This window comes from Cyanistes caeruleus, chromosome 7, assembly GCF_971803275.1.
Source record: "Cyanistes caeruleus chromosome 7, bCyaCae1.hap1.1, whole genome shotgun sequence".
In the NCBI taxonomy this organism is placed as follows: Eukaryota; Metazoa; Chordata; class Aves; order Passeriformes; family Paridae; genus Cyanistes; species Cyanistes caeruleus.
The window spans coordinates 30400343-30977058 of NC_141707.1; the positions used below are offsets into that span (position 1 = coordinate 30400343).

At 41.7% G+C, this 576716-nt stretch overlaps 6 protein-coding genes and 1 long non-coding RNA gene across 25 annotated transcripts in view; 3 read left to right on the forward strand and 4 right to left on the reverse strand.

Moving 5' to 3' along the window:
• Positions 1-8900: 8900 nt before the first annotated feature.
• On the reverse strand, positions 8901-61469 carry HSPBAP1 (HSPB1 associated protein 1). 2 transcript variants are annotated; one of them, XM_086897424.1, is made up of 8 exons: positions 61055-61469; positions 48913-49098; positions 43123-43307; positions 39224-39360; positions 35862-36033; positions 28418-28501; positions 25422-25532; positions 8901-10985 (listed from the first exon to the last, which is right to left on the reverse strand). In XM_086897424.1, the coding sequence occupies exons 1-8, from the start codon at positions 61467-61469 to the stop codon at positions 10950-10952; spliced, it is 1326 nt and encodes a 441-aa protein (XP_086753550.1). In that variant the 3' UTR covers positions 8901-10949. The 2 variants fall into 2 exon arrangements, with proteins under 2 accessions (XP_086753550.1, XP_086753549.1); XM_086897423.1 differs by lacking the exon at positions 8901-10985 and adding an exon at positions 22831-25211.
• SLC49A4 (solute carrier family 49 member 4) lies at positions 61382-126365 on the forward strand. Its single transcript, XM_086897429.1, has 9 exons — positions 61382-61916; positions 81236-81329; positions 93962-94224; positions 99752-99881; positions 104915-105023; positions 105648-105715; positions 110638-110765; positions 121048-121230; positions 124406-126365. The coding sequence occupies exons 1-9, from the start codon at positions 61583-61585 to the stop codon at positions 124519-124521; spliced, it is 1425 nt and encodes a 474-aa protein (XP_086753555.1). The 5' UTR covers positions 61382-61582; the 3' UTR covers positions 124522-126365.
• A 16391-nt stretch (positions 126366-142756) lies between these two features.
• SEMA5B (semaphorin 5B) lies at positions 142757-424051 on the reverse strand. 12 transcript variants are annotated; one of them, XM_086898536.1, is made up of 27 exons: positions 416283-424051; positions 416177-416230; positions 415807-415892; positions 321220-321280; positions 314016-314099; positions 313606-313745; positions 270701-270906; positions 255944-256043; positions 241039-241084; positions 217254-217316; positions 207938-208036; positions 207000-207213; positions 204167-204452; positions 199810-199945; positions 196162-196369; positions 193839-194046; positions 179563-179680; positions 173830-174011; positions 170689-170832; positions 169064-169211; positions 167683-167908; positions 166822-167040; positions 164771-164941; positions 163721-163870; positions 162773-162817; positions 159420-159625; positions 142757-144531 (listed from the first exon to the last, which is right to left on the reverse strand). In XM_086898536.1, the coding sequence occupies exons 7-27, from the start codon at positions 270852-270854 to the stop codon at positions 144376-144378; spliced, it is 3279 nt and encodes a 1092-aa protein (XP_086754662.1). In that variant the 5' UTR covers positions 270855-270906; positions 313606-313745; positions 314016-314099; positions 321220-321280; positions 415807-415892; positions 416177-416230; positions 416283-424051; the 3' UTR covers positions 142757-144375. The 12 variants fall into 12 exon arrangements, with proteins under 12 accessions (XP_086754662.1, XP_086754659.1, XP_086754663.1 ...); XM_086898533.1 differs by lacking the exons at positions 313606-313745; positions 314016-314099 and having other exon boundaries at positions 415608-415892; XM_086898537.1 differs by lacking the exons at positions 415807-415892; positions 416177-416230; positions 416283-424051 and adding an exon at positions 403396-403604.
• A 6376-nt stretch (positions 424052-430427) lies between these two features.
• On the forward strand, positions 430428-527961 carry PDIA5 (protein disulfide isomerase family A member 5). The gene is made up of 17 exons (XM_086898540.1): positions 430428-430563; positions 442045-442171; positions 445137-445224; positions 458617-458700; positions 459471-459516; positions 465093-465185; positions 466465-466525; positions 470078-470145; positions 474502-474593; positions 474696-474767; positions 478987-479123; positions 495979-496049; positions 497331-497494; positions 500340-500470; positions 515224-515294; positions 524132-524266; positions 526716-527961. Exons 1-17 carry the CDS (start codon positions 430480-430482, stop codon positions 526794-526796), a joined length of 1605 nt encoding a protein of 534 aa, XP_086754666.1. The 5' UTR covers positions 430428-430479; the 3' UTR covers positions 526797-527961.
• Positions 527962-536980: 9019 nt separating this feature from the next.
• Positions 536981-540285, reverse strand: LOC111932246 (uncharacterized). Of its 2 annotated transcripts, none has more exons than XR_015289519.1 (2): positions 538493-540285; positions 536981-537948 (listed from the first exon to the last, which is right to left on the reverse strand). It is a non-coding gene; the product is annotated as an uncharacterized LOC111932246 (long non-coding RNA). The 2 variants fall into 2 exon arrangements; XR_015289520.1 differs by having other exon boundaries at positions 538164-540054.
• Positions 540286-540305: 20 nt separating this feature from the next.
• SEC22A (SEC22 homolog A, vesicle trafficking protein) lies at positions 540306-560909 on the forward strand. 6 transcript variants are annotated; one of them, XM_086898542.1, is made up of 9 exons: positions 540306-540436; positions 543383-543548; positions 543824-544055; positions 545535-545738; positions 547056-547219; positions 548302-548496; positions 553129-553247; positions 556251-556316; positions 559731-560909. In XM_086898542.1, exons 4-9 carry the CDS (start codon positions 545557-545559, stop codon positions 559929-559931), a joined length of 927 nt encoding a protein of 308 aa, XP_086754668.1. In that variant the 5' UTR covers positions 540306-540436; positions 543383-543548; positions 543824-544055; positions 545535-545556; the 3' UTR covers positions 559932-560909. The 6 variants fall into 6 exon arrangements, with proteins under 6 accessions (XP_086754668.1, XP_086754667.1, XP_086754670.1 ...); XM_086898543.1 differs by lacking the exon at positions 540306-540436 and adding an exon at positions 540593-540927; XM_086898541.1 differs by lacking the exon at positions 543383-543548 and having other exon boundaries at positions 540310-540436.
• A 3384-nt stretch (positions 560910-564293) lies between these two features.
• Positions 564294-576716, reverse strand: part of ADCY5 (adenylate cyclase 5) — a 204341-nt gene continuing 191918 nt past the window's right edge. The window contains exons 15-21 of the mRNA XM_023931292.2: positions 576305-576480; positions 571921-571947; positions 570962-571094; positions 569586-569849; positions 569057-569261; positions 568200-568324; positions 564294-566857 (exon numbers count right to left, since the gene is read on the reverse strand). Of these exons, the coding sequence (XP_023787060.1) occupies positions 566729-566857; positions 568200-568324; positions 569057-569261; positions 569586-569849; positions 570962-571094; positions 571921-571947; positions 576305-576480 (1059 nt within the window). The 3' untranslated portion in view covers positions 564294-566728. The remainder of the gene's footprint in view (positions 566858-568199; positions 568325-569056; positions 569262-569585; positions 569850-570961; positions 571095-571920; positions 571948-576304; positions 576481-576716) is intronic.

Here is a 576716-nt window from a genome sequence, read left to right on the forward strand (position 1 = left end):
GAGGGACTCTTAAACCCCTCCCAGGGCAAAGGCAACAGTTCTGGGGAGACCCCATGTTTTTCCAGCCCCCTCCCAATTCATCCTGCTGGTGTTCAGCCTTCCTTACACACCTCTGCCATTTCCTGCTGCTGCATAGGGCAGCCAAATGGGTCAGAAGAAGAAAAGCCCTTCAAAGCTGCTCATCCCACCAGGGCCACTTGCGGCCCAGGTTAGTCATGATCTGAAAACTGAGCTTCCAGAAGGATTTGCCACCACAGCACCTGGGACAGTCCTGCACCCGTTGCTGCTTTCAGGACAGATGTGTCCCAGCTGCTCGGTCTCCTCAGGCGTGCATGAATCCATGCATGTGATCATGTGGATCGACGCTCCACAGCCATCTGGATCTAGGGAAGAAGTGACAAATCTCCTTCCCCCCCACAACAGCCGTACCTTCCATGAGATTTTGATGAACGAGATCTTTATTGGCTGCTGGGCTAATTAAATAGAAGTTGCATCAGCTTCTAGCTGACAGGCTTTAATTGCTCCTGAGCAGATTTTGAGAGGACCAGATGAATACAAAAATAAAAGGAAAGACTGTGGATTGGATCCAAGGATGTATCTGACTGCATTGTGCTTCAGCTGGAAGTTTGCACCACCTTTCCCTGAGGAACTGGAACAGGAACAGGGGGCTCCTGTGCTGCGAGAGTGCTGTCAGAAAAGCAAAAATTAACACAGGTAACAAAAAGGAGAAAATAGTATCTGGTTTTCTTATCTGGTTTTAGATAAGAATTTCTGAAGTCTTAGCTTTGCCCCAGTCTCTTTGGCCTTGGGCAGCTGGTACCCATCCACTCTGTGCTCCTGTTCCCATTTGTCACACGGGACTAACACCTGTAGAGGGCTGAACTGCCTGGGATGCTCTGACATGAAACGTATTCCTGAGACTGTTTTTCTCTTTTTTGGTTTTTTTTGGGGTTTTTTTTTGGTTTTTTGGTTTTTTTTTTGTTTTGTTTGTTTGTTTGTTTTTGTTTGTTTTTTCTTTTTTTCCCTCTTTGTTTGTTTGAAGTCCAAAGACTGCAAAAAGTGTTTCAGGCATCCATCAGCCCCCATAGCCAGGCCCAGGCCTGTGCAGTTCTGCTGAGAGCTTAGGAGAAGGATGCTCCCCTCCGGCAACAAGGACTTTGAGCCTGGCCATTCATTGGCGCAGGTCCTTTGAAGACAAGTGGTGCTGTGTGTGTCCCACAGTGTGTGCTGGCTGCCAGCAAGGGCTGCACAGCCCTCTCAGCCCCTTGCTGCCATTTCCCCATGCAGGAGCAGGGTAGGGGGCTGGTTTGCTCCTCCAGGCTCCTGCCTAAACCTCCAAGTGGGGTATGTGCAATGCTTAATAGGAGAGCCACTGACAGAAAAAGTTTCTGGGTACCCAAGGTTCAGATTGGTGCAGGACAGAGACAGATCTGGTACACAGTAGATTAAAAAGTTAACTGAAATTAATGACCAAGCCCTCAGTGACTTCAGTGGTGTCATGTTTTCCCCAGTGGACTCTGCAGTCTATATCTGGGCACATCCAACCTAAGAGGCTTGTTCCATGTTTAATTTATGGCATGATGGATGAGTTCTTAGCATACAATGCACTTAATTCCATTTTGGGCTGATTTATGGTGTGATGTGAACTGCACGTGAAGTTTTTAATTCAGTAGGTGGTGACTCTGATCCAGTATATGGAGTGTGACGGAAGAGATGATAAATTTGATTCCAAGGGTGATGCATCAATTTCAGTGTGAAGTGCATCAAATTTATCACATGGCACATTGGTTCAGTGCGTGACACCCCAGCAATGGCAGTGCCAGGACAGTTGAGTGGGATGCTTTCACTGCATCACCAGTGGTCCCCCACATCCACCACCTCCTCAGAAGAAAACAGCCCTTGCTGTTTGTCTTTCAGTTGATCTTGCAGGACTTGAAGAAAACTAGAAAATGGCCCATTAGGTGCTGGTCAAAATATTTGTCTTCAATTTAATACATGCACCAGGTAAGGCCTTTAGATATCCCACCTAATTTCAGGTCTCAGCAGGATGCTGCTGCTCCTGGAGAACCTCAGCACCACCTAGCAAACTGGCTTAAAATTAAGTTAATTTTGTGACTGAGTATCTTTTCTTTTAACTCAACATCTGGCTGATCCACTGCTGAATGGGGATGTGGAGTTTGAGTCTTCTCCAGGAGATTGGGCTCTTCAACATCTGTAACCTCTGAAAGATGTTTTAAAACACTCCTGGAGAAAACCCCTCCTCCCTCACTCCTCACTGGGGATGCTTTTGGGATAAGATTTCCTGGCTGAAATAAACCCAAGTCTTAATTAGGAGTTCCTAATGGCATTCAAACATCAGTTGTTTGGGATCTGGTGCACACAAACAGGACAGCCCAGGGTGTGTTGGGCACTGAGGGGGTCCCAGTACCCGTGGTACCCAGCTCCTTCCCTATCCTCATGCTCCATTACACTAGCACCACTGAATCCAGCCAGGCACTGCAGAGAATGGCAAATCACTGAGGCAGCCAAGAAAGACATGAGAGGGCTGATGAGAGGATTTGGTGACAAGCTGAGCAAGAAGTAATTACTTTTCTTCTTCTCTCCTCCTTTTGCTGCCACAGCCTCTGTGGCAGTGAGGATAAATGCAGTGTATTAGCAGCAGTGAGTGGCAGATTCACCGGTCTGCAGTTTATAACATTGTCCTCCCCCAAACCCCACTGGCGGGCATTATGAGTTAGCTAAATAAAGGGGGATAAAATTATGAGAGGGTCACTGTGGAAAAATGTTTGGAAAGCCCCAGAAGAGAGGCTGTTTTCTTCTCTCAACTGTCTTGTTGAGCTCTGAGGGAGGGTTAGTGCTCATACACCAGATATTAAATTCAATCCAGTGAGAAGGAGCAGATGTTGATGTGCCAAGCCTGTCTGCCACCACATCTAATGCACAAGGATGGCTGAAAAATCTTCCATCAAAATGTTTTGATTTTTCTTGAAGCAAAAATAAACTTTCTGCTGGAAAAAAACAACGAACCTTCAGGGCAGAAAAACTTCTGGCTGAGAAAACTTTGTCTTCAGACTGTTGATAAAGGGTTGCTGCTGTCAGAGGGGATAAAGAGGAGGATGTTTTTCATCAGTCATGTTAATCTATCTATCCCTGCATGCAGGCTTGTGCAGACAGATAAAATAAAACAGATCCTGATACGCTGATGAGCCAAACTCTATCAGTTTCCAAGGGACTTTGAGCTGTCTGGATGGAGAAGCACAAAATGGATTTGCTTTGAACTTACCCCCTGGTGAAGGGTGTTAAGCACTGGGAAAGGCACTCAGGCTAATGTGCATCTGGTCTGCCTGGAGGGAGCTGTTTGCAGGCTTGGCCTGTGCTCTGTGCTCCCAACACCTCTATAGCAAACAGGTCCTGCTGCTCCTGCTGCTCACAGCCCAGTCACTGCAGGAAGGGGAAGCTTTAAGTCTTTAAGGGGAAGCTTGTAAAGTCTTCCACTCTCTGAAAGGGTTAAAAAACCCACTCCAGCATCTGGTTTAAATGCTTTAAAAAGCACAAGGGAGGGGAAACGCTAAAAATCACTCCTTTCAATAGCAAAAAATGCTCATGAATCTGAACTTCTATTTCATTACCACCTTGCAAACAGCTTTGTTCATGACCAGGGTAAGAAACACGGGGTTTGGGAGGTGGCTGTGCCTTCTCCTCTGTCCCCCAGGCACCCCCCTGAGGGGAAGCTTGTGCTCCACTTAACCCTGGCTGAGGGGACCAGACAGGCTCAGGGATGCTCCCACTGATGCTGTCCACAGAGACTCTCACTCTCTGGGCCTGGTTGGAGCTGGCACCAGGAGAAGGGCAGCAAAGAGCATCCCAGCTGAATGGCACGGGTCCTGCTCCTGCATCCCAGCCCACTGAGCCCCTGGCACACACACTCCTGCAGGACCATGGAAGAGCCTCCCAGCTGCAGAATATGTTTAAGCTGTGGAGAGAATTTATTTCTTAATTTATTTGCTTAGCATGGGAGACAAGGCTACTGGTTTATAATGTGGAACAATTATTTTAACTGACTGAAATCAGTCCAATAAATCAATTGCCTTCTCCAGAGCATTAGCCAGACCCAGGAATCAGAAGTTTTATGGTACCTTTCCATGTTAGTCTGGGTGGATTCTGGGCCAGAGTCTCAGCTGGTGTAATTTGGAGTCACTCTCCAAATCCAGGTGATTTACATTGTCTAATGCTGCTACAAACTTCCACGAGTTTGACAATTTCAGGTGCCCTTGTTTTCACTGAAGAGTTCATATGTTGTTTCAAGGTGTTTTAAAATATATTTGACTGAAAGACAGCACACCAGTCAAACTGTATATCCCAAACAAATCCATCTGTCACTTCAAAATTAGTCCAGGTTGAAGCACTGGAAGAAAGGAGGTCCCTCTCCAAAGGGTACTGGTCCCAGTTATCAACGCCTCTTGGAGGCTCAATTCCCTCCTCTTTGCATTGCTGAGGCTCTCAGCAGATTCAATGGTTTTCCTCCAAATCCTTTGACTACCATCAACAACGAGGCTGCTGGCACTGCAGGCTGATAGGATGGATCCTGCCTCCTCCTTGGTTCACCCTTGTCCACTCCATCCATCCATCCATCCATCCATCCATCCATCCATCCATCCATCCATCCATCCTGCAAGGTCCTGAGACAGGGACTGCCTTTCCTTTTCCTCTTTTATCCAATTCCTTGAGTGGCAGGTTTTTATTGTCTCACAAATACACACAAAGGGAATTTCTGCCCATGATCAAAAGGAAAAGTTGAGATACTCTTTTTCCAAGCTGCTTAAGGGTGAGCCCTCACTTCTGATTTAAACCACAGATTTTAATTTCTGATGGCTAAAATGAGAGGTTTGTACCTTGTGAATCACACTGAGCACCCACATGGCATCTCTACAACAGGGTGGGCATCACCACTGGGGAATCTCTTTATCTTCCTACGTGCAGGATCCCTCACATCTCATGATCAGATGGTCACTCTGTGCTGTTGGATTTCCTGGAGATGTTCAAGACCTGGGTGATTTGCACCATTTTGTATCTCTCCATTTCTCCACACTGCTCTGCTATTAATTCTTTTTTTACACAGAGAAGAGGAAAAGAAGATCTGAGGACTCAGTGATACTCATCATCTGCAAACAGAGTGCAAAGCACATTCGGATGTGGGACTGTCTTGGCTTTTGATATGTTTTCTGTGCAGATAGAGATAAGCTTAGTTTCACCTATATGATTTCCCATTCACATGAGAGGATGTTTCATGATGCTGCGTTTTCTGTGAACCTTAGGTCCCAGGGGGTTTGAGGACAGTGTCTGTCTCTCACTTTGACATGGGGCATTTGGGAATGTCTGAGTTCCAGGCTGTTTTCTGTACCTCAGCCTTAAAAGAGTGGAAGTTATAAAATTTGGGCAGTTCCTTATTTGTTTTGAATCAGCTTTCCCCAATTTCCATCACCAGCATCTGGCTTTGGCACGTTTTTAATGTACAGCTTCAGCTTGCACACAGAATTGAAATTTTCAGCCACATGGTGCAAGCTTTGTAAGTGGTAATTGCATCAACTTAAGATCAATGGAGCAGAATAATATCTGCCCACTATTAACGGCTTAATAAAATTAATAGTGCTGGCTCTGCCATGAATTACTTTAAAATAGAGATTGTAGGATAGTAAGGTAAACAATCATTGATTTTTCTTGGGAGAGTACTGTGAATTAGATATGACTCTCTTCAGTGTGTAGTTGATACCAGACAATGCAGAAAGTATATCTGAATGCCTTTAAGGTGGGTGGAGAGGAAAAAAGTGAAAGGGCCCCTGTGGCACTGGAGCGGTGATTAGATAAATGAAACCAGCCCAGACCAGAAGATGAAAGCTCAGAGCCTCCTGGCACTCGATATTGCTGCCATCCAACCTGACCCAATTAATAACGCATTAGCGCAGGACAGGTCTGTTCAATGGTTCAGGTCTGCTAATTGAAATAGTGTGATTAATGGCATTGGAGGGAATGAGGAATACTTAGAAAAATGACAGGAGTCTGCAACCCTGCAGTGGAGCTGATGCATTACTCGAGGGTGAGGGAGATGGGAGGTGGCTTTTATTCCCACTGAGATCCTGCCAGCATGCCAGCACTGAGCTCAGTGTCAGTGCCAGAATTGGAGAGCTGGCAGCTGGAAGGGACAAATCCACCCTCAGCCTTCCCACGAGCACAGGGAGCTGTGTGGGCTCAGTGGCACTGATGCCTGTGGGGTTTCCATGCTGGCATCTGGATTTGGGACAGAGGCATCTGGAGTGAAGGTTGGGCTGGGCATGGAGTCACCCATCTCATGGCAGGGCAGCACCCAGTGCTACCCTTCAGGGGGACCCTGGGGCCCTGGCAGCAGCACGGCTCTGTTCCCACTACTCACACACAGCCAGCATCCGTGTTTCTCCTTCCAGAGGCCAATTTTCCTGTCAATTCCAATTAACCCCAGTGCCAACATCTCAAGGACAGCTCTGGAGGCGGCTTTGCAGAGGAGCAGCAATTTGGAAATATCTTGTGGGGTGGAGGTGGCATTTTAGAGCCCAGCCTTAATTACATCAAATGGCCAGAAAGAGCTGTGCAGTGCTTCGAGCTATTGCCATTTGCAGAATGATTCTGCTGCAAGATTCCCTTCAGTCCTCCTCTTATCCTGATGTCTTTCCTTTACATCAGTGCCTGTGCTTGAACTCTGTGCTCAGCACAGAGGCAGGTGCATGTGATGCTCCCTTTGGGTGTTTTCCTGGTAAAAACAAGCCTTCCCTTTTTTCTCCCTGTTAAATACACACCCTGCAGCTGGTACATGAGTTTGTCAGGGAGGGGCTAGTGGGCTTTTCTTTCAGAGAGGCAGCGCAAGCAAGCAGCTCATCCCAAACAATTGCCCTGGCTGTAAGGAATGAAGCATCATTTCTTCAAGATTTGCTCTGCCCTGGTCCTTTCTGCTGATTCCATCAAGCCCATGAAAGCTGGAGGGGAGCTGTCCCCCTGTGTTTGGGCCGGCTGTGCTCCCACACATCCCTTCTAGTGCATGTGTGGGCCTGAGAATTCACACCCTGTTTGAAATACCCAAATCCACAATTTTTTGAAGGACAATGTGGCTAATGGGGACAGTTTGGGCACCTTCATTCCTGGCAGAGGCTGCAAGAGCAGCAGACACGCTGTGTTTGTTTTCCAGTCCTCAGAGGGAAAGGGACAGAACTTCAAGAGCAGCAGCAGCACCAGGGAGAAGCGAGTTCAGAAGGACAAGCCAAAGCACAGCTTTTAACAAGGAGAATAATAAATGAATGGAAAGACCCACAGTGCCGCAATAAAACATCCCTTAAATCCTTTGTTTTCATTTTGGATGATAAAGGAAAATCATTAGGGCTCAATTAGTCATGAGAGACAGGGGTCCTTCTGCATTGCACTGTCTTGAGAAAGCACCGCCTGTTCAAGAGCACACCCTCCCCATGCAGCGAGGGATCATTAAATATCAAACACTTTATTTGTGCCATTTGCATTGCTTATTGTGCCCTTGTGCAGGATGGAAACTTGGCTGCCATAATTGATGTGTGTGGATTTAAAGGCGCCTGGATCTCTTGAAACAGGCAGGGAAACGAAGGAGAAGCTCTAAGTGACGGCTGCCGGTTCTGCTTCAGCAGCACAGCAGGATAAAAGGGGAAATAAAAAGGGGAAGGAGTGACAGATGAGTTTAGGTCACCCTGACACAAGGATGTAAGGGTTTTGGGCACATTACCTTTTGCTTGGGGGTGGAGAGGAGGGGACCACCTCCTCTGGGTGACAGCCACTGCTGGACATGATGAGACACCGCTGTGCCACTGATCCCAGCTTGTCACTGGGCTGAACTGGTGCTTCTTCCCTGCTGTGCCAGGGGAAACTTTGCTGCAGCAGGGCATGCACATGAGCATGAGGCCTTTAAATATTTATAATGTAACGGATGATGTCGAGATGCTGGGCAAGAGACTGAGAGGTTCCCAAAGTCCTCTGCACATTGGCCCTGCTGCAAACTCTTGTTTAGTGGCTGCTGGAACTCTTGGCAATGTCAGCAGGGGGCTATGGCTTGCATTGAGCAGACAGAGGACACCCCAAGAGGAAATAAGGTAAATAGTCAATTAAAAAAATCCTCCAGATCAGAACAAGCTCCCCAAACCCCTCTCTCTTCCCAGAAGTGACCGTGGTGCACTGCCCTGGTCCTTTCAAATCACAGAGGTCCAAACAAATCACAGAGGCTGTGATTTGTTGTTGTCACCATGGGAAATGTAAAGCACAGCAGCAGAGCATCACTTGCTGCTTTATTACCCTTCCTGCTCCCTTCATTTCTTTGCCGAGACTGCAAATAAAAGAGCAGACAAGTGGTGGCTGTGCCACTGTCCCTGTGCTCAAAAGCAGGGTGGGCAGAGATGGGCAGAGAGGCAGAGCCCCAGGATGTCCCCCCAGAGAGGAGCTGCTGCCAGCACAGGGCACAGAGAGGGGACAAGCACACAGGGCTTGCCTTGTTTTGGCACATGAGAGCGTGTGATGGGGCAGAGAGAGCAGCTGCCAGCAGTTACCTCAGGGACAGGTCACACACTGGGAACAGGCTCTGGCACAGGGTTACAGCAGGACAGGTGGGGCATGGGTGGGGTCAGGCACTAGGAAAGAAAGTGCTTGTGCTGCCACAGGCACGTGGACAGCTCTGGAAGTAAAAGCCTGACCAAACCTGCCCAGCCTACAGCAGAAGGGACCTGCTGTGGCTCTGGGACTCAGGGATTTAATTTTTTCCTCTCTATGCAATTTTTTTCCTCCCTGCAAGCAGAGACAGCAGCAGGCTAAACAAATAAGGGGCTGTAATGTAATCTTAGACATATGCTCTTGAATTCACATTTAGAGTGCAAACCATAATATTTTGGTTTATTATTTAATTACAGAGCTTGTAAATGTAAATGGATTTAGACCTTTAATTTTTAGGAAGCTTGAATTACCTTCTACTGCTTGTTTAATATTCAGGTGGAGAACTTCCATGTCTGGCTGCAGCATGTTCTGGGTGTGCAACAGAGCTGGGTGTTTTTTTACCACTCCATCTTGCATTTGTAGAAGTTGGGACAAATTATGTTTTACTGTAAAGTGTCTAAAATTAATGAAGTGGCAGAGCATAAAGAGTTGGTTTCAGTCCTTCCTCCCCCAGCAGCACTTTGCAAACTGTGATAACCTCCCCGGTGAAAACCAGAAGGAAATTGAGCTCCCATTCACTGTTTTTTCTTTCGCACCTGAGCAGAAAAATACTGTATTTCTGGAAATGTTCCCCTCTTAGAAATTGTTTGCCTAATATTATTTGTGTCAGACAAACCTCTGACAAGGCCGCCCCAGCTTGAAATGTGAGCTCTGTTCCTGCTCTGGACTTGTTCTGGGAGCACAAGTCTCATTTTGAAATTTGTCAAAAGGCTTGAGCATATGTGTGGGACTGGTGCTGGAGTGTGCCAAAGAACTGCTCCCATTTCGGGTGACTGAGGCTTCAAAACACAAAAACCTGAGTGGAAACTGCTTTTGAGGCCTTGAGTCTGAGCCCCCTGCTCTTGGGGCAGCTCCTGCAGGGGCTGGTGGGGTCACCCCACAGCAGGAGGGCAGCACCCACATGGCCCCAGCGAGCCCAGGGTCCTGAGCCACGTGTCCCCTGGCCATGCCTCCTGGACATGCCACCAGCCAGCGGGAATGGTGATTAGGGGAATTGATTCCTTGCCTAAGCAAGGTGCCAGCAGGAACACTGCCGCCTGGGAATGAAGTGGTTATTTAGAATACTCCATCTCTGGGTGTTCGCATTCCCCTCCCTGCTGAGCCGCTCAGCTCAGGTATCAGGAAGACCCTGCTGTGCAGGCTCTTGCCCCAGGAGGCACAGCATTGCTGTGAAGGTTTGGGATGTGGTCCTGGACCTCCTTCCCTGCTGCCTCCCCATGGACCCCCAGGTGTCTCCACAATGGGAACAAGGCAGGTTAAGGGATGCTTTGCTCGTGGCCCACGAGAGGGGGCCTGAAAGCAAGGTGCATCCTTTCCTGCTATGACCAGAGGAAAAAAGTAATTGTATCTATTTGGAAATGTATTTAACTGAGGCTGCTCATCCTGTGCAATTCCCATTTCCTCAGGCTGTCTCCCAGCATCAGTGATATCTGCAGGCAGCTGGTCAGAGCTGTGAGTGACTCCACAGAGACACTGCACATGGACACAGCTAAACCTCTTACACACTGTGCAGGCAGACCCCAGCCAACATCAGGAGGGGGGCTGCAATCACATCCCACCTTGTCAGGCATGTACCCACTCCCACCTGGCTTTTGAGCAGCAAGTTATGGATAGTGCAACCTCCAGGCCAGCTCTTGTACACATTTTGTGTACAACAAAAACTCCTGCTTGTTCCATGCTGAGTAAATCATTTCTCCATGAGAAGAGTCTGTGGAGGGCCATGCCAAGATCAGTAACATATTCTCTGGATGTACGCTAAGGAATAACTGTGTAACTTTTCTCCCTCATGGACCTCATGTTTTAGCAAAGCCTGATGGTGTTTTGTTTTTTTTCCTTTGTAATGTCATATGATTTTAAATCACTGCATTCAAGCAGATGTACATTTGGCATCTGGATAGACAATACAGCATAAAGTAACGACCATCTAATTCCTATCCATCTGGATTCACTGTATAAATAATCAGAGCAAAACACCTGGAGAAGGGAGGTGAGGGGGCTGAGCCCATCAGCAACAATGTGCAATAAATGGCATAAGAAGATGTCAGACCCACATGATGGGTCAGTCTTGATCCCTCACTGCAATTCAGTAACATAAAAATACCCTCCATTTGAGTCTGGGCTGTTTACACAGCTGGAGCATAAATATTTAGGTTTGCAAGAGAAACGCTTGCTCAGCCGAAATCGCTGTGAGATCTCTGGTGTCAGCAGCGGGGGGTGTGGAGAGGCCCAGCATCTCCCTGGAAAAAAGAAAATCGATAATAATTAAAGCAGGGAGCTCTGTTTCCACAGAGAACCCGGCGCTTATGTAAAACTAACTCAGCTCATGTTCTTTGGGGGTGTGGAAAACTCCCAGCGAGGGTGGGCGAGCGCTGTGACAAAGCTGCACAAGGGCCACATGTGGGGACCTCATGGACACGGGGCTGGTATGTGGGGGGTGATGGGGAGGGTGCAGATGTTGCTCTGAGGACTCTGGGGGAGCCACAGGCACCTCCATGGAACAAGTCCAGCCTGTGGGACAGCAAGGAGCTCGTCCAGTGCATTTTGTGTCAGGTGCTCTGTGAGTGATGTGCCTGCCATTGCCCTGGCCAGGAACCACTGAATTTCCATGAATTACATTTTTCCCCTTGCATTTTGCTATTATAAAGTTGGCTGTAGACCCAGGTTCATCTTTTGCCACCTCTTGCCAGGGGAAAGGAAGGCTTTCACTATTCCTCAGCATTACACAGACAGGTAGAGCATCACCCACCCCAGGGAGGGGATGGAGAACCAAGTTGGCTCCTTCCCACTGAATGATGACAGCCCCTTTCTAGAAAAAAATGTTTAAGTGGATTTTTCATCAGGTAAACCCTCACTTTAGGAAAACCATAAGGTATAGCAGTTATTAAAAAGATGATTTCTACTAATGCATCTGCTGCATCTTCATTATGTCAGGGCATCTCCATGAAGAGATTTGCAGAGGAATCCAGCCATTCATTTCCACACATAATTCCTCAATAGCACATTTGCTTCAAAGACTTTTATAGACTTTTACTACTACATGAATCCTTAGATACTTATTTTTTTAGGCTCCAGGGGATCCATTGAAAAGAAATTAGTTTTCTGAAGTTTTATGACAAAGGTTTTGCTCTGGATAAAAGCTTCCCGTTATTTCTGACTTCGGTTCTCCACAAAGATGACTTTGGCAGGTCTGTTTCTATGGCTGCCACAGGGTGTGAGGCATGGGTAGAATTTTAGGTCCCAAAAATAAATAATATATTTCTATTGGGAAAGGGTCCTTCCTTACCCTCACCTCTGCAGTAGTGCGGACATTTTTCTACAGATATACAAATGCACATGAACACCTGGGAATGGGAACCCTCCTTCTTTCCATGTTGTTCCCATCACCACCATCTACCTCATCACCTGACCCATCTGGGCACAGGCCAGCCCCACCAGGGATGGCCAAAAATGCTCTTATAGATCCCTCTTGTGCTCCCAGTCCTGTCTGAGCAGTGGCTGGTGGAAAAACCGGAGGGGAGGTGGGATGTTGGCCCCTAACCAACAGAATCCCACCTGAGGCCATGGAGATGGTGAAACTTAATAAGAAACAGGCAAAACCAGTAATAATTAAAAACCTCTCTCCCAATTTCCATGATCCTAATGCAACCTTTAAGCCACACAAAGGCACGGCAAACTCACAGCACTCAAGGAGCATTTCATACATCAAGTGCTTTTTTTGGGAAGGAGCCAAGTCTCATTTTGATTTCCTGAGGATTGGGAATTTCCAAAAGCAAATCATATGCCTTGAAAAATAGGCTATTGTGAGTGTGGGGATGTCACACACATCCACTGGCAAAACAGCCAGTCAAGGGAGTCCGGCAATCCAAGTGTTCCTGGCCTGTGTGTCTCCAGGATAATGGTGATCTGTGTAAGCTGGAGCAGTCAATGTGCCTTGTTTAATAAAAACATAAACTGTTTGGTGCAATCCTGCTCCTGTCAAGATGGCATTTCACTGCCCCAGTCTTCACTGAGACACTGAGTATAGTGGGGTGATGGTGTCGAGGCCAACAAAGGGTGAGAGGGGAGGATTAGAGGAGAGCAAACATGGCCAGCCGGGCTGCAGAGGGAAAGCCAGGTGGTTACACTGCAGCAGCACTGATGCAGCTAAAGGAAATATTTAGCTGGACTCATTTGCTGTGAGGTGTCGCTGGAATTAAGGACCACCATGTTCAAAGGAAGGGGTGCAGCCAGCACTGAGGTTTATGAGGGGTAAAACCCACCACACTTCAGGGAGTGAGCCAGCCACGTTGGAGAGAGGGGAGGAGAAAAGATGCTGTGGGCAGACAGGCAGCTTCTGGCTTTCTCCATGGAAAAATGTGCTGGCAGAAGCCACAGCTGGTTTTGGTGTTAGTCTGCCCATGCAGTTCCATGGCAACACACCAAGGATCACCGCTGGCAGCTTTCCTTATGGAGCTTCTACATCAAACCAAGCTTCTTCCTCCATCCTGCTGCCTTGGTCTGTCAGGGCTGTGTCCCTGTCCCTTTGCTTGCCCTGCCTCAATCCTGGCAGGGCTCCATGCACAGCAGTGGGACCACAGTGAGTCCCACGGAACCTGGACAGCCATCTCATCCTCCCTGCACCCATCCAAAAGACATCTCCAGACCTTCACAGCCCGATAGTTCTGCCTCAGAAACTGCAACTGGCAGCAAAACAAGGCAATTAGCCCTAATCACCCTGAATTATCACAAGTCCTCCTCCATCCTGACTTTTCTGCCTCTCTTCCCCCCAGAACTTTGCTCTCTCATTAATTGAAACAGAACCTTTCTGTCACCACTGATTGCATCGTCCAACATCAGCTGCCTGGAAGGATAAAATTAAAAGATAGAAAGTGTGTGCTTTTGGTACAACTAAATAGGTGCCAGAGAAGGTAATTTAATTATGCAGTGATTGAATTAGGTGTAAGAAACTGCATTATGCCCACAAAATATCTGCCCCGATGATCGATTTGAGGCATGGTCCCTGTTTGGCCAAGTGATGGGGTTTGGTTGGGAGGGCTTGGAGCAGCTCCCATCTGAGCTGTTTGGAGCAGCATGCCATTGGAAACATTGTGGATGCCTTATCCCCCTTTTTGGCAAATTTGGCTGCTGGCAGAGTGAGGCTGGCATTAAAATAAAATAAAAAGCTCTTGTTGCTTGCTACAGATTTTCTGTGCAAGGAAAAATGACTTTAGAGAGGATGAGCCTGATGACTGGGCTGTATCCTTCCAATACTGCACCTTCTGTGGAATTAAATGGAACAAAATGAAGCAATTAATGGACAAAAACGAAAAGCTCACCATGAATGTGTGTTACTGAAAAGTAAAAGCTATGAGGAGTTCATATGGGAGAGAAAAAAGATGGATTTATAGCCAATAAAGGGTTTCAGGGAAGTCCCAGAGCCAAGTGCCCTTATGGTGTGCCACAGCCCCAGCACACCTCTAATTAGGATGAATTTCCCTTCTGCTGGAGTTAATGCATTATGTATTGAAATAATTTGTGTTCATTTGTAGCAAATAATTACTTTAAAATGTTATCATTCATTTGGATTATTTGACTTCTCTATTAATTCTATGAATAATTGTTTAAAATGTTGTGTTGAGGTTGGTGGAAAGCACTCCTATTGTGTTGTTGATGTGGTGGAGCAGCTCCCTGTGGTAGGACCAGCTGGCAGATGATGTGCTGGCATCAGCAGAGACTCAGCCTGAGCCCTTCATCCCCAACAGCTTCCCACTGCCCCTTGGTGGCAAGGAACACACACCAGATCAATGCTGGAAGTCACCACGTGCCTCAAACTTGGTGCCTCTCTCTTAATTGTAAGGAAATGCTCTGATTTCCATGTAAAGCTGCATCCCTGTCCTTGCTTCCCCTTGCTGTAAATTTTCTGTCCCATGAGACCTAAAAGCAAAAGCAATCTTCTTAATCACAGCACTTCGGAGCACAAACAGAGGTACAAGGTAAGAGGCGCAGGGCAATGAGCTCCTCTGTTGTGTGCCCTTCAATCTGGCTTGATAAATGGAGATTTTGCTGGGAGATTTTTCATGCATGAGCTTTAAAAGGGGAGCAAGGCTATTTTCTTTCCTTGCAAGGCGAGACAAAAGAGCTGTGCTTTCCAACTCAGCAACATTAGTCTTTATTTCAATGGGGGAAATTAAATAAATGAATCTGAAAGCGGGAAGGAGGGAAAAGCCTTCAGAACAGGATGTAAAAGAATTATTTGTGGGGTTCTTCATGTCCTCCTGCTGTTTCAGCCAAGTCCACAAAGCATTAGGGAAACACATGGACCCTGTAGGCATCCCACCAGCAGCCCCTGGCTGGACACCTGATGCTCCAACCCAGCAAGCTGCCAAAATCTTTAAAAAGTAACTTATCAATTAGCAGATCCTATCTCAAGAATTTAGTCTGGGTAACTTAAAACTTAAGTGAACTTAAAAGCTGACTATGTTTAATTTGATCAAGGCTTTAATAACATCTGGCTGGGTTAGTACGTGGGTATCCTGTGCTCCCTCCCAGCAGTGGGGCTGGAGCTGGCTCCAAACATGGAGCACCCATGTTTGCTGTGCTTGGGTCATTCCCCACCCAGCTCATGTGTTTGCAAGTCAAGAGGATGTTGTGTGGTTCCAGTGGCTCCTCTGGGAGCTGGGGGTCCTGTCAGCAGTGATCTCCCCACCGGGGCTGAGAGGTGTGAGGAAGGTGGAGAAGCCAATCCTGCCAGAGCCACTGTCCTGGACTGGGGCAGGAGGGGCTCTGTGGGGGGCTGAGGGGCCCAGTGGGGTCAGGGGGATGAAAGGGCAGGGGATGGGGGCTCAGCCCCTCTTGCATCCTGTGCCATCACTTTGTCTTTCTGTGGTGGGGCTTCTCCTGGGAAGGCATCACACACCTTGCACCAGAGAAGGATTTCACCAGCCCTTAAATCACAGGAAGATGATTTAAGGAACTGAAAGCTTCAAGCCAGGGCTTCTAACTGAAAAGACACATTGATTTTCTGTAGCTGACGGAATAAAAGAATTACTGTGACACAAAAAAAAAAAAAAAAGGAAGCAAACTTTGTTCAAAAAGCCACCTTGGCACGTGCTGTGCATCAGTGGGGCTGGTGTTCCTGGGACAGGATCCTTCTGCAGCCCCAGCCTGCCCTGACACGCTGGCACGGCTTTGGGTGCCCTGTGGTGGGAGCAGGCAGGGCCCAGAGGAAAGCAGGGCAATGATGGGGAGCCAGGTTCCTCCTTTTGGGGGCGCAGAGTCTGTACCCCACTCGGGTTTGGGGACCAAACCCCATCCCTTGCAAAGGGTACGGACGGCGGCGGGCTGAGGATGGAGCACAGTGAGCAGGGGTCTGTCCTGCTGCCGGGTGTCTCCAGCTGCAGGGTGCTGAAGGCTTTGCTCCCTGCCTCAGAATAATTGCTCTCTCTCCCCCTCGCCCGTGCCGCAATCGGCCCCGCACGGAGTCAATCGCTCGCTGCCTTTTCCCCATGAATATTTCATCCCTCCGGGCTCTGGGGAAGCTCCAGTCCGCCTGACGGGGGGAAAGGGTGACAAAGGGCGGCACACCGCAGAAAAACGCCCTAAAATGTGTCCCCAGGGCACCCCTGCGCTGGCAGCGATCCCGAGTTGTCGCTCCAGAGAGCGGTGGGAAGGCAGGAGGAGGCTGCGGGAAAAGCAAAGCTCTGGGATCCGCAGCACCGAGCCCTTCCCATGGCTGCATTGGGGTGATCCCCATCCCGGGCTGGAGCAGCCCCTCACCCCGACATCCCCTGCCTGAGCCTCGGCTTTGCCAGCAGCGCCCGGAGAGCCCCGGGCGGAGCCGTGAGGAGCTGGCAGCGATCCCTCGGCCCTCCCCAGAAGCATTTGTTAATTCTCTGTTCTCCCGTAATTACACGGAGGCAATGACCGTTCTATCATCACTTTACAACGCCTCAGTTTAAATCCACCATTAAGGCAGGAGTGTTGCGGCTCAGACACTTTAATTAACGTGAATGATCTCACCTTTGTCCACAGCATCTTTTTACGTGTTATTATATCAGGTAATTGTTAAACTATTCACTGGTTTGGAGAGGTCCATGCTTTTATTAAAATGCCTTGCTTTTTCTGACCCGGCAGATTACCCACATTTTCACACTTAGCATTTTCAGGTGATTTGAGTTAAATCAATCTGCAAGAAACCACATGAATTAATTATTTTAAGTACTAGTGGTCTCACACTAGGAAATGGGATTTGGTCAATGCTTCTCCAAATTTTAGAAGTTTCAAGGTGCTCCCAGAGCTGGCTGGGAAATCAACTCCCTATTGACCAAAGCTATCAAAAGAACTAACTGAATAGTTTAAATTAATTTGAAAACTCCCCACACTTGTGGGGGAAAAAAAAAAAAAGGCATTTATTAATTTTTAACATACCCTTTCTAGTTTCCTCTCTCACCAGAAAAAAAGGCTGGAAGAGAAACCAGGGGCTCTTCCCTCAGGAAATCCTTCCAACTTTTTTGAGCTTTTCAGAAATGCTGCTCATGGGGTTTTTTTCAAGTAAAATTACATTGAAAATGTGGAACGATTAAATAAAATCCAGCCCAAACCCCCAGCTGATAAGTCCTTTCAGGGCACACTCTGATGTGGATGAAACTTGCTTCTGACCAATTTTGACCACTTGAAAATGGGGGAAATTGAAGCAATTTTTGTGCAAACAGCCAGGACTAGCTGAGGCATATTGCTTGCACTCTGTGTCAGCCCTGAAGGTGGACAGTGATTATGTTTCTCTGCTAAAACATGGCCCAGGGGGCTGCAGGAGGCTTGGTCCTTCCCAAGTGTGTCTCCAGTTCCTGCTTCCAGCATCTGGAGAATGATCAGGTGAGAGCAAGACTGGGATGCAGGCACAGGATGAGACTTTTGCCTCAACCCTTCAAGGACCAAAGCACTGGGTAAACCCTGAAATTTGGTCTGAACACCTGAACCTTCATTTCCTCCTTTTTCTCACCCTGAGTTGTTCTTTAGAAGCAGCAGCAAAGCTGAGTTAGGACAGACAGGGGAGAAGATCCCACTGCCACTGGCCTTCCCCATCAGCAGCAGGAGCATCACCTGTGCCCAGCCCATGGCAAGCACGGGTATCACAGGAGCACCTGGGGGCCCTCATGGCCTTACCCAGACTCAGCTGGGACACACCTGCCCAAGGGCACTGGAACCTCTTGCAGCTCAGCCCAGCCACCAGTCCTGGCTTCAGCCTTTCTTCAGAGGGGCCTTGCATTATCCCATTTCTCCAGCCTGGAATCGGTTTGCTCCCGTCTGCTGGGCTGTGCTGGACCCTGGATCTTGTTGATGTCTCTGTGTGTGTGGAGGTGTTGATGGACGCTGGTCCCAGCCCTGCAGGACTGCCCTCCTGGGTGAGGATCGCCCCTGACTCCCAGCTGGACCAACAGTGAGTTGTTGTGCTCTGGGTGGTGGTGAAGGCAGAGCTGTGTGTGAACCACATCATTGTGCTGGCATCAGCCTGGGAAAAAGGGCTGGAGGGCACCCTGCACTAAGGGACTGCCTTAATTTTGCCACGTGTTTGACCACCACGGGTGTGTGCCTTTCCCAGGGCTGGGGCAGGTCTGCTGCAGAGGATATTGCTTTGGGGAGGTGCACCTGAGTCTTGGAAACCATGCTGGGTGTCAGGGTTCTTGTGCTGTCCTGCCTCTGAGAGGAGCCTTTGTCACTGCTGGGCTGGGGGCCACGTCTGTGGCTCCCAAACCCACCCCCCGAGGTGAGAGAATGGGGAATGGCTCTGCCCCTCAGCCCTGTGGATGTGACTGGGGACACGGCAGGGAGGCTCCTCTGAGGGCAAGGACAGCTTGGTGTGGCGGTGATGAGAGCTGTGGTTAACTGGGTTAATTATATTCATGTTGCTAGGAACACGGTGAATTATGTTAATAGCAGCATCTGGGGAAATTACATCTTCATTAATTGGTCCTGATTGCTGTTTGGCAGATGCGAGATGTTTCTGACTTTAACATGCAGGACAAAATTTATTGTAATCAGCACATGCAGTAACTGCACAAATACTGTTACCATGCCTTGCTGATTGACTCTCTGAAGAGGAAGGGGTGGCAAAGACCTGCATGGCCATCTCATCCTTGTTCTCCTGCCCCAGCCAGGACCGATTCCTGCTCTAGTGCTTCTTCTGGTAGAGCTCTGAACATTGTTTTGAGTTAATAACAGTAATAATATGGTTGACAGACACAGGAGAGCAGTCATGGGACTGAGAATGCTTCTGTTGATGTGTTGTACCCTTGAGCTGGCCTGGATCTGCCCACAAGGCTCCTCCTCATGGATGTAACCTGAGGACAATCGGGTCTATTCACATACTTGGAGTCAAATGCGTTGGTGATTTGGAGACCTTTGGTCCCATGGAGTCCCCAGCAGGAAGGAGAGGAAGCTCACCCAGGCAAGGCTGTCCTCAGGGCACCACCCCTGGGTGGGAGATGGGGCTGCTGGCATGTGAAGGGACGCCAGCCACGGCCACAGCAGGGGTGAGCTACGTGCAGTCTGTGGCACCGATCTTTGCAGTGCTGCAGCTTTCAGTCAAGGGAGCAGCAGCAAACAAGGAATAAACCACATTGCAGTGAGCTATCACAGCGTGGCAGAAAGCTCCATTCTTAACCATGGCAGAGATCCTAATCCCTTTGGATAAACCCCCAAAGCTCCAAGTAAGTGTGGAGGTAATACATTGCCTCCCTGGGGAAGCACAGGCTGAAACGCAGGCGAGGCACCGAGTCTCTCATAAGTTATGGGGCTCATCTGGGGACAGCAATAAGTTGTGTTATGGCCTTGCTTGCTCTGCCTTCTTTTTACACAACACCATCTTTCATTTTAATAGTGGATTTTCAGCCAGCTTTGTTAGGGCTGCTGCTAATTGGGCTGGATTCATGTGTCCCACCAGGGCACAGGACAAGCCTGGCACGGCTCAGAAGGGAACGGTTTTACTGCCTGGTGCTTTCAATGGGCATAGCCCAGGCTTTGGGGAGCAGGAGGAGGGGACATGGCAGGGGTGAGAGATGAATTCAGGAACAGTTTTAACTCTTTACCTGCCCTTGAAGCTCATCTACCCTCCCTTGAGGCAGTGATTGGACAGAGAGTGACTCTATATGATTCAAATATCTCCCAGGGAGATGGAAACCTGTTTTACAATCAGCCTTTCTGATCTGAAAGATGTGGACCCACCTCTTTTGCTGTGAAACTGGATTTAAAAGTTCTTCAGTAATGAAAGTGTCAGATTCAAACCTTCAAAAAGTGGTTTCCATAGGTCATCACAAGAAATGAGAACTCATTGCTGGGACAATTCTGCCAGAGCTTTGGAAGCAGCAAAGTCTGCGCCCTCAAAACCCAGAGCTAGGTTTCACTAAGAATCTGTAATTGGTGCTGAGCGGGGAGCTCCCCGTGTCTTTTCCACGACACTGCCCCTGTAAATAAATGCAGGGACCAGGAGAGCTGTGTTGCATGTGAGATTTGGCTGCAAAGCAATGCTTCTGGCATGTGAGACACTTTTACCAGTTCCAGAGCTCCCCAGATCCCTCAGCACAGGGGCACTGGGAGGTCAGAGAGCTCCAGGGTTTCTGCTTGTGTTCTCAGAGACTCACAGAAATCCTCTTTCCACCACTGTTACACAGCACTTGCTAGCTCTGTCTCCACTGTCCTACAGTCCTCCCTGGAGCCCTGGATGCTGTGGCCCTGCCAAACTGGCTGTTCCAAGGTGACCAGAACTTCCAGCTCCCAGTCACCTTGCTAAGATGGACAAACCCCACTAATTAGATGGAGAAATTAATGTTTAGTGGGAGCATCCACTTGGGATGTCTCCAAAAACACAGCTCTGAAATGTGTGGCTCTTTAATCAGAGACACCTTCATTCCACAGATCCTTCAGCCAGAGTGGCAAAGTGTGTCCCCATCTTGCTGTGGGTCAGTCCTTTTTGTCTGAAGGACAGAATATGGTATGGGTGGTCTAGGATCCTTTTCCTCCCCCATCTGGATGAACCAGATGGTAAAAACAGGCCATTTGTTTCTGAGGTCTTTCCCCATCAGCCACACTAGAAATGTCAGGAAACTCCCATGAGTGGAAGCCTGCTCATGCCAAACACCAAACATTTCACATTTGTAGCTGAGAAACACAGCAAGGAGCTTGCTAGTTGGCAAACAGACTGAATTGTAGCAATTTTATTTTTAAAGGGCAATTAGCACTGTGGAAGGATTCTCTCTGCCTCTTCAATATGCTATGTTTGTTAGTTAAAAGCTCAATTTATGGTTAATGTTAACATGTCATGGCTCTGCAGTTGAGCTGCTCTGCGGCATCAAGAGAACTGTGTCACAGCAGAAGTTCTGAGAGAGGCAAATGGGGGCAATAGCACTGTGAAACCCAGTGGTACCCACAGAAATTTAGTGGGGAGGTTTTCCAGAGAAGACTGAAACTCTGGAAGATGTTACTATTTGGGATTTTCCCTTCCTGCTGACTTGGGAGCTGAGACTGTCAGACCTGGGTGAGGTTTTTGCAGATTCCTGGGCGATGCTCAGGGCCAGCGAGCAGCAATGTCAGACCAGGAGAGATAATCCAGGCTGGGCTGTGAGCCACTCTGCAAAGCTGATATTGGGGCAGGCAACACACAGGGTCTCCACCAGCCAAGAGATCAGTCTGGTTGTGTGTGGGGACATGAATGTGCTGGTCCATCCCACTGCTTGGATTGGCCCTGGGCTGGATTAAGGCTTTAACTCAACACCAGGTACTGCAGTGCCCATCTCTTACTGTCACTCAGCTAAAGCAGAGGTGACAAGCATGTCACCACTGTGACCACCCTAGTGATGGCTCCAGGCTATGAGCTCAACTGCTGCCTTGCCCACTGCTGACAGTGGTGGGAAATACTCTGTCTTGGGGGAGAAAGTTTCTATTAGCAGTTGCAGAGGGCTAGCACTGGGTTCCTGCTCTTCTTGGAGACAGGCTGTCACCAGAGAGATCAGAAATCATTTATTTTTAACGCTATGAATATGTAGAAACTTGTCTGAGCTTCTGCACGCAGCAGCCATGAATTTAGAAACGGCGTCAGGAATCGTGGCATTCGGCATCCTGCGAATCGGGTCAGAGCTATAAATTTCTCTTACTGGTGCACAAGCCATTTGCCATACGTGACTTGCTGAATTTGTGGTCATTTCTCTCTCTGCCCCTGTGTGCAAAGTGTATGACTGAGGTTTTATATTGCACCTCTGAGACACAAAGTCCTTCTGGTGCTTTTGCCTTGCATCCTAAACAGCCTCACTTGCTCTTTTCCCCGTCCCCTTGGCTTAATGGCTTCTGGCCACAGCCTGGCCCTTAAATCATGGGCTGCACCTGGACAGGCATAAACTGTGACTGTCCCCAGACAGAGAGGGTTTGATTGGAGAGGTGAGGGATGTGACTCTGAACACAGCTCAGCCTTGGGAGAATGCTGCTCCTACACTGAGCCCAAGGTGGGTTCTCTGGCACAGGCACCAAAGGCGATTTGGGCAAATCCTCCAGAGACCCCTGACATGATCAGTGAGCCTTTCCAAGGACAGTCATTTGGAATACAGAGGGATGAAACGCTCAGGGTGGATTTTGTGGGGGTATGTTAAGATGATCTGTGTGTTGGGAGGAAAGCTTAAGCGAAGCAAGTTCACACTGTGGGGACTGGAAGATGATGCTGCCATCCTCCTCCTCCTCCACTTTACTGCCTGTGCTTCTCCTCCCCCACCTCTATCTGTTCTAGACATAAAAGCTTTTTTATTGCAAGACTATTTTTGCTCCGTGAATTAAAATGGAGCATTTGCAACCCCTCCTTCCCAGTGCAACTGCTCCCAGCAGCTGGTCCCAGCCCCTCTGGCCAGCCTGGGAAAGGCAAGCTCAGCAGCAGGACATGAGCAGGGTCTTGCTAAACCCAGCTCTGCTGAGATATGCCTGTGGCTCGAGATGGGTCTGCCCTGTTCCACAGACTGCTCCCTATGAGCCTGGTGAATCACTAAAGGCAGCAGAGGTGACCAAGGTGTTTCCTAGCTGATTCCTAAGTGAATCCCTTTGTTGCAGCAGTGCCATTACACAAACAGGAACTGTATCAACAGGATTGTTTATTAAATTCTGGTCTGGTTGCAAGGGTGCAACCCCACTGAGACCCTTTTGTGAAGAAACATGAAACAAGAGCAGTTTTCCCATGTTGCTGTGAATTGTATCTTGCTTGCAGGTTGCCCTTGGGATCACATACAGGTGTTATCAGGGTCTGAGCCCAATTACCAGGGCAGAGCAGGACACTGGAAACTGCACATTTGTGGGTCAGAGATGGAGGTCATGTGGCCTCTGCTGCTAACTCACAGCCACTCTTCAAAGCCAGGGTCTCCAGCAAACTACATACACAGCTCTGTTTCCATCAGGGTAAGGTTTCTGTGCTTTTTAAATGTGAACCTTTGAGCCTTTTCAACTTAATCCTCTTCCAAGTGTATTAGGTTTTTGGGGAGATTTCTGAAATGGCAAGGTTTCCTGAATTCCTGATCTATTGGTTCATATCTAAAGCCCTTACCATAATTCATCAGGGCCTTGCCAACATGCAATCTGAATAAATGCAGAGAGAAAGCACCTTTGCTATCAGGATTTTTCAGCTATAAATTACTGGAAGGTGATCTTTGTGAAAACAGCACCAGCTTCACTTATTTAGCAGGGAACACATACCAAGCAAAGGAAGTAACAGCAGGAGGGCTGATGGTGCAAGGTTATGGATATGGGAACGGGTTGATGATAGAAACTGGTTTCTAGCAGACACAAGCAAAGAGACATTTTAAAAGCAAAGGTTTCACAGGAGCTGTCCCTGAAGCTGTCCCTTCAGTTAGGGAAATGCCTTTGTTGCCACCACAAACCGAAATCAGAGGAGGTGAGAGCATTCTGGAAGATGCCAGCAGCTTTCTTCCCAGGTTTTGTCAAGCCTCCATCCATAGCTTCAGAGTTAACTATATTTCTATAACTGTATTTCATGTTCCCTAACTTTTCAATCAAAGAACAACCTAGCCTTCAAAAACAAATCCAAAGACTATGATCCTTTGAAGAAAGGATGATCTTGTACAGCAACCATTTACAACCAAAAGAAAAAAAATAATACATTTTGATTGTTATGGTAAAGAGAAGGTCAGAGGTAAAAAGTCATTGCTATTTTGCTTTGTTTCTTAGAGATAGGGGACTGTGCCATCTAGGTTTAAACAAATAATAGCAGCAACTTCCCAATGACCCTTAATGTCCCAGCTTTAAGAGTTTCTGAACTAGCTAAAGGCTACTTTTTTGCTAAGGACTTTTGTCCCATTCCAACCTAGAGCTTTGTAACAAAACTGAAGTTATTTAGTGGAAGAGAGGAAGGAGATGCATTAGTGAGTGTATTGTCTCTTGGATGAGGTTTACGTTTACCTGAATTTATTATTTCTAACGTAATCAACTGATTGCTTATTGACCATTTTATATCAAATGTGCTCAAGGTCTGCAGTCTACAGTCAGTCAATCTATCTGCTCCCACCCTTGGTCCCCCTCTGCTATGTGACCATGTCCCAGCACTCCCCCTGTTGTCTCTCATCAAGCCATACTTGTTTTGCAGCTCAGAGCTGTAGAACACTGTGAAGATCCCACCTGCACAGCACTGTGGGAGTGTGACTGTGTGTGCTCTCTCTTCTTTGTAACATTGAGAGCTCCCTGACTAAACACACCTTTCTCTTCCCAGCCATCAGTAACCAGCTATTCTTCTTTCAGCTCAACTTCAACCTGCACTTAACCATTAACTGTGTCTAGCTGTACCTAAAAATTATTTGAAATGGAGCATCCAATTATTACAGATCTTAAACATGCAGAACAAGGCTGCTGTTTGATTTCTGTTTCAGAAATGATAAAGCATCACTCCAGCATCACTCTCTCATTCTCTCCAACAGCAGCTGAGCCACTAAACTGATGACATGAGGATTAACCAGACAGTCTAACAAGTCATTGGTAGAAAGGGCTGTTTGTGAGGTGCATGGACTGCAGTCTGAATCCATTTGATGTGCAGCTGTCTCACAGTCATTACTCATTAGCAATCTATTCCTCTTGCAGTGTAATTTTCCAAAATGTTCTCCTTCATTTTCATGGAGATCTCCACTGTCACTTTCAACTGCAACTGCACCCATCACACTTGTTTTGTGAGACTGTGGTAAAACCTGAATAAGATGAGGCCCGAAAGGTATTTTCTTCAGCTCTTCTGCTTTGGGTGTTGGAAAGTCACATTCCTGGGTTAGTAATGTGCAGCTCTCTGGCTCACAGCCAACTTCCCTTCTCTTCCTCTTGCATGCTGTGTTTGCCCTCTGCTTTGCACCGGTGCTGCTGGAACCTGCCTGTCCTGACACACTTGTCTCCTGACACTCGAGGTATGCAGACACTGCTTTATTCAGGTACTGAAGATTGATTTCATGGGATGTTGCCTCAACCTAAGAAAACACCCAGAATACACTCAGTTAAAGGGAGACATGTTTCAATTCAGCCTTGTGTGATTATCTTCCATGAATTACTTTTGCTACATGAAGGGATGGAACTTAAAATTCTTTTTCTCAAAGCAGCAAAAAGACTCAGGGGGAGCTAAGCAAAATGTCAGTAATTCTTTGTTATTGCAGCTATAATGGGAGCAGTAGAGGGCTTACCTCTGTGGGATTTAGCCAGAGATCTCCATCACTGGGATTTTCTGCTGATTTCATGGCACATACCAGCATTCGAGTTATCGCCTCTTCTACACGGGCTTCATGATCTGCATCCTGCCTCAAGAGAACAGAAGGTTTTAGGAGACAGATTAGCTCATGGGTCTCTGCAGAACAACATAGATGGCTTTAGTTTGAAGGCCACACTCATGTATGTGAAGTCAGTGGAATGTTTCAGACTCTTCCTGTGTACAGCCACAAACAGGTGACAGCACAGGCTTTGGTGCGACTGCTCATCTGAATAAGGATTTGCAAAAAAGAGTATGTGTATATAATCCTTCCCCTTAATAGTGTTTTGTTAATTGAATCTGGTGCTTGAAATTAAAATGCAATATTAGCATTTAATTAATGTATGCATTTAAACAGCTCTTTAGGACTAGAAGAGCCATAGAAGTACATAGCACATTTTTATTTCTACATATTATGTCTAATTTAAGCAATTAAAACACACAGGATGTAATAGCAAGGCAGTGAATCTTAAGAAAATTTAGGAAATGTTTTATCATGTAACAGCAGCTGACAAACTGCTGCGCTTTTGAAGATCAACAGAAGGAAAAGTATGTTTGCTCTGAAAGCTCTCCTGCAAAAGTAAAAACTAACTTACTAAACAACAGGCTCCTTGTTTCAGGCCCCCTTGGACAGCTGGATCCTAGCTAGGTTAGGGTAGCAGAACAAAACCTTATAGGATCTTAGCTTTCTTTCCCATTTGAGTTTCTTGTATGTGGAAGGAAGGGTAGACTCCCCAAACAGGATGGTGCTGTGGTTATCTCAATGACAAGCACCTAGAAGTGGATGCATAAATCTGCTTTAATTGAGATGCTTAGATGTATTTGCTTTGGAGGGAAGATGCAATATGGTCAGCCCCCAGCCCTGATCAATCGAACTGTGGCTCCAGGGAACCTGTCAAGCAAACCACACATCTGGCTGGTATGAATGCCGAAGGCAGTGATTTGTCCTGGAACCCTAAACAGAATTTGGGATAGAAGCAGGGGGGAGTGCTCTTGGAATTTTGTGGGTTTGGATGCTTAGCTTTTTAATGGCCTTGTATAAAAAAACCACCAAAATACGGAGTTTGGTATCTACATGTGGAAATTATTTAAGGTGTTGCATTCTTGGTATTCATCCTGGCTTGCTGAATAACAGGGCTGTACTGGTTGCATGACAATAATGTTAGAAAGCAAAGCATACTTTTGGGTAGCTCACATCCAGCTGAAAACAAATTAAATTTCTACTCTAAACTCTTGCCAATATAATTAATGGTTTCACCGGGACTGTAATTGTTGGTGTGATTCACATCTGTCAATATGAAAGCAGCTGGTAACAGCTGCAAGCAAGAACTGCTTGGTTTGGTAATGCAAATGTTCTCAGAATTGTCTTTTGGAATCCATGTCAGATTTTATTTTATAGATGGATTGCCCAACACCTAACAAACAATTCTGCAGGGATGATTTCTGTAAGGAGCTTTCACCTGGGCTGCAATAGCCACATTTGCTCATGATGGATACTGGTGTTTGGGGAGGGTGTGTTGTTCACTAGCAAGATCCAGCAAACCCCCCTCTGCTTACGATGCCACACAACCACTGACTCTTGCTCTCACCAAACCAAGGATCTTGGTGACTTCTGCAAGACCTTTCTGACAGAAAAGGACACAGAGTCCATAGAAAAGCTCTACTTTTGTTTTCCCTTGCAACACATAAGAACAGCTAGAAGTGCTCAGGCCCTACCCCAGCACCTGGGAGCTACCAGCCAAGCAGATCCCATCACAGCCTGCTCCTCCAGAGGGGGACAGCTTTTGAGGCTCAGCTTAGGGCACAAGTGTGTGTGGTGACATCAGAGCCTTGCCACACCCAGAGCACACAGCCAGCTCCTCTGAATTACCTCAAAGGCTCAAAATTAAAATTAAGGCAGGCTTAAGTGACTGCTCTACAATAAAACTGGTGCTTTCTCTGGCACTGGAAACAGCCTGACTGCACTCAGGGCTGTTAGAGCCTGGTCTGGGCTGTGGGTCTGCTGTCCTTGCTAAATACACAAGCTTCATCTCGAAAATTTCTCCATGAAGGAAATCCCCAAGTGAGTTCCTCTGCCCTGCTTGGTTTGATGTTGGTTTGAGAAATGCATTGTGTGGTCTTGGAACAGCAGCTGAATGCATGTGTTCTTTCCCCTGCAGATTTCCAGTCTAACATAAATTTTTTAGGAATAGGAAAAAAAAAAAAAAAAAGGCAGTGAGTATTTTAGTGAGGCAGATTTCACAGGCCATTTCAAAAGGTCCTTTTTTTTTAATATTAACCTAGGGTTAATAATAAAGTAATGTCAATCAGAAAACCTTCTGGAGTATTGAGATGATCTAGAGAAAGATGTCCCTGCTCCTTTACAGAGTGATTGGACCAGACAACCTTTAAAGGTTCCTTCCAACACAAACTATTCCATGATTCTGTGATATCCATGGAATCATCCCATATATTCTGGTTAACATGAGCAAGAAAAATCAAAGCCCAGGGAGAAGAAAATTAATTAAATACATGAGGAAATCCAACTTCAGCCAAATCAAAACTATCACAGAGGAATGAAATTCAAAAATCCTCTTCCCCTCCCTTCCTATTCACATTAATCTGATTTAAATTCTAATTTAGCTTTGCACATAAGCTTGTCCTTGAGGTGAAGTTGATGGTTTTTTTCTCCCTATTCAGCACAAAGCTGGCTGGCCCTGAAGAAACTAGGCATGTGAACATTTATCTTGTGTTTAATTGTTTACCTGATTAAAGTAAACTTGATAGGGGATTTCTGCTGAACTGGGGCTTCACATCTGGAACCTTGAAAGGTTCTTCCATAAGGGCTCTTCCATCCCCAGCCTCTGAACACAACACACCCAACAGGACCAAACCTGGGCAAGGGGCAGAAATCCCTTGGAATGCTACATCCCCATGACATTAAAAGGAAAATACCAGTTCAATCCAAGAGTTTATGCTGACAGTGACAGGATCAATGGATTCCACATAGTGCCACCAGTGCCTTGGAACAAGCAGGACCTGGAATTGGAGACATTACATTAGGGTACAAGCAGTAGCCTGAAGGAAGACGTGTTTTTTTTAATTTAGGTGATGTGGGATATAGAGACAGAACTGAGGAAAGGACATGGGTGAGAGGTGATATTTATTTCTCTATTTAAAAGACCCTTTTCTCAAGATTTAAATGCCCACTCTGTCAATACTATCATGTAAGAAAAGGACATGATCCAGAACTTACTTTCTTGTCTTTCATCCAAACTCCTTCCCATATAGTCCCAAGCAGGACTATAACCTTTAACTACTGTAGGTGAGCAAAGTCCAGCACTACAGAGGAGTTGCAGCAGTATATCAGGGCTTCAGACAGAGTCTCAGCCAAGCAGGAATTCTTTTGTAGACTCTCCAACTGAGCAGATTTCCCAGTTCCTTTAGGACTGCCAGCTGGTTTCCCCAAAAAACAGGCATCCCTATGCTCATCTAGATGACTAGGTGACAAAATGTAGCTTTAATTCTGGTAAATAATCACCAGTATTAAATTTGTCACTTTTAGTAGACAGGCTTTTAAGAGAAATGTCATGATTTCTGGAACAATCTAGTTTAGATCAGAGCTTTACAACAATATCAGGATAATAGCTGTGACATAAAATTGATTCCAACCCATGGTTTTCATGGTACAAGACACTGATGTTGTTTTGATGATAGAGGACAAGCTTTGCAGATTACTGAACATTAGATTAACATGGAACTATCAAGGAAAGCATAAAAGATATTTTTTGACAAGTTATAAAAATGGTCAGAGAGAGACAAAAATATACACTTCACAATGGGGAAAGTGAAGCAATGATCTGTATCTGAATTGCAGACAATTCATTCTCTTGGTAGACACAAATTACTTTGAAGAATGTTCTGTTACCCAGATAGCCCTGTGCTTCATTATATCAAAACACAGCTAATGAGAAAATTTCCTGTGGAGGAAACAATGGCACCAGCCCTGCAAACACTTACAGGACACTTGGAACACTCTCGTTTTTTGGGCCAGATGACAAAATGTTCTCCATAGGCTTCAATTTAAACAAAAAAAAATACTGGCCCTCCAAAGGTCAAAATCATTTGGACATTACTCTTTAATCTGGTACAGCATACAGAACAGAAAAGGAAGCCAGTCAGTGGAGGGTCATTATTTTAAAAATATCACTGGTTAGTCCTGACATTGTAAGTGGATGAAACCTTACAGATTGTAGCCAAAACATGTTTTCTATTCTGAACAAGTTTCAGAGTTTTGTTTTTATCAAGGAAACATCCACTTTAAATGAACAGTGCAGTTGCATTAGCAGCAATGGTTTTATCTATAAGGAAGTGTTTGCCAGTTTCACTGACTGCAAAATCATATACCCCTCCCTCCCCAAATGCTCTTCTGCTCTATAGTGGATCTCACTGAACTCTGCTAAAGAATCTGGGTGCTCTCCAAGTGACTGGGTGTAATGCTGAACCCTGGAAAACTTTGTTTTACAGCAGAAGCAAGCAGAGCTCCCATAAGCAGCTGTTTGCAACTATGGGATCCTTCCTGAGAGACTTGTGTGGGAACAGTGAGATTCCAACATGCTGGAGAAGTGGATGAAGACACTGGGGAATTGTTGCAGAGGGACTATGTAGCAAGGGAACAGGAGAAAGAAATAAATTAAGGGAAGGGTATAAATGTTTCAGTAAGAGATGCTGCCTGGAAAACCAAGAAGGAAATTAGGCCTGGAACGTGCTGGCTCCTCATAACTCACATGCAAAATGGAGACAGAAATGCTTTGGAGAGAGGAGGTACAGCCAGAAGGAAAATGCAATCCCCCCAACTTTTCCTGTGTTTTCAAACCAAAGAGGAGGAATTTGGTCCTTTAGAGACCAATCAGATTTCCCTTGCCAGCAGGTTAAGGGTAATAACTGCAAAGTTGTCTTTCTGCAGCTAACACTGTTTGCTGATGCAGTTTATAGCTATGACTCAAACAGGCAAAGGAGGGTCCACAAAGACACTTGCTCTCACTCTTTTATTGTTTAACATGCTTATGCTTATTAAAATAAGGATTTATAGCAACAAGAAAAATTGAAATTATCAAAAAGCAAAAGGATTAAAACTTCAAGGAAGATGAAGAAATGGAAAAATGTAATTAAAACCAAAAAATACAGCTGGCAAGAGAGCAGAACTAACAAGACCAAAGAACCCAAAAATCCAAGAACACAGAAGAGGTAGGATTATTCTATGTTTACAAACTAGTATTCTTCTAGGTTTTCAGATTAGAAGCAAATACATGCACAATAAAATGAAAGCAAACAAAAAAAACACCACCTCTAATGATCAATTCCAGATTAAAATAAATCAGACTTCCATATGTTTATGAATATGGGACACAGATTTAGCTATGTTCCTACAGGAAATGTGAAAGTAAGCCACAGTAAAACAACACACACAAATACAGCACATATTTTACAGGAAAATGTAAAGTCCAAGTGCAAGACAGAACTACTCCAAGCTCAGAAATTATCTTGTGCTGGCCTGCTTTCTGCAGAACTTATCTAACTTTATTAGTGCTAGGAAGATACTGATCTAAACAGTAACCAATCAGATAATTTTAATATTTAGGCTAGTGACAGCCAAATATAGCAAATGAAGTTAAAGTAGGACAGAAGTCCCAGAAAAGATAAAATGAGATGCTGTAATGGGAGGAAAGAAACCAAAGGAACAGTTGGGAGAGCAAGTGGAGCAATGCTGAAGACTTGTACAGCACAAAGAACAGAGCAGGTTTGAATTCTCAGCGGACATGATTAACTTGATACAGTGCAAAGGTAGGGCAAAGGTGGAATTGCTTCAAAAAGAGAGCATATCCTGAAATGAAATATTATATCAAGAAATTTCTGCTCATTAGAAAAAGATATTTAGGTAAATGCATACAAAAAGGAAGCCAGTGATGGGAAGATAAAGACATGGGGGCACGGGGGAACCCAAGGAAATCCCAGAAGTGTTTGCAACCATGGCAATGAAAAATAAAATGCAGTAGGTGCAGGCATAGTCAGTTCTGTGGGAACACCACCTGAGGACTCTATGTGAGTGCTGCTGCCCCAGCCTATGCCTCATCCCAGCTGCAGCCCGCCTGTCCTGGTGCTTGGAAGGTGCTTCTCATCCTGCCTCCCTCCTGGAGTCTTCCTGTCTACTGAAATGGAGCTGAAGGGCCACTGGGGTCAGAAATATGAGCACAGCCATGGGGAAAGGCACAGTGAAGAGGGAGGGAGGGAGGGAGGGGGGGGTTGGGGACTGTATCAGGCCATACCCACACTGACCCAGGTAAGAGAATGAGGGAAATTCAGGGGAGGGCTGGAGAAGCAGAGTCTGGAACTTGCAGCTTTGGCCTTTGGTTTGCCTCACTTTTGAGGCATTCATGGGGTTCTCCATATGTGTTGCAGATTGAGTCGTGTTTTTATCACCAATCCTAGCATAAAATTCAGCTCCTGGACTCTTCTGCTTCTTCTGTGATAGATGATAGTTCTGATGTCTTGAGGTTGGGTTGGGCTGTCTGCGTTCTCTATGGGGTGACCTGGGGCCAGCTCTACAGTCTCCATGTGAAAACTCTTTATTCCATCCCCAGAACAGAATTATCAGCCATCTACTATGCATAATGCTGTGGCCAACTCTGAATTCTCTTTTAGCAAAATCACTTAAACTCTTCTCCAACAAAAGTAGGTTGTTTTACTGTAACCCTTTTAAAAAAGTCTTTTGTATACTTTGAACATTACACTACCTTTGAATTACTGCATTTCTTGACTTACTAAAACACTTTTCTTTGGTATCAATTATATTTTTCTTGGCTATCTGGACTGTGTGTTCTGCTGTTCCCCACTTTAAGCCCAATCTGGCATTCTCACACCCTCTCTTTTAAAGACAGCACACAGGGAAATCCCTCCCTGACTTCATGAAGATTTCTTCTTGCTCAGGGTTAGGTTAGAAGTTTTCTGTGCTGTTGGGAGCTCTGCTGCTGAGCAGGATCCCATGGTGTGTTAGATTCTGCAGCAGAAGCACAGAAAGAGAAAATCCTGCAGCTAAACACAGGAACTGAGTGACAACTGTACTTGTGGCCACACAAATGTGTTTCTTTACTTTGAGAAAGCAGGTAAGCAGAAGCAGGGGAGAGGACCTTCTGAGCAGCAGACCACGGTGAGAACCAGTAAGCAGTAATGTTCATCTTTTTCTAAAATCATTTTTTCCCATCCAGTGACAATATTTTTCAAGGCTGGAGGGAGGCCATCCTTCTCAATGTGCCTCTTAGACTACCTGAGTTAGGCCTTTCCCTGCACTTCTGCACGGCAGCTCCTCTGGCTCCAGGCTGCACTGGGGCACAGGGCCAGGCCACAGGGCAGGCAAGCACGGCCTCTAACAGCACCTGTCTGGTGTAGCAAGAAGGGGAATGGGATTGCTCATGGGAGCCCACACTGGCAGCTGCTTGCTCTCCATACCCTCAGATAAACTCAGATGCACTTTTTAGTCTCTCTACCATTGTCTAGTTATGTGGATATGGATTAACAGGGAGATGGATTAAGAGCAATTACATTAGTGAGCAGGAAGGAAGCCAGAAGTCAGTGAGAAGTGGGGCAGAGGAAAGAATGATCAATGATTTTATCCTTGTACAGCATCTCAGTTTTTTGTAGCCTTTTCAGGTGGTATTCACCTCTCCTATTTTTAATCATCAAAAAAAGTTAAGTATCTAAGTGCGTAGGCTCCTTCTATAGCCTGTGCTGAAGGACAAGGTGGGATGAATGTTCCTGCAGGACTGTAATTGTGTAAGACAGGAAGGATGAACCACCTTGTTGAGGTGCCAGGTGTCACTGATGGCAGATAGGACACCTGTCTTGAACAGGATTTAAACTGAGGGTGACAGATCCCTAACTCTCTTAACACTTGTCCCAGAGCATGGGTAGAAGATATTGGAACAGATATGTTTAGTGTCATTTCTGGTCTTTTAGGGAGTATTTGTATATTTGAGAAAAGAATCAAGGTGTTACTAGGAATGCTACTCCACACTCAGCTGTGCAGTCATCACACAGGTGACCAGGTCCAAACGTTTATAAGGAACCCCTACATTTGTGTGACACAACTTGAGCTTGTAACTTCATGGATACAGTGGATATAGTAATGTACTGCTGCAAGCCCTTTAACTACTCAGCTGCCTATTTGAGTAAGCTTGAGATCTAAATGTTTTCATAATTTATTTCAGAACAGATCACTAATGTATAGCCAGAAGTTATGTCTGTCAAAATGCAGCTGACAGCCAATGGTCAGGTACAGGATGAGACCTTATAAAACCTTAAGTCTCAGTCAACTACAAAATTCATATCAGAGGTTCACCTCTGAACAATGCAGTGGAATGGCACAAAAGATGTAACTGAAGTACACTCTGTACACTGGCACAACGTTATATAAAGGAATTCTGCTTTCAAGCAGAAGGGGTGTAGAAAAATGGCTGGTAGCAAACATTGACCAGAAGGTGGCATTAGACACATTAAGTTTTTGATATTCAAAGCTGCACTCACCCTACATGCAGCTGCTTTCCTGAATACCTAAGAACACCTTTGTCTTCATTTTTTCAGCCTTTTATTGTTACAATAATCCAAACTGTTCTGCATACCCTCTGGGAATGAGTGAAGATGCTACATATTATCACAAAATAAAGATGCCTACAAATTCTGCAGTAATTGGGCTAATTCTGTGTGAAAACCACTGTTAAGCACATACCAAGACATTATTTAGGAATCCTCTCCCGTGTTAATAAAGGAGTTCTTCTAGGTCATTCTTATCCTCTCCATCAAATGGCAGCAGTTCCCAGCCACCTGCCCCAAAAGCTGGATGAGATGCTGGCCAGAACCACATAGGAGGCACTGATAAAATGGATGAAAGAAATACCTCACTGCTCCATCATTGCTTCTACATTACTTTCCCCACTAAGAAACCTGAACAGTATCTTGTTCATGGCAATGGAGACAAATTGTATTACTGAGCTGGCTCAAGATCTTTATTCCTAGCAAGATTAATTTTTAATTGTTTTAAGCCTAATTAAAATTAAGATCATATTAAAGGTTCACTAGTACACTTGATCATTGCAAAGGAGATTATAAATTCAAGTAGTATTGGGGATCAGGGATAACGCAGTGCTGAATGGATGTGGCATTTTTATCAATAGTAAAATTTGTTCTTTGTGCTTTAAATTACTGACTGCTGCAACCTTACGAAGTGCTGAATGTGAAACTAATGATTTGCTTTAGGAGTACGAGTATGAGCTAATGTAGTGCAAACAGAAAAGGCTGATCATAGATTCCCCATTTGCTTTTGTACCAACTGCAGAGCATACACTTCCAGTTGATGGGTATCATCCTGTTGTTGGAAGCTACTATCCTGCCCCACTCTGCCTCCTCAAAATTAACTTGATTAGCAAAAATACAATTCTTTAAATTGTTGGAAGCAGTTGGGTTTGCTATTTAGGGACAGGGGAATACTCATACAAGTTGTTGAGCTGGCAGGTCAAAAGGGGTGACAGTATCTGGTAGGAGAATGGCAAAAGGGCTCCAGAAGCAGCAACTCCACTGTCTGAGCAATGACCATCGCAAAATTCCTTTGGAAAGGCCTGACAGTTTGAGATGCGCAGCAGTGCGTTACAAGGACATGCATGGCTGAACAAATGAAAAAGGGTAATTCAGACTCCAAATACAGACCTTGTTGATTAAATAAAGAAGGACACTATTTACAGCAGAAGACTGGGAATCAAGAGTCCTTAGCCCTACTCTCACACTGCTGCTGCCTGCCTGTGTGACTGTAAGCCTGGCACTTACAGCTGAACATTCTCAGTAAAGCAGGATTAAAAACATTCTCACAGCCCTGTAAAGCACCATGAAATCTGTGAATAGTGTGCACTCTAAATGCAAGTATAATCATTAAAGTATTTATTAAAGCAACATGTGAAGGCTATTCACTACCAAAATACGACTTCCTTTGCTAGCTCTATATACTCATTAACCAAATGCATTTTATGGAACATAACTGCTGGTCAGAGGAGACAGGTCACAGTTCAAGAAAGTTCTGAAGTAGACAGATTTGAGGTAGTTGTAAGAAAGGTGGTTGTATGGAATCAGGCAGCTAATTGAACTAGCTCTCCAAATGTCTGCAGTTTTTGTACAAAAAAGTCTAAGCAAATAACTGTCAGCAAAGAAAGTTCCTGTGCTAAGAGAAATCTATAAAGTCTGAATGCAGAGTGAAGGAAGAGGGACATTCCCCAGTCAATTTGTGAAGATTTCCTAGCCCTTAATTAGCCAGTTAAATAGAATATTGCATAATATAAAGCTTGTATGTAAGTGGTACCTGTCCTGGACTGAGTGTAACAACATGGGCTGTTGAGTTCCTAAACTTGGGAAAGCGTTTCAGATCAGGGTTGGCAATGTTGACTTTGCTGAATATGCTGGATTCCTCATAAGGGATCCTGGTAGGATAAAGGAAACTGGTGTCACCAGGTGGAAAGAGGTGCCATCTCTTCCTGAAAATAGAGAGAAGATAAAAATATATGCAGTGCATGTCTCTTGCAGCAAAGAACTAAAGGCAGTAGCAAGGTTTTCAATAAAACATAAATCTGCCTCGCTGTGTGAATCTCCTACGCAGTGAGAACACAGCCAGTGCTTACAGACTGTCTCCTGAAAGTGTTTTTAAAATATTCCACTTTTTAATTTTTTAACTGAAAAGATTTATAGCTTCTCACCAATCATTTTTAAAGGCAGATAAAATAAAATTTAAAAAACCTCTCCCATCTGGTTTCTTCTTCCTTTTTACATGCAGCATTTACAGATGCTCAGAGCATTAAAAACTGCTCTATAAATGAAATAGTTTTGTTACAGACAATGTATTTTTGTTCACTGAATAAAAACCTTTCAAAATCTGTATTTGTTTTGAAGGGAGGGCATTGTGTGTTTAGGATGGCACAACAGTAGAAGGGTATAGACATTATCTTCTGTTTCCTGCAGTTCTTACATGGCTGTTAGTTGTGAGCCCCACATTCTTAGTAAAAATCACCTTGACGTTCCTATGCCAAAGATGGCCAAAATAAAATGATGGCATAAATAAAAATAAATAAAAACAGATACATCCATAGACAACCATCCTTAAACATCTGTAATTTTTTGTGTTATCAGTACCACATAATGAAAATGTGGCTGGTAATGCATTTAAGAACTTACTGGTGTGACTAAATGCCAGATGGAGCAGGACAGGGATGTTTTGCTCATAAGGGTACTTGTGCCAGGTTGCTCTCTACATACCCAAAGAAGCACATGAATGCACCACAGTGCAAGGCCAAGCAGAGCTGAGACCACACTTTGGAGCTAATGTCTCTATTTCACTTACACAGACCAGATCAAAGAGGAAAAAAAAAAGAATATGCTAGAACTGGTGGTGCCAGTTTTATGGGTATCATAAATTAAATAGCTTCATTATATGTACATATATTTATTTATTTATTTATTTATTTATTTATTTATTTATTTATCGAATAATTAGAAATTTAAATATAGGTATTTAGAAATAGAAGTTTTATATGGCAGTACTCTGGGTGATAGAAATAACCAGGAGGAATACACAAAGAGAATTTATTACATTTAAGAGGTGCCAGACAAAGAGTACAGCATGACTAATCCACTAAGCAATGGAAAAGTAAAGGCAGGACTTTTACAGCACAGCTGGAAAGCTTGTGTAGCTCTTCTCTTTGTTTTGGACTCTAGCAAGGGCTTTTCTTTGTCTTTTCCCTTGGCACTTGATTCTTGAATTTTGTCTGCTGCTTCTGGTTGTCAGTTCTAAGTCACAGATCTGAAAATGGGAGCAAAGCAACCAAATGGCACAAAAGCAGAAGGGACAGGAACAGAAGAAACAGGAATAGCAGGATAGTCAGAACTACAGACACCAGCACAGATGCAAGTGCCATAGGCTGCTGATATTTCTTGGTAATTACCAAAGAAACTGCTGGATGCAAGCATAAAACCACTTCTCCTGAAACTCAAGCCTTTTTGCAACTTTACTTTGCCCTCCAAGCTAGATCCTCTGAGGGGCAGAGAATGACTAGGTTAGGAGGCACAGGGTTAATCCTGCAGGCTCACAACAAAGCAATATCATAAAGCAAAAAATTAAGAAGCCTGAGGGATGCAAGGAGGAAATTCAAGATAGCAACAAAGGGCTAAGGAGTTGTCCCTGGCTCTCCTGCAAAGGCAAATCTATTTAAGTTTAGCATAAGCTTATATTCTGTTACAAAGCCTGTCTTGTTTGTGAGTCTCAAAAGGGAATCTTTCTGCTCTGAAGAAGCAGAGGATTCACAAGCTTGTGGAAGTTTGAAATCTATTTAAAGTCTTTGTTCTGAAAATGAAAACAACTTTGTCTTTTCAGGCTGTGCAAAGACTTTGGATTTCTTTCCCTGAGAGGAACAAGGATTTTGGTCTACTTGAGGGTGAGGTGCCTTGGGAAGGTGGACAAAATTGCTGCTGAAACTCTGGCTTGAGTTCAACATCTGAAGATAGAGATTGAAGAGGCTTGGCAGGTATTGTGTCTGCTACATCACTGTACTTATTTAGTACACACAGCAATTAAGTGGATATTTAGAAGATTATGGCATTTAAGTCTCATGGTTTTCATTGAGATTTCTGGCTCCTGAATACAATGAAGTGTCTGGACTTCAATGCACAATGCTCACAGATGTGATCAGAAGTGTACAGGATTGGCTGCAGCACAGCAGTGCTAAGGGAGGCTTCTAGAATGTCTCTGCTGCACATCCACCCAAGGACTTCAAGGCTGTTTACAAACATGAATGAAAACCCTACACAGAGTTACTCTTCTTAGGGGTAAGATGATGACAAATTCATTTACCTCAGGCCTTAAAGCCAGTCAGCATGTGGCACTACCCAGATGGAAGGCAACATGCCTGAATTCCAATCCTGCACCTAAATCACACCACCACCATGATCAGAGTAAAACAGGAGAGTAATTAATCCCATTGAAAACCCCCTAGCAAAATACTCCTTCCACTCTATCAAACTTAAAAAGTGTGTGCTACTTGTTCAGTTACTCTAGCACTACTCTAGCAATAATAGATAACAACCCAAAACCCAAAAAAAACCCTGAGGCCAATATGCAAGGAAAGGAGAAAAAAAAAGAATGGGGAAAAAAAAAAGAACGCATGCAAACAGGCAGAAAGATACAGCAACAGCCACAAGCTCCCAAATGAGTTTGGAGCCTCAAATGTCCCTTTCAACTTTGCTCACAGCTGGCTTCTCCCATCCTGATGGTCCCCTTTTAAATTAATTCTAGCAGGCTATTAGAGGCTCTTGCACAGACAATATTGTAAAAGTCTAAAGTAGTTTATTTCTATTTTGTTTGGGGGCTTTTTACTTTTAACTCTTTTATCTCCTAATTCCAAATTCCTGAATTCATTACTAGGAAGATTAAAGTGTTTGTAACTGGACCATATGACACACCGACAAGAAAATAAAATTGTGTTAACTCCATGAACCAGACAAAGTAAAGAAGTTTTACCATTTCCTATTGAGCAGTTATAATGCTCTTCAATCATTGAGAACTCAGAAAACTAAAATAATCAGGACCTAGAATTAGTACAAAGAGTCCAAAACTGGTAGAGTCCAAAAATGGTAGAACTCTCCCATGTATTTGCTGTATGTATGTGCACTTGTTACCTTCCTTGTACTTGCAACACTAAGTTGCAGCCGTAGGAGTCCAAATGGCAGGGAGTGTTTGCTCCTTCAGAACCAATCCACAGCGTGCTCTCTTTTCCACTTCTTCCAGGAAAACCAAAGTCAGACCACCTTACATCCTACAGCAACAAAAAGGTTTATTTATGCAAGCTGTTGAACTGATTCACATCCTGTCCTTAGTTCTGAGAGTCTCCTGTCTTCTCCTTCCACTGCTTATCACTCTTTATCCACTGCAGCTGTTTTTCCATGGTAGGATTCTGGAGCACGCATAGTCCATTCCCCTTCCTCCAAAATTCTCACCCCCACCTTCCATACCACTCAAGTTACTCCTTTGCTCTACAAATGGGTTGCCCAAATTCTCATGGTGACATGGGGCTTCTTTTCCTTCTCAAACACTCTTTTTTATCTTTCTCCACCCTTAACCATCCACCCAAACTCAGGATTGCTTTTAGAAAAATTCTTATATATGGCATTTAAAAAGATAATGAAAGGAAAGAAGGAAAGAAAAATCCCTGTTCCTTTTTGAAACAATTGGTAATATATGTGGATTTTTTGCTTTCTCTTTGCTCCTGTTTCAGCTATCTCCACATAGTCTGGGAACACAGACTTTACCCCATCTGTGACCCAGTGTTATGACAGGTTAAGTTTTTTATTATTTAATGGACACATTTGCAACTGCAGAGACAGTGAACTTAAAACAACTTGATGACAGGGTGAGAGAGGGCAGAACAGGTGTGCATTTATTATGAACACAGTCCTGGATCTTTCCAGAACGTTGATCCTCCTACAACCAATCCCTGGGGCTAACAGATTGGATAGAGGCACAGTGAGGTATTTTTCAGACAATCCAAGGGTTTTGCAGAATGGTTCTGTGTAGCTTGGATAAAGCTTTCCAATGTATCTACAGCTCTCCCTGCCACCTGCAGGGCCTGATCATTTGTTTTTATTGGAAAACACTTGAGGAATACCAGCCACAGATACTGGCACCTTTTGGCTGGAGCCCCAGACTGAGCCTTAGGAAACAGATTAAATTTCTGGCTTTCTGATAGTCTTGGGCAAATCGCTTCATCTCTGAGTTTCATTTTTCCCATCTTGAAAAGGAAGATAATGGTATTTGTTCCATTTCAGTAAAGCACTTTGGGGTCATTCACATCACCTAACTTTAGGAACCTAATTTAAGCTTGGCTCCTGCTCTACTCAAAGCACTCTCAATCAAGCTTTGGAAAAGCCTCCCTCTTTCTGCTGTCTATAAAGAGAAATGGGAGTCTAGGAGTCCTAATTTAAGTATGTAAGCTTTCTGCTTGCAGAAAGGTGGATGACTATCCTTTTTTAAGATCTATGGACGAGGTAAACTACAGCTAGACATTATAAGGATGACTTTACCATGACTCTGTATCAGGAAACCCTCAAAATGAGTGATAACCTTTCCAAAAATTAGGTATTGCTAAAGATTCTGAATTCCAGAGTTATTGATTTTAAAGATATCATTTGAAAAAAGTGCAGAAGTGTAATATAAACATTTGTCAAAGACAGCAAAAGATCAAAAAGAAGAAGTTGCTCCTATAGATTTCAGCGGGCATAAAATTTGAAATTCAATACAACTATTTCAGTGAAAAAGTTAAGCGTAACACCATTTCTACACTTTAATCTCACACCTAAATAGTTTTTATATTTTGTTACAATTTAAGTGAAAAGAAAGCACACATAATCAATATTAGATTTAAAAGAACTTTTTGAAAATGCTGCTGCTGTAGTAAGTAGTTGAAGCGATTATGGGTAAAATAGTTTTTAACCAATGAACTGAAAAGGAACTGGTAGTATTACTGAAATCTTGTCACACTGGGTTCCTTTTCTACAATAAAAAGCCACAGGAAGAAGAAATGCACTAAAAGGTGTTCCAACCATAACAGATGGCACATTACTTGTGATATATATTTATTTCATTTGCTGCTTATAATGAAGTTAATCTGTACTCGTACGTCACTTTAAAAGGTCTCATTTCTATTTAAACTTCATGCATGTATCTTGCTCCTGATTTATATCTCAAATTCTGTAATGAAATATCAACTGAACAAAAAATGTAAGATGCTAGATATTGCTCATAGATTAGAATAATGGAATCATTACCTTAGCCCACACAACTGTAAATGATAAACAGTGCAATCTAAATTTCAAACAACTTCTAAATGGCCCTATTAATCACTATAAATAACAGTGCAGTTGGCCTTCTTCTCCCCTTCAAATAACCTTACGTAAATCTAAATAAAATCTAGAAAGAAAAAAAGGAGTTATCATCAAATTCACACAAGAATGGAAGAGAATTTCTACAAAGAACTCTTCTGAATGGTACGAATTGTGTAGCAGTGTTTCCAAAGCCATGCGAGTGTGGAACTGATAGATTCATTTCTCGCCCATGCCTGTGAAAATGGCAGATGAGACACACCATATTTGCTTGCATAACACCACCAATTTTTTCCTTCCCAGATTCTGCTTTTCAAAGAAATCCAAGGCATAACCATTATGGATGTCTATTCTAAAACTGCAGTACAATCTGCTGTGTGTTAGGTCAGGTGATCAGGTTGTGGCATGACACCTGCATAGAAATGCAACTTCTGAAGCCTCAACTTTGTTCTTGAATGGGGGCAAGGGAAAGAAAGAGGTAGAAAAATGGTTGTTTCCTTCAAGTGTGAAGGAAGCAGCAGGATATTCAGGGCTTCTGAGCTGCTATTGGCTTGTGCTGGAAATGTTGCCTTTGGAGGCAGTACAAAGAGAAGACCAAGACAGGACCACAGATAGAGAAAGTTATGCAAAGATCTGGGGAAGCCTGAAACATCCCTGGAACTCCCAATTTAGTTCAGACAACACGAGCAGCCCAAGGTTATGTGATCCTGGTTATGTTTCAGTGTGCTCAGGAAGGGAAGGGGAAAGAAAGGTAAGATGATCTCTGTGTTCAATCCTTACCTTCCGACCCGACAGAAAGTCTGAAAAAAGACTGAAAACCACCAATTTTGCGGGCACAAAAGGATAAAATACATATAAGAAGCATGGGAAATGCTTTCTGAGGAAATAATTAATTTGAGGGGGCTTATCAGTTCATACTCGTTGTCAACCCAGAGATTCAGTGTTTTTACAGGGAATTATGATTCCATTTTCACCTTTCAAAGTATAGAAATGAATAAGGCTTTACTTACTCTTTCTTTGTATCTTTTGAAGAAATACACCTTTTGTATAGCTATCCTTAATTTTGCCCTCTTACAGTTTCCAACGAGAAGTAGCAGGAATGTAGATGAAGCAAGACATTGAAACAGGAGATAGGCAGAGAAAATGAAAGGAATTACCTTGGGTAGTTGTCCTACTATGTATGGTAATTACCACAGATGACGTACTTCCACGAGCAGGTTACTTCCTATATTTTACTGCCTCCACAGAATCTCTCCTCACAGTTAATCTAATTATATTAAGGGAAGGAGCTGAGATGCTTAAAAAAATGAGCCACAAGGCAAAATATGGAGCAAAGCCATGTTACAGCCTTGTTACTACAAGGAAATACATGCCATCAATCCTTCCTCTGGAGTGGAGCTGTTAATTTGGGCACCATTTCGGCACAAGGTGGATCTGGCCTAAATGGGACGGAGAGTGATGCCAACCTGATAGCTCTTTTTTTGTCACTTGGGGTGGTGTTTCTAAATTTATAAGGAGACCCAGAATTTTGATGGCTCCTACTTGGCAGATTTCAGTTAGCCTGAGAGCCAACAGCTTTTATTTCAGAATTTTAAAATAAGTGGCCAAAGGAGCAGAGAGGGATAGCAGTAGAGGTTTCAGAAGCTACATTAGATAATTTGCAATAGTTCAACTAGGAAGAGATAATATTAATGTTTTACCTGGAAAATTTCTGGCTTGTCTTCAAATATCCTGGCGATGTACTTGTAGTCAGCATAAGCCCAGTATTTGGAGAAATCATAACAACTGAATGGTCCAGAGAGACAAGAAGGCTGCCCACAACTCCAAGCCAAAAACTCCTCAAGTGTAGCTTCCACATAGCTACAACTGGTTTCAAACTGGGGAACTAGAGCAACAAAAGAAAAATCAAATATTACATGAGCACAGAACCAGTAAAAATAAAACACAGTTTCTCTCAGCTCTGGTTAAACGCAACATGAGATACAAATCTGACTAGGTTGCTTGACTCTGGTCAATAAAATGGTTCTCATGACCTAACTCATAAGTAAAGTCTGAGACTATTGCTTTTTCATTAAGGTTTAATTGAATGGCTGTTACCTTGAACTTGCTGTGAGACAAAGGCAGACCAATAGTTAGTGTTGTTCTTCAGCACAGTAACTCGATAACACACCCAAGTTTGCTAATCAACTTTGCTTCATCTCCCTTCCTAAGTGTGAGCTGAAAATGTGCACATCAAGTATTTCTGTACCCTTTGTCTCCACAGATTTATGCAGATGGACCTGGTCACCTTACCCTTTCCCTAAAGCAATAACCAAACCAGTGTAGTCATGCATAGAAAGTGAGGTATGGAACCACATGCATGCTGCCAATGATCCATCTAAAATGCTGCGTGCCCTTATTTTTCATTTGGGACTGACAAAAGCATTTTGCAGTGTTCCTTGGCAGACACAAAAAGTGTTTACCAGCAGGGTTTTTCTCCCAGCATGCTTTGGTCAGGCTGACTGCTACAGCCTTTCAGCTCAAGGTCAGGTCACTTGGAAGGTCTGTAAGATAACCCACATCACAGTATACTTTAATTGCAGTTAATCAGAGATCTTTATTTCCCACTGCCACTAACTGTGCCATCTTCAAAGAGACTTATCCAGTGTTAAAAAAAAAAATATTACTTTACTATAACCACTACTGGGGAAAAATTACTGCAGCTTGCATGAATGACAATGACAGAGCTGCAATTTAATCTTGTGTAACTTGCATAGAGCTGCACAGAAATGGGATCTTTCACTGTTGTACAGCAGCAGCTCTTCATTCTTTACCACTTTCGTTTTGTTACTGCAGCAATTCTCACAGAGTCTCATACAGCTTTTACAAATCTCTATCACTATTTTTTTGCTGTTTTCCATTGTAGTAACATAGGTAGTAGTTTCCTTCCCACTACTATCAAATCATTAACTAAAAATGTCAGATAAGCCTCGTTATTTAACAGTGTGTAACCTAGGTCTGTGCAGTGGATGGGCTCCCTACCTAAGGACTGCATACAAGACACAAAAATCACTTTAAATTCACAAAATAACAACCAAAACCCTCTGTACTGGTTCCCATATCTGTGTTGCAGTCCCTCTCCTGATACCCAGTTTTTAATGCAATGTGTATCATTTTACTAAAAGGTGGTCTGACAGAAAAATTAGACAAAAGATACAAGCACTACTGAGGGTGCCTCAATATCTGTTTTACTTTCATGAGAAGTAAGAGTGTGTAGGACACTGCCTATTTTCCAAGATAGCTCAGAATAAAATGTTTTAAGGGCAAAAAATATGCTCTTTCTACCTCTCAACATATTTCACTCTGAGTTTCTTTTTTAAAAAATCCAACTATGAAAGGCAAGACTATCTTGTAGAATACAATCTTCTCAGGGCAGGGCTCTTGGTTTGATTTATACCTTATTCAGTACCAAGGTATGGGTGCTTATGGAAAAAAAAATAGTAATAAAAAAAATATTTGGGCAATCTAGACAGTTTGCTTAGATGAGTTTGTAGGCTGCAACAAGGGTGAAAATATTATCAATGAGCAACTGAAGGCAAGAACATTATTAACCAGTTTTCTAATACTTAATGACTTAAAGGTGAGGGTGTTTTGTAATTGACAATTTGCAGATTAAACCATGCAAGTCTAAAGCAGGCTGCCAGTTCTGTCTGACTACATGGTACCTGAAGGCATGAGTCCTCTACTTTCCCTTAATACCACAGATAGAAATTGGAAGGAAGGAGAGAGGGAAAAAGTGGGTTTTGGAGAAGCAGCTCTCCTCCATAGTTAAGGTCTGGTTCTGACAGTTGCCAAAACCTGTTCTTCTCAGAGTGTTTTCAATGTGTACTAAGGAAAATGTAGAAAAAGAAGGTGTAATAGCCATAGAAAACCCCTAAAACTCCATTAAGAACGTAAATGAAAGGTCTTCTCCATTTCTTGAAAGAAAACCAAACCCCTATTCATAGCTGCTGGGGAATTAAACAAACAGTCCAAGCAAGGAATAGCTATTATAACAAAGCACAGACATACTCACAACTCACAAACAAAAAAACCTGGCCATGCATATCCAACTCCAATAACCACTTCAGATCTCAGCTTTATGCAACATTTAATCTGTGTACGGTATTTGTACTGTATTTTCAGCCTCCTATTCAGCTACTAGTTGTACAACAACCTTTGCAGTCTCCCTCTATATCAAACCTCAGAGACCTGAATTCTTTTGCCATCCTTAGTGGTAAAACCTCTTGGCAAGATGGTAAAGTTGCAGCCCTTTCCTACCCAACTGCACATCTGACAGCATGAGCTCTATCCAGCATCAGTAAAATAAACATCCTCCAGAGATCTTGTGACTCAGAAACTGATCAGCATGACAGCTTCTTGTTCACTCCAGCTCCTTCACAGTAAACTCATTGTTGATTAATTTTACTATGCAACCACCGAAAATGGTCAAAACAAGAAATGTCTGCATACAGGAGTCAGTTCTGTGTAAGTTTTCTTCTTACTTTATGCTGGCGTACTCCAGGTAGCCATCAGACAGAATGGCTATAATGCTGCATTTGCTCTGTCAGAAGTGAGACTTCTTATCTTTGGCCTATCCTTTGCTCCATATCAGAAAAATAAATATTTTAGTGTGGCTGGAACCAGATGGGAAGGGATTTCCTGATTAACAGCACCTTCACTGTTCTTGCAATGAACTCTGGTACTCTCTTTGAAGGTATCTTTTTTCAATGCTTACTCCTCTGATTGTATTTTTTCCCCCTTATGGACACTAACTGTTTAACTTGTGTAATCAGACAGAATACTATCAAACACACACTTAGGTACAAATAATGTACACAAATAATACTGCTCTCACATTTTCCCATGTTTCAAATGTACCATCCACATTGATATGCCCCAGGAAGTTACAAACTTTTAAGAAAAGCAAATACAAAGTCCATGCAACTTCCACCAAGTTGACACATTTCCAATTCTCACTTTTGTACATTAAGGAATCTTCAGCTTGGGAAACCCATCCAGGCTGCAGATGTGGCACTAAAGAAAGATGAGAAGTTGCTGTAGTAAGAGGTCTCCATTAATTTTGAGTCTTCCAGATGAACCTCTATCCAGATGAATAGCTTAAATAACCTCAGAAACTTTGAAGCTGACATTTCAGAGTGTCACCAAAATACGCCTTTAAGCAGGAGAGTGGATTTTTTCTTCTAAATTTCCAACTCCATAGTAGGAGTAGTCCCACCTTGTCTTAAGGCAATAAACCCTTTGTGAACATGGAAGGAATATTCAGGGAGAAATCAATGCAATTTTAGTTGCATTCTAAACTAAAAATTCTGTTCTCACTGTAACTACTGGCTCAATTTCACCTAGGAAAGTTAGCAGGAACAATAATAAAGAGAGGCCCTCATTAAAAGTAGTTTTAAGCATGCAAGAGTGAGATCAATCACCTTCCAAATGACAGTGGCACATGGAATGTATTACATTATTTCAGACTCTGAAATGGCTTGGATAATGGCTTCACTAATATATTCTTACACTGAAATTTTTTACAGCATCACAGGTCTCATTCAGTTACAGTATAACCCCTGAAAGCTGTACCCATCTCCTTGAAGACAATTCTAACCAATATTACCACATAATGGAGGTTCCTGGAGACAAACTGATTGCTGCACAGGGATAAATGCCTTTAGGAAAAACGCAAAATGCAGATAGATGCTTCAAGATATAAATTCCAATTTAAATCCACTCTGTATCCCTAGTGACTACAAGTTATTGTTAAGTGATGACTCTTACCTACTCAGTTGGTAGCACCAATCTGTGACTCAGAGACATAACACTCCATCAGTCCCATCAGAAACTCTGCCAGTAGGAACATCCATCTGGCTCTCAAAAAGTGCCTACTAATTAATGGAGAGTAGGACCAAAACTACTCTTTTACCTGGCAGGCCTTGTGTGTTATAACTCAGATATATTAACAAGGTATCAAGGGAAGTGTCTCATATATATATATATATATATATATATATATATATATATGTGTGTGTGTGTGTGTATAGATATATATATATATGTATGTATGTATGTATATACATAGAATATATATATCCTACACCTTCTCTCTTGGCAATAGGATGCATTTCACACTTAGTGCAAGAATTAGGTGGTACCTCACTGAACTGCTGAGATCTTGCTATGAAGATGTGTACCAAGGTTTTAATTCTACAACTCAGTTTTCCCATCTGTAGAAAGTGAGTAAACAGTATCTGTTCTCCTCAGGAATAGCATAGAAATTATTAATCCATGCTGGCAAAATGTGTTGAAATCCTAACACACCAAACATTTTCCCTCTAACACCTGTTTCATCACTTCTTCTGCAAAAATTGAACATGAAATAACATAGTTATGATGCTGTGAAGAAAGAAAATTTCACAATGTTAAGAAAGATAGTATGATGTAATCCCATCACTTTCACTGCAACCGGCAGACCCTCATCTGGAGTCTTTGTGCAGACTCTACATTCCAAGAAAGAGGAAGAGCAACTGAAAAAGGTTAGAAGACTACAGAAAGAATAGCTGGATGGGTTTAAAAGACCATGACATATTAAGTATTTCTGAAGTGAATTTTTCTGGCCTAAGGGTTAAAAAAAAAATCCTGAAGTTAGTCAAGATACTTTATAGGCAAAAGGGAGAAAATGCATGGCAAAATGTATTTTGCTATGTCATTGGGAGGGCAAAGGATATAAAGGGCAGGAATAAAGCAGTGCATAACCTTCCAAGTGGATAGCAGATTACCACCTTGGAACATGTTTCTTCTATCTTCCCTTCATGGTGTGAAACTCAGTCTGTCCCTGGACACACTACTGAGATGAAATTGTAGTATTTAAAATTAAGTTGGAAAATTGTCTTTCTCCAATGGCATGCTCCAAGATCTATGAGTGAATCTGGAGGGCTAGCATAGAAATTATTGCACTGGTGTAAAATGATTTTCTTAATGCTTTATACTTCCATCACATCTTTCATCACAGGGCCTTAAAGTACTGAAAATCACCTAAGTCTTAAAAAACTCTGGAGGAAGGTGAGAATTACCACCTTTACAGATAAAAACCCCAAGTCAGGCTAATTATTTAGATAATTTCTTAACACAGTCAGGCTTATGGATATGGAAACTCAGCTCATGTGAACAGTCTAATCATGTAATCTTGCAAGACCAGGAGCAAACACACATACTACAAAGCGAGGAAGGAAAACTGAGAGGCTTGGTTCTTAAATGCTGGTATGCACCAGACCTTCTACAGAGAATAAACACATGAGAAAGGGAAGGGAGAGTTCTACTGCTGGCCAAATCTCATTCCTAAAAACAAAGCCTGCAATGAAAAGCAATACATTAGAGAGAGAACAGTTATAATGAAAAGGCAGATAATTGCAGGACTTAAAAAAGAGACTTGTGACATTAATGCCTGTCCACCTCATTCTCACCTAAATCCACTGTCTTCAGGCCCAGCCTAAACTGGATTGTCTTTCCCTCCAACATGGCAGAAAGGTATTTCACATTCCAGTGCAGGGCTGGCCAGTCACCAACCATGTTACAGAAGACTGCAGGTTGCTTTAGAGACATCACAATTTCCTTGGTTTTCTCAGGAGGAAAAGGTTTGACATCTTCATCTATGTAAAGAAAAAAACAGATAGAGATCATTTATCATACGTGAAGCATTACCTATCATCTTCCACAGGACAGAAAACATTAGGAATTAAGACCTCCTTTGTTTATGATTGATTATTTTATTACATTTGTGAATTTTTTTAAAATCAAAGTTGTACTGCAAACACTGGAAGATGTAAATTAAAGTTTAAAGCAGTGTATTAGCATATAAAATGTAAAGCAAAAAATAAAAATAGGCACATGCTTACAATTTTCACTTGTATCTTAGACAATAAAGCACTGTAGCTAAATTGCTTAGAAACAGACTAACAATAAAATAAACTTTCAAATAACGTCCACTGTTTAGAGAACATAAATTTAATGAGTAACAGTCTTTCTGCATGGGATTTTTTTCCAAAATCGTTGTGTATTGTTAGAGATAGGAAACCAGCTTCCCATGCATTTTCTTTAAACAAAGGAACAGTAGCATAACCAGGTATTTTTAGGTGCTTTAAGGTTTACATCAATAGAATTTTAGAAAAAGGAAGTTGTGCCGATCCAAGAACTAAACTAACCCAAGATTTCCATTTATTCCTTTGCTGTTTAGAGATTTATATGCCCCACTGAAACTGTCAAGCTGAAATGCTGGCAATCTTGAATTAACTCAGCACTTTCAGAACAACTTTTCTTTAGGGACCTATTCAGAAGGAAAATCTGAGTTTTTTAAAAAAAGGAATAACATCTCCATAGAGCTGAAGAGGTGGACTACAGCTTCAGATCATAAAAAAATCCATTCATTATTTTAACCTCTATTGAAGTTAACTCATCCAGAATTTGTATCTGTATAATGGCTAAGATTTAACATATTGAACTGATACATATGGCTCCCTGTGACTTCCAGCAGTTTATTTAAAACAAACAATCCAATTCAATTCAATCATTGTATTTAGGGGTCAAATCATGGTCTGGCATGCACGATGAGTTAAATAAATACAGGCCAAGAAAATTTCCTTCACTGCTGGCTGCTAATTTACTTGTTGATGCTCCCCATGTGTGAGAGGTAGCAGAGAACCACCCAGTCGCACATGGGGCAACCCTGTGGAGCCAGCTGGGGAGAACACAGAAGATGACCCACTGGGAACAATGTCACTGAGAAATGTTCTTCAGGATTAATTCAAATGCAACAAAAATCCTAAATAAATCTATGAATGCTTAAGTGGGAACGGGAGGAATAATAGGTGTCCTGTGTATGCTGGGTGCTGTATCTTGTTGGCAACTTTTTTGAGTCCCTCTTCTTTTGACAGGGTTTATAATCCCACATAGATGTGCTTTTTGGTTTTCTAAATTAAGCTGCTATCTTCACACAAACTCAGTGGGTGGTATTTGGGCTGGGATTTCCTAGAGTCAATGGATCTCTTTTTCCACTGACTTCCAGGGAAACCAAATCCTTCACTTTTCACTCATGAAAACTCCATTCTAAAGCTTTAAAACTAAAGGCCTCTGGTATTTTATCTTCGTGGAACATAAAATTTTTAAATGGCTTCTCTTTCCAAAGGCAGATGACAGGAGGGAGCTTGGATTTTGGTTTGTTTTCCACATTTTCTCTCATACGCAGAGCAACACTTGACAGGATGGTGTTGCTGTGACACAGAGATGTCTCTGACACTTGGCCTCCAGTCTCACACTCCAGCAACTTACACAACCAGGACATAAGGAGGCCTCACAGGGACCGTATGTCTCACCATATGGTGTTCCCTACCCCTGGGAGGAGGCTCTGGGGCTTTCCAAGGAATAGGTTAGCATACCTAGAGGGAGCAGGTCCAGAGAAGGCAGAAAGACCATCTGCAGACACAAGGGAACGTGTGGTGCAGCTACCAGGGCTGGCTGGAGGCACGGTAAGAGGTTAAAGCTCAGTATGTTTTTTCACAGTGATTCTGTTCAAGAGCTAACACAAACCTTGGTCCAGATCTGAACACCCCCAGGGGGTTTATAAAACTCCTGTCTTTCATCAGTGCAATTATAATATTGTACAGAGGTGGCTTTCACCATGTGGGAGCTGGCAGGCCTTACCTACCTTTCAGATTTTCCAGCTCATAAAAATGAAATTACTTCTTCTTAGGCCATGTTTATCACTGTATGGCTGTCTTTCTGACTATTCATGGGTTTTTTGCTTTAAGGGCACTACATTTCAGTATTTTAGAGGATATAAACTGAAATAAATGCAAGAAATCGATGACACTTCTCTGGAGGATTTTGTAAAGCTGACTTTTATTGCAAAAGCTTCAGGTTTATCCTGTAAACTTTAGTCAACAGCTGGGCTGTTCTACAAAAGCAGAAATTTTACTGAAAGAGACAGGAAGGCTCTTTGAAGCCAACTGTTGATTCTGTGTGGCTTTCTAATGTGATTTCCACATGCACATCATGCTTTTGCAAGGTGTGGTTTTAACCACAGTGCATACACACACAATGGGAAGCTCAGAGCTGAAGCTACTGGGAGAGTAGGCCACTGGCAAACACAATTAGGCTAATAGCCTCTCCTCTACTGAATGATTGTCATGTCACCATGTTCAGCAGTACATGTATTTCCCTATAAAATTAAGAAAAAGTGAAAGAGGATAGTCTGTCTTACTAAGATGCTAGTAATTCCTATCTTCAAACAGTATTAAAATCTTTGTTAAATAAGTATATATCTTCTGATGTAGATAATCACATACCATACATATAATGCACAGTGACATTTGAAACATTTTAGAAAATTTAAAGACATAAATATACATCAGGGATTTTTGCAAAGACAAATGCAGATTTCTTGCTAGATCTGTGTAAAGAATCTGTGTCTTCATTTGCCTTCATGTAGTCCTTAGTGAGAATGGAGTCAGCTAAACAAAATTCTTTCCCTACAACACTTGTCATGCATATCTAAGTGCCTGCTAGAGAGAAGAACATGGTAAAAGGTAAGTATCATATACTACAGCAAATAGATATCATGATAATTTGGAGAACTCTGCTCAAAACCAACAGAGACTTCTGATGGAATCATATGCTGTAGAATGGTAAAAAGTAATTACAAGAGATATCTGAAGATAGAAGACCTGAAGAGAGATTAGCAGGATTATAGTTTAAAATAATCTTTTCCTCAGTTATTGTTATCATAGCTTCACAAAGACCTTATAAACAGGGCTGTTGCTTCTTGGTATTTTATAGCCTGAGGTTGATGGTAATTGAATCCAAGGCAAAACCTGAGGTTGTGTAGCATATGTAAGTACATACAGTTTGGATACAGATGTGCACAAGTAAAAGGTGAATAAACAAAATGCGTAGCAAAGAAGAAAAAGTATCCACAGCACATCTTAGACATTAAATATCAAATTCCTAGGGGAGATTGGGTAGCAGGAGAGAAGAGAAATGCATATTCCCTTGAAAAAGAAAAGCTCTGTGGGAGTCTTCATTTTCTCAGTTGTACTCTGATCCACAAGAGAAAAGGAATACTTCAGCTTAGTTCTTTCTATCAGGCTCAACAAACGGTTTGACTTCACAGTACAAAAGGAAGCAGAAATAATTTGTCTCATGTTTTGACTTTACCCAAGGCATGTACAGAATCCAACCAGGAACTGAAAAAATGAACCAAGTTTCAGCTCAAGTTTTGTAACTGTGGCAGCTTATATAATTGGCAAAAACATAGGTGTTCTTTAGAAAGGCAACACCTTGCAAAATAGAGATCTCCCAATTAAAAAAAGAAAGCTTTCCAGTTGTCTTTACACAAAGTACTGTCAAATATTAAGCCTCATCCAGACTTAGCAATGAGGACAGGTAAAAGAAATGTAATGAATTGGCCAAGTACTCTCCAGTAGACTTTGTGCTTCTGAAATAGAAAATAATTTAATATTTCTGATTAGCAATTTTTCTGAATAACTGAGTGGGGCTTGGGAATTAAGAGTTTAGCACAGTAGGCAGTCTAACTAAAAGTGGACTTGATCAAAGTTGTTCAGAAGTTAAATGTACTGTCATTAAAAAGCTAAATGTACTGTCATTCATTTAAAATAATTTAGCAAACTATAAGAGTTCATTAGTGTGTGGCAGTTGGCTTCTGCCAAAACACCCTGCTGCTTAAATATGAGATTTAATTGAGAGGTATTAAAATTATTTTCTAAAATAGGGAGTACAAGGAACTCCTGGTAACGTATTTGGTACGTGCATCATCAAACTGTTTTTTCTTGCAAATCTGTAATGCTTCCTTTTCCTTATTTATTTTAAATATATATAAAAAAATAAAATAAAATAATTACATTTTGAATACATCAATACAGAGCAGGCGGGTGAGTCAAAAAATCACCTAATCTCCAAAATCTTAACTGTTCAACAACCAAGAGTGGGAAAAGAGAAGGTATGGGGGAGGATGAGCAAACTTCCCAAACCAAATATAAGTGACTTGGTTTGGAGGTCAGACTTAATGGTTTCACAGTACATTAACTCTGTAAATTAAAAAACCAACTTTAAATAATCTGCATGTGATTACAACACTATGCACTATAATCAGCCTCCTCTGGGCAAACAGAATGCCTCTAAACATCCATGAGTAGTTTTCAGGATAGGCTGCATCAACATCCAGGTATTACTTCCTAGCCAGCTATTGCTGTTGCTATTAGTTTTGACTCTGGGAATGTTAATACTGTAAATGCACACAGCCAGCAGGCAGCTGCCCTATATTTGCAGATGTTTTGGTTACTGAAGGAGAGGTGATAGTTGCATGGAGACTCTCAGGACAAACCAGTCTGCACTCGTAATACTGGCACCTGCAGCTCACTCTGGCAGCCTGCAGCCAACACACCCTTCCTTCCTCTCCGCATCTGCTACCACAGAAGGAGGGCAGCCCAAGAAAGAAAAGAAAGAGGCTAAAAGAGGAATTTGGACTCACTTTCCAGTGCTCCTCTGGCAAGGCTGAGCATCTTACAGTTTTTCTTACAGGATTTTGAAGTGACTTCAGACATGAAATAAGACAGGAATGGGGGCCACGCCCAAACTCATGCTGTCCTTCAGATAAAGCAATGGGAATTGCTGCCAGACTCCTTAGGGAGGAGTAAGGGCTGAGTCCAGAACACAGCCCTGGGAGGGACTTCCCACTGCTGCTCTAAATGACAGCGCATCATCTCAAGCATACTTTTAGGAAATCCTTCCCCTAAACCCCCTAAGGCTCTTCCTCGAAAGCTCTTCCTGAACCTCTGGCCAGCTTCTGCCTGCTGTCTCTCCTCCATCCCACAGTGCAGGTGCAGAATGCAGTCATGCCAGTTTTCAGCTAATGAACTGAATGCTGAAAGACTTCAGCTCCTCTGGTCTCCTCCAGTAGAAGAAATGCTTGAAGGAAAAGACTATGGTCTTTGACCAGTATGAAACAGGATATAAAAAGATAGACTATTCTTCCTTAAGCTAGGCTGCCAAAATTCCCCCTTTCTATTAGTCTGTGGGGTGTAAATTACACACACCTGCTACTGAGGAAATTCAGTAGCCAAATCATCTCTTCCCAGTAGCCCACTGGCACTGATACACAATTCTGACATTTCCTAATAATCAGAAAATTTAATACAAAATTAAATACTAATATAACATTATAATTGAAAGTAAGGAAACTGGCATGTCAGGAAGCTAATGTGTGTATTTCTAAGAAAAAAAAAAATAACTTGCTCGTATTATTAGCAAAGTTTATTTGTATTTCTTTTTTAATTCCTTGTCAGTAGTAAGTATGAAGGCAGTACTCTTAAATAGATGAATACGCTGTATAAAATTCACTGTCAGGAACTGTAACCGATTGTGACTTTACTGTTGTTCAGTCCTGCAAACTTGACTGACAGGAACTTCAAAATGGCAACAACAAAAGAATCTAAATCTTCTCATTTACTCTATTTTCCCATAAGCTATTGTAGTAAATAGTCAATAGTATTCTCAAAATAATTTTTTTTTCCCAACAAGCCATTGTAATAAATAGTAATTAATACAATGGAGCCTTTTAAATTTGATCCACAAAGTGGTAATGATGGTAGTATACATGACCTTGTTCACTATTATACTGCACAGGATGCAAATTATGATTAATGACTGAGTGAATTAGAAGTATAATTAATTGTCAGAATGAAATTATACTTTAAAAGGGTAAAATAAGTTTTTGAATTACATAAATTATCAAATTGAAAGAAACCCACCATGTGAACCTCAAGAACAGTTTCTGAAAAGCACAATAAGATTATCAGATTCTTTATTATAGGAATACTAAAGAAAAAGCATGGCTATTATTTCATTGTTTACATTATTCCATTTCTTTCAGCATGGGTAAAACAACCAGAAGTGCCTTTAATCTTTGCTTCAAATTGTTATTTCTGTTTGTAAAGGTTCTCATGCTGCAACATGAATTTTGTTGGTGAAAAACTGTTAACAGTGTATGTTTTGAATCCTAGGGCTCATATAGACTGCAAAAATATTGCTTTGACATAATGTCAAGAATACACTTGACCAAAACAGCCCACAAAAATGTGAACTACCAAGGTTTTCTAATTTAATTTTCAACCTTAATATATAATTCATGTTAGTTCTGTTTTTTAATATCACTATTAAACGTAAGATAAGCTTCTGTAGCTGAAAAAGCACAGCCTTTTTACATAGAAGCTTGCATTTCACAACTTTGCAATACAACAAACTGCTGCTAGTGATGCCAATATATCTTTAGCATTTTCCCTCCAGAGATTTCCTTTCTCTTTTCTTTTTCAAATAACAACTGCCTGCCAAGTTTCTTTATCTGTAAACACCAAGACTAAATAGTAGAGAAGATCAAGGACTGCAGGCCCATGTGTCTCCTCAGATCTCCATGAACTCCTGTTATAATCAGCTGCACCTGCATTTCTGGAGACTGAAGGTGACCTTTAATTATACAAACTATGACAGTGCTGCTGCTTTGAATTTTGGAAGTTTCTTGCAATATACAAAATCAACCAAAACTCAGTATTTTTCAACTTATCAGTAAATATGGAAAACTCCTTTCAGTAGAAGAATTTCAATATTTTCATATTCTTTTTAAATATTAACATCACTCTACTCACCACTGTGTGATATAATACTAGTATTAGAATTACGTCTTTTATGTCTGGTCTTCAAACGCACATGGTACATAGAACTTTAAGATAACTCCCTGATCATTAGCAAAATAATAAAACTTCAAAGGTTAAAGTTGTACTTTTATCCCAAGACATCCAAAATACCTTACCATTGCACTTTTCTAAAATACTCTTACAGAACCAAAAATCTCATGCTACTATATCTATGCCGAGAATTTGTGTCTGTGATCACAAAGCATAGAATAGTTTAAACTTTATTCCTATATGTCCCTGTTGAGAAAAGCACAGACAAAGAAATCATCAATTCAGTCTCTTCTTTCTATATGGAATTACATGATAGGGTCACATTTTCAAAGAGACAAACAGTATTTTGTGAGCTTTATGTCCTCAACATGGATTTGATCCCAAACCCCTACCAAGACAATCGGGTCTTCAGACGACTCATTTGCAGTGCTCACAGCATACCTATTGTATGAGAGCTAAACATGACTAGACCAACAGACACAAACTCCCTAATGTCTACATTGTTAATTATAGCAGAGAGGTAATTAAGTTACCCCTTGCTGCTTCGATGTAAGACAACAGCAGAACAATAGCACAGTCTGATAAGAAATGAGAAACACGCGCATCAGAGACACAATGGACAGAGCAGTACCAGAGCACCATGACTATCTCTCCTTGCTGGCATCAGAGACAATGAGAGCTGCACAGAGGCAGTCCTAGTGCAAGGAGACAGTGGAGATTTTAATCCTGTATTTCCCATTTCAATTTTCATCCTCCACCATCCCTGTGACTCAGCTCATTTGCATAATTCTCAGGTTTTCAGGAAGAGAGGAAACCATCAGTCTTTAAAACTGAATTTCCTTAACATAACTTTGGGGTGTAAAATACCCCATTGATATTGTTTGCAGTTACTACACATGGTGGCCCCGAATAAAATGAGGTAACATAGGGGCAGTAGTCTGCTGAAGCTGGAGTTCCAACATAAACTCCCTAAAACATCTAAGACATGGAGCCTGAAGGCTAAGTGAGGTAGGGAAGTAGCCAACAAAATTACCTTGATGAAAGACATCATGTAGCTTCCACCTCCCCCTCAAAGAAGATATAATCATCACTTACATGTCCATCATTAAGTAGGTGATGAATGGCAGAACAAGCAGAAATGGAGCACAAAATGCTTTAAATGTGCTCAAAGCCCAAGTCAGATGTGACTTTTGCATATTCCTTTTGAGCTGCAGCAAAGAATCTACAGTGTGGTGTGTAGGGAATAGTGACATGTCTTTCATTAGCTAGCTACAAGGGTACACTCCACAAGAGAAGAAAAAGAAGCTATCTCACCTCCCCCTAGAGAACCTTACAACAGGCTCTGGCTTCCCACAAACCTGGAATCATCTAAACTCCAGTGGTCATTTTGCAGTGGGAATATACACAGCCTGCAATCAAAAGGTAAAAATTAATTCCCCACTGGAAAAAAAATGAAGTTTGAATTTAAGAATAAAAACTGTTCAGCTTTCATAAGCTGAAGATGTGTCTGGTCTGTATTTTTGTTCTTGTTGATACTAGAAAAAAGGAAGCACCGTAAAAACTGAAGGACAAGGAAATCACTGTATGACATTAGAGCTAGAGTTTACATACTTCTCAATAAAAAAGAAAGGCAAGAAAATAGTCTGAACGTTACTGAATAAACAGGTTGGAAGGTGTCTAAACCAAGCCCAAGACAGAGCAGATTTCAACCAACCTGTTCCTGAACAACTAAAAGAAAAAGGATGTCAAAACTTGAGGAAGGAAGAACGGGATTTGCTCACACCTCACAGGGTTCCCTTCAGAGCTGTTTTTCAAGATGGGGTGTAAAGAACACACCCATTACAGCTCCCTGCTACACCAGTGTTGTTTATGGCAGCTCTGAAGCTGCACTGTCACAATTCCAGCTGAAGTCTGGAAATTGAGGAAAATCCCTGGTAAAGAGAATTTTTTTTAGATGCTGGAAGGAATTTACTTTTCAATCTTTGAATTAATTTTGTGTTCTGACCATTTTGTGCCAAAATGCTTCTAACCTTTACAGGGTATGCAATCACTTGCTGCTTGTCACATTGCAAGGTCTGAGTTGACACAAGAAAGAACAAGATTGTATACATGACATCAGGGGCTGCTGGGAGAGAGGTGTAAGAACCAAGGGGACTCTGAAGTTTACTGAATCTCTCTGAAGAATGTCACATGGAGAGCAAATCTGTCAAAATCATGGTGACAGGAAAGAGCAAATGGCACTTCCTAATGTGCTAGGGATTGAGGGTTGCCAGCTCTCCTGGACTGCTGAGCACAACCATTACATGATAGATGTGTTTTAGCTGAACCAGACTCTCCAAGATGCCTCAAGGTTGTAAGAAACCCAGCAGAGACTCAGTTTATATTAATAAGCCAATCTTAAATCGGCACACTTGCGGGTTCCAACTTCTAAGCAGATCCACTAGTCCTGCCTCAGGGATGGCAAGAGCATTTGGAAGCAGAAACAGCCTCAGCCATGTAATTTTTGTCCATCACCACTAGTCTATCAGAGCTCCAGGCAACTAATTCCTCCTAAGATGAATTCCAGAATGTTTTAGGTCGGACTCAGGCACACAGGCATGAATATGGTCACACAACCACTTCAGAGCTTGTAGGCTGGAAATGAAGACACCTACCAATGGACACACTGTTGTTCTTAGGCAGTTAGTACCTGCATGGGTATCTGTATCATGGTTTTGGATCTAGGTGTCATTCTGTCCACACAAGACCTGCTATGGGCATGAAAGTTATGGGCCTGGAGAGAAAATAACCTTTCTGCTTGCCTGAATATATGTGCATTTCATCTGATAATATTCAAATCTCTTTAGCTATGTTATAATGAGGTTAAAGCAAGAAAAATTTCCCCACCTCAAATATTACAAATGTCAGTAATGAGAACAGTAAAAATGTCACCACACGGAGAAAAGAGTGAAATTAGCATATTCAGAGGAGTATTATACCCATGAGTGAAATAATGCAATCAACTAGCTGCAAGATAAAGCTAATTTGGTTTCTAACAGTTTATCAACAATACACTGCTCCTTTACATTAACAAATTTAACCGATACCATACCCTGCAAACAAGAATAATTCACACAGAATATTACGCTGTGTTAATTAAATAGCTGGAATAGAAAAGGTCAGGCCATGACTGAAAGATGCGCATATGGGTTGTGAAGCTATGAAAAGATGGAGTGGTTTCACATCAAGCAATTAAAATAAATTATTTAAATCGTCATTAAGTCAATAATAAATACACTCAGATAATTTTGATTTCAACAGCCCCCTTAGTTTGTTGCTGTTTCTCAGAAATTTCTCTTTCTTGTTGACCCACAAAAGAGTCAAAATATCTTGAAACCCATCATAAGATGAAGTGCCTTGGATAAGTTATCAAAGAGTTATCCGGCTTATATTCAAGTTTTCATTTGACTGTGCAGATAATACGAAGCATGAGACAAGTTTTGCAGTTAAAAGGACACCACAAAGCCCCACTTGCCTTATTTCTGGATGGATTTCCTGCCACTAGAACCATGAAACCTCCACAATTACTACAGTTAATTGAAAAATGCTCAAAGAGAGAAGTACTTATTCACATTGTTTACTTCTGCAAATAGCAGCACTTTGTCTTTGGATGAATGCCAGCAAATCACTTAAATTACAGTAGTACCATACCCTTTTAAATTGAAAGAACATTTTGGCATGGGCTAAACTATGCTGAGGTGGTAATGTATGAAAAAGACTTAGTAAAATGGGGAATTAATCATATTTGGGGCCCCAAAGCACTACCAGAATATACATCAGTCATGAGCAAGTCTGAATCTCATCCTACGTTTTTACTGTACTTTTGTCACTGCAGCTGTACACAGCAGCCTCAAATTTGAGTTTGCTGTATGTCCCCCCATTATTTAATGGTGTGTGAATTTTATTTTTCCTGGGGCATTTCCTGAACTTTTGTAGACAAAATACAATTTCCTTTTGATCATAGTTCTGTTGATTTCGGTCAGCATATACTTCCTTTTTGCACTTCCAGTCAAGGAAAATGAACTGTGTGTACTAAACAAAATGCAATGTCTGTTATGTTCTGAGAATTTCATGGGATTATGTGGTTTTGGCTGCAAAACTGTGGGATGAGGGCCACGTGTGAAATTCAGCTGTGCACTGCCCAGAACATCAACAGTTATGACACTGACACTGGACCTGAAGCCAGTCTGTGGAGATCCCACCGTTCAGCTCTCTCCATTTAATGGGGCATTTATCAAGCCAACTTCCAGACTTTGTGACAGAATGCCTAATCAAGCCACACTGAAATACCCAATTTTTTAGGCAAGATGAAGCACTGTGCAGCATACGAGCCATTAATTTTATGACAAGTGCAGATGGTTGATATACAGACAAACTCTCACAAACCTAGTCTAATGAATATATACTTCAATCTCTTTAAATGATAATACTAATGAGCATAGCGTTTCCCACATGATAGCATATTCACGCGATTTATTTCAAAATGAATTTCGGTGCATATTGTATCTGAACCCTGCTAATTTTTTTCCTCACAATTCGGACCATGGTTGATTTGTATCCACCAAAGCAACGCGATTTCCTTCTCCCTTTAAAAGGATCGATACCCGAGGGATGCCCTGCTGCAGCACCTCCCTGCGCGAAGGTACCACACTGCGGTGAGGGGCCCGCGGCCGAGAGGGACGTGTCGGAGCTGACGGAGAGCCTCGGCGGGCCCGGTCACGGCCCCGCTTCAGCCGCCGCTCGGCTCTCCCCGTGTCCGCCCTCGGCCCGGGCCTGGAGCCGAGCCGCGCTGGGGCCCGGGACGAAGGGCACCTACCCGGCACGGGGGGACGGCAGCTCCGCGCCCCGGCCATGCTCCGGCGGCTCTGCCTGCTGGGCGGCTCGGGCGGGCCTCGTTCGGCACCGCCTTCGGCGGCGGAAGGGGCAGCGCGGCCCGGGCGCCGCGGCGGGGCGGAGCCGGGTGGCAGCGTGACGGCCGGAGCTCCCCGGCCCTGCCGGTGGCACCCGGGCGGCTGAGCCTGCGGGCCGTCGCTCACCTGCCCCGGGCTCCTCTCCCCCGCTCCCCGCGGGGCGGTGGCCCGGTGCCCTCCCCGTCCCGCACGCCCCCGCTGGCCGCCGGTGCGGCTCTCTCCCCGCGGGCGGCGGGCTCGGCTCTCCTCCGCGGCGCCGGTTTCCTCCTCCCCTCGCCGGCGGAGGAAGGAGGCGGCTGCCGGCCCTTCCCGACCGCGCATGCGGCAGTGCCGGGCCGGGGCAGCGCTACCGCGCTCGGGGGCTGAAGTGTGGGTGTCCCTTCCCCCGGCCCCGTGCCCTCCTCCCCTGCGGACCCCCGGCAGCGCCCCCGCAGATGGGCCTGGGCTGGAGCAGCGCGGAGGAGCGGCGGCCCCTCCTGCCGCCGCCACCGCAGCAACCACGGCCGCAGCCACGGGGGCCGGCGGGGGGCCCGGCGGGGCGGCTGCCGCCGCTGTCGGGCCGTGTGTACGGGCGGCGGTGGCTGGTGCTGCTGCTGTTCTCGCTGCTGGGCTTCGCGCAGGGCCTGGTGTGGAACACCTGGGGCCCTATCCAGAACTCGGCCCGCCTGGCCTTCGGCTTCAGCGGCTGGGACATCGCCCTGCTCGTCTTCTGGGGGCCCATCGGCTTCGCGCCCTGCTTCTTCTTCATGTGGCTCATGGACAAGAAGGGTGAGCGGGGCCGGGGGCGGCGGGGCCGGGGGTTCGGGAGTCCCCGACCCGCTCCTGTGGCTTCCCCCGGGCCAGGCGGGGACGTCGTAGCCGTGTCCCCCGACGCCGCGGTCCTGTGGCCGCTGAAGGGGACGCTGCCAGACCGGGGACACTCGAGCTCAGTGGCCTTGGCCTTAAAAACGGTTGAGTAATACACTAAAGGCATCATGACTGCTGTTTTCAGTACTGTGCCCAAACGAAGGCACATCAAAGTCCATTCACAAGGAAGATACTTAAGCTAAGCGGAATTAGGGCATCTGACGTCGCAGGTGAGGTGTGGGTCTGGAGGAGTGTGCTCCAGTCCGGCATTGCCGTCCTGCTGTTTGACCTGGACATGGTCGCGATTTCTGGTTACCAAACACGCGCTGATGCTTGGATCAAGTAATGTCATTGCTCAGGATGGCCATTGCGTCATGAAACAAGTTCTTAATTTTTAAAAGCAGGCTGGACATGAAGTCTGTGGTTTTCTTTTCCTTGTGCTAGGGAGAAATAAAGACAGGGAACACAGAGAAGTTGTGCTTCGGTGTTTCGAAGTGCAAGGGAGAGTTTCCTAATTTGTGTTTAGCCTGTTGCGTCTCTGTACCAAACTTAAAAAAGTGGTGTTTGTCTCTGGAGAGCTTCTCCAGGGTCTATATGGTTCCTCTGTGGTCACCCAGGGGACCATTCCAGAGAGGTCAACCTATGTTTGCAGATTTCAGCTTTTGGGCCTAAATCCACTGAAGGGATTTCTTTTAATTCCTGTTTAAACAGACCTCTAAACAGGAGATAGGCGTCAGTGGACCCTTGTGGCTCCTGATCCTAAGTGCTACTTACTGCATTTATTTAGGAATTAATAGCTCATTTGTGGGAGGGGGAAGAGGAAGGAAAAGTGAAAGCAGGCAGGGAGAAAAGTTGTATTTGAGAAGGCCTCAAAATTGGAATTACTTTTCCTAAAACGGAAGAGGCATTGAGGGAATAAAATATACTGGGCTGAAAGTACGTTCTTGACATGAGTCCATGGGGGCTGTACATCTAGTCTTCTCTCAAGCAGCTTAGACTTAAGTTGGCAATATATATCTCGACTGATACATAATAGTGTTGTTCATTATCTTAAAATCAAAGTAAGTTAGTTTGGTTTGTACAGTGAAGACTGGCTTCTCATGGCATGAAGGAAATAAAGGTAAATGTGAACCTGTGCTTAGAGAGCTGAATCTGTTTTTATTTCCACGTTTTCTATGAAGTTGATCCTGAGCAATGCAAAATAATACTGGAAAAGTTTTGAAGTAACTCATGGGAAAAGAAACTTTAGTATTTTATTCTTTTATAATGTGACTAGTGGTGTAGTTGTGGGATTTTTTGGTTTCACGTATAGGTTGTTTTGATGAGAGTGTGTATACAGGTCTTTTTCTCTTTTCCTTAACTGATTGCTTTGGAGATCAGTGTTTTTTGTTGGTTTGTTTTGTTTGTTTTTTGGGTTTTTTTTGCTTGTTTGTTTTTTTCAATTCCTATGTTTATTGGAGGTGCAGATATGAACAACCCCATTGCTCTTGGTTTCTTGCTTTCCTTATTGAGAGAATGTTGGTAGGTAACCTGAATAGAGCATCTCAGCTCATTTGGCTCCATGTGTTTAAGGAGTACATATGGGCACTGGAGCAAGTTCTTTCCAGATCAGCAGATTTTGTGAGGCCCTGATTGTTTTCTGATATTTGTTTCATGCTGTTTTCTGAGTCTGGGTGATTCCCACAGACAATGTGGCGCTGTTTACTTTGGAAGTGATGGTGGAGTCCTACCACTTGGTTCATCATGGAGCAGAGAGGAGACCTACTGAGCCCTGAGTCAGCCATGGGGCACACTTCCACTGGAGGCATGTTGTGAGGAGTTACCTGTTCTTTGCAGTACACATGTTCCAGGAGGATTTGATGCTATTGTTTTGAAGCTGTAAAGTTGGTGGAATCTGATCTTGCAAGGGCAGTATTTTGCTTGCTGTTACACCAGATTTACTCTGGAGAAGCTACACCATTTACTCTTTGACTTCAATCATCTGTCACTGGAGTTGGCTAGTAAAGAAGCTGTCAGGAAAAAATGTATCTGTGAAGTGTCAACATGTAAAACCTGGCAAGTATCAGAAGTATGACACTGTAAATGAGGCATGTCAAAATTTGAGAGGAGATTGTGCTGTTAGATAGTCCTATACTTCACAGTCAGAGGTAAATCTAACTGATAAGTAGCTGCCTGCTGTCATTTAAGTCTGATTTTGTGTTATGATGCTTCAGAAGAAGTTCAGAAGTATTGGTCTTTCTGGTTTTCAGTTGTTCATTGCAGCACAGTAGTTCTTTACATGAAAGTTCTTTGCATAAATCTGTATCCTTACCATACTACTGTTGTGCATCTTATGTACCTGCTCCTTGTTTCAGTACTGGCTGTAAAAGTTTGGTCAGGTTTGGTTTTTTTTGCTTCTTAACTAATTGGAAGTTGAAAGAATAAATAGTCATGAATATAAATATTCATGAATAAGCATGTTAATAGTTACAAGAAGCATTTCTTGGATTCCATGATCCAGTTCCATTATAGCTTCTCAGAGAGGCATGGGGCCCTGTGAGAAGAGACAGCAGCAGTGTTTATTTTTAGTGAAAGTGCTAAATAAGCTCTGTTCTCCAGTTCTCTACCGAAGGGTTCTAGGAGGGAAGAATTATAATGTTTTTGGTTTTCTAACCTCAAAAGGCTTCTTGGCCTTTGTGACCTTTTTCCTTCTGGCCTGCTGAAGCTATCTCCTGGATTCTTTCTGAAGGTCTGGTTGCAGCCAACCCAAGCAAGACAATTAGGGAATGGCAGGAATATGTGGACTGGGAAGAGTGTATAGATGGTACCCTGGGGAATACTACTGGCAACTGTATGCCTCCCCAGAGGATGACCCAGAAGGGGTCTTGGTGCCAGAAGCAGTGTGACAAAAAGTCTTGGTTGACTTAGGCTTGTTTTTCTATGGATCTATAGGGATATCATGTTTTTTTATGAAGTTGAGGATGATTTTTCATCAGGAAGGTAGTGATGGTCTTCACAAGGCTTCACAAAGAGTATCTTACTTGAAGATCTGAACAGACTCAGAGAAGACATTTTTGAAGAGTGTTCAACAATATTTTAAAGGGTCTTTGAGGTGCTGGAGGAAGCCTTGATTTAGCCTGTATGTCTGTAAGCTGTGTAAATTGAAAGCTACTTTGTATTGTTGCTGAGCTCTTGTCCTCTCAAAAATACATTGATTTTTAGATGCATAGTGAGGTTCATATATCACAGCTGAAAATTCTTTGGGGGGAGTGAGCTCTGTTCCTGTTCCTGTCTCCCAACTTCCTCTGCCTAATGGAGATTTGTGCCAGCGCTTGGGAACCCTTGGGAGTTTCCATGCTCCTTGGCTGGGTTCTGTATAAGGACAGTGGAGGCATTGGTCATGTTTCTTAGTCCTGTTCTGTGATGAGTGCATGTTGAAAATCAGTAACTATATTTGCATATGTCATTTTTGAGTATGTGTCATTTTGGGTGGGTTTGAAAACCCTTTTCTATGCGTAGGATTAGAAGTGTTGTCTTGTTTGGTTTCTTAGTGAAGAAAGGTGAAAAGATTGAGGATGCCATGGAGCTACACACGCCTTATTTGGTGCATTTTCTTTAGCAATAGTCTTAGAGAGTCCTTGTTTAAATTCCAATTATCTTTAGAGATTTAATAAGACTGAAATTAAATGGGAAATTACTTCAGTGTGCTATTGGATGGACCCTTGTTGTTTACATGATTAAAATTAGCTACAGTTTGTCACATGATGCTTGAGTGTTTATGGACATTTTGTGCCTTGAGTGTTTCATTTCCTGAAAACTGTAAATACAAGCACACAGGACTGTTAGGATGTTTATATATCTAACTTGAAATCAAGGGCTTACATACTTCCCTGGATCTGGTTCACCAAGGGTGTTTTATTAAACTCGTATTTACAAGATGAGACCTAGAAGCAATATGTGTCAGTCTTCATTGTGTTCCCATATAAGCAAGAAGAGGCAATGAAGAATGAAATATTTTATGATAGTTTACATTAAACAAATTGAGTAGAATGGTGTTATTTTTCATTAATTTTTGAAATACAGTGAACAGTTTTATATTTAATTTGAAGATGAGACATATTACTTGTAAAAGTGGAATGTAATCTATTTCTTGGTCCTTTTTTATAAAATTATATATTTATGTGGGTTGCACAGACAATCTTAGTAACTTTTATTTTGCTGAAATTGAATTTACGCAGCAATGTTATTCCAATGATCACATTATGAAGTAGAGAGAAAACTTCTATAATCAGATCCTGGTTTTAATCAAGATTGGCTTGTCCATTGACACTATGAAAGTTTTTATTTGTAAGAGTAGTTAGTCCTTTCCTGAATACCAAACTCCCTATTTTATTGCTGTCTCCTAAATCATGTGTCTTGGTTTCCTTCTCTGAGACATTTGATAGTTCTTTCTCTTCCACCTGGGAATTTTGAGATTAAGTCTTTTAATGCAGTCTGACAAAATTGCCATGAATATTGAGTACAAGTACTAAATTGGATCTTACTAATATAAAAATGTCTTAATAACTGCTCTCCATATAAAATAAACTACACATGATATATAAACTGAATTGTGCATGGCAGCTTTCAGTTTGGAGTTCCTGGATTGTCACTTGGTGCTGCGTGCATATGCTGGTTTTACTTTCAGGAGACCTTTGGATACCACTACCTCACAGGGTCACTGGGACAGAAGGAAGGTGACTCCAAGTAAACTTGTTTTCTCCTGAGATTTTGATCTAGGAGGTGTTTGTGAAATGCCTTTGGGTTTATTTTGAGAGATGTGAAAGTGGGCACAGAGAGGAAGCAGGTTGTTGGTCTAGAAGTCGGTGAAAACATGAATGGCCAAGTAAATCCAGCAGGTGGGAAAGATTTTCTTAAGTGTTTCCATTGTGCTTGGCATTTCAGAGTCCTTCTTTGTCATTCAGGCTTTTGGACAATGTAAGTATGAGTTGGAGCATGTTACTAATAAGTTAGAAGAATTCTACAAGTGTAATTGCTGATATAGATTGTTGATATGGATTGTGTGAAGTACTTTCCATGGTGGCACTCACAAGGAAATTCGAGATTTTGATGGAAGTATTCATAGTTCTTTCATGTCACAGGTGCTTAACAGAAGGACAAGAGGTGACTTGTGAACTTTGAAAGTCTGAGAATTCTCACCTTTGGCAAAGAAATGGATTTTCATCTCCTTTTTGTTGTGGTCTCAGAAACAGACTTTTCTTACCTCAGATTCATGACTGCAGGATGAATGCCCAGTATTTCAAAATGACCAGTTTCATAATTCATGTGCTAAGTTCAGTTGTGACCCTCAGCTAAAAACATCTGGGATAAGACTTAGTGTAAGACAGTAAGACTTTAATTTAGTGACATCAAGTCAAAAGGATTTACACATTTCAGCAGTAGAAGTTTTTAGGCATTTGGTAGGTCAGTACAGTCTACAAGAAGTAGCCATGGAAAACTTACAGATCCAAATATGTGAGTAAGAATGACAAGGGAACAGGTGAGAAAGGAAAGTGTGATGCAGAGATTAAAGAGTAGCCTCATAACAAACAGCTGATTCTACTTAGTATTTATGGTTAAGGTCCAGTAATTACGATTATTAGAGAGATGTCTCTGCCCAAATTAAGGTACAGACTAGACCATATGTCCAAGTCCATAGTATGGATTTTATTTAACGGTAAATGTGGGGTAGAATGAGAGAAATAAGAAAATAAGAAGGGAGTAACAGATTAAGTAAAAAGGTATCACCACCCACAGATGCAGACAACATCCAGTTGGTCCTCTTCTTGTCTTCTCAGTGGTGGGAGCCAGAGGTCGCTCCAGACTTTCACCATTTATACATTTTATCAAACAAAGGAATCAGTTAATTTGGCTACACAGTACTTTTATTCTATTGGTTAAATGATTCCCTCTCTTCCAATGCTAATTAGTCCCATGCTCAGTCTTTCTCTTCTTTTGAGTTGGTGGGCTTCCTATCTTAAGTGGTTGGGCTGTGGCCTCCACCTGCTGGACCCAGTGAGACAAGCTAATTTTCAGCTCAGTTTCTGTGTTGGTTTGCAGCTGGTAATAAACACCAGTGCTCCCCCAGCTTGCTTTTTCTCTTCATAGTCTGAGATAATCAGAAAATAGTACCACCTTTATCTTATCTCAAGGTCCAGTCAGGTTGCATGACTTACTGCCCAAATTTCCAGGAATTCATGGAGTCATTTTCAAGGAGGAGGGGCAGGATGGAGAGCTTGGTGGTCACAGATGAAGAGTTGCTTCTTTATACAGTTTGCCAAAATGGGCAAAGTCCTTTGGTGATCCTTAAAGTTTTTCAGGCTATTATGACCTTCCTGTCTCTTACAAATGACAAAGGTTTTAACTCCAAGAAGAGCAGCAAGAAGCTCTTTTGGATTGAATGAATGTTAAATGTGAACTTAGGGCTTCAGCTAAGAAAGGAGCAGAAGGAGAATGCCTTGACTGATAAGAACTGAAAGGTGCATGCGTTTGGTGAAAATGCAAGTGGTTGATGCACTTGAACCAAATACAAAAGAAGTTTGAAGGAAAATGCCTGCTTTACTGCAGTCTTTCTCATCCTGTAGACAGCTACTGCATGCTATTAATGATGTCTATTTCATTATCTTGTAAGTGATACTGATCCACACCTATCAAATCCTGTGAAAGGGATTAATTTTCCTAAGCTAACAAATCTTGGAAGAAATGAGATGAAGTGTTGCTTTTCATGTGGAGAGATGAAAGAAGCAATTAGAGAGCTGAATATAGGTATATCCCATGAGAGCAGGTATTTCATCAGCTTGGTTTCACAAAATTTATTTTGATGAGTGCTGGTGTGCATATTGTATAGACATCCTTTTCCTCTATATCATCAGAAAAAAATAAAAAATTAGACTGAACCAAACTTGGCTTTTGTTACTTAATTTTATATACTGTGGCTACATGAATGTCCACAGAGTGTTTGTGCAAGTGCTTCCAGAAGTGAGGACTCGTTAGAGAATTGATTGGTCCACCCTCCTTGGAATCAGGCATGCTGCAAAAGACCACTTGATACACAGTGATTAGCAATGTAGTGTAGTTTAATTAGGAGCTGGTGAGTTGTATTAACTTGATGCTGCTGTGGTTCATCATAGCATTGCTAGCCAGGTTGAGTTGAAAAGCATCAGTCATGGCTGCAGATAGATACCCTCTGCTGGAGCTAGGTCTTTCTGTTGGGTGGGATTTCATCCCAGCTCTGATTCCTGCCATGTTTCCATACGTTCTCTTTATGCTGCTCTCCTGCGCAGCAGCCGTGCCCTTTGCACTCTTGACACAGCACTTTGCAGCAGGGTACTGGGACAGCTGTTTAAACACCACGTGGTGAAGCATATCAGGAAGCTGCATGCTTGATTTGAAAGAACTTTTCAATGGTGAGAAGTAAAATAATTATATTTGTGTATAGCTCATGTGACAATAGTAATGGCCATGTTATCTGGGGATAATGCTCTTGGGCTTTGGTGCACTGCACATACAAGCAGTGAGCATGGGATGATGACCATAAACTAAAACACAAGGAGTTCCACTTCAACGTGAGGAAGAACTTTTTGTGGATGGCAGAGCACTGGAACATGCTGCCCAGGGAGGTCCTGGAGTCATGTCTCTTCTCTGGAGACACTCAGAATTCATCTGGATGCATTCCTGTGTAACCTGCTCTGGGTAAACCTCAGCCTTGACAGAGAGGTTGGACTAGAGGATCTCCAGAGACCCCTTCCAAATCTAACAATTCTGTGATTCTGTATGTAACTTGATATACCTTGATGTTGGGAAACTGATGAATAGGGAAATAATTTACTAGTGTAAAATATGATCCCTTGCTTTTCTTATGCAGCTGCAGAGTTAAAGCACTGAAGCATCCTTGAACTGGATCAGGACACAGGTCCAGATAGGAAGATACTTTGTCAACAGTAGCTTTTAGAAGTTGACTACAGAGGGTGTAATACCAGGGCAGCTGTGTGCTGATACGTCTCTTGTTTGCTTATGGTTTTGCTACTCCTCATGACCTTCTCTTGACACAAGTTCTTTATAATCTGACTGCTTCTTCTCTACTTCCTGCCTTACCTGTCTTGTGGTATGCCGTCCTATTTTCCTCTGTTCTTCACTCCTCTTGGTTTGTTTAGGAGTAGGAGAGGTTGGATGCAAGGTAGTGGGTGAGGTATGGGAGGCACAGATGCAGAAATAAGAGCTGGAGCCAGAGGGCAAGAAGTGCTGGGAGTGGGAAAGGTGAAGGAACAAGTTGAGTAGGAGGGACAGGGAAATGGATACTGTGAGGGGCAGTAGGAAATGGGACTGATGTAGCTAGCAGCAAATGGTGAGTGGGCAGATGCCTGCACAGCAGTGTAGGTCAGCAGCATGGCTTCTGTGAGCTGTCTTGAGAGGCGCTTTTAAAACCAGGAGCTGGGAATCTCTTGGGACACAATTGACCCTTTTGTCTTTTCTTATCTCCAACAATATCCTGGTGTTTTACCTCTTCACAACCAAACCTCTGAACTCTGCCTGGTACTGTGTTGTCAGCCAGAGGGTGAATTTGCCATCCCTTCAGCCCTGCCTCCCCTGAGGTGTGGTGGGCCACAGCCGCCTGCTCCCTGCAGGACTCTCCGGGCGCTGCTGACGCAGAGGAGGGCGGCTGTTCCTTCTTGTGTGGCTTTGGTGGTGACGGATGTCTGGCCTCGTGATGGAGGCACCACTGGGATGCAGAAGAGGATGTGGTCCCTCTGGCTGGTAACTCCCCCCTTCTGGAAAGCCTTGTGGAACGGGACAAAAAGTGCTAAAATACTGTTTCATTTTGCACTGCCTTTCTGCATTTTAAAAACTTAGAAATTTTCCAGTCTCCTTTCTTCTGGGAGTTTTTAATAGTGTGGCAGCCATGCTACATAAAGGTAGCTGGTATGAACTTCTAAATGTGAATGACAGCAATAATTTCTGTATTGTCAAAGTCCCCTGGGCTTTCTTATAGCTTTTCATTATAGAAGTAGTAAAGTACTTAGGAAAGTTGTATTGCATTCATTTTGCTAACTGTATGTTTACACTGTATTTATAATTCCGAGCTATTAGTTTAGAATTCTATTAAAGAGAAAAAGAGTAGATCAGCTGTTGTTCTGCAAAAGCTGAATCCATTTCCTTTAAAGAAAACGGAGGCTTTTCTTCAAAGAATTAACGTGATATTTATTTTCCCTATCAGAAGAAACTCAATATGAACAAAGGAAAACTATTTTCACTTGGTAATGCTGAACTAACCCCACTTTACTGATTTCTGAATTCTAGTAAAAGCATTACACAACTGCATAAACAAAGTAATTTTTATTCATTATTTTCAGCAGATATTGTTTATCAGAGTTAGTTTCATGTTACATTTTAGGAGTGAAAAACAAGTCTGAATCAAAGACAAAAATGAGATTCATTACTCATTAATAAAGTTTGACTATTTTCTGCACTGCTTATTTTTCACCTGTATTTTTTTCTTCTTGTAAGAAAAGAGCCATGTAAATCAGGGGGATTTGCTTGTCTTTTTCAGACTGATGAAACTGCATAACGCAGGTCCTGAAATAATCTTCCCTCTTGTGAAAATCTGTAGTCTGACACTGTCAAATAAAAATACTTGGTTTACATAAAATATTTGTTAAAAAACACCCAAACCCCCAAAATCATGGTTACTGAAGAGGAGAAGTAAATTGAAGAAATACAGTGTTTTGGCAACTGTTTCATTTCAGAAATTTTCTTGGAGAGTATTTGAATTCTTCCACTGGCAGTGTGGTATAGCCTTAACTGAGCAGACTGAAGACATGATAAAAAATTCTTTAAGAAGGTTTTTAGTTAAAATTACATTATTATATATTCCCACCACCAGGGAAATTGTGGCTTGCCCTGCCTTTCTCCTGGTGGTGACATTCAGAGCTATTCCATCACTTCCTGCCATAACTTTGGTTTTTTAGTGCTTCTTGCGTGCATGTGCTATTTTAGCTCTGTAGCTGTGCTGTAGCTGTAATTGTGCTGCAGGAGCTTGTGAACAATGCTCCAACTTCCTCAAAAGCTGTAAATTAAGCTTTCTCATGCAGATTTTTAGTTGACAGGGTTTTTTAGATTTTTCCTGTTTTTAGAGATTGAGATCTGTGACTCAGCCAGAGGGAGTGATGTGTTTTGAAAGTGAGAGGTCTTCTGCTTTTTGCAAAGAGTACTGGTGTTTTTCTGGAATACAGGACATCAAGTATAACCACAGTTAGAAACTTTTTTGTTTTACTTCTTTATTTATTGATGAGAGCCATCCCTTTTAAATACTTGAGAAAGGTGGTGGTGTTATAGTTTTAATTAATCACATGAACCTAAAGAATTGATCAGGACCCTTAAAAAATATGATGGGTTTAGGACTCATTATAGTGCTGCAAAAGATGTCTTTTAGAATGAACTATGTACCCTAAATAGTGCCTGATGCATTTGAATGTTAAAGTAACACTGAAACTGTTCACACAGAGAAAATTTGAAAGCTCACTCCAGTGACCTTTCAAATAAGTCATAAGACCTGCATGGATATTACATCAGTGAAGTGCTTGGAGCTCTTTATTTCCCCCACTCACAGCAGGGATAATAAAAAGGAGAAACTTGCACTTAGTGTCCTGCTTAGCAGTTGCACTAGGCAGTATTTAATGTAGCTGCCAATCCTTGCTGCACGGTTGCTTCTTGGTACTCTGTTGAGGCAAAGCAACATGCCTCTGTACTTCTTAAAAAGAAGAATTTCATGCACCGTTGAGTGGTGTGAGCATGTACTAACAACAGAACACCTTCCCTGGTAGATGGGTGTAAGAGGGATTGTTTTTGCTCTCTCTTGCCGCAGGTAAGGCTCTGTAGTTAATGGTGTGGTAATTGAGCCTGCTGTGCAATTGGGAATCCTTGAAAATAGTGGAAAGAGAAAAGAAAGTGTTTCCTTCCCCTTGTGTGCTGCTGTAAGCACTTGGGATGTTGGTGTTCATTCAGGAGAGCTAGAGCGAAGGTTTCTTGTCCTATACTTTCTGTCAACTTTCTTTAGCTTCAGAATTAGTGAGGAGGCTTAGCCCCCAGCTGCATAACTGGCCATTTTTGTCAATTGCTCTGCGATGTCTCTCTATGTACATGTTAGCATGTGCCATTATGTCGATTTGATTTTATCAAATGGAAAAAGGTGGATTCAATGAAGCACCTGAATTTTCATGTTTTATGTTTCATGTTTTATTAGATACTGGTGTTGAGAGTAGAAAGCAGCTACCTGTGGTAAGAGAAGAAAGAACAATTCATACAATTCACAGACTTAGGGAATACTTAAATAGCTCTTTTTTGTTGTAATCCAGGCACTGCACTCACCTCAGGTGAAGAGAAAACTTGATTTAACAGACTTTCTAATGCTAATGGTGAGACTGACTCCTATCTCATTGTGTTCATAGCCTGAATAAACAAGGCAGAGAGGACAGGGGAAAATGAGAAAAGGGAAGCAAAAGAGAAGTGGCCTGCCCAATTTCATGTTGAGAGATGCAGGTCCTGCTGCCCCAGGCCAGTGCTCTCTTCTCTCAGAGATGCTCTGCAAGCATTAAGAGAGGTTCATTGCGCTTGGATTAGTTGCAGATAAAATGGATGCTTTCTGCGGTAAAATGTATAATAACAGTAATTGGCTAAAATAATTGGTCTCCTTTGAAACCAAGAAACATATTATTAAAGAATAGGAGATATTCTCTAGTAAAGGGTCTAAAACTGATTCTGAAATCATCATTTTGATCTTCAGGCAAATACCATTCAGCTCAGCACTTTGTTTATCTGTTCAGGCAAAATGTCAGTCTCTGACATGCTGAATAGAATTTACAACACTTGTATAAACTTGCAATGCAGATTTCTAATTTACATATTTTGCCATTTTTTCCCATTGTTGATGTTAAACTGTTAGGATGCTTCAAAATCCTTCACTGCCATGTGAAAGGATCATGTAAGCTTGTAAGCTACCTTTTTGTATATCCAAAAGCTTAGATTAAGCCTGTTCAGTTCTTAAAAACAGGACTATTTTATTTACAGTAGCAGACTTTTAAATCGCTGCGCAAACTCCAAAATACTTGCTTTATATTTACAGGTGTAGTGGGTCAACTGTGGTTAAATCTGTGGTAGTGGAGCCAACTCTGTAAAGAATTTGGGTCATTAAGTCTGTAGGACTAGAGGACTATAGAGCAGGAGAATTAAGTGATACTCTCCTTTACATATTTTTAGAGATTCTGTTTGCCTAAATGCTGGGAAAATGTTACATACAGTGTAGGTCCACTGTTCATGTGGGCTTGGCTTCATTCATGCAAATGAGATAAAAGCACCCTGCAGCCTTTTGATGAGGTTGTTTTAACTTGTTCTTTCTAACAGGTGCAGTCAAGTTCTTGTACCTAGAATAAACAGAAAAATAAGGACATTAATATGCTTTAATGAACGTTGGTGAGGGGTGTGTGTGGAGAAGAATAAAAATAACTTAAAACAGGAAGAGTATTTACAATACAAACCAAAGGGAGACACGTGCAATTAGAGTGTGTGTGTGTGTCTTGGTTTCCTTAAAGTCAGGGTGCATATAAAAAAAAGTGCAGCAGCTAAGGAATTGTGGAGTGGTTGTGTGATTGTCATAATAATTCGCAGTTGTATTATCTTTAGTTTTCTTTCTCACAATTACGTTCTGTCAGCTTCCATATCTGTTTTAGTGGTTATACGTGTTCAGTCATTTCCGTCGAGTGTCATCTCAGTGAAACACTAGACTGGCTAAATTTTGTGCTTTGAGTCTCTCAGCTATATTGTGGTTTTTTACAAAATTCTTAACTAACTTCAGAATTTGGGAGGGATATTCTCCTTACAAGGATGCACATGATGATGTTTATGCTGAGTGCATGTTCTTCATCTGAGAAGTACACTGGAAAAAAGAGGTCGTGTGTATTGGTCCTCAACGCTTTCAGTTTGCACACAGCCTTGCTATGTCTGCCCAAGAAATGCTAGCAGCAGAGATAAAGTCATCTTTGGGTCATCTTTATCTTTTTATCTTTATCTTTGGTTGTGGGCACCCATCTGTCTTCCTGATTTGGCAGGGCCTTCCTTGTGGATTTTCCCCATCAGTGGTTAACGACACTTCTGGGATATTGGCTCTACTGAAATTCTGACCCTGATGAAAAAGTTTGTCCAAATCATAGGGACTATTTTACTTCAACTTGTTGTGTTTGTATACAGTTTGCTTCCTCAAATTTAAATTTAAAAATTTAAATTTTGCAGGTGAATCAGTTTATATAGGAATGTCAAACTCCTGCTGATAGCCTTGCTGTTAACTGGGCAGCAATTGCTGACAGATTCTGTTTTAACAGCTGTAAGATGCTATAAAGAGAAATTGTCCCTCTGAAGATCATTACCTCCCATGTCTACATTTCAGGAAGTTTCTAGTACATATTTCATCTGGGCATCTCAATCTGCCGATGTCTGTTTATATCAGACAGAAATTGGAGCAGTGTCAGGTGGAATCTGCCCTGCAACCCTCCACTGAAAGATGGAACTGGACTGTGTTGTGGATTAGTGCAGGAAAAAATCTTCTTGTGCCCTAGACAAGACTGAGGGTTGAAATGTAGTGCTGGGTTTAATTTATTTTAGACAGGTTCTGTATGATAGAGCTTGGTTCTTACATTTTGATGCCTGAAGGATGCTGTCACCTGTCTTGCAGAGTTTTTAAATGGATTTTGCTTCATTTTCAATGAGAAAAAAAAGTACTTGAGTCCTAAATCTTTCCAGTTGAAATTGGGATGCTGTCTTTGCAGTGCCACATAAAGCCAGGGGAATGAATGGAAGCACTTGGCTTCATCTTACTTTAAAAACAGATGTTTGAAATGGGGCAATAACAGAAGGATCAGCATCAAGTACCCAGGGAGAAAGGGAGGTCCAGGTTGTGTTTAATAGCACCCAGTGATAGAAGCTGCAATTAATAGCACCAGTGATATCTTGGCCATCAAACTAGGATTAGAGCATGGTGTTTATGGTGCTGATAACATCATGGTGGTGGGCTCAATCACTGTATGGGCCATTCACTTAAGAGCTGAACTCAGTCCCTGTGGATCCCTTCCACCTCAGAATGATCTGTGATATCTGTAATTTTGCATTAGCTACATATGACCTGGTAGTTGTTCTTTCTTGCTTGCAGTGTTTGTATTTGGTACCCAGTTTTTATTGATGCTATTCTTGAGAATGTATTTATTTTCCATTGAGTTTCCAGACACAATTTATGCCACTCTGCAATCAAGTGCCTTTGTGGAATCTGAGGCAGGCCCAATATACTGACTTTTCAAGTTTATTCCATGTGTTAGCAGAAAGACTGGGACCACATCTCATCTATGAAGTATTTTTACATCATTGAAAAGGTTCTTTTCTTTTGAAAATTGTATTGCTTGATGTAAGGATGCCTCTTCTGAATTGCCACTTATCCTCCTTAATGACTGTAGTCAATTTGGCAAAGAGCAGGCACAATGCAAGTTTTATTCTCTGTGTTTAGTAGAAAGCAAATTTTTTTTTGGTATTTTAATCATGACAAAGATAATTGATGTTATGGGAGTAAATGTTGCAGCTATTAGTATAATTTTGCTAGAAATGCTGGGTTAAAAATCCAAAGATTTCTGGGGCTTGGCATATGTGTGCAGTGCTTTCAGGATTCCCTAATAAAGGGAGCTGTTTAATTAAGCCTTTTTAAAATTATAGCTAAATGTGTAGGCATATATTAAGAAGGGAGAAAAGCATACCCATCTTATGAAACAGAGAATTGGGATCCAGCAAAGAAACCCATTTAATGCTTAAGCAATAAGGAGGGCATTTAATAAGACATAAAAACAGTTCCATTTCCAAAAAAGAATTGTGGAAGACTTGGAACTTTACTTACTGAGCCTAAATGTAAAAGTTGTTTTTTATAGGTTAGTTTCATAGAAGGAAACATGTAGGAACTGTGGTTTGTGCCAGGGCTGAATCCAGCAACCTTTTCTCTGGCCTAACTTGTATTAAAAAAAGGAGAAAGGTGAAAACTTGTCTGTTCTGCCCGTCTGGCTGGGATTTCCCCTAGGATGCATGCTTCTTTGTAGGGAGGAAACCAAACTCAAGCAGTGTCTGCCATGTGTGTGATGCTCTGAGCTAGAAGAGGCTGTTTGCAGTGCTCTGTTGCAGTAGTGGAGAGCCGAGGGATCTGCTGTGCTGGGCTCAGGTTGGGGGAGATGCACAGGAACAGGTTAGTGACAAACTACAAAGTTAGTGACAAAACAACTTGTTGGGAGCGACAAACTAATGTATAAATTGTTGGAATGAGGATAACAGCATCTATTGTTAATTTTCTTATTAAACTGGGCTAAATTCACTCTTTGGGTTACAAATCAGTAATGTGGGCGTGGGGGAATGCATTTTCTTTTCATATACTTTGAAAAGTATCTTGAAACTAAGGCGTGCTGGAGGAGTTGTGGGGGATCAGCACCCATGGCCTGATGTTGCTCAGGGGAGCTGAAGAGCAGCTGGGTGCCACTGGCAGCTGCTGCTCCCACGTTCCAGCAGGGTGGGGTTCTGCTTGTGCTCTGTGTTGGGCTGTGAGCGGTGGAGGATTGTGGCTTGAGAGTTTGTAAAATCTGTAATAGTGGCCAGAGTTTGGAGACAGTTGTTTTAAAAGGAAATACGAAACAGCAAATGCAGTATTGACTGCTGAAGTCATAAAGCAGATGGTGTTATGAGCCACAGGAGGGTTAAACAGTTGAACAGTATCGACTATTGCACTCATAAATGATAATTAATACATCTTTTTTATTACTGACTTAATTTCTGCCACTTGCTTGGACTTTTCTGTTGCTGTCAATGAGTGCTGGCTGTTTTGAATGAGGCCACAGTTAGCTCAAGAGCCACTGCCACCTGTGGGACCCAGAAACCTCCTGCAGGAACAGGATGGGAAGGAGCAGCTAAAGGGACAAGGTGTAAAGAACCCAAAATTTCACCTATTGGCAGAAAATCTTGTTTAAAGGAATTTCTTCCCCTTCCCCTTCCAGCCATGTGTCAGAAACCTCTGAGAGAAAGAGATAGAAACTTAATGATGGACTCTCCTCCCTCCCTCCAATTACTGCTTGCATTTACAGGGTAGAATTAATGAAGTTAATTACATCTACACAAAATCTCTTGGTTGAGTGAATTACTTAGATCTTTTAAAGCAGAGACATAATTTTCTGCAAGGTTCACAGGCTGTTTTTCAAGCTTGGTTGGTTACTTTGGTTTATAGTCCCCATGATGCATGGTTGCTATCTGAAGCACTCTGGGGTGCACCTTTTAGAGTAATACAAGATGTCAAATTCACTGTAACAACAACTGTAGCATTCAAAACAAAAAATACTGAAATAAATAAAAAGACTGGTTTCTAATAACGATGAAAAAGAATTAAAATGTAAAGCAAAATAACAGGGTGAGGTGCTTAGAGGGTAAAACCATATTGTGTAATGAGCAAAGAAAATGCCTAATATGCAGCTTGTCTGACAGTCTTTTGTTTGCTTTGCTGTCATCATTTTCAACATGCAGCATGTTGAAGGACCAAAGGAATTTTCAGGGCTGTGTTTACATGTTAAGGTGGAAACAGAAAGAAAGGACAAAGAATAATCTGGGCAATCAAAACATTTTGAAAAGATACCTTACAGTAAATAGTGTTCAAGATTAGGGCTTCAAAGAATGGAGACATCAGGCATACACGATTGTGAAGCTTTAACAGATAATTTTAATTTAAAATTATCTGATATGTGAGGTTGACATTAAAGATAAGCCCGAATTTAGGGCTGGAGGCAGACTTCAGCATCTAATTAATTTTTCACCAAATTGCATGTTGGGGGTTTTCTTAGGGAAATTTTTGTGCAGATTTAATTTAAAACTTTCTTGATTTGTATATATTTTGGTTTATGGATCTTCTTAAAAATTAGAAATCAAATAAGAGTTTTTAATATAGCATCACTCATTTTATGTCCTATGGTGATTTAAACTTAAATTTCTGTTTCTCATTTACATCTATGTCCTGGGCTTGCCTCTGGGTTGTACTTTAAGTGGGGCCCCATGAGCAGCACCTTCCATGCTTCCTTGCTGTCCTTGTCCTTGTGCCTCTTGAAAGGCAGAATGCAACGTGTTCTGTGAAATGTAGTTCAAAAAGAGCCTACTTTACATGGAAAATAAAGTGGTGTGTACTGTACTAGAGCTTTCCTGAAAAATTTTCAATAGCATTTCCTGATGGAAAACTTAAGGTTTTTCAAATAAAAGATTTGTACTTCAATTTTCCATCAATAAAATTCCAATCCTTACTGCATACAAATTTTCATTATGCACAAAAGCAGTGCTAACAAAGATTAATTTTGAAGAAGGAAAAGGCATCATGTATTCAATCCAGATATACATAATTGACCCCAGCACAGGCAGTATGGTAATGTGGAGTTAAATGTCACATGAAGACCTGTGGTGGCCCAGCAAACATAGGAACATGAAGGTTTTCAACAGCCATATTAGATGGGCATTTATTTAGGGCTGTCTGAAAACACTTGAAAAACCAGTTTAACAGCAATGTTTGCTGGCTGAGCACAGAGTCAAGCAACTAAGTTGGGGGAGGCATTGGGAAATCCTACTGAGAAAGAAATATTTTTGACTGATGATACTTCTCCAGGGTGTTCAGGATGTGAGGTGTCCTTCCGAGTCACATCACCACAGCTGGCATTCCTTGTGTTAATGACTGAGCCTTACCAAAGGAAGTCTCACTTCCATTTCAGCAAACCTGTAACTTAACTTACTAACTTACTCTCGCTTGGATTGTTTTGGAATACACTGATTGATAGAGAAACTTGTCTTTGGTTTGGTTTGTGCAGTGTCCAGCACCAGGAATTGCATACCCATGAGTGAGGTTCACTAAGAGCTCTCACAATATGAGCAAAATTATGTCTCACCCAGTAAAATCACATTTTACTAAAATACATGGAGACAAAATTATTTAATGCAACTTTTGCTTGAATTGTACTGATTACAGGAGTCACTATCAGATGGAGCACTCCTCTGAAAATAGGCAGCTTGAGAAAAAATCAAAATAATTTGTTTGATAGGTGACTTATCATAGGACAGGTTTTTTTACCATCTGTATTTTGGTTAATTACTAGTTTTACCTAAATGTTGGCGGTATTACATGTTTGTCATCATCAATAATTTTTATTATATTCTACTAAGACTATGGAAGCCTTTTATTTTCTGTTTGTTGCTGTGAAGTTATTTCAAAATTTAAAACTTCACAGATGTGGACTCTCTCTGTGGTTTCTAATTTGTGAGTATTTATGATTTTGGTGTTTTGCAAGAATCTGGATTTTAGCCCCTCAGCTGTCATTGTTCTCTGCTGCTGATGGAAGCACCTTTACAGCAGCAAACAAACTGCTGGCAAAAGGAATTGCAGCATGAAGATAAGGTTGTTTCTAATCTAAGCACTTCTCAGTTGAAAATCACATGAGGAAAAGACATATTCAAGGAATCATTCAATTGTGGCTTTTTTCTAATGTACAATATTTACAACCTCTGACAATTGGAGCTGAGAGCAGCAAAAATCTGCCCTAATTGCAAGGACTGCAAAAAATACTTGTACCTTTTTTCCCCTGAATAAATGGTTGTTTCTTTGGGATGAAATGCATATCTGCATTAACAAGGAAAACAATAACAGTGCTGTGTCTGTGCTCATTAAGTGGTTGGAGAAGAATGAACAAGTCCAGATTTTTCTTTGCGTCTGCTTAGATTTCAGATAACACAGTTGAGCATGTTCCCCGATGCCTCTCATCCTGAAGGGAATATTGTACATTTTGATTATACTTTTATTACCACTTTTCACTTTCAAGAATGTCTGTAAAGAATTTGGATACTCTCCTGTGTGTTACTATGCCAAGAGTAAGCCTTTGTAATTTTGGAGTACAAGTGTAGAAATAACTCAGGATTTCATAATGTCTGAAATTTCCATGTGTCTGGAATTTGTATCAGCACCAAAGTGCTTATGATATGAAAGAAATATGAATATGTGTTATTTCTGTGTTATTTCATATGTTATGTGTTATTTCTGTGAGACTGCATGTAAATATATAGATATATATATTTAAGCAATGTTTCTTTTGCAACATTACTGATTTAACTTATAAAATACTATTGTTTTTTCATCTTAGGTCTGAGGGTAACAGTGTTACTAACGTCATCCCTCATGGTATTGGGAGCTGGCCTGAGATGTGTTCCAGTTTCAGACATAGAAATTAGGAAGAAGTAAGTGTTTTAATTATTTTAATATACATATTTTATTCTTTCTGCTAATATAATTTTTGCTGCTACTACAAAGAAATGTTAGTACAAATTTTCTGTATGAAGTTGATGTACCAAATGTTTTTTGTGTGGCCATGGGTTTACATGCTTCTTTGCTTCTTAAATAGATTTTTCTAGTCCTTCTTCTCCATAGTATCTGAAGATCAGAAAGCCCTTTACAACCTCGAGTTAATTTAATCTCACCCCATCCTGCATAATTAATATTAATCTGCTTTGCAAATAAGGAACAGGAGATTTAGTAAGATTCAGAAACTGGCCCAAGATCACACAAGGAGCCATGCCTCAAGACCCCAAAATAAGTAATTTGCATGCAAATGTTAAATAATTAGTTCGTTTTCTCATATTAAATGTTTGGGATCATGCCGTGAGACAGATGAATTTGTGCAAAATGGCTTTTTTTCATGTAGTCTCTTCCTGTCCATGTTCCAAAGAGGCCTTGTACTTTTTCTACAGTTAAATGATTGTCTGCTGTACACATGCACTTTATGAATTTGTGATAGAAACAGAATTCCTCCTAAAAATCCCACAAACCAAACAGTATAATTGTTCCATCAATATATCCTGAATCTGGGAATCCTGATTAAGTACAGGAGTAGTGCTTGTTTTGTACAGCCAGGGAATATGGATCACTTGTTCACTTAACTTTCTTTTGCCTCTTAGTGTGAAGGAGGTGGGAGTATGCAGACATTACTACTCTTTCCTGCTACTTTAAGAAAGCAGTAGCACTGGTTCTTTGCTAGTTATACTTGCATAATATGTAAACACTAAGAAAAGATCTTACAAATAAAATATTTTATGTGGGTTGGGTTTTTCCCCCTTGAATTCCAATCAGCTTGAATTCTACCACGCAGTGCTGGTACTACTTCAGCAAGTTGTTTGGGATTCTTTTTCTTTTTTCCCCTTAGTATTGCTTAACCTGAAAATCAGCTTGAGAACCTTTTAATCTGAAAAAGAAAATATTTGGTGTGATGTTAAAAGCCAGTGACTGGGTACTGTGGATAAAACAAAGAAATAGATTCAGAGGGAGAAATGAGAAGGTAAAAAACACATGAATTGTAAAACAAACCTTGATAAGTCAACTAAGTGCAGAGTGTCAGGTAGGGGGGTTGCAATTTCAGTTCTTAGGTGCTTAGTGAGCATACAAGGAAACACACTCGAGGTGCTCCTGATGTTGGTTGCCCAGTGTTGCCCATTTTGACAGTTCAAGGACTCTGTGAACAAGGTAAACTGAGCTAACTGTGTTGTGCTACCCTTCACAGTGACCCTTTTGAGGAAAATGCACTGCTTGGGTGGCCAGAAAGAGTTGTCCTCATTTTACCCTTAGTTCATATTTTCTTAAAATGTCAAGGGGTGCTTGACATGCAGTTTGTTCATTCTCATCAGTCTTGGGTTAAATCTCAATAGCTTTGAAATGGGAGAGATGGCTTAAATGCAATGAAATGTGGTGTTTCATGTAGCTTTTCATTTATGATATATACCAGAAGACATGTGCAGCCCTAGGCTTTACCGAAACAAGGATGAAGACTGTAAATACCTGTGAGTATGAAAATTCCCAAGTGAGATTTAGATGTGAGGCATCTTTGGGGAGTGGGAAAGACAGTTTCCACAAATTCTTATCATCTTTGAACAAAGTTTTCCAGTGTAGCAGAAAGCAGGCCTATGAAAACAATGAAATACATAACTTAGGAGAAGCATGCAAGGAACAAAGAAAGGCTTTGGACTCTATGGAGTCAAATGAGTGAGATGTTTAAAACATGATGTTAAAATTTATTGAAAACTATATAGAGAATAAAGAAAAGAGTATGAGCAGAATACTGATGGAAAAGGTTAATTTCACATATTCATGCTGTGAAAATATGTGTCATCTTCAGCTGAAAATGACAAATTTGCCTACTTATCCTACTCCCAAAAAAGAAGTTTTCAAGAATTGTAGCTCTACATGAGGAAGTAGCTTGATCTTTTACACAGTTTGATTAAAAAAATCTACCAAGAATTAATTATGGCCAACTCTGTGAAGCAAAATAATGGTTTTCAGTGAAGTTTCTTGGGACTTTTTAAATAATTGTACAGACTGTGTGATGTTATACTGCATAACTTGCCTTGTTTTGTGGGTTAAAGCTTAAGGCCAGTTTTCATCCATTATTTGAAGTGTGATACCAAATACAATAATATTTTTTAGATGAGCATTATTGCTTAATGCATTAGCCACAACTGGCTGAGCACCAAATTATGCACTTATTCTAGATGTGTATATGCATTAATACAACAATTTGAATGTTACAGAGCCTGTCAGAGGGACAAGATCACATGCAAGCTAATTGGAAGCATTTTAGAAGCCAGTGTAACTGGAATTTCTTTAAATGCTTTAGTGTGTTCCTTCAGTCTGTGAGTAATCTGTGGGAATATGCAGAAGATTACCATGAGACAATTCTGTCAGAGTTAATATACATAAAATTAGAAGAATGTTCATGAGGTTTGTAAGGCTTAGATTGGGGGTTTTGTACTTTGTAGCAGTCTCTGCTCCCTAAGCTCTTGTGATTAACATTAAGGAGAGCTACTAAAGCCCACCACCTAACAGAGCAGTCAGAGACATAAGGAAATCACTGTTAAGACTGACATTTAATCCTGGCTGCTCCTGTAATATCCAAGTGTATTCTTAAGTCCCTTTCTAGTCCATAATTATTCTTTTGGTTGCAGTGTGTAATATCAGACTAAGACCATCTCCAGTCCTCTGAGTCATGTTTTAAACAGGGACCGTAACCTCTCTTCTCAGTACATTTGATGCCTATGCATATGAGGGAAAATTCAAGTTGCACATTTCAGTGTGTCTCTTGAAGCAGCTGTGAATTTTCTATGGTGAATTTTTGTTCTCTGCCAGTGTGTGACCTAAAACTGTATTGGAAATCCAAGCCAGAACTGCATAAATTCAGTGCAGGCTGAAGTGGGAGCACATGGTGAAAATGCTGAAGTGTGAATTTGCACGTCGGATGGAGGATACATCCTTTACATGTACTAATAAATCCCTTCTCATGTAGAATATGTAGATATGCTTTTACCTGTTTTCCTCCCCAGCTCAGTAACCTATGAGGTTAAGGAGTCTATCGTACAGACAAGGATGTTAAAAAAATTTTCCTTCTGTACCATGCACTTCTGGGTTTGTCAGATGTGCCAGACATGTGACAGTAAATTTGACTTCTAAAAATAAACCCCTAAATCATTACTCTTTCTAAATGTTACAGAACTTCATTTTCCCTACCTATTTTTTTAGTTCACGGTTAATATACATCAAATGGAATATAAAAGAAAAAAAGATGTTATCAAATTTTACCTTTTGCTGAATCTTCTTCCCCTCCCTGGAGGTTACAAGAACATCACTAATGCTTTTTTGCCTTCCTTTTGTCCAGTTCTTTCCTTTCTGACACCTACTTGTCACTGAGTATTTTCAGTGGAATCTTCTGGGACTTGATTATTTTATCCTGAACATTAACATTACCGGGAGGCCATTTTTTTATAGACTAAATCAGAGTTGCGTTTTTCCCACGTAGCACTTCATACTTACCTCATATTCTGTGTTTAGGAATAGATTTACATACACCTTAAATCTAGGCAAAAAGCTGAACTCCGTGAAAAAGAAGGAAATAAAATGATGAAATCAGCCCACAGCCATAAATCTTTGGCTTTTTAGACTGGTTGTGTGATGTAAGACTTCTTAAAATGTTTTGAAAGACAAGATAATTAAACACATGGAAGTAAAGGATGTAACATAATTTGTCATTTGTATTGAACACATTAATTAAGCAATTTATTAGAACTTGTTATGCTGTGGCTGGTGGTGTTTGTCCTTCACATTACATTTCACAACAGAGAAGTAGCTATTGAGGACCTTGAATTATGGCCGTGAGAGGATGCTCCTTGGCAGTAAGTACCATTAAAATGGTTGTTGGGAATCCAGCAAAATAGCACAGAGAATTACAGGGGAAAGAGAGTGGTTGTTTACACAGTTGTTTATAGGAGATGCAGCAGTAGCTGGTAGATTCTGTAAACAGGTCTTTTTGTTAATATTACTGGTTCTTAGGATTTGGAATATTTCTCTTACTCTTAGATATATTGTTGTGAACTCTTTCCTTTACTATATTTGAAGAGACACTCTTAGCACGTCCGTGGTACATTTTGGTTCTATTAGCTAGTTGCACCCTAGTTTGTATTTTACTCTTATTAGACTTACCTTTAATAATTCCACATTTTCCCATTTTGTGTCCCTGAAGGCCTAAAGAATTAATGGGATCATCTCATTATTTGTCTTTTCTGATCCTAAGGCTGCCATAAGCCACCATTCTTATGCATAAAAAATGCAAAGGGGCATCTTGGAAGAAGTTATTTCAGTGAAGGAAAGAAATACTAGGATTCCCATAGTCCTTGGTAGTACTGAATACACTTGTGTGCTCAAAAAACCCCAAACAACCCCAACTGGAGCATCTGTGGAGAAGAGGAATTAAAGTATTCTAGGGAATGATATGAGTCTGTTAGGATAGGATGGTAGACAAATCAGCCTGTAAGAAATAAAGACAGAGTGTGCTGAGTGTTTTGTGCTCCCTACCTCACTGGGGAAGAGAAATGAAAAAATTATTTAATCTAAAGGGAGTAGGAAGATGAATAAAAATACCTGTTTGTGTGCTGTAGCTCAGCAGCAGAAGGGGGAAGTGCTAAGATTGAACACTTACCTGGTGCTGATGGTGCTGGTTTGTACTGCAGTGCTGGGGGAAGGCTGAGCTGGGTTAAGCCATGGCATCAGAAAAATAGGAAAGTGGCAAAAAAAGGAAACAGGTCATTCATGAGTAGGTTCACATGGGGAATACTTAATTTTTATGCCCCTGTAATTTAACAGTTTATCTTGTTTTTATTACTTCCACCAGCTTCATCTTGTACACAGGGTTTATTTTTTAACCTCTGCTCCAAAGCATTTATTTTAGATGAAAGGTCCTGTAAGTTGTTTTTAAGTGGTTATGATTTTTTCCAGCTTTGCTTATTTGTTGATGGTAGTGGAGGGTGATTTAGTGTCCCTCTGGCTGTCCAGTGGTCCTGCCTGCCACTGCTCGAGCCTCGTGTCCTGTGATGCACCAGCAGCTCCTGATCAGTGCCACCACTCAGGGGCCAGCCAAACGGGCTTCTCCTTCAGCTGGAGCAGCCTCAGTGGAAAAAGGAGATGACTTGACAGTTCTGGTCATAAGAACCCTTTTCCTTTTGCTCCTGTCCTGGACTTTGGCCATTTCACTGTGGGTGTCATCCACCTGCAGCCAGTGTGGCTGCTGAATTAGCAGTTTACAGACCCTGTGTAAAGTCTTGGAGTACATTAAAAGAAACTCAGAAAGGGCTTGGTATTACAGCAGAATTTAGTGGGCAGCTCTTCTACAGGGCCTCAGTTAGTGCAAGCCTGTTCTGGAAGGGAAGAGAATTTATATTCTCTGTGGGATATTTAGCTTCATCTCATATAATGGCAGGTGGTATCCTTAACTGTAGAACGCTTTTAATTTTTTAATCATGCTGAACTCTTTGCCTTAGTTTGTGACTCATATTATGGTGGCTAATTTCAGTCCTTAAAGAATTCATATTAATTGAATTTATACTGAAGTTGCTGCATTATAATCAAAACACCCTCTTGCTCTTTCATTTGCTTAAGAAAAATTATTCAGGAATATTTAAATAGGTCTTGTTTATCCCATTCCTTAATTTGCTGCATCTCCTGTACACTCCTACTCTTTTACTAAAAAATCCTACTTAGGACCTATTTTGTACTAAGTAATCCTAATCAGCTTTCTGCCACAGCAGCCCAAATAGCAGCCAGTCCCGGTGCACTTCCCTGATATATTTTTTTCAGAATGTTTTGCCTCATTAGCCCATAATGTAATTGCCTACTTCGTGTTTACAATGTTGTGTACTTTGGGTCTGTTCATATTTGATGAGCGTGTCCTCTATTAGTGCTGCTTTAAATATTTCTTCTTTTAGTAATGGGTTTGTGGAGTTGGTTAGTTTTAAAAGAAAAACAAGAAAACAGAACTTTTAATTAAAAAAAACCCCTCAGCTTTGATTTCATTGTGCCATTATCTTTCAAACCTGGGTAAAACGAAGAACCTCCCCACCACAGCTGTGTGCCAGATGTGATGGCTGCACAATAACGCAGAGTGAGGATGCAAAGGAATGTGTCACCACAGTGCCAGGGGGTCTCACTGTACACCCACCTCATCCCTCTTCTCTGTCAGGATGTCTGATGGACACCTCAGGCTTGTGGCCTGAGATTGCTGCTTCCTCCCTTTGCAAATCCTCGTTTCTCTCGGCAGGCTCTCAGTAATAAGTTTTGGAGTAACTCTGATTTTCCAGTCCTTTAAATTTAATCCAAAAACTCACTCTCGTTTAGACCATTGTAAATGTGTTTTCTGTTTTCTTTAAGTGTGGGAGAAGAGATATGAAGCTGGGGTGCCTGGGATAGAGATGTTGTGCTCTGTTCCAAGTCCACTCCCATAATGGTCTGACTGACTGTGCTGTGTGGTTCATACTGGGGTAAAACATGAGTCTAATTCTTGATGAAAATGGCTAAATGTGCATTTCTAAGTTTTCTCTTTTATTTTTAATTCTATTTTTGGTGATAATGTACCAAACAGTGAGTCAGGCTTTCTGCTTGTAAAAATATTTCTTACTGATGGGGGGAAAACCAGCTTTAAATTATGCCACATATCAATGATTGCATGCATCAAAAACAAGCTAAAAAATGCTAATGGCCTCAACCCATGTATATCCAGAAGAGGAAAATAAAGCTTTTGTAGTATAAATATATAATTTAATGAAAATATTGAAAGGAAGTACATTTCCATGAAATTCATCTATCAGAATGTTATTTTTAATAGATGAATTCATTGCTTTACCCAGAGATATTTTTCTTTCCAGTCTTTTTCCAGACATAGAGCCTTGCTGTGCTCTCTCTGGGGTATAAACAAAATATCATTTGCATTGGTTCTCCCCATACTCTGTACTAGTGAATTGCACTAAAGCATGAATTTGACCTCCCTAATTTTCTTTGCCTTAAAAGTGCCTGAAAAAGTTCAACTTACTAGAAGGTTCTTCTGTTGTATTTATTTTTGTGAGTTTAAAAGGAAAAGCTCTATCCACTTCTAGTAACTTGATTGTGAAAAATCAGAAGTGGTTTTTGAAAAAGCTAATGTTGGTTCCCTCTGAGGTATAATCAGTCTTCTAATATATAATCTGGGTAAGTCTATGGCTTTTCATATGCTTTGTTTTTGGCAAGCAGTTTGCATCACGTCAGTATAGACCCTTAGAGTAGGAGGTATTTGCTTGCTTTGTTGCCATGTAGTGACACTAAATTCAATAGCACTTCAAAAGTTCTGTGAAGTCCTCCAGTGGAAGGGTCTCTTTCATTTACTTCCAGGAGTTCCCACAATCAGCTAATCACTACATAAACCTATTTGTCTTCCAAATTAGCAGGAGTTGAACAATCTACTTGTTTCAGTAAATGAAATTGTCAGGCATGTGAAAGAAATATTAGCCATCCATTTCTATAAAACATCAACTTTATCCAGAATTGCTTTCTGTGTTGTTGGCATTCCCAGTTCACGTACTAAACTTTTCCATACTAAGTGGCACACTGTAGCACTGTCTTCCTGCAGAATAAGCTCTCTCAGTGACTTTGTTGTTCCTCACACTTTGCCCAACAGTGGCAAAACCGAATTGCAGTTTATTTTTCTTGCATTTGCATAGAAGTTTAGAAGTGGGTAAGTGGTCAATTCTCATGGCAGCCAGAGGGAAAAAAATGGTAGAAGTTTCACCAAAAGAACCTGCACCAGAATCATGTCCTCTCAGGGCTTTTGAAATGAGCTTTCCTCTTAAGGTGCAAAGGAATTGAATTTTCCAGTCAGCTGGGGTCATTGTGTTCAGAGAGTCAGAGCAACACCCTGGGGTTGACAGCCCTGCTCTTCACTGTGTTATCTGCCAAAGAAAAGGTGAAAATGCTTTTTCCACACTGTGAATCTGTTAAAATACTGATCCATCTTCTCCAGTCTCAGCCTTCCCAGAAAAAGTTCACTTAACATATCTTAGAACTGAGCTTTGGATATTTAAATCCATTGTATCAAAAGTAATTTTTTGAGTTCTCCCTCCAGTGTTGCCTTTTTTCCCCCAAGTACAGAAACTAATGAGATTTTCTTTCATTTAAAATTCTCCTAAGTCCAGGCATTAGACACACAGTGGTAGGAACACAAAGCGTCTGGATTTTTTTACCTAGACAAAGCACTTATGTAACACACAGCTTTTAAGTAGCTTAACAAATCCAGTACCTGATGTGACTGTGACCATGCATGCAAAGTTTCAACTTGTACAAGGAGAAAAAGAAAAATAAAGCTGACTGTAAATGGAAATGCTTTCCCATCTTAACTCTGTGGTATTATCATCAGTCACCAGAACCTTTTTCCTGTGTAATCTCACTTTTTTCATACCCAGTTTGCTCAGTGATACTGTAATTCCAGCATTTATAGCCTTACATGATTTTATTTGCTGCTGCCTGTTAGACTATTGCAACAAGTGACTGCAAGACGTGAATAAGGCAGGTATAACCAGGTCAGTTCCTGATACTAGTATCAAGCCTTCTCAGGGAAGTGATGAAAACTGAATAATTAAAGTTATTTATGAGGTGACTTGTTAAAAAATTGAGGAAAAGGTGACAGTATAGTACAATAAGAGTTTTTCTTCTCTAATTTCTATTGCTGTATTTGAAATGTCCCTTGTACTGTATTTTTGCAGTTCAGAGGCCAGTTTAGGGAAAAAAAATTGATCTTTATTTTGTGCAAAAATGTGTGTGTGTGTGCATATATGTATATTCTTAGAGGCATACCTAATGTCTAAGTTATGATGCTCTGGCATGTGATATTTCACACTACCATTTACTATCAGTCCTCAAATAATTTTTTTTTTTTTTTTTTTGTTTAAAAGGGCTCATAAAGGGCTCATGTTTTTGCAAATTACAACTTTGACAGAGCACATAAATTCATTAGCAGGGAGGTCAGGTGTGCAAAAACCTAGACATATCAAAGTAAGTCCTGACCTAGCTACTGAGACAGTTAGAAACAAAATATTTCAGATAGATACTTACTTCCCCAATTTTGTTTTAAGCTACAGTCATCAATTATTTTGTAAGTCGAGAATGAATTTCTGGTGTAACTTTTTCCCAATTTTCTCTGTCATGATTGTGATTAAAAAGCCTTCTGCTCATGTTATTCTCTGTCATTTGACCTCAATAGCTTTCTACTTTTTGATACATGAAAATAATTAAATGATGATTGGATAAATAACACATCTGAAAACAGCGCTGGGTAAATAACAGATGAACATTACACTTGATAGTGTAATGAGACTGAAAAATGTTTTTCCATCTGGGTAAGATCCTGAGCTAAAGTTATCTTTTCATCCCTTTCTTCAGGAAAGAGAAAGTTGTGCAGAATGAAATTGGAATAGTGATGGGGAAAATGTTCCTCTTTGCACCTTTTCAATAGCAGAAACAAGAAGAAAATCAGGGTATAACAAAAACAAATCTCTCTTGGTCTTAGAGCAATTTTTAGCACTGATGGTGTATGAGAGGAGACTCATGGGCTGTGAGACCAAAATCTAGTGCAGTGCTGATAAGATGTTGTAACAAACAGCAAAAAGCCAGCAATACTGTTGTGCTCATATTTCTCTGTCAGGTGGAGCAGCTGCTACATACATCTCCCGGAGCAGCAGCTTAGTAAATGCTCTGAATTGCATTTTGAATCTCTCGTCGCTGCCTCTCTGGGGAAATGAGTTAAGGATGTGTAGAAGAACCATGCAAATAATCTTTTTCTCAGGAAAAAGTAGCTTAATTCAAGCCAGTATTGAAAAAGAGATAAAATAGGGTTTAAGCTGTTATCATATGCAGAGATATTTGAGGTCGTAATCTGTATATTGATGGCTATTTAGTCTGAAAATAGTCTTTATTAACTCGAATATGTTGAACTTGAGAAATTAAACAATATGAAGATAAGAGATGCTCTACCCTGGATGATAATGTCAGGCTTGCTAAATGCGAAAAATGCAAATCCATGTGAACAGAGCACACCAGCTAGGACAAGGCTGGAGAGAGAACAGCTAGGAAAACACCAATAGAAGATACCTTGAGAGAGGCAAAATTGCCTCACCCTTTGGAAAAAAACCCAAACCAACAAACCCAAAACAACAAAGACAAAAAGCTAATATAGAAATAAAATTCTGGATTAAGTTGCTACTTTCTCTGCTGGGATCTGCAAAGTAAAATTAACATTTGTTGCTCCCTTTGAGTGTAGAGATTGGTTGTAGAGCTTTATTCAGATGATGAAGTTTGATAGACATAATGTAAATCTGAAGTACATGGTTAGAATATGTGTGTGTGATTTCCACAATATGTAAGTTGTGGGCTTTTGTTGAATGGTTTGTTCAGGGTTATTTATACAAAAATTTTCTTCTTTTGTCAGGTGAAGTGCCTACATGACCACAGATGCTGCAGAACTGTTGTAGTTTTTTCTAATTTTACTGAGTTTTATTTGTCTTTAGGATGACTACAGAGGAGGCATATTTGAATTAAAACAGTAGTACCAGAGTGGTGCCAGTGAGCAGAAGTGGGACCCAAAACTATAAAGGTTATTTTGTGGTGACACAGTTTTGTAAACATACAGTAACAAGAACACAATTTAAATGCTAAATTCACTTTGGAACAGGAGGAAATAGTAAAATAAAATTGTTATATGTTGCAGTAGTTACCTCACTTGCTGCTGAAATGCAGTTGTTCCTGGGGATGTGCCACAGCTCTGCAAATACCCTAGAACAGTTTAAAAATTTGAGAATAATTTACTGTAGTGAGATAAGTAGAGTGAATATACCAAAGTGCACAAGGATACGTTGGTTTGTCCTGAGTACACTGGAGAGTCACCATAGGGGATTGATGTAATGGGTCCTCCAGAAAAATACCAGAGCATTGTTTATATAGTACTTTTTCTGTATTTAAAACGATTTCATTTTGGTTTAGTGTGTGTGACAGTTTAACAAGCATTGACAAGGCCTAACCATGCTTTGGTAATGTCCATCTGAAGCACATCATCAACACCAGTAATGAAATCTGTCATTTCTGTGTGAGGATAAAAAAAAAAATCCAAAAACATTGAATTGCCTATAAGTAAGAGTGGATATTGTTTTGGTCCCAGCTCAGAAAAAGTTTCCTTCAGATGATATATGATAGTGCTTCTTTTTTTGTATATTTTTATAAATTTTGTTTAAAATTTTAATTTCCAATCCACTGAGAATCAGTAGCATCTATTCCTTTCTGTTGCAGTCTATCTTGTTAATTCGATAAAGAGTCTGTAGGCATTTCTTTTGCATATTGTGTTCCTTTGTGTGCTTTAAAAAACTCCTGCTACACTGTATATTATTCAGCCATTTGTGGCTTGAAACACTGCCTAAATGCTGGCTTATGTTTCCCCATTTTCAGGCCTTAGCTTTTTATGTCTCACAACTCAAGTCTTGCAGCAATAACACTGAGTTCCTGCGATGGTTAGAATAACACCACCCATTTGAAAATATCATCTGCCACCACTTTATTGCACAATGAATAGATTTACTTTGGGGGGTTGCAATATCTCATGTGACTTTCTAGCTGTTTTTTAGACATGAAGTTTTTATATAAATTCCAAAATAGTTTTGCCTTCCATGGCTCTTTACTGTTTGGAAAAGTCAAAGTGGAAGATTTCTGCCTGAATTCCATGTATAGGAGAACCTTTAAAAAGTTTTTTCTTTTATTTGCTCATTGTACTAATATTAAGCCAAACTTTGCAGAGACTTCACTGCTTGGAAGTACTATCTATGTTCTGTCACCAGCCTTATCTGTTAAATCCCAATGAGTGTGAAAAATGAGAAAAATCTGGGTTTACTTGGCTGTTTCAGCAGTATGTTGAGAATGGCCAGATTGCTGGAGAAGACGACTGTCTTGGAAACCCTAACAGCCCGGCCTTCTCATCTGTAGGCACATAGAGCTCATCTGAGTGTGTAAATAAAAATAAATAATGCAGTGAAAAAATATGCAGAGTATTTTGCTGAAGTGTTTCAATTTTGGATCTGCCATAACTAATTTAAATCTTCGGTTGGGATTTATGCAGGCAGGAGGGTCAGGTTTACAATGTTTGTAATTTAAAGCTTTTCTGCTACTACACCTTTTCTGCTTTTATATCCTGTCACGATACCTTTTCGCTGCAAAGAAAGTCCCTTTTATTCCCTTTTCCTTTTCTGCTTTGAAGAGAACATTTGCTTCTCCATTTATATGAGGTAATGAGAAGAGAGTAGCTCCGGATTCTTTAAATCAATCTAATTTGGCTTCTTTTAGTGTATGGAGTATCCTTCTTTTGCACAGGACCTTAATTTCTTTGTGCAGTAGCTCCATCTCCAGCACTCGGTATCTCATATGCCTTTTTAATTAAAAAAAAACCCAGCAAGCAATTGTCATCCAAGAGGCTATGATGTGTTCTGTCTTTCAGGCTGATCCACGGAGGGCAGCTGTTAAACGGCTTGGCGGGGCCCACGGTGATGAACGCGGCTCCCTTCCTTTCCACGACATGGTTTTCTCCGGACGAGCGCGCCACGGCCACAGCCATCGCCTCGCTGCTCAACTCCCTGGGCTCTGCTGCTGCCTTCCTGGTGGGGCCTCTGGTGGTGCCACCTCCCAATGGCACAGCTCACCTGCTGTCGCAGAGCAACACCCAGCACATCAAGGACCGCATCGAGGCCATGCTCTATGCAGGTGTGGGGCAGCCACAACACCTAAAAACATAGAAAATGTACATGCTTTCGTGTGTGGTTGGTGCTTGAGAACCACTACCCTCTAGTGGCTGGTTTGCACAGGATCTCATTTCTGGCAGAAGGAAAATAATTAAGTTGAGAGGCTTAATTTTTTTTTCCTTTTATCTAGGAAAGATTTTAAAATAGCCCTTAATTTTAAAACTCAAAAAGAAGTAATTCAGTTGTTTGTATCGGCTGATTTTCGGAGAAATGTCTTCTTAGAGTTTCCCTGAGCTTCCAAACTAGTTTTTGCTTACTGAATTTTCATTAAGAATATGTTTCCATGACAAATTTGGTTTCTTCTACTGTTTCTGTAAGGATGGAAATTCAGTCATCTTTTAGCATTGAATTATTTTCTGCATTAACTGAGCCTTAATTTATGACCTGAATGTGCCTTTCAAATGTGATTAGATTATTAGTATTTCAGAATCTACGGAATCAGAAACATTGAAATTAAAACACAATAAATTTTGTTTTTAGCTAAAATCACATAATTCTTACTGGTGAGCAATTTCAATGAAGTGACAACAGTTTAGTGGAAAAAATCACTGATACAAAATTCACCTTGGATAAAACCTGGATTTTATGTCTTTGCTCTTTTTATTGCAATGGTTTCTATGCCTCTTCCTGCCACTTAGAAAAATTAGCAGCAAACTTTAAGGAAACAGGATTGATTAAGTGGTTTAAGCATCTACATTCTGAGTTTTAGTGGATATAAATTGGTACAGCATTAAGAGTTGCACATCTGATAGGGATTTTCCCCTCTTATAATTGCATCCTCTGAAATTCAGCCAGGAGTTAGTCCTAAGTGTTCCAGAAGTCCTAACATATGTATACTGTGAATTGGCTGTTTGTGATCATTTATTCCTGGACATTATTCTTAAAAATATTTGTCAAGTTAATATTCCTGTTGGGTGAGGGCCACTTTAATGTTTGTTTTAAAGAAAATGCAATAGAATTTGGATCATTACTTTAAGTATTTTTGAGTAACCTACTTCTTACTGGACTCGAATGGAACAACAAGGAAATTCAGGTTGGGCTAAGCCTTTTTCACAAGTAAATATGATGTTAGGCTGTGAAAATCTTGTGGCAGATGAAAATGGCTAGTGTGAAAGAAGGAGAAATGAAAGCAAGTCAGGTTTTGCTGTCCTGACGAGCAGTAGATAAGGGGAGGAAAACCGTAGCAACTAGAGAAGTGCTTTAGCTCTCCCTCCGTAGATTTTCCATGGAGAGGGAAGAATTCATGTGCCTAGGGAAATACTGTGTTGTGCTTGAAACCACTGTTTTGAGTCTGGCAGTGCTAGAAATGTTGCCTTCAGCAGTGCATTAGATTCACATTCTCTTCTGTTCTCTTTTGGGAGGTTTTCCTAAGCATTTTCCTCAGAAACAGGGATGGATGTTGCCACCAAGGTTCAGGTCTTGCCTGCCTCACGTCTAAGCATGGCTCTACCTTTCTGAACTGGCAGGGGTGTCGGAGCACCCTTGTAGACCTGTTTGGGATCACTGTTCCCAGCAAGCAATGATCTTACAGCAGCTCTTCAGCTTCCTAGGAATTGTGTTTTGTCACTTAGTATTTGAAAGTGCTTTGAACAGAGATGGGTTCTTTGTGCTGGTGTTTGTGTCCTACGGGATGTGTATTTTCAGAAGCTGCAAACCCTGTAGCTGTTCAGACAATGACAGAGAGCTGCTTTGTGAGCATTGCTGGCCTGCAGTGAATCACAGTAATGATGGAAAACCTCCAAGTGGTTTAAAATTGCAAAGAACTGTCGAAGAGGAGTTTGCTTTGAATCCTTCATGGGATTTGTTCTGTCTCAGCTTAGCCCTGTTTCCCTGGAGAGTTAAAGGCACAAGGTTGCTGCTGACTGCTTCCCTATGCTCTCTTGTGCCCCATGGGCTCCAGAGGTGGAAGGATAGCTGCTTCATGGTGGGTGATAGTGAACAGACAGCTCTGTTCACCTGTGGGACGAAAAAATAGCTGCTAGGTGTGATAGGGTACTATTATTTGTCCCCTTAAGCAGCTGTGCAGAAAACTTGGCTCAAACTGACTTCACAGATCAGTAGTAAAGGTTTTGCAGAATGTAGAAGAGCAAGAAGCTGGACCCATTTGTTCCACTTCTTCAACAAATGTGGTCAGATTTGGTATGACCTGTCCTTGCAGATACTACAGGAAAGCCAGTTTCACAGGGTAAGCACTCTGCATTTCTAATGAGCTTGTTGCTTTTGTGTGAACTAGTGTTAAATAAGCAGCCTCCAAAAGTTAGAAGGTGTCTTTCAAAAGACAGTAATGATGTGAATTGTTAACTTGGGATCAGTAGTGTGCCACGAGTGTGCAAATTTTTTTATGTTTAATCAAACATGATTACGAAGCAATTGCTTATAAACCCATTCTGAAATTGCTCTGTTAACCCTAGTCTCTTCTGTGTTTTAATAAATTGCTGTTCCTTTATCTCAAACATAGACTAAGAGCTCAGCTGAATTGCCACAGCCTCTTTCTGTGTCATCTGTGTCACTGCACATTCTGGTTCACAGCTCAAGTAGTACAGATGTAGCAGATCAGGGTTGAATTGTATTACCTGAATTGCGTAAGGAAGCATGAATTATTCTGGACTGCAGCCAGAGCTTTTGGCCTTGTGCTTTCCTAAATATCAATGTAAAATCATTATTTGTTTTAATTTTAAAAAAAAGTGTGTGTGTAAGGGGCCCTCATGTTCCCTGGAATGTTTCCACAGACCAAAGTGGGGAGGAGGGTTTCTGGGATTGAACAGGATTTTGTGCTATGAGTATCCTGTCTGAAGGAAAAATACTTTGTTTTCAAGGAGGCTTGTGGTTCTGTAAACATTTGTTTGTTTATTTATATATTTATTTTATATTTATATTTATTATTATATTTATTTTGTTTATTTATTTATTTATGTCTTTCTTTCTTGTCTGTTTGGGGTTTACACAAGCATCAGGGTGCCTGCTTCCTAGGCTAGGATGCAGGCATCTCATGTCACAAGTCAATGTGGTGTGGAACACAGCTTTTGTGAAGCATTCCAGTTCCACTCCTCATCAAGTACACAGATTTGTACATATCTGTGTCTCTGCACACTAATTTATTAGTGTGCTTTGCTCTGTTTGAAGGCATCCATTGCACTTTTGAGAAGCTGGCAGCTTCTAAAGAAGAGCTTCTCTCTTGTAACTGCAGCTCCCTCACTCTCAGCACTGACCTATTTCTACCTTCTCAACTTCGCTTACTTTTAGTCACTAATTACCTGCCCAGGAAAAGTTTAAGATTGTATTTTTCTTCCTCTAGTCTGGTAAAGTAGACAATGGAGATAAAGGTATGGGTTTCCTATTGAGGAAGGATTTCAGTATGTAAGAAATCAGATGTGTTTGGCAGTACCTGGACTTTTGATAGAGGTATAAGTATTGTATACAAAGCTAAGATGGCACTAAAAACTCATATTCTTCAACAGAAGGAGATGCTTTTGTTTCCACAGTGAATTCATCACTTTCCATTTGTGCATGAGAGCAGAGCTACCTAGGCAAATTTGTTAGCCTGCAAAGTAAAATACTGGGAAATATTAAGGAGTTGCCAGAAGGTACTACAAGAACAGCATGCTCAACTTAGTAGTTAAAAAAAAAAAAAAGAGAAAAAGAGGGTTACTATGCTGCTCCTACTACAGCAGTTTGACTGGTAGAAGTCTTAAGGCAGTGCAGAGATGAGGCCCCAGATGGGCACTTGTTATGAAATATTTCTATGACTTTAAAGAATTATCAGTGTGGTTTATATTCTTCAGAAAAAAACCTGGCCTTTCACCTTATAGCATTGCAATATAACAAAGTTAAATAATGAGTACCTTGGACAAAATTTATGGGATTGTGTGATCACGTTCTTGATTGGCTATACCTGTCTGCAGTCTTAAATTTTCCTTTAATATGTGATTAAAATGTGTGTGTGCATGTACATATGTATGCCTGTAAACCTATATGTATACTAGAGGCCGGAGGGTTTTTACTTTACTGTTTTTACTGAAGAGTGGTGTAGAATCATCCTGTAGTGACAGAGCATCTCATCCTTTTCTTAGGTCTGGGGTGATCAGTTACAGCCAGTTCTTTATTCACTGCTCATGGTGTCCAAAACAATGTGCACAAAGATAGAAATTAATCTATTTTCTGAAGAGCAGAGGAGTGAGAAGGTCTAGTTAAAGTGCCCTTGGCCCTTGAAACATGCAGTTACACCACAGCAGGAAAAGAGACAACACATAATTCAAAATTAGTCCTTTAATATTTGATCATGAAAAATGGCATTGTCACACTCCCAATATGCCTTTTTTCCCCATATGCCGAATGGAAGTATTCATTTCCCTTCTCCGTCTCCAGCTGATCCATTGAGACTCTGAGTGTTATTTACTTTTCAGTTTCCTGAATTTATTTTCTTCTAGTTTAGCAGAAGACCTGGCAAAGTGCCATGTTGATATTGATTTATTAAAAAAGAGAAGAAAAAAAAGAAAATTAAGGCAATTGAGTATCCAGCTCTGCTGGAATTTATTTGTGGTGTTAGTGAACACTTCTTTGTTATAAGATCACAAGTTCTTTAAAGATAACACACTTCAGCTATACATTTTTCTCTCTATCAACAAAGTATCTTGTTTTCAAAGGGGATAGGAGAAATACTGGGATTGAGGACTGTAGAGAGCTTGATACACATTGTAAAAGGCCTGTAAAACGAATTAATTAGACTGACTGCGGGTAGAGTTGTTTCTCTTCAGAATGTCTGCTCATGGGACTTACTGTTTTTTGTGAAGTGCTCATCACTTTTCAAGCTCAGGTCCAAACTTCTGGTTTGAAATTTTTCAAAGGTTTGGAATACCTGCTGCTAAACAAGCAAAGCATCCACAAACAGCTGTATGCTTTTTTTTTCCCCCTTTTACCTCTACTTTTTCTATTCATGAGCCATGGCTGCTTCTGCACTTTGCTCTTTATATTCTGTTGCCATGTAGTACTGTTTGTGTCTGAACTGCTGCCTTGCTTGACCTTTTGTTTGCCTTCATCATCTTGTGCAATGAGTAATTGTTATTCCATGCCCTGGGGCTTCCCCAGTTCCATCTGTTTAAAGTCTCTAGCATGCTGTTACCTGCACTGAGTTACTTCCATCGCAAGGAAACGTGGCCAAATCCTCATATTGCAGATCTCTCTGAAGAGAAAAAGCAAAAGCTTTCCTTTTGCTTCACTGAGTTCCCTGTGTGTGAGCCTGGTTCTCTGCAGCACCTATCACTGGAATGGACTGCCAGTCTCATTGATTCTCCATCTCAATTTGAAATCTTGTTTGGGGAAGGAGAAAGAAATTTCTTCTTCAAGTTACGGAATTCTGTTGTCAGGAGCAGTCAAGCACTTGTGATGGGATTTATGTCTCAGAGGCTGGCTGATAACAGCACTGCAGTGAAATAAGTCTTTCAATGCTAACATCTGTTCTTGGTTTTGTTTTTCTTTGCCCTCTTGTTTAGAATTTGGAATGGTTTCCTTGATATTTTCTGCAGCGTTGGCCTACTTCCCCTCGCGCCCTCCATTTCCCCCCAGTGTGGCTGCAGCGAGCCAGCGGCTCAGCTACAGGAGAAGTTTTTGCAGACTCTTAAGGTAGGACCTCATTGAGTTTCCACTTCAAAGCAGATCAGTGCCTAAGTAAATAAAAACAAGTGTGCTTTAATCTTCTCATTGAGCAAACAAGTTGGTTTGTAGTGCTTTTAAACAAAATAAAATTAAATATTAATGTCACGACATAAAAGGATGCTAACTACTAAAGAGCAGACATTAAATTTTAAACCACTGTGTGTGTATCTCCAGTCTTCATGCCAGTCCTTCTGCACCAGCAGTGCTTTAGTCATCCTGTTAGTATGGCTTTTCTTATGCAATGCTTTTGTTACATCAGATTATACAAGATTGTTAAAATTGAGCAAGTGAGAAAACAGTGAACAGCACTGGACAAAACTAACTTCTAAGTTGGTTTCTTCTGTGCTTTATATTGGAGGGAATTAGGGCTTTACTTGTCTTTTGAAGGATTATTCTGCTGCTTTCATTCAGCCATGGAAGCAACAAATGACCTATCTGAAAGTATTATATGATCTATTAAATCTCATTAATTGTATGTTAAAATATGAAGTGGGAATAGGAAAAATGTCTCCAGATGTGTTTCTGGATAGGCTTAAAGGTGAGCTAGCTTCCTAACCTAATTTTTAGGTTAAAAAAAAGGGAGATGTTACAGAGAACGTGATGGTAAAGCAGCTTCTCCCTCTTGGCTTCTTTTGGTAAGACACAGTCCCACTTCCCCCTGTGTTCGTAGAGTGTCTTGTTGAATGGAGACATGATCTCAGAGGAGCAGCTAAAGCAACTGTAATATTAATGGTGAACAATTGTGAAGGCCCAGGCCCTGTAGATGATACTGCACAGAGGAACTTTCTGGGGCAAAGAAGAGCTGCTCCCCTGGTACAGAATATGACTGAGTTCACGGGAATCTTCGGACTCTTGCTGTAATTGCTTGTTGAGTGATGTAGGAGCTGAATCTGCATATGAAGGGCTGCTTGAAGCTCAATAATTGTGCAGCTTTGGACATTGAGTTACTACAGACCTATTGTGGACTGTACTTTCAATAATTGTATTTAGAGGCAGCAGAAACAATTCATCCCTTGTTGTCACTGGGTTTTCTTTTCTTTTGTTTTAGCAGGCTTTTTTTTATTTCATTTTGGGGAGTAAATAGTTGGCAAGATGCTTAATCCTGTGTGTCATCCTGGAGCAGGCTGGCACTCAGGAGGTGTGAGTACAGCTGGGTAGTTAGTCTGCAAAGTGACCTATTCAGGGTATTAAAAAATAGCAGTTCCCTTAAGGACACTTAGCACGCACAATAATGCTGTTCTGCACCCAAGCTGATGTGCTGTTAGACCCTGCCTGAGGGCTGTGTTGTAAAAATGTTGCTGTTGAGCAGAAATCCAAACAGCAACTGCCTCCGCAGGTGAAATATAAAATTTCAGTTGACAGTGCTCCATTTGGGAGTTTTATAACCATTAGATTCTATGTTCAAAGCGTTGTAAGCAGTGGACCTGAGATTCTGGTTAGGTCAGATGTAAACAGCAAAGCTGGCTTACTGTTAACAATAGCCAATGAAACTTAAGAAAACAAACTGGACCCTTAAATAATGTGTATTGTTTACAGTGTGTCCAAGAACCAAGAGGGCTATTTTAAAATGTGGACAGGTAGATAATTATATCTCTCTTCCCTGAGATCTTGCATTCTTCTATGCTGCACTTTATCAAAGGCACTACTTCATTCCTCAATACATGAAACAATCCACAGTTCATCATTAAACCCACTTATCTTGGGGAACTGTTCAGTAACATTCTGTCATGCAAAGGAGTTTTATAAAAGAAAATGGTATCTGCCATGCTTCAAGAGAAATCCATCATCTGGTTCATTAGGCTTCTAAGCTCTGTTGCCTGCCTAATCTAGGCTTCATCTTGGCTCAGAGAGCCTTTCATTAGACTTGATAGTGTAGATTGAAGGTAACCAGCAGATGAGTGCCAAGAAATCATGACTTCCTTTTATTGTAGACTCTTTGGTGTAAGAACTGTGTGTAAGGCATGTAGGATGTGTGTGAGCTGGTGGGCTGACCCAGCTATGCACCAGATACACTCATGAGAACTGAGATGTTTATAATTTCCCTGTCTTCTCTGCCAGGCTGCAGTTTTATTACTTCAAAATAAAGCAACATGGCATAACTTTACCATTGAAGTCACTGACCTTTTTTCCTTGGACACCAAGGAGATCTGTCACATCCTTGCAACTCCCACACTCCTTCATGCCTTTGAGTCCTTGGGCAGTCATCTACATGAGCTGCTTCTTGCAGAGTTATTACACCATCAACAGAGGTCAGCCATCCCCTGTGGGCCTGTTTTGGGGGACTTTCTTGGGAACTTGATTCTTCCTTCAGATTTGGAGGGTTTCTTCTTCGACAGATTGTAACAATTAGTTGTTGTCTAATTATCTCCTGATACCAACTCTCTGAGCCTGCAGTGGGAGACAACAGATTGGTCATGGTTTGGGAGCTCAGCCCAAGTCTTTTAACAGTCTATCACGCACAGTGACAAGTGTAGTTTGAATTTCCATTAGAAAATGTGATGCCCTATCTCAGTTTCTTGGGTGAAGCAAATATGACTGCTTTTATTTCCCCAATTCAGGATATTCCACAAACTTCAGTGGAGAAAAATCCTAATACAAGTGAACAGTGATAAGTCTTAAAACCTGCATTAAAAAAACATGCTGTGATTTTTGTTTTGAAGTAATAAGATACTTTTAGCCAGTTACATGGCTTTTATATTTTCTAGGGACTATGTAAGCAATTTTGAAATTTTGTATCAGGGGTTTTATGCATCGTTATTGCTTTAATGACACTTTCATCAACATCACCATCCAGTAATGGAAGCTGCTCAGAATGTGCCTGATGTTAATAGGCACTGTCAAAGTTACTCTAAAAATGATGACTGACTTTGATGGGGCTCCCCTCTGAACCAGCCTGTCTTACAGATTCTAGTGGCGTTAAGTTTCTGAAAAAAACAGAAGAAAAAAATCAATTCATATTCCAGCAGAATGGTTTAACAGAGAGGCTAATGCTGATATCCTGTCATTGCTGATAGGATGGAAAACAGTGTGGGTTCCACAGCTCATGGTGTGACAGACAGCACATTTTTCTACTTTTAGTGGAGCAATTGCAAAATTGCAAAAGCTGCGCACAAGTGACTGGAGCCATGAAAAGTGGAGCTGCTACTGAAGATGTGTGTTTTGAATGGCTTTAGCCAGCCTGAGGTATTGCTGGGCAAGGGAGCAGAATGACACCTGGTGATCAGTATCTCTGTCACTGCCAGGCTCCCTTTCTCCTAGTCACCTTCCTTGTTGTGGAGACTCTGTCCCTGGAGATTGTCATCATGCAGAGCTGTTACTGTAAGATTGGTACTAGGGGTTGGATGTGGCACAGAGCAGCTATCCCACATCACAGTCTGTCTTGTTGCTCGAGTTACAGAAAACAAACACCACAGAAAATGCTGATCAAGTAAGGGACAAAGTTCTCCCTCAAAAGTAGCTCTTTAATGAAGTTAGGTCCAGGTAGTCAAAGATTTTGAATATTCAGCAAGTTTTTGTTTCAAAACACTACATTCAGACTTGTTTCCTCTTAACAGTCTAAAATATGGCTCTGTAAGGTCCATGCAAAATTCCCTCTTATTTTATTCTACAGATGTTGAGATGACTTTCCCATTGACAGTATTAAATAGCATCAAGTGCCAAGGTGATACAAGATAGACTAAGATAAGAGTATGGCATTCTTGAGAAAGAAAAAAAAAGTTGTGAGGAAGACAGTAGCATTCAGAGAAATATAACATAATATAATGTATAGAAGAGCCAAAAGTTTGAGAGGTTTTTTTCTTTGGATTAAAAGATAAATCTGACACGAATGGTATTGAAAGCGGAGGATATGTTCATGGGATGGAAATGCATTATTCAAGAAGAGGATGTGTGAAAAAGAACAGTGCAAAAAGCACTGGCTGGTGTGTTGTGTGTGGAGCATCTAAGGGAGTAAAACAGCACAAGCTGCAAACTTACAAATGTTTTTGGAGAGTAATTGAATGTCTCTCCCTCTTGGCTTTCGTAACTCTGTGCTATCAAATTGCCACTGCTTGCCAAGGAACTGGTACTGATCAGGATCAATTTTATGTAAATGGTTTGAGACTGGAGGGAGCCATGTTTGGGGTTACACAGATATCCCATGGGATAACTGACCTTGGAATCACTGTAAAATCTCTTCAGTTTAAAATATTGCTGTTTCAGATTCCAAAGTATATTTTCTTTTCCATTTGAAACATTTTTGAGGAAAACTTGGGTGACTCTTAGCAAGGATTTCACATTTGCTTTCAGTTATAGTGAGTAGAGAAATGGTTGGTTAAATTCCTGTTTAGCTCTATACATTGAAGATGATGATATAGCTTTGACAGTTTCACCTTCACTTAATACTAAAGGTTGAATAACTGGAGGGAAAAGCAAACATGTTGACTATTTAGAGTATTATATCTGTCTCTGATTTTTGCCACTTCGAGTTTTCCACTCTTGCAACTGTATCTGCTTCATTTTCAGAGCTTTTCTTGCCTTTCACCAAAATAAAGAGAATTAAAAAACAGGTTTGGGTTTTTTTTTTTTTACTTTTTAAGTACAGTTCAAGACGGATGAATCTCTGATATTATTTTTTAAATAAGCTTTTAATCTTTTAAATTAGTGCTTATTATTCCTAGCATACACTTAGGCTAAGTAGGTTACCCATGCCAATGCATGGAAGAATTGCTTGCAGAAATGAGAAATGTATGAGCCCAGCATATTACAGAAATCTTTGAACTCTGTGGAGAGAGTGGCTTTTTCTATTATCACAGTGCTAAGGTAGTAACATATCAGTCACCAGAAATTCAGTGACATGGCTGGATACCTTTCTTGTTTTCCCTGGCTCACTCCTCCTTCAGACCTTTTCTGTTTATCTTGATGGCAGAATATAGATTCTGGGGTGTGATTTACTCTGCTGGCTAATCTTGGTGCAGTTTTTACTATAAGCTGAGGCTAATGGCGATGTTTCATCTTCACAGCAATTTCCGATTCTTGATGATTGCTTTAGCCTATGCGATACCACTGGGTGTTTTCTCTGGCTGGTCTGGTGTTCTGGATTTGATATTAACACCCATTCATGTAAGCCAGGTGAGTATCTCCTGCCTGATAATCAGCAGCTATTTTGTAAGTGGCATGTTTTTGTTTTGCACTAGCATGCAGTTTTATCAGGTTTTTATGTTTAACATGCTATTAATACAAATGGACCACTTTATTCCCTGAAGTTTTAAACAAAATGTATTGTAGCTTTGGCATCCCAGACTGTCACAATTCTCCCTGCTGACTCTTCATCAGTGGTGAGTGTTTGCAGAACTGTACACACCTTTTGACAAGAAGGAAGAAGTAGGTAAACAAATGGGAGTATTGTTGGCTGCTGCATCTCTAGTGAAAGAAAATAATGTGTGCATGGTGCAAAAGATGAAGTGGGGAGAAGATGATTTCTAAGCTTTTGATAGAGTATTATAAAAAAAAACAGAGGACATTACTCAGATTCCATAAAGAGAGGTCACATTTAGGGCATAGACTACTTAGTCATACTTTCTTGTGGTGAATTTATTTCCTTTCCCAGAAAAAGCCTTGCACTTGAGATTGTAGAGAGCTGTTGTTAGCAGTTTGGAGCTCCTGCACAACATTTGTTTTGAACGTAACCTCATCTTATTTTCTCAGCTTTAACACATTTCTCTGTGTTTTGTTTTGCTTTTTTTTCCCTGTCAGGTGGATGCAGGCTGGATTGGATTTTGGTCTACAGTTGGAGGTTGTGTGGTTGGCATAGCAATGGCAAGGTAGGAATAATTACAGGTCCTTCTCCATTTCTTCAACTGTGATTGTCATTTAGTTTATCCTGTTAAGAACAGAACTTATTTTCTCTCATCTTCCAGAAACTTGAAATGAAAAATTCCTTTTGGGGTTATAATTTGTTTCTAGTAAAGCAATAATTGGTACCATGTTAGCAGTTGCTGGGGATTGGGAACTCCACATGCATACACCTGAATTTGGAAGTCAGATTCTTGTTCCTGACAATGGCTTCTTGTATGCTGCTTTTAAAGACAGCATTGGTGAATTCAGCTGCCTAGTATGAGGGAGAACCTCATTGTAGCACAATGAGCACTGAAGAAAGTATTGTTTGTCTCCTTCCATTAACACTTCTGGGCGTATTGATTCCCAAAGGGATATAGAGAATGTTGCACAGGCAGCCTACCCACGGTAACATTATGTTCCTCCACAGAGAAATGAGTCTGGGCTCATTTTGGGCAGGTTGCTGGATTCCTGCATAGCCTAACTATTTTGTGCTGTATCCTATGGGCTACAGTATGGGTGTATGTAGGCTTTTTATAAATCCAGACACAGCTGTCTCTGGCCATTGTGAATGTTGATGGCACAGGGAGTGGAACAGCAAGAAATGGATTGCCCTTCCAAAAGGCTGCTTCTTCTTCTTCACTGAGGTCTTCTTTAGGAAAAAAGGATGGTGGGAGGGAGGAAAAATCTTTTAGGAGGTACCTGAGCAGTGAGTTTCTTATGTGATTAAAACAAATTACATGTTCCCCTTACTTTGGGGTATCTGAGCATTGTCCTGGCTTCTCTGTGTCCAGTCTTTAGGCTCCAGTTCTGCAGTGAGTTTAGCACATGTGCAGATACCTGCAATTGTTGGTTGCATCTTGGTGTTGTGGATGGAGTGAGAGATCTTTTAGGACTTTTTTTTTTCCTTTTGAAACTCTTTTTTTCACTTGCTGTGCTTCATCAGAGTACACAATGCATAAAGAAATGTGAGGTTTCACATCCTGACATTTTGCAGGCTGCCTAGCAACTGCAACAGGGAGAGGAAAAAACTCCTGACCTAGGGAAAAGAAACAAGTGCTTCTCTCCCATCCACTTGAGATGCAGGCCAAAGGACTTAATCTAGCCAAATGAAGTTCATGCCCTGATTTCCTCTAAAAAGAGTTGCTTTTGATTAGCCAAGCTCAGATACAGTGTTTTCTCTGTAAGAGAATAGATGCTTAAAAGCAACTGCTGTAAATGACACAGATGCCATGGGTTGCATGTTGAAGCAGGTAGAGTACCAGTTTAATCTTTTTCATCATGAATTAATCTCTGGTATATTTGCAACTATTTCAATAGTAGAGCTTAGAAGCTCAATTAACTTTATTAGGAGAGAATCTGCAGACTCTATACCAACATGCAAATCTCAGTCTTTATGGTAGATTAATTTATTTAATATATTGCCTGGGTTAAGTTTCAGGAAATGCTGACAGTCCCTTTAACTACTTCAAAATTGATTTCAAACCTTGTTGAATGCCTATATTTTGTAGTATTTAGTAAATTTAAGAAATACCAACAGTCTGTCTCCAAAAATGTCTCTCTAACTTGGGCAGTACACAGTTCGGATGGGAGGGTTTGCATACAGAAAGGGAGGGAGGAGGTGATTTGTCACTTCTGATGGATGACTCTCCCTCCTAGGCCTATTCAGCATTTATCTGTGTAGGGTTGAATCAATGATGAGTCTGACTGTAATCTGCTGAAAGTTGTAATTAGGAAAATTAAGTAATGATTCTTGTCAAAGCTGACAAGTTGATATATTTCAGTGTCAGAACTGTGATTTGCCAAGCAAGCAGCTCTCTCTCTTAGCCATCTCTCAAGATGCTGTTAGTTTTGGGGTGGGCTTTTTTCCTTTTTGTTTTCTTCTGCTAATTTGCCAAAGCAAAACTGGTGCATCTTAGGAATTTGCTTCTTCCATTTTTGTCAATGCAGCTTGTATAATTTACAATTTTTGAAAACCTGAGCCTTGCCCTGGAGCATTAGATCCTGTACATCACAGTAGGTGTTAAATCATCTGTATTTATAGTAATGCCCAGTCTGGAAATTTGTTTATCTATCTCATTTTCAAAATGATGCACGTTTTCCTCAGTATTATACATAAATCCTTCTACTCTCCACCCACTGCTGTCCTGATAGCCATGAACGTACATGTTTAGCTAATGTGTTCAATGGATTTTTATAATTGAAAAGCCTGGCCTATTTTGGGCAGCTGGTAGGTGCTGTACCCTTTGGTGGCAGCTTTCAAATGCTACTAGTTTGAAGAAAAGCAGTGTCAAAGAGCCACATTCATATAACTGCATGGAAACATAAATCTATTTCCTTTTCTCAGATTTTTTAATTTTTTTTCCCCACATTTGCCAAGGATCATTGATATTTTTGAGTTTTTGTCCTCTGCGGCTCAGTTTCAGTTACTGCTTCTAACCTGCAGTGTAGTCAAAATGCTGAAACTTTATGGCATGGTGATAATTTCCTTAGCAACAAACAGTATTGCCAGCAGTGCAGGTTTGTGATTTTAACTGTAGGATACAGCCTAGGGCTGGATCTGCTGGGGAGCTGGAGACTGTTACCAGCTGTAGACTCAGAGGTCTGGCAAAGTATATACCTTCTCTTCTGTTGTGCCTGCTTTTTTAGCAGCTTCAGACAGTCCCTTACATGCTAGATGATGAAGGATTTATACACATTTAAATGTGTGAAATCAAGTACAGGGTCTGAGGATAAAAGTAATTTCTTATATTTTTTTGACTGAAGCAAGTGTTATGAAGAGTAGACTAGATGTACAGTCCTCCTTATTCTCCCATAACCAGAAAAGAAACAGAAGTCCTTCAATAACCAAGTTCAGGCTAGGTTATTATTTTTTTCTATTATTTCTATTACTGGTTGAATCCAGTAGCTGAATAAACCTTTACTTTGGGGTATGTTTGACCTTTTTGGAGTTCTATGGTATCTGAGAATTCTTTGGAGCACACTGCTACCCAAACTGGGATCTTTGTGTCAGGAAGAGTTACAGCTGCTTGGTAAAGGTAGGTATTTTCTCCACTTAGCTGTCATGAATAGCTTAGATGCATATCAACCTCCCAGGCCCACATATCTTTGGTGGTGGGATAGAGACTAAGGATCCCCTAGAGATCACCCCCAGACCTGTTGTCTGTGAATGTCCCTCCCAGGAAGCTAATGTTTCTCATAGTGTTTCATTAGACAGGATCTACGTCACTGCCCTTGCCTGTAAGGACAGTGATGCCTGCCAGCAGGCAAAGTGGGAATCTCTGTGGAATAAGCTGGAAGTTTACACTTTGAGATGCTTCTGCAAAGCTTTTAAAATTGCTGATTTTGACCTTAGTGATCCCAAGGAATAATTAAAGAAACTGGCAAACCAGTGAGGGCATCCTGACTCCTTGATTGGATTGTCAGGAAAAAATCCACCAGTAGCAGCTGACCTCTGGCTATTGGAGATGAATGCATAAGCCACTTGAACACTGCAGTCATAAACTTCTCAGATTATATGCAGCATTGATCTCCCACTACTGCTTATTGAATTACTCACTGCTAAATTCATTGTGGAATTCAGGCATGGGGAGAATCAAAATACAAGGAAAGAAGTTGGTTTGGGAGAATGGAGAGTGTTTGACTGCATTACTCCTACATCTCTGACGGTATATTTGGAAAATCTCAAAAATTTTGGTAGCATTTCTTTGTAATGTAAGTGTAGCATTGTATTTATCAAGTAAGCTGTGAGGTATCTGCCTATAGAGTGATCTTTGTCAGGGCAGAGAAGGCATTTAGCTGATGGACAGACAAATTTCATCATGGACCAAGCTAGGTGGATTATGCTGCCATTAGCCTAATCAAAGTAGGAGCCTGTGAGGGCAGAAGATATGCTTTAAAAATATAGACCTAATGTGTCCATCCCAAAATCACATCTAAGCAGGAGATTATAGAAAATTACTCATGAATAAATGACATTGCCTTTTCTAATATCTTTCCCAGTAGTTAGGTTGACATCCCCTTTGAAAAGAGCAGTTGCACTGATAATTATGCCACACAAGCACTGCTCAAAAGCATTCTGTCTCCTTGAAAGAAAAAGGAAAAAAAAAAGAGGGAAAAACCAATTGTACCATCAGGTGGTATAAAGATCATAATTCCCTCTGTGTAACAGCCAGACTGCCTGAGGACTTGTGGGGCTGTCCTCCCCCAGTCTGTCAGCAGGATATGTGTAGAAGAGGAATAGCACCAACCTTGTGGTTTCTTCTGGAACTTTTCAACCCAGAACAGCCACTGGCAGAGTGACCCCCTGTGTAAAGAGTTCCTTCCTTGCCTGAGCTACCACAAGCTTCATCACCAATTCATCCAAGGGTTCAGAAGCTGTTCCTTGTCATCTTCAACTAGGGATTCTTTGGAATTTTTTGGAGTTTTTCCATTTCCCACAGGAATGAATCTTGACACTTAACTATGTCTTGAATGAAACGTGGCAGCCTCCTCATATGCTAATGGAGCTCTGTGTCTGCCAAGGGAGACTGGCAAATGCTGACAAAACAGCGATGGAAGTAGTGGTGAGATCTTGTGTCCAACAAATGCAGAAGAAAAAAAAAAAAATTACTTTCCTCCAGTGTTTTCATTTGATGCCTTGAAAATTGCTTGAGAATTGTTCTGGTTTGGTTGTTACTTCATGACAGCTAAAAAATCCATGGTTCTTCAGCTTGACAGCTAGAAATACCACCATTCTATAAAAATACCTTTTTTCTATTTCTGAAAAAGAGAATTTAAAAAACAAATAAATTGTTTTTATAGTCTCCAGAATGTTCAGTGGGAGTATACTGAATTAATTGTCAAGCATCACATTTAGATAATATGAAAATCATCATTTGTATTGCTCTGATGTGTGCTTTTATTTCAGATTTGCAGATTTTATCAGGGGCATGCTGAAGTTCATACTGCTGCTGCTTTTATCTGGAGCAACATTAGCATCAACCTGGTTCACTCTCACCTGTCTAACTACTGTCACTCATCTGCCTTTAACCACAGGTATCAACAATAATTTTAATTCCTATTCTTTATGATACTGCAGGCAAATGTTTGCTGTCTTCACTGAATTGTAACCTGGTTTGTTATCTTTAGTAATACAGTAGCTTTACTAAAACAAAAAGTTCAGAAAGTGTGTTGAACCTGAAATACCTTAACTGGCTTTGAATAAGTTCATAAAAAGATAAAAATAGTTAAAAAACCAATAGCAAGAACCACGAATACACATTTAAATTTGATTTGGAGACTAAGTGTTTTTCTGTTTTGAGTTCTTTGGAATAACTGAAGTGAGAAATAAATCAAGAAAAAACAGATGAATGAGAGTAGTGTTGCATATAAGGAACAGTGAGATGTTTGGGAATTTAGGGGTTTGAAGCTTGCATTAGTTATTAGAAACACGTTGTGCATTTCAAACCAAGGTGACCCGTAGTGTTTTCAGCCATCTAAATCTGTCCCTGCACAGTGCTGTCCTCTTTTTCTGCACCTGCATTCAGGTTCAGGGAACTCTTTCAGCCCAAAATTAACTCAGCCTGCACCTCAAAAAGACAGGAAAAAAAACTGTTGGCAGGCCTAGGGGAAAGGCTCAGAGGTTTGGTTGGGCTGCAAGTGAGCTGTACCATTAGTTGAAAGCTAGCACTGCTTAGTTCTTAAAAATCTGTCCTTCACCTTATTATCTGCACCAAGGGACTAATCCACCTGTGATTCCAAGACCTTCAGCAGAGTAGCAAGTTACAGTAAAACCTAAGCCATCAAGACTCAAAAATACATTAATTTCGTAAAGCATTCTATAAATTGATTTTAAATAAAGTGCCATCTTTGTTACAAGCAATTTATGCATTCTAGGAGAAATGAAAACTTTTTTGCCCATTTTTAATAAATGAGTTTTCTGGGGAGAGTAGTATATAGAGTAGTGTTTTACTCAAATTAAGTTTGAGTTTCAGTAAGTGTCCTTGGTGCACTGCAAATGTCACAACTATAAACTGAAGTGGGTACAGCAAATTGAAATACATGATCAATTCAGGAGCAACACCATCTGAATGGGTAGGTCAAATTTGTGCTTTATCTAGAAATTTCAATGCTTTCAAAATTCTGCTTAAATAAAACATAATTTAATCAATAAACAAATCAAATTTCATGATGGCTGTTGTCATACTAAATGACTACACTTTTCCATCAAATCTAAAATAAAAGCAATAAAAGCTTTCTTCTCGTGCTTGCCTGTTTCATCACTACAAGCCTGCAGTAATGTAAATTTTTACAGTAACTCTATCCTCTGAATTGATGCAACAAGCCAAACACATAAATGACCCTTCAAGTCTATGCATAAGAATGAAGCAGAGACGTTTCAAGAGGGGAAAGTCATTATGTACGTACTTGCCAGTGTTCCAAAACAAAACTGATGGAGCTCTCTCTGATTTTATTTTATTGGGTTTTTTGTAAAGAATTCAGCATGCAACACAGGTTCTATAAGAATTCTTATTTGTTTATAGCATGTAGGTGCATTGTGCTGCTTTTTTTTGGAAAGGTCATCCACTGTCAGGACATAAAAGTAGGTAGGGTATTTGAGGTTTGATATATAGCATCCTAAACTACCATCCCTTGACTCAGCTAAGGGTTTGGGTTGTACTTTATATGCAATTACCATTTCTCTTTAAATTGATGATTCCTTAGATTAAGTTGTAATGATATATCAGAGTTTTCTGTCAGTGCTTTTCTTACATATGTCACTGTAAAAATTGAAGCCTTTTCTTTAAAAAACAAGCTTGTGTTGAATAGAAATACCAGGAATGTGGTGCATTCCTCAAAAAAAAAAAAAAAGGCAATCTGGAGCATCAGAGTCTAATGTGCAGCAGAAAATAAGATCTCTTTTTTCTTCTGTTTAAATTTCATAGATAGGCAGTGGGGGAAGGTTTGTATCAGGCTTTTCTCATTAAAGTTCTTACAAAATAGATGTAATGTGCCTGTTCAATTTAGTTCCTTGTACACAGAAAAGCAGTGGTATATCTTTATGAAATATGCTGTTACGGATGAAAACACACAAGCTATTTAAGCTAATTTATAGAACTTCATGCTAAATTATTCCTCAATGTAATGATGCAACATGATGATGACCTCTGCATTCACAATAATTGGGAGAAATGGTACATTTGAATTGATTTAGATGAACTTCTTTTTTTTTTTCTTCTCCTCTTAATTAAAAGTTTGAGATGTAGAGTGTATCGGAGTACAAATCTAGGAGGTCCAATGCAGGCTGTGGGCTGGCAGCTTTTGGAAGTGATTAGTGGCAGCTGGTAAAGGTGGAAATCACAAGTGGACAAGTCTTGACAGTGGACTGCCAGGTAGTTATTCTCTGTGTGTTTTTTGTAGAGCTGGAAGATGTGCAAAACAAAAGTAGACATCATCTTTTTAAAACATTTTTTGTTTGTTTCTTTTTTTTTTTTTCCCTAGTGTTCTCTTTTTCCCTTCTCTTTTCTTTTTTTTTCTTTTTTTTTTCAGGAAAGGTCCATAAAATAGTTTGTATTCCAGAGCCACTTTGCAGGCAGCACTGGACACCTGCTGCAAAGCAGGGATTGGTGTTTTATTGAAGGCAGGTTTTGATGTTGCCAGAAGGTTCATAGGCTCCTCCAGTTCCTCCTGTCCTGTGGCAAAGAGCAAAAGTGTTGGGCTTGGCAGTGCTACAGAGCCAGTGAAGGATCTCAGTCCGCATTTTCAGCCTTATTCAAATGCTGAGGCAGAGCAAGCAGGGTTCAAAACTGACATGGAAGCTTGTGGGGGTGTACATTTGATCTTCCAGAGAGGTTTTCCCTTCCAACCATGTAGCTCCCATTTTGGCAGGGACTTCCCCCTCCTCTCTTAGCCTGCCTCCAGTGTTGTTCTCTTGAGCAAGTCAGGCTTTGCCCTACAAAGCCACAAGTGTTGCCATCTTCAGCAATACCTGGGAACTGCTGAAATACCCACATGATCTGAAAGATTGCTGGTACAGTTGAAAGGCAGCTCTTCCACAGGACAGGAGGGGATTTGGGGAAGAGACAAGAACCTTATGGGAGCCTTTGTACTGGCCCAGGTGTTAAGGCAGGCTTCCCCACAGAGGTGACATCATGTTAGGCATTATCATCAGCTGCTGTATCTCACCTGACAGCTGCTTGATCCATGAATAAAGTTTGCTTCTCTAGGCAGACCCTGACAGTGGTTTCCCCAGGTCCAAAAAGTTTTTTCCTTTAGCATGTGGATATTGGGTGACGTAAGCTCATCTCTCTCTCTCTTCCGAAAATCCTCTGCCTGTCTCCCACCTGGGCTCAGAGCAAGCAATAGGTGGGTATGTTTTTGTGGAAGCATAAAAAAGATGAGAGAGTTTGGCCAATTATCCACCCTAAAAGAAAAGGAAAAAAAAATCTCAAAATAATTGTTTTTAAAATACAAGCAAACCAAACCCGTCTTTTAATTTGTGTTCTTTGTAGCAGTTTTAGTAATGTCCAGTTTAAATATTGGGGAAGGGGAAGGTATTTGAAAAAATGGTCACAACAAAATGTATTTTCTTCACCTTGTTTGTATAATATTCTCCTAATTCCTTTTAAATAGACACAACATCATTTAAAGATATTCCCTACAAAATGTAATTATTTAGAATGGAGACCTTTAATGCAGATATTAAAAATCAGTAACTGCATTTTTTGTTTTAAATTATACTGTTTAGTATTGTTTATGTTGAGCAATGCCTGCATTGCTTTATATTTGCATAATATGCTCCATTTTTCCTCCTCCCATGGAGAAACACAAGTTTTGTGTCATTTGCTGACTTCTTAATGTAACTCCAGAAGACTTTAAAATGTATTCAGAATTGTATATATGAACTATAACAGCCAGTGTGGGGGAAAAAAGAATGCAAGGCAATAATGATACAGTGCCAACTACTATATCATCTGTCTAAAACACCTCTCATCAGCTAATCACAGCTCTCAAAAAAATTTGATTCTGAAATTGGTTTATATTTTAAGCAAGCCTGAATTTTATTTTAAGAAATTTTAATTTTAATATATATTATTTGCATCTCAGTTTCAGAGACAATTTTATGTACACATGGAGTATTAAAATAGTTTTCTCCATTGAATTCCCAGTGCAGCTGCTGATCTGTTTCTCTTTGCCAAGTCCATTGTTAGTTTGCTTTGTACTGAACTTCATTATGTGAATTTATGTACAATGGGATACTTCGACCCAAAATAATTGTGTAAGGCATTGTATTGCCAGTTTCAGTATCTTGCCACTTTGTATTGCTGGTAGGATCTCTGGATACAAATACTAGCATTTTCCAAAAATTGATATGCAACACTAGTTGCTCACAGCTCAGATTGAATGTTTTCAGTGTAGCATATCAAGAATATTCTAATATTTATGAGTACATTCAGCAGAAGTTGGCTTTACAAAATCTTTTTGAGTGCTACATGGCGGACACTGAATACGGTGGCAACTCCATAAGTTGATGGCTATATTTTTAAGCAGCCCACACTCTTATTTTCAGGTTCAACAGACTGAACATTATAAACACATCAGTCTCTCTGTCCCCATCTACAAAGCACAGAAAAAGAAATGTATTAATAATAAAATACTGATTGGTTTATTATTTCAGTTTAATTTCTTTACTATAAACAAGATGTGCTGGGGAAGTATGAGGCAGGGGGACCCAGAGGATAAAACAGTGGCCTGAAAACGTTAACCTGTTTAGAGCTGTGGGCAAATCATTACCCTGACTCCTACTGTGCTTTTCCTGCTTAAAAGATGGGAATAATGAGCTTTGTTTTGCTGACAGCTTCCTTAATTTCACAAATAGAAGTGTGCTTAAAGAAGAACTAATTTAGGGGGTTATTTTATTTTAAAAAACAGTGTTCAACAGTATACAGTGCTTGAAATTTGGGAAGAGCATTTCAGGGATGAGTATCTATCAATATGGGCACTTTAAATATCCATCAATAGCACATCTCAAATATTGTGTAATTTCCAGCCCTCTCCTCTTTCATTTCTTGAGGCTTACTCGGTAATTTTTTCATTTCTTAGTTCTCCAAACTGAATGCTCTGCTTTCAAAGCAAATTCCACTTGCTTTTCTCACGAGAAGAATGTAGAACAAATCAAATTTGATCAGATTTTTGGTTACTTTTAAAACGATATCATGAGATAGCAATTTGATCAGTGCGTGCTGGAATGGAAATCCAGGCAATGAAACATATTGATGTTATAAATGTGCACTACAGAGACATCTTTCTTCTATTGTGTTTTTTCATTCCCGTAAGTGAATTACAGTAAAATTTACTGTCTTACCTTAAGGGAGTCACATTTCTCATGGAAAAATTAAAGGTTACTTCTTCCATGACTTTTCTTACCATGGCCAGTAGGAAGAGTTAGATTATAGGGAGGTTTCATTCTACTTTAATGGACTTTAGATTTTGGCAACAACTAACTTGAATTGTTCAAATTGGCCATGGGGATACTGAAGCACTGAAGTGAACAAAGCCTGCATCCACATGAGGCATTATCCTTTCACTTTGATGTTTGGAATACAGTTATAATGGGCAATAACAAAGTGCCATAGATTCCATAGGTTTTGCTTTAAATTGTGTGTTGCTCCCAAGAGAATATATTCCATTGTATTTACTCTCTTGTTTATATAAAATTTGTGTGAGTTTTGGCTGAGTGTGTCTCAGAAGAGAACTGTTACAAAATGTACAGAGTTCAAGAGATTCTGGCAGAGGACTTTGGAAGGAGATACTGTACCACTTGCTTGCACTTGATACAGTATTTCCTGTGTAAATGTATCTGAAAACCACTTTTTTTTTTAAAGAAATGGTAGTATTTCATATTCTTTGTTAAAAATCAGTCAAGATACATGTGTCAATGTATAAGATAAGAACTAGTCACATCAGTTGAGGTCCTTCCATCAGTTTCATTTGGGTTTGGATCGGGCTCTGTAGTGACACATTTAATGATGGTATAATTTAAGAGTAAATTGCTAAACATGTTGCAGAATGTCCTGGAAAATTCTGGGAAATTGTATGTCAGAGATAGTTGATTCTCCTTCTGCTGCATTGCAAGCTCATCTGAGGACACCAAGTGAAGGCTGCCATTTAAATCACTTCCCTATCTGAATTCCTAACTTCATCCCCTCCCCTCCCCTTTTTTTTTTAGAAAGTTTTTGGTTTTTTAGAAAGTTTTTGCCACAGCTTGTGGCTTGGAAAAGAGAAAGTATTTTTCTGGGATATGGGAATGTTTTTGCCATCCAGTAGCTGAAGACCTGTAGGAGATAAGCCAGTGAGGAACCTTCCTTCTTGCCACTTTTTCTCCTCTTTCTGCTAAGCCACTGTATCACCATCAGTCCCAAGTCATCTAACTGGTAACATCTCTAGTGCTATTATCAAGGCATATTTTATTCCTTGCTTCCTTCCTGGCCAGCAGAATGAGTGCTGAGGGAATAGCAAGGGTTACCTCATGCCTCAGGCATGAACATGAGATGATGAAACATGGCTTGAGCCTCCTGCTGCAGCAGCTCCTGGCCAGCTCTCTGAAACAGCTGTGCTTTGGAGGTTTTTTGCCTTTGCTGATCTTTTTGCAGTGGTCAGCCTGAGAAATAGGTGCTTCACGCACACAAAAATATTTTAAACTCTTTCAATTAATGTCATGTTTTAAGAATCCTAGCCCAGTTCCATTGTTGATGTCCATAGCTGCCATTGGCTTGGATACACAACTTTGCACATAACTTCATGGGCAATTAATTAATTCCTTTTCCTAAGAAAAAGTTGCTTTATTTTTTTTTGTAGTAGTAGCATGACACACTTCTCCAGTGTATGCCTATCCAAGTTAGTTGTTATTCTTTAGGACACAATGTTAGCTTCTTGGTGAATCATTTTTTTTTTTCTTTTTTTTTTTTTGTCTGTGCTTTCAGATCATTATATTCATTTCCAATGACTGTCATTAAGATTGTCTTAATTGAAAGAACATTTGCTGTAACTTCAGCAGCTGTTCTTCTGCAGTATAAAATCATGGTAATTGTTTGTGTTTGTTCAGCACAAGATCTCTGTGATGGAAAGCAAATGGTCCCTGTTAATAGGTGGTAGGTATCTCCCTGCTGTCCTGTCGCCCACGAGCTGGAATATGAGATACGCTATTTAGTGTGTGTGAAATAAAACCCAAAACCCACTTCTGAACTCTGATTTTACTTGTTTCTGTGACTTATTTTTCTAGAACTGTTTATCTTATCTTTGAATTCTTGTCTAGTTGACCAGTTGGATATGTGACTCAGTTGCCAAGTTACTGGAATAAGCTAATTTGTATAGTGTTCAGGAAAACCTGGGGTGATTTACAGATGCATGAAATAAAAATCCCATCACTGCAATATGTGCCATTTAAAGAAGGCTTTCAAACATGCATATCACCCTCATTTTCAGAGCTTCTTTTTGTGGTTTCCCAATTAAAAGCTATAATTTCCATTAGATGTTAGAACTTAAATTGGCATCTACTGATGCTATATTCTGTCTGTCCTTTTGCTGTGACACTTCTGCTTATTAATTCCAAAGATGTGTGTACCTGTACCTCTACACAGACCTTGTTTTATCAGTGCTACCTGTGATCTCAGCTGAGGTGCTGTCACGGGTATTCAGCTGGCAGTTCTTGGTGTGCACACACAAGGCAGGCAATACTTTGGGGCAGACAAAAGGTAATGCTAAAGCTGCTTTGCTCCTCACAGTGTGGCAGTGTGAGGTGTGTGCCAGTGGCTGTGTTTGTGTGAGTGACAAGGAAGGGTGAGGGTATTGTTTCCCAGGTACAGAGTTGCTGCCCTTGCTCACTTGTGGTCTGGTCATCTTAATACCTTTTAGTGAGTGGTGAGCAATGATGGCATTCAACTGGCATATTTTAAACTAGCAAATCTTCTGCTCATTCATTTTATGGAAACCTTGGCACCTACTGTATTAAACAAAATCTGAAGTTGTTAAATGGCTGCTAATTTTTGCCTCCATCTCAGTGACTCCAAGTTTCTGGAAGTTTATTCTAGACATTGTCTCGGTTCAGAGGCATGATTTCCCTTTCCTGGCTGTTGCTCCTTATGGAAGATGTTTCAGCACTCTTGCAGAGGTCTTGCTTCTGATGCTGTGTTCACTGCTTCACTTTCAGTGGTGCTGTTGTGGCTTTCAGCAGCTTCTCAACTATTTCCACTGTTTGAGATTCTGATACAGAATTACAGCTAGGTGCCACCTTCTCTTCTTTGAGGGAGGTTCTGAAAATGTTCTCTAGAAGTTACAAGTCTATCTATAGATATCTTCAACTGAGTGTAATAAGGGGCAAATGTTCATTTGTCTTAAGAGATTGTTCTATTTCATTTATGTGTTAGTCTCTCAAGCCAATACAAAAATGTCAAAGCGCTGGGTGTGATTGGATATTCTGGCTACACCTGCCAGCAGTTAGAGAGAGTTAGAGCAATATGCAGCAGTGTTTGAGGTAAATGGGAGTTCAAAGAGTGGCTCATGAAACTTTAAATACTGGTGAGGACTTGCAGCAAAAATCTATGGATCTTTCAACTAGGGAATCAGGTTTTCGGTGTTAGCTAGAGGGGAGCATTAGGAAGAGCATCCTAATACTGTGTGGGGTTTTTTCTTTCCTCTCTGACAACTCCTGGACATATCTTGCATCAATTTCTTCGATTTATTATGCAGTTTATGACAGGAGAATTCAAGGGTAGGAAAAACTACCATGGTTTTTTTTTTGAGAGGGTTGGTTTTCTTTGGTTTTGTGTGCATTTGTTTGTTTTTCTTAACAGCTCAGAGTATTGTGGTATATTCAAAAAAGCAGGGCCAGCTCTCCCTCCCTTTTCCTGTCCAGACAAATTCTCTGTTGAGAAAGAAATGTCCTTGTGCTTTGGATGCAAACCACATGAAATAGAGGATGTGATAGGTAGCCCCATCTGCTTCTTAATGCCTTTATTTCTTTTCCATGAGTTTTTTGTATTTTAAAAAGCTGATATTTAATTTTTTTTTAAGCTGAACATTTTCTGCTTCCTAAGTTTCTCAGCTGAAATCTTGAGCAGTGCTTAACAAAAGATGAAGCAGAGCTGTTTCTGTTCTCCCCTTTCTAAGAAAAAAGAGCGTAAATTAAACTGAAATATGTACAGATATATATATTTATAAGAAAAAAAATAAGGATTTTGTACCATACAATCTTCTCATTGCAGCAAAAAGACACTATAAATAATTTACCTGTGACTTCATAAGACTTTTGTATCTGACTTTTTTCTTTAGATTTTCTTAGTCTTTTGGTGGGAACCTCAGAAATTATTTCAGGGTTTTCTTGTTATTTAAATCCTTCCGATAATTTCTTTCTTCTTTTTATTTGGTCAGTAACCTTGGGTTATTGAGGTTGTAAGTCAGGAAATCTTCTCTAAGACAGCACTAAGAAAAAAACAAATTTATAAATAGATACTAAATTTTTGTGAAGTTTTGTGTTGTTTTTTATTTTCCATTAATAGCTATAATACATTTATTAAATTATAATATAGGCATATTAAGCTTCTGTATTAGGTACTGTGAAGTATTTGGCAGAAATTTTAGAACAAAATAGCTGAGGCTGCTGAAGAAATGTCACATTCTTCTGTTGGTTTGTCCAAGAAAAACAATTTGCTGTAGAGCAGCAAATAATCTGCATTATCAAATCTGTCCCATTCCTGTCAGGAGCTGGGTGCCCTTCATTTCCTTTTGAAGCCAGAAGGGATTCAACATGTTGCAGCTCAGGCTGTGCTGAATACTAATGTCTTCATAGCTGGTAGATCATTAGTATTTATTTGTAAAATAGAAGCAAAATTAGTTTTGACCTTTAGAGCTAAGTCAAAAGGTTAATCCATGTCTATTTCTAATTTGGTGCATTAATTGCTCCCTGTCCTAATTGTGTGTAGGACAATATTTTCTGTTTTTTTCAGAGGTAAATCAAACTAGTAGGTGATACTTTGCATTCATAATTTTGTTGTTTGTTTTACTTACAAGTGGAGTCTAAATCACTGAATGTATCTTCATGGATTCTGTTTAAATAAATAGATAAATAAGTCAATCAGTACTTCTGACTTTTTTTTTCCCCACAAATCAATGCATTCATTCTTCTTAAAGCTGGTGGGATGTGATGTTCTTTTTGATACACAGGGGATAAAAATAAGGTTATGCATTTTTTGGTTATTCAGGTATTAGTATTCTTGGCAGCTCTGAATAGGGGGAAAAAACCACCATCGTGTAATTAATAACTGTTTTGTTTCTGTTATAGCTACACTGTACACATCCTGCATTTTGCTGGGTATATTCCTCAACAGCAGCGTACCAATATTCTTTGAGCTCTTTGTGGAGACAGTCTACCCTGTTCCAGAAGGAATAAGCTGTGGAGTTGTCACCTTTTTGAGTAATGTGTTCATGGGAGTGCTTTTGTTTTTCCTCACATTTTACCATACAGGTAAGAAATACAAGCCACTTGAAAAATTTAATTCTCCTTAAGGAGATACCTTTGTCAGTAAAAGGAAGGCTTTGCACATACAATTTCTGTTAATAACCAAATGTTTGAATCCAAGCAAGGGCAGCAAGGAAGGACAATTTTAATTATTCTTTTCTATATGCATGCTTATAAAAATGACTTAGGTGCAAGACAATTCTACCTGAATTTGCTGTAGCCAGAAACCACCAAGGTACACGCTGTCATCATAGTTTATAAAAGCCTGGGTAACGTGACCATTAATAATGTTTGTACCTGTGGGTGTTCAGAACCACAGTAAAGCTCACCCAACCTCATGCTGCTGGCTACAACTGTATTACTCAGGAGGGGCAGAGCAGAAATGCCCCAGTTCAAGCCAGCTCCATTCAGTGGATCAGAGGTCCCCCTGCAGGGCAGAGAATTCTCACCACTGCTCAAAGACAGTGAAAACTGCTCAAAAACAGGCATTCCTTTGGGTGATTCCATGGCCTAATCCAGCTCAACAGGATTTCCCTTCATTTTTTTGTCAATTGCTCCAGACTTTCTTGTCTCACAAGTATTATTTGCTTCCTCCTAACTCATAATCATAAGTTACAAGTTGCTGTTTAGTACACTATAATACATATTATTACTCTAAGCTGTAAAATAAGAACCCAGCTTGCTTTCGAAGGGAAGTGGTCTTTATTAATGCTTTTCAAAGACACAGATTTTTTCTTTGTATTTTGTCATTATGGTAAACATTGGCTTCACAGTGTAATATTTGTAAACCATTAGAAAATGTGAGCTTTTATGTATTGCTACTTCTTAAGATGTATTTTATAACTAAGAGGAGTGTGACAAATTTCAGATTGAATTCTGCTAGCAATTATCAAGGTTTCAACCTGGGGCAATTTTTCAGCCTGGTTTGTCTTTTTGCCAGGAAATTGAAAGCAGGATGACAACTTTGTTCCAAATTATGGTCTGTGAACACAGAGAGAAATTATTTAATTTTTTAAATACTGATGTTGAACTGTATCATTGTAAAATCTGAATGCCATCTGGGCTAGCCTTGGGTGGTGTGAGAGCTAGTCTTTACATTTTAAAGTATACTTTTGATATTAATTGGTGTGAACTCTGTTTACACATACTACTTTTTCTGGCATCTGTACCTGAGCTGGAAAGATGACACAGAATATTCTGAGAATTTTTTCAGTGTTTGGCATTACATAATGAATGAGCATGGAGATATGGTGTCTCATTTCTGATGAAAGAATTACGATAAAGTGAACTCATCCCCCCATAAATAGGGTATTTGGGACCATTTTTTTGTCTCTCATAGTTCTTTCCCTACGAGATATCAGTAAATGCAGGTTAGGATAAATCTGAAATTCGTATACCCATACACTTAAAATACTTTCCTTATTTCTTCAAAAGGAAAGAAAACAAAGTAATTTTTGCTTAGGAAAATCCATTCTTTGATAGAAAGTATGAGAGAGTTTGTGGTCACTGGGGGGGATCAGTGCCGGGGGTGCTATTGGCTCCTCTGATTAAAAAAATCCATTAGAAGGTAGATAATGATCTTAATAATTTGCTTTCATTTGATTCAAATACGTCCTCTAATGGCATTTAAGGAGCTTACAGATAAATCAGAACTCAGTCAAATTCATCTTGTTCCCTTGGTCTTTCCTTTTAGGCCAAATAATCTTTCAGTAGTTTTTATCCCAATTTCTCTTTTTCTCCTTGTACTGATATTGCAAATGCTGTGAAGGACCCAAACCCTGGAAATTTTCCAGTGCACTGAAGATTTTGGTTCAGCTAGCAGAGTGGGGATGTAAACCTTCCTAAAGCTCAGCCTCACTGCTAGTGCTGTGTCCCAAAACTACTACCTCTGCATGAGGTTTCCCTTGCCTTTTCTGCAGGGACTTCCAAGGGAAAACAAAAGGAAACTGACCTTTGGCTTCACACAGTTGATGTGTCCCCTGCATCACCAGTGCTGTCACAAATTCTGGATCAGAAAAGACAAGAAGGATTCCCAAGTTAAATTTCATCTTTTAGGATATTTGAGTTAAAGTCTGTTTAATCCAGTTAAGGAGGAATGTTATAAGGGAAATAATAGCAAAGCATTTGCCTGTTGACTTCTGGCATCACATAACAGTCTTCTCCAAGCCTAGGAAAATTTTACTACGGTTTTAATAATATTACTGCCTAAACAAATCCATAAGGGTTTTTGATGTTCAAAGTTACTGGTTTTGGAAGGTTGATTTTTCAGGCTTTCTGACAGTTGTCCTTCGTATTGTTTAAAATAAATCATGTTTTTTCTCTTAGCAATATAAATTATAGATTTAAGAACATTGCAGTTATGAAGCCTTGATTTTGATTAACTCAGACCTGGAGGGAGAGTTTAGATTCTGCAAAATTAAATAAATAATAATAAGAGAAATAATAATATTAATAATACTAGTAATAATGGAAAATGAAAAAAAAAGAGAAAAACAGTATCCAGTGAAATAAATGTTTCTCTAGTAAACGGACACATTTTTGAAAAAATTGTATTGTACTTGTTTGAAAAAAAAACATGCATCAAACTACTAATTATTAGTCAAATATCAAATATGACAGGATTTCTTGAATGTGAAACACAGGATTTTAAGAGCAGTACATTGTGTCAAACAGCTGAAAAGAGGCTTTCTGAGGACCTGTTTTTGCAGTGAGTTTTAAATTGAATTGATTGTATTATGCACAAGTTTCTTCGGAGGAATTGGTTTTCCCCTCCTTACGCAGTGAGGCAGGTTTGATTCAAAATCAAACCCAGTTTCTTCCTATGCTTTTAATTTTAGTTCTCAATCCATAGAAATCAAGGGACTAATGAGCAGAGTCTTTGGAAGTGGTTTATTCTCCATTAGCAATGATGGATTTTATTTTTTTTCCCATTTCTCTCCATTGGCAGGTTGAATAAGAAGGATTCACGTTAGCTGGAGGCATTGGTTATAAATACACATAACTTGAGGTGTCCATGGGAGAAGGCTCACAGGCCATGTTTACCTTCCATCAATCAGGAGCTGTCAGGATTTTGTCAGAACACAGCAATTTCCTTCAAACCTGCCATCAGTCCAAGTTTTGGTAGCTTTTAAACACAGAGCACATTTGATAACTGAGGCTGGGTCTCTGTTCTGCTTTACAGAGTTTTCCTGGTTCAACTGGTGCCTGCCAGGGTCGTGTCTGCTCAGCCTGCTCCTCATCCTGTGCTTCCGCGAGTCCTACGACAGACTCTATCTCGACGTCGTCGTCTCCGTGTGATCACACCCGACTGGTGAGGGCTTGGAAGAGACTGGAAGTCGGCTTTGCAGTCTGCACATCTGCCTGGATTTGCACAGCTGAACAGCAGAAAAACAAAGAAATTTCAAGACTTAATCATGGCTTTATTTAGAGAGGGTGAGGGACGGGTTGTTCTTACGTTCAAGACCATCTTGATTTGCCATAAATGTGGAGCTGGAGTGGTGATGGTGACACCAAAATGCACAAAGAGAATCTCTCTGCTGTCCAGGTCCCTGTGCCAGGGCTGGGGCTCTCTGTTGAAGAGGCTGTTGATGTAGCAGTGAGGTGTATGTTGTGTATGTGTGTGTGTGTCTGTGTGCACCTGTGTGCTGACTCACGGTTCTACACACCTGGGTACCAGTAATCTTCAGAGTCTTCTATCAGAATAAAAATAGGGAATAATCTTAACAAAAGGAAAAAAATAAGAAAAATCTTTTCTTCAAGAGCTCTTTAAAATCACTAGTCATTTATATATTGAATGTCCATTAAACAGTTAAGCTAAAATGATTTGGTGCTTGTACACTACATTTACATTCTAATGAAGTGGGTTCTGATATAAGACACTGGTACACAGGGGTTTTTGCCATACTAAATAGCCCAAATAATCCTTGCAGTGTTATTAGAGGTGTTTGTTACCACCCTGGAGCACAAGTAAACAATAGCTTTAGCTGCCACTGGATCCCAACCTCCACCCACAGTCATCTCTGAAATGCCACCATAGTTCCCTATCTCCTGAATATGGAGCATCTGAGGTGTACTGGAGTGTCACTCGAGGTGAAAGTTGCTGTTCTAAAGGCCACCACTATGTCACCTTTCCATCCTCCATCTCCAGTACTGCCTTTTTTACTGTTTGTGCCACTGAATACTGTGGGTGTGGATGTCTGAGTCCTGCTAGTTCTCTCCTGATACTCTAGGTGTGTGTGGTTTTTAGGATTAGTTTATGACTGAGGGTGCCTAAACAATATTGCTTGTAACCTGTCTTGAAAAATCACTGTTTCCTAACAAAACACCTTCCTAGTTGAGGAGGTGCATTGATGGCGAAATGACAATGAGTTTGACAATGAGGAGTAACTCATGAGTTCTGGCATAATATGGGAAATTAATGCCAGCTCTTTTTATCAGTACTAATCTGTGGTCGTTCTGGCCCTTACTTGAACATAAATATTAAAGACACTTTGAAAAGTTTTTTAACCCAATTTTTAAACCTGCTAATGATTTCTTAATTATATTCTTAGATTTCAGTTCAGCATCATTTAAAATATTTCTGTATGTGTGTGTGTGTTCTGTGCTTTGTGTTAGAGGGGTGTGTTTGTGTGTATGGGGGTGTGCATATTTATATCAATGTATACACAAATAAAACTTATATATATAAGAGATACATATATATATAAGTTGTGCAAGGGTATGTGTTTCCCTAGGTTTACCCCAGGTGATGCTGTCTGGGGAAGGTGATGTGCCCTTGTTTGTAACTAAGCCAGTCACTGCCGTGAGTGGGAACGCGTCGTGCGCGGTCCGCGACAGGGATTCTGTTCAGGGGCTGAATGATTTCCTGTCATGGCAGTTCTGGGGCAGGGGGTGGGTGCATGTGTTGGAGGAGGCTTTGCATCTCTGGAAGTTGAATCAAGCACCCTCTGCTCCTGTGTAGGGCTCTTTGCCCCTGCGGTGACACCAACGTGCTAAGCTCACTCAAATAAACCCAGAACTACCTTTCAGACATGGATCTGTTCCTTCTGCCTGCTCTCCTTTTGCAGAGAGAATACACCTCTAAGACTTAACTCAGGAGTGTATCTGTGCAGTAAAATAAAAAAAGCTGTTCCTTGCTTTTATGTTTTCAGAGCAATTGATGTACTTACTGTAGTAACTGAAAATGGATTTAGTTCATTGCCTATATGGGCTCTAAATGATCTTTCCTGTCTTGAAGCAGGCTCTTTGTGGTAGTGGAGCTAACCTGCACAGGGAAAACAAAATCAGTCCAACCAGATCCACTGGCATGATCCCTTACTTTCAGATGAGTGGTATTAACTGTACAGCATCTTTTTACTATGTTTTAGTGCCTGGATTAGTTTCAGTATCCAGTAGCTGCTGCTACCTATTGTCTTCTGAAACTAAGGATCGCTTGCCAAGAGTCTGGAGTTGCACTGTCATGGCAGAACTTTCAGCTCAGATAGCTTTTCAGGGCTCTGTTTCTGCAATTTACTGTAGCTATATAAAGATTAAATTTGCTCAGCTCAGGCACTGTCCTGAGTGACAGAGATCTCAAATCCTTCCACTGTCCTGACTATTTTAAGATGGAGAAGCATTTTACACAGTATTCATACTATAAGCCATTCTTCCTCTGTTCCAGAAGGCATCAAACAATTCAAAATATTTGTCAGTGCTTCCAGATGCAGGCTCTCCATAGTCAGGAGAAAAGAGTGAATCTCTTGTTTTAAACCCTGTTGATTGTTTTTCTGAGTCAGTGTGAATGGCTCACTGTGACTCTGATGCTTTGGTAGCTGTTTCTCTGTGTGGTGGGTTGACTGTGGGTGGACACCACGTGCTCACCACAGCTGCTCTGTCATTGCCCTCCTCAGCTGGGCAGAGGAGAGAAAATAAAATGGAAAGCTTGTAAGTTGAGGTAAGAACAGGGAGAGATCACTCACCAGTTTACCATCATGGCAAGACAGACTCAACTTGGGGAAACTAGTTCAATTTGCTAGCAATCATGTCACAGTAGGGTAATGAGAAATAAAACCTAATCTTGAAGACACCTTCCCCCAATCCCTCCGTTCTTTTCAGGCTTAACTTTACTTGTGGTTTTCTCTCCCTCCTCCTCCCAGCAGCACAGGGGGACAGGGAATGGGGGCTGTGGTCAGACCATGTCTCATCCCCTGAGGACACCTCACATTCTTCCCCTGCTCCAGCATGGGGTGCTTCCCAGGGGAGACAATCCTCCACGATTTCACCAGTGTGGGCACAGAGCTTCAGGAACAATCCTGCCAGCAAACCTGCTCCAGCCTGGGCTTCTCTCTCCAGCGTGCCACAGGTCATGCCAGGAGTCTTCTCCAGCAGGTTTCCCACAGATCCACAGCCTCCTTTGGGCATCCAGCTGCACAGCATAGGGTTCTCCACAGGCTGCAGGTGGATCTCTGCTCCCCATGGGCTGCCTCACCATGGTCTGCATCACAGGCTGCAGGGGAATCTCTGGATTCAGCTCCTGGCTCTCCCTCTGCACTGACCCAGGTACCTGTAGAGCTACTCCTCCCTCTGGCTGCAATGGCTGCTGTGCCATAGCTTCCCTTCTTACTCTGTTATCCCAGAGGTGTTTTCACCATGGCTGATGTGTTCAGCCTTGGCCTCTGCTCCATTTGGAGCCTGGCTGGTGTTGGCTCTGTCACTCACAGGGAGGCTCCCAGCTGCTTCTCACTGCCCCCCCCGGCAGCCCCTCGCTGCCAAAGCCTTGCCATGCTGAGCCCAGGCCCTGTGTCTGCCTGGCACTGCAGCCTGGGCTGAATTACAGCCATCAGTGTCTCTGCTCCATGGCAGGGACCTTCTCCAGGGCTGGGCAGCTCAGCCAGACCCTGCTGGAAACCTGCGCCGGAGTCAGGGCTCAACCCGAGCTCCCAGCAACTCTGATGGAAATCTGCCCACATGAAAGTCAAAGGATTGCTCCCAAATTACTTCAAGTTGTGCAGGACACGGCTGCATTCCTCACACAGAGTTCAGGCTTAGGATTTTTAATAGATTAACAAGTCTGGCTCAGGATGGATGTGAGGATTTTAAATGTGCTTGCTGAGATCTCTGGAAAACATTTTATTTCCTTCTGTGGAGGAGCAGTCCATTTCATTTCAGTAACACAACCCATAGAAATATTTTTTGGATAAACTTTATCACTTGGTTCACCCTTGTTTGGATTTAGCAAGAGTCCAAGCTGCCAGGCTGCCTGCACTTTGTTGGAAGTTTGAGTTTGAAGTGCAGGGAAAGCCCTTAGCAGTACAGATGCAATTAGCAGCAGTGCAGAATAGGCTCAATACAGTTAATGTTTTTCTTAATAATGAAAGTTTGAAGTCTCTCTAACTTGAACCAGTCACAGCATTGACTGCTGCATGGCCTGTGACTTGCCAGCAGAGGAAGGCACCCTGAGAAGCCCTGGAATTTCCTTCTCTTGGTGATCTGTAGCTTCACGGCCCTGAAGAACATCTTCCCCAGCAGTGCCAAGCTTCTTAACACACAGGTAGTTGTGTTGTGGTTTGTACAGGAAATGCTGGGAAGGATGTTCCATAGTGACTGTTCTCTCCTAATGGTTCATTTTAAACATGGGCTGCTCCTCAGGTTTGTTTGGCTCAGTGACACCTTCGGTTCAGCTTCCAGTACTGCTGGCTCTCCTCCTGAGCTGTGGAGCTGTGCAAGCTCCCATGCTGCTCGTGGGGAGGCTCAGGATTACAAATGCTGGCTCCACTTACAGCACTGGTTCCTGTCTTTGGTCACTGCTGTTACCCATTAACTTCCTCTGGAGCCCTTTTCCCTCCCTTGGGGCTGCCTGCTCCCCTGAGCTGGAGGTGTGGAGAAGAGCTTCCTTCCTTCCACAGCAATTTTACAGGGAAGGGTTGGCTGCCTGTGTACTTAATGTACATTAGAATAGGGTTTTTTAGAAAATCATGCCAGTTGGAAGAAAGTGCAGACCCCAAAGATTCTGCACATATTGTGAACAGATAATGTGTTACAAGCAGACTGTAATTTACCTGAAACCTATGATTTTAGCTCCTACTCCTGGAGAGGCCAAGCAGATGGGCACCGTGTGTGTCAGGTATTCAGGCTCACAGCATCAGTTATTCCCAACCATCTGACAGAGCTGAAAGGAGTGGGAGTGGAACAACTTGAATCTTGGAGTGGGTTGGAAAACCCCAAACTCTGTCAGTGTTTGTAGTGGTAACTTGGGGAGAGCAACAGATTGAATTGAGTAACAAGAGGTGCCCAGTTCCGGGGGCATGTCAGCCCAAAATTTCAGTATTTCAAAATATTGCATTGGACTGATCAAGTCCATACAAAGTTTGAAATTTTGTGGTGACAGAAATGTTATTGCTGGGTTCTTGTTCTACAGTAAACTGAGCGAGTGACTGTGTGGCCTTGCACTGCAACATAAAGAAGCTGCATTGATTGATGGGCATGTATTGGCTGTAACAAGAAAAGGAAATGTGATTTAATTGTCAGGAGTGACTGAAATATGAATGGGAATTACAGTTTGCACTGTGGATATAACTGCTCTGTACTGGTGTGACAGCAGGGCTCTAATTGCTCATTTTTGCTGTTGGGTCACTTGCAAATTAGTATGTATCTCTGACAAAGGCATTTTTATGTTTCATTGGTTTTGAGGAGGTTCCTTTTATACTAAGTATGGACCATTGTAATAACTTGGCAAGACAACTGCTACAGCGGTGTGGAAACCTACCCCAGTTCTGGGTATTGATTTGGTATTTGGTGTTGGTGCTGCTGTTCTCAGGGTTGTTAAAGCACCACATGGGAAGAGCAGGGATGTGGAGTGTGCCAGGACGTTGCTGTGTGTGTGAATGCACACTTACATGAGGGCAGATGCCAACCTTGCCAAAACATACGAGAACTTGTCACCTTCCGTGGGTCCCAGCATTCCAGCTGTGGGGGGAGAAGAGGGAAATTCTGCCTTGTGGCTGCTGCCTCCTTTCCAACAGAGACAGCCAGGCAGCCTCCAGACTTGCTGCTTCATGTGAGGGGATCATAACCATCAACACAGACTCCACTCACTTCCCTGCAGCCGTGACTGCTGCGAGGTGGGTTGTGGGTGGCACAGCAATATCTGCCTTGCTTCCTCCAGGACTGTCACTTCAGCTGGCAGAGAATTGCCTCAGAGCAGGCACAGCCCCAGTGAAGTCAGGAGATGTCAATCTGCTTACAATTTTTGCAGTTTGTGTTTCAAGACAGATGAAGCTAATAAATAGAGGAAGAAATGTAATTCTGTCCAAAGTTTTGACAAGCAAAAGCAAATATTTGCACAGATGTGCTGGCTCCTGCCAATTACTTGGGATTGCAATGTTTTTGGATCAATTCATGCCCCCCACAGCCCCAGCACTGGTTCTTCACTGCTCAGCCCCAGCAGCACCGTGGGAAGCTTCAAGCCCTGGTGGAAGGCAGGGACTGCAGCACAGAGGGAGAAGGGAAGCGCTGAGCCAGCATGCCCAGGAGGGGGGATGTTGGGCACCTGGGTTAATTGCACAGGAGGGGTGTCTACTTCAGCCCAGTTGTTTCAGAACCTCATTTTTTCCTTCCTCAAGGATGAGTTTTCAGCCTTCATTTTCTGTTTGTGGTGGGATTTGTGCCGCAGGGACAGGGACAGTGACAGTGGTGGCACTCAATGTAGAGGCGCTGGTTTTCCAAGGTGCAGCAGGGAAGGCAGGTGGGACTTGTTCTCTGCAATAAAAGCTTTTCTCTGCACAGTCTCCCTTCCCACTGGCTTCCTCCATGTGATTTATCTGCTTATTGCATCTGGACAGACTCACTGCACTCACTTTGTATTGCTACATGAAGACAATACCACCAGCAAAACCTTTTTTCTTTATGGGAGGATCTTCCCTTCAGGCTGATGCCACTTCTCCAACCTTAGTCCACATGTTTGTCTAAGCCACAACAACCCCAAGCCCATGTTTTCCTTCACAGAGGATGTGCAGGTTTGTGTGGGGGCTTGGGGAAAGGCTCCTTGGGGCTTGGGGTACCCACCCATGCCAGGGGAGGGGGATGCTCCATGTCCCTCCCCAGCAGGGACACCCTGAATGTGCAATATAAACTTGAGTTGTGTTCCCTGCCCCCTCCCTGCCCACAGCATTTCGGTGTGCCCTGACCTTTCTGCTGTCACCTGGGCTGAGCCAGCCCAGCAGAGCTGCAGGGTGTCCCCATGGGCAGCCTGCCATCAGCTCCTGCTCCCATGGGACAATGACGCATTTTCCAGACATATTTCTTTTCTCTGCCTGTGATATTTGCTAGATTAAAATCTCTTTTTCCCCTACCACATTTAATGTCTTCCACTGTGCATTTTAGAAAGAAGTACTTGATAAGGTCATAAAAACAGCTTTTACTTATGGGACACACCTAACAGTTGGGGTTTTTTGAACTGCATGAACATATGGAGAAGGAAGAGGGTTTTACATGTTGGACAGCATCTTTGTAAACTATCCTCGACTTGTAAGACTGTTCAGTTTTACTGGCGTTTGTATGCGTTTTACTTTTCTAATTTTTTAAGTGATTTGATAGAATTTTATTTTAGGGCAGATTCTACATTTTGTATGCGATATTCCAACGTGGTGTATTTTTATTTTTGGGAAAATAATGTTGAAACCACTATATACTTGTCAATGTAACATATCCACTGTGTAATTTCTATTTAAAACTGGACTCTGACCATGAAGTGCGTGTTATTTTACGTACTGGTTGTTGCACATTAAAGAGGTTACTCAGTTTGCTGCCATCACTGTTCGTCACTTCCAAGAAAGTACAAGGGAGTAGTTTATTTCTGCCATAATGCTGCCAAAACCCACTGCAGATACTGCTGTGAAATGGGGGTTGTTTAGTCTAAATGAATGTAGCCTCATCCAGTCTCCCAACCCAGACAGTGTAAGATTTCCATGGCTGTTAGTGAGGTTTTGGGGTGGGGGTCTGGCATTGCTTGTGCACCCCTTTGTCTCCTCCAGCAGGGAGGGGATGAGGGAAGGGAAGGGCCTGGCAGTGGTGGCAGCCTCTGCAGCCTCACCACATCACCACAACTCTGATTTCACACCCTGAATCCTCCAGGCTCAGGGTGCTGCAGGCCAGTTGATTTTGCTGGCTCCCACCATCACTGTCTCTGTTGGGGCTTTTAGAAAGGACACCCTTTGTAATAACCTTCCTTGTGTTTATCCTGCATTTGACTGAAGCGGACCCAACCCGGCATCTCTTGATCTGTGTTTGTTTTCTAGGACCGGCTCTTCAAGAACGCCCTGACTACTTAGCAGGGCAAGTTTAAAATAGCCTCACATCCTATTAGTGCTGGGAAGAAATCTGTCAACTCTCATGTCGTGGAATATCTGGGCCCCACTATTCTTAGCAACAGTCTCTTTCCATGCTATATATGGGAGCTTAAAGCGCCTCTAATGATACAGTTCCCAGTTGTATTTATCTTTGTAGTGTTACAGAAATCTCCATCCTTAGGGGGATGAGAACTAAGGGTCCGTCTCAAAGCCCTGATGGAGTTTTGTGTGTTGGTGAAGTCCCTGTGCTCGTTCTTTCTCAGTTTTTTTCCCCATTTTCTGTTTTATCTTTGCTGTTGTTGAGGTCTGCTGTTTCCCTGGCACATAAATGACATTTATTCTGTCTTTCCTGAGAGAGTGCTGGGTGCTGGCATCTTCCCCTTCCACTGTGCTGCAGTTGCACATGGGGGAGCAGCTGGGCTGGGGCCAGCTGGTTGAAAGCTCTTGGTGCTGTGCCCAGATGTGCCCAGATGTGGGTGAGCTCTCACAGTCACCTCATGTCTAATGGCCGTGGGACCAGCAGAGGCCGGGGAAAAGGCTGAGGCCACTTGTAAATGCTGGGTCTGTGTGTTTTGGCATCTTTGGGCTGCAGCCCAGCCCCAAGGATGCTGATGCTGGGAAACACGAGCAGCAGCCCCTCAAGGGGAGGGACCTTTACCCTCCAGCCATGGGTCATGAGAGCTGAGCAGCTCCAGGATTTGGGCTCTCATCAGGGACTTGGGACCCAAGGCATTCACCTTTACCTGGCACATGCCACTGACGTGACTCTGCACCCACCACGTGAACACAAATTTCCAGCCGGGGATGTTTTTTTGTTTTTTTTTTTGCCACAACTTGAATTTGAGCCAACAGAGGGGAAGGTCCAGAATGTGCACCATGCCAGGGCTCCTCACACCAGCTGCCAGGAGCAGCACACTCTGCCAGTGCAGGCCAGCCACCCACTGAAGTCATTCTTGGCTAAGGGCTGCAAAAACCACCATAACTCTTCAGGAGTCAAATGAGCATGGGAGCAGAGCCCCAGAGCCCTGGGAGGCTTTGCAGGTCCCATGGCCACAGTGAGGTTTCTCTTTGGGATCTTGCATTGCTCCATTTTTTTGCTCTGTATCTGCAGGCAGGTCCCAGGGCTGCGGAAGCTCTGCCAGTGGCACCAGGATGGGCTGGAGCCCTCCCATCCCTCTGTCTGTCCATCTGCCTGCTCAGCCACAGACCCACAGGCACGGTAAGCCCCGGCTCAGGCTCTAACAGGAGCGGGCAGGCGACACAAACTCACCATGGGCAGCACCACGGGGTGGGGCTCAGAAGAGCAGGGCTAAAGGAACTGCCCACAGCCCCCACCCTGCTCTGAACCTGGGGCTCCTCCCAGGGCTCCCCTAAACCTGCCTGTCACTGCAGAGCTGAGGGCCAGGATTGTGGCTGGAGCTGTATGGCTGAGTTTTGGTACTGGAAGAGCAAAGGGTAGGCAAGGAAAAGGTGGCTCTGAAGGGTTTGTGGTGAGTGGATGAGCAGCAGAACTAGATCAGCACAGCTCACACAGAAATGCCTTCACTGCCTCTTGATGTGCAGAAAATAAAAATGTTTTGAGAGAGATTCTCAGCACAGGCCTGAGCCTATGACAAGCACTGCAGCTCATCCTACCTTGTACACTCAGTGTATTAGAGATGATTTATCTGGCTGGGGTGGGGCCTGGGGCTCTGGGCTAGCATGCAGAAGTGATGCTCAGAGGACAAGTTTGTACCTGTTCACTCCAGACCCTCCTTGGCTCCAGCAGCTCCTGGAATGGTGGGCCCTGGCAGGGACTGAGCTGCTCCCCAGGACAGGCAGCTCTGCCAGGCAGGGAGGTTCGTCTCCTCCAGCACCAAAGGAGTGGTGGATCAGCAGAAGACAGCAGTAATTGCCAGGAGGCTTTCAGGCAGAAAGCAAAGCTCTTGCTCGAGGACAGGCTGATGTAAGTCAGCATGTAAATTGGGGACAACATAAAAATAATTCCAGCCAAGCTCCTAGGAAGAAACCTATGAACAAAAAAATGTTGTTGCTAAGAAATGTGAAAACAGAAAACAATAATGTGGCTCCTGGCAGGGTAATGAAAGTGTTTCAACGTTGTGCCTGCTCTCTCGTACAGATCGCTTGCTCGTGACAGTAAATTAAGTACTGCCAAAATGGGTACAGTTTTCTCTGTGGCCATTGATGCTTCACATCATGGAAATATCAAATGTTTCTGATGGCTGTTCATTACCCTGTGCTTGAGAGGGGAGCAATCTTTTGCTGGCTCTATTATTTCCATGACAGCAGGGAAATGACTATGGGAGGTTTAAAAATGAAGGAATACAGCAAGGTTAGACGGATGGACCCTCAACAGCCTGTTGCTGTTCACTGTGGTCGATGCTAACCCTGAGTCTTGGAGACACCTCACTGTCTCCAGAGTGATGGAAAGCCAGGACTACTTTTTGCTTCCAGCTAATTGCCAGGTCACAAACTGTGAAGTTTGACATTGAAAATCTCCAGAGCAGTTATTTTGAAGGGTGACAATGCTGCAGCACAGCTGCTCAGCCAGAACACACTTCACAGATCCCCTACAGCCTCGAGGAGCTTTAAGTGGTTGCTGGATTCCAGATCTGCCTCAGCTGGTGCGAGGACCCAAAGAGCTGCACCTTCCATATTCTGTCAAGATCCACACCACAGAGCTGACAGATGGATGTGGCTGGTGTGCAGCACAACGTTTCCTTGTCATCTTAGTAGTTTCAAATGGAAACCAGCTGACCTTACATTTGAGTTGCTGTGAGGTGTCAACATAAGGCCAGTCAGAAAAAAAAAGGGTGATAAAACTCTGGGTCACAAAATAAACCTGGTCTGTGATCACACTGGGGCAAGCAGGAAAAGGTGAGAGTCTGCCTAGCTGCCAAGAGCCAGCTTTACATTTCTGTCACAACACCAAAATCACCTTCACCCAGTTCAGTCCTTACCCCAGAGGAGAACAGTTTGGAGATACCATCAGTAGATTGAAGGGTTGAAATCTCACCAAAGACAGGGCATGTGTGCATGTGGTTGGGTTTTTTCCTTTGGGCACAGCTGAACTCTGTCACCTTCTTGATTAATTTGAACCTCAGGTTTTTTTAAACAGAAAGTACAATGACAACTCTGACAGTGTTTTTTTATGAATGAACAAAACAAACCACGTCAAAATGCATTTCAACTGTTAGTGAAACAGTTTGTAATGTGTCTTCAAAGCTTTTGGTAACTGAGTGTGTGGTCTCTCAGCTGTACCCTCGAGGGGGAAGCACACAAGAGGTACCATGGGGAGCAGAGGTTTTGCAGTTGAGGTTTGACTCTCACACAGAGGAGGTGCTTGCTCTCTGCTGATCTCCTCAGGATGGCTGCACTGAGCTGATTTGGGCCAACACAGGGAATGTTGCTGAGCCTGGGGACTGTTCCCTTGCCTGGTCACAGCAGTGTGACCACATGGACTCTCACAGAGGAGAGAAATGGTTGTGTGGGCAGAGAGAAATTCAGGAGTCAGAGCCAGGCCATGTAATCACATTGTGATGGGGGACTGGGGGCACTGGTGGGGGTGCTGGGCACCAGTAACAGTGCTGGGCATGCCAGTAAGGGATTCATTTGAGGCTTTCTTTACTTCTGCAGCCTGACTTCTTTTCAAGCAGTGTATCTGCACAATGCTCTGCCTGGCCACTGCTCCTGGCAGCATATGAGGCTCATGTGTGAGAGAGTCAACTGCCTTGCTAAAATCAGGCTGCAGGATATTTCTTATTTCCATGCTATCTGCACGATGTGGTGCCCGTTCAGAGCAGGAAATTAACTTGCTCTGACATGACTTGCTCTGGATAATGCCCAGGTGCCCAAACACATCTGCTCAGCTGCTCTGTGCTGGTTACAACTCGTTCATCTGAGTCCCTGCTCCAGCATTTTCATGAGCACGGGTGTTACCTGGGCAAGGCTGCGGTGCCCTGTGCCCCTCACCTCCACAGCGCTGAGTGTTGGCAAGGGCCCCACCAACCATGGATATTTCCATCCCTTAATAGAGATGGAAATGGGCTTCATATGGAGGGACAGGGCTGGGACAGGTTTGTCACTGCAGCATGTGGCCCCACATGGCCCCGAAGCCCCCTCGCAGAGAGCTGGGCGGAAACAGGAGACCAGACACGAGTCATGAGGAAACTTCTGCCTTTTCCTTTTCCTGCATTTTTCATACTGAACCTCTGAGCACTACTGAAGGCAGGCTGGAGGGGTCTGTGGAGCTGCAGCTGTTGCTGTGGTAGCCCCAGACAGCTCCACAGCCTGGCCTGGGTCCCTGCTTTGCCCATGCTCCTGGGGGTGCTCCCACACCTCATGGGAACCCACAAAATAACAAAACTTTCTCTGTTTTCCACACAATTAAGAATTAAAGAGAGTAAAGGATACAGTTGGGATACACAGTGAAGGTGAGAGAACAAAATTTACTGAGGCTACAAGTGAAACTGTTATGTTAGTGAATCAAATTAGCAACTAGAAAAAAAAATGTGGTGGTAGACAGATTTGAGGGAAATTGGAAATTGGTTTCAACGTAATACTTTGCTCTAATTGTCAGAGGTGTCTTGATGCAAAACAAAACTGTTCAGAAATGACCTCCCTGTGTTACCGTGCAAACTAACTGGGGAAAAAAAAATCCATCTTATTCACAGCAAGTTTGTTTTTACTGATCTTGTGCCTCTCAATTACTTTTTAATGGTCTGCATTGAAAAGAAATTCCTGTATGCACACTTGAGAATATGAAAACACCCAAATGATAGCTTATGATTTAGTAGGATTAAAGTATTATGTATGCAGGTGTAGCACGTTTCAGGTTATTAGCAACCCAATCTATTTTTTATGACATTATGGTGTAATTTTCTGTATGGAACTTCAATATAAGTCTTGAGCTGTATCGGAACATAAACTAAAATGTTCCTGACTCTGTCACTTTTCATGGTCTTTACTTTGATTAATAAATGCAACAAGAGCTATAACGTTCTTCAATACGAGGCTACGATCATCTTTCAATCAAAACGTGTCCCTCAGCTTTTTATAACTTTTTGCATCAAAATGTAGGGCTTGAGCAGCAGCAGCAGCAGCAGTGACAGGATTTCATTGCAGCTGAGCATATACAGCTCTGCAGAGAATGAATTTTTTTTTGCTGGCTTGGCACAGAGAGCAGTTGTGCCCTTGGGGGCTCAGTGTCACCTGCAGAGAGCTGAGGAGCAGAAGGGAGACACTTACTGCAGATCTGGAGGAGGGTTTGGCACCCTGAATTTCGTATTCAATCTTACCTCAGTGGGCACCTCGCTCAGAAATACCTTTTTTGAAAGGCACCCCATGTTTGGTGTGGAGCTTGTGATGGGGGAAAGGGAGCCTTACATTCAGTAACACAGTTTGGTGTCCATAGAGACTGCAACTCACGGCAAGTATAACCCAGACCTGGGCCTAAGGATGTGGCCAAAGTGCACACATGGAGGAAGGGTGGCTGCTGCAATTCCCCATCCCCACTCAGGCAGCTGAGTGGACTTTGCAAGGCCATTGCCTGCCAAGGTCAGGAGGAAGCTTCTCCTTGTCCCTGCTGGCCCATCCTGGCAGCACTGTCAGGAGCCCCAGCCCTGCCGCACGTTGGAGAAATAACTCACAGGCTTATCAGGTTGGTCTGTTTTATTTCTGAATTATTCTTTACATTGTACAATATATAAAAATACAGAATACCCAAAAAAAATTCACAGTGTCTAAAGGCAGTGATTATAGTCTAGGTCACCTTTATGCTAAAGTACCATCAAGTTCGATTGCATAGGAAAGGTGATGTGCCTTCACAACAGAGTCCAATAATACTCTCCAGGTTTTGTTGTTTTGGGGCAAGCATTCTGTGTTCACATAATTGTTTCCCATGTATCCAAGATCCAATATTGCATCTGTCACTCTCCCACCTCAACCACAAGCTAAATCCTACCATTTCCATGGCACATACCATGCCTCCTCCCAAAGCTTCCTCTGTGGGAATGCTCCTAATTAAGCACATGGCTTTTAGGTATGGGCAGGTCTGGATGCTGTCTAAGGAGTGGTGTGGAAAGAAAGCACACTGCTGTGCAGCTGGCTGGCTTTTACATTGTTTGACATTTTAGTACTAATAACATTTTTGCTCCAGTTATTAATGGCCCATCCACGCCGACCTCTGCTTGACTCCGTGGCCTGAGAATCAGCAGCATCCTGCTGGTGGAGGCAGGAGAACCAGAGTGCAGTGTTAATACTTTTCATGACCAGGTTTGTTTAAAACCAAATCGTGGCTGGGGCCTGCAGAAAGCCAAATGCTGCTCTTATAGAACTGAATCTTCTTGAATAGCAGGGGTGAGTTTGCAGCTGAGGCTGGAGGCAGAATAGAAAAAGCAACAGGTTCAAGACCCAAACATACACTGAGCACTTTTGAGCACTTACGTTTGTGACTATGTAAATAGTGGGTTGCTGGTTCTGCTCCTCCAGCCAGGATTAATGCAGATTAATTATTTTTCCCTAAGGTTCTAAAGGAGGAATTTCCAGACAGAACAGCTGAGACTGGGTAAGTCCTACAAGGACCCAGCTCCAGAGGGGCTTCTGCCCAGTTTTGAAGGTTCTGGCAACCAGGCAAAACAAAGTTGGACAGAAAGCTCTCTCACCTACCCCCAAACTGCTCTTGAAGCTACCTGAAGCTTCCTTCTAAAAAGCTTAAGGGAAAGATTCATCGGTTGGGAGTTTAGGCCTTGGCCATGAGGGCATTTAAGAGATTTGTTGAATAATGAATCCTTCAGACCTGATTTTCTGGGTATTTCTCTGCCATGCCAGACAGCTCTGAGGGTGCTGTGCCCTGCCGTGTGTCAGGGCTGGCTCGTGGGGGTGGCAGGTGAGACGTGGGGGCAGAGCCTTGGCCACTGACACAGAAAGCTCCAGAGACACCCATGGCATCAGGTGCCCCCATGGCTTGGTGGAGTTTTTTTGACCCTTCTGAAAAACAAAAGCCATGGGTTCACAGGGCTTCTTTTCCTACATTTCAGATAAAACCTCCTGGTGTGACTGGAAGGCAAGGCTTGTAAAGCTGATCAATAACTCAGAAGGCAGTTACTGACTTCTTTAACACAGAAGATGACATTTTCCCTGTTATAACAGATGATGTGTTTTGCTCTAATGGTACAAGACTTGTTACTCCTACTTGCTATTTTAATTTGCTTTGCACAATTACTCCCTATTTATAATTACAAAAACAATACAGTGATACACATGAGAAATTTAGGAGGCTTATTATGAAAATATAAACAGTATCAAGTATCTCTTTCTTAATAACTCTTAACCAGAATGATTTAGGGGAGAATCAGCATTTCCAACTAGAAAAATCAATTTATTTTTCAATTAAAAAATTATATTTTATTTATCTCAAAAGTGGATTTTTAAATCTAATGGAAAGGGTACTACATTTTTATAGGATTTTTTCTTCAGTTTGTCCCTGTGGAATTTGAATACCAGCACTGCCTTTCTTATTCTAAATTTCCTCTGCAGGCATTTTGCTAAATATATATATTGCGTGTATATATTATAAATATATACTGTATCTATCCACTGATAGATGTATACACTGTTACAAAAAGAAGAGTAAGTTGTTACAGAAACTTTAAATTTACATTTTTATATATATATTTATATTTTTATATATATATATATATATATAACTCTCCCCCACTACATTTGGTACAAAGAATAAATCAATCTCAATGGACAGCAGTTTTCTCTCCAGGTGGGCTGAACAGCAGATTATCACTGGAGGCATCGAATTGTCTGCATCAGACACGGGCTCCATTCCTGCTCTCTGTTGATTCCAAAGCAAACACTTCATTTTCTGAACATAAGGCAGTAGGAACAGTGGTGGTTAGACAATAAAAGTTATTCTCCTATAGTATCTGTACAGGTCATACATTTAAGAGCAGCCCTTGCTCATATGCTGAACATTCAAGTGCACCCTCAGAGCAACAGCACCTCTTATGTGAGGGTTTGATCCTCAAGTGGTTTGTCTGTCAGTGAGCTGTGAGTTACTGGCAACTGCCCAAGGAAAACCCGACAGCAATGGCACAACATCCCTGGATAACAGCACCAGGCACACCCCCTCGGCTGGGAGAAAAGCAGCCGCTTCCATGGAAAAAGAGAGAATGGCCTAATTACAGATGTTTCCACTACACACTTGGCTGTATGATTTCCATCATATTTCATGTTCTGCACACCTGAATCCCATCCAAAGGGGTTGCAGAGACACAGTGTCTCCAGACCTACAGAGAAACCACTCAGGGTTCCTCTTCTCTTACTTAGAAGGGAAAAAAAAATTATACATATATATATATAGCAAACGAACTTTGTGGAAAGCAACACTCCCAAAGGAAATGCATTTCCACTCCAGTTTAAGATGGTGTTAGGAACAGAAAATTTTAGCAAGTTAAACTTCCAGCTGCAGGAGCAACTCAAACTTCTACAGATATTACAGACCTAATGCTCAAGGTGCCAAATTACCTAGACTACAAGAATATCCCTGCACATGGTGTCCTTAACCTGCCACATATTGGAGAGCTGAAAAAAAAATGCAACTCTCACACGGCATTAACATCGTCCTTAAAGAACTGCACTCTCCTGCAAACATTAATTGAGTAATACAGTGTTCTGATTTCTTTTTTCACTCTCTCCTGGATTCTGCTTTCTGCTCAAATGGAGACTACAGCCCCTTGCTGTGATTGCCAATTATATGGAAAAGGGCTGAATCCATTTGGATGGCTGATAAGGAGGAATGTCTTGATGAAACTATAACCACATGCACCACCCTTAAAGCATCTGTCCTCCAATAGCCTACAAAATATCCACCTCCAGAGCACAATGGCAGTAATCACCCATCTTGGTGACTTGAACATTTAAATAATTTCATATGGTACCCTGGGAAAAAGAAATCAGTTCGCATCATGTTATTCTGTGAAGTGAAAAATGGAAAAAAATTAAAAAGGGGAGAGGGGAAAAGAGAAAGGAAAAATAGAAAATTGAGATAATTGCAAGGTTTGACTTGCTTGTATTCCCTCAAACTCCAGCTGCAATCTTGCCACGTGCATGGTAATTGCAGTGTGTTAATACAGGGAATCTTCAGATGGGGAAGCTCAGAGATGGCTTTGATTTTATAATGGCTGGAATGATCTTGGGAGCCAGTGTTTTCTCCTGAATCACATAAATTAAAGCTGGGAAATCCCATCCTGATAGTCTAATGCAATAATTTTCAACCCTTGGGCTACATACTTGTTAGAACTACTTTAAGTCAGGATTTTAAATATTGCTGAGGGGCATGTAGAAATTCAGTGAGACAGGGTGAACTCATTATGGCACGAGGCACAAAGTCATCACTCCTCAAATGGGATTTAGTGGCCTGGGAAGAGCCTCCCTGAAGGTTACCTGCCACCAGTGCTATCCTGCTTCCCTGGTGATCCTGCTCTGCTCCAGCTGCTCTTGCCTGGCTGTGCTCTTGGGGGTTCAGGGCTGCTGAACTACTCTGCCAACTTAGAGAGTTGTAGCAGGTGCTTCAGAAAGTCTTCTAGGTCTGCATCAGCTCCTGAATCCGCTGCTTAAAATGGATTTAAGGGCACCTCTCTCTCTCCCTCTGCCCCATCTATTTCACCTGGTGAGATCAGAGCAGAAACAGGACGAGCTGCTAAAAAAGAAAAGCAGCTGCTGAAAATGATGGGCACTGCTGAACCTAAGGTGTCCTCGTGGCAGTGCTAATAACCCCACTTTATTACAAATATCCCTACAGCTTTCAATCACTGCAAACTGAAGTCAAACAAAGTAATTTTAAAATGGGAGGCTATTTTATACTTGCCCTCTGGTCAAACCGCCGTAACACACAGGCTTGCAGAGTCACACTGGCTCTTCCTCGCAGGAAAAGCAATATACTTGTCACAAGCAACACAGGCTTTCTTCATTTCCTACCAGCTGCCTACGTGAAAGAGCTGAGTACACAGCCCAAGCTGGGCTTCCAAACAAGCAACTGCAAAGGAACAGCACTGAGAAACAACCGGCTCACAGCGAAATCTGAAACCAAGCGGGGACAGACAGGACTGCTGGGAACAGACCGAGCTGGGGGCCAGGCACTGGCACTGCTCGGGGAAGGTGCAGACAACAAAGCCAAGCTCAGGACCACGTGGAGCTCATGCGTATTTCAGGGTGTACTTTTATCTCATGCTCAGTACTGCGACATTCTAAAATACTTAGCATCAGGAGTTCATCATAAATATTTAGAAACACTGAATGATAACAGCGGTGAACTTGTTCACGTTGCTAACACACTGGATGTAGTTGTACATTAAGCACCAGCAATAAGTTTCCTTTTTGCCAAACAATTATGTCAGACAAACATCTGGTTGTAGACAACATGGCTTCTGCATCAGACTAATACAGTTCTTATAGACACAGTCACACACATACACAAAATTACATTTCAAGGCTGGATATACTGTTTAATAATGCCACCGCTCCAATTTACTTCAATAGCTGCAGCAGCATTTGTTTGTTGGGTTGTTTTTTTTCTCAGAAAAATTAAAGAAATATTGGCAAACAATGCACATTACTCAGCTGTGTTACTATTTCATAGAGTATTGACTGGAAGACGCTATAAGAACGTGCAGCAGACTTTCTGGGTCATGTCAGACTATGGAAACATTCCTTTAAAAAATATCTTCCCCCTGCAAAGTCAGAATCACTCCTTTTTTGAAAGTATATGAACTAAAACCTGATAATAAAACAAGAGGAAATATTAGCCCAAAGCATGGTGATTTCCCACAAGAAGAGCATGGCCTCTAAAATTGCCTCTCCTGGCACACACCATCAGGATCAAAGCTAGAACAAAAAGAGTTAACACTGTCTCGGGAAAAAAAGAGAAAGGAAGAAAGAAAAAAAGCCCATGGCTCTTGTGCGGCAATCATCACATCTCTTTTTCCAGTGATATAAACATCTTTGTTTGTTAGGCACTCCAAGTTCATGTCTCCAATGTTATTCCAACATTTACTTTTCTCAGTGTCTCACTGCCTGTATAATTTTCTTTTAATTAAGACTGGAAACATTCTGGAAAGCTTCTTTGGGTAACGCACTTCATTTGTGTGTTATTTCTCATCAGCTGAACTGCTTATTACCAAAGAAGGCTGCAGAGAGTATTTCCTGTAATATGAAAAGATTCTGTCAAAGATACAGGGAACACTGCCCTAGAAAGTTACTACTTTTTTTTTGTCTCAGAAACATAAAAAAATCAAAAATTAAAATAAAAAAAGGAGAAAGAAAATGTTCTTCAAGTTGTTGGTATGATGGAGTCCTGTTTGGCCTGTCCCATGAGCTGTGTGTCATCCAGCGCACCACTGTTGTCCTGGCTCGGGAAGGCTGCATCCAGGCCTGCTCCATGCTCTTGCTGTGCTTGGAGTGCTCCCATGTGCTGTGTGTGGCTGCTCAGTGGCCACCAAGCCCAGCACACAGCCCCTTCCTGGACAGCCTCAGCCTTGGACAGCACGCTGACCTTCCAGCCATAAACAGTTGCAGTAGAAGAGCCATCTCCAGACATATATCCACAAAAGCACTGCAGAATGGTCCATTTGAATTTTTGTCTTTGTAAGGAGATGTGCTGTTTACAAGAAACACAATTAACAAAAGAAAAAAAAAAAAAAAAAAGACCCTACTGTACAATATTTACATCTAGAAGCTGGGCCAGTATTTGGTCCATAAAATCAATTAAAAAAAAAAAATCATATAGGAAGTTATCCAGTCCCATGGTGTCTGTCCATCATCAGCTGTTGGTAAAGGTCCTTCCAGGGGAGGCCTCAGGCCTGTAATCATATTTATTCAGTGTACTGGGATAATAGGTTGTTGTGTACACATTGGTTTGCTGCAGCGGGTAGAAGTTGGTCCTGTCGTCCGGTATCAAGTTGTTCTTGTTAAGTGTCTGTAAAAGAGAAGAGGAGATGACAGGCATGGCCACAGTGCCACACAATTGCTCTTTTCTACCTGCAGACACCTCCCTCTCACCTGCCTTCTTCAGCACGGACTCTGCTGCAGCCACCACCACCTTCCCTCCGGCTGGGAGAGCAAGCTGGCACCTCGCGCTCGCTACGGGGCTGGGCTGGGGACCACAGCTCCTGCCAGGTCTCCCTCAGCGGCCCTGCGCTCAGCTGCTGCTGGGGATGGACCCAGAGCCTTCTCCAGGGACACGGAGTCTCCTGGTGGATGGCGGGTTGTCTGAACACCATTGTCACACAAAGCCATGCTGGGCCTACACAAAGGTTGGCAATTAATGGCAGCGCTCAGTTCTAACCTCGTCCAAAATGCTCTGGTACAGCCTGTGCCTCCCTCTCAAACCAGGTGCCAAATGGCAGCTTTTCCTCCTTGGAAGAGCAGGTGTGCATTTACCTGATCTCCATCTCCATTGGTAGATATCCAGGTTTGGACCCCCCGATATTAAGTGTGTCACTTCTGTAAGCTACAGTATAAGTAACAAATCATGGTCACTTTTGGAAAATCTAAAATTACTTTAAAAAATTTAACAACCACGTAACAATTGTTGGAAACAATAACATAAAAAATGAGAATGACAAATGCCCGTTTCACCAGAAAAATTTAGAAATGTCTTTTTTCTCCCTCCCCTCTTCCCACCAACAAAGAGATATCCCCCTCTCCCCAGATTTTGCCCATTGCTGGCAAGCTGTTACCTATGTACAAGGATAAAATCACACTTTGTGTGTATGTGTGCAATAATTCCATGGAACTTTCTCCTACCTCACAGTCATCTGATTTCTGTGAAATTTGTCTGAGGTACTTTTATCAGTTTTTTTACCTAACCCCCAGCTTAAATTTTTCATGCCTATCTCTGCCTATGTCAGTCCAAAGTGCACCTTTAATGGCTGTTGTGCAGGGAGCTCACTCCTTTGATGTGGGAGTCAACACTAGACGTGCTGCTACAGCATCCTTATCTTCAGGGAACATTTAATTAACAGCACATTTAAAGAGAGGATGAGCATCTCTCCTGTCAGGAGCAGAGATGGAGAGGTCTAATGAGCCAGCTAGTCCTGGGCCCTAATGGTTGTTCTGGCATGATCTGATGCTTCTTTAGTGATGAACCACTTCACCTCAGTTCCCCCTTGAGACAAACACCTCATGCCTGACCCAGCTCAGGGCAAGGTGAGAACTAATTAACTAATGCTCAAGTCCAGAGCTACCCAACTCCTTCAGCTTTACTCATCCCATTGAACTTCAGGCAAAGTGGCTCCGTCAGCAAGGTGAGAAATCTCTGTTCTGCCTGAGGGCAGGTGCAGATGGAAATTCCTGGGGAAGGTTCTGTCCCCTCCAGCCCCAGCAGCAGCGGGGTGACCTGGCAGCAGTGGGCTCTCTACAGATGGGGAGCAGGGTCTCACCCTGTGCACGTGCCCACTGCACAGTCAGGGTTTATCCACATCCCAGCTGTGACTGCTGAAAGGATCAGCTACCCTGGGCTCAAAGACAAGACCACAGGCAGTACATTTATCTCCCTATTTCTTTGTAATCAAATCATTTTATGGCATGGGGAGGGGGAGAGGAGGAGGAAGAAAAGAAAATGTTTTATTCTAATCAGCAGACTGACAGCTACAGCTACCCTGGGAGCTTACAACTCCCAATTTCATACAAGATGTTAGGAGGAAAAGCTTTCCTGTGACAAACCTACCCTGGCAAAGAAATTTCACAATTGCTGAACCACCAAATAAGCTTTTCAGAAATGAACACTGCCTGAAACATCTCACATATGAAAACTGGAGAAGACCCAGCTCCCCCCTGGTCTGACTGCGATCTTCCCCTGCCTGGAGTCCCTAAATTGATCCCACAGCACAACACTTGTAGGAACCAAGGAGAGAATTTGTATAGGCATGCTCTAAGTGACAAATATTTTCAAGAAATGAGAATTTGTGCCCTTCAATATGAAAGTAAAAAAGGAAATGTCATGCTCTGCTCCCAGTCACCCAAAGAAATATTAAAGTAGTGTGGCCAACAGTCTGCTGCTTTGTGCTGGAGGCTGGGAAACAAGGAAGCCAGCCTCAGTCCTCCAGTGCTTGCTATGCTTCCTTGGGAAATCCAATTAACTGCTCTGTGCTTCCGTGTCTTCTGACCCAGCTTGAGAAAAACAAAGTTTGAGATTCCCTGCAAAAAGGCACTTTACTAAGTACTATCACCGAGTGTTTGGGGGATATGCTCTCTGGTGAGCCCCACAGGTGTTCACACTGGCTGTACACGATGGCTGCTGTTTTCTACTGATGTTCCTAGTCCAGGATACCCATTACCAGCACTGTAACTCCATGGCCACAACAGGAAGGAAGATGAAGAGGCTGAGTGCCACTGCCACAGGTCCAATCTCATTGTTGGTGAATTGCATGTCCATGCCAAGCACAACAGAATCCTGAGCATTTCAATATTTATGGGATTATATGAACAATCTGATCACTCATGCAAGTGTGTTTGCAGTTAGAAGTGGGGGTGTCTGAGGGGAAGGGTCACAGTTCCCTCCCTTGTGTGGGCTCTGCCCCCAAGTTCACACAAGAGGCAGAACACTCACACGCACTCACAGGCTGCTTCCCCCAGTTACAGCCGAGTGCAGGGCGTGTTAAACATGACTCTATCGTACCATATGCATACATTTAACTTTGTTCAATTTTCTCCATTGATATTTTTAGCCTAAGTCATCATTCAGATTTTCCATTTGTTCCTTTTTCTCCAGCAAGGCCTTGCCACTACTTCCCCAAATTCTGCCTCTGCTCCAAATCTTTAAGTCATTATCCACTGACCTACTTGCTTACATTCTCCCAGATGTATCAAAACATCTTTACACGTAACAGTATGGGACTTCCAGTACTACTCCCAACTCTCATTCTACAGCTGCAAGTATAAGCTGTGTAAACATTTCTTACACACATAAACAGATCAAATGTTTCAATTTGCAGTCATGAAAATTTCAAAACTTGATTTAAAAAGTAGAGGAGCATCTCCCCACTCCAAATTAAAAGGAATTCCATGTATTTTTGAGAACCTAAAGTGAAAATTATACTTAGCATCTGATACTCATACAACCAATACTAAAATTAGGGCCATAATGTAGTCCCCACAGGGTAACATACGATGGCAAGATTTCCTTAATCTGCTCATGTAGAAAGCACTCAGCTTTTCAGAGCTCAGCATTCTCTCTAAGCTCCAGATATTCCTTTCTATTTTGGGGGTTGTGGAGAAAGAGTCAGCAAGTTTCCCAGGAGTTTTGTAGGTTAATCTTCACTAGCTATGCAGCACCACAATCCCAGTGAAGTCAGTGGGCAAGGACAATTTCCCCCAACCTCACAGTTTCTCCACAATTTCTCTGTGAGCAGGTGTAATTTCAATTCTTCTATCTCCCACCCATGACACTTTCTTCTTTAAAGAGGCAAAAAAGAAAAAATGCTGGGTGACCTTCCCTGGGCACTTTCAAAGCATTTTTTTCGGTGTTTACGGTTACCACCACTTCAACCTCTGAAGAAGCTGAGCAATGCAGTTCACCTTTCCATGGCTCATCAGAGATGTGCTGCTTGTGCCAGGGCTGCACAGGTTTAAGTTTCCACCTTGGAAGTCTGTAATGTTGAACGTCCCAGTGTACTACAGAGAAAAACTTCCCCTTTCCTTCTCCACAGGATGAGTGCAGGCATGAAGGAACCAGGGGTAACAACTCCAAACACTGCTAACCCTGGTCATCCACTGGGGACACAGGAGGAGGTCTAAATTCAGGTCCAGGGAGCAGACAGCAACTTTGTAGGCAACCCATTCCTCTTTGTAACTCCAAATGAAGCCCATGTGCATCCCTCATCCTTCCGCTGCAGAAATCAAGGACAACGCTCCTGCTGAACTCGGTGACAAAATTTTCCCTAAAAGAACTGAGACAGCCTTTCCAGCTCTCCTTGTAATAGCATCCAACAGACCTCCTGTAGCACCAGTGGGATGGCCTTTACGCCCCCTCATTCCCCAGGAAAACAGAGGGATAAGGGAATTGTGTAATGATGTAATGAAACCAAGATCCAACATTTAGGTTCTTTTGTGCTCCTTTTAAGCCATTTGCTTCTTGCAGTGAAATCAGATTGAGCAAAATGCCTTTTTGATGCAGATCAGCTGTTTCATGGAGCTAGCCATGCCTTCTTGTTAAAGGATGTTACTTTTTGCATTGTAGGAACATTAGCCAAATGACTCGGTTGTGGAAATAATATTAATATTATGAAACATTTCCCAAAGCTTGTACATCTCTGGAAGTACCAGGGCAGAGATTTCGGAATTATAATTAACCAGTAAATTTGGGAATAATTAGCATAATAATTACATTTTAACAAAATAAACTGTACAACTAAAATAACCTCTTTTGGCAATAACTGACACCAAGAAAATACATGACGTCTGGCCCACCCACATACTCCCTTTCTTCTAATCAACTGGATGCCACAACACTGCTGTGCCTCTTGAGCTAAGAATTACAAATAACCCTGGAAAGATGGATAGTTGCCAGAAAGACCTTATGAGACCCACGTATTTACTCCAAGCTAAGAGTGATTTTTAAGACTCAAATGATTCCTCTTTCTGATTTTTCTTTAAAATTTGCTTAGTGTCTTACGCCAAGCAAACTGTCTCACCTGATGCTTTTATAAAACCTCTTAAGCTCTGCCTACATGAAGCAAAGGAAGCAGTGGCCAGGGTTTATGTATTGAGTTTTTTCCTGATGAATTCAATAAGGCTGTTTGCAGGATTTACAGCGAAGTGTAGATGTACAGATGAGGAACCTATTTTCTATATAAGAAGGTTATTCATCTCAAAAAGAGATACAAAAAAATCCCACTGGGACACTAAACTTATGATTGCATGTTCTTTTTGGATGGAAGCTTACCATATTTTTAGACTGGAGATTCTTTGTTCACTGCTATTGGTAAATAAATTAAACAACCCCCAAATGACGGCAGCATCTGTAGATGTGCTCAGGTTGACAATAGAACTAACATCCAATTATCAGAAAATGAATAGCTGAAGTTATCTATAGCTGTTTGAAAATAGCTATTTTATCCTTGCACTTAGGAGGGAGTGAAGTTATATTACTGCCATTGTAAAGTTATAAAACCCTTCAGAGCTGGCAACATAAAGGACCATTGTCAGAAGGATGCTCTGGCACATCTCTGACTTCAAGCACATGAGTAGGATGGCAAAACAAACTGCATGCAGCAGTGAGGCAAACTGAAGTATTTTTCTCAACTGGAAGCTGAAGTTTGAGGAGGTCATGGAAATCTGCCCACTGGCAAGTGCAGGTGTCTAGCCTAAAGCTTGCAATTTAGCCCCGGCTTGCCTACGATTTGGTGGAGGCAACATTCATGACGTGGTGTCCAGACACAAAAGAGGAATTCAAGGCTGCCCCAACTGCTTCCCAATATAGCTGGTGCACAGGATATAGCAGACATGATCTCAGCTGTGTGGGAAGGTGCAAACTGTCTCCTCACTGCACTCCTGTGCCTTGGTGAATGCCCTTCCTGGATGCTCCATGCACTCTAGTGAGTGTTACTAGAGGCTCAGCACTTCAGCAACAGCACCCAACCCTGCACACCCTCCAGTACTCAAATTCACCAGAGGTATAACCATGGCCCCCTGGCATTAATGGTTACTCTGGCTGCAGATGATGGTTTGGAGCACTGGGCTCTGTTGTGCTTCAGCTGATGGTACCTGTTCTGGGGCTGGCTGGGGGGCAGCTCCCACTGCCTCGCTGCACTCATACTGGAGCAAGCAGCCTTGAGGTTTTGCTTGGCCTCAGAGCTGCTTCTTCTGGTGAATTACCAGCACAAGTCATGCAGCCTGGTGCCAGCCCACAGTGCTGCATTTAGATTGAGAATTGCAAAGGTGTAACTGCAGTGGTGAAAAAAGAAGTAGTAAAAATAAAAATAAAAGTAAAAACTGGGCCAAATTTGCCATCTGCTAACTCCATTCAGTCTTTTATAGTCTTACTGCTTTCCAAATTCTTCCACCCTCTAAATGGCTGCTTTTTTATTATTTTCCTCAGGATTGCTTTGTTTTCTCCCCATGTTGCTTTCACCTTGTTATTTCCTCTCTATATTTGTAACCTCCTCAGGTCATTTTCCATTAGTTTTATACCAGTGGCTGTTTTTTTGACACACCTCCCAGTTTAATATCTTCTGCTCATTTAATTAATACACTGACTGCACTCTCTCCAAGCTTGTTAATGAAGATATTAAATAAAGTCAAACCTTGCATTACTGCTTGCAGTGCCCCAAACAACTCCTCCCCATAGCCCTGTTTGTTCCCATCAACAATTGCCCGATGTTCACAGTCCATTAGCCAGGTTTCAATCTCTACAGCAGCCTTCCTGTCCAAACCAATTTCTATTTACACATCACAAGATTATTTAAGACACCAATACCACCCTCTTTTCTTTAGATGTATGGACGAGTGAAGCTACATTTTTAACCAGCTGAGACTCTGCAGCTCAAACTCAGCGCAAAAAATGATTATGTTTGATTTCTCCCTGCTCAGCATTAGGTCTTGGCTCAGCTGTCAGCTCAGCTGAACCACCTTTCATTTCATCAGGGTATGTGATATGTTGCCTCTCAAATATTAATTCAGATCTTCCTGCATATTAATACTGACACAGATTTGTTTCAATGACTTTCCACTGCTGTAACTGAAAGCACAGCCGAGTCATTTGTTTCTCCTGGTTTCACTCTCTAGTATGGCCCTGACTGCCAAATTTTACAGGCGGAATGGGATTTAACACCCCATTGATGTGCTTGGTTGAATGGGGAAGGTCCAGGCGTTCTCTAGCGACTGTGGGCCTGTATGCTCACAGATGTTTTGTCTTATCCCCAAATCCAACTGACATTTCCCACACAGACTTACTGGAGCTACTTGTGTGACTTTAGTGCATTGGACTTCTGTAACTTAATAGTGACTCAATTAGCTGGGCAGAAATTGGCCTGCTTTCTCACTAACACTTTTGTATTACCTTTGCTATTCATGGCACTGGGGGTTTGCCTAGGGTCCATGATATTTATAAAGGTAATTGGAATTGTTCATTAGCTGGTTCTCAGAGACTCTGGGATATAGTCCATCTAGATTCCTTCATCCACAGGGTTTCACTTCTTTCCTTTATTCACATGCTTTGTGCCAAATCTCAGGACAACATTAGAGCTGATTTAATGAGGATTCTCCCAGCTGTATGGGAGTGCAGGCAGAGTTACTCCTGCCTTCCCTAGGCCAAACCTCTCATGTATACATAAATGATGCACCAGGGAAAGTGGCTGTGGTTGTAGTGTTGCCTCAGCCTGTGTAGCCCATGCTGTGGCAGCAGCCAGTGCATCCTGAGCAGTCCTGAGCTCTCAATGACTCTTCAGGACTGGACGATCATGGTCCAGAAAAGAAAAAAACCTCAGGAGTTTCATCTGTCCTCACTCAGAGCTGCCAAACACTCTGGAAACTGAGCTCTAGTCCTGAATACTGACATAGCTACCTTTATTTTTTATGCATGTGACTCAATTTCTTTATAACTCTACTTAAGAATCCATTAGGTGCAAGTGGAACTGCTCAAGAAGAATAGCAAGGCAGCTCATCTCCAAGTGTAGCACAAAGGTTTCCTGTATTTATTGTTTGTCTAATATGACCCCCTCCCTTTACTCTATCTCCCTGCCTCTTTCATGGCTCCCTGTAAAGTCTTCTGCAAACACATAACTAATTCCTCCTGCACATCTTGGTGGCACTAGGGATTTTCTGGTTCAGCTAATATACATGACACTTCTAGCCAGAGCTTCAAGGTGACAAAGGGGAGAGAATCACCCCAAGCACCTGGACCAAGGGAGAACCATTAACTTCTAGCAAATGAGGAAAGGGTATATTTGAAATATTCCTCCTCTGACCAGTAGAGGGAAGTCATGTAAGTAAGCAGCAAGTCCAGTGAAATTTTGTTATGCCCATTCCTGTAGTTCTTCAATTAATTATTCTTCCAGCACAGCTAGGTGGGTGCAAGCATGTACATGTCAACCTCAGAGAAATTAGGAAAGGGGAAAATTGCAAGAAAAAGGTATCAGTCATTAGATCACTTAGTGTAGCTGGAAAAATCAGATAAGCTTGAGAACACATCTGTCTGTCGTCAGTTCTGAAACAGCAGCTCACATGTTCAAAAACGTGCCAGATTTTCCAGCTACACTCATTGATCTAATTAACAACAAACCAAAACTTGTCGGCCTACAAACAGATTATCACAGCTGCAGTAATACAACTGCAAAGAAAGGCTCATGTGAGCATCCACAATGATCTAGCCTGTGAGAAGGCAGAGCATGGACCATACCCCTAACCTGGCTGTGGAGGAGGTATATCTGGTTATAAAGAGGGAGCAGAGAAGGCTGAGTTGATAAAGAGAAAAACACGACAGGATTACTATGAAGCATCTACCTACAGTGTCAAAACTTTGAATGTGCTTAAAAACATAAAGACATCCCAAAAGTCAGACTCTTGAAAATGGTGGGTAAAAGGGAACAGTGAGGATTCCCACCCTATAGGGAGCAACAACAGCCCTGTGAAGCAGCAAGGGTTTGCATGAAAAGCAGATGGAGGAGAGACTCAATTCCCATCGGGGGACTGCTGTGAGCAGCTGCTTAGTATCCCAGAGGGAGCAGGAGCAAGGTAACACTCAGATCTGAATTGGCAGTCTCCCCTACTCTTAAATACTTTATCTATGCGAGTGCCTATCTGTGACTCACACACAGCAACCCGCTGAGCCCCTGCTGCCACGGGTGGGGACAGTGCCAGGAGGGGCACATCCCTCTCTGGGCACAATCATCCCAGGACAGCCACACCTCCAGGCATGCTTGACTGCTCAATTTGACTCGAGCCAGTGATATAAAGGGAGAAAAGACACTAACAGATTTTGACTGAGACACACCACTTAATCCTTTTTTCCCCATCAGTAAGCTCTCTTGCTTTCCCTTCATAGTAGGCATTATGCAAATCAAGAGTCCCCTGAAGTGATATTTGCAACTGCAGGATCATACAAGAAAGGGCACAATGCTTCTTTGCCAATTCAACCCCCTGCCCCTACTATTCTATTTCAAATAATACTATACTCATGGTAAGTACTAAAAATACGTACTCTACCATTCAAGCACTTAATGTTCTTAAATGCCACTTTGTTCAAGGGAAATAGCCTTTGTTAAACATGAAATTCACTGGGAACAGAACTTATATTTCAATCTGATTTACTATATATACATATATATATAACTTTCTTTTCCCCAGCTGATTACATCAGCTAGCACCATGAAGCTAAAGCAAATACTTTAGAGAGAATGTTGATAACTTCTTGATAATGTTGGGTATCATCAACTACTGCTTTATATGTGAACTTTACAGCCACTTCCTTGGGCTTGAACGATGCACAGTGAAAGGGTCACTGGGAAAAGAAAAAGCCTTGTATCACAGCGCTATCAATGTATGTGCTGTGATCACCAAAAATAAATGGGTTAGCCAATTTTAGTTGAAGCAGCAACACATCAAATTAAGTGGCAGGACACTGAAACACAAAGTTTTCCATGTAGAAGCAAACATCCTCAGAGACCAAGGCTGACTTTGACAAACATTCCTCTAGGGCATTTGACAGCAGTTTAAATAGCTTTAACTTAAAGCCCTGGCTGCCTCCTCTATAAAAAAAGGTGTGATTTTCAGCAGCAATGAAAATGACCATCACCAAGAGAGAGACATTTAAAATCCATACAGAGATTCACTTTCCTATACCCCAAGCTCTATTTCTTTTTCACAGAATAAAATCACAGAATATTTTGAACTGGAAGGGACCCACAAGGATAATCCAGTCCATCTCTCAAGAGAATGGCCTATACAGAATAACCTTGGCATTATTAGCACCACGCTCAAACCAACTGAACTAATCTTTTTGCTATTTTTTGCAAGGTTGAAAGCGAGCACCCAGCTTGCTGTTTAATTCAGAAGGATTCATCTTGTAAAGACAGAATTGGTTTCTGTGTCTCAGCTCTCCATGTTAGTATTTTATTGCCATGAATTATTTGGGATTAGTAATGAAGTGTGGATCACAGGGCCTGGAGTCCTTCACAGGGGGTGTCTGCTCTGCACTCTGTCATTTGTTTCCCAACAGCATTGTTCTCACTTCATTAGAAAATATTCATTGCTGCTTCTAATTTATACAGAGTCCAAGTAATATACTGATCATTCCCCCCATTTTCTGGTAACTGCATCTACATTTGTTGTATAATTTTAGGCAAGTGCAGGACTCACAGTTCTACTGAAGTTAATGTGTATTGTTCTAATGTCCTAGAAAATTCAGATATCAAGCGATACATCAAACACTTAGTTTCCCTCTTTCATTGCCATATCCTGCAATCTCACTCAGTTCTCACCTCATCTTTTCCCACAATAAATTTAATCCTTGACAAAAATGACTGTTTTGTTTCAGTGTTTGGCCCTTAGTTCCTACAACAGTTGTGCTGATGCCAGAGAAGATGCAATGCTCAGGTGCTTCCTCAGCTCATTTGAGGCATCAGTACAGAGAGTTTTACTGCATGACTCATGACTAAAGCTGTGTTGAAGGAAGGAAGGACAGAGGGAGGTCTGTCCAGCACAATTGCAAAGAAAATCTGCAGAATCATCATCAAAACCATCCTGCAAAGTTATATTTCTCACTGATCCCATCTGGCCTGATCCAAAGGCCATTGGATTTTGGATTTGGACCAATATGCAGATGCCTTTATCCAAATCCCACGTAGAATAAAATGTTGGCTCTCTTTATTGGCAGAGGATTTAGCAATAGGAAGAAGTTCAGTCCAAACCCTTTCTCCATGTGTGGCTGTTCCAAGAGATCCTAATTCACAAGGGCTCAATCTTGACCCTACATCCTCTTGCTTCTACTGCAGGATCATCTGGCTTTCCATCAGCACAGCTCTGGTAACTCACACAAGGCACAGAGCAGCTGAAGCAAGATGTTAAAAAGTGGATCTCCTTGCTGCTTTGATAGTCAGTTATTATCTAATCGGCGTGGCAGTACTGGGAAGGTTGTAGGTGGTTCTGTAACCCGTCATGCCAAAACGTGAAGAGCAGATAATTTTTATTTCATTATGCTTTTGTTCTGCACAGTCTTCAATATTGTCAGAGTGTTGTTTGAACTTCAACCAATTAATGAAACATGAACTGCTTATTAGGTGACCCAAAAGGTCTCTCCCCTACGATCTGTGAATACCAAATCAAAATCAACGTGTTGCTGGTAAATGCATATGCATGAAATCTTTCAAGACATCATGGCTAAAATATCTAATAATAAACCTCACATTGTTATTGAGAAAGCAGAACAGGAAGGGAAAAGGAGCCAACAAAAATAAAACATGCTTCTGCAAAACACTGCCTATGCAAGTTAGCATCAGCTACGTGATCAATAGGTCACCATTAGGTATGGTATTTACATCTGATCTGCATTACTGCACTGCTGTGCTGAAATGGCCAACAAGGCTCATATCAGCTAGCACTTCCTTCATTAAAATCTGCCTTCATTTAAAATTTACCTTGATTTATGAGTTTGCATTCAGTGCCGTACATTTGAATGTAACATTGCCAAACTTTCTACAGTGTTCACCTGCTGGTTGTAGAGCAGAGATATTTCAAGATGAAAACAAACTAAAGATGGTTGCAGAAGGCTTATTATTATCAAAGAATGGAAAATAATAGACTTGTGCATATGGCCAGCCTTCTGCTACCACCATGTCACTGTGTATTATCATTTTCTGTTACTGAAAAGTAGTCTATACACCCTCTATTTCCTTAATCCTGGATTTATTAACCCTTTCACACAGACACACACTCACATACAAACATACAATTATTCTTTTGGTTTCATTAAAAATAGCTGAGGGTAGTTTTCTTGGTATCTGGTGAATAGAAACCTATTTTTGTTTAGAATCTGGATTATCATGTGTTTCCACTTTCTTTCACACATACACATTTTCAGTTCAGCTAGGCCAATATCAAAGCTCAGTTCAACCCTCCTTTCAGGAAGGTGAATTTTAGCTTCTCCATCATTTCCATCACTGTGTGGCATCAGAATAAAACCAGACATGCTCCTTGAAGGCATGAAAAACTCCCTCCTGACCATTAAAAAAATCTGTCAGTTATTCCTAAATATAAACCTGGCTAATAACAAGTTCCATAAGTAATTACACAGCACACAGCACACAGAGCCTTTCCTTTTACTTCATTAATGCTATATGCTTCAAGGGAACACTGAGGAGTGGCAGATTTGTAGTATGAAATGAGAAATTTTCAGCCAAGAGCTTAGAAAAGGAGGGACAAGAGAGAAGGTGCGCAGAAGGAAATACTCAACCGGAATGGAGCAAAGGAGGCTTCACTTGACAAATAGATTTTACCCTTTCTGTAAATCTCTTTGCCTCATTCACCACTCTGAAGTGTATGACTTTGAGTTCTTCTCAGCAAGTAGCCCCTTGCTCCTAAACATTTAGCTTTGGTGTGTCCAATGACTGCAGATTTATGCACTTGAACTCTTTCACTTCCTGACATTCTGTAAATAAGCCCCATCTGGTATATCTCTCCTTGTGTCCAAGTCCCTTCTCCCCCCAGCATAAGTCATACAGTCTCAGTTAGCTAATGCCTTCCTTTAAATAAACCAGACTTTTCAAACCTTGATCTAATGCCTAAGCTCTTTATGTCCCTCGAAAGAAGACTCTAACAGCTGCTCACTGTTACTATACACTAGATCAAGTATTCAGAGATGGATCTATCAAAGAGGTCAACTCCCTCCTGACACTACATTAACTAATCTGCTGCTATTTTAAACTTTGCTTAGCTTTGTTATTACTTCTACTTCACTGTACCACTTGACATAGACATAGTGCATTTCATAACCCATTTACCCAATTGATCAAGATTGTTCTATGAACAACCTCATCCTTCTAAATTTTGCCTATTTTAGCATTATCTGATAACATGATAGCACAGTATGAATCATGAAGAAAATATTAAAATGAATCCAACCCTCTACCTACCTGCTTTTGGTCACAAAAATAAATTTATCTCTTTTCTTTATTGTTTGCTATATAAGAAACAAGGGAATACTCTCATTCATTTCTTTATTTCTGCAAGTCTTTTTAATTTAGGTATTCCTATTGACTTTGCCACAGCAGCTCCCATAACTGAAAGGATAACTTGGAAGCTTGATGCTTCCAAGATCAAGTCCCTGTTCCTTACCTATCTTAATAATTTATTACTGAACCTGTATATGCAGAGTGTGTAGAATAATACATCCCATGAAACTTTGTTCAAAGTCTCTGAAAATCCTGATATGTCTGCTGCTTCCCTCCTATTTAGATCAATATTTATTTAATTTAAAAGAGGAATCCAATTTGCTTGACATGATTTACTTTCCACAAATCTATGCTGACTTGCATTATGATGCTGAACTCTTATTAAACTGTATGCAACTGTAGCCTTAAGCTTGCTAGCAAATGTGTTTTTGAGACTGCATTTAGAGGCAGCAGTATCCTCTGAGAGGCTGCAATGCCCAACAAGGATTCCACCACTTTCTTATTCCACCACTGCACTGGTCAGTTATTTTCTAGCTCAAACTGTTTTCCATTAGAACAGCAAAACAACACTGATTCTTCTCAAATTATTTGATACAAGCTCTTATTTCTGATGTGCATTCAAACTGCAAATCATAGCCATGTATCAGGAGTCTTCCTGGGCCCAGCATTACGCAGTTCCTACATAGAAAGAGTCCTCAGCATCCAAGGAGTTTAGGCTGTGGCAACGCTCCTACCACTGATCTTATTGTTGGGTCTCAGTCAGAAGCTGGGCCAGACCAGCAGGGGCAGATAATCAAAATGTCAACAGCACGTAGCTGTACGAAGGGACAAGCAGCTGCAGGGCTTTCTTCTGGCTTGGGTTCATGTCTCAAATAATGCTCCACACTGTTCAAGCGACCCTAGGCAGGCTGTTCCTCCTCTGGTGACATGAAGCCCCTCCACCAATACCACTGCTCTCTACTCTGATCCCACACTTCACCAGGAGACTGATGCTCGAATCCAATGAAGTGCTGCTGTCCCAGGGTATTGTCTGCAGCACCCTGGGTCCTGTCTGCTCTGATAATGGACAAGGCTCACTTTAACAAGTGACATGCCAACAACACACGCCACTTCAGCACTCATCTCCTAAGGTATCAGCTCCCTACTCAGCTACCGTCACTGAATTCTACACAGCTGCTTGGGGTAAGTTCTGTCCAGTACTGATAGAGGGGGGCAGAACCCTCTCTGCTTCTCTGCTTTTCTCATTCACTCCAATTTGGCAGTTACCAAAGAATTTCCAAAATCTCATCCTACCAATGCACATTTTCCCAGCTATTTGTGCAATGAAGTTTCCATTTTTATTCTTCCTCCCCTCCATTTCCTCTTACCACGCACTAACAATGCACTGAACTGAGCTCTTACAGATTTTTTTAGAGGACAATTTGTATACATTCAATAGTCAGAATGGGCTGGAGTATCTTGGTATGTACTTGCCAGACTGGCATTCATCAGGACTGTGAAACAGAACAAAATCCCACTGCAGTAATGAGGCTTTTTAACCCCTTTGTGACAGCACAGCTAAATGCCCTTTCAACCCCATGTATAATGCCATCAGCTGGGCACAGAAACACAGACCTACCCAGATCCAGCCATGACATGAATACAGAATTTATTTAGGCAGTATCAAGCTGTTTGTGGTATTTCTCCTCAAGTACCCTACCTTGAACTCCATAGGGGTGTACTTCTCATTCTTGGGGGTTGTGTTGCCCTTGTAATGGAGATGGTTGGGAGTGGTTGGGTGGATAACAGTGGACTCCTGGGACTGCCTCTGGCAGCGCTGGCAGTACACGTAAATCACAAATGTTAACAGGCTGGAGCCGAAGAAACAGGAGACCCCAGTGGCAATCAGATGGATGAGACTAAAACCTGCAAGGGAAATGACAAGAGATGCTATTTTTAAGGAACAGCCCTTTTCCCTCCCCTGAAAAGACCACAGGTGCAAATCAGAGCAGTGACATCTCGGGATCAACATTAATAAGCTGTTGAAGCCAGAGTCTTACGTTCTAACATAAACTGACATAATCTCCCTGCAAATCGGTCTCCCCACTGCAGCTCTGCCTTGTGCAGTTTAACAGGTTCATGCATTGTTTTCTCAAAGCTCCCTCCCTGTCTCTCCTCTCTCCCCTCTATTGATATTGAAACTAAACATTATGTTAAGCTGACAGCTAAAGAAATGAGCCATACAAACAATGCACATTAATGGATTCCAAAGCATGTGCGTGTCATGGAAATAAGGGGATAAAAATGCTCAGTGTTTCTCTGAAGGGGAAGGAAGGGAGGGAAAAGCCCTTTTTGTCAGCTGCCCAAAATGCCTATGGGACAGTGTGTGGGGTGGGGGAGATACACATTCATCCTCCTTGTAATCCAAGTGTGCTCAGCATTCTTGCTTATTCATGGGACGGCATAGCCTTGGTCATGTCTGCACTACCTCTGAGGTGTATTTGTACTGCTAACAGTGAAATAGGGGTCCTCTGGAGAAGGGGAAAGATAAAGTGGACAAAGGAAAGGGTGGCAGTGCTTGAAAAACACTGCTTTGTTGGCTTTCTCTGCAAATTGCAGAGATAGGAAATCATTTGCAGGCAGGTGCCGGCAGGGTAGCTACAGTGCAAATACTTCAGACAGAAAAGCTCTTGGACTACAAAAGCCTCCTGCAGAGAACTCTCCATGTGGGATTGCAACAGCACCCTTCAAGGCCAGCACTGACCTCTGGAAGGAGCTGTAGCTGGGCTCACTGGGCACACACACCGGGAAGTACCTAACTCACAGCTCTGACTGGTGAGGAAAGACAAACTGTACTCCTCATTCCTCCATCACCTCACTGAGTCCACCACCAGATCTCCACTGACAACAGAACCAACAGTGGTGACTGTTAGAGCCACAAGGTTATCAAAGCAACCAGAGGCATTATGGGATGGCAAAACTTTATGACCCTATTGTATTTTGCTATGTGCAGGGGGGACTATACAGGAAAGAATCAGCTATTTGGCTCCAAATGCTTTTGCCTTTCCTCTGCCTTTGCTCTGTCATCTTTCAAACAGGAATGACAGAGGCCCTAGAGCCTGAGGGGACCCCTGACTGCTGGCCCCAGGGCAGCTGTCCCAGGGGTCAGTCACGTTGCCTCGGTGGCGACTGCAGCGGTAAATTTCCCATAATACTTCAAAAGCCAATTCATTTGGACAGACTGCTGTGTTGACTTGCCTGTGTGCAGAGAAATGGGGCTACTCAGAGAGTGGCTTTAAATGAAGCTCATTTTTAGTCTGATCACGGTGTGCAGTTTTTTGGTGCCATCTTACATTTTAAGTGATATGCTTTTCAAATAGCAGATTCTGCCCATTACTCAATGGCTCTCATCTAATCTTTAGTTAAGAAATATCCTCCTCATTTAAAAAAGAACAAAACCAATAGAGTTCTACAGCAAAGTAGTGCACTTCAATAATAATTACAGTATAGAACTTATAGAATTTATTAGACTGATGAGCTACATTTATTTTTCAAACCACATTATTAAATTCCATTGCAAGATTATAATTTTCTATTGTTTTGGATGATGGTCCAAAAAAACCCAGCAGAAATATTATATTTTCCTACTAAATGTCACAAGACTTTTCAAAAATAAATTTCCTTTCTAAAAAACTTTGCCTGTTTTGCATCACTCATGAGACCTAAAACATAGAATATGCAACTGTGTTTAGTAAAGCCACATGACACGCTGCCACATTCTCCTCCTGCCCAGCTTTGCTTATATTGCAGTGAATGTTTCATTTCACTGCCACATTTGCAAGTCACAACATAAAGCTATCTTCTATTTCACTCTCATCTTTGAAACACTCATCTGATTTTTCAAATGAATTTTGGCTGTATCTTAGGGGGAAAAAATAATATTATTTTGTTTGCAGCATGTGAGTCCCCGGGGGGAAGCTTTCTGGTTCATCACTTTGAAAATATAGATTTTCTGAGATGCATCAACAGAATTTCTATTGATTGGCTTCTTTGCCAAATATTGTAGAACACTACATTAATAAATAATATTAGCTATGGCAAAATGTAGATAGCAACAGAAAATAATAGTGGTGGTGGAAAAAGAAGAAAATGTGGGTACAGCGCATAACAGCAGAGTGCAAGCTATAGCAAGGGGTCCTGAAATCAAAGCAGAACCACTGCACCCTCTGAGGGAGGAGTGACGCAGGAAGCCAAATGTTACATTGCAGGGACTGAAATCTTAATTCCATTGATTGCCCTCAGTTGCAAACTGAGAAGCCACATTTCCATGCCACAGGTGGCATGCCTGTTTTTGCCATGATCTCTACAGGGAGAAGAGATTTTGGCAGCCTGAAGATCATCTAGATTTCAGGAAATCAGGGATGTGATGCTAGCAGGAATTGGCATGGCCATTAGTGTGAAACTAGCATTTTAAAACGTTAAAGGAACCTGCCATTTTCTTCAGTCTGCATTTTTATCATAGAGGCTCCCAGGGCAGTGGAAAAGTGACACTAATGACTGGATCTTTCCAAGTTACATGCAGAAAGGAGACACAGTTTCTGTGAGAGAGGAGAACTTGAATGAAAGGAAGTGCTTGGAGGACAAGTATAAACCTTTAATCTCATCCTATATCAGCAAAGGATCTGTCTAAGAGACCCTGATCACTGAAATCTTTATAGGTTATTTAAAAACACCTGTCTCAAAACAGCTGGAGGCTTACAGTGGTCAATGGGGAATAACCCTTTCTTCCACCTGAACCATTTACCCTGGAGGTAGAGAGACACAAGCAATTGCTCTCTGGTAATTAATGACCCTCAGTGGCCAATCCAAATGTCCAAATACATAAAAATCTTGGAACTGACAAGTGGACATGCGATACATTCCTCTAGTCTGACTCAGACAGCAAGACTCCAGTGGAATTAAGGCTATCAGTGGGATATGAGCTGTACAGATTAATGGCTTGCTTGATACTACACAGGGAGGAAAGAAGTCAGGTTAAGATAAAAATAAGATATATAGTTAGTGGTAACCTACCTCCACAGTTCGTGCTCTCATCGATGCTGGAGGCTGGAAGGATCACTAAACAAAGAAAAGAAGATTGGAGAAAGCTGTCATTCTGCCATTCCTTGACTTCTTCAAGTAATTAAACCCTCTGTGCTCCAGACACAAGAAGGTGCTCATATGTTCTGCAGCAAGCTGAGAATCTCTCTAAATTGAATTATAAGCTCATGGTTTGAAACACATGCAATGAAACCTCTCTAAAGATCTTATAATTCCAGTACTGATACCTGATCACTCTTAGCTTCTTCCATTTAGGAAAAATATGGTAGCTGAGAAAACCATGAAAAAGAATACCATTGCCTAGAGATCTCAGATTTTTAAGTCAGTGCACTGTAATCCAAAAAAGAGCATGTGGAAAGGCATTATTCAGTCTATACCCATATCAGATATTTGCCTGAGAGACTCAATTTCCAGAAATTCCACAGGGTGGAATATGCTGATGACCATCTGTCCATCAACAGTGCTGCTCTGTTAGACCCCGGATTAATCTCCCACCTTCACACCCCAGTTTTCTGCATCTGCCTCACCTTAATTCTTTGCTCTTTTGGGATGCTGTTTGGATACCTGAAATCAACAACCTTCTGTTGCCCATATGCATACCGAGAACAGAGACAATTGTTATAACCCAGCCTAAGACAAGCTATACAAGTTTAAAAGCTTCAATTCAGGTGAAGCAATACTAGTTATTTGTTACGGATCAAGGTAATTCTGTTTAAAAGAAATGCTAAGCTGCTTAAGGGAAAGCCATTTACCCTGTGCCTGCCACAAGGGAATTTATAATGTTTGTCTATTTCCTTGTTTTTCTGGAAGCATCCAAGCCCAATTTATAATAGAGAAAATCTCAGCCTAGTTTGACAGTCCAGGCACAACCTGCTCTCCCGAAATGGCCCACCCTGTCCTCCTGGATGACACAGTACATACCAGGAATTTCATTGTACAGGCAGTCCTGGTACTGAGTGCTGTTTCCGACACACTGGGAAGAGTCTGGGCTGTGCACCTCGCAGTAGCGGCTGCGGTACTGGATGCCCTCTTCATTGCACAGGCTCCACTCTGACCACTCTGACCAGCCACCTGAAATCCAGGGTCAGGAAAACACACACATGGCATTACCAAGAAGGAAAAGGCTGCTTTGTAGATACCAGACTTCTCCCATGCTGAAGGATCTTAGATCGTGGCCTGGGCCTCTCTCACACATCTATTCTATGGGTCCTTAGTAGATCTAATTTTCTCAGTTCAAGCATTATACCCTGCTTGTCAGGTTGTAGTTCTCTTAATACGGACTAAACCAACACTTGGTGGACACTGCACAGAACAAAATTGCCTTAAAAACTCCTATATCAGCTCTCTGCTTAAAGACCTACAAGGAGCAAGGTGGGGCTAAGTTGCACCAGGACCTCCAAGCTCTTGATCTGGCCTCCCAGGGATACCTCAAGCAGCCAGCACAAATCAGAGCATGCACAGAGTTTTGCTGAGGTTCCTAAGGGCAGGAGTCAGCCTGCACTGGATCAGAAATAAACAAAGGCAGTTCAAAACCAGCACAGATCTAAACCCCATCCTCTGAGTTGTAGCACATGCTGATCTGTTTTCTGTAAACAAAAAGGAAGGACTGTCCCTTCAGCAACTGTACAGTTTGCTGCCTCATGATTCCTTTTGTTTGTCAGGTCAACTTCCACATTGAAGAACTGAGTTCCTGTTTTTTCAGTTACTTGAAAGGGATCAACCATTAGCAAAATTTTGCTTGACCAGCACCAGAATGCCAGAGCAAGGGCCAGTGAACAGGCAAAGAGAAAGAACTCTGCACTGCAGTTAACACTGGGATGTCTCTTTATCCCTTGGCTCAACAGACATTGAATAAATGACCAAAAAACTTTTAACTGGTGGTGTTTCTGATTTGTTTTTTAAGCATTTTGCAGGCGCGCCTTGCTCCCAGCAGCATGGAAGCCAGCCAGAGCGGGGATGAGAAGTGGCTACCTTGGCAGGGGTGTGTGTTGCAGAGGGCCTCCTCGGTGTGCAGCCCGATGCAGATGTCCTCCCCGCTGGACGGAGCCGGGTTGGTGCAGGTCCGCGTGCGCTGATAGTGCCCACCCCCACAGGTGGCTGAGCAGTGAGACCAGGGAGTCCAGCAAGACCACGAGCCTTTCACTGGAGGACATTGAAAAGCAAGCACAGACAGGTAGAGGCCATTGGTTACTCCTCTCACTGTGACAAAGTTGGAGAGCCCCAGTGTCTCACCTTCAACATCCACCCTGCTCACACTAGCAAGCAGTTTCCTGCACCCCAGGACATTTGGGCCTGACAACAAGAACTTCACATCAAGAGAGGCTACAAATCTACTTCACTCGATGGATGCAGAATGAAATCTATGCAGAAGAAGACTGCATCATAAAGTGCCAAAACCAGAAACTATTCTTTGTTGTAATCATTAATATTCACTGACATATTCTACTCCATTCTATTCCTTTACTTTTTATAAAACAGCATTGCTGCTATTGTTTTTACTATTATTATTATTATTATTATTATTAATACTACAACAACGATTACTATGTTGTTTCCTGAAACTTCATAGCAACAGCAGATTTACTTGGGAAAAAAGTGCTGTAGCACTGAAGTGGAGCTTACATGGCATCTTTCTGTGGAAGGCCCAGATCCTCTAGTTCCAGTGTTCAGGAAACAGAAACTCAGTGACTTTATTTATTAACCCTGCTCATTTCAGGGACATTGGGCTAGGTGACCTTTAAAGGTCCCTTCCAACCAAAACCACTCTATGATCTAAAGCATAACCCTGTAAGAGGTTAATAATAAAACTAGGGAGGGACTTAAGATCCCTGAATCCCCCGCCCCCACCCCTTAAACTGCCTGGTTTGCAGGTCCACATGCCATTAATTCAAAAGATAATAACCTGATGACTTAGAGCAAAATAAACCCAGGATTTGTGTATACACATTGAGTGAGGAAGGGAAAGAGGGAGACACAGAGAAATAGTAATCATGCACTCAGAACAGATTGTAAAACATCAGAGTGTCTGAGGGAAGAAAACAGCACAGAAAAAGGGCACAGACATTAGTGAAAAGCCACTGAGAGCTTCCAAAATAGTACTAATAGCTGCCTTTATAGTGCTAGAGTTATTTCCTTTTTATAGGCCATAGAGTGCAATATTTGACACTCCTGCTATGCTCTTGCTGCACATTCTGATCATATCTGCATTTGAATTTTATCTTTGTACTGAGTTTTGGAATCATAATAGTACTACTATAATAGAGCATTTTCAAGTATAGCCCACAAACTGTATTGCCAGAGGTAGATAATTGCTGGAACTGCAAAGAGGCAAGGTAATTTGTGTAAGATCACTTAAATTTACTTTAGCCAGTTATTACAGAGCAAGGAGAAAGATAAGTGAGAGAGAATACAGTAGTCAATGGTCTATTACTACTATTCTGGACCAGGGGTGCAACATAAACATGAGGACAAACTTGAAAACCAGGAAACCAGGCAAGAATACTCCCTGCTGGCTGTGCAGGAAATGGTAACTGATGTCAAGAGTAGATGCCCATCGCAAGAACAATACGTAAGCAGGAGAGGGGGAAGAAACAAGTGTTCACAAGAAGAACCGCCACATCAAGCATCTCTATACAGTATTAAGCCACATTTATTAAGCCTGTCTCCTCATCACGGAGCAGATGCACCATGATGCCCTCCACTGGATGGAGCACCAAACCTTCCTGAGGCAAAGGATTGCTACAAGCCACCATACTACTTCCTCTAGAGGATGTGGCTGTGTTACCCTCTGAGCTGAGGTGAAACCTAAGTCAGCACTACAGATAACATATGTGGGTTATTACAATAGCTTTAAAAAACATAATGAAAAATCCCCCAATTTTTTTTTTTTTTAAAAAAAAAGGCTGCTTAGAAATACTGATTTTGTGGTTGTTGCTGTTGTTGTTGCTCCACCATTAAGATTGGGAAAACACTTCTGAATTAAAACACTTCTGAATTTTATGCAGGAAGATGATCATGGTTACCTGGGCAGGGGTGAGGATTGCAGTCTTGGTACTCCATCGCTGACCCCACACAGGGCAAGCCACCATTTTTAGGTTCAGGGTTTGTGCATGTTCTCTTCCTGATCCTAAAGCCCAGCTCACAGTCCCTGGAGCAGGAAGACCAGGCCCCCCAAAAGGACCAGCCCCCATTGATAATCCGTGCAGAGGTCTTACCAGTCTTGAGGAGGTCATCAACAAGAGCTTCAAGGAAAACAAACAAGACACCATAAGATCACAAGCTAATCATTTGTTGGGCTTTTAAAAAGGGGTTCAGCTCACGAATAAAATCAGGATCTATATGCCCTGTAGAACAGTTCCTGTTGAAAGCCCTTGGCAAGAGTTTTTTTCTCCCAGAGCTACAGCTAAGCTTGACAGAAAAATAAATTTGTACCCATACAATTGAGTCTGGTGGTAACCTTGATAAATGACCTCCCTGGGCAGCAAATTGTGACAGTCCAGGCTGTGCCCTCAAGATGCTGCCTTGCATCACAGCAGTCCTGCATGGAACAACCTGAGAGACAGTGCACAAGGAGAGCTCCAGGGAAAAAGAAAAGACACGCTGTCCTTAGAACAGCTCTTCTTTACACCCTCATTACTCGCCTGTTGTCTTTAGGGCAGGCTAGCAGGAGCAAGAACAAATCTATACACTGCCATAAGCAAAGAACTCATGACTCTATGTATGTGTCACAGGGCTCTCCCCATCCCTGCCACTCTGCAGTGACACCAGTCGTACATGTTGACACTACTGAAGACACAGTCAAGGGCTTCTTGTTCCAAGAGCATCCCCCTTGCACCACCACACCTAGGCCTGCCCCATGGTCCCTCAGAGCTGGCAGGACGTACAGTCAGTGTCACACACTGCAGAGCCATCGTTGGGGCAGAACCGACTCTCAGTTTTCTTCCTCCCAAACTGCAGCTCGTGGGGGTCTGGCAGCTGGGCCCGGCACGTGTAGCGGAAGCGCTGCTCCTGGCGGGCACCGTTCTGGGTGATGTTCACAGGCATCCATGGGGTCCAGGGTGTGTTCCTGCGCACCTCTGGGCAGCTCTCCGGGTTGCAGGTCTTATATTCCTGGCAAGAAGGAAAACCACTCCCTCCTTACTTATTAAACAGCAGCAGCCTATCTGGCAGAGGCTTATTTACACTTCAGAAAATAAGGGTGTTCTCTCTGGATCTCAAACAATCCCCACCCACCTTATCTGACCTCACAGGAACAAGTCAATGCTGGGCACGGCAAAAAATGTGAGTGTGGAGGCAGCGGTGGTGCATAGGTGGATCTCAAGGGTAAACTGTGCTTGCTATTTTTATGTCTCCCTTAGGTTTGTGTTTCTTTGCTGACTCAAAGTCCTGTGGGGCTTCGACGTCTTGGTTCATTATGGGCAGGAAAATAATTCAGGCAATAGACAGTAATAACAGCAAACAAGTTTTCTGCTCTGACCCTGAGATGCTGTTTTCAGGTCAGCCTAGAGGAGCCTCAAGAGGACAAAATATCAGTAAGGTTTATTCCTTGAAAGTTTATAATTTTATTTTTAATATGGGTTTAGAGTAGATATTTTTACAATTATTTTTGTTTGGTTGGCCTTTCAAACTCTCTAATTAAGGTTATGAACCATTTGTCATCCTTGGTCTAGAGCAGCCATCGAACACAGATAACATTCTGGCTAGCTGGGAATGGGGGGATTTGAGGGTTATGCAATTCTCATCACTAATGGGAGGAATTCCAGTGACAAACATTTGTGGTTTTGATTTAAAATAACTAAATAAACAACTCCTTTCTGGCAGAGGGGAAGAAATGTAATGTTTCAGGACTTCATGAGTCTAGTGTAAATGCCAAACAGCTTGTGAAGAAATGGGAGGTTCCAGACCAAGTCTGCTCACACTGAAATGAAACCCCACAAAACCAATTAAGACAGTTGCATGAAACCGCTGCTGGAACAGAAAAGGGAAAGTAAAGAGGGCAAATGGGGTGTTGGACCTGTTGTTTACCTATTACATGTTACCTGTTACAGGTATGACAGTGCAATACATTTCTCACCAGTCTGCTACCCTAAATCTGCCCCCTCTGCTTCCAAGTTCATTTCAGCATCCTCTGCAGCAAAAACTAAGGACTGCATTTTCTTCTTGCTTGAGAAATAAAACCACAATGGAGAGAGAAGCTAAATTCCCCATTCCTCGATGCCACTGTCAATAGGTGCCCCTCATGCAGTATCAGTAAATAATACATACCACAGCACAGCCTGGACATGTGTTTCCATTTTCACAGGACCTCTGTCTTGAATGAATCCCTCCACCACAATTCACGCTACATTTATTCCAAGGTCCCCACGAAGACCAAAAAATCGGTAATGGACACGGACTGTTTTCATTACAGAATCTGAAAAAAAGAGAATGCATTGCTCAAAAAACTCCATGTCAGCACATCCGAGGGACGAAACGGTGTGAGACGCAAGACTGCACAGTGCATTTGGGTGCAACTGATGCATGCACAGAGAGCCAGCAGAGTCTGACACAATGTCAGATTAGCAATATTCCTGCACATGGAGAGAAATGTAGCCTTTGTACCAAATGGGAGTGGTTAATCAGGCTGAGCTGGGTGAGGGTGAGATGGTTAGAGTAAATGGTCGAGATAAGTTTTCTTAAGGGCTCTTCTCAAAACTTTTCTACAAACACTGAGTCCACAAAAGAGCCCACAAACTGAAGTAGAAATGCCACAAAGAGAGAGTGGATAGTAAATATTCTGAATGGGCTGAATGGTGATAGTGATCTGTCACAAGTGGCAGATGCTAAACACCTGACAATCTTCTCTTCACAAAATCTGGCTTTTACTGCTGCCTTGACCCTAACAAGCTAGAGTTTGCAACTGGATCCTATATGCATCTAAAAGCAGACCCTAAGTGAATGCTATTTCACGTTTTGTGTCAAAAGTAACTGTAATTTTGTTCAGCTTTTTAAACAATATTGTTCTCAAATTTAATCAGACAGAAATGCAACTGACTCAGAGGTAATCTTTAAACCCAAAAAGGACCACTGTGAATGGACACAAATCAAACCAAACATTAAAATGCCTTGAAACATGGAAGTTAAATGAATTTCTCTTTTTATTCTGAGAAATGCAGAGACATACACCCTAGTGACCACTCAAGGGACAAGCAATAGCCTATTGCCAAGTAAAAGTGGCCTTTAATGAAATGTCAGGCCTGGAAAGAAGTTGGGATGCCCTGAAGCATGTATTTCATAAGGGGCCAAGCTTGAAGAAGTGTTATAGTGCAGATGGCTCTGTAGATTCAGAAAGTATTGGGTTTTAGTAATTTTGTGTGAATTTTTCATAGTTTAGAGAGGAAAAAAAGATGTTTTTCTGATACCATGCCCTGCAAACATTCAAGCCTGAATCTGTGAGTTAAGGTGTGTTTTGTCTTGAACTGCTTTAGGAGCATCAGCACAAGTCATAGAGACTTGGGAATGGTGCAACTGGCAGTGAAAGCTGCACATACTCAGCTGCCCCTGCCGGGACAGATCAGAATGGAGAGCCTGTGTCTATAAACTCTACAGTGCCAACAGCAGGTGCAGTTTCTCCCTTCAGGGAGGAGGTCAGCCCTCTGTGTGGGACAGGAGTACTTGCAGAGGTCTGAAGGCTCTTGCTTGGGAATGAGGGCAGCTCTGAAGTGTCTGATGTTCACAGGCTCACTGAGAGTGTCCATGCACATAAACAGCCGCATCCCTCCCAGGCTCCGGGGCTGCTTCCGCTCTGTGCATTGAGCCCAGCAGCCTCAATCTGCCTTCCCAGCCACCACTTCCAGCTGCCAACACTACAGCCACAGAAATGAGCACACACCACCATGGACAACCCTTACCTTTCCTCCCTGCTCTGTCCAACACAGACTCTGCCCCCGTACCGTGGTGCGGGATTGCTGCAGGATCGCTGCCGGACCTGGAAGCCGATCCCACAGGAGGTGCTGCATGGGGCCCAGGAAGACCACGGTGTCCAAGCGCCATTTCTAGCAAAAAGGGTGAGAGAGAACAGAGTATGGGAGAAGTGTTGAACTCATGGGAGAATTGATTTTCCATTTCAACCAGACTTTGTATCAGGGGGCTTTTTAAAAGGCAGTTTCAAAAGTGCTTAGCAGTGGCCTAACTTTCCTCCCTTTGAAGTCTCTTAAGAATTGCAAGGAAGACAACTAAGCCAATGCTGAATGATTCTGAAAATGTCTCCTAGGATTTTACCGGGCAATAGTGTAGTTAGTGTAATTTTCATTGACTATTTCCTCATCATCTTCCCCACATATCATAACCCTGCTCTTCTGACACAATGGCTGATCCCAAAGTTCTGTATCCTGAACTCTTCTGCACAAAGAGCTCAGGTTTTGAGGATCATGAATGCCAGTTATGCTGAAGGATGTAAAAAACCTACCCTCTGCTAATTCAGTAGGTACTGATGCTTTAAATCTTTTACAGCAACATCATTGCCAGCTCCCATGTTTTTATCACAAACCTCATAATATTTTGTGTTTTCCTAAAGCCTTCAGCATTGAATCCTATTAAGTGGAAATCTCAAATTTCATTACAAATAACAATAATTGCTTCTAGCTTTCATGGCTGCCTGCAGACGTCACTGTAGTGTGACCTTAAATCTGTAGAAACCAGAGGCAATTAAGAGCTCCGAGGCAGGATTGAGTTTCATGGTTTAATGAGTGATCACATCTCTGCTGAACAGTGGTAACACAGCCTGAAGCCAGTGTGATGTAAAACCCCCTAGTCCACACCTCAGCGCTGGAGACATTGGCAAAGCTCCTGTGAGAGGCTGAGCACAGCACATGCAGGTGCCTCAAACATGTGCTTACACAGAAGCCAACATTTTCATCTTCAAAATCTTGCATCTATTAAAGCTCACCTTCCTCTGATTTGGCAGCACTGGACCTTGAAGCAGTAGAGGAGGAACCATATCTCATCTATTTTGTGCTGCAGGTTTCATTTCATATGTAGCCAGTGGTAATGCTCTGTCTTATAAAACTGCCTAATCTTGACACTTCAGTGCCTTAAGCCAAAAAATATCTTTTCTGGGGTGTGTTTTTTTATAAAGAAAAACCTTTCTAAACAGTCTAGTCAAAAAAACAACTCAGGTGCTCTCTGACTCTTGAAAGCTAAGCTTGAAAACAGATGTTAATTTTCAAAGCATTTACTGAACTAATAACACTGCTGGCAAGAAATATTTTCTGGCATAGCACCAATCAGGGCAGAGGATGAAAGTTAAAACTCACATTGCCCTTCACAGTTTTTGTATTTTTTATCAACTCTTGCCTGTTCTTGGCAGCTTTATTTCAGAATCCTGATAGATCTTACCTCCCTCCTCTTCTTGTTCTCTCATCCCTCTCCCTCTCTCCCTTCCCCTCTCCCACCCCAAAGTCAAAGAACAAGAAATCCACTCATATAAAAATCCTACTATTCCATATTACTCTGCTGTTTTAAAACACCTACCATCTCCCCACTCTTTAAACCCAAAGAATGATTATATGTAAAATAATGAATAGAAAAAAAATCAAATGGAAGGTTGCTCTTACAGCTGCTAAAAGGGCAAGTAATTTCTACTGAATTTCTACTGAAGAAATCCTGAAAATCCCAACAATTCTCAACATCTATTTGTTTCAGGATTTTTAACAGAAATAAATACACCTTCCACTTTCAGAACTCCAGCTTTTTAATAGAACTCATCTTTAAACATCCTACTCCCTCTTTGCAGAAAAAAATCTCAATGCCATATGAAGTCAATTAAAGGAAATTTGAGGGCTGAAGCGGATGTAGGATGACCAGATGTCCCTATTTTTCAAACCATGCTGTTTTCGTATGTCTTAAGATTGAATAATCTGTTTTTCATCCCGTTCTTAGAAGCTGTTCCTGCCTCTTCTGCCATCAGAGCAGTGCTGAGAAATCCATCCCACTGGCATGTTTTCCATTTGCCACTGACAGAAAAAGCCTGCCTGGGGAAAGCTTTGCTCAGCCCATGGTGGCAGCACAGGGGCAGGAATATCTGCACACCTTTTGGGCAACACAGCCAATAACTGGAAGGAGAGATGCCAATTAAAACATGAGTAGTGCTGAACTTTTGGTGCCAAGTCCAGCACTGATCTCCAGGGATGAGTCAAGAGGCAGCTGTCTTTGATGGAATGAATGTTTATGAAGATAAAGTAGATAAAAACTGTATTGACCCAATATTTACCAAAATCCTGGCTGCCCCCACCCTGATTAAATAGCGCTTACACTACTGCATCATCTTCCCTTGAGTCATGACATGAGGTAGTCTGAGGGTGGTGGGGTGCCACAGACACAAACACGGCTAGGTTTGGGCACCCCACAGGAGGACATTCAGCTTCCATATGGCCAAAGCTGAGCTTCAGGCTCCCATGGGCAGGCAGCACTTCAGCACGAGCTGAGCTGCCTGTGCTGTTCCAGCGCTGTCCCGGCAGCCGCCTCCCGCACCCGCTGGCTGCCAGAGGATGACGTGCTGCTCTCACCTGCCCAGCAGACAGCTGTGCTGCAGACAGGTCACAGACTCGCAGAACAAGGCAAACAAGCCTTGCCTGGAGGTAGGCTCAGCCCTGTCCTTACAAGTGCTGTTCTGAAGTAGCTCTGCTTGGTTTTGGCAATGTGGCCTTGGAACCCAAACTCTGAAAAATTATGAGCTTATTGCTTTTTCTAGTCTGCTGTTCATCTGGCTGACAACTACCTCTGCCTTACCTTCTCCTTTTGGGTCACTACTCATTGTACAGCTGAGGGAAACCAAGGCATAGTGTAGTGTACAGGAATTTGGGGTGCTCATCTTCCAAGAGCCTTGGCTGAGGGGCCTTCACTCACAGCCCTTGGGTTTCTTCATTTTACACTGACTGGACCTCACATACCTCACTTTGGCTGGGATACAATGATGTGATCACAAGGAAGGATCTAAGCTGTGGACAGACACAAATCTTGTTCCCTTAAGAAGCACAAAGATGTGGGGGTACCTTGAACAGTTTGCAACCTCAATCCTGGCCCCTTCACAGCTGCGACCTCCACAGCGAGGACGAGGACTATCACATGAACGTGACCTACACATACAGGAGCCTGTGCTGTCCCCATCTGAATGCTCACACAGTTGCCATGGGGACCAAGGCCCCAGTCTTCCATTTGTTGTCAGGTTTTTCACCTAATTTTAAGAGGGAAAAAAAAAGTCATTAATAGTTAGTTTACATTTCTGGAGACAGGCCCACAATAGAAATGCCAAACAAAGCTGCCAGGGGGATTAGGATGCATCTTAGATGGGAGCTGCCTGTGCTTGTGAGCAGGATTCAAAACACAGGGTTGTTTTCAGACAATGCCACATCAATATTTACCCTCCAAATTCCACGCCGCATACCTAACATGTGCACACAGGCACTGAGCCGACCCAGCCAGCACCACACCAGGAGCAAGCATCCACCTGCCACACCACACAACCACCACACTCCCTGTTCCACACTGCACAGCTTCAGCCTTTCAAGCAACACCATAGCCAGTACTGATTGACCCCACTCCTTCATATTCCAGCCTCTGTAGGGCTTCCTGCAGAGTGTTTTCCAAGTTAATGTTCATATAACCATGGTGACCAGCTGACACTGAGGCCTCACTGAATTTGCCCCTGTCCGAACCTGCAGTAAGAACTGTCTCCCTTTCTAAACTGAGCTGTAGCCTAAATGGCCATGTGGATGAAGAACAAAAAGCGAAGATGATAGTGACTAGCATTAATGTTGAGGATCACATAGCCACCTAAAGTGCAAGAATTCATCTTAAGATGATTTATAGACCAGACCGCACTGCTATCTGTTCCCTCTGCCCTTTGCTTCATACCTGCACAGCTCTGAACAGGCTGGGACTTGACAGCTTCCTGCACACTGTAATGAAGGAAAAATACAGTAGTCCTGGCAGACCAAGAGCATGAGAAACAGAACTATTTCAGGGCTGGTGACAACTCTCCAGTAGACAGGGTGTCAGAGCTTGCTCTCCTGTGTCCTGTTTTAAGCAGTGCTTCTAGGGGAGCCTAAAGCTGCGGGCTGGGGGACAAGGTTGCTTGGGCCCTTGCTCCCAAGGATTTCTGGAGAGGATCTGTGCTACCTGCTTCTCCTGGAATCACTCCTTGCTACTGCTGCTTTCTTTTGCCCACTCCACCAGTACTGCAAAATCCTGCTGCCCAAGACCATGTCTTGAAAGCTTCCCTCAACACCCCTGTCCTGGCATCCCCTCTGTTACTGACTTGAGAAACGTGACACAGAAAGGGACTGGTGCTGGTCCTGCCTGTGTGCAGCCACTCCCTTGTAACAACACAGCACTATGATGCGCTTCTGCCCTGGTGGCTGCCTCTAGGCTCCCCACGGCTCCCCACCCCATGCCCCAAAGTGCCAGGCCTTGCAAGCAGATGGCACAGATGGTGGCTGCCTGCAAGTGGCTCATGCCCGTGAGGTGACCCGTGTGGTGCTGGGTGCTCAGCAGCTTTGGTAAAGCTGCGGGCAAAGGCAACACTGGATTTGGCCTCAGTGCTGCACGCAATGGAGGGTGAAGGAAGGAAGAGGCTGGGCCCCTGGCAAGCAGCCCTGGCCCCAAATCTGAGCCAGCTACCCTGACAAACCCCACTGTGCCATGCTTCACTGAGCTCTGCGGCCAGCAGGATCAGCCTCCTGGGCTGCCCCAGAGGGGGAATGATTGTTCCTGCTTTACAGACAAGTAAACCAAGGCACAGAGGGGCTGTGAGCCTGCTCAGGAGTCATGCAGGGATCCAATCACAGCCATGGGAAGAGTGCTTTCCAGCACTCATCCTCTGAAACATGCTGCTCTGTGCTTATTCTCCAAGATTGGCACTGTGCTAAACACTCAGAATGTACCTCTGGTGGCTTGTCATCTTCCCCTCTCACCCATCTACAGCAGCATCAAAAATATGCAGCAGTGGCATGGAAGCAATTTAGATCTGATATTGCACTCATCAGGCTGCAGCTGGGGGTTTCAGGCATCTGCTGTAAGCCTTTGTTTGCAATAGATTATCATGTAGTTGTAAAAATTTGCTCTGGGCTGCAGGTTACAAGGCAAGATGCCCACAGAGGAGATGACTGAGCTTTGTTGTCGTTGAATTTGCTCTTTTAAACATTGTTTAAAAATCAATAGAGTTGGGTTTCTGGAAGTTGGAGGGAGAGAGTCAAAATAAGTACTTTGAGATATTTAATGCTAGATTTTTATCTCCTTTTTTTCCTCCTGCCTTACAAAAGTCATACTTCAAGCATTGGATCATTTCTATTAATTTTTGAGCCAGAAAGCCTTGCTGATTCCAGCAGGGAGTTCTTTTCAGAAATCAATGGTATGATATGGCCTGTGGCATCAATTAAAAAAAAAAAGCTAACAAATAATTATTGGCTCTCAAGTGATACTGGGAAACAACCCAAAAATTAAACAAATAAGCAACCATAATCAAAATGCTGAGATTTATAAACATGTCACACTGTGAGTGTGGGAAGTTTTTATACTTAAGAAATTACATATGGATTATTATTCCATCTTTAAATTCACAAAAATATCTTCAAAAGAGCAAACTTGGGAAGTGGGATAAAAACCCATATGCACTGATCTTTTTCAGGGATACCTTTACAAGGCAAATCCTTTGAAGCCTACACAGTGCCCATCAGACAAAGAGGACATCTTTAAAAACACATCTGATCAAATGCCCTTCTCTCACCTGACAATATTGCCAATTCTGGAATTCTTGTCTTTTATAAACTGCTATACTCAAACCAAAGGCCTCATCTTTTTATTTCTTCCTTGTAGAGTCTAAAAGCTCAAGTGCAGGATCTAAAAACTGAGACTGACTACTCCTAATCCCTGCTACCAGGATATTTTCCATGTTTATTCTGATATTACCGGTACAACTAGAAGCATTCCTTATTCTTTCAATTAATCTATTATTTATCTTAGGATTCAGATATCAACTGCTTATCATTTTGCCAAGTTTTAATTACTTAATCTGGAAATTTCCATGTTAGCTGTTTGATGAAAGCTGAAAATTCTTGCGAAGTTTCAGTCAAACTGCTTAAACCATTTATAAAATCAAATCTAGAGGAAAAAGCTGTCTATAAGTAGCAATATTTTCCTTGAAACAAACTAGTGTTCAGAGCAAGGAACTGAACCTTATGTCCTTGTAACACCTTTTTGCAATTCCCATGAAAAGCCATTCAAAACTGTCCAGGGTATAAAATCCTTGGGACAAGGGAAAAAATTCAGTTTTCAGAGAGTCATGGATTTTAATCCCAGCACCCAAAGACTTTTCTGTGCACTGGAGATGCTTCAGTGTGGGGCGGCGCAGGATCACCCTGGGCACTGCAGCTTTGAGCAGCTAAATCCACATGAACTGACAACAGGGTACAAGACACCCAAAAACAGGGTGGGGAAACTGCCATTGATTAGCAAGAAAATGAGGTAGCATGGAACAGATGCAATATGACTAAGATAAGGGTTTGCTGGAAACACGCAGTGGGACTGGGCTGAAAACCTGGAAGGAAGATCATTGTTTGGCTCAGGATAAGGAGGATGGTACACTTTACTGGGAATACTCAATTCCTGGCTTGCCAACCCCCCTCAACAGTGACACCATGAGTTTGGCTAATAGGTTATTAGCTAAAGCTGAAGTTCCTTTCCTGCTGGTGGCTCATGTTGGCATCAGTAAGATATCACAAAATAGGATGTGTCTGTTTTTCTAAAATCAAAGTGTACCTCTCTCTCTTCTCCCAGGCCTCACTCCCTTCTCCCAGTAAAGCACATACAGTCCTGTATCAGGACTCCCTGATAAAGCATGGGCACATACATGGAAGAGCAGTTAAGTTTGTGGAATTTGTGAGCTACCATTTCTTAATGTTAAAATGGTTGAAACTGCAACCTCAGTAATGAACCCTTAGGAGATTCTGGATGTTATATAGTAATAACATGTAGCAACCATTACCCAATACATTATGTTAAGACTGCATGATTAAGCCTCTATCTAAAGTCCCTTAATATTAAAGCTGGAGGGTGGGAATCTGTGGCACATGTAGTCATGTACAAAGATGCTCAGACTAGCTCTGAACAAGCCTGTTTGCACAAGAGCAGCAGTCAAGTTGTGTTAGTGTTGTGGTTGACTCACACAAATGCCTGGCCCATGTAGGATATAATTCAATAATATGCCAGTTCTGGCTTTAAAAGTTGCTGAATGCCAGTCTCTCAGCTGTGCCAGGACATCTGTCTGTGGGCTAGGCTGCAGAAGAACTCACTGACATTAGCTGGGTTAGGAAAAGTTTATTTGGGAGGGGTGCTTTTAATCTACGCCATTTCACACTTGACTGTGATCTCACATACAGCTGTACCAGCACAGCTGAGCGCCTGGTACTCAGCCCAGAAAAGTAGGGTGGGAAAAACCAGGACTTCTTATGACAGTAACTCATCCAACTAAACTCACTGACAGGTCTTTTGCAGGAATGAAGTTTGGCATTGGGTCATTCCATTTCCCTTCCCTTTCACTGCTCCTCTGCACATGTTGTTCTAGACCTTTGCTTCTGTTGACCATGACCTTTCTCCTGCACTGAATACAAGGAAATACTTGGATATTGCTGATGTAGGTGCTTAAATGGTCCATCCCACTCCACACCAGTGGGAATTTGTTCCAGTGAGTGGCAGGGGTTAAAGAAAAAGAAAGCACTTGCACGTGGATTTTAAACAGCTTGGCAGGCTGTCAGTCAAAGAGCACAAGGCTGACAATGTAACAGAATAGAAGTGTCTGCACAGAAAATAATCTACAATGGAATGTTAAAACAAATGTAAAACTAGCACCCTAAGAACAGTCAAAGCTCCTGAATATTTTGTGCTGGATTTTTATGACCTTGAAACAATGATCTAGAGTAGTTTGCTCCCTAGTGTGCACCACAGCAGACATGTTCAAACTACAGGATTAACACCTCACACACCTATCAACAGACACAGGCATTAAGCAGGACGAGATAACAGCATGGGCAATCAAGAAGCACTGCATTCCAGTTCAACACAGGAGGGTTATAAACACACAAGCCTCTGAATCCAGCAGTGAAAAACTTAAGCCTGCCAAGCTGAGGATGGATTGAAGTAATGACTAATATTTCCTGGGAAAATATCTGAGGAATAAGGAAGATAAGGGGAATAAACATCCCAGCACCTCCAGACAGAAATAGCGTACTGAAGATATAACCCATCCAGTCTTCTCCCCCTATCTACTGGACTTAGCAGTATTAACATGCTAATTGACGTTAGATAATAACAGTGAACATTAATGACAATTTCTCCTCTATCCTCAATTTATTTAACAAGACTCATTTTTCATCCCCAGCCATCTTGGAGGTACAGTTCAAGCAGCAGGAACTATACTTGGCCAGACAGCTTCTGGGAATCACAGCCAGGAATGGGATATTGTCATCAGAGAAGGGTGGGTGGCTGGGAAAGGAGCTGGAGAGTTAATTCAAACTGATTCAAGATGAGACATTTCTTTTCTATAGGCATCTTTTGGAGACCAGGCCAGGAAAAAAGGCCATCTTTTTTACAATATCATGTAGATTTGGTCTCAGGTCTGATGGAGTCAGATTAGAATAGCCAGACTTCATCAGGCTGCCTCACACTCATCTTCCTTTCTCCCTTCATACACACATCAGTATATATAAAATATTTCCACTCCTTCCACTTACTGGGCACTCAGTAATATTTTGGGTCCAAAGGCTCATGTTGGAGCTGTCCTCAATGGTGGTGCATCGCTTCTGCTTGCTATCCCAGCCACAATAAGGGTCTCTGGCTCCCAGGCATTCCCTGCATGTACAAAGACAAAAGATTAAAGCCTTTTAAGACTGTCTAGCTTTAAAGACATATATTCAAGTATAGTCCTCGTATATGACAGCTGTCAACCACACCAAGGCTCAGCAGAAGAAACAATTTCTTTAAGCAGAAGTTTACCTGCTTGGAAGGAGGGAAAATGAATAGAAGGGCGATAGGCCACAAAGCAAATATCACTCATAGAAGCTGTAGATTAAAAATCAGTTCACTCCTCTGCAAGGCCTAGGGAAAGAAAATGACTTTACAAATTTTAGTCAAAGAACACTTGTCATTGAGGTATCTTTGTGCCCCCATGTAATCACACAGCAGGCCAAATCTCACACAAGGCAACCTCTGTGACTATGTTTTCTGACACTGTGTCCATCCAAAGGGGTTAGACAAGCAGAATTAGCCAATGGACCGGTAATAAAGGCTTTCTATTAGTCTTGGCCTTTGCTGGAACAATGGTTTCATTTATAATCCCAGCATCAAGATGTCAGTTTGGAAAAGTCACAGCAGAACATTATTTCTAAGCTTTTGGCTGCTTTGAACACTGCTGTATTCATTTTCCTCCTGAATCCATATTTACAGGCTAAGTGTGTGTTCCCAACATGTGAGCTGCTAGAGAAAAATATCTGGGGCTATTACTGCCACTAAACAGAGAAGATCAGTCACAGAAGTAGTCTGTACCAATAAAATTCAGATGTACTGGTTGTTCCCATGAGTTGCTTTCAAATTGTTAATTTTCATTAAGAAAACATAAAGGTACAAGCCACATCATGCATGTATTAGTAAAAGACAAAGAGAGGACTAAACCTAAAAAGATTCACAACACTGTTTTTAATCCCTGTGATCCATTCTCTTCTATCACATAAAAGGCTGATAAAATCTTTCAAAAAATCCCAAATGACTTGAAAACTGTCAATTAGACAGCAACAAGGGACCGAGGGGAAAGATTCAGTTCAGGAAGCTAAACAGGAGAGTAACAAAATGTATTCTAAGGCAAGGTATCAGTATGATTAACAAAACATAAAAAAAAAACCCAACAAACCCACAAACCTCAAATGCAATGAGAATTGAACTGTTCCCTCCCAGAAATCTTTGAAATCCTATTAGCCTGTAATCAGCTGCAAATAAAAAAGTCGCTCACACACAGCTGAGAACACTCTATTAGTCTGTACTGACTCCACAGTGATTCGTCCCAAAGCAAACCCCAGATTGTTTTGATGTCTGGTACCCATTGCTTTATATATATATATATATATACAAACATATTTATATTTTAATTATGAGTTTCCAGTCTTCTCTGCTCCTACATTTCCTCTGCTTAAGATTTCACACTCGGAGTTGTAATGAACCTAACTTCTTTTTCATGCTTTAGGAAGATAGCTACAGTGACTGTCTTTACTGTATTTTTCCTTCAGTTGCTTCAGCACACCCAAGGAAAAGGCAAAGATCATTTTACCCCAGCCCCAGGCAATAGAACATCAAATATTTACCTAGAAAATTACTTGGGATCCTCAGTCCAAGGACACAGAAGGGACATGTGCTGCTTTGCTCGTTACTTTGGCTAAGGACCCCTGCCCTGCTGTTTTGGCAACCTGCACCACCCTCACCCACGAAGTGGAGCTGCTGCCACATCCAGAGCTGCCTTTGCTGTCCAGCAGCCCCCCAGCAAGGGCAGCACCCAGTTCAATACAGAGCAGACCCTGGGACATCTGCCCACACTCTTGACAACTTGGCACCTCGGGAGGAAACTGCAGTTTCTAAAAAGCAGAAAAAGAAAAGCATTGTGGGGAGGGGGGAAGGCCCTGCTTTTAATTAAAGAGCCTTTTGGTCAGGCTTTCAGACCCTGACACCACATACACTATTGTTTTCAATTGCATGAAGCCATTTTGCTGGGCACCCAGCGAGTTGAGGGAGGTCATTGTAATTCATAACAAGGAAGGCTGTTGCGAGCATCACCCTATTATGATACACATTTTCTCTGAATTTAATTTATAGGAAAACATGTGCTGCAAAAATTCAGGAAATAATCTCCATATGTTCTGTGCTTCAGCCCTCAGCCACTCTGCAGGCTGCAGCATACCCCTGTTAGGCACTGACCACTTTGCTGTCGCTAGCATAATGTATGTCATGGAGCTAATGTGCTGCTCTTGGCCAGGAGCAGCCGGCTCTGGATCCCTAACAGAGCACTCACTGAACCACAGCCTGCGCTCCCCTGCCACTGCCATGGCCTGCAGCTGATGGGCCAGCAGGAACCCAGCTGCACAGCCACCAGCAGAACATGGTGATGGGCTCTGGGAAATGCTGGGCACAGCAGAACATGGTGATGGGCTCTGGGAAATGCCAGGCATGGCACCTGTTGGCTGGCAGCTGCAGCCAACCCCTTGTGCTGCATCCGGGGTGTAAGGAGTTCCTACCCAGCTCGAGCTCTGCTGGGCTGTCAAAACACACACTCTGTAATTTAACAGCCATCACAGCCCGGGACTTCTCCTCATCTCATGGCAGGCCCTCAAAACCATTTGAAATCTAAAAACAAAATAGTTATGCTGTCTGCCTCCCTTCAGGACTCAGAGCACACTCATCTGCCTCAACTCTACTGAGAAACCTATTATATTGGTTGACAGCGATACACCTAGGGATAAGGAGAAATGCATTTACTTACACAAAATTTAGCCCATTTTTTCCCTTTCTAAGCAAGAAAAGCATTACAATGTATGTGACGCAAGAAAATTACATTTCTGGAAAATACTTCCAGCAAACAGTTCAAAAGCCACCCTAATTTATATCCTTACAGTATCTTTAGAATATATATCCCTATTTGTGTCATTAAGAAATAAAACCACATCAGCAAACACATACCAAAAGACAAATATATGCAAGCACACATGCATACCCAAATCAAAATGCTTCAGAAGTACACTATCATTCTTAGTAGTTCAGGCACCATGGTGTGGAAAATGCAAAGATATCACAGCATTTTCCTGTCCTCATAACACAATATAAATTGAAATGTTTACATGTAAATACCATTTTGTATTGTGATACTGCTGAAAAAATCTCAGAGGCCACAGGGTAGTATCTCAGAGTCTTGCAGGGTAGTATCTAAATACTGTGAAATAAGATACACAGGAGTTTACATACAACGATGAAATTCTGATGTTTCAAAGGCAATGGGACTTCTGCCCATTCTGGCTCAGTTGTCCATATTTTATATTGTACATAAAGGGAACATTTCACTTAATATTTCACTTTCTCCTCAGCAGCAGGCTGGGAATGCCTCAAGGAATTAATGAGACACTATCCCGTTGTCTTCCACTACAATTCCCAGGGTAGAGGGAACCCATTATCCCAGAAGACTACCTGAGCATAGCAGGTTAACACTGACTCTCTTACTGCTAATGACTTAGTTAATGAAATACTACAAAGGGGGATGTGAAAGGAAGATGATGATACCACATGGCCCATGCCCTCAGTTTCCCTCTGGCCCTCTAGTAACCTCACAATCAGTGAGGACTTGGAACCTCCTGACAGATATCTAAGAGGCTGGATTTATTTTGATCAGGCATTACTATCAAGAGCGATTAATTTTAATTCATTGCTTCACAATAAATGTCTTGTGTGAGGCATAAAGGCAAACACTGAAAGGTTCAATTGAAAAACAATTCCATTTGTGTCTCCTATTCAAGGTGGTTTTTTCCTCCAGTTCCTCATTCTCACTTACTAAGGTCATTTGCATGAAAATAAGATCTTGCTCGTAAGAGCTCACCTGCTGCCTGCTGTTTGGGAGCTGTAAGCCTCCCTTGTTGTTGGCTGTTGCAATCATTTCTACAGCAGTGATCTGGGAAAACACAAAGGATTAAGACTCTGCAAGAGAGACACTATCCAAAGCCCACTGAAGTCAATGGAAACTCTTACCTATGACTCAAAAGAGTTTTTATATGGTCTTTGACACCTGGTGTGCTGAGCCTTCACTAACGGTACGTGCTGTAAAAAGGTTTCTGCTTCCAGTATGTCGATGCTGCCCAAGATCCCTTTCTTGTAATGTCCTGAATGACATCTTCTTTCAGAATCTTCATTAAAGCTTAAACATCTGTATTTCAAAAGTTTTTCATTCCCACTTTAATTTGCTCTGGGTCTAGACAACCTCATCTTTTGGTCATTTTCCCCTGAGAGTTAAAACTTTAGACTGTATAATAAATGAATCATCAAATCAATGGAACCAGACCCAAGAGGTTAGGCTTTGACAGACCAAAGGAAAGAAAGAATTACTATAGCTTCTTCCCATTCTTACTACCAGACAGAAGACACTTAAAAATGCCATTTTGTACCAAGAGCCACAAAACTCATTCAAAATATTCACAATGAATAACTCTGCTCCTTTCATCTGCCAGGTTGTGCTTACTCTCCCAGTTTTCTTTTCCTCTCTTTCATTTACCTTTTTATCACTCCTTTTTTTATGACTAATAGCAAATAGGAATGGAATGGCAGGACATGATGATGAGCAGAGACAGAGTTCTACACCCAAAGCCTGAGAAGTTCCTTCCCAAACAGTATTTGCTCACAAAACCCTGCCACTGCACCAGGAGACAGTTCTGTGTTTTTGCTCATGACTTTGGAACCTGCAGTGAAGGTCCTGTTTGTCAGGGAGACACAAGAACTGTCTCTGTACGTGGTCCTTAGACCCCATGGGCATCACCAGTGACTCCATCAGAGTCACATCCATTGGTGCAGTGCAAACATTTATAACCCTGATCCTGCAAGGCACTGAGCAAGCCCATCCCTCATCTTGGGAGTGTAGCTAGCACAGGAGTGCCCCTCACTCTTTTGGGGAATAAGACCTCAGAATTCCAATTCCATACTGGCTTGTTGCACTCTTAGGATGGTTCCCTGCAAGGGAACAGGCTTTTGCAAGCAATAAAGGGGTTTTAGCTGTGTTAGCTGTGTGCATGAGGCTGTGTTTGGCAGACAGGCATTTCCTGACAAGGTTAGCTTACTGTCCCATTGCTAGCAACCTGCAGAGGGAATGAACTAAACAAATAACCATATTAGCTTCCAGCCAACCGAATCATAATTACTGACAACCTCAATAGCCCGTGCAAGGAAGAGCAGACCTCTGTCTTCCCTAAAGCCAGATGGCATGAAAAGAGAAGAACGAGAGTCAAAAGGATGTTAGTGGTTTAAGAAAATAAGATTATAAAGGGAAAAAAAAGCACCAGACATTCTAGCAATCCCTCTAATTTTGATACCTTTAAAAATTCCAACTGCAGAAATGAGTTAGTGATCTGTACAAATCCATTATCTTTCCCCATGAGAAAAGAAGCCAAGTGGAACTGAGCTGCTTTAGTCAGACGCTGGTCAAGTAGCAGCTTCATTTCTCAGCTGATGAATATAACATATTCCATTCCAGATGTTACTGCCCTTTCCTCAAGACCAGTAGCCACACACTACATAAGGAATTCACAGGGTTATTTGTGGAGCAGGGCCCTGCTTGGGAAAGGCATACTATGGCTCACAGGTACCACCACTGTGAGTAGTGCAGTTGATGTTAATCTGGACAGACAAGGTTTGGTATTTTGGCATGTGATATTGGATGCAAAGGCAGAGAAGCTGAAGTGTGCATGTGTCATTTATCACCCACACATGCTTAGCATCAGTGATTGCTGCTCTGCACATGATTTGTTTTGAATGCATAAATTAAAGCCATGGTGTAAAACAACCTCCAGAAATGAAGTCCATTTATGAGTCAAACACATTTTACTTATTAAAAAAAAGCAGTGCACAGACAGAGGATTTTTACAGGCAGTTTCATCTAATTTTCTTTTCCACATCAGGGACCTGGGCTTGCTAGAGCTCACCTTCTGGTCTACCATTTTCAATATCACTTTAATCGATTGAGGTTTATAGATTATGGCCTCGCACAAGCTACACAACTATTCAATTTCTTACTTTCTGACATTCCATTCCATCATCTTCTAGCAACAGTGACTTCTTTATTGGATAGGAATTTATTTTTATTTTTAAAGCTGTGAAATAAAACAACATTCCATTTATTCAAACATGAAGATTAATGCCATCTCTGATTAAATCTGGATTTATGTTTACATCAGTAAAACAGATTAGTTAAAAAAAAAAAAAAAAAAAAGGAGTGTTCCTTCAGGAACACTTTTAGAAACTCCTGTCACTGTGCCAAACAAAACTGACCTCTAATAAAAACAAAAGTACAGAGGGTCTCTGACTACCAGTGACAGGATCATTCATCCACAAGAAAACTCAGATACTATTGAAGTCCTAATGAAAGCAACAGCCAGAAGGAATTCCTGAATGTGGGGCATGTTTGTCTGGGTTGCGAAGCACCACCGTTTCCAAGCCTCAGCAGGCTTTAGAGCCTTAAGAAAACATGGATCCCCAGGGCTGCCATATGGGAAGAGGCAGAGGGGACCAGGCATCCTTTTGGAAAGGCAGCTTGGGCAAATCAGTGCACTGAAGTGTTAGTCCCTGTCTCTGCCCTGTGTCAGTCAGTGTCTGGAGGCAGCTGTCAGATTAGGACTAAGCCATGCTCTGCTCCTGTGCTTCTGCTGTGTGATTGCAGATCTGAGACCTCTGTGTGAACATGGCAAATTGCTGTAGTTTGGTGGTGTGGGTGGAGACAGGCAAAGGGTGGCTTAGGCAAGAGCAAATCCACTGCAAGGGACACAGACAGGTGCTTTATTCTGCAAGATGCCGATGATTTAAGAACACAAGTTACACTAAAATGGGAACTTAGGATAGGAAAGAAAATTGCAAAGGCAGAAAACTTAGCAGTGTGAACGATGAAAAAGAAACCTGAAAATAGCCTACAGTTGTCACCTAGGCTGCACAAAGTAATCCATATTCAAGCAGCTCCTTTGTGAAAGTTGGATTTTGTTAAGATCTGGGTAATTATTTTCTGCTCAACAAGATGCAGATTAAACTAGATAGAGCCTTTGTAGATTAATGTATCTTGGAAAAGGCAAGTAAATATTAGACCATCCATTACAGCCTGAGGATCAAACACATCTCCCTTCTAATGCAAGGATAACACTGTATAAAGGGAAAAATGGACCTGCTACATATTCTCCAGTGCTTCTTCCCATGTAATTATAAAAACAACATCAAACAATGTTCATTCCTCTTTTTAAGACGAGAATATCACTTAAGCAAATAGATATTCTTGAAATCCAGATTTATCTCTTGCAGACTGGAGTGTTCCCATAGTTCTACAATACTTGGGCATTTTGATAGAAGTTAACAGACTGTGCAATATTATATTTTTCTATAACACATACATATTTTATGCATTTATATGTACTTAAATTTTAAACTGGAACCAGCAAAACCAAATTTGCTCTGACTCCAGATACTTCCTCTTCCCCAAACAGGTAAAACAGCACATCTCCTGATAAAAACTTAATGATGCAACTGTAGCAATACATTAATTCAGTATTAACATTGGACATATTTGTGTTTTACCCTGCAAGTTCTGCCTGAAGCTCGAGACATGAAGAAAACCAGCCATAGCAGCAGTATGACTGCAGACCCTTTCATCAGGAGCCACCTTACTGAATGTGACCATTGCCTAGAATACAAATCTTAGGACATAATAGTAGCAAATGGCAAGATTTGACAGATGCAATGGATATCTGCCCTGGGGCTTGCTGGTAGCTTTAGTTATTAATCTTGTTTGTATAACAATAGCACTGATGTTAGGATAACATAACATATTCCAAGAAAACTACATGCTTTCCTGTCAGTTGCCACTGTGTTGAAAGTAATTTCACACAGCCCACCTAGCAGGCATCAGATGGTAATGACTTTTAGACAGCATTGATCTGAGCTGGCCTAAAGCCAACCTCCTAGAGGTAAAAGGATCCATACACTAAACTGTTCCCAAGTCATGTTGGCAGAATGCTTTAAAAATAGGCAGCAAACAAAAGCCCTGGCATGTTCAACCTATGTCCTCCCTCCTGGCAAACCCAAAACGAATTGGCAACCTAGTCATGATAGGAAGGAGACAAAAGGAAGTGAGTCCTGAAATCATCTGATTTTGTTTGGCTTCTTCTGAAGTGACCTTCATCTGTTTCAGCAATTGTATAACTCTGGACTCCAGAGTTAAATTCCCCTGCTGTTCACTCAGGGTCATTTCCAGACTTCAGAATTAAAAGTGGGGGCCTAAAACTGTACAGGCTGCTTAAAATTAATACATGTCATTGGTTTGAGCAGAAATGAGAAAAACTGTAATAATTCATCTGGTTGGGAACAGAGCCCCCTCTTATTTTGTATCCTCTCTTTTTTTCAGCAACACATGCACCAGAAATCTCAGCACAGGCTTATTCCTCAAACTCAGCCTTATGCTGGTTTTCCTGCTGGCCCCACACTGCATTTCTCTCCTCACTGTTATTTGTGATTCCTTCATACTTAAATGCCATCTACAAAGTATGCTATTTTCTTTCTTCCATGCCATTAAAGATAATGTCAAATAAGATGAAACTGAAAACCAATCTCTCTGGCATCTTACAGGAAACATGCCCCAGCTCACTACCTCACTGCTTATCCCTGTCTGCTTTTTATTTCCAATTTTAGTCACGTCCCTTTCCCAGACCATTCAAGTGAAACTCTTCGACTGCTATTCTGAAAGCCATGTTCCTTAGACCTTACCATCCCTTCAAATCTTAGAGGTCCATATCCTGCAAATGGTATGGATGCACTTAACTTTACGTGTATAAACAGCTACATTAAAGAAAATGGGAGTAATTGCCCGCTACAGCAGATGCAAATGTGTTGTCAGGATAGAGAAAATGGTATAATTTTGTACTTCTATTTAAAGAACACAGATCCATTTCATCTACAAAATTCATTCTTTCCAAGAGCTTTAGTGATCATGGTTCTGTTTGATGTCTTCATTCTCTGTCAGTGGGAGTCTCGCTATTTTCTTAAATGCAACCAGAATGTCAAACCAGATGTTTAGTGATTTATTCTGATGTATTATTGGATACTGTGGATGACAAAACATTGGGCTGAGCACTCCCCTTTCTGCCTATGAAGTCTTCCAAAGCTTTTCAGCGTTATTGGTGATACAATAATTAGCTAATTCCTTTAATTGTGGAGAGGCTATATCAGCCAGAACAGATGGAAATTAATGATTAAGCTTTATCACAACATTTTTGTAGTCTGTTACCTTTCCTTTTGCCTCTATTTTAAAATGGATATTCAATGTGCTGAGTATTTTTTAAAACTCGCAGGGAGAAGATCTTCAAAACAAAATCTGAGCCAGATTTTCAACAGCCTCAGCTAAGAAAAAGGTGTTGGATTTTCAAGATCTTTGATGAACAATCTGGCCATCAGAGTTGCCTCAGTGATCTGCTGGATGCTGGGCTCCACAAGTGTCTCTGTTGTTCCCTCCCCTACCTTTTAAAACATTTTACCCAAAAACAGTTCATTGTTTGTCCTTCAAGGAGCTATCATCATACTGATTAAGAAGTCAGAGGATTTACAGCTCATATTCAATTAAATCCTTCCCCAAAACCAGAAAACTTTTAGACCTCTACCCAGACTGTTATTTCTCCCAACAAGTTCCCCAATAGTTTCACTCCTGAAATATGGTAATCCTGTAATTCAGATTTTAGAATACTACATTCAAGCACTTCACTCCTTTGTTACAGAGGATTTTGCATCATATAAGCCTTAAAAAAAAAAAAGAACATAACATTAGACTCCAAAGCAATCCTCCATGTGATATCTCAACCCCCTCAAAGGTGGATGTGGTACAGTGATCAGTGATCGTGCTTGGAGCTACAGTTCCACTTTGGAGAGAGACAAAGAGGGCAGAAAACTTTCTGCTCCTTTAGTGTAGCTACTGACCCTTTTCTTCCGAAACACTCCCTGGAGCCATTTCAGGAGTTACTCACCTACATGTACTTAGTTTGTCTGATCACTGGCCCAGAGCTATTTAGAGGTGAGCTGTGCTTCTCTCACAGATATCAAGTCAGCAAATAAGAGTCTTTGTCAGCTGAGTCATTTCTGCCAGCTTTGCATTAAATACCATGGCTGGAGGGGATGTGCAGCTGAATTTAGGCCAAGCAAGAAGGCAAAACTCACCATCACTCAACAGCACATTCCCTGCAGTGGGGTCAAAAAGCAGGCAAGGGTTCAGGTAAGAGCATGTCATAGCTGCATGAAGAGGACCTGGCTCTGGAAGCAGAGGATCCACACTGGCATGAAGGTAACCTGAGGTGGCACTGACAAAACCTGGGATATGCCCACAGCACGGCAGGGAGAGCACAGACAAGCCAAACTATCCCCAGAACCATGCTGTACATCCAAAACTGCAACTTGCATCATGTTAATGGGAAGTTTTATGCAGAAAAAAATTATGGAAGGAGAAAGAAGAATGAATGAATGCATATCAAAATAAAGTGCATTAAAATAAACTGCCCAGGACAGGGAGAGGAGAAGGGGTGGGTATTCAAGAGACCGTCTAGTCATATTTCCAAACATTTTCTTATCCTCATTTAAATATGCAATCAAAATCCTCGGCCTGCCTCAGGGTTTCCGTCTGCTCAGACACCCATGGTTCTGTTTCTGCAAAGAGTCAACAGAAAGAGATCATAAACTATTCCTTGTAACAACCAGCTTCATTTTCCTATCTGTCTGACTGCAATTCTAAAAATGAATAACTGCACCCCAAACTTTGAAAAAATTACTAAACGATGCCTTACAGATACATCCCACCTGAAAATAATGCTGCAGATCTGAGGTCCTCAGCTCTCTGAAATTTAGATTTGGGATTTTGTTCAGGCACATTCTAAAGATATAGTTGTGTCAGTGATAAGGTTGCAGTACTGGTTCTTCAAATATTCCCCACCAAAGCTTGGGGGCAACTTGAGGTAAAAAAAATCAAAGCTCATTTGAAAACTGCAGGGAAATTACAAAGATTTCAAAGCAATGCAAAATTCAGCAGCAAGCACAGCCAAACTACCACCCAGCAAAACAACCTTCAAAACATTCTGCATATTCAAAGACCTTGTAGGTTTTGCTCATGTTGGACATCTTCCCAAGAGTATCCAGTGAGTGGGGAACGGCAGCACTCAAGAGAGCAGGAAAGGCAAATCAGGAACACGCACTCACAAGGCAAAGTCCCTGCAGCCAAGTCCAGCTGTAAATTTGGACAGCTGACATTACAGATGTCTTCCCGTTGCCCTGTTGCTAAGAGTGGCTGTTCTGAAAAGACAGACTGGGACAGGTCAGTGGGCACACACAAAACACTGCTCAGACACCCACTACATCAAGGCATGAGGCTGAGTTACTGGTCACCATTTAAGAGATTGAACTGGTGCCGTGTCAATAAACAAACATAAAGGAGATGGCAGAAATCCTTATCCCTTTCCATCTCTTCCGTTTGCTGGTGATTTTCCCGCTGCCCCAGTTCTGAGCCTCGGTACCAAGCCCTGAGGTTTTAAAGCAGCAGAGCAGTGAAGAAGATCGCTGGTCGGAATCAATGCTAGGGTCAATTTTACCTCGATACATTATTGCCTGTTCCAGGGAGGAGGGGGAAGGCAGGTTGAAGACAACAGCTCTGTATCAGCAATCGCAAACCCACATCAGCCCCCAGGGTGTAAAAGGCTGAAAAGTTTCCTGATAACAGAAGGCAGAGCCTACAACAAACAATGTGGTATTCCTGCCTGGGAGGCACAAATTCTCTCCATCACTTCCAAGCTTCCCAAGCCCAGCCGCCCACCAAAACAATTACATTATAAAAACTGCTGAAACCAGAGCTTTTTGAGGAGGCCAGTCACGAAGTCACAGCACAACAAAAAAGTAAGCGGGGAGTGTTGTAGGGGTGGGAGCCCTTCTTCCCATAGTGGCTGAATATTGGCGTGTATTAAATATAGACACAACAATAAGCAATAAATCACAGCCCAGGAGAAGTGCCAGGTGGAATGCACAGGAGGAAATTAAAATATCCTTCTTGATACTGTTCAGGATTGAAAGAAATACAAAGGAGGTCAAATTGACTTATCACCTACATAGCCAGGATGCTAAGGGGAAGAAGGGTTCCAACACTTGCAGAGGAAAAAAATGCAGTTTAATAATTTCCTAGACAAAAAAATAAAACAACAAAAAACCCCACTTTGCCGAAAATGTAATACTAATATCGTAAACATCATCTCAAACAAATAAATAAATGATGAAATTTCTTGGATTTCCTACTTTTTTCCTACTTTCTTCTTTTTTCCTTCCTTTTTCCAAATACACAGTCCCTCCACAAAATTCATCAGCAGGGCAAAGGGTCCTTTGCAATGTACACAAGAACTCTAAATGGCCAGCACCCAAATTCAGCAAATTCTGACCTCCCATGTCACATCCCACCATGCCATCCATACACCCTATCTTTTGTACCTTGCTACTGCCCCGTGGCTGGGTTTTGCTAATTTCTATTATGAAACTAGTCAATGGAGGCAAAATTTGAGTCTCCCAACCCTGAAGAACTGGGCTGTTTTCTTGCTTCACTCAGAAGCAAGAACAATTGCCTCCAGAAAGTTTGATTTATTAAAAAACCATCACTGGCACACAAAATTCCCAGTAATTTCAGCTAGGACTCAGTGCCATAGAGTGCATAAAACTGAGGCTGCTTTTGTTCACCAGCAGGCAAGGGAACCTCTCTGACAATAGGTTTGTATTTTGCTGGGATAAGCTTATACAAGGCTGCTCTGCAGCCTCCAGTACCTAAATATGGTGCTCCTGTGAAATACCCCATCCATCTGCTCTCCAGTCACTGCTTTTTTCTTTCTTACCCCATTTTAAGGCAGTTCAGCAAACCACCAACATTTGAATTTTAATGGGAGTGTCATACAAAGTACTTGGGCAGGCTGAAAATAGGACAGCATCTATAAATTACTGGAAATCTGAACTCAAGATTAGGAAAGGAAAGGAAAGGAAGAACTCATTTCTCTTGAAACTGGATCATATATATGTATACACACATAAATATTCTCAGACTGAGACTATACAGGACAGCCTGAAAAGGACTGCTGTTATGATCTACCTTTTAAAATCTCTGTTTTTAAGGGCTGAGGACAGGATGGCACTTTCCAGCTGTGGTTTTTTCTTACTAAACACTTTTATGTCTGTCTGTTTCAGACATATGTGGATTTAGTACAAGATGGTATATCAACTCTACCTGTTGAAAATAAAATTATGGTGACATTTTCTATATCAGTTTTTATGGCAAGAGAACAGGGACATCTTGCAGTAGACCATGGAAGAGGGAACCCATTTAATTGGCTAACAAAATCCTTCCTCTTGTCTAGCACAGGGGACATCAGTTTCACACAAAACTCTTACAGAGGCAAGCAAGGTAAAAGTATGAGAGGAGAAGTATTTTCAAGAGATGTAAACAAGTAAATGCCCACAGCACCCAGTGAGATTATTTGAGCATCTGTCTCAAACAGTTGCTATCACACTCTTTCACCTGCTTAAATGGAGAGGCATCGTTAGGATGCAAAAACCTTCAACAGTTCTTTGTGGAGGACAGCTCTGGAGCCAAGGCAGACAATTAGAAAAAGTAATTTTTCCTACTCCCTTTATAAGGTATAGTCAAGGCACAGAATCTATCCAAGTGTAAGAAGTGTCACACATAGTTGAGATGAACTATTGATTTCCAAAAGCAATAACAAGTTGCCACACAGCCCAGCCCTGCCTCATCATATGTTTGAGAGGTGATGACTCGGATAAGCAAGGAAAGGCTGGCTGCAACCCAAATTCAGAAAGCTTCAGCCATACTGCCAATATGAACCACCAGGAAAAACACATGGACTTAATAAAAAGCAACACTATAATATGAAGTTAAAAAAAAAAAAAAAAAGTAAGTATTTTAAGCCCTTCCTTGGTAAACATATGATTAATTTCTGAGGAGGACTAATTAGCATTTACAAAAAAAAAAAAAAATTAAAAATTGCTTATCCTCATGGTTCTTGTCATGCATGTATCTACCAGGAGATGCACTTCAGCAGTGTTTTTTGTCTCTCATTGATGAAACAAAATATCTTCTAAACTGAATCAGACAGGAACATGTTACCCTGGTGTTTTTTTCTTTAACCGGAAGTGGGGTATATTAGAGCTGTAAATTACTTACCCTTCTGTTCTGTACATGGAGCATCTCTCCAAAGGAATTTTTAGCACTCCATTATTTAGACCCACAAAGAGTGACCTGTCGCTGTGTAGGATTTGGAGACTCTTGATTGCTTCCTGTTGTCCATCAGGAAGGATCTGCATTTCCTCCAAATAACAACTCCTCAGACTCCTGTTAGTGGTAGAAAGGGCCTTCAAGATGGTGCCATATTCTAGTAGAACAAGAAACAAGGCACAAGTAAATCTTGGAGGCAATGACTTCGTTTCATACCTGTCTAAAGAGTGAAATATTAATTTCATCTTTACAGAGTTGATTTAGCCTAGTTCTGGATCACCTGCTGCCCATGGTAGAGAGCTCCAGTTACATCACTACAATCCTCAGAAACCACCTGAGAATGCACTTAGATGGGAATTCAGAAGGATGTGAACCATCTGGACAGTGAGTACCTGGCAGTTTTTCCTGGTTGGAGCACTGAGGCAGAGGGGTCTGGTCCCATTACCAGTGAGTTACAGAGCAAGGTAACCCAGGATAGCAAGAATAATTGCTGGTGCTTTGAGTCTGTATTTCTATTGGTTTATAGAGCAGATCAGTGTGATTTGACGTCATGACAAATGACAACAGATGCAGCAGCCCTGCTGGAAATCTCTGAGGCCTCCATAATGACTGCATGGGTCACAAACCTAATTGATCCTCTTCCTGGAAGAAGCCAGCTTGACAAGGGGATGCTACAGCATACAACGAAACATACATGTTTGTGCTCACAGTGCTCTTACCTAAACAATTTAAAGATCTGCTAAACTGTGGGAGATTAATGCACACCACTTTTCATTAAAACCCTCAAGAGGTCTGTCGGCCCAATTGTTCCTGAAATTTATCTTTCTGTTCCAGTAACTTCTGCAGTGGTGGCAAAGCTCAGCAATTTATAGTGGTGGGGTAGGCCACCGTGCAAAGTTTCCCTTTCATTTACATGTGGAACAAGACTGAAGTTTAGGCTCAGTTAGTCTCAGGACTGGGTTTGTGTTCAGGGCTGCCTCTGGGCAGGGCTGTCTCTATTTGAGCTTTTCACAGGTTTAAACATTTCCAGCATACTCTTCAGCTACCACTAACCTGGGCCATAAAGTAAACATAAGTATCTAAGGTTATGGCATTGGACCTTTCTACACTAATGATACAAGGCAGGAAGTATTCCAACTTTCTGTAAGGCTTTGTGGAACCTCGTTTTAAGTAACTGTAAAACTCCTCACTTTAAATATCAAGATATCATATTGGCAGAATCATGTTGCATTTCCATTTAAGTACAACCTTCTCATCAATGTTCATGGAGTTCCCATACTGGGAGTGTTGCTAGAACATATAAATAATAAACCAAGCTGATCACTTTTGAAATAAGTGGTGGTAAAATTTAGATAAATTATGACACAGTCCTGAAGGTCCATTCTCCTAAACACGAGAATGAGGCAATGACTCTGCATTCAGATGTGAGATTAAATTAACACTTATGGAAGCAATCCATCTTATTCTAAAGTCAAAGCTTCTGCAATAGAGGATAACAACATTATACCCATGAGGCTGGCCATATGCTTTGATTAATCAAACCATTTAATTTAACCTCTATCATTAGTATGAATACAGGCTAAGACAACCATTTATAACACTTTGTCCTTCTTCAGCATCTTCACTTATCCAAGATACCTGCGATTTTCAGAAGAGGCAACATGTCCTGCTAATTAGAGGATGGAAGTCAAAATCAAGAGACTAAATCATACACTTAATTCTACCACTGGCTTGCTATGCTCCCACAAAAAAGCACTTGCCTCAGCTTCTCTATCTGCCTTAAACTTCAGTGCATGCCCATTCCCAAAAGCACTGTGAGTCATACACCAGTAGGGACGTGGAAGTGCAAAGAAAAACATAATTAAATCCCTGGGCAAACCTGGAGGTTATGCATTATTATCGCTTATTCAGAGATGGGTCTGTCATAGCTCTGAGAGGCAACTGACATGCATGAAACCACAGAGCATTCCAGCGACCTCTGCTCTTCCCCAGTGTTATTTATTAGCCTTATTAGTTGAAACATGTTTTTAAAAGAGGGAGAAAAATGTTATTGTTCTTTTTAAACACAATGGAGATTTATAGTCTGATCACTTGGGACTCTGCCTCAAGTCCTCCATCCTGCCTTTAATTTACTCAGGCAAACAACTTCAATGCTGTTTTGTACCAAAATCATATTGAATGACAACTGTGTAAGGACTTCACAACCAGGCTTCCAGGGCTGCTAGGTCTACAAGCAAGCAGGAAGAACTGTTTGAAACCCTCATGCTCTTACCTGTTCCAATATACATGACATGGTAGAGAGTATCCTTCCCCTGAACAATATCAACCACCAGTTTGGAAAATCGAATGCTGTCCTGAGTCACATACGGATCCACAGTCACTGGCTGCACCACATCATTCATCAGGAACAAGCGCTGTGCATCCTGCAGGACTCTCTCTGTCAGGTTCTCGTTAGGGCTGTCATCGTTCAGTGTCCCACACTAAATACGGAAGATTGAATTTCAGAAAGTGCATCTTCTCCCCAGCTCAGCATGGAAACTCATGTTCTGTTGATTTCCTGGGGAGGTGGGTCTGTGTGAGGGTCACAGGATTAAGCCTGATCACAGGTCCTTAGCCTAGATTTGGCCTGTAGACCACTCTTTGAAAACTTTTCTCCTAGGTGGTCCACTGACCAGCAATGTTTAACAAACCACGGAGAAAAAGAAAGAATTAAAATAAGATGTAGATAGATTTTAAGGTAGCAGTGGAGAGAAAGTTCTTGTGGTTATAAATCCTTGAAACATTTCAGACAATCTTCAGACTCTACCTAGCATCTCAGTCTGTACAACCTGGACTTTTAAAAAACCTGAAAACGGATTGGTTTTGCATCAAAGAACCAAACTTGCCACACTGCTTTTCTTTAATGTGGACAGGCCCCCACAGGTGCATCTGAAGGAAGGCAGGTTAACCATGAGCTCCCCCCACCCTCTTCTCTCCTGACAGCAAATGCCATATCAAGCCATGACTACTCATCCTCCAGCACCAAGAGAGGCACTGAAACAGGGCTCAATTCCCCAGCAAGAACAAGGGAGTAGAAGAGCTTGTCTTGTGTCTTTTAAACAGCCTAAGTCCTACCAGGTGGATAATGCATTTTAAGGCCTGAATTTCCATCTTAGATTAATCTCTAGAACTCAGTAGCCAGTGCTAGTTTTTGGTCCAGTAGCTGAGGCTGGATCTCACTCTTCCCCACAATATCATGCATGGATGGCAGAAAATTTATTAGTCCAAAAGGCAGCAGGATGACTGGCTATTTATCTTCCCAAGACCATGGGAGAACAGTGGTACAACTAAATTCTGCCGAGTCTCATACTCAGTCTACGAACAACTTCACTACTCACTAAATGGAACTCACACCTGAGCAATTTCACTAGACATAAAATCCCACACATTTCTTTTTCTTCATTTTGGGTCCAGATATTTGGGCTTTCCTTGAAGAAAAGTCAAAATACTGAGGATTAGGATGTTGGTTTACAGCACTTGAGCTGCAATGTACAAATTTCCCATGTGCACACTCTGGATACGCATCGCAGCAACTCTTGGTGGTATTGCTGCCTTTCCCAGGTGCACCACACAGCCCTTCTCCTACTATGTGCTAAAATGAGTTGTCAGGGATTTAACACACATTCACACAGTAAATATGGATTCCAGTGGCTGGTGTACTAAGCCTTACAATATTCTAGATGTTGTGGGAGCTAGGAGAACACAGCTATTTTAATTCTCACAACCTATGAACATGGTCACTTTTTAATCAATTTAAGCATCTTCCTGAATATCCAGACTAAAGAAACATCAGTGGGTTTTTTATGTATCCTCAGGTGGGTTTTAATGATTTTTTCTATTGCAATGGTCTGTTTTTTAGTTCATGACTCATCCCACATTTTAAAGAGTTCTTAGATCTTGTTGTATCCTATACTCCTCGTTCACACCACTGTCTTCCTTTGGATGCTTTTCTCCCCATTCACTTTCCCTTCTAGAGCATCACCTAAAAGGAGTCCCAGTGGCAGGAATGTCATTGCTGGTTTTGTTTTCTGTTCTCAGCAAGTCACAGATAATTCTTTTGGTCTATTGGCAGCTCATGTGCTGACGCAGCATCCCTCTGGTTTGGTTTAATGTTGTTTTGTTCTAATTTCCTGATTATCTGTACTGTCCTGGTCTTCTGCATCCTTCAGTATTTCTCCTTCCTCTCTGCAAGAAAAAAAATTCTGGCATGCTTCCCTCATCTTTCTTTGTGAACACTGAGGCAAAAAAAATTAATTTAATGTTTCTGCAATATCTGCCTCTTCTGTCATTAAATTACCCTTGTCATCTCCTTAAGGCTCCTTACTGACCTCTTGTTCCTTCTGTACTTGAAAAATATCTTAATCTCTTTTTGCAATCTTCCTTTTGTCTACCACATACCTCTTTTCCTTTCCTTATTTTCCTCTGACCCTTTTCTTTCATCTTGCTGCTGCAGTCTTTACACTCCACATTTTATCTGATATTTTTCACTACATGGAAATGCCCTCCAAAATCCTTTACTATTCCTTTCCAAAGTCCTTTACTATTCATTTTGGGTTAACCTAGCAAGGGATAGAAAGTCCTTGATTCTAATATTGATGATTCTAGTACTATGATTCTAAATATTAAGTTTCCCTTAATATTTCCCTTATACTCAAAAAACACCCAAGAACAAGCACAACAAAAACCTGGCTATGTTTGGCATGGCTGGGCCTTCAGCAAGGCTTTGCTTCTTGGTTTTGAGTGCACCAAGCTGAGAGGATGATCAAGAGGCCAAGCCTGTCCCACCTTGTATGGGCAGGAGCACTCAGGTGCCAAAAGGGAATTCAGGAGGAGAAATGAGGTTTCTCAGCAGGAAGACAAGGCTGTCCCTGCCTGCAGCAGAGACATGCCTCCCATCTGCTCTTGCTGTGATTTCAGGGAACTGTAGAGCTCTTTTTGGAAGGTCCTTGACATCACCAGTTTGAAGGCAGATGGCACTTGCAGGCAGCCTCAGCACATTTGCCATCATAAAGGAGAGCCAGATTCAGACAATTGGGCTGAAAGGATTTGCCATGGGAAAGAAAGGACATGAAGACAAGTCCATCCTCCCTAGGATTCCCCTGCTGGGAGGAGGCTGAGCTGTAAAATGGGCTTGTGCTTCAGAAGACTCAGGTTTGTTGGGGCTGTCCCACACATACTCTTCCCCACACTGACTGGATCTGATGATAAAGCAACTGAAGCTGTTTTATAATTTTTGAAATTGCTTTAACTGATAATCCTGGAAAATTGCTCATTCATAAACTCAAAGATTTTTAAAAGGAGAAGGAACCCCTGTGACAATCCTCATGTGTCCCCTTCCACCAGTTACTGTGGCAACATGTCTATGGCTTTTGGCTGAGCTACCATGTGTTGTCATCCATCTTCCACTGAAGCACTTGTAGCCTTAGGGGCCCTATCAAGCGATGGAAAATTCATCACTTCCTTACAGAGTCACAGTGGTTAATTACCCTTCTTGTTTAAAAAATATAGGTTGTATCCATTCTAGTTTGACTTTGTCCAGCTTCAGCTTTCAGTCCTTCCCAGTTCTAGTAGGGACATTTCTTATGTCCTCTTGTGAGAGTCACATCCTCAGAGTACATGTGTCAGTGATAAGTGCAACAGAGATTTTTATAATTCATTATTATAAAATACCCAGACCATTCTTATTATTCCTTAAACCATTCCATTTTTGCCATGAATTCTGTGGCAAGGAGTTCCACAGACTAAAACACTCATAAATGAGGAGAAATATAATTTATCTCTACCATGGATCTGCCTGAAAAAAGGAGCCCTACATAAATCAACCCACTGAAGTGACAGAACTTCAAAGGGACTGCAGTAAACTGAAGGGCAACAGCAGTACCTGGAAATTAGGGATGGGGTTTAACGTTGGCAGCCAGGCTGATCTTGGGTTTTCTTGGTAACGGAAGGGGCCATTAAATGCCTGAGTAATGGCACTCAGATTGAAGGCACACACTGCTGAGGCAGCTATGCTGTTTCTGGAAAAGGGGAGGGAAAAAAAAAATCAATTTAATCATTAGAACATTGACATTTTCATCATAACAGACATCAAACTCCACTCAAATAAAATACATGTAAATTGCTAGGTAGATGAACAGTGATACCAATCTCACAGGGAGTAAAAATAAATAAATAAATAAACAGTAAAATGCAGAGGACTTGTGTAACAAATTTGAGAATGAATTTTAACTTTGGTTTTAAAATGTCAGAGATTTAAGGGCCATGGAAGCAGTTCTGACAAGAAAGGTGAATACAGTTTAATTTGCATGGATTATTGGAGTCTGGCTTTATTTTTATTTTTTTAACAACCCATCTACCTTTACTGATTACAAACAAGCTAATGTTTCATCTTTTGTTGTTTCTCAAGGTGAAAGTCTGTTTCCACTGGTTCCTGAAATCTTCAGCTACAAAATATATCATCTAATATTAAATTTATATACATGCAGTGGAAGGGAAAAGGCGACAGTGACAAACCAGCTGATTCTGACAACAGCTCAGCATGTCTTGCTAATTCATGAGAACCTCTATTTTCAATGACCACATTTCACTTCTGTGTGTTCCCAGGTGGGAACAGGATCTGTGTGGGGCAGACGGTTCACCAAGCATGTTCAGCCAGGGGAGGCACAGCACGGTGAGGGAAATGCTGCTGTGGGAAGGACTCTTTGGAAAGGAATGTGCTTTAAGGATGCTGGGCTGCCTAGTCACACTGCACACACATCAGCTGGCCTTTGCTGCTCCATTTCAGTCCTGGAGGACCCATTTCTGCAGGGTCCTGAGCCAGCTCATCTCCTCCTCCCTCCAGAGGGTTGGAGGGCATTTCTAGATGGTGACCTCAACAAAACTGACCCAGAGGGACATTTGATAAGTGATGACCTGAAATTCAAACCTGCTCCCAGATCTTCCCTTCCCCCACACTTTTTTTTTTTAGGAAAACAACAAGGTTTAGAGAAAAAAGATATCAAAATAAAAGTTAAAATAGGGCCAGCATGAGAGACTGATTAGTCATGGTGCCTTTTAAATAACTCAAGCCCTGCTGTATGTATCTTTCTGCTAATTAAGGCAATTTGAATTCCCTGAAAAGAACTTTTTTTTTTTTTTTTTTTTTAAACTAAACCAATAATTACACTCTCTTGCACACACAAAAAAAAAGCCTTTATTCACCATTCCAGGCTGGAAAGCAGAAGAACAGATTCTTTCACAGCATATTTCTTCTTAGCAATACAACATCAGGAAGAACTTCCTGCTTTGCCTTCCCATTCTCTGCTCCCCCCTGCCCCTTGCAATCCCAGAATGATGGAGTAGCTCACTTTGAACATGTCAAAGCAACGCCAGGCAAACCTTTCTCCACTTTTGTCTGAACACTGCTGATGCAGTGCATGCTCACAGACAGCAGCTCTTAAGACAAACCTAATGATGGATGACAAGTAAATGCCTTGAGGCGCACACAGGAAAAAAAAAGACAATGAGGGAGAAAATGAAAAAGGAAAAGAAAGAATAAAATTCCACTAGTCTAATGAAAATACTTAGGGAAAAAAAAAAAAAAGGATATTTTTAGGGCCCTGCTAAGGACTTCATAGTTTAACCTTTTCTCTTTGCTGGAAAGGAGAAAGGAAAGTGGTTTTCCATTAAATCTGTGGACCATTTTCTTTTCCATCTGTGACCTGGCATATTTCCCATCCCTCCTTATGAAGTTTGATCCCAGTCTCAAGCCAGTGACATCAACTGGTGCAGCTGGGCCCTGTGTTTTTGTGTGAAGTGCAACTTTCTTTATTCCCACCTCCTACCTCCTGTGACTAACTAGTTGATTTAAAGAATGGGTTAAGTTCAAAGAGGTTTTAACATTGTCTCTATTACCTCCTAGAAATTTTTAATAAAAACATCTTAAATATTTCATCAGCAGCTTCCCCCAAAAGCTCTCTTTCCCACTGATTCAGCTGGGTATAACATAACATGCAATAAATCTATACGTGGGTGTTACCACCACCACTAATTCCCCTTTGTTATAAGATGACCCTAAATTCATTAAACATGAACCTTCCAAAGCAGAAAGTACCTGTAAACACCAGCAATAAAAAAATCATAGTTTTGTGTTGCATTGGCATTTTATCACAAAGAAACTCAGACTGGTGCATAAATTAACCCTCCTTGGTATGCAGAGCTCATGCAGCATGATATAAGTCCCAGTGAAAGTTAAAAGAATAATTACCATTATTTCTCTAGTCGGATGACAAATTGGAATATTTTCTCTCTTTGAACTTTTAAAAGAACACCATGTTGTAGACCCAAAATGCTATTTGATCTAACTTCAGCTGTTATCAATTACTAATTCCTTCAATTACACAAATGTTGCATATTATATTATCTTCAGAAGATACAAGAGAGATTCTACATCCCTGATGTACAAAGAATGCTCAAGTGTACCCAAGGAGACAGGTAACACTCATCACATCTCATGTTAAATTTGGAAGATGGACACAGTAGAAGAGAACTGTTCTAGCCAGAGCTAGTCTATGTCTCCCTCTTGATTGTCCAAAAAGTCATCAATTTGATAAATAAAATACAGTTATTAATATTTTTCTCGTTTTCAACTTCCATTCTTGGCTGGATGAATGGACAAATAGATAGATAAAACATTATCACTACGGGCAAAGAAGTCCTCTCCGACAGCAAAAAAAAAAAAAAAAAAAAGGGTCAGCTCAAGTGCCCAAAGCAGTAGCCAGATTTCCTTTTAATGTTCAGTAAGTTTGGCTAATATCCTCTAAATATCCTCATGTGCCTTTCAATCTGAGGACAGATCTTCCCCAAGTCCACAGTCAAGGTGCAGTGCTCAATCATGTTTATTTTTTCTAGGTGCTTCTCTGTTGGCTCACTTTTGACTGACATTGGCAATGGTGGAAGAGAAACAAAACATGGAAGAAGGATGAAGGTAGCCATGAGGGTACATATTTCTTGGAATTTACAGAGGGGGAAGAACATTCAGACTCTTAGTGAGGCTCCCCAACAGTGCTTTAGCTCAAGAAGCTGGGGCTGATGCTTTGTGACTTCAAGGGCTGAAGTTCAAGGCCTCTCACACCTGCAGGTGACACATTAAAACAGGAAGGTTTGTACTTCAGTGGGGCTTCACTTCTTTGGTTTTCTGTGGGCTCCCTGGGAACGGGCCTTTATTAATATTGGGCAGTACAGCCCTGCACACAAAGCCAAAGAAGTTGGCTGCCCCGCATGAGGAAGGCACATTTGCCATATGGAGTAACTACCCAGATTTTCATTCTCTAGTTTACACGTCAGGCTAACACCCCCCTGGAGTACATGTATTATTGAAACTCAATACTATGCAGACTGGTTATAGCTTGAAACTTATCATCCTAGCCTTAGGCATCAGAGAAAAAGTTATTTGAGTTTTCCTGACTTAAAAATATACATTATGAGTTTTTTAATATATTTTTTAATTAACTCCTCTTTTCCGTTCTGCTTTCACAGCTACACTAAATCATTCCAATTACAAGTTTTTTCAATATCAAGCCAAGAAGAGGTGATTATGAAGTACCAGAAATCATACCTTCCCCTCAGAGTTCCAACACTGCTTTTGATTTGTGGACCTCAAACAGTCTGTGGCAGAGGTAAAGCCTCCCTGCCTTGGAAATGCTAAATGCCTTGTGGCCCTCATGACCTTGCTATTACAGTGTTCAACTGCAATAGATGTTGTTTTCAGTCTAGGCTGTTGTGATCCCATCTGCCTCATTATTCTCCTTCCAGCCCTTCTCTCCCAAGTTTGTGCACCTGTCCATCTTATGGGCCAGCTCCAGTGTTCACACAATGGTATCAGATTGTCCAGGCAATTAGCCTGGCTGGAAATTAATGTGCTTCTGTTGGGTCATTTTTAGATCATCACTCTAAGCTACACAAGTTGCACTGTCCCTACAAAAAGTCTGAAGCCTGTCAATGCCCAGGTTTATATCAAATTAAGTTACCCCAAAACTCCACAGTCACTTTTTATGGACTCCAGGAATCTGTGAACCATGGATTAAAACCACTGTCCTAGAGGCTATGTTGTCACATTGGATAACACAGACCTATCTATTCTTTCACGTTTACCAAATGATCTTCCAAAAACTGTTGCTCAGACTGTTTAAGAAATCAATATCTTGTCAGTCTCAGAATGATGGGGATAGAGGAAGGGCAGTAAAGCCAGTGCAACTTACACATTAGTAGTGAAGACACCGTAGATCAGATCTTGCTCAGGAAGGTAGAAGGTGCTTTGCAATTCATTGTAATAGAAAGGGATTTCTCCAGCACGGGAGCAGTTCAGTCTGGCCTTCATGAAAGTTGTCCATGTGTCCTCCAGCAAAAATCTCCCTCCAATATCATTTTTGCAAACCCTTGCCACACGAGAATAAACTGTTTTCCCACAGTCATGTTCCACCGCGTTCTCACGGAAGAAGAAGTAGGTGAACAAGCCGATGTCATAGGCAGCAATAAAGTTAGGCTCTGAAAAACAAACATTTGAAGAGATTTATATAGGTTAGAAATCAATCTACGCTCACTGACTTGCTCAATGCATTGTGCTGCCAGCTCCATTTATGCAGCCTGTCAAAGCTGGGACCACAGGGAGTTTGGAGTCAGCAGAGGACATAAAAACTGTAGATGGGAATAATGATATATGAGGATATAGCTCTAGTACCTTTTTTCAGATCTTGGAAAGGCCCCATTGTTTCTCCACTTTATTGGCAAAGCTGCTACTGATTTCAGTGAAAGCAGAGTTCAGCACTTTGCATATGCATGACTATTCTCTGTACCTATACTCATTTTACAAGAAAAAGCCTTCCCATTGGGCTGCTTCACCTATTCACTTTTGAAGTGGACCTTGTGATGTGTTTAATATGCTGCGTGCATCCGCCCAATTCCCCAGACAACTGCACTGAACCATTCAAGCTACTCTCCCAGCACTGTCACATCTGGCTTTTATCATGAAACCTTTCCAGTTTCTAGGCACAAAAGATTATCTTATGTCCCTAAAACAAAACCATGCCAGAGACTGACAGTAGTGAAACATGCTCTCCTTAATGCTTTTTCTCCTGAAATTTTCAGTATTATTTTCACAAAGTGTTATTTCACAATAACTTTGAATTTAGTAGGTTTAGTAATAAATATTTTAATTGGGGATATAACAAAGCTTTAAAGTGTATAGTCTTTTATCCTAAAAGTTTCTTTGGTAAAAGGAAAAGTTTGGCCAATGAATAATATTTGACCAAACAAACCTGTTGGTTTTATAGGGTGTTTTCACAATGTTCATTTCTGAGTAGTGCTAAAAGGAAAGTACAGAATTCCTTTAACGCTGCAGCCCAGTAGAGAAAGGAGAACAGAGAAAGGCAGGCCACTGGTGCTGCAAGGCAAGTTTGGGAGGCAGATGATGGTACAGAGGGGAGGGCATTGCAAATCATCTTCTCTCAAACTTTCTCCTTCAAACTAACCATGAACCTGAAAGCGATCATTGTAATCTCCAATCTGGTCCAATCTGACCTTTCTAACACAAGCAGAGAATTTTGCCCTGTAATTCCACTATCAGATCCTGTAACTAACAGGAGAATTAGACCACATCTTTCGAAGGAGATCCAGTATTAGCGGAGAATATCACCTGGCTTTACATTCATCACTTTCCTCAGTGACTTGTCCAAATGACTAAAAGATTGACCCAGCTGCAACCTGTACTTCTTTTCCCACTTGACATTATCTGGTTTTAGTTTCCAATCACAGGTTCTTGTCATGACTTGTCTGCTCAATTAAAGAACTTTATCCTTTCCAAAATCTTCTCCTGATGTAAGTACTTCTATATTATGAACAAAACATCTTTTATCTCCTTTTCAGAAGGATAAATAAATTGAGCTCCTTAAGTCTCTCACTGTGAAGCAGGCTCTCCAAGTTTCAAATCACTGAATGGCTCTTCTCTGAATCACCTTCAGGTTTTCTGTTTCTTGTTGAAAAGTGGCCAGAACAGGACTAAATTACTCCAATGCTACCAATGCTGCACAAGGTTATAAATCCAAAAGTCACATTAGTCTTTCCAGTCACATAAGCAAACTTCAGTTTCTGTTTGTCTTCCTTAAACTCTCCTGTTCCAATGGGGCTTCCTTCTGAATCTTGTATTCACGCAGACAAGAGGAATATGTTTCCAGTGAGTGTATATGGGCTATGATGCTTCTTGGTCCTAATTTACAGTCTTTCCTGATGACATCCTTTTCCTTACACTCCAGGTCTCCATCCTGACTTTGGTATGCCTGCAGGAAGCCTAGTTCAGTCTTATTAAGCTCCAGAGAGTGCACAGTCCCACTGCTCTTATCTTTAATTGAAAGGTCCTGAAATCTAATAGAAAGATTTCAAATATATGGTCAATTTACCTGGGTAAAAGGAGACAGAGGGAATATTGGGGTCTCCATCACTACAATCTGCTCAGACTAGAAGTGCTTTGCCCCAGTTGGAAGGTGTGGACTCCATGCAGGAATTACTGGTTGAAATTCTATAGCTTGCTGCAGGGTATTATCACTGGGGTAAGAGCTGCTTTTAATAACTACAAATCCACATCAGCATGGACTCACATGGAACATAATGTGCTGTGAAATTTCTCATTTTTGGAGTGATCTTGCACTGAAACCAGGCATCTTCAGCTGAGTCAGTGGAAGTAAAGAATGCCTATTACTCTGCAGAACTGGGTCAACAATATGATGCTTTAAGTTGTTTTGATCTTCAAATCTTTGAGTGGTTTTCTTGTTAAAATGATATATTTGGTCATCTCACAAGACAGAGGCCCATATATATGTTAAGTAGCCTGTAAGACCCGCTTTCTATATTCTAAATCAACTTTTCTGAAATAATTCCAGGCTCTTTTTAAATGTCTTCTAAGCTGCATTGATTATTGCTCCGGAAGCCCTTCCCCATCATAACTCTGGATCTCAATATGAAAAGAGAGAGAAAGATTTACAAGCCTGTCAAGCTGACTTTAATATATCTCTTGCTCAGATGTGACCCACATGACTTTACCATTGAGCCATTTGGAGTTGTATTGTGCTGTCCTAAGTGGGGGAACATTTCCAAGGCTGCGGTAAATAGCAGGATCCCGTCCAGAAAAATCAATCACAGTTGCAGCATAGAGTTCTCCTCGTGATGTAATCACAGCTGTCGAGTTGTGCCGAGGGTCGTACGGGCACCGAGCCACTCCATTAATTCTGTCAATGATTTTGCTGAGATTTCCTACCTGTGTTTAAAAGGAGAGAGAAGAAAATTTAAAGAGCATCTGACTTTCTTAATAGTATAAGGAATTTGGTTTGCCCATTAATATCTACGAGCAAATCCCTGATTTTTAAAAATCAGGTAGCTATGAGAATATAATCTTAGTGATGACTGAAAATTGATCTTTACAGCCATCATTTGCCAATGTAAGAAGTTGTGTCACTGATCCTATTGCTTTGTACAAAGGGTGATTCCCCAGCCAATAAGGCCCAAATCCACTTGGTGTAATCAGGTGCTCCTGGCACAAGCACAGGTTTTTAATCTTCCAAAGACACCTCCTAAATACTGGCCTTAACAAAAACATACAAATAAACAGTCCTCTGGACCTGCTCCTGCCTTGCCTGAATACAAAGGGAGTTTTGCTATTTATTTTAAAGAAACTTTTAAGTATTCAGCTCAGGAGGTACTCACAGCTAGGCTTGTCTATATTCCCCATTTTCAGTGTCATACCCAAGGTTTGCATGAGCAGCACCTTGTCCAGACCAAACTTGCCCATAACATGAACTTTTTGTTCCCCAATTGCAGACACACTCATTGCCCCAAAGCAGCCAAAAGAAGAAAACCAACATAATTTCAGTCAGCTACATTTAAAACATATTTTGTGCAGCCATGATAGCCTTCCAAATGACTGTCCTTCCCCAGAGCATGTATCCAACCCTCTCTATCACTGTAAAAGAAGCAAAACAGACCTGTCGGCTGGAACACACTGGTGAAAAGGCATTGGTACCACAGGTAAAAACCTTCTTGCCATAAACAATCAGCACTCGGACATAGTTCTGGCACTCTTCCTATAGGGACACAAGACAGAGACAAATGATTTTTGAAGATTTTATTACATTAAAACTATACCTGTATTGCAGCAGGAATGCATCTTCCTTAGCTCTGACTTGGGCTGAGGTTTGCTGCCTCAAGCAGCGCACAGCTGCAGGGAGTCAGCAGTCTTAGTGAGCAAGCCCAATTTGCTGGTTATTTCTCTAACTGTAGCTCTGCACAGTCCTGGGGTAGGATGTTATCCATCAGGTCAATTTTGTCATAGCTACAAGAGCCTCTTTCTGTGCTCTGCTTAGATTGGAGGAGAAATTCTCCCTCTTTCCATGATGATACTTATGACCTATTTTCCCAGTAATGCCGCAGCTTTAAAAACATTACCCAGACACCAACTCCAGTGAAGGACAGCAGGTCTGTCTGCACTATAATTCAAACCAGTGTCAGCTGGAAAACAGCAGGAACTTCTCTTTAATAGACCAGGCTGGTCAGAGAACCTCATGCTTGAACAGGCTGTTATGTCCTGCCTCCCAGAGGACTGTGTGCTCAGGATTTTCCATGGTAGTAGGAGTTTCTCTTTCAGGCCAGGCCAGTAAGAAATAGCAAGTTCCCAGTCTTAGTTAGCAAGTGGTACCAATAAGCAACTCCCTCCACATGGCAGTCCCCAAAGGTGTGGCAGTCCTGCTGTCCCATGCTGTGCTGGGGTGGCAGTTGCCTTTTTGTTCAGAAAATCACCTTCATGTTGTTAGAGAGAGACATGGTCTCTTTGCTCACACAGCCTCATATCCAGAGACATGTGGAGTGCAGATCAGGCTAAGTGAGCACCTCTGGAGCTAAGTAGCAGGGGTAGAGGAGGCCACATAAGACAGGAACTTTCTAACAATACACACAGGAAAAAGGAGGTAAGAGACTAGTGTGCAATTCCCAGAGGAGGTGCAAGAGACTGCAGATCCCCAAGAATCACCCAAAGAGTCCCAATGAGCCACGTGCATCAGCCTGCCTGCCCTGGGCCCTGAGCCACCTCAGGGGAGAGGATATGAACAATGACTGGCACCCACTGGGCCCCAAGGGAAGAAAGTTTATTATGTTATACCATAAACAGAAAAGGAAACTTGTTAAAAAATAGCAGCCTCATCTGGGTTACCCAGGCTGCTTTGCTTTCTTCTCTCCAATAGATCATCATTTGCCACTAAGTTGAGCCTACAGCTGCAGACACCACTTCTCTCTCCTGTAAGCAGCAATCATTCAGCATGCTCCCACCTCACAGCGTTCCATGCTGTTGATCATTTCCCTGAAGACTTCATTTGCAACACTCATCAGTGTAAAAACACCCCCTATGATCTGGAAAGGAAGGGGCTTGCTTAGCTGAATTACACACTATCTTATTTCATTTGCTGTATGGAAAGGATTCAACATAGAAACTTGCCAGTGTTAGCCACATGGTATGTGATCCTTGCTTTTGAATGGCACAGACTGCACTCCAGAACCAGCCCAGGAACACTTGCCCAGCCTGGAAAGAGGCTACTGAGTGCCATAGATCACATGCTGCCAGACTTGAGGGGCAGCAGGAATCAGATACCCAATGACCAACACCCAAAAATGAGAGCTTAGATTCATAGCTGGGTAAACTCTTTTTATCTCAGAAGCAGATCAGTCATGGTGACTGTGCATCAGTCGATCAAACAAGACCTTGAGAAGCACTGTCCCACCCTGTGTTGAGAATAGTGGTCTCATTGCTTCCTTTAACAAGACAAAGGGCCTGCCAGCCTTTCTGCCCTCTGCTGTCCTTGCTGCACGGTGCTGGGAGCCCTGTCAGTTCCTTCCTGCCCTAGAGATGTCTGCATTTCATGACTGAGTTAAGTAATTCCTCTTTCTGTAGAGTACAGTTATTCAATCCCACATCATTTTAGGACCACTATATATTTGACTGCAAAGTACTAAAAATGCTTGAAAGAATGCTGTTAAAAAAAGTATTAGGTCGTCTCCCAACAGAGTGTTGTTTGCAGAATACAATTGATTTGCCACCTAACCTAGAATGCAGTTCTGTACTCAAATTTCACACAATAAGAAAGTACCCACCTGCTCCCCCTCCACTGCCATCATTCTCTGCTTGGTGCAGAGCACAGCTTCTGACTGAAAACAGCTAAGACCAGGTATGTTGCTGGACCCTTTCCTGCCTAGCTACTACAATGTATTTCTAACTAAAGCCCAGCAAAAATCTTAAATCCTAATTTGGAGAATTCCCTTTATTTGCACAGAGCTCTATTACAGATTAACAAACTTAAATTTCTATAAAAACCTTCCTAGTTGAGAGGATAGCACACAAAAAGAATTTCTGTGGAAGGTCATGTGCTGCAGTCTCCTGGCAGTGGTGAATCTGTTGCACATTTTTTCTCCAATTTTACTTTGTAAAAATAATGCTGCTAGGTGTGGGCTGTGTCCACCTCTAGTTTTTCCTATGAGTTAACTGAGCAGGCATTTTCTTTTGACCTGCCTTAGTGATGATGGTAGCAGCACTCCATGCTCCTGGAGGAAGAGCAATGATAATATGCTCATTTCATGCACTGGTCTCAAGGCAATTTAAACACTTAATGTAATGTTCTGAAACAGATGCACATTGTCTGCCCTACTCTCTCAGCTGGGGGAATTGAAACAATGCAGGTGCTAAACTTGCTGTGGTGACACACTGGGCTACAGGACACACACAAAGGTCTAACTACCAGAGCACAGACCTCTAACCTGCCTGGCCCAAAGTGGAATACAGTGCTCACCTCGTGTTTCATATTGCTGTACCCATGGCCAGTCACATCAGTCTATGAAGTCTCCAACAAAAGCAAAGGAACAATACCACTTAAATGCTCTAGTTTGCAGGATTTTTCTCAAGACAGTGTCTGGGAGATTTAATTAGATCCTCTTACTACCCCATTCTCAAAATAAATAGCAAGGAACAGCCTCCTCTCTGTGTTCTTTAAACCAGCCTGGATTTGCTCTGAAAAGTCATTCAATACAACGCTCTCTGCAACAAGTCATAGCTGAGGCAACTGGTTAGTAAAATGATCTCACAAACCCCTACAGAAAATAGGAGCTATTTAATGCAGTTTCTTCCATGTGGCTGGAAAACTCTAGGCACACAGGAAGCAAAAATCAGATGGGCTGTAATATAAGCAGAAAATTTGGCAAGTTTGAACCCACTTCTGTCCAGACAAGACAATATTTGGATCCTGCTCTCACATTATGGAGCAGACAGTCAAATCTGTGTATGATCAGTCTGCAAATCTCATCACCAGAAGATATTACAGGGATCAAGAGATTAAGGTTTTAAATAAAGGGGGAAAGACTGCATATTTATATGGTTAATAAGAATAACTCAGTTATATTAGTTAGGATTATTATTAAATATATGGCACAGCTGATAAAAACCTGTGGCTCACCGCCAAAGAATTAAGCATATTTCTGATTTTCCTATGAATTGCATGTTACACTTTGAGGTTCTTTCCCCAAAATTACCTGGTACTCATCCCTTTATTGAGACAGGACCATAAATTTAGAAGGCATCACTTTTCTCCGGTCTAATGACCCTAGTTTTCAAGGAAGAAGTCATGACTTCTAATGCTCAGCACTACAAGCCACAGGATCTCACAGTCAGAACAAACTGCACAGAAGTCCCTTCCTGCCACGTCCTCAGTTTAAGCCTATTCTCATTTATTTAATTTTTTGTAGTATTTAGAATTGCTGTTCATGCACTAAGAATGCTGCATGTCCATGACTGTGGATAGGACCAAGTCTCTTTCTAGCTCACCGAGACATCAGGTTGCTTTGAGAGCACAATTCAAACCTGAGAAGCAAGAGTGGTGCCCTGTTACTGCCTTCATTCATGTGGACAGTTCAGCAAACAGAGGGGCTGATCTCCTGCAGCTTCCATTTGAGGTAAAATTCAAAAAGTTTCAGGTTGTTGCAAATAAGCAAGATGCTTCTTAGTTGTTTATTCTGTCATCTCTTAACACCAGAGTTCTAAAATGTTATAAACCCTTAATCTCATTGTACAGAGGCATTTTTCTTTTAAAGCATAGCTATATATAGGCACTACTTTAATGGCTCTCTAATTTAAATAAACTACCCAAGCTCTGTTGTCAGAGATCTCTTTTTTAATTATTGGTTAACACTATTTCATCACATACTGATATATTTTAGTTATACACTGTATGAGAAAAATAGCTGTTGCAGAGTCTGTCATGCTCAGTAGAGAAACACGGACTGCTGGAGCACAACCTGGAGTTCAGAGAATCAGCCGGCAGAACTCCAAGTTATACCTTCTATGACATTTTAGAGGACAGCAAACATTTAATTTATCTGCTGTAGTTTATCCCAATTTATTAAAAAATAATCAAGACCCAACTTTGTTCTTGAGCACTGCTGTTGATGCACTCTCAGACATCTGCATTCACTTCTTTGGACAAGCAATTCTGTTACTCAGTTTAAGCCAAGGCCCCAGCCAACCCTACCCTTCTCCTCTGAGTGGAACAGGTAGCAAAGAGAATTGCTAATGATTTTTTCCAGACAAATGTTCTTTAATAGACATCTAATCAAATTTATTTGGGGACCGATTCTGCATTGATAGCTTAGCAGAAGTAATAGGAATGTAGGTTCAGGTTTCTAGGAATAGCAGCAAAGGGGATAAAAATAGTTGATGGCCTCCTGGTTATTCCTGTTTCCCTGGGAATTTCTATGGTGCCTCTCCTACCTGGATTCCTATTATTCTTAATTGGTGTGGAGTTTCCCAGTTCCACCAGATAAGCAGATAAGCCTCCTCTGTGTGACACATAGCCACTGGAAGGCCTGAAATAACTCATTCCTCCTTTAGCTCAGCAATTTCTGTGCACCAATCCCATTACACTGGGCTGAAGCCTTGGGCTAGGATTTCCCTGTAACCTTGTGCATCCACAGCAACAGGACACCAGACAAAAATGAAGGAAGAAGCTATACTGGCAATGCAGTGGGACAACCCAGCTGGATGCCTATCAGATATTACTCTCACTTCTTTCTTGCTCCAGAAGTGTTATTAGTGCATCATCTTCCTCCTGGCTATACAAAGCTCTTAGGGCAGAATGTAAGGGCTGCCATTTTTCACTGTCATTTTCACAAAGGGTTTCTTTACACAGTTTAATATGATGATGTGCTGCTTTTGGAACATTAACAAATAATTTGGTGCTTAGACAAAAGAAAGACCAAAGTTCTAATGCTTAAAAAGCCACAATTTTCCATGTTAGGCAAAATTCCTTAGATGTGGTTGATGGCAACTGTTATGCAGAGACAAACCAATTACAAACTAGGAACTGAACTCCTAATGAAATTAAATACACCTCTTTCCCTTCTGCTCTATCCATCATTCATTTTAACTACAACCTCTGGATGATTTCATTTGGAAGACACAAAGAAAGGCAACATAACACTGACTTTGTTCTGTGCACTGTCTCAGTAATGTGGATGTTTTCCAGGGGACAGTTTAAAGATATTGATCATGCTACACTTTATAAATGCTGCAAAAATAAGAACGATTACTTGTGGAAGCCAGCGTGGCTCTCCAGAGACATGGTAAGAAAAGCATGCACACTTCTTTGAGGAAACCATAAGTTTTAGCTGATAAAAATAACATCAGTGAAAGAGACTTTTCTGAGGTGTTTGTTTTAGTATCACATGATATATTACAGAGAGTTAATTTTAAAATCAGGTTCAGGAACTTATACATTAAGTGATTAAAGTCTGATAAATTACTGTGATGAAAAAATTCCTCAAAGTGAAATTACTCATAAACTTGCTTGTTCTAGTGGAGCCCTAGCTGGGGTGGTACTAGCCCAGTATCAACATTTTTCTTAATAAACATTTAACCTAAAATTAAATAGTGGCAAAAGTTTACTTCTGAGGTCACTGAGGTCAATGAGAGATATAGATATAGATTAGATATAGATGATAGATAGATAGATAGATAGATAGATAGATAGATAGATAGATAGATAATGTGCCAGGATGGTTGGTGAGCTGGACCTTACAAAAAATACATTTTTAAAAGATATTATACATTAAAGAAAGAGGAACAAAAGGGCTTTATGTATAAGCAAGGAGATTACATCCCAAGAGTAATAACTGCGTAAAGGATTTCATGGTCAGAGTGACCAGGCAATTCTGCACGATCTCCTGTGGCAGAGGGGCTTAAAAAACTGCCATGTATATGAACTGAGGAGGGTGGAAGGTTGTTTTAATCACACTCAGGCATTAGAGAGATTGACAAGGGAATACAGGTGAAAAACTGGAGCATGCAGAAAACAGACAAAAAGTATTCAAGGGCAGTAGAAAAATGACTTAGAGAAAGAAGCTTGGAGAATTCATCTTTTTTACTTTATCAAAAAGCCAAAGTACTGCATTAAAAAGAGCATGCAAGTGCTCTCTGTAAAATATAAATATTGGTAACTAAAGGGCTCTTTAATCTAGCAGAGAAGGGCAAAATGAAACACAGCCACTCAAAACTGAAGACAGATCCAAATAAAAAATAAAACATATGTTACCAGGGAAGGTGATCTGCCATTAGAATAATCCACCAAAGCTCAGGGAGCACATTTGCTTCAGGTCTTCAGTGCAAAACTTTCCATCTTTTTCAAAAAGGTACAGCAGAAAAACACAGGTACTGAGCTCAATTTAGGAATAAACAAGTGAAATTCATGGCCAGAGGTATCAGAAAAAATGGTATCTTCTAACCCTTTATCTGAGACACAGATTTTTCAGTAGGTACTCAAATGAGAAGTAGCTATTATATAATAATGATAATATTATATAATAATAATTGCACTTCCATGATATGCATTTTGTGGCTCTTATTCTTGTGCTTCTTATTTTTCTTAGGGTACAGCTGTGTGCATTTTAGGAAGAGAGTTTCTAAGCAGCAGGAAGTATCTTATTTAGCTACTCAACAAGCACAATAAAAAAGGCATTTTAATACATGAACTAGTTTTGAAAGCTTCACCTAAAATACATACATTATTAAATGGGCAAGGAAAATGTAAGTTTTATATAGTCAATGTAAGTCATGTAACTTAGGCAAACTACACTGTGAATTAATGCGAGATCCAAAGGTTCCCCTTATTTCTAGCCTCTATCACCATATATCTAAGTGCCTGTCAATCCTCAACATATTTATCATCAAATCATCTGTGCTGGGTAGAAACCTGCCATTAGTCAAGTTTTGGCAAAGCAGAGCTGAGGCAGACAGAGCTCTGCACCTTGTACCACCACTGCACAGCAGAATCAGAAGAGTTCACAATAGTGCTGCCCTCACCTGCTGCATTTACCCAGCCAAGGGCAGCGGTCCTGGGTCAGATCTGGGCTTAGCTGGAGTAGAGCACTTCATGAGCTGCCTAGACTGAACTCAGTAATTTTGAGCTGGTGCTGAGTCATTTTTCTGTAGTGCAACTAACAATGAATTTAAAGGGGGACTCGGCTGTGAACATACAGGTTAGAGTAGATAGAGATCTGGGAGATCAGTGCTTAGCTACTGCAGAATCCTTCTGCCTTTGTAGCTTCCTGTCTTCTTGTCAGAGTCTTAGTCAACACCTTTGTTTGCCATTATTTGTATGTCAAGAAGTGCCTAAGAGCCATCTTAACTACTGCTCCTCCAAACTTCACTCACAGTCACTGCACCCACCAAATGATTTCAAACCCTTTGTCATAATCAGCATAAACTCAGCTATTCAGAGCATTATGCTCATGAAATTTTTTTCCCAAACCCTTTGCAGTGTGAGAAGGCAGCAGTGAAGATACTTAGACTATGTCTTACTTTTGGCCTAACAGTAACAAAGATAGATTGAAATTACCCTAGAATTTGTTCAGTCACATGTATGGCTTTACCCAGGGGTTGACAAAATATTTCTAGGTTTTAAATATAAATTCTTCATGAACAACAGGATACAACTTAAATCTCACAGACTTTACAATGGAAGAAAAGAGGAAAACCTTTCTTTGCACATGTAAAATGCACATACTACAAATTCAAAAATTCCTCATGTCTTGGATTTTGGAGTTTTTCAGTTTTGTCCTGCTTCTCATTGCTGGCTGTGTTTGGTGCTTGCCCATCCTAACCCATTTTGCTTCCATGCTGATTTCCTGCATAATGTAGTTTCTACTTGAAACTCTAACAGATGTCCTAGGATGCCCATACTCCTGTCCTCCACAGCTACATGAAGAAAATTGTTGCCTATCTGGAAAAACTCAAGCTAGCTTTGTTTTTGTGTATATACAAGTTAATACAGTAATCACAAGAACTTTATCACATAAAAATAATATTGTCAATGGAAGATCAGATACTGCTGTGTTTAAAGCAGCAAACTGGAATGTGGCAGATTCTAGCATTTTGGGGCAGCCACACAATCACTCTCCGCTTGATTGTCTGTGTCTAAGCAAAAATTGTGCTTATTCTGTCTTATCTTTTGTCCATATCCTCTGGTTTGGACTGAGAGCCCTTTGCAGTATTGTTTTAAAGACAATAGACACTGTCTCAGTTGAGGACTGAAGATTTTTGAAGAGCACAAATATCACACTTGAAAAATCAAAAAATTTCCTGCTTTTAGATAGATGCCTTCATTTTAGCTCCTCAGAAGAAGGGTGGAAAGGCCCTGTGGCTGCATCAGAAATGCCTACAAACTCGGAACTTCTGGGACAGCATGTGCAAGTTCAAGCAATTCTTACTTCAAACTGCAGTTTAACAGAGTACACCTGCCTCCAAAGCAGCTCTGTGATATTCAGCCTGAACAGATTGCAGTCTGCGAGCAGATTCAATTCTCACCTTCCAGGGAATTATACAACTATGAATTCCAACTGCAAGCACACATTGAATCCCACATGGATGAATGCCAGTGGCTCATTGTTGAGGACCTGGGCTAAGCCATCCTACCTGGCCTCACACCCCTCTGCAGAGTGCTACCCCTGGCTTGCCACCACTCCGCTCCCTGATGCGCCACAAACTGTGTCCTCTCCAGCACTGAAATCACCTTTAAATTTCATGCAGAGCAAGTGTAATAACTTGGACGGGGGGCCTTTGAAGTGGCTTGCTTGGTGGTGTTTATACCCATGTGGCAGTACAGCTGAAGTGCTGCAAATTTGCAGGCTCGAACTGGTGTCAGACATTGTCTGTGTGGAATTCACATGTTGCAAATATATTTACCCATAACATCATTGCAACAAAGCAAAACTTACCTCTGTTTTCCCTTTACTTTGACAGGACCTCCTGGTGTCTTCATCTGAACCCCATGCTGTTGCCTGAAAAACCAAAATGCATGTCACACAAGAATGCCACCAACCACCATGTCTGGAGATTCCCAAAACAAAGGCAAGCATCTCCAGCCAATTTACGCAGCCCAATTTAAAAGCAGCATTGTGACAGTAAACATGTATCTAACTCCCACTGTGCTCATAGTGCACACAAATGATAAATAGACGAGAAGTTCAGAGGCAGTGGCAACTGGAACGTTCACAGAGAACAGACTTTAATTTACATGTAAATATAATTTCTGATCATCATTCAGCTGGAAGGTCCAGGACATAAGCCCCACACACGAAGTCATCACATTCTTTTTAAAGAGGCTAGTGCTGTATAAGCCCCAGCTTTCATTGCCAAAAAGAAAAATTCCCTACAGCAAAGTCCAGCAGTTCTGCACAAATCTGTTAGTCTTCGTAAATTTACCCCCAAGATAATCACCTTCTAAGTAACCCTGCAGTGAATCAAGCTGGATCAAGACTGGGAGCTGACAGGTGAAACCCAGAGAGATGGGAAGAGGGGAGAAAGGCTGATGGTGATTTGTGATGCCAGACAAGTGGGGTCAGGTCCTGAGGTAGAGTAAAACACATTAGGGCTGAGGGCACTATTGACTGGAGGCCAAGAGCATGTGGGGTCCCCCGGTCACCTCTGACTGCTTCAGAATGAAGAGGCCTCTTCCTCCACAAGAAAATTCAAGACCAGAAAAGCTTTATGAAAGAGAACTTTCAGATTTAAAATATTTAGCAATGTATCCAACTATTCAGTGCCCTCCCCTATTTTCCTCCCTTCAGCACTTTTTAAAAATAGTCCTAACAAATTCAAGCAGGTATTGTTAGCTGGAGGTGAAAATACATATAAATATCCATACTATACATAATACATCATTCTGTGTACCAGAAAAACAGCTCTGTTACATAGAGAAAGGCCAGGCTTACAAAGTTCAGATAAAGATCCAAAGCTCCTTTAACAGAGCCAGGTTTTCTTTATTTTTATTTTCCTCAGTCCATTACCAACAAAGGAAATAGCTTCAAAGTTCGGTCCGGATCTGAACTCTTCTTGAACTTCTCACTGCAGCCAATATGCTTTTTAAACCCTAGGCTGCCACAGAAATTGTCCTCTTGACACATGATAAATCCAGTTTTTTGCAGGAGAAAGTTGGGAAACCACTAAAAAGAGAGGATGAATTTTCCCACTCCCAGCTCAGGTCCATGAAGACACTCATTCAGAATGACAAGAAATGCAACCAGCCAGGAAATGCATTTATATACAATATTTGGGGAAGGGGTATTTCTATCTCATTCAAAAGGAAAAAAAACCAAAACAACAAAAAACTAAAAAAAACATCTCTCCATTAGCTGAGCATTTCATTCAATTTGACTTGAAATAAAGACTTCATGAACACAGGCAAAGATCTGGTGAGAGAAGAGAAGAGCACAGGTATTTTCCTGGAAGCCACTTGGGAAATACCTCCCACATATACTGCAGTCCAGTCCAGGGTGGAGGCCAAAAGCTTGTGCCTCAGAAGTGTTTTTGTGAGAGCTGGGATAAGTCTTTGCTGAAAAGGATCATTCAGTCATATCCTGAGAGGGAATGTCACTGGATGACAGAGTTCACATTGTAAGCCATCACAGGAGAGCAAGGAGTTTTTCCTGCTGACTACCAGGAGCTGTTGAGATCGGCAAAGCAACTGCACAGTAGGATTTTGATCTGTAATCCCAGCTCAAGCCCATCCTCATTAAAACACTTTGTCTTTGTACCTTCAGTCAAGTTTTGACAATTTTAATAAAAAAAAAGATATTCAGAAAAAAGATAACTTATTGTGTGTGAGCCCTTCCCATTTTAAAACGAGAGACAGAGAACTTTCCATTATACAGCCCAGTTTACCTTAACCGTCCTTGACAGGAGAAAATGAAAACAAAAATTGTTGGTTGCTCCAGCAATCGATGCTGCTTCTCTGCAAATACTCTGGGTCACCTGGGATCGCAGCAGTGCAACATAGAAGAATTTGGCCTCCCAGGAATCACCCAGCTCTTCCTGCCAGACACCTGCACCACAGAACTTCGAGGCATGTTGCAAACATAGCTCTAGTCAGAGCACTGCTCTCCTCCAGCTATGTTCTAATGTGCCTAAATGTTTTCTTCTATTAGGCACATTGCCCTTCAGCCTTCTGAAGCACTACCTTGATGAGCAGTGATAAAGAACTATCCATTTGGTGATGGCCCAAATTCTAGCAACATGTTGTTTATGACTACACCATTAGTCAGGGTGCACTTCATTAGAGCTAAGAGGATAATTAAGCAATATGGTAATCCAGAGCATGTTTTACAAGTCCCACACATGCCTTTGGCAGGACAGGGAGGAGCTAGCTTGAGGGCTGACTAACTCCAGTGACCTCTGGTGACTCAAAGAAAATATTCATGACCCTGCAAAGCAGAACATCTTGACAATAATAAAAGTATAATTGCAAAGCAAAGCAGCTAATGTGCACTTAAATATTTGTACTGCAAGGTCTGCTGACCTACAGGCTAGACCAGGCCTTTTGCTGGACTCCCAGGAGCCCGCACACATCTGTGGCCATGGCCTGTGGCTTGGACCTGGCTAGGCTCAGACCTCTGAGCCTGGGGCTTTCACATGAGCTCTCCAGCACTGTTTGGTTTCTTCGCTTGACTGATCAGCTGTCTTTTCAGGTCAAAATGTCCCACCCTTGTCACCTTTGTTGCCTTGGGCTACTCTGTGCAATCTCCCTGTAGGATGCTGGTGTTCTGTGTCCTCCCACTGGTGTATCCAACCCAAGCCCCTCCTCCACAGATGAACACATATTCTTCCTCTGCCTTAGATTCATTTTGCCCCAGGATCAAACTAGTGGATATTTGACAGAGCAACTTTCAAAAAGATCTCTCTCTCTGTGGTGCATCTGTGTGTACCCATATATTTATCAGTGAGACACAGACCTACTTAACACTTGCATAACACCACGGCACTGTAAGAGATGCTTTGTATTCCTTAGCTGATCATAATTCTTCTCAAAAGCCATGTTCTTGAACAATGGTTTAGGTGCCTCCCCTTCCTTCCCTTATTTTCTTCAATAAACTAATTTTATTTTTTTTTTCTTTTTTTTTCTTTTACTGCTTTAACTGCCTCTGCAAACTTGGATGAGGGACAAACTGTATCCACCAGATGTTTTTGGTCACTCTGTTGGGATATCATCCTGCATTTATGATTAATTTTCTCAATTGTCTGAGACATTTCAGTTTCCCAGCCCCAGAAAACACATCTGGGATTATTTTTATACCTCCTGCTACATGTGTCAATCAAAAGCAGTACACATCTCTGGACCCATATGCAATAAAACAATTTTCATGGCATGGTGTCCTGGTTTAGGACACATGGGTTGCAGGAGACAGTCTGGATGAAGACGTGACAAACCTGGGAGCCGGGCTATATCCAAACACAGGACACTATGTACTAGGCATGAACTTAAGCAACCAAGCAAAAAGCTTTTTAGGCTGTCACAGGGTCAGCAATTCCTTCCATTACATCCTTATAGGGAGCAATCCAGCTTTTCATGCTACCTCCTTACAAATTCTCAAGTATTTCTTCCCTCATGCATTTCCAGAAGAAATGCAGTTTTCTAACAGTGTTTCCATCTATTAAGGACCTCCTCTATAACCACAGTGCCCATTTGCAGGATGGGGGTACCCAGAGTCATGTGCCATGTGAAGGGAACTGCTTAGCTGCTATGCAAGATGAGCCATGCAAACCATGGGCAGGACTGCCCAGCCACCTGTGCAGAGAGACACCAGATGATAAGCAACTTTGTCCCTGAACTGAAAATACAAATAAACATGCCTTCCTTCAGCCTATTTGCAAGGACAGCTGGTCCTTCACATCTCTGTTTCCCGAGTTCTATGCAGGCAGATTTTCTCAATTATTAATAAATAAATAAATAAATGCACATTTGTGTATTATTTCTGCATTTTCAGAAGTCCCATGAAGGAGATAATCACAGAGAAGCATTCATGTGTGCAATCACACGTACCTTGTGTGACATTGCCCAACTAGAAATTAACAGAAGGGGTGACAATAGCTAAGCCTATTCAGTATATCTGAATGTTCAGTGGTCATATCCAGACACAGAAAGAAAGAGTTAATATCTCTCCCAGTAAATTATAAGCATCACAGTTCTGACTGCAGATCAACAGTGCTCTAGAATTCTAGCTCATCATGTGCTGTCACATCAGTTATTCAGCATGCACTGCTGAGAGAGGCTTTCTAGATACATTTATTTAATTACCTGCACATCCCAGTGTTGGCTTCCAAAGTACCTGCCTGTCACTGTTATCAATAGTTATGTGCATTCTCAGCTGATAATGTGAAAATTTCCTAGACTTCTATGGACCATCTTTTGTACTCAGGTCAGCAATTTATACTTCAACACCTCAATATGAATTTACAGATTAAGCATACACTAATCCCTGCACTGTACTTACATAATACAGGTTGCAGGTTTTCATGCAAAACCAAAACATTGCTTTAAAACTGGAAAGGTAAGATCGGAGGAGAATATGTTACATACATGTTTATTAATTAAACCCATTGTTAATTATATCCATCTAAGGTGTTTTATTATGAACGTATCCATCTGTTACCAACCTCAGTTCCATGAAACAAGTGCTCCACGCAAACAACTTGCATGCCTGCAGACAGACCCACAACCATATTGTTCTGTCCTACTAGGGGAAAAATGTGTAATACCAGAATGCACATTGTATGTTATGTATAGTATGTATATTATTGTATATTATATTATGTTTGAAAGGAAACAAAAATCCCTCAAGTACAAGCTTACTAGAAAAAAAAATAACAAACTCAACAAACAAAACCCCCAAAAAACAAACAAGCAAACACCCCCCAAATCAGGTACTGATTCTGTGAGATGCCAGTTTTTTCTAGAAGGTACTGTGTTCCTCAGGTTTCTGCTGCTGTCAGCAGATGCAGAAGCAAAAGCAGCACCTTGTGTCCCAAGCTCGGGTGTGCTGACGCAGGAGTTTCCATTTCCATCAACCCTCTGCAGTGCCCACAGGAGACTTCTCAACCTGCCCACGGAATGCAAGGTGATTTTGGTTCTGTGCTTGTGCTGCGAGGGCACCCCGAGCAGAGCCTGCCAGTCACATCACCCTTTGCTGAGTTATGCATGAGGAAGGAGGGCAGGAGGTGCTGTGCTGTGACAGCTATTGTGCGCTAGAGACCTGAGCTAGCAGAGTTATTCCTTTCCCAGTGTATTTATTGACATCTTCCTTTCCAGTAACTGTACAAGACACTAGTATATTCAGAAAAATGTACCTCCAGAAAATAAAACCAAAAAACAAAAACTTGCTTTCTAGATTCCATATACAGGCCAAAAATCTCTTCATCTCTTATTTACATTCACAACATCTTTTTTGGATTAGCTCATTTCACAGAAAGGTATGGAAGCTTTTCTTCAAATCTGTGGAGAGAAGAACATGGAGGGACTATGTTTCTGCCCTGCTTTTAGGATCTGGCAACTTCAGTGTAAATAAAGCACATATTTACACACCCTACTGAACCAGTTTAGCTTACTCACATTCTTAGGGACTTTGCTAAATTGCAGATACATTCCTGCAGTGGCTGCTCAGAGGCTGGTTCAGTCCCCTACAAGATGCCAGCCTCAATCTTTCCATACATACTGCTGAACAGATTTCAGACTTCTAAACTGTCATCCATAGATTCTTGATGATAATGACAAATCCATTTCACAAGTGTTCCTTGTGTTTCTGTATACTTTGTAGTGTCTATATAATATAGCAGCAGTGTAGATCTACCCTTTTCTGGGGACATTCTACAGAGCATTTAAAAGAAATTGATAAATGCTCAATCTTACACCACTTAGAAGAAAAAAATCTTTCAAAGAAGTTCTATAGGCTGGATGCAGAAAAGCCATGAAGAGGTTCTTCCATTTCTACGATGTTTACAGTGAAAACATTTCTCCAACACTTTAGCTATTTCTTCTCTTTTTAATCCTCCAGAACTTCTCCAAAAATACTTGCTGTTTTAGTCTAAAAGTGGAAAGTTAAATTCCCTTCTTAAAACATTGGTTGTTTTTGTCTCCTGAGGACAAGGAACATTTACAGTTCTCCATAAATAATAACTATTTAAATCTAATTTCCTTATAACAAAGCACAGTAGCTTAATACCCTAGAGGCCATTTCTAAAGTTCCATTACTAGTAATTTATTAAAACTGTGATAAGCATGTCTGATAAAAAGATAACTAATACCAAAAGAACAGAATGCCAAACTTTTAGTTCTGCTTTACACAGCGGTAAATGAAGTGCAGATCACTGCCACATGCAGTGGCAGGTATGAGGAATGATCATGGAATTCAGTCGATTCATTGCAGGGAGAGGAGGGGGTTTGGATGAGGGGAATTGCCTTGTGTGTTTTCAAATTATTAATTGATTTTCCTTAAGTGATCTCAGATCCTTCAAGATGTGGTAAAACCCAAGCTGTTTGCTCCATTTAAACCCATAGTACATAACAACAGACTGGCCCAGACACATGGCTCTTCTGGAGTGGCTGGACAGTAATTCAGCAGGAGGAGACCTCAAATGTAACACTTGGAAGACAGAGATTGGCAAACAAACTAAACAAACAAACAAGTGAAAAAAATTCATCAGTGGGTTTCAGTTCCCATAACCTTAATCTCTGAATCAGACCCTCTCTCTGCAAACAAATGTCAGCATCTCACTGCACAGGGACTGCTTTTGGCCTGGCATTTATTTATTGGCTTCTGAACACAATCGCTCACTCTGTTCATGCCAGAGGAGAAGTGGATGCTTCATACTGGCATAGTAAGGATGGAATAATCCATCAAAAGAAGGACGTGCTCCTTTTAAGAATGGATATTTCACTTGCTTCCAAATCTTTGGATATTCATGATTGTCTGTCTCATGGACTGTTATCACATCCTTGCAAAGGGAAATGCAATAGTCTGAGGTACATTCCTCTGCCCTGGTTCACCTACTGCACAAAAAAATGGTGTCCATCAGCATTCACCCAGTAGACAGGGAGAAGTGTTTTCAGAAGACTGACTTTGTTTTCTTTGGTTTCATTCTTAAGCCTTGTTGATTTAAATAGTCTGTCCTCTCACTTTATGTTTCCAAGCACAACTGGACAGAGCACCACTCTAACACCTGGCAGAATAGGGCTGCAGACTCCAGGTAAGGGAGCTCTGCTCTTTTGATCAAATTATCCCAGTCCAAATGAGGTTCTGTACTTCAGCTGAGTCGTGGACACTCACCCTATTCATGGTCCTCCTGTACCTCAGATGCAAGGTAAAATGCTCCACAGTTTTCCTCCTGTGCACAGCTCTGCAGCAAGCGGGTAAGCTCCTGTACTGCAGTTGAGTGTGCCTAAAGGCACAACCTGCTCTCAACTGCAAATGTTATTCTTTCAGAGAAAGTTCTTAGATGCTGTGAATTCCTCTTTGGTGGTCAGTTACTGATTTTCTCTCTTTCACAGCTTCAAAATTCCTTGTTATTTACTTGTATTATGGAACCACGTAGAGGAGTGAACTGAGATTGTGACCCCATATTTCTAGGCAATATACAAAAATGCTGTGGGAGAGAATTTCTATCTGAGAGCACTTACAGTCTAAACAGAAAACACAGGCACATGGGAGGAAGGGAAAACTAGATGCACAGAGAGGTCAACTGACTAGGAAAGGCCACCGAGCATGTCAGAGGCAGAGATGAGCACTGACCTTTGCTCTCTTGCAGACTAAAAACTTTCCTGTCTAGTACAAAGGAGTTCTTAGACAGCATTTTTTTCCTAGCATCACAAAATACATCCACTGAATCAGTGGTGCATGAGGGAGTGGGGTTAGAGATTAGAACAATGGGCAAGACTTCATGCTTCCTGTCCTTTCTGACATCTTGGGGCATGTCCACAGTCTCATCTACAAAAAGAAATTTGAATTTTTGTGCCTTCAACTTCCATTTGTCCTGCAAGAGATCCCATTAAACAACATAAGCTCTGTAAATCTTACACTCCCCCCTCTCTGCAGTGTCAGGTAGGAATTTACAGCTCCAGACTATGCATTCCCTTATCTGAAAGGAGCATTGTATGAGGCTTAACAGATCATGGTTTCCACAGTGTACCCAAATGGAAGCACGGTACAAGTTCAAGGTCTTATTATTAAAGACGATTGTGTAAGGATTTAGTAAAGTACATTTGATACCAAGTACTAAAGCTAAAATGGTGTTTTCTAAGATAAACAAGTCATGTACAGGTTACAGCTTTTTTCAGCTCTTCAGGAATTTTAGTGTGCAAAGAACACGTTACAATGGAGCAGCTGGCTCAGTCTTAGGTGCTGTCAAATTAAAATTCCTATTTGAAGTAAGCAGATTGTCTTGCTATTGCTTTAAGTGTATTTTCAGTAACTCTTCTGTAAAACATTTGTAACTTGATGCTGAATTCCATACAGAGGAGAATTTGAGCTTTTTAACATAATGGAACTTTATTGTCCAAATTTGCAGTTTTCATAGGACCTGTGAGCCTCCACTGCAGCCAAGGACTCCCCATGCAAGCCTGTGTAGATACAGCCTTGTCAAAATGCATTATAGGTAAAGTGCAGTAATAAATGGGACACCAGGTAGCAGTGGATGGCAGAGCACTGAGAGACAACCACACGGAAGGGAAAGGTCACAGCTCACCAGCCACATAACTCATTGTGAGGTTTTTGTAATCAGAAGAGTTTTATTATACCAGGGATGGGATTCTTCTGAGACCCAAAGGGGACACAAGGGAGAAAGCAAGAGGAGAATGTACATTACCCAAAGGCAAGAGAGATGCTGGCTTAATGGGCTGATTCAGAGTAGGATAAACCTCTCACTGACAGTGATAAGAAGGTTTGTGGAAGATCCTTAAAGTCAATATAAGCACTAATGTAATGCCACAAGGATATGTCCAAAGCGAAGGGAATCAGTGTAAGGGTACAAAGATGCTGGAGTGTGGAGCTGTCCATAATGATAAAGAAAGGAGTGCACACTCTGCTCTGCCTGTGTGCTGAGCTTTGACAGTTACATATTTACACAGTAATGTTAGATGAACACGCCAACATGATGCTTTCAAAGGAAGATACAGCTCTGAAGAGGAGAGATAAAGATGGCACTGCATTTCTGTTTCCACTATCTAGTGTTTGTATTTTTATCATTCTATGTAAAGAAAAATGTCAGTCTGTGACAATGATTTCATTTAGCTGGTGATCTACTTCCTTTTGCTTGAAAGTGCTTAACAGTGCAATGATTTAGTTGCAAGTTCTATATGGGAATGCTTATCGTTTTTTGAAAGCTATTGCTTTTAAGCATGAAAAAGCATGGATGGGGCCAAATATAAATTGACAGTCTCAGTAAACTGGGATGATAGTGAAAAAAGACCTTGAAGCTCTTACCTATAGCCAGTTTAGAATGAATGACAACATCTGGAACTGGAGAACAGCAGAGGGAATGTTGGGGAAAGATGACAATGTTTTTTCCTATTAGAGTAGATGGAAAGCATACAGAAACTGAGATGAGACTTTCAGCACACTGGGTAATTAACTGCCACAGTAGAATTTGGTTTCTTGCCATGTCACATTCAGTTTACAGCTTAGGATAACAAACATTTACAAAATGTACTGGAGATTACAGAGACATAAGATTATATGTTAAATCAATAAAATAACTAAATAAAGAGGTTAAAATATACTGAGAGGAAAATAATTAAAGAAAAATTTCACTGCAGTCAAGCACAGGTCAGGAATATAAGTACAGCTGATGCACAGGCAGGTGCAGCTGTCACTGGCCAGGTGGGTAACAGCACCAGCACTGTTTATTCTGTAAAGAACAGGTTTTGTTTAGGGGTTTCTTTTCTTCAGTTGATACAAACAAGGTACAACAAGCTATTTCTAAGAAGTGAGCCAATGAATGTAGTCACAGCAATGGTTTCCCTTGATATAGTGGAGGCAATTCTTTCAAGGCTCCTCTACCGCCAAAAGATGTCCATCTCCACCCCTTTATGTTCTTTGGCAGACTCTCCATTCAGAACCAAATCCCTCCTTCTTCTTTGTGCGCTCTGCTGACAGATGTGACAAGACTTCTAAGCAGCCTCCTCTTACTGTTTTCTACAATGATTTCTGGAGTAGGAGGTTCAAAACCCCCTCCAATGGACCAGCCCATATTCAGTACAAAATCAATTTACCATGGCTATAGTCTCCTTTGTATTTTTGCATCAAGCAAAGCGATTTTGTTCTCCTTCATTTTTTTTGCTCTATGTTTCCTTGCTATTGTAACTCTTTGAAGCTCACTGCTTATGGAGAGATGTTAAAGGTTCTCCACTATACATTTCTTCATTCCCTCCCCCTCTGCTTATGGACAAATTCTACACAGTGAACTGAGTGCAATTTTATGCACCTGCATGAAAGGTTCAGCTATGAAATGCAATCTTTCCATATATGCCTCAATCTGAAAATGTAATCGCTGAAGCACATATGAAATGTCTGTGTATTATCAGCTTCCTAAAGTGGGGAAGTCTTGCATTCTTTATTCCTCTCCTGGTTACATCATTGAATATACTTGTTCAGCATTTATTTGTTTGCTTTGAGAAGAAGCTAAAGTAAGTTTGAGGAACTGTCCAATTTGGATCTGATTCTTACAGCAATTAGGCTAAGATTCAGGAATCAAAACCAGCACTTCCTGCAGTATTATGGAGACTAATGAAGAACTAAGATGTCATTTTCACTGTTCAGTGTCTCCTGTTTTTCTTTAGGGAAATCACATCTATTGCATTGCGGGGATGCTAATACTCTTTCAGATGACAAACACTGCAATATATTCTCATTAAAATTGTGTAAGAGGCTGAACATGGTTTGAGTCTTGCCTTGGCTTGGAAAAAACAAAGAGGGCAGTGCGAAATTTAACAGATAAATGTGCATGTGATTTATTTTATCCTATCAAAATTCCTTTCTGGTTGTGCACTTATGCTTGGTGTAGTACAACCAAAAGGGAAAAAAAAAGGCACTGGAAATCTTTAATTAAGTGAAAGCTGCATTATTGAGACGAAACGAAAGCTCTGAGACTACTTTAACAAGCCAAGGCCAGTCTTGTGCAAGCCAGAGAGACTGGGAAAGTTTTGCAAGGCGGGCTGAAAACAGAGATCCTGACTGAACCACAGGAACTTAAGTGAAACCAGACTCTCCCTCTTGCTCTTCCCCAATTTAAAGTAATAGTTGTGAGCTTTAATAAAATGGGCAAAAAATTCTAAACCCTCAACTAAAAAGGAGTCTTTGTATTTCCCTATTCAGCTCAGCAAATGTATGTAAGAATTTCCATTTGCTTGCTATCACACCTAGAAAAAAGATCCAGACCCTTTTCCTGCTATGATTTTGACATGTACTGCAGCAGCACATGGACTACTCAGCTGCATACTGCTAGGCATTTCTGTTGGAAATGAAAAGGCAATTCTGCCCCAGTGGGCCTAAATCTTCGTGTAGAGGTGAAACCCAACACACGGCTGCAAAGAACAGGCAGAAAGAATGAGAGGGACCAGTGAGACTACTGATATTTGCAATATCAGGGAGTTTACATTGTGCACAGGCAAGTGTGGTGTAAGGTTCCCTGGAAGGTTTGTTGGCAACATACATAGATTGTGACCTTTAGACTCTCTGGCTTCTATGGGGTTTGGTGCTCAGCAGCACAAACTGTCAGAAAAAGGCCATTTTTGATAAATCACTAATAACTAAGAATAAGTAAGACCCTCCAGAAATTACCAGGCTGGGCTGGAAGAGAAAGTCCTCCATGTTTCATAAACATGGCAATGAAATGTCCTCCATGTTCCATAAAAGAGATTTCAGTATTTTTTATTGTTCTATAGCTACATTGCACATTACATCTCTGCTTTCCTCCACCAGGTGCCTAACACTCTTGATAAGCTAATTACAGCCTTCTGCTTATTTCATGTTAAGCTTAACTCCCAGTCTGAGCCTAGCCCGCAGTTCTGGCATGTATTTTCCTTAATCTAAGACCATCTGTGCTCCATCAGAAAGGAACACTTAAATACAGAGAAAGTGAAGAACCAAAAGAGTAGAATTCCCTGCCTCCAACTCTTCTCCCCAGCGTTTCCAATTAAGTGAGAAGCCAACATCCATCCAGTCCTAAGTACTCTGGAAGGCTCAGAGGAGGCTACACTTATCCACCAATGCAGCAATACTTTTCAGTGGTCAGCGAGGACAAGCCAAAAAGGACCTGAATCTCTCAATTTCTTCATATCAAGATCTTCATAATTCAAATACCACCACATCCCCAGCAACATATGCAGTAGATGAGTCCAGCACTTGATCGGTGTAAATCAAATACTTGTCTCAGAGAAGAACAAGGAGTCAGTTTCAGGAAAAAAAGCAATGGAGTTGATTTATCAAGAATCCAAATGATATTTCTTAAGTCTATTTTTTATTGGAAGTGCGCTACAATTTAAATCAAAACCGGACTGCAGTGTTAGGGATGATGGCTCTCTGCCACTCCTGTCCCACCACTAAAACTTCAAGTGTTTCTAAGCCTTCCTGTCCCCTCACTGCCTAGCCCAGCTGGGTAGAGTCCTCGCCTGCTGCCACTGCCAGCAGCCAGAACCTGACCACTGTGCACGGCATTGATCCACCCATCTTCCTCCTCAGGCTGGGAAACAGATGCCTTCAGACTCCCTGCTTGGTCTGTCACAGTTTGCCTTGCTTCTGCCTCCTCTTTTCCAACACCAGACGTCAGCACCTGATGCTATAGTAAGCTCTGCCAAGTTTCATCTCAACAAGGGATGTATTTGGTCCTTCTCCTGCAAAGATGGCTCTGGTGCAGTGTCTTTTATTTCTTCCTCCCAGATCCTCCGTTCTGTTCTCCAGTCTGCATTCTCCTGCCAACCTAGGATTTATTTTTCAATTTCCTTCAGCTTGAGTCCTGCCCTTACATTCCCGCTTCCACCTGGCTCTTCCCTCACCTCCCCTCCAGCACATTTGCATCTGACCTCTGTGAAGGTCAAAGATTCCATAAATGAGTTTTGAGAATATGCCTTATAATTAAGATGAGGGAATACAAAATGATTCTACAACACGATTAATGCAGCATACTTCCTTGTGCTTCTTCCACCTAATTCCTTTCTGGTGGTTTTCAAAGCTTTCACATTTATCTTCTATTGAAAAAAAAATCTTCTTTGCCTTATTCTTAAATCCTCTATAACTGATCTCACAGCAAAAGCTACTAAATTTGTAACAATTATATTAGCCACATACATTTTTTTTCTCCTGTCACTGTGTTTACCACTATTATATTTATGAAGCATTGATCATTCCTTTCTGCCCCATGTATCAAAATTCTCTTAGGCAACTGCAGTTTGAATCTTAATATTCCCAGGCTAAGTTAGAATTTTTTTTTTTTTTTTTTCACATTCTTAATAAAGCTTAAATCACTTCTCTCTGGGTGACCTTGCAGCCTATTCAAATGGCTGCAGCCCTGTTAGCCCTTTTTCCTTACTTATAAGGAAGTAAAAGACTCTTTTTCTAAAACCTCAAAACCTTCCTTTGTCTCCTGTCTTAAGTGAATAATTAACAATTAAAGTAGCATATAGAATTCTTGACAGAAAAGTGTTTCTGACAAAAACATATTTTTATTAACTGTCTCCCACATTCCTTCCAAGCTGTTATCTTTTTTACACAAATTTGCAGGTTTATTCATATTCTAATTATTTTTAGCTGAAGGATACATTTGTATAGCATTCTTCCCTTAGCAGACCCCAACTATTGTATATTTACATTCAAAATATTTAGAAAACAAGTAGTAAAAAAGGGCTCCATTTTAAACACATGGACATGCTGCAATTGCCTAATTGCTTACCTAAAAAGTGGAGGTGAAGATAACAACTGCTTAATACTACATCTACTATGAATCAGAACGTTACAATTTTGTAGGCTCACAGTTATGGCAAATCTCCTATATTTACAAGTGCATGGAATCACATATAACATTTAGATCTTAAACAAAAAGACACATATTTCAGAGCATTTCAAAAGGACAAAGTGTCATTATCTCAGCTTCACACCTGGAGAAAGGGAAGCTCAGACTAAGGATAACTGGAATTACCTCTTCACAGCTGTCTGTAAGTGAAGCAGCCAGCCTTTGCTATCCAAGCTCTCCTTTCAGAGAATGGAGAAAAAGATGTCATTTTTCTGCATATGCCCTTCCCTCAACTCACCATGCTTGGTCTCCGCAGTCTCAGAATAGTTTCTACTTGGTCATGTTAGTGATAAAAAATTAACAGCTAGCTATCACCATGGTGTGGTATCTTCTAGATGAAAGAAGCATTTCAGTGACAGTAGAATAACTTAAGATCATCGTTCCTATGAACTGCTCAAGCTGCAGTGGCACCCAGCGACTAATTTGTGCCCCACAGCCACATTCCCTCACCCTCCTCTGGTGGAGTAACCCACCTTTCCTTCCCCATTGCCCACCCAGTAGCAGGCAACCCACAGCAGCTATTGCCTGATCTTGTTCAGCTGAAGGTTTGCTGCTGATCCTCCTCCAGCCCTGAAGAAAGGAAGCAAACCTGCCAACCTTCTTCAGTCAGGGTGGCTGGAGATGCCACAGGCATGGTCAAGGTTGTGCCATTTACCCATATGTCCTCTTAGAGTGTGGGTTGGGCTCTCCTTGAGCTCAGCCAGGGGAAGGCAGGTGAAACCTTGGAGGCCAAAGCTCTTCAAGGCTTTCAGAGGACTCAGGGATTCAGCTGCCTCTGCCATGCTGAGACAGGATCAATATCCTGTGGGAGTGATGAGCAAACTGTTCCCATCTCAGCTCCCCAGCTCTGGGTGTCTGGAAACAGCTGTGCAGGCCACGTCTGTGACTGCTCCATAGCTCCAATAATCCCCTCCTATTAGTCATTCAGAACTGCTGCGCTTAAAAGAAGCTGTAAAACACACATCAGCTAAACTGTTACTAACAGAGAAAAGCAGGATTATTTACCTAGGGAAAAAAAATACACACAGTAATATGAAATGTGTTTACTATAAAATATTTTTTTTCTTTTTTGCAAAGACCTCAATAGTTGGTTTTAGAGGAAATGTAAGGTCATTTGTGGGCTCTTGAGAGATGCAAATCAATAAATGGTGATTTTTTTTAATGCTCTCATTATAAATGACTAGATGCTAACAGGGCCAAAGTTAATCCTGTGCAGAGAGCCAGTGCAAGGGATATGAATCATTTAGATCTCTCTTAAGCTCTGCTTTGAGAACAAAATGTAGATATTCCTCTGTATTCTCAGTCTTTAAAAAGCACCAACCTGCTGCTTTTTTTTTTTTTTTTTTTTTTTTTCAGTAACTGACCCATGTACTCCATTGTTCATCTTGTAAAGGTGCCCAATGTGCTTCTTTGTGTTTTCAAGTTTCCCTTACTTCTGACTTCCCAGAGTGTGCAGCTCAGCTGCCACGCCAGGGATGGGTCGGGATGCCCCGTTCCAGGCAGGAGGAGCCCTGTGCCCGCAGCTCTCAGCCCGCAGAACCGTGCCCTCAAAGCCGTGCCCTCAGAGCCGTGCCCGCAGCTCTCAGCCCTCAGAGCCGTGCCCGCAGCTCTCAGCCCGCAGAGCCGTGCCCTCAGAGCCGTGCCCGCAGCTCTCAGCCCGCAGAGCCGTGCCCGCAGCTCTCAGCCCGCAGAGCCGTGCCCGCAGCTCTCAGCCCTCAGAGCCGTGCCCTCAGAGCCGTGCCCGCAGCTCTCAGCCCGCAGAGCCGTGCCCTCAGAGCCGTGCCCGCAGCTCTCAGCCCGCAGAGCTGTGCCCGCAGAGCTGTGCCCGCAGCTCTCAGCCCGCAGAGCTGTGCCCGCAGCTCTCAGCCCGCAGAGCTGTGCCCGCAGCTCTCAGCCCGCAGAGCCGTGCCCGCAGCTCTCAGCCCGCAGAGCCGTGCCCTCAGCTCTCAGCCCGCAGAGCCGTGCCCGCAGCACTGAGCAGCAGCAGCCCAAGCGCCAGCTCAGCAGGATGCGGGACCTCAGGCGGGACCCACGGGAGGGCAGCTCCCACGCCACAAACCCGGGCTGGCTGAGCGGGGAGACCCGGGAGGCATCCCCTGGTCCCCAGGACAGGGTGCAGCAGGAGCTGGCAGTGCTCGCCTGTGGAGCTCAAGAGGTCACCGCTCCCAAAGGACTGCGCTCAGTCAAGGTGCGCATTAAAGCCATCCTGTACTGGAGCCCTCACTAATGATCGTGTCACAGAGCCTTAATTGCGACAGCAGCAATTCGGAAATGCGTTCCGTGCCTTGCAGTACACCAGCCTTTATAGCTAGCGAATAAACCACTCCCGTGCATAAAAAATATCCCACATACCTAAAATAATAAGAATTTTAAAAGCATATTTTTGTATAAATCTCATTTTGTATAAATGTTGGCTTAGGTAAGGTGTTGCCTACAATAAGACACTGATTTGCCTCTCAGAACATCTGCAGCATTTTGACAGCAGCCACAGATGAGTGAGCTTGTCAGAGCAGGGGACAGCCATAAGCACATGCAGAGCCCCCAGAGCCTTCTGGAGTGGGAAGCAGCCCACAGAGAAAAAGGGGTGCAAACCAAAATATATTTTGCAATGATAAAGAAGTAACATTGGTGACAGGAAATGAGAAGTCCAAGGAATTTATTTTTCTTTTGATTTTAATTTTTTTCTCTTCCCTTTCTAAAGTATGTCTAACGGTCCTGACTGTAAGTTGCAAGAAATAAGAGCATTAGTCTTCATTCCCTACACATAAAATGCCTGACAGAGTTTTATCAAATAAAGAGTCCAATATGCTACTGTTATCAGTAAGTGACTTCAGCAGCTAATTAAATTCTCAGTTTCTAAATCCTGCTCATAATGTCCGCTGACAAAGACCAAAACCCCTGTAGTAATTTTGGCTTTTAGGTGAGGTGAGGATGGGAAGGAGGGAATGACAACTAACAAATTACCCAGGGAAGCAGGCTGGCAATCCACAACTGACATCCATCATGTAAACCTCACTTTACTGTGCAAGCATAACAGGGTAGTTCCCCTCTGGATGCAAATCATCTCCGTGGCCTTCACTAACTCCAGGAAGGCTGCCTTGCTTAAAGTACAAATCCAACCAGGTGCAGCTCCTGGATGTCCTCTACAGGGCTTCCTATACCATGCCTAAATAGTCACTTTAGAGAGCAATTAAATTGATCATAACTAGACAGTAGATTCTGAGCCAGTTTAGCAGACCTATGAATGTGCATACTGAAACATTTTTACTCACTAGAGCATGCAGTCTGTTCTTAACTCAGAGAATTCTCAAAGGAAAACTGGCATTTATTTAAAGCTAAACTTGGGCTTAAAAGCTTTGCTGGTTATAAATGGACTCATGAGTTCTCTCAGACAGAGGGGATGTTGTGTTCTGAAATCACTCAACACTATGGACTGTGAGAAGAGATTCGCTTTCTCTGCTCTCTGAATTTCAACTGATGAGTAACATCAGCAGTTTGGTTCTCAACTCAGATGCTGGAGCCCATCACAGAGTTCAGTTCCCTGCAGTGAGGAGCTGGAGAAGTGTGTCCTTGAAGGATGAGGTGTGGCCTTCAGACATGGTCACTTCCAATCTGACATGCATTATTTTTGTCCCTCATCTCTCACTTCACATAGAAATGTCTCTTACGTAAGTCTTGGGAATTACGACTTCCACCTGAAAGCTGTAATCTAGCTCCTGACCAGTCGTTTTTAGCAAGGGAATATTCAGAGAGTAGATTTTATTTGGGGACCTGAAACCATAAGAATAAATAGCTGAATTTACCAGAAAGTTTTCCCAGCCAATATAAGCTTTATTATGGAATAGCTTTAAACCTCTAGGCTGAGAGTGAGAGGTTTTAGGTGCAGCTTTGGAAGGTGATTTATGAATAGATTTATATGTTAATCTGTTAATAAAAAATGTTTCATACTGATAAAATATGTGACAACCAGGACTCAGCTATGAGCCACATATTAAAGACTGCATCTGCTCTAGTAGAGGTCTTTTGATTATGTTTTTAAATGAGGGAACTGCATTGGCCTGAAAATAAAGAAATAAATGTTGTATCTAGAAATATGTGCCGCATAATTCAAACGCATATCTGGGAATCTGCAAGAAACAAATAATAAACTGTTTCTGAAAAGTGAAGCTTATTCCTGAGCATTTCAAAATAGAGTTCCTGTCAGGCAACTCAATGGACATAAAGATAGAGTAAGAATACTTTGCCTTTCTCAAAATTACTTTCCAAACTGGATTTTAAATTGGATGATAATCTTCACATTCCAACTAGATTGAAGGAATAAACACCTGTAACAAAGTTGGGTCAACCCAGCCCTGGGCTTGCACTGCATTATCAATGTCTAATTCTCTCATGATCTTTGAAAGAATATTTTGAAAAATAGGAGCAGCTCTGACTCAAGGATGTTTCTGCAAGGAAATCTGAAATTCAATACTTTTACCTCTCTTTTACTGGCAAACCCCACAGTGCTTTGCAAAGGAATGCTACAGCCCTATTTCACATGTTAAACACCAGGCAGAAAAACTGGGCAGATTAACTTCATCTCAGGCATCCATGGCCAGAGTCAGCAGCATGAATTTGGCCCTCCAAGCCCCATCTGGTGCATATCCAGCAACTCTCAGGGATGTTAGATTTATCTACCATTTGCAAGTTTTCTGAAAAGTGCCAGGGCTTTATGAACATATTGTGAATCCTTAATATTTCTCAGTGAAGTATTTTCACCAGGAAAGATTACTTGAGTGACAATTTCTGCTGTAAACGATATTACTCACTGTTCTCTGTTGATTTTGTTTATCGTATTTTATTCAACTACACAGAGAAAAACCAAGTTAAACTCTGCCACTTCTCCTCACACTTCTATACACTTACAGAGCATGTTTCTCATCAGCAGACATAAGTGTAGCACTACTGAGCCCTAAATAAGTAGAAAATAATGCATTTAATGCTTGGTTTGATTCAGAGTGCTAAAGACAAAACCTGTTCCATTTGTTTCTATGTGACATATTGAGGACTGATAGGCAAGTTTTATTATTATTAACTACACTTTGTTGATACAAGCTGTTGATTTACCAGTGATTATGCTACAGTTAAAGATCCCTTCAGGGAGTAGCAGGGAGGGAAGTGTGCAGTTTAAGCAGCTGTGCAGTTTAAGAGCTTCATCTCTGTAGCAGGGATGTTGCTGCTTCTTAGATGGAGGGAAGAAAAACTGGAGTAAAACCATCCTTATCAGAAATGCACTGGATAGATGGCTGCAGTTTATCTGCTACAGGACACTATGGAAATGTTTTGTCTCTATTTCAGGTTTGAAAAAATGCTTACTCCAAAACCCTAACAATATCAGCAGAAAGAAATTTATTTCAGTAAGGTTCAGATCATTATTTAAGAGCTGATACTGCCTCAGTTTTAGGATTAAAGTATACTTTAATCTTGGTTTCAAGACTTACGTCTCAGTGGGACTGAGAAGTTCATCAAGTTTTGCCCTAGGGACTGGGTAGCAGTATGCAAAGTGACCCTGTGAATATAGGGGGTCTTATTTAGAAATGTGGAGCCAAATTTCAGAATCAAATTAAGTTATGTGCTCTGTAGCATTTTTGTGTTTTGCAGTGGGGTACCAGTAGATCTGTAATTGTAGACCTAGGTGGAACTGGGCAGTGTGGAACTCCACAGGCAATCCTTCCTAATTCAGGTTTATGACTACTGGGAAACTCACACACTCTCTCTCTGCACTTAATCCACACTTCCATTTTTGTCTTTAGGAAAAAAATATTTTGATAAAGCATATTTTGATCTCAAATTTTTTTTTTCTTTCTTAGGTGAAATAACTTACGTCTTCCTAACAGTTTTGCAATGGGTGCACTTATTTATTCTTTCACAATATGCTAAAATACAGTACAAACTCCTGAAGTATTTTAAATACTTAAATAACTAAATTACTATTAACCTGACATACCAGCACACAAACTTCACAGAGCTGCTTAAAAACCTTTTTAGAAGACATCTTCCATCAAAATAAACAATTGAAGACAAAATATTTTATGAAATTCTAACATTTTCTATTACACTTACCAGATGAGAGTCCAGAAAGACACCTTAGATCCACAGAAAAGGGAAAAGTAAAGGAAAAGAAGAAAGAGGAAAGGAAAATGAAAAGGAAAGGGAAAGAGGAAGAGAAAGGGAGAAGGGAAGGGGGAAAAGGATGCCCCAAACAAACAAGGACAATTGTTTGGGATGACAGAAATGCACACTTAAATGCTCTTTTTTGATGTTTCAGAAAAAAACTTGACCCAGAGTATTTTCATGCCAATTAACTACATCTATCTCATTCTCCTTCAGATTTTACAAAAATGTCAGAGAGGCTTGTTGTCATCTCAGTGCAAAAAGGTTGGAAATCTTTTTATCTCAAATAGGTTGGAAAAATAATTTCCTACTCAGTTTAAATGAGAACTAAGAATCCAGGTAAAATCACAGTGAGCAGGGGGTAAGCACTGTACTGTGATTTATGAAATGCCAGCCAAATAGCCTGCTTTTAATACACACCCCAGAATAGCATTCCTTGCTAAGAAATCCCAATCAGTATTGTGAAGTTCAAAAATTTTTTCTTAAAGGCTTATGTTTTTAAAATGACCCTTCCACCTACTCTATTAATTACCAACTCCAGTATAAAACTGACTTTTCTATGGCTTCACCATGAAAGCTGCAGATTTGGAGCGAGCTTTATTTCAGATCCATGTATAAATTGAACAGCATGCTCTCCAAGTGCACATAATGTAAAAGAAGTGATCTATAAAGTGTATAATAATGAGAGTTTACAATACATATAAGACAATCATTTAAAGACAGACATGAAACAGAGATTTTGTTTAAAAGAGATGCTAAAGATTTAAGGAAGAGAATCCATTTTAAAACTGTGCTTCTTGACTGCACAAGAATTTGAACGCCACATGCCAAAGTTTTCAATATTAAGAGGTGCTTTTGGATACCCCATGCTAAGGTGCTGATTTTCAGTAATTCTTTAATAAGGTGCTTCAATTTTTGGCAAGAAAAAGAGGTAGATAAAATCACCAAATATCTGGGCCATAACTTCCTTATGGATATTGAAGATCAGCCAAAGATGTTTTTCAGAAAAGCATTAACCACCACCAAAGGTCCCATGCAACTAAAACTCATTTGGTGAAAAGCTTCACAGGTTCCAAAAGGAATTTCTGAAACATGGTTTGGAAACAAAGAGAGGAGGAAAAATCTCTGAGAAGTTGAGACATTTGGTTCTGTGAAGCAGGAAATGAGCTTGTTCTGCATCACTTTTTGCTCCACTCCACTCACTAGCTCTCCTGTGAAGGATTAGTGCCTTGGAGAAACAACCTCAGCAGAACCAACAGAAAATTCTAAGTTTGGAGGAAACATCAACACATGGTAGAGCTGATGAGAGATAAGAAAGGAAAAGAATTGACCCCTTATTATAATGGGGCCCAAAAGCTGACACATCCCAAAATCGATCTCTCTTCCTTCACTCCCCTGAAATTAAAATTATATAGGGTAATGCTGTCTTTTTTAAACAATTCTTAACCAATAACTTCCCAGTTAATACTAAATTTTGTCTTTTAGTTTATTGCAATTCCAAGACAGTAACTTACTAGCTATACTATGTGGCATGCCTCTTTCCCACAGGAACCTTGCAGCCTCAGGATGCAGCACAAGAACACTTGAGAAAAAACAGCTTTATACTTCATCAAACCATGCTTAGAGGGGTACATTCCTCTCACTGCCAGGCTTTGTCCCACAGCCAACATATCCTGATGTCTCCATAGACTGTGCTCCTCATGTTTCTGCCCTCACCTCATGGAAGTACGAACGCAAGGGAGCAAATATCTGTCAGCACAAACCTGCACTGTGAAGTAGTTTTAGCACCACTGGCAGGATGACAGTGAAGTTGCATGAGCAGAAATAAATCAGAATACAATCTTAAGATGAAAAACTATCTGGATTCAGGCCTGGCAAGATCCACACTGTATTTTATTTACAAGCGAAGAGGAGATACAAAATAATGCAAATTAACATTGTGATTATTTCTTGAACTGCACTCTCACCTCTGTAGAACTAAATGCAAGTTCCTTACATTTCTTGCCTCACTTTCTGATCTGACCTTTAAAATGATGCACAGAGAAGGGAAGGTGGTGCCTTTAAACTGCATCAAGAGCTTTATGGAGACAAGCCAAGCAGCTACTTAGGCAACCATTAGGTCGGGAAACAATCACTTCCATCATTCCCAACACGTGTGTCAACATAATTCCATGCTCTCTTTGTCATGCAAAAAGTCTTGGCAAAGTAACCGGATACACCCAGAAAGCAGGAGCGAACTAAGCTCATTATGTTAACCGGAGATCCCACAGCAACCTCCAGTGCCATAGAAGGAGACTTCCCATGTTTTGCAGTGCAGGAAAGGAAACTCACTGCACTGAGGAGGGCCAAGCCTGGCTTCAGAAGCGCATGAGGGAGATTCACAATTGGGTTTTGTGGAAGGGGATCTCTGACAAGCACCAGAGGATGTGTCAGGCAGTGTGATAACAGGCTTTGCAGAAGGTATGACACCTCTCATAACTACGGAGACTTCCCTCTCCTGTGTCATTGGAAACCTTCCAGCCATGCTAATATGGCTCTGCAAAAGGGAAGGCACTGCCAAATGGGAGTAGCAGCTTCTCTAACTCTTTATTGTTGTCATTGGTAACTTGGGACTTTGTTTTCCTTTTAAAGGAAGATTCAATGCATTTTACAACCATTAAACATCTTTTCTTCTCTCCAGCTATACTTGTAACTCTTCCTAACAGCAGAAGGCTTGTGCCCTTCAGAATGGCTGGCAGTACTACTCTAATGGCTTCTTTGTGTGGTCAGGTACAGGAGCAAGGCCTCTTTGTCTGAAAAAATGCTGAATACTTCTTTGGTGATCTAGCAACTATAGAAGATGGTAAGTATCCCAGAGCATAAGTGTTAATTTATTTCAAGATAAACAGCTGATGTTTTCATTAACAATTTTTGCTGCATCCTTCAATTCCAGATTCAGTACAGTGAGAGCAGTCATAATTGTGCTGGATTATTTTCAAGCCCTTTCAAACTTCAGCTGCTTTACCTTAGTAAAGACAATGGTAACACACATTTTCGACCCCTTTTGCCTCTTGAATGCTTGCAAGTCCGATCATGGTTTTAGTAATGCATTCAGCAAAACACAGCTCCACAACAATCCATGCTCACAAAAGCCTACAAGGGCTAAAATGAGGAAGGATGAGAATAGTAAAACCTTCTCCAGCAGGACATCTCTAAAGAAAGCCAAGGATTTCTATTGATTGTTGTGTTTACGCCTGTATCAGTTACACTTTGTGCTTTCTTCCTTAAGATGCAATTACCGCCCAAACACTTGAGAATCAAAACCAGAGAGCACCATCCAAGTGAGCAAGCATAGCAGAACCCTTCCCCCAGCATTATCACTGGAGTGGGAATAAGCATTTGGTTCTGATTTTGTCTTCTCCCTCAGCTCCACCACTTTGGGCAAATTTACACTATATAGGATTCTGAAAATGTACACCAAATATTACAGAACTTTCATTAACAAGTCAAATAAAATAAGAGAGTAAAAAGTGAACATACCTGAATAAGAGAAACGTTGTGTAGACTAAGTCTGAAGAGGTAGTTCCTGCATGAACAAGCAGAAAAATTACAAACTATTAGGCTTCCAAGGAAGGAAGGGAAAAGTTATTAAAGCAAGTAATAGTTTTTGGTCATTCACATCTACAAACAAAAGGTTTTCCTGGACTCCTCTCCACAGAATACACAAAAGCAGTTATATGTCTGTTCACTGACTTGTTCATCAGTATCGTAGTGAACCTGGTAGCTAAGCTTTGAGCAGGTCCTGGTATTAAATACTCCAGAATCCATAATGAAGAACCACAATGAAATCCCCACCACAAAGGGCCATTTGCAACCTCTCAGCAGGCATTAGTTGAAGTCCGTATGGGCTGCAGTCATGTTTTTCACTGAATTCTGAGAAAACTGGGATTGGACAGAAGCCAGCTGGAGCAGAGCTGACTTCCTAGTATGCTCCCCAGACCTATTCTTCTGGGAATTCCCATTCAGGACTTCATGGAAGAGAAGAGAGCAGATACTTCTCAGTGGAATCTCTCTGCACAGAAAATCAGCAGGGAAATCAAGGCAGTGACTGCAGATATTCCCAACCCTCCTGTCATTGTCTCTTCACAGACAAAGCAAGGGAATTCCTGACAGAAGTCACTGTAGCATGAGATACCACATATCAGCTGAGCTCCTGTCACCCTTCTGAATGTTCATATCCCATCACAAATAGGAGGCAACACATATTTGCATAAACATCTATAGATAAGGTTTAGTTAACAGGATTTATCTTGCATTTTTGCTTGCTAAGACAATGCAGTCCAGGAATCAGCTGAGATATTAAGCCATACAGACTGGATTGTGTGCTTGACGCTTTTGGCCACATCTAATTTTGTTTTTTTGCATCCCATCTGTCAGAAGGTCTAAAGAGCTGTGATCCTTTTCCAACATCACTGACACCACAGTCTCCCAGAGAATACACATTTATATCATGCAAGGTGAATTGAACTATACTTCTGGAAGTGGCTCTGTTTAAGTGGTAGAAAGTGCAGTTTTGATGATATGAGTTCATCTGCTCTTGATGAAGATGAATGCTGGTATACAGACATTCCCCCATTAAAGTGAAAATGCAAGTTCCAGTCCTAGGTCAGTTACCCCACAGGAAAGAGTCCATAGTGATGAAAAGGTTCTAAGGACTCTTCTGAGGAGCCTTCTTTAGGGTCAGTACAGCAGCACACCCTGATCAGGCAAAGGAAGTAATTCAAATTTTGATAGAGAGAGATTCATATTGGGTCACAATGACCGTGACAAGGCCTGAGCAATTTTTCCTTCTGTTATGTATCACTTGTGTATCATCTAAGTCATAAGAACAGAGTTGCCTGTGTACTTTGTCCCAGTTCTATAAATAAATCAAAAGCTCTCAAATGCTGCTGACTGTTAATAAAGAAGGATGGAGACAAGGATGATGGGGAACTTGGGAAGTCAAACTCCTCATAACAAATCTTCAGCTGATATAGCTGTGACTTCCTCTTGACTTGCACCATTGTATTCTGTACTGGCAGTGGTTACCCAGAGAAGAATGAGATCCATAGCAATATCTGAAGAAGATATATCAGTGATTATTGTACCTCCTATAAGTACACAGAGAAGTATACAGACACACACACACAGAGGAGATCTCCATCCTCTCTCCTAGTCCTGAAGTCACTGAAGATCCAGAAGTTTTTTTGTACAGTCTGAAACCCTCTTCTGTCTCAAAGGGCTGCATACTTAGCCCCCCAAAAATTGTTAACTCTTTAGCATCAGCATCAGACTTAAATAAAGGTGCATGCAGCAGGCCAGAAGCACTAAGCTACACACAGCTAAAATTTCACAATGAAGCTAAATTCTCATCCAGTGATGGATCTGACTGCTCCCTTAGAACACCACATAGATACTCACACCAAAATATTAATGCAACTCCAGGACATGAGATATCATGGAATAAGCCTTCTGCTGGGGAAGGCCTGCAATCTTACAATACCCTCAGGAAAAAAAAGTTCTCATAACGAGGGACTTGAAGTTTCTCTCCTGTTGTTAAGCATGCTATTTAAATGCATTGATTTTGGAAGTCTTATAATGCAGATTTCAGCTCCTTGTTCTAGGTTTGCAAAAAAGCTGGACAGTTTGACTAGGTAATAAGTTTTAATATTAGGGTTTGTTTTTTTGGGTTTTTTTTTTTCCTGATAGCACTGCAGAGCAAATTCAACCAAAAATATCTTTAATGAAAGAGACATATCCAAAGGACACAATTTTCATTGCACTCAGCCAAAACAGATGCAGACAGGGATAGTGTCCATTTCAATAAAGCCAGTCTGTTCTCTCAGTGACTGCTACATAGGACAAAGCCACTCGGGTGGCTGAGACCTAAACCAGGCAGGAGCATAGTGCTAATGTGAATAGCACAACAATCTTCCAAAACTAACTAACCTTAGCTCTCTAAGTCTGACCTTGGTGCTTTCTTACATAAAAGAGGGTTTCCCTATGTTTTTATCAGCTTGTCTTACCTGGTGTCTGTACAGGCAATGACAATTTCTTTTTGTTTATTTGTTTGATCCTTCTCACATCTTTCCAACAGTAATACAAACACTTATAAGCAAACCAGGCTGTCAGAGACACTTCCTAACTCCAGCTGACCTGCCCAGCTAGAACTGATTAATCCTTAATTAAAAACATGTTCATTTAACCATACTTGTTCTGTAAATCTGTACAAGGAGTAAAACGCCAAAGGGAAACATCTGCTGAATCAGACAGTGCCATTCTTATGAATTACATTTTAACTGCAGTTTCAGTCAAAGAATGAGCAAGGTCTCTGAATGACAGGCATGGTTTATTGTAGCTAGAATTGCCCCATTTTTGTCCTTTTTTCTGCTTGTGTTTGAAGTTATGTCTGTTTAATATCTTGCTGAACCATAATTTAGAGCAGCTAAAGGAGTATGATTAAGAAGTATATAAGAACACTGAGATCTCCACACGAATGCACGAGGTACCTTCTTGGTCTTTTTTTCTGTCTTGTTTTCTGTCTTTTTCTTTCCCTCCCATCTTCTCTTGTAAGTGAATTCTGGTCAATTCCTTTCTCTCCTAAATTAAACCAGACTAGGCCAGAAGAGCAATTGCCTGGTGCATCCAGGATATTCTAATACCTAGAATACCTACCCTTCTTCTGTATGAAAGGCTGGTGCACAAATCTGGAGGCATAGGGCAACCTTCTTAATTGCTGTCCTAAAAGCTCATGCAACTTCACAGTATTAAACCCAAGCTTTGTTTTACCCCAGATTTGGCTGCATTTCAGACATCTCCAGAGCAGGTGCTACACTCCTCTGAGTACTCTGGGGCAAATGACATTATGCCTCACACTACTAATTATTATTACAACTAACCTTTTTTTTTTTTCATAAACATCAGTGCCTTTCTGAAAATGCCCATGTAAAACAGTAATGCCCTGAAATCTCAGGCAAGGCTGTGGTTTTGTTGCATGAAGACACAGAGTGGGTTGATGATGGTTCCTCTGGAGACTGATTCCCAGGCAATGCCTTTTCAAACAACCTGAGGGCAGATCCTCTCTCTATCACCTCTGATTGCAGTGGGATATTATTATTCCCCATCTCAGATATACAAAGTTAGCTGCTGTCCAGCTCTATAAAACCTAGGTTTAAAGAATTTGGCATCTGAATATATACTGAAGAGAGAAAAAGATGCATCATTCTCAGTTAAATTTAAAGCACAGATTGAGCAATTTAGCCAACATCACAGAACATATCTGCAGCACAGCCAGGAGATCATCTCCTGGACCATTAGCTTATGCCCTAGTTAGGAGAATAACTTGCACCCAAAGTTGGGGCACAGCATGTAAATTTGTGCTGGTGTCATTTACACTCATGAGTAGATGCTGAATTACTTTCTTAACTGGGAACTCTATCCTGTGTGCATATAAACAGAGACAAGCTGCAGCAGAAATCCTTTAAATGAAGGTATTTGATAATTGGCTTCATAATTTGTATTTGGCTGCTTGTAAAATGATTAAGTGCTCACTGTGTCTGGTACCACAAAACACGCATAACAGAGAGCAAGAGGACAGCCGAGATGTGATTCAGGAACGGGTATGGAAGAATATACCCACCTAAATCTGTTTGCTTTGACATGCCCAAGTCAAATGTGCTATAAAGTATTTCATGTAGCCACTAGCACGTTGGGTAAACTTTGTAACATGGTTCCCTTGCACTTGTTCACACGTTTCCTGGCCTTGAAACAATTTACTTCCAAGGCAGAGCACTCCGGCAATGACACCACTGAGCAACAGAGATACCAGACAAATTCAAGCCGTTCTATTGGGAAGCCACATAAGAGCAGTGCCTGAACAGTAACAGAGACCTTTCGTCTTAGGAGCTCTGAAACCATAAGCATTGCAACATGCTTCAGTCACTCATTCAGGCCTCCTTCTCAGTGCCTCTTTTCAGGCACCACATCTGTCAGCACTGGCTGATTAAAAGGTGCTTCCTCCTAATTAAGAGAGAGCAGCTATTCAGTTCTGCTGTGGTAGATCAGGAGGAACATCGCTGCAGTTGATGGACTGATCATGTACAAATAAAAGGCCATTATATATATATATATATAATATAATAAAATAAAAAGGCTATCCTAGCTTCAGATTTCTTTTGCTATTTAAATGAGTGAGGCTTGTTCACATTTCCTATCTCCTCACACATCAAGTAGGTAAGAAAACCTCTCTATATTTCAGAATAAACCCTGCTATCAAATTTAGAGCCATGAGAGCCCACATGCTGACCACTAACAGAACCTCTCAAGACTTGGACGTACACACAGAAACCAACAATAAAAAAAAAAAAAAGCCTTAACTCAGCTGACCTCTATCATTACATGCTACACCTGCTCATTTTGCTGCTACTTCCTTGTACCTTACTATAGGTGTGAGAGGTTCCCCCCTCCCTCCTTATAGGGCAAGCCGTCTTAAGCTCTCTCTCTTTCTAGGCAATTACTCTATAACTAGAAACAAAGCCAACAGAAGCTGATAATAATGTTTGATCATGCATAAAAAATACACATTGAGAGAATGTTGTGGTTTAACCCCAGCTAAGTACCATGCAACCACTCGCTCACTCCCACCCTCCACAGTGGGATTGGCAGGATAGGGAAAAGGTAAAACCCACAGGCTGAGATAAGAACTATTTAATAATTGAAGCAAAGTCAATTATTGTTATTGTTGCAATAATAATGATGATGATGATGATGATGATGATGATAATAATAATAATAAAAAAAAAATAAAGCCCAAGTAGCACAGGTGCTGAACAATAAAATTGCCAACTCCCCCCCAGCAGCAATTGGCCCCTCCTGGCCAATTGTCCCCAGTTAATGTACTCAAGCACGATGTTCCAGGGTATGGGATATCCTTATATCCTTATATCCTTAGTAGTTCAGGCCAGCTATGCTGGCCACCCTCCTGGCTTCTTGTACATCTGCTCCCTGGCAGAGCATGGGAAACTTGAAAGTCCTTGACTTAGCATAAGCATTGTTTAGCAAAAACTGAAACATCAGTGTCTTATCAACATTATTTTTATACTGAATCCAAGCCACAGCCCTGCACGAACTATGAAGAAGAAAATTCATTCTATTCCAACCAAAACCAGGACAGGGAAAGTTGAAGAGAACTGAGTGAAGAGTTACTATCCCTTTTGGGGACTAATATTGCACTGCTCCAATCATGCAACACAGCCTGGGTGAGGTACTGGAGCCTCAGATAGGCTCATTGTGCTCTGGGAAGAGGTTCCTTGTGAAAATAAATAAAATAAAATATTTCAGTAGAGAAATGCTTCCTAATGTCCAGTCAGTACCTTCTCTGTCCCACTTTCTAACCATTCCAATGCATCCTATTACTGGATGCCAGGAAGGAAAGATCTGCATTTCCCTCTCACTTCCCCCCCTCAGGGTGGGATTGTGCTGCAGTCAGGGTCCAGGTCTTCAAGAGGGTCTCACAACTGTCACCGAGTGGATAATAAGAAAAATAATTAACAGAACGGAGTCCTTTGGGTGATATGAAACAAGACACAGAATTATGCATATGATAACTAATGCTCCCTTCTGGCACTCCTGGAAACCACGTGCTGGGGCTGAGCCTCAGGCTAGGAGCCAGAAACTCCTGTCAGCTCTTCCTCTCTTTGCTCCTGGAGGCCTTAGATATACTTTGTACTTCCACAGTACATGACAAACACAGCTTAGTCATGCTTCATGACTCCCTAGGAGCTGGCTAGTATCATTCCCCTTATACTAATGGAGAAAATGATCCAGAGAAAGGTTAAATGATCTTCTCCAAAGCACACAGCAAGCCAGTGATAGAATCAAGATCAGACCCCAGGGCTCTTGGTGACCAAATCTCATGCTAGATTAATGCACAGTGCCTCTATGCAGGTCCAGCTGTGGCTGAACTTTTCAGATGGTTATCCACATTTCGGAACCAGCCAACCATACTAAGAAACCCATCTCCTGAAAGATGATTCTAGCCTTTGCTTTCAGAAGGAGTTAATTACATGACTGGTCCAGAGTGTGATATGACAATTCATTTGCAACTGTTACTCCAGTGGTCCATTTGAAGTGCCTGGCAAGCACTTGCTGGAGAAAAGGTGGAGGACCAGCAGCTACCCTACAAGCTGGATCCTTATTCACCAGTAATTTTGTTTCTATTGAAGAAAAACTTGTCCAATACATCATTCTTCCTCAAAAATCAATAGATGTACAACAGAGAACTGTACTAAATGGCAGACAGTAATATGATGCAGTTGCTGTATGAAGAATTGCTTTTCCCAATGCAACTTTTCTCAGTTATAAATTCAGCCAGAGTTAGAGAAACAACCTCTTAGAAGAGGATCCTTATGCAGGCAGCATATCATTCGTATTAAACAGCTTTCAAATTAAGCCAGGAGCTCAGCTACTGTTTCTGTGCTGCACTGAAGCCCAGTTAGTACTTCTCTGTGGAAACAAGGATGAAATTCCTCTGCATTGCATTCAGTGAAGAGCTACCATCAGCTTTTATGGCGCAGGGCGTGTGGCACAGCTATGCTCCTCTTGATGTTGTATATTCAGGGCCAAGTCTAGGAAGAGTCAAAAGAGGCAGAAACAGCTGCAGAGCAGGCAGGACAACAGCAAAGCTGAGGCACACTTGGGCCATGCCAATATGCAGAAATCTGGATGGATGGATGCTGCTGGGGAAGGGAGAAGCAGAAAGGGGATTAGCCTTTAGATGGACACCTTGTCTGCTCTTCCATCAGTTTGCAAAGGGGATAGCAAGCTGGCTCTGATGGCTCTGGCCCTTCTCTCTTCCCAGGGCAGGAGAGGCAAAGCCTCACTGCAGAGTGATTCCAAGCCCTTGGGGGTTATAGTACTTGCTATGCTCCTGAGACACTTCAAAGAATGGGGATTGGGAAATTTTTTGCAATATTGTTTGAATATATTTATCAAATGAGGGTCAGTTTCCTTTTCATTTTGTTAATTTTCTTCCCTCTTTTTCACTAGATGAGTTTCTTTAAAACCTCAGGGATGAAAACTGAGCCAAATTTTCAAAACTCATGTGTGGGTTTGTTCTTATTTTCCTGGAAGACTGACTTCATCTCTCAGACCATCACATATTATCCCACATGCCACCTCAAGTCTTTTTTGACATGTGGCTGACAGCTCCCCTGTTCCTCTCTCATCCAGCTGCAGTCACAGAGCAGTCACAGCACCTTGATATGGCCCCGAGACACACAGGGACCTTTGCTCTCCTATTTGCCCATCACTTTCAGTAAGTCACAACATAAAATTCCTCTTCTGATGCACTGATTATTGTTCAAATTTTTCCTGGCAGCCTCCCTACCTGCCTGCTTAGGCTGATAACATCCTCATTTCTCTGGATGTATTCAACATGACTTGTATGTAAATACTGATAGACTTAGCTGGTGAGATTAAGCTGTTGCCCAATGATCCCTTCTCTTTGTTGGGTTTTTATACCTTTGCAGTGGCACAGAACAGTAGGCTTAGCACCTAAACATCTGGATATAAAGTGATATGCAAACCACTGTGGTGAGCTGTGCCATATAAAACTGACATATCACTACCTTAACTAGAACAAGAGAAAGTATTTTCAGTAATGCAGAGGAAAATTACTCTGCAGCCCCATTCTGTGATGCTGTAAAACACATTATGTCCAAGTCTCCAAGGCTTTTGCCAAAGTATCCTGACCTTGTGTTTGCACCCATCCCACTCTCAAAAATACAGCCTTCAAACTTAATTATTCTCAGTGCTTTACTAAAGCAAGTGAGCCTCTCTTGGGTGGCTGCTTTCATGATAGGGTACCACCAATTTTCATTTTATCTGGAATATGAGATATTTTTCTAGTGAGGCCTGCAATTTGCTGTGTAGAGATGCTTCCTATCAGTCTGTGCTGCACAAAGATTGCCTTTCACACAGCACTGGCTGTGCAGGCACTGGCTGTGACAGTGCTCTGCCCCACAACAATGCTGATGTCACTTGCAGAGGTGGATGGTGCTGCCTTGCAGGCAATTTGAAGGACCAACCATTTTCCCTGCTGACAAAGATAACAGACCAGAGACTGCCACTGCCTCATCCTCTTCTCCATGTGCAGCATAAGTGTTCAGAACTGCCCCTTTGCCCTCCTGTTGTTGCAGCTTCTTCTGCAAACTGATCCCTTCCAGTAACCTGACACTGTTGCTGTATAGCATTTTATTTGATTTATTTATTCTGAGTTAACTAAAATTCATGTTCTTTGCTTGAAAAAAATGCACAAATTTTAGCAAAGAAAAAAAAAAATTACACTTTGAACAAAATTTGGGCCAAGTTCTAAACCTCCCAGAATCCCATAATTACAAAAACTGTCCTTGATCCTTTCCACACCGTTTCCCTTCCTCCCCAAGGGGTATAAGTCAGGGACAGCATAGATTTAGGGTATGCCAAATTCACACTGGTTGCAGACCAGCAGAGGAAAACAAACCCTATAAGTAAAAAAAAAAGACACCCCAGTGAGGCTTCACCCTCCACACTTTATACAAGGGCTGAGCTGACCTCACCTGGCAGAGTATCAGAGAGGAAAATCTTCCTTTGAATGAACCCAGGCTCAATAAAAGAGGTTAAAACCTGCACTTTAAATCACACTTTTGTTCCCTTTGTAAAGAAACTGTGCACCCCAACTGTGGATTTAACTATCTGCAGTGTCTAATCACAGCTTTCTCACCTTTACTACACTCTTTACGTCACAGGTCAAGCAACATCTTTTAAAAAAACCATGGTTCTCTGAAAGTTAATTTCAGAAACTGATTTGGGGTTTTTTCCCCTCACATCACCATGGTATCTGCCCTTCTCTAGTCTATGATACAAAGATACAACTTTAATTAGAGCATTATTTTGTCTGATAGGAAAAATCACAGTGAGAAAGAAAGATATTTGTTTCTCTCCATTTCTCTGTACTAGCACTTTCAGCTGCCCACCTATGATCTGGATATAATCAAAAACATTATCATGCTCTTTGCTTGCTCACGTCCTCATTAATACCTCAACTGGCAAGGTAATTTCTCAGCCCAAAGTGACTTAGCAGGGGGTAAAGCTGGTGTAAGACCGTGCAAAAATAGCACAAAGCCACCAGAAATGGTTCAGTCCATTTTTTTCGGAAAAGCATTGAGAAAAATTCTGTAGTCAGATACTAACAGGGACAAATGACACACCACTCCTGGCTGTTTCAGGGCAAGCCTGTGGACAATACAACTGTTGGCTCATGCTCATGTGGATGTGCCCAGTGTGAACTTGTTTGCATGTTAGTCTCTTTATGCTATATGAAACTTGATGTTTTTGACCATGCTGAAGTTCCACTTTCCCAGTGTAAGTGCATGGGACTCAGGCTTTTATGAACATTTTGCATCTTCTTTGGAGAAACAAGGCTGAGAGCAAGTGATTAAAATACCAAGTGGAAATACAAGAATAAAGGGTCCAAATTACACATCTGCCATGGATTTTCTGAGCCCAGAGAAGAGCTTTAACTATGCCCACACTGAGGTTGTGCAGACTTGACCGGTATCTTCAGAAAGTGCAGTCTCACTGCAGGAGTAGCTGTGTTAGGTGCAGTACTGTACCACTTTTCAGATATGCTATATATTCATGTGCCTCAACATCACAGCCTTCTCAGAGGGCAGGGTGGCTCTTAATCCCTCTTGGCCTTGGGTTCCCATCTACAGCATGAAATTATTAGTGCTTTCTTGCCTCACAGAAGCCCTGTGAGAATAAATGTTGGTGAGGGGCACTGATCATTTAGCAACAGAAAGTATTGCTGACAGATTTTATACTCTGTGGATCTGTGGCACTAATCTGACCCAACCACTGCCACTGAATTTCCTGTTTTGCAAAATGCTTTTTGCCTAGACAACATCATCTATGGAGACTTAAGGGTTTAGTGGCAGTCCAGATGTGGACAGGATTGAAGGTGCCCTAGGGTAAGAGTGATATTTTTTGACAAGCACAGGTTTTGAACGTTTTACTGCAGTGCTCTGGAGCTTTCTGCCAAACAGGCTTTCTATGTTTGGCCACAAATCTGCATGGAACCTGGTGCCTGACAAACTAATCCATCATACACCAGAGACTTTGAATAAACTCAGGGTGCCAAACCTGCTGGTTGAGGGTCCTAGAATATATTTACAATTTGTCATATTTCTGCAAGCTGCAACTTGAAGGAACTCTTTTGGGACATCAGTCATTCTACTCAGCCTTCAGCTCCTAAGCCTGCATGATCCAGAACTTTTTTTAATGCTTTTATAGCCAGAAGCATAATAGTCAGAAAAGGGTGTGCCTAGGCTGCTGTGAGTCCCCTAAAACAACCCTTGAAAATTCATACAGCACTTTCCCTGCTCCCCAAATATTGGTGCTCCATTCCTGGAAGTGTTCAAGGTCAGATTTAGTGGTGCCCTGAGAAACCTGATCTAGTAGGTGGCATATCTGTCCAGGATGGGAGGGTTGGAACTAGATGATCTTTAAGGTCTCTACCAACCCAAGCCTTTCTATGATTCTACGTCTCCTCTCTTGCACCATCTACTTGGAAGTAACAGGCACATTCAGATCAGCTCTAAATCAAGTATGAAAATCACCTGTCAAGCATCAAGACTTGCATCACCAGCAGCTTAGTAGTTTAACATTTATTGCAGAGAAGTCTGGCGGTCCATAAAGATGTGCAATTGCCAGTTCTGAGTGCCCTGATGCAGCTTTTGCTCCCCACTCTCTAACTCTGGGCTCTTGTTGGTAACAGCCAGTTGTGACAAGGGCTCCTGAGCTGCACTTCCCTGTTTGACCTCCACAGGGGATAATCCTTTCCCATCTCCTGATGGAGCTGGCAGCCCCCTTGGCAGGCAGAACTGTGAGGGCTTCTGGCTATGATGCTTTCTGGCTGGTTTTCCTCAGTAATACCTCCACTCACTGTGAATGGCTGACCCTCATAGCTATGCCTCTTGCATCCACAGCCCCATTAGGCTACAGCCCCAAGCTCAAACCCCTTTAGTTTCCTTCTGGGAAAAGTCAAATGTTTCCCTTAGGACTTCCCAGGCACTCTCTGTACAGTCATTTGGGTTGCCATCCTTCTGTTGTCCAAGCTGTTTTCCTTCATCTTGCTGTTGTGCCAGATTGTCACACGGTGTCTCAACCACCCTCCTTTACACCTTTTATGTTGTCCTCGACAGGGAGCTCTTGTGAAGCATGATTTTTGGCCTGCCTCCAAGCAGGGTCTTTCACATCATCACTTCTTTACTGGCTTCTGTCTGTGCCCAGCCAGCAATGAGACAGTCCCGAGGAGTAAGGCTCCTTGTGGAGGTGGAATGTCACAGCTACACCATGTCCCTCCTCCACAAAACTCATATTCCTTGCTGCCTGCAGCACAGGTGAGACAGCAGAGCACTACTTCTCCATCAGACAGATGAAATCACTGTGACCATATTTTCAATTTTTTTCTCACTAATAATGAGGTCTAGATCATAGTTTTTCCTCCCATTAAAATAAGCTCAAATAGCGATCACTTGTTCTCAAGAGCTGAAAAAAAGCAGCAAATATTTCAAAACAATCACTCATTCACAGAAGAAAAAAGTACATTAAAACACTAACACTATATCCAAAACAAAAACAAAACATGCGAACTGTGAGTCAAAATGAAGGTTATGAATTTTTGAAATGTGTGTTTCTATACTTAATGAAATGTGACTCATAATATGGGTAGTGTAGATTTACAATGTTCTAAACTATTCATATCCTTTCTTGCAAGCATTTGGATTTTACAAATGATGTGACAAGTAAATACGTTGCTTAGAAACCACGGTGGGCTTTTGAAACTAATTCTTTTGTTTCTGGGATTTTAACTTGGCAGGTGTTTGGTGCAGTGGAGTTATCAAACTCCCCTGGTTTACTCTCAGACAGCACCAGTCTTTAAGGAGGGCTCTTTGATAAGGATAAAGCTTAAAAATCTAGGATCATGTTATTCCAGCTCCCTGTCTGCATGGCATGCCCACAATACCTCTTACAGTTTCAGTCACGCTGTGTCCAATTCCTGAAACCAAAAACTCTTGTGAACCCTCGGGTTTTCTTGGAAGTATTTTCTATAAAGCTTTGAAACACAGGATGAACTAAGCCAAAGAGATGCTGTGATGAGGTCATACTGCTTTTAAATAGAGACAGACAGAAGTAGTCTGAAATAATTTATAGTGCTATCATCTAAGAGAATGATGTTAACCAGGAAATTAAGAAGTGGGAGTAGTTATAAACGCCACCCTGATCCCGAACTCCTTCCACAACTCCAGAATAGCTGGCATTACTACTAATATGATCTACAGCAGCACATTTAAACATGGTTAACATTTAAATTTAGGTTTCATAAATTACACCCTGCAGAGATGGATAGAGACAGCTCCTATCTCTTTGAGGTATTGTTTCATTTGCAAATTCAAGCAGATGGTGCACGAGCAACTAATGACTCAAAAAATCACCCCTAAAAATAGTCCAGAACAAGGTGTGGATTTATCAGGGAAGGAGAGAACAGAAAAGGCTTTGCTTCCCCTTCCCATTCCTCAGACACAGCTCCAGGAGCTCAGTGCACCCGGAGCCGTGCAGCACCAAGGACCCCATCCACACACCATTTTCAAGAACCTCTCCCCATCACCTCCCACAGGGTGGAGCTGAGATGAGAAAATGGGCTCAGCACTCCCCACCTTCTCCACACCAAGCATGGGTATCCAACCAAAAAAAAACCACCCTGGGAAATTACATCTTCATTAAATGTACCCTGAACTGCTCAGCACAGCCGTGTGGCACCACTGAAACTTTCAGTCTCCCAGTCAGGTGGGTAGTGCTTCATGAAAACTGACTTTTCCAGGCAAATTCTATCAATAGTTGTCAGTGCTTCCTCATGAGGCAATACCCTGCAATATAGTGTACCTCCACCGGGAAGGCAGCTTTGCTGTCACTCCCGTTTGTGATGATGTTGTACCCCTGTCTAACCACGCTCGTACAAACTCTCGGGGAGACAGAGAGTCCCTTCAGGAGGTGCTGTGGGGTTTGAGGAGGGGTGAGGGGCTGCATGGAGGAAACCTGCCGTGCAGCCCAATTATGTAAACCACAAATTCCTCAGAGCACCTGCCTGTGCAATGCCTGGTAAAAGGCACTGTTCACAGCTATCCCCACAGCAATGCTGTTCTGAAGTAATAAATATTAATAATTTCTGGTTAAAGATCCCAGCACAAATAAAGCTGCAGCTTGAAAAGTAAAATGTTTCTGTATGAAAAGCAGGAGGGCCTCTGGCAATTTGAACAGGAAGGTAAGTGTTATTATTTACTGCACATATACAGGCAGAAAACGTATATGAAATCACACTTCAGTTGTTTCTGTGAAGGATAAAACTCTCCTTCTGCTACACCTCTTGCTCTTTTCTATTGCTAGTACCATGAGTTCTTCCACCTCTGTTCCTCATGTCCCTGTCCTCTACTGCTGAATACACTGTGAAGAAAGCATTCTCCCTCCGTTTTTGTTAATAGCAGAGACTGATACCACAATGTTATCTGAGTCTAAGTGTTATACTTTAACTGATTTATTAGACCATGCTTGGTATTTTTTTTTCTTGTCTTATCTGTTTATTATGCAAAAAAAAATAGTCATTGGGGCTCATGATTCAACCACTTCTGATATATTATTTCACTGAAGCATAGCTCTTTCCCCCATTACAAATGCAGCTCTAAATTTGTAAGGCCTTGCCTGTGCTTATGTGTTTCCCCCTCCTCTTGTGACTTCCTAAATAAAAATAATGTTTAAAAATAAAGGAAAATGTATTATAATTATATACAATGGGCAAGAAGAAAGAGTTTGCACCAGAACACATTGGGTGAGGATCTGACTACATCAGGCAGATGAAGCAAACAGGTTCTGAAGTGGATTCTAAGAGAGAAGAAAGCAACCATTCACAGTGGCTCTATCACTTACACAAAGGTATGTAGATGAACCTGGTTCTGAGTGAAAGACTTGCTGTGGCAAATAAACCATAAAGTCAAATTCTGTGCTGGCAGAGGGATGATGCAGAATGGTTTACTGTAGCTCTTCTAACATTCACAATACTGAGTGAGATGCCAGCATTCTGCTTCATTAACCAGTCATTTTGATTGCATCTTTTTTTTTTTTCTTTTTAATTCTAGTAATTTTCTCTTCTTTGCAATTACACTTGATGTCTAAATCCCACTCCATAAATTATAGCTTTCTTTTTGAGGGGGAAACTGGCCACATAAGCTGGAAACACACTCTCCTCTGAAGCCAGGACCTGAAGGGAAAGAGCTTGAGCAGCAACCCTAGACTAATCAAAAGTTATCTTTACCTTGCTCCCACAATGAGCTGGTTCCTGTTGGCATCCAGTGCAAGCTGAGAAAAGTCATGCACACCTGGATAGGTGAAATTCGACACCCAGGGCTTCAGATCTGCAATGAAAATGAGAAAGCAGAAAACAGTAAAGCTGCTCCACAAGCAGTGAGTTCACCCGGACATTCACTAATGGATATCCTACTGAGTTATCTGTCAGGGGAAGGCTAATTAATAATCTCTTTAATGGGTTTCTATTTATTCTGATTCTCTGCAGAATGTGCAAAAAACCCACACATAAACACAAAGCTGTCTCAGCAGTTATTTTCACATCCACGATGGAGTGTCAGCATTGGTTTCAGAGACAACAGCAGCTCAATTTTACTTCTGTTAAAACTGAGGAAACATCTTCAGTGTCAGGATTAAGTGGTGTAAAGGGATGAGGCTGCCTGCCATAACACTTCCCCAGCCTTGCCTTCTGTGCTGATCAAAGGGAAACTGCTGCCTGCCAGAAAGAAAAGGTTGTGCCAGCTGATGAAGAACCAAGTTAGCGTACTGGTGATCTGCACTCAAGACCTGGCTGCTTCAATGACATTTTGCCTTCTCTTTCAGGTCTTTGGCTCTCTTCTACGGGTTTCACTTTACCTAGCATTTCACAGCCTATCAGCTAAATCCATTTTTAGATGGTGAGATGTTGGGTGTCATCACAGCCTCTTTGTGGCTGAGCAATTGCACAAGCTTGAGATTGCCTTTATCAACTGCCTTGGATTTGCCCATCTAGGCAACTGTCCAAAATGCAATCACACAGGTTAAATGCAGAGCAGTAGATCTGGCTATGCTTTGCTTGAAGAGACAAAGCTCTTCCAGAAGTTACATCTGTTAATATCAACTAAGCAATCTAGGACAGGAAGTCCTGTTGTAATAAAAAAAAAATACATGTTTTTAAGGAAAAAAGGTGAATTACTATTTTTAGGGTACCCTCAGGAAGGATGCTGGGGCATTCACAGCACCCCATCTTTCAATACCACTACCAACTTTGACTTTGTGTACATTACAGATCACAGAATTTCAGCCTCTCACCTTACACCTTTATTGCACAAAATAACTGGGAATAGATTTAAACGTATCTTACAGAAAATCATCCAGCTTTACTGTGAGGACTTCTCTTGAGAATTTATTCTGGTAACTACTCTGGCTGTAAAATACATGGAGAATACCAAATACCTCAGGGGGCAAGGCACAGATGAGACCAAATCAGTATGACTGTAATCCCTCTGTGACCTGTTGACAAGCAGCCCTGCCTCATTCAAGGACTGGTTGTTGAAGATCCAGGAGGCTTAGCATGGATGGTAATACCTTCTGGTCTCATGCCAACAGGATACCAATATACGGGCCAATGACCTGATGACTCATAACAATAATGATGTAGTTCAGACCAGTGCAAAAGAGCTCTGAAAAAACCTGTTCCACTATCACTTTATCTCTCCAATGATAAATTGAGAAGTCTCACTGAAGGCATTCAGGTTCAAACGCTTTGTTGCAGGCGTTAGTTTCCCTTTCCACAGGGACAAGAGGACAATGCTGATGAGGAATCTCACTAAGACCTGAGGTGTCTTGGCATGCTTCACAGGATTACAGATGTGCAGCTGTTTAAAAACTTTGATGTAGGGATATTTGTTGAGCAATTTGAAGTCCTTCCTCCCTCCAGGGATGGATGAACCTTAATCAAGCCCTTAAGTTACTGAAACCTTAAAAAAACACACATAAAAAGTCCATGAAGTCTACATAGCCTGCCTCTCTTTCCAAAGCAGAACCTTGTCACGGAGCTTCAGCCTCTGCCCCAAACACCACCATGTTTCATGACAGCTCCTGTAGTCCCTCACCATGGAGCTGGACACCGTCTGGCCTGGCCCCATGTCCTGCCTAATTGGATGCTGCCAGGACCCCTCCGACAGCGAGACCTCCATCCTCCCAATAATAAAAACTCTACTGCTGGGAGCTGTAGGATTTCAGCCCTTCTCAGCATTCCTGTCACACTGTGTAACCACACACAACACGTGTACCTCCTCTGCTCTTCAATGAAAAGGCATGAGTTAAGGAATAACTCCTCTAACCTTCAAGCATCTCCACCTCCTACACTCCTTAGGGACCCTTAATGATGTACTAGCACCAGGGAGGCACTGCAGTTTCACCTCTGGCATTCTCCTAACTAACGGGGCTCTGACTTCTTTTTCTGTAGCTCTTTAGCTGCAGAGACATTTCTGAACCAAGCAGCAGAACCAGCAACAATAACACCTTTCAGGCAGGATAGCTAGCTGATGTGGTGCAGATCTTCTGGCATTTCTGCTGGTGATGGGGATAGGATTAGAGGATTGCTATAAAATGATGATACCTTTTAAGGATGCTGCTTTTAGGCCGTAATTTCTCTTGTCATTTTGCCTCCTCTTCTACTGACTCTTTCCTACTAACTAAACCACTATTAGAGTGCAGCAGCAGGAAGAATATTTCTTCATCTGCTGCTCTAAGCAAAAGATCATCACTTCAGAGAGGTACACTCATCAGTGCTTCCTTTTAATGCAAGCTCTGACAAACTACAGGTAAAAATACTTTTTTAAAAATTAAAGGCAGTAGGTTGCTTGAATCTTTCCAAGTTGGCTCAAATGTCAATCAAGCCCCAGAAATAACAGGCAGTGTCTTGATTTCTATTAGTACTGCAGGTGGTACAACTTATAAAGAAACCCTTCCCAGTTATTAAATTAAAGGCTGAAAGGCATGCATCCTCATAGCAAAATTAAGCTTTTATAGGCATGTAGTCGGAGATTATTAAACCCAGCATGGTCCCAGATAAGAATGTATAAATGCAAGTTGTCAGAATTAATGCCAAATGGCACATTTTCCTTCCCAAAGTTCTTCCTTCCTGTTAAGAGAGAATGCAACTGCAACCAAGAATCAGAACGTGGGTCTTTTTTCATTCAACACATTCAAATCTACTGCTCAGACCACAGCCATCCCTAAAAACATTTTCAGCTTCCCTCTGAAACTAACTTCAAGGTAAATGCTGCCCTAGGTCCACCCCATATTAGCTGAAGTTTACGCATATGGACCCAATGAACTCCAGAGATTGCTTGTATTTGACCTTCTTCTGAAGGCTGATTTTTCAAGTGCTGACTCTTTAATTTGACTGGAAACCTTCAGTGCTGGGGTATGTTTACATTTGCAAAAGTATCTGTTTAAAAACAGTATGAAAAATTAAAAACCAAGGCTCTGGCTTTGCATGTCAGCAGCAGGAGACGGAAAACTAGGAACCACATGGCTTAGGGGCAAAATGTTCATCAAGGCCTCCTTTGTGTTTCTCGTCTCTAATCATTTCCAGGGGGTTAAAAATCCATGCTCTCACTTCCTCCACATGAAAACCAATGAACAAAAGTTTAATAGTTTCCAACACCATCCATCTCCAGATATCTGATTCAGAACCTCTAAAGCTCTGCGAGTCCCTCTACAGCTCAAGGTGGTTCAGGTACCCAGCTGCAAAGAACACAAAGCTTTGAAGGAAATGTAAGTCTGCAGGCACAGCTGTGCTCAGCTATTATGCAAGTCTAAGACAAGGTGAAAAGAGGCCCTCTGCCATTTCAGAGGGTGGTCCCTGCAGCCTCTAGCACATTGCTCTGACTTCCTGAGATCACAGGGCTGGGACCAGTATTACTCAGCTGCACAAAAGACAGCAAGCCAAACTGAGGGAGATGGGTTTAAGGACCTGATCCAGAAGCTTTACAAATCATTGGCGGTTTTCCACTTAGTTTGATGGGTTTTGGATCAGCTTCTAAAGATATGGTAAACCTGGTAATACTTGAGTCTTCATCTTCTCAAAAGCAGCTGCTCCCCACCTCACCCTTACTCTGTGTGTTTTGGAGGAAGGAAATATGTAAACACTGAGCTAAGGCTTCCCTGTCTGAAGGACAGCATTCACTGCTTCATCTCACTCAAGCCCACTTGTCGCTCCCATCCCCAGCAGGCTGTAACAGCTTTGTGCGTCCAGCACACATCACACGAGAGCAGAGGTTAAATGCCCGTGCCTTGAAACTGCAAAGCCATTGAAGGTGCATGGAGTAGGGCTACCCACAGTGCTATTCAAGAACAGCTCTTGCAAAATAATTCTCAGCAAGGATTTCCTATTTGAAGCAAAAAAACCCTGAACTGAACAGGACCAAAGATTCTTTGTGTAAAATGAGGGTATACCCAGAAGCACAGACTAACCATGCTCCTATCCTAGGACTGCACAGAAAAGCCTCAAAGAGATCATAAAATGACCTTAAGAGAGATAAATTCAGAGGGTCCCCATTCCAGAAAAGATAACCTGAATCCCATACCTTATGTAAGGCTGTGTAAAACAGGCTGATTCAACAGTAAAAGTTTGTGCAATGAAGTAGAGCATACACAGCACTTTGGACCTGTCAGACTCAATGGCAATAAAGAAGTACCTGTTCTGCAGATACTCAGACCTACTTTTGTGCAGAGCTAACTTGAGCACACATCGTATGCTTCCCTTTTCTGCTTCAGCATGGTCTCTTCTAAATTCTCTTAACACAGTTTACTAGTTCAGGACATGCTTAATTACTGTGTTTGAGTATTGGAACTCTTCTGGCAAGGCCCAGATGACAGCCATGACTTCTGTGACTTGTACAATATCCTCCCTTTTTGGTTTGCTTCAGGCTTGGTACAGGGCAGATTATGTTTAGTGATTGGCAGATACTTTTTGCAAGTACTCAAACAGTTTTATTTCAGACCACCCACAATGCTGGAGGACTCTCAGTACTGGATTTGAACCATGACCAAGAGAGGCAAATCATGTTGTAAGATAAGGAAAGGCCTCAGGCTCTTGACTTGGCATAGACTGATCAAATGTCCCCTTTTCAGAATCAAACCTACCATCTCCAACCATCCTCTGCCTCAACTATCCTCAGTATTTAGAGATTTTCCATTAAGTAGACAATTGTCTGCTAAGACTGAGGCCACAGTTTCCATTCTGTGTGGGCCCCTGACAAGACCCATCAGAGACAAGGCAAACAAGGCTGTAACCAAAGCTGAGAAAGCTAATGATTACCCAGCCATGCTATCACCTGTCTTCTCGAGTGCAGCAAGTGTGGAAATTTCCAAGACTGCATATAAGTTACAGTGAAATTACAGAATTATCTTTATTGGACTGGCAATGAATCGTATTTTAATATCAGCTTAATTTTAAATTTTAACTCTCAGTTGTAGGTCACACCACAGGTTAGTGCAATAGACTTTGGACATTAACTTTTACTCCCACTCCATGCTGGGTTTTAAGAGTAGTCTCCACAATGCAAAACCAATCAACAATTTAGCAAATTTATCAGGGGAGGCAGAAATCTTTTGCCGCATGGGCAGAGCTGAGCAAACAAATGTGTCAGCACTCAGAGCTCAACTTTACTTATGAGGCCAAAAAACTCAATCTGGCTTTACCCCAGAAGTCCTCCTACACATACACATCACCCTGCTGTCTTGTCTTCCCATCACCACCTCCACCTCATTACTGGTATTCTTTCTTTCTTTCTTTAAACCTGATCCATTGAAACCTTTAATTGTACATTAAATATGTCCTCATCCCAACTGCTGCAATTTCCAGTGTCACTGTCTTCTTAAATCTCTGATCTCCGCTCACAGCTCTGAGGACTTAGAAGGCTGTTGACAGAATACATGCCCTCCTACAAAATGGGTCAAACCAGCAGTTTCCTTCTCTCTCCCCTCAATACCTAAACCTAGCTCAGATGTTCTTCCAGCTGTCTCAGTCTCATGGCTTCATTCAGTTTACCCTTCTGACCCCATATTCACCTCTCCTCCCATTCCTGCTTTCTTTCCTAGCAATCTTCACCTTCTAGACATGTTTCTACCTCATTTCCTGGCTACTCAAACAATTTTTCCTGTCTTGACCAACTACAAAGCCCCTTCTCAGGTGAAAGAACAATGAACTAACCCATGAGTGGCCTGTGAGTCACTGTGATAGCAGCTTGCAGTGAGCCATTCCTTTTCCATGAGATCTGAGAAGCAAGAGTTGCTAATGTCCCTCTCCAAACTGTCCTAGAATATGTGGATAGAAGATGACTGGAAAAAGAAATAATTTTTCTCTTCTCTTTTTTTTTTTTTCTTCTCTTTTTCTCTTGGTCTTATAAAAGAATGAATAGTTCTATCCCTTAGCTACCAAGGAATGGAGCAGGACAGAAGAAACGGCTCTGTTTTCTTACCATCCTGAAGGAAAAAAATCCCCAAACCAAAGACTCAGGTCTTGCTTCCACAGAGCCATAGGAATCACAAAAAACATAGTAACATTTAAATATCTGGATGATTTGTGCCTCTTCCCTTGATGTCTACAGCTTCTCTGAACTGATCTTGCGGAGCTTCTTCCATCTCAAAACAGAAATAACAGCTGGAGACATAGGCATGGTCCCAAGAGCCCAATAGCACTGACACAGGAGTTCTTGAGGAAATCATGAAACTATTTAATGTCTCAGTGGTACAGTTGTTACATGGGTTTAGGAATACTGGCTGGTGCATCAAGGTGTAATTATCTGTAACACGTGTGATGTAAAGGAGGCACTAAGTATTGCGTATTGCATACCAAGCATTTTGACTCTTTAATTCCTAAATTTTAATCATTTCTTCAAAACAAGTATTGCTACATTTTTTCAATATGAATAATAAAGAACTTAGTCCAAACCCAATTTTTGCAAAAGTACAATTATAACTGCTTATTTACTTTTTTATTATTAATATGGAGAAGCTGGCAAAACACACCAATATATGAGGAAGAGCCCAGGGATCCCAGATAAAGCAAACATTAAATAATAAGCATGAACTGGTGCTCACTTCCAGTATGGAACAATATGCTGGTAAGTTGTCCTGGGGCCACCTCAAGGAAGGATATTGAAGGACTGCAATTCACTTTCCCAATCTGTCACATTTCTACAGTATCAGCAGCTCTGTTCCATCAGAGAGGTCAGTCTCATCCCTCTCTGTTTCACTTGGGTTCCTAATTTGCACATGGTGAAGAGTGGGAAGAAGTTCCATCTAGACCTGGCCCAGGGCAAAGCTCTTCCTGACTTCTAGGAGACAGGAGACTTTCACTTGGTAAGTCCCCAGGCCTCAGGCTGGGGATTTGGAAAGAAGTCCTGTGATTCAAGAGAGGCTCTCTTCAGCATGGTTCCTATAGCTCAGGCCCACCAATCCCCAACTAACATAAAATCATTTAGGTTGGAAAAGACCTCTAAGATCAAGTCCAGCTACCCAGTTCATTAACTCAGCACTGCCAAGCCCACCACTGAACTACATCCCCAAGGGCAACATCTACTCTCCTTTTAAATACCTCCATGGTTGGTGACTCAAATACACCATTTCAGGTTCTCCTTGGCCATGGCCAATAAACAGCAAGAGGGGATGCCACAGTGCTTCAAGAGTGTTGGATATGGATGTGTATCCACAAGATATAAGCATATACATTTGCCCTGCCTCAGATTTACAGGACCCAAGGTGTGTGTCTACATAGCACAGGACTTTATGGAAAGAATGTATTTGGCTTTCCTCAGCTGGCTGTCAGCTGAGGCAAACACCTAACACTTCCTTCCCTCCTCAACCACCTTGCCTGCAACCCCATGCAGCACCAAGCAGTGTCACACGGCCACAGCCTTGTACCCCACCACCAGCTGGTGAAACTTGGCTAAGCAGTGCCACACACAGCCCCACTGTGAGCAAACCCAGACTTCTTGTTCTCCTGAGGATGTTGCAGAGTGTATAAGTATTGTGATCTGTTGTTTACTGAGACAAGCCCTGCAGCTGTCATGCAATCTCCCTCACTGAGAAAGATAAAGTGAGTGCTCATGCATCACTTGCAGCATCCTATGACATTCTGATCAGTATAATCCCTCTTTTCAGACAAGAAAGCAGTTGCATCCTGGCTCCTACAACCACTGCAGTCTGATGGAGTTAAAAAAACAACACCCCTTTGTCATTATTCAAGGATCCTTCAGTCTGCCTCCTCCACACCTGGAGGCAAATTTTTTTCACTATCCTTACAGTTGGATGTCTAAATCAGCCATTTGTGCCAGCAGCAGTGGTGCAATACTCAGGACAACTGTTTTCACTAGTGAGAAGGTAGGAGAAGGCAGAGAAAGCAGGGCTAAACTGTCCTTGAATTTTTCCTGCAGGCAACCAGATCTGCCACAGAAGCAGAAGTGTCTGACTGTGGTGAACATCTGAAGCAGAAGGTGATCCTCCTTGCTGGCTAACCAAAGACTGAACTGGAGATACCCAGTTTAAAAGACAGTTTATGCTGTGCAGCTGCCAGGCTTACGAGGATTCCTGTCTTCTACAGACAAAGCTCCCACCATGAGGAAGTCACAGCAAGGAAGGAGGGCACAGGCTGTAAATTCCTGAAAGAATTTTGAAATTAGGCTGTTCTCATAAGAATTTGTGTTTTAAATTGGAAACTGGCTAATAGTAAACAACCTCACTGACTTCAAGGAAAGTACATATTCAGAACCTGACTGAATTGAATCTGTGGGCTTTCCAGGGTCAACCCTTCATGATAAAACAAGAATATTTCTTATGAGATTGCTAGTACTAAAGTGAACTTTATCAAAGCACATTGTCATCCTTGAATGGAAAATTTTAGGAGAATGTGGTATGTTAACACTCACCAGAAGCAGATGTGCTAAATAAATGCAGTCTGCTGTACCATTGATGTATCACAAACTTGTTCAGTTAGGGAACTATATTAAGTAAGATTTGAAATTGAAAATGAGGTCTCTCCAAGGGATGTCTTTGTTTGCATTGAACCACAGAAAAAGAAGATAAGCACTTCACTTTAGATTTCCACCCTTTCTCTGATGTGTGCCAGGGAGCCGAAACAAAGGCTGCCCATCGCTATGTCCTAGATCCATGCCCTGTGCCAAAGACAGGACATTGCACATGCTGCTGTTAGCCTCAGCTACACCAGTGGTACCTCTGGAAAATATCAGTCAGCTCCTCTGTTGCTCACATGAGTTTTTCATGGCCTTGGCCCATGCATAATGGTGACCTGAGTACCTGTTCTTCCTTCTGTGGGTCTACCTCAGTCAGTCCCACTGCTGAAGATGCCTCCCTTTCATCAACGTCACTGCTCATGGTCAGAGGCTGCTCCTTCACTTGAGCTGTTGCACCTCTTTAGAGATTTACCTTCCCTCACTCCCACATGTAAGTTACTTGGAAACTTCACTTCCTGAAGTTTCACAGCAAAGTCTTCCTTTTCTCTCCTGCTTGTCATGATTCATTTCATCTAAAGCATTTTGTGAATGAAGGGCATTCTTCCAACCTTCCCTTTCTTCCTGAGGTCCCAAGAAACAGCACACTGAGTAATTCTTTTAATCAAATCTCCTTGCAATTATTTGTGAAGTGCCTTGGACACCATTAATGAGGAAGCATTAAAGAACTAGCATCATTACTGTTATAATTATTATCGTGAAATGAAAAATATATTGAGAGTGGTTGGGTGTAATTTTCAGAAGTTTTGCCTGAGAGTAATTACTTCCCTATCTACTGTATATTTATGGCTTTATCAGTCACAACTTTCAAACAAATTCTAAAACAAATTTAAAGAGGAAAATTCTAGTTTCCATTTGCCATAGTTCTATTTTTCAAAATTAGAGGAAAATTGCTACAAGCCTTGCTTAATAGAAACAAAGCCCATACTGAAATGCACTGAAGGTCTAATATTCTGAATCATCCACAGGATGCCACCAGTTTCCAGTTGAAACTCCATCATTAGTTAATGTTTAGACTTCCTGTATGAAGAACCAAGGACAGCAAGGCTATGAGGTAGAAGACAATTCTCCCATAATTTATTGCACCTTCCCTTAATGCTTATATAGATACACCTCTAATATTTCACCTCACAATAAAATTTTGGTTTGGATTGTCAGAATCTCACTTGCTCAACAGAAGTGTAAATCTTGACCAGAATTTCCTATGGGGCTCTCCCAGCTGGTCTTTGGAGTTGATGAATGCTAATGTGCTTTTTTTCCCGTCAGTATACAATAAAGGGAATAATGTATTAGTGACCAATTGAACAATAGTGGGGGTGTTTGGTGAAATGTCAAGAATTTTCTAAACAAATAAATCATACCTTATTATCCTTCAGCCCACAAAGTTAAAATTGCTTTTGCTTTCAATACAAGAAAACATTTACCTGCTCCCCACAGGTTTCAGTGTTTGAATCTGGCCACATTTCAATAAAATGTTGTTTAAAGAAATAAAATAGTGAGAAAATACATAGCAAGCTATACTCAAGTCACCTGAATCACATTTATCACATTTTTCTGGTAGGAGGTAATAATTACATACAGTCTGAAGTAAACCTCCAGATTTAAACACTCCCAAACTAAATCACTTTGAAAACCTGAGGCAACAGAGCAACTTGTCTGCATCTAGGAGAGACTGAGGATTAGACAATGGATCAAATGCCACACATTGAGAACTCACACTAGCCATGATGATACAGTCTGCAAAGCTGAGATTTGCAGTCCTGAGAAGATCTAAGATATAAGCTATTTAACCAAGTCCACCTCTGTCCTGTGCCACAGCATGGGGTCAGCTGAGGTGTTTTTGTGGATGAAGACAGGCAGCAATTATTAAAGCAGGGACAAATTTTGTTCTTCCTTACTTACCCTAACAGCCATGACCCAGGGGAAAAAGCCCTGAGAGACAGAACAGAGAAAAAACCTGGGAAGTTTTCATACTTTTTCCTGAGCATACTGATTTAATGGATGAAATTAATGAGAACTAAATAATGGTAGGAACTGCAGGTGGAAACCTGCCTGACTAAAACTCATTTCAAGTGAAGTTGTGAACATCCTAATGATTCACATAACAGAGATGAGTTTGCAAACTTTTAAGCACTTCCTTGGTAAACAAGATGAAGCCAAACACTCCGCAGCCATTACAAACATGAATGCATGTCCCTCATGGCTCTGGCTCTTGAAATAAAAAACCTTATATAGAATTGGCATGGAAGATGTTTCTGGTTTTCCCAAGAGGCATATTACAAAGGTGATCCAAATGTCTTTAAGGAATAGCAAAGGTGCTTTATATCCAAGAAGGAGGTGTACAACAATTAAGTGTACTGCTGGCAACCAGGACAGTACGACATAGGCACAGCCCAATTGCAAATGCAGGCACGGATCTGTTGGCAGTAAAATCCATACAGAAAAGGAGAGAAATATGAACATGATTGACAAGAAGTAGAAATAAATTCTCTGGTGTTTGGCTTACCAGAGTGGACCACAGGGGAGATGCGCTGGGATGACAAACTGCTTTGTGAAATGGGACTTGGATGCATGTGTACATGCATGTATAAATAAAAAGGGATGCACTAAGAATACACTTGACTTGTTTCACTAAACTCTCAACTAAATTCTCAACTCACTGAAAAACAAACAAGCATGCAAGATCCTTAATGTAGCTACCCACTAACAGTCAAATAGGTAGTAAGACACAGAAACAGCCTCCTGGGAGGTAGAAGATCATTTTCTTATTGATCTAACAAGGGAAATCAAACTTTAACTGGATTTCCTATAAGCACAGAGTAGAACAATCTAATTATGAAAATCCCAGTCTGGGTACATTATTATTGCTGGTGAACTGTACAATGAGCACTATTTTATAAGCCCTGGGGAAATTGGGGCACCATTGTGTTAGTTTGGTACTGTGCAAACACACAGGATGGTGTTTGCAGCACAAAATTCCTGTAGTGTCCCTCAGTATCTCCATGCAGGCTGCAAGGAAAAACCATTCAGCTCATGGCCCCTCCCCAGCCCACATCTCTCGTGGCAGAGCAAATGTTATCTTCAGCATTTAAAGTGTGCATATCTAGAACCAGAATTTATGTCCCCTGACTTGTCCAGATCATTTTCTCTATGTCACAAGTAATGGCACAAATAATTTTGGGAATGTAGTCTGTAAAGAAACTGGCATTTTTTCAGGTCTGAACACAGCTAAAGTAAAAGCATTTTACATACATAGTCTCCTTTCTGTTTAAATGAGTAGGACATGTACTGGATTCTCTTTCTTACCCACTCTCATTGCAAGACAAAGATACCAATTCAAACAGATGATTGGCTAGTGTGGATGAGATACAATATGAACAACATAAAAAATACAGAATTATTCAGGAAATAAGGGAAAAATTAAAGAGAAACAAGGATATTATCCAGTCAGCTGGATGTTAAGAATATAATCTAGGGGTAAAGTATAATAAAAAGAGACTAAGCATGAGCAGAGTGGGAACTGAAGACTAGAGAACACAAAACATGCTATGGCATCCCATTTGTCTGGTGAGGGGAAGCCTGGCTAGCAAGGTTGTGAAAAAGAAGCTATTCAACCCCTTTGTAACATAAACTGTTTTGTTAACCTATTCATTCTGGCAGTAAATTAATGTACCCTGTATGACTGAATGGTCAGAGGCCTTATTATTATTATGGCACATCCACAGAAAATTGCTGGTGTAACATAATCCTTTCCCCTGGCAGCAGGAGCATCGGAAGGGCTCTGCTGGGGTCACTCTTTCAGTCATTACACACTCCCATTGTGAACCAGGTTGTGAATCATGAGTCGATGCATCTGGAGACCCACAGAGCCCCTGAGCCACACTGTTAAGCAGAGACAATCCTCAGAGCAATCCGGGAACACCACATAAAATTTAGATTCCCCTACTTGCCTACCACTGCAGGCTAAACCTGCATAGTGGCATCAGAACAGGGTACAGCTTTAAGAGAAATCAAATTATGAGCTGAGGTGTGGTTTTGGACATGTGAGCCTTCTTCACCAGACCTTAAAAGCTATGTGCAGTGGACAAAAGGTGCCTTTAATTTAATCCCTGTGTATTTTCCAGTTGAGCTTTGAAGCAGAAAATGCAAGATTCAATTGTATCATGAACAATCATAAGGAAAGAGGTGCTGTGAAAAAATGTAACTCTGAATCTAACTCGGGTTTAAGAAACTGAAATGATAATCTGGGACATTTTCTTGATGCATCTTCAATTTCAATCTTTCTTTTGCACAATTGTCAGGTTCTAATTAACTCACCAGTTTTTGCCCTCCATCATTGAAGAGAGGAAGGAAACAAGAACAGTGAAAGTAAAGGACAGATTTTCTTTTTCCTGTGAAATATTCATGCCTTATTAAAACAAAGCAAACTGGCAGATTATGAGCATATTTACACAGCCATCAACTCTGCAGAGAAGCACTCATATTGAGTGCCAAGAAATGCCCACCAATTCCTCAACTTCAGGAACTGGGGCTTTTAATATTCCCTGCAGAATGATTTACCTCAGTGCAGGATCGCACAGACACATCCTCTGTAAACTGAAAGTTTGGTGTTCCTGGTTAATAGAGAGAGCAACACTTTTTCTCTTTTCCATACCTATAATATTATGGTTATTTTTTTATCTACTGAACTGAATTTCACTGTTTTTTAACAGCAAGGGCTTCTCTTTTTGGCCCTCCCCAGTTAAAACAGATAGTTAGATTTATTTAGTGATTAAAATCAAGGTCTATTTACCAGAGCAAGGTTAGAGCCAGTGCCGTATCATGTAGGCTTAAAGATTCTGCCAATTTATTTTAATTCACTTAAACCTTTAAGGCATGGATAATGGAAAACAGACAAGAAATCTCTTAAACTTTCCAAATTAAGAGACAAGAGTTTCCTCCTCTGTGAAGAATAGTAAAGCTCTCTAGAAGAACCCTGAAAGGTCAGCATGGAAGCCTTTGACTACTTTCTTCCTGGAAACCCTATCTCAAAGGTCACAAAACCACAACTAAATTGCCTTTAACAAAGAACGTAACTAGAGACACATTGCAGGGTACTCAATTCCCTTTAGCAAAGAGTGTAACTGGAGATGCATTGCAAAGTCTTAAATGGGTACCAAAATCGATATTCCAACATTTTGGAGGAAACCATTTTTAGCAAGAAGACTCAGCAGCTGCTGATGCTGGCACAGAGTTTAACACACCAGTCTGGAGTGAATTTTCAAATAATAGTGGTACCAATATAAAGATCTAGCTGTTGTGCGGGTAAGTGGACAGATTATCCAGACAACAATTGAGGAGTACATGAAATGTACGTTCATGGAAAATCTGACTGGGATAAGGACAAGAGAAATCCCATTCTTCAAAAGAGCAGGAAAAGAATTGGCCATTGCAACACAAAGGCCCCCTCTCACACTTAACTTAAATGCTCAGATGAACGACAGAAAAACTACTAGCCCAGGTGACAAATACATAATAAAACCAAACCAATTCAGGAATGTTACAAACAAAAGCACAGCCACTCCCTGCAATTTTAAATCAACTCACTTCTCTTACATTCAGGAGTGTCCAAATTCTCTATCACTTTCACTCACTAAGTGTCTGGCTCCAGCAAGCCAGGTGAGGCATTACTTAAACCACTTAGAGAAAAGGAAACTGAAACACAGTTTCAGCATGGAACAAGATTACAGGGAGCCTGTAACAGGGTGAAAAATTGAGATTCTTGGACTGGTAGTCCCAAAACTGCCTGAATTAAGTGACTTCTGTGAAACCTCAGAATTAAAACACTGTAAAGCATCAAAGGGAAAATTATTTGTCAGGCCATTTCCCCTGGCCTGTGGATCACAGTTGTAAGGAAAAACAGCACAGACTAAACCTAAATGAATCATCCAATTGGAATCTGAAACAGGAACAGAAGCTCTTACCTTCAAAAGAAATTGTGGGGTGTTCTTTTCTAACACATTCCTGATGTTCAGCTTCAGTGTATTCAGGTACATTCTGTGATGCTGAGAGATGAAAAGCAAGAAGAAAAAGGCTTGGCAATGACAGGGAAATGGCCTTTAATCTTGAAACAATCATGACTGAAGGGCAGCTGCAGATCTAGCTTCCAAGACAGGCCCACGGAGGATACCTGAAATACAAATAATTCCACTTTCAGAAAGGCTCCACTTTCAGAAAGGTGAATGCCTATCCAGAGCATGTAACACAGGGAAGGCTGGAGCTCCCCTTTCCTACCAATCCCACTTGTGCTTAAGTACATAAGGTAATATTCCACAAACGGCACAAAAAACCAAACCAAACCAAACCAAACCCAACCAACAAAAACCAACCAAACAAATAAAAACCACCCAAATTTACAACCCTAAAGAGAAGTGCACAGCTCCCTAAATACCTGTCTCTCTGTACCCTTGGGGTATGTGTCTTATAAAGTTCCTGGTGTGCAATAGCTGGCACTGACAACATGAAATTTCAAATATCCCAGGTGTAAATGTTTCCCCCAATGTGGACACCTCCCTCCTCAATTTCATAATGTGTCCATAGTAAATTCCATGCTAAATTCAAGAGATTGCTAATGAAAGGCCAACATCAGTCACCACGAAAACACATGGACAAGTAACACTGTTCTAACATGTGATTCATACATCTGACCACTGCTGCTCTAAATGTCTTGAAATAAAACTAGCCAGTACAAAGGTCTTGCCAGAAAAGTGCTAATTGAGGTAACATAAAAATTAGAATAATTTAGAAGAAGTGAGTCAATTGCCTTCATTATTATGGGATGCTATAGCTCTCAGTCACAAGAGCTGAGGCACAGCTAAAGAGGAGAAGAATTTACTCTCAGGCGGGGAGAGAGGAAAGTCATGCCTTTTCTACGTGAGCACTTTTAACAACAGTAGCAGTAATGGCACAGCTCTAAAAATTCCCCCTGGGCCTACCAGGCCTGAGGCAGAGGATGGAGGATTAATTAGCCCATGCCACAAGTTCCCCAAGATGATGCTGCAGCTTAAGAAAATCTGCATTGCCAAATTTAATCTTATTGATGTGCATAGTATATTTTCCTATGTAACTTTGCTCAATTATTGCAAACACATGTTGTCAAACAAATAAAGTCTCCTACCTTTAAATCTTACCTAGTGATAAAGCTGATTCTGATTAAATTCACACATAATGAGTTTTTCAATTCCTGCAGACGTCATTCATAAAGTCAGTGTAGCAGTCAACATCTGCAGTACCTGATACCTCTATATTTTTGTTTGGAGTCTCTAAAACACTTTAAGTGACCTGAAACGGGCAGGCTGATGGAAGGTAACATGAGGCACTGATACACAATGACAGCTCATGGCATGGAGAAACTCCAATATAGAAGACGACACTGTTACATCAAGGAGCTGGAAGAAACTTGTAAAGGTCTTCGGGCATCACAAGAGCCATAAGGGATTTCTAACACCAGAAATGGAGACAGTTGGTTTGAAAAATGGATCCCATGTTTTATTCTTAACTATATTTCTCTGTGATTTTAAACATGCATAAAGATGAGTTGCCAGTGCATCCATTCTGCACGTCCTCAGCAGCAGCTCCATACCTCTGACTGAAAATAGCATTGGCATTCAGGGCTCGGGGTAGTTCTAGGGACTTGGTTTCCCAACCAGCGTGAGTGAGACATTACAACATTTCATGTTTTTTCCATCCCATATACATGCAGATTTTATGCAGTGATATATAAAATCCCTTTCCAGCTCTCCAAAAGAGGTTATACAGCACTTTACTACAGAGGGTGGCTGTTTTTAAAAACACAGCAAATATAATGTTAAATTAAAAAATGGGACTGGCAGAAGGAAGAGATGTGAAATCATTTAAAGCTCAGGCCAGCAAAGCATTTAGTCATTAAGCAGAAGCATACTGCAGGGTGTACACCACTGAGTACTGTGGCACCTCACATGATGGACATGTTGTATGAGCCACGCTGTAATAAAAATTATTGATGATGAAGCTTCACATTATATATTTGGCCACTGGATTATATGATCCTTTTTTTCCAGTAAAGATCCAGAAACGAAGCGCAGCACAGAGAGGTGAAGGCCAGGGAGATGCATTTTGTATAGCTTTCGGATACACTTAAAGTCAAAGCCAAACTTTCCTTAGATAGGAGATGGTTGTTGTGGGAAATGCACAAAAGGCAAAAGGGCTTTTTCACTGTCAGATATCCTTGCTGGAAACTGGAAAAGACAGTCATGGAAATCTCACTTTATGCATGCTCTACTACTCCCAGTGCAGCCATTACTTGCTAATCCTAGAAAGAAGGTACTAAACTAGACAGACTTCTAGTCTGAGCCAATATGGCTATTTTCATGTCCTAATCATCCAAACAATGATCTCAATCTAGGTGAAAAAAAAATCTTAAAACAAGGACATATGATAGGGTCCTATGGTCCTGTACAGCCCTATGTGGTGTGCAATCAGCAGATGAGTAAATTCAAGTTTCACACTCATTATGGTCATGAAATGATAAAAAGTTGCGTACAGAAAAGCTTCATAACATCCCACAGCCTATTCTGTGCCAAAACAGAGTACATTTACTAGTGTTTTGTCTGGACTAGTTGTAAAATGTGCCAAGTATCTGGATTTCTGCCACTTTCCCTGGGAGATTTTTACCACAGTCCAAGAGACTTCAGTGTTCCTTAGAAAGCTGTAACCAGTATCTGGGGAAAAGTTCCATCTTCTCTTCCTTATCATCATAGGGAAATTCAAAGTGTGCATGAAAATAATGGTTTTGAACTTGAAGTGGAAAGTAATAAATGACCAAATCAAGGTGAAAAGGGAACATTATAAAAAACTCATATCCTTCACAGTGTTCTCTATATCTAACATCCAATTGCATTCATCAAATGTGTGGAACTCTTGTGTGCTGGAAAGTTGAGGAAAACCAGTGATGTGCAGCCCTGAGTTAGTGTCTTACTGGAGTCAGAGCCAGTGGGTAAGTGCCAGCTTGATCAAGGGCAACAGAAATCAGAGCCCTAGAGCTGAACAATATTGATTGAGACAGTGGATAACACTGAAAAATCTTAGTCCTTCAACCTGTCCCTTTCCCAGGCTGCATTGTTCACTTTTTCTCAGTATTTTGAGAATCTAACTTAGTAATTCCCAGCTGCAAATTTATTTCCAAAAAGAACCCCACACTCCTAATGTGAAGCAGTGCCATGGGCAAGCACAGGGCAGCTGTATGCCAAGAGCAAGCTCGTAACTGCCTGGGAGAGTCCAGAAGTTATGAAGTGTTTTAATGAAATGAAATGTTTTCATTTTACTGGAGGTAGCCAAATCCAAGCCTCCAATTTTGCCCAAGCTGCAGATTTTCACTGTGAAGCCTGGAGTATGACCAGTGCTTAGGGCCAGACCCCATCCAGACCACTAAAACACTGCACATCCCAAGCACAGCTCAGACTAGTGGCGCTTTGAGGTGCTGGAACTTGCCCTGGCCTTAAGCCATTTAGATACAGTTAAATGCTATAAAAAGAGCTGTTCTTATTAGACTGTCTGCTCAGAATGGCTTAGAGCTCAAGAAATCAGCTGTCAAGGTTTCAGTGCAGACGAGAGACAAGAGCTCAAATCCCCGGTTAAACTGAAATCTCAGACAGGACATATCATTTCAATTCTTTATTTGCTCATCTTGATTCATCTTTACCACCTTAGCTATTTTTCTCCCCAGCCCAATGCAGACACGTTAAAAAGAGATAAAAATGTCCAAAAAGATTATCTGTCTGAGTTTATCTGTCTTGTCCCTCATGAAAACCTGTCCTCTGAGCCTCTGCACAGCCCCAAGGGCCAGTGATGGGGCATCTTTTTCCCCTTTTCTACTCCACACAGTGAATCTCTACAGTCCTCTAGAGAAAAAGGTCAGTAAATTAAGGGGACACTGGATTTGGTGAAATTTGCTCCACAGACAGGTATTTTGTAGAGCAGCACTTCTGCCACCATCCTCTTGTCTCTTAAATCAGGCTTTCTCAGCTCATGGGCTTCCCTGACTGTAGTGGCAGTGGCAGGAGATGGACAAAGAGCTGCTCCACCTGGGAAAGGCAGGAGTCTGCACATTCAGAGCATCTCCAAAACTGAGATTTGCAACCTTAGTGCCCGTGTCAGCACAAACCCACTCTGCCTGCCCATCTCCCAGCCAGGACATTCCATGGCAGCCCAAAGGGACAGGGTATGATTCTGCTTTGCCTTGTGGCCTCACCCCAGCACAAGGGCAGCGTTCAGGGGATCACCCACAGTCCCTCCCTTATTTATTGCCAGGGCATGAGTCTTTTCCAATTCACTCCGTATTGTATCATTGCAACTCCATTGATTTCACAGGAACTAATCCTGATTTACAGAGGGTAACTCAGATCAGGCCCCTTTTGACTAAAGCTTTGTGTCTAAAAGAAAAATACTTTCAATCAATCTTCAGGGCTTTAAAACAAAGCACACTTTAAAAATGGCTGTACCAGGAATTCATATCCTGCTTTCCTCTGACTGTAACTATCATTTTGACTTAATAAAATGTGACAGTAAAGTTAAAGGATAAAAGAAAATGCTTCATCTTTCATTTTAAAGGAAAGAGATGCCTTTAAAAAAGACTAAAAAAGGAGCCTCCTGCAAAAGCTTTAATTTTTCTGTTCAGGATCTTTTGTGATTGCCACAGTTATGGTTTTATTAGACTGGGATAGAGGAAAGAGGAGCAATGGAAAGATGTGGACATTAAAGTATTCAAAAAAGTACTGGAAGAATAAGGGAAATAAATATAAACATTGCAAAGCAAGACAGTTATGACAGGCTGGCACAGGCAGCTCTGCCCTAGAAAACAGAACTCCAAGGCCAATAAAACTATGGTCCTTTATTCAGCCGATGTTCCTCATCCTTCCCTCCCCTCCAGCTGGAATCCATCCCACCCAACTGGCTCCAAGGGCCATTCCACACGATCAAACAAAAAACACAGCTTTTCCCTCTGCCCCTGGCCACATCCACACTCAGCCCTCAGCTGTGCTCATGCTGGGGACATGGGTCTGTCTTACAGCCAAAACATGGCATGCTGCACTTGCACATCCAGAGGTCAAATCTCATATGTACTGTTAGACTGACTTGTGGATACTGAGCTTTCCCCATTTATTTACTTATGAGGCAAATCTATGGAAATGGTCAAACTATGGTACAGATGAGAATCTGTGAAGAGATCTTGTTTTTCTTTAATTAAATCACCCTACAGTCTTCTGAAGAATTGGTGAGCTCACTTTGGATTTCATGGCAGCTTATATGCCGCAGCTCTTGTTCTGGTTGTCACCAGGCTCATGTGTACCTACCCTGTTCAGGGTTTCCCATGGCCTCAGCTACAACATCATCTATGAGTCTCACATTGAAATCACTCTCACTACACCCCAGGAAGACAAACCAACATTTTCACACATATCATGCAAGGGTTATCTTCAAACCCTCCCTGCAATTCAGCAGCAGGGCACATCTCAAGTGTGTGCAGGCAATATGCTGTCTTGTGGCACAGCAGAAGCTTGAGCTCCATGCTGACCCCTCTCACAGCTCCTGCCTCACAGAACCTGCAGGGCACCGCTTGCAGTATCATAGTAGGTTTTGTATCAGGAATGAAACAATCAAGATTTTGCAACACAGGTCAATTCATTGAAACCCTTCTGTTATCTAGATGTGTATAAATAATTTAGCTAACTCTTCGCGAAGGAGAAATCAGTTTTTCTTAATATACTGTTTGGTTCATGGCTTGTGAAGCCTGTGTGGAGCTGAATAATAATAGTCTATACTTTGATTTCTTAGGACTACATCCCACAAAAGATTGACAGTGCACTTGGGGGCACTTTATTTCTAGGGCTCTTTCTGATTGCTGATCAAAGCCCCCCAGGACTGGTCATGGTCTAGAACCAGGCCCACAAAATGCAATGGGATATTTTCATTCAGAACAGGTACCAGAGACAATAATAATAATGTTTTAGGGACAAAATGTTGCTAAAGGCCACTTCTCTAAGGATGGGTGTAGGATCTAAGTAAGCCATCAGCCACCACTTGGTTACTTGGCCGTGATCATGCAGTCCAATGCCACAAGATCCTGGAAACAGAACGCTTTCCTCACCTGTAGAGGAAGCCCTCCAAAACAAGACTTTATTATAGAAAGCTTCCATTACATAAAGCTGATTCAACAATAAAAGTCTCTGTAACAGCGCAAAATATACTGTACCTCTGGGTTCATGCCAAATCCAGTGGACATAAATAAATACCTGCTCTGCTGAGACTCAGACTTGCTTTTGAATAGTGCTAACCTGACCACACATTGAGTGTGTCCCCAAGTGCTTCAAGAGGCTCCCCAGAGAGCTCTAGATCTTTTTTTTTTACTGGCTACACTTAATATAAAGACATGAGAGTCTTTGTTAGAATTTGTTTTGGGTATGAATTTAGCACTTGAGGAAAGGTGCCTTGGAGTCTGAAGTTTTCTGTTTATTCAAAGATTGTATTTGGCAATGAAGGCTCACACTCATTTATCTCCCTGGTGGTATGCTGCCACTGTTTTCTAGAAAAGTGCCTCTACAGGGGGATGGAAATATCCTCTATTTACTGTTCACAGAATGGCCTTTCTGAGAGATGCCAGAGTTTTGTCAAAGAATTACCAAATTTCTGGTAATTCATGGACACTGGATATGGAATTACTTTTATGTGAAACACAGAGATGAAGGTGAAGCCTAACACAACAGCAGAATGTAATGGATGCTATGGTACTTAGCCCAGCTGCAACTCAGACAACATTTACTGGAGCCTAGGTTTAGAATCAGGAGCTCCTGACACCCAGTCAAAGTCTCAAGATGCTCAGTCAAAAAGAGGAAGAGTGGACACAGTCCAAGAGAGGAGCCACTTCAGGGCTCATGGGACAACAGCAACAGCAGGAATAACTGTTCCAGAGGCCGTGCCTGCAGCGGGGGAGTGTGTGCAGGGCTCAGCATCCCTTGCAGTGCAGTCATCTTTCTCACTGAACGTGTGATTTGGAATCCTCTGCATGGGGGCTGGAAATCCATGGTGCCAGACATGCTGTTTATGTGCAGATCAGCTACATAACACAAGTACAGCAGATTCAGCAGCACACTTACTGCAAATCGCCACCTGGAGAAAGAAGAGTTCTTTCTGGCTTGAGGTTTTTGGTATGGGCTTGTCTTTTGTCTCACAATTTCATATGAAATGTTGAATATTTGACATACTAGAGTATTAACCATTGTTTTACTGACACTGCTTTTTTATTCAACTCTAATTATAGGGTCTATTGCAGACATGCTATGGGATGTTTAGGAAGGAAGTTAGTGACAAATGCTCCAAATTATATGACACCTAATACAGGCTGGTAACTCACACTCTCTTCAACACTGTGACAGCAATCTGGGGTCAAGTGCAGTCCCCAGACTGTGCTGTGCAGATAAGCAGTCCTGATAAACTATATAACAGCCACTGTGGTACCCCTGGGTCCACAGAGCTGGGAAAACAAAAAAAAGAAGAATTTTTTTTTAAAAAAACAAACCACCTAATTTTCCTTTGACCTAAAGCAAGCCCAAAATTCAAGTCTCAAGAAGACAAGCACCAAGCCATGAAGTCACCATACCAACGAATCTCCTGCCTGTGAGTCAGCCATAACATATGGGCTGGCCTTTCCCAGAGGCTTATTTTTCCCGTTTAAAACCTCAGGCACTACCTCCAGCTTCTGTCACCCACTCCCTTCTACTCCATCCAGCAAATCCTCTTACATCACTGACACAGCCCCACATGCCAGGGTCAAAGGCAGTTGTTGCACATTGCAAACCCAACTCATCCCTCTCAGCAGCTCCTTCCTTCCACTGCTATGTTGGAAAAACAGGATGATAACTTCTTTTAATGCTTGTCCATGCAGGAGAGAGAAACCAGAGCATGTTTGTTTTGTCAAAGATTTGTGATTACCCAGTGCCACATAACACATACTCATGGTTTAATTGTAACTCCAGGAAAAGAAGCATAAAGCATCCCTGTAGCACAACTCCAAGTTTCAGCCTGTTTGGAAACAAGAATATGTTTTGCTGCATTGTCTTCTTGGCACAGCACAGCATCATTTATCATACAGAAACCTTAGGCTAGAAAGCATTCAGCCAGCCTATATGTGCCCTAAATGTGAACAGACAAAACAATAATTGTCAGCCAGACTCTTTTTTTCTCCTGCTGTGCTCAGCTTTTCTCATACTTCTTGCAACAGCAGGTACCTGTTGAACTCTGTTAATTGTTCCCCTCATTGGAGCACCAGAGCTGCTTTGGTCTGCCCCAACTCTTGCACTTTCTGAAAAGTAGGGCTGCTCTTCCCAGATCCTTCTGGCTGCAGAAGGGAAGCAGTGAAGAACATACACAGCTCACAAATTACAGCTTATTACCGACTGCTGTGTATAAGCAAAATGGGACTAATTCCTCATCAATTTTCCCACAAAAAAATATATGGTGATCAACAGTTTCTGAAAAGACAGAGCTGAATTTCCCCTTCCTTCCACATATGCTATGCAACTTCTGTGACACCAGGAGCATGGTACTGTGCTACCCGGTAACTGAAGCTCACCAGCCTCAGAACACAGGCATTACTATGGGTCACGGACACGTCCTTTTAGAGCTTTTCTCAAAAAGAGTATTTAGGCAAAGGCAAAGTCAAGCAGGACAGCTGACCTTCAAAAAGGCCTTGGGTGCATTCTTTTAATGAACTGCAGTTGTAAGTTTCTCTGTCTGCAGATTTACTTTAACTAAACAGTACAGAGTCCCCATCCTGTAGTGGACTCCCTAAATTCCCAAAGGCATCACAGTGATCCAGGATTTAATGCAAATCCAATGATCTACAACTCAGCTAAGAAATTCCATTCTGGAATAGAAGGGAAGAATATCTGAGACTGAAAGCTGCGATCCTCCTCTGCACTTATGTTTTTGACAGTCAGATGTCCAGCCAAGATTGGGTATCTGAATAGTTTCCCACTAGGCGGGAGAAGCAGCTTGCCAGAGGACAAGCCCTGGGGTGTTAGCTCTTTGCCTCAGAAATGCTTAAAAATACCCAAACAATCCCTCAGACAGAAACCTCATCATCATCTTCCAGAGGCAGGGTCTGAGCAAGCATTTGGGAGCTGATATAATTTTAATACACTCTGAGGCCAACCTTCCTAGAGAAGATGAATTATTTGTAATGAATTCCAATCACATGGCACTCCAGCCCCCACACCTTCATCCTGCATATATAACCAAATTAGTTTAGGAGATGTAAGTTATTCAGGGACTTAGCTGCTCAGTCTGGCCTTGGAGGATTTGCTCTCATTATGGCTTTTATGCAAATTCTGTCCTCCAAATCTCTTCTGAATCAATTATTACTAGATTAATTTAAACATGTCCACCTGGGGTGCCTGTATATCATGTGCCTCATGTTAAAAAGTAAAAAGGATGATAATGAATTCAGGAGGTGACTGAAACAGATTCCTGCTTTGTGGAAATGTGACCTTTTTGCATAATGTCATAAAAGAAAGAAGTTCCTTCAAGAAACATGGCAGATAGGGTCGTTCATTGGATCAGCTGGGCTTTCAATCACTCTTTGGAAATTAGCATGATACAATAAAAAATTAATAAGAAATTTAAAAAAAATATCACTTTAATGCTCCAGACTATTAAAGTCTTTGATGGACTACTAATTGAAATGTAATGCTTAATTTTAAGCAATGCCATTTTATTAATGGTAAAAACTTGAATTAATGTCATTAACCAATGTTAATATTACAAATCCCCTGAGGGATAACAAAGCAATTATGTTATTCACAGAACTGAAAGGGGGAAAAAGATGTAATCTGTACATGACTGCACTAAGGCAGAAGAGACTGCTTCCATCTGCATTTCCTTTGCTGAGAAAGGGGGTTTGTTTGTTTTTTTGAGCAAAGAGGAGGGAGAGGAAGAGAAGAACTTGTGCTAAGTTAATTACTGCTGATTTTCAGGCACTTAATAGCTAGGAAATTATTCTGTTACTCAAACACCATACTGTGGGGACCCTGTAAAAATAATTTGGGAATGAGAAATTGATTACAAACCCTCCTTCTTGGAGGTCTCCCCTGTGTCTGCTTGGATCCTAACACATGCACTAACAGCCTTCACCTGATGGAAAAGCCTGATGCAAATATGCAGCCCCACACCTGGCAGCAAATGGCTTTATGAAGCTGCGCTGGTTTGTATCTGCCAGGGATCGCCAAGGAGAACACCTTTTGCACTGCTGAGTGCCCTCAATTTCATGGGAGGGCAGGTGCTTTTATTTTATATAGTTTAGCAAGTTCAGCATCTTGTCAGATCCACTGCTCATACAGCAGGGGAGATGGGGTTAGACTTAATTAAAGAACCAAAACCAATACTCTTGCTAACTGGCAGAAGTCATATTGCCCAAACAGCGTAAGAACTTTGTATGGTGCTGGTATAATACTGCATTTACTCCAGAATAACCATGTTTGACCTAAACCCTTGATTAACTATCTTTCTATTGTCTGGCTGATAATTCAGACACAATGGGGAGATTCAGCAAGCCAGAACATGAAGAATTCCCCAAGGAGCTACAAACCATTTTATTGCTAAGAATCCCAAAGGCTTTTGCTTTTTATTTACAAAAAGTGAAAGTACTGCAATGCACCCAACAAACCATTGTCAAAATCCAAATGCCGCTTTCAGTGTGCACTCTTCAATGCAACCAGTCAAATGTGTCACAAATTCACAAACAGTACTAACCCATGGGAAGAGATGCAATAATTAATTTCCTCTGTTGCATGTAACATGACAATGCTCTGGTGTATACCAGCACTGAGGATGCTCAAGAGATTCTTCTGAGACTGTCCTGCCAAGCACTTTTTAAAAATCAGGTTTCTTCACAAAAAAATAACAAGACCATTGACACTAATTACTACCAAACTTGCTATTTATGTTGCACAGGGTGTAAAACCTCAATACCAACTCAAAATAAATCAACTGAAAAAAAACAAACTAAGCCTATCAGGGGAGTGAGAATCTATGCCTAAACTCGGCTGGATGTAATAACAGGAATTCATATTTGGTGACTGGGACCAGGGTGTCTCTTTTTGTAGCCCAAGCACAGAACACCCAGGTGCCTCTTTACGTTTCTGTTCATGATATAAATACAGCTGTAAAACACAATGAGATTTAGGGATTTTACTTATATTGATATATTACTTAGAAATCATTTTATAAATGGCAGAACGAGCAAAGGGAAGAATGACTGCAAGGTTTCCACTCTGCTTACCAATGAGGTCCTGCACATGGCAGACTTCAGTCTGTGGAACAGGTTAAGCTCGACAGCATGATAGTTCTTCTCCTGCAGATTTGCAAATCATTGCATTTTCATCTCTCAGCAATGGTTCCTCTCTTACCTCTTGTCTCCCCCATCTTCTCAAAGAATAACATCAAACCTCCTGTGTAGTATCTCCATTCTGTCACTCTTCCATTTTCTCTTCCAACTCCCCACTCTCAATTTGAAAATGAGGGAAGAGAAGCCACTGATGACACCAAGGTCAAGGCAGAGCAAGACAAAGTCAAATTCATGCAATCATTTAACACCACACACCATCACACCATTACAGAGACGTGAGACGTTATGGATTGCAGCTTAATAGATCGCAATAGAGGATGATGGGGGAGAGAAGAGAGAAATGTTCCTTCTGTGCTGAGACTTGCTGATTAAAGTGCACGAGTGGGCAGGGGACAGCATTTGTGTTCATAAAGCTGAGTCTTGCCTCTCGATATTAATGGACACACCATTGTCGCCAGACGCAATGTTTTGTTATTGCGTGATTAATTGAGAGTCACACGCAATGACATATTACAGGCAGGATAAAGCTGTCACTGGAAAGCAATTCTTCACAGTAATTCCTGCCAGTCTCTACAGTCTGAAAATTGCATACCTCGTTACAGACGACCCCTCAAGCACAAATGCATTACATATCTTTATATAAATAACAGTGACTAACAACGGCAGTCTGAGGTAATCTCTGTGGGATATGAAATAGGGAAAAAGGTAAGGCAGAGAAATTGCCTTCAAATATTAGTAAGCTTGTCTGTGCTAATCCCCATCAAATGAACCATTTCTCTTTCCCTTTAAAATAAAAACTGTTCCTGCTGGAGGCACAGAAAGTATGATAAAAGGACATGTTGTGACTTAAATGACAACTAGAAGCCTTACTTCTTCAAAAGGCCACTAGTTCTAAATCTTAAAAACTTATCTTGATCAAGACTAATTAAACTTCGACACCATCACCTTATCACTTACTTAGGTCAGTAAGTATCAGTAACTGGTCCAGCTCACTTTTTTAGAGCCACCAGATCAAAGACTCTTTTACATTTCTTTTGGCAGCAGCAAGAAGATATCAAATCACTAATTTTCCCCATGGATTTTATTTCACTCAGAATCACTGCATTCAAAATACAATGCAGGGAAAAAAAATCCACATTGCTCAAGGGAAAGGATACAGCCCAGGGGGATACAGGTGCCCAGGAAAAACAGATTGTGTCACTTATGTTCTGCGTATGACAAATTCCTGGCTGAATTGCCAGGAGTGGCACACAGTTGCCTAATCTCCAATTGGCATTCAGCATTTTCCATACCACTGGCTAATGGTCAGATCTGTTGCAGTGCTCTTTTCTTCCTGTCTCATTGGAGCCAATACCTCACAACTCGAGTGAGCATTTTAAAGACTCGCCATCAGATAGGGTGGCATCATCCAAAACCAACAGCACCTTCTCTTTGTCAACCTCTCCATTAAAGATTCCATTTCACAACACCACTGAGACACTGTTTTGAGCCATTTCAAGCTCAACCACTTGGACTTTCTGCTACCAGCCACTTGTAAACTAATGAAAAGTCATGCAAAAGTCTTTACCTGCTTGGAAGATGTTCTCTACCTCCTCAGAAGACAGGCTCTTGCAGTCTCGTAAATCTGCCACTGACAGGAGCCAAGAGAAATGGGGACAGGAAAGCACAAAGCCTGGGCTGTCCTGTGGCCTGGAGGCAAATAGCAATCTCTGTCTTCACCTAACCCAACCAGAGCCCTGCAAGAGAGTAAATCTGTGTCCACTCGCCTTTTTAACAGCCCCTTAATGACCGTTAACTTTTTTCAGCCAGCCATTGATTCTAATGGCATGTGCATTCACACACAATAATACCTCAGACGGCCTTCATTAATTTACCATGCATAATTTCTCTGAAAGCTTTTGCCAATAGAATACCCCTAAACTGACTCACTAACTCATGAAGATAAAGCACTTTCTGTGTGAAACCATTATGCAGATGCACAGCACTCTTCTCAAATAAGTTAAAAAGTAGGTATTGTTTGGTGTCTACCCATTTTTTGGACACAGCAAAGTACCAGGGCTTGAAAATGTAAAGCTGCTGCTGGAGTATCCGGTGTGACAATGAATATGTAACATACTCCAGGCTGAAGAAAGAACAACAAGAAAAAAAGGCAAATTATATGAAAAAGCCTTTCTGCTGTGAAGTTCCTGAAATCTTTTACAAATTTCAACAATGGGAAGTCCTAAAAGTGAAAGGCTGTTAAAATACCAAAGGAAAATGCAGCAATATAGATATTCACAGGCCTAGGTCCATTCATCCGGAGAGAGGGTGGGGGAAGATCCAGCAAAGGGAATGTATTAGAAACAAACCATCCCAGAGAACAAGGGTTTAGAGCTGTCAGGAGCTACAGTGCTGCTGTTAGCCTTGCAGTAAATTATGGAGCTGTCAGCATTTTCCCATTATAAATCTCTCAAGCCTCTTCTTATGTACACTGATGTAAGATTCAGACCTCAGTCCCATGGTGGCAATGATACTGCAGACAAAAGCATCACAGATCCCCTTTGGAAGTATAAAACCCATAAATATAACCTGTGGTCTTATAAACTCTAGAAGATATTGGTCGTAGGGAATTAAAAAAGGTAATTGTTTGTTAGCTTGCTTGTTTTGTTTTTTAATTACAATTATTTTGTCTTTAAACAGAGGATGAGAAGTGAAGAGCTGTTTGAAAAGGTGATCAGGAATAAGCTCCTCCTTTGCAATACACTGAAGTCTTTTATCAACTTGCAAGTCTCTCATCCCTTTCAGAAGGATTGATCACAGAGCCCATGAATGCTGCAACTCCATTTCCAAGGTTATAGGTGCTGTCCTGACTAATGTAAAAAAAAATATCTTCCATAGACAGTCACTTGTGAGGCCCTGTAATATTAAATGTGGTGGTAAAATAAAGTTTAAAATAAAATTAGATCTGAAAATTTAATCTGTCTCAAATTCATGAGTCGTGGGACTCAGGGTTTTGGTTTCTCATCAATGAGCAGTGAACCACTTGCAGGGAGTTCAGAAGTCACAGAGCAGATGGATTAGGAGCAGAGCTCTTCAAAAATTCTCCATTAATAGCAAGCCTCATATTTTTAAGAAATTGGATTTTTTTGTTGTTATTTCAGGATATAGACTGCAAAAGAGGCCCCATATACTTCTGTGCAAGAAAAAAAAAAGAAAAAAAAAAAAGAAAAAAGATAATGAAGACTGACAATATATGTGGAGGAAATATGATCACATGGAGATATTTTTTAAGTGAAAACCACCAGGAGAATTTTGGTAACGTAGATTTATATAGAAAGGATATAAGCCATTAGCAGCATAAAGGTAATGAAAACTAAGAGAAAACACCTCTTCCTGGAGTTAGCATCATTAATGACCATTAATATTGCCCCTAATTTTACATGCTTAACTACAGCTCTGCCTGGAACTGTAACATTACAACGTGCCAATAAACTGTCTAGGGAGAAACAGACTGCTTCTAAACTCCCTAAATAAGTGTTTACAGATTATAAAGGGAAAAGTGATTTATCACACCTGAAGAGGAGCATCTCCACTCTCCCCTCTTTATTTTTTTTCTTGCTCCAAATACCAAGCTCTTCTGCCATGCTCTTGAGGCCAGCCCAGCATGCTGAGCCTGGCCTGTCAAACTGGGCAGACTTGGTCAGGGGCTACAGCTCTCCAGCTACTCAGGGGCCAGTAGTAAATCTCAGCACCACATACACGCCTGTACTAGGCATCAAGTAGTGCATATGCTGGAGGATTTGGGACTGCAAGCAGTCTGTCTGCTCCAGATAAAGTAATGACTCAAACACAAGGCAGGAGACACTTGAGGCTCCCAGTGCGTGCGACAGCCCAGCAGAGTTACAGCCGCCCCCAGCCCTGCATTCAGCAGGAATAGCAAATCACTCCTCACGTTTTGCTATCCCTTAAGCAGTGTTTCCATACAGTACCATCCTTTGCTCTTGGCTTGTGTACTATAGAAAAAAAGTAGGACAGTGATTCCCTTCTTAATTCCTGATTTTTACTTTCTTTAACCACATAGGGTTTTTTACTGAAATCTTGCAGTGTATCTGCTTATAAACTAATGAACATAGCACTCTGCTTCAGAGAAAATATATAACAGCAGAATAAAATTCTATCCATATGTCCGAAGTACAAGAGGTTCACAGTAGAGTTGGCAAATGGTGTAATTAATCCTGACTGCATTTCAGCAAAGACAAATCTAGAAATAATGTACAATTTCTCTCTTTGTGAATTACCATTTGAGAAAACTCCCTGCCTGTATCATATATACCCAAAGCAATTTTTGCAGATTGTTTACAATAAATCAAATTTGGGACAGTGCTTGACTGATGAAATTTCAAACACCATCTCTTTATTCTTTGGGTGCTCCTTTTATAATGTCAAGTTAACAGAAAAAACACAGCGGATACACAGACGCCAGACACATTCAAAGGTTTCCATCTGGGCTTTAATTACTATCACAGTTGCCTCACTAAATTGAATACGTTCCTCCTAAGGGCTTTGCCTTGTATCTGATTTAGCTTACTTTGCCTTGATGAACAAAATCTGGTATAATCATTTTCTACGATGCCCCAGAGGAGCATCATCCCATGTATAAACTTGCTGCCCCATAAGTCAGTTTTTTACATTTCTCTCTTCAGACATTATCCTCAACTGTACTGATAGATTTTTTTCCTTCAGGAAATTATTTTGGAAAAGTCCTAAAGCAGATTTTCTCCAAAAGCCACATTTAGATTACATTAAGTCACTGTTGTTATTGTAAAATTAAAAAAGAGGCAACAATGTCCAAACCACTTCTTCCAAATGCAGAAGACAAACAAACCCCCCTTTCTCCTCTCCACATAGCATCACCTGTTCCTGACCCCACTGACCAGTTCATTATTGCTTTCAGATGGTAATTAGTGAGGCCAGACAGCCTGAGCTTTGCCATTTCTCCTGACCTGTTAGGCTTGGCCTCCCTCAGTTATTATCAGTGTCTTTCTCTAGGTGTTCTCAGAGAGCAGGGAAGTGTGCGCCATCTGTTTAAGCTCTCCTGATTTGAACGGTTAAGTAAAAACACATAACATCATCCACAAAAATGCCATTGTTAGGGTTCTGCAGCAAGCTCTGAACCCTTTATAATTAACTGCAGACCTACTTGTTGGTTTCCAATAAGGTCATTCTTTCAGTAATCAGAGGTGGTCCCAGGAGGTAGTACATAAATAGCCTATATTGAAGCTTAAATTAGGCTAACTCAGAACTTCCTGTACTCTTCACTGCAAATAAAGCAAATATTTATAGACTCTTGCAATCTTTGAGGTTCCTACCTAAGAATTAGCATCAGAGCATCTCTTCTTGCTCATGGTAAATCAGAATCCTAGCAAATATCCCAAAGCTCATATTTCTCAGTGTACCATTTTTATTTGAAACTCCCCTCACTACTCTTTACAAAAATAAAATAAAATAAAATAAAATAAAATAAAATAAAATAAAATAAAATAAAATAAAATAAAATAAAATATCAAAAGGAAGATGAAAACAGACTTTGATGGAAAACATCACTGTTAAAATCTTGTTAAGTCATATTGCTACAGACTTGGAACATCTGGCTTCTATTCTGGGCTCTGCCACTGACTCTCTCTATAGCTTCAGGCAAGTCCTTTCAGCTTTAAGTCTCCATTTTTTCATTCTTTTCAAGCAAGTAAGAGTTTTCCTTAATTCTCCCCTTTGCTGTCTGTCTTGACCATCCAAAGGCATGCACAATTTTAAAGAAGATAGGTAACAACACTTCTCGCTGGATGCATCAAATAAGTAGATGCTTTTCTGAAGGATGGAGGCTCTGGACTGTAAACACTTCAGAGCAAAGACCATCTCCTAACATTTGTGAACTCTACTGTTTTTTAGAGAAGGCTAATGTTATTCTGTAGGAGTTTCTGGAAGCAGCTGGCTGAGTTTCTGCTGGAATCATCACTTTAAACATTGTTGGGATGTCATTGTTTTATTCAGAGGTGTCAGAATGCCTAGAGCTTTGGCCAGCCATCTTCTCTCATTAGTAATTTTCACACAAGTCTAAATAAATGTGTTTGTACTGTGCCCAGTGTAATGCAGCTCCTGTGTGCCACATTAACACAGCTAATAAATAAAAAATCCTATTCATGATATTCTTACACCAAGCCAGCAGTAGAAAATGGCGACTCATCAGGGAAGTGGAAAGCATTAGTGGCTGGGGTGGATGGTGTTAGCAAACAGGCTCCAGCTGGAAGAGCAAGCAACTTTATCAATTATTTTCAATGGCAAACTGCATTTCCTTGCCCCTCTACACCCTCATAGAGAAGGTTTGGTGAAAAGCATTATACCCATTTATCCTTAGCAAGCTCTTGAGCCAGCAAGCTCCTTTGTAGCATTTTGGCCTGGAAACGGAGATCTGAATGATCAATGCTGTTCAGCTGCCGCCTCTACACAGTGCAGGAAGAATGATACCACTGGGCAGTGAAGAACACTCCTTCCTCAATAGCTGCCACCAACATGCTAGATGCTTTTCAAACACACAACATCCAGCCTAAAAGTGCTGTCAAAGAGCTCTCAGGCATCACTGGAACACAAAATTAACACAAAGGGGAACATCTCTGTGAATACATCAGTGGAACTCCATGCCTTGTGTCTGGACTGCACCCAGCAGTGGTGCAGCTTCCTTACATCTCCTTATCACTATCAATCCATCTTACTTGGAATGATAAAATGATCTCATTTCACAATAAAGTGTTTTAAGAACACAGACTTGACTTTAGAGACAAACATAGTTAATTATCATAGCATGTATACAACTTTCCCCCAGAAAAATAGAATTTCAGACTAATCAGATTATTTATTTCTTCCAGGTAGCATGATTAATGATTTTCCCACTTCACAGAATAGACATATTTGAACAAGCATTCCAGAACCACAGTATCCCACTGAACTCCCCCAGTCTGTGGGCTTACAGGGCAAAGGTTCCCATCTCTTTCAGCCAGGAAACGAGCTCCTGTCGTTTTAGGACTGGGTACTACCAATACAAATAATCCCATATCATTTCACTCAGATGCACTGAGTCTTTGATAGAAGCAATTTCATGAGCTCCCCCTCTCTGCAGTTCCAGTTCAGAGCTCTTTATTTCCACTGCCTTTTTCTTCACCTCTCTTTTTCCTGAGATAAGCCCAGCTTCCAGGCTCAGACAATTACTTTTTTCCAGAGCAATGGAGCTAATGTTCTCCCAACAAAGTTCGAGAGAGTTACAACAATATTCATAGCTAAGACCCCTTGCCTATGAAGACACTTGACAAAGGAGAAAGATGGTGCCTTCCTAACCACCAGGCTTGCAAAAATCCAAAACAAGAAATCATTCGCCTGTGCTCAAAAAAAATAATACTTTGCTGCAATTTTAAAAAGTGAGCTACTGAAATCTAGGAGTGCTAAAGGAAAAGCAGCCTTGTATGAATCCTGGTAGTTCACTATGAAGATGACAGTTGCCCTAGAAACCTCATAAACTGGAATGGCAGATAACTGAAGTAGATGAGATCTGTCAGAAAAAGTTTGGCACCATCAAACCAATGCTTTGAAAGCATAAAAATGACTAATTGTCTGTGTTTTCTTTGCCACATCAGACAAAAGGCTTTCCTGGCAGTGAGGGACAGCTTTCTGAGCTGTGTTTTGCTATTCACTCATCTGCTTAAATTTTGAGTGTAGGATTTAAAGCTTGTTTTAAAAAAATTAAAAGCTTATTTTATTCAAATGAAAGCTGAGTTTCAAGCTAAGCTGCGTTTGTGTTCTTTTCCCTTCTCTTCCAAAGGCCTGAGTTCAGATAACCTTATGAAAAAGATTGGTGTCCTGCTGGTCCTAAATCTTACTCAATACCACCATAAAAATGCCCCCTAACTCAGCCCAGGTCATCTTTTATGAACAGGAGTTTATAAAGAAAAAAAGAAGTTGGAGGTATGGCCTGCAATGCATTGATAGATCAACCTTATTTTGAACAGATTCTGAGTTGTCATATCAAATTTATAGAATCACAGAATCATCTCAGTTGGAAAAGACCTCCAAGATCATAAAGTCCAACCATTAACCCAGCACTGTCAAGGCCAGCACTAAACCATGTCCCCTAGTGCCACATCTACAGGTCTTTTACACACCTCCAGGGATGACAACTCAACCACTTTCCTGGGCAGCGTGTTACAGCACTTGACAACCCTCCCAGAGATGAAATTTTTCCCAATATCCAATCTAAACCTCCCCCTGGCACAACTTTAGGCTCTTGCCTCTTGTCCTGTCACTTGCAGCTTGGGAGGAGACCCACTCTCACCTTACTACAGCTTCTTTTCAGGCAATATATACACAGCAACAAGGTCCCCCCAAGCCTCCTTTTATCCAGGCTAAAGAACATGAGTTTGCTCAACCACTCCTGATAAGACTTGTTCTCTAGATTAACTGCTCGATGTAGTGACTTTTGCCAAGCCCACAAATCCTGATTTCTCATCTACAGTAAATAAACAACAACACTGAAAAAGAGAAGGTTGAGTTCAAAAAGAAAAAACCTCTTAGTTATAAAGTATTTAGACTTGTGTTTCCTTATTTGGCCTCTTTGTTTCTCATTCCTTTTCCCTCCCTTTAACTGGCCAGTTGCCAACAGAGGAGAAGAGATAAGCAACAAAAATTGATTATAAGCAATAAAAGGAATTTTAAACTTTCTGAAGGACTGAGCCAGAGCAGGAGGGAAAACTTAGGAACTTTGGATTTGCTACACTCTTCTTCATGGGTCCCAAGCAATGCCAGTGTATCTGTACATACAGCACACAGGCAAACAGCACAGCTGTTTGCATTCTCTCTGTGCACAGGGAAGCAATTTTCCCCTTTCATTTATTATTCACAACTTGCTGCAGCCATTCTGCAAATTCAGTACATCTCCTTTAATGCAACAATGAGATTGAGATGCAGATTCTTTCCCTTGTGTTGTTTGTGGGTTTTGGTTTTTTTCCTTGAATACTGAGAATGCTGGATATGGGTTTTCTTTCTACTCAAATTTCTCTTTTTAATTTGGAGATGATTTAAACTATGCAGAATGCAGACAGGCAACAAGTAAGGATTTCCTGCTCTGATCCATGCCTTCTCCTCCAGTCAAGCCTGCAAAAATAACCCTTGAATCCTCAACATGGACACACCACTTAGAATTTAGAGAAGAGATAGTCCCAACTCTCCCAAAATGGTTTGGGAATTCAATGGCCTCAGAGAAAATGCTGCCTCCTTTTCCTCTCTACACTAATTGTACAAACCATAGTCAACTCCTCTGCAAAAAAAGCAAACATTTAACAGTAATAGTCATTACCATTAGTAACTCCCTGCTTTTGAAAAAAGCCCTTGACTGCAACCCCCAATATTTATTGTCACTTGATGTTAAGATGACAGATTTGCCAACCAGCTTGGGAGGTGAAATAGCATCAGCGGGCCACCTGCTCCCTAGAAGTTTAGCTTTAATAATGCAATGCAATATCATAAGATGAAGTCATCTGATGCAATTGTTTCAGGAGGAAAATGTAGATTTTCTCACTCTTTGGAAGTTTTGATTTAGGCACCAAAATGAGCTGTATTGTTGTGCTCCTACATATATAATCTGAACAGAGCAAAGTTAGATCCATCCCTGGAGTGAGCCTTGGCTTGGCATGGGGCCAAAAAAAAAGAGCATAGATTTCTTCCCACAGTGCAGGGTTGGCAGACACCCTGCATTTCTTCCCCAGATAAAGTGGAATATCTTTGTTTTGCTTTCAGAAGTTAATCATTTTATCATTGAGGCTTCATAACATACTGCATAGGAGTGTCTCTGGACAACATCCATCCTGTGGCTCAGCATGGTTGGTTACCTGTTCACTCACTCCAGCATCGCTGTAGTTTCTACACTGTCAGGGCTGCGTGACACAAATCGGATTTCATTTTAATATTGCATTGATGCCATGCCTTGAACATGAAACACCAATTTGCACACAACATGCTAGGAGCCAGACTGCACAGCTGTAACTCAGCCCAAGACCTGTGACAAAAGCAGAAGTGCATCATGCACATCAGCAGATCACCTGGTCTGGGTCTGATGTCTAGGGGCAGGACTGCTCAGCAAAAACTCTGGATTTGAATCTAACACAGTCTCAGCAGTTCTTCTAATATTTATGAACACTAACTTTCTGAAGATTTGGTGCTTAGATTGCCTGCTCACCTTACTAAAATATCTTTGTTACTTGAATTTGTGAAATGCATTGAGATTTTAGGGTGAAACAGGCTGTGGGGAGCCAGAGTGTTGCTGCAGATGTGATCAGTGTTGTACACTGTGGGGAACGTTACAGTTCTGCCAACTAGGAATGCTAGCAGACTTCTGCCCTTCACAGCTTGATATGATTGGCATGATATAAAGGCTAAGCTTCAGAGGAAAATTTAGTAGTATAAGCCCTATCATCCCAACCTGGCTATCTGCATGACTTACGTGGGTTACTGCAGTAGCCCTCCTCCAACATTCACAGTTCTAGTGAAGATTATCACTCCTGTTTAAGGGATACCAAGTCCCTTGTTCCCACTGATAGGAAATCCTTTCAGGAAAAATTGTAAAGCTTTGGACTGTCTTCATTCTAATACAGAAGGTAGGGGTCCCTACTAAACAAATGTGTAAACCTGGGCTCTTCACCATCAGTTAGGTTGGGATAAAGCCTTTCTTTTCTTACATAGACTGATATATAAAATGCGTGGGTCTTGACAGTGAGATCAGCTCCAGGTTTAAATCAGAAAGCAGAAAATCCCTGTGTAATTTCAGTAGTGCTACTTTACTGAATTAATGCTTACACCAAATTCAGGTCAACCCAAATGCCACCTGCACTGGCTGGTATGACATGCAATGGGTAAAGGTTTCTCTGCCAGGAGCAGGAACCTGCAAAGCTTCTTTTCTACCTTTACAGGGGAACAGGAACTGATCATTTACAGAGCTGCAAATATACCTGAGTGTCATCTAAGGAAGAGCTTCTATCAGAACAGAGCATTACCAGTTACAGGGACTCATGTTGTTCTTCCTCCCCCATTGAATAGGCTGCTAAATGAACAGAATCAATTTGAACTCACACATCTAACTAGCATATTAGAAAAATTTCAAGAGCAGCTGCTGCCTACCTACAACTCTCTAATTCCAACCCAAACAATCTGTTTCCCAGTTGTGGGAGAGCAATCCACAAAAGGACCCAACAATCAGAGTCAGCAGAGACTCAACGTTGTGCCTCCATCTCTGGCATGCAGCTAATTACAAAGGACAATTATTATAATTAATGCCAGTGGATGTGGCCAAGTCTCCCTGCAACTGCTGTGGGGAATTTCTACCCCTACTTCAACCAAAAACCATCTGTCAGACAGGAAAAGCACAAAATAAAACCCCTCCTTGCCAAAGATTTTCAGTAAAATGTTTTATTGCTGCTAACCTGGCAGTAACAGGGAGATCATACAAGTTTCAAATAGGAACCACACTGAGAAGTGAAAATCCCTGATTTCAGATTCTTAGCCCCATCATGTAAACAGTTCATTGATTTACACAGGAAGATGCTTTTGCCTCTGAAGAGGTTCAGGGATGGATAAATTACACACTCCTGTTTGTTGGGAGCTGGTTTGTTTTGTATGGAAGCAGAGATCAGCTAGAGAAAATGGACTGGAAATGATGCTGCTGCAGAGCTCTGTCAAGGTAGTGAGTTACACAAATGCCATTTGAGACTGACCATTTGCACATTTAAATTTTCTCATCCTTGTACCTCACTGACCCCTTGAAAGGCAATAGGACTATGGACAAATTATGAAAGTAGATATATCATGTTCCTGACTGATCCATGCACATATTGTTAAGAGGTAAATTTGGCTATGCAGGAAATCTGTTGACTATGCCATGCTTCTTTCTGTGCAACACACAATGTCCACATCTGTCATGGTGATCTCTTTTCTTCTGAGCAGATCTCTTGCTGCAGGTGAGCTCTTGTCAAAAAATACCCACCCAGTGATCTCTTTTTCACTTGCTTCAGGCTAAGTATTGGCACCCAGGCCACTGGAAGAAATGTGGTGATGGTATTCATGCATACCTGAACCAGCTGAGACTGTCACAGACTCAAGCACTTGTTGTCCACTAGAGAAAGAAGAAAATGGCCAAGACAAAAGCATTGCAAAGCAGGAGTGTGTTCAAAAATGTTACATAGTAAATAATATTGGGGCTTTTTTCTTCCTGAAGGGTATTTCTTATTTGCATACAAAAATAATAGCTTATATAGTTTCAGTATTACCTTCTTCTGGACAGTACAATCATGTTCTGCAGTCTCACCAGTTCAAATGAGAAGCCTCTCACATTTTAGGGCCGATCTACCTTGGGATCCCTAAGCTGGGTGCAAATCCATTCACACCATCTTCAAAATATGTACTACACGTATCATCATCAATTTAGGCACGGCAGAATGGAGCACAGCTACACATCTTGCCTGGGAATATCTGAATCATAATGCTGCTGGAAAGACTCAAACTCACAGCACACAGCTACACATTGACACTGCCTGGGAGGCAGGCTCCAAGGAGTTGAAAAGGCAGAACTAGAGTCTGCTGAAGAAAGAGATACCTGCAGATGAATCCACAGCCACTCGCTTCCACTGAGTTATTACAAGATCAAAGAGGATGTGAATTGGGGCTAACATGGCTGGAACACCTGGATCAGCTCCTAACTCTGCAAGAGGTAACTTACTAATTTAGTGCAGGAAGATTGATATGGGCAACTTACTATATGTGCAAAAGCATCTGAGGATATATTTCTATTCATCCCTGTTACAGAAATAATTATTGAAATAGACTTCTGCTCTCTGCAGTGCCTTATGGGTCAGAGTTAAGGTGTCTTTGCAGGATATTTCCGTACAGGTGCACTGAATTACCAACATATATTGATCTGAGCTGAATGAAGATTTGTTCCTCTGAGTCCTTGTTGATGTACCGCTATGCAACATTTGGCATAAGTTAATTAAAAACTGCTTAGTAGTCTTCACACATAGGCTAACGGTGAATACATCTGCAAAACCAGAACCATTACACAGGACACTTGTTTTTAGCTGGAATGTACACATGTAGGTTTGTGACATACTGGAGAAAGTTGAAATATTACTATTTAATTTAAACACTTTCAGTCATGACAATTATGTAATTTTCAGCCCCTTTAAAATGTTTGCCTTATTTCCCATCAATATTTAATTCTTCTCTTGTTAATGGTTAGCTCTGAAAGAGAATAAAAGGCTCCAAAGGAATAAGGAAAGCAATTCATAACTTTCAAGAAAAATCATCATGGCTTCCAGCTAAGTAAACGAAGCTATTTTGTGATATAATGTGGGTAAGACAATGTTTATTCTAAAGATTTAAAAGTGTTCCCAAAAATCTAACTTGTCCTTTTACATTTGAAATAACTCTTGCTCCAGCTAGTCAGAGAAAATAATCTTCTTAACTTTAAAAAAAAACAAAACATCTGAAGGAGTTTTCTCACCATGCTAGGGGTTCTAACGTTGATATATGTTTGTTTAATATCTAAAATTAGTTCTGTTTTATACTGATTTCTGGAACATCAATGAGGAAACAATCTTTGTATCAATGGTGGGAATCCCCCAAACTACCTGAGCCTGACGAGAGGAGAAAAATAGAGATGTGCAAGTCAAGGAAAGTAGTTTAGTGCAATAACTAAGCATGTGGTGTAGCCCGTGACCACCTTCCTGTCAGATTACATATACTCATAAATCCATCAGTACCAGGCCACTGCTGCGTCCCTCTGGGGTGCAAATGGAATTGAAACCTCATAGCCATTTAAAAGCTGTTGTTTTTCTGTGTTTAAGAGACTAGAGATGTTAGACTCACCTCCATAACAGATCAGATCAGGCTGGCATTTATACCACCTCTGTCTAACTGAAAAGCTCCTTGTGAGTCTATGGGCAAATGTTTTGCTTCTTATTTGCCAACTTGCCGTACACACACCCAAACTGCATGGCTGTGAGAGTCAGGAGAAATGAGCCTTTGGAAGAATATATATATATAAATAATTAGTTAAAGGTGCTTAACGTCTGTTACTTAACTACATTATGTCTCATCAGTCAGATTTGATTCTACTTCCCACTAGTGTTTTTCTTTATCCCTCTATCCTCCTTCCATTATTTCTGTTCAAAGGAGTAAAGACAGTAGAAGAAATGTTGGAATTATTTAGGATTTTCATCTGTGAGAAGACTGTATAAGCAGCAGTAAGAGTCTGGTTACAGTGTAAGATAGAATATTTGGGTAAATCAGATATCCCAGAGCAATTCAGCAGCTTGGACCTGATGATTAAAGAAAGATCTGCTATTCTCTCCCTAGAATGGTGAAACACTGTGCATGCAGCTGCCCTAGGTATGTTCTTTTAATTTCTTTCTCTGTTCTTTCCTTTTTATATAATTTTTTGAAAGTTGCCCTTTTTAATTTTTTACGCATTATTCTGTACCAGGTGCTGCAGACTAATGGAACTGCAAGACTGTTTGCAGCACAGTGTAGACAAAAGTCTACAGGGCCAGGTCTCATTTAGCTACATCTGGAAGGGAAAGCAGCTGAGCTGAGACACACAGACATCAGCACAGGTTAGCCACCAAATTCAGGCACATCAGCACAGGCTGACTTCTGCATTACTGCTGCCTAATTGATGAGGATTCCCTGAACAGCAAAGTTTTCAGAAGACCGGAATAAAAGAGTTCCATGTTGAGTGCAGCAGGTATTGTATTGTCCCTGTCCCGATGGAGTTTTTCACAGGGTACTATTTTGTATTCAGAAAGTGGAGATGTGCTGAAGCTTTAAAACATGAGAAAAATCCAAGCCCGCAAAGTCAAGTTGACTTCTACCTGAGAAGACAAGAGGTGGAATGGTGGTGCCTGGGAGCCTGTCTGGGCAGCAAGGTCTGCCTGTCCCTGAGGGCACAAGTGGGAAATTGCCTGTTACACCACGGGCCAATGTACTCCACAATTTGCAGTCCTACTCAGTTTCACTCTGCTGATAGTGTTGAGTGAAAATGGATTTGCCCACATAACCATGGCTAAACCTGCTGCAATTCTATGTGGGCCTTTCTCCAGCAAATGCCTCCTTTAAATTACAGGAGTGGAGTCTGACAACTACACTGTGTCTGTGCCCTCCCACACCTACAAAATTAGCCCGCAGTGCCTGGCACCCTGACATTGCACAGCCAGAGAGCAAAAAACACACAAACCTTATTGGGATATTCTTTTTAATAACGTTTTACAGAGCTGAGTAGAATTCTTTGGGATATTTAATCTCCCTTTGTAACAGGGAACCACCTGCTAGAACGATATGGCCCAGGCTCCCAAGGCAAGGCAGGTTGATGTCAGGGTTGGCAGTGCTTGGGTCTGACTTGCAGGAAGGATATTTCAGGCTGATGTTGACATTTTATACATTGAGATGTTATAGCCAAGTTGTCTGTATCAATTCTGTCTTAATTCTCTCTTTGATAGGAGGGAATTAAGAAATTACAGGAAGTCAAGTGGTCCCAATCTCCTGCATGGTTATTATATCAAAACTGAGTGATCACTCTGCTGACTCAAATACATGAGGAAAGAGCAAAATCACAGTCACTCAAATATTAAAAAAAGCAGCTTAAAGTGAAAGCAGAATGGTTAATTAAGTAATGATGAATAAAGCACACCTATTTTTCATTTAAGTTCTACATAATTCAGATGCTCACAAGTCTTCGCTGCTTCATAATAGACCATAAGAACTCATTAGCAAAGCTTATTTTAATTCTGAGAAAATAATTGCAATATTTGCCTATGGACTTGCATAAGTGATTTACTTAATTTATCCAGTTAAAATAAAGGATAAATGTAATGAAAATCAAGCATTTCCACTGCACTGTTTAAATTTATCCTGACCTTCTCTGGTTCCACGCTTGGCCAAGCCATTCTGGTCCAGCTACCTTCGCTTCCACCACTGCTCTGCTCTATAACAGCAGCATCCCCCTCCTAACATACCTGTATGCACAACATCAACATGCTTCAGGACATCAGCCAGTTCTGATGGTTGCAAGTCAGAGGAATCTCCTTTACAGCACCGTGTAACTTCTCACATCTTCCCTAAAGTATGTGACATTGGATACTGCCACTGGCAAATGACTGCCAGCTTTATCTGCATCTGTCAAAAACCACTGCTTAAAATATGCACCCTTAATTGTTGAGCCAGTAGCCTTTGGAGTCCTGTCAGAATGTACCATCCACAAGAATGATATGGTGTGTCAAATAAGCAACATTCTGCTGAATGAAAGTTATCTGCAGGAAGGTATTATAAGCTAGATACCAGACACAGCTACATTCACTTTTTCATCTGCACAGTATTTGCGTCATCCACAAACAAGAGCTTGGTGCTACACAACCAGAGTAACTCTGCAGAACAGATTTTGTCCTATTCTGCCCTGTGTATAATATGCAAAATTACCAGCCAGCTTCCTAACCCAGTCTCCTCAGTACTACTGCATCCTTTTAAAAAGCAGGAGGAAAAATTGGTTTCTCCCCTACATAAAAGGAAGAGTTTGCAGTGGTCAGAGACAGAGAAAAAAATGTTTTAACCTGAAACTAGCTGGGTTTAGTGTGCAAACATTAATCAGAAATAAATAAGAAATATCGAAGTATGTATTGCACTGTTGGCCTGGACCATGCTCCAATGTTCATTACTGCCAAACCTACTCACTGAAGCAGGAAATGCCCCAAAGAGGAGGATCTCAGTGACAGAAGATGAAGTCAAGGCAACAGGGGTAAAAAACAAGCATAAAGAAAATGCAAGAGTTTGAAAAAACTGGTTATTTACTCTTGGGAATATAGGGAGAAAGAAGCAGAGCACGCTCAGGGTCTGTAAAGAAAGAGCTTCAGTGACTTCCCCTTCCTTTACAGTCACTCAGTCCTGACAGGCAGGGACAAATTGAATAAAAATCAAAACCACCAAAGGAAAAGGGGAACAACACTTTTCATTAACTTTCATAGCTGACAATGTGGTGGGAATCCCTGGAGAAGTGGTGCAGCATGCGATAGTCTGGACACAGAGCCACAGTCCATGCCCATAGACTGCTGAAAGTCATTTAGAGACAGGACAGAGGAGGCAACCAGTTAAATGCAAAACCAAAAGATCAAACAAATAGGCAAGTCCTAGAATCTTAAAAATCAACCAGCTGTTTTATTGGGAATCAATCTTGCTCCCTTAGGAAAGAAATAAGATAATGGAAAGACTTAGATTCAGTAAAGAGTCCTTCACCTGAATTCTGTACAGAAGGGCAGCAGTGACTCAGAATGAAAATGGCTAAACCCAGGCTGAGACAGAATAAAGGCAGACAGCACATTTCTGTCCTACCACTGAAATGAATAGTCTTAATTCATGTGATCAATTCGTCTGCCTCTCAGACACAGAATCTCTTTAATATCACTCTCTGTTTCAAATCAGATAATTTTCCTTCTTTCTTTGCAAAAGTCCAGGTTTCTACCTTTCTACTGCTTCGATCAAGCCTTGTCCCATCACTTTTCTAGGTCAATCCCTCCATATCACCACTCATCCTGATCTTCTCACAGCTTTCCATCCAACAGCTATATTGAACAAATGGTCCTTTGGAGTTCACCATAAAACAATACAGCAAGCAAAACAGTGACTTCCAGATGTCTGAAGATACATCCTTCCTCTTTCCCTCTTCCCTGCCTGCTTCCACACTCTCTCCTATCTGTTGGATCCATACCACATGTCCACTTAATCCATCAGGTTGGAGAGTCCTGGACTGTTTCACTCACTTACAAACAGACCTGGTGATAAACTTCACTTGTTTTCTTACAACTGAGGTCAGTAATTTCCCTCCTCAAGATCAAATCTGAAATGCAACTGAAGGCTGAAACAACACTACTGAGCCTCCCTGATTAAGGTTTGTCCATGAGTAGCCAAGACCTCACATGATGCCCTACAAACACTCCCAGCCCAGCTCGGCTTCAGGAGCAACAGCATCCATCAGAAATACATCAAAACTACTGGTATGTCCTAAAAGGGTCAAAGCAAAGATGATAAAGGGTTTATGCTCAAGATTCTCACATATTATTCTGGCTCTCCTCGCAGCAGGCATAAGTCAGGAGAGATCTCCTTCCAAGGCCTGATCTCATTAAACTGCAACAGAATTTCACTGAACATTCACTCCGTTTTCTGTGCTTTTTGCCCTTTTTGGCAGGAAAAGGTGCTTTTGATAGTTCGTCTGTTTAACAAGGAAATTCCTCAGAGGGTCTTTGCTGAGAACATACAAAAATCCACTGACAGCTGCTGTGATGGTTGCTCATTTTTGGGTTAACACACAGTATTTAGACAGGAAGCAGTTGAGGAAAGGTACAATTTATTAAAAACAGGCTCGGTTCCAAAACTCACATTACGTTACAACAAATGGCACAGAGACAACATACTCCCACTGCAGCTACCTGCATGGGCAGGCAACCCCAGATTGCCATGTTTGTGTGAGCCTGGTGCAGGAGCTGCAGTTACACCCAGGGAGAATAGGACCCACACCACTTGCAGTCCTTCAGAACTAGAACACTGCCATAAATTCCTTTCTTGAAAGACACGTCCTGCTTTTCCACATGGTGCAAAGTCAAGCCAAATTTTTGCATTTCTTTTTACATCTTTAAAGCAGCTGTCAGATAGAAAGCTCTCTCTCTGAGCGACTCACATGGTCCCTCACACCACAGCATCAGTATAACCCTAATTATCTTTACTGCATCTTTGGAAATGGTCTCCTCCAACTTACAAGAGGGGAAACTGAGTCAGAAAGACAGTCAGTGATTTTGCTTGGTGCTTCCCACTGTAGAGCAGGATAATGGTCACTCTGGCTCTTACAGAATCCCCCCAGACTTACCTCACTGAAAAACAGTGAGATAAGTGCACATTGTCTCATCCACTCCAGCACTGAGCTGGGGTTTTTCCCCCCTCCCCAGCCTGGTGGCTACAGCTCCCATCCACCAGCAGCCTCTCCCCTTCTGCTCTTTTTCTACCCCCAGGGAGACTGCATGGCTTTGGTGGGACAATTTCTATACGTTCCAAACCATGAACCCCGTGGGGACTCAGAGTGAGAGTGCTGTAAAATGCACATCTCCCTTCTGGCAGAGGAATGACCTGGTGTGCCCTGCCAGGCACGCTCATAACACAAGGTTTGTGCTCCAGACAGACAGACTCCCATTCTCCTCAAGTACCCAGCAAAGAAAACCTCTGAAGCGGGTTCAGGAAGCACCTGATATCGGCCTACACTAAACAGCAACAAAATGGTCACTTCCAGAAAATGGTTGCTATAAAAAAAGATGAGATTTTGCCATCCACTTCAGAAATTCCCACTACCAGGTGGTGACTATTTTACTCTCTTTACAAAGGCACAGATACTCCCACCTCACCCTCTCCCTACCCGTGTCAGCAGGCTCACTGGGATATTTTCATGTACACCCACACTTGTCTTTCCTCACATGATCTTACAGAAACATTTTGGTTTGCTCTTTCCATACACTACATTCCAAAGCATTTCTGTCAACAAGGAGCCGCATCCCTGCCTTAAGTTCATGTGTGTAGTCAACTGGTAGGCAACCATCAAATGCTACATACAGCCATAGCCTGTTGGCAAAGTAGAGCATCAGCACAAAGCAAAGACACACCACAAGGACACAGACACACATGGGCCTCTCCTGCCCCACTGCAAAGGCTTTTTGCCTGCTTGAAGCCCCACATAAACCCCTGATGTGTAAAATAAAGTATCAATGAAATTTCAAGAAGGTTCACGCACAGATTTACCCCCCAGCAGTTTGGTGGTGCAGATCTTGGTGGAGCAGATCTTGGAGTAGCTGGCTGCTGTACCAGAAGCACCATGGGCAATGGTAATTAACATTAACGTGTAGATGGAGGATCTGGGCACAGCTGACATGAAAGTCAGAGTTTCTGGGCATTTAGGAACTGTACTGAACACAAGAACTTCAGCAGGGTCACTGAACCATGCGTAGGGAGAAGCAGTGCTTGCCTGGAAGTGGTGGTATTTTGCATTTTTTCACAATTAGAAAATTCAGCAGTGGCTGAATGGATTTATATCTAAAGTATCAAAAAGAATATTTTTTCTGCCTCTAGAGAAAATAGCATCCCAAGCTCTAATTTTTATTAAAGCAACTGTAGAGAGCAGTCTAGAATGAAATTGCCATCTGAATCTTAATTATACCTTCACATTGAAACACTGTAGAGAATTACATGTAAGATTAAAAAAAGGAGTGATATTAACATATAATGAGCCTCATCAATTACTATGGATCAGGAAAAGTAGCCCTCATATTATTGAAATGGTTTAATTTGCATGACTGGATGATTCAGATTCTTCTTGGTCATTCATTCAAATCTCCCCAGAAGACATAGCCACAGAGAAATGTCCCGTAGCAGTCTTGGCCTCAAATAACTAAATTAAATACACTGTTAGTTACCCTCTTATTTTGCAGCAGGGAAATTGAAGAGCTCTCCTATGGTAAGTCTAGGGAGGAACACAGATCTTTAGCCATTACTGAGCTAATTGTATATGTATATAAAATTAGTATGATTTTTATAGTCCAGCAGTATGTAAAATATTGCATATTTGAGTTTAAATTCTCATGGGAAGAGGCTCAGTTCCATGCTAGAAACAGGAAATATATTTTAACCCTAAAGCAAGGAATGGACTTAAGGATAAAGATCAGTGTTCCCACCATTTGAAGAGGAGCCCAATAACTAATAAAACACCCAGACAACAAATAAACTGTACTCAGAACTAAGGTTGTGTGTGCACTTGTGTTTAGTCCCAACTTAGCCACTGGAGACAAGTAGTTGAGAGATCTGGAAATACAGCAGTACATACAGGGGTGCCACATTGAGATGTTTCCTTCAGTTTTGTCAGTCGCGGATTTTCTTGGCCATCCTAGGGAGTTTTCCACAGCTATAACTGCATTGGTTTATGATGACAAACAGCTGGGCACAAAGATGGGCACAAAGATAAACTCAGGAGTTGCTTGGCAATATTTTGGATACCACATTTAACCTCTCTACCTTAATATTCCTCCTCTAGAGTTACATTATTTCCCTGCTTTGCAAGGACACTGGGGCAATGCATTTAATCCTGTTGAACAGATTAAGATGTTGAATGAATATCGATCACTAAGCTCATTCTGACTTTAGTACCATATACATACATAGGCCAATCTTCAAGACACTTCTGATGATCAGCACTGACCAATTGTATTTAATGAAAACTAGTTTAGAAACTAATTTGAGTCAGGTATCATTCATTCATTTCCAGATTCAATCAACAAAGGAGAGGGTGAAGTTTGTTTCCTTTTCTGCAGATTAAAGGCTGCTTTGAAAATTAATCACTTTCTGCTGTCATAAAGTCCTCCAAGAAGCAAACTGATGGATTGGCATCAGGTTACTCACAATAAACAACTATCCACATGCCTGCAAGCTTGTAAAGATTAAGGATGGAAAAGGATTTTTTGAGGTACACAGAGATACCATCGTGAGTAATGACTTGAGGAAAACAAAGGCAAAATCTTAACTTGAAAATGCACTGTGGAGTGTTTACTAGAGAATGGAGCAGAGATAAACTTCCAAAGGAAGTTCTGAAAATTTCATCACTTGCAACTGGACAGAAATGAACCAGACAAAGCACCTGAGAACGTACTATCAGGTGCACTCATGTTTTGGCAGGCAGATCATTTAGGCAACTTAAAAAGCTCCTTTTCTATCTGATATTCCAGGAAGGTCCATAGCTTTTATAACAAACCCCTGGTACACCGAGGCCCTCAGTGAGCCTAGGCTGTTAGCAGGGAAGAGAAGAGGGGAGGAAGGACCAATATTTTTCAGGAGCAAAACCCAGCTATGCACCATGTCCCACTCTTCTCCCAACCTCCGCCTCAGTCACCACACACAGAAACGAGCCTGCAGGCATTTACTGCCTCTAAAAAATCTCTGTCTGACAGGTGACTGCCTGGCCGTGTCCTGGCTTTAAATCAGAGAGATGGTAGGACATTCAATGTAGTCCATAGGCATCCTTGTGCTCCCACCAAGTCCCTGGTGTCCCAGCCATGCCCTTGTTGTGGGCAGCATGATAACAAAGAATGGATAATGACTCCAATTAGGAGGTGTGAATGTCATTCCACTCCCCCTGATCTCTTCCAGGTCACTATGAATGTGTTTGAAAACTACTGGCACAGCAATTTAACGATAATTCAGATTTAATTTGCACTCTGTCATCTCTGGGTTTTTTCTATAGGCTTTAATAGTTTAATTTAACAGTCTTAAACACTGTCTATATTACCAAGACATAATGTGTATTTGAGATTTGAGCAGCTGCATGGCACAAAATAATATTTCACATTTATATTGTGCCTTTCATGCTGAAGATGCTGAAAAATGCCTTGATTACTGTATCCACAGAAGAATCAACTCATCCATCACTGAAATGCAGTCACTTCTAGGATGGAAACCTCATCAGTCTTTAATAATTTAGGCAAAATAGAGCAGAATATTCCACTCTATGAGGAGGCAAGTTGAGCAGGTTAAATTAAGTTATCCAAAACAGCAGTTGGGCAGGGCTGTCTCACACGCTCAACCTCATGACAGGAAGTTTTTTATGACTCTCAGATATCTAATCAAAAGGCAGTACCTGCAAGAACAGTTTCCCTTACGCCAGTGTGGTTTATTACCGCTCAAGGGAAGGAAGGCTATTGTCTGCTGCCTGCCTCGGTTTTGCCTCTCCCTCTGCCGCCTCCCCTCTAGGTCAGTAAGTCCCAATCTGATGCCAGTCAGAACTGACCCTTGAAAACATAAAGCAGCTGTGAAATGTTTGCCAAAGTTCCTCACTCCAGCACTGTCAAGGCCGGGTCCTTCAAGCCAGTGAGAAAGCACCCACTGATGTTCCTGTGCTCTGAATCAGCTGCCAAATTCCCAACTGAACAGGTGCCCCACGAGAGCAACGTTCATGTCTTGGTGAGTGCACTGCTCAACCTTTCAACAATGGCAGAGAAGAGCTCTCTTACACACATAGACAGAAACCATCTGCTGATGAATTCGGCTCCCACTTCCTTCAGCTGCCCCACGCCCCCTCCACTGACCACAGCAAATCCATGGTGTTGCAGCCTCTTCCCAAGATGTCATGTTCTCCAGGCCATTGTACCCATGGAATGTGGTAATTTCCCATGTAGTATCCCAACTCAAGCTTTGTCCCACTGGCACATTTTTGTGACAGTGATCCAGAGACAAAGTAAAGCAAAAGGGAAGTGGGTGGGTGGAGAACAAATGTGCCAAGCTTAATAAAGATTCTCTCTATTTCCAAGAGCATAATCATCCACGTTCATCACTTATTAAAAAGCTTTCATTTATGAAGCCTTTAAAGCCCAGTTTAATAACCTGCAATCATTACTTGAATCACAAAATTTGCTTTTTATTATATTGTGTAAATGAAGCACTGTAGCATTTAATGTAAATTATTTTTCCCCTTCCTCTTTTATCAATGTTTTTAAAACCATTACCATTATTGTTTTTCTCAACCTCCCCTAAAAATGCACGGCACAATATCTGTGGGCCCAAAGTAACACTATTCCTGGGATTTGTGTACAGCAATGAAAGAACAAATATAATAAACCAGTCTTTCAGGTGTGCTTGCTGCCTCTGAGGTTTTTAACTGGATTGTTCAGACCACTCACTCTCCCTAGGGAGAAGCTTTAGGTCCCCTTATATCCAGGAGACAAGAAAAGGAATTTGCTCATTATTAATACACTGTTTCCAGGAGATTTTAATATTTATTTTTTTTTTAATCAGAGTATAAATTCACAGTGAAATTTAGATAAATGCAGACTGAGAACACAGCACTGTCCATGGGACGGTCTGGAGTTATCAGTGAAGGCATGGTAACAAGCCATCAGTAAGATTCTGCAGCTGAAGACTTGCCAAGAGTCACAGCCATTTCAGGCCAGGGAGAAAGACATTTGCCATTTAGGACTTCCCAGGGACTGTGCCTTACTGAGCTGCCAGGATGGCAGCAGGGACAGCCACCTGCCTGCCGAGATGGCACAAAAATGCTTCTCAGCCCCAAGTCTAGTACAAGCTCTCCCAGAGTGTACAGGCACATCCTGAAACCAAATCATGCCTCTGCAGCCCCAGTGGGACCTATGGCAGCACATCTCATGCCCTTCATGAGGCCAGTCTTTCACAGAGACAAAATTAAAGCATTAAAACACCTGGAGTAAAACCAGAAGGGAAAAAGTAAAAAAACAGGAAGAAAATTAAGCACTGGAAACTGGTCAAAACTGCGAAGCTGAGAGATGTGGATCCAAAATTTGGAGCAATTCTAATCAGGGGTTTGGTACTGGCTCATCTGTAATTGAAATGAAGTAAAAATCTGCCTGAGACAGTCAACAATCTCAGCTGTTTCCGAGATCTGGCTTTCATTAATTTCATTAACATCTAAAATGCATTCTTATTGCTTGTTCTTATGCTGAGGAGTAAGTGAAAGAACAACACACCAGGAACCAGTTTATCTTTGTCTTTGCAGAGAAGCAGATGCAGTATCAGTCTCAGGGGCACGCAGACCCCTTGCATGGAAAATGACAGCAAAGAGTTGTGCAAGTGTGGAAATCTTTAGCCTGAAAAATAAATAAATTGGAACTAGTACTTCAATCAGTCCCTCACGCACTTTGGGGAGCTGCACTGATATTATTAGTATTAATCAATGTGACAATTTCAAGCTACACTTTGCCAGCCTTGTTCCAGAGAAACAGTCAAAAAGTCAGAACTCCTATGGAACCCTCCCAAGAACGTGTGATTTGTGAAGCCAGATCTGGGGATCCTGCAGAAGGCTCATGCACTTCCTGATTTTCGTGGAAGGATAAATACCACAGACCAAGTTCCTGGGCAGAGGGATGGATTAAACATGCTCTAGTTGGGTGTGTGTAAATGGCATTTCCAGGGTTAAAATGGCATTTCCACACTTCAATTCAGATTATAAGAACAGGGTGAAAATGGGAACTGGGAGGCTGGTTCTTCATGCCTCTGAAATAAAGCTGCAGCAGTTGATGAGACAAATTTCCCGTGTGCTCCCCACTGCTCTGCAGGTGCTAAAACACCAGCCTGTGTGGTGGAAGGGGCAAGGTGTGTCTGCAGCCTCAGCAATTGCAGTGAGAGCTGTGCCCACCCTCCAGCCCCTCCAGAAACCCCTGCACTCACAAACCAAATCCAGCAGCGCTCCGGGGCACACACCACTGCTTGGGAGGGGCAAGGAAACCACTTTCAGCCTATGTAGGTATCAGGGCACAGAAACACTGGACAAACTTTGAGTCAATTTTCCCTTGATCTAAACCATTTTGCCAGACTCTATCTCTCCTCTAGTGTGACTCAAGTCACCAACAGGGTATAGAGGGTGCTACAACATTTATGGGCCTCAGAGTCTATCCCCTGGCATTTAGAAATTCGCGGCATAAATTAACTGTTCAGCTCTGTGATGATGCTGATTTGCTTCATTTGGCATAAGCAGATATTTTGCTACAAGAGAGATGATACTTTCTGAGACCTGTCATCCTTGGGTTTTCAAATCCACTGGCATGTTTAATAGCAAAAAATACAACAGGCAAAAATAGTCTTGTACAGATAAAGACCTCTGTGTCACAAATGATAATTCAGTCTAATTAAGCCAACTCACATATATTATATTCCATCCATAAAACTTAAGATCAGCTAAAAATTCCCATCAAATGCAAATTTTCTTTAGTGATTTATTTATGCAATTGTGAGACAGAGAAAGCACACAAAGCAGAGGGAGCTGCAGGCTGAAGTAAACAGTGCTGTCAGAATATGCAAAACAAGGGAAGAACACAAAAAAAAGAGAGGGAGAAGGAAGGGACAAACATTCTCTGGCTGGAAAGTTATTGAGTGTTTGGAGCCAAAGGGGAGTGGAAAGCTTGGAAAGGAATTTCTACATGTAACCTACAGACTCTACCCTACTGCCCAGCATCTCTCTCATTTAGCTAACAAATGAAAAATCTTTTTGGGGGTAGACATAGGGTTAGATTTGTGGTTTTAAAGGTCATTGCCTAAAACCAGCACCGCAGCAGGCAGGAAGGAGCTTTGCAGTTGGTCGGCTTCTGCGTATCCCACACTTTGAGGAGCGCTGGCAGTGAGGTAATCCCTTAGGAATGTGTGTGCGGTTGGATGGCTGTGAAAAGAGAGCGGTCAGCTACCAAAGCTCTGTGCTGAATATTCACGTCACACACACACAATCATTTTTCTTGTTAAGTATTGGGAAGAATGGGAACATTATAAATGCAGTATCTTCTCTGGCTTCAAGTTTAGCTCTTTAAAAAGATCTCCCTCCCCGCTCCTCCACTCCACCAGCTGTGCTCCACCTCCATCCCCAAACCAAATCTGCACACATTGAACTTTAAAAGACATTAAAAAAAACGGGGGAAAAAATAAATACAACTGAACTAAAGCTAAAGAGTAAGAAGTTTAAAAGGTGATGATGCAGAAAACTGTTACAAGTGTTTCAAGGTCACTTGTCTATCTAAAAACGACTCTTTATTGAACATATGGGGTTCCATGCCACATGACTGGGTTATTCCCATATCTATATTCAAGGCAACTGCTTTCCTCTCTACATGTTGAGGAGTCATTTTGCCAACAACAGATGAGTTTCCTTTGCCAGTGCCAAGTAGTATTGATAGTGCTGGCTGTTGACAATATCTTTATTTGCTTGAGGCACTTAGCAAGTTGTTGCAGGGAGACGGAGTAAGTGTTGATTGGGCCTCCCAGCCCAAAATCGAGAACATCATGGAAAGTTTCCCACTTATTTTGGTGAGTTTTTTATCAAACCCTAAGCAGGAAAAAATGCAATATAATGCTTTCAGTCACTTTTCTGATCACTTGCCAATAAGGCTAGACAGATAATCTTCCCTTTTTTCTTTTTTCCTTCCTTTCTTCCTGTTATAAATGGGCCTGCATTGGCATTTATCTGTCCATTTTCATATGTATTTGGTCACTCTCCATTTAGTTCAGGGGGCTAGGGTTCACAGTTTGCCTGCACAGAAGCAAGATAACAGCACCTCACAGAAGTAATTTTCAAATTAATGGTATCTACAAAAAACAAGAGAATTAGACTAATCACATGCCTCATTTGAAAATAATTTTTTTTCTGTTTTCTAAAAAAAAAAAAGTTGCAGATACTTTAACTCACAGGACTAGATTAAGTTTCTAGGTCAGTAAACTCCTGATTATGAGATGATTAGCTTGAATGGCACGTTTAAATGCCAGTCTCTTTTCTTGCAGGAAACAAACAGTTTAAGCATGCAATTCTTGACCTACTCTAGTACCTTTAAACTTACTATTTAACAAAACAAAAGAAAGAAGGGTGGTGAAAAGTTGCCAATGCACTTCAAAGCTTCTTCTATATTTGTGGGTAAGCTAAGTCCAAAAAGGATTAATGAATGTACTCAGAGAGATGAAAACTCGCTGGGAACAAACTTTCCAGAACTAAGCAGCAAAAAGACTCAAACAGATGCTCTGTACCAGGGGCCAGAATGCAAATTTACTCCAAATGTATTACAAATTTTAGCCTTCAACTTCTAAGCGTGCATATAGAAATGTCTTCACAGCTGTAACTAATTTCAGCACAGAGGTCTTTGACAACGTGGCACTAGGGAAGGTGCTGGATGGTGTCTGGTACTGTTTCTTTCCAGCTGAGGATTGTCCCATGGTGTAACTTCTCTCCCTCAGGAGAGAACAACTCCACAGATACTAACGGACCAAGCCTTAAAATCCAATTGAAGTCCTCTGTGAAACCACATCTTAACACTCTCCCCAAGTATTTCTCAACAGGATGTGAAATGCCCATTTCATACAAGGAGGACCAGTTTTTCACTCTCCATTAATGAAGTTCATTAACTCACACAGACAAAATGTGCTTTCTGGGTTTCTATTTCTACCACCATGACTACAGCAAAGTCTCCTCATGCTTCACTTACAGAATGGTTGCCCCCCCCCTGGAATTTCTGTAAACAGTGCAACTCCCATGCAACATATTCAGCTGATTGTCTGCATGAAATCATTTTCATAATTTTGAAACTGTCCCAGTTCCACATGTTTGGAAGGAGAGAACCAGCGGCAATGATTAAAAAAATTACACTACTCAAAAGTTATTTTCCTTTCAACTATTGTATCAAGTTCATTAATACTTTCTGCAGTTGGTGGAATGATCCCCCATTAACATTTCAATTTATTATTGCTGCTCCATTAATGAGACCACAAAAAATGGAAATGAGGCCTATAAATATACTAAGAGTTAAAGTCACGAATCGTAACAGCGTGCGCACTTTATGAGTAATGTTTTGGTACCACTGGCATTCAAAGCACCATGGAAGGATGGCTCTGCATAAGCATCTTAACAAACAACACCCCAAAAGGTCCAAACAGAAAACCACAATTCCTGAAACGACACGTTAAAATATCAGCAGAGCCAAACCAGTCTTAACCCCAGCTGCTGAGTTCCATGCGCTTCATTGTTAAAATGCTTTTGGAGAAGGAATCAGCAAAGGTCACTGGGACTGTTAAACTTCAACAAGTAAAACCTGCAGGAGGAAGGACTTGTGTCCATGTTCTTTGTTTAAAAAAACCTTTATTCCATGGTAAATATCTGCACACTGGCATCACATCCAGTACTGGGGGATATTGATCTCTTGATAGTGCATCACTTTTTCTTCCAGGAAAAAAGGCAGGCTACAAATAGAGAATTCCAGTCTTGGGAACCACATTAAGATTCATTTGAGGAATAAATTTATTGCCAGGTAGCCTTTTAGATCCATCAGGCTCCCACGGTTTCTCTGTTGATATTTTCTCCAACAAACAGTGATTATCCTCCGTGGGTCAAGAAACACCCTTATGCAAATGGCATTACTGAAACTTGCATTTTCAATTATTAATATTCCACTTCCTATCTTACAAATGTTTTCAGAAAAGGAGGAAAGCAGAAGCTCATTCCACTGGGAACAAAAACAGAAAATGTGATACCTCAGTGAGTTAGGAAAGGAATGGTCCTTTCAGCACAGGGGTATCATATCATGCTAGCAACATTTTTGTTTCTGCATTTCATTTGTCTCTACTGATTAAAAATTATCAGTTCTCCCCCATTTTTTGAGCATAGCTGACAGCACTAGGCTTATGCTAAATGAAATGTATGGCACTATCACTAGCACTATCATCTTGCAAGGAACAAACTTACAATTACTACATTATTTTTTCTCATTTATTCTCCAGGAATCTCAGATTTCATGACAGGGACTGGCTTTTCTCTGAGGTCCTGTGAAAAGATGTCAGTGAGAGGAGAACACTGCAGTCCATGCTGCTTTTAGCTATTAACAGAAGAAATGTTCTAAATTAGCCACTTTGCCTTGGCAGCAATAATAGGTTTGGGAAAAAACCCCAGACACCTTCGGTAAGATGAAATAAAACAAAAACATGAAAAGCAAACTATTTAATGAGAGCACAGGCTATTTGAATAAATCTAGTTATTTGATAAGCAGACTGCCACTGGCAGCCTTTTATCATCTGTGTGAATGCATGATGGATCTTCTCTGTTTACTTACAATTTCAGACCTTCCCTTTCTGATCAACATCAGCATTTTGCTCCAGTGCCTCCAAGGACATGAATTGCTAGCAACCAGCCAGATTCCACCTTTCAGGAAGACTAAAGACTGACAACACAGGCATGGCTCAGTGCTGTGTACATATGGCACACAGACTGGGTAGTTCAAGGCTGTTAAATGTTCAACCTCTTCTGAGTTTGCCTAAAGGGAATGAAAACGGCTCCTGCTGAGAGTGTATGCACATAAAGCTGTAACAAACATTTAATTTTAGCTTTTCTGAAACAGAATTAGGCTGTGCATTCTGCACTGCCAGTTCCTATGCTGCTGCTCAGATGAGGTGGCTTTAGAGGGTTATTAATTCCCATATTAATGGTCAGTCTCCCCCACCATGCTGAAATATAGGCTCCTGAGTATGTTTCAGTTTTACTTTCCCACACTTCTTTCAATTCTTCCATAATAAGCAGATAAAGTCATTATTTGCATGAAAAGGACTTCAGTCCAACACAGGCTCACAATACTTTATCTAGCTTTATGATTTAACTACACATTTTACCTTCTATGTAAAAAACCTTGTTCAGAAAAAAAAAAAAAAAAAGCTAGAAAATAATTTTAAATGTACAGCAAGTTCCAGGGAAACTGCTGAAACAGCTACATCCTGTGTGCACTGTTTGTTTGTGCTGAACCAGTTAGCAGGAGAGAAAGGCTCAGACATGAGTTTTAAACTAGGCTGGTGAAAAATGTTTCACTCTCCAACAGAGCTGATTTGAAGGGATTATTTCTCTGCTACACTCTGAGAGAGCAATGCTGCCAGATGTCATGAATCTAAAATGCTTTATCTAAATCATAAGGTATCGCCTGAAATCATCTGTACTTTACATACCATGCAGCCTCTTTCTGTCCTTTTGCTGAAGTTTAGGTAAAAGCTTAGAAAGCTTACTACTGAAATGACCCCAGAAAATTCTGTGGAGATTGAAACTGCTTGAACTGGAGCAAAGCAGAAGTTACTCCATCAAAGTCAGCTCTTTAGTACTGAAGTTTATTTCATTTATGCTGGCTAAGGATCAAACTCTACTATCTACAGATTGAAAGATGCTAAAAAAAAGGGACTATTTTTATATACTCTACCAAATATAAAATATGTGAGTGAAATGTAGGCAGAGATTCATCTCACCCTACTTTATTCACCTGAGCTTAGCTAGGCTGCAAGGCCTTTCTTCATCAGCAGGAGATCATCAGTCCTGAAGGTCAGCTCTTGTCACCCATGGGAAGGCCCTTCAGGTGAGTCACCCTCTGGAGATGCTCATCTCCTTCCTCCACTACACAACAAAACTGGATTATGACAGACTGTCCCAATCAGTTGTAACAAAATAATCTGATAGCTATGCAAAATACCAATCCTCTTCTTTTTCTCCCCCACTATTTTTGTGTCAATCCACTGACTTCTGCGAGGTTATTCACACTCAAATCCATCTAGTCATAAACTCTCCATAAAGCCATGTTCACCTGGTCTGAAAGCTGCCGAGGCCACTGATTTCAGTTGTCCTAACCTCTCTAGAAAAGGTGTCCAAAATGCAAGAGACTCACAGATCATCGTTTATATAAGGCCTTTCATTATTTTCATCCAGGTTTTACCTCAACAAGAAGTTTGGTTTGACACCATACAACTCTACCACAAAACAACTGAGAAATATAAAATACTGTAACAGCCCCTTACCACAAGATGAATTGTCCTGGATGTGAAGCAAAAGTAGATATTGTTCACACTTCACTGCATCACTTTACAGTGAATTTTGCTGAAGTTTTTGAGAGTTAATAAGCTGCCTGCTTCTCTTTCAGTGTTCAACAGTGCCAAGTCTGTATAGAGAGAGATACAGAAACAGTATCTGATCTAAAGCTAGAAACTAAAGAGCTTATTTCCCCTCATCTGGTGAAGAATCCAGTAAGCCTCTTAGGCATGTAGCTGAAACCACAGTAAGGACAGCATAACCCTTCCCAGAACTGAAGGATCAGGAAGAAAGTAAGAAACAAGAGGCAAACAAGTTGTTAAATAGAGTATACTTGGGGAGAGCTTTAATCAAAGGTGATGCATTGGGTAGGTCCTCCAGCAGACACCGCAGTACTCACTTCATCCAGGGAACTGGGACTACTGTGCCTTTTCTTGACTCAGCTGGGGATGATTCCACCTTTGAGCACCTCTCTCTTCCCCATCTGCAAAATGGTGATAACTCCTTATGAATAAAAATCAGTATATGGGAGCTAAGCATTATCCTTTATGTCTTCAGGCAGGTAACACCCTGGGGAAATCAGTGTGGGATTTTCCAGGCAAAAGGTTAGAGGGCAGAGCCCAAAGCTGTGGGACAAAGCCTGCATAAGGCAGAAGGGGTGACCCAAGTACCATGCCTTTCACATATCTCCTGAGTGGTGCAAGGTATTTCCCAAGTTTGTTCTTGCAATGCAAAGCTGAGATATATTGCTCCTCTACAAACACAGACATTTCATCAGAGGACATCAAAACAAGTTTTGCCTTTATTTTGCCCTTCATAACTTAAAAAGGCGTCTCCCAAATAAACAGATTCCCTTCTTGTTTCATTGTCTCCAAACATGCTGCTTCCACCTGGAGCCAGCATCTGCAGGGACTATCATTTTGCTCCAATATGGCAAACATTCTTTCCTCCCTTCCCCCTACTCTCCTCTTTCCCACCTGGAGAATTCAGCTGCTTGCAGAAAAACTTGAAAAGAGAAAAAAGGAATAAAATGTTGGCTTCTATGGCCCAGAAATAAGAAATGAAAAAAAAGTGAAACCTTATGCCTTGTCCCCAGTGGCTCAGAGACTTGAAGCCAAATCAAGGTCATGAAAACAGAATATTGCTCTTTGTTTACAATAAATAAATAAATAAAAGACTAGTCACTCCTGCCCTTTGGGATATGTTTTCTAAGGAGGAAGAAATTCCCTGTGGAGTTTATTATGTGTGGAAGGGATGTGTGCCTCCTAGGGAAAAGCAGTGGGGATAGTTTTTCCCTTGGTGATTTCTTTCCTGCTTTCCTATCACTTTTTTATTAATTTTTCTAAGTCTCACTCCCCTCCCTTCTGCAATAAGTGAAACCACACAAAGGAACATGCAGGTAATTCAGCCACTCAAAACTACACAGCATCTCCTTTCCTATAAAAAATATCAGTGTGTGGCCTGGGTTTCATTTACAACTGTAAATGAAACAGGCCTACAACTGTGTTCATAATCCTCCTTAATTGAATTTCTGTGACAAAACCCAGACAAAATTATTACCCTCAAGTTAACAGTTTGCACGAAGTAGCCAAGGGTTCCTGGGAAGCTTTAAAACAAATGCAGGACAAAACTGGATACCACAAAGCAGCTATTTGGTGTTGGTACCATTCATTTGAAGCAGGGGAGGTTTCCCTGGAGGAACAAGGTCATTTTAATATGAAGGACAGGCCAGGAATTCAACACAGGCCAAAAAAAAAAAGTGAGAATTAAATAAACAGTGGACGAGCTTGGACGTGCTGCTCACACCACAGCTACTGGAAGGAGGTGTTGGGCTGTCCTGCCTGTTTGAAGGGTAGCATCACTCACAACTTGGTGTGGCTCACTGGACAGTTTCACAAATCCAGAAGGACTTTAAGCAACTGTTAGGTTTGTGTTGAAGTTCACACCCCATTGAACGTGTATCTCCTTTAAAGTTCTCATGTAATAATTTCCTTCAACTAGATCATCAGTTCTATGGTAAATATGCAGAGCCTTAGTAGTAATGTCAGGATGCTGGTAAAATATCTAAACTTATTTTTAAAATGTGAGAACCACTGCTAAATGAAAGCAGTGATGCAAAAAGGGCACTGTCCTGCAGGGCACTCCCACAGTTTGCAGGAGAAAAGAATTAAAGACTTTCCTGTTACCAAAATTTAGTGGGGTTTTTTTAGATGATACAGATGTTTTCTTGACAAATTGGGCAAAAGATGTGAACAGAGATGTCTGTTTGCAACAGCTAACTTTATGTTTCATTGCCATTTACTTGGACAAACATTCTATATTTTACCCCAAAGTACCATGTTTAAGTCATCTCTGTATCAACTGGTAACTAAAGCAAACTAGCAAAGTTATTAGGGATCAAAGCAGGCTCTTTATGCTTCAGTTTACAGAGTTGATCAGAGCAGGGAAAACCATGTCATCCCAAGGCAGTGCCTGCCCGGGTTACCGCCCCATATGCTCATAGAAGTTAATATCCTTTGCATTTTAAGCAGAAGGCAAGGCTACAAGGGAATGAGGAAGGCTGAGGTAATGGAAATAGAAATCCTACAATTCCTCAATATGCATCCATGTCTTGAGTGCTACCCAGCCCTCTTTGCAGGCTGAGTTGATGGAAATTTAGGGGTAGAGGAGGCTGGTGGGGCCTCATGTTTAAATCTCCTCCAAGTAAAATATTGCTACAGGTAATTAAATGAGCATTCCTGTTCAGAGACAGGCAGGCAGAAACCAGAACTCATTTCCACAGACCTCTGTGCCACTGCAGGATAGTGGGTCTCTGTCCCCACCCTCACTTGCAAGGCACATCTGACATAATGAGGGACCTCCAAAGAGTTTCCAGGAGACATGACTGCTCCCAGAGATCCAGAAGGGTAACAACCAAGGGCTGTGCCAAACATTTCAGCAGTTGCATTATTGCATACCTGGCTTTGAGAGATTGCTCATTAGTCCTTGGGTCCTGTGCCACTTTAGGCAACCTTTTCAGAACAACTCTTTTATAGCTTGTGTGCTCTGTTTTTCCTCAGGCCACAAGTTAAACACACTGAACAACACCGGAGAAAGAAATAAGCACTGAGTCAGAAATAAATAGATGCATATGCACATTCCTAATATCTCCCCCCACACAGATACACAATCAGGGCCAGAGATCAATGTTTTCAGGAAAGGGTGTAAGGGAACAAATTATCACAGTGCTTTGTCACTGGTGGCAAAGGAAAGAAAAAGGAACATTCAGGAAGGTGATGAAATATTTCAAGAAAAAGCAATATATTTTTATGTACTTGTAAAATCCATTGGCAATGACTTTTCTGGTTAATTGGTTTCATCTTATTAAACTAAAAACGTATTTGTAAAATCCAGGCATATTCAAGCATAAGTCCAAGTTCTTCACCAAAAGCCAATACACCATTTCAAAAAAGAAAATTCAGCAATACAAACCATTTTCCATTAGCCTGAAATCACAGCACTCACATTGGGAAGAGAAATGGATAGAGTGCTTGACTTCTCTAAAATGCACTTTGGAAAAATCACACAACTCATTTACCCCAAAACTGTCATCCTCTTTCTCTCTGGCCCTGTGAAAATGGATTAATATTTTGGCCCAATTATGCAGTGATTTATAAACCAACATTCTGCTATCTTTCCTTGCACTTGTCATGTTCGACTTCTTCCCCTTTTATTAGACTACTCTTCTTCCCATTAAATAGTCCCTCTGTCTCACTTGCCAAAGAACTGCCAATGGGCCCCTGATTTTACAGAAGAATAGACTCAGCTTTACCAATGGAAAAGGGCCTCTAATGTACCATGGACGCAGCACAGTGAAGCATGGTAATTTGCCTGTGTTAATGATGCTACTTCACAATGATCAGGAAAACAAAAATGTCTAATAGCTAAATGACACACAGTCCTTCTGCAGCCTGTTGAATTCAAAATCAGTGGAAGCAAACCCCAACATCTTTTAGGAGATGAACTAAAAGTGGTTGCAGTGTTTCTTTTCTTTCCCCCCAAATTCCGGATCAGCACTGAATCACTAAAATGGGTGATTTGGTGCTGGAAGCAGGACAAAAAAAAACCAAAACAACAAAACCAAACAAAGCAGGTGTTTCAAAATGTTTCAGTAGCTCAAAAGCAGGTGGAGAAAAATCAATGAACATATATGTAAATATTTTTGGACATACTTTACACTGGTGTGATTTTGTGTAAAATACCACTATAAAGTAGGATTAAAGTACAATTCAAAATTTTATCTTTTTTAAATGGAAGGAGGAGGTCATTACTGTGGGAAAGACAGAAAAGCAATCTGCATATGTCATTGCTTACTTCTGAAGATGCTCCAGTTCCACAAAGCTCTGAGCTCTAGAGTGCTAAATCAACCCCGAGAAATGTCTTCAGCCACAGTTCTCATGAGAAAGCTTCTTAGAGCTGGGTTCCCTAAGCTGCCTGGCTGGGCAAAGCACTGATTGCTTTGGCCAGTCAAAGAGTCATTGCTCCAAAAGTCAATCTTCAAATACAGCACATTAAGCTACTCCGTGGGAGAAACTCTGCTCTCATATTTGGCCAAACACAACAGACAGAACAGCACTGGCTTTGATGACATTATTTGGAAAGCACAAGAAGGGACCAAGGATCATAAACAATCATATGGTACATGTTTGGTAATCCTTTGGCACTGTTGAAAGGTTGGAGAATAGACTCAAACACAGGTTTATGAAAAAAATATGAACAATATTTACAATATTGCTCATATAAGAAAAGGCTTCTATGATATTTTCCAAGGGCAGAGGGAGTGATTTGTCATCCAGTTGCAGTTCTGTAGATTTTGTAGCAGTCTGATTGGCACACTCCACACCTTCCTTGTCCAAAACTTTCTGCTACAGCTGTGCAAAACAGGAGCAGGACTTGAATTCAAGAATGGCTGAAAATATAGGACCAAGCAATTTCAATTTCATCTCCATTTCATTTCATAGACTCACATAGAATCACAGAATCATTTAGGTTGGAAAAGACCTCTGAGATCATCGAGTCCAACCTTTGACTGACCTCCAACTTGTCAACTAGACCATGGCACCGAGGGCCATGTCCAATCATTTCTTGAACACCTTTAGGGATGGTGACTCCACCACCTCTGTGGGCAGCCCCTTCCAATGCAATCCTTGTTCAGGCATTTTTCAATCCATGATGTTCATTACTTAATAAACCCTGAGGTAAGACCCTATCCCCATTAAGAGACAGCTTTTATTGTAGAGTGCTTAGGGTGTTGTTGGGGATGGAAGGTGGGAAGAAGCAAGATTATTTACTGTAGTGCTGTACTCTTACCACAGGAAAAGTTTGTCAATGCAGGTTGAAAATAAGCACCTGAAGACTCTCTAGATAGCTGTTTATTCAATCTCGAGTAGCACTCAAGGGGAGTACTAAAATCTTCAAGACACATGCCACACATCATGTATTAAAAATTCTCCAAAATGTTCTATTATTAAGTTTTTTTACTAACATGCCTGCTTCAACTAAAATACATATTCTAAAAATCCCACAAGATGGGTGTTTCAATAGCTGGCTCAATGTTTGATTTGCAGAAAATGTGTCTATAGCACTAGCAACCAGGCCTTGGGAGAGACATAAGCAAAGGAGCAGTGACATGCCTTAAACACCAAACGATTTACTGTAATTTTAAATATTAATGTTTTCTGAATGAAGAGTTTTGATATCTTTAATCTTGTGTTTTGCAGACTTTGCCAAGTTGAGACCATAATACTTATAAGCAATTTATCAGCAAAACCATGGCTGACTCTACAGAGGCCTGATATTTGAGACTTGCCCAGGCAACCTCTCTGTGAAGTCAAGGGGCCAAGGAAAGACTCCCAGCTGTGGCCCAGCAGAAGTGCTTCTCCAGTGGGGCATTCAATCTCCCAACCAGGCCTTGCTCAAAGCTGCTTGGCAGTGTGCAAAAGGCATGTTGTCAGGGGCTGAATGCAAAACAAACCTCACTCCTGGGGCAAAATTCACACCTCTGGCAGAGTAACAGAGATGCTCTTTCAGATGGGCCAGGGCAGAAAACCAGAATAGCTCTCACTGATAGCAAAGAACAGCCATCCTGCCAGCAGAGCACAGTACCACCCCCACCTGTGGGGCAGCAGAAGCCCTGCAAGCAAAGCCAGAGGCAGGGACAACAGAGCAGGTTCACAGGCTACAGACACTTTTTACTGTGGACAGGGACATCTCTGCTGCAAAGCCTCGGGCCCCTCCATGATCGCATCATGGGAGGATGCAGATCATCCCTCCTCTGCCCTTATCTACAGCAACAGCAACACAATAAAAAGCCATGTGAGCAGAAAGGCTGGAGGAGCTCACACAGCAAAATTTTTTTTTTGGTGTCTCTCTTGATATCAAACTGATTGTGTGAACAGTATTGCTTCTCTACAGGGTTACCAACACCTGGACATGGTGCAAGGTGCTTGTCATAGCAACTTAAGTATTATCCATGCTTGTCCCTATATTTTGCAAGATGAGTGCACAGGTAAACTCATTATATCCATTAATTTTAATGTAGTGGTATCTCTTTTACTTGATACTTGCCAGGCAAATACAGCCACCAAGGTGTGCAGCTGTTAAATGCTAACTACAGTTCCTATCACCCTTTTTTGTTCTTCACCTTCCTTTCACTGTGCATTTTCCTCAAGATCTTTCTTCCTTGATTTTCTTGAGAAAAATGCCCTCCTTTATTGATTAAATTACAAATTCCAAAGCTGCATGATTGAGTTATATGATAACACCTGACAAAAGACAATTGAAATAAATGGAAAAATTAGCACTCTCTTTATTACAAAAGGTTTGGATGTTGAGTAGCTGACTGAATTAAATGGAGATTGAGCAGATCTGAGAGAATTGATTAGGAAAAATAATGCAGAATTCAGAAAAGAGATACCAAAATTAGCACCTTACTAATTCAACTTTGAAAAAGACAGAAAAAGTTGAGAAGGAAAATGAAACTGTACCATTTTTGTACATTCACAACCATGAATTGCCCAAAAGCTTACCCCTTAGGAGTGGTAAGACTCCTAAGCTACTGAACTCTGACATCAAGTTACCAAAGGCCAACAAATACATGACCAGGTCAGCAGCCTCTAGGGTTCATTAGTTCAGCTTCTAGTATGCCTTTTTAATTAGTATCACAAGCAAAAGAAGGTTCTTGACCTTTGTAGTGTGTCTGGGCACCAATGGCATGCCAGCTTTTGGTAATTTATTACTGCATTTTATTCACTGCTCATAGATGCTAATGAGATATTTTTAATTTTGTCTGCTTGTGACATTTCCTGCAATAGTGACAGATGTCTTGGGCTTTCTTCCTGCAGATTAGGCAACCGTTATTGGAATTCTTAGATTAAACAAGCTGATAAAGCAAAGCATCTAAAATGTCACGATCGACTTTGAAACCCTGTCTTCTCTCAGTGACTTCCCTACAAGCTTGTTGGGAGGTAGACAGAGCCTAGCAAAGATGAGCTCTAGCAAAGCTCTGGAAAGAGTGCAAACACAGCTCTTAAACAAGGGCTGCAAACATGATATTATTTACTTACAGCTCCTGCATTACTGAAGTGTCATATTCAAAGTCATGCTCCAGGGAAAATCTTAAGTGACCTGTGGAAATATCAGAAAACAAGTCTTCAGTGGATATTTCTAACTACATCTTCTACCAGATAGGGAAGAATTTTGACATCATTTGGAAATCAAATGTAGTGAAAATATTATTTAAGTTTAACCACAAAGCAATGTAAAAATTTTCCTTAATGCTCACCTGAAGGTTACTTCAAAACTAGCTCCAGCTGCAATTATTTGCTTTCTGCAAAAAATTCTAGCCCACAGATTGGGTAGCAGAAAATGTTTGTAGAAACAAAAAATATTTTAACACAATCAATCTGACTGAGAAATTTTGTAGCCCTGTCTGAATTTTTCATAATACTAAATGCTTCATCCTCACAGAAGAGACAAGGAATCACTCTTGTCCCAGTTTCCAAGTGGGAGATTTGCACCAGTGAGAAATGTAGGCTATGAACACATATCTTACTCCCCATTGCAATGCTCCCTTTAGGAACACTCCTGTCCCCACCATCCATCACCCTGCCTCATCATTCACTCCTGTTGGAGTTCACTGCACCTTCCATTCTGCCTGTTGAACTACAGATACACTCAGATTAGTCAAGAATTATTTGAACTCAAGTCAATGTAGGAGCTGCAGCCAGATGGAGATGCATGAGTGCAGCCTACACAGTTTGCCCTCAGTCTCACAGCAGAAGTGGCAGGGCAAAGAGCCTGCACACTGGCTGTGAGCCACAAACCTCCTCTTTGAAACACCAAAAGCAAAGCTCAGAATGAACAAATTTGCTCAAGAAACCCACATCTGAAAGGTTATTCTCACTGTTTTCACCCATCAGTTTCATGAAAGTAAAAAGGCAAAACTTATGATAAATTCTAACGAATTCTAAATTAGTTCATACTAATTTATCCTTTAGTTATGGCACCACCACCTGCCATACCCTGTGCCTGAACTCTTTGCACTGAGCACAGTGCAGACATTGACCATGATAGTATCTGCTCCCTGGAGCTCACCAATAAGAGATCAAAGAGCTAAAAGCGTAGGCAGGGAAAAGACAGAGACAGCAAAAATTGGAGGACACTTCCTTACAATGGCTTGTGAGCACAAATCCCACTCAGCCAGTACAAAATGTATCACTGTGAAGAGATTCTGACCCTGATACCTATTATGCTTGACAGACAAACTCAGTGAAATAATTTATCTAATTATTTACATGGCTTCCATTAGAGCAATGTCTGAGCATTCACAAACCAGATGGGTTTTTCCTCACTGTGCTCCTGAGAAGAAGCATATGCTGCTAATGCTACATCATAGACAAGGAATAGAGATATTAAAAAGACAAAATGCTTTTTCCAGGGAAACTAGTATCTGATCTGACAAAATTCTATATAATGCCAGAGGGCTTCTGTAGGGTAAGGTGCTGCACTCAGGGATGAGCCATTAGACTTTAGCCATAGGCAGACTTCTTAGCACCCTGGTAACTTTTTGAATGACTTCTATACAGTATGAATCAGGAAAAGTGAATGGGAAAAAGGGAAATGGAGGGGGGAAAGGGAAAATAAGAAAAAAACATTAAAAAGGAAAGTAATTATAAATGTAGCACCATCTGGAAAAAACCAAACCACAGAAACAGAGGAACCAGTCATGCAGTTCACTGAGAGGACTGAAGTAATTGTTTCCTTCAAGAAACTTCATTCATCACATTTCCATAACCCAGAAAAGGCTCTCACAGTCCTCTCTTTCAACATATTAAGACTGACATTCATACAGACTCTCACATTTCCTTCCTTCTCCTATCAGTCTTTCCTCATGGAAGAAATCACAGGAAAGGGATGAAGATGTGAACATTTCTGCAGCTGTTCTGCCAGGGCTGAATCCTGAAGGTAAGGACACCCAAAGGAGCCCAGGAGTGACAGAGCACCCACCAAAAGGACTCAGTCTTCACTGTCAGATAACTCCTGCTTCTTTAAAATGGTGAAAGTGGAAAGGCCTCTTCAGTGATATTCCAGGAGGCAGCTCAGAGCCCAGCATACCAGCTTGTGAGAAAACAAGATCCATCTGTTAGCTCAAACCTCCAGGACTGGCAGGTAGCCCTTGCTATAAAATAAGCCACTGGACAGTACAAACTCTAGGTTTCATCAGCAGAATCATTCTGGTCTGCACACTGCCTCTCTATACATAATAGCTCCCCTTTGGCTAGAGAATAGAGGATTCCCTAAATGAACCCTTTGATCTGCAAGACACTGAGCCTTCTCCTGAAATTTCTTCTCAGATGTTTTAATTCCCTGCCAGGTTACAGCATGAAACCTTTCTCATCTCTCCATTAAAGCAGCAGATAGACAGATGGGATAGTCTTCATCTTTCAGGACTCTTGAACTTCATTTCCCATCAATTTTAACAGGAATGCTCACAGCTCTTGTTAAGTTTAAGAGAACCAAACCTATAGATTGTGCTTAGTCAAAGCCAGGAGAGTCCCAAGCCTGGTAGTCCCTCCACAGGGCTGTCATCAATTAAAAAATAGCAGCATAATATAAAAACAGTATAATGGCCAAACTTTCCCCTCCACACACATTGCCAAATCATTTTTGAAAACGCTTCGAACATTGCAGATAAAAAGCCCAGTGAGTGCTGTTAGTGGAGGTGGAGCTAAATGTCTAAATGTCTTCTCCTCATTAATAGATTTTGTTCTCTCTTCATCACCAGTCAAAGGCAACAAGGTGTTACTGCCCTTTTTGCAAGCTATAAAAAATACAACACAGCAGATGGATTACACACCTCACTCAAGGTCCCTTGGGACACCCACATTTGCACAGAGAAGTGATCCCAAAATGCCATATACCCAGTGCCCTGCCCTTCCCTCCAGCCCAGCCTAATTCTCTGAATTTCATGATGATTCAAAAGTCTATTTAAAGCCTCTACAGCTACGGGTGTGTCCAAGGAATTAAAGCGGAGCCAAAAGTTTGAACTGCGCAGCTCTGGTTGAGATTCTTGATAAGACTGAAACACAGAACTGGGAGAGTTTAACAGGGAAAAGGGGCATATGTCAGCTGGGTTATGATGTGAACCCCCAAGAAGATACAGTAGCAATGCCAGGGTCCTCTTCCCAGTCAATGTGCCCTGTAAGTGCTCCAATGGTACCCACACAGCTTACACAGCTTTCCCAAGCCTGCTCCTTCCTTGCATAGCAAGTGGTGCTATGAAGAAACAGGAAAAAGTCAGATACACAGGAAGAGCTACTAACACCTCTTGCAGTTTTCCAGTGTAAATGGAGTGGCCAGGCACACTTAGACACTGAAATGAAGGCAGCCAGGAGAGCTGACAAGGTTCATAGATACACAGGCATGGTTTACTACCCAAACCATGCTAAGCTCTTTAGGTAAGCTTTGTTGTTACAGATGGTATTGCTTGCCCTAGATCTGATGTCCAAAATGGGGCTGCTCTCTGTAATCCTTCAGAGGCTGCTTATAAATCAGAGAATGCTTCACCTCTTGACCTATGGCACTAATAGACGATCATGTAAATGGTGCAGTGTTTTAACCTTAACAGACATTTGCTTAGGTTATTGTAGACAAAAATGAGGTCAGGAACTGTGGTCACGAGCCTTAATCTCGAAGAGCCTCGGTCTGGAGTCATCTGGAGCCCTCTGGCTTGTACAGTGCTGTGCCTGTGGCTGACATGTACAGTGAGCAGAAGGCTGAGGGTGCAAAGGGGGGAGTGAGCTCTCCTGTCCCAGCCCTGCACAGCTGCACCCCACAGTGCCTCATGCACCTTCCAGGACCCTTCCAAGCCACTTTGCCTAGCAAGAAACAGCAACTGCAGTAACATAATTGCTGTGGAAATCTTTTTGAAGGCATCAACCCCTAAACACAGAGGGTAAACAAAATCTGCTTCTGTATGAGCTCTTCCACTTTTCTCAGGCATCTGAGGGATGTCCTTTATAAACCATGAGATAAGAGCAGACTCGCTGTTCAGACTGCATATCTGCCTGGTTCCTTAGATACCAACGAAAGCCCAAAGGCACGGCTTGGCATCTCATCCCCTTCTTACAAACTCTTTCAGAAAGTTACAGCTGATTTTGACACAAAGATGATGAGAAATGGGGAGCTATTCGTGCCATTCTGGGGAACATGCCAAACCCTGTATTAACACCCCCAACCCTGTTAAAAACAAAATAAAGCAAAAAAAACCCCAACAACCAAACCAGCAAAAAACAACTCTCCTGTTTGCTACTGATTAGGCAGCCGAATTAAAACTGATGAAGTGATTGGATAGGATCCAAAGCTGTTTATCTGCACATAAATCACAGACATGCTTTACTCAGCCAGTATGGATTTATTGAGCTAGAGGAAAGACCTCGTACTCAGAATGCTGATTATTACAGCAATTAAAATATCAGTGAAGCAAACATTTTGGGTAGAAAGCTGTTAGGGGCTACTGGAGAAATAATTCTATTAAATATTAATTAAATCAGGTTTCAAATTTTAAGAAAAAGGAGTTTTAATAGTAGGCTTATTTTTTTTCATGAAGTATATGTTGTTAGAAAAATCAAATTCAAAAGGAGGGAAGACACAAAATAACTAGCTGGACATGCCAAAGGAGATTAGAAAGGAAGGCTGATACATATTTTATGATCGCAAGGGAATAAAAAAAAAATAAATTGAGAGATGCACTGTCAAACCAGACACAGTGTTAATAGCTAAAGTATATGGCAGTAAGAACTGCTGTTCCCACAGCTATTAATGTAAAACTGAAAATTTGGAGCAGGCTATAGCAAAGGAAAATAAATCACACTTTTTTTTTCAATTTGAAAATATATATAAAATAAATCCCTACCCCATCATTCACTCTCTGCATCCCAAGCCCCCAGCACCAAGATTGTCATTTCAGCAAGCTACAACTTCCAGGCAAGTGAGACAAGTGACAATTTCTTCCTATTAATCATTGCTAATTTATTTATGCAATTTTTCTACTTATGAGAATCATTGGCCTGGAGATTATTTCCTCTTTCCCTTTTGAGTCCTGAGAAAATATTTAACACGGGAAGTAGTTAAGGGGGGTACAGTGGGGAGAGTGTCATGTAGCCAAGTTACGCATCCCAGCTGGAATCTGGGATGATGTCTTGCAGTTCTGGCTCCTTCAGCCAAGTTTCATACAGGAAAAACGAATGCGCCAAGGGCGCAGTGAAATCCACTGGAGCCAATAAATAGCACTTGACTCCATTAACACACTCCTGCTAGGGATCCCTTCATGAAACCCTCAGCCACCTTGCAGTTTGCTCAGGAGGTAGCCAACAGCTTGCACAGGGGAAAGGTTCAGTAAGCCAAGAGGATCCTCTGATGAAGCCTCACAGATTGAGAGTGTGTATGCATGTGGGATGTGCATCCAGAGCCCTTCCAGAAGAGGCAAACACTGCTCATATATAAGGCTTACATGGAATAGCAGCCATGGAAGGCCATGATGTCACTAGTGAGGTAAAGGGCAAATTGCTGTGAGGAACTTCATGAGGCCCCAGAAGACAACTCACTCTTTGACCAGAGGCTCTTCTCCTCCAAGCCTGGGATGGGTCCAGAGGTACCACAGAAAAGGAGGCATCCCCATCAGTTCATGCAGTTTTTTCCCATCCACAACAACCTTTTTCATCTAGGAAAAAGGACTAGGAAAACATTTCTATAATTTGTAGATTAATATTTTGTGATGCATGCATTACAAAGTCTGATTGCTATTTCAAAGCTATTGGTAGCAAGAATAATTTCACCTAACATAGAAATACCTTTGTGATAGCTTTCTGGAGTAAGAGATAACTTTTGAGGAAAGTAGCTGACAAATTACTTGACAAATTTGTCAACTACTTTGGAGCCATCAAGATAAAAGGTTTTATATGTTGTATGATTTTTTTATGTATATATATAAAACACTTTTATTGGACTGTTGATAAAAGTCTGAGCTACAAAGGAACTTTTTTCCCCAGCTGAGAAAAGGCAAGCTGCTAGACAAATCAGCTCAATCTCTGCCTTTCAAACAATATAAAGCAGTATAGCTTTCAGGACTAACACCTCATCTGTTTTTTTTTCCAGACTGCCTATCAGGAATCAAGCAGTAAGTAAACATTAGAAAAGTGTTCCTCTGAGAGCAAAGGTTTAGATTTGAGTCACAGGATCCATTGAAAAGAAAAATTGCTTCTGTGCATTGGGACAGTGCCTTCCCTTCTCAAAAGTTTCTAAAAAGAGCAAATGAAGATAATCTTTTTACAAGGTATAACCCATATAGAAATTCATTACTGATTCCCTTTAAAAAAAAGAATGGATTTGCTATTTTAAAAAGGTTAAAAATATACAGAATATACAACTATAGCTGATAAAGACACAGTTAAAGTGTTTTATCATGGTCTAAAGTGAAGCTCCAATTGATGAGAACATGAGATAAACAAAAGAGGTGAAAACATAATAGTGCCCTAAATCACTAAGAGAATTTAATCCAGAAGTGGGGATATATATACCCAGCAATTGTTGATTAAATATTTTAAGTATCTATTCTTCTCCCAGCACAAAACACTCGCTAGAGTGGCTTCAGCACTGCAGCTCCCTGAAGGCTGCATTACTCCTTGTTAGCCCCGTGCAATCACCACTGTGGATGCAGAGATGAAAGGAATCATTGTTCCTGCTGTACAAAAGCTAAACTGAACCTACAGAGAAGGTGAATGATTTGCAAAGGATTTTACAGCAAACCAGTGGCACAGCGGGGGGAAGGGGGAACCCCAACTTACGAACCAGTGCCTCCCAGACACTATTCCTCATTGCTTGCAAGAACACCCTGGAGTTAGGCATTACTTTCATCCCTGCCTTTTCCACACACAACCATGACTATTAAGACTGTCACTAAAGCATGTACGTATGCATGGAAGGTCACAGAGGCAGGGCCCAGAATAGTGCTCAAAGACAATACTTAGCTCTAGGTTCTGCTTTCAAGAGGTGTGAAAGATAAACTCTTGGATTTAAATTGGATTTAAATTGGAGATGAAAGTTTGATCCAAAAAGACCTAAAGTAGACCTACAGCTTCTTGGAAGTAGTTTCCTGTCATAGCCAACATTTGTCCTGAATTCAGTCTTATTACACAGTGTTAAGTATGGCAAGCACCTGAGGACAGAGGATAATCCCATGCCAGAGCACACTGGATACACAGGCAAGGCAGGGTAAGTCATGGAGCCAGACAAAGTCCTGGATGGTCACACCAAGCTGCATACTTTTCACTAACACTGATTAATTTAGGTGATTAGATGAGTCAAAAATTCAGAGGAAGATGTTGTTCATTACCTTTTTTGGCCTTTTTGGCTATTACAAGAGGCGTTTTTAAGGAATGGATGGTCTTTTTAACATGTAGTTATGGTTCTCATCAGCACTAAATCCATGAATATGAAAAGAATTCAATGAGAGACAGGAAATGACATCTTTAGTTAAAGAAAATTCCTATTCTTCCTCCAAAGAGTACAGCTGCACCATGCTTTGCAGAATGTACCACTCTGGGCAAGGAAGGTCAAAGAAGTAAAAGCCAGTGAGCCAAGTTCACCTTTCACATTGTTTCTTAGCCAGTCTCAGGATACAGAGAGCAGCTCTGCCCAAGAAATTTCCAACATGACTCTTTTCTGATTAAAGCTTGATCTGTTAACATTGAAACATCCAGTCTTTCGGTTTTGCCAAGTCTTTCAAAGAAGAATTGTGAGGGGTCCAAGCCTGTGTGGCTGGTCCCATTGGCTGCTTGGCTTCCCGGCAGCTCACACTGCAGGACATGGGTGACACAGCCAACAGGGCCAGTGCTTTTCCAGGCCAGCAACCCCCAGCTTGCAGCAGCCATGCCATGAACCAAAGCACTGGAAGTGCAAGGAAATTTTAGAATCAAACTCAAAGGGTTTTTAGGTTCCCTGATATGCAGTCAAACAGTTCTCAATAAAACAACATTCCTCTGCCCCTAGACTGCCCAGGGTACAGGAGAGACTTGCTTAAGCAGGCCTCTGGAGCATAAGAAGCATAAGACTATCCCTTTTTTCTCTAGGCACCCTTTTCTCTAGGTCCCTCTGGATGTGTATTTTTGTCCAGCAGCAGAATTAGGCCATATGATCCCATTCTCCCTTGTGAGATGACCAAGTGTATGCTCACTATAGCAACCTGCAAAAGAGCAGTGTATCTGGGATTTCTGGGGCTTTCTGAACACGTTTCTGCAGACTGTTGCCTGCTAATGGCACCACTTGATTGATTGATTCCTGCAGCCTCCTTCCCATCTTGTCTCTTTCAGAGGACTCCCAGCCTGGGAGCTGTCTGCAGGACTGAAACTGACACTTCCCCTGGAAAAACATTTTCTGGACCCATATGTCTTTGCCAGACAGACCAAAGGGAAATGAATCAACACAATCAGATCAGACTGGTTGTTCTGGAAAACTCTGCGTTGAGACCATCATTCTGCAAAATCAGAGAGAAACATTTTATATTTCTGTCAAAAATAAAAAATTAATTTTCAATAAGGAATTCAAAAATGTCTTCCATTTTCCAAACTAAAACTATAACCTTTCCAAAGTAGAAACTCTTCCTAGTTTCAGACAGCACAAAATGAGCACTAACTATACATAGTACCTTCTTGTAGTGCTCCTGTGGAAAACCTGTTGAGTTTTTGTAGGCTATATCCTAGAACCAAACTAATCAATTTCCACTCAGCATTCCCCTGCTTATACTACATCACATCTATCTGTCCTGAGCAACTGAGTAGAAGGTTCTTGTGTATGATGAACTCCTGCAAAACTCTTGCAAATGAGCTCTTGAAAAACACACCAACACTGTTTTGGATTTGAAGTAGTATATAACCAGGGCCTGCAGCAGTGATCCACCTTTTTAGTTAACTGTAATTTCCCTTCCCATTATACAGCAGCTAAAAAGTTGCGTCAATTCCCTACACTGCAGCAGGCACACATTTTTTTAATAACCAAATGATTAGAGGAACCTACATACTTTATAAACAGTCTGAAATATAAGGCTCCCAACAAAATCAAGAGAGAAAGTCCCATTGAGTCTAATGACAGCAGAATTAAGTCATTGAGCCACTGGAAAATGCTACGTCTAATATCTGTCATTCTTTGCCTTTTCCAAAATCACAAATAAGCTGTGGCAGCCTCAGGAACAGTGGCCAACTCCCAGATTTGTGCTTTAACTACTTGACATATCCTCTCACCACTAGAGCAGGAGACAGAATGATCAGAGACCAAAACCCCTCACACTGAGCAATCTGAAAATATCATGTTTCAGCCCAACAGAGACATGTGTCATTCCATCACTAACTCACCAGCCCAGAGAACAAGTCCAAGACAAACGTCCCGGCAGCAGTCCAAGGTCAGAGTCCCAGAAGGTAAACCCGTCAAGAATGGGTGACGTAAACACTCCCTCTCAGAGACAGTCCCACTGCAGTCTTCCCTGAACCCCTTGGACTCTGCAAACTTCCTTCTCTGGCATGCCTCCTTGGACTTCTTCCTTCTAATTTTCACATAAGCTTGTTTGTGGATGATTTATCTATTTTCAGAAAGGCACATTTTTCCTTCATTAAAAAATAAGTGTATCTGCATTTGGCTGATACAGATAATGGTGCTATAAAGTCCTCTTTGAGGAAGGAATTCTCTACTTCATGTTATTTCTCTTTCCTGAGTTATGTGACAAAGATCCTGGGAAAATAGCTCATAAACTTCATGGTAAGCACCACCTCCCCTTCTCCCTTTTCCCTCCTCATAACCTCTCTTGAAACAATTTAAATTATTCCATTCTGGGTCTGAGCATTGAGTCTGATATGCCATCATTTCTGAAGGGCTTACTTTTCATCCATCACTGACCAGGACACAGAATCCCTACTCAGTGTAAATGTGAATCAGTTTAATTTTTCCAGAAACCATTTGTTTCTACTTTCTGGTATTCACAAGTGAATAAATATTACTTGGTAGGCTAAAATTTCATGAAGCCCAACTAAAATGAGAGCACTAGATCACTAGATGCAGCATAAGCATATGGTGAAAACTTTGTAATCATCCCCAAGAGTACAGAGGCATCCTGTGAGGCAGCCAGGGAAGGAACTGAAGTCAGTTTTCTGAGTCCTCGTGTAGAGCCATAAGCATAAGTGGTCTTTCCTCCACATCTCTGTTCTCAAAACATACATATTTCCACCTAGCTAGAAAATATCAAAAGCTAGCAGTTTTCTGTCTTCAGTATCAACTCAGTTACAACAATTTTAATTGCAACTGGTTTCCTAAGTCATCATCTCTGTGCTCTTACAGTAATTTTTGCTGAAAATGTACCTCCTGTCATTGCATGGGCTCCATTCTAATCAAGCTACACTGTTTTCTCCACACTTTTGGCACCACATTTAAAAATCAAAGTGCCAAATCCCTCTGTGAACTACTCAGATGCAGCACTTATATATGCCTGTCAAATTCAGAGAGAAGTCAAACTTTGACCCTAAGCAAGCTGATATATGAAAACATGACAGTGCTTCTTTGGCTAGAGGAAAAAAGGGATTACTTATAAAGCCTTTACTTAATTCTTTGTGTCTTTATTACAAAACAAGCAATTATAAATCTTCTCAGATTGTTCTAAACAGTACTAGTAAACCTATCAAAATGAGATGCACATGCCAGCATCATAAATGCTTTCCAAACAGAAATGTTAAGCACAGTTGCAGTATTGCCTCAGGTCAATGCAGTCCTGTAGTAATTACACGTGCTAAGAACCAATAGAGTAAAGATTCAGAGCAGAAGTCATCCTTTTTCACCTATAAAGAAAACAAAGTTCAAAGAGAATCCAAGAAAGAGTGAAGGAAACTTCAGAAAAGTAATGGAATCCCCAAGCCTGCCACTATATGCAGAGCTAATGATGGCTATTAGTGAGCTGAAGAGGAATGGCACAAAGGATCTGGAGAATCTGCCAGACACTGACAACCCAAGACAAAATGAAGAGTCATAAACAGTTATAAAGAAAGACTTGATTTCCCTTGTCAATGAACTACTCTGTTCAACTACAGACCCAGGGCAGACACAGGATTTAGTCTATGGTATCTAACCAAAAAAATGTGACTGACACCTATTTAAAGGAAGGAAGATATTTGAAGTCCTTAGTTTAACAACACAGGAAAGACTTCCCTCATCTCAAAAAGCATTGCCCATTTTACATAGGGATAAAGATGAGACCTTCTTGGGGAAGATCATGTGGCATTTGCACCCTACAGAGCAACTCAGTGTCACAGCATAAAAGACTAAAGCTTGAATCAGTTACATAGCTGAGTCCAGTACCTGCTGCATATTAGTTGATAAACACTGGTCATGTGCTATGTAAGTCCAAAAACTATTTTGAAAAAACACCATGGAAGTATTACCTTTCCTGTGATCCTGGGACACTACTAGTATAGCTTTCATAGGTTATTGTTCAACTGCTTCAATGCCTCATATGAAAGGTAGATTAAATCTGTGACTATCCCCAGCCAAAAAGATTGAGTTACTGCACCAAAATCTCTTGCACTGACTCCTGATAATTCACATTTACTTTCCTCACCCTTTACAGCTTCTTGCTTTGACCTTTACTGCCAGTGCAACTGCTGCCTTGCTTCCACAGAACATCACAAACACTTTGTTACTAATTTTCACCAAAGACAGAGAAGATCTGAGAGCAGCTGGGATGGCAAGTCCTCCAAGCAACATACAAACTTTTGATTGCAACAGATGCAAACATAGATGCAATCTCACAACTGGAGTGAGTAGTTTGCAATGACTTTGGTGATACATCTTTGCAGCTAAAGTTAAGACTAAGTGATACATCCAGTAAGAGATGCTGCAGAACCAAGAGGCAGGACAGATTGCAAAAATGGACTCATTTATACTGCAGAGGATATAATGTCCACAGCAGTACAGATGATTTCCTGCAAGTGTTTATGTGTTTTCACTGGGGAAAGAAACTTGATTAGCAACCAGGTTTCCATCTGAAACTTTCTGGTAGCTGCAAACCGCTAATTTTCCACTTTTCCAATGAAAATCTCAAAGCTCAAAGATCTCTATAAAGCAATGTTTTTACAGGAATAAATTAAGATTCCAGCTAGCTCTCTAACACACATCCATAGTAGCATGCAACAACCAGTGCTAGTATTTAGGCTGACCTATTTTCCTTACTAAAAGCAACACTATCCTATTTTTCTTTAGGACACCTCCCATTTTCATTTCAGATAATCACAGAATAAAATCTGCTGTCTTCTCCACTTCCATTGCTGTTGACAGAGACCAATGCCTAAAGACGTATTTTCCAGCATACAGAGTTAGATCTCTAGCAAGCTCTGCCCATCAGATTATTCCATTTATTTTCCAAATGACATGAGATCAGAGTTTTACATTAATTTCCTGATGATTATCAAGGTCCTGGAAAAAACTGTATTTAATTCTGAGCAGCTCAAATCCTTGTGAGAATTCTGCTTCTTAAACACAGTAATCATCAGCTGTTTTGGACAATAGGAGCCACTTCCATGCACTGAATGTTACCCTTTCATTTTCCAGGCATTGCAAAACTCATCAGTTTGCAATCATTAAGTGTTAGCTGGGATCCCTATGAAACCTCATCAATTAGGTACTTTGTGCCTATCAATACATTTAAAATAAAGCAAGAACTATCAACTGTATATCTGTACTACAAAGAGATAAACAGTTTCATAAATCACTTGTTTTCATTGTATCAGAATCACTAACTTAAATATCAGTACCAACTCTTGCACTGTTCACCAATTCCAATAAATTTGCACTCAAAATACGTTTAGTTCACTTTTACTCAGATGTGAGGTTCTGGCAGTATGCATTTGTAGTCTCTTCTTCATAAAGCCTTCCTGGCAATGCAGATGCAAGGATGGTTTCAGACATGCTCCCAAAGAGAGCTGTAAGAGGCTGTAAATCACCACCACCTGTACAACCACAGCACCCTTAATTTTGTTTCATATTATGAAGATACAAAATATCCAATTTCTTTCTTCAGTGTTAGACAAACAAGAAGGATTCTACAACTATACTGTAGTGTCTTTATTCAAAACAGAGATTATTAATGCAAGTAATGGTCAAGGCTGACAAAACACCACTGGACTCCGCCGTTGAACCCACTGTATCAGGCACGAAAGACTGAACGCCACACTCACTGATATCAGAAAACAGAGTATTTCTATCTAGTTTGTCATAACTACCTCATTAAGCAAATTATTTCCCTTTCTGACTGCCCCTAACCATCTAAAAGTTTAGCCTCATTTCCAATTTGAATTTGCCCTTTATTAAATTGAATTCACTGTTCTTTGTGTTACTACTTGTGTTATGTATCATTTCCTTTTCCTGGTATTAAATGACCCTTAAGATGATCATCCTGCCATTAAGCATTTCTCTAGATGAAACTGGCTAAATTCATTCCTTTCCCTCTGTCTCCTTTAATGGTGCAGTCTTCTTTTGGAGTCTGTTTCTGACATTAAGAGCATGATCTTGGTGCATGATGCTACAAGTGTGATCTTAGCAACAGTATAATGACACATTTGTTAATTCTCTTATCCCAACAAAGCTGTTTTTAAACCTTCACTCAAATGAGCAGCATTTTAATAATTTCCATCACAAATACTTCTTTTCCTGACTGCTTTAATTTTGCATCACTCATCTCAGGATAAATTTGCTGATTCAGACCAGACACTTCCCTTGTGGCACCACGAACATCTATACAGGGAATTAAAAACCCATTGGGTCTCAGTACTGCCCATCCAGAGCTGGCAACCAGGTTCACAGTGTTGTGAGAGACACTGGCTCATGCTGTCAAACAGGAATGAAGTCAAGAACTCTTATGTTTTCTTCAGTCTTGATCTGTGGGGTACAGGATTTATTGTGGAGTTAGGCATCCAACATCAGTAAGGTTAATACATTTGCGAGTTTCAACTAAACTGCCCTCATTTACACATTCTTTTAACTCAGCTGTTTTTCATATGCATTCTACCTTCTCACTGTTCAAGTGCAATTTGACACAGTCATTTCCTCACTTGTGATCCTTTCTAGTATGTCTTTCTCTGGACCTGAACCAAACCCCATTTTGGAAAGACATTTCTGAGCTACCTTAATAGGCTCAGCCTCCCATATATCAAAACATCATCAATGGACAGAAGTAATAAAACTTGTCTGGTCAGTATGCTTCTTCACCTGTAGGATCAAACCTCTTGAAATTCTCCCATTATTAACTTGCAAATAACTTATAAACCAACCAGAGACCCACCCAGAAGACTGCTAACAGTACCTACATTCTGCCCACCAAAGCTGTACACTTCTAAGGCTTTTTTTTTTACCAGATATGGATATGGACATAGATATTATCTGAGCACACATATGTGTCTATATTTACATCTGTAGATATATGTTTGTGTATTAGATGTATTTATGTATGTATGTATATATGTACATGTCAGTATATTTATGTATGTAAGTATAAATGTATATGTATAGTTACACAGACACTTACTTGTAATTTTGGCCTCATATGCCCCTAAAGAGCAAAACACTAGAAAATTATTCTTCCAGTAGGACTATGGCAGCATGGTGAAAATCTCTCTGCTCTTAATTAGTCAAAGGCTCTTAAACTCATGGAGTTATAAACTGCCAGAAGTAGAAATCTATTGAATGTAAGAAATGTGCTTTAGATAAGTAGCAGGGAATAAAGTACAAGATGGCCCAGTGTTATTTGGCTTGACAAAGTTTTACTTGCCCTGGATCAGCAGCAGAGCTTTTAGTGTTCCTTCTTTACTTTTAATGAAACTTTACCACAGAATCTCCTCTGTACCATGACCTGGGATTCATAAAAACAATGAAACAGCCTATATATTTTTCTGATTATATTTTCCAGAGCCAATTTCACACAGACTGTTTATAAGTCACTCACCAGAAAGCAGAAAAGAAGAAAAGAATGTTTTCCATCTCTTTACTGAAAAGCAAAGAGCCTCAAACCAAAAAAAATTGTACACATCTGTGTGACACCAGCAGCAACTTTTATGATACCATATGCCCTGCTGAATGGTGTTTCACTCAGCTGATGTAGCCTTACTGAAAGGTTAATAAAGAGGCATGATCTTTGGCTAATAAAGACCAAGTCGGTTATAAGGGAGATGGATTTCAATTTGCAAGGAGAAGGAGGAAAGAGACAGTCAGGAGAAATCTCTGCTGAGGGCACTGTTGGCATGCTATGATTTGCAATGCAGGGACAAGGGGCCTTTGATGGGGTTTCACTATGACAGCACATGGGGCAAGCAGAGCCAGGACCTGCTCCAAAGCCCCCTGCAAGTTTCTTTCCCCAGAGCCACACAGCAACCCCAGAGCTTGTTTTCCAGTTTAAGGATAAGAGAAACTAACATCTCAGTTCTCATCTGTTTCTGTATTTGACACTATTTATCACTCTGGTGGGCTGTTTTACAATTAAAAAGATATGAGGGGGTTCCAGCCTAGGGGGCTTTTTTCATCTAGGATGCAAAAGAAAGTCCAAGATGCAAACCACTTCAGAAACACACACATGGAATTGTGAGATGCACTGTCCCTGAGAGATGGGGCTGGGCCACCCACAGGCACCAAACAGCCTTCAGAGAAAAGGTGGATCCTCACCTGCCCTTTCTACTGCTGCTCAGAAAGTGGGGAGCAAAGGTGACTTTTACCAAAGGAAGCCTTCTTTTCACATATACAGACATTTCTGCAGAGCCTGGCAGGCTTCTTCCAGACTCCCAGGAAAGCACTTCCAGCACACCCTGTCCCAAGACCCTCTTGTTCCCCCTCCACACACTCAAATCCCATCAAGGTAAACAAGTGATAAGACTTCAGGATTAGGTCTACTGACCTCAGAAGGAATTTTGCTCAAACAAACATTAAGCCTGGAAGGATTTTGTCCTTACTGAGAGGTTTCTAAAGGTTTCCCACATAAGAGTTTCAGGAAAATGACTTGTGGAATTTACATCCAGCTTTGCTCCCTCAGACATTTTGGCAGCTTATCCTGGAGGACACCAGAGCTGGCACTCAGACAAGACGTCAGCTCACAGCCTAACAAATTATTGATTCTCTTCTCACTTTGAAGCAAGGCAACAACAAACTCCTAAATGCACTGCATCCTTCAATATCTCCCTCCAGAGAAATACCCATCTGTAACACTGGCAGTAAGGGGGTGGTTCCATCTCAGGCCATCTCAGGTGGACAGAGCTCTGTGCTTTTGTATTTTGTTCTCAATGATCAGGTGAGATTTCTGCACAGAGCAACTTTCAAATCCACACTGAGACACAGCAAGACATATATACAATGTTTGAGTGCACATATATGAAACAGATTGAATTTGGAGTGCAGAATGTGTCCAACAGAAAATGGGGTTAAGAGTTTGTTTTCCCCAGTATTACATTTTTAAGAGATAAACAGAATTTTCCATGCGTCATACACTTAATGAGCTCCAGATTGAGGACACAAAAAGATCTTGACATTAGCTTGAAGAAACAAAATGTTCAAAATGATCTTGACAAATTGAGGTCCTTCATCATAAAAGGCACATCACAACACGAGTGCCAGTCTTTTGAAATTCCTGTTATTTTTCTGCAACTAATAGCAACATGCCCCATGCTTTCTTGTTTTCCTCCAGCTCTCTTTACTGCCCACTCACTAGGGATGTAGGTTCTCTCTTGAACCACTGCTCTGCAAGGGCTGTGCCTTCTCCTGCTGCTGGTATCCCAACTCTGCAGCTCCCAAATACCAAAACCAGTATGCAGCCACCAAAAAGTGCAGGTGACTCAGCACTAGGCTTATGTCACAAGCAGACTGAAGAGTAATATTTACCTCTGAATGTAGTTGTGGGTGCAGCTTTCCCTCCTGTTGAGGGCTAGAAATGAGGCCATTTGATGGAATCCATCACAGAATGCCTTGTTGGGATATACAGGAGAGGCCAGGAACCAAACCCAAGAGCTGCAGCTTGCAGTCGTTTGATACATCTCATATGCAATGCCTCCCACTGCCTTGCACCAGCTCGCATTAGGACTGGAAGGGGTCCCTTGGGTAAATTCTGCATTCTTACAATTTAGAATGCAGATAAATCCAGCAGCACATCTATTCTGCATTGAAATGCTTCCCCTGCACCTGAAATCGATATGGTCTTCATGCAAATTTTTACTACATGTGCTGCATGGATTCTAAACATTCATTCAGTTGACACACCTAAATAGTTCAGAAAATGATATTACAGCTTAGCAAGTCAATGATCTAAAATTTTATATCTCCCTTACCACATATTTATAAACAACACTATCAACATTGTTAAGGCTACAGTGTGAAATTCTTATACCATTTCTAAATGTATTTTTTTGTGAATGCTACTTCTATCAGAAACATTAAACAGCTTTTTTTTTTTTTTTGCTCCAGACACTCTTTTCTGATTAAGATTGATACAACAGAGATTTCAAATGTGCAAAATACTCTGTACCACAAATACTTTTCATTGTCCCTGTGAATTGTAGTATGTCCCAATTTCAAGAGTCTGCTGTGCTTTAGATAACGTTGCCAAGTTACTAAAAAAAGCCATCAGCAGTGGACTGCTTGCATCCCAGGGTCATAATAATGTATCCTGGTGATACTGAAACATCAAGATGTAAACAATATAGAGACAGGAGGATGTTGACCCAAATGGTCAAGTCTAAAAAACTGCATGGGATAGTACTGGTATGGGTACCTGCAGAACTAGGTGCCAATTTTAGCATTTCTCAGATGAACTTGCAAACTGAGTTCATATGTTGGGCTCACAGCAGAAGAGAGACTTTAACAGATGAGATTCCTGTACACTGAAGAGGCTGGAATAATCACTCCTAGCCCCAAGGCAGTGAAATATAACATTTGTTTTCAATACTCAAATCAACTAATGCTACAGGATATCTCGTCATTAATACAAGCATACATAATAACAGGCAGAGGACAGCACTGAGACAGACACCTATCCTGCTACATGGTTCTGCAGCCTTAAAATACCCTGGATAGAAATCAAATATGAGCCACCATTAGCTGCAACAACATTTTTTAGGAGATGGACTGATAGCAAGACAAGGCAAATCATGAATCTTTTATTGGGCTAATATATAAGCTGTAACACATGAGCCTTCAGGCCAAAGAAGCCTTCAGGGGACTGGCAGCAGAAAGAACATTTCTGGCCTGAAAGCATCTCAATGCTTTGAGCCAACACAAAGTCTCCACCTCTACCCATTTTATCTCAAGCAGCTGAAAATATTTTTTGCAGCCTGTTTTTGACAGTGACAATGACAACCTGCACAAACCCAGCAGGCCAAACAGAAAACTCCTTACTGCTTAAGTGCTCTGTTTGGTCTCTGTCCATCCAGGCTATTTATAGAGCACTCACAGCCCAATCATGGTAACAGGCAAGTTTTGCAAGAAGTACAGTCACAAAATAAACAATTCTCTGTCAAACAGACAAATACTTTCCCCTGTCACTAGTGCTCAGGTGTCCCTAGAAGTGACCATTGCAAATTTCTTGCAATTACAGTGCAACATAAGGGAGGAAAAACACTCTTGTTAAGGTGTTTCTCAGAGACCAAGGCATGTGGTCAGGAGTGACTTCCATCTCTTTTGAAACGTTTCCATACAAACATAAGGGCCACTTAGCAGAGACTTGAACAAGGTGCTTCCAAATTAAGACTGAGGGGGAGTTGGTTGAGTTAAAAAGCTGAGCTCTGAAATTTGGCACTGCAATAATTCAGACCCTGCAGGGACAATCATAGAAGCCAAAAAGAAACAACCTTATTGTTGTTCATATAATACCACAAAATTTGTGAAGCAGAGTTTAAGCAATCTGGCCACCAGGATCAGAAATGTAACTGTGATCTTTTGCATCTGCAAAACACCTTTTGCAGCAGACAATGGGATGGATTTTTCAAGTCTCTAGGAAACACATGAGTACTGAAATAGGGTTTCCAGCAGCAGTAAGGCTGAAATGGTCAGAAAATCTTTGGAAATATTTTTCCTTGAGCCAAAACAATTTGTGGTATCATATCAGTTCTGCTAAAATTGTGTCTGAAAGGCAAAAAGGAGAAGAAAACTGGAAAAGTTATGAAAATGAGAAAATCAGACATGGAAAAGCTTTGAGAAACATAAAACATTGTGAAATAAGGTTTTGCTTATGCATGTTCATTATTATGCATCTGAAGATAAATATTTCTTAAAGCAAAGCATTTCTGTGAACCCCTACAAAGCTTCCTCCCTGCCTCACCTCAGAATTCCCATTCCAGTTTTGAAATTTTCTGTGTTTGATCCAATTCAGAATAAGTGCAAGCATTAAAATCCTACATAAAACATAGCTTTTGTCCATGTTATAACTTACACCTAAAACTCCATTCTTCTTTGTAAGGAAATGTACCTAAGCAGTTCACAAAATGTTCTGTGCCTCTTTAGTAGGGATCTAAATATCTTTTTTTAAAAAATATAATCTCAGCTGGCCAGGAAGACATGAAGCCAGGTAGTCCAAAGCAAACACCAGACTGCATTTTCAGACAAGTCAGTTAGAAGCATAAGGCTATGAATAATCTGATCCCAACTATCCCAACAAACAGGAAAAATAATGAAAGCAAAGGGGAGAGGGAAAGAATTCAAACAAGCAGTGTATGCATGATAACGACAGTGCCGGAGCATCACTGTAGCGTAGCCAGGCTGTGGCTGGCGATAACATTCACTCCCCAGAGGAACCTTTAGGTTTATGACAAATCAAGGATGATGCTCAACAGCCATTTGATGAGCTCTGCAACAGCTGCTGAGGTCTGCGTGCCACTGCAACACAGCTGGAAATGCACAGTGCCACAGCATTAACTGGATAATGACTCAGGGCTTGCCAAGCACTGAGTATTGCTAACTTTTTCTGATGAGTTATTTGTGTCCATAATCAGCTGTGAAATGCTTTAGGAAAGATGTTCTCTGAAAAGGAGGATTTATCTGCAAAGCAAACCACTGTTAATAAAGTTGTCTGGCCTCAAAGCCTCAACAAACCAGACTCAAAACCATGCTGCTGGAAATTTAAGGAGTATTTAAAAAACAGAAAACATGGTAAATTAATGAATTGGTGGATCTTTGTCTATGAAATGGAAGATGTGCTGGGGGAGCAGAACTATAGTGCACCCATCACAATAGGATCAAGGATGAAAAATTTTACATCATTGGAGTACCATTTTTGACTTGGAAAAAAATCTTAATATTGCAATCACATCTTGATTGTAAGACATCATGTACTCTGATAAAGGCTGGCACCAGCTTTCCCAGTGAGCAGAATCCAGGGAACAAATTATGGCACAGGCAGTTCTAGTTCCCTCAGTCTTGCCTGAGAGAAGCTGTATGCACTTGACTGCAAGAAACATTAAACATCAGGCTGTGTGCAGCCACCCTACAGGGAAAACAAGGGGCAGGACCAAGCTTGTTGCTTCCCTTCACTCTGTCATGGTGAAGTGTAGGAGGAAATATTGTGGACAACACAGCAGGGGATTAGACTCTACTCCCCTGTGCAGAGGGACAGGTCAGGCTAACCCAGCTCTTGTAGTTTGGCTTTTTTTTTGTGCACACTACAAGAAAATCTCTGGCACAGCTCTCAGCCATAGGACCTTTCATTGAGTGATTGCTCTGGCCAGTTACAGGAGCGTCTCTCAGCTGGTGGTGGAACAGTGCTGCAGTTGTCATCACCATTCCTGGAACTGGAATCATCTGCAGCTGCCATGTTCTTGGTGAGCCCATGAATCACTGCCCACAAAGGGGTGAAGAGGGAGGGTATGGCAGGTGAGGATGATCTGCAGAGGAAAGGCAGGGGGAACATTCCTGCCTTTGCCTAAATTCGTGAAAAATCAGCCACAGTCCAGATTTAAGATATTCACACATTGCCACACTGATCAGTCTTTTCCCATCCCCCACAGGTCAAAGGCATCTGCCTTAAAGAATGTAAATTAAATAACAATCATTGCCTTCTCCTTTATTATACTAATGCCTAGAGCATGTAAAGGGGGGCGGGGGAACCTAGCAGAATCGGATTCTGATTTACATCAAATGCCATTTGTACATTTCACTGGCAGCCTGAAGGGGAGCAAATCCACAGAATGAATATGGGAGGTCTTTACCATCACCAAGAAGAGAAGTGCAAGAAAAGAACAGATGGGAGAGGATGAAAAGAGGAAAAGGAAGTATTTCAGAGAAGTGAGTTTATAGCTGTTGTTTCTTCAGCATTTCACAGGTTCAGATTGAGCACATATGCTGAGGAAGGAGAGAAGGTTTCTACAGCAGAGGTTGTGATACTTTTCCAGAGGTTTATACTACCTGGAAGCTGAGTCCTAGGAACTGTTCCATAACAGACTTTTAGGTATGACAATGATGAGAGCACCGGTTTTGCAAACATTAGAGGAAAAGGATTAATTTTAATGAATCTCAGCGTGTTTGACATGGGGATAAATCTTGTGCTGAGGGTAGGGACAGAGCCCACACACCCAAAGACAGAGCATTTGCTACAGATGCCTGTTCATGTAACTATATCAGTGAGTTACTGAAAGAGCCTGTTGATGCAGAAGGTCCCCCAACAGGAACTACAACGATGAGAAAAGCTGTATTCCCCAATTTTCCTTGGACAACAACTGCACTGAGCACAAACTCCTCTTACTCTCCTCACATGACAATCCAGGTGTGACACGCTGAGCTCTCATGTAGACTGTGACAATCAAGCAGAACAAAACAAAATCCAGCCTGGTTGGACTGTCTCCTCAAGCATTCTCAGTGGTAATCAGGCCTTTTATTCCCTTGTGCATGATGACCCATTAGGAGAAACCATCATTGTCAATGCTCAATTTTATCCCAAATCTTGCATTGGCTGGTCATTTCTTTAAAGCACTGGTTTCTATAGTTACCTAAAAATGAATGCTCTTCCTGGATCCTAAAGAAATAAGACCAAATGTGCAGTATGACTTTCTCTTCTTCCTATTAACTTGAGAACTCATGGATCAGCTTTTATCCAGAGCAGAGAAGAGTGGAGGCTTCCAGGGTAAGTAAGTTCTCACAAATTTCATGAGTGGAAGCAGCTCTGGGGAGGATATAGCTCCAGGAAAGGCTGAAATGTGAACTGAGGCAGAGGAAGACACAGCTCTGCCTGGCTACAGAAGCAAAACAAATAAACAAAATTCAACCACATTAATTTCAGAGAATTTACCTTTCCTGAATATAAGGTTTAAAAAACATTTGTTTCTAAGGATCATTGAATTAGTAATCATGAAAACCAATGGTTTTTCCAAGAGTTATTTTATTTCCCATCATTAATTCAGCTTCTTTGAACTGATAAAGATATGTGCACATGAATTGCAAACTGAATGTGTCCTACAAGTTCCACATCAAGATGATGCTATAGAAAGGCGTTACAGTACCCTTTGTTCCCTCACTAAATCTTCCCTGGGGATAAATCCAACCCATACTGATGGGATTTAGACAAAACCCACTGCAGACTACAGCAAAGATAAAGCTGGGATTTCTGGTATTGCCTTAACTAGGGTGGCTTAAGGTGCCAGTATTTCAGGCTTACTGAGCAGGTCTACCCTCAGCTTTCATTTACATTGTCACTGATGGAGGGGGCACCCACAGAGAATTAGAGCTCTGAAAATATCTCCAAGCAGACAGGGCCAAAGAGGCCTCCTCCTCCTCATGGTGATTTACTTCACTGCAGCAATGAAAATTCCTGTCTGGAACCAAGTGCCTGACTGCAAACTTACCACAGCTCCAGGGCTAGCAGAGTCAAAAGGTCACATTATTTATTTGTTGCTCTTCCAAGATCACTTTCCCATGAACTAGATGGATTCTCAAATGCCTTCTATTGCACAGAAGACTGTGATTAATCTGAGTCTTGGTTCAATTTGGGACTAGCAGTGGGGTTTTTTTTTCAAAAAACTGTCTTAAATTCACTCCTTGGGTCCTTAACAGTTTTAAAACTGGACAATTAGTTTTAAACTAGAATATATAAAGGTCTTCTTTTGTTAAGCAAGTGCAATGACTGCAGAAAATAAATTGCTCTAATTCTTAATGTTTTTTGCCCAGCAGAGGAAGAATTCCACATTCAGTATCTTCAGCAGCTCTCTTTTTCCCCTCTCTACATTAAGACATGGAAAAAGTCTTTTCTGCTCCCAGTCCTGCTACTCACCCCATGTGCTGTTGCATGTAAAACTCAAATTTCATGTGTGTTTTCTCAGCTAATAAAAAAGCTTCTCTGTCTCTGAAGTATGGTATTATTTAATTTTTATGTAATATAATAGAACATGATTTTATATGATCTCTCATAGCTTTCTCTCCTTCATAAAGCTGCAGTTCCTGGAGCCATGTTGTTACACAAAATTCTCATTACACCAAAAATTTAAAAAGAAAGAAAGAAAAAAAAAGCTTTTAGTGCTTAGGGTAAGAAAGAGGAGATTGCAAACGTGAAAATAACTTAGGTTCAAAAACCAGACCAGCCCTAGCAAATCGTGTTACAGCAGTTTAAGACATCATCATCCCCAGCTGTCTGCCTCAACCATTTGCTAGAGGTTTCCATTGCTTGAGGCAACGGGCAGAGCAGAACATGTGTCTGCACTTAAGCACAACAGCTTAGAGATCTCTGTGCAGGGCCATCAGGCTTATCTGCCCTTCTGCCTATTCTGCTGTGAAACAGGGGCCCTGACAGACAGGGCTGGGCAGACAGTGGGGCCACATCTCTGGCCCCAGGCTCATCCACCCTAATTTTGTATCCCAGCATTTCACACAAGCTGTTTTGGAAGCAGCAATGCTAATGCTGCCATAGGATCCAGGTCAGGTTGGCTTCCCTGCTCAGTCACCCCATAACCCCAGCTCTGCAATGTCCTCTGTAATCCCACACTGGCCTTGAAAAGTCCCTCTTCCAAATCTCCTGACCCCCTCATGACAGACTCAGTCCCACATCCCCAGCCATGGCTTTCTCCCCACAGAGCCTGGCATGCGGAGCTGAACGCTGCCAAGCTGACAGCCCAGCCCAGCCCAGTTAGCCACCGTGGCACTAAGGCAACTGCTTCACCATGGAGGCATTGATTTGGCTCCCTGTCCCTCCACTCAGCTATAGCATTTTCATTTGCCAGTCACAGGGATGATTCTTGTCCCTTTCCAGGGGCATTTCTGTGCATCAGGAACCATCGACAGCAGTGATCCAGTGATCCAATTGCTCCACAAAAGGAGCCTGGGGATACAGATGTTGGCTACACATTACCTAGCCACAGTTTAAACTCGTGACCTTGGTGGTTTACTCCTTCCAAATACACTTAGTTCTGAGATTGCCTTTCCACCTCAAACACTCATCAGAACATTAATAAGGCATGAGGTCTTACATGCTAAAATGGGCACATTCCCACTGGGAAAACAGCCATCCCAGAAGTCTCAAGCCTGGCAGGAAACTGGTTTTCCAAGAGCCTGGAGTTATGTGGGACAAGCTAAATGATGCTACTCAGCAACTGTTTCCCAGAGAAATACAGCAAGGGCCATGACAAGACCAACAAAGACTAAAAATATCCCAGAGTTTAGCCCACACTGTACATATTGTTTCATTTAACGTGCCATAATTAAGGCTTTCTGTCCACAATGAGAGATGGATAAAGTGCAACACCGTCACAGAACTGAGAACAGCAATGCCTAAGAGACACAAAGACAAGGGGAAAGTGCTTCTGGTTCAGCACAGAAGACACCAGAGTCTCAGGGTTCATAGCAAATTGAGGGGAATACCTCAGAAGAAAAAGACTTCCTCACAGGGTGATGGGAAGCTGGAGTAAAAATGCAGCAGTTTATGTGGATCCCAGCAATTTGGTGAGTGTAGCTGCCTTCAACATTTAAACTTCTTGAGTTATGTCTACAAATTGTACTTATTTGAGACTGCAAAGCATCTGTTTAAAGCAGGCTCTAATTTGAGGCATTTTTCTCTTTGATAATATGACGGGCATCAAATTCCAAAGTGCTAAAAACCAGACAAAAATCAAGAGCTGAGATGCTGCAAGATGTGACATTTTTCATGTAACAGCAAGCCAGTCTGACACTCTCATGGATCCCAGCATGCTGTTACTACGTGAAGTTCTAATGCCATTGATAATAGTTAAAGGATGACAGTTATCTTTCAGGAGCCAAAAATAATTTTAAAACCTTGAAGTGCCTTTAAACAAACGTTACTGAAACCTCTCCTTGTGGTCCTTGAATTCCCATCGGGTAGACACTGTACCCTTCATGTAACCCCTTGCTGCTGATTAATGAAATTTGGCAAAGGGTAGCAAAGCCATGCCAAAGGCAGCACAAAATCCCAAGTTTCTTCAAATCCCAGGGGTGAAAATGCACAGACAACAGCACCCCCCAATCATTTCCTGACTTCACTTAGCCAGAAGTTTGAGATAAGAGTGCTCAAATAGGCAGTGCTTTTCCCTCTGTGTTCCTGACAATGGCTCCACATTCAAAGCAATCACAGCCATCTCCTGCGTACAATTACAGCCTTTTACAGTCTCACCTTGTCTAACTCCCCAGCACAGACCACAGGTCTAGTCAGACACTACGTGCATTTGCAGTATGTTTCCCTGTAGTTGCCTGGATCTCTGGCTCCTGTAGGAACTCTGCTGTCTGCAAAGTTAACAGGCATGAAAAAGTTGGATATAATTTTCACGTAAGCTAAAACTGAGCTTTTTGGATCATTAGTGCCCACAGCATCTAATCATGCTACTGCAAGAATAACTAACCCTTTATGTTCTGCAGGTGCTGGCCTGAGCTGCAAATGCTGAACATCCAGACTAGCTGTGTGTTCATGTTCTACACCACATCTCAGTTTTTCTGCTTTGTTTTATTTATGACTAGAAGGCAATAATCCACATGCCATGTGACCAGATAATCTATACTCTGGTTTACTCGCTCTGCAGCAAGATTCAAAAGACAATACTTGCCAAGCAGCAGGTCCCAGCTTCTTGTGTACAAACCAGCACTTGGGATCACTGGTGCACAGATAGGTCAGAGCAACACACTGCAGTAAGGATCAGATACAGCCAAAGACCTAAAGCAGACCAGCCCAAGTTGCAGGTCTCATCTGGAACAAGAAGGGATGTCTGTTCAGCCAGAGCACTGCAGCGCTCGAGATACCCCAACACACCCTGTGCAGCAGAGAAGGGAGAAGAGCTGTGTCGGGGAGGAACCGTAACTTGCTGCCTGCAGCAAAGAGCAGAGCCAGTCCTGGTTTGCTGCTGCACTGTGGTGGTGTTGCCAGAGATGCAAAGGTCAGGAAAACCCATCAAGACAAGTTTGCACAGGCAGATAAGTCAGTGCTAAAAATGACCCATACAGATTTCTCACCCTGTGCAAAGCCACTACTCTTCAGATCAAATAGGGTGGGTGTGAGGGCAAATGGCTTGCTACATTAGAGCAATTAACTTTGATGCAGTTTGGATATTTGTAGACAGAATTCCTTTCAAGCAGGGATCTTGGATGCAAGTAATTTTTATTTTTTTTTAGTCAACTAAGGGACATTTCACCAAATGTATCCTGTGTGTCATATATCACGATATGTACCATGTGTCATCATAAATCCGTGCTTCTCCCAAAGCTGCACCTCAGTCCTACTCCTCAAAATTTGTCAGCTGTCCATGCCTGTGGCAGTTCCCATTGTATGTGGTAAAGGATAAGCGCTGTGCATGCACTGAGGCAGCAGAAAACCTCTTGAAGACATTCCAACAACATGTCCGGAGGCAGCAGTGCAAAAATCTCAGTTCCAGTTCTGCTTTTGATTTCCTCCTGTGACCCCAGTTAAGCATCTCTGTGCAAGCTTTCCCACCTGTGCAAGACCCCAGTTGCTGTGGCTCTTGTGAAGATTACCTTCTGTAAGGCTCTTAGAAGAATTAATATAAAGTATTTCCCTTGTGGTTGCACAGATGTCCATGTGGAAGGGTCCTGGGCTTCTCAACATAAATGCAACCAAGAGCTTCTGCAAGCATTGCAACCATGTTCTACAGAAAGGACCAAAACCTGTATTTAAAGAGAAGAATGAAAGGCTTCTGAGAATAATTTTTAGCCAGCACCTAGGACCCAGCTGCTGGGAATTTGTGTTGTGTAGAACCTTACAGGATGATTTAAGAATACGCAAAACTCCATTTTCCTGTATTAAAGGGTGAGACTGGGAAAGCTAAAATAAGAAGACTGGATGACAAAATGCATAGCAAAAATATCAGACAGGAACTTTAAAGGAAATGCAAAGTGTTTAATGTCTAGGGAAGGCAGGGCAAGATAGGAAACAATATCCCAGGTATGAAAACCAGAAAAAGCCAGGCTATAGGAAATCCTTATATATGAGAGAGTGAGCAGAGGCTCCTCTGGGAAGAGGTCTGAAAGAATTAATTCAACAGTGAAGTGGGAAAAGGTAATGAAGAAAGCACTGGTGTGACACTTACAGACCACTCAGAAAAGTCATGGTGAAAGTGCTAACAAAGTGCATATTGTTAATTACCACTGAGCAAGCACCCCACCATGCCAAGGTGCAGGATCACATAGCCGGAGCATATGGGTTTGCTGACCATCCCATCACAAGCCATGGCTGAACACCAGAAAATTCACAGGAGCTGATAGGGCAGGTGATAACAAAAGGTTTGGGCTGGGTGATGGGAAGAGAAAGAGGAATCGGTATATCCTTTTTTCTCCCCATGGAGCTACACATTGTCCTTGTCACAACAGCTCTATGACTACCAATGCACCAGGCTAAAAAGTAGCAGCACAGATCCAGCTGCCACATCCAGATCCACCATTTCTTGGTTGTCACACACTCAGCACCTGTGCACAGCAGAAAGCTGCTTGTGCAGTACCACACAGACCCAGCTCTGTGTGGCCAGATGTCAGGAAACACTGATCATTCAGAAGACTGGATAACAATACGTGACACTGACGGGATACCTGTGATTACCAAAGCACTTTGTGAGTATGAATGCAACCTCTGTCACTAGGAGACAAATTAATATTTGTCCTCATTATACGGGAAGGAACTGAGACACAGAAAGGTTACATGATTTGTTCTACACAGCAAAACTGAACAGCAGAGCAAGGAAGATGGTGATTGACGGACAGCCACCAAATTTCCTCCACACTCCCTGGTTTTCCTCTGCTCCTGGCTGTCACAGACTGCAATACATTTGTACCGGCTGCTATGGGGAGAAAGTACAAAACACAGAGCTGGGACTGGGCATTCATACTGGTAACAAGTCTATCCAGCTTTGTGATGGCAAACTGTAGATAGGGAGAGGCACGAGCTTTTGCAAAATGCTACCCATTTCAGAGCCAATCCCTGGATATTAGGAGCTGGGAGAAGACATTCACAAAGAACCATTTATTGCATGCACGCACCCCACAAAGCAGCCAGTTTTTACCAGTGTCAGACCCAGCACATGCACAGCTCAAGCAGGAATCCAAATTCGGGCAGATTTTCCTGAAATTCCCACCAAAATCAGAAAAGAAACACAGAGTGGACTTGTTACTAGATGATACATATGAAGAGGGAATTTGAAACAATTCAGTTCCTGGCATATCCTGCTTAGGGGCTATTTTCAAACTAGCAAGAAAAAGAGAATAAAAATATTTCCTCCATGGATCTTGACTTCTCTCCCTTCCTGTAATACTTTTGCTGTGCTTGCCAGATTGGAAACTGCTTCTAGCCAAAATGTTCCCACCAGGAACAGAACAGAAACTGAGGTGTCTACTAATAGATATCACCTAATAACAGAGAAAAGAGTTATTTCACTTTCAGTCCATGCTGGTATCTCTGAAGGACCCGGAGAGACACACATTCAGAAGGTGAATTCATAAACCCTGATTTGAACTTCTGACATCTCCTTGACTGCTGAGCATCAGCCTTGCTGTGGGCTAACACTGGGTGCCTCATTTACCTTGGCCTTGTACCCTGCAAATTCACTAAGCCTGTGGTGGCCACAGGCAGCTTTTGCACTGCACGCTCGGAACTATTTCAAATCCAGCCCTCAGGCTGAGCCAGTTACAATGCCAGCAGTGCAGCAGGTATAAACATAAGTCACTGCTGCAGGTGAAGTGAGCTGCTCCTCACACATTTCTCACCCTGAAACCCCTTTGCATGCCCAGTCCAGGTTGCACCTTTGCAGATCTTGTCTCTTCTCCCATCTCTGAATTAGGCTCAGTTCCCCCTCCAGCTCCCCAAGACATGCTGTATGTATTTCATGGCCTTCAGCCACATTCAGACTGTCCAGAACTTGTAGGGTCAAGAATCTTGGCCATCTCTGCATTCAGCTAATGAAAAGGAAAGGAGCAACACTAGGTCTGGAGACAGCTGCACTGCTCTGGAAGAGAACTACGCAGAAGCACAGCTGCTTCTTTCCCACATGACAGTGGCAGCAGGCAGGGTCCTGCAGCCCTCTCAGGCTGCCCATTTTGATCTGCTCATGCTCCATATCTTTTTTGAATTCGTATTACTGCAGAATGCAAGCAGCAAAAAAAGATCCCACCCCCAAGAGATAATAAAGATGTCAATAAAAGAAGGTTGCAAATTTCAGGGTGCACATTAGAGAACAGAGAAGCACACACAGCTGGCTACTACATTACAAGTCAGCATTTGCCATCTCAGGGTGGCTGAGTTTACTTTCTTGCTGTCTCTCCTCTTTCCCTCCCACACTTGATGGGAGAGCCTGACAACCTATAAAATCCAAATGCCGAGAAACAGCAGTTTTGTAATCATTTGTCCAAGTCAGGCTTATAGTGCTGGACAGGAGGGACTCCCAGAACACCTGAGAAGCAAAAATGTCTCAACCCTCACATCTAAAGCAAGCTTCAGAAAATTCACAGGAATTTCCCCTATTGACAACCAGCCCTCAGTACCAGGATCCCACAGGGCAGCTGCTCCAGCCTCCAGCCCTCCTTGTGGTCTCCCACAAAAGAGAAGGAAACTTCAGGGAAATGCCAGTGGGCCAGCTCAGAGTGTGGAGGCAGCCCTGTGAAAATCAGCAGGGAAGTAGCTCTGCAGCTGCTGGTGGGGTTTTTCTCACCATGGTCCCCAGGGCAGAGGGAGAGGCTGTGGGAAGGACAACCCCAATGGCTGGCTGGGAAGGGAAGTTAAGTTCCCTGATGGTTAATGTGTCTCTAAGCAAGACAAAATCCACCTCCTTCCACGGAGTAAAGGTGAAATGTGGGCTCCATGCAGCCTCACATGGCAGTGAGAATGCTGCCTCAGCATGGACACTTTGACCTCTCTTCCAAGCATATGAAAACTATTGTGCCTTATCGGCTCTCCTCTGCTGGAAACCTCTTGCAATCCCATGCTGGGGACTTAGGTCAGGGAGGGAGAATTTTACATGCTGAATCATTCCCAGACAAATCGTTTCCTTATTATACATGGCAGCCTCCCACGGACAGACTGCCAGAGGGCTCTCTAAAATTGTATTAGGTGCCTTTCCCTTGCTTCTCTTTATCCCTCTGTCATCCTTCTCTCACTTGAAATGTTATAGCTTGCAGTCCCGCTGGAGAGGGTCTGGGGGTCATGAGTACGCAAACAGTCCGAGGGGCCCAGAGAAGGGAACGGCACAAGGGCCTGCTCTAAACCGCTCCAGGCTCAGCTGCTCCTGCATGGGGTGGCCGCTTTCCCAGCTCATGCTCCCAGCTCAGGCTCCCAACCTTTAGCTGGACTTGCAGCCAGATGTCAGGGTCCAGCAAGCCCAGCAGCAGAGCTGCCCTTCAGACCCGCAAAACCTTTGCTCTGGCACGCTGCTGATTGCGCCTGCAGGTCAGGTGTGCACGCTCTTACCACGTCTACCCACACCTGGGGCTCTCTGGATGCACACCAGGAGCCACGGAACTGTATTTCAGAGAGCATCAAAGGGGAGTTTGTTAATAAGTCCCGAGGAGGCACTCAGCTCTGCACCATGCCAAGGCTCTGGTTGCAGCCTCTGGGCTGGAGCTGACTTGCACTCAGCCAGCCAGAAGTGTGGAGAGACGGGGTAATTCCCCCTACCAATCCACACCCTCCTGTGTGGGGGATGACTTGTGCTGGGAGGCAAGAGGCTCCTTGCTGCAAGGGCTGCGTGCCCGTGCCTCCCGTACCACGGCTGCCTGCGAGGGGAGGACGGGCAGCAGAGGAGCACAGCTGCGGCTCCAAGCCCCTCCGTGAGGCCTGGGGGGAAAAACAAGACACTCAAACTTCACACGGGCGGTTTCTGAAGTCAGCACAGTGTCTTGATGGCATTACAGCAGCATTATTGTGCACAGCTGGGGGTAAATTATTCCTTATGTAACTTTTATTTAACATAGCAACTTCCCTTGTAAATCACGCTGCTCGGGCCCCAGTCGCTGCAGGGACATTGCCAGTCGAGGCTGTGACAGAAGTAGTGCCAGATCCGAATCAAACACACAAACTCTTCTGAGGTTACTCAAAACGTGCTCAAAAGCTTTTCAGCAGGGCTGGGTCTGCAGGCTCACAACATGTGCTTGGGCCACTTCTGGTTTGCTACTCAGATTCCTCTGCAAAGGAGGGCTGGGGCTGTCCCACAGCATTACAAGGTTTCCATTTATTCCCACAGAACTGAATAGAGGTTCTCATGCTGCCTCCCCACTCAAATGCTTTGGAGACACAAGGATCGCTAACACGTCAGGGAAAACAGAAATCTTCTCTGTACACTCACAAATCCCTAAAAATTGTATCATTAAACCTGGCCAGTAGCCATCTCTCCCTGTTTTTGTTTGTTTTCTCCTATCCTCTGCGCTCTGCTTTATCTTGTGAAGCAGCTGCCCCACAGAGCTCTCTTCTGTTTCAGGAGGGTTCAGCAGTGAGTTACTGACAGCCCCACGGATGTTGTGACAGCTACAATGTGTAAGGGTGACCTAGCACCACAAGGCCCCTTAAAATGCAGCCACAGGGATTTGGGGCAAACTGTTTCAGGTTCCACCTTGGAAATGACTGGTCACCATAAGAAATCGGTCTCTTGGTGTCGTTTCCAGCATGATGCTGAATTCAAATGGTGTCTGTCCTACAGAGTTACAAATCCCATTTTAGCCTCTAGGTTCCTCTGAACCTTAACAGATGTGCTGTGAACCTCAGGTAAGAAAAAGCAAGTCTCAGGCCTGGAAAATGAAACAAAAACTGCAAGCAGAATTTTATTGCTTAGAAACTGCTCTGGAATATGGACCCAGAGGAATTTGCCCAGCACACACATAGTTTCTTCTATCAGCAGAGCACCTTGTTATCCTTTGTGACTGACGTGGCACTGCAGCGTCACAGAGTCCTGGCCTCCAGCACACTCAATACAGACATTCAGCACGACTGTGAGAGTTCTCCCCAGAGAGGCGTTCCTTCAGGCACCCTTGAGGCACAGTTCTCCCAAATCTGGCAAGCACCTCCTCTCTACCCTCTGATTCCATCTGTCCAAGGCTTCAGTCAGCTCAGGGTGGCCTGGGTTTTTGTTCTATTTTTCCTGCAGCTCATGGAACCCTACTGTCCCATTACTGCATTAGGCAAAAGAAACGGAGACCACAATTGCCCCGAGCGCCTCATATGCAAGACAAGAAAGGAAAAGGCTGGGGAAGGATAATCCCTACAACTGCAGTACTGAAAGGACATGGAGATTAACCAACTTGCTTGGGGTTTCACAAGCAGTCGGTGGCGAAGGCAAGAATGAAACCAGAATCCTCCAAGTCCTGTGCTAGTGCCCTTACCACAGGCCTTTCCTCTCTGCCTCTAATGGAGTGTCTTCACCTTTCAAGAGCAAAGCAGGGAAAGTGCCAGTGCTGCTTTGTTCCCTTCCTGCAGCACAGGCAGAAAATAAGAGTTACAGCACAACCATGTGGGACTGAAAACAGCACTTGGAGCAGCAGTGTCAAGTGGGTAAACTTTTTTGACAATTAATGAAGATGTGCTACAGCCAGAGACCTCCTTTCCCCCAGCTGCAAGCTGCTGCCAGCTCCTGAAGTGTTTGGATCGCTTTCCCATTCCCTCTCTGTAGTGTATCTGGCAGAGTTATGGAGATGTGGACATTTGAGCAAGCAGGGCTGATTTACCTTCACCTGCTTTGCTTCCCACCAGTACCTGCACCCCCTCAGAACATCTGCTTTGTGTTTCATAGCAGTTTTAATTGGGAGCAATGCTGAATGCTTAGTAACCGGCTTTCTTTCAGTTCCACAGTCAGGCTCCAACACTATTTTTTATTTCTAACTGGACAACTCTGCCAGGGCAAACCTGAAAGCAAAACTGAGACAAGTAACTGATGACACTGTGCAAGTGTTTTGAGAGAGAGTACCCACACAATCGTTTTCCTCTCTGATTCCTCCTTGAGCAGTGGGACAGAAAGATGAAGATGCATTTGATCTTCCTAAATTGTGATGCTACAGTGTTTTGTGACTACATATTTTCTTCAGCAGAATAGGTTAACCATATTTTTAAAATCTTGAAACATCAAATTAAGAAAATCAAGTCATATAATCAGAGCAGAGGCTGGCCTACACATCCCTGAGTAATTTTTGTCAAGGCCAGATACTTCAGATGACCACTACTCACTCTCTCTGCTAACAGAATTAAGCTGCTGTATTTGTTCCTCAAATGTAAACCTCATATCAAAATGACATGAACAAGCCAACTTTCATAGTCTGGAAATGAAACAAAGTTTCTATGATTTCTGATTTGATTTCCATTCTGGAATATAGATAAAGGTGACTGATAGAACAGTGCAGGCTTGGCATGGGGCAATCATAATGTTCATTTTCAGAATGCTGAAAGTCCTGATAATAAAAATAAATAAACCAATTTCTCTGTGAAGTTGTAAAGGAACAAAGCAATTGCTATCCGGCATTCTCTGCCCAGCACCAGACTGCCTTTCTACAGAAAATAGATTGTTTCCAAATAAAACCACTTTCCAAGCCTGCCACAACAGCCCTGCTTCATGCTTTAAAAAATTCCTGCAAGGATTCAAGCCTCCTTATGCACTTTGGTGGAAATCCCATATTTCCATGATACAGACTGAACTTGAAGCCAATCAAGTTTTCAAACTTTGTTTTGCGATCCCAGCTTCATACATTACCAGGGCTCCAGGCAAGAACTCCCCTGAGTGTAAGCCAGCCAGATCTAAGGCTGGTTATCACCCTTTATACATGCCCAAGCACAGCAGAAAGGATGAGCTTTGATATAAAAACAGGGAAACAATCATGACAGTGAACATCTGAAATGCCATTGGAGTCATCATAGTACAGTTTTTCATGTCACTATGTCATTACATCTCAGTTTGGTGGACCGGAGATGAGTCAACGACCAAGTCTAATTCCAGTCCTAACATTCTCTTTTTGGACTGAATTCAGTCTTTATTTAATGAGCTGCAGTTTTAATGATTTAGTTCCACGTATGCCAAGTCTCTATTTGGTTTTTTATGTGGCTTGAGGCATATGTTAAATAGGATCATAATATTTACTTACCTCACCAAAGTGGTGGGAGATTTAATGCACCAACTTGCACTTTAATGCAATACAAAAAGATAATGTCTGAAGCAGTTTCAGGCACTATCCCAAACCTGCCCCCTCCCCCTCATTCTGTTTTTAAGGCTCAAAAAATCATATATTTTTGTGATGCTCTTTCTATTTTGTTCTGCACAAAAAGGTAATGAACTAAAGGTAAAAGCTTTAGAATCCAAACAGCCCCAATTTCCAATACTGCAAATTCACAGCAAAAGCAGGCTGGAGGGAATGTAACTAATTTATTTTTCTTGTTATTTTGTGATTCAAGCCAGTTAATAAAGAAAAAAATGAAGTAAAATTTCATTGACCAGAAAAAGAAGACAAAAAGAAATCCATTAAATTTTTCTTTCCTTGTTCTATGAGCAACATTTATTACAGTACTCAGGTAGGGTTTTTAAAAAAATAAGTTGAAAATCAAAAAGGCAGAACTGATTTCTTGGTTGACAACAACTCTTCAATTGTGTTTGCAACACATTTTGAAGACGCAAGTGATTACTGTAAGTGTTAAAACATTATTCCTGACTTTACTGAGAGAGAGCTTCAGCACAAGTGAACCACTGGAGAGGAACAAAACAAACTGGCTGGCAGTTCTGAAAAACTGTAATGCAAGAAGTGCCCACGACGCTCTCTGACCCTGCACACAGGTGGATCTTTTATGGTGACTGCATGACTTCAAGCAGTAAACTTAAGGCACAGCTATGAGACGTAGGCTTAACTCTTACACAGCCATTTTCATCCTCATACATAAAAGCAGCATTTAGCCAGAACTTTGCATTACTAGATCTGTTTTCCATGATGGGACATGGATCAGGAACACACAAGAGCTAAGGCTGTAACTGCATGACCAAGTCCCAGATAAATCTTGTGGGCACCATCCTGGCCACACCAGGGAGTGCAAACGTGCAGGAAGACCTGGCCAAATCACTTAATGAGACCGAGTTCTACAGAAAAAACTAAGGAACTGCCATCTGCTCAATAAGGAGACAAGACTGGGAGGACCATGCCCCATTAACCACTTTTACTTGGGTGGGAAAGAAATGTCTTATTCTGCCTGGACTAATCCCTCTGTGAGCATTTGTGAATCCTTTTACCTACATCCACCTATCTCAGCTTTAGTATCTCCAGTAAAACATTAACATAGGAGGACTCGGAACAGAAGTCAATCAAACAGGAAGCATTCACGCCTCTCCAGGCCTTCCCAAATACAAGCAGCTTTTTCCCAGTGCTCAATCAAAATCCCAAACACTCCTCCCTTTCTTTAGGAAACACCTGAGCAAACAGGTGTGTCTAACAGACTGCTCTCAAGTCCAGCAAATCCGCTGGGAAGTAGCTCATGGCTAAGCTGTCCTGTCTAATAGTTGATGATCCCTTTTTCCATCCTTGGGTGAAGACAGGACTCCTGGGACACCCAGCAGGCAGCGTTGTGTAGACCAGAAGCTCTGGTTTCATTTTCAGATCTGGGCTGTTGACCTGTGGTTCACTGGCACAGGTCTATCATCCTTTTCCTCCCAAAGTGCATTCACTATTTAAACAGTAAACCCTTGGGAGAGATATCACTGCTGTCTAAATGAGGGGGGACAGGCTGTGACTACATCAGGCAATTTAGGAGCAGTGTTAAAGTGCAGGAAGGCTGGGAGAGCTACCAATGCCTTTTTAGCTTTTTCCCATCCTGGAAAATCTGCAACCATCTGAAGCCATCTCCCAGGACATGTTTGTAGCTGCCTATTGTAACAGATCCCTGGCTTCTGTCAGGCCTTCCTGGGTGTTCACCAAAACAGCACAAATACTAGAAGGCTGAGAGCTGTCTCACAAGACCAAATAATTTCCATTTGTAACTAGAGTATTTGAACCCAAGGCTATTGAAATGAATGGCTGATATCAGACATCCGCTACACGACCCGCATCACTCTCCCACACTGCTTTGACCTCAGCTGAAACTGTTTGCAATTTTACTTCTTCCGCAGTGGCAGGGATTAATGATTGATCACGGACCTTCACCATGAATCTCCAGGCTTCTGTCAGCCAGTGTCACAAACTTAACATTATCTAATTGTAAGTTTTCCCATTTAATTGCAATATACACCTGCTCAATGTCCCTCTGTGTGTGAAAAAGCATCATACTTCATTTAAAAAGCCCTCATTTAAATTCAACAGCTAGCTGCACAGATTTAACCATTAAACTGATTTATGTTGCATAAAAGATCAAACCAGATCGCACCTTGTGGCCAAATAACCATAAAAGGTTTCTGTAAAGATCATTAATTCACCTCCCTGGGCAGTTAGTTTAGCAGTAAATATGACTTAGATGACTTTATCCAGTTAACCTTAATCAATTTGTTATTATGATTAGTCACCCTAAATAACAGAAATGTGAGAGGGGAAGGTGCTACAGTTCAGACCCTGGTAATGAACAGGCTGCTGGTGTGCTGACCCCAGATTCTCACACTCCCAGGAAACAGGAATCCATCCTCTGCCTGCACTTCAGGGGACCTCAGCCAGCCTGTGCTGGGGAGAGCATCTCAGAGGCTGCCTGATCCTTTTCAGTGGCCTGCAGGTAGGCAGCTCCCACCACTGCAACTCAAGAAAGAAAAGGGCCAGAGGGGGACAGAAGGCAAGAAGAGCCTATTTGCCCCATGCTATGAGGAAAGCTGGCCCAGTCGTCCACATACCAGCTTGAAACCTGGCAAGGTTTAATTTGGCAGGCCTTGCTCTGTCACAGATTTCCACGGTGACCTTGGCCAAGGTATTTCATCTCACTGTATCTCAGCTCCCCAGCTGTTAGGTGGAGATGACAGTGCTTCCATCTCTCACAGGATTGGTCTTTAAGTTTGTGAAGCATTCAAACATCACAGCTCTGGGAGCTATAAAAACTCCTTAAGTAGGCAGATCCATCACTCTGGATGCTCCTCTCACCCTGCATGGCTCCATTGACTTCAACCCATTTAACCTGTCATGGAGGATGTGAAATCAGATTCAGGCCCTTGATCTGGCAAAGGGATTGCCTTTTCCTCAGAGACACTGCAATGACCAGCAGAATGGGACCCAGCGGTGTCTATAGCAATGTAAGTGATCATCAGTACTAAAGGAAATAGGCCCATATCTCGGCCACCAAAGTTATTCACATCTGAGCAAAGCACATTATACTGACAGCCCAACACTCCCTATGCAAACAGTTGGTATCAACTGACTGTCTTTTACACCAGTTTGGAAATAGAGGGAAGAGAAGACGAGAAGGGGCTTAAATTGTAACATTCATACTGGTATAGGTCAGCAGTAAATTCATGCAGTCAGTGGAACAATATTGGTGTAAGGAAGAAAAGAGGACTCGAGGTGTTTCAGTGTCTGCCCCCAGTCTCCTGTGGGGCAGAGCATTGCTCCTGTCACAGCTGCACTTGGTATGCAGTCAGCACGTCAGTAAATCATCACTCCCCGCATGAAAAGGCTCATTCTGTCTGTGTGCATTTCTCTGTCTGTGTGTTCACTCTCATCAGCGCAAGGAAAGCACTTTATCCTTCATTTTTATGCTCAGCCATGTGCTTCTCCAGCCTTCCTCGTTGTGTACACAAGTAAGAATGTAGAACACTTCTCTGCAATATCCAAACATTTCCACCTCCCAAGGAAAAGACTCCAAACTCACACCTGTATTCAGCATGAAGTGCTGGACACTCTCTCATAAACTCATTGTTTGGTCTGAACAGAAAACAAGGGTTTCATCAAAACCAGTCAGTAAGGATCTTTCCACCAGCAGGCTTTAACTGAGGTTCTCTGTGTTCAATTATTTCAGTCTTTATCACTAAACAAGAGGCTCAAACACACCTGCAACCTTCAAAGCTGCTATTGTGGAACACAGGACATGAAAACAGACAAAGCAATTCACTTGGGAAATGCAACATGCTAATAGATGTTGCATTTCCTGCATGTTTCCATCCTGCAAAGTCAATGATTTTTTCCATGGACTTGGTTGCATGATCATCTGTTCTTGGATGCAAGTTTAGCTTGCTATAAGTGAAGAAGGGGGATTATAGATTTGCACAGCATACAGGAAATCCCTGCTCCTATGAAAATAGTTTGTACTCTTTGGATGTGGCTGCAGGATGGTGGCCAAAGGAGTATTGTGGAAACTGTATAGTCTATCCCTATTTTTAGGGACTTTTCCAAATCCACAGAAAACACGGCACCAATAAAGTCTAAAAATGAAATCTAATGGATTTTAAGAAAAGTGGGGCCTCACTTTTAAGCATTTAAGAAGCATTTACTTAAAATTCAGCATATGTTCGGGGTCATCAATTTCAATGGCACTTATTCATTGGTCCAAGTTCTGTCTTGATCTGGGATCTGAAAGCTTCAACATTCAGAAAGAAAATGCACAGACAACTTTTCATTTTTATGATAAAAGGCATATCACATCAATCTCATATCAACAAGGAGTCTTTATTTATAGAATATGATATTAAATCTGGATTCCTTTCAAATACTGGGAGTATTTTGTTACACTATGCATCCAGGTGCTACATGTGATTTTGACAGACAGGCTTATCCGAGAGGTGCCAATTAACAAACACTCTCAGAAGCAGAGCGTGACAAAAGTCACAACATCATCAGAGAAGGAATGTGTTTTCTCTCACAGGAGGAGATATCAGTGAGGAAAAAGTTCGTTCATCTCCTCCGACAACGTATGAATAGTTCCCTTCAATTACCCCATTACTCCTTTACTAACTATAAAGAGACATCATGAAGAAATGAATATATATTACATTTCTATTTTACATAATACATCTCCATCATTACTAACGAGTCAGAGAGAGAGTTAAAACTTGATGAAAAGGTTGTTGATTTTTTATCGTCATGTTTGCTTTTAAACTTGCTGGAGTGCTTAAGCAAGCCTGTGAGTTCCACATTTGTTCCTAATTTGCTCTGAAGGCAGGGGGCCAGCGGCAGGGTAAAACAGGCAGTGTCTGGCACTTCTGCTTATTTTCAGATAGAGTTTAAGGCAGGAGTCCAGACCTGGAGGGTGTTTTAAAATACTGATCTTGAATTTCTACAGTATTTTCCTTGGGAGGATATAATGGTGTCTTATACACTACAGCCACAATTCTACACGAAATTTTTTCAGGCTTCATGTATGAAAAGAGGATGAATTTGAGGAGGATTGGAGCTAGAGATCACTGTGGCCACTTAATGCGCACTTGCTGTTAAACAGTACAGAGAAGAAAATCCTACATGAATTCTTATTCTATTATATCTGGCAAGAAATAACCATGCAAAATGGAACAAGGACCTTTTGAAAAATGCTAAGTGATAAATAATGATTTCAAATGCCAGAAACTTTATTTAATATCTTTTCTGGGGGACTAGTGACACCATGCCTGACCAATTCCTCAGGAACAGCTCTCTCATCCGTGTCATCCTCTACCAACACCTTTAGAGTCTTTCTTTAGGACCAGACCTGTTCAAATACGATTTCCTATACAAGATCTGGCAAGGGCACCACACACCCCAGGCTGTGACTACACATTGCTGAGAGGTGGGGCTTTCTGTCCTGCTGGTAACTGAAAGTGGCCCAACTCACCCCCTCCAGTCATGTCTTTTAGACAAGACCTGTTGCTGACTCACATCCTGCCAAAGAAGTAACAGTCTCACCCAAGAACCATCTCTGACCCTCAAGTTGCATCCTACTGGGTGTGTACAAGCCAAACCTCACCTGCAGCATCAAGTAGGGAGGTGCTTGTTTATGCTACTAAACTCACTAAGCAAGAAGCTTGGCAATGCAGGCTTGTTTTTACATATTTCATGCATTTACCTTAATGTAATGGAAAGATAAGATATTTAGCAATAAAGCCATCAATATGTTTCCAAGTTACTTGGTGCAAGCCCCTTGATGGTTAGCTTTTCTTCCCATCTCAAATGAATTGCCTTTAAAATTTTCCTATTTTTGAGAGAAAGTAAAATATCCCATATTGCTGGGCAACAACTTTAATTCCTTGTTTTGTCAATCTCAGACAAGAGTAGCAGGTTAGTTGCTATTTTTATTGGTATAAAGAATGCAAATTATAAGGTGTGTGAAATTCTCGTTTTAGCTATGTGAAAAAAAAACAGACCACATATACCCTCTACACACTGCTATCCAAAGTAACAAGAAGTTGAAATATCCCGGGTAACAAAAAACAAAAACAAGAAAATGGAAATCATAAAGACACCTCACTGCTGTCAATCAGCATGGATCCTGCATGGCCAGCTCTGAGACAAAGCTGAAAAGCTCTGCCTGATCTGCACCAGCTCCCCAGATCTCATTAGGCTGAACTTACATGCTCAGTCTCCACAGAGGTCCTTTACAAGCAAATCCTACATGTAAGCAAATCCTTCTGGACCTGAGGGCCATGGGGGCTGCAGCTGCAGAGCTCTCTGAGTATTTTGTTGGCTTGGACCAAGCCCCAGCCATGTTTGCTGGTTCCAGCTGTGCCAGAACCATTCCTGACCCCTGTTCAGTGTGGTGGTTACAGCACAGGTTCTCCCCTCTCCCATGGGAAACACAAGTGTCTTGTGGGGCCACCCTGACCACACCTGTAACATGATTATGGCCTAAAAGAGTTCACAGAGCTACATGCTAGTTTAAGAAGCTTACTAATGGACTTGGCAGACAAGAAAAAGTGTAAGATTTAACATTTTTCTTATTTTTCTTATTTTTTTAAATGTGGAAACACTTTGCAGACACAATTAACCTTGTGTGGTCATCTCTTTCCACTTCAGGCAGCTACACAACATTCTCATTCAAATTGCTCCTTTGGTGTAAAGTTTCTCTTCAGAGAGTTTTTTTCCAATTTTCCCTCCCTCTTCAAGTGGTCTTAAAGAAAGGACTTGGTCAGCTGGACTTCAAATGACCCTTGAATGCTGTGCTTACTTTCACAGCAGGATGCTTCAACTGCTTCATCAAATAAGTCTCAAGCTGACAGGTTTGTTGATTGGGAAAGCAAAGTCTCAAACTGAGGGTAAAGGGTATGTCACAAATATTAGTGTATGGACAGTGAAGACCCTATATCCTTGTAGAAAACAGTATTTGCCCTAGGCTAAAGTCTGTGCTAATATTTTGAATTTATATCACATCTTCTCAGCTGATCTTACGGGAAAAAGGCCAATTGGATTTTATAGCTCAACAGCTAATAGGATTCTACAGGATTTGATAAAGAAAGAAACTGCCGTTATAGGTTTAACTATCCTGTAACAAGGAATATAGAGCTGTGTTAAATTTCAATATTTTATAAAATATTTGCACTTAAAATAGAGCTGCAAATCCATGTTATGTGTTAATAGTTTAAAATTAAATACCTGGGTGCCTAGCTGCTGCTGAACCACATACTGAGAAAAATAAGTTATCCTATAATTTTATAGCCTGAATCTCTGACATCTGCAGTATCTTCCACTCCAGGTGTTCCCTTTGCTTTGGAAATTTGGATTCAGAGAAAGAAAATTGCGACTCTGCAAAAGCTGAATCCAGAACCAAGGTAGATCAAAATTAATTCAGTCACTGCTGCTTACAGAAATATCCACTGTGGTGTATGGCACACTAACAGACCCTGGGCTGATAGCGTAGTAATTCCCTCTACTATGGGAGAGCAACATCTGGGCTCCCCCCAGACATGTGTGAGCCTCCTTTTTTTTTAGTACCACTGGTGTCTTCAGACAGGAACATGGCAGCCTGAACTTCTCCTCCAATACAGAGAGCTCCCAGGGGCAGTCAGCACTGCAGCTGCCCAGAGGTAAGTGCTAACACCACAGCTTTTTGTTTTTACCAGACTGGTTTTGAGGAGAGCTGAACTGAACCAGCAGAGAAGGAAAGAATCATTAAATATTTGTATGCAGGCCCAAGGGTGGAATTGACTAAGAAGGAAACAAAATCTTGAAGGAAGCATGTGAGGGACCTCAAAGTCCCAGGTGTACAAGATAGTGAAGCATGGATTGAGCCCAGCTGATATTGACAGCTCTCTACAAACATGACCCATAAGAAGGTAGGTCCCTCCTGATGAGCTGTTTGGGACAAAAAGAGTTGCCCTGCAAACTGGACCTTGCCAGAGAAGAGCCAAGTAAGTATATGACAAAGACCATACCTGATCCTAGGGAGAAGATCTGACAAATTAAGACTCAGGAGTCAGAAGCCATTTACAGTGGCAACAAGAAAATACACTCTCAACTATAACCTTGGAAGCAACAGGCTTGCTGAGCCAAGCACCATCTCCTAGATAACAATCTAATGAGAAATCTCTCCCCAGCTCCCTTTCTGCCTCCCTCCTCTGTATGTACATCCCTTTGATGTACAGCTGCAAGGGCTGGCCAAGTGCAATCTGTTTTAGTGAGTAATATGCATATAGCTTTGTATTTTTAAGACTCCAGGTGAACCTGGGTTCAATGTTTTATGTCTGTAAGTATCAGGTCTTGATAGGGAAGTACAGCAGCTGCTGGCTGAGTACATCTTCTCACTTGGAAGGCACTGTACCTCCCCTCTCCAGTTTGCAGACACCTGAGTGAAGAAGCTGAGATGCAGGACAACCCTGCATCTTCCTACAAGAAAAGGCTGAGCAGGGAGCTAGCTCTTGGGGAGGGAAAGGTAGTTGAATGTGAGTTTATAAGGGATTCAATCATTTGAAATCTCTCTGAACCTGCAGGGTTCTGCCTTTGAACTGAGGACTGAAGAGAGGGAAGGGGCTGGGGATTTTTCATGTGTTGGTTTCTATAAACTGGGCCACCAGGCACACATCTACTTCTTCAGTACTCAGTTTCCAAAGTGAGGCCACGTTGTTCATCCTGGCTGTGACTTCTTTGCACAAGTCCAGCCACACACTGTGAAGCTGGTTTGGATGATTCCCTTCACTTCATCGTGCAACGATGAGTCTGTTTAAACTTGCCTCCATCCCCAAGAGTAGGTGTCTGGAGTGCACTGCTGGGCAGACACCCAAGACAGCTCTCGACAAGCTACACTGAGCCTTGAGAGAAACAAAATCACTTTCTGTTTGGCACCTGGGAGCAATGTAACCACACTGCCAAGCTGATGCAACCTGCTTCCAAGGAAGACTAATTAACCCAAAAAGGCATCACCCTAGTGTCATCACCTGGCTCTGGATTGCTAAACAGGCACCTCCCGGGCCCAGCTGGGCATTTCTGAGAAATGCTGCTCTGCCCAACGTAAGCCGTGTTCTGTGGCAAGCCATCTGCTGCTGCCCGCAGCTGGAACTCCTGCCTGACTGAGAGACGTGCTCCCCACCCACCCCAAGGCACACACCCAGCCAGGAGAGAGGCTGCATCCACAGACACTGAGTGAGCGCAGCGTGGACACAGCAGAAAGGTAACAGTAAGACAGGTGTCACAGGACGTCATCTTAACACACCCAGTTGCTCAGTGCTCATGACTGTCCTGCTCACTGGAGCTATTCTCCTGAATCAACACATGCCACTCCCTTGACCCTCAGTAAGTGCAGACAGAAATGTCTGAACCCAAAGCCGAGTGCCAGCCCCACACAGCACGTACAAAGGTTCAAGAAACATCCATTCCCTTCTTCCTCTACCGGGAAATCAGTGGATGCTGGATTCCATCTACAGGTTTTTGCCTCTCACCACAGACAACGAGCAATTTCCAATATACACGCTCATTACGCTCCAGCGGAGCAGACGATAAAGGAAAGGTAAGCAGCAGCCAGAGGACTGTCTGCACACAGCAGCCAATGATGGGGAAGCTGTCCTCCTCTTGCAAAATTGACTCAGACACTTCCAGAAATTCACATCAGATATCCAGCCTCTCTGAACAGATAATAAATACGTCTGACCCAATAATCCAAGTGTTATCTGTGTTTCAACTACCAAATCAAACAATACAGCTACACACCTGATGTAATTTTAATAACATAACACCACAAAGAGCAACGGAGCGCAATAGCGAAAGCAGACAAGGGAACATTGATTTTCAGATTGCATTCCACTATAAACATCAAACTGCTGGTGGTTTATTTGAAATATAAGCAGACCTAAGCAGAGCAAAAGAGGCTGAAGTTCATGCATTTAGGCTGAAGAGTGCTTAATGTGCCAACCCCAGTGGGTCCTGCAGGCAAGCTGCCTCTGCCAGCCATAAACAGGAATTCTTCATTCAGGATCGATGCAACTTCAGCTACAGTTGTACTAATTGTAGTAGCTGGATATTGACAATGTTCGTGTACGTGTTATGCATCGCAGCTTCCTGCCTACAGGGGAAGAATTTAAACTTCTTTGAGCACAGATGATTATACCTTAAAGGCTTGACCAAAGTCCTTATGCTCATGGTATGTAAATTTTAACACCCTGGATGCATTCAGCTCTCACTGACTGCTTGTAGTCCCAGGAAGTTTTTCAAGTACAGTCTCTGGGGAACTTGTCCATAGGAGAAGGAGGCTCACTGCTAGCTTTTGCTATCATTTACTTGGTTATCAACCAAGGAGAACTTCCGCAACATCAGATGAATTATTTCTTTGTACAACCAGGAAGTAAAAAGCAAAATTTTGTACACTGTACTCTACCTTTAATTAGAGTCAGATAAAGGATCTGAGCTTCCTTTCAGAACCTATTTTCCACCTTTAAATATATATATGAGCACACATATTATGTTTTGGTGGCTAAACCTTAATCCCTTAATCCCTCAATCCATCTCCTCATCCAGAAGACATAAACTTCCAAACCATACACCAAATGGCACAGTTTAGACAAAAAAGACTTAAAATTTTAACTACCATCTCTACAGGTGGGTTGAACAAATCTGTATTCCTAAATCTAACCCTGGCACAAGCTAGGAAATGTGGATTTATCTTCTGGTGAAGATGAGCTCAAACAATACAATTTAAAAAAGGGTTAAGGTAGGAGCACTAAAGAGGACATCACGCCCAGAGGCAGGGAGAGCTTTCTAGGGATGAATCCTCTATACACTGATGCAGCGCATTCTGCATAGATTCTGCCCTGAGCATCTGCAGGTGCCTGCTGTCAGAGAAAGACACCAGGAGAAAGGGGCTTTAGAGTGCTACATCTAGTGAATGACACAGAGGAGGACTTCTAAACTCTGATGGTTTTGATGGCTGTCAGTTTTGATCCTGTGCTACTGCAAACAAGAGGCAATCTTCCTTCTTTACTGGAACAACAAACATCAAGGGACCTCCTTCTGTGTGGGCCAGCAAAATCTGCAGCCAGATCTCAGCAAAAAGTCAATACTTACAGCATAGTATCACTTTAATGCTTGGATTTCTCAAGAAGTGCAGCTGTCACAGAATGGAGATGGCTGTATTGAGCAGGTTCAGCCTCCAAGTACCCAACAGTGGTTGGATTCTCTCTTCCTTCCATGGGAGTCCGAGGAGGACTCCCTGCTGATTTCATCAGCAACAGGACCATCAAGACAGATGATTTGCTTACCTAGCTGATAAAAATATCGTATTGACATTCTGGACACTGGTCCAACCATAACATTTTCTGGTTCTTCCAGAGCTTTTCAAGCACCACAGAGGCTCAGTGAATATTACTTCATCATAACAGCCTTTCTGAAACATTTACCAGTATGAAAATACTTTAAATTGTGAATTTACGGAAGGGAAGATGCTTCTTGAAAGCTGTCAGTTTTTCTTTGGAAGAAATACAAAGCTGGTCACATTTTTGAACGTATTTAAAGCCTAATTTTTCAAAGAACAAGAGCTTCTACAAAATAAATAAAGCACAGAGCTTGATTCTTCACTGGACACCTCCAATTTTACACTGGTGCAACAGTATCAAACTAACGGCCAAGAATGACTTATGGTCTGGAAAACACGTTTTTCTGTCGGAGATTTAGAGAATTCAATCGTGTTAGCTTATCAAAGAGCAGGTTAAGAGAAGATTTGATCACAGTCTGTAAATACCTGCGCAGTATCTGGTCCTAGGCTGTTCTTTAATCTGGCACATCAAAGCACTAGAAGGTGAAATTAGACAAACAATCTGGAAAAAACAGACATTTTACTCTTTACCTACTCCTTCAACACAGGATGCCATAGACTGTCAATTTCTTAGATGTCTTCTCCCTAGTATAGGTATCATCTAAAAGTCATATTATTGGATTAAATGCCAGAATTAGCACATGAAATTCCATGTTCTGAAGTTTTACAGAAAATCAGGCTAGACATTCAGAGGCTATTCTGCTTTAAAAAAAAATACACAATAGAGTTATGGAAATTATATGAAATAAAGTTACAAAAACATGCAATGCGGTAACACCACTATCAGATTACTTTTTGACATTTAGAATATATTTTTGCAAAAAAAAAATTTGTACTGATTATGAAACAGCAGGTAAAATATTTTTCCAATTATTTGTAAGGAAGTTGGATCCCTTGCTTTGTACACTCATGCAATTTATTTTGAGGTAAAGTGAGGAGGTTTGGGCTTTGTTTGTTAATTTCTCCCCTATAAAATTAATATTGAGGCATCTTTACAATTCCCACGCATGACAAAAAGCACATTCATAACCATGAAGATCATCAGTTTTCAGCCTGGGATGCAGCTGACCTTTCCTTTTTCAGCCATTGCAGTTTCTTAACTTCCACAAATGGATATTTACTCTTTTTTTTTTTTTTATTTCCTTTTTTCTTTTTGGAAATGTTCCATTCACAGTGTGCTAGGGGATTTCACTCAAAGTAACACATGCTACACAGATTAGCAGGCTCTTAAAAATATGCTTGTCTTCTCTTTATGGGCCTGGTCTATTAAAAATATGTTAACGGAAAGACACCCATTACTTCTGTGGGTATTGGATTGGGGCCTAAATTATTGCTAGTGCTGAACATGCACAGTGAGAAAGCATTTCAGAAAACATGTGCTTTTGAGTATAAAGAGGATTTCCCTGAGATCCTTTCCAAACTCCAGTGACTAGTTCTGGAGAAGACATCTGCTCTCCCACAGAGCTTCTCCCTCTAATGATGGGCAGGATCAGGCAATCCCTGAGTACTCACAGTGGGGTTTCATACCACTTATCTCAGGCTTTTTGCCCTCCACACACACACACACACACACAAACACACACCTCTTTTATACACTAGGTTCTCCCCATCCTACCCTGGCAGCTTTTCCTCTCCAGGCCATCCATGGGAATAGTGCTGGCAGCTCACAAAACCCAGATTATTAGTGAAGCACCAATTTTGATGTGGTCACATTCTCCTGTGGCTGCATCATGCCCCATATCCACACCATGTGTATATGTGCATCAAATGCATCTTGAGAGCTGAGGAGAAATGTCTCAATGGATGCAACTATTGCATGTGATGTACAAAAAACATTTTGCAGTGTCCTAAACATTTCCCTGGCAAGACCATCAGTGGACTCACCAGTTCATTAGAGAATGCTAATTACATCGCATCAAGTGACCTGAAACTACTCAGCACAGCACTGAGTTAAGTTTGCTTCCATAGGAAACACCAGAAAGCTAAACCCCTCCACAGTTGGCTTAGAAAAGATTAGTTTACAGAGACGTCTGTTCCTTGTCAAAAAATGCCTTCCATTTCTTTCTTTCATGTTATACATGGACAGATCATTATTGGCTTGAAATTGCAGAATCCATTTCTTCCCCTTAAGAAAATCCACTGTAAGTCTTACTGGGTTAAACTAGTAATTTAAAAAGCTAAATGAAAACAGGCAGAAACAGGTTTCTGAAGATAAACATAGGTTTAAAAAAATAGTTTTAGTTTTAAATGGAAGCAGAAGTGTATGCATAGAGAGCTGATTTTTTTCCTAAGTGAAACCAGAATTGGAAATCCAGTTGTGAGCAATGTGGACTGCTCAGCCACTCCCACTTTTTCCAGTTACCTCTCCATTTCCCTGCTACTGCAATGCTCACTGCCTCTTTAATTAGGCATCCATCCCACAAACTGTTTATGGCAGCAGTGTCCCATTAACTGCAACAGGGACTGGGGTCTATCAAGCTGCACAGAGCACTCGCCTCTCTTTTCAGGGCTTGATCTGACTTACATTGCCTGTTTGAAAAGCATCCCATATGCTGAAGACCCACTCCCAACCGAGACCCCTCAGGCAAGAAAGAACAGGAGCCTGCTTAGATATTAGTACAAAAATTTAAAATTCCAGATTGTTTTCTAGCACTAAGCCGTTTCTTTATTATTACAGCTCTCCCATGACTTTCCTTAACTGATTTTAAAGCTCCCCAGAAGGAGATAACTCTTTATTTACTAACAAGGAAACTTCACAGGAAAAACTGAGAGCAGAGTCAGAAACAGAACCTCAGTTCCCTAGTCCTAGGCCAGCACCAAGCACTAAGCTACACTTACCCTTCAGGAAGCTGCTACAATCAACTCCTTTAAGTGTTGCATTAGCCCTTGTGAATGTGCTGGGATAATTTTAAATGCCTCTTACCTAGGGAGATGGACCAAGTTAGCTTGTGCATAAAATATGCTCACATGCATTTCTGAATTGATGTCTACAGTGTCCTGCATGTTTTATCCTAAAGCAGAAGAAAAAGTTTCAGGATACTATCTTTTTCCACCACACTGCTGAAATGGCAGAGTATAAAGTCATGCATGGGGAAGTCAGGAATTGATTCACACATATGTCCTATCTGTTCCAGTGCTGGTTGCATTAACAGCGAGGCTCCTGAGAGCTCTCTCTGCCGGATATGCTCAATGTCAGTCTAGGGAAGGGAAACTATTCATGTCCAGCCCCTGAAGAAGCTCCTGTCTTACCAACAGTGTTGTGGCACTGCTGAAAATGCCAGACGCAGTGGAGCTACAGAGTTTAAAGCTAAACTCATCAATATGGAGAAGGGAGACAGACATCTCTCAAATCTGCACACTCACCAGGTCTCTTTTTCCTTGACAGTTTTGCTTCAGCCCATCTCAAAGGTGCACTCTTGAGCACTGCAGCATTTGAGCTCTGCTCTCCTCACAGCATGTGAGCTGTCTGACCCCAATGGCCGTGAGGTAATAGGGGTGACAAGTGACATCTGACAAAGAGTGACAAGAGAGAACTCTTGCAGAGCTAAGATATGCCAAAGAGGACCCTGGAACATGGAGCTGGGCTCTTAGCTGGAATAGTTACACTTGGGCCCACTGGTATTAACTGTTTGAATTTGATTATATCCTCAGTTCTTGAGGAACAGATTGTGACCAAAGCCAAAAAAAGGGACCTGGCTAAGGAATGCAAAGAAAGTAGGAGCTGTCTTTAGCGAGGGATGTATTGAGTTGGTCCTCACAGTCCTGGCATGTACAATGTGCTCCAGGCTTCTTTATATTCTGGTTCTACTGAAAAAAAAATACAGTGAATTTAGTCAAATGTTGCGGGGAGGATCATTCATCTAGAGACAAGAATGTATCCCAGAAAGCAAAAGAACTGCTTGCTGAGCCACTGCTTCACAGGAAAGGAGTCAGGGAGTCAGAATGAACAAGGAACTCAACATGTGCTCCCACTGCAGTGGGAGCAGCAAAGCCATACATGAACAACTGAAGAGCAGAAGCAGAAAGGTCATTTAACTTGAGTTGAAACAGTATATACTCTACTCCAGCTCATCTGGACCAAAACAGTGGGGCGCATTCGCACCACCTAATGAGCAGCTGACCTAAGAGGGCAGTAACACCAACACAGCTGGAGCCTGAAGAGAATATGGGAACACAGATTTGACATTTAAAAGCTGGAGAAAACAGAGTGAAAATGGTGAAGACAGCACTATATATTCTCAACTGTCTCAGGAGGGTAGAAGATGGGAAGCAGCAGTACTGTGGGAACATCCTCTACATTTCTGAGCAATTTGAGAGAACGTGCTTCTAACTTTTGCACTTGCAGATTCCTTGTTTCCTCTTCTCCAGCAATTATCACAGAGGATACGCCTGACACACAGGCTGACACTACAGGAAACAGCTCTGGAGACCTTTGGGAGGAGCACTCCCATGCTGGGGTGCAACACTGTGTGCTGGCCCTGTTTTCCAAGCACAGGCCCTTGGTGAGCTGAAGGATGCACCGACAAGCTGCACCCTTAATGAGGCTCACCAAATGGGACAGAGGTCCCAGCACTCCCCAGCAAATGGATGGCAGATGGCTCTCAGGGATTAAGTGAGCTCTCTGTCGATGTGCAGCCAGTACAGATGGGACCAATACATGACCATGCTCTCAATACTTGAAATATTTTCTCACGCAACACCAAAAATTTTTATGTCTCTGACTCAGCAATGGTTAAACACATACATCCAAGTACCTGCTATAAAACAGAAAGACTATCAGCTTTTCTTCAACCATGGAGCCATCCCTCTGGGGCCTGGAAAAGCCACAGTGATGGTACAAAAAAAAACCTGCCAGAATGGCTCGATGTAAGTGCATGCAAATGCATCCAGGATCCATGCATATTCCATGGGGGGGAGGGCACACTAAGACACCCTCACAGTGTTTGCATACCAAGTGGAGGCTTTGCAGTGCTACCAAAGAGACTACATGAGGTGTCTCTTTGCCCACATAAACACAATAGTCAGATTCAAGTATTCTTTGTGGATGGCTCAGAAACAAAATGCTAACACACTAAACAGTGTTCTAATGAGAGGATCCCTTCTCTGAAGAGCTGATAGTTCGATTTATATGGGACAATCTTGTCTGCATAACTGGAAAAAAAGATGGCATACCTAAAATTTTCAGAATTTCCATATGATTTAATTTGCCGTGTGATTTTCCACGTCCTTCTCCTTTGCTTTGCTTTGATCTGTTGTCTGATAATACAGAAGGTGAAAGAGGAATTTCTATTGGAAGCCTCCAATATACCATATTCTAAAAACATTTACAGTTAATGAGAGGAAACAAAGCTTTCCTTAAAAATGCTGTTTTCTCCACACTCACAAGACATGGGAGCCCATTGAAGCTAGAGGAAGCTATAAATTTAAACTGCAGCTCAGTGACCTAAATGGTGGTATCTAGAATTAAATACTGCAACACAGATAATCCAGGGCCAGTACTAATTCTGCCACTGACCCCTGCTCAGTCCCTCAGACTAGGTTGCAGCCCTGGTTATCCTGGTTATCATCTTGAAAAAGATTTCAAAAATGGAGTTCTAAGTAGGCAATATGATTTGTGCCTGCGCTACAGCTAGTTGAAAAGGTACCAACAATTTTGGGCAACTATAACAATACCGCTCTGTGGATCTCACTTCAGATAGAATTTTTTTTTTCTAGACTAAAAAGAATAAGCTAAAACAGCCACTCCTCTGGAAGTATCAACTAAAAACCTGTAGAAATCTAAAAAACCTGTCATAGGTTTAGGATCAGCTTGGACTCATCTGGAGTTTAAATTACCAAGGAAGAAAATTCCTCATTTGATTGAAACCACTCGCGTACAGAGCTCTCCTTACTGATCGAAGAAAAGTGATTATCTGCTTTTTTTTCTGAGAAGGAAAATGACTGTTCCTAAAAAAGAGCTCACAAACGCCAATGTCCATTTTCTATAGACTTCTGAATTGCATTTCACACTCCAGATAAAAATTAATGACCTCTGCAGTGTGGAGAATGCTCCAACTGGGATCATTTTTTCTTTTATTCCTTACAGCACAAACACTGAGCAAAACGTCCTCAAAGATATAATTGTGTTATATCACGATACTAGACAGACACGGTGCTGAGACCAGACAGTAATTTACTCACTGAGGCTCTGATCCAGTTTCATTGAAATCAATGTAAAGGTTTCCTCCAACTTGAATGGCTATTGACTAGATCAATCTTTTTCTCTTCATAGCTGAACACAGCAATTTCCCATTATTGTTCTGTGACCTTGCTTTCTCATTAAACTTCACTCAAGGGATTCATAGGATACAGAGTACTGCATATGGAAGATAACTCAAGAGATTTATTCTACCCAATCATGTCTAAATAAAGTAGTGACAAGCAGGAGAACATACTTCTTTTCCTACCATGCAGTCTACTGGCCATCATGAGAATGTCAAGTTTTACTTTAAAGGTAAAGTAAAATCTTACACATAATATCCAGACCTCACCCTCTACAAAGTCATGGAAATATGTGCAGTGGGGTAAGCTAAGGACGAGTTGAACTGCAGTGCTGTTGGGGTTTGTTTGAATCGGACACTTCAATGCCTATAACAAAAGTTTGGCTGTTTGTGCTCCTTTATTGAACTCTGCTGGGTCATCCAGCCTCTCGCTCTTGCACACAACCATACTATTGATCCTTTTCATAAACAACCATGATCCCCACTAAACATACTCTCCCTTTCAGAAGCTGTGACAGAAAACTGCCTCTCACTTCTCTAGTGGCCAGAACATTACAGTTCCCAGTCTGAGCTCACAACCAATGGATACACACCTAATCCTGTGCCAGCCTAGTACTTTAGCTTAAATTGTTTTTTCCTTCCCTGGTATTAACACTGGTGATATATTTATAAACACTAATATCACCTTTCCAGCTCAGCTCTGGGTGCCAAGCAAGCCAGGCTGTTTTCATTTCCTCTCTAATGATGGTACTTCTCTCTGTCTAGAATATTTTGTATCTTGCAGTACTTTAAAATACTTGCACAAGTTTAGACAAACTATTATATTTTACAGACAGATGAAGCTATGATGACCTTCTGAATTACTCAGGGTACAGAATATCACCTGTAATTCCTGCATTTTGGACATAATTTCAGGTTGAACTAGGTCATTTATTTAATAAGCAAAGAAACAAATCCATAATATTCTAATGCATCAGGTACTCTAATGTGCTCAGGTACCAAAATGGTCAGAAACTCAGTGAAGGACATTCAGAGGGTAGAGCAGTAAAAACCAGCAGCCATGAAAAATGCTGCATTGTTTTAACAAATACATGTTCTATGATATGCTGAGCATCACAAAGTGCTTTCAAAGTTAAACTGGTTGTTTATCCTACATTTATAACAATATCAAGATTTTCTTTACAAGGGAGACTCTTAGAAACAGTTCCACTTGTTTTTATTTCTGTGCAAATATTTAAAACCATTCCAGGAGTACAGGGAAGACAGTAACGAAGAAAACACAGAGCTGGAAAGGGAAATTTATTAACGATAAAAGTCAGACTTAGCTCTGAGGTTTTGACACAAACCAAAAAGCATATGGAAGACATAATGGCAATATTGAGTCTTACATTCTATTTTGAAAACAGTAATGTAATGTAGCAATAGGTCTTCATGGAACAGAGTATGTTCATCACTTGGCCATAGATCTTCAGCTGGTGCAGGTGTGCAGCATGCAGAAATATCCTATCAGGATCCAAGGCATCCTTGGACTGACCCTTCCAAAAAGAGCTGAGGCATCCCTGGGCATAGCACCCTCCTTTATTTCAGTGATTCCAGTTATCTGGCCCTAGGGCTCACTCCTACAGCAAAATGCCTACTTCGATTTGGGATTGCTTTGAGGCAAGTGGAACTCTTTGCAGATGAGGTACTAATTTTGCATGAGCAAACAGTGCAACCTGTGGCTTAGCTTTAAGAGGTCCTGAGCCCCCACAGCTTTCACTGGCTGCCTCTGAAGCTCAGAGTCTTCAAAAGCAGAGCCAGCATATCCTCAGGGCCTGATATTTCCCCAACCTCAGAAGCACCGAAAACTAAAGCACAAAGGTTATCAAAGGAGTGTGTGAAAATGTACTAGATTGTATACTGTACATTAATACTAAATGTGTATCTGTCTAGTGCTCCCTGCAGCTGGTCTGCCACTGAGACACCAACCAGGACAGTTCCACAATTGGAAAAGCAGATGGGCTGTGATATTTCCATTACAAAGAACCAAACAAGGTCTTGCTGCCCACAGGTCCATGGACATATGCTTCCCCAAGACTGATGATTTATGAGCTAAAAAATGACAAGGCAGTGCATAAATCTGTGAAGGTGTTTTTAGTCTAAAAAAGAAGATCTGTGAACACTGGGGTTTTTCCATCACAGGCCATGTAAACACTGCTGCAATAAGGAATATGAGTATTGTTAAGTCTGAATCTACAGCTTTCCTGTAATGTCTGGATTTAATTTCCAATAAGTCTGCACTTTACAAGAACATATTTTTTTCCCAGTTTTCTTTGGCTCTATTTTCCAGGTCCTTGTATTTTGTTACAAAGAAAAGAAAGCAATCCATAAAATGTTTTAAAGACAGTATATCCTATGGATATAGGGCAAGACACGTCTTTAAAAATATGAACCAAACCATCATTTCTTCCTCTCCACCTTCAAAGGCTTTTGCAAATGTTGCAGTTATTGCCCTATCTTTATTTCTGAAAACAATTGTGCTTTAAGATCTGGCCATCCTTTCTTGCTATCAGCTTCATTAAAAGCTTCATTAAACGAACTGCTTCACTTTGTACTGAAACAAATTAGGAATACTTACATGATCAGTCAGCTGAGCAGCAGATAATGAACAGCTGAGAGACAGTAACAACCTAAATCAGTACAGCTGTTTAAAACACATGGACATGACTGTGTTTCAAATCTGCCATATCCTGGTGAAATACATAAATAATAGACACACTCCTTCCACACCTAGATTTCCTAATTACCCTTATGTGGTCCGTTGTAACCATACAGGACAGAACTGAGGGCAGAAATCAGTTTACTCTTACTGCACCCACTTCTCAGCTCATCTCACCCCTGGGTGTTGGCAGTAGCACCAGGCAGGTTTCCTTATTATCTGAATTCCCTCCAACAAATTCGTCTTAACCAGCATTGTAAACACATTTTAGTCTACAAACAGCTCTAAGGCTGATTTTATTGTAGTCCATAAAACATTTGCATTTGCACAAAAAAAAAAACCAAAAACACAAAAAACCCCAAAAAGCTTAGACAAAGAATTATCACCGAGGAAGTCCTGGCAGTTTCATGAATGCTCCTGTAAATATGCTTTGGCGTGAACATCTGCAAAACGGACTCATTTAAGCCCCCCATTTTTAGTGAACACTTCTCCCATTCACTCAGACTGATGACAGCTTCACATGTGGCTTGTGTACATTACACCAGCGCCCACCAACAAATGAGAGCCATGCAAAACCACAATGGGCTACTCTCAAGCAACTCTAAAACTGAGATTTGTCTCCATAAAAGCCTATATGAACACTTACTTTAAGTAACAAACAAATTTATCAAGTCACAAATCCCTGTGTGAAGACAAAAACCAGAGCTAAGGTTGCTGAAAGCAGTTACTGTGATTTAGATAAGGAATCTCCCATCACAAAGAAGCTCCCTGTTTAGCACAAGCCACTGATTTACAGATGCAGTGGCCTGAGCAACACATTGCATTTTCTAAAAGGGCCATGGCACCCCAAACACCAAAACAGGCAATATAAGCACTCATCTAATACAAAAACAGATTCTCTGTATGTACACACAGATTCATATGATAATCTTTAACACAAATCCACCCAAGAGACACAGGTGAATATGAAAAAGTCTGAAACAAACTCCTACTTATTTCTAATCCAGGAAATCAGACTCAAATTCCTCGATGGGGTTTGGGTATTCTATTTGTTTTATTTTGTTTTGCAGAAGGAGAGAATCCGCACTCTGTGCTCCCAGGATAAGGAGATGCTGTATGCCAAATGTCAGCATGGAGCACATTTTTACAGCCAGCTTCTAAACCCATGAATAAAGAAAAGGGCTTAGCGGAAATACTGACAGAAGTTTAACCACAGCGGGCCAAAGTTAGCCCTGTGTAGGTGTAGGCAAATCCACTGATGTTAATGGACTTGCACCAAGGCTGGAGCTGGCCCAATGCCTCCAGCTGGCACAGCTAAAATCTGCGGGGGTGATACAGAAAGACAGCAGCCTGGAGGGACTGCATGCTTCCCTCTGAACCTGGCGGGATTCATGTTCATCAGAATGGATTGCATCAATTCCTTCATGAATGAGCACCTGCAGATTCACCCACGATCGGCTCTAAGGAAACTCAGTGATGCCAGTTTTTCATGGGGCAGTGATTATGGATTACAGTGCTCCCAGTAAACTGTAAAGCCTGAAGGATGATAATGTGCCCCTCACTGGCAGAAACCTCCGTCAGGCCTCCTTTTGCACACAGTGCTGTGCTTTGTTTTTTCCCTAAGAGAAAGACCACACAGGGATTCTGACATCCTGTAAATGGAAAGCTGTAGTTGGTTTCTAAACGTGATGAATCCGATCCTGAGGGCCTTAGCTTCAGCGGGGAATGAATGAGCAAGCTCAGGAAAAACAATGGTGCATTATCAAATTAATTTCACAGCACAGATCACGTGAGATTCCCCGGAGTCCCTCCAATGCCAAAACACAATCCAATTGTGTGGATCAGCGGCACAACTGCTGTCATCAAGGGTAAATTAACTGGCCAGACTCATCCCCTGGTGTAACCTCACTTGAATTACTGAATAGGACAGTAGGATACTGCAACAGATAATTTTAATACGGAATTTGACCAGTTTCAAGTTTTGCCAGTAAGTGGAATTTCCAGTCTTTGTCTAGATTAGCAGATTTAGTAATATTGCATAAAATCCTGCTTTACTGAAGGGCTCCATATAGGCATAAATTTTGTCCATATGGAGCTCCACTGCTTTGAAGTAAATCATGCTTGCTCCAGTTTCATTAATGGAATGACAGTGGGTCACAGCAGGTGACCTCCAAATCCTACACACACAAGGAAGCATAAATACCCTTACACAGCCTGACATAGACTGCATCTGTATCACAATCAAACTGAAAGTGATTTAGGCTACAGTCCTGCAAAGAATTCTGCATGGGTACATCTAGAAATGTATATTGCTGGAAAGCTGCCCTGAGCAAAGCAGCTTTGTCTTAGCATATGCTGAGTGCCTTGAAGTATGCACACACTGAAATAGTCAAGCACAGCACAAGATCTTGCAACACTGTGGAAACCAACATGACAGGTATGTTGGGGATTTAACTGAAGACATTCAGAGTTATCTGCTACCATGAGCTGGAAGATGAAAACTTTCTGACTGCAACTTGTGTAGCTTCATTACAGACTAAGTCCCTGCAGATGAGGCAGACACTCAGCAAGCACTACAATATAATTTCCAGCCCCAGTTCTACATCTCATGTGCTCTTAATTCAGCAGTGTGTTCTAAAGAAAGGTGATGCTGATTCACAGTTCAAAAAATGTAGTGATACAGCAGAGAACAGTGATATCATACATGACATAAGAGGCATGAATCAAGAAGTTAAATAAAGCAAAGGGCAAGGTCAGGTACTTAAAAACCAGCAAGAATATTGCAGATATAACGGGCTAACAGAGAAAGACCTGAGTTTATAACTGCATTCACAAGCCATTTGAGCCATTATCAGAGCATAGCTGTTAAAAAGACAAATGAAGCTACATCATTGTATTAAAAAACATTTTTCTAGCAGAGGTGCAAAAGCATTAACAGAGCTGTTCAATACAATTCTATCTTTTACCCAAAGGAGAAGAATTAAAACTTGAGGAGGTCCAGAGAAAACCTACTCATGCTATCAAACACTTTATGGATCTCATGGGCTTTAGACTGGTTTAGGAAAACAAAACTGAGAAGGGAGAAGATTACTAACTATAAATATATCAGTATAAAATAGCTATTTAGGGTAAAAGAAAGGTTTCATACAAGAAATTAAATTATATAAGGTGTCTCTGAATAGTATTAGCTTACACCTTCAAAAATATTTCTGGCTATCAAAGGGCTGAGTTTCTTTACTAATGTTCCAGTGAGAATAGCGAGAAAAAGACAACTGTTAAAAGCGGGTCTTGCCAGGACTGAACAACATACAGCCTATGAAGAACAGACAGTAGGGTCAGCAGTCTGGAGATGTCATCCCAGTTTTGCTTCTCTGTGGGGTACTTGAGACTCCCCAGCCTTGTTGAGGAGCCAAAGTCCCACCATACATGGGTTTATCACAAAATGATGGACTCTTACTATATAGCAGCTTTCCCATGTCTTTTCTTACCCGATAGATTCAAAAGGCTTCCTACTTAAAAACTAATAAAACAATCTGGCCAAAATTTAAGGGAAGATTACAAGATTTGAGGGCAGAATGATTGGAGGGGCGTAGCAGCTGAGCAAGACTTCAACAATAGGAGTGTTAATAAAAAGGTAAATAAAAACATGCAACAACTACAATCTAAGCAACAGCTACGCCTAGACAATAAGGAAACAACAGTAAATCTTGTGGTAGCATGTTACCACTTGTCAGATGAACATAAAAAAGTGACTCCATGAGTGCTCCTAGCCCATTGCAAATGAATGAAGCATGTTCACCAAAATAAATAACCTCTAGCAAGATTCTGGAGATGAGTGGCTGGAGCAATAACATCTTACTCTAGGTTGACTCCAACTACAACACATTTGATGGCAGCCTCCACTGTGCAGAGAATCAGCCATCAAAGAATAGCTCATTACACTGTGGCTATGATGTAAGTAGCCACACCAGTGTACTGCAAGCAGCTGCAGCAATAAGCCTTCCCTGGCACTTATAAATTCTATATGATTTATGTATTTGGGGGTATAAAGCATAATTTGTGTGACGTATTTAGAAAGCTTTAATTAATTTAGTGATTGATGCTCTAAAACTACTGAGTGAAGTTAAGACTTTTTTAAATCGTTAAATTATATTTTGGAATTAACATGAGTAGGGCTGAGTAATCACCACTTCATGTTCATGTATAGTTCATTCACATCAATTAAGTTCTGGTATATAATGAAGAAGAGAAAGCAGCCAAACAAAATGCTATTGCAAGAATCTGGGTGGCAAGTTCAGTTCACAAAAGAATAAGAAAAATAGTAGATTTTCTTTAATCCATTAGAAGAAAACAAGTCTGAGAATTATTAAGAAGGCAGGATATATACTGTTCATGGTACAATTATCTCAGGCTCAGAGTGATGAAGTATTTTGAGAGCTATCCTTAGAAGACATTCCATCCTGCCCAGCAATACAGTTCCAGGTACCTGTTTAACTGTATATCATACAGATGCAAAAAGAGAAGAGAAGAGAAGAGAAGAGAAGAGAAGAGAAGAGAAGAGAAGAGAAGAGAAGAGAAGAGAAGAGAAGAGAAGACCATAACCAGTTGAAGTGCTATGGAGGATTACAAGCAGACTCAAATACAATATCTTGAGGATTCCTTGATGTAGGGAACACCTGAAATGCTTCCTCTTGGAGAGGAGGCCAAAAGTATTCCTTGTATCTCTTCTGATTTTACCTTACTACCAGTATGGTAGGAGAGAAACAGTGAAAAAATAAAAACAATATCACTGGCATCATGGATTAAAAGACAGCAACTGAATTTTTAGGAAAAAGTACATATTATTTGTGTCTCATTGTGTCTCACAAGCTGGTTGGTAAGCCTACTTGTAACAAGTCTGGGGAGGGTAACTTAAGAGAGGGGTTTGTTGATGGACCAACAGTGAATATGAATCCAGATTATCCAAACTCATCAATCCTAATTCTTTATATAGAGAAATTTCTCACAGCCCCTCTCTCGGTGTAAAAGCTCAGGAAAATCAATCAATATATTACTTTTGTTATTTGCCACACACATTCCTCACAGTTGTGCCTGCCCTAGTCCCCTTGGTTATGTTGCTTAATGCCTACTCACATACAAGCCCAACATTTCTCTGGAGATTTATTCTCCTCTGTATCTCACCGTGGCACCAAGAATATAAATTGATCCAATTTGCCACCTGTCAGGACTCAGGGACTCAAAAGCAAAGAGCGCTGAGGTATGAAATGGATGGATACTGACCGTGATAAAACAGTTCAGATTATCAGAATTACTTCATCCCTTAAAGATAATGACTCCAGCAACATCCTACCCTTTGGCAGAGGAACTCAACACATGAATAATAATTATCACCCTCAGTTCTGCACTGAAGTTCTGGTTGTATCTGACTCTTCTCAACTTGTGAGAACCCAGACAATCCCACCCCAGGTAGAGATCTGCAGAATGGCAGTCACATCCTCTTTATGCCGTGACAGAACAAGCCACCGGCTTGTACACCGAGCTATCAGCAGAGCTGCTGGTACCACAGATCCCTAGCACCTCTGGTTTCTCTGTACCTGTGCTGACAGATGCAACTGCTGTTGATCTATCAGTGAGCTCTCCACCTTCAAGAAGTCCTCATCAGAAAGACAAAACCTTTTACACATCCATCTTTCTCAATTTGCCAGGCACACTGAGAGGAGAGCACCAAGCAGTGCTAACTGACTGGAGAGCAGATGAACACTGTAACATTGTGCTGCACAGGCACCACAGTCAATTCCTGCAGCAGACACTCATTTGATCAAAAGTGATTCTGCTGGCAATTTACTTTTCTTGATCCCACTGAAAAAGAGTTTTAATCTCTGTTTTAAACTTGACTTCTACTTGCTGCCCTGAGGAATATCAAGGCCAGATAAATGATTTTCAAAGACAAGACAGTTTCTTTTCTTCCAGATTCAGAAAATGATTTTGTCTTGATAAATAATACAGGCTTTAGTCGTTTAACTTAACTCTGAGTTACAAAGCACCTCTGCTCTCTCCAGGTAACCAAGGACACATGCATTTTTAACACACCTGTCTCAAAATGAGTTTGCAGGGCAGGCAATCAAAAATCTACCCTGTAATCTGGATAATGAGATATAGAGCCATTAGAAACCACTCAACATGCAGCCCCATGCTGTCACTTCCCAGATTCATTTTATTAAGAATGGCTACATTATAAAGAATTTCTCTGCTGTGGGGGGAAGAAAAGAAGTTCGCCGAAACTAGTATTTTTTATAGCTACGTGTACTTCCAAAGCTTCACAAAACCTGAAACCTCACCAGAAAGTAGAGAAAAAAACCACTGGTTATTCCACAACATCAAAGCACAGATAATTTAAACAGAGAAAAGAGTTTCCTCTGAATGTGTGTATGATCTAACATTAATTTTGTCTTGACATTTCCTTGTCTTCCTCATTTCTAATTCCCTCCTTGCATCCACACACCAAACTTTTCTCCACATTCTAACCACCACTGCTTTGGACACCACATCCCAGAGTGTTTCTACGTCATTCAACATCTCCACCATTTGGTTCCTGAGCAAGGGGCAAATCATCCAGCCCCACATCAAAACAACAGGTAGGAGCAATCTGAAAACTTCACAGGTTTCTGTAATGGAAGGCAGCAAGGAACAAGCAAGGTCTTATTGCCAAACAGCAAGGAAAATTAATGAGGCTTTCAAATGCCCAACTGGCAGCGATAGTGCGTTAAAAGAATGTAAAAGAAGGGAAAGGACCATCTGCCTGCCAACTATGAGCACTCTCTGCCTGGTGCTAAAAACTCGACTGACTGCTGGGCTTGAAATTCAGGTATTAAAGTTTAAGAGATGTGTTCAAGACTTTTATGAAATGAATGTGATTTACACCAAAAGACACAGCCAGTGATGCTTCTTATCCTCTCTTACTTTTACTAGTCTTTTTCCTCTAAATGGATTTTCTGGATCTTTGACCACCAGTAAAATTTCAGGCTTCCAATAAAGGATTCTTTTTAAATTACAATGAATCATACAATATATGAAACAGGGGTTGATATGCAATTCCAGATTGCTTGGTCATTGAGCTGAAAAAAAGAAAACGGTAGCCTAATCATCAGGCTGAAGGAGGGCAAAAATAGCCTAAAAAGAAGTATTTCCTCTGAAACCTTTCAGATTCATATCTGGTAAAGACAGAAGGAAAGGCTTCTCTAGGATTTGGTGGTAGCTGAGCCTGTCTTGAATATAAGGCACTATTTGACACAACAGTGATTAGTGTTCGGTTTGTGAAGTTTTACAATAGTCCCTGCAATTGACATTACCCCTAACTCAGAGCTGGGAAGACTGAAGTATCTAAGTTACGTTTGCACCCATCTATCTCACACACACACACACACACACACACACACACACACACACACACACACATACACACATGCAGTTTGAGGACAGCAAGCTGTACTAATCATGCACAAGCCTCGATTCAGAAGCTGTCCTGACTTATCAAGCAAAATCACTCTCCTAGGGCAATGAAATAAACAGGTGTTCGCATATCAAAAATGGGAGTTAGTGGCTTTCCACTGCATGGACTCATCTTGTTCCAAGCCTGTAGTTTTCAAAGGTATCTGAAGCAACAGATTTATGCCGAGCCCGTAAGATGCACAAGTTGGTTTAACAAAGGACATGCTGGAGTTGGAGCTGAGCATTAAGTGGTGGCACTGGAAGATATACATCTCTATAGTGAAGCTTGCAGTAGCATTAAACTGCAGTTTATAAGAATGAAGCTTAGTGACCCCTCACATAAAGTATGGTAGCAACAGAGCCATCTACAAATACTGGAAAAGTATAAAAATCTAGAAAGAGTTAACTGGGGGAATGGGCAAAAACTTAAGGAAAGTTTAGGCTGACTGTTAGACAGAGTTCACTACTGGCCAATTATATGCCTTCCCCAGGGAAGCAATAGGTGCTCAGTTATTTAAAGCCAACAGGAGAGAATGCATTGTAGGGAACAATCCCACATTAGTAAGAGATAAAGCGGATAGGCTGTCAGTCTTTTCCAATTCAAGTTAGCTTATGATTTACTAGTAATTCTTCTTTGGGCTAAAAGGTTAAGATCCCCACTATTCTTACTAGTCTCCATAAATGCACATTACCCAACAGACAGAGAGTAAAATTTCTCCCTGTACAACGTGCTGTACTGTCACCTTGCAATTACTGAAATATAATGCAGTGAAGCCTTATCACCACAGAGATTTTACTTGCCAAATGATGGTGAGGATTGCTTTAACTAGAATTCCCTGCACTTTGCAAAACAACAGAGCAGTTACACCTTGTCTCTTTGAGTCTGAGTGTGCCTGGGAGTTATGCCTGGGTGAAGAAAACAGGTTGTGATTAAGATCTACTGAGATACCTGGAGCAATTCCGGGCTCTGGCTACAAACACTGTCTGCATTCCTAGCAGCTGTAATGCACTTTCAGCTCAGGCTCCAGACTTCAACACACCTTGCATCTGCCCTAGACTAGGTGGACTAAGAGCCCACGCACATCTCACACTGCTCCCGGAAGATGACACAAGACAAAGTGAGTAGCTTTATGTACAGACAGGACAAAAGATGTGCCAAGAGCTGGAAGCACTGGAGAAGCCAGTTATTTCAGGTAAGCAGCAAGGGGAGACATTTAGAAAAGGAAGTTTCCCCATCTGTGGAAAACAAAGAAACTTGTCACTCTAGAACTAAAAGCCTGTGTGGGTTACCAGAGATGAAGGAAACAATGTCAGGGAGGAAGGAAACAAAAGGAGGAGGTTTTGCAATGATTCAACTATCAGCCGTGAATTGCCATTTGCAGAGGATGACTCTGGGATTCAGGAGAGAAGCCTAGCATGGGAAGGAAAGGAGCAGAGATTGGATACAGACATTTTTTATTTTCCCTAGTTTTCTGATGCCTATTCTGCATGAAAGGACAGAGCTAGTGGCTTAGGAATCCTCTGAAAATCCTATTTCTCTTATCTATCACACATACCAAGAGAGACAAATTGTTGACCAGAATGAGCTGGGATATAGAAATACAGGGAGACAGAACTAAAAAAAGAACACATAAGAAACCAAGTTTTACTCCCTGCTCATGTATGATGGTGGTTAAAAGCATAAAATTAAAATGCCTGTGGTAACACATTCCTGGCTTAGCCAGGCCGAGGTGAGGCCTCCTGACTAGGAAGAGCTGCAGGGCACACAAAAGCACCAGATGTTTGCTTGCTGAATGACTAATCGTGCCCTCACCCTCAGTAAAGTGTTCGAGTGGCATGAAGAGACACATTCTTGGCTTCATAAACAGCTACGTTAACATTCAGGAGAAAATGTCATTAAAAGTCTGTATGTACTTCAGCCCAAGGCTGGAGTAGCTGAAAACTGCTCGTTCCCTCACCACCCCGACCAGCCCCCAAGACAGATGGGGAGACTTTCTGGTGAAACACGAACAGCTGTATTCACTGGATTAGGTACAGTTCTGAGGATGAATGCAAAGAACATCATCCAAGCACTGCAGCCTGCAGGGACTGGGCAGAGGGAGGGAAGGGCCTTGCCCTGTTGGAAGGGCAGCAATCCTGTCAGCGGCAGCCCAGCCAGCAGCAGACGGGAGCTTGCCCATTTCTGACAACGCAGAAGGGAATTGGGAAATGAACAGAGGTTACAGGGCAAACAGCATGAGAAAGGTTGGAGCTCAGCCTGTTTCCATCCAAAAGAGCCACATAATTTAAAGAGCTTGTAAGAGAGGCAATTCAACTGCAGTTTGCTTTTGGGGGGATTTCTGACAGAAAAACGATAGAGACCTGCCCTCCTGCATTCAGCAGAACAGATCCACAACCTCTAAGGAGAAGCTAACACAGCAACACTTCCATGTATCAGGAACTCTAGGCTGAGAAACGTTATCCTCAAACCCCTGACCAAAGAGGGCAGGCAGAGCCAAAAGGCTTTTTCTGAGAAGCAGTGGCTGTGATTATCCTTCTCAGACTGGTTTCAACAAACAGCAGCACCCTAGAAGTGCTTCTTTCTCTAGCAGGTATAACCCCTAGAAGAGGACAAGCACACGGATCTGTTGTTACACGAGTCCTTCCTGATGGGAACAGGATGCCAACCAAGCATGCTTTAGATTTTTTACTAAAACTACCTGTCAGACTGCCAAAGGTATTAAATAACAAATCTGCTTATTTTCAACCATGACCACAGTTCAGTGCAGCCAAGTGAAAACAGTCTCTTGCAGGTGGACAGCATATAAAGTGCTACACCCAGGCCCTGGAGAGGATACCCTGCCCTTAACGATGTGTATTCCAGCTGTACTGCACAGATGTACAGTCTCCGTTCCAATTTTAAAAATACTGACTTTGGTAGACTCACTAGTTTAAAGGTAAAATATGCTATTGGCTCTAACTTCAATTGTACAACATTGATCTATTCTACCTTCTATTAAAATACAATCTTGGTAGCCATCCATGTCGGATGCAGTAATGAAAACCAACCTGCTTCTACAGACCACAAGCCATTCTAAATGAGAGGAACTGTTAACTGGGCACGCATGAAGGAGTGAAATGAAAAAACTCTGAAACAGTAGAGACATGCACAGTCCTCAAGAATACTTGGTTTAGATTGGAAGACAAGTATCTTCAAGAGACAGCCTCACCCAAAGACACTGGAAGGAATTTTAAGACACTCTCTCCCTTTTATAACAGTGGTCTTTGGATAAGGTCCATAGCTAGAAGTTCATAGCCAATCCATAGGTTTTAAATTCAGGAGGAACAAATACAGTAATTTCTTGAGTAACTTTTAGAGGGGTAGTCTATAAAAGACAGCTTGCTCTCAGCACTTCAGAGCTGGTGCCAGTTAATCAAGCTGATGGAAACTTCAGTGGCAGTTGGAAGTACATTTGGAAAGGGGAGAATGGGGAGCATCTTCATTTGCAGCCCACTTCGAAGTGAAGTTATCTAGGGAATCATAGGAACATGGAATACAGACAAGAGAGCTTTGGCAACTCGTTAGTAATCTCTTAGTCCTGAAAGGAAGCTCAACAATTAAAGCTAGCATGTGAGCTTTAATGCACCGGAGAGGTCTGGCTTTCGATTTGAATGCTGAGGTTTGGAGGCTCATCGCCAACAGCAGCCACAGAGTCAGCAGCTTGTTTCCAGTTCGTGAACTCCATATGCAAGCTGGATTTCCACTTTGGGAAGAGCTGAAGGGAAATAATTCAAGTTATCATGCCTTTAGGGTCTATGTTTTTTTAATTATTTTTTTTTTCCACCCAGGCTGGCACATGTCACTTAGGAGTGAAGCCAACGCCAGACACTCAATGTGTCAAAGTGACTCACCACTGATCACTGCTTGTTACTGGGAGCCCTGGAAATGCAAACTTCTTGCATCAAGGGAAGAAAGGTGGCTAATATCAGCTGTTCTGCAAATAATTTGCAGAAGTAAGTGAGTTAGCAGCAGCTAACCAGTGGGAATCTACTTTTTCTGAAAGCACTGCTCCAGCAGGGCGGGTTTCAGGGATGAAACTGCCAGTTTGAACTAGAACATCTTGTTTTTAATAGCACATATCTGTCCTTTCTGCTGTTTTGATGAAAGAAATGGTCATTTCAAATAAAAATCACCAAATGGGAGCTGCACTTCAGACTGATTATTTCCTATGTATATAACTAATATACAGGGATTAGAAACCATTCAAAATACATACCACTTTTCAGATAATCCTCTACAACAATCTTTGATTAATTCTTACAACTCTAGAAAATGCTGTCTGTCTTCTTTTCCTTTTTTCCTTAAGCGTTATTACTTCAACAGAGAAACCTGGTACTGACTTCCCAGTGTTTGCCCAAGGCATTTAGTGAGCTGCTGGTAGAGATGAGTTTAGAAGTTAAAACTCACCAGTTCCCAGGTTTGTATTTAAGCAATCACAGCACACATCTTTCTTTCTCTGTTGATTCATGTCCCTTTCTAACTGTTACCACAGACCAAAGCAGGTGACATTTGTACAGAATCACTTGAATGCAACCAATATTAATACCTGTGATTTTAACTGGCCCAGACTAAGTGCTCCCCGAGCTTTACAAATCCCAGATACCAAAGCCTTACATCATCCCCGTGAAGTACTCTTTGCTTTATAGGGGGGCTGAGTAACAAACCATACAGTGTTCATGGGACATGTTAATATTCACAGAGTAAGCATGTGACAGGACTTGATGCTAGCCATGAAGTTCAGTGGTTCCCAGGTGTTTCAAGAGTTCTCCGAGTCTTCAACCAATGTTCAGCTCAAGAGTCCATTTTGCCCTTCTTTCAGTTCAGTTTTCAGCCAGAAATGTTCTCCAAAAGAGTCCAAAAGAGGCAGAAAAGTTGTAAGAAGACTGTGTGTTCTCTAACAACCTCATTAAGGACAGACATCCACATACAGAAATTCTGTAGGGTGAAGGGGCCAGTCACAAGAGACTACTGTTTTGTTCTCTAAACAAATTTTGGGGCTGTGTGCAGTGTAACGTACATACCATTTAACCTCTTAACACTGTTAGTTGTAGGTGCCAATAAACTCAACAAGGGAACATTTGAAATCAGTCTCACCTAACTGTAAAATCGATGCTGCCTGTCACAGCACAGTAAAATGCTACAGCTCCAGCTGTACTGTATGGTTGCACCCTCCCACTGCATGAAAACACACACTATGATGCTGCAGTCCTGTTAAAACAATTTTCATTAAATGTCTCAAAAAGCTAAACAGATTGCTATCTGAAAACACAGAGAAAGCATTTAAACCACAAGGTTCTTGGATTTCAGATGGATTCCCATTGCTATTTGAATTAGAGTCAGGCAGAGGTTCCACAAGTGTCACTGCACAAGCTGCTATCCACGGAGTAACTTCTCATCCCAAAAGAACTTTTGATCTCAATGAGAAAAACAGACTACATGTACTCTAGTGCTCATTCATGGTGGAAAGTTGAGGCAGAGAGCACTCATCAGACATCCTCCTGGAGCTGGTCTAAACTTCCTGTTCCAGCATCATCTGACCTCTGCTTCAATTAGAACTTCCTGCAAAAAGGAAATTATTGCCCAATAATCCAGGATGTAAATCTAAATTGCAATAGGTAATTCCTATTAACTCCCCAAGTGAATACTGCATTGCACAGTCAGAGCATCTTCTTGCGGCTGAGAGGATTACATTAAACCACATAAAGGCACTTTTTAGTTACCACTCCACCTCAGGCAGGAGAAGCAACCACTGCACAGCTAGGCACACCAGTGATAGCTGACAAGGCACAGGCTGTATTAGCACTCTAAACCTAAAGATGCTAAAGAGGTTTTTGTTTAAGTGACACATTTGTTCCTTCATAGTCCATCATCTGACCAGGTTCAGCTACATCTAAAAACTCCAGTGAGGAAAAAAGAAAACAGCAACTGTCTGAAGACAGGACTTTTGTAAGTACACGTGTCAGTGATGATGGTTTTTTACAAATTTAACCCATACAAAGACATGTAGGTGCCAAGAACTCTTCCCAATAACATAGTATCATGCAGCATCCCATTGCTCCTCTAAGCTCTGATATTCCAAAGTCTCCAAATGCCTGCTCCATTGCCTGCAATCCTGAAGAAAAGCCAAGAAGAGGCTCAGCACATTTGACATGCTGTACTCTTGATAGCAGAAAGGGTGTTTTAGCTGCTGGCTCCACGGTAAACCCTTTCTTTTCATTAAGGGTATATCCAAACAGTATTTTACTGGCAGGCACTGCCAGTCTTCTGCTTGGACTTGACATTTATGAGTCTTGTTCACCTGCACCCTTAACTTTTAAGGATCTCACTTGGCTATGGCCTCTTACATCCCTTTCCCACATAAGAAACTCCAGCTCATGACAGGAAGTGCTTTAAACTCTGGTTAATTAACTCAGCAAGAGAAAGTCAGAGCTCAAAATCTACCCTTCCCTGTCAGAAACTCCTTACTCTGAAGATAAGAAACATGAAGATGCTGACAACTCTTAAACACTCCTCCCACAGGAAATACATTTCTCCCATAACTTCTAGGGAATTACTCCTATACAGTCTCAACATAAAAAAATTCCTGGGAAACGGTGACACCCACACATACACACACCTTCCCAGGGGCAAGCACAGAGGCACTGAGGAAAGGCACATGGCTTTGCTGTTGTACTATTCACACAGAGTTTCCAACCTCCTAGGTGAGTTGTGCAGTGAAGACAAGATATGCATTTGGGACTAACTTGCTCTGATCTGGTACAGCATGCCCAGGAAACTGGACACCTGCACTTATCCCTCAGCTCTACCACTGACTGCACACCCCAGGTGTAAGCCATTGAGCCCAGCAGCCAAATCTGACAATGAGGTACCCTGCTGGAGAGGCATGGTTCTGAGATCCCTAGGGTCCTAGCTCTCCATGACTTCCGTCTGCTTTGAGCTTTGAGGATCCATGAGACCAGAAAAGCACTACCAGACATCCAAAAATAGAGGCTGTACCTCACTAGCCTGTAGGAAAAGCCATGTCCTCTGCCCTTCTACACAAGTAGCATACAACCTCATGCATTTTAGTAGAGCCATCTCTATTAATACAACATGGGGATGTTGCATGTGGGCCCTGGTCTCTCTCTCTTTCCCTTTCAATTTATCCTTCCTTAAAATGAAAATAAATAATACCCACAAAGCATGGCAAAGCACTTTGTAATCCCCAAATGAAAGGTTCTGTAGGTGTGAAGTATTCATAAGATGTATTTATTTTCAAACTGCAAAAAAGCTGGTTGCTGTGTTTCCTGGCTGTGTTTAGCAGACCTCTCTGCTGTGCACATCTGAAGCACACATCAGGGAAAGAAATGCTGTGATAATCGACTCCAAATCCCACAATCTATTTGTTCTAGTAATTAAAGAAATATTTACTCAGGAAGCAGGTTTACACGGGATGAATAGTTTCTAAGAACAAATATCATTTAATTATGTGTAAGTGCAAGAAGCATGCTACATATTAAGTAGATTAATTTATTCTCACTAAAAATACACACATATTTGATGCTTGGCTATTAATTTTCTGTGTTGGAGAAAAGAAATGGTAAGGAAGTGTTCACAGAGTTGACTGCTTTAGAAGCTTATTTGAGTGTGATCTGTACATTTTCAGAAAGAACCAGAATAAGTCCTCTGCATAACTTCATTTACTCACCATATTTTATAAATAAATTGTATTCTGAACTGTCAGAATTGTTCATTGAATGACACTAAGGATAAAAAAACCTTTATTTTTTAACAGTTACCATAAGCATTCATAACATACTCTTCAACAGCATCCAGCCTTGCTTTATACGAAAAAATAATTTCCCAGAATGTACAGGAACTATTTCAAGGCCCTTCTTTAACATAAAGACTCCATCATATTCCTTCTGTCAAACAAGAAAAAAATGTTTGTGGCTGCAGGACTGTCTTTCACTGCTGCCCTCTATGAGCTTAGACAAGAGACTTCTCTTTGTCTCATCCTCTTCCCTGGTAAAAAAATCAATTTGTTCACTTAAGACTCGTAAAGGACAATGCAATGAGTGTATTATAGTACAGCTGAATAAGGCACAAAATAACAATGATGACTGTTTTTGGAAATTCTTCTTCCTGTCCTCTTCATGTGCTACTAAATATAGCGAAGCAAGACAGTTCTAATTGATTCTTGTCTTTGTTCTTACTGTTGCTTTTCATTTTCTGCACAAGCTTCCTCTCTTTTTAACATCCTTGAAAACCAAGAAGAATTTACTGGCATCCCACCACAATTCAATGTGCTGTAACCACCTGGTTTTATCCCATCCAGAAAGCTGGATTTTCACATTTGCTCCTGTGTTTGCTAGTAAGCAAAAGACTTCAATTCTCAAAGACACAGACTTAGCCTACAAATAAAGTTTTTAGCACTCTTGATGAAATGGAATATCACTAGCCTTGTGTGTGAAAATTCAGAAATCAGTACATTTTAAGGGAATTTCCAGTTCCTACCATGGTTTAGCTACTGCTGAGTTCAGCTGAGCATGTTCAGCTAAATGGATGTTTGGTTGATGCTGTTTGAGCTGAGGGAATGGACTAGACAATGTGTTACAGTAAGTTCTATGAAAATCTGGCCACCAATATATTAAGTTAGTCTGACTTTATCACATGCAGCTCAGTATTTCATTATAATCTTTAAATCTTAGGCTTTAAAAAATACCAAACTGAAATTTAGAAGGATATGGGAGAAAGGAAACAACCTTTGAACTCCACTGTGAAATGGAGGGGCCAGCAAAATAAAAAGAGCTTTGTAGTACTTTGGAAATTAAGAGCAGACCATTTCTATCAAATAAATGCTGTTGTAGCTGAAACAACACAGATTGCAGACACATTTGTAGATTTCTGTTTTACAGAGAAGCTGAAGTTTTTGGTGAAAGTTCTTCCTACATCAATCTGCTTTGAAGTGCTTCCTACAATCATGATAATCTGTTCCAGAAACTGGTCATAATAGAAAACACTACTTCAACACAGTCTACAAAACACATTTCTAAAAAAGCTTTCAGTTACACCTTAATTGTAAATATGCCACCAAGCCACTCATTTTTTTGCTTGGGAGAGTTGGTAAGCACGTTTCCTGATCTCCTGCCTTCTAATCATGTCTATCAAGTCTTTGTGACTGACAGACATGTTAGCTCTGCTATTCAAAACAAATAAGAGATGCTTAAATTACACTGCTGCATTTTCAAGAGGCACTGTTGGGTTGAAAATGTGGGGCCATCTCCTGCAGCTCTGACTCAGGTAGTATGCCAATTTCAAAACCAAATATTCATTGGATAAGAACTGCAAAATGTGAACTTTTTTGGTTTTTTTAGGATGAAAAATCCATTTTTAACTTACAAAAATTGAACTCTTCCTACTGATGTCCCTTGTTGCAGGGTCAGGCTCTTGTCTCTTCAATATCTTAGACCATTAGAACTACATGTATCAGATTATTTCCAACTCATTAAACTATTAATTTAAACCTTATTTATCAGATAGAAGTGAAAATTATCCTGCTGGCTCAAGGCTGTTGTGATAACTTCACTGAAGCACTTCAGTAGTTCATTTGGTCTATTTGTGAAGAAAAGTCTTACTCATCTCAAAATCTTCAGAAGTTTTTTGGGTTTTTTTTCCTTCCTCAGCTGAATCAATTTAGGAAAGGAAAAAAAAAGCAAGCCTCATTATTTTACTCCTGTTTCTAATCAATTACTTCTGCATCTTATGCACAAACATGTGGAAGCCTAAAATTCAGCAGAAATAGAGATCATGTTATTTCAAGTTTTTGTTTTAATTAAAACTAAAAATGCTTCTCTTGGTGCTGGGTTTTGCAACAGCATTTTGGAGAGTGCCTCCAGACCAATATCATCCCTATGCAATCTGGTTCCATAGGTACAAACTTGTCTTTGGCTTTTTGGGCTCACATTACAGTCCTCAGCCAAGCACAACCGCAGCTCTTCACTGAGGCTGCACTCATCTATCTGTGAGTAGAATTGGGCTCTTGAACTTTTCATGGACGTCCAAGCCCTCTGAGAGCTTTGTAAATAGATAGCAGAGTAGACTGCCAGAAAACAATGGGTTTTCATTAAATGATAACATCTTTCCAAACTAAAACCAGAAATTATACTTATACTTATGGGGAGATTCGAGTCCTCTCAAACCACAAGTATCACAGTTAAGGTTAGTGGAGCCCAACCTGATACTGCTATAACTTCTACAAATAAGTTAACTCTTTGCCTTGTGTTAGCAATCAAGAACTCAGGCCAGTAAACTCACATCCACAGGTCATTTTACTGAAATTAGTAGCACTCTGAATTTGTAGAGATTACAAAAGTGAGTTTGATTCTGCTCAGATCTTGCAAGAATGGAATGTCTTCCTCACCAGAAATTCTGCCTGAACTGTGTCCTCAGTGAGTTTAAAGGGTCTATTTTCACCTTGTCTGCATCAACAGTGCTCCTGAATGAGAGTCTGGTTATGCCCAGGCAAAGTGCAGACAGATGTTTTGACATTTCCCTGCAGAGTTCCCCTGATACAACACTGCTCTGATTTACAAGCAGTGCAGCTGCTGCAATCCCCACCCAGCTCCAAGCCTCCAAGCTCCTCTACCAGTGAAAACCTGCTGCTGCCTTTAACCACTGCAGCCACTCCAGTTCTTCTCTAGGCTGTAACACACTAGGCTCCTCATGCCAAAAACTTCCTACACCACTATCCTTATCTCTGGCTATCTGCTCAGTTCTGCTCTACAACCTCTGCTGTTTCAGTTCTCCCAAACGTTTGTAGCTGTCAGTACTACTGTCTTCAGCCAGTAGCATCATTAGAAAGTTCAAGGAAGGGCCATCAAGCAATAAGGATCGAAAAAATGTTGGATAATTCAGTATCACACTGAAGTATCACAGATAAATTTGACTGCAGATCAAAGTACTTCCACAGTGAGAAAACGTGATGCTCCCCTCTTTGGGTAAGAGTATAACAGAACCAAGGATCTAGCAACTGAGGGGCAACATAATTGCAAGAGTTGCTGAATTTTAAACACTTAACCAAGAATTGCAGGATGTTCTCTCCCTTCATAAATATTTAAATCAAAATTGAACGTTAGTTTAGAGCAATTGACCACCTTGAACATGAATCTGCTGGGGGAAGTTCTGTGCCTTAAGGGAAGGCAGAACAAATGACTAGAAGCAACTTTCTGGAGTCCATCACTGTGGGAGGAGGGATCAGATGGGGAAGAATCCCAGCAATCAAATGCAAACTAAAGGGTAAAATGATAAAAACCCCATTCCCATGTGTTCTTTCACAGGTCAATGAACTCCATTTGAATAAAGACCAAATGACCAAAGACTGCTTGCCCAAAGCACATCATCCTCAAATCTGCCCGTGAGTGTTCAATGCAAAATTAAATTTAGACTTGTCAGCCTTGATGTGCTTTGTTTTGATGAAACCAGGAATGAAATATAACACTGGCAGTAATCTTATCCAGTCAACTAATTTAGCATTTTGGATGCCTTAGCTTATGAACTTTGCAGAGAAATTTTTGGCAAAAAAGGATGGCATTCTAACTTCAGCCTTCTTAAAATTAACTCACACCAGCTATTCTCAGTAGTAACATCATTATCTGTGAAACTGTGCTCAAATGAAGAATCAATAAATAAATATGAAGAAGAAATTTAGGGGGAAAATGAAGTGCTATTAGCATTCCAGGAGTATAATAAACTCATAATTCTCTGAGGTAAAACAGTGAAGCCTGGATTTGCAAAGCTACCATAGACAAGGAGGTGTGCAGAACTCATTCCAAATATAAGCTGGTTTAATATTTCAAAGACTCATTAGAGGAAACACATAGCACTAGCAAAATCATGGTTTGTATTCCTGATATACAGTCATAGACAAATACAGAATGTATCTAGTAGATTACTCTCTTGGGAACAATTTCTGTTGGTTAAGGGGGGGAAACGTTAAATTTTAAAGATGTTAATCACTTGTTTTGTTTTATTTCAACCTGTATAGATGCATGTCTGGTATGCATATGAAAATGCAAATAGAGGAATAATCCCTAGTTCATCTTGAAAACGTTGGCACCAATAGTGCACATACAAGCAGGGTACTTATTTCTCAAACCGTAGTCACACTAACTTACACTGAACTGTTTAGATGAGTAAAGGATTTGCACTATCAAGTTACAAAGTTATGTAATGGCAATGTTGTGCATGGAGATTAATGCATTGTCTTGTCAGCCATGAGTTGAGGGTTTTCATGCAGGAAAGCAATGAGCTGAAATATTTCATTCATATGATTTAACTACACTTACAGAATTAAGTAACTGAATAAGTGTTTTCAGGGATTGTAACCTTGCCTCTGCCACTAACACACTCTATGACCTTGAGCAAGTCACATAAGACCAGCTTTTCACAGACCCCAAAGTTTAATTTGTACAGATTTCTGTCACTGGCTACCCTACCTGGTGTCCATCTGCATCATTATTCATGATATCTTTAACAGATGAGCACAAAATTCTCCAGGCCACAGTCCTTTTATGCCTCACTTTCTGTCCCTGATGATTATTACTTCTGATTGCTGAGCATGGATATTAAAATGGAAATAAGGCTCAGTTGTACTATTATATCACTTGATTATCCTCACAAAGCAGAAATTGTGAAATTTTTCATATTATATGTTACCTCACCTCATCCTTTGTCAGTATTGGAACAGCACACGGTTACAGTGAATATTCCTATTTTGCTCATGTTGAGCAAGCATGTATCTTTATCCTACCACAAGCCACTAATGATATTCTTCCCCCTGTTGTCTTTTATTTTAAGTAGGTGATTACAAGCTGCAATTACAACTAAAACCTAAGCTCTTTTAGACTGGAGGAGCACATTGGACACAGGCAGAAACTGAGTTTCAGCTTTGTGTTTCTAATGAAAATGCCCTTCATATGTGGACCCCAAAAAGGTCAGAGAGTGAAATATTAAGTGTTTTATAAATATAGACTGATTGGCCTGTCCAAACCATGTGTTTGAAAATCTCCTCCTGGCAGACAATCATCTTCAATCAGGAAGGGAGAGCAGAGAACGGAACATGAGGCAGGGCAGGGGGATCTGTAATCACTCTAACAAACTTCTGAGACCTAGCCAATTTTCCCCTCCATGTGTTATAAATATATATATATATATATATATATATATATATATATATATAGGCTCCAAAAGCATCTCCTTCTGCATTCTTGAATTTACTATATTATCCTGTCAAACTGAGTTAGCCAGAGTGAACTTCCTACCCTTTCCTGCCTTATTCTTTCCCCCTATCTTTGATGTGCTGTAAATCAGCACCATAGGAGATAAATAAGCAACCTTTAGCTGAAACAGCAGGCTAAACAACTTCCACGTGGCCAAGCAACACAGCAAAGCAATTAAACCTGCCCAACAGGCCATCTGTAGTCAAACTCCTCTTCCCTTAAGAAGCTGGCCCCAAAGTATTCCCAGATTTAGTTCCTAATCCTACCTCTGAGTTGTGCAGATGGTTCCACAGCACCCACTCAAAACCCCTTTGAAGTTACTATGAATCCACACATCTGGGTAAGCTTGTTGTCCCTGATTCTGTTGCAAGAATGAGGATGTGGCCAAGGTCTCATGGAAGTTTTTTTCCTGCCTTTTGAGAAGACAGGCAGGATCTGCTTCTTCCCCACAAAACTAGTCATAACTGTCGCAGCCATATTTTGGAACCACCAATTTAATCTCTGAGTCAGGACACTTTCATGCCACATAAGAAATTTTCATTCTGTTATCCTTTCAAATAAAATTGAAGCTATTTTTTCATTTTCACTCTACATCAGTAACCTGCACAGGGTTTGCACAAGGTTTGCACTTGAAATGAAAAATACTGCTTTTAAAATGACAAACACTGAACACAGGACATTTGTTACCACTAAAAAAAAGCTCTCTCTGTCTGTGGAGAAGTATAATTCATTCACTGATACATGCACCCACATTTTCTCCAGGGAGTTTCACACATTCACATGCACTCCCAGCACTAAATTTTGCATTTCAATCTAGGCATTAGCTATAAAAGATGTGTAAAGTCTTATGTAGTCAGACAGAAGCTGTTCCCTATTGGCTACATAATAAGCACCTTAGGTGGCTCCAGGGTATAAAATTATTCCAAAAGGGGTGTGGAAAAAATTACACTGCATAAATTGATTCCAGATCCACCTGTTCCAGGTGCCAGCAAATATATTTTGTTAAAGCCATCTGGTTGTCTTAAAAGCTAACAGTTTTTGAAGACTATGGCACAAACAATCTGCAAAATACACAAACTTCCAAAGCCACAAACCCTTAAGCTGCAAATGGCTTATAGTTCATCTATGCAGGACCTAGCTGGGCTGATCTGCAGGATTGCAGATGGCACCTCTGCTTAACATCTGAGACTATCTGGCATTAGGGTATGTCCTCCATAGCACAGAGGCTTCAAGGCTACTGGAGGATCCATTCGGCATCACCAGATCCTCATGTGATATTCCCAGATAAGGAATGGGTTTGCCTCATGGGTCTGAAGTTATGATGAGGCTTTTGAGTGCAGCACAATATTTGGCAGAAATAAAACTGATGACTGTCATTCTCTGCAGGTGGCTATGTCCCGGCTGGTCTCGTGTTGCTGCATCATGGATGAAATCAAACCTTTGAAACTGGCACTCTGCAATTTATTTAACTTGCAGCAACAGCCTAATGGGGAGTATGTTATCTAGACTAACAAGCCCATGTGCATTTTGCCTGCTCAACAAAGCTACAGAGGTCAGACACTGCTACAGTTCGTGTTTATCGGGGCCTGGTTGTGCCGGGTGCTGTTTCCCGGGGACGCGTTAACAACAATGAAGAACATGCAGCACCTTGTAAGATCAAGCTCCTTCACAGCAGCTTCTGGGAAGAAAATAGTCTGTGCTCTCTCCACAAATAACCCCTTTCTGAACACCAAGGAAATTATACATATGATTTATAAACTCTCAAGGTGTTCACAATTTAATTGGGGATTAAAACTAGTAATCAGCATGCTTACTTATTGTCTCATTTAGAGATGACTAAAAAGTAAATAAAGACACACTAGTCCTTAACCAGCATTGTGCTTTGGTACGTGTTTAATTATGAGCACATGAATAGCCCTGCCACCAATTCAGAGTCATACTTTGTAACTTGGTAACATCCTTCACATGCAAATTTCCTTCCTGAGTTATTCCATTTGGAAACAAAACCAACCCACTTGGTTTACAGATACATTTTTGATAACAGTATTACTTCTGGACTATTACTACTCATATACTCATCTTCAGAAAATCACCTTGAGTGATTTTGTGGACCTTAAAAAACTGTGCTTTATATGAGTTCTGAAGCAGAGGTAACTTTGGGAGTTGTGGTGCTGTAGTCAAGGAGACCCCGTGTGCTGAAAGTCACAGTTGTGCTGTCAGAGCTCTGCTGCACTTTACTCACATGGTTTGAGCCTGGGGTAAGAAATAACGGCTGTCATGCAGTAAATTTTTTTTGGACAACAATGAGAACAGTGGGGAAATAAATACTGAGGTTAACTGTGCTCGAAGAATAATCTCCAGCAAGCAAAGCACTGTCCACACAAGTTGCAGGCTCAAAGAGCTGTCAAAGTCTCACACTCAGCTCCCACTGAAACTAATGAAAATTGCCACTATGGACAGAGATGGGATGAGTCCTGATACTGGGCACACTGGACAAGTCAGCAGTCTAAAAGCAAAAGAAACAATCCCTACAATAAAACTATCTGATGCAGGGCCTTCAGTGAGTTGATTTTTGTTTCCTTAAGTAATAACAATAACAAAAGCTGTTGACTTGATCCTCAGAAGCAACAACACTCTGACACAGCCCATTTCAAGGCACAGCAGGGATAGTGCAATACACCACGGTTTGTCTCCTGGACTAAATCACAAGGATCCAACCCAAAATTGTGGCAGTTCACCTTCACAGTATTCAATCTGTAAAAGGTAAGTCCAACACTTAAGACTGACTTTGTGATTTCAATGTGATTTGGTACTTAAACGGCCACTACACAATGAACACTGATGAATTCTACCCCTAGAGAAGCATTCTGAATTGTCTCCACCGCTTTCTGCAGGTAATTAAATTTCCCTTTTTCAGTTTTATACCAGAAATGATCTCATGGGCATGATCTGCAGCAAGGCAAATCCAGTTGAAGACTTCACACTGGACTACACCTAATCTCTGAATCTCAGCACTACCCCAGCAGTGAAACATCTTCACATTACAATGAAATTACCAACTCCTTACTCCTCAGCGCATCCCTTCTCTTGGGGCCAGAATGCCCTTGCTGCTGCAGCTCTTGTCATGAAGGCAGTGAGCAACACTTAGGAGACCTGACAAAGCTGGAGTACAGTGCATGGCTTTCCAGTGACAGACCCTCAGTAAAACTGCCCATGTCTCCCAGTAAAAAATGAACTAAGAAATGCTAATCTAATAATCCAGGCATGTAGATAAATGAAAGGTGAAAAGGCTTTTAAATGTATTCTAAAACCAATATTTTATGAGATCGATCAATATTTTTCTCTAGGCTGGAAACAAACAAGTTCTCAAAGAAAGTTAAATTTAGAGAATAAATTGTTTGGTTTTCTTACTACAGAAAACAGTGATGACAATTCCTTGCAGGGCACTTATACCAACAGCGCCCCAAAGCTAGGGCTTCACCATGCTTTCCCCAAAACCAGTACAGTAAAAACAGGGTAAGGTTACTTCTGTCAGCCTACTAACTGTGAACAAAACTAGTTTTGCAATCATACAGCATTGTCCTTAATTTCCAATCGTTCACCAGCATATGGAACTGATGCAACCACAAAGTAAAACAATTACAGCTTTCATCTTGTATCTTTTAGACAGTCAATTAACCTCTCTGATGTCTTTACAAGGAATCACCTGAATAAGGGCTACGGGATAACACCCTAAATTCCCAGATCCCAGTTGACAGAGCATGCACCAGCCAGCACTCAAGGCAGAGAGACGGCAGCGGCAGATCGCTCCCTGGCACTGTTGGATACTGCCCCCTTTTGCCGAACAGAAAGGCAACAGCACCGGCTGCACACTGAAACTTTGCCCGGCATCTATTCTGTTTTCGGGAAGATATATTCGTGCAGATGGTCTTATTTAACCCTAGTATGTCTGTTCGCATGATTATTCGTCCTGACTAAAATAGAAATCTATTGTTTGAGCCATGTTTAATATCACAGAGTGAGCCTGCTCCCCAGGAACTTTCCCTCTAACAGGTCCCTATCACGTCTCAGCCCAAGTCAAGCAGCACTTCTACAACTGACTACAAGGTAAGAAGAAAAGAGTTTATAGGCTGGGTCAGCCACCGGCCTGGAGAATAAAGGGCAATCACACTGGACGGCCAAAGCCATTTTGTATGGGAACTTTTTTCATTTTACTGCAAAGGAGCTAAAATTCCATGGCACCACTTGTATCAGGCTTCTCTTGGGCTACTCACATTCCTACTGAACCCATCCCCATGCCATCGTTTCCAGTCAATGCAAACTGATCAAGGCCAGTTTGCTGAAAGTAATTTTCTATGCAGAACCTCATCCCCCGCATCTCTCTGTTCAAGCCTTTTGTCCTCTGGTGTTGTGCTTTTTCACTTGCTGGAGTTTGCACATTTTCTCCTCCCTGGTTGCCCCAGCTTTTTGCAGGAAGGGAGGGAGGTCACGGAGGGCAGCCACTGCCAATTCCATCAGCCTAACAGGCTGGGGGATGAACAAAGCAAATATCTATATTCTGAAGGGTGGGATCTCTCTCTCCCCCAGTCTTCAGGATTAGCATGTCCCTGGCAGGGGAGGAAAAAAACTTGGCCTCTTTAATGAGAGAAAACAAGATAGAAAGAAAAACAGAACAACTTGCCTAGACTACACTGAAAATGCAAGAAGCATAACATAAAACACAGAGATTCCCTAGTATTGCGTATTGCCGAGTCTACTTATCATCCAATCCAATCAGAAAAGTTTTAGTGCAAAAGGAGAAAAAATGGTAGCTATGGATGATTCAAGTGTCTGTTTAAAAAATAAATCTCTGTTAAAAATCTAGTTAAATATCAACAGAATTTTTCTTAACCACTGCCACTTTGCTTGTAGTTGTGACCAGTTTTCTATCTTGGGTGCTTACAAATCAGATGTATAATCACAAGAGTACTTTTCTGTATGAGTAGTTTGTTCCAGCTACCCTCACTCCTCCTTGCATTCGCTCACCTGGGATCTCTACTGATCTCAGGCAGCAGCAAGAATCAAAGCCCATTATAACTTCCAGCTTAGCTGGTTTTTATTTTGTTCACAGTGCAGTCAGCCTGGGGTCTTAGCCTACCACTGAACCCATCCAGAGCAAAGACATCAAACCTCTTGCAGCTCAGACTATAATTTAGGAAAAGAAGTATTTTCTGTAATGAGAGGGAACACTCACACAACAAAAATAGAAACTTTACTATGGTTCCTAACTGATACATCCATACATAAATAGTTTGAAGAAAAAAAAAAAAAAAAAAGAAGGGGAAACAAAATAAATGTAAACCCCAACCAAAAATAGATAAATAAATTCAGAAAAAAAAAATAAATCATCAACTAAACAGGACCTGGCATCTACCATGTTTGGAGACCTTTTTTAAGGACAGGAAATTATCCAAAAGTCTAAACTAAGCCAACAGAGGACAGTGAACCTTTAGGACATAGAATACTCCTCGATACTTAATGCTCCACCTAAAAGCCCATGAAGAGACAGGTTCAGGACCGACTTGGCAAGCACACCTTTTGTTTGTTTCCTCTGAGGCGTAACAGCAAGCGTGCTCCTGGGCAGCACCAGGAGCAGATGGTAGTGCTGGAAAATACAGCTCTCCAACTTTGGTGTGGATACTGCAGCTGGATCGACAAAGGTTGTTTCTGGAAATCCTACCCCCCCATACACTCCCCGTAAGTTTCTAACAATGCGCGGAGCTAAGAAGCAGCACAAGACTCTCTGCTTCCCTCTCCCTCTCCCCTTCGCTTTTGATCTCCATCAGGACGTGAGCTGAAATTTAATGGGCCACCCCTACCACAAAGACAAATTACCATCTGAAAAACAAAAATCATTAATATCCCTTCGCCTAGGCTATCCGGCTTCCCACCCACTGCACCCCTTCGCTTCCGCCACAGCCCCCTTCAGCGGGTTTAGGAAGAGCTGGGAAGGTGGCGGGGAGAGGAGAAAGAAAAAACACCTCCACTGCCACCTTCGAGCTAGTGTGCTCTCCAGCGCTGCCGGACTGCGAACACAGAGACCGAAAAAAAACAACCCTGTGGCTCCCCGGCGGGCAGAAGGACGGCGCGCCGAGCGCCGGGCACAAACACACCCCCAGGCCCCGCAGGTTGCCTCCGGCCCCCATCACCGGGCGCTGCGCCGGGGGCGACGGAGACGCGCAGCAGCCCGGGGGTTCGCACCTCCCCGGATCCCCTTCCCAGCGCCGCCCGCTCGCCCCGACCCCGCCAAGTTGGGAAGTTTGCGCGCCCCCCGGGCCGTCCCGCCGCCCGCCCCCCGGGCCGCCGCCGCGTTCAGCTTACGGGATGGCCGCCGGGCTCCCGGTGCGGGGCTCACCGGCACATCGCGCTCCGGCTGCCGCAGGAGCGGGGGCAGCCGCGGCGCGGCTGGGCTCGGCTCGGCTCGGCGGGGCTGGGCTCGACTCGACTCTGGGCGAGCAGGGAGTGGAGCTGCGGCTCCTCCCAGCCCGGCGCTCAGGGAGTGCCGCCTCGGGCCATACGAGCGGCGGCGGGCAGCGTCCCCGCGCTACGGCCGGAGTTGGGACCGAAGTCCTCCCGGGCGCTCCGCTGTCTCTTCCAGGCGGCTCCTATCAGCACGGCTTCAACTCTTTCCATCGGAGACCGAGGGGAGGAGGAGAAGGAGGCGGAGGAGGAGGAGGTAGGGAAGAAGGAGGAGGGAGCTAGGGGCTGGCAGCCCCAACTCGCACTGATGTCAACTAATATATTCAAAGTTCAACAGGGCATTTCTCTAGCAAGCGAATCGCCCTCGCCGCCCTCCCCGCTGGTCGCAGCCGGCTTCCCCGGGCCGGTGGGGGGTCCCGCGGAGCGCAGCGGCGCTCCCCGGCCGGACCCTGCGGATGGGGGCCAGCGGGGCTGGCTCCGAGAGGAGGCGGTCGGGGATGGGGGATGGCACGCTTTTCAGGCGGGCAGGTTCAAGTGCTGCCGGTGTGGGGAGGGCTGAGGGTGGAGGTGAGGCACCAGACGAGCGAAAATAATCCACCGAGCGGCGGAGCGATGTTTGTGTTTAAATCCAACCTCTTCCCTCCCTGCTGGAAGGGGCAGGGCTGGCTGCGGTGCTGTGGCTGTGATGGGAGAGGGGCGAGGGGAAGCGGCTGCGCTGGGGCTCGGAGTGGCGCCGCGGGGCGCCGCGCTCCCCTGCAGCCCCCGCGGCAGAGACCGCCCGGACACGCCGCCCGGCCGGGGCTTGCACCGAGCCCGCAGCGGAGCGCGGTCGACTGCCCGTGACTGAGCTCCTCACTCGGGCCTGGGGCTGTGGCCGCGTCTCCCCGTCGCGACGTCCCCTGTTTGCCGGAGGCTAACGGGGTCGAGATAAAACCGGGGAGGGAAGCGGCAGTTTTCTCACGCCAAAGGGCAGACAGCGGCGGAAAATCCGCGACGAGGAGCGTACGCGATGCTGAGCGCTCGGGAGAAGCAGCACTGTCCCTCCGCGGCCCCACCGCTGCCCGGGGGCTGCCCGAAGGGGAATCGCTGCGAGGCCGGGGGCGGCTGCATCGAACGTGGTTTTGGGAAGGCTGATGTGCCGCGCTGTCCCCGCGGCGATGCACAGCGCCTGAACGCCTTTAGCGGCAACCGCATAAAGCCATAGGATGGACACTGCTGATGGACAAGCAGCCCGGCAGTCAAAGGATAAAAACACATCTGGGCTGGGCTGGTGGCATTTAAAAATCGCCAGATAAGAGCTTCAGTTATTTATCAGCTGAACCCCAGACAGAATGGCCTGCACTGGTGCCGTTGCATATGTATGTGTGCATATATAATGAGGCTGGGTTTTTCTCCTTCTGTAAACTGATCCTGTCATTCATGTTGACAGTATGTTATAGCTATATAAAAACAGTGTAATTGTATGATGGCTCATCAGTGCTATGACAGCCAATTGTGGTGGCAGTGGGTGTGCTCCCAATTCGCATCTCAGAGAAGTAACTGCATAGATCCGCTGAGATGATCATTATACAACATGTAATTGTTTGCCTGTTGGTAATTTCTCAGTTCTTCCTTAATCAAGGAACTGTACCATTACATCTGCTCATGCAGTAATGCATTTTTGATACCTTGAGTGAAGCAGTCAATATATTATTTATATGCATAACATTTTTTTATCTGCTTTTCATTTTAAAACTCACACTAGAGTTTTAAAAAAGACTAGAAAGCACAGGACAGGTAAAGGATACAAAACAATTGCAATTTAGCTATGTATTCTGTTCAAAACTCAGACTCTGGAAGAAGACTTGAGTCAGGCACAGTCTGGAAAGTGCTGAGGAAACTGCCCCATTCACAGCGGCACCACATTTGTGCCTCTTTTTTCTTCCTCATCTTTCTTAAAACTGAAAAAAACCTACCTCTCTAGCTCTCTTGGTAATAGTATCTTCTTATAATATTGTCTTAATTTACATGTGAATAATAAGTAACTGTTCCTCCATTTCTTTAATATACCAGATGATATCTTTCAATGTAGTGAATTGAATTTTAAATAATGATGTACAGCAGCCTGGGTGGATAGAGCAGAACACAGTGAAGGTTGGGTTCTGTGCTGGGACACTATTTGTCTTCTTTTTCAGTTTTACTGTAGAGCGAGTCAATTGGTTATCTAAGCCTCAGGAACAGATCATCTCACCAAATGCCACAACTATACATGTAATTTCCAGAAGACAGCTCAGCCTTTCCTCCTCCTAAGACTTCCAGATGTGGCACTGAGCATTGAACAATACATAGCTTAGGACCACATAAATGTCTGTCAGCATTTAAAGATATAATGGATAGTACTTTTCTATTAAAGAAAAGATTGTTTGTCCTAAAATCTTCTAGCATTTCCCTGACACTGTTTTGCTGTTTTCCCCACAAGGCTGGAAGTAGTTCTGTTGGTCTTCTGTGTGTGTATGCATTGCTTAAAGACTAACTAATAAAATGTGCACATAAATAAAAGTTTTGTAATGTTTCCATGGACAGTCAGGTCCTGACACCTTAATGCCTTTACACAACATGGTATCTGGGAAATCACTGGACAGATAGGGAAACTACTCAAATCCTTTTAGAAAAGGGCCTGTGACGCAAAGCGGTACAATTACAATTCTATGGAAAAGAGAGAAATGTCATGGGAAAAGTCAGGGTATTGCATGTGAAGTGATCTGTATCAAACAATTTGTTTCCAGTCTCCAAAGGAGAGGATGTACCGGGTTCCTATTCTGGGCTTGGCGGAGGCCGAGGTCATGGCAAGACTCAGCACAGTTACTCGCAGAGGTGTTGAACTGTAACCCTGTCCAGAGCCACCGCCGCTGGAGGAACGCCCTTTCCCCAGGAGGAAGAGACGCGGCCGGCTGTGGCTGAGGCGGAGCGGGCGCTCGGCGCGGCTGTCACCACTAGGGGCTGCTGGTGCCTCCCGGAGCGCCAGCCCCGCTCTCGCCGCTCCCGGCGCGGAGCCTCCGGACCGCGGGGCACGGCGTGAGCCCCGTGCGCCGGGAGCCCGCACCCCGTGAGACAGGGACCTTCATCCCGTGAAACAGGGACCTTCTCCCCGTGAGACGCAGACCTGCACCCTGTGTGGGCTCCGTAGCGCTTGTGTGAGCAGCCTGCCTGGCCCCCAGGGCAGCGGCGCGTCTGACACAGGCGTTCCGGGAACACTTTAGGGAAAAGGGGCTCCCACTGCTTGCAGGAAAGTGAGAACGCCTTTGCTGCCTTCAAATTCAACGGTGCAGAGCGCGGAAAGGGACGGGGGAGAGTTCAAGAGAGCGGAAACACGCATCAGGGAAGAGAAACAGCACTCGGATGGGAGCGCTTTGGGCTACAGGGCAGAAGGAGGCAGGATACCATGTACAGCTGGGCTCTTGTGGAGATGAGGACCTGCAAGTGTAGAACTCTGGGGAAAGAAGAGACCAAGCCCAGGTCTTTTGAGTCGGATCAGTGTTGTGAGATGGGTCATCCAAAGACTGCAGACAGAATGGTATTTTTGCAGCCTAACCAGAGCAGTCTGTTAGCCTGCATTTGCACACGGGTCTGTTTATGGCTGAACTGACTGCACAGATCTGCTTGAGCTTCAGCTGTTTTGGACATCCAGATAAGCTTTCCTGGTAGATGTTTTAGAGGGTGATGTAGAGGAATATCAACCCTGGCCTCATTGGAGGCTAGGAAACAACACTGACCCACAGCTGATGTCTGGACCGTGACGCCACACTAGGAGCAGTCTCATTAGAAAATTATTTCTGCTGTAGATACCCAGTCCATTTCACACAGACAGTGCATATATCAGTGGCAAAAATTTTAAACTATGCTAGAATTTAGAACTGGACGCATATGTTCAGGCAATCACTGCACTGGCCTACTAGTTTTTATTTCCCCATAGCAATGCAAGGGAAGAAACAGAGTTGCCATGAAAAAAAAAAAAAAAACCAGTCAAAATTTATACAGCAAATTATCTCTATTCTGATTCAAATGCCTGACCCCGAGTGGAGCCCAACGCCCTCCTACTGCAGTTTCCTCAAAAGAGAAAAAATACATTTCTAAACACAGTATCAGCAAATACTCAGAAGCAATGGCATGCAGCAATAGCAATAGTAAGCATTATCTTGAATACTGAGATCTAGATCTGAAGCCAAATGGCAATTAGCCATTAAATATTTAGGTATATGGCTTTTTTCCTGAATTTAAAATAGATCGCTAAATAGCCACAGTTGCGGTTTCCGGGCTCAGTCTTTTGGTAACAGTAACATTTTAATTTCTACTAAAGATAAGTCGAATTTAAATCCATGACACTACCTTAAAGTCAGATGACCTTAATGCAAGAGAATACAAATGAGCTCCCTGGAGAAAAGACACTGTGATGGAACAAATAGAATAATATATAGGGATGACTTGACACTGTCACCAGAGTGATGGTATTTAACTTCTTTGAAAAAAACTGAAATGAGCTTAAATTGGGACAACTGCTTTATTTTCAGAGAATTGCATCTGAAGCCTACAGACAAGTGCTATACAGTTGTCTCCCCCTCTGAAGCCAGGAGCCAATCTTCATATGTCATTCAACATGACAAAGTCAGCAAATGTCATAAGCACACTTCATAAAGGCAGGCCTGAGAATTCCCATTGAGTCTCACAAAAGTAGAAAGTTCCCTTTTTGCAAAGACTTGTAAAACATAAAAGTTGTGTTAACACAATGATACACTAGGAGGAAGGGAATGTTAAACTGAGACACTTCTTGTTGCCCAGTAAGCATCCAACTGAGGTAAGATATACAGCACCTAGCAGTCACCTATTTGTTGGCAAATAAAAAGAGAAGTGAAAAATTAGTCTTTTAACAACACCATTAGGATGTTTAACACTACATCAAAACTTGTTTTCCCCCTCCTCTAACTCAGGCTCTGAGCCTAGTGACTGTATTTATTGTATATTACTTTTGCCTTGAGACTGGAAGTGTAAAATCTAACACTGAACACCTTTATGGTGCTCCTAGACACATATTATCTGAGGGACTGAAAACTTCCTTGGTAAATACAAGTGGGATTTTTATTTTTTTTCCTGGAAAGTAGAGGTACCTTTACAATTAGCCTTAACCTTTATTTAAAGACATGTTGTTTAGCACATCAGACATCTCACTAAACACTCTAGAAAAAACACATTTTAATGGAAACTGAATTCGGGACTGTTGACAGCTTATCTGCTGACTTCATATGCCACCTTAGGCAATTCAGCTGAAAGATGAGCTTAACACTGCGAGTTACATTACAGGCTTCACAGTACCTTGTCCTATTTTAATTTTCCTTTAAAAAGCTAAATTAAAAAGCTTTACAGGGACCCTCTTATACAACAAACTGTTATGTCCAGCAAACTGAAAAGTCTGAGTCTAAATGTGCGTAGGTTTTGAAAGTATTCCTATTTCTTCCTCCATTTGCTTACATGATGACCAATGTCTTGATAATGCAGCTTGTAGTGTCTGGTTTGGAAAATGCAATTCTCAGTGTAGTGGGAATGTGAACATGCTGATAAAACTGAGTATCTGTTCTGCAGATTGTAGTTCTGTTGTAGTATTAGAAACTCATGACCTGGAAAGTCATTTGGAGGATTTAAGAAATTCAGAGCTTTCATTTAATACAGTGGCCTCCCATACTTGCATGTTTTTAATGAACTTAACTAAAAAACATACTGTACCTACTCAGCCTGTGATATTCAGATGCTTATAATTCCAATCAAAACAAATCAACTTTCAAATCTCACCCATTTTGGCTACAGGGCTGATTAAATTAAAATGTCAAGAGAAAAAATATTTTCAAAATAAAACTTTTTTATTCTTTTCAATAGAAATATAAAGTGCTTTCAAACATATATTTTTATCCTTAGGCAAACTAGTTTAGATTTCAGCCCTCCATTTTGCAGGTTTTCAGATGAGCACTGAAAGTAGGGGCTTAGAGCAGAAACTGTATTGTAGCTGTAGGTGTACAGTGATAGTGACGAAGTCACCAAATCTTTCATCTCATAAGAAAGAGGCCCATTGGAACTGATGCAGACAGATCAATGATTTTTGGGACAATGTGGTTCCAAATTCATAGTCAGGTTAGCTGCAATTTCACAGGTTGAGACATTTCCCAACAAACCTGAAATGTCACAAAAAGCTCTTCCTGCTACTTTAGTGAAATGTAGCATATTTTAGCCATGTTCCCTCTTGAGCTGCAGTGTCCCCCTTTGTGACTTGGCAAGGCAAGGGAAGGCCCTGCATTAGGGAAGAGTTGGAGGTCTCCCACAGAGAGCCCTCTGCCCTTTTCACTGAGGCTGGGCTGGATGATTCTACATTTACATTCTACATTTCTACAGTGTCTAGCCTGTTTTCGTTAGAGAAAAAAGTTGGAAGAGATATACACCTTTTTTCTTGCAGTACCTCAGCTAAGAGATTGTGTCATACTGCAAACCTTGCAGTAAGAGAAAGCCAAGCACACTGTCACATTAGGCTGCACTTCCTAACAGAGAGTGTCTGCTTCCCTTCACCAGGAGTGTCAATAAAGGAAAATGATTGCAGCACAGTGGTTAGTGCATTGAGTTTTCTGCTTTGTATTTTAAATAATTAAAAACACTGTAACTTCTTCTCAAAAATGTCACATCCTTCCTTCAGCTTGGCCATCACAACATATAGTGGTGGCATCTCAATTATGAGCCACAATGCAATAGCAAGCAAGAGCTTCACAGTGCCTTCTGAAGGTACATGGTGCAGCCACATAGATCAGGGTGGTTGGAACGGGCAGGGTCAGGTATTAAGTCAGGTATTGGGTCCTAGGTATTAAGCAGTGCACTGTTACTCTACTCAGATAATCCCAAACACTTCCTTTATGTGTGTGTAAGGATGGAGTACTGATTATCTATTTTCCATTTCTTTTCCATGCAAAGTTGTTCAACAGAAATACCTTTACTAGATTAAAACACATTTGGATATTTTAATTAGTGTAACATATACTGCAAAGTATATTGTATACTCAGTCTAGTCTAGTGGCCAAAAATATTCCATGAATTCTGGTCAACAATTATCAAGAATTCTATTCCTGCCAGATAAGCTGAAAATTATCACTCGCTGACTAAGTCAATATGTTACCCTGCTGCTATGCCATATGGCCCTGGATGCTGAGACACAACACAACCTCATCAAGTGACACCCAAACTGGAGGAGTGGAACACTGGAGAGAGCAGGGTTTCCATTCGAAAGGACCTCAACAAACCAGAGGAGCAAGCTAGCAGGAACCTCATGAGGTTCAACAAAGCCAAATGAAGTTGTGCCCCATGTGCCAGGCCAGGCTGAGGGCTGAGCAAACAGCCCCACAGCTGGAGTTTGGGGCTCACACAACAACAGCTGCTCACAGCCTGGAGAGACTCCAGGGAAGGGCTGCTGAGGCAATAAGGGAACCACAGTGCCTGAGGTACAAAGAGAGGCAGGTGCCACTGCCTTCCTTAGGCTGGAGACAAGAAGGCCAAGACAGGATATCACTACAGGCTTCCACTACCTTAATGCATTGGAGAAGACAGACATTTCTCAGAGGTGCAATGCAAAAGAAGAAAAGGCAACAGTCACAAGCTGCAACAAGGGAAATACTAATTGGGAAGGGAAAAAAAATCATCTCAGTGGGACTAGAGCATCACTGAAACAGGCCCAAAGGGGCTGTTCAGTCATCACCCTTGGGGACTTTCAAAACTTCTCAAGGCTTGGAGCAATTTGATCTGATTTTGAAGCTAGTCCTGCTTTAGCAGAAGCTTGGAATACAGAACACCAGATGTGCCTTCCAACCTAAAGTTTTCTATTAATTTATCTCACAAAATCCAGTTCCATAAGATATTAAGTATCCCTTCCACCAGCTATAAAAGGTGCTCAAATCTTGTCAAGGGTAAACAGAAATGGCTTATTACACTTAGCAGTATCCTATCTAAATCTCAGTTCTAATACAGTATATAATCAGGCTAAGTGCAATCAATTATTAGATTGCCTATATATTATATTCAGATTATTGTAACATGATGAAATATAGAAACCTTGACTCTGCTTTCCTTTTCTTCAAAAATGTGAGATTCAACAGTGATAATGAAGGAAGACAAAAGAGAAACTGTTCTCCCCTGAACAATGAGTGGAACTGCTACATTTCATGTAAATATTATCACGGATCTATCACAGTCATTTCTACAATCAACAGGCTCATAATATTCCTTCCTCATCAAAACACATAGGGTTACTCATACAAGTAAAGGGTTGTAGGCATGCAAATTAATTTGTAGTAAGATGGTTAAAGTTCTAAATCATGTATTAAATTACTTCTATTGTACAAGTTTAACTTCATTTTCCAAGCTAGTCACATGCAACAGAGATGCAGTAATGTAGGTATTCCAGCTGCAGAGTGATTAGCTGCCAGTGCCTTCTAAAACTAGATTTGTAAGTCAGATCATTGGAAAGATCAGTGGTTTGTTTCCTGAATGTCATGAGACCAGAGAGGTGGAATATTGGCAGAAGATTTGGTTTATTTTTGTGTATGTGTTTGAAATATTTAAACAGATTAGGATAGAAATCAGCTTACAGTTATAAACCCTGATCCAGCAAAGCAAAAAAATCATATGCAAGCTGATCTCAGGTGTACAAGGAGTACAAATACAGATTTATCCTTGAACTGAGGCCCAAAGTCCCATTAAAGTTTAGGGAAGGACAGTGATATTCAAGCACTTGCTTAAAGATAGGCATGTGCTTAAATGCATAATGATCTGAGATATTTTTACTTGCATATCCCTGAGAATAAAACAGGGAGCTTCCACCATCTTTGTCAACATTGCAGGCATTTTCACACCTCCTTATTTCTACATAGAACTATACTGCTGGCACTTTTGATTTGGCCACAGAAGAAAAGTAGCATTCCAATATGAGTTGTCAGCCTGGGTCTGATTAAATCAAAGTTTCTGCAGGGGTCAGATTTCACTATGAACATTTATTCTAATGAATAAATATATTTGGACCCTTAAGATGCTTTGGTTGAAATGTAGTGACTTCTGAACAGTCTGATTGGGACCAATACATAAACAGTTAGACTGAGATGCCAGTCAATACCTTTGCCTCCCTCAGGAGCTTTTTCCTTTATTGTTTGTTAGGTTTACCTGTTAATGCTTATCACAGTTACAGGCTCTGACTCAAGAGCTGTCATTAATCACTGCCTAAGAACACTGCATCAGGTAAGCAAACGCATCAGACGCTGAGATGAAGCAGCAGTACTCACTTCAAACTGTCATTTGCTCCTGACATAACAAGGGAAAAGATTATCCAGCCTAAGTACCAATAATTTTCCGCTGCATGATTTGAAACAAACTTCTGTGATTGGTGCCACACTGCTACAAATGATGGTGCTGAGGGTTCATGAGGTTCAGTGGTTGGCACTGAAACACCATACTCTACCTCACTGCATGCCCTGCCTTACAACCACTTGGACCTCACTCAGAGGTGATCAGTTGATGAGCCTGAATAACAGCATTAGAATTTAGGTTCTCTCAGCATTTATATTTGAAAGCTAGATCTGAATAATCACATCTTTTGACAGAGCCAGACATATTTTATGAGATTCATTTTAATCCAGATTGTCACCTGTGTTCCACCCCTAATTCTTCCTCTGAACAGCAAGAGGAAGCAAGGCAAGATCTTTGCATAGGTGTTCAAGTATTTAGCGTTCAGTTTCCCAGCAATCAGCAAATGCAGCAGTTCTCAAATCCCAATCTACTAAGACCCCTGCTGCCAAAGTAGTAAAGCATCTGTCAGTTTCAGGGCTGTGATGTTTCGCTGTTGCTTGAAGCTCAGGTCAAGATTCATTTAAGATTTCCAAAAGATTTTTCAGGTTTTGGTGGGTGTTTTTCCCCTTTGTCCTGGAGCTTGGTAGTTTTATTTTGTTTGGGGTTTGTTTTTTTGCTTGTTTGTGGAGTTTGTTTTGTTGTTTTTTGGGGTTTTTTTTTTGACCAGCTAGAGTCTGAAATAAGCATATTTCTTTGAGCTGTTTCTGTATCAGGTATTTCTGGCAAAAATCCAGCTGTGAGCAAACTTTCAGCTGCTGCTGAAAACAAGGGGTCAACAAACAAGAGGAGAGAACCAACACACTGAGTGACCTGGAGAGACAATTATATGTTTGCATGCAACAGAAAAAAGTCTCCAGTAACAAGTGTAAATTCCTAACACTTCTGCCAATGCTGAATGACAGGGTGCAGCCAAGCAGATGCACACCTCCTGCTGAAGGAAGCTCAGTTTCATAGTGTTGCCAATAGTCACTCTAATTTTGCTTAGCTATTTTTATGATAACTCCAGTGTATGCTAGAAAGTATTGAGAAAAAGGCTGTGACACTGGAAGGAAAAACAGAATCCAAGAAAGATCTGAGGTGCAGATTGTGATGATATAGTATTTGAAAATCAGTAAATTTGTGCATTACTGTTCATATTTGCCATGTGGTTTCAGCAAGAGATAATATTCTTCCCACACAATGTTCAAACTGTTCATTAGTGGATCTTGCAGCAGCTGCTGTTTTGCAGCCAAGGAATGACTGCATTTTAGTGGCAGGCAAAGGATCCCAATAGCTCCCAAAGTGCTGGGGCATTTTGCTATGTGGAGTTAAAAGTATATAAAGAAATGTGTTTCTAATTTATTAGCTTTTACACAGATGTGTGCTTTATGGGAAAAGCTTGATAAAACTAATGCAAATTTCACTTTAAGACTCACCCAGGAATTCTTTAAGGTCTACTTGTAGACTATATATTTTCAACAATCCCATATTACTCCCAAACTGGGAACAGCAGCAGGACAGCTGGTAGGACTGGCACCCTTCTTCCCAAGTTCCCATTTTATAACTTTTCTAAATTGATATGTGAGTTGCCACAGGATTCCATGTCCCACTTACTGTTTGCTGTGCTGATACACTGGCACATCCAGAGCTAATTTTTCACATGTCATCAGAAATATTACAAGACCCGATTGGTTTTGTAAATACAAGAGATTACCTAAGTGATGGAGGATTCTTGTCTCCTATGCATACAAGAATAAAAAGGGAGGGCAGGAGAGAGAACAAAGCACTATGTACCAGATAAAGGAGCAGAAAACCTGAAATAATTTGTGGAAGCAATAACATTTTTGTCAGTTATTCCTCCTTCCTGAAGGATGGAACTTCACTGATGGAAAGATGCTCAGGTCAGATATGCATTCAATTGTCAACAGATAAATTGGCGTAGCCCTTGCAAAACCCAAAATCACGTCCCTTTCACATCCCCTATTGTTTTCCAGCTACTGTTTTCTAGCCTGCACTCAGCCTAGAGTATAGGAATTGTCATGTTATCAACTTGGCAATCTGTTCAGATCAGTATTCTCTCTAATTGTAGTCTAAGAGGGCAGTGCCATAATCTGGTACTTTTTTTCCTGCTTTAAATCTCAAGTTAATCTCTTGAGAGACTCAATACTTCTCTGGAGCACATGCTTTTAAATCTCTCTGAAATCTGACATAAATAATGCCAAAGCTGGGCAATCTTGCTATAACATAACTGACCAAACCCTTATCAATCTTTTTAAGTTCTTGGCCTCAGTGGCTTCCTGTGACAGTAGGTTCCATGCTCAGCAAAAGTGCGTATTTTTATCAGATGCTCCCTTTCGTAGAATTCTCTGCTGTTTAATTTGATTTTTCGCCCATTTGTGCAGTAGCTTCCAGCCCATTGCCAGGGCCCTGAGTGCCCTTTTAGACCTGAATGCCCTGATCAGCCCTGGGGCCCTCAGCTCCTGCCCGTGATGATGCAGCAGCACCAGTCTCCAGCTGCCCACAGCTCTATCCATGGGTCCTGTCGAGGTGATCCCTGTACCCAGGGAGCTATTCAATGCCTGGAGCTGGAGCTGCCCCGCATCCCCCAGTGCTCTGGTCCCTTTCAGGGATATCCTGCCACCTCCAGAACCCAGGGAGCTGCCAGCTCTTATGGCTCCCTGACACACGTTTCCTGTGAAGCAGCACAGCAAAGTTTTTGTTTTCCTTCCCCTCCCCAAATATTTGTTATGAATTAACAGAGAAACCTACTATGAGTAACACTCCCTGGACCCCACCAGCCGGCAGCTCCCTCAGCGCTGACTGCTGCCCTGAGCGGGACATTCCCAATGGCAGCTCTGCCAAGCAGGGCCAGTGCCCTCAGGACCTCTGGACTCCAGGGGCTCCCTTCAGACCTTCCAGCAGCACCTTCCCTAAGACCATTGTGTCCTTTCAGAACTGATGAAATCACCTCTGGATCAGGAAAGCAGTGGCGGGGACCCGATGGCCACCTGGAGACGTCCTGCCACACTCAGGAGGGACTGTCTGAAGTTTCCCCTGAAAAACCAAGGAAATCCTTTCATTGGTTCCCTAAATCAGCTATAAATGAGAATGTGAAGCTCTGAACACCATGATCTGCCATCACCCCAAAGATGACAGACGCCGTGCCTCCAGCCTTTCCTCCTCCTGTGTGACAGCCACCGGAGAGCTCCTGAGATGGCAGCAGGACCCGGCTCCGCCTCGCTGCGCGCCCGGCATCTTTAGGGCACCACCACAGCCCCGAGGGAAGGGGGATGACGGGCACGGCTGCCAGGGGAGCAGCCATTACCCAGGGAACCCACCAGGGCCTCCGGCCGGACAGCGCTGCCTCTCAGGCGACTCCTCCTGAGGGACGACTCCTCCTGAGGGACGACTCCTCCTGAGGGGCGACTCCTCCTGAGGGGCGACTCCTCCTGAGGGACGACTCCTCCTGAGGGGCGACTCCCTCCTCCTGAGGGGCGACTCCCTCCTCCTGAGGGGCGACTCCAGCCAGGTCTGCTCATCCCGTCTGTGGGCCAGCACAGATAACAGCGTCTCTACGTCCTTCCCTTCAAAATTTAGCCGCCTTTTGGCTGAGATGCCTGAGAACCTGGAAGAATGCCGGGATTGTCCTTCACGCAGAAGAGGTGCATGGCTTTTGCTCTCCAAAGCCCAGGTGTGGTCTCAAATGGCAGCACATCACATCTTCACTGAAGGCTTTGGTGGTGCAGAATGGTAAAAATTGATTTACTTTACTCAGGGAACAGACACACAGAGAGGGGGAGATTTTCACATCACAAGACATGAATCCAGCCCTTCCCAGTCATGCACTAAAGCCATAGCTACAAGCATCCTTACTCTTTGGTGACAGGTCCCTAGCCAAATGTGTTTTCTCTGGTCTAATCCACTACACTGTGCTCTGCACAGAGGTTGTCAGCTCATTGTAACAGCTCCGGTTCAGGTTTTGTTCTCTTTTTAAATAACAGTGAAACAAATTCATCTGCGAGCTATGGATTAAGAGCTGTCATGGATTTGGGCCAAAGTACTTGAAGTACATTCATGAAATTTCACTTCATCCCCTGGTGTCTTTTCTTCAAGAATAATTTAAATCTTCAATTCTTTCTTTTATCTTTCTTGTGTTTCACTTGCTTGTAAATACACATAATACATCCTGATTTTGTTTGTATGTTGTTTGTCTTTCTCAGGAAAATAGATAAATAATTAATTGGTGAATAAGAGGGAGACTGGTGTTGGAGTTATGCCAGATCTAACCTTGGTCTTCCCTGTTTCTCTATTGTCATTGAGGGAAAGAGAAATGAAACAAAGAAACAAGAACATTTAAGCATGTAATAAATTACTAGCTGTAAAGAAGAGCATTAAGGAAAACTTCCTTTCCAAGAGCATCTTTGGCTTATTTGATACAGTACTGTTGTCAGGTGTATTTGGGTTGTTTTGAATGGAGAATGATAAACAAATGTTGTTTGTATGATAATTAAATGCAGCTGTACAACTACCAGCCAGGATAAAGTTCAGAAATTTCAGCAGCAGAAGCACAAATTCCTAAACTGAAGGAGGAACTCCTTCATCTAGAAATGAGTAACAGGCTATTGCGGTCTCTGCAGCCAGCTGTAAAAGGGAAATATTCACTACACTGCAATTATGCCATGCATCATAACCTCTACAGTTATGTGCAGAGAAAATGTAGATTGATCATTATTAACTTCCAATTTTTCTGAAGAATCAGCCTAGTTACCTCACATAAAAGAAAATAAACTCATTAGAAGATGATGAAATATGAAAAAAAGTCTAGGTTTCATTTTTTTTTTTCCCCTTAAGTAGGTCTCCTCTATTGTGTCGTTGTGGATCCTTGGTTAGCGCTGCCTGGAAAATGGGCAGTTGAGGAGACCTTGTTTTTTACAGAATAGCCTGAAATGGAAGGGAAAAAGAAAAATATTTTGATTCCTAAACATAGCTGTTCTGCCTCCTGGGAACTGTAGTCCAGATATTGCAAAATTATATTCTTCATTGTAGGTTGGGTTCCCTGTAATAAATAAGTAGATCAACATGCCCTCTTCTTCCATTTTATTTGTGCAGGGAAATAGTGCATCACAGCAATACATAACACATCAAAGGGATAACACAGCCTAAAAAAAAAACAGTATAAGGCAATCAAAATAAATATATGAAAGACTCAGTAATGTTACAAAATTGTAATAGTAGGATTATTATCACTGCTTCGTTGCATTTTTCTGCAGAGAACAAGCACCATTGACCAGAAGCATTTTTTAATTAAAATTGTTATATAAAAAGCTCAGCTCTTCACCTAAACCAGACTAGGACTGTACTTTCTTTGGTCAGATTTCCTGTTGACAAATTGAGCAGACACTGCTTCTGCCTGCTTCTTTCTTAGTCCCCTGTGAATCAGATTAAATGACAGGGTCTGCTCCCTCCAATTCTCATACATGAACTGCAGTGCTGAGATGCCTTTATGGTCATGATCATGCCTTCTAGGAGAGATTGCTTCTCCAAAAGCTTGATGGAAACAGCCCTCTTATAAAGAAAAGAAGCAATTTTTTCCTCAGAAAAAGCTGTAGGAGAAAACAGCCTTCTCTAGATTCTGGCACAGTAGGTTAAGTATCATTAAGCAGGCATACAGAAAAAGGCATGCCTGACTGTTTTCTGACACACAAATCCCATCTTAAATAGGCATTCGGAAAGGAGTGGGGCTTTGTGGGGGACTTCTGTTTCTGAAGAATTCAAAGGAACCCAGTATATTGTGTTGGCTGACCCAAAAACTGGCATAATACTGAAAATGAAGCAACCATAATGAATCAAATCTACTGGAAATGGCAATATGCTAGGAGAAAGAAATGTAACCCAGTAATGATAATGTTAGCCTGTAGTTTTACAGACTTCAGTGTCCTGATATGCTACAATTTCCTACATCTTCTAAACCTGTAACTTCTAAGGGATTAACACCTTCTGATGCTGGTTTTAGCAATGACAAAAACACTTTCAAATAATTCCGGGTCAAAAATTGGAATGTACAATAGTCTTTTTTGTAAGTTTAGATTAATGCAATGCTCCTAGACTGTTGATTCCTGCATCACTGTTATTTTAAATTTGATAGCATGAGTGAATCTAAAATGTGTTCATGTCCAGTTTTAAATATTTAAATATGATTCAGTATTTTGAATGCAGGGATTTCAGCCTATTTAGTGTTCCAGCAACAAGGCCTGAGATCCTGGCCAATTAATCAAAACCCTTACTGTAAAAGAGCTAAAAAGAGAAAGATGCAGAAGAAATAGGAGAGAAAAAGATCCAGTAGGAAGAGTAACAGGACAGGCACTGATTTCTCCTCTCTCGTGATTGGTGACAGGAACTGAGGGAACAGCATGAAACTGTGTCCATGAAGGTTTAGGCTGGATATTAGAAAAAGGTTCTTCACCCAGAGGGTGTCTGGGCACTGAAACAGGCTCCCCAGAGCAGTGGTGACAGCATCAATCCTGGAAGAGTTCAAGAAGTGTTTGGAACATGGTGTGACTCTTGTGGTGTCCTGTGTAGGGCCAGAAGTTGGACTTTGATGATCCTTGTGGGTCCCTTCCAACTGAGGATAATCTATGATTCAATAATTCAATGAGCAGGAACTGAGCACTGCAGGTTTAAGCCAAAGCTGGCAGAAGTAATGAGTCACCAAGGTCTTCCTCTAGAGCCTGATGTGCTCCAGCAGTGCACTGGTGTAATTCAGCACAAGTCACCATTTAAAAATGCCTCACTTTCCTCTCATGACCATCTTAATTCTTCTTCAGTCTTGTTTTTTTAATGGCCCTTCTGAAGATTCAAATAGCTGATCCCTCTATTAAAAATAAACAGATGTGAGGTTAGCACAGCATATTATTTTCTAGTTGTGTTTCCCTTTTCCTTACTACAAATGATTTTAGCAGTACAATTAGGCTTTTTTGTTTGGATTAATCCAAGCCTTTCCCTGCTTTTTATAGACAAATCACTGTTACCTGAAGCAACTTAGCATATTGGGCATATGAAATAGTCACAATCATCTTTTTCATCTATGTTTGTATAGCAGCTAATGAAATAGAGCCATGCTCCATGCTGGTGTCTCTGCAGAGCTATCACAATGTAAATAATTAATAATAACAGTTGTTCAACATTTGAATAGGAGTCTGTTGTTTGTAAACAAAGAACATTCATTTTCCCTGCATTTCTTATTACATAAAGCATCAAATTTCTCCAAAGGAAGGAAGCTGTCTTACTCATATACTTGGTGAAATTCCTCAGAACTTCACAACACATCAAAAGTGAAAGGTCAAGTGGATTTTTAAAATTATTTTAAATATTTTTACTAGCAATGTGGGCAAATAAATGTGATGTTTATGTTAACAAATTTGTCTGCCAAAAAGCAATTATAAATCAAATAGGCCTTGTGGTAGTACTGTCAACATGATAAGCAAAAAACAATGAACAGATTTGAAAGAAGGAAATTTAAAAGGACATCTTACTACAGTATGTAAATCCAATTACAAAAGCAAAACTGTATCAGAAGTCAGCTGTACTTTTTCCACACAACATGCCCTAAGAAAGGAACATGAGTTGACATTGCAGAAAAATTAACTTATTTTGCTGAATGTCAATTTGTAATCTTTCTTGCATATATTGTAATATTTAAGTATTAACAAGAAAAAGCCAAAAGATTTTGATTAAAGCTGTGGGTGTGTGATTCCAGAAGATTTGAGAGTCATGATTTTCCATTGCATAAGGCATATCATCCCTCTTGTGCAAACACTGAGTGTTTTGATTTATGTCATCCAAATATATCCATGTTCCTTATCACAGAATTACATTATATCTATAAGCCAATTAAAGAAAAGGTCCTTGCCCTTAAAATCCTCCTGTAAGTACACAATATTAAAAACAAGTTCATTCCCACTTGAAAGTTTGGCATGTATGCATACATAACCAGTCAGGTACTAATGTGACAGGGAAAAGCACAAGCTCAAGGTAAGGAAGGTGGAAGATAAGGTAAGGTGGTAAGGAAGAATTCATAGATGAGACACGGTTGAACATTTCCATTTCTGTCTTTTCCTGACCACCTCAGGACTGAATCAAGAGGAAAAGGAAAATAAATATTGCTGTAATTACTTGCAACACACTAGTGTGAAGGTCTTCTAATCAGATCAGAACACTCTGGTGCAAGATGTTATCTAGAGAAAAGAGGATTCCTCTTCCAAAGAGATGACAGCAGAATAAAAGTGCTTACACCTTAGAGCTCTTGTCTTGGGGCTTGCCAGAAGAACATAAATGTTTGGTAATTTTTCATTTAGGCAAATCCACTGAATCCCACATTGCTCATGCTCTCCTCAGAGCAGGCTTTAAGCATAACCTACTGAGGAAAATGGTGTCCCTTTACCTCTGGAGACTGCACACACAGCCCATCAAACCCTAACCTAGAAAGAGGAGCTGCAGCTCAGCTGCAGTGACAGTAACTCCCTGTTACAGCACTAATGTACATATAGCCCTTTTCCATGGGGCTCAGAGGAACCATATGCAAAGTGAGATAAAAGCTTCCACATGGGAATTTGCAGAGGAATAGATCTTCTGCCAGTGACAGGCAGAAGCTTTTTGGTACTTGGCCTCTTAAGGAGTATTTTGACAGTGCTGGGAACAGTGTGTCCAGCTGACTTAGAGCAGGACCTGCAAATCTGGCAACAGGATTGGCCCAAGAATTTGATAAAAATGGGTGATGTGGTTCTCTTTCCTTCACTATGGCAGTAAGACTCCTTTTCTAAATGATGCTTAGTACCTTGCACTTTCCGTCTCTCCACAGTAACGTCACAGACACGTGCCCTGTCATTGTCTCCCGTGTGAGCTGCCCAGATGTACTGCTTTCATAAACTTGGAGAACTATGGTGCACTTCAAATCTGCAGCATTTTTCACTGTCAGCCTGTATTTCTCAGGTCACATTCACTGCATTGCCTTGCACTTTTAGTGCTACCATTCGCTGCTTGTCTTTGACAAGAGCCTGCAGTAGGTGCTCACTTTTCCTGCTGGGTAACTGACAAAAGTGAAAAAAACCTGTCCCTTTCAGCTAAATTCCTTCTGCAGCATGTGTGGGGATATGAGCTTGAGGTGACCCCGGCAGCCTCAGCTAAGCCTTGATCTATTGCTTTATACTAGTTCAGCTGGACAATGCCTTTGTGGAGACTCACTGCTGTCCCCTCTTATATTTCACAGACTCCACTGGCTGTTTATGACCATGCTATCCTTTCTCTTATTGTTTTTATGTATATTGCTTTTTTCCTGGATTGCTGCCAAGACACCACTTGTTTAAAAAATAAACCAAACCCAGATCCTGGCTTATGTCACCCTAATAACCTCAAATCCGTGGTTTTGTCTCTATGGTGTACAGTTCATGACATCAAGCCACTTCATAAAATTGAACTGGGTTTGATGGCTCATGGACTTTGCTCCAAAACCCCTGAAATTAACTAACTTCCCACTGACTAAAGTTGTCTTCAGATTCATCCTTTGATTTATCCTGGAGTCACTTGATAAGATCTTATAGTTCCCCTGAAAAGAAAAATGTATTAAGCCTTGTAGCAGATTTCACCAGCAGTTCTCCAAGCACTTTGCGTGCAAGGAAAAGTATCATTATCTCAGTTTTATAGGTCCTTAACACATTTTTGCATAGACTTGACAGAATGTTTTTGAACACATTCTTGTCTTGTCACTGCTTGTTTCCTCTAAAACTGTTTTCTTAGATGAACAGGCATCTGTTAATATTTGACCATACTTTTTTCCCACAATCCCTTTCCTTTTTCAGTGTACAGGGTGCTCAGTAGGTGCATAGCTTTTCTTATTTTAACTTCCATGATCCATGTGTGTCCCTTGCCTCCCTCCTTGTACACTTCTCAGACTTCCCTTTTATGTCAGTTATACCTCTGCGTGCTGTTTATCATTTAAGAGCTTGAGTACTTCACGATTGTGTTAAGCTTGTCTTTCCATTATATAGTAGAACAAAACAGGATGTCTTTCCACTTCGCAGATAGGGAATATATGGTTGAGTTTCCTATTCTGAGTGTACAGTTTAGCAGTCAAAAGATCTCCTATTTCAGAACAGTCAGCTGTATAGAGAGTTAAGTACTCACTGCACTGCTCCTATTCAGTTCAGTTTCTCTTATGAGTGCTCAGCATTTCTACAAATATGTTCAGATACCAAGTTGGATACTCAGAAACAGAGATATGAACATTTAGAGATAATGTGGGGAAATTTTCATTTAAGCAATTTGCCCAGTGTCACAGAGGTCACATTGCATTAACGATAAGACCATCTTTTTCCTTTCAGTTATCTCCTGCCTTTAATTATACATCTCCCAACTATTGCAACAAACAGCTTAGGCAATCTGTGAGGAAAAAATAATTGTGTCATTAAAAACCCCATTCCACAAACTACATTCAAGGGAGGCTACTACAGTTTTTCAAGCATTCTTAATCTAGCATGTCCTGATTTTTTGAGTGACTTTGTTCCCTCTGAACAGTTTTGTGTGCATGTGATCTCCTATTTTTTTTAATTTTTTTTTTTTTTAAGAAAAGCAATCCAGACAAAAATTATTTCCATTTTGAAGGTGATATTCTATCTTTGACATCAGCAGAATTCCACATCACCATCCTGGTTGTTGAGACACCAGAATTAACTCATAGAAATAGCAAATTGCCATCTGTAGATAAGAGTGTGTTGAGGCACATGCTGACTGAGAGCAGAAATCTGGGAATTTAATGGCTCTGGGGGAGGGTGTGCCTACAGCTTCTGCTGTCCTGCTAGTTCCTGTCTTGTTACCTTAAGTTTCATCCACCAGTTTTGAAAATTCTCTTGTGTTTTCCTCATTCAATCCATTGTTCAGTCCTAGACTCTGTTCCAAATGTCTTCATGCAATCACATACTCCTCAACCACCCATGAATTTTGTCCACCATCCCTACCTGCATGTCTACAGTCTCTTGTAGAGCTTCCCTTCACATTGGTTCCTGATCATGTTTCCTTGCTCATCCTGATCTCCAACAGATTGATGTGAGTTCTGGTCTGATTCTGGGGATACTTTTCAGCCTGTGAGCTCCCAAGAGGCCAAAACCAAAGTCAAAACAGGTCCATGCATATTTCAAGAGAAGAAAATGAGAAAAAAAAAATTTACAGACTTACTGACAATTGCCAGAGCTTTGTGACAGGCAACAATCAACATTCTTTGAAACAGAATTCAGAATTGAGTTCTCCTAACAGAGATTCTCCTAACTTTTGTTCTTGGCCAGCTCAAGATCTATGTTAAATGATTTATTCATTGCTGCAGTGGAAGCAAGATGCAAGACTGTGTATTACTCTGACACTGAGCTCCTTCCATTCCCACTGACGTCTGCAGGAGCTTACCCCCGTACCCAAGGGGAGACCCAGGTGCACACCAGGCTGCTCCATGTACAGGAAACCTCGAGGCAGAGAACAATTGGGAGCCATGGTGCTCTCTACAACGTGCTGGCCTGGTGCCCAGAGGAGCTGGGACACAGGGCATGACAGGAAGCATATCAACAGGCAAATACAGTGACAGTCCAGTCACGGTGATGAGGTTGTGCTATGTGCAAACAGCACATAAAAACCACGAGTAAATCAGCTTCCTGCACAGTCCATTTCACCGATTGTTCACTTTTTTTTTTCTCACTCCTCTCTGCTTCTGTTTTAGTGGTGTCCACTATTACTCTCCTCTGCCTCTTAACCCTTGGCACTCTACCTTTTACCCTTTCTGTTTTTTTCCTTTTCTCTTCAGTATTTTTTCTTTCTGCTTCTTTTGTTTCCCTGTTGACTCTCAGCTGATTTTCCTCCTTTTTTTACTGACATTCCTCCCTGACAGCTAGGGATTGAGCTAAAGCTTGCTGAAGTCAATCCATTACATTCAAAGAGTTTAGGATCAACGTCTTATTCCCGCTTGCTTCTCTGCTTTTCTACAATCTCTTTTCCTATGCAGCATTCTCTGTGGTGTTTTCCTCCTAAAAGATGGGTTTCTGCAATATGCAGGGAAGAAAGAAGGTTTATAGAGAAAATCCTAAGGACCTAGTAAATTCCTTACAGGATTGCTAAATTGCTACTCTGAGTGCACAGCTGCAGAAAGCCAAGGGATTTGATCATAAGATTAGGGGAGTTTTTTATGCTTCCTTCATCATAGAACAGATTCTTTCATATGGCTCTGAGTAGTGGTCTTTGCAAAGACAAGGTCTTCCAGGAAGAAAATCACTCAATAAACTTTGCCATATTACATGTTGTAGCTGCTGACTGCATAATCATACACTTAATTTAGTCTGCTGATCTTAAGCTCAAACAGGCAGTATTTATTCACAAAAACTAATTCCAGGAAACTGGAAAATGGAGGGGAAAACCCAATATTGACTGGATATTTACTAATACAAAATAATGTAAATACACACAAGGCATCTCTAATACATACTATGTATATGTGTTCATATGTGTGTGTGTGTGTGTACACACGTGTAAAAGAAAACTAGATACAAAGTTATCATCTACATATGAAGAGGAAAAGTACTGAATGTGTATATATTGGATGTATTGGTTATATTCTCATAGGATTGATGTATGAAAAATATTTTAGTAGAACACAGTATGCAGTAAATATGTGTTGATGGTTGAATGTTAATACATTTTTGGACATGATATGAAGACAGATGGACAGCTACTATGAATGGCTACAATTCCACTAAATATTGAGGCCAGTAGTGCAAACATTGTTTTACACCAAACAGTATTTTGATTGTATATTTATAGTCTTGTCTTTATATTTGGTTCTTCATCTGGATTAATTTTTTCTGTACCCAGACCAGAGGCATAATAACTTTACTTGCAGGAGAATCCCTACCTAATTCTCTGCTGCCAGCTGTTGGTGTGAGGCTACCCTGATGAACATGGCAGAATCAGTCCTGAAGTCAAACATTTTGCCAGGAGAATAGCGACCTATATTGTTCAAAAATAACCAGACAGGCCCCTGTTACTAGAGTATGTAGGCCATCACCATCCAGGGGGTATTAGCTAAACTCCACTTATGTGCCTATTTTTGATTTATAGGTGGAGACGTCATCCCCCACAGATCATATGACATGTAAATCCTCATGGAAACCTGTGGTAGGACTCTGCATTGAATTCAGATCTCTGCCCCCTTCACAAGCTCATTGTTCAACACGTTCCTGATGATACAGTAAAGGTAAAGCAGCATAAATATTTTATAAAGGTTCTGCAAATCACTGGAAAACTGTTGACCACAGTACCTGGGGAACATGCAGCAGTGCAGCAGCCAGTGCACAACAGCTAGATTCCAATGGTTGTTTTAATCTTGTTTAACTATTGTCTCAGCAAATAACTGTGAGACATAAATTATCTACTACCTGCCAGCAAGGTGCCCCTACTGTAGAAGGTTTTTATTTTACCCAGGAACACATTATATCCAGCTTTGGAGACTCAGTCAAAGAAATGACAGTGTTCTTAACAGTAGGGCCTCTTAAATGTAAAGGGGCATGCAGACCTCAGACTTAGAGAAAGCAGTAAAAACTGTAATGGAAAGTATCTAGGAGGAAATACTTGGAAAATATCTGTACTCAACTTTTAACTGACTCTGCAGTACCAACTGTTTATTTCCTCTCATATATAAAGAGCATCTGTCTACCTGTGGTCCAAAAGTACTTTTATTCTAGAATGAAGGAAGCAACAACCATAAAGTACAAAAGTAAAATTCCCATGAAAGCACACTGCACGTGTGTATTTTTTCTTTGTGCTGTTCAGCGTCTGTACAAAAAGTCCAGAGGCCTTCTAGGTCTCCAAAATGTAAAAGGATATGATGTAGCAAATGGAGGCCCAGAGTTCAATGCTGCACAGAACACCATTGCAGAGCATTGCTATTGAAGCATTCCAGCTAAACTGTACCCCAACTTGTCTCCATGCCATTCCCATTGACCTCAGTGAGTGAACCAGGTGAAAGGCACAAATACGTCATAGCTTGAATAACAGCAATCTCTTGAGACTCGTGATGCATTTTAAAATAGTGTTAAAAAGAGTTCATGCAATAGTATGAAACTAGAATGTGTGACCTAAGAAACGATTCTTTATGTAACAGCTGCACCTTTGTATCCATGATTATGGTGTGCTAATGGTATTCCATGGAACTTGCTAGTTGATGTGTATGGCTATGTTGCATCTGCAGCCCTGCTGTCAGGTGCTGAGGAGGCTGCAGGAGTGGAAAGCTGCCTTCAGGCTTTCCCCTCTGACAGACATCAGCTGGAGAAAAGCAGTGTACAGCTGTGCCTCTTCTCTGAGACCACTCCCACGTGAAGTCCTACAGGGGCTGATCCTGTCTCTTTTCCTTTTCATCATGTGCTGAAGAGCTGTAGGAAAGGTCATGAGGAGCCCAGGGCTATGATACCATCAATCTGTTGATGGCAACCAGCTCGTATGTCTCTTTTCAGCTGATGCAATCAGTGCCACAACACAGATGTCACAAAACTTACAGTAGATAAGCCTGCAGATCAAAATCAGTTGGCTGAAGCTGAACTAAAGAAGGAAGAGATGTTGTTGGAATGAAGGAAGAGAACTTTGTGTAGCTAAGGCAGTGAGCAAATCCTGCTTCCATTCTGGGCAAATGACATGTAGTTTTGGGTCCCAGCAGAGTCTGTGTTGCCCCTGGATTCCGTATGGCTTGAAATTTGATTTGTATCTCTTTCTGTCTGCTCTGCTATCACTTTTTGTGGTAAAGGTGACTCATTTTACCTTTTGTGAGAAGCCGACAGAGACTTGTTCAGGTTAAAAAGAGAACAAAGAATAAAGCTTGTCAAAAAAAGCAGAAACATAGAGGAAATGTGGAAGGTGTAATTCCTTACAGACATACTTACTGTCAGTCCAGTTTAGTATTTTTTTTCTTGGTAAAAGAGGTGTTTGAATGTAGATAGTCAAGTAAGGATTAGCAGACCCAGTGCAGGCTTTGGAAATGAACATGACTGAAACCGTCTGGTTTTATAGCCTTGAGCAAATCATATAATCTCTCTGCTACTGTTTTCTGATCTATAATCCAAGGGTAGTAATGCTTTCTTCTCAGTGGTGAATTAATGAATGCTTTCACAGTGTTTTGCAGTGCCATATACAAATATTACAATTACAGAGAAGCAAGGAATATATGATATTAATGTCAAATAGATACAGGGTAAATTTGGGATGCTGGATAGCAGTGCACTGAGATACAACTGTAATGAGTTCATTAGTAATGCACGACAGGACTGATTAAGTAGTTGCCACTGTGTAAAAGCCTTGTCTAGAGCTGGTACTTGATATATTATTTTGACCTGCGACAGATGCTCGATGATCTTGTCTCTTAAGTTTTGGCAGTGCCTGTCATGTCAATACAAATTATTGAGCTGAACTGAACGAAAGAAGCTGTAGTTGCCACATGGATACCTTTTTTATATTCTCCTGTATATAAAAACTGCAGCTTCCCAAACTGGATTTTTTATATAACCTTTCAGAAGCTCAGTTTGAAATAGCTTGTCTACTTTTTTTCTTTCTTCCCGAGAATGTTTCCTCTTGCCATCATGATAAAAATGTACTGCTGTGACAAAACAACCATGTTCCCATGATTTTATCCTTTCCTATCACAATGGCAGCACATCCTGTATGGTTATGACACAGCACAGAAAATTCTACCACACTGAGGTTACTTTTACATTGCCTGATAATGGTAACTGTGATGTGAAGCATCAGAAGATATAACATTTTTTTACACAAAAGAGTCACAGGAGGACTCAAACAGTCTTTGAGGATCTGGATATCCAGCTGAGATTAGAGGTCTGGATGTGTCAGGGTAGTTGCATGCAGAAGCTTTTCAGCTGTAGGCTAGGGATTTGAAGATGAACAAGATCTAGAAGAGGTTACCTATTCCTGGAAGTTTTGATAGCTTATTTGAATGGGGATTCAGCTGGAGATCCAGACCCTTTTACTAGCAGGCTGATTATCGCAGACTGGGAAGCTGGCACCAGCAGTGGTGGTAACTACTGCAGCACACCCATCTGTCCATCCCAGTGCAATCAGTAAGGACTGCAGGTGTCAGGTGGCAGTGTGGCTAGCATATATGTTAGGGGTACAGTATTTGACATAAAGATGTTTTGTTTTGGGTGCTTCAACTGTGAAGTGAAAAGATTCATGTTTTTTCCTTCCCTAAGTCTCCCTCCAGCCATCCTTCCCTTCTAATCCCAAACTCCTTCTGATGGCTCCTGGGCTGTGCCTCATGTGTGCTTTCACTGGCATTTTAGCGAGAGCTGAGGATTGCTAACCTTGTTTTAAGGCAGGCTAACCGAGGCCTTTTGCAGATGGGAAGCGAGGCATAGCACTGTGAAATGATTTGCTAAAGGTTATCCAGCTGTGACTGAGAAAGTGTGCTCTGATTCTTCTGCAAAAGATGCCACAAAAGTGTAAATGTTAATAGTAATAACATTCTCTATGTGTGTTTCTACTTTGCAAAATTATATCTCCACCAGGGGACTTGTTAATGTCAACGTCATTCAGTTTTCATGATCACCACTTGAAGTGATCAGTCAGCTGTGTGGATCTACAAATTGCTCCCTTGCAGCCAGTCTCTTAGTCTAATGCTCGGGTGACAGTCAGCTGTAAGGATCAGACTCGAAGATGCCTTTGATTTTCCTTTGATGTTTCTGAGCCAACGAAGAATTTCACACAGCCACTGGGCGGTAGGTGAAGATCCCTTCTGTTTGTGGGAAGCCAATTATAACGTGGCTGACCCGCCTTGACCTTAAGATTACTGGCAGGACATCTGGGATGTCCTTGCGAGGCAGAGCTAGCTCACAAACTCGGGGCATAGACCAATTTGTTCGTCTGGATGTAGCAACCAGTCCAATACAGTGATTATAATGGAGGCTGCACAAATTGATCCTGGTCAGACTCAGTGTATTTATTCATTTGCTTGCACTCTGGCATCATCGCCGATGTGTGAGGATAAAGAGGGGTCACCTTTAGGATTTAATGAGTGGGAACAACCTACAAGGACAACAGGTCCTAGTTTCTAACCCTCTCTACCAGTTAACTCTCTCTCCCTTTTCATTATTTTTTGTTCCTTTTTTCACCTCTTATTCCAGATCTAAGATCAGCTAAAGCTTTTAAAACCCCTTAGAAACAAGTACCACGAAAGAGGCTGTGTACCAGAAGCCTCTTTGGAGAAAGGCACATGCCGGGAGAGAGGTGGAGGCACAAAGAACCCCGGACGGGAGGCCAGAGGGACGTGAGAGAAGAGCGGGAACTTTTTACCCTCTGCTGAAGCAAACGAGACGGGGATCGCTGTGTGATCCCCGCAGCATTTCGGCGGGGGTCGGGCTTTTATTTCCCTGCGCGGGACGGCTGCGGGAGCTGCACCGTCCCCGGGGGGCTGAGCATCCCCGGCGCGGGCCGGACTACAGCCCCCGTCATGCCGCGGCGCGGGCGGGCGGTGGCGGCGAGCGCGCCTGCGCCGCCAGACGTGGCAGCAGCCGCAGCGGCGGCGGGTCCGGAGCGGGTCCGGCGCGGCGGCGGGATGGCAGTGCCGGGGCAGGGCGCGGGGGCTGCGCGGCGCCGCGGGCGGCTCCCGCCGCTCCCGCTGCTGCTGCTCGGCCTGGCGGTGAGTGGCGGCGGGGGGCGGAGGGGGCGGCGTGGGGTGTCCCCCGTCCCCGGGCCGGGGCGGGGGCGCGGCGCGGCCGGCGGAGTTGGGCGAAAGTTGGGAGCGGGACGGGCCCCTGGGGCCGGGCGCGGCGGCTCTCCCGCCGCCCGCAGCCGCCGCCGCCGCGGGCGGGCTCGGCTCGGCACAGCCCGGCATGGCCGGGCTCCGGTAGCGCTGCTCCCGGGTGTCTTCCCAGCGCTCAGCCCGTGTGCTGCTCTCCTGCTTCCCCTTTCCCTTTCTCTCTCTCTCCTAAAGCACCGCCCGCAGAAAGCGCACCCCGGCGTGCGGCGGCGGCTCCCCGAGCGGCTGCGGGCTGAGGCCCCCGGCTGCCCCGGCGGCTGCGACCGGCGGCGCTTCGCTCCCAAGTTTGGTGTGGAAAGCGGTGCGGTGGCAGAGGGTTTCCAGAGGGTTTCCCCCGGTGGCGGCTGTGCCGCAGCGGAGCAGCCGCGCTCGGCTTTGTGCACCTGTGTGCGGCACCCCCGCCCCGGGCACCCCCGCCCCTGCGCCCCTCGCATGTGGCGCTGTCCATCCTGGTGCGCTCCGGAGGATCGGGGTGTGCTTCTTTGACATTACAGAGTAGAGCACTGCTTACCTCAGGGAGGCCCCTAGACTTACAGAAATATTTTAAAGTCTGATTTTTATTTATTTATTTATTTTTTTATCCACAGAATTTGGCATAAATGGCTCAAAAAATTGACAAAGGCATGCTTTAAAACAGTACTTTATTCACTTTATTGTCATGAATTACAGTTCATCCTTCTGCCTGGACAAATGAAGATAATTAATGAAAAATTACGTTAATTTTTTTATGCATGGGTGATCTGAAATGTATTTGGAAATGCATGACCATGGAGTGCTCATCTAATTCATACAAATCAAGTGTGGAATTGCTAATAGCCCTATGCTTATTCTGTTCTAATATTAGAATTGCTTTTGTGGGACAGAAAGATTCGGCCCTGTCTCATGTAGCCTTTTTCCCCTGGCAGGGCCATAGCTCTTGGCTCATTCAGGAGGGAAAAGAAATGCTGTGCATTCTGAACAATTTTTGCTTTGTTTTTTAAGCTTGGTTTAGAGTCACAGACCTCTGCTATCTGTACTTTATTGATTTCAAGTGAAACTGAAGTCAGGCTGAACTCTCCCTAAATGCTGGAGAGGTCTTAATGTAGATTTTTTTTCCTTTGTGGCTCATCTTTAATATACACAGTAGTTTTCTCAGTGATACTTGTGTCGGTGCATTCCTCAGATTGAGGATATACTATGGTTCAAGTGGAGTAACAAGTGGACTGAATTTTCCCTCCCTTCAAAACAGCTAAGCACATGGAGTAATTTCTGGTATTTCCTACTATATCCGCTGTGACTGTCAGACCTTATCTTACTGTAACATTCATTTTATGTTAATGTAAATATTTTCCTGTTATTTTTCTTTGTAGATTAAAAGATATTTTCCCCATCTTTCTTCATATGAATCTGTAGTTCCTAATTGTTCTGGTTTTCCTCTTTGACCTTTTGTGTTTCAGAGCTGGCATCTTTGAGATGAGCAGAGGGGGCCTGCTGTTGTCAGTGAAATCATAAAAAGCCATTTTAATTTATCCACATTATTCTTTCTTACCTTTCTTAATTTGCCACAGCAGTTTATTTGCTCTGTGATGCTTCATGCTGAGCAGATGTCTTCATTGAGCTGTTGATTCAGCTAATTCTTTCCCCTTTTCTGTGTACAAGTAGTTTAAATTATTTCTTCCAATTTGCATTATCTTGCACTCGAAGGTGTGATTTTTCATCTTGAAATATGTAACTCGCTGTACTCCAGGATTGAAAAACTAGCCTACAGCTGTGACATAGCAAAACCTGCTTTTAATTTTTTTTGAGTCTGTGTGAGGCTGTTAAATCAGGTGAGTCTCGGTGTGTAAAGTTAAACTAAAGGTAATACCAGCTGCTTGGCAGGTTAATGAGAAACGTTTTTTCCAGCCAGTCCATTTTCATGCACCTGAATGTGTTTTGGTTTTTTGGGTTTTATTTTGTTTGTTTGTTAGTTTTTCTGGAAGTGCTGACTGCTTGCAGTGCACCTGGAACAGCAGCTAGAGTTGTGCATGCATAGCACTTCTGAAAAATAGGGCTCATTTTTTGACCCAAAATTGAAGATGGCTTCTGAGAATTGAAATCCTTATCTCTAAGACTTCCTACATGTGTAAAAGGGAACCTACAAAGCTGGATTAAGAAAACGTTTCTGTATCTTCTGATGTAAGCTGTTAATTTGTTACCTTCAGCATCACTGTGGGTGTGTGACACACACATGAGGATGATGGTGATCTCTGCCTGCTGTGAAGTTTTATTTCTTGAATGAGTTGGAGAGCCATGAGGAAGTTGTGTGTTCCCTTTTTGGTTTATCAAGTGGTTGACTGTATTTCATGCTCAAAGGACAGAATTTACTGTTCAAGGCACAGGGAAGGAGTTTCACACCAATGTGGATTAGCATTTCCTGTGATGCATCAGGTGCTGTGCTTTCCCTAGCAGAAGGCAGCCACTGCTTCCAACAGGATTACGCATCTGGGTCCGTTTGCTTTGCAAACACCAGTGAATATTATCTCATACCGGTGTGGCAAAGATCAGTTTGTCTTCCGAGTGTTGGCTTAATGACAGAGAAACTGAGTCAAGAGTCCAGCTGACTGAGCACTGTTGGGAAGCAGACTCTGTGACCTGGTGCCACTCAAACCCAGTGCCTTTAAGGACAGGCTTCAAAGGAACATTTCAGGCTTCCAGCTCCTCAAGTACTTTCTTAATCCTTGCCAGTAGGGTCACGGGAATGCACTAGTGAGCACTGATGCTGACTTGTGAATCCAGGCCTGCAGGGAGGGACTGATGATGCATGATTTCCTCTGTGTTGCAGGTAGCCCTGAAGCACGGCAGCAGTGGCTTGCCTCTGGTGAGTTTGCAGCAGGGTGTGAGCTACACCACTGCAGTATTCAGGTGCTGTTTCTGGTTGTGTCCTTTGGGCTTGAATTCAGGAATGCCTCTTCCCATCCAGTTATTGTTTGTGTTACAGAAGCCTCTTTGGACAGTGTTTCCTGGCAGTCATAGGGAGGGTGTTACAGAGGCAAATTCCTTACCTGCTGTCTTCTCACTTTATTCATACTTTGTCCATACCCTCTTCAATATATGGATTTGTAAAAGTCTGATGTGGGCGGTGTGTCCTCAGATGCCCTTCTCAAATCAAACCTTGGCTTCATTACTCTGCTCCATGCCTCATGGACGGATGTTTTCAATCCATTGGTTTTGGTGCCACAGCACCTGTTTACCTCAGGGGCCCTGGGATGTTGTTGCAAGCTTGGTGTAGTCATCAGAAGTGGTGTTTCTGCCCAGAGATGAGTTCATGGTGTCCTGAGTGGATGGACAGAACATGGTTCCATGGTGATGGAAGAGGTGCTTTCTCTGTTGTTGACCATTTCTTTTGCCTTTTGGTGATGGAATACCTTGAATTCCTGTTTCAGTAAAAGTGAGGTATTTCTTCAGAGCTGAGGCTGGAGGTCCATGAATGGAAAAACTCAGATTCTGGTTGCAAATTGCATTGCACTAACTAGCATTGCCTCAAATTTCTTAATGCAGGCAGGGTCACTTTGGAAGTAAATTGTTTTTTGCCTTGTTCCTGCCATCTTTTCAAGCTTGTGAATGGCAAAAAATTGTGATATCAAAGCAAGTCTTTAGTTTTGGCACTGTGCTAGATGTGAGTGGCTGGTAGCATTGGTGAAGGGTGCTGTGAGTGGCATGCTTGCAGAACACAGATAACAAAGGTAATTTAATTTGTGACTGTCTTGATGTCCTGTCTGTTATCTTTGGGTTTAGAGTCACATAACCTGTTTGCTGGGTGACTGCAAATAGACACTTTCTCCCCCCCTCCTCACTTTTCCTGGATATGGCACACCGTGACTGTGTGGTTGTGCTGCTCTACGATCAGTTGTATGCTGGTTTGTTCTGGTGTTGCCTTCCTTTCACCTCTTGCAGATCACTTCCTTTCTCCGTGAATCTTGCTCCAGCTATTAAAATTAAACTTTGTCCCCTATCACCTGGCAGAAAAATGTGAGGATTAATTAGCTAACATTTGTGCAATGCTTTGAAGATAACAAGTGCCATATAAAGTGCTAGAGATTTTCAGGTGTCATTTTTTGCCCTCTCTTCCTTAAAAATCCCATTAATAGTGTTTTTGTCTTCTTTTTATAGTACCTCCTACGTGCTTCTTGAGTAGGTGGTATTTCTTTAAACTTCTTGAAAACCTAATTTTTAGTGGGGGATTATGTGGCATATGCTTTGCTCATGCCCTTAACTTCTGTAGGCAAATGTGCTCGTTCAGAAGTGATGTCTGAAGTATTTCATCAGCAGCTTGTTTAATATATGTATGGTGCCAGTGTCTGGCTTGAAGAGGGAAAGCTTCACATTCACAAGGAGAAAGTTCTTTGTCAGTGTTAGTAATTGACCCTATTAAAGTCAGTTGTTAATTAGTAAATAGTTGCACGGGTTGGGTTTTCCATCACAGAGCATTCAAAACACAGTGATAAACCATACAATTGATTTGCTACTCAGAGCCCTTAAGAACATTCTTTAGTATAGACTATTATGCCTGTAGTTTAAACCCCACCGTTTAAGAACAATATGAACTGTAGAGTCTAGTCAAATCTTGACGTCTCCATGGTATTTTTTGCTACCTTCTATATTTGGAAAGTGAACATAGCAAGCACCACGTTAAGTGGAATGTCTTATTTGTGGCATTCTTCAGCCTAAGTTAGAGTACTGAGACACGCTGTGTCAGGATTTTAATTTGCCTTCCTTTGAAAACAAAAGAAAATGTAACACTTGCCTCTTTGCAGATATGACCTCCCCCCCCCCCCCCAACAAATGTCAGTAGTGCTTCAGTTTTATAATTTCTGGAACAGCTTGTTGTGAGACTTAACTGATCTGGATTATGCATGCAGTATTATGTTCTTCCACAGAGGAAGTGTCCAATGGGCATATCTGCAAATGTAAATCTGTTGGGCAAACCCACAATTTTCAAATGCTGTGGGTCTTGCAGTGCAGAAGTTGCTGATTTTCCCATCTGTCTTCTGGAGCACTCCTCACCTGGCCATCCCGTGCTGCTGTAGGTGTGGGAGTCTCTGCTCCCCACTTAGACCATAGGTGGCTTTTTGGATTGGTCACAGACGTCACTGAGTAGCCTTTGTGCTGGGAGTCTTCAGCAGGCTGTGTTTTGTGAACCCCTGCAGGGGCAATTGGCAGAAGATGTTTTGTGATTGCAGTGGGATTGCTGTGACTACTGCAGGGGCCACTTCAGCTGTGACCCCTGAAGTCTGAGACCCAAGAGCTACTACCCTTTCTCTTCCCCACTCCACAAAGTAATTTTTTACCAGGCTTCCTTGATGTACCTTTGGATAACAGAGCTAACCTGTCTCCTCCCATCTGATTTGATTAAAATGTTTTTACAGCTATTTTAGATATTAATCATGAACGGAAAAACGGGACTGTCCTACTTATCACTATCCATCTTGGAAGGCATTTGTTACAAATGGCTCAGTGATCAAAGCAGCACAACCCTGAATGTAAATAGCAGCAGGGGGAGGGCTCCTGAGTGAAAAGCAAGCAATTATTGCACAAGGTCAAGAGTGGTTTGTATGATGAACAGGGAAGATAAAACATCTGCAGTCAAACTGTGATTCTTTGTAAACAAGGGGGCTTTGGATTTGAACATCTTGTATTTTTGAGTGAGAAGGAATTGGGGGGAAGGAAGCAATGGGTCAGTTTCTCCCTTGTGCTTGCCTGGGGATGACTTACACCTGGTATTGTGAATGGGTACACATTGCCTGCACCACAGGACATGGCTGTGTCACCAGCTGATCTGCAGATTTACACACCTCTGTTTCCACGTTACAGAGGTGTCCCTTCAAGTCAGCTTTCTGAGGTTAAATGCACAGTCCATCACAGGGCTTATTTTAGGAGATGAGTGGGAAAGGAAAGGTGAGATTCTGTCTTGTTCAGATTTCTTGCCTGTTCCCCCCCCTCCCCATTTTAATGTGGCAGATGAGACCTTTGTTCAGAATGTGAGCTACTCCCCTCCTAAAGAAGTTAATAATGAAATTAAATTCAGTCATCTCCATTACTGCTTGGAATTTTGAGGCAGGTTTCCTCTTCAGCTAGACTCCTATAAAATTCCTTGTCAGACACAATCTGTTTCATATGCACAGGGTTGCTGATTGATCATATTTACAGTGGGTTGAGTGCTGTTGTCCCAAAATGAGAATGACACCAGTGGGTGGCTAAGCTAAAGCAGAAATCTGAGTCAATGTCTTCCTGAAAAAGTGGAGTTTAGAAATTGTGGTCGAGTGTAAGGCTGTGTCCCTGCCAAGCAGCAGTTGTGCTAGAGTCTGTTGTCACATCCCCAGCTATTCTTGATGAATAGTGTGCAAATTGGCTGCCTAATTATACATGGTTAGTGTGTGCATAAAAATTGCATGTTGACATATGGATTCAGGCACCTAAGCACTGTTTCATCTGCATATCCATTTATACTTTCTATGTATTATTTGTGTCCAGGGAAGTATATATTTCGGGCTCTTGAGCTGGAAATAGGAGAAATAGGGAATAGATTTTCTGTCCAGTGTACAATCTACTCTTCTGATAGAAATCAAAATTAAATAAGGAGGATCTATTTTCTTGTTTTTAAAACTGTGTGTTTTCATTGCCCTTGATGTAAAATAGATACATAAGTAATTCTCCAGATATGCTGCTTATCCTTAGCAAAAGACCATGCTGTCACGAAGCTTTTGTGGGGAGCAGCTCATAAATTGAACTGTGTTCTGTGGGACCAGTAGTTAAGCATTTATCACATTTAATTTGAATAATTAATGTAAAATATGAAAATACATTCTTGTGGCTGTTTGAAAGATATTCCTTTTTTTTTATTTATTTTAAAATGAGATTCAGAGAAGAGTAAAAACTTGAGAAATAAACTCTGCTTTCTCAGATCCTTGATGATTTTGAGAAAACATGGCCTGAGGGATGACCACATTTTTCAATAGTGTCAGTCCTAGAAGTATAATTAGCAAATAGTTATTTGCCTGTAACTCTTTGCCTCTGGGTTTCTGAAAGCTCAGATCTTCCTTGGGTACCAATTCTAAGGGAGTGGGGTTGTGGAGTGTTTACTGCTCTTCAACACATGCATATACTTGGCAGCTCTGCAAGGAATTCCTAGAGAGTGGGGAAAAAAGAAAATTAAACCTTTTTGACTGATCAGACTTCTGCCACTAAGCTTGCAAGATCATATATTTAAATACATACTTTGAAGAACAGAGACAGCTAGAACACATGGGGGTTTTGTACCTTGTACTTGAATAGCCATGTCTCAGCAGTTTTGATTTGGGTTCACTTATGTTTTCCTTGAGAGTCTTTCATGCATCTCAGACACTACAGTCACATGACTGATGTGTGACCTACGCCATAAAATTCTGTGAAAATAAATTCAGATTGTGGTCTTGAGCTGGGGAAAGTCTGCAGACTAGAATTGCTATGAGATTTGCATTTCATAGTCTGCCATGTGTAGTCTGTCTTTTTTTGAAGGTCTCCATCAAAGTTTCGTGCATCTGAGAACACCAGGTGACAGTCATGTCACCAAGGCAGCCATGGATGAGGACCTGGTATGATAGGCAACTGTGCAAACACAGCATGAAATAAAATAGACCTTCCCTCAGTTTTGTCGCAGTTTCTCACTGCCATAACTGGCAAGGGTGGCAGAGATGTTGCACGTGTTGGTCCTATAATGCCTTTTACTTTAGCAGGTATGGAGGTGGGCAGCTTCTTGAGAAAAACACTTGGAGCATTTTTCAACTTTTCAGCGGTGGTCCTGAATAGGTTTTAAAGCTTTAGGATGCTCAAGTGACAAGAAAGTTTGGCTTGTTTCTTATTTATAGATTTCCATATGTGTGAATGTAGCACTTCCTGACGCATATGAAAAGAGGCTTCCTGCCCAGGAGGGACTGTCACCTTTCTTGACCTCTTCTTTTTTTAATATGTGCTCATCTCCTCTTGTGCCCTGGATTTAAACAAGAAGCAGTGTGCTTGATTGGGCAGTGCCTGGCTGATGAGCTCTCCTGCAAAATGTCTGGAGTAAATCTACCTGAGTCATGTCTCAGAAATGAATTTATATAGTACAGTACATGCAAATTAGCTTCATCTTTGCTGCTGCTTTACCTATGTGCAGGAACATGAGTTTGGTTTTCTGTGGAAGAGTGTAGCTGCTCCTATAGAATTATTTTCGCCCATCCTCTTAATTTTGCATTGTTGCCAGAGCTAGTGGCTGTAGCCCTGCTGAGGCTGTGGTTGCTGGTACAGTCATCACTGCTGTGACTCTAGAGCAGGGCAAAACAGCCCTGTGTTTGGGATTGGCGTCTGGTGGAATTGACTCCTTGATATCCCTTGCCTTCAACAGGGCTGGTAGGGAAAGCAGAAGTTCTTCTGTAGGTTTAACCATAAACCATCCTCTCGTTTATTCCTGGGTAGGGTCTTGATTAATTTCAGCAAGAGAAAGCTGGAGAGTGCAGAACTACTGAATTCTTATCAGTTTGCAAACATCATATAGCACAAACAGGAATTGGGGCTGGTGAATTTCTCTGCTTAGCTGATAACTTCCCAGTGTTGCTGCAGCTGCCTTAGATGTGCAGGCAGGGCATTTCTGTCCAGCTCAATGCCTTTGGCTTGGACCTTTTGGGTTTTATAACCGGGAAAGGCTGCAACATTAATCTTAATTAAAGGGAGATGATGATTTATTCAGCTGGGCAGACTGGTGTGCTTGTATGCACAATACCTTTCCCAGTGGGTTTTGGGCTAAACCATAGGAATAGAGAGAGCTACTGTAGTAAAACTTCAGGAAAATGAGTAACATATATTGATTTGATACCTGGAGAGGAACTGGGCAAAGGAGGAGTGGATATATGCAATGTGACATGCGTCTCCCTCCAAATGCCTGCTGTTCCACCAGCGCAGTGAGTTTTCTGCTACTGGCAACACTGACAAGGCAGTAGTTAAAGCTGTCATTGTTTTCAGAATCCAATTTTTCAAGAGGTTTACAGCTCTGCCATTATAAAGAAAGGAAAAAAAAAAAAAACCAAAGAGAATTCCTGAAATTGGCAAAACAGCCTTTCTAGCTGGAAAAGACATGGAATGCCTCTACTTAAAACCATGAAATGGTATGGGTTGGAAGAGAGCTCAAAGATCATCTCATTCTAATACCCCTCTTCTGAGCTATTGGTAAACACTTTGAACAAACTTTACAGTATCATTTGGTGTCATGTTGAAAGTGGCTTTTGTGGGTTTTTTTAGTCCAATTGCTTCTTTTTGATAGAGTTCATAGACTGGAGTATCCTTAATTGAGTCCAGTTTTTTAAACCAAACAAGCAATCTGTAGTTTCACTTTTTCCCTGTGCTCAGCCTTAGTTTCAATTAAGCTTATTTTTTGTCTTCTGTAACTCAAAGCAGAAATAAAACTGTAAGACACTTGAATAGTTACAAAAATTGAGGTGAAAGGAAGAGTTTTTTAAAAAAATGCTTAGCATTAAAAAGATCTTCCTGTAATATTGGATTAATTTCTCCTGTGCAGCTCGTGATTGTGGTGGTTTTGGGAAGCACTGTTCATGTCTGTGTCACCTCAGTTAGCCCAACTATATTTGCCAGCTTTCATTGGCAACACTGTGCATCCATCTCAGAAAATACACAGATGATTCACATACATCAGCCTGGAGTGGGAAGGTTGACCTCTGGACATCTGGGTTTAGAAGACTATGAGTCTTTTGGTTGAATTAAAGCATCAAGGACATTTATGCTGAAGGTAGAGGTTGATTCACAAATATGCTCACTTCCTTCTCACAGTCTGACCGCCTGGTCAGCAGGGCCCAGTGGTGGGATTCCTGCCTGCAGAGTGGGGTAACTTGTTCACTCTTAGATTTTATGTTATCAGGTGTATTTTCTAGTAACTTCTAAGTTCTCAAACATTCTGGTTGTTCTGAGGATGATCTCCATCTCAGCTCAACTTCTCTCCATTACCTCGTGTGTCCCAGGATTCCCTTCATGGCCTCTCTTTTCCACATGTAAAGACTTCTGGCATTTATACAGTCTGCATCGTTGGTGCAGATTTTGTTTCTTAGCCTCAGTGCCTGTGGTGCTTGGAAATAGCTGAATTTGAATGAAGTGTGTGCCTGGGGCTGTGTGTTCTGACTTCATTGGCTTAGTCTCTCCTTTAAATGCTGCAGGATGTAACACATGGGATGCAAGAACAGCGTTTTTTTACTTCTTCACATCCACGGTGGACGTATTTTCCAGCCTGGTTGGAGTAAGGCACGATCAAAATCAGTTCTGTAATTAAGGAAATGTTGAACCTCTTGTGTGTGTTAGGCAAATGAGCTAAAGCTTTTAGCCAAGCAATTAAGTGTTAAGGTTTTACTGTAAGGTGAATGGAAACTAGATAATTTTTCCAGCTAAGCTTCCCTTAATCATTCCATTAGCACAAATTCAGTACAGTGCAGAAGGGAAGCAGCATAGCCTGATGGATAAGATTATCATTATATTATTATTATTGAAGATTACTACAGTAAGAATAAGCAGTAAAGGCCCCAGCTGAGGTTATGGTCATAATTTGATAGGAGTTTTACTTTATGATAGACAAACTCTGCTCTGGAACTCTCATGATTTAAATAGACTAAAAGATGCAGTGGAAAAGTTTGCACAGATCCAGAACTGAGATGCAGAGAGATTAAATGCTGTGTCTTCCATGTGGCCAGTGGAAACCGAACAAGACGCTGCTGTGTGTCTGTTTGACACGGTGTGGGCACTGGGAAACATGAGCCCAGCTCCACTTTGGAAGAGTGGGTGGGAGAGGGTTGTGCTTAGTGCTGTAATGCGGATACTGGATTACTTGCATTTTCTGTTCTCATTTCCTACATCTGCTCCCTGTCAGTGTGGGTTATTTTAACTTCATGGCTCTCGCTGTCTTCTGTAGGGTATCAAAGTACTGAATTGAGTTTGCAGCATATTCAGAGATGTAGGGACAAGAGTGCAAGCTCAAAGTGGCAATTTGCTGCTTCTCTTGGTAAAGTATATTAAATTTACATAAGAATTGTTATCTGATTATCTGATTTGGGATCAAACTTTTAAAGGGGGAGGCATCTTAACTAAAACCATATTTCTTGATGTTGTGTTCATCTTTACATTTAAAGCTACTTGATAGGAATGTATTGGCCCAGTTTTCAATAATCACGTGCCTGGCATTTCTTCTTTTGGTTTTGCTGATGAAATCAGTGTGATAGCCTATTTAAGGCAGCATGTCTGAAGATTATAAAAAAACATCACAGCAATTTGCAAAAGCAGGTTGTCTTTGTATTTATGACTGATGTTTTTGGCTCTCTGTTTCCCTAGGCATTCTTGCCAGCATTCGCATATTCATTGAAGGTGTCTCCGCTCATAGAAAAAATAAGTGATCACAAGGATTTTAAGAAGCTTCTCAGGACACGGAATAATGTACTAGTGCTCTATTCCAAATCTGGTAAGTATTTATTTTTTTTTTTCCTTTTATGTCACAGCTCTTTGTACCCAACAAGGTGTGTACCAAGGGGCTTCTATGTGACGGCAAGGGCTTCTTTGGAACCAGTGTTCTTTGTTTTAATTCAGAGGCTCCTGATGTTTCAAGATTGGAGTCATCTTAATTCAGCCTTCTAATCGCCCTTTGACATTGGCAAAAATGTACTTAATTCTGGCTTTGCCTCCAGAATTGGCTCCCTGTAATAAGAGCTTTCTGGTGTTTTTATCACAGTAGTTTGCAAGTTTCGATTTCCTGGTGACACTGAAAGGCGTAATGAATAGTTACAGTACTGAAATCAATCCATCTTTGCTTCTGACAGTTTTGAGTGTCCCATGGTTGTCTTTCAGCTTTAATTAACAAAATATAAAAATAAAAGAAGAACTGTTGTGTAAGATGGAAAATGACTCATTTCACATTATGCCACCTGTCCCCTTGAATCTTTTTGTTGTTTCCTCTGTCATTCAGGCTCACCATTCTGGCTGTGTACTTACCTGTTTGCTCTTCCTTTGCTCTGTTTGGCTCCTGCTGTACCTTTTCTCCTTTCTTGCCTTGTTTTTTTGGGGGTGTTTTGTGTAATGCCATGTAAAATCAAGAAACTAAACTCCATACACAAGCGCAGAATGCTTTTATGAATGTGGAAGTCGCTGGACATCAAGAAGTAAAATGTGTAATTAAGATAATTTTCCTTAGTGCTGTATTGTTTTTGTTGTTGCTTCATCCTTCTTCCTGTAGGCAGATGGGCCAAGATGATGCCTTATTTGGGTGTTGGGTCCTCCTTTTCTGACCTGTTGCAAAGTTCTTGTGTCAATTAAACACAATGATGGTACAGTTGTTTTGGGTTCATAGTGTATCAAATTGGAGAAGTATATGGTGACTAATATCCACCTCCCCCTGCCCCTCAGTATCAGGGAATTTTGCAGACACAGATGTGCAGATGCTGGATTAATTAACTTTATTTCCTATAGCTATGCTTATTCTGAAACAGTTAAAATTATATACGTGGCTTATTTTTGTGTTAAGATACTTGTGTTTTGCTGTAGTGGGGAACTTTGAGCACTTGAACTTGGCCAAATGGTTTTGTAGTAACAGGTTCAAAGTGAAAATCATAAAAGAGTTTCTAATGCTTTTTGATTTTTGAAAGGAACACTTTAGATAAAAAGACATCTGTATTATTCAGCTTCTTAAAGGGAAAATTTTCTTTTTACGCTTAATATTATAAGTGGTGGTTACTTTCATTTTTAGCAGCACAACCAGAACACTTCAGCTGTGACACTCATCTAATAAATGTTGCCCTATGGGCATTGTTCAAAAGCCATGTTATGGAGATTTCTTTTTTTCTGTTTTTGTTGTTTAATTGGTTGGTTTTAGCAGTCTAAAGCATTGCATACAGAGCTGACTGTGGAATTAATGTTTCTTCCTGCAACAGTGATCCTTACACAATTGGAAATCTCTTGCTCAACAGTCACCCAGAAAGAGGGGAGGGGAAAAAGGAGATGGGAATTTGGATATGCAATTTCAATCCCAGATATATATCCCCCAGCTGTGATGAGATGTTGGCATCTGGTCATACTGCTGGAACAAAGGCTTTACTCCCCAGCTGAGCAGAAGATGTCACTTGCTATTGCAATCAGAAAATTCATTTGTTTTGGGAGGTGTCATAATTTGTAGATGTTGAGTTCCGCCTACCAGCTGGGTATCCTACCAGGAGTACTCAGCTACTGAGTATTCATCTATTCAGGGGACAAGTGTCCCCTGAATGCTTATTTTTAAAAGTGTATTTCTCAAACTGTTCCACTCTAAGTACATGCAAAGAATTCCCCCACCTAAGTCTTTGTGTTGGTGAGAGGTGGCAATTGCATGGTATTGGGGGTATGAGAGTTTCTTGAAAGCTGATACGTGTGGGTTGGTGTCTCTGATGGCATCAGGCCCAAGTAAAGTCTGCCAAATACAGAGGCTGTTTCTGGCTCAGGAGATTGTTGAGGTAAAAATTGTGAAAGTTTAGAGATTGAGGGGTTATCCCTACATGCTGGCTCTACTTGTCTGCTCTGACATCTTCAGGCCCTCACTTCCTCAAATGCTGGAGACAAGATATTGGTCTACAGAAGCATTCTGTCTGTCCCAATATCTCATTCTTACATCCAATTACTTGAAGTAGTTGTGGAGATCTGGAAGAGGCTCCGGGTTTCTATTTTCTGTTTATTGAGGAAGGAAACAGTTCCTGTTAAGATTTTTTTTGGGGGAATGGATACTTACTTGTACTGCTATATTTTTCTCTCTTCTGTTTATTTTTAATACCATTTATAAGACTCTTTTGGAACTGTAGTGTTTTGCAAAATCTATACATGTGGCATGGCATTATAAAAATCTCTGTTGGCTATTTATAATACAGCCAGTACTTGGATGGACCTTTTCTGGGTACTGCTCATGACTGTTGGTTTGGGTATCTCCCAGGGTTATTATGAGAATAAAATCTGTTATTTTCTGTGTATGGCTGGGGTAGAATTAGGGAGGCAGAGATGCTGAATGACTTGCCCTTAAAGCTGATGAAAGTCCTAAATGAAATTGCACTAATTAGCAGGCTGTGGTAAACTGGTTCATGCCCAGCCACAGGGAAAAAAGCAGTGTTGGGATGGAAGCTGATGGAGAGGACACAGTATAGCTCCATAAATGTAGCTCAGGGAGCGTATCTGGTAATACCAATTTCAGTGTCTTGTTTAAGGGGATCGAGGGAAGGGGCCACCCAGCTTCAGCTGCAGCCAACTTTCCTTCTAGTTTACAGATTTTACTGATCCCTGTTACACTGGTTTCTTCAAATGAGACAACATGTTCTTCTGGTGTTTTGGAACATAGAAATGAAACATTGTGTTGTTTTGTGTGGAGTAGTAATGCTGTTGTTCATTTAGTTTTATTATTTAATTTTGTCTTCCAGCCGCTGCTGCTGAAAGCTCACTCAGATTACTGTCCAGCGTGGCCCAGGAGGTGAAAGGACGAGGTACTATAAGCTGGATAGACTGTGGGTATGTGTTATGCTCTCTTCCTTCTTATTTTCCCTTTCCTCTTTTGGCTTTTATTACTATCTTAGCTTTTTTGATGGCTCTGAAACTTTTTGCCTTTAACTGGACCCGCATAATTCTGTGCAGTTTCTTCTGTAGGGAACTTGTATCTTACCATCTTCTCTTCCTTTGAACGAGTGGAGGGGAATAATTCTTCTCCTTATGGTCGTTGTTACTTCTCTGACAGCATGTTTTTCAGCCTGAAGCTGAGACTCCAGCTAATATGACCTTTCAGAGGGGACACACAGGGTGCAAGCTTTTTTTCCACAAGCCAGGGAGGAGAAGCTCACATGTTGTGCCTCAGCTGGAGGGCAATGTAATTCTGCTCTGACAGCAAATGTTGTATGAGCAGTAAGGCTGTTTGCTTGGTTTTGAAGCATCCACCCATTCGGGTTTCTCAATAAAATGTGCTTTCTTTTAAAGACCTTCCTCTGTGCTGACATAAGTTCCTGTCAATTTTTAATGTGAAGGCAGAGAAACTTGTTTTTGTAAGTGGTTGTGTGTGTGGGGAGGGATGAACAGGTGTGTACTTTCTGGTTTGCAGATGTGAAAATCTCCACTGCGGTTCAACTCAGTAGTAGTTTGCTTGTGGTTTTAGCTTGTGTTTTGTAGTACCTCTGCAGCTTTGAGAGCTTTGCCTGCAGGTGGCAAGTTCCCCTTCCTGCAATGCAGAGGAGCAGCTTGCTGCCTACCTCTGTGTTTGGGTGGATTGCCGTGGTATGAACAGATTGTACACAGTGCACAAGCTCTGCACATCATGTCGCTCCCTTAAAATTAGACTTTTTAAACTAACCTTCATCCATCAAACAGTGACCCAGAATAAGTCATTGCTAAATGCAAGTTAACGTGGGTTTGTTATTGTTAACCTGCCCTGTTCCCCGCCTGCCACCAGGCAGGTATCTCTCCTGTGGAGTCCTCTGCCTTCTGTTTGCATTCTGCTGGCCTCGTCCAAGTGCACACACACTCTCATCTCTGCCCAACTGGTGGGGGCAGAGTTCCAAGTCATCTACTGGCAGAAAGCAGGGCTGTTCCTCAGAGGTCAGTGAAGCCTGTACCACTTGCCACCTGCTGAAAAGCCAGTCAGTAAATTGTATTGACTCTGACAGGGTGAAGGTTGTGAGGAGTTCTGGCATACCTCTGAAATCCATGAAAACCAGTCTCCATTTCTAACATAAGCACTGATAGGTAATTTTTTGTTGTCAGCAATGAGGGTTAGCAGATAGGATACTGAGCCAGCTTATTTGCTTCAGTTTCTAATCAGCTTCAGTTTCTGGTTATGGACTGGTTCCTACCTTTGTGTCTTTTGTTTTAGACTACCTCTGTATTGGGGGATATACTGCTTACACTGTGTGTGTGTATGTGGTATATATATAAATGCTGGATGATGAGGCTGTTCAGCTGGCCCTTCAAAATGCTGCTGTAATACTACTAAACAATAACTCCCTTTAGGATTTTAGTTATAGGTAGGAGAAAGAAGGATTCTGTGTTTAGGACTTCAGTTTGAAGTCCAGGGAAGTTTTGGCACTTAGTTCAACATGTCAGTCTCTGCTCCTGAGTTTGTAAGTAATGGTGATGGGGAGGGAAATGTATTGTTTGGTTTTGTTGTAAAATAAACTTCAATTCATCAAACACTAATATATTCTCATTTTCCAAATGTTGGCATCTAGACCAAACTTTGTTGTGGAAGTTACTTGCAAGAAATGTATTTTCAAGTCTTTCCCATTCAGTGCTTTAATACTTCTCATAGGAAGCTTGGTACTTGCAGTGCCTTTCCTCTCACTGTGATGGGGATATATTGAAAGGTGAGTTAATCTCAGACAGTGACGCAGCATGGTGAAAGTCATCCTGTAAGGGATTGGGAATAGATTGGTAGGTTCCCAAAATTTTCTTTGACACCAGTAATGCTGCATTCAGATTACCACTTGCTGAGTGGCAGGCAGTGACCAGGATGCTGTAACATGTCAATAGGGGTAATCTCTTTGTGGGTAAAGTAGAGCTGTCTTTCATGTCTTGTTTGGGAAGAACCTGGAAAAAATAGCTGGGCATCTTTCAGATATGGACTTCTATCCCTTTTATCACTCCTGCTAAGAGATACTATAACAGAGTTTGTGAACTTGCTTCATGGGGCAAAGTGAGCTGGAAGACTGGCTTGTGGTAAAGGAGGTCTTGGTGGATGCAAAAAGAAAGCCTAAACAAATAGTTTGAGTCTAAACCAAGTTTTGTGGTTGATTTGCTTGTTAAGCTTTTGAAGCATTCTGAAATCAATCTAGTAGTGTTGAGGTAACTTTTAAACTTCTTTTTTTTTTTTCATGTAAGGTTTTGTCCTTTGCTTGTTGCTTTTTAAAAAATTGTATACAAGTGTTTGTTAACCACTGCCCACCTTGCTGCAGTAACAATACCAGAGGCTGCCGTAGTGCAGTCTGCCCCAGCTCACAGAGCACCAGTTGTAGGGCCTGGACAGCTGAGTCCTTCCAGAGTGGCTCAAGCCATTCTCCTGCAGCAAGTATGCTGGGAGGCTTATTTGCAAGTCTTCATGCTGAAACAAACAGCAGACAGATGCTGGGATATTTACAGCACAGGCTCAATTTGTTTTACAAATACTGACAAGAAATGTCTTGTTTGGCAGCAATATTTAGTGGGGAATTTTGGCTTTGCTTTTCACATCCTGCTGTACTGGGCTTCTTTGCCTTCAGATCCAAGCGTTAGCAAGGCTGGCATACATGCAGAGTTGTGGTTTGTGCCTCTGCTTCCCTGTGGCGATGACGGCAGTCCTTTTCTTTCCTTTTTCTTTACTGGCGGTGCTTTTTTTGTTTCTTGTCATTCTCCTTCCCCTCGTTTTCAGGAGAGAACATTGTGCTGCACAGACCGAGATCAGTGTGGCTGGCTAAGTCTCAGCAGCATGTTCTGTATTTCATGCAGTGGAGTGCAGGTTTGTGGCTGGAAGTGTGGCATTCAGGACTGAATGCTGGTTTGCATGGAAACTGTGCTCCTTGGCCTTGGCTTCTGTTGGATCTGTGGTATAAGGCAGAGATTAGCTTTGAGCTTTCAGTTCCAGGTTGAGTGGTCTCAGGGAGAGAGGGAAGTTAGTTTTTCAGCATGATGTAGGGAAATACAAGGTTTCTTTCTGAGACAGTGTCAAGTAAAGGAGGTTGCCATTTAGTTTGTCACTTTGAGGCAGGGTAGCAGAGATCCCCAGAGTGCTGGGGCTTGAGAAGTGTAGGGCTGGGAATGTCATGTACCTGGCTTTCCTGCACAGCTGGGTTCACTTGTGCCAAGTGCTGTGCTGGAGTGCTGTGACCCCCTGCATGTGGCACTGCAGATAAGGTCCTGTTCAGGAGAGCTCAGTCAGTTCCTGCAGGCAGATCGACGCCTCCTTCTAGAGATGAAGGGGCAGCTCGAGAATTGCTCACGGCATTGAAGTGGTCTCTGTTTGCTGCTGTGTGCTGAGATAGCATATGTGGCTCTGTACACAGTTAAACATGAAGCTGTTTCAATTGTGAATAAAAGACCTGGCAGTGTTGTGACAAAAATATGTTTTATTTTAGCCTTTACATGTTTTAATTAAGAAGTCCTTGCTGAGGCATTTGACATTGAATGAATGGTGGTAATGGTGGTGTGAGATAGGAGAATACTGATATGAACTAATTATGCCTGGTGAGATGCATGGTATTGGGGGTGGAGCACAACACTGCAGGTTGCTAAATCTTCAGTGTTCCAGAGAGCTGCATCAGGCATCTTGGGAACAACTGTTCTGGGACTGGTGTCTGGGGAGATGCCACGTTAATAGGAGCTGGGAGTCACAGCTTCTGTTCCTGACACTGCTAATGAGTCACTTCTTGTTACTTTGTGCAGTTACAAAAGGTATATCTGTTTTCCAAGCAACTGGGTAAATATTGCCTGATTCATTAGTCAGTGTTTATAAAAAGTGTGGAGAACTTTGAAAGGGAAAAATGCTGCAGCAGCATGATTGGATACTCTTTAGGGCATTCAGGTGAAATTGGAATGGGCATGTAAGAAAGCAGGAGGTTGGGCTATTTATTGAATTATTTTTTTAGATATAGGCTGATAGAAATTTGGAAAACTGAAGGGCATCATGGGGAGTTGAAAGCTTAGGATATCTAAAGCACAAAAGGATGTGACATTTTCTGTCTCAGAGACTGGCTGCTGCTAACTCTGACAGCAAGTTGGGGTTTGTGCTGTAGAGCCTCTGCATCCCCCTGATATCTCCCAAAACCTCCATCTTTTTAAGGCCTTTAACCTCCCCTCCCTGTTACAGTGGAGGTAAGCACTGATATGGCCAAGTAAAAGAGGAGGTTTGTTAAAAATGGGAACTCCTGTCAAATCCTTGTGGTGGCAAGTAAAAGGTTAAAGGTGATGTGCCTGGGAACACAGTATGATGGAATTACTTTTTGAGTGAATGACAAAATTGTTGCTGCTTGTATTTAAAGCAGTCAAATCTCTAGTGTCAATTTGTGATGTCCCAAGGTGTGGTTTTGAAGAATAGTCATTACAAAGTTATTCTCTAGCCTTCTTAAGTGGATTTTGTGATAGACCACAGTGTGGCCAAGGACTGACTTTACTTGGAAGAGTGTAACTATGTTGGGTGAAGCGGAAAGAAAGTAAAATGGCTTTGTTGACCAGAAGAAAATGTGTTTGGCAGGTTATAAAGCACCTTGTGATCAGGTGCAGCTTTGAAGAGGTTGAAAGTAGCTCTCTCCATCATGAGTATGATTTAGGGAACACTCCTGGGTTTTCCAGTTGCTGAATTGTCTTGAGTTTTTATTGTCTATAACTCCTGCCCAATTGTGAATTGGTATTTTTTTAAAAAACACCCATTTCTTTGGCTGTGGGTAATTATTCTCTGCTGTAACTTGCATGGTTCCCTTTACTGTAGGTCCCAAACATAAACAAAGCTGTGTGATTTCCATCTGCTGTCATAGCGCGTGTGCTTGGCTTTAGCACATCAGACTGCTAGGAAGAGGAAATGCCATCTGGTTAAAGTGTCTGACTAATTTTTGTTTGGTTTTAATCCCACTTTTTCTGCTTTTAAGTGTCTTTCTTTTAGTCCTTTTTGTGTGTCATGTGCATCATTCTTGTAGTCCCCATCCCCAATAATTACTTATTATAGCAGTCCCATGACACTTAGCAGAAAGGTGAGACCATAATTTGGCTGGCAAAGCAGTACATTCAAACCTACACAGCTAAACATGCTGGTTCACAAGACAGCCAAATCTAAGGAATATTTGTCTTTTCTGGGGTTTTCCTTAATATCCCTGTTTTTCTGTCTTTTAGATGAGGTCTTCCCAAATTTCTAATTTCTTAATGCTTAGGTACAGAAAGGCTTTACCTATCCACACAGTCAGAAATGAATGTGCTTAATGCCTTGACATAGCAGGGAGAAATTTCAGAAATAAGACTGGCAGTACAGATGGTGTTAGAGTAATTTTGCTCTCTAGTTTTTACTTTCATCTGATGAAACCACTCAGAAGTAGGATTTATTTAAGAGAATAAGTCTACTCATCTTTCTTACCTGTAGCTGAATTTTAAAGCTGATGAAAAGCTTTGAAATTGCAAATAAAACTGACCAGATCTAATAGAGAGAGAAAAAAGAAAGGAGTGCTGCTCTTGCCCTGGTGCAGCCCTTTCCATCCAAGCAGATTTGTGGTGTCTGGGATTTCTGCATTTTTCTACAATAGCCTTGAAGATGAAGGCCAGCTCAGGGGAGGACGGCTCATAGTTCCAGCCTGGGGGAGGTTGCAGGGGCTCTGTTTGCAGCTGGTCCAGGGGAGGTAAGTCAGGTGTCCCTCAGGAACGCTTTGCAAGTGAGTTACACTGCCAGTGTGGTCCTTGTGTAAGTGCCATTTATAAGGGCAAACTGCATTTACAACATAGATTTTCGATGCCTTCCTTGTGTCTCTGTCATAACCTGTCTGTGTGGTTAATGCTCATTCACATTAAAGCCTTTTTATTTTACTGTAAGAGTGACCATGCAGGAAGTGCTATGCCAATCTGGAAAAAATCCTTTTTTAAGTAAGCTCTCAGTTCCTAACTTAAACCCATTTAGTTTGGTGTATTGCATTAATTCAGAAACACAGAGCAATTAACTAAATCCACAGTAATGATTGGGTGTATGAGCCTGAGCTCATGTCTGTTTCATCCTAAACTTGAGTATTCTGTGGGTTTTGCCTGGAGTTGCTCATTAGCCAGTCTTCAACGTTGCTGCTTTTCAGCAGGAGTAAGCGAGTTCAGATTTAATGTAAATGAAGTCAACTTCATTTTCCTGCACCCAGTAATTAATTTAAAGCATCCCCTAGCATCCATCCTCTCCATGCCTGTGGTCCAGCTAAAGGTTGTAAATGGGTGTACAAAGGGCTGCAGCATCTGTGTGCTCGTGGGTGACATGTTCAAAACCTGCATTTTGGGGTTCTAGATTTGTATTAACTCAAAGATGGAGTAGTAGTCATCTTTTGTCCCAGGTTAGGACAGTGCTCTGCTGTGCCATGGTGTGGGATGAGAGAAGCTGCTGCTTTGCAGAAAAATTTGAGTGCTCGGTGGTTTTAGAAGTTCATGTAAAGCCTTTGGTAATTCTTGTGAATGTGTTTACCTTATTTCTGTGCAGGTATGTGGGCTGCCAAGTGTCTCTTGCTAATTTATATTTCCATGGAAAATACTGTTCATTATAATTTCTTGACTTACTGCAGGGGCTGGAGCTTATAATTTTTTCCCTTAATTGTTTTAGCTTAACGATATGATGATACATACATGTTACCTCTTTGTCTTGGTTTTCTTTCTGCTTTTCGGCTTGCTTCTCCTTGCCGTAAGAATTCATCTCATGGGTTTTAATTTTCAAAAAATACTTCTTTTTAATCTTATTCCTCTAGATCCTTGGCCTCTCTAATTGACTAATGGGCACAGGGAGTCGTTTATATTGGGTGACAAGTGATGCTGGGTCTCCCCAGCACATGGATTATTCAGTTTGCATTCTTGGCACGTTCCAGGGGAACGTTTGGAGCAGAAGGCTGCAATCATCTGCAAGGTGATTGCAATCCCCCCTTGAAGGGGGATTTTTGCTGCATTCTAGGGGGTAAAATCAGGCCCTAAATTCACGTGGGACTCTGTCCTGTTCATCTGCTAATCCTTAAGTCTTTCCAGCAGTACATTTGCTGGTTTTGGTTTTCACTCTCCCCCATCCCTTAAAAGATTCAAGCTTTTCATGTGCCGCACTGTTTGACTGGTTCATTTGTTCTGTGCTTTGGAAACCTGTTGCTATTGTTACTTGTTCTAGAAGATAATTTCCATCAGGAACCCAGAATGGGTGCAAAACATTGCTTTGTTTTCAAGGCAAATCTTGTGTTTAAGCTTCCTGTGCTTATTACTTCTGCATCCGTTTCTCCTGGGTCCTTTTCCTATTTTGGTGCCTGCAGGTCCTTAAACCCCACTCAGGAGCAGAGTATCTAAGTGCCTTTCTGCACTGATGGCTGAGTATGGGTTTTCTGTTCAAGTAGGTGTAAGCCATTACCATCCAGCTCTTTGGAGAAGTGCAAGCCAGCGTGATGATTTGAGAAGTGATTTTTTCCCTATGATTTATTTTTTTTGTTTCTGATTTCAGATCAGTCTTGAGAGAGTTATGCAGGAGGGTGTGGGATCATTATAGAATACGAGGAGCCTTACAAATGTGACACACTGTTAGCAGCAGTGGTTGTGGCAGTTGCTGGCCCAGGATAGGAGGGAGATATGAGGATGATGGGGAGGTAAGGCAGTGCCTGCGGTATGAGGAGAGTTTTTCTAGAATCAATCTGTTTTTGTTTGGTCAGCAAAGTACACAAACTGCTGTACCGTAAATGGATCACACAGTCTTTGTTGGAGGGTGGAATCAATAACTACAAGGAGCATAAGTCAAAATCCCATATGGTCCCCAACAATGGCTAATAAATTCCCTTTTTTAATTTCAAAACCTCGTAGGAGCACATCCAGCTATAACTGTTAATGACTTCCTCTTTCAGATCAGGTTTGCAAGTGCAAATGTGTTTCATATTTTTAGGAGGCTTGAGGAAATTTTTGCTGCTAACACTTCTTTTGCTGTTTTTTTGGGGTCACAAGCTCAATTAGTTGTTTGGCAGGATCTCAACTCCATGCTTTCCCAGGATGTTCATCAGTCTGTTGACTGGAGAGTGTATCCTATGGAAGGTAGCCAGAGGGTATTGCAAAGGCTGTGCATTGGGCTGGGAAACCCGGTATGATAATTCACTTCTGATGGCTGGACTGAAATTGCAGTTGAACTTCCCTGAAGTTGTAACTGGAGTTCTCTGTGATCGTTTTCACTATAACATAAAAGAAGGAAAGTACCTGAACAACAGAGGCAAGAATGAGAGAACATGCTGGCAACAAGAAGACAGCTTTGACTGGTACCTTCCAAAGCTTTTCTAGTGTTAGGAGACTTTCTTTATAGTCAGTCTTGCTTTGTCTTTGCTGTATTCCCTTGCTCTTGGAGCCTACTCTTTCTCCTTACCAGCTGTTGGGACAGTGACAGTGTTTGTACACTCACTGATACAACAGATCCTCCATTGCATTAGTCTACAGGCACAACTGTGATATAAGGGACTGCTGAAGCATAATTTATGTGGATTGTTGAGCCCTGTTTCAGATGGTGAGATGTACAGATAAAAGCAAATCTGTTTAGAAGTTGTGAGGTCTGTGGTTTGCATGTGGTTACATCATGCGCTGATAGAGGAATGAGATAGTTTTTGTGCAGGCGCATTTACTGACCTGGTTACTTAAATTGGTTCTGTCAGCATTTTTATTAATTACTTTTCTTGTGCCTGGAAACCCTATGGTATGGGCAAAAAAGAAAGCAAGGGTGCACTCTTCATTGCAAAGTGTTAGGGGACGGCAGGGCAGTGCCATGGAAGTAATGTGGCCACACAGCACGTGCACACTCTGCTGGTTCATTGGCAACTGGAAACATGAACGTTTTGGGATGGCATTTTTGTCATTGCTGAAGAGAGGATTTGACAGTCATTTCAGATCCTTCCTCCCCAGAGATGGCTGTTCTCCCATCTTCATGAGAGGCCAATGGGCAGCATTACATAATAATGGAAATAATTAGGAAGCTGCAAAAGATGTTATTTGTGCTCATGAAAGAGAATGGTGCTGAGGATGTTTGGTCTTACCATGTTCCTTTGGGACCTGACTAGACAATATTTGGATTTGCCCCAAGGAGGGGGTTTTGCACTTCCACCTCCAAGCACAATTCTTGGGATCTATCCATCTTGGACTTGTTTTAGATTTAGAAACTATGTGGATTTAACTGCAGCAAAACTCCTGGGTCTTATTTGTGTTCCTTCTGTCTAGCTTTACCTTCTGTTCTTTCTCTCCAAATTACCTTGACACATTGCTGCAAAAGCCTTTCTCTGTGTTGCTCCTCCTGCCACTGGGGACTGCCATCAGTATCTCTCACTGCTTCTCCATTCTTAAAGCCATGAGTGTCCAGACCTGTGGGCAGAGCATCTTGTGCCACTCCTAAGGAATGGCTGTGACACGTCCCCCTCAGGAGCTGGCTGCACTGGGGGTGAGCCAAAGGAGGCCAGGTCTCCTTCATGGGTCCCTCGCTGCCCTCCTGCCCTGGTAACAGCTGGCTGCCTGTGCTGAGGGATTATTCATGCATGCTAATGCTGACGAGGGACCCCAGAGGTTTACAGGGAGTGCTCCAGTTGGGCTTCCTGCCAGCTCCATCGTAACCCCCAATGGCAGAAACGCGTCCAGGTAGAGGAGATGGGGATGTGAATGGGAAGGGGTGAAGTGTGCACGCAATCTTTGCAATGCGCGCTACCTTTGTTTTTATTTATACTTCTTGCTTAAGTCAGCAAGTTCATTTTATTCTTCTTTTTACCAAGCTGTCATATGTCTTCACTTCTCCAGCAAAGGCATATTTTGGAGCCCTGGTTTGGTTCTGTGGAAGGGGAAGAGTAGAGGACATGCCTGTGGGAGTGGAAGGAAGCTGTGCCATTGTGCCACTTGAGGTTTGACCTTATTCCCACATAGACAGCTGTTGGTTAGGTCCTTGTGGTATTGAAAGTAGGTTGATGTTTTGGATGATTTTCCATAATAATGCTGGATTATTGTAGGACTGCCTGCAAGGGTCCCTTTGTCAGTAGCACAGTGGGGACCTGCCAGGGTTCAAATTGCTCTGGACAGAAGTGTCAAGGGCAGCCAAGGATGGCTGCTGGGGACACATTACTGATCTCATCCTCAGACCAGTATTTCCCAAGCCTAGTGCCTTTTCTGGAGTGGCTTGGCCTGGGTTGGTGGAGTGCTGATTTTGGGGGTAGTTTCTGGCTTCTTAGGTTGTGGTTTGTTGGGTTTTTTCCTATTACTTTTATTTCCTGTTTTGGTTTTGTTGGTTTTTTTTTTAACTTTTAGTCATTATAACAAACTCTTACACTGCCTCTTCAAGTGATATAATTAAATTGCAAGAACTGGAGTCCTAATTACCCTCTCCCATGTGAGAGTTGAGGAGCTCATCTTCAGAGAGAGGCTGTTGGCTGAGATTCAAAAGAGACAAATCTTATAGCAGGCTGCATGTGTGCTGATATTTACTGTTATTAAGAATAATGGTCATTACCAAGTGATATCAGAGCAGGTTGCTCTTTGCAGGTTGTTTTTGTTTGTAAGTGAAGGCAAAAGGAAAAGCAGACGTGTCCATCTCTGCCATTTCTGTACATCTCCTTTTTTGCTTTTTCCAAATAATTGTTAGCATAGCATCTAAGCTGGTGGTTCTGGCATGTGCAAAAATCTGCACTGATGCATGAAAAAATTACTGATACATATTTAGACATTGCCTACTCTTGGAATTTGCTCCTCTTGTATCCCGTGCATCAGTGCAGATAACCTGCATAAACAGCCTTAACTCACAATGCAGTGGTGCAGAGAATCTGCCCACTAAATGGTAGGAGACATACTGGAGCAAACTGCTGCTTTCTTTCCTGTGATAATGTCTGTGCATTTGGGCAGCTGTGTGAATCTCTGCAAATGGAGAAATCCTGAAAGCAGGGCACACTTAGATCCAGTGAAATAGCTATTCTTATCTTTTTTTTTTTCATAGAAACTCATGCAAACAGAAAATGAATTGCTAGGAGTTGCTAGCTGTTTACTCACAGGTATAGCTCAGTAGTAATGCTTTGTAGCTTTTTTCCACCATAAACCTTGCAGAATATTAGTATCCATTCAGATCTCTAAATGACACATAAGGGAAAATTACACTTTCTTCCCCATATAGTTAGAAATTGCACCAAATAAGTGGTAGAACAGGCACAGGATTCTCTTCATACCCAGTTTAGTCCTCTGTGCCAGAACAATTGTCTGCACATCTTGGGGTTTCACAGATCCTGTTGCTGAGGTTTCGGCATTACACTTGTTCACATCAAGCACCTAACATTTGTCTTGGCAAAGCTGAGACAGCCACAGAGACACCTGCACACTGGAAACATTGGGAGTGTCTAGAAGAGTACTTATAAATGTTGATTGTCATGACTGTAGTTAACTGGCCAGACTCAGCTGCAGCAGGGCCACAAAACCTCTGAGCCTCTGAGTCTGTCTGGGGTAAGACAGAAGGATGATTCGAAACTGGTATCTTCTCTGGAGATCCTTTAACTTTTGAGTCATTTAGGTTTAGCCCATGGGAACACTGGAGAACTGCAAAGGAGAGCAGACAGAATGTTTCTGACCCCTAGGTCTGATGTTGCTGCAGGCTTTGTGTATGAACTCCATGTGGCAAACACAGTTTTTTGGCATAACTCCAAATCCAAGGCATTTGTTCCATAGTCTGATTTTGTAACAAGGAGATATGTCCACACTATTCAGTTCTCAAGCTCAAATCTCCAGCCTCCCAGAGATGCAAAAAGAGTGTTATGAGTTACAGTGATGTGAAAATGCAAAATTGATGTGAATTTAGTAAGACTCTTCAGATAAATACACTTCTGTTCAATTGAGATTACAAGTGCTCCTTCCTGGTGTGGTAGTTGTGTGCTTCGTTAGTTCCTTAAAATGCTCATTTCTATCTTCAGCATAATACTCTGATTTTGCTACATGTGCCCATGGCACATTCCTCCTTATTTCCATGTACCATAAACATTTGGGTAGTTTCCACTAAGGTGCATTCTCACTTGCAGCTCACTGTGAACCTGGTGTTTGTTGTTCTTCGCATTTGTAGAAAGACAGCTGGAGAACATTGGGAGAATTAGCACCAACGCTGGCAACGACACTTAATTTGGTGGGGCTCTTGCAAGCCTTGCATCTTGTTGTCTCTAATCAGCTTAAACTTGATAGGTTTTCAGTGTTTTCATTTTCTAAATTGATTTTTCTACGTAAAAGGTACAAGTTGTCCTCTGCTGGGAACAAGTTTCTGAGCTGTTTAATCTTACTGTTCGTCAATGCAGATGAACAGCCTTGTCAATGTGAATCATCCTCTTTTCTGTCTCGCTCATCTCCCCAGATCTTTGACCAACTCCATATTCACTTCAGCTTGAAGTCTCCTTATGGCTCACTCCTGCACTGTTTAGGAGAGCAGTTAGGCCATGAAGACCCTTTACCTGCCCACTGAAACAAATGTATTTGCTGTTCTCTCCCATGACCCTTCTCTCTTCTTCAAGTCAGCCTAATCTGGTGCTGGAGGCAATTCAGTCTTCTTCCATTTGAAGACCACCTCCAGCAGCTCTATCTGCTGATACCTCCCTCCTTCTTTAAGGGCTGTTTTTAGCCTCTACTTTCCAGGTGTGTCTCCAGGACACATCTTTCATATCTAGAATGAATTTGGGTTTGGGGCTCCAAATTTTCAGGGTTTTTTTTTGTTTTCTGCAGGACCTTTTTAAGGCTAAACACGTGTGATTTGGACTTGGACATACCACGAACATGGGGGTTCTTTGGATTTTTATTATCTTCTGCCAAAAAGCTGACCTGCTCTTTCCTTTTGAATCTTTTCACAATGTTCTTTGACCACCACCCTAAAAGTAGCATGATCTTACTGAAATTCAGCTTCCTAAATTTTATGTTAATCTCATGGACAAGATCTGCTCAGGTCCTTGGACATGCTGAAATGAGCTGCTTCTCTACTCATGGTCAGGGCTTGGCTTTGGAATGTAAATTTAACACAGTTCACTGTGTCCTGACCAAGCAAACAGAGAAATTAAATTGACTAATGGAGCTTTTCACAATGCTTTTCACAAACTTAGCCAAACAGCTTCCAAATTACTGTTAGTTTGAATTAATTACTGATGAGGAAGCACAGCAATGAGTTCTCAGAACTGAATGCATTTGATTTTCTTTTTTGGTAACCTTTCTTCCAATATGTGTTTTTTGCAGTGATACTGAAAGCCGAAAATTATGCAAGAAGATGAAGGTAGATCCTAATTCAAAGGAGAAGGGAGTGGATTTACTCCATTATAAGTGAGTGCTGGGCTGGGATTTGTAGTTCATGATTGTTGATGCCCCCCATTAAGAGTGCTTATTCTTTCAGCCCTATGCTGCTGTAACATTACGATGACTTTAAGATGATTTTTTTATCCTATGAAATTAATTGCTGTTTCTTCAATTTGCAAGCATGTGTTATGACAGAAGTTGAGTTAAATTTATTCTGCTCTTCGACAGAGAACACTAAAAGCATAAGCAGGGCCAGGGAGAGGTGTCCAGTGTACTAAAACTGTCCAGTGCACAGGGCTGATGCCTGATATTTGAGTTCTCTTGCTTTCTGTCACCTGCCTGCTGGCATGTGCCTTGGACGAGTTGCTTCACCTCTCTTGCCTTTCTGACTTGAGATAGTGCTTCATAATGTGAGTGGAGAAAGGCAAGTGTTGTGAGACAGCAAGAGATTTTTCTTCCTGAAAATAATAGGAGTGGGAGTACTGTTAGGTACACCAAGTAGCTGCATCTCCATCTCCAATGATCATGCTTTAGTAAATAATCTTGTTAAAGTGTCAGGGAGGAAATTGTTTACTGGGAAACTGTTTTTTTTACACTGGTTTGCACCCTCCCTTTTTTCTGCCTCTTGTTCTTCCCTACCCCAACCCCCTTAAATTACTGTACTGTAAATTCTGCTTAGTTTTGTGACTTCAGGAGGATAATGTTATTCTGGTTAGCGAGAAGTCAGGAAGAGCAGCTGTATGAATTCCAGTAATGTTACTGTAAGTTAACTCTATTCCCCACTCCTTGTTTAACAGGGACGGTGCGTTTCATACTGCATATAACAGAGCGGTCACATTGAAGGTAAATTCAAATATTCCATTATTATTCTTTTGGTTTTGCTAGATGTGGGTGAGACATTTGTGGATTAAAAACAGGTTTTGATATTTTTTCATGCTGACGGCATGAAAGGGAGGGGATTAATCTTCATAAACAGCTGTCAGAATGGCCTAAAGGTTTTTGTGTGCCTACGTGTCTGTCAACCACAGATCCAGGGAAATAGTTCATTATTTAAAAGATTGACTCTATGTTGAATTGGAAAGTAAATTGCAAGTTAACTTACACACTGGTAGCAAATAAGGGTTTTCTTGTTTTGATTACAAGGTGCTCTTTGTGGTAGTATAACTAAAAGTATTAGCTGATACTGCATTTTGATAAGGAGTTTTCCGAGGTTCTTAGAGTGTGTATTTATAAACTTTAAAGAGAGCTGAGTGGCCTTATCTTTTATCAGATTGTGAAACCACAGCTCCTATGAAAGTGCTTTGAGTGTATCAGGTATAAAATGACCTTTCTTCTTTCCTGGCAAATCTTGACATAAAGCAACGGAAGGCAATGTTCTGTGGGAATGTTGGGAAGTAAAGGCATGAGGCATGATATGAATGTGTAGATCCAGATGATTGTGGAAAGAAATGGTGAAAAGCACAGTACACAGACCAAAAGTGTGCAGCTTTCCTTTGCAAAGCCCTGGTGAAGCGCTGGGAATATCCTGACCTAAGGAGCCCTGCAATGACTTGGCTTCCAGAAATTACTTCTGTCCAGGTCTGATGCCCAGTTCCTCTTCCTCCTCCAGCAAACCCAAGCTCTGCATAGTCATTGGTCTTTTGAAGGCTTAATGACATCATCCCAGGTAGATAAAACTCCATGTACTCCCCCTTTCTGACTTGTTCAGGGGATCACCCTGGGATGGAGGAAAGCTTGTGTGAGATGCTGCATGAACCTGAATCTGCCGGAGTGGCTGTTCCTAAATGCACTTGCTCTGGACCTTGCTTTTGCAGCCAGAGTTAGAGCGTATCTGATGAGGGACTGTCTTGGAAGTGTGCTCTGAATTGAATTCGTTCAGTCTTCACTTAAGGCTGTGATGCAGATTTGTCTGAGATGGAGAAGGTAGTGCCATTTATCTTCCCATCTCCTGTAGGAGAAATCTTGCCTGGAATTAGGAAGAGCAGTGTTAAACACCCAGCTCAGTCAGCAGCTGCCTAAACCAGCTTCTGTACTTGGGGAGGAATTGCAGCTGGTGATCATTTTTTTCCTTTGTGGTGGATGATGGGTTAAGGGAGATTTGCTAGTTGTCTAAATTTGGGTGATTTGAACAATACATGAGGTGTCTGTCCTGCCCTCCATAAAGTGCTGAAACCAGGAATTAGTGCTGTGACTCTTCCTTACAGATCAGATCAAGTGGAAAGCACCTGCAGTGCTCCAGGGAGCATTGGGCTGAGAGGCAATCATGGCACAACAGGAACCAGATCGTTTATTCCTTCAGCTGTTTTGTGATGAGCATTTCACCCTTCCCTTTTGCCCTCCCTGCTGGGAAGAAGAAAGCAGCATCCCATAAACAGGGATGTGGGATTTCATTGTGGGTGGAAGAGGGATTTTGAGGCTCCCTCACTCTAGGGGCTCCAGTCCTCAATTAACTGACCCTGTGAAATGAGCCACAAATGATTTACAGGTGGGGCAGTGGATCAGATCTGGGCAGTGATCAAATAATTCAGCTTTTTTTTGTTTGCTTGTTCTGCTGCTCACAGCTGCCGGAATATTTTCTGTATTTCTCCCTCTGTTCCACTTCTCCCTGTTTTCTTCTGTTGAGCCAGTGACCTTTGTTTCTGTCTCTCAGCTGTGTTTGTCAGGTGTTTCCCAGTACACACAGAGAGGAGCAGAGCAACACCATTACATAGGGTATCATACTCATTTTATGGACAGGTGGACACACTGAAGAACAGGGAGATTAAAGGATTTGTTTCGCATCATTCAGCAAACTTGTGGCAATAAAACTCGGATCTTCTTTCCAGACATCCAGCAGACATATTAATATATGTATGACATTTTGGAGAATGATGGACACAGCTCTGAAGAACTGTAAAAGGATTCTTTCTGGAGTAATCAGCAGTTCCATAGATGTGGCTGATCCAGCTGATAGTGTACTCAGGTTTTTAGAAAAGCTTTTCATTTCTTAAAGTAACTAAATCCTTATGTAATTAGCAGAGATGCCCTTGTGGTTTCACTATTAGAAAAAGGAGGAATAAAGGATAGCTCAGTGTTCACAGTAGGGGGAAGTTACTTGGCAGTCAGAACCTCCTGCTGCTGAGACCTGTGTTAAGATCTGAGCAGTTTGGGGTATCTAGGAAAGGGAAATGGAAGGCAAGAGAATAAAACTCAGTGATGCAAAATTATTAGGAATCGTTTAAAAAATATGTTTCAAATTCTTTGCAGAAGGGCTTACTAAAAAGGACAGCTGGAGGAAATTCCAGTAGATATTTCTGTAACTGTGAGTAGCTTAAAAAAGGGAGTGATTAGTTTTGGGGTTTTTTTCCTGCAAATTTGAGGGCAAACAGTGGCATTTTGGGATGGCTGCTTTGAAACAAATAGCCACAGTGTTAAAAAAAAAGTTGGAACTAGTAGCTACAGATTGTGAAAGCCAAGAATTTAGAAGACAGAAAAACAGTTTTAGATAGTCATAAGAGATGGATCCATTGATAGAAAGCACAGAGGTCCATATACAACAGCTGGTGCAGAATCCATAAACTTAATTTCTTTTTACCAGAAATTGAGAATATGTGCCAGTGTAAGCTATATCAAAGCTCTAAGTATTAGTCTGTCCTCTCCTCAAGTAGCTGTAGTCATCTGCTATTGAAGACCTAAGCTTAGATTAGTCTTTGATCTTACCTGGAATGTCTGTTCACGTGTTGCTTTAGCCACATGATGTCTAATTGTCAAGAGAGCCACAGTGCCAGTATCCAGGCTGTGTTTATTACATGGTGAAGCCTTTTCTGGAGTATAAAGTACAGGGAGAGTTTTACCCTTCTTCTAAAATGGAGAAAACTCACTGAAGTACAAATCTGCTTAGTACTAGCAAAGGGAATAGACCAACTCAATAAATTGGTCCTGCTCTAAACCTTGAATCCTTTTCAAGCTGGCTGTTGTAAGGCGTGTATGTGTGAAATTGAGGCAGGTCTTGTTATTAGCATCCTTACTGCATGATACTTCAAAGGAGTGAAAAGCACAAGGATGTGTTTGTGTATATTTTCTTTCAGGTTAAAACCTAGGTCCATGTATATGATTATGGATCATCTCTCCTGTTAAAACTTGCTTGTTTTTAGCAGCATGTGCTGGATGAAGCATGTCCTGTACTCTGCTGAATCAAGGTTTAAGGTTCAAAGCTGGCACAGCTGGCTGCAGCCCATGGTGCTTCTGTCCATGCCGTGGGGTCAAACAGGTCCTGACTGTACCACGGCAGGACTGGGTTCTACAAAACCGGGGCTGCTGTGCCCTGGACCTTGCTGTGGCCCCTAACACAGCAGCCTGGAGACAACTGCTTTTCTGTGATTAGAGAATGCTGTGGTTTGTTTGCGTGTTGTTCTTCCCTGTTTCAAGTAAGAGGGGAAGCTCTTTGCTGCATGAAGAATTGAGAGCAAGGCTATGTACTGCCTACTCCTGCCAGAAGACATTACATGTCTAATTTTTTTTTGTCTCGGCTGAGAGGGAGAGGCTGGACAAATTAAATCTCTTTAATCCCAATCCTCTAACCACATCTGTTTCTACATGGCTGAATTTGGCATGCAGGAATTCTTGAAACTAGCAGAGTCAATTACACTCATTAGCCATTCAAAATCTTGACCCCCTTTCCTCCTCTCCAGTGTATAGTTGAGGTCTGTACATGCTGAGGGTGAGCAGAACTTGATGCAGCTGTCCTAAAGGTAGAACATCTCTGCTGTTTTGTCCTCATCTTCCTTTTCTCCTTATATTATTAGTCTTCTTAGGATGTAATTTGGGATGTTAATGCCTCTAAGTCTACAGCTTTTTATATTGTAACTCCATTGTAAATTACTTGATTTGATTTTTTATTTTCCCTAACTAGCTCCTTTCCCTGATAATGCCATGGTAAAACAAATTTCTTCTGGAAGCATTTGTCATCTTCACCCGTTAGATCCTTTATACTGTGTTTTGGTTGCTGTCTGGTGAATGATACATGCTGCCTCTTGTGATAAGACAGATCTTTTCAATATTAGCTGTGCAAGCAGACAGAAACATAAATGCAATAAATGGATCCTGCTGTAAGCTCTGAATCCTCCTGAGCCTTACAGTGCCAACTGAGAAGCAGGAAAATGAGCTGAACTCCCCTCTCTGTTGATATACTGTTGGGGTCTTGTACCACAGCAGCCCCACCAAAGGTAGAAAGGCAGCAGAAGTGTCTCCAAGACCATTCCAGTGAGGGGATGTGTCACCAGGTGTGCTGCCAGCCTGCTCCTGAGAAAGTGGAGTACATACCCAGGGTTTCAGATAAGTAGTCTTGGTGTGTGTTAATATATATCAGTGCTGTGGCAGCTTCATCCACTCACAACTCACACCGAAAGAAGCTCCTCAGGGAACTGTGTTCCTGGTGTGGCAGAGATCCTGTATGGGTATGGACACAAACCTACAAGCAATGCCATAAAGAAAGCAGTGGGGTCATTCTGAGCAGTGAATAAACATAGAATACCAGGTATTATGTTTTCTAGAGCACAGACATCGGAGGATAAAAGTGATCAGGCCTGTGTTTGCATGTACAGCTGGAAACAGGGAGTAGTGTGACTGCCAGAATCCATGGGAAGTATCTTACTGATTTAGGAGGGCTGGAGTTTCTTTCAGGTTCAGGTTGAAATTAGAGCTATCAGAGTATATTTCCTTATGGTAAAGAGAGCATATCTCTGGTATGCTGAAAGGGATTTTTGGTTGCCTATGAGTCAGGTAAAGCAGTTACAAAGTAGGTGTACTCTGTTGAATGTGGGAGCTGCAGAATCCTGGGGTTTTGTGTTTCCCACTTTTGCCACATTTGCTTCTTATTCTCATACTTGAAATTGCATTCAACAGATTTTTTAGGTAGGTGGGTCCCACAGGGAGCTGCTGGTGGATTATTCTTCCTTTGACCTGTTTGATCTGTGTGTTCATTTGCTTTTGCTCACAGCAAGTATCAGTGTGCCCTCCAGCTAGTCCTGTTACTCAGATGCAGTGAAGGGCACAGGAGCCTGACCTCCACATAGAGAAGTCTTTCCTGCTAATCCAGGGACTCACTGTGGAAAGTCTAGTACCACTGAAAGAGCTCTCTGAAGGATCCTTGAAGCTGTTCTCTCTGTGCTGGTCCACTTCACTCTGTTTTCCCCAGTTTTATAGTGGGAGTTGGAACTGATAAGTTGGAATACCAGTTATGATGAAGGTACACACCCACGAATCACTTGGTTCTGAAACAGGAGATTTATGCTAATCTGCATTAGAGCAAATGAATATATGAGCAGAAGTGCAAAGGCACTAATTGGATGGGGTTTACATCACAGCATGGATTTGAGATTGGATGTCTCATGATTTCCATTTGTGTTTCTTTAAAAGCTTTTTTCCCCTGTTCATTACAGTCTATGGTGGCCTTTCTCAAGGATCCAGAAGGTGCTCCACTGTGGGAAGAAGATCCGGAAGCCAGAGATATTGTGCATGTGGACAGTGAAAAGGTACATTACCTGGATAGGCATCCTGTTCTTTTATAAATATATGGGATGAAGGGAGTGTGTATGTTTGTATTAACTCTTAGTGAAACACCATTATTTTATTTCTTTGGAAGGGAAGTTTAAAGCACTCAGCCTGTTTGAAGTGATTTGACAGCTTTTGTGGGTTGTGATAACTGTAAAGTCCTGTGTTTCCCACCTTCCTCTGCCCTGCATGTGGTCATGACCTCAGGGTCCTGGCCCTGCGTGCAGTCTGGACCTCAGCCAGCTACAGCAAGTGTCAGAGCTTGTGGGTGCTGTGGGGGCACAGCCCTCCCTCTTTGTCTCAGGGAAGTAGAGCAGCTTGCAAGGTAAACTGCTGCTCTTCAAACTGCAGGTTGTCATTAAACCTTGGGTTCCCTCATGTGCCTGAGGTTAGGAAGTGTGAAGCAGGAAGAAAGATCCAGCTTGAGATCCAGATCTTGAGGGATTTAACTTGGTAGAGTAACTGTCCTCTCGGTGTTAAGTGGGAAAGCAGCAAATGTGATGAAACTACCTTAAAAAGCCAGTGCCACCACAGTTACTCATTATGTTCTTTCTAATGTAATCAGCTTGGTCTTTTATATTAGTTTTCTACTCTATAGATTTTTTAAACTTTAATTGATTGGACTCTAGCTGGTATTTTGTAAAAGGCTTTTTCAATTTTCTGGCTTTCATTTTTAATATTAGAAATGGTTATTCTGACATTCAGTTTTTGTAGGAAGATTAATTTTTAATGTTCACCCTCTGTACTCTATTACAAGGCTTCCAAGGGTTGCATTCAATTTGAAAACTTCATCTAGTTTTCTATCATGCTGGTACTGAAAAATCCTTTTCGCATGGCATCTCATAGGTTTGGCAAGGTTTCATGGTGTGAAAACTGAACTTGTTTTGTTATTATTGAGTCTGACTTTTTGAATTGCAATATGGATTTTGGATGTGTCAGCAAAGAAGGAGTTTCCAGGTAGAGATTCTGCAATGAGAATGAACTACACCTTGGAACTTCCACATATTAATAGTGAAGATACTAGTCTAGGATATTCAGCAGATAGCTGAATGTATAATCAATTTTGCCATCTTCTTTCAAGTTAAAATTGAGCAAGGAAAAAAAACTAGTCCTCTTAGGAAAGATGAGCCCTTTCCCCTCAGATAAATGAGCCTGTGTTCTATGAATACATGTATTAGTTTTTTTAAGTTGTAGTACAAATAATAAGAGATGTCATTGAGTATAAGTGTGGATTTTTATTTTTTTTGATTCATTCACTAGGAATTGAGAAGGCTTCTGAAGAAGGAAGACAAGCCCCTACTGATGATGTTTTATGCCCCATGTAAGTAGCCCAGCATGTCCTGCCATCTCTTTCCCCCTTCTCTGACAGATGTCCAAGTCTGACTAGAAGCTTCACTAATAATACCTTCTTATGCCACCTTTCTCATTCAGCTCCTTGTGTTGTTCTGCCTGTTTGTCTCCAGTTTTTTTCGTGGTTCTTCATCACTTGTATTCCCATCTTGTCTCTTTCTCTTGTGATGATGACTCTTGCTCAATGTTCTTTTAAGCAGCTGCTTTCTATAATTTTGTTACCTGTTGTCCTTTCTAGATTTATGCTGCACAGAACAGAAACACTGTGTGCTGCAGGCAGAGGGAACAGTGCAGTTGTCAGGAGTAGGACTGTTGTTCCTGCTCCATCCCAGAGACATCCTCCTACATTGGCAGGGCTAACTCAAATGTGAGTGGGGTTTCAGGAAGAGGAGAGCACATTGGAGTCTCTCCATTTCTTTTGTGACCTTGACCTTGTATTGCTGCTATCTTGTCATTGCGTTGGCTACTTGCTCCTTAATGTTGTAGATTTACAGATGCTTTTTTGAGCTTCCTGGTGACTGCTGTGTGAGAGGCTTTCCAGCTCTGCTAAGCAAGATTGTGTTGCACCTGAGTTGCTCAGTTCAGGAAGCAGGGAGGCCATGAGAAGCGAGTAATTGTATGACTAAACTAGGAAAGCCTCCCGGCAGTGCCCTAGTAGGGAAGTTGATGTTAGGTACCACAATTTGCTGGCTGATTCTCTTTAAAACTTGTGTCCCATAGCAGCATTATCTAGTGTTCCTCAGTGTATTTTCTCTTGTAATTACTGCCTGACACACCAGTCTACCTTTTTATTCTCATCTGGGCACTGCCAAGATGGCCAAAATTGCCCAAGACTTAGTTTGATGCATCACAAAGAGGATGATTTTTCTTTAAATTGAATCACTTGTGGCTCTGTGCCTTCAGACTCCTCAGTGGCGTGGTTCTGTGTGGCCTAGAGTGGTGTGTGGCTGTTCCCAGTAGCTTTGGGTCAGCAGGAGACGATACGGCTGCTCTGCTGTAAATCGTCCCTTCAGGCAGAGTTGGGCTGCACAGTGCTTTCACAGTTTACCTGTATCAGGAATAATTGTTTTCCACAAGCGAGTCTCTTTCTGAAATGTGCCTTATCTTACCCTTTGTTCTCTTTGAACTGTTCCCCCAGAAACTCTCCTCCTTCCAGTTTCTCTTCTTTGAAGTGGCAAAACACCTGCTAGTTTTCAGTACTGTAGTACTTGTGCTGCTTTCCAAACTGTTGTGAAGGAAGTCTACTTGTGAGGTTTTTTTTCCTTCCTCTGATTTCTCAGTTTGTAACTCCCTCATCTTTTATTTAACACACAAGACCTTCTGAATTAGTTGCTCAAATTTTATTTACTTGCTCCTTTTACTGGAGACAGAATACATCCAGCAGTTGCAATAAAATACGGGCTTTGAGCAGCTGAAATTATTGGTTACATACAGGTGTTACCTTTCATAACTGGGAGCAGCAAATCAAGACTGGTCACTGAAAGAAATTCTGCTTTTTATTACTTGTAAGGGAGGTCTTTGGCACGAGAGGACATCAGAGGCTTTGTCTGGGAGGCTGTGGGGAAGACAGCTGCCTTATTTCTCTGCTTTGTTGGAAGCAGGGGCTTGAGATTCATTGTGGAAGATTGAGAAGAAATGGGCTCTTTCATTACGTACCGGTGCAGAGGGAGATGAAAGCAACTACAGACTTAGATGTAGTTACTTTAATATTTCAGGAATGCTTGGTCTGGGTAAAACAACTCAAAGCAAAAGCTTGGTTTCCTCAGAAGATACTGCCTGTCATTTGCAGACCTTTCACTGTACTTATGGGCCTATATTAGAAAGTCAGGCAGCACTAAAGATGAAGTATTAGGTATACTTGAAGGCATTCAAATTTATTTGTAGTTAACTCTGTCAAAGAAGACTCCTGCTGGAGACTGTCTGGATTTGGCAACAAGAAGGAGCTGTTTATAAATGTGATTGAAAACAAGGGTTTAAAAATGAAGCTGTTAACTAGTGGAAACGCTAATCTGTATTTAATTAAGCTCCCCCTTTTGGGACGAAATACAAGAAGAACAGAAAAAAAATTAATTTTTGAGGTTCCCATTTTATGCCTCTCAAGGGTTATATGTGGCTTGGCAGCATCCTGAACAATATAACCCAGAAATATGAGGACAGGAGAGGGTGTACTGAAACGTGGGTTTGGGATGGGAGTAGCAAGTTTGAGGCAGAGGCAGAACTGGGAAGAGGAGGGTGATAGGGGTGATGGCTGGGTGGAGGAGGCTGGTGTGTGCCTGTGCTCTAGAAGGTACTCCAGGGAGGAGGTAAGAGAGTGAATAGGGAAAGATAGGGAAATCTGCTGGAGGACTTAAGGGCCTGAAGCTCCTGAGAAAAGAAAAAATAGAGGATTCAGAAGATGATGTCTGTCAACTCACAACTTTTGATGTCTGTCCAGTGGTTTGGATGAAGCTGCAAGACCTCAATGGCCCTTAAATGAGTGGTCTGTGCCCACCAAGAAATTGTCATTTTGACCAGCACTAATTTAGCAACTTCATTGTCATTTTGAGCGGAGAGATCAAAGATGGAAAGACCACAGAAACAAGAACTCTCCTTTGTCAGATTAAAAGATGTTCTTTTCCAGGCATGCTGATGTGATCCTAAACGAGTGGCTGTTCCTCCTTTCTGGAAGATATTTTCAAAACTGTCTGTTAGCCAGAACAGAAGTGTTGACTACTGTCCCATGGTGGACTGAGAGTTTCCACACTAAGTGTCTGGAGTGTTTGGCTCCAGCTACCTTTCTTCCGTGCTGTCTGTACTCCTGCCCCTTCCCATCTGCATGCACAGATTTTACTTGGCAGGGGTGAAACTACTGCTTACAAGGTGATTTACTGCTAATCTACTTAGCACTGCAGAGGATCATCAAACAGCTCTCACTCAGCACACTCCAACTACACATTGGTGGACTTCCTCACTCGCCCTTGGTCTTTTCCACAGCGTGTTATTGTATCTTACAAGGGCTGTTGCTTCTCAGCTATGTCTGCTCAATTAACAGGGCACTGTTTAACACTTGATGTCTCTGTAAAGTGTTTAGGAAATGCATCTACAATTAATTTCAAAGCCTTGTTAAGCTGGGATGAATCCGAAGTACCTCCCCCTGTCCCTTCGAAGACCAGAAACAAAGCTTTTTGTTTTGAGTTCAGAATTATGACATCTTCTGTTGACTTTTGATATGTGTGTTTCATCATGTATTCTCCTCTGGGCTCAACTCAGAGCCTGAGTAATATAAGATGGTTTTACTCTCTTCATACTAGGATGAGAAATGAATATGAAAAGCATGAAAAATGTGCAAAAATAGAGGCTTGTAACAAGTATCTTCCTTAGAAACTAATCATCTAATAATGATTTAGTAAGGCAGATAAAGAATTTTTGTTAAATTTCTTTTATATAAAATATTACTTCATATGCTTTGGAATATAGATAGATACTGTAGAAGAGGCTAAATAGACTTGTTGGCATATTACTTACACAATTTATTTTTTACCAGGGTGTGGTGTTTGTAAGAGAATGATGCCATCTTATCAGCAGGCAGCCACAGAACTCAAGGGTAAATATGTAAGTGAGACAATGAGATTTATATGACATTTCAAAAATCATTTTAACATTTTTTTTTTAAAGTCTATAAACCAACAAACATTTATCAAAATCAAAATTATCAATTTTTTAAGCAAGCTGAAACAAAACAGAAATAAATGACTGTTCCAGCTCTCTTCAGGTTTCTCTCTTGGTTTTTATTCTTCTAAAACTAAAGAGAATGAGATGTGAACTCCCCTGCCCCTTAGATCCACTGAAGTTTTTCCCATGGAGATGCAGGTTTTGACACTATGCAGATTTATGTTTAGCCTCTAATTTGTGGGTTTGTAGGCCTTTTGAGCTCATTTTGGTAAAGAAAGAAATGTTTTGTCAATGAGTTTGATCAGAGTTTTGACCTGATTGTTCATAGCAAGGTCAGGGATGGATGCCCTTATTGCAGTTATTAATCCACTTCCGTAGTGGAGAATCACAGTGTTAGGGGAGGGAAATCCCCTTCCCATAAGCTACCCATCACCCTCCAGCCACTCAGCTACAGTTTAACTGTAGCTCTGTCAAAGGTAGCATTGATGTCACATTGATATGAAAGTAAGTTTTGACTAATTAAGTACAGCATTCAGAATAATTTAGTTGTCCCTTTGTACCTATGAGGGGTATTGATCTCTGTAAGCAAGTCAAAGACACTTGTCTAGTTGAGGTTTTATTATGTGCTTAATGTATGATTTATATGATGACAGTCTTACATAAAGGACAAAGAAACAGGATTGTTGTTTCATGGCTGTAGCAGGATTTGGTCTGATTCTACCTGTTGGATCATTTACTGCTGTGTTTACAGGTTTCCTTGTGGGGAAAAGATGAAGCACTGCAGTTCATTGCCAGGGCAGCTCTGGCCATTCCTTCTCATGACCACTTAGTGCTGTCAGACTGCCCAACACTCTCCAAACTAGTTGTTTTCAGAAGTGTTTTCTCTAAATCCTTCTGCTTATGGCAGAAATGAGTGGGAGTTATTCAGATTTATTTAGGACATGGCACAAGCCTTAGAAGAGATTTTCAAGAGTATTTTTTGTCCAGCCAGGGAGCACCTAAGGCAATCTCTGGTCAGAGGAGCATGTGCTGCAGCCTTTGGGAGGGCACTCCTGCCCTGCATGGCAGCGCATTTTTGGGTGAGAGGGATTAGGAATGTAAAGCATCACCTATAGAGACAGTGCCAGAAAGCATGCTGCAGAGCATGCTGTACTCCTGCAGTTATCCCTTCCTTGTCCATGTGCAGCTCATTTATTAAATTCAGACCAGAGAATTTAAACTCTAGATCTATTCTGGTTTGATTATTTCCTTCCTCACTTGGAAATCGTTTCTGTAGATCCGGGCTAATCCTGCACAGCTGAGTGACAGGACTGAGATGCAGATTTTTGCAGCAGAGTGTTGTAGTGCAGGATCAGTTCAGAGGAAAGTCCAGTTATACCACTGCCACCCATGTTTTTCACAAAAATTAGTCTGTTTGTCAAAATTTGACCCAATTAGCTTCCTGAGTGGGATGTGTACACAGCTTGCCACTTCTAAAGTTAACTGTGCTGTACCCATCATAAATTATTCATGGAGTGCCTTAGAGTGATGCTGACCTCCAGATCAAACTTCGCTGCAAAGTTTATAAGTGGTTTGGATGAGCTGAGGGTTTAGCCTTTTAATCTGACCTGTCATTAATTGTCAGGATGTGCCAGGCTCAAAAGTGATTGTGGCTGTTATATTGCAGGAAAATCAAGTACAGCATCCTTACTGAAGAGGTCATAAAAGTGAAAGGGTGAACTGTACCTGTTGCTGGTTGCTGTCTTCCCTTGGGAATGGTTGTTTCTTTTCCCAGTGCTGTTACTGAGAGGAGGGCAGGGTGGCATTTTTAGTTTATATTGTGGTTATAGCTTGCAATTCCATTGCACCCAGTGCAGAAGAAAAAAAGTGCTCCAAATCAGAGGTGGACTTACTTTATTCTTGGCAGGAAAGATGTATGTGGTTAGAGGGTTGGCTGGGCTCTGGTGAGTGACTGCCACTGTGGCCCCAGAGCAGGGGGGACCTGGATATTAGTAAACCATTCATCATCTCCCTAATGCCCATGAACTTTGTGAGTGTGCCAGAATGTTCTTCTTAGTAAAGGCCAACTTGAGAATATGCTTAAGTGCTTTCCACCTTTGGTGCTTGCCTTTTTTTTTTTCTTCCCTTTTTAAAGTTTTTTTGGTGCAGTAAGATACCAGTTTTGGAGAAATCCCATCAAGAAAACTGAGAATCAAGGTAGGGAGTCACAACTAAACAGGAATGGTCAGAAGCTCCAAATTCTTGGGCAGCTAGAAAAGGTTCACAGTTGGTTTAGATTATAGGTAGCTTGTAAGCTTGGAGAGCAGGTAAGTGTTGAAATACGCCAAGTGTCACTGCAGAGGTGAAAGGAATAAACTGATCTTTGTTTCTGCAATGGCTATTACAAGAGGTAATGGACCTAAATTGAGGTTGGGGTCATTCAGTCATTTGCTAAAAGCAAATTCACCAAATGTCTGGCAGGAGAACCCTGGCTTTGGGCAGTAGGTGTGTTTTGATGGTCTCTGGCAGCCTGATATTTCATAATTCTGTGATTATTGGCCAGCAAAAGCTGTTACTCTTGTCATTAAAACAAATCCCGTTATAATAAACGTTTTGCTAAATACGCTTCATGTAATGTAATGAACACCAGAATGAATCCAAGTTATTGACTTTTATCAATTACCATTGGATGGACACAGTGAAATTGTCTGACATGGCCAGGAATGCCCATTTAAATCATAGGAAATCATCTGAAAGTTCACAGAAAACGTGGAATCCGGTAGGTGGTGTTAATTATGGAATTAGTTAACAAACCTGGTTCTTGCTTTATATAGCAGCCATTGTATCTTGATCCTATTGCATTTACCTGCCTTTAGGTGGTGACATGGAGGATAAGGAAAGGGGAGAATTGAATCTAGATAATCTCATATGAATTAAGTCAATCTGGTTGTTCAAACTATAAGGAAAATTCCAAGTGGAAGATCAGGCCAGCAAGTATAAACCTTACTTCTGTACTCTCTTCTGCTGAATTTATCCTTTTTTAGCATAGGGAAGAGAAAACAAAGTATCTTTTTGTGAGTTTCCAGCACATTCTTGGGAACGGTTGACCTTCAAATGAGGATTTTCTGCTTTAAGATTTATTTCATGCTGGCTCTGAGCACATTTGGTTGGTCTGTGCAGTTCGCTGCAGTCAGGAACATGGTATTAAATTCTGATGTGGTATTTCAGCTGGAAGGAGAAAATCCTGTTTTTGGAGAGAGAAGGAGGAGGGGGTTGGATTAAGACCCTGCTGCTAAAATGATTTAAGGCATCAATGCCATTAAACTAAGTTAATCAGGAAGTGGTATCTCAGCAACTTGCTGGGTCCAGGTTTGTCAGCAGGATGACCTCTGTGTGAATTGCACACCCACAAAAACTTGGAATCAATTCCAATTTTCATGTCAGAAATATTTGGAAGACATTTGGGCAGGGCACAGTATAAGTCACAGCAGCCCTGAACCTGAAGCTCAGGGATTGTTGGGATGGAGGATGGGTTGGGATAGAGGTGAGGAGTGGGGAGGAGAGATTTTTTTGTTTTACATGCTAGTCTGAAAATGTACTGTGCCTGCTGTGCCTCTCTTTTGAAGACAGTAGGACAAGATTAATTCTTAACTCTCATTATACTCTGCTCTACCTAAGTTAACATACTTAAAGCATATAAATGCCATGGAAATGAATTCATGGAAATAGGGCACATTTTATTTTCACATCAAAGTCATGCTGATTTCCCCTTTCCATTCAGTAGGTGCATTTTTGAACTGGGGTAATGCCAGTGCTTGTGGTTGGTTAGACATAGACAAGTTCATTGCTGGAATAGAAACTAGAAAGCTGAGGGTAGAATTTCTGGTGTCCTGTTTAATGTTTTGATATGAACTATGAACCCTTTTCTACTTGCAGAGGAAGAAAAAAATCTACTTGTAGCTTAAAATCCAAATGTGCAAAGAAGAGCACAAGTGCTGCAATTGAGAGGATTCCCTTTAGGTATTTCTGTTAGTGGGTGAATAAAAAGAAACAGAGATGCTTCCAGCGCAATGAGGAGGTGACATGCTGACTGGTGTGTGTTTTCTCTGGATTAGACTCAAATATTGTTCTGTTCCCCATTGCACAAAATCAGAAAAACTTCAGTGCCTTTTAACAGAGAGCCCCTTGCTTGACAGCTATATGAATGAAATCAGAATCTCCCCAGACTGAAATGGGTTTTACTTAAATCTCCAAACAAATGGTGTGATGTTCCTGCTGTATTGTAAGAATCAGTAAGATTATGCTCTGTTTTTCCAGGTTCTTGCGGGGATGAATGTTTACTCTGCTGAATTTGAAAGGATAAAGGAAGAATTCAATGTCCGGGGATATCCTACAATCTGCTATTTTGAGTTGGTTATATTTTGCTACTATTTTAGAAATCATGCACTCTTATATAATTGTGTTTTTATGTTTTAGGGCAAAGACTGAACTTTGTTTTGTTGCTTTAACAGGAAAGGAAAGTTCCTGTTCAACTTTGAGAACTTTGGTGCTACTGCAGCAGATATCGCAGAGTGGCTGAAAAAGTAAGGCACTGAACTTCATGCACTCCACCTTTTATGTACTTTTCATTATTTACAGAATGTAATGGTTTAGGAACAGACATCTCTCCCTCCTTCCCTCTGCTCAGAAGAGCAAACAAAACTTACCCTGCTGAGATCAGCTAAACTCATATGGAGAGATTGACTAATGTTTTGTTTTTAACGTGCATGCCTTGCATTTCACAATTGCATTTTGTCTGTAATAGGAGGCTGACTGTGGACTAAAATAAATGCAGATACACAGATCTTAGCATCATTAAAAACACCAGCTTAAATTTCCAATGATTTGGGTGCTTGAACTTAATACCTTGCAAAAGGTTTGACTTCTGTGGTGTATACATTAAAAATGTGTACACCAAGTGTGCAGTTCTTGTTGGTTCATCAGCTTTTACCTGAAGCCTTTAAAGTGTCTTGCAGCAACAAACTGAAGATCAAAGCACCCTGGATAGGCAGTCACTTTTACAACATCTGTGTTTGCTGTCATGACCTGAAAGTGTAGAAAGCACCTTGTTCCACCTAAAGAGAGCTGTGTGCAGTCATAAACATTTTGGGGGCTGACAGTTCAGAGACACACAGAAAAAGTGTGTGTGTATAGCTGCTCTTCAACAGGTGCAAATCCCTGCATGGTCAGTGAAGCTGATGGAGCAGCTGCAGTCGTGGAAGCAAAACTAAAGTGAAGCTAATGAAAGGAAACAAACACATGGGAAGGAGCAGACTAGCAAACTATTGTAACGGTGCAGATTAGCAAAATTGGCTCAGAATAAATGTATTTCTCTGTACCGTGGGGCTGTGCTGGGGATGTGCATATGGTTGCAGGTAGCCCAGGGTCTTCAGCAGCAGCAGACTGCGTGCTTCAGGATTTGGAAACCACGAATGAAGTGAGAGCAGCATCCTGTTAGGATCAGGAGCTACAAGCACAGCAAGCAAGTACTGCCCAGTGGCTCAAACAGGAGGAATTTAGCCAGAGTCATTAAGCCTGCTCTAGTCAATTAAGCCTTCAAATGTGAGTGATCAAGATGGCAACTCCAGCAACTTGAAGGAGATGATCAGCCCTTGGAGCAAGGATATGGCTTCATCACCTGCACTTTGTTATGCTTTTCAATTCTGCAAGGATGTGGTTATCTCTTGGCTACCATATGTGAAACATTAGCTGTTTGGGGTGTTTTTTCCCCTGTCTGCCCACATAATATCCAGATAATCCCTGCAATATGCAGTACCTTTATATCAGTGCTGTGACAGCAAGTGAACACAGCTACTGGAGGCAAAGCAGAACAGCTGCAAGCTCTTTCCAATGATAATCTCTGCTAACAAGCCACTGTGGGCTTTGGCTGATACTTCAGCAGTCCAGAGCTAAAGACAGCTGTTTGTCCTCACTTAGTGCATACTTATTAGTTGCCCAAAAGATGATCTGAGCAGTAGTCTTGTGCCTGTTTTGTGTAATAAGTACAACTTTTAAGAAAACCACGTTGAGTAGTTATGTGTACTTACATTTTGCCAGTAATTGGTGCTTAAATTATGGTAAATTAAATTATTAATAAAACCACATATAGGGTAAACGTGCTACGTACATAATATTATACTAATCTGAGGAATCTGCAGTACAGGTTGTCAAAATGATATAGCAAGGGCTTTAGGAATGCCAAGGAGTGCAATGAGATAGCTGCAGGGCGTACAGGCTGTGTTTCAGAGCAGCACAGTATTAAAATATTGAAAGGTTGCTTTTGTACAGAATGTTACTGTGAGGACCAGGGTATGGAGGGCCATGGCAAGGACAGCCAACGCATTTTTATACTGTGCATGCATGTGCTATCATTGTAGACATTTGCTTGAAAGCAAATCCAGCAGACATTGAGCTGTATGAAATGGCCCATTTTGTGTGGACAATAAGTACACTCTGCAGAAAAGCAGCTGTTTTTCCTCTCCCTCTTGTTTTTTTTCCATCTAAATATTACTGGTAAAGGGATGAAAGTGGGTGATCTTAGGCTTATTTGTTGGGGAGAACATGATATACCTTAATGAAAGTTAGAATTATTTAAATCATCGTCCATGCTTTTTCCTCTAGTTTGGAGGGCCCCAACACCTTTTTTTTCTTTCTTTACTACTTACTAAAGGTGCTTCTTTCTTATGCTGAAGCTGCTAAGGCATTGGTCTTACAGATGATTCACCTTTCTTATCTTCCTAATAGTCACTGGCTGTTTATGTTTTGGAGATTCAGATGTTTTCATGAGATGATAGAGATGAGCCATCATACAACCTTAATCCAACACAGTAGAGATGCTATCTTGTACATACCTTTTTTGTTAAATCTGATACACAGCTGTATCAGCCTGAGTGGTAGGCAATCCCAACAGCTTCTTGCTGACTTCAGTAGCTGTTTGGTTTGTCTTGCTGTTTTTATGGATTCCCCTCAGGCCCTTCCTTAGCATCAGTTACTCCGTTAAATCAAGAACTTGTTCTGTGCTCTCAATTGAATTAACTTTTGATAACTTCTGGACTTCTGTCATCCTAATCAGGTGTTGGGTATGCCTTGTCTCAGTGTTAAATGACCTTTTAAATTTTGATTGTTGCTTTCTCCAGGCCTTGAGCTGTTTCTTACCACCTCCAGTCTAGGCTCGCTAGCATGCACAGCATTTTAAATTAGGCCACTTGAATAAACATCCCATGCCCTGCTTTGCTTATTCCTGAGTGAAATAGGTCACACTAAAGGCCCTGCTAAACACCTTGTTCTCCCAGTGCTGTGTCCACGTTCATCATGCTCTGCCTACTCAACCCAGCTCCCAGATCCATTAAGTGTCATGGTGTTTGCTGGGAAGCCTTCACTTTGCCAGATTACCTGGAGATTACTGCTCTCTGGGCTGCTTGGCCAGGTGCAGCTCTGACCTCTTACTTGGATGTTGGCTTCTTGGTTTGTTTATTGCAGAAGGAGCAGCAGAGGTGTGCATCACAGTTCTGCATGGATTGCTCAATATTCTTGGATCACACCTATTGCTTACATCAACAGAACTTGCTATCTGCATCTGTGTATCTCCACTGCTTTTTTTTATCAAACTAGGCTTTCAGCCTAGTAATGAGTAAGGCAGGATAAATTAGTTATCATGTTTGCCATTCCTTGTTCCAGGCAGCTAACACAATAATACATTTTAATCACAAATAGCAAATCTGCTTTCAGCAAAGATGGGGTCACATCCAGACCTGTACTTTGCCAAAGAATTTTGGGAATTTTAGGGGGTATTTGGAACTCATTACTGCAACTGACAAAAAAAATAGCTTCAAAGTCTGGCTCCTAATGTTCGTATGTTTGGGTATATTTTCTGTGAACACTGCTTTAATAAATAAAATGTTAATTAGCATAATTTAGTTCACAGCTGCCAAATTCTCTTTTTAATATACATTCATAAAAGCCAAAACAAATTGTTTATTGTGATGGTGAGCTCCTGAGGAGCTTAGATTCAGTTTCCAGACTTGCCACTGTGTCTGAGCAGTCTCTGTGGCTCTGACCCATCCAAGACAGTTGAACTCAGGTGCAATCATAGTGAAGTTGGTAGAACACATCACTTGTCTTTTAGGTGAAGTATGCAGCTGAGTATCTTAGCTGAGTATCTTAGCCTACAAGCCCACTGCAGAGTGAGGACATAATGATGCTTCCCTGGCTCACAAGAGCTGTTCAGGGTAAAATCATGTATTCCTGAGGAAATGGTGTGTGTAGCTGGCTCATGGTCCCAACACTGCTCCTCCTTTCTCTGCTGGCCCTAATCATGCTGTCAGTATCCAAGGTGACGGGTTAAATTGGCTGTTTCTGCTCACTGCTTTTTTCTTTCATTGGCAATGACTCCTGTGAACTACAAAGTAGGAATGCTGTGAGAAAGGGAGCATCCTGCTGAGGAGGGTGAAAGAGTAATAGAAAATGCATTTGATTTCTATAATGTAATAACCAAGCAGTCTAGTTATCTCCTCGCTCCATCCCCTTCCATTGCTGGTCTGTCCTCAGGAGCTTCTTGCAGATTTTTTTGTTTCTCCTCCAGTTTTATCTGTGTTTCAGTGCCTGTGAGTTCTGGATGGGTACAATTATGGAAGCTGTTCAGTAGGGTTGATGTGTCAGACATGTGTGAACATCTGCACAAAGTGGTTCCTTACAGTTTGACTTGCCAAGATGACTGCTTAGCACCGGAGAGCTGCCTGTAAGCTGTGTCTGTTTGTCTTGTAGCCCACAGGCACCTCAGCCACAGGCTCCAGAGACTCCCTGGGCAGATGAAGAAAATGTAGTTTATCATCTGACCGATGAGGACTTCGACAAGTTTATAAAAGATCATTCATCTGTGCTAGTGATGTTCCATGCACCATGTGAGTTTGTTTTCTCTTCTGTACTCTGAGCCAAATGCTTGCCAATGAAATCAGTGATGTTTTTCTGTGGAAGTTTCACAGAACCATGAACTCAAAAGTCCAGGCTTTTCTTGTTTGTGATGATTGTTAAATATACAAGGCATGAAATGTTTGTGAAGTTGCTGACTTCACATTTAGGATGGAGATGTGGCTCTGGAAGAGGGACACTTTGTAAGCTGAGTCAAAACGTAACTGAGGAGTCTAATGATGCTTAAATAGTCTGGGTACTCATCACTTTACAGCATGGTTTCCCATCTTCAACTTCTTTTCAGTATTGTTTGCTTTCAAAGCAGAACTTTGGTTGATTGAACTAACCAGAACTAACTCATCTTGAGAACCCTGAACTCCTGGATTCTTGTCCGTGACTGCTGCTATGTCATTTTGTACATTTTCACTCCTCTGCTGCAGTTTCTCTGGCAATGTAAGGGATAATTGTCACTATATATTGTGCTGAACTATTCCAAAACTAGGCCTAAGTTTAGAAGGACCCTAGAACTTTTGATAACTATTGCAGAGTTGGTGGTGATACTGCTTACTGTTCTGCTGAGAATTAATTGAACTGATCTTTTTCATGACTTGAGGTTTTAGCTTGACAAATAAAACGCAGTGGGTTGCCTTCAGGAAGCTGCTCCAGCCACACTGCCCTCCTGTAAGCTGTTGGGTGGAAGAGTGAATTGACCTCTTAAGTTCACTGTGGATGTAACTTGTTTCAGCTACATATCTGGTTCTTCCAATTGTTTATGCCTGTGATGGACAGTTCAGGCTTGAATCTGCTATACTGTGTGACACACATCTTCTGTCTCCTCTTGCTGCTGTGCTGGCAGCAGTACTTGGGTGAGATGTTGATTTTTAAGGGCATAGATTTAAAGGTTAGGACTCTGGAGGCAGACTGTGTGCTCACAGCTGAGGGTCTTGGCACAGAGGCTGAAATCCTGTTTTCCTTTAAGCCAGCCGGAGTTAGCTCCAAAATGCCTTTTTTGAAGGTCTGCTCATAGGACTCATTTGAAAAACATACCATAATGAATTTCCTCTGCCTGATGAAATGTCTAAGAATTTGGTCCACTGAAGCAGGGGACTGACTGCTGTTTTGTCTCTGTGTTCCCTGGATTATTTGTACTAATGAAAGTGGGACCGGAGATGAGCGCCTGGTCTGAAACCCAGAACACAAGTAGCAGAACTGATGAGGCCTGGTTTGCTCAGGAGTTATCCTTCGTTACCCAAATACTTCCTTCCCCAGATTTCCCTGCACCCCGGTGTGCGAGTGACAGCATGGGCTGCTGCTCCTCGGCAGCTGTGTGCTTGCTGAGCAGCTGCTGCCAAGCCAAATCTAACTCCTAAATTTCCCTCCTTTCCCTCTCTCTGCACAATGGCATGGGAGGGGAGAAGTGTCCCTTCTCTCTCGGCATATTCACAGAGATTTAATAGTACTTTAGTGCTGTACCTTTTTTTGAGTTTGTAAATGGGCAAAGGAATCTAGTCTTGTATTCAGGAGGAGAAAGAGGGGGAAGAAATCAACAGTTGCCCCTGCAAAACTCATTCCTTTAGGAAGCCAGATTAGAAATAGATGAATCCATACAACTGCAATCAAATTTTTTAGTGAGTTCAAGTTAGTTTTAAATCTCAGTAGGATTCTGTTCAGTTTTAGTGGATTTTTTTAGTATTTTCAAGAACACAGGTAACACAGTTTTAGGAGTAACAATATTGCATTACCTATTTTGAGAGTAGGGGTGCTTCCAGACAGGCATGTTTTGTTCTAAGGGACATTCTGCACTAAGATACAGCAGTACTTTGGTAAATGCTGTTTTAAAAGTAAATCAAATGCCTTAATTGGGCTGTCACAATCTTCTGATAACATTTTCCAGCTGCTCAGAAGTCAGATAAAGAGTGTTCCTTGACAGAACAACTCAATTTTAAATGCAGTTTGAATATTTGGGGCATTTTATTTACATTCAGGTGGTAATGGTATGCCTGTGTGCAGAATCCAGCTCGTACATCGTAAAAGATCTGTGTTGGTGAGAATCCTCTCTGGGCATCCTCAGCAGAGAGAATGAGGCTTGCAAACTAATTATTGTGACAGACAACTATCATAAACAGTTATCTCCATGATTAAAAGCTCTTCTCTTAGCACTTCTTAAAAGTGCTAATGGTGTCACCTTATGAATATTAGGAGATAAATTATTCCAGTAAAAGAAGTGGTAAATCCAGCAAGCATCTTACTTGTTTTAACCTTGGTAGCTCAGGCTGAGGAAGTTTTTTTTTCTAAAAATTACGTATTAATAAAAAACAAAATCTTGAAACATCTATAAAATAGGCTTATGACAGGATATACATCTGTGTAACTAAGAATAATCAAGGGGATTTCAGCACTGGCCTGGAATTAGCAAGTGCTTAAACTCTGTGTCACCATGAAGCATACATGTGACTTGGAGTTTTTCTGTCACATTGTTGTGGTTTAGCCTCAGCTCCAGCTCAGCCCCACACAGCTGCTGCATCATGGTGGGATGGGGGAGAGTTTGAAAGGTAAAGCCAAGAAAAGTCATGGGTTCGTGAGATAAAGGTAGTTTAATCAGAAGAGAAGAAGCCATGTTCAGACAAACCAAAACAAGGAATTTGTTCACTACTTTGCATTGACTGGCAGGTGCTTGACCCTTCCCAGGAAAGCAGAGATTTATCACACATAATGCTGACTGGGGAAGACAAACTCCATCACTCCAAATGCCCCCCCTCTCCCTCTTTGCCCAGTTCTCTATGCTGAGCATGACACCATATGGTCTGGGATATCCCTGTGGTTATTTGGGGTCAGCTGTCCTGGCTGTGTCCCCTGACATCTTCTTGTGCATCCTCAGCCTCCTTGTGATGGGATGGAGTGAGGAGCAGAAGAGGTCTGGATTCTGTAAGCACTGCTCATCAATAACTAAAACATCCCTGAGTTATCTACACTGTTCCCAGCACAAATCCAGCCCATGGCTCAGTACCAGCTACTGTGAAGACAATGAACTCTGTCCCAGCCCAAACCACCTCACATACATGAGGAGCTGTTTTACTGGAAGATAGTTTTTTCAGTGATGCTTTGCATATTCAGAGGGCCAATGCATTAATAGAATGTTGTATGAAAAGATGTGTAGGGAATTGGCAGCTTTTTATCTGCTCCCTCTCCTCAGTGCTAAAGATACAGCTGAACCAAACACATCCCAGGTAAATGCCTGTGAACTGCACCCTTAGGCACTGTGATGGATGTGGCCAGTTGGGTCTCCATGTCTTTGGCTAGAAATCATCATCCCTGAGGACCACACTGTAATTATTTACAATCAGTTGCACTTACTAGTCCAGTCAAAGACATGGCAGCATTTTAAGTGTTGCCTGGCATAACTAAGTTCAAGGAGAGCAGTTAGTGTGTTTTAAACACATCAAGAAGGTCTGCAGCATGCAGCTTGCACCTCTTGGGATCAGAGAGACCATACCTTTTTACAGTAATTTATCACACCCATTAAACAGACGATGTGCTGCTTCAGGTCATTACTGCCTGCCCTGAGCAACGGGTGAGTGAGGGTGGGCAGGATGAGTTCATCCTGCTTTCGTTTTACAGGTCACTGGGGACACAGAGCAGGATTTCTAACCTTCTGAAACTCCTTTGTAAAGCCCTTAAGAGGATGTTCAATAAATCTGAATATTTAGCATAGGTAAACAGTGGCCCAGCCAGTCAGGCTCTGAAGGGTGTGCAGTGTTGTGCTCCTTACTTAAGCATTTTGCTGAAATTTCATAATTTCTGGTGGTGAACTTAGTTTTATCCTGGATATATCCCGACTGCAGTCTTGTAGACATCTGAAGTGATTTTCAATGTGTTGTTGTACCCAAAAACTGGATTCTCGTGCACTGTACAAAAGAACAAAGGGCCCTCCCTCCCAAAGGATTTGGAGTTTTTACTTGAATTGATTGTATTTGGTAACATGAGATAGCAGTTATGTTAGCAGGCCTGTTTCTGGATTTATAACAAAGGATTTATTGCACCAACCAAAGTTATTTCTGTACTATAAAATAACTAAGGGCACTGTTGCTGCTTATGATAAGCTTCTGCTAGCAGTGAAAAGAAAGACTCCATGTCTGTATGTGCTTCTTGATATCTATGCCTACAGCTGATAGATTTATTTAGATGCCCAAGATGACAGCTGGATTCTGAATGTCTCTAAATATGGGTTATGCTGCCATTCAAGTGTTGTTAAATGCTTTAGTGTCATGGGAACTCGCTGGGACTTAAAATGCTCCTTAGTCCCTGGATCACGAAAAAAGCCCTGTTTGTGTTTTCAGTTTCCTCATCAAACTGTTTGCTGAGTCCAATGTAATTTTAAAAATAATTCTGTCCAAAATATTTGCCAAATTAGTGAGGATTGCAGTCTTTCTGACTCTGTTTTGTTGAAGGAATAAACCCTCTACACATTTATCCTTTCTACATTTTCCTCAGCATTTTTCTCCAAATCACATCTCAGTCACAAAATAAACCCAACCAAGTCACTGATAAGTCAATTCAAATGCCACTGAAAGGTGTTTAACGTCTAGGATTGAAATTCAAGTCAACTAAGAAATGGTTTCTGGAAGTATCTGCTGTTCACACACAGGAGTTAGTTTTCATTATGCTTTGTTAACACAAGTGACACTGCTAACGTTTTAAAGGATACCTGTTCGTGCAGCCTCATGCAAAATAATGTCCTGGTGCCACTGGGAGCTGTAGCCTCCCCCTGTACCTTCAGCAAGCACGGATCTGAGGAGTCTCTGACAGTGGCTGGTGGTTGTAGTCAGTCACCTCTGGCGTTTGCTTGGGGCTGCTTTGCCCTCTCTCATACCCCATCAGCCAGAGCAGAGTTTGTTCTCCAGTACTGGTGCTAGGGATAACAAACAGAGGAGAAAAAAAGTGCTTTATGTATACTGTTAGAGTGAGTGTGCATTTGCTTTTTAAAGGATTAAACTATTAAAATGTTCTCTTGCAATTTCTTCGTTGTATGTGAGTTTAAATTCAGGTTAAATCTGTGTTCTTCCCAGACTCCTTCATAGGGCTTCTTCAGAGACTGTATAAGCTGATTGCAGGACTTAAGGCTAGAAAAAATGTCAATATCGTTAGTAGGATATTTGAGCTGTTGTGGATTTTCCTTCATTGATAAAGAGGGAAAGCAGGGAAAATGTAGCCTAACAGACCTTTGCTTGCTTCCTCCCAGTGGAAGGGAGTGCAAAAATAAACCTTGAAATGATAAAGTGTACCACAGTTTTCATGTGTTGTTGAAACGTCCATGAAATTCCTTTCCTGTACTCGGATATTTTCTCTCTTTATAAACCAACCCGATAAATTATGCAGTTGCTGCTTTCCAAAGTCAGCTATTCAGCTGTTCAGGTTTTTAATTGCACAGGGAGTGGTTTTATCAATTTGGCTTTGAAAAACAGCTTTTCACACCCTTCACTTCTTCCCTCCTCTCTCCAGTGCATTTAAACCCAAGGTTTTAAGCGACTTTGTGAACTCACTATTAAGAATCCCAAGCAATTAGCGCAGTACAGGAAGGCCTCAACTTCTAACCAAGTCATGAACTTGGCTCCTTCCTGCCAGCACACACCATCACTGGTTTCAGTGGCCTTGTTTTTGTTTCTTACTGCTTCATGTGATTGGGATGTAGGAATCCATTGCTCACTTTAAATATGAAGCAAAGTGAACCCAAAATGTGTGCACAAAATCAAATTTAGTTTTTCAAACCATCTTTTACAGCTATAAATAAATAAGTCTCCCTTTCAGACCCCCAGTGGTTCCTTTTGAAAGCAAGCTATGTTGCTGTGAACTCTAATTGGGATGTATGTTGGCAGCATCAACAGAAAGGCCACGAGTTGAAAAGGCTGAAGAATAATCTACTCTGCAGCCTGAAAAAAAAGTGTGCCTTTCTAGCACAGGTCAGCAGCAGCCTAACATTGGCAACCTGTGATAAATAAAGAAATTATTTATAAATGAATGAAGTTTTCCATGCTAATTCATGATTCAGTCAAAGATTATTTCTTTTTTAGAATGTCAGCTAACACAGTTGTTGCAGTAGAGGTTACAGGCTTGTGGGTTATCCAAACATCCAGCAGTGCTGAATGTGGATGGAACCATCCTTTAATTTTAATTTGTCCCTGTCATATGTAACATTTGTGATTTTCAAAATAGGATGTTGGCTGTATTCAGTGGCTGCATAGAGAGCCTTTGGCATCTGCCTTCAGATGTAAAGCCTCTGGGATAAAGGCAGACGGTGGGTACTTGGAAGAGGGTTTTGGTGCACCTGTGCAGGTCTGGATTACTGGAAGTTTGTAGTGTGTAAGGCAGATTGTGCATCTGGAATCTGGTCAGATGCCTTATCCCCATGATGCAGGTGCTATACCAGCCCATAGGAAGCTACACAAAAAGACATTTATGTGGCAGGATGCTTGCTCAGTCCTGTTCATACCGACCCTGTGAAAATGTTCTTGTTTCAGAGTAATTACAGAAAGCTTTGAACAAGTCTAACTTTCTGGACTGTTATGTGGGTCACAGGCAGTACCTGGCTCTGGCAGGAATTTGGAGGAGCGATGCAGATGTCAGGGTGGGCTGTTGCAGTGCCTGCATCACTGAAAACTGAACTGTTGTGTAAGGACACATTGATGAATGTTGCTGTTTAAGAGTCTGGACAGACTGTTGAAGAGAAAAGATCTGCTTCAATTTCAGAATTGTGTTTCCTGACTCTCTGTGTCCCATAGGCTCCTAATTTTAATGTTGCCTTAGTGTATTTTTAATGGGATGTATAATAAAATGCTTCCCTGTACATGCATAAATTGTGCCAACTTTCTGTGCACTGCATGTATGTACTTCTCAGCTGAACATTCCTGGCAGGCTTCTGGAGCAGGGACATTCTTCACATAAACCAGTTAGAAATTGGTACGTTCTTGGCTTCAGAATCTGCTTCCACTGAGATGAGCAAGTCCTGACTGCTGATTTCAGAGGGAGGAGGTCTGGGACACTTAGACTGGGTTCTTCACTATTTGAAAGCATGGAAGTCTACAACAAGATGTTGCTTGATACTACATATATTTGAATATCACTAAAAATATTAGGGAGTGTAAACAGTTCAGTGTACTGACCTGCCAGTGCAGTGACTTGTCTCATTAAACTAATTACAGAAATTATTTTCGGGGAGATTTAGTCACACATTAAAACAGAAGTTCTTAGAAAGACAGCAAACCAGGAAAATTAAGAACCTGACATGGATTTTTCCTTTAATGACAATACCACTCATGTTTCTCAGGGATCTAAAAATAAAAATCAATATGGGTTCTTAGTGGTACTTAATATAAATAGGAATGTGAAGAGTGTAAGAATCCTGATAATTATCTTGTGCAGTAAAACTTGCTAGGATACCTAATGAAAGGGACGAAGACAGTAATGACTGATACCATTGTCTCTTTTTTGTCAGTCTTCTGATACTGGAGCACACAGTTCGTATGGGATTATTGTCTCTTTGAAGCAGTTTGTGCTCTTTGGGCATGGTCAGAAAAAAGGATGATCCAGTGATAAAAGCAATAGCCTTGGCCTGGAGATGTAAAAGTTTAGTTCTTTGCCTTGCTTTGATTTGTACAGTCACAACCCAAGTCACTAAATACTTGTCTCGGTTTCCAACCTGTGAAGTGGAGATAACATTTCACCTTGTGTGGGAGTTTTATCTAGCAAGCCATGGCCAGACTGCAAGCTGCTCCAGTATTGCAGGGATTGAGATATGGAAGGCATATGAGCACTGCAAAGTCTTGATTAACGTGAAGGAAGTAGCATTTTGCCTTTGATGTTGCCTAGCTTGTGGCAGACATCACTTTTTTGTCCCCTAAGTTTAGGAAACCCCATCTGCCACTGAGTGAGCAGAGCTCAGACAAGATTATCAAGGCAGGAGCTGGTGACTCACAACCTGATTACAGCTCATGCCAGGACTAAAAGGGAGGAGCTTTGACTTGCTCTGGTTCAGCGTCGCAACAGGGAGAGTGGCAAACGTGGGGTGTTTTGGGCTGCTCTACCTTTGGGCTGGATCTCGACTTGCTCTGTGGCATGATGCTGTTCTGGGGATATGGTGTGTACATTGAATAAAGTACTTGGTAGCAGTTGTGGGTCTTGAGTAGAATGCAGGGTAGAAGTAAAGAAAGAAGGAAAGGAGACAAAATGTGGATATTTGGGGGCTGTGAAACTTGGGAGGTTTGTTTGAAATGCACTGCTGTATGCTCACCTCCAATTGGGAGCAATTACTTTCTTTATTAAAGAAGACATTTGCAAAGGCTATTCCGATCAGAAAAAAGCTTCATGTGAATGTGTGGCAGGTGGTGGAAAGGGAACATTAGTTTCTTTGGGGATTTGCTGCCTCATTTCTCACATTATTATTGCCTTCCCTCTCTCCTAACGAGTCCTTATGACTGACTCAGCCTGTTACATAGGAGTAGATGCCGGAGCACCAAGGAGCAGCTGAGACGCTACAGCTGAAGAGAGACTGGCTTCATGCTCTGGGTATTTGTTGTAGGTTATTTAGGTGTTCAGAGGGGTCTTTTAGAGGACTTAGGTAATTTTAGCTGTTAAAAATCCACATTTGAGTGTGTGAATTGGGTGACTGTCCTCCTGGCAAGCTTGACCCCAGTGTACACTTAATGCTCTTGTGGTGGGTTCTGATAGGAGTGAAGCAAAACTTATTTTTATAGGTTTACTTTTCTTCCTGCTAATGATGGGGTAACAGTAGGAATTAGCTTTAAAAATGAGACTCCAGATTTATTTTTTCTGAAATAAATCAATTTCCTTGCTTGGATAAGCTCAATATACTGTGCAGGGCTCTCATTTGGAAAGTGCCTTACAGTATCTCTGCTACTTGGGTAATTACCAGTGGACTTTATCTTCCTAAATATTTTATGGCTTCAACTTTTGTTCTGTGAAAGGTAGAGAACTTACATGATGGGCAAATAATGAACTGAGACACCTAGAGTGAAAGACTGCTTACCTGCTTGTCTGTTCCTTGTGCCCTTTCAGATGGTGAGTTGGCAAGTGATGCCATTTTCCTGAGTTACTAATAAATGAATCCATTGCTTGGACACTGAGGCATTGTGCTGATGGTGGAGCTGTGTCTTCTGGGGTTCTGGCTGCTTGTGGTTGGCAACCGTGCCAGCACCCTTCTCCTAGATAGATGAACAGATCTCAGCTGGTAGCCATTTCTGCTGTGACTTTGGACAAAACCCTTGTGTTCTGCATAATATTTCTTCTTGCTACTTGACTTTTCCAGATACTTTCACAGTACTATGCAATGTCACCATTCCTTTTAATCCTCCTGCCCCATGAGCTTGAGTTCATTGGGATGTACCTTTCTTAGGAAGATCTCTTTGCATGGCATCCATTTTGCCAATGTCTTACACAAATTGCATTCTAGGAAATAATTTGCAGGTTATTCTGTTCTTGTGAGCTGAATGCTCAAAGCTCTTGCATCTCACCTGTATTCTCTGGCATTTTCATTGCTAAATCCAAAGCAATAAAGTCTTCCATAGCGGGGAAAGAGTGTGAGAGAAAGCAGTGCAACTTCTCTTCCCTCCTCAAGGTAAAATTCTGTTGTTCACCTGGCAGCAGAGAAGGTGGGGGGGGATCTTTTTTGGATGTGAAATAATTCTGGCTTAATTGAGAAGGAAACCTTCTGGTGGTGTTTTTCATAAACTCTCAACAATTTCACCTTAAGGCAACCATGCTGTTGTCTCACATTTCAATAGGGGAAGATTAATTTTCAACACCTACTCAGGGCCATGTTCCTCAGAGCTGGTGTAGGAAGTGTAATTCATATCTCCCAATGCCAGCTGATCCACCTTCCTTCACTTCTTTTCCCTCCCAAGAGGGATGGTAGGAGGCACCATCATCTCCAAGCACAGATTTCTACCACTTACACCACAGTCTTGAGTGAGAGGGTATATATATGCAGTTTTAGTATATATGTGCAGTGTAATCTCCAATAGCCGGAAGCTGAAACCACCTTTGGAATGAAAATAAGGAACCATGTGATTGTTTTAGTTTATTTTACATAAAGATGGTGACTAACTTTGAGGTTGTTCCTGGATTTGTGCTGGAGTCTGTGCTGTGCAGATGTGGGGTATATTTTTTTCATAGGCTGGTTTCAGGAGTCCAGCTCAGCCACAGCCACCTGTGAGCTCAGAAGCAGAGAGTGCACACTGAGGGCAAGACAGAGCAGAAATCCCTGGGAGGCAGCAGCCTCCAGCTGACATTAGTCTTGGAGAATACTCACCCTTTCTCCTGAGCCTGAGTCAGAAGAAGACACTCTCCAGTGTGACCAGAAATAAAGGCAGAAGTGTGTGTTGTGCAGTTCACCAGAGCTGTTGTAAATCCCGTGGAGGCAGCCTGCAGGACCTGCTCCATGTTTGCCCCACTGCGCTGAGCCTTCCCCTGCCAAGGGCTCTTTCTGGCTAAAGGTGGCTCTTCTGCTGGAGCTGTGAATATAGCACGGATGCAGACAGCGTTCCTGGAGGATACATTTAGTTATGCTCTCTTTCCAGTTTGATCTGATTTATGTAATGCATCTGACTATCCTTTTTAAAAAGAAGTAAATAGTTTTAACTCATACTACAACTGTCTAAAACTGTTATGACTCCTCTCCTGAGCAGTTAGAGCATAGAAAAGACAAGATGGTGTCTGGGTTTGGGTCACTACCACCTCAGCAGGTCATACAGACAGGAGAAAGAGTGACCAATTTCTAACGATTTTGTGCCCCAGCTTCACATTGAAGGGCTCCTGGAAGCAGGAAGGGACTTTCTTCTGTGTGCCCATGCTGGGATTTGATTTGCACAGGCCATTGCCCCCACAGATTGCCTGCACTCTGAGTTCATGGTAGTGCCAGTGAGATGGTGCTAACGGCGGGGCTGAGTCTCTGCAGTGCTCTGGGATGAACTGTGCAGCCCACACAGCCGCGGTGTTCAGCTGCAACCGCAGCAGCGTGGCATGACTGCAATAATCCTAACTGCTTAAGTATTTTCCTTCTAATTCTGTATTTCTAGTTCCTCAGAGTCTTTTCCAGACTGACCTTTCATAGGCTTTGTCTTCTGTAAAGCCGTAAAGCTGTTTGCTTGTCACTGATCTCTAAGCAATGTAATGCCTGCTGGAATCAAACCTGCCTTTACAAATACAGTATTGGGGGTGAGGTGTCTGGATCTGTGTATGTGTGCACACATTTCTAGCTGTTGGAAATCTGAATTCAATATCATGTTAAAGATGTTGAAGATGCGCCTCTTATAAGAAAGCATCAAGACTTGAAACATCGTTGTCTTTTAAGTATCTGGAATTTTACCTGGGTGTGTAGTGCTGCTGCTGAGAAGATGCATAGTTTGGAGGGAGTAAGTACTCAGAGGGAAAAGGTTGTGCAAAATTCCTTGTACTCCTGATCCCTCTTAAGATGTTTTTGTTTTTTGTTTCATTTTTGGTTTTTATGAGGATTTTTATGCATGGAGATCATGGCATGGCCTGACTTCTCTGACCATTGTGACTATTAAGTGAACATGCAACCAACACGATTGCAAATTCATACCTGTGATTACATGGAGAAACAGCTGCTTTTGTCATCCTCCCTCCCTGCCAAATTTGTGGATGATTTTCCATCAGATGTCTGCAATGCAGATGGCTAAATTATGCAAGGGAGTCTGCAGCTGTTGTAGTTTATGCTCTCCTACACCGGTGAAGGAACTGAAAACTGCCTCATGTCAGACCTGAGAGATCCTCTTTTATGTGATGCATGAGAAGTCTTTGCATGTTACAGACTTGCATGGCAGAAGAGAATACATTTGTTTTATTGCATGGATGGTAAGAGGGCTGGCTGGGATTTGTGTGTCCTGCCTGTGGCTGCAAGGACTGCCTCTCCCCTGTTCCATGTAGAAACTCCTGCTTTTATATGTAGGGATGCAAGCTCAAAGTTAACAATATTAACTTGTAAGAACTGGCCATTGTGTTTTTTTCAGAGGTCACCACTCCTCTGGGATTAAGAATGGAGAAACCAATGGTGTTTACCCCAGGTGTTAAATATTTAGAGAGCAAAGGTGCACTGGAAATTTTTGACTTACTTTTTCTCTTCCTGAAGTTGTCTGTAAATCTTCTACGAGTGTATTCTGAACTGCCAGTGGCCCACTTGCTGAAAGCAGGACATGTTTTGTGCTTCAAATTAGTTTTCTCATCAGGCTAATGGAGGTATTTTTGGTATGCAGCTATAGATGGATATAGAGCTGGCATGATACAATAAATAGCTGGTACATGATAACAGTATTTGAGCAGTCTGTTGATGACAGAAATGTAATGATTCTTTAAAATCTTTATTTGCAATTTAGTTTACGTCTGGGGTTCTTGATGTCAGAAATTGCTTCTTCACAACTGCCTGGATGTTGTCTTTTATCTCTTGCTTGTCACGCACACTTCAGATCCTCAGACAATGTTGTCTTGAAATGAGAGACATGGTCAAAAGCATGGCATCTATTTATATAGTCATAATAACCTGAAAGAAGCAAACTGAATGACAGAGAGAAACTGAGATTTATATTCTTGGGACATCACTAAGACAGTATATGCAGGAGCTTAGCTGGAGCTGCTTGACTGATTTTCTGCTTATAAAGCTTGGTTTTAACAGTAGAAGTACTTGTATTAATTCATTTCTGAAAAGGTTTGGAGCAATTGTGTTGAAAGTCTTTGCCATGGTGGCAAACAGGCTGCTATAAACAAATACAGATACTTCCTTGGAAAAAGAGTTGTTTGGTATGTTTGTTAGGCTTTCCTTTATCCATGTGCTGCTCACCCTTCCACTTCAGCATTGCTCTGTCCACACTTGGCCTTTGCTTCTAGGTTTGCATATGGTCACACTCTACAGAGGACAAAGTGCTGAGCAAGTGTTGTCCTCTGCCCTGCAGTGGGATCCTGGAGGGAGGTGACTTGTCTGCACCGAGGTGACGTGGGGACCTTTGATCACCATTGTCTGGGGTGCAGCTCAGCTAAGCTGTGTGACAATGACTGCACCAAAGGAAGGAGCTGTTTATCTACCCATCTGCGCAGTGCAAATGGGAAGATTGATTATAAATAAACTGGGAAAGCAGAATTCTTGCTTCATTTAGACATCTGTTTTAAAAATGGTGCGTACCAGATGTCCAGTGCGTACCTTGTTTTTGTACCAATGGTGCGAAAGCAAGGGTGCGTACCAGATGTCCTAGCACTGATTGTTGTAAATTTTGACTAATTTTCCCCATCTTGTAGCACTTCTTTTTGCTTGCCTGTGTGCTCTTTTTATCCAAGCCTTGGCCCTAGCAGTCTGGGGCTTCTTTTGTGCAAGAGGAGCAAGATGAGGTGTGAGAGGTCAGAGGAGTTGTCCTGAACTGATCAGCAGAACCAGACACTGAACTTGGACTGGTTTCTGCTGCCAGATGGAGAGTAACTCTGTCTTGCACCTCCAGAGTAGCTTCTTGTCGTTCTGCAAGAAAAGACTGAGGCTGTGGGAGTCCCCTTGGATAGACCCTTGGGTGTTCCCACCAGGAATGACCCTTGAAGGCTCAGAGGATGGCAGTACTTGGGAGTAGGCACAAGACATCCTTGTGTTGACTGCAGCCTTTCTTCTCACCTGGGATTGAACAGGTCTCTTCCCTTGCTTAGTCTTTTAGTTTTAATGTCATTAAACATTTAACATGACAGTGCATCTTCTAGAAGCCAATCTGTCACAGATGCCCACTGCAGACTTATGGGCTCCTTCCATTGTTGCAGCAGCACATAGGAGCATCTGGGCTCAGGGCCTGTAGAGTTGTTGTTATTTTCACCACTCATTTTATGAACAGAAAGCATCTAAAACTAGAGGACCTTAGCACAGAGGGATGAAGCTGCTGCTGAGCAACCTAATATAGCAATCAAAGGAGAGGCAGTGACCTTGGAATTAATTTAAATAACTTTTCATTGGCCTCAAAAATTTAATGGCAATCTTCACAGGATTATTCAAAGATAGGATAAATAATCATAGGAGAGATTAATTGATTTGCAGTTTGTAGGTCTGTCTTGTAATTTGTTTCTCCCCTTTTCTGCATGGTAGGTGAAAGCAGGCTGTAGCTCACAATAGCAAAATTCTCATGAAGAGAGCCAGAAAAGCATCGTTTATTGTGGGAGAAGCTCTTAAAATTTGTTGTTCTTCTCTCAGGTTCAGTTCAATATTGTGACTTTTTTCCAGGCTGGTACATCATGCTGTCCTCTGTCAGGGGTAGAACAAGCATTCAAGATAAAGATTTGAAAACTTCAGTTTGCATTTAAGTGCCTTTTAAAAGATGTTTCCCTTTGTTTTAAGCCTGAGGGAGTTAGCTTTGTGGCAGTCAGTAGTGCTGTGTATGTGTGATGTTCATGAAAGAACCTGGAACAGTGACATTCCATGGTCTGGATATCTTGATCCAAAATATTACTTACATGAATTTCAGATGCTTTGGATATTTTTTCATTTCCTGGGAAAAATGTGCCTGCATTATTGGTTTGGGTTTTTTTCCCCTCTGCATAGCTTTGTGAAAAGTCTGGTTCTTTTATGCCTTTGGTTGATCAGATCTCATTAATGATTGTAATATAATTGGAATATAGTGTAGATTATGTGGATACTGTAGCTACAGCACAGCATGAATCTTGCTGTGGCTAAGGGACACACTGTGTAAAGCCCACCAAGGTGAAGTTAGCCCTGCAGAAAGTTATTGTTTGTACAAATTTAAGCTACCTAATTCAGAGGGGTTCCCAGGTATCTGAACTGGGAGTTGAGGTGCCCTTTGGTTAAAAGTGAGGAAGAGCACAAAATGAATAAAGTTCCCTGCTTCTAAAAGGAGAAATAAATCAACTTGGACAGGTGTCAGAGGGATCTGTCAGCCCCTTACACAAAGCCATATGCCTGCAAGTTTTCTGTGGGTGGCAAATAAATCATTTTGCCAGCGTCTTTTGTGCTTTTAACCAAGATAAGCAGTGCTGAGACAGTAATTCTTCCTCAGCCTGTCCCAGCTTCTTCCTGAATTCACCTGCGAAGCTGTTGCATCAGGTTCCCAGCATTGTCACACCACAGAGTAAAATTAAGGCAAAGCTTTCTCCACCAGCTGAGCTCCTACCACATTATTGTTTTTTGCTTAAAAGAATGGCATGGGGCTGTTCAGTGCTGTGGTCTCTGTGCAGATGACTAAGCAGTATGGACTGTAGCTGGTGTTTGAACAGGAGTTGGTCTGAGATCAACCGCTCTGGTATTTGCTGTAATTCTTAGCTGGGATTTGCAGTTGTTCATATGTATTCAGCCTGTTCTATAAACATGCCCTGTAAGTGTTCCATGATGTGCTGTGGTGGCTGAAGCTCTGTTTGCTCTGGTGAAGTTACTTATACCTGGATGTCTTATTGCTTCTTGGCTGCAAACACTCTTTGACTTGTGCTGTATAAAACATGCTTGTCTGGTTGAGTTCAGGCCCAGGTTTGTGTCTGCTGGCTTCAGCAGTCATCCCATTAGAGGGAAACAAAGCAGCAGTGAAGTTCAGAGTCTTTGGTTTATTTTCTTTTGGACAATGGTGTAAAAATAGCCCCAGCCCTGTTACCCGAACACCTCATAGTCAGCTTTTGCTGGCATGCATTGAAACACATTTCTAGCTGTATCTTCTGATACAACTTTCAAAAGCTCAGCAAAGTCTGGGCTTTCAAGTGCCCATTCCAACAGTAACAGCTCAGGAAAGTGAGCTGGCTGCTGTGCAGACCGGGGGAGAGGTGCAGCAAGGCACTGCACGGGGATTACAGGGTGCCTGGGCCGTGCCAGCGCCTTGTCCTGGCTGCCTGCACCTCAGGTCAGTCAGACCTGACCCTCCCCATGCTGGGTGTTCACCCCAGCCTCTCCTCCCTGTGCACTGTCCCACAGGGGCTGCTGTTGTGCCAGGCCCTTGGGGACAGGGAAGGGGCTGTCACTGAGGCCCCAGCATCACACCAGAGGTGCAGGACCCTGGCCTGGGCCTGAAAGCCCTGCCTGCAAGCAACTGCACCAGCTGAAAGCAGTTTAATTTACACCCAAATAATTTATTCTAAGTCTGCTTTTCTCACTCATGCATTCATTTTACTTTATTGTAATGTCAGCACTTAGCAGTGAAGTAATGGCAGATCTCTGGAGAACTTCGCACAAGCGAGAAAGCACCATTATCTCAGTTTTACAGATCCTGCTTATGTTGGGAACATATGTGGTGGTGTAATTACACTGATGTGATTAAATCAGTGCAAATCCTTGCTAGAGGGACATGCTGCACCACTGTAAAATGGGGCTTAGTGCTGTTGAATTCAAATTATATTACTCTATGAAGCTGTGCTAGTGTAAGCCTCCACTGAAAGTCACAAAGTCATGTGAGGATCTGTGTTGTTTCTTTCTAAAGTAGATAAAGATTTGGAAACTGAAATGGGTGAGGTTGTGCCTTGCTCAAGAGTATGCTGGAAGCAATGGGCTTGACAAATGTTTATACTATTTGTATCTGTATTTTGTATATACTTTCCTTACTTTTTGTAAGGATAGAAGTGTGGATGTGAAAGTGGGGCTGTATTATTACTACTATTTTTAATAGATTAAATTCTTTGTTTAAACTATTGTGGTCATTTTGGAAAAAATCCTATATCTTACTAAGGCTTTACAAATATATGAAGTAAAATGCATATAAAATTCTAGTAAATCTTTACTACATGGTTTTGGATTTTGATAATGACTGGATGGGTCAATGAATAACCATGGTGTATACAAGTTAATTGTATTTTTTTTTTTGGCAGGGTGTGGGCATTGTAAGAAAATGAAGCCAGAATATGAGAAGGCTGCAGAGTTTCTCCATGTGACCAGTGATGTAAGCTAATTTCCTTTATTATATCCTTCAAATAATCAGTAATAAATAACTAGAGTAATAAAAGTGACTTTTCTCCCTACAACAAATTCAGCTGTTCTCATCCTCCCACAGGACCCTTCAAAATGTGTTTCCAAAGTACAGTCTCATCGCTAATGCATGAGCCCTGCCAAAGTCGGAGAAAGAACATTCTGTCTTGAACGAAAACAAAATCGAAAAATGTTTATGTATTCTGCTGTAGGCCTTATACATAATATGATCAAATCCAAAAATGGATTTTTCCCCCTTACTTAAAGTCATTGAATGTGAAAGAAACATAGGCTTTTATTTATGAATTAGATTTGGAAAAAAACAAAAGGGGCTGATCCCTGTTTCAAATACCCTGTTTTTAATGGTTGCACCACTCCATTAGCTTCATCATAAGTGCTCCATCAGCATGGCTGGAGAAGAGAGATCCAATAATACAAGTATTAGTGTTATTGATTCAGTCTCATGCTGTGTATGCCGTGTAGGAGAAGTGGAATTGGTCTGCCCCATGCTTTAAGCATCTTCTGTGGAGACATCTAGAGTTCCTTTGTTGCTGTTGGAGAGGGAGGAGATGAGAAGAACAAAGATCCGATGAATCACACTCTACAAATGCCTGTTCTTCTGTATGTCTAAAGGTGGTCCATGAAAAGATGCCCACAAGTTAGGGAAAGATGAATTTGCCTTAAAGTAAACTTATCTTCAGCAGTGCTTGTTTCTTCTGGGAGAAACAGGGATTTGTGGGAGGAAATGCAATATCTGGGAATTGCTCTTAAGCACTATAAAGTGGATTATATAAAGAGAATCCATCAGAAATGGGAGGGGAACTGGTAAAATTCTGGTAACATTTAGTCCAGAGTATGTCCCTTTCTGGTTTTGTGTCAATCCTTTCTGTATGTCTGTGCACAAAATCATGGAATTAATCAGTTGGAAAAGAACACTGAAACCAAGTCCAACCCACGACTGAGCAGTACCATGTCAACTAGACCATGGCACCAAGTGCCACATCCAGTCTTACCTTAAGAATCTCCAGGGATGGTGACTCCACCATCTCCCTGGGAACCCCATTCCATTTTATGTGAAAAAATTCTTACTCATGTCCAACCTGAGCCTCCCCTGGCACAGCTTAAGACTATGTCCTCTTGTCCTAGAGGCATCAAAGACACCTAGACCACGAGTGATTGCCCCCAGGCCCCCTGTGTCCTGCTGAAGGGGTGTGTGTATGAGGCTGGGATTTACAGGAGGTGATCTCTGTTTCAGAGTCCGGGAGTCCTTGCAGCAGTCGATGCTACTGTCAACAAGGCACTGGCAGAAAGATACCACATCTCAGGGTTTCCTACTTTGAAGTATTTTAAGGATGGAGAGGAGAAATACACTCTGCCGCACCTCAGAACAAAGAAGAAGATCATTGACTGGCTGCAAAAGTAAGTTTTGGGGGTTGTAAGATAGTATTTGGGTTCCTGGTTAGTGACTCCTTCAGGTGGCTTTGGTGAGGAACTAAGTGAAGTTTCAACACTGCCTAAGTCCTTTGCTAACAAAATTACATTGAATTCCAGTATTCAAACCCACAGAAGCATGTATGTTAATTATGGTCTCTAATACACCAAATCCTTTATTTGCTGTGGGGTTTTTCATGGCTGCCCCATTATTTCTTTCCCAAAATAAATATTTTTCAAATACACCTTAAACTTTTCCCTGGAGAAGGAATAGCAATGGCTCTGAAAAATAAACAGAGCATTTGTTGTTCCCTCTTTATACAAAGCAGCAGATCTCAGTGTTAGTAGCTGAATTTCTACAGTTGTACTTTCCTCTTTCCAACATTTCAGAGCCAATGCCTAGAATTCCACCCACGTGGGGCTGAAGGAAAGCCAGTGAGACCAACAAAACTAGCACCTTTGAGTGCACTAACAAACATTTCTTGGGTGGTGTGCTGAAATATGCAGAATTAAGTTTGATATGAAAATTATTACAGCAATTCCATTTCAAATTAAATTTGTGGTACAATTCTCTCTTTAAGTATGTATTATATATGCATATATGTAAAAGTATGCATATATATATATAAAATATGCATTTTCTTTAGGTACTGTAAGCCCAATGTATTTTCTGCATTAGTCAAGGAGAAGAAAACCTGCCAGAGTTTTGTGAATATTTTAATCATTTAACTATTACATGCAGTTGGCATGAGGAATGTAATCTTTATTTTCCCCTTCTTATGTGGTGGGGGAGGAGGTTGTGTGGTAGGTTTTTGGTCTCTCTTCTCTCTTTTCTTTTTCCTTTTTCCTTTTTCATTTTTCCTTCTTCTTCCTTCTTCCTTCTTCCTTCTTCCTTCTTCCTTCTTCCTTCTTCCTTCTTCCTTCTTCCTTCTTCCTTCTTCCTTCTTCCTTCTTCCTTCTTCCTTCTTCCTTCTTCCTTCTTCCTTCTTCCTTCTTCCTTCTTCCTTCTTCCTTCTTCCTTCTTCCTTCTTCCTTCTTCCTTCTTCCTTCTTCCTTCTTCCTTCTTCCTTCTTCCTTCTTCCTTCTTCCTTCTTCCTTCTTCTTTTCTCATTACATCTCTGACTGCCATGAAGCAGGTAATAGATATGGTCTGGTAGTATCACTGTTGCATCTTGAGAAGCTTTATCTGTATTTTACTTTAAGAAATGGTACTCCCTTGGCCTCCCTGCCCACACAGGCTGCTGTATCCATATTGTACATGAAGTCATTGTCCTCATTTCACTGCTTTGCTCGACTCTTTTGAGCATTGTGTAATTTGTAGTGAGTTAAACAGTCAGGCTGGTGCTGCCTGTACATACTGGTAGGTGAATTAGCAATGAGGAACGGGGAAGTGGTGTTAATTCTTCTGAATCCTGCTGTGCATCTTGAAGACTTCTGTCTGCAGCCTCAGCTAGTCGGTAATACAGGTGAAGCCCACCTGTTTGTCTCCTACTCTTGGCTCCTGGATGTTCTCCCAGCTAGAGATGCAGTAGAATAACATCCTTATTTTCTGACCAGAGATAGAATTGACACAGCTGCACTGAAGCTGGTGGAAATAGGGATGCATCTGGGGTGCAGGGTGTGATAAAAATACAGCTTGTGGAGACCTGTCTCAATGGGTGGTTGCAGCCATGTGAGTTTTGGCTGTGGTTCCTCTCCAGTGATTGTGCTGCCACACTGGGTTGTTACCAGTTGCAGGGTAGCTTATTCCAGGTCAGCGTGGGAAAGTTTGTATGACAGTAAGGCACACCTCTGTAACTGTAATCAATGATAGCTCACAACAGTAGTGTTCATGGAGGAATTCAGCTAAAGGACACACTGTGTAACTCAGATTCTAACTCTTTCTCTGAAACACATCTTTCTCTAAAAACTGGAAAATCAGTAATGGTGGAAATACAATGAATGTCCACCAAGTGACCTTGAGAAGGACTTTAAAAATTGAGTTTTTCTCCATTTGGTTTTTATGTACCTGATACAACTTAAAATGGTGTCATTCAAAGTGTCAGGAAAGTCTGAAAAGCTAATTTATTACCAAGGCGACATATGAAGGTCTTTATACCGTGGCACCATTCTGATGATTTTATGTAAGTAATCACTGTTTAAGATACAGCAGGAATGAATTTAATGAGTCTGAGAGAGGTCTGTGAGCTAGTGAATAGCAGAATTTTTGTTAGAGGCGCTCTAGGTGTGCGGGATTGCTCTGATCTAGCCAGTATGTGCAGTCATAATTGAAACCTGACATTCTCTTTACCAAAGTAAAATATTCCGGTTCAGTCACCCCCAGTATTCCAAGTGGAACGATGCTGATTTTTGCATCCTGGCTTTAATATCTGAATTCTAGAGAAGGTCATGAAATTCTTTACAGAAGTTTGAATGATAGCGATAAAGAGTACAAAAAGGATGTTTGAATGGAAGATGCTGTTCTGTATCAGTAGCCCTTTGATTCCACTGCTTGCTGTTCTCAGTTCATGCCTGTGGATGATACAGTGGTTTGTATCAATGTTTTTTCCACCGAGATGTTGGATGCAATGTAGGAAGTCTTTATTTGACATTTCTACTCATATGCCTGACTACAGTCACTTAAATTATATTTTTAATGAGTTCCAGAAATTAACTTGCACCTTTTTTGCTGTTGCCTGGTGTTGGAAATACCAAGTATGTCTTTCTACTGCACAGGCACCCTGAAGGATTTTTCACATCAGTTCTTTCATGCTAATTATGACCAGGATGATGCTGTCCCTTTATCTGCTTCCAGAAACATTTTCAAACCAATTTAATTGTCTGTCTTTTCTAGTCCCGAAGCACCACCTCCACCTGAGCCTGCATGGGAAGAAAAACAGACCAGTGTTATCCACCTTGCTGGAGAAGACTTCAGGGAGTCCTTGAAAAAGAAGAAGCACACCCTTGTCATGTTCTATGCACCATGTGAGTAAATAACCTCTCTATGAGCATGGGTTTTATAAGCCCTACATTTACTGTGAAATCCTGAATTAATTCCCTCACTGGCCTCAGACTTCTAAGGATAAAGAGCTGATTCTGAATATAAGTGCATGGGAGCATCATTGGGATCATAATTTGTAACTTTATAAATGGAACCAAAACAGTATATAATGGTTATATTATTTAATGCAGACACCAAAGCAGGCAGCAGTACAAAAACAAAACAGATTTATTTTCCTCTGCTGCATTTTATGGTCCATATAACAAAATGTGATCCTTTATAGTAGCACAGTGGACATGGAGAGTCTGATTCATTAGTGCAACACTTCAGTAGTGAAATCAATACAGTAGTGTAGGAGGAATCAGTCCACGAGGTGGTGAACAAATTTTGATGGAATAAATTCTGTCTGTAATAAATCTGCATTTATGTCTCCACTGGGAATAGGGGCATAGCTTCCTCCTCCCAGATTGTTTTGCATGCATCACATAATCACTTTGTATTTGAATCTCCTGAGAGTATTTCTGGAGAAGTTTAGAATCAGGCCTTTTATAAATAAGGTGAATGAGAGGGACCTCTTCTGTTTTCCTGTGCTGTCCCAGAGACAAGCAGACTAGGTATAAGTTATTAACTTTTGAGGGGTTTATCCAAGGGAAAAGATAATCCAGGAATTTAATATTATATACCATTAATGTGCCTTTATGGTACCATGACTCAGCCCCCCCAGATGCAAAAATATTTCTTCCATATCACATAGCCAGCAATTAGTGGATAACCATCAGATAAACAGTTACCAGCTTGTTCCCGTTAAATCAAAGGTATTTTCCAAAAAGAGAGAAAAAGTTCCCTAATGTTTAATCAGGCAGCCCCTTAATTTGCTTTTCTGTTAGAGAATTAAGCATGAATGCTTTGGGGCTCATGAAGGGATGTAGGAGAAAGCAGGGGTGCAGTTCAGGAGGGAGATTTCTGGAAGCTTGTAAAAGAAAACGGAAGGGGACGTAATCCCTTTTCCAGTCCAACTCCCACCACCTATTGACTAAAAATTGCCCGTGTGCCAGGAGTTTCTGATTCATGGACCTCAGCTGGTTAAGAGCAAATTGTAATTTTAAAATCAAATGACTGCACATGAATTGGTGAGATTTAGGAGTTCACTGTCTCTTGAGTTCTCTTTACCCGATTAGTGACTTCCTGCGTAAGAGGGATTTATTTCACTTTTGGTTTTTAGCTGCATCTTTTTAAGACAGTTAGATTCTTGATTCTTTTTATGGCCACATTTAAAGCAAAGACTCTGTTTGTGATGAGTATCCAGCTCCCAGAGTTGAAAGTGTGAGGCAACTTGCCTGATGGGCTAATTTTTTGCCATTTGACTTCCACCCTTACTTCAGAAGGGGTGAGTAAAGATCAGCCTGGCCCTTTCTGTATAAGCAGGCTGTAAAAGCAAGGCTTGCATGTTGTAAAACTGGTCTTTTGAGGTTGCACTTCAGACACATTTTTGCGCTGTTTTTGACGCAGTGCTGCATGAGGCCACCTATATACAGGCCAGAGAGGTGTTAACTGGAATCCTGTCTGGCCTTCTCGTGACTCCTCAGAAAGCATTGCTGTTACGGTGTCAGGACATGGGTCACGCACAGTTTCTGATTTGTCAGATTTGTTCTCTCTAAATGTGGAAGTGTCTGTGAGCAAAGCACAAAGCAGGCACACATAGGAAGTGCAACGAGCCTGCACTTTGTTGAGTGCAGGGGAAAGTACCAGGTGAGTATTTTAGACCTCTGTTTTTTCTGAAATAAACTTTAATGCAGTAGAATAATTACAATGACTCAAGACACTATATTTTTTCGGCTTTTGTGAAGTGATTATGTGCTTCCTGATAAATTTGATAGATTAGCTTTTGTTTACCATCTTCCCAGTCTTGAGACTTCTTGGAGCCTACATTTCCAATTAATCTTGTTTATTTTAGTGCAGAAGGAACACTGCTAAAATTTCAAGGTCCCATTACCTCAAATAATTTTCTTTTTCTATTCAAATCCACATCTTGGGTCAGGGCAGACTTCCAGTATGCTACTCCATTCACTTGTGACTCCGTGGCAGTATTTGTTACACTTACACATATGCTGAGATATTTTAGGATTGGGGGGGTGTGTATACATGCATATATAAAGTATGTTTATATATAAATATTTATGCTAAGAAATGTATCTCTCATCTGTCATTAGAATTTAAAGCAGAAAGTGGAGTATTCTGACCTTTGTCAAGCTTTCAGCTAGAGTGACAAACCTTTAGGCAAAGGCCACAGATATATATCTTAGATGCAAATTAAAATGAGATCTGTCTTTCCTGTGGCAGCTTCCAGTCCAAATTACTTAATATGTATAGGAGAGCCACCAATCTGCTGCTGTGCTGATAACTCAGGGCTGAGCTGAGCAGGGCCTTAATGGTACTGAACAGTGCTTCACAGTGATTTAACTCTGGAGGAGACTGCTACATCCACGTGGAAAAGATAGGGAACTCATTACTCTGTCTCCTGGAATATGGGTGAAGCGTAGAGGTTATTCCTCATGCCTGTGGAATATTTTAAGGACTGAGAATCAGAATCAAGACTCTGGAAATTACTGGGGGAAAATGTCCACTCCTGTGGACTTGATTTCACATTCACATTCCTGCCTGGTGGCATCTGTGTATGCTGTAATGACTGATTTGGGGCAGGAGGCAGGTTCCAAACACTGACTTGGGAAAAAGTGCCTGCTGCAGAAAACCCAGTGCTTCTTGTGCCAATAACGGGACCAGATCTTTATCCAGATGTCCCTTGGGTAGGTCTGTACCATGCCACACAGGCTGGAGTGTGGGCTGGCATGTGTTAGAGCTACTCAGGGATAGGACTTGGGGCAGGCTGCTGGCATTTCTACTGCACAGCTCCTGGCCCAGCTCTTCTCTGGACTCTTGTGCAGCTCTTGTGAAGATGTAATTGTCATCCCACTCATGTACCTTTAAGTTCAAAATGCCTAAAATAAAGGGAAAATGATACCATCTTCAGAAGGGAAGCATGAAGCCTCAGGTGTGTGTGGGAACTACTGTGAGGGGTTGGAGGAGTATTTGAATGCAGTAGGATTAATGCACCAGCATTTGAGAAGCTTTTGGGGAGAGTTTATGGGATTTGTGAAGGTGCTTTTTCCATCCTCCAGTCCTTGGAGTACTAGGCTCCATCAGCTGTTTCAGGCTGACTTTTATAACTGTTTGGTTTTGTCCAGAAATGTGGGGAGGAGACAACTAGTCTGAGTGTGGTTTGGTGTGCACATGGAGCCTGGTGCATGGATGATCAGGATTTGGGGGCTACAGACTGTATGGGAAGTGAGCCAAATGCACAAGAGCAGGTGGACTGCAGTGCTGAACCAGGCAGGCTTGGGAGGGCAGTGGCTGTAGGTCTGTGCTCTACACCCAGAGCTTGGTTCAACACTTGCAGCACTGAAGCGAGGTGTCCTGGGCCGACCCGTTTGCATTGGTGCCTCTTCTGGGATCAGTGCCCTGTCCTTTCTTCTTTCTCTTATGTCCTCCCTATTCATATAGCTTATCTGGATGTGTTTTATTTGCATTTTTACTTTTATGTGCTCTCTCCACTCCGTTATTCCAGATAATTGAGATTTGACTTTGACAATGCATTAAATTTTAACCTCCTACTACTACTGTAGCACTTAAAACTGTGCAAAATAGAAGCAGTTGGTTGTGATTAGTTGTCAGAATCACAAAGGGTAACAAAAATTCCAGTAAATAATGTCTTTGTGGTTGGAGATGTTTTTCTGTGTTACTCAAACAGAATTAAGGGATAAAAAAAGAATGATTGAAGCTAGGTGAAACTCTTCTCTGCAGTGCCCAGGGACAGGACAAGAGGCAAAGGGCTCAAATTGAAACACAGGAAAGTTTGATTAAACATTTAGAGGAAGTGGTGGTTTTTTTACTGTGGTTGTGGTTGAATACTTGAACAAGTTGACCCAAGAAGCTCCATCCTTGGAGATATTCAAAACCCAGCTGGAGACAGTGCTGGACAGCCTGCTATAGTTGACCCTGTTTTGAGCAAGGGAGTTAGACCAGATGATCTCCAGAAGTTCCTTCCAGCACAGCAATACTGTATTTCTAGGAATAGTTATACTGGAGTTTGAGATACAGTGGGTTTTTATTTGGTTTGGGGTTTGGTTTTGTTGACTGTGGTTTGGGTTGTTTTTTCCCCTTCTCATCCAGTTCTGATTTTCCCTAAACAGGAAAGGCTTAATAACAGCCCCTGCTAATTCTTGCACGGAAACAGAAAATGTCCTCTTTTGAGTTACAAGAATGTCATTTTTTGGTTGAGATTGCTGCTTCCAAGGAGACTACAAATGAATCAACTGTGTCAGAAAGGAATTACATATAATACACCAGTCATTAACAGGTCCAAATGATGGGGGGGAGGGCACTCTGGTTTTAGATCAGTCACTTTTAATGGCAGGACTCAGCACTTACAAAATTCATTCTGTTTCTACTTTTAGTGTCAAAACATGGGTTAATAAGCACTTTTAAAAAAATAAAGACTTTCAGCAGCAACGGGAAGTAATCGGGGGAAAGTGCTCCCTTTTAATGGTTCATAAGGGGGGCAGTTGCCAATGTTATTGACTTGCCAAATGGCCTCAATCTGTGGGACTCAACAGGGTTCACAGAATGGGTATTTTTTAATAAATGCTTTGCTGGGAGCTGATTTCCGGTTCTGTGTTCAGCACTGAAACTTTCACTTCACTGGAATTGAATTTCATCAGCTGGAAAAAGTTATTTTCTGGTGAAGCCTGACCCACAGGGGTTACCCAGAGAGCAACCAGAAGTAAACCATCCTGAGGATGGTTTTAATGAGGTATTTTTGGATGGAGCAAGTGGCTGTACTGCTGCAAGAGGATGTACAGTTGGAGACATGGACCTCCTTGGTTCTTCACTTAAACTTTGTTGTAGGGTTTTTCTTTCAGGGCTGGAAGAAGTGAATGAAGATGCCAAATCTGTGTTGCATCTGATAAAGTCCCAGACGACTTTGGGATGTTTTTGGAGCCATTAAAATGCTGGGTGTTGATCTAAGGTGTTTTTAGTTTGAGATAGTAGCTGGGTATTTTTCTGATGTAAAACAGAGAGAGTGAAGCAGGAATATTGACAGCATTGCTGTCTGGTGGGTCAACTCCTGGCTACCATTAAGAAGTAAGTGGGAAATCAGGTAGGACTTTCCTCAGCAGTAAGAAAACAGACAGGGATCTGACTAAATGAGTCATGCCCATCCCTGTGTGTTTCATCAGGAGTGCATAAAATACTGAGAGCTAAGCAAACCTGCATTCATTTCACTCACAAAGTTTGTTCAAAATATTAATTATTCTGTATCCTGGTGTGCTACTTCTTTGTGTTTTCACAACAAAAACTGCTTGGTTTCTTCTGTCCAAGTTACACATCAAGGAATATCCAATGACAAAAAGCACTGGACTGAGAGTCCTTGCCAGCGTGGGTCACACTGAGCACACAGGTGCACATGGCTTTTAGCTGTAAATGCTGACAGCCAGGAGGGCAGTGTACTCCTCCCACCCTGGGACCCAAGCTGTCATCAAAAGGCTGTTCTGAAGGAAGCAGTACTGTTTCCTTTTCATCATTCCTATTTTTTGGAGCAAGCTTGGACAAAGCTGGTTGCACCATATCTCAGCCTTTGCGTAGGCAGGTTTGGGGAGTTAATGCTGTGTTTTGGTTAAGCTGCATTGCTGTAGGAAAACATGACAAATTCTATTGGCTGTGAGGCCTCAGCCTGTGGCTACTGGGCCTGAGATAAGCAGTCTGGGTCTCTGCTGGGTCACTCAGCAGACTTGGGTGACACAGTTCTGTGTGAAGTATGCACAGAGGGGGAGAACATACTCGACAATTGAGTTCATGAAATCAGGTGTGTGGAGCAAAGCAGCAGCAGAGATGAATTTGTTGTCCCACAATGGCCTCAGTTTGGCTCCCACCAAGAGGTTTTCCTGTCACTTGCAAGCACATCTTATTAAGTTTTGATTAGATGGCTCTATTAAAGAGCCTGAACAAAATGTGCGTGTTTGTAAATGAAGCTTATGCTATCAAAAAATTATTAAAAACATGCTGAACAGAAAGAATCCCTTTCAAGGCAAAAACCCTTGCAGGAAGGATTTTCTGGTTGTTGACTGAGGCAGAGGCAAGGTATGGACCCTCTGATAATGAGGCTTTAAATCCTGTGTGGGCTGGCACTGCAGAATTTTGATATGTTAGCTCTGCCACTAACTGCTCTCTCTCCTGCATCAGTGGTGCTCTTGTTACGGGCGCATTACCAAGGTGTGTTCCTGTCGCTGTAAATAGTGCTGATGCCACAGAGCCCCTTAACAGGCTGTGTTTGATAAAGGATGAATTTATAGAGTGGTCTCTGCAGTCAGGCTGGCAGAACTGCTCTTAGCCCCAGTGTTTGTGCTGAGGAGAATAATTAGCGCTGAGGAACAGTTTGAACTGCGCTCAGCTCAGAAGTTGAGGCGCTTCCCAGACAGTGCACAACCATCACAGTGCTCACAGTGGCTGTGTTGGAGTGGTGACATTAAACTAAAAGTTGTTGGGGTGATGCAGCTCCTCTTGTTTTGTAACCCTAAAATGCTACAGCTGCTTGATGTGGTGTGCAGAATATTGCCTGTATATAAACAGCTCCAGCTTGTGAGAAGGGAACAGGAGGGAAGTGTGTGCTCTTGCCCTGTGGAATTCTCTCCTCACAGACACACAGCTATGTTGGTGCAGTGTCACTGTGGGTACATTAAGAGATTATGAATATGCCACCCATCCTTATGCATTGTCATGAAACCCATTTCCAGTAAGAATGCTTTTTTTTGGTGATGTATAACATTGTCTTGACAGGAGCTTCTTTTAAAGCATCAGTGCAGCTGAAATTCCAGTGCTCTGCTGGCTGTTGCTAACTCAGCAGTGTGTCTTCTATTAGTAGTGTCCACTGGCATGTCAGATGGCAAAATTATTTTGTTTGCTCTATAACTCTGTTTGCAGTTAACCAGGGCTGATGCTGGCTTGGTTTACTGCTGCCAGCTTTGTTCGAGCTACGCAGGCCAGTGAGACAGTGGAAAATGCAGGTCTGCTGGAACTGGCACCCAGGCTTGCTCTGGGTGCATCTGTTGACCTTTATACCCTTTCTGTCCAGAGGTGACTTGATGTGCAGCTTTCCATCTCAAAGGATTGCTTGTTCCCAAATGCCAAGTGCTGGCATGTCATTTGTAATTCAGTGCAGTCAGTCATATCTTTGCTTTTTGTAGTGGGTGAAACAGTCCGGGAATTTTGTGCTGAGTCTTTTTACTCTCCTCACTTTGCAAATTGACCTGATTCTGATGACTTTGTTGCTGCTGTTGCAATTGTTCATGTCTCATGGCTATGTTTTCCCAATAATTTGGGTTTTGTATGTTTTGTCTCATTTGTATACCTCCAAGGTGGTACAAAATAAGAGTTCAGATAGCTTGGGAAAAAACTCAGCAAAATTCACCAGCAGGCTGTAAAATCTGGAGTAGTTTGCCTGTTTTTAAAAGTAGTCAAACAAGCCTTGGTTGACCTTATGCTTAACTGAAAACCTCCTAACATTTTTCAAATCACAGGACACATCACCCTCTTTCAATTACTAGTATCTCATGTCTTAGAGATATGATTATACTACAGTGTCAGGTCATGTCATCAAATGAGCTTTGGGTCCAGATATGCAATAGAAAGGCTCTCCAGTTCTCTACTGGTAAAACAAAGTGAATTAACCTTTCACTTACATCTCCAAATGCCTTTCTCAAATCTGCCTGTGGATTCAGTAACTCCTGTAGCCACACAAATTGCATTGGTTTAAGCAGTATACCCTTTTTCAGCTCTTATCTGTGCAATTACTGTCTGTGGCCTGTCTTTCCTTGATTGACCAAGTAATATTCTTGTTTTAATTCTAGTTAATAGCTTGGAACTTTTTGAAGTGGAAACAGGCTTTGCTTGACTCTGCAGTGTACAAGCTGAGCTTTGATAGCTGTGCAGAGTTGCTGCTTGCACTTGCTTAGAATTGCAGTCATTTAAAAACCAATAACAGAGGGCACTATCTACCCCTGTTATTTAAACGGTGATGATTTCAAGCAGAGATGGGGAATTGGAAAGTCATTCTCTGCTCTGCACTTTGCACGCTGAGGGCTCCATCCTGCCACGTGCTGAGCCCTCTGAGGCCCTGATGGTTTCACAGCTGAACAAATGGAGTCAGCACCTTGCAGCTCGGCTCCCTGTCAGGCAGGATTGTGAACCCTGTGAGTCACTTAACCTCTTCCTGACTCTATTTAACCTTGGATGTAATGACAGAGGGGGATAATCACGTCTGTCTCTCTTAGGGGCAATTTGAAGCGTAATTAATTGATATTAGTTAAAGCATTTGAGATCACCCGTCGAGAGGTACTAAAGGAAGCCGGGGGCTGAGGGGGGAGCAGAGCCCTTTCTCATGCTGAGGGTAGAGCACAGACAGCACAAATGCCACAGTCTCACAAATCACTGGGCTTTCAGATCTCCTCTAAGGACTTGGCCAGGACTTTGTTATGAAAGTACTGACAGTTTAAGTTAGTGTATTTAATATGAAAGCAGTCTGCATTAAAATGTGTGCGTGTTTAAACCGTCTCCTTGAAAAAAAAATCTCATGTAAAATATATGCATATGACTTTGTTACTTTATTTATCAAGATTTTATTATGTACGAGATGCTAAATGCACGCCCAGCAACAACACGGTAGGGTTATAAATTATTATGTATTAATGATGGGCAGAAGGTATAAGGTAGTGCTTTCTGAAGTCAAAATGCCTGATCTGTGCTGCTGTAGTGTTCTAGTTGGGATGCTCAGGTTAGGGTTGGCAGGGGCTGTTGTCCTTGCCTGACCCACGGGCAGTGCTGGGCTCCTGCAGCTCTGGCCGCTCGGAGATGGTGACACGAGGACAGCCAGACCATGTCACTGCTGTAGCAGTCTCAGCTCAGCGATGCAAGTCAAGGACAGCTGTCTTCTGATCAGGTAGAGAGCCACTGTGTGAAAGCTTCTCTTTTAGAAAACCATTTCCTTTCAGACTAAAAATCGCTAGTGATGGGAATGTGAATTTCCATCTAAATTTGACTGGCTGCAGCATGCAGCCAGCTCTGGAGCTTACTCAGCCTCTGGCAGCCAGCTTGAATAGCTCGTTATAATGAAATTTAGAAACTGACTTTTCTCGATTTCTACCACTTCTTAATCTTTGGATTTAACCTGTTGACACACTGAGCTTACTGACTCCCTTTGCCATGAAACACGTCTTTCAGTTCTGTTGTTTTTCTTACGGGTTTTCTGAATCCCCTCCAGTTTGAACTCACTGTTGATTTGTGAGCCCAGAACTGCAAAGAGCATTTCAGAGGTGCCAGGCATAGAGGCCCTCTCCACATCTGCTTACTATCTTTATATATTCAGTGAAGTTCTTTTTGACAACTTCATCATTTTCTTTCAAAGCTATATTGCTAGCATTGTTTGGATTTCTTTTGCTTCTAATACATTTAAAGCCCCTTATATACTAAAACATCATTATTACCTCTGCTGACTGTAGATACTGCTTTGATGTCCATTTGCTTCCTTTATCTATTTTGTACAAATTGTTAGCTTTTGATTTATATTCATTAAAAAACAGCTTCACCTTTCTTCTATGTGCTATGCTAATACAGCTTCCACTCTTCTAAAGAAACTGAATTAACCTTATACTGTTCAGCTGTAGAGAGGTTATATTATATCGCTGGGCTTTGTAGTTTCAAATTAAACAAAGCATGAAGTAACTTAAAGGATTTTTTTTCATATTTAAGCAAATAGAAACCTATGTTTTTGGAAAGAGGACTTGATTCCTTTCGGCAGTTTTGAAAATTTGCCACAATTTTATTTTAAATGTAATGAGGTGACTGTTGTACAACAGGGTGCATCTGTTTCATGCACTACTCTCAAGACATCTTTCGAATTGCCATCTGGTCCTAATACCTTAGTACACTGAAGTTTTAAGAATCTCTTAAGTTTTACTTTTGACTCACTGTTATCTCTTAACAATTGATAAAGAAAGGAAGCACTGTTCAATGAAAAATCCCCCATTTGAATGTAATAAAGACATGTAGGTTATTCAAGAGGTTGTTCCACTGCTTCAAAATCCTCTTTGCATCCCTTTTGCATCCCATGGGATCCTGCAATTATGGAAAATGTTTTCACAGGGTATTATTATGTCTGAAAATTTATCAAATGCTACGACATCATATCAGTCTTGTGTCATTCTTAACCTTACTTGGAAGATGTGTTTATATTATTTTTTCCCTCAGTTTGCTTTTTGTTTAAAAAACAAAACAGTTTACAAGGTGATGTGAACACTTACTTAAGTTTTTCTATTTCCCCGTGTACTATCTTTTTTGTACATCATGTAACAAATGTGTTGTGGCATCATTTTGGAAATCACATCTAGCTCAATCCTGCAGTTCTTTACTTCTTCACAGTCCTCAAAGCTGTTTTTCCATGAGAATGAAGTTCCAGCCCCTTTCTGTGCCCAAACCAATGCTGACCAATGCAAATCCTTGGGTCTTTCCTCAAAGATACCCCGAGAAGGTACTGTACCTTGAGATTGTTCCTGCTATCAGTAAATCCAGTCCATGGAAAATAATCTGGGTTATATATTTTCCGTCACTTCATCTCCCTAAGGACCCACTAGCTTTCCTTTAAATGCCTCTCTAATTAGAGGAGATTTAATCTGACTCTCTCTCCTCTCAGTGATAATGGCTCTGAGTGAAGCCTGCTTGCTTGCTTGATTTCCCTCATCTGCTGTTCATCAGCCATTGCTCTTGAATTTTTCCCACAGAAACCATATTTCTCATCTACTGGCTCAGTTGAGAGCTACTTGGTTTTCAAGGTGAGGAATGTGATGGTGCCTGCTGTGACTGTACCACATCTCCTACCAACTTTACAATATGAATGGTGGAGAAAAACCTTGTAGAAAATACTGGCTTTGTGTAAATTTTTAAATTTGCAGTACAAAGGCAAAGAGAACCTCAGTACTCCTCTGTTGGAGGTGTTTCACATAGATCCAGGGACCTGTGATTTAAGCAGGCAGCCCTTGTGCCCTGGCAGGTCAGGGGGAGCAGATGCCTCCATGGACTGTATGGCGGGTCTTCCAGAGAGCCAAATTCCGAGCACAGAGCTGAGTGCCTGGCCAGAGCTCTATTAAAGCTGTATTGTTTGCTGATTGTGAATAGGGAATGGCCTCAGCACATGCTACTGCACGTGCCTGAGATGTCAAGTTCTCTTGTTTTCCTACCAGGTGATGCAACTGTGTTTCTGCATTAGGAAATGGAGTTATCTTGAGATGTGCAGGAATGATAAAGGTTTTGAGTGCCAGTATTGGGATACTGTGGTAAGGCTGTATGTTTCAGAAGCAGGTTTCTTTCACATTTCTCAAGTCAGGCACAGGAAATTACTGTTCAGTTCACATCTGCTCTTAACCCTGTTGAGATCAAATTTGACACTGTTGTAAAAATGAAAAAAGAAAATTGTTAAAGCAAAGCTCTGCGTCTGTGTTAGAAGGCTCTGATCCCAGAAGTGCTGCTTTCACTGCTGCTTAGTTAAAACTTCACTTCTTGTCCTTGCAGGAAGTCTGTGATTACCATAGGATCCAAATTATTCAACTAAAATGAATTTTCCTACTTGTTTAGTCCACAGTGACTGAGAAGGGGCAGGACCTTTTGGTTCTTTACACTTTACCCACACCTTCATATGCCACAGGTTTAATCTCTTCCCATTGCAGTCCATCTGAAAAATCCTTTGTAAGGAGGCTGCACACTTCCTATCCTCATGTACTGTGCTCAGTACATTTCCTTTCCTTGCACTTTCGAATCTAGAAGATAGCGTTAACACTTAAAATAAACGTGTGATAGTGGGTGTGAAGAGGGAATGGGGAGAACAAGTTTTCCGTCTGTCAAAATGAAGACATCAACCTCTGCTTTTATTTTTTTTGGCATGTGTGCTTTAAATAGAATGACTGGATTGGGTGACTTCCAAGTGTTTGCTGCATTTGGCAATCCTTCTAAGTTGTAACAGATGAAGTTCTGCTGTTCCATATGATGTGCTCCTTCCCCCTTTTTCTGTGACTCCTTGAAACTCCTTGGGAATTCAGTGTAGCATTCACATCTGTTCCGTGGATGGATGTCCAAGGCTAACAAAATGCCTACTGGACTTGGAGGCAGCTCTGCCAAAAGCCATATGGTTGTGTTTTAGTTTTGTGAGCACGGTGCAGTAAAGAAAGGAGGTTGGGCCAAGAGAGAAGTGAAGAGGGAGGAGGGATGGAGCTTCAGATGGGTAAATGAAGGTAACTTCTCGTGATTTGGTAATGGATTTGGTATTTTTGTGTAGAAGAATATGCTTGTTATTTGTGTTTTCAATTTCTTGTGGAATGTGGCTCATGAAGAGCTCTTACCTGCTACAGCTTCACTAGGGGCTTTGAGAGAGGCCTTACTGTCCTGAAAGATCTTTTATTGAGGGTTTAAAAGATGTTCTTTGGTGAAATCTAAATTTCAAGCTCAAGATCATAAGCAAAACAGGGAACCTGAAACGTTTAAGTTTTTAGGAGCCTTTATGTTTTAGCGTTACAGTTGGAAGTGCTTTCCAGAAAAACTGCAGCATGTAGTTAAGAACAAGTGTTCCTGTTTTAGAGGTGCCTGGTTTTTATCCATTTTCTGTTTCTGAAATTCTTTTTAGATGTTGTCACCAGTTCTGATTTATTTGTGTAGAGCAGTGTTAACAAGTCAAACCGAGGCAGTCCCCCCACAGTACAGGAAACTACCCAGGATTTGTTAAGAGACAGGCTTGACCTGCAGGCTCTTCAGTATCAAGCCAGACAAGTGGTAAGAGAGAATATGGGTCACCAAAGTGGGCTGATGGACATGGGAGCAGCCTGAAACCCTAGCTTCCTCTTCCTCCTCTTTCTTCTCTTCTTCTTCCTCCTTATTTTCTTTCTTGACCATTTTCATTCAGGCAAATGCTGAAAGACTCAACAAGGTTAATAATTTGCAAACTGTAGAACACTGTGCTATCTCCCACTGAAACACAGCTGCCATCGTGCTGCATAAAGAAAGAGTTTGAAGCCATTAAGATGGATTTACAGAAGTGCCTCAGTTTCCCAGGAAACATCCCCTTGACTTTCTGGTATTCTCAGCTACTGCATAGACTCTCAGTGTATTTACACAGGTGTGTCACTGCAGTGCTTTCAGAATCCTACTCTGAAGAAAGAAATGCTCTAAAATTCAATGCAGTGCATGTAAGCAATGAAATTACATTTTGGTGAAGCTGGAAGGGGTATTCAGCCTTTGCTTTGTGGAAAGGGGTGTGCAGTGTTTATGCACAGACACTATTTTTCTTGTCAGCTGAGTGAGAGTAGCTTAGAAGGGTGGCTGCAAGTCTCCTAAGGGCATTTGTTCAGTCCTGATTCTAAAGTAACACAGACACTTGTTCATCATGTAAAATACTGGTAAACAACAGTAGCATAAGCTGTTATTGGTGCTTGTGAGCAACTACTTTGTGATTTTTCTGTTCCTATCCAGAAATAATAGCAAGATGAACTCTTTTGCCAGCATTACACAGGCTTGACTGAAGTGCGTCCATTGCTTTTTTAATATGCATCAAAGCAAAAAATAGCATCCTGAGTCTTTGCTTGGGATCTCTGTGCTGGGTTTGAAAAAAAGTAATTTATTACACATATACCTTCCTTTTCAAAGCCTTATTTAGTATAGTGATGATGAGTTGAGAGTAGTTTAGATTATTCATAGACAATAATTTGTAGACATTTCTTCTGAATTAAGAGCACTCATATCTGAACCTTGAATCAAGAGAACAGTTCTACTTTCCCTTCTGTGACTCCTTGTGAAATGTTTGAGTAAAATCAGTGTGTATTTAAGCAAGGGAACAGCTGGCCTTTTGTTCAATGCTGCAGTGGTACAAAGAAGTATCTCCCATACAAAGCTCTGGGGTTCCTGTGTGCTGTAAAACTCTTCAGGGGTTGCCCAGTTGTGGTGAACAGCAGGAAGGTCCCCAGGGAGGCCAGCAGCAGTCATCCTAACCTGGGACTGGACATCTGCTCTCCATCCATGAAAGATGTCTGGCCTATTGGACTTGCTTCTCTTCCCCTCCCTTATGTTCCTAGTGGCTTGGCTTTAACGCAGGCCATTCCCAAATACTTATAAATGCTCCCAGGAATTTCCTTTCCAACTTCCAGCCTCCTGCTGTTCCCAGCTGTGCTGTCTTTATTCTCACGCCCAAATGTAGCTGGTATCTGTGGCAACAGCAGTAACAGCCTACCTGGCAATACCAGGAGGTACAGAGCAGGGCAGTGGTCTGCCTGTGACTGGTGCTCTTGAAGTGCCCTTTGGGGGCTTGTGATGGGGGAAAGCCCCCTGCACTATGGCCCCCTATTATGGGATGTTGTGTAACTGTAAATGTACACCTAAACTCCTTGAAGTCACAGGGATTTAAAACATGTGCTTACTTTCATGTAGCTGACACGTGGTCTACACATGCTTTGTCCTGCTCATTCCAGAATTGGAGAGCTCCTGTCTAGAGCGATTTTTAATTCAAATTTTCCACTGATTCACCTTGTGTCTTAGTTTGTCCCAGTATCTTTCCTACAACTTAAGTTTGTTTTTTTCTTTCTGTGTCAAACAGGGTGTCCTCACTGTAAAAATGCCATTCCACATTTCACAACTGCTGCTGAAGTCTTTAAAGAAGATCGCAAGGTAACTTACTGTTAATTATTTCTGTGATATTTAAGAATGTTTTCCATAATTTGAACTTTTTAGGCTTTGCTTATTGATAAGGTAATAGGTTTGTAGATAAAATTGCTGTTAGACTACAAGAAACGTATCTGTATCATATGTGTTGTATCTTTTATGGTCAAATTGAGTTATACTTCCAACCTGTTCTGTTTTCCCTAATTTGCTGTCTTTTATGTTTAAGTCTTTGTGTAAGAGTTACTTTGTATGAAGTAAAACACAATTCTTTCTCATTGAGGGATTAAATAAAGATAATCCATATAATCTCCATTCCCCTTCAACTTTTGTCAGCTGTTAGAGTGCATGTAGAGAAACCACAAGTTGTGTGATAGTCCTGAAGACCTCAATCATATAACTAACTAATCCTTGCTTGCATAGCACAAAATATAATATCTTTCTGTAAGCTGGCTGACTTGAGCCCAGGATGCTCTTCTAGGACCCTGGTGCTTTGGCCTTGAGAATGTATCTGATGGCTGAATCATACTAGGTAATTTCCTTGCATCAGCTGAACCATTTTTTAACTGAGCACATGCAGATCTAGGATTAAAAAAACAAACAAAAAGCAACAAAAAACACTTAAGCCCCTATATTTCCCTGCATTTAACCAGATAACTAGCTAGGAACCTGATTGATATCTTTCAGTGAACCGTATTTCATTCTGATCTCTGAATTTGTTCCAACTTCAGAACTGCTTTGTGTTTAGGTGTGCCAAGAAAAAGATTTGGCAATTTAATATGGAAATTGCTCTCTACACCTTCCTCAGGAGGGGAAACAGAGTGGGAGATGCTGAGCTCTTCTCCTTGGAATCCAGTGACAGGACATGTGGGAATAATTCAAAGCTGTGCCAGGGGAGGTTCTGACTGTACAGTAGGAGACACTTCTTTACCAAGACAGTGATCTGTTCCTGGTACAAGTTTCCTTAGAGAGGTGGTCAATGCCTTGAGCCTGTCAGTGTTTAAAGGACATTTGGACAACATCTTAACAACAGGCTTTAACTTCTGATCAGCTCTGAACTGGTCAGGCAGCTGAACTAGATAATCCTTGTAGGTTCCATACAGCTGAAATAGTTTATCCTCTTCTATGTTCTAAATGAAGAGGTAATTTTGTAACAGTTGTACTCTGTAACAGAAGAATTTTTGTAATTTTTTTTTTTTTTCCTCTCATCTGTTCTGTAACTCACAGAAAATGCATCCGATTGACAAGAAACAAATCATTCTTGTATCATGGACTGCATAAATTAGGAGTCCATCGCTTCTGCCCTCTGGCACACAGAAGGATCACAGGCATGCAGCTTTTAGTTCTCCTGCTGTTAATTAGTTTGCTCAGATGCCTTTTGGTTACTTCTTTGTTTCCAAGATCTCTGAGAAAGTATCCTTGTTTTCCCACTTCTCTGGTAGTTCCCAACTAGAAGCCTCTCTTTCCTGAACTCATTAACATTTCAGTCAGAGGATGTGAAACAAATGTACCAAACAATGTGAAACTTGCTTATTAGAGCCCGAGGATGTATTAACAAGCAATCTGAATCATGGCACAATTAGTTGGACAGGGTGCTGGTGGGAAATGCAGGCCTGGGAAGCTTTTCCTTCAGACTGCAGGTTATGAAAGGACTCCATGAGCAGAGCAGTGATTGACGGTTGTAACTCTTGACTTCAGTTTAAGGCTGAAGTGGGGAGATATAAAATGTAATGAGTTGGAACAGGAGAGCCAGTAGGGAATATTAAGGCTGGTACAGTTTTAAAGAGGTGTGTGCAGTTAGGGAAAATGATGTTATTCCACCCCAATGACTTATGAAAGTGCCAGGGATTGATTATGTTGGGAGCCCCTATTTAATTGTGTACAGCTATAACCTGCCAAGGTGCTTCCAGCTGCCAGTTTATGCCATTGTGGAAAAGAAAACAAACCTGGTATAGACTTCGGAAGGGCATTTCGCTGTTCCCACAAGCAGCACAGGTCATATTCCCATGTTTCAAACTGGACTGAGCCTTCAAACTAATTTGTAGTTCTGCAGGGTTTCAAACTTTGGTAAAATCACTGCTTAAGAGAAAGAAGTATTTATTCCTTCAAGAACAGGGCAAGATTACAAATTTTCATTTTAGGTAGTAGATTCTTTTCACTACTTCATTTCTATACTAGTGTCCTTTTTTTTTTTGTCCCCTGGAGAAAGGTTTTTCACTTAACAGAGTATTTTAGCATTTAAACTGTATCTTTTTCTTAAAAGAAGATTCTTTTAATTAAACATTTAATCCTGCAGAAGCTGAAGAACAATCCAAAACATTCCAGCCTTGAATTGGTTATAAATGGTATCTTAAAAGGTATCCTTTGGGAGACTTTGAGTCTTTACATTGGAATTTTGAAGATGAGCAGAGCTTGAAGCTGTTAAATACGTGTCTCTGGCTCTGCAGATTGACTGCAAGGGGGTGGTTTTGGCGCAGAACCCCCGTCTCCCCCGGGGGCTGTGTGTAATGCTCTGTACTTTTTCATCATCTGCACTGCTGGAGTTGGAGTTTAAAAATGCACTGCTCAGAACATTGGCCCCAAATGTCAGCTCTCGTTGGCCACGTCACTGCTGGTGGTTTTAGCCAGAATCCCAAACCTGCTCGCTGGTCTGGGACAGTCCTGTGGCTGCTGCAAAACATGGCTCAGGCTGACACCCACAAACCTCCAGTCTTTCCATCTTCCCAGAGAAATTCAGCGCCAGTAGGACCAGATCAGTAGAGAGGCTACACCAGTGGCAGTGAGCATATTGTTTCTGTTATTTAAAAGGGGAAAAAAGGAGGGGAGGAAAGCCATCTAGAGCATTCTTAGCTTGGGGTGCTTGGCCTTGGCACACAGCTGCCAGGTGGAAGCATTTGGCCAGTGACCCACAGCTCGAGTTCTGGCAGTGACCAGTGAACATCAGAAAATGCAAATTAGCTGAACAGATTGAAGAGCAGGGAAGTTCAGTAACTTCTCCACAGTCTCTCTTGAAAACAGAATCTTTTTAAAAAATCTGCATTCTGCCCTTTGGCTGATCCTAAAGCTCAGCTTGAGGGAACTGATTTGTGATGTTCCAGGTTGGATTTGCTGAAGGAAAGCTCTTGACTCTTCAAGGCCTCTCAGTAACAAATCCCTGGCACTCCTGCAAAGGGGCTGCACTTTGACCAATCTTCCTATTTCCACAGGAGACTGCTCCTGTACAAATGCATTGACCCAAGTCGGAGCACCACAGCTGGATTCTAGTGAGTTCCCACAGAAACAGCTGGGGCAGCAATTGCTCTAAAGGGTGCAGCAAATGGAGTGAGCTGGGATGTTAGTGGGTCAGTCAGCAGTGAAACTGCTGTGTTTTGTGAATCACAGTTTAAAATTACTATACCAACCAAATGAGTGTACAGCATTATTCAAATGAGTTAATATTTTTGTTTGGCAAGGAATTTGATCCCTCTTTGCTTAAAAAGTAGGTGTTGAATTTCTTTTTAATTAGACTCATTAAATATGGTGATATTAGCGCTGTCCATCATGTTGTACCAATGGATGTCCCCTTTGCAAATAGGCCTGTTTTGAGAACAGCTGATGAACTGCACCTCCTGTAATGATGCCATGCCACATCTGGGCAATAATGAATCTCCCATTTGCAAGGCCTTTCACTTCAAGAACAGTAGCTGAATTGCAACAAGTTTTAGCAGACCAGTCCCTAACTGTTGTTAGGATCCAGAACAGGTGATATAAATAGAAACCTATGGAGTAATCATAGGGAAGAATGCACATCTGTCTTATTTATAGGTGCTTTTAAGACATTTGGCAATAACAGACTTTTTTACTAGTAATCAGGTAATTGTCATCTGAAATTGATTATATTTTTAAAATGTTGTTTGGAAGCATTTATTTCCATGCTGCAATTTTGTTTTTACTTTTTTTTTAAGCTTATCAAATATCATTCCTCTCTCAAATCAATATTCAGTTAGCTGTTCACTTCCATTTTCATAACAAAAGTCAATATTAGCTCTAGCAGAGATTTATTTTCTTGAATCAATAAACCAGTGTGTGGCAGTACATATTTTAACAGAAGAGCAGCTAGGATTGCAGGGGGTTATTTTTACTATATCATCACGTGGTGACTGGGAGGCAAACTGTTAAAAAGAAAGTTTTAAGAACAGAAAGGAGGAGTTACCTGGAAGGTCAAGGGATCCCACTTTCAATTTTCTACACATCTGTTTGAACCGTTGAATGTAATTGTGTTTCTTACCTGTAAGATCCCTGTAGAGCAAAAAGTTGTTTCATAATTCTGTTGGAAAGGAACAGTGATTTCTGATGTATGATTAGATTATACTGCCAGTACTTCTTTTTCCTTCTAACACTTATTAACAAAATAAGGCATCACCCTTCTGTTACAGTTGGGGCACCTGAAGATCAGTGATCACATTTTCAGCATAGCTCAACTTATACTGAAGCACCTAAATGAAAAGTTCTGGTTTTTGCAGCTGTTCAGCTTTTGTCATCAGTCCTCTTCATCTGAAAAATATGCCATGCTCTGTTTCCCCCGAGCTGCTCGTACACTGCTCACAGTCTATAGCCATGCTGAGTTAAGTTTGCAACTCTGTAGTTATGCTCCTGATTTTTTGGTAGAACCATGAAATGTGGGATTCCTTCTTCAAGTAAAGGTATTTTTCAGACCCAGGTGTTTCTAGACTCATATTAACCTATGCTGACTATGAAGAAATGCATACTTATTTGGTGGGTTTTTGTTGTTGCTGTTATCATTATTGTGCATTACTGTACATACTCACCTGATACTGTTAATTATTATAGAGTGCATACCATTTGTGAGGAACTACTTGTAAAATTAAAAAAGTTGGATGTACTCCAAGAAACTTCCTTTGGGGTTCACAGTCTCTGATTGATTATCTTTTCATTTGATAACATTTCTATTCCTGCTACAGCTACTGAGCAGCATTGGCTCTGAAGAAAGGATGTGTATATAATGATGTATTGTCAATATCTAAGGCAGCAGAGCTTTGGGTTATACAGAATCCATAATCCCGTGGAGTTTTGTGCATGTTGCAGATACAGCACTTACAGCTTTTTCTCCCTGAAATAGTTTTTCAGTGGATTTTCCCCTCTGGTTAGAGGAAAGCTCAAGAAATTAAATTTTAGCCCCAACAATCAAAATCTCTGTAAAATCAATCTTGCCCTCTGAAAGCTGTTACACTGGATTTTTCCATAATAGACATATATATATACACACAGACAATAAATGTTAGACCAGTGTTAGCAGAGTTACTTTCTCTCACAGGTTTTTTCTCCCTTGATGAGAGGGAGTTTGTGAGAGGTGATGCCAAGTGTCTTGGCTCCTGGGCACCTATTATGGATGTCTTATGCTTAATATGTCTGCAGTTTCGGGTTGAATAAACTTAGTAGGTTCTCAGGTCAAAGCATGTAGTTCTTTCTAACCTCCAGTGTACTTCTGTGTTGCTGGTAGTTGAATGTGAAGATCAGTTCTGAGAGGAATATTCTCCAGAAGCCTTTAACCACATTTTGAGAGTAGTTTTTTGGGGTTTTTTTTCAGTTTCCTTCTTTAGTGAAGGAGAAAAGCTGACTGTTGCTAAGAGGGTTGAGAATGATGGGAAGTTTCCCTACAGTGTGTACCTATAGTGTACAGTGTACAGTGGCTCTCTTGAGCCAGGATTCTGAATCTTTTTACATGCAGCCTTTCAGTACAGCCATGCAGGAATTCACTCTGGTAGGACAGACCTCTGTCAGCAATGGAGCTCCTTATTCACAATCCATGAAAACACAAACAGAAAGAAGCAAAGGGCATCAGTGCTATTTGCTGAAATTCTGGTGTGTCTCAGAGTTCAGCAGTCTGGAGTTGATGGAATGGAGATGAGAATTGGTCCTCAGTCCAGAAGTGTGTTTTGCTACAAGTGTTTTCCAGCATCACTTTTCTCTCAGTGCACTATATTTGATCTTCCGCTGTGAGACACGCAAGACAATTAGGACTGTGATGCTATGATAATGAGTGCACAGAGATGGTAGCAACCTCTATATTTAGGCTGCCTTAACATTTCCACTCTAAAGTAATCACTCAAGCTCTCCTAAGTACTCTTACTCAGCCACTGTTGGCAGCAGGCATTGAAATGCAGCCTCAGATACAGTCTTGGGAATTAGATGTTCCTCTATGAAATTTTGCTCACGTCTGTATGAGTTACAAGGCTTTTGAAAATCACCGTTCCTCTTCTCTCACTGGCTGTAAAAATAACCAAACGTGTGTGTTCTGAAGAGCTGGGCTCAAAATAGTGTTTGCAGTGGCAGGACTGTGTGGGAGCTTGCTTTAGGAGCATTGCAGAGAGGACAGACCCCCAAATGCTATTCCAGATGCACTATTAGACTTGTTGTATTAGACACAGCACTGGGCTCATGTGGCTGCTGTGGACAGACTTAGACTGGGATCTTTGTGTGCACAACTAATGCACAGATGGGCCAGCTTATGTGCTGAAGTGGAGAGCTGTGTCTCAAGGACACTACTGAGCATTTCTGTCAGAAGGCATCTCTTTAACATCCATCAGTCTGTTCCGAGGCAACAGGTGAAGATGTTCTGAACAAGGTTAACAGTGGCTTATAGTACTGCATTCCTGCACTGCACTCTCTCCTCACTGGGGGCTGTTTTCACAAAAGCCTTTTGCAAATTAAATTGTACTCTTTGCTCCAGCCAATACAAGTTTAGATATTTCCAGAGGTACAGAGTTTCTCTTCCTTCTTCCCTTTTCCTTCAGTGTACTAAAAACTAATTTTCTTAATCTCCAAGACACTAAGAGCAGATGGGTCATCAGTCACAACAGTTTCATGTCTCAAACCAGCTACTAAGATCTGGATGAGCACATGCATACCTTCCCTTTTTTCTGACTGTAATATCTCCCTGTGTGATATTTAGAGCAGTGAGAAAAAAGATTATTTTATTTATTCTTCTAGTTTTTACGAAATCAGGACTCACAGTATTCTTTCTACCTTCATGCTGTGTCATGAAATAAATGTCTCCATTCTAAGCATTTCCTTGCACAGAAGTAGCCAATAGAGCTCTAAATTTTAGCTGGCTGCTAAGGTCAGGAAGGCAGAAATACTTAGATGAAACTCTTTTGCAATTTATTAGTCCTAACCTTTTATTTAAATTTGCCCTGAAAGTGTAGGAGTCTTTGTGTTTACAAAAAGGAAAAAAAAATGGCATCATATATGTTTTTAATGGCTCTCAAGAGTCCTGGCTCTGTAATAGCCTTATTAATGTTTAAAATAAGAAACAACATATTTAAGGTAAGAACACTGTTCACTTTATCTAGTACTTCCCACTTGAAGACCAAGCGAGATCATACCGAGTGTTGTCTTGTCAGGCTTTCAAAGCCAAAACAAAACAAGCAAATTAACTGAAGTTGGCTTTGCCAATCTCTTTAATTACTGCTAGGATAATGAGATCAGGTTTTCTCATTTTGACAGTGTCACCATGAAACAGGAGGGCTTTGTGGAATATTAAGTGATCTTTTAATTATGGAAGAACAGTTCAACCATAACTCTAAAGTCATGCAAGCAAAAGGTATTTTGATCAGTTGTTTGAAGGAGGCTTGTGGAACGGAAATTTCAAATTAAGATGTGTCTGCTATGAAATTAGCACTTGATAAATTGTAATCCACAAAAAAGTTGCAAAAAGTTGTTCCTCTAATTTGTCTGTTTTCTTTACAGAGGTTGTACTTTACCATGCTTGCTCTTCAGCAGGGCCTGGCTTGGGCTGTGAAGGCAGAGCTCATGTGAGCAGCCTGCACTCAGAGCCAAAACTGCTGCTGACAGGAACAGTCAGGATGAAATCACAGCACAGGGCTCAGTTGCTTTGACTAAAAGCCTATGAATTACATTTTGTTTCAGCATCAGAACTGGTAAGAGCAGCCTCTCCTCAATGCTTCACAGAGGATGTGAATGTTCGGAGGTGCTGCTCTGGGGCTGTGTTTCCTCGCCTGTGGAAGCAGGCAGGGACTGAGGGTGTTGTTCCACTGTCAATAGGCTGCAAGTGTGGCAGGCTCTTTCCTACTCAGGGTTTGTCTGTGTGACAGTAGCATCTAGAGGTTTCAGAAGGAATTAAAGCCCACTTTGCTAATGGCTGCATATAATGTACAGTCCTGGAAGAAGAAAGGAAAGGGAATACAAACCCAGGCTGAGATTGTAAGCAAGCACCCTTTTCCTCTATGTGCAGTACTTGATAGATGATACTCTGGCCTCTCACCCATCCCCATTTGACCTTGGAAGAACTGCATGGAGTTTAGAAAAGCTATTTGGAGTAGAAATCGTTGATCTATGAATAGGCTGTGTAAGTGACCAGCCATGTGTGGTAACTTTTCTGAGCGTTACCCGTGCCACAGGAATGAGGTTGGGTTAGGTGGTCCATTACTGACCAAAACCACTGTCACTGCTCATCACTTAAAACCAAAGTAGAGGAAAAATCTTGTAGCATGACAGAGCTGTGACCACTGTGCCTGGATTTGTTTTTATTAATCCAGCCTGTGGATATTCCCGTTCGGAGTCTAACGCAGAGCTCAGTGGGAAGGCTGTGAAGGTGATTCTCTGCTCTGTGAGTTGAACGTGCTGTGTAGCTGCACAGCCCAGGTGATGACCATGCTCTGCTCTCCCTGCACTGAGCTGAGCCCTTACAGAAGCCATTGCATGTTTGGCAGAAGACTTGGCTCTCTCTCAGTGCTAAGGCTAAGCTGCAGCAGCGTCACCATGAAATGGGCTCTTGCTTCATCTCTTCTTCTTCTCCTGCCTCAGTGTGATCTCTTGTGTTTCAGATTGCCTACGCTGCAGTGGACTGTGCCAAAGGACAGAATCACGACCTGTGTAAGCAGGAGGGGGTCGATGGCTACCCCACCTTCAACTATTACAACTATGGGAAATTTGTGGAAAAATATACTGGAGATCGAGGGGTAAGTGAAAGCAAGAGTCATCACCTGGGACAGGGAAGAAGGTCTCCTTTGCCTGTCCTGCCTGGCAAATGAAAACTGCCGAGTGAATTTTTACCATGCTGTCTTACATGGATGAATCATAGTGTACCACACCCCTGTACATCTCTGCATTAGGAACACTCTTGGTCTATTTTTAGGAACATGAGAAGGGGAAAAAGGATTAGATTTGGTAATACTCTCTGTATATTTTATTCTTTAAGCTGAAGTCTGTGAGTGAGTTTGGACTGAGTGAAAGGGAAGGGTTTATTGCATGTGCTGCTGGCAGAAATGCCAGAATATACAGGACTTAACTCCTGTCAGTTCTGGATCGCATGGACACTGCAAATGTGTTACAGGTCTGCCAGGCTGCCAAATGGTGACAGACCATTGGTTTTATAGTCAGGACAAAGCTGTCCTTTGGAGACTAGAGGAAAGTAAATATCTCATTTGCCCTAAATCAGATTCACTCCTGGCACTCAGAATGGGAAGACAAATCATGCCATCTACCCCTGGGCTGAAGTTTCATTCTTTTGTCCTGCTGTGGCCAGCTAATTATATGCTATGAGTGCAAGAACTGGGGGCAGAAATGGCATAATGCCTTCAGTGGTTGTAAAGTGCCTGAAAATAAGGAAGCAATTCAATTATTTGTGGGCCACCTTTGTTGTAACCTCCTAGAGGGAGGTTACTCCTCAGCAGCCATTGATTGCCTGGGGTCTGCAAGAAAACTTGGGGTCTTTGAGCCATGCAGTGATTTTGAAAGAAAGATTGTTGCCTGAAAGTTATTGCTGCCATTAGAACTCAGAAAATTATATAAAAGCATGAATTAAAAAGCAAGGTTTTGAAGTTCTCTGTTAGTCAGGATCTTGGGGAAGTCTTCATGGAGCCTTGCCTTCCATTTTTCTTCAGCATCCTTGGACTCCAGTAATTACCATTTCATGGTGCTGATCTAGCCGTTGTTATGGATACTGTGTTTAGTTCGAATTCTGGATCTTTTCTTAAAAGTAAAGATAGGTGCAGTAGCCAACACTTGAAGTAAGATTTCAGACGCAGTTTTTGCATCTCTAACCCGTTCTTAGAGAAATGATATCTGAAAGGAAGGATCCGTGGTGGCTGATAAAAAAAATTTATATCGAACACAGGAGTGCTCTGAGGCCACAGGAGTTAGGAGATGTTTATCCATATTGTTGAAATTGGACTAACAAATCCCCTTTATGCAGCCAACCCTTTCCTGGGTAAAAATTACCCAACAGGAACATCCCAGTCTGTCTGCTGATGGCAGCTCTGTTCCCCTTCCACCTCTCTGAGGGCCTAGGGTCTTCTGCTTGTGCAGCACTGAATTGGGGTTTGTTACCTCTTATCATGGTTCTGCTGGAGGCAGTGCTTAGCACAGTGCCTGTCCTGGGGGCTGTTGATTGCCAGATGTCTCCAGGTGACAAACGGCTGAAGCTTGCCACTTCATTTATTTTCAGTGGAAGAATAGCAAATAGTTTTAGAAAAGCTTTTGGTTGTTCAGCCTCCTAAAAGCTTTCCAGCCTTGTGATTTGGTTTGGGTTTATTTGGTTTTGTTATTCCACAGTATTGTTTTTCATCTTTAACTTCTGTTAGTTCTTCTCTACCTTTGGTGTTTTCTGTCTTCATCACCAGTTTTGAGTGGTGTGTTCTGTGATTGTTTAAATGCAAAAATGCTCCGATTGGGTGGGAGCAGAGTCACCCAAAAAACATTAGTGTTAGGGTACCAGTACAGGGGTATCCCAACACAGGTGTTCAGACCTCCACCCATCTGAGCCTTCTGAAATGCCTGAGAGTTCTGTTCACAGCTTTTCTTGGAAAAAGAAAGCTTGGCATTCAACAGCCTTAAATCATAAGCTGTTGAAATACAGAGGTTGGCATCTAGACAACTAGGTTTGAAGTTTTTGATAATAATTTTAATAGTAACTTAAAAAAAACGGTAATTTCCATCTTTGGAATGTTTGGAGGAGGAAAATTGTGATCAAAACTATTAGAGGGTGGCAAATGTGTGTATAGTCAACAAAGAAAGCAGCTTTTAAAAGGACACAAATAGCATACAAAGGCAGCTTGAAAATGGTTTTTGAGTGTTTCCAACCAAAAGGAATCAATGGCACTTCTAGTGACAGATTTTACCTTGTCCTCTGAGTTTTAGAGACCTTCTTCTCTGTGTCCCATCTCTTCAGTTTAACCTGTGGGATGTGCATGGCTATTTTCCCCTTGCGGTGGAGCAGCACTGGACCTGAGCATGGCACGATGAGGCAATGCAGAAGCAGTAGTTTCTGTTCTGCTGTGGGGTACAGAAACTAAATAACTGCTCCTTAGTTTATATTCTGCTGGGAAACAGAAGCTCAAAGTGTTCTTGATGCATTGTTTTGCTTTGTTGGTAAAAATATGACCCATATTTTTCTTCCTTCAAAACCAGGAGTCTGGATTCACCGCTTTCATGCGAACCCTGAGAGAAAGAGATCATGAAAGAGTAGGAAAGAAGAAGGATGAATTGTAGTTTCTGCCTCAAAAGAAGCTTTCCGCTGCACTGTGAATGGTTCCAGGTCTTTTGTTGATGCACCTGAGACTTCACGTATTCTCAAGACAGAGACTTTTTTTTTATAAACAGCCATGGCCATTTTGTACAATTTTGAAATAAAGTGAAACCACTTGATTTTTAAAAGGAAAATAAATTAGAATGTTGCCATAATGTTTTAAAGAAAACTTAGCATTTTCTCTCATGTTGGGAGACTATGCCCACTGACACTCCTATGCAATATTTTTGTAGTCTGTAATGTGTCTGTAGGTGATGTTGTTTGTTAGGGTGAAATTTTTGTTCCAGTATTGCAGTACATGTGAAAAACAAAGGGGAGGGGACACGGTTTGGTTTGGGTTTCTTTTGTTATGTTTTGTTTAAATCAGTGCAGGAAAATGGGATTTATAAGACACAGATTTATTCAAATGAAGTTTTACATTCTTGTGAAATAGTTACATGTTCTTGACTGAGATTTGGGGGGAATAATTTTAAGGTGCTCAGGGATAAATAAGGTATCTGAGTTAATGAAGACATTAACATTGACCAGTCCAGATCTGTTAATTTCATTTAAACCTTTCTGGTCTTTAAATCAGAACTGTTTACATACCTTTATAAAATGTATTGAATGAATTAAGCCAGACATTAAAAATCAGCAGAGCATGAGTGAAATCAGATGAAACCCTCCTTTGGCATCAATACTGTCAATGTATCTGTAAGTTATGGCAGGAATGACTGTCTTATAGGGGTACATGGTTACTCTTATAGGGTACACAGTTTCCCTTCAAGTTACAATTGGGTCATATTAAATATGTGTTGTAAAGTGTTATGTTCAACTGTTCTGAGAAATGCATAATACTTCTGGTAATGCAGTAATTGTGTGTATTACCTGTTTACATTCCAAAAGTTTATCTGCATTTGTAGAAGGGATTTTTCCTTTTTGCTCCATAAGGAGTTGCACAAACAATCTCTCTCTGACAGTCATCCCTATAAAACCTGTATCAGCAGCAGTTGAAATGTGTTACACTTTTGATGCTTAAAACAACAAAAAAAGTTGATCTGGAAGTACTTCTGTCTTCACAGGAGGGGAGAGGGAGGGGCAGGAAGTTGTGATTCACTTTGAACTAAAAATAAATTTTAAAAAGGACAAGTATTTTTATCATTAATGAGCCTTGTTCAGCTTCTTCCCCCCTGGGTGAATGACCACAGCTGGTGGTGACTTGGGAAGAGCTGGCGCACGCAGGATGAGTTCCCACCGCTCATGGCTGGCACATCCCAGCCTTGGGAGTGCTGGGCAGCATTGCAGGTATGTGGTGGTGTGAGGCTCAAATTCCCTCTGCCCTGGCACTCCAGGGGCCCAAAACAGCTTCTCACAGTAGAGAGCTGTGACCTGGGTCTGCAACATTCCTCTTGCTCCTCCGTCTGCCCATCTCGTTTTCTTCTAGTTTGGATATGTGCAGGTTGTGCTGAGGGGCTGCTCAGGAGGTGAATGGCATCTTACCTCCTTTCTGGGTTTTCTTCCTTCTCTCTCTTGCCTAATTAATGGCACTGTATGTTTGGCAGTGTTAAGCTGCTGAAGCCATTAGTGAGTTTTGTGGAATACCAGTAGCCTGATTGGCCTTGTATGGTAGCCAGCTTGTTAACCAGGACATCAGTTGGAATGGCCATGGAGCTGTGCCAAGTATCCTCTCTTATTAGGCACCTGATGAGCCTCTTCACCCAAAAAAATCAGCTGCCTGATAATACATAATATCATAGAGTAAAAGTGGCTTAATTTATGAAGACTCTTCCTCTTTTTTTCTCTTTCGTTTAGCACAGTTACTTACATTGTGTATAGCACTTTTGCAGAAGATCATGGTAATTCTTTATTTCAAGCTATCCTCACGTAAGTAGCAGGCACTCCACCCTGCTTACAGGAAACAATACATATTGATGCCATTTGATCTCAAACAGGAATTCTGCTTTTAGCAAACTATCAAATATGATCAGTCCAGAACTTGCTGCATCTCTTTTGATCTCAGAGTCAAAGCAACTGGCACTAATGAAATACAGCCTCCAGAAAATGTTGAGCATTTCTGTGCATAGGCTGTGCCTATGTTTGTGCTAATTGGTGAGAAATGTAGACTTCTTCAAAAATAAGAAAGAAAAAATGATAGCTTGCCAATGATGACTTCACTAGTCAGGATCATTCTGAATTATAGGCTTTAGTAAATGTTTAGGATAAGACAATTGCACACTGTGCTTCAGACCAGTAATTCCTTACAGTTGGTTACACCATAATAAAATTAGGAATTCTCATTTTTCCCTTCAGACTTTTGTCAGTTACTTCTTGGACTTGGGCATTCATTTTTTTCTTGGCTAAATTAAAAATGTGTTGTGCATGTGTTAATGCACAAATACAAAATATTTGAGAATAATTTACCTTCTGTTACAGGGTCATGACTCATCTGGTTTATGGTCTGAATGGTTTTTGAAAAATGCAGTTCTGAACACCATAAATGATTACATCAAATGGCTGACAAAAGCCTTAGTTACTGTGAACTAGAGTGTACCAGGAGCTCGGAGCTCTGCTTTCAAGCCTTTTTAATTAGTAGGCCAGGTCTGGATATCAGTCACACTGTTTTAGTTCTGTTGCCTCCAGTAAAGCAAAAGCTGCTGTTTATATTTGCTAGTGAAGTCACTTTATGTTTATATTCACATCAGTCACCTTGAAATTGAAGTATGTTGTTATTTTCTACAAACTGTGAATGGAAAATATATGTAAGAGCTCTTATTTTCTGTATTTAAATGGTTGGTCATTTCACACATCCAGACTTCCCAGCCTGTCACAGTAGATATGTAGCCCAGGCGTTCATAATCACACAGGAATTTCTGCTGTGGTTAAAAGTGAGTAATCTGGGCTTTCAAGTCATGAATCATTTATCAGCAAGAAACTTAATTGCTGATAACAAATGGTTTGCAGTGAATCAGAGATTCTGCTTTTGCAATTACAGGTTTGGTCTTTCAGTCTTTTTAAGGTGTGATTCAAAGGTCTTGGACATCCACTACATAGTTAACCCTAAGAAGATTAAATCTTGTCGAGGAAGAGTAAAATGTGTACACAGCAGAGAGGCTGAGCAAGGATTGTGCATCACTTTGTTCCCCAGTGTTGGCTTAAACAAGATATAAATAGCCCACAGGGCTGTGTTAGTCCTGCTAACCAAGACCAAGAGATGAAGGGCAGCAGGGCCAAGAATTTTGTGCATACTGGAAGCTGGAGAGGAAATGGTTTTCCCAATAATGAAAGAGCCTGAGATGTTGGATTTGTTTCATCAGCCAAAAGGAGGGAAAAGTTCCCGGAAGAGTGAATGCTCTGGGATATGGCAAACACAAGTTGGGAGTCCCAAGATGAGCATAAGCTTCTATCCCAGCCCCTGCGACCCCAGAGAATGATTTGGTTCTGTTGTAATCCATCTATCTCTGACCCAGTAACTATGTCCTTACTTGTTCAAACCAGAGCAACTCCTTCTAGAGACTGGAAGAGACTTGCTTTCCAATCTGAGCCAAGAAAAGCAGCCTAACAAATCTCCATTTCCTCTTTCCTCCCTCTGTAAAATTGCATTTTGGATCTGACAGTCATGTTGACCCTTAAGCCCCTCCTAAATAGTTGCAGTTAGGTGAAAAAGCCTTGGGAATTTTTCTAAACTCCCACTCAGACCGAATTAAGTGCCCAAATCTTGCTAACTTAAAATCCTTTTGATAGGCATCTGCAAAGATAGATTGATATTACTGGTGAAAAAAGATTAGAGGTAAGGCCTATGCTGTTGCAGCATTTAATTTGGGAGTGAAAAAGCAGATAAAACTCCCATCGTGAGTAAGCTCTAAGAGAATGCTTCAGAGAGTCTTGTTTCAGATGGAATGGCTTTATGGGTGATTTTGATTTTAGAGGCGAACTGCTTTTCAAAAGAAAAGTCAAGACCTGGCGACATAGCCTACAGATGTTTAGTCTGTTTGCCTTTTAAAAAATTAAAATCAGAATCACTTTCCATATTCTTGATAGTGCTATATTACAAGAAAGAAATGTTGGCTACATGGATTTCCTAGAATAACACTGAACCCCTGCCAACTGTGTTTTACAAACTATGAAACAAGCTATTTGCTCTAAACAACACTCAGGGGAGTGGGGACTGCTGCCCATGTGCACCTCGTTTTAATTTAATAGCTTACTTTAGTGTGATTGGGCCTGTAATGGAACACTGGGATTGCAGGAGTAAACTCTGAAAACTGAGAGGTGGGGGGAAAATCAGCTTTTATCAGCAGGTGTTGAGCACTGTAGCCAAACGCTGGCATTTCCTTTGCCTTTGGCAGCCCAGCATCCCTGAGTGTTCCATGGCTCTGCGGGATCCACAGGAGTGCAGCCCTTTGGCTAATCCGGTTGTGCACATTACTGCTCTGTGCTGGAACTGATTGGAAACCAGAATTTTTCCCATTAGTTTCTTTGACTGGTCATAAGAAAATACTATGTTTTCTCTGCACATCCTGCTTTTATTTACAGAGCAAGGAAGGAGGATACCTGGGTGTCTACAAAGGAAATGAAGCCAAATATTTTTTCTGCTGGCAGTCAGGATTCCTGGGGACTGACCATTGCTGCTGAACTACTCCCTGCAAAGCACTGTCGACTGGCGTGGCTTTTGCAAGGTTTTGGAAGGTACTGTGTGGTGGAATATTGCAAAAGATCTCAGTATCCAAGGCAGCAATTTCCAGCCTCTGGTTTCCGAGGAGTTAAGCTGAAGTGTAAACTCTGTCCATCAGCCCAGTGTAGTTGGTTTTGAGATAGAAAAAAAGATGGTCTGTTAGCCCAAAATTTAGGAAATCACAGTTCTCATGCAGGCCCATGGGATGTCTGGGTGTTTCCACACAGTTGCCCTGGTCCTTGGTTTGTAAGATTCCTGCCCCTGGCAGTCATGTCCTCCTACCCAGAGCCGTAGGCACTGCTGCAGGGAGACAGCTCTCCTGAAGGAACAGTTATTCTGTGTTTGCTTAGAAAGCATAATAGGGCTAATTATTCTCATTAGCTTTGAGCCACTAATAAATTATCTTTCCTATTGCTCTTCCATCACTCTGTAATGAGAACCATTTAGCCAGATTTTGCAGATACTGCTTGCTCCCTCTCTACAGCATGATTCCCTGCAAGCATTCATCATAGGAAAAGAGCTACGTGAACAAAATCTTTTCAAATTAGTCTCTGGTGCCCCAGTTAAGTGGGTGTCTACATCGCAGGCATGCAGAAGAGCCTTCTTCATTAATATGTGCAATTCTGCGCGAGCTGATTAGCTCTTGCAGCTCATTTGATAGCAAATGTGTAAATCCGTCACACTCTAAATGCCAAATATGTGCACAGCTAAATTATGGAGAAGTAAGAAACTGCAAGAGTTGGGAGTCTTTATTTGGAAAAAGAGGTCCTTATCCCATGCATTAAATTGGAGCTCTGGGTTCATCTAGAGCATTCGTCACTCCTCTGCTTTGTCATTTTACTGCTGGCAAAATGAATAATTCTTCATGTCGTGTTGCTGGTTCTTTCAGGATGTGTGGGTGTTTAATTTGGTGCCCAATATTTGTAACAGACACCTGGTATCCAGCCTGAGTTCCTGTAAGACAACAGTCATAGCACAATGCCATCTTCCTTGTGCAGGACAGGAAACCAATCAGTTACAACTGTGTATTATTAATAATGCACTTGCCATCACTTTTTTTTTTTTTTTTTTTTTTCTTTTTTTAATTGTAAAAATCTCATGAAGAAAAGGAGGGGAATGAAGTTAGTTTTTTTTTACTGTCCATATTTTTTAGCCAGGGCAATGCTGCACAGTGTAATTAATGTCATGCGCATCTGCCAGCACAAGAGAAGCACTGAAGAGTGTCACCTGTCAGCAGGGAGGGGTTGGTCTGCTGCTGCAATACAAGTGCCCTCGGCCAGTTAATTCTGGGACCAAAGAAGGAAACTGGCCTTAAGAGCTCCTAATTTATGCATGTTTTTCCTCCTCTCCATGCCAATTAGCTACAGAGCCAGCCCAGCCTCAGGGCCTGGACACACCAGCTCAGGGCAGCCAAGCACCCTCTGTTTTATTTTCTCTCAGCAAGTAGAGAAATTGCAGTGTGAACCCAGCCTGACCTCCAACATATTTTGGCATTACCTTCTGGGCATACAGGCTGGGGGAAAAGCTTCCCGCTTCCCACTTCCCAAAAGTTCTGGCGTGGGAAGCTGTCTTTCTCCAAGCTGAGCAAACTCTTCAGAGAACATTTCCTAGGAAAATGTGCAGTACAGTAATGGATCTCTGATCCTGGAGCCTCCAGGTTGATGGTGAGGGGATGCTTATTACTGTACCCCACCCCACAAGCATTGAACAGCATGAGCACATCCAGTATTTCCTACTGCATCCCCAAATGCACTGAGACCTCTCCAAGGGTGTAGGCTTTGCTTACCAAGACAGCTCTGGGTTGGTCTCACCTGCAGTGGGTGCACAGTCCTCCCCAGGGGCAATATGGGTGAGAGGCTCTTTCTTTTCCCTTTACACAGAAAGACAAACATCCTTTAAGGCAGTTCTTCCCTGATCCAGTGGGAGGTGAATGGGGCCACAGGAGAGGTGCTGCAGAAGTGCAGAGATGCTGCACAGTGCTGCCTGGTTCCACGCAATTCCCTTCAGACTCTGGGGTCCATCGTGCCTTCCACCTGCAGTACACCACAGAAGTATTGTCACTGCTAACCTTAAACTTAACTCTCTGCCAAAGCTTTTCTTAGGCAAAAGAGCACCAGAAGAGGAGCAGCTGCAGAAATCAAAGAAACAGAACTCACCATGGAATAAAGTCATGTCTCTCTGGCAAGGTACTGTAGTATGAGGTGCATTAGGTATATTTTGGATGGATGTATAATCTTAATTGTTGTGTATTGTTTGTGTTGTAATCCCAAGATCCAGGTCCTCATTATTCTAGATGCTGTACAAATATATAAGAGTCTGTCATGCATGGAAAGGCTTTTATTATGTAAATAGTCAGGTTGGGAAAAAAAGAAGTAGTGTTATCTCTGTTTTACAGATGAGGCAGTGAGACCAAAAAAACCCAACAAAGCATTTTGCCCAAGGACACACAAAGTCTGTGGGTCAGCAGTGGACTTGAAATTCAAGTCTTGATTTCATTTCTTACTAACTCTTCTTTCAATTTGTGTACTGCCCACAACATAATTAAAATTAAGCACAAAGCAGACAAGACTCTGTGCAATTTATCTCTATCTGAAACAATCATGTAGCACCTCTCAGCCAAATCTTCCCCAACTCTTCTCTGATTGTTCAAAACCTGTATTTCTGCCATGCCCAATGCCCATGATCACAAGTCACTGTACATGTTGTCCTCTGATTTTCTGCAACATGTATCAGTTAACTATAAAGCTGTTCTGGAAAAGACCCTGTGGCATGTGGGGCTGTGTCTCAGTTGGACCAGCCTGCCAAATTTGTATTCCAATCCTTTAAAAAAGTGGTACTAACACTATTTAGAATAAAAAATGATGCATATACATTTCTGCTGGGAATATAGAGTCAACCAATCTATAACTGCTGCTCAACACTATCTGCTAGTCAAAATTGTATATTGATGTAAATAACTAATCTATACTAAAGACAAATAAAACATGGATTTTCACTGATAAAACACAATATATTTTGTTTTGTGTACAGCAATATTTTATGTCAGGCTTTTAGAAAGAATGTGGGAGGAGAGAGTTGTAAAAGTAATGACAGTCACTGGAAAGCAGAATAAAATGGAACGAGTATTTACTAGGCTAGATAATATCAAACTAATTTGATAGGTTTCTTTGACAGAGTAATTAATTAGCTAGACAAAGAAGGGAAATCGGGCTGTATGGACGTGAATAAAATAGCCGATGAGGAGCCGTGTATAAATTTATATCTCCTGCATGGAGAACCCTGAGATTTATAGGGGAACTGCCAGGCATACATGGTATTGGAAGATGAGAAGCTGAACTGTACTGAAAGGGACTTACTCAGAGCCCCTAAACTGTAAGTCTTACGACTGATTGTTATTATTTTCATCAGTGACCTGTTTAGAAAACAGAGCTGTCTGATCATAAAAATACATTGAAGTCACCAAGTTAGGAGGCATCATCAGTGTAGAGAAAGTTCAGAATATCGCACAGAAAGAGCTGAACATCCTTGAACAGCGAGGCCACAGAAGTAGTAAGGGAGGTAGCAGCAGACAAAATTCTGCAGGAAACCTCCAATAATGCTGAAAGATTTCATGTTTCAGTGCAGCATGGACATGGAAAAGGCAACTGAAACTCTAAAATGCAGTAGGAGACACATTTGCAGCACAGCAAGGGAAGTATGAACATCCTTGACTAAGACCCTAATTAGATTTTGTGTGGAATAAAATGCATTATTCTGATTGTGTTAAAGAAAGCTGGGTTCTTAATGAAATGGGTACAGCAAAGGGCTGTAAAGAGGAGACTGGAGAGCCTTCCATGGAATGACAGCCTGTATAAAGGGCTTGTTTAGCCCAGCAGCTGAAGAGTGAGATGTGTTTGATTACTTTCTGTAAACACATCAGGTAGGGGGAATATTAAGAGTAGGCCATCTGTGTGTATGAGCAAGTGGGTATAAATTGCCCATGAATAATTAAGACTATCAATTAACTGTTCTATATCTACCTGCATAGTGAGGGTATAAAAATTATAGGAATGAAGCCATACCTAATTTTTTGGGAAGCTCCCAAAATGTATTAAACGGACCATGTGATCCAGTTGCCTGCAGTACCTGGGGACTGGATTTGATAATCCAGAAAGTCCTGCCCATCCTGCATCTTAGTGGGTTTCTATTACAGTGAGCCACCACCTCCATTTTATAGTTGTATTACAGTACCTATAATCCTTTCAATCCTAAAATACCTTTCTATCCTTCTGAATTAAATTTCAAATAGAACAACCTAACTGTGAAGTACAAAGCCATATGTGTTTTCTTTCTTACTCAATAAATTTGTTGTGGTGATTATCATAAACAAAGAAAAATTTCATTAGGGACTATGAGTTCTTTTAATATAAATTATAGTGTTCATGGCACAACTGTACTGACAAATAATGATTTTTTTATTTATTTGAATTGTTCAAATGGCTCCTAATGAAATTTTTGGCCTCATGAAGTGATCAGCTTGGAATGACTTTCCCTTCTATGAAAATATTTAAATACAAACAAAGTCTGCCAATGTGTTCAATTACAGTCATGCAGGGAACTGAAGGGATTATGTGTACTAGGAGTATATTCATGTGGCTTTTCAGATCAGCTGCTTCTACCAAAAAGGGAATAAAGTAAGCAGAGAAGCCCCAAAGAGAGACCATCACTGTTGGAATGGCTTGGGACATGATCATTAGAAAAGCTCACTGTTATTTCCATAAGCCCATAATGCTTATGGCCCTGTAAATAAAAATACATTAACAACACATTGCTTTTCAAACTAATTGAGATGCAATGTGAAGATTACTTTCCAGAAACAGGATGTTTTTTATGCAGGAGATCATACTGGGCCCTGCTGCAACAAGAGCCATTGGGATATCGCTGTATTTTGTTCTAACAGCTGCATTTATTACCAGTGAGAGACTTTCTGTGACATTATGAGGTTGATTCAGTCTTGCAAAGCCCTTGAGGGTTAAATACTAGTGTTCCAGGAAAGAAACTTGTGGGCCCAGCGCAGGACCTTAAGACTGAATCAGCAGAGGAGGTTTTTAAAAGAGAAGCAAGGAAATAAACTGCATATTCTGCTGATGATTTTTATGACCTTGCTCACACTTCTGCTGATGCTGTGTTAGCAAGAACAGTTCATTCCAGTAAGTTTAATCCTTGCTCTTGTGATTATAGACACAAGTTTCTCTAAAACCTCTAAAATCAAATGCAATTTTTTAGAGTGCGAAATTGTTAGAAAGTCACAGGCTTTTAGACAGTGCCATGATTTCAGGAGCCTGAATAATACCTGCAGCTTCAAGCACCAAACTTTAAGAAAGATTTAAGAAAGAAAAAGTGGTACAGAGAAAGGAGCAATAGAATGAGAAATGTGCAGTAAACAGAAGCTGGGCTATTTTTTTGCCTTTTGGGTTTGAAAAAAAAAGAAAAAAAAAAGAGATGAAGACTTTGGGCTTAATTAGTCTAAATCAGAGACGGTTTTTATTTTCCCCATAAAAACAGTTACCAAGTGGATCAGTAATCTGATGTATTCCACAGTTTAATTTGCTGCAAAAAATCTGAAGCTGAATTTTCCTTTCAATACTTTTTTGTTGCTCCTGTGACTCCATCACTGATGAGCACAACTACTGCCAGCTCCTCAAGCTTGGGAAAACCTGATTTTAAAATCATGTTAAAATCCAGTGGACAGAGCCTAAGGGTTTGTCTTCCCTACCTTTAGTCATCCAAAGCCGAGGCGTATAAATGCAGCTGGACACGTCTGCTCCCTGAAGTGACAGAGGAGAAATAGCAACAAAGAGCTTCTTCACAGAGGGCAATTTCCAGCTCACTGAACTTCGGTGAGGTAAATCCTGTCCTAACTCATCTCTGAGCATTTGCTGTTGGGCTTTGCTTTCAGCTGGCTGATGACACATTCAGCAAGTGCATGGCTTCTCTGTTTTGCTCATGCAGCAGCACCTCTCTGGCATTTCTGAGCGGTCTGGCACCGTGGGCACTCCTCTGTCACCTGTCCTTCCCATCTCTTCAACCTCTGACACTGTCCACACCTCTTTGTCTCCTCATCTCTCCTCCTCATTCTGAAACACCTCATTCCTGCACTTTGGCATCCCTTTGCACTGTCTGGATTTTCCTCCTATGGATCTGTTTTATCTCTGGCTGCAGCTTTCACTAACGCATTCACTGCACGCTGCCCCTCTGACAATGTTTTACTGCTTCCGTGTCTTACGGGAGTCCGTGGGACAAGAAAAAGACGCAATGTCAAGTGTTAAGTGGCTTGTTAGCCATGCAAATTCTTGAATAACAGATACGATTTAAGTTCACCAGGAGAGCTGGGAGGGTTGGAGCTGCAATCACACTTCTGACTCTGCCACTATCTCCCTCAGTGACCTTGTGTGATTTATTTAACCTCTTGGGCCCAGGTTCACCTGAAAATAAAGAATAATATGATTTTTTTTCCCTTAGGAATCTTAACTAATATATTTGTATACAATACTTGAAATCCTGTTTATGTAAATGAAAAATGCTTATCTTTTTTCTTTAAAACATTTACAAAAGGTTAAGAGAATTTTAGGGTCAAAAGATAAACATTTTGGAAGAACTAGAAAAATGGAAATTACACATGTAAGCACTTATCACAAACCTTTAGACAGCCTCTAATTAAATAATCACTAGTTCTCTGCATTACAGTAGATGCTATCATAAGCTGTTAAACTGTGTAGCAGCTTGTAATACTGTGCACTCTGTTTATACAGGATAAGGACTCTCTGGAAATTATTCAGATTAATGTATCATCTTCTGTGTGTTTTACTTGTGCATAGTCAGTCAGGGTTGAGATGTTCCCATGCTTTGCTCTGCAAAAGCCTGACTGGGAACAGTTTTTTCCTGACAGGCCAAGCTAATGACTTGCAGATGCCAAGCTGTGTATTCAAACACACAGATCTTCCATCCCTTGTGAGGCTTTAGCCAGACCTGTTGATGGTGCACAACCTTGGCAGTTCCTGCCAACAGCCAGATTTCGCTGAGAGGAGGATGCTCAGGAAAGGTTCTCCGGGACATCAGTTTTTCTTGAGCTTTTATGTTCAGAGAAAAACTACCTCACCAAACAGGTGACCTCTCCTGCTATGGCCGCTCTGGCCACTGCTTCTTCCTTCCTCTGCCACATCTCCATGCCAACCCCACCTTCTGACCCCCCCTCTTCCTGTCTCGAGTCTGCTCTAAAAACAGTTTTTCCCTTTTTGCCAGTTCTCCCTCTTCCTCAGCCCCAGAGCCACAGTTAATCCTGTACCCCTTGCTGTGGCACTGCTCGACTCAGAGAGCTCCAGCGCTTGGCTTGGCTGAGCTTTGCTTGAAGCACAAAGAAGAAAGCCTGGAGGCTGAAAGGGTGGAATTAATCTCCAGCAACAGCAATTTACTCTTCGTTCTAAGATCCAAGAGATCCTTTTTCCTCATGTGAATCACCGGAATAGGGAGTGAGGTGATGCCCCTCTGATATCCAGGGTTGGCATAGGTATCCACTTAAAATTGCTTGGAGAAGGCAGAGTTGAGGCTGGAGGGCACTGATTTTATCCAGCATCATCTTCCTGATCCCCTTGCTCCTGAGTAGAGCTCAGCAGAGTCCAGAATGTGAGGTGTGTTACCTCTATCCCAATGCTACTGTGCTACAGGCACTTGGATAGTGAAGTAGTAACAGATGAAAGGAGAAATTAAAAGGCATTAGTGAGAAAATAAGCTGCTTTCATTTGAGATTTGAGCCAACAGACTAAAACTGTGTGATCTGGTACGAAAACAGTGAAGTTTAAGGGTGGTACAGGGAGAAAATTGTCCTTGTATTGGTAAAGAAAGTAGTTTTAAAATAGGAACCTCACTGTAGGGTTACTAATGTGGTTTGCAAACTTTCACTTTTGTTTTGTCATTATTGAAACATGCCCATTTGATTTGTTGGGGAATGAGTGAGTTTAGACTAGCATCTGGTCTCATCTCAGTGCACCTTTGCTGGTGGCTATTCTGTCCTCATCACACACGGGCCAGCAGCCACGTTTGCTGCCCCAGCAGAGGACCCCAAACACACCTGGTTATTCACACAGTGCCAGGCATATGCCAAGGGCTGTGTGATCCATGAAACCTGGTGGACACCAGCCAGCAGCTGTCAAAGTAATTACATGAACAACCCAAAGAGCACAGCTCCTAAAGCTCAGAGTGAATTATCCTGGAGGAGGCTCGGGGGTGACCTTATCGCTCCCTGCAACTCCCTGGGAGGAAGCTGGAACCAGGTGGGGGTCGGGCTCTTCTCCCAGGGCTCAGGACAAGAGGACAGTTGTAAGATGCACCAGGGGGGATTCAGACTGGTCATTAGGAAGCACTTCTTCAGAGAATGGGTGATTGGACACTTGACTGGGCTGCCCAGGGATGCGGTGGAGTCACCATCCTTGGAGGTGTTTGAGTAGACTGGATGCGGCACTCGGTGCCTTGGTCTGGTTGACATGGTAGTGTTGGGTCATAGGTTGGTCCCGACGATCCCGAAAATATTTTCCAACCTAATTCTATGATAAATCCAGCCTCAGAAAAGGTGAGACAGCGCTGGTGGTGGCTTCCCTGCTCCCGCCCGGGCGGTGTGAAACAGCCTGGCCCTGGAGTCTGACCGTCGCATCCCAGCCACGCAAGGGCGCCGTCCCCTTCGCACGCAGCGGCCCCGGGCCCCCCGCAGGCTCCAGCGCGGCTGCTCCAGCCCCGCGGGCCGACGCCGGGGCCCGCCGGGATCTCCCGGGGCGGCGGCACCGGGAGCGCCCGGAGCCCCCTCAGGGCGGCCCCGCCCCGCAGCGCGCGGCCGCAACGCGCGAGGGCGCTGCTGCGCGCGCGGACGTGTCCGCTCCCACAATGCCCGGCGGGACCCGCGCGCCGCCGCCCGCTGCCCAGGTACGGCTCGCGCCCCCCGCGCGGGGCGGGCGCCATGAGGGGCGCGGGCGGGCGGGACCCGCGGCCGGAGCCGCCGCCCGGCCCTGCCCGCCCGGCCCTCGCCGCGGCCTCGCCTCCCCTCCCTTCCCATCCCGCCTGCCCTCCCCTGCCGGCCTCAGGCCCGGCCGCGGAGCCTCAGGGCCGGCTGCGTTGGCGCCTCAGCTGCGGTCGGCGCGGGGCCGCCGCCGCCGTGTCGGGGGTGCCGGTGGCGGCGGCAGCGCCGCTGCCGCGGGCAGGGCGGGCGCGGGAGGCAGCGAGGGCCGCTCGGGGCTCCTGGCAAGCTCCGCCCGGTAGCAGGAGCCCGCTGTGTGTAGGGGTCTCCGCCGCTCTCCAGGGTCTGCAGGAGGTTGTGTGAAGTTTTGTGACCTGGAGCGGTGCGGATCCGCCTAAGTCAGTGACCACTGAGTCAGCGCTTCTGCTGCAGCTCCAGATGGTCGTGTCGGAGCTGCCACGTAAGTAGGTGGTAGGTAAAAGGATCAAGCTCCCAAAATTTCGGACGCAACTTCTTCCGTTCCCTTACTTCAGAATTGTTTGGACGTTAGGAGGAATTTCTTCAGAAAGGTTGATTATATACTGGATTGGGAAGCTAGGGAGGTGACGGAGTCATTGTGTCTGGAACCACTTGTTAAGGAAAGACTGGATGTGGCACTTAGCGGTGGCTGGTGACGTGGTGCTGGCAAGTCACAGGTTGGACTCGAAGATCTCAGAGGTCTTCTCCGACCTCATTGATTCTGTGAATTTTGATTCTGCCTCTGAGGTCTCTTTCCTTCTGGCTTTATGGAAAGGATTATATTGGCTGGTGATAAAGGATTATTCCCTTGTCTCATACTTGGTGATGTCAATGTGGCTTTATTTGTTGTGTACTTCTGTGGTGCTCCAGTTTGTACCACGAATTTCTGAAGTATGATGTACAGTGAAAAAATTAAGGCTCCTTCCTGTGTAGTGCAGCTGTCACAACCCTCAGAAGCAGGGGCAATAAATTGTCCAACAGTATTCGCTATACTCGAAGAAAACACAGAAGTTTTATCTTTATTCTGTGTCAGACAGGAGTGCAGCTTGCACACACTTCCCAGTTTTATATTTTCTGGAAGGTTTTTATGGGAGGCAGGCATCCCAACAAGAAAGGCTGTGATTAAGTTGGCTGAAGGCTATCAGGTGCATGAGGGTAGGTTTGCCAATACATTAGATCTGCTCAGAATTTTGCAAAAGCTAGATTTTCTTAAGGTGAAATATCCTGAGCAAATCATAGTCACAGATCACTTTCAAACACTTGTTAAAAGTGTTAAAAAACTATGTCAGATAGGTTTAAAACAATTAACTATCAGATCACAAGTTAGACCATGAATTTGTTACAAAAGGCTGGAATGTTACAGTTTCTGTTTTCAGGGTTTCTAGGACTTTTCTAGATGCTTCAGGATCAAGTACCATCATAACATGGAAATAAACAACATGATAATTGAGTATGTCTTAAAAAAAAAAGCACAGTGAAACAGGCTCTGGTTTCCATCACCTGAGGTTTCTCATTCACGGGAGGAAATGAAACCAGGCACATGTGCTAATTCCTAGCTGTGAAACAGTGGATGCTGACACGTGCATGAGAAATTGGACAGCTCTTGGGAAGGTGGAGTAACAGAGGAATAGCCACCCTGCTGACCCTTATCTGTCTTTGGCCAGCTTTCTCCATCCTCCTCTTTTCCATGAATTCACGCAGTCCTCATTTGCAGTGAGGGCTGTGGAGGGGAAATCAACAACGATGGGGCAGAAGTAAATTCTAACTAAGGGAAACGAATTGTGCAAGCATGGAGTGATGCTTCTGCGATGTACTCTCCCTGTTGGTGTTCATGTGGGGGTCAGAATCACGCTGAGCAAAGGATTGTGATTTGGTTTTAATACCCCTGGTAGTTTTCTGTGAACTTTTCCAGTTGCCTCTTAAATTCACATAACATGTGAATTTAATGGACAGCGGCCTGTGACCAAGGGTTCCACTGGCTGGTGAGATGTTTTGGACCCTCTGTGATACCTGTGAGCCAAACACCTGCTGGTTGGATTTGGTATTCCACAATTCTGTCATGGGATGAGACAGCAAACCCAATCTGTTCACTTCCTTGCAGCTGGGATAGATTTATAGACCATTTGCAGTGGAAGTGCAGTCCTTTGTCATCTTCAGGTGGTTGAGGGATATAGAATTTTTGGAGGAAAACATATGAAGTTAGTAGCAATTTGGTGAATTACTTAAAGCAGCTTTGAATAGATGTTTAAAAAAAGATATTTAGAGGTAGCTCTAAAAGCACTGCCATATCTTTCTTCAACCTCTAAATTTATAAGTGCATATCAAATTTACCACTTGGCTCCTTGTGTAAAGGTATATTGTTTTGAGAACTGGGTAAAGTAGATTTAGTAAACTTTTTTTCTTTGTTAATACATTTTCAGGTAATGCTGACTGTTCTGTTACAGTATATGTATTACACATCTCTTGACATATGTATGATCTTCCAAAGTTATTTTCTTTTATTAGCTCTGGTTTTTAGATAGCTTTCTGATTCTGCTGTTAGGAGGCTGAGAAAAAAGTTCATATTTTCACTGGGTGGGTTTTTAAGATGATGGTAACAAAACCTAACTGGTGCCAAGATCTTCAGCTCAACCCAATTTCTACCTTTCATGATTTCATAGTTTATTGAGAGAATTGGCTTGTTTCAATAGAACCTTGTTTTCTGTTACACAGTGTATATCTCTGAATACAAGTAGGACTCTTGAAGAAAGTTTTGTTCAAGATTTCTGCAAATATTTATTTACATACAGAATAGACATAAAAGTTGAAAGAATACCTCTGAAGATGTCCTTATCATTTGCTTTGTCCGTTGTCTATGCATACATGCTGTTAGTGGTATTTATGTTCTTTGTCCTCAGTTGTAGGAGCAAAGAACTGTGATGAGATTGGACACTGAAAATCTTAATGCTTTGGAAATAGAGCTGTGGTTGTGCTGTGCTTCGTTCCTGAAGTGTTCTGAGCAGAGGAGATTATGGATTAATCAAGCATAGCAAATGAGGGGAATGATGGAGTTCAAAGTCAAAGGTTGTGTAAAGCTGAGTTACTCCTGTACTGTGCAGACAGATAACATGTTTTCCCATTTTAAACACCTCAAGTGATATGACTTCCTGAACTTCGCTTAAAGAACACAGAAACATTTAAATATCTCTGTTATCCTAGTTTTCCTTTGAGTATCTTTTGAGTAACCTCCCTTGGCTATGTTCAGGCCTTTCCAATATGGCCTCACAAAAAGAGCTGAAGTGTGTTTATACTCGGTAAATATGTTTATTAACTTTTTCTGTTTGTTCTTATCTCATCAGATAGCTCAACATGACCTTTAACCATCGAGATCATTTGAAAAGTGAACAGAATAATATCTTTTCTTCAGAGAGCTGGCTGCGGGACTCTGGGTTTCTCCTGCAGGGCAGTCCTATTCCCTGTCTTTTCCTGAAACAGGACATGGAGCTATGTTCCTTTCTTCGTGTTAGGTGCTAAGGAAGTTACTTGTTTCATCAGGGGAAATGCAGATCCATGAAATTACATTTTGTGCAAGTAAGTTAATGAAGGGGTATTTAAACTTTGCTGTCGCATCATTGCTCTTTCGTTTAAATTGATACAGCTCCCAAACATCCCTGTCAGGATTGAGTTCTGAGTGGTAGAGATGGTTATTGTCAGAGAACCACTGCAGTTTAAAGCTCCTCTGCAATTTTGTCGTGCTCTTGAACTGCTGCCTTATTTATATGGTTAGCAGCATAGTTAAGAAAATGAGTCCATGTGCATTCCATATGAATTGTCCTTCTGGGAACATGTGTTCTGGGAACATGAACTCGGATCTAGGTAAAAGTTTCTAGAACTATGAGTGTAGTTTCTTGACTGCTTCATGCCAGCAAGCTGATCTACAGGAAGTCCTGGAGTTGGGTTTCTTTTCTGGTTTTGTGTCCAGCTGATGGAAGCACTTTGTTCAGGAGGGAATTCTCTAGTGAAGTGCTGAAATAACAAGGGCACCTGATAAAAGCCTCAAGGTGTTCAGCAGACTGCAGTCAGCAGTGGCTTCCGCTGCTGTTACAGCTTTGGGGAGAGTCTGATGGCGCTGTACAAGTAAAATACAAGGGTATTAATTTGGAATTTATTCAGCTAATGTGATGGATCTCAGAGGAGGTTGAAGTTTGACTGCTGATGAAGCTGAATTTACTAAACTGAAAATGACAACACATTTTTAGTGCTTACATTATTATGCCTCTTTCTCTCTGAGGAGTAAATAACCTTGAAAAGCCTGAATATTGTTGATTATTCATTAAGTATCCTGATGGATATATAATCTTTGGGGAGTGGAAAATAGAGAAGATGAGAGTTCAGGTAAAAAATAGCTATTGCCTCTCTTTTGTGATGAGGTAGTGTCTTTTTGGGGAAAATTTGGATTTCTGGCTTGTGAGTGCAGTCATTCAGCTGCTCGGGCTTATAAAACACCCTTAACGTCATAGTTTGAAAGGTGCTGTAAACATATCAGTATCACACACAAAAGCATATTTCATCTGTATCCAGAAATCTGTTTCTTTTTGCAGTTTGTGACTGTATGGAACTTGAGTAGCATCATCTGAGGGAGGCAAAAATGTTTTCTCATAGTGTCTGAAGTGATAGGTGTAGTATATGGTAGGAGTCTGCAGAGCAGTGTTAAGAGCTGAGGAAGTGTTTTCTTTTGGCTTCATATAAATTCTAGCAGTTCGCCCACTTGTAGGAGAACAAAATTGTGTACTGATGCTCAGCAGATAAGTAATCCTTTTAATACTTGCCTTGCTAAACTTTTGAATGTTTTGATTTAATGTAAGGTTTGAATAACTCTTTTGTGGCTTGTGTAGATTAGTAGGTCCTGTTCAGTTAAGACTCTAGTTTGAATTATAGTTGAAAATCTTAACTGTGCCCCAGTTTAGGCCTGAACCCACTGTAGAGCTTGAGAAGTTTGACTGATCACAGTTGACTCTGTTTCTGCTTTTACCTTAATTCTGATTCCTCCCGATTTATGTTTTGTTGCAGGTTGTTGTTAACTGGGTTGGCAATGTCTATGATTTTATCTGCTTCTGTGGTCCGTGTGAGGGATGGACTCCCACTTTCTGCATCTACTGATTATGACCAGAGCACGGGAATGCAAGAATGTAGAAAATATTTTAAAATGCTCTCAAAAAAACTTTCTCAGCTTCCTGATAGATGTACTCTGAAAACTGGACAGTATAATATAAAGTAAGGCTTGTCATTTAAGTATTTGCAACATCCTAGCTTCTGTGTCTCTGTAAGTGAAAAAGTTAACTGTTCACATTAGAAGTGTGTTATCAAACCAGGATTAATTCTTGGCGCTATGTATGTATCAGAAATTTAAAATCGAGAAATTGTAGAAAGATTTGGACCTATTCAGACTTCCATGGGAGTTCCTTTGTAATGGCACAAAGTCATAGGACATTATGGGAAGAGTGGCTTTACACTGAAAGAGTATGTTTGGATTAGATATTCGGTAAGATCTTTATTGGTTATAGTTCACTTGCATTTTAACTGACATAAATTCTCACTCTAATTTTGATATTTTAAATGAGGTGAGTAATTTCATCATAATTCCTAGTTAACCATGTAGAAATTAGAGTGGGGGAAAGTGTACCTACCATCTGAATGATCCTAGAAAGTGCTAAGACCTCTCCATCTACTATAGGGATGTGTGAGTTTCCAGCATTTCTTGGATTAAAGCCCAGGATGGACTAAATAGTTTCAGGGTTCATTTTTTTGTTTGTTCATTTGTTTTTGTTGTTTTGTTGTTGACAGGCCAACTACAGTTGGCCTGGAAACTGATTAGCTTAAAACAAACTTTCAAGAATGAGGTATTAATCAGGGTAGATTTTACTGCTTTTGTCTTTGATTACTTTCAGTACTGTAGGTTATCCAGCAAGATTTTAAAGAAACTTGAATGTATCATGAAAACTGGAACTCTGATGAATTTTCTAAATGCAACAGAATATGTATATTGAAAACTGTCCTTTTCTGATTTCATATTTGCCGTCTGGTTGTCCTTGCAACTGTCTTTGGAGAATTATTAATTCTGCATTCTGCAGAACAGTTTTATTCCCGTGTTCTAGAAAGAGCCAACAGCCCTCCCCCAATCTGAAGAAAAGGTTTTGCATTTTTGGGCTGCACCAGATCATATATTGTACATCTGAGATGAGTGAAAAGCTGTTATGGGACAAACCTGCTGTGTTTCTGCATCCTAAAAGCTTTGTTATTTTCTGTTTCACAGGTGTGTGTATATGTGTGCACATGCACACATATAGACAAACACATACATGTAAACCAGCTTCTCATATGATTGTACAATGTGGTGTTCAAGTAAAACATTGCCTAAAAGTAACTTGTTTTTATTTTAGAATAATGTTGGACTTTTCAGTAAACATTTATTCCTTTGCTACCCCAGATAAGTTTTTGTTTTTCTGGTAATAGAATATGAGATCAGACTAGAAAAGCAGTTAACTCACTGAATTTAAATTTGAAATTTTTGATATGTTTTCTCAATTCTAGCTTTATAAGTTCTCTGGGGGTAAGCTATATGATGCTGTGCACTGAAAATTATCCCAGTGTCTTGGCTTTCTGTTTCCTGGACGAGCTTCAGAAGGAGTTCATCACTACCTACAATATGATGAAGACGAATACTGCTATCAGACCATACTGTTTTATAGAGTTTGGTAAGGAGCTGCCTTTTTCCCCTTCAGTCTCATACTAAGACAAATGAGTATTTAAATAGATACAACTTAATGCACACAAAAAAAATGTCCAAAGCTGTTTATAGCTCTATTTCAGGTGGATTTAGAATCCGATTTAACTCCTGTTAGAGTCAATAAAGAAATGCTTCTGGGGGCATTAAATTAGACTATTGGAGTTTTATCCAAACTTACTCTGTTCATTCCAGTAGGTTTTGATTTAAGCCTTGTGTGACCAACTCTGGAGTTCATCTTCTGCCTAATACTAGGAGTTGTTTGACTTCATACCTGTTGAAATACTTAACCTGTGAAGTCGTTGAGCTTCATAAATTTCTCAAGTAAAAGATTGCAGTTTCATGTTAGCTCTTAGCTGTGCTTCCTTTTGTTCAATACATGAAAAGGAGAAATTTTTATTTGTCTGATAATGTAGTGGAACATTTAATCTTCAGACTCCAAATGCAGCTCATATATACCAGATAACAGCTGTTATGAATTCCATTAATTTATGTTGCTTTAATACTATATATTAGAAATGACTGTAATTAGATATTCTTATAAAACACATTCGAGCAAAAAGAACTGCAGTTTTAGAAACATGGGGGGAGATACTTCAGTTGGTTAATTCCTGTCTATAATTCAATCAGTTATTGACAATATCTGTATAACATTATTGTCCTCCTTGTGAAGATTTCTATGAACACTTTTTTTCTTCCACAATGTAATTTTTCTTCCACAATGTAATTTTGAATAAGGATATTTACTAAATTAACAGAAAAGCTTGAAGTGCAGCAAATCCTTTGTATTAGAAATGCATTCAGTCTCATGCAATGAAAAGTCATTTGTTTATTCTGTTATTACATAATTAGATCTTTAGAGCTTAATTTTTTTTTAACTGCAGAATTAAATAGCCCATGATGTATTAGGCACAAAACAGAAATAGCATTAAAAATCCAAGATAAATGCAAGTATTTCAAACAATATATTTCAGTTTGTGAATGGAAAAGCTGCATGGACTATGTAATTAACAAAGTCCATAGAAAAGTACCTTTTTATTTTAAATTTTGCAGATAATTTCATTCAGAGGACCAAACAGAGATACAACAACACACGTTCTTTGTCAACAAAGATGAATCTTGCTGATATGCAGACAGAAATCAAACTGAGACCACCATATCAAATTTCTGTGTCAGAACTTGGTTCAGCCAATGGCTTTTCTCATATACCTGTGGGGGAGTATAAGGGTACTGGTAAGATATCTGCAGGTAAGTTTCAGACTTGCATTGTTGTATCCTTAAATGAGACAGGTTCAGCAAAATTCTTTTTTTTTCTTCAAAAAAAGAAGCTTTTATTCATTTTTCCAAAACATAAAGCTGGTATGACCTTATGTGCATTATAGCTCAGATGTCTGTTTTGTCTCCTGCTCCAAATACTTACCTTCCCAAGGCACTCAGAGGAAGAAATGACTCTGTTCAATGAACTGCTTTATTGAAGGAAGAAAACCCTGCAAATGAAGATGAGCACTTAACAGAAGATGATTTTTATTTTTTGACCTTTTAATATTTCTGAAAATACTGATATTTTTGCCTAGTAAGACTTAGTGTTGACATAAGCTGAGGGCAGTGTCAGGAGTTAGAGTAGCTGGAGGGAGAAGCATCTCTTTAGGAATCCTCTACAGTGGTGAAAATCCAAAGAGCTGTGCTCACTAAAAGATGCACTCTCTAAAATGAGTGCCTTGTGTACTATGTTAAAAATTGCAATTTTGTATAAAACTGCCAAATTAATTTAAGTATTCATTAATTTTTTAAAACTTTAATTTATTTCATTTAGGCAGTAAATGTGGAGTTATGGGGTTGAGCTGGGTTAAAGGTTTGTGCTATTAAGTGAATCCTCTGAATGGGTTTGAGGCCCACCTTCAGATGTTTCCCAGCAAGACAGAAACAAAATGCCAAATCCTTGTACGGATACATGGACTCCACATGTGATACTGACATCATCTGATTTCAGTCATCCAAATTTAGTGAAGCAAAATCGTAAATAGAATGGAAGGAAGTGTTGATTTTAATTAGTTAATATATTTCCCTTTTTTTTCCCAAAAGTACTTCTTTCTATAAATTATCCTGAGCAGGCACACACTGATGCTGTTCAGTTTACAGTGTCAGGGTGCAATCATAAATCATAGAATTGCAATCATAAATCTTAACACCTCCTACAATGTTGTAATAAATGAGATTTTGTGCAGTTTATGTATATGTATATATTAATAGGATCTCTTTTCCAGTATTTTATCCTTATTATGTACTTACTCATGAGGATTACTCTAGAAGATTGAAAACTGTTTTCTATGGAAGATGAAAACCAAACAAAATGAGTAGGGTGAGCTGTTTGTACTCTGGGGCCCTGATTCTGAGAATTCCAGGTGCTATGAGACAGTGTAAAAATAGCTTGCAATCTCTGTGTTTGCAATTTGACAGTATTGGAGTTAGATTCAGGAAAATTAGGAAGGGAAAAGTGTGAAGGTTTTAAATTGTTTAAAAGAGTGGAATCTTCTAAACATCACTGTACATACCTTTGTCATCTTCTTCCATGTGTGGGCTCTTTTTAAAGGTGTGTAATGCTGTGATACCACTCTTTTGCCACTTTTGATTCTTATATTATTGTTTGCTCTTATTGTTTTCATGTAATCCTGCTTTGTGGAAAGGCTTATGGTGGCAGAAGAGGCAGCTGGTTAACTGAAAATTGTATAGATTCGAACTTCCTGCAGTTGGAAAAATAAAAGGCAATAAATATGAGAGAATTCAGCCTGTGTCAAAATTGGCTGGTTTTTTAAAAGTTGCCCATGTAGTGGGGGATGTGGTTTTTGTCACTTTTTTAAGTAAGAGTGTTGGAAGGTAATATAGAGCTAAATTAAAAAAAAACATAGAGATCATTTCCCTTTTAACTAAAATAGAAAATTCAGCAATAATTGGCAGGTGATCTATTTTTTTTTACTTGCCTCTCCACAGTTTCTTACAGAAGCAATTCTGTTGTCTTCTTTCCTTTCCATGTCATTTTTCTTCTGTTTCTATTTCAATTGCTTTTAACTTTCTTCTTCCTCTGAATTCCATAGATCTCGGTTCAGTTATCCACTTCCTTCCTTGAGTTGCTGTAGAAACTCACCATCAAAGGGCTGTACATTTTGAGAGGCTGGCACTTTGCTATTTCTTCAGCTCTTCACATTTTAGATGCTATTGAATAACAGTGTCTTTTTTAGAAAGTCTGCTAGTGGTTTTGTCGTTCTTTACATTCATCACTTCTCTCCACCCTTGAATAGAACTTTCTCTGGATGTTTGCTGCCCACACAGTTGGCTGGACTTCCAGATTTCTCCTTTGCTCTAAGGACAGATTCTTACAAAAAGATGTTTGTAAGATGTGCCTAGTGGAATTTCCTGAATATGCTGTGCTGTTAAAAAGTAGGACTTTTTGGAGTGAACTGTGTTAAATGAAGTTGGAGAGCATCCAGAGGTGGGAAGTTAGGTGGATGCAAATCTTGTTTAGTTGTGCAGAGTGGCAGGCATTTGCTTGGGCCGTGGGGGGAAGCAGTGGCTCTCACTTGCTCACACTGTGACTGGATGTGTAGCCAGGGTGTGGAGTCCAGGCCTGCTGTGCTGGCACTGCTTGCAGTAGCAGCCCTTTTCCCTCTGAGAGTTGTGCAGTGCAGTGAGGAGTAGGGGTAATTCTACATGTGGGAAGCATAAAGTGTGCAGATTATGGATAGAATCTTCCTGCAAAGGTACATGTAGGTGTTGGCAGGCATTAGAAATAGGGTCACAGCATGCTGATGTGTTATGTTTCAGGTTAGGATAAAATTACTATTTTCTGAGCTGTTTTCAGTGAAGAAACAGTTGTCAGATCAAAGTTTTTTTTTTGCTTGATGGTATACTCCATGCTTTTGGGGTTTTTTTTTTCACATTTTAGTTTTAAATAAACTTTCTTACAAGTAATGTAGTTTCTCATGTCATATACATTTCCTTAACTTTTATTTAAATGTCAACATTAAATTCAGAACTTGTGCCTTATTTGAACTGAGAATTTTTGGTATGGCACTTAAGCATATTTCCAAGATTGGTGGCTGTACCAATTTGAAGTCAACTGTCCTTTACCCTGCCTTCTCTGACAATCCTTCTTCATTCTTTTGGTTTTGCCTTCATCTTTTGTATATAAATGATTCTTGTGGCTTTGATGTAACACTAAAATTTTTTAAGCTCTGTAGAGTTTAATGACATTAGTAATGGTACATAATGTCCTTTATATTTTTTGGATTTATTTTTCATATTTTAGTAAGAGAGAAGTTACTATTTTATGATCTTCATAGACTCTGTTGATTTAGCTGACCAGACTCTTTACTTTCCTCCCATGGTTCTCAAAGAAGTGTTATAGAAGCTGTTACAGTGCACAATGATTTTAAGTTACCCAGTGCATGGGGAAAAGGAGATTTTCTGAAGAGCTGGAGAGCAGAGAGCAAATTTTATCCACCAGTTAATGGATAGAATTACTTTTGGCTAAAAACAGTCATATACACCGTCAGCTTTTTGCCAGTCTCTGGCTGAGAGGGTTTTAAAAAAGCCAAAACAAAACAACCAGTTTGGAGTCATTGAAAAAGAGTGGTGTTGTATGCAAAGAGCACATCTAGCACATCTAACCTTAACTGAGTGATTGCTGGGCGTAATGTACCCTACAGTTAGAAAAGCAATGAGCTCTCAAAGTTAAACATGGGTTATGCTTTTCTTTATGAAAAAACACAACTGCTTATACACTATTAAATTCAGCACAAATGAATTAACTGAACTCATCCTGTATTTTATTTTTGTGTTATTGTGCACTCATAATTAGACAGCCCTGCCTGCTTATCAATAGCTTTTGTTGGGGCTTTTTTAGGTTCTGTAACTTCATAAACTGTTTGAAAAACCTTTTTCCTGGATGTGTGCAATACAAACAACTGGGATTGACACCCCTCTCTCTATTAATGTTACAGTTCATTAACTTCATTGTTTACATCTTTACACTTGGTTGATTTGAACAGAATGATTTGAGTACAGCTCAGTAGTCCTATTGTTACCCCAGTGTTGCCCAGACTGTTAAGAGTTTTGCATTGTTTTTTCACATTTGCTTTCTGTTATTCATTATGGAAAGGGACAGTAATGAGGAACATACATAACTGTTATATACTTGAACATGTCTTGTGACCCTAGATAAGCTTGAAAGAGTGGGTATGCATGGTAAGAGTGTTTTAATTTTGTGTTTTACTTGTAAGAGGCTAAGCACAATCTGGAAGGTGCATATAAGATTGTAAAAGAGATCCCAGCTGAGTTTCAGAGCAGTTTCTTCATGTGTGTCTTTGGTAGCACTTGCTGTGTTTTTAAGGAAGGGGACTGTGATAGCTCTGCCTCAGTGTTCTGTTCAGGAAACAAGCTAAGTCAATCTCAATATCTCACTAATGCATTAATGTTAAAGAAGAGTGGGGATTGTGAGAAAAGCTCATAAGTATGTGACTTATTAGCTGGTTCTAATAGTGGACAGATTTCACTAGCAAGTGCATCTTTTATTATTGATTTCCTGGCATGTTTGGGCAGCCATCAGTACCCTACCGAATAACTGGAAAATATTGAGATAGAGACTAAATATATCAATTATATATATCAATTATAAATCTAAACTGGAGGAAAGTTTACTTTTTGCTAAACGTTGTGCTGAAACATTTACAATGTCTTGTATTTTTAGAAAACAGAAATGACATTTTGTGGTTTGTTTCAGCAATTTCTTGAGCTAGAAGCCACTGACAAATGAGATTATTATTTTATTGAATTTCTGAAGGCATTGCTTTGACCTTTGATATCTTTCTTTGATCTGCTTTGCAGCTCCTCATCAGCGTCTGGAACCTGTGACTCTGCCAGGGATTGTCTCATTTGTGCTTAGTCTGTTATGTGGAGCTTTGAATTTAATCCGTGGCTTCCATGCCATAGAAAGCCTTCTCCAGGTACTGTACATGTGTATGAATTTAAAAGTTATGCATCACAGCAATCAGAATTTTTGTTTTAGAAGATGCTGTATGATGAGTTGTGCCAGTTTTATTTGAGAAGTACTGTTTGTGAGGTCAGGCCTCCGTTACAAAACCTGTATTGTTTGTGATCCCTGCATCCTCCTTGAGTGTGCTGCCTCATTCATCGAGGCTATGATTTCAACAGCAGTGGAAGGTGGGTGGCCAACTCCTTCCCTGGTACCTTGGTAGCGGTGAGGATGTGAACATAATGTTCTGTTTTCTAAATTTATGCCAGGGTGTGAGGCGTTTAATTTCTATAGATGCTATTTAAAAACACTTGAGTGAAATAATGAGCAGCTTTGAAAATCTGGGCAGTTTTATTGAAAAGTCCACAGAGCGGGAATCTTTAAACGGGTTTTATAAAATAGGTTTTTTTAGAGAACTTTTGTAGTTTTTTTGTTTGTATTTAATAAACCTTATTTCTCTTTGTGTATTGTAAGGATCAGTGTCAGAAAATTGTTGATTTCTTCTCAACTCCCCTCCCCAAACCATCTCCCTTGAACCTGTATTTTTTCTGTAAAATCTCTACTATGGCCCTCCCTGTAGCCTTTCAGTTTATTTCTATTCCATTTCTTCTGCTGGTTGTATTCCCACAAGTGCTACAGTGTCACTAATAATGGTTTATGCTTTCAAGCAATTCAGGTGAATATGCTGACAGTACTTAGCAGGCATGCACAGAAAGTTATGTGTGTTGCCACAAAAAAACCAAAGATGTCTTTACCATTTAATGGCTGTTATTGTGGTGATAGACATAGAAACTAAATACCCCATGGATGTTTTCTGAGAGAAAACGGTGATCCTCTTGCTTAGTTGGTAGATAGTCTTTTCATTCAAACATATCTGGATTTCATAGAGGCATTTAGGTTGGAAAAGACCTGAGTCCAGCCATAACCCAGCACTGCCAAGTTCACTAAACCATGTTCCAAAATGCCACATCTACAAGGCTTTTAAATTCCTTCAGGGGTGGTGACTCAACCACTTCCCTGGGCAGCTTGACAGCCCTTTCAGTGAAGAAATTTTTCCCCTGGTGCAGCATAAGGTGATTTCCTCTCATCTTACCCCTTACCTGGGAGAAGAGCCCAACCCCCATCTTGCTACAACTTCCTTTCAGGTAATTGCAGAGAGCAGTGAGTTCTCTCCTGAACCTTCTCTTCTCCAGGCTAAACAGCCTCAGTTTCTCAAATGCTCCTTGTAAGTCTTGGTCTCTACGCCCTTCAGCACCCAACTGCAATATTTTTGATACCTAATGGGTTTTTTTAGGTGAAGAAGAATACCTGTATTTGTTATCTTACATAGTATTGATATATGTAAAGATTGAATAAACAGTACTGTTGAGTGTCAGCATTTTGTGAAGACTAGTGGATAGATGAACTTTTATGGAAATGTTTCATGCTAGGTCCTTCTTTTTGAGTTATCTTGGGTTTGTTTTTTAAAGAAAGGCCAAGTTGAACGTACATCTCTACTTTATCCCTAATTAGGTTTTTCTGTGTTATGTACATTTCTCTCAATTTATAAATAGGAATGATGATTTTAAAGTATGCTGTAGTACAAATAGTACTGAACAGATTTCTGTCAGTTAGTGTGATGTTGCTAAAACTTATTTTGTTACCTTTCTGCAGCTGAGTTTTAAAAAAGAACACCAATGTTCGATTAATCTAAGAGATGACAGGACATCCAGTTAATTTTATTCTCTGTGTTATTGCATCTGGAGGTAATAGATTTCAGTATGGATGGAAGATAATTTTCATTTCTGACAAATGAGGCACACTAAAAATCCATTAAAATTTCTCTTAATTTACTTTATTATGGAAAAATCCACAAGGTTTAGGGAGATGTAATCCAAAACTTAATTAATGGAATGTATTTTAGAAGTCATTCAAAAGCATCTCTCTGAAATTACTGTTTGCTTTATCATCAGTGGTTTTATTTGGGAGTTAGTAAAATTCTGTTACAATCTGTAACTGTACTCCACCAAATACACAGTGGCACTGGGGCAAAGACACACTGGGTAGAAGTTACTGCATTGTGTATGTAATTTTTATGTGCAGACATGCAAAGTTTTTCCTTCACAGCACAGGACATGGAAATATTTCACTCTGAACATACTCTCAGCAGACACAAGTTGTTCTTGTGAATGCACCACCATCTTCTCAAGTGATATTTGCTCTCAAGGACAAACATTTGCATGACTACCCATTGTTTTCCTTGGGAAGTTTTTGGTGGTTGCAGATGTTTGCTAGAAATGCAGTTAGAATAGTCACTGAGTGTGGAAATTTACTCTGCTCAGCAGAGTATTCTCTTATCAACTTATTCAAACCCATTTGAATAAGTTAAAGGATTTGTTTTCTAAACACATAGTAGAAAAATCTGTCACTTCAAGTAAATTTTTCCATCTTTCCTTCAAGAGAACCTTATTTTCCAAGTCTGTTGGATAAATTTCTGTGCTGCTGTTTGCTCTCACTGTCTGAGCACAGAGCTGCCTTCGTTATTCTGTCTGTAGAGTTTTACCCCACCCTAGTGGCCAGTTTGTGTCTTTTCCTGTTAACCTCGTTTCCATTTTGTGAAACTTTAGGAAGGCACAATTCTACAAAGTTGCTATTAAAGGTGGCTACCAGTGTTTAGACTTTAATTTTCAAAGGCATCTGGAGAAGGTAAATATCCAGTGTTAGAGATGGACTTCTTTAAAGCTTTTGAAAAATCTTGGCAAGAGTTGTTTGTTGTGAATAAACAGTTTGGTCAGACTCCAGGTCATGATTTTTTTGCAGACACATAGGTAAGCACTCATTAGTCCTAATTCTCAGTTTAGTGTGGTAAAGGAATTGCTTTAAATCCCTGTGTGAAACTACTTTAACATGCAATAATTCATAACTTTTGTACTGTAAATGCCTGGTATTTCACTTGTTTCTTTGTAAAACATGGCTTTTTGTTTTATTCTTGCAGAATGAAGGTGAAGATTTCAGCTATGTTATTGCATTTTTTCTTGGAACAGCAGCCTGTTTGTACCAGGTGTGTTTTTCTGTTTGCATAATTCACTAGAGTTTAGAAACATTACTCAGTCATGTGTAAGCGTCATTATGTTTTCTTAAATGTCACAGACACTTGAATAGGGTGATAATAAAAAATATTTTCTGCTCTGTTTTCTTTCATTAATCATAAAGTATCGTGTAGTAGTAGATTGATACAAAGAGCTTCTGTTTGCCAGCATTTTTTCTCCAGCTGGATGATTAAGACATTTAATTAAGATAATTATCTCTAAAGTCACAAGCAGTGGAGGTTACATTATTTTCTTGAAATAATAGTTTCATAGTTCAAGTAGACTTAACCATCTGAATAAATTGCTTACTGCTTCTCCCTGATGGGCAGATTTAAAGTAAATACAGTAATACTTAAGCACTGCACCCTGGAATTTTCCTCATTTTGTACTTTAAGGTGTATCTTCCTTTTCAAAGCTTGTGGCCACTTTTCACTGATTTCCTGCCTGATACTTCCCCTTGTTTTTCTTGTCTTTCAGTATTCCATTTCTGCATCTGAATATTGACTTTCCTTTATAATTTATAGCAAGGTGCCTGCTGGCATCTGTCATTCAGTGACACTGCTGTTACATTAACCTATGTCTGTGTCTCTCATGCTCAGTTGCTTTGATTTTAATCTTAGACTTGTGGAGTATGCAGGTTTTACTTGTTTCTGTGTGCCAGTGTTTAGTACTGTGTCAGACAATAATATAAGAAAATGCCTTTCTATCAGTCTTTTGTCCAGGTTATCTGTAATCTTCATACTCTACAATTTATCTCTAGCAAAGTGTCACAAAACGTGACTTCTGTTCTTCAGCACTTGTTGACTTTCCATCAACTTCTGCCTTAAATAATTTAGATTGGTGTTAATTTTCCATGCCAGCAGTCTGTTCCATATCAGATAAGGTAGAGCTCCTTCATTCTTTTTTCGTGTAAAAAATGCACTTCTTCCCTCGTCTCCTGAACTGGAAACCTTATTCTTTATAAAGTATTCATGTCTGTCCATTGAGACATGAGGATATGTATCTTTCCTCCACTGTTTGCTTTGAACTGAGCTGTCTGAATGAAAGAATCCATGCAACTTGGAATGTAGGCTTTTTATTGATACTCAAAATACATCTGTTGAAACTCTGTTTCCCACTGTCTGGTATCATTCCTGCAAAATGTGATTGGTCAGTTTTCAGAATTGAGGGTTGTTGGTTCTCTGGCATGTTCTGATGTTCTTTGGCTACAGTTAAGAGCTCAGGACATTAATTCTCTGTGTTGTCCAACAGCAACATTTCACTGACATTTCACTGTCATTCACCCACCAGGCATCCTTCATGCTGTATTGTCTTGTTCAGTTAATAACAATGCAGCAGTGTGTCTCTAGTTCCCAAGAAATGGTTAGAACTCAGGTATGCAGGCAAAAGAACAGGACTTACATGGATGTTCTAGGCTCACTGACACGTCTAGTGTTGATTCATAGTTTCTAGTCTTTTTTAAAGAAGAATAAGTAACAACAGCCTCAGTTGTACCAGAAGTGGAAGGTATCAGAAGCTGATCCTTCAGTCATTTCTTTGCATTCATTAAAAAAAACAAAATCAAAAATCAAAATCTTCTCTGAAGTAGCACAGAGGAGCCTTCTTCATAAAAGCGTGCTCAGTATAACACTTGACAATAACATTTCCCTTTAGTAGAAGAAAAACAACCCTCAGGAGTTTCCTAACAGTACTTGTTACAGTAAGCTGTTAAAACTGTAGTGTTTTGGCCTTTTTGACTGTTTTTTGGCCTTTTCATCTGTTCTGTAAGGAGCACATCCAGTAGTTCAGAGCTAGACCAATGAAAGATACACTTCAGAATTCATTTAAAACAGTTCTTTAGTAAAAGTCACAGTCATACGACATCATGTTACAGTAACATTTTTAAACTACTTTTTTCAAGCCTTTATTAATCATTTTGATGAAGCATATCTTGACTCTTATTTTAATCTTGGAAGCAGTCACACTTGTTCATACGTTGTCAGTGGAAGTGACAGCACTAGGAAATTATCTCAATTCTTATTGCTGAGATACCAGTACCAACTAATTGCTCTTTTAGATATGCTTCTTGAATTTGTCAGCACAAGTAGGTTGCATTTACTCTTCTCAGAATGGCCAAGCAGGTTCAGAACACTTCTGTCTGGGTTTTGAAACATGCAGATTATTCATCTCTAGTTTTATTTTGCTTTTGAGGAAGGACATATAAATCTTACTGATTGTGCCAGTCCTCACCTCTCTGACAATACTTAGATATCCAGACACTTCAATAGTTTTGCTGCTCTCAGCTACACTTGCAGTGGAAATGTATGCTTTGTAACAAAAGTGGTAAGAGTTCAAATAGAATATAAAATAACCTAAATAAATTGCATTGTTCAGTTGCCTTTTTTTTGAAGAACATGAAAAATGAAAATGGAGTTTTTTGACTGATAAAACATGGCAAATGCCCAGGAAGAACAGAAATGACACTTAGATAATCTGTTGATGGATGCTATTAAATATGTGTGACCATAGTTATAAATCCATTTGGAACAGATTTGGAATAGAAAGTAAGCATAAGTACTATTGTTATCTACCTTAAAGCTCAGAGAAAAACTTCCTTCAGCAGAAATGACCTGATCAAGGGAAGGGACAGAAGATTTTTTTTTTATTTTGTAGCAGTTAAGGGAGTAGTTCAAACACGAGAAGAAATAAAAGTAATGTCTGGGTAAAAGCTGTGTCCTTTTAGAGATAAAAACTGAGGCAAAAGACTTGAACAGATTTCCTGTTACAGTAGGAAGAAGGCTGAGTAGGGAACTGTGGGCAGTCCTGACAGACTGTGTTACACCACATTGTGCAGAACATTGCCTAAAATGTGGTAGAATTCCAGGAGAGTAGTTGTGTCTCTCCAAATACGATCAGTTCTGCAGCAGACGAAGCAGGGCAGTGGGTGTGAGCCTCTGCATCTGCCAGGTAACCCTCAGCATCACAGCATCACTCCTGGCAGGACACTGGGAGGTGTCTGGGGGATTGCTTTGTGCTGAGCTCTGGGTCCCTGTCCTTCCTATTGCTTTCCTGAAGAAGACTGCTGTTGTTCCTTCTCCACTCCTTGAGTAGAGCAGAGTTTATTTTGACTAGAGGTTGCCAGGAACATCCACTGTCTTTTGTCATAGGCCACTCATTGCAGGCTGTAATTAATTATTGTGAAAGAATTGTTCTCAGAGCGGGTTTAATGCAAGCAAAATGTAGACTTGTACTGGTATCAGGTACTCTTCATCCTTCTATGACTGCTGAATTGATACTGTTCTTCCATGTCTGATTCAGACTTTTCCTTGGTTTGGGCTGTAAGTTTTCAGTGACCAGATAGTTTTTCTTCAATGAAGTAACCTGATTTCTTTTTTATTTCCTGACAGTGTTACCTGTTTGTGTACTACACAGGCTGGAGGAATGCCAAATCCTTCCTGACCTTTGGGTTGATCTGCCTGTGTAACATGTACCTGTACGAACTGCGCAACCTGTGGCAGCTCTTCTTCCATGTGACTGTGGGAGCTTTTTCTACCTTACAGATCCGACTGCGACAACCCCAGGGAAAGTCTCCTGATTACAATGTCTGACAAGTCCTGGAACATTGAGACCAAGTCTTGTTCCAGTAGTTACTCTCAGGAATGTAAAGCTGTTCTCCAAAAGAAGAAGCTGTCTGAATGGGGCTTTTTTATTTTTATTTTTTCTTTCTAATATATCAATGTAAGATGCCTATGGACATTTTAGACTTGGTGGTTGAACCTTTTTTTAATTATTTTTTTATTTTCTTGAAAAGGACACAAAAGAGTATGGGACTAGAGGAGGAAAGTGAAACATATCCATGCAGTGAAATGTATATGTAGAATATGACTGGTGGCATAAAAAAGCTTCATTCATACATTCCTGGAGATAATCTGATGTGGAACTATCTGATGGTATTGCATGATCACATTATCTGATGGTAATGTGGAAATACATTTGTACATTAATGGAGGAATGTGTAGAGTATGTTCTGCATATCGTGCAAGCTTTTCACTTCCAAGGTCAGTTTTGCCTTTGTGAGGCAGTAGGGAATAGGCTAAATAATAATAATGCTATTGCATATTAGCAAACTAGATGTGGAATATGTAAGATACTAAATTTTGGAATGTTTTGTTTCACATTGACATATATGTGAATGTTTTCTTAATTAAAATGTAACCTGGAAACTCAGTTTCTGGGGATTGGCTTCACCCATGGCGCTCTTTCTTGTGCTGTAAGTTCTTTAATGTATTTTCATTTATGATTTTCTTTTAATTATTCTTTGACATTGATTTCTGTAGATAGGGTTCATTTTTGTAATTATCTGAAAAGTTCTGCCACTAAATCCAGGATTCTTGCACGCTTCGTGTGTTTGGACTCTGGAAGGGTTGAAAGAGAACGGATTGGTGAGTAAATGGAGTGACTTGTTGGATTATTGTTCTTTTTATATGTTCTTCCTTTCAGAAATGGATGAATAATTAGCTCAAACCTGAGACAGACAACTGGTGACAGGAAAATAATAAATCAGTCTGATTAGTTTAAACAAGAAATACAGGGATTGTGTTGATTCTTTGGGCTTTATGGGTTGGGTGTTTTTGAGCGGGGATAAAACCTCTGTGATCTAGTTGAGAGAACAATTGTATGCTCCCAAAGCTGGTGAATCAAACACAAGCCCCAACCAACCATACAAGACCACCATCACTTACATTGGGATTTTATACAACAGTTATTTATGATGTTCTATAATGTAAAAATAGATGTAGGTTTTTATCTACAAGTTGTAATCAAGCCTTAATGGCAGAGAGGTTGCAATGCTTTTGTGTTGCTGGATTTGGAAATTGGCAGAGATCTGCTGTGCTATGAAATGTTGGCCCAGGCAAATTTTCTTGGGCATTTCATACCAAAATGTTATGTTTTAAAAGAAGTTATTTAGTAGCAGATATTGTGACCAAGAAAAAAGGAACTGGATATCTTTCTTTTTAAATGATGGAGTGTTAGTTAATAAAACAACCAAGAAGAATTAGAGGATGAAACTGCAATGGGAAGTGGTGTGTCTCAGGCTGCTGTCTGAGGTGAAGCCTTTGGAGACCCCTCGATGTGCAGGCTCCAGGGTTGGTGCTTTGCAGTTTTCTTCCCTCCCCACTTAGGGACAGAGAGGAAGAAGGTGTTTATGAACATGAGCAGCAAACAGCCTTAGCTTAGCACCAAGAATTGCTTGTATTAGCATCCAGTGCACCATTCTGAAATGGTGAAGAGCAGCCCTTTGCCATTTAAAAACAGTGATAAAAAATAGATCTATTATAAGTATATAGCTAGGTTTTATTTTGCTTACAGTGTCTAGAAGAACTCTTACACCTGTCTTTCCACCTCCACTGATAGGCAGGGAAGCTATTACGAATGCCTTAAGTACTACTGCTTAGTTTTTAACTCAGATTGTTGTGCACAAACAGATTTTTTTGTTGCATCATTTCTTTGGTTTATATGTTGGCAGACAATTTTGTTTTCTCTGAGGCACTGTCCTTTCCTTCTATTCCCAAAGATCCATTTTTAAGGAATGAAAACTTCCTTTGTCATAGCATCTGGCGCCATTATTCCATTCCAGTTATGCTGGCATTAAACTAATTGCTGATTAGCAGGTATAATGAACAAATGCAACTGCCAGTATAACAGAAAACAGTTGGGGTTTTGTTTGCTTGTTTTTATAGCACTGATAAAATCCCATTTCACAATGAAAAGTTAATGAGCATGACTGTTCTTCATTATGTGGTATTACTAGGTGCTAAAAACATGGCTTCTTAGCATGTTTGAGTTTGACTGTAATATTAGAACTTGCTGACATTTTGGTGTGAGATCAGAACCAAGATACAGCAGGCCAGGCTGGAGGTGAAAATTTATTGAAAATTCCCAGGATTTCCTTTTTGCTTACACAAACTCAGCATTCAGGCAGGGGCTTCCCTGCTGATTTTACTGGGTACTTGAGTTACCAGACTTAGGAAGATGAATATAGGAAAGCTGATTACTCTTCAACAGCAGGCTTTACTTCAGTATGAAGTGCAGATGGCCATTTGTGGTTGCTCAGTTGTTCTGTGGGATTTAGCAGAAGCAGAGCCCATTTCATGCTGTATTGATAAAGGAAGATCTCCTGAAGGTTGGAATGGGTTCATCCAACACCTACAACAGAATGTTTATCTTTCATAAAGTGTCACTGTATTTGCTTTCAGGAAGGAATGACCAAAGGCTTGCCTGACTTACAAAAGGTAGGTATATAATGCCATTTCCAGTAGATGGCAATAGTTATTTGCATCTAAAATTCTCTGTTAAAAGATCTCTGGGGCGAGCTGCTTACAGGGAAGCTCACTGCAGCTGCTGTCCCCTGGAGCTTTTTATTGGAATGGCAGGGCCGTGCTGCCCCAGCCGCCCCTCGGAGCGTCAGTGCTGCTCTCCTGCTGTCGTAACTCCCGGCTGGCACCTGCCCTCTTCCCGGGGGAGCCACGGGCCAGGGCTGGCCCCAGCAGTGCGGCCACCTCACCTGCCCTGCAGGCCAGTGCCAGGGCACAGCAGGGCGTGCAGGGTCTGAGAGGTGCTCAGGGACAGGAAATAGATCTCTGCTTTTTACAGGAAACTACCTGGCTCCCAAATGCTGGGGAAATGTTGCTGCTCCTGCCCCCCATCCTGCTTGAAATTCAGTTTTCTCAGTCCTCCCCCCACCTCCCCAGAGCCTACTTGCTCCTCCAGTTGCAAGGACAGTGGGTCAAGAGCATGGAAATTTGAGTTTTTTCAGCTTAAAACAGCTGAGCTGCCCTTTTCCCAGCAGCATCCCAAGCTTGCTCTCTCTGACAACTGAACTTCAGTCTGGAAGTGATGGTACTCTGAGGAGCACTTGGGAAACTTAACAGAATGAAAATATTTGCCTCTGGGCATACTTTTTGGCCAGGTGCTGGTGTCTGTGGATTGTTGTATAACACATAAATATCCAGGCCAGAGATACTTGTAGTGCAAGACACACATATAAGAAATTCAGTGTGTCTCAAATGTATCATTTTATTATATGCAGGCAGATACTTGATGAAGGAAGATCTGTGTTGGGGAGAAGTGGCTAAACACCATAAAATTTATCAAAATGCTTTCTGGGTGGGAAAAAGATACATTTGGGGAAAACTATTCAGCCAGTCTATGTAGAGTAATTTAAAATGAAAGGGCACAGCACTGGAGACTTCTCTCCCCCCAGGAATACCCTTCTCCAGGTAGTTAAAAAAAGTTGCTTACATCAGGCAATGTCCTAAACTGATTTTGTATGATTATTTAGGAGAGCATAGAAAGTATTAAATAGAAAATTGGTGGAGAACTTAAAGACTGATACCTTAAATACTTCATGGCTTTTTGTTCCTACAGCTGTGTTCTCAGTACACTCGTAAAATCCCTCCTAACCTGGAACAGATGGTAGGGCATTTGGTTTTTAGCTGCCTGTGTAATGTCTTCTCTACTAAAAGAAGTCAACTGGAAGCTGCAGGGTTTTGTTTCTCAGTTCTACCTGAGGCTCCTGTTAATTGGTACAGTCACGTGCAATGTTTACTTTTACCTGTAAAGATGGAAAACGTTGAATTGGCAGCAGTGCTGCCTCCTTCCAGTGTCCTTGAGAGGACAAGCACTAACGTACCTGGGGAATTCTTCGGCAAAGATGATGTGCTTTTGAAAATACAAACCTTTTATTTTTTTTAATAGTACACACACAAATTTAAGATGTTCAGTCATGCCAGTATATTTTCTCAGCTGCCTTGAGACTGATTCCAAGGGCAGTTGGGAGCACAAAAAGGATCAGGGCATCCATCAGTGCCAGACAAGATCTGGATGTTTCTGTTTGCAGATCCAGCATCTCCTACACAACTTAACTCTCATCCCACCAGGCAGATGCAACTAAAATAAAACAGAGACACTTTACCAGTGAAACAGTGTTTAATATAGTTAAATTACTTAAATAGATTTCAATTTCCATGGGAAATCATAACTGTATCCATTTTTGCAAGATCCAGAGTAAAGAGTGTGTGAATACCCCTTGAAATGATCATGACACACTGTCAACAATCACAGCTAGAGATACTGGGGACTTGAAATTTCATTGACAACACAACTTCATAAGATGAATCAAAAGTTAAGAAGACTGCAGACTTTTGGAAAGCAGAAAGCAAACCTAAAACCAAGTGTATGGCATGAAGGTAAATGAAACTCAGTGAGGGACAAAGGGGATGGGAGGTGGAGGAGGGGAAAAAGGCATAACAGCATGATGTAACTTAAGTATTTTGCAAACCAGGAAGGATGTAAAGGAGCAAAAGTATAGTACAAGGGCAGACTTGGCAGTTTTACAGAAGTCAATATACTATACTTTTCAGAGATGTTTCCTAGTGGAAGGGAGAAGGAAAGGGGCGTTGCCATTTAAGCTCATGTTTAAATGGCTTAATGCTCAGGTCATGCTTAGCAATAGAGCAAATTAAGACAGATCCATGGATTTTCACTTATTCTCATTGTTGAGTAGGAAAAAGAAATCGCCACCACCATAGTGCAATCATTATGCTGTGAGTACTACAATAATTCTGCCCTGAGAAGAGTGGAAAACAAGTTTATTAAATGTCAAAAGATTGGAGTAATTTTTAGTGCTAGCCAAATTCAATATCAAAACTTTCCCCTCATAGAATATAAAAAATATAGCTTTTTTAAAATTATTTTCTTTTTTTAATAAAATATCAAGGGATTTTTCTTTCATAGTTAGAAAAGGTACATAAATGATAACAGTGAACTATTCAGAAACCCCCCACTAGTGATAAAGATGCCCAACACAGTATCAATGGCACTATTTTAAGGTCGACCACCTCATATACACACTTGTCATCATAATAATTTTTGAAGATCACCTAATTCCTGAAAATTGAAAATCTGTGAATCAGTTTAAATAAGTGCTTACTACAGGAAAGTCAACTCGATGCTGCAGCACATAGTTCCTTGTCATGTCACATGGCAGTTACAACGTCAGACAACTCTCAGATCAGCAGGATTCTATTAAGACCATCTATGAAAAATTATGTTTTTAAAATAAAAGTTCAAATGAGCTTTTTTTCCTTTTCTCATAAGAGCCCCTGGTAATAATTAGAAGATTTGGTTAGAGCTCTTTTTGACATGTTTGATACATCTCAGTAGCTAAAACTCAAAGGTCCCATTTCCAGTGGGAAGCCGCCACCCTCCGCTGGAATGCTGCACGGAACAATTCTGTGACTACCGCGGGTTTTTCCTCTTCTTTGGGGTTGTAGATTTTTCTGGATTTTCATTTTAAAATGCATCTGATTCGGCCTGGAAACTCACCTGTTTGTTGTTGGTTGATTGTATAGTGATAATCTGAAAACTGCCAAGTCTGTGTTCAGAGTATTACACAAAAAAATTACACAAAAGTCTACAGGTTATATACACCTCCCCCCACACCTCGGTGTGGACAGCCTGCCTTCTAATTTATATATAATTTACAAAATATAGAATTTGGTATATCTGTTAGATCTCCATGTTTTCAATATTACAAAATAAAAAATACAAAAAAACCCACAACAAATTTCAGGGGAGTTCCCCCCACAAAGTGTCTCTTGTTTACATCTAGTCTTTCCCCTGTAAACTGATAGATACCAAAGAAGAGCACAGATGACTTTTTAATAAATATGGTTGTAGAGCCATCTTCCTTTATCCTGATCTTCCCCTTCATCAGGTGTGCCAGCCCCACTCAGCAGAGCAGTCATTTAGCCATGGAGAAAAAGGGAAAAGAGTGGGCCAAGGCTATAATGTCTTTTCACACTAAAACATTACCAATGCCCTTCTAAAAGGCCTTTTTGTGTGCTGCAACAGTGGGTGTCAGTTTTGAAAGCCCATTCAAAAAACAGCTAATAAAAGCACAGTGGTACACTTCAAATAGCTGGCAGTATGGGATGGAAATATTATGGGAGTGCAAATCCATTCCAAAATAATGCTTTGTAGTGAATCATACATTCCTTCAACCAAGTAAATGTTGTGTTGCGTCAATAAATACTTAAATAGCTTCTTATGCCATCCTGTGGTAGCAGCCTTTTTAAAAATGCCGAATTCATGTCTTATCTGTGAACTCTGTAGTGCACATCTTTGGTCAACTTAGCACACAGCCAGGAACAACTCCAAGGTGGTTTCTTTCTTTTGCCTTTCTTGATGGGTGGCCAAAGAATTTGCTGATACCAGCTCTAGAGTCATGGGGTGAAATTTCAACTGTGCCGCATGTTCAGCTTCACTGCCAAAAAATGATTCTTCTCCGATTCACAATCCTGGGTAATGCAAAATCCGTCTTTGTGTGGTGCTGCAGTCGGTGCTAACTAATTGGAGGCCCTTCATTTAGAAAGTAGGTGGTCATTTCTCCTTTGCCTTTGACCTTTATGACCCCTCGATACTCCAGCTGGTAGTTGTTGGCTGCTAAAACCTGGTACATGTCCGTGGTTACCTGCAGAATAAACAAGAGTAAAGAGATGCTTGCCTTGTCTTCCACACAGTCTTTCCTTCTGCTTTTGGAGTAATCCATAGACAAAATAAATAGGATCAACGCTTTTGTTCCTAAGTCAATCAATGTTTGCACATCAGTCACTAACTGAAAGGTTGGCACAAGCTGCTGAACAAACACAACCATTAGAATCTGAGAAAGTACAGGTGTCATACACAGTTCACATCTAGGGAAACTGCATTTTTCAAGGAGGTCACTGGATAAAGTGTAACAAATTAGTGACATTTTTCTAAACACACCAGTCAGTTCAGTCTACTCAGATGCATTCATTGTATCACTGGAGTTGCAGTAGGAAAACAGGTCAAACTTACTAAAATGTCCTCAAAAATTACCTAGAAGTTACACAGTGAATGTACAGCTTAGGAGTCAGGGGTTGTTTTATGAAGGAGAAGGTAGTGGGCAATGGGAGAGAACTGACTGAATTAAATACTCTAGCCAGCATCCAAATTGTCTCTTCAGATGCCAGTCAAAAATAATCACTTGTGCTGCAGAACAATAGAAACTTCAAGAGCAGATTTCCTGAGGTATTTATTTATTACAATGTATTTTCTCACCCTTTTTCAGGTGGCTTTACAGACCATCTCGTAGGGAAGCTTAAAGAGTGATGTGTAAGTATCGATCCAGTTAACAGACAGGCAAGGAAACAGCATGGCTTTACATCAGCTGCTCTATTTTTCTAACTCTTCACTATTTTCCCAAGGAATGACATTCTGTTACTGTGGACATTGGCTCAGCAAAAGCAGGACAGTGGAATTGAATCACTCACTGGAAAGGTCACATCTGAAGGCCAAGGAGATGTGTGATTTAAACAATCCTCTTTCTCTGTTGTGTATCCCCCTCCTACTGATGCCTGGACCCTTGCTGGCCTCACGCCACACATGGCACAGTGAGCAGAAAAGTGAATTACAGAAATACATAGCTGAATCAGGCCCTTGGAAAATGAAACCACCACCACCACCACACACAGCTGAGCAGCACATGTGAGCAGGGATCAGTCAGGAGTGCTCAGTGCCAGAGAGGCACACGGGGAAGGAAGCTCAGCTCAGCACTTCTACCCAGAACTAAAGTGCAAGATTTTAAACAAAGGTTGCAATGTTGGTCATGATTAAAAGACAAAACTTGCCGGTACCATCAGCATTCCCTGAGTGGCTTTTCTTTCAGTTCTGTGTAGGTAAATGTATGGAATAAAGGAATAAAATGAAACCAAAATTTCAATTCTAATTAAGTTTCAAAATGTGTAAGTGCCACAGGGCTGGCAGCGTAAGTTTTCAAGGGATTGCCTTACCTGAATCCTGTCAGGCACTCCTGTGCTGTCCATTCTGCTGGCTACATTCACTGTGTTGCCCCAGATGTCGTACTGGGGTTTGCGGGCTCCTATCACCCCAGCTACGACAGGACCAATGTTGAGGCCTGGAAGGAGAGGAGAAGTATGCTCAGATCCATTTGACTGAGGCAGGTTATTTTCCAGACAGTAAAAACCCATCCTGGGGTTCACTGGTTCTAGCTGTGCTTTACCCTGACATGTAAAGCTATGGCCAAACTGTGGGGAGAGAAATGTTAAAATAGAATTTGGCTTCTGTGATCCATTATGCCCAACTGAGCGGCAGCTTGGGCTGGATCTGCTCAATCCAGAGCTATTTTCCAGTGCCAGATAATGAGATAAAGTTTGTTTGCCACCTGGCTAACAAGCCAACTGCTCACTTGAAGTCAGCACATACCTGCTGCAATGCTGAGGGCCTGCAAGGCAGCAGCCCAGAGCCTTCCAGAAGAAACACTACACTTGACATCCTCAAATTTCTTCTCCATCACTTTTTGTTCCCTGACTTGAAAGACAATTTAATGTCAAAGAATGACAGAGCTGGAAGCACAGGGGCAAAAAACAAGCCCAAGGTGAACCACCATGTTAGACCATGCTGTGGTAGGAGCTACGCTGCTTCTAATTCCCCAGGGAGCTTCACTGATGCTGCTATACCTTAAAAAACCACTGTGATGTTTCATAGAGGCTGAAGTGGTCACCAGGCACTTCAGACAATCAACATCACTGTATAGCTAATGTAACATCTGTGTTTTTTACTGTCCATAAAATCCCCACCTCAGAATGACCACTACCTATGTGGAATCCTGGGAGCACAAGGACATTACCTATCTTCATCTGGAAGTTGTTGAATGAATGCTCATTAATGTATTTCATTTGGTCCATTAACCTCATGGCAAAGTCTGCCAGGGCTTTGATGTGTGTCTTCCCTTCCTTGTCGTAAGTGGAGTCGTTGAGGCCTGAGGCAGCCATGTAGGTGCTGCCAATGGTCTTGATCTTCTCCAGCTGCCGGAACTGGTCTTCACTTATTATCTGTGTCACAAGAGCAAAAGAAGCAAATAAACCCTGACAAACACAGGTAGTGGCTGGTAATGTCCATGCCACATGTCCTGCCTTGCTGCAAGCATTACAAAGTAGTGCACAGAGCCACTAGAGAGGGAGAAAGAGGATTAGATATTCAAAGGAGTGACAAGGGAATAGAAGGGATTTCAGTCAGGAAAAAAATAAAACTGAAGACTCCTAAAGTAAGGAGAAATGAACCATGATTTTGATAAACCATCCTCCTTCAGGAGCTCAGCAAAACCCAACTAAACTGGATTCAGTTCACTTCGTTCACCCAGATTTTCTGTGACTTACTTCATCAAAATCAGCAATGATCTCATTGAGCAGCCTCAGACACTCCACCCCTTCATTGTTGGCTTCCAGCTCCACATAAAACTCAGAGAAGTTGCTTATGGAGGCGAACATGACAGCCACACACTCGCAGGACTGGTAGTACAGTTCATCATTGCGCCGCTCCTGAGCCAGGAAATGGGCTGCCACATCCTTCGGCAGAATGTTGTGGAGGAGGCGTCTGTTGTAGGCCTGCAGCTCCTCCATCTCCTCCTTCTCTTCAGTGGCCTAGTTTAGGGGGGAGACAGTGATGCACTTACTTTTTTGGTAGCTGCTCTGGGGAGGGGAAAAAAGCTGAAAATTTACTTGCAGTGGGGGCAGAAATAGAACAGGGCAAACTGCAAAGGAGAGCAGAACCAGAGAGATGCAGGAACTTCTGTTTTGCAGTGGAAAATGTTCCATCTCTTCTTGCACACATGTATGGAAAAGCAGGCAGAGAATAAAGCCAGAATCCAGCATTGTATTTCCGAGCCCTGAACTGGGTAACCACTCAGCTCACCCCTTCCATTGTTTTGCCATTTATAAATGAGGATTACAATGTTTATCTGCTTCCCAAGGAGCTTTAATTAATTGTTGTTTCCTCAGTGCCTTGTACTCAAACCACAACGACCTGTAATTAGAATGATGTCCTGCCACCCAGAAGGTAGGAAATCAAACTAAACCCTGCAGTCCTGCAGCCCCCAGCCATGAGTGCTGGCCAGAGCCCAGGCCTGTCCTGCTTCCTTGGGAATCACATACAGGGCTCCAACATCATGGGACAAGTACTGGAAACACTAACAGTGAACCCAGGGACAGGAGCACAGTGTAGCATTATCCTCACTGTGCTGGTTACCCAGTGCTGCTGCCTGGGGGCTAATGAGGGCTGGACATTGAGCCAGTTCCCACTGCTTAACAGGAAACTGAATGAAAATGCAAATGTGAATCTTTCACACCCTTGAGCACAGCAAAATCACTGAACTCTGGGAAACAATTCAGCAGTGAATATGAGCTTCCTATATTTATAAATTGTGTTACATTACATGTTCCTGCAGCAATAACAGCTCAGTTGCCCAAATCAATTAATCTCAACCTTCAGATCTATATCTCTTTACCATGGGGACCATCTAAGGTATATTTACAAGGAAAAAAGGGGCTGAAGAAAATAACTGGCATGAGATGCACAGAGTATGCAAAGTACCAAAGAAGAGCAGAGCATTATTAGCATGCCCAGTTATAAGCCAGATTCAGATTAAATTCAAAGGCATTTTATCCCACAACTCAATTTGACAGTAAAGAGCTCAGTCATTTTATATTAACACCAAAGACCACACATGATCCTCCCACAGCCAACACCCACTAACCTGAAGTTTCCAGAGGAAATCAAGCCTCGCAGTGGATTCCACTTGCTGGGCATGCAAGTACAATGCCAGGACAAAGACAGTAATGATGACAGGGGTCACAATCTTCAGCGCGACTCGTGTTGTCACTGAGGGGCTGCAGCCAAGGAAAAGCAGAACTTCCCCATTACTGGAAGAACACGGCCCTGCTGCCCCCCACACTTCCCACTTTAAGGCTAACCAGCCTCTCAGGAAAAGGTTTTTTTTTTTCCTTTTCTTTCCCCTCAAAGCCTGTGTTGGTAAAGGGACAAACAGTATCTGCAAAAAGCTGGGATGTTTAGAAACTGGGATGCCAGTTTCTAAAGGAGCACCTGGAAATTGGAAATGTAATCCAACTTCTTAGAAAGGGTTCTCACTGATATAAAGGCCACTCCCCAGAGAATGGCCACACATGCTAAGGGTGACAACACTGATATGCTGTGACAACAGCCCCTCAGAGTGTGTTCATCCTGTCTTCTGCTCTGCCCTAGCTTCTCCAGGTTCCTGAGTCTGGAACTGCTCTAACTCAGGGCTTCTCTAATTAGTCACTTCTTAATGGGCTTTGTCATGTAAGTGCTCTGTAAGCTGAAAAGAGCACTAAGGCACATTCACACCTCCTCTAACAAGCAGGCAAATAAAAACTGTTAAACATGAATTATGGAGTTACACAGTATGAAAATATTTTGATAAAGCCTTTAAATTGTATTATAAATAAGCCCTGAGCTGACATAAGTCCCACAAGAAAGAGCATGCTCTGACAGTAACTATACATACAAAAGGGCAACACTCAGTCCACTCAGGGCATCTGCACTGTGCTGTATCAACCCACAGCACTGCACAAACCCAGACACTGCTGCTGAGTCAATGCACTGATATTGCACCTTGTGAACAGAAAATACCTACCAACAAAAACCTATAAAATATTTCATGCCAAAGTGACTCACCATGAAGATGTATCATTTGCAGAAACACTGAAAAAAAAGCACAAACACAAGGTCAGTGGAGTGTTTGGCTCCCTGCAGCTCTTGCCCTTCTGCACATCACTACACATCACCTCTGCAATGTGGAACCTCTAACACTGTGTGGGGCTACAGCTCTTTTGAAGCAGAAAACTACTAAAAGATGGGAGGGGGAGGAGAAAAACAGGCTTCTGAGCTACACTCAAAACTCCAGAATGATCGTGTGACATGGTTAATGTGGGTAAAATATCTAACAAACATTAAGAGTGAGAGAATAATTTGGGATTTTAATGTCAGTGTGGGATGCTTGGCAAATGCCTGCACATCCATCACTACTTCATTAGGTCAGACTACAAAATTTGACCTAAGGAAGAAAGCTTTGGGCTTTTTTATCTTGTGAGGTATAGCTCTTTTCTTCTTCTTTTATTGTGGCATGGAGATGGTTTAATTCCTTTAACTCTAATCCTGCTCTCTGCTTTTGCACATTCCTCACTGCCAGCTTGTGCCCAGCTGTGGGTACCACACAAAAAGGTACTAAAGGAAGCCCTTTAACACATTCCTGTTACTACTGACAATTCTGCCAAGTACCCACGTGTATCAGAGCTGCTGGGGGAGATGGAGGGTGTGCTTTTGACATTGAAAGCACAGAACTGAGCTTTCTGGTAGGTAGCAGCTGTCTGAACTCCTGATTGATTGATTGCTTAATGCTGCTGGCTTTGTTCTCGAGTGTGGGTGGAGTATTAGGTGGCTGAGAACCATGCACAAGCATCTTTTAAAACACTATCTAAATGGAAGGGAAGAGATGAGTGTTTAAATTACTGTAGTGTCATTGATGCAATTAGAACTTTGCAGGCTAGAGATGTGATACTAGCCTGAGAATGTGACAGCCCTCTAGAGAGCATCTGGCCAGTTTCATGGGGTTAGAGGGAACCTTGCTACACCATCAGACATCTAAATGATCAAAACAGGCAAGGCAACCTAACTGGGGATAACATCAAAAAATAAAATCATAGTGACTCTCAAATCTTGTTTGTTCCAAGATATTTTGTGCAGTTCTGAGCATGGAATTTCTTCTGATCTGGATTTTACAACCCACTGTTGTCTTTCACATAATCTATTGCATGGCTCTTGGCCAGCTCCAGCACTGAACATGTATGCTTGGACACAGGCACAGTTTGGAAAGCCTGGGGACTCCCACATTAAAGGCTGGATCGAGCTGGAGACACTTCCCACATGCAGCATGGTTCCCTTGCTTCCCTAAATCACCACCTGGCCAAGGATGACTGACTGCCCCCCCTTTCACTCTCTCTTATGATGGGAGCATGGCAGACATGACCCTTAGTCCTGAGGCTGCAGCTCACTGTGGGTGTTACACATGCTCTAAAACCTTCATCAGGGACTATGAAGTGCAGCAAACCTAGTATCTACAATAACTTTCTGGATAAGTGAAGATGCCCAGTGCAAGCAGTACGGGTGTTACATTGCTAGGTTGTTCTCCCATGGAACAGACATTTCCAGTAGCAGATGGTTCTTTAATTACTGGAAGGGAACACAGAGAGAAGCTTGCTAACTACACTCCTGCTCAAGTGAAGTGCACATTTTTAGCAGGAATGGCAGTTCATTTCAGAGACAGCTCCCATAGGACCAGAGCATCTCACTTTTCCCAGCCACAGTGGCAAGGACAGACAGCTGGAACAGAGATGATGGGTTTGATGAACAAATCACAGGGCAAAGCTCTTTGGGCTTCCCTGCGCAGGAGCTCAGTTTAGAAGATCACATTGGCCCATCCCAGATTTAAACCAATGCATTTGTTTTACCTTCTGCACATGAAAAAGGTAACACATGTGCATGATACCCTGTGCATCCTGTTACACTCCATGCCACACGCTGGTGTGGCTGCAGTCAAGTCTAGCAACTCCCAACGTGCTGCAATCAGCCTTTCAGCTGCCTGCATGCTGGGCTGGTTTGTACACAGAAGTGTGAAGAGACATCTGCATCACTTCTAATTAGTCAGAGTACCACAGTGGCTGCAGAGCAGACACTAATTATGTAGCTACAATGGGCACCCAATTAAAGCAGTATGAGGTCATGGTGGCTTTTCTGTTTTTTTAGTATCAGCTGGACAATAATGTCCATCTCTGAACTCTGTGCTACATGCTGAGCTCCTATTTTCTACAACACACAATTGGCCTTCCAGACACTGGGGCAATAAATAGACATCCATGGAGCTCTTTGGACAAAAAAAAAATGTCCTGGATTCCACTGGAATCCACTGGAATAGAGCTGAATTTCTTCCTAGCTGGTGCAGTGCTGTGTTTTGGATTAAGTATGAGAATGGTGTTGATAACATGCTGATGTATTAGCTGTTGCTAAGTAGTGTTTATACTAAGTCAAGGACTTCTCAGCTCCTCAAGAACCCCAGCGAGCAGGCTGGAGGGACACAAGATGTTGGGAGGGGACACATCCAGGACAGCTGACCCCAACTGGCTAAAGGAATATTCCATACCATATGGCATCATGCTCAGTATGGGAACTGGGGGGAAATCTGGCCACGGGCTGCTGCTCAGGAACTGGCTGGGCATTGGCTGGCAAGTGGTGAGCAATTGTACTGTGCATCATTTGTTTTGTCAATTCTAATTAAATTATTATTATTACTATTATTACTTTCTCTCTTTTCTATCCCATTAAATTGTCCTTATCTCAACCCATGAGTTTTCTCACTTTTCCCCTTCCAATTCTCTCCCCCATTCCAGCACGGGGCAGTGAGTGCCTGTGTGGGGCTGAGCTGCAGCTGGGGCTGAACCACCACACAAATCCCATTTAGGGAGAGATAATACAGCACCACTGAAAGCTATTTCTGGGAAAACATGCTAACCTTCTCCACTTTATTACTGACATTCTGATTGTGAAGTGATGTAAATTATACTTCCAAGTGCTGTAATTTTGCTTAGTGCTTGAATTACAAGAATGAAATTATATTTGAGATATAAAATGCTTTTATTTCACTAATTGTGTCATAAAACACTAAATAGCTTCTGCTGATGGAACACCTAATATCTGGAAAAAAGGAAGAAAACCTCATTCTCCCTATGTCTCCCCACAGAAAGCTCCATGGGGTTTCCTACCTAATTTCAATCACTTGAGTTAACAAAATAATTTAAGTGATTACTGCCAATGGCAGAAAAAGCTACACTTCCATTAACTGGCAATGCCAGCAAAAGCTGTATATCCATTAATTATTACTGGGCACTCGGGAACACTGAAATCATGGAATAGTCACGTGAAGGAGAGGAGTAACCAGATGCATTGGGATTGAAGGGCTGATGGTTAATGATGGCTTGAAGGGCTGATGGTTTATGGCCATCCTGAAATTTGAGCAACTACAGAAGGTATTCCATAACACACTGGGAAGGGCCATGGGAGTCTTCTCAAACACCCTCCTGTCCGAGGCAGGAACAACCACAGCTATCAGCCTTGACAAATAGTTCACCTAAATAGGCATAATTTGATTCACTCACCTTTAAATACAATTGTTGCCTACAAGGGGAAGTCATCAAAACAGGGAGTTAACACAACAATGCAATTCCCAGCAAGAAACAAAACTTGTGGAGGAGGACAGGCTTGTGGGTGTGCCAAACTTCCCTCCCTGGTGTGGGGACCTCCAGGAGATGGGGAACCACCACAGCAGTGGAAGAGGCTGCCACCAGGATTTATGTATGACCTGATGACAAGCCAGCTTTTTTAAGTAAAAGGGCAACTGTCCACTCCCACTGGGCCCAGACCCTTCTGCTGGGAATTGTGCTGAGCCCAGCTGTGATACTGGCTTTTCTAACAAGGACGTATGTCCGGCAGCAACTGGCAGGAGATCACTGATAACATCAAGCACCACCATTTCACCACCCCAGGCTGGGTTTGATTGTGGTGGCTCACATCACATCTCTGAGCCAGGTCAAGTTTGTTGGAGGATTTTTTTTTTATATATATATTTTTTTTTTTTTTTTTTTTTTTCATATTTGAGAAATGACATTTCTATATTGGGAGTGTAATACCAGAATTAAGAATGACTAACTACAGCTCCCCATTTCTGGAAAAAAGGAAATACAGATCCACTCTGATTCCAGTTATATTCTGTTATTAATAGATAGTTCATTAGTCAAGTCCCACATTAAAAAGATCTTAAAGGGAACTGTATTCTTCAGAAGTGGAGAGCAGCACTGGCAAAGCTTTAGCTTCCAGCCATGCCTTCTCTGGTATCCTGCACTTCCCTTGCTAGCACCACAGCCTTGGCACTCCCATCCATCTAATGCCACACTGAAATCACCATGTGAAAGAAACCAGGTGAAGATTTCAGAAGTGAAAGGTCACTTACTAGGTGTTGGCTGTAACCAGGAGATCTGCATTGTCAAAAAGGTTGACCCCTGGCACTTCCACAATGAGAACATATATAAATTCAATGATTAACATAAGGATCAATTTTCCAATACAGCTGATCTGAAGGAACACAGAGCAGGCCAGGAGACTCAATAAGACACTGTAGGTAAAGTACTGTATAAAGACAAAAATGGGAAAAAAAGCCAGAAGAGAGATGAATATCAGCTGGATAAATCAAAACTGAAAACAAAGGAAACTAAACACAGGCTAGAAAGGGATTGGTAGCTATGTAGCTGAGTTGACCAAACTTATAAACCTAGTGCTGCCTGTGGAATTCTCCCATGCTACAGAAATTGAAACTGAATGGATGAAGAGGAAAACTGTGGCATTTTTCTCCAGGCATTATGTGC

Coding starts and splice junctions, on each gene's coding strand:
- HSPBAP1 (XM_086897423.1), bottom strand. CDS start 61,469: ATGCGCGGTCGGGAAGGGCCGGCAGCCGCCTCCTTCCTCCGCCGGCGA. Junction 43,308..48,912: donor CCTGAAGACAGTGGATTTAG/GTGAGAATGAGG, acceptor TTGTTGCTCTAG/TTCCCCAGTTTGAAACCAGT. Junction 28,502..35,861: donor TTACACTCAGTCCAGGACAG/GTACCACTTACA, acceptor CTCCAATTCCAG/GTCCTGCTTGTTCCAAGGCA.
- SLC49A4 (XM_086897429.1), top strand. CDS start 61,583: ATGGGCCTGGGCTGGAGCAGCGCGGAGGAGCGGCGGCCCCTCCTGCCG. Junction 61,917..81,235: donor GTGGCTCATGGACAAGAAGG/GTGAGCGGGGCC, acceptor TTTTCATCTTAG/GTCTGAGGGTAACAGTGTTA. Junction 105,024..105,647: donor CACCCATTCATGTAAGCCAG/GTGAGTATCTCC, acceptor TTTCCCTGTCAG/GTGGATGCAGGCTGGATTGG.
- SEMA5B (XM_086898536.1), bottom strand. CDS start 270,854: ATGATTGTTTCAAGATTAAAGGCCATTTCCCTGTCATTGCCAAGCCTT. Junction 170,833..173,829: donor GAGGTTGCAAACTGTTCAAG/GTACCCCCACAT, acceptor CCTTTTTGCTAG/AAATGGCGCTTGGACACCGT. Junction 167,909..169,063: donor CATGTCCAGGCTGTGCTGTG/GTATGTATTATT, acceptor CCTTCTTGCCAG/GAATATAAGACCTGCAACCC.
- PDIA5 (XM_086898540.1), top strand. CDS start 430,480: ATGGCAGTGCCGGGGCAGGGCGCGGGGGCTGCGCGGCGCCGCGGGCGG. Junction 474,768..478,986: donor ATCGCAGAGTGGCTGAAAAA/GTAAGGCACTGA, acceptor TTTGTCTTGTAG/CCCACAGGCACCTCAGCCAC. Junction 515,295..524,131: donor TCTTTAAAGAAGATCGCAAG/GTAACTTACTGT, acceptor CTTGTGTTTCAG/ATTGCCTACGCTGCAGTGGA.
- SEC22A (XM_086898544.1), top strand. CDS start 543,834: ATGACCTTTAACCATCGAGATCATTTGAAAAGTGAACAGAATAATATC. Junction 543,992..545,534: donor TGTTCCTTTCTTCGTGTTAG/GTGCTAAGGAAG, acceptor GTTTTGTTGCAG/GTTGTTGTTAACTGGGTTGG. Junction 547,220..548,301: donor ATACTGTTTTATAGAGTTTG/GTAAGGAGCTGC, acceptor TAAATTTTGCAG/ATAATTTCATTCAGAGGACC.